The sequence below is a fragment of the Penicillium vulpinum genome (assembly GCF_028829585.1).
Source record: "Penicillium vulpinum strain IBT 29486 chromosome Unknown utg000004l_segment0_segment0, whole genome shotgun sequence".
In the NCBI taxonomy this organism is placed as follows: Eukaryota; Fungi; Ascomycota; class Eurotiomycetes; order Eurotiales; family Aspergillaceae; genus Penicillium; species Penicillium vulpinum.
The window spans coordinates 524,618-993,194 of NW_026643244.1; the positions used below are offsets into that span (position 1 = coordinate 524,618).

General features: G+C 47.8%; 181 protein-coding genes across 181 annotated transcripts; 97 read left to right on the forward strand and 84 right to left on the reverse strand.

Annotated features, from left to right (window-relative positions):
• Positions 1–414: 414 nt before the first annotated feature.
• On the reverse strand, positions 415–2,087 carry N7479_008751 (flavin monoamine oxidase family protein; the record flags this gene model as incomplete). The annotated part of the gene is made up of 2 exons (XM_057256444.1): positions 415–1,694; positions 1,775–2,087. 2 exons carry the CDS (start codon positions 2,085–2,087, stop codon positions 415–417), a joined length of 1,593 nt encoding a protein of 530 aa, XP_057103902.1.
• A 3,017-nt stretch (positions 2,088–5,104) lies between these two features.
• Positions 5,105–6,709, forward strand: N7479_008752 (Major facilitator superfamily domain general substrate transporter; the record flags this gene model as incomplete). Its single annotated transcript, XM_057256445.1, has 1 exon — positions 5,105–6,709. One exon carries the CDS (start codon positions 5,105–5,107, stop codon positions 6,707–6,709), a length of 1,605 nt encoding a protein of 534 aa, XP_057103903.1.
• Positions 6,710–7,412: 703 nt separating this feature from the next.
• Positions 7,413–8,562, forward strand: N7479_008753 (glycoside hydrolase family 16 protein; the record flags this gene model as incomplete). The annotated part of the gene is made up of 3 exons (XM_057256446.1): positions 7,413–7,503; positions 7,559–7,833; positions 7,900–8,562. 3 exons carry the CDS (start codon positions 7,413–7,415, stop codon positions 8,560–8,562), a joined length of 1,029 nt encoding a protein of 342 aa, XP_057103904.1.
• Positions 8,563–9,534: 972 nt separating this feature from the next.
• Positions 9,535–10,598, forward strand: N7479_008754 (uncharacterized protein; the record flags this gene model as incomplete). Its single annotated transcript, XM_057256447.1, has 4 exons — positions 9,535–9,772; positions 9,834–10,138; positions 10,205–10,370; positions 10,426–10,598. The coding sequence occupies 4 exons, from the start codon at positions 9,535–9,537 to the stop codon at positions 10,596–10,598; spliced, it is 882 nt and encodes a 293-aa protein (XP_057103905.1).
• Positions 10,599–11,437: 839 nt separating this feature from the next.
• Positions 11,438–13,366, reverse strand: N7479_008755 (Lipopolysaccharide-modifying protein; the record flags this gene model as incomplete). Its single annotated transcript, XM_057256448.1, has 1 exon — positions 11,438–13,366. One exon carries the CDS (start codon positions 13,364–13,366, stop codon positions 11,438–11,440), a length of 1,929 nt encoding a protein of 642 aa, XP_057103906.1.
• Positions 13,367–14,258: 892 nt separating this feature from the next.
• N7479_008756 (uncharacterized protein) lies at positions 14,259–16,480 on the forward strand (the record flags this gene model as incomplete). The annotated part of the gene is made up of 2 exons (XM_057256449.1): positions 14,259–14,464; positions 14,521–16,480. 2 exons carry the CDS (start codon positions 14,259–14,261, stop codon positions 16,478–16,480), a joined length of 2,166 nt encoding a protein of 721 aa, XP_057103907.1.
• A 358-nt stretch (positions 16,481–16,838) lies between these two features.
• On the forward strand, positions 16,839–17,967 carry N7479_008757 (uncharacterized protein; the record flags this gene model as incomplete). Its single annotated transcript, XM_057256450.1, has 3 exons — positions 16,839–16,866; positions 17,090–17,763; positions 17,815–17,967. 3 exons carry the CDS (start codon positions 16,839–16,841, stop codon positions 17,965–17,967), a joined length of 855 nt encoding a protein of 284 aa, XP_057103908.1.
• Positions 17,968–18,671: 704 nt separating this feature from the next.
• Positions 18,672–22,536, forward strand: N7479_008758 (hybrid sensor histidine kinase/response regulator; the record flags this gene model as incomplete). The annotated part of the gene is made up of 3 exons (XM_057256451.1): positions 18,672–18,967; positions 19,020–19,161; positions 19,222–22,536. The coding sequence occupies 3 exons, from the start codon at positions 18,672–18,674 to the stop codon at positions 22,534–22,536; spliced, it is 3,753 nt and encodes a 1,250-aa protein (XP_057103909.1).
• Positions 22,537–23,648: 1,112 nt separating this feature from the next.
• On the forward strand, positions 23,649–24,713 carry N7479_008759 (ribosomal RNA processing 1 family protein; the record flags this gene model as incomplete). Its single annotated transcript, XM_057256452.1, has 3 exons — positions 23,649–23,694; positions 23,750–23,857; positions 23,917–24,713. The coding sequence occupies 3 exons, from the start codon at positions 23,649–23,651 to the stop codon at positions 24,711–24,713; spliced, it is 951 nt and encodes a 316-aa protein (XP_057103910.1).
• A 379-nt stretch (positions 24,714–25,092) lies between these two features.
• N7479_008760 (uncharacterized protein) lies at positions 25,093–26,738 on the reverse strand (the record flags this gene model as incomplete). Its single annotated transcript, XM_057256453.1, has 3 exons — positions 25,093–26,414; positions 26,518–26,571; positions 26,621–26,738. 3 exons carry the CDS (start codon positions 26,736–26,738, stop codon positions 25,093–25,095), a joined length of 1,494 nt encoding a protein of 497 aa, XP_057103911.1.
• A 463-nt stretch (positions 26,739–27,201) lies between these two features.
• Positions 27,202–30,302, reverse strand: N7479_008761 (coatomer subunit beta; the record flags this gene model as incomplete). Its single annotated transcript, XM_057256454.1, has 5 exons — positions 27,202–27,344; positions 27,412–29,020; positions 29,073–29,462; positions 29,515–29,935; positions 29,998–30,302. The coding sequence occupies 5 exons, from the start codon at positions 30,300–30,302 to the stop codon at positions 27,202–27,204; spliced, it is 2,868 nt and encodes a 955-aa protein (XP_057103912.1).
• Positions 30,303–30,681: 379 nt separating this feature from the next.
• On the forward strand, positions 30,682–31,476 carry N7479_008762 (mago nashi family protein; the record flags this gene model as incomplete). Its single annotated transcript, XM_057256455.1, has 7 exons — positions 30,682–30,713; positions 30,768–30,805; positions 30,865–30,960; positions 31,018–31,081; positions 31,134–31,221; positions 31,278–31,403; positions 31,462–31,476. 7 exons carry the CDS (start codon positions 30,682–30,684, stop codon positions 31,474–31,476), a joined length of 459 nt encoding a protein of 152 aa, XP_057103913.1.
• A 902-nt stretch (positions 31,477–32,378) lies between these two features.
• Positions 32,379–33,496, forward strand: N7479_008763 (GID4/VID24 family protein; the record flags this gene model as incomplete). Its single annotated transcript, XM_057256456.1, has 4 exons — positions 32,379–32,729; positions 32,789–32,936; positions 33,006–33,363; positions 33,430–33,496. The coding sequence occupies 4 exons, from the start codon at positions 32,379–32,381 to the stop codon at positions 33,494–33,496; spliced, it is 924 nt and encodes a 307-aa protein (XP_057103914.1).
• A 1,460-nt stretch (positions 33,497–34,956) lies between these two features.
• sskB (uncharacterized protein) lies at positions 34,957–39,038 on the reverse strand (the record flags this gene model as incomplete). Its single annotated transcript, XM_057256457.1, has 2 exons — positions 34,957–37,228; positions 37,282–39,038. 2 exons carry the CDS (start codon positions 39,036–39,038, stop codon positions 34,957–34,959), a joined length of 4,029 nt encoding a protein of 1,342 aa, XP_057103915.1.
• Positions 39,039–42,299: 3,261 nt separating this feature from the next.
• On the forward strand, positions 42,300–44,029 carry N7479_008765 (ammonium permease MEP2; the record flags this gene model as incomplete). Its single annotated transcript, XM_057256458.1, has 6 exons — positions 42,300–42,380; positions 42,443–42,507; positions 42,575–42,829; positions 42,894–43,568; positions 43,625–43,856; positions 43,919–44,029. 6 exons carry the CDS (start codon positions 42,300–42,302, stop codon positions 44,027–44,029), a joined length of 1,419 nt encoding a protein of 472 aa, XP_057103916.1.
• Positions 44,030–44,604: 575 nt separating this feature from the next.
• N7479_008766 (U2 snRNP complex subunit CUS2) lies at positions 44,605–46,264 on the forward strand (the record flags this gene model as incomplete). Its single annotated transcript, XM_057256459.1, has 6 exons — positions 44,605–44,745; positions 44,837–44,944; positions 45,031–45,434; positions 45,490–45,607; positions 45,679–45,834; positions 45,887–46,264. The coding sequence occupies 6 exons, from the start codon at positions 44,605–44,607 to the stop codon at positions 46,262–46,264; spliced, it is 1,305 nt and encodes a 434-aa protein (XP_057103917.1).
• Positions 46,265–47,463: 1,199 nt separating this feature from the next.
• N7479_008767 (beta-tubulin) lies at positions 47,464–49,314 on the forward strand (the record flags this gene model as incomplete). The annotated part of the gene is made up of 8 exons (XM_057256460.1): positions 47,464–47,512; positions 47,610–47,633; positions 47,704–47,729; positions 47,798–47,839; positions 47,894–47,948; positions 48,018–48,473; positions 48,524–49,218; positions 49,281–49,314. Exons 1-8 carry the CDS (start codon positions 47,501–47,503, stop codon positions 49,312–49,314), a joined length of 1,344 nt encoding a protein of 447 aa, XP_057103918.1. The 5' UTR covers positions 47,464–47,500.
• Positions 49,315–50,003: 689 nt separating this feature from the next.
• On the reverse strand, positions 50,004–51,239 carry N7479_008768 (uncharacterized protein; the record flags this gene model as incomplete). Its single annotated transcript, XM_057256461.1, has 3 exons — positions 50,004–50,229; positions 50,297–50,883; positions 50,982–51,239. 3 exons carry the CDS (start codon positions 51,237–51,239, stop codon positions 50,004–50,006), a joined length of 1,071 nt encoding a protein of 356 aa, XP_057103919.1.
• Positions 51,240–51,960: 721 nt separating this feature from the next.
• N7479_008769 (purine-cytosine permease family protein) lies at positions 51,961–53,704 on the reverse strand (the record flags this gene model as incomplete). The annotated part of the gene is made up of 4 exons (XM_057256462.1): positions 51,961–52,095; positions 52,155–52,917; positions 52,974–53,197; positions 53,270–53,704. The coding sequence occupies 4 exons, from the start codon at positions 53,702–53,704 to the stop codon at positions 51,961–51,963; spliced, it is 1,557 nt and encodes a 518-aa protein (XP_057103920.1).
• A 2,820-nt stretch (positions 53,705–56,524) lies between these two features.
• On the forward strand, positions 56,525–56,965 carry N7479_008770 (uncharacterized protein; the record flags this gene model as incomplete). Its single annotated transcript, XM_057256463.1, has 1 exon — positions 56,525–56,965. One exon carries the CDS (start codon positions 56,525–56,527, stop codon positions 56,963–56,965), a length of 441 nt encoding a protein of 146 aa, XP_057103921.1.
• A 568-nt stretch (positions 56,966–57,533) lies between these two features.
• N7479_008771 (uncharacterized protein) lies at positions 57,534–58,136 on the forward strand (the record flags this gene model as incomplete). Its single annotated transcript, XM_057256464.1, has 1 exon — positions 57,534–58,136. The coding sequence occupies one exon, from the start codon at positions 57,534–57,536 to the stop codon at positions 58,134–58,136; it is 603 nt and encodes a 200-aa protein (XP_057103922.1).
• A 232-nt stretch (positions 58,137–58,368) lies between these two features.
• Positions 58,369–59,767, forward strand: N7479_008772 (uncharacterized protein; the record flags this gene model as incomplete). The annotated part of the gene is made up of 2 exons (XM_057256465.1): positions 58,369–58,551; positions 58,610–59,767. 2 exons carry the CDS (start codon positions 58,369–58,371, stop codon positions 59,765–59,767), a joined length of 1,341 nt encoding a protein of 446 aa, XP_057103923.1.
• A 1,576-nt stretch (positions 59,768–61,343) lies between these two features.
• N7479_008773 (putative tannase) lies at positions 61,344–63,173 on the forward strand (the record flags this gene model as incomplete). The annotated part of the gene is made up of 3 exons (XM_057256466.1): positions 61,344–61,732; positions 61,795–61,901; positions 61,960–63,173. 3 exons carry the CDS (start codon positions 61,344–61,346, stop codon positions 63,171–63,173), a joined length of 1,710 nt encoding a protein of 569 aa, XP_057103924.1.
• A 295-nt stretch (positions 63,174–63,468) lies between these two features.
• On the forward strand, positions 63,469–65,064 carry N7479_008774 (uncharacterized protein; the record flags this gene model as incomplete). Its single annotated transcript, XM_057256467.1, has 4 exons — positions 63,469–63,970; positions 64,033–64,259; positions 64,295–64,569; positions 64,629–65,064. 4 exons carry the CDS (start codon positions 63,469–63,471, stop codon positions 65,062–65,064), a joined length of 1,440 nt encoding a protein of 479 aa, XP_057103925.1.
• A 1,544-nt stretch (positions 65,065–66,608) lies between these two features.
• pmcA (putative P-type calcium ATPase) lies at positions 66,609–70,889 on the reverse strand (the record flags this gene model as incomplete). The annotated part of the gene is made up of 1 exon (XM_057256468.1): positions 66,609–70,889. One exon carries the CDS (start codon positions 70,887–70,889, stop codon positions 66,609–66,611), a length of 4,281 nt encoding a protein of 1,426 aa, XP_057103926.1.
• Positions 70,890–72,198: 1,309 nt separating this feature from the next.
• N7479_008776 (putative urea hydro-lyase/cyanamide hydratase) lies at positions 72,199–73,261 on the forward strand (the record flags this gene model as incomplete). Its single annotated transcript, XM_057256469.1, has 2 exons — positions 72,199–72,802; positions 73,053–73,261. 2 exons carry the CDS (start codon positions 72,199–72,201, stop codon positions 73,259–73,261), a joined length of 813 nt encoding a protein of 270 aa, XP_057103927.1.
• A 338-nt stretch (positions 73,262–73,599) lies between these two features.
• On the reverse strand, positions 73,600–76,993 carry N7479_008777 (nucleoporin Nup84/Nup107 family protein; the record flags this gene model as incomplete). The annotated part of the gene is made up of 6 exons (XM_057256470.1): positions 73,600–73,982; positions 74,036–74,163; positions 74,215–74,524; positions 74,579–76,600; positions 76,652–76,892; positions 76,946–76,993. 6 exons carry the CDS (start codon positions 76,991–76,993, stop codon positions 73,600–73,602), a joined length of 3,132 nt encoding a protein of 1,043 aa, XP_057103928.1.
• A 397-nt stretch (positions 76,994–77,390) lies between these two features.
• Positions 77,391–78,017, reverse strand: N7479_008778 (uncharacterized protein; the record flags this gene model as incomplete). The annotated part of the gene is made up of 4 exons (XM_057256471.1): positions 77,391–77,561; positions 77,700–77,750; positions 77,804–77,860; positions 77,901–78,017. Coding segments are annotated over 4 exons (396 nt in total), but the record flags the coding sequence as incomplete, so codon positions are not given.
• A 222-nt stretch (positions 78,018–78,239) lies between these two features.
• N7479_008779 (SUMO family protein SMT3) lies at positions 78,240–78,579 on the forward strand (the record flags this gene model as incomplete). The annotated part of the gene is made up of 2 exons (XM_057256472.1): positions 78,240–78,449; positions 78,520–78,579. 2 exons carry the CDS (start codon positions 78,240–78,242, stop codon positions 78,577–78,579), a joined length of 270 nt encoding a protein of 89 aa, XP_057103930.1.
• A 726-nt stretch (positions 78,580–79,305) lies between these two features.
• On the reverse strand, positions 79,306–79,872 carry N7479_008780 (uncharacterized protein; the record flags this gene model as incomplete). The annotated part of the gene is made up of 1 exon (XM_057256473.1): positions 79,306–79,872. One exon carries the CDS (start codon positions 79,870–79,872, stop codon positions 79,306–79,308), a length of 567 nt encoding a protein of 188 aa, XP_057103931.1.
• Positions 79,873–81,339: 1,467 nt separating this feature from the next.
• On the forward strand, positions 81,340–82,123 carry N7479_008781 (RTA1 domain-containing protein; the record flags this gene model as incomplete). The annotated part of the gene is made up of 2 exons (XM_057256474.1): positions 81,340–81,559; positions 81,630–82,123. The coding sequence occupies 2 exons, from the start codon at positions 81,340–81,342 to the stop codon at positions 82,121–82,123; spliced, it is 714 nt and encodes a 237-aa protein (XP_057103932.1).
• Positions 82,124–82,994: 871 nt separating this feature from the next.
• On the reverse strand, positions 82,995–88,519 carry N7479_008782 (ATP-grasp fold subdomain 2; the record flags this gene model as incomplete). The annotated part of the gene is made up of 14 exons (XM_057256475.1): positions 82,995–83,081; positions 83,144–83,436; positions 83,497–83,528; positions 83,590–84,188; positions 84,240–84,450; positions 84,511–84,893; positions 84,963–85,106; positions 85,178–85,299; positions 85,374–85,569; positions 85,821–85,848; positions 85,894–85,981; positions 86,045–87,982; positions 88,031–88,060; positions 88,114–88,519. 14 exons carry the CDS (start codon positions 88,517–88,519, stop codon positions 82,995–82,997), a joined length of 4,557 nt encoding a protein of 1,518 aa, XP_057103933.1.
• A 1,621-nt stretch (positions 88,520–90,140) lies between these two features.
• Positions 90,141–91,153, reverse strand: N7479_008783 (CAP domain-containing protein; the record flags this gene model as incomplete). Its single annotated transcript, XM_057256476.1, has 2 exons — positions 90,141–90,483; positions 90,534–91,153. The coding sequence occupies 2 exons, from the start codon at positions 91,151–91,153 to the stop codon at positions 90,141–90,143; spliced, it is 963 nt and encodes a 320-aa protein (XP_057103934.1).
• Positions 91,154–92,774: 1,621 nt separating this feature from the next.
• N7479_008784 (thioredoxin domain-containing protein) lies at positions 92,775–95,304 on the reverse strand (the record flags this gene model as incomplete). Its single annotated transcript, XM_057256477.1, has 4 exons — positions 92,775–93,415; positions 93,477–94,988; positions 95,039–95,156; positions 95,209–95,304. The coding sequence occupies 4 exons, from the start codon at positions 95,302–95,304 to the stop codon at positions 92,775–92,777; spliced, it is 2,367 nt and encodes a 788-aa protein (XP_057103935.1).
• A 469-nt stretch (positions 95,305–95,773) lies between these two features.
• On the reverse strand, positions 95,774–97,059 carry N7479_008785 (WD40 repeat domain-containing protein; the record flags this gene model as incomplete). The annotated part of the gene is made up of 4 exons (XM_057256478.1): positions 95,774–96,028; positions 96,087–96,734; positions 96,793–96,958; positions 97,019–97,059. 4 exons carry the CDS (start codon positions 97,057–97,059, stop codon positions 95,774–95,776), a joined length of 1,110 nt encoding a protein of 369 aa, XP_057103936.1.
• A 272-nt stretch (positions 97,060–97,331) lies between these two features.
• N7479_008786 (uncharacterized protein) lies at positions 97,332–99,340 on the forward strand (the record flags this gene model as incomplete). Its single annotated transcript, XM_057256479.1, is given in 5 exon segments — positions 97,332–97,354; positions 97,407–97,442; positions 97,494–97,624; positions 97,642–97,739; positions 97,976–99,340. The coding sequence occupies 5 exon segments, from the start codon at positions 97,332–97,334 to the stop codon at positions 99,338–99,340; spliced, it is 1,653 nt and encodes a 550-aa protein (XP_057103937.1).
• Positions 99,341–100,200: 860 nt separating this feature from the next.
• N7479_008787 (uncharacterized protein) lies at positions 100,201–101,579 on the forward strand (the record flags this gene model as incomplete). Its single annotated transcript, XM_057256480.1, has 6 exons — positions 100,201–100,395; positions 100,457–100,539; positions 100,605–100,749; positions 100,802–100,837; positions 100,891–101,485; positions 101,539–101,579. The coding sequence occupies 6 exons, from the start codon at positions 100,201–100,203 to the stop codon at positions 101,577–101,579; spliced, it is 1,095 nt and encodes a 364-aa protein (XP_057103938.1).
• A 499-nt stretch (positions 101,580–102,078) lies between these two features.
• On the forward strand, positions 102,079–103,696 carry N7479_008788 (putative MFS transporter; the record flags this gene model as incomplete). Its single annotated transcript, XM_057256481.1, has 6 exons — positions 102,079–102,320; positions 102,376–102,947; positions 103,000–103,170; positions 103,276–103,352; positions 103,401–103,455; positions 103,524–103,696. 6 exons carry the CDS (start codon positions 102,079–102,081, stop codon positions 103,694–103,696), a joined length of 1,290 nt encoding a protein of 429 aa, XP_057103939.1.
• A 575-nt stretch (positions 103,697–104,271) lies between these two features.
• Positions 104,272–105,713, forward strand: N7479_008789 (uncharacterized protein; the record flags this gene model as incomplete). Its single annotated transcript, XM_057256482.1, has 3 exons — positions 104,272–104,466; positions 104,522–104,828; positions 104,881–105,713. 3 exons carry the CDS (start codon positions 104,272–104,274, stop codon positions 105,711–105,713), a joined length of 1,335 nt encoding a protein of 444 aa, XP_057103940.1.
• A 531-nt stretch (positions 105,714–106,244) lies between these two features.
• N7479_008790 (putative nuclear RNA binding protein) lies at positions 106,245–108,383 on the reverse strand (the record flags this gene model as incomplete). The annotated part of the gene is made up of 1 exon (XM_057256483.1): positions 106,245–108,383. One exon carries the CDS (start codon positions 108,381–108,383, stop codon positions 106,245–106,247), a length of 2,139 nt encoding a protein of 712 aa, XP_057103941.1.
• Positions 108,384–109,879: 1,496 nt separating this feature from the next.
• Positions 109,880–111,611, reverse strand: veA (sexual development activator VeA; the record flags this gene model as incomplete). The annotated part of the gene is made up of 2 exons (XM_057256484.1): positions 109,880–111,405; positions 111,464–111,611. The coding sequence occupies 2 exons, from the start codon at positions 111,609–111,611 to the stop codon at positions 109,880–109,882; spliced, it is 1,674 nt and encodes a 557-aa protein (XP_057103942.1).
• Positions 111,612–117,045: 5,434 nt separating this feature from the next.
• Positions 117,046–118,639, forward strand: N7479_008792 (putative DNA repair protein (Rad57); the record flags this gene model as incomplete). Its single annotated transcript, XM_057256485.1, has 2 exons — positions 117,046–117,440; positions 117,499–118,639. 2 exons carry the CDS (start codon positions 117,046–117,048, stop codon positions 118,637–118,639), a joined length of 1,536 nt encoding a protein of 511 aa, XP_057103943.1.
• A 1,062-nt stretch (positions 118,640–119,701) lies between these two features.
• N7479_008793 (oleate delta-12 desaturase odeA) lies at positions 119,702–121,174 on the reverse strand (the record flags this gene model as incomplete). The annotated part of the gene is made up of 2 exons (XM_057256486.1): positions 119,702–120,117; positions 120,184–121,174. 2 exons carry the CDS (start codon positions 121,172–121,174, stop codon positions 119,702–119,704), a joined length of 1,407 nt encoding a protein of 468 aa, XP_057103944.1.
• A 1,797-nt stretch (positions 121,175–122,971) lies between these two features.
• Positions 122,972–127,448, reverse strand: N7479_008794 (putative TMEM1 family protein; the record flags this gene model as incomplete). Its single annotated transcript, XM_057256487.1, has 4 exons — positions 122,972–123,622; positions 123,681–124,757; positions 124,808–127,359; positions 127,415–127,448. 4 exons carry the CDS (start codon positions 127,446–127,448, stop codon positions 122,972–122,974), a joined length of 4,314 nt encoding a protein of 1,437 aa, XP_057103945.1.
• A 553-nt stretch (positions 127,449–128,001) lies between these two features.
• pyr8 (acetyltransferase pyr8) lies at positions 128,002–129,327 on the reverse strand (the record flags this gene model as incomplete). The annotated part of the gene is made up of 2 exons (XM_057256488.1): positions 128,002–128,512; positions 128,576–129,327. 2 exons carry the CDS (start codon positions 129,325–129,327, stop codon positions 128,002–128,004), a joined length of 1,263 nt encoding a protein of 420 aa, XP_057103946.1.
• Positions 129,328–129,933: 606 nt separating this feature from the next.
• N7479_008796 (aspartate aminotransferase family protein) lies at positions 129,934–131,285 on the forward strand (the record flags this gene model as incomplete). The annotated part of the gene is made up of 2 exons (XM_057256489.1): positions 129,934–130,121; positions 130,175–131,285. The coding sequence occupies 2 exons, from the start codon at positions 129,934–129,936 to the stop codon at positions 131,283–131,285; spliced, it is 1,299 nt and encodes a 432-aa protein (XP_057103947.1).
• Positions 131,286–131,898: 613 nt separating this feature from the next.
• N7479_008797 (putative membrane-tethered transcription factor (SPT23)) lies at positions 131,899–136,187 on the reverse strand (the record flags this gene model as incomplete). The annotated part of the gene is made up of 3 exons (XM_057256490.1): positions 131,899–132,030; positions 132,100–135,504; positions 135,558–136,187. 3 exons carry the CDS (start codon positions 136,185–136,187, stop codon positions 131,899–131,901), a joined length of 4,167 nt encoding a protein of 1,388 aa, XP_057103948.1.
• A 5,923-nt stretch (positions 136,188–142,110) lies between these two features.
• N7479_008798 (AA9 family lytic polysaccharide monooxygenase) lies at positions 142,111–143,505 on the forward strand (the record flags this gene model as incomplete). Its single annotated transcript, XM_057256491.1, has 1 exon — positions 142,111–143,505. One exon carries the CDS (start codon positions 142,111–142,113, stop codon positions 143,503–143,505), a length of 1,395 nt encoding a protein of 464 aa, XP_057103949.1.
• Positions 143,506–144,556: 1,051 nt separating this feature from the next.
• Positions 144,557–145,128, reverse strand: N7479_008799 (Tetratricopeptide-like helical; the record flags this gene model as incomplete). Its single annotated transcript, XM_057256492.1, has 2 exons — positions 144,557–144,766; positions 144,817–145,128. The coding sequence occupies 2 exons, from the start codon at positions 145,126–145,128 to the stop codon at positions 144,557–144,559; spliced, it is 522 nt and encodes a 173-aa protein (XP_057103950.1).
• A 1,824-nt stretch (positions 145,129–146,952) lies between these two features.
• N7479_008800 (uncharacterized protein) lies at positions 146,953–147,474 on the forward strand (the record flags this gene model as incomplete). Its single annotated transcript, XM_057256493.1, has 1 exon — positions 146,953–147,474. One exon carries the CDS (start codon positions 146,953–146,955, stop codon positions 147,472–147,474), a length of 522 nt encoding a protein of 173 aa, XP_057103951.1.
• Positions 147,475–147,691: 217 nt separating this feature from the next.
• On the reverse strand, positions 147,692–149,788 carry N7479_008801 (putative RNA binding protein Ligatin/Tma64; the record flags this gene model as incomplete). The annotated part of the gene is made up of 3 exons (XM_057256494.1): positions 147,692–148,776; positions 148,833–149,670; positions 149,768–149,788. The coding sequence occupies 3 exons, from the start codon at positions 149,786–149,788 to the stop codon at positions 147,692–147,694; spliced, it is 1,944 nt and encodes a 647-aa protein (XP_057103952.1).
• Positions 149,789–151,935: 2,147 nt separating this feature from the next.
• On the forward strand, positions 151,936–154,678 carry N7479_008802 (uncharacterized protein; the record flags this gene model as incomplete). Its single annotated transcript, XM_057256495.1, has 7 exons — positions 151,936–152,151; positions 152,310–152,470; positions 152,524–152,585; positions 152,646–152,788; positions 152,850–153,234; positions 153,302–153,532; positions 154,542–154,678. The coding sequence occupies 7 exons, from the start codon at positions 151,936–151,938 to the stop codon at positions 154,676–154,678; spliced, it is 1,335 nt and encodes a 444-aa protein (XP_057103953.1).
• Positions 154,679–155,541: 863 nt separating this feature from the next.
• N7479_008803 (Alkaline phosphatase-like alpha/beta/alpha) lies at positions 155,542–158,315 on the reverse strand (the record flags this gene model as incomplete). Its single annotated transcript, XM_057256496.1, has 3 exons — positions 155,542–156,124; positions 156,220–157,902; positions 157,960–158,315. 3 exons carry the CDS (start codon positions 158,313–158,315, stop codon positions 155,542–155,544), a joined length of 2,622 nt encoding a protein of 873 aa, XP_057103954.1.
• Positions 158,316–159,357: 1,042 nt separating this feature from the next.
• N7479_008804 (serine/threonine protein kinase) lies at positions 159,358–160,266 on the forward strand (the record flags this gene model as incomplete). Its single annotated transcript, XM_057256497.1, has 1 exon — positions 159,358–160,266. One exon carries the CDS (start codon positions 159,358–159,360, stop codon positions 160,264–160,266), a length of 909 nt encoding a protein of 302 aa, XP_057103955.1.
• A 1,039-nt stretch (positions 160,267–161,305) lies between these two features.
• On the forward strand, positions 161,306–161,497 carry N7479_008805 (uncharacterized protein; the record flags this gene model as incomplete). Its single annotated transcript, XM_057256498.1, has 1 exon — positions 161,306–161,497. One exon carries the CDS (start codon positions 161,306–161,308, stop codon positions 161,495–161,497), a length of 192 nt encoding a protein of 63 aa, XP_057103956.1.
• Positions 161,498–162,539: 1,042 nt separating this feature from the next.
• N7479_008806 (Dabb family protein) lies at positions 162,540–163,020 on the forward strand (the record flags this gene model as incomplete). The annotated part of the gene is made up of 4 exons (XM_057256499.1): positions 162,540–162,558; positions 162,626–162,712; positions 162,769–162,904; positions 162,960–163,020. The coding sequence occupies 4 exons, from the start codon at positions 162,540–162,542 to the stop codon at positions 163,018–163,020; spliced, it is 303 nt and encodes a 100-aa protein (XP_057103957.1).
• Positions 163,021–163,363: 343 nt separating this feature from the next.
• On the reverse strand, positions 163,364–164,708 carry N7479_008807 (tRNA maturation protein LHP1; the record flags this gene model as incomplete). The annotated part of the gene is made up of 3 exons (XM_057256500.1): positions 163,364–163,460; positions 163,519–164,315; positions 164,370–164,708. The coding sequence occupies 3 exons, from the start codon at positions 164,706–164,708 to the stop codon at positions 163,364–163,366; spliced, it is 1,233 nt and encodes a 410-aa protein (XP_057103958.1).
• Positions 164,709–165,565: 857 nt separating this feature from the next.
• On the forward strand, positions 165,566–167,944 carry chsD (chitin synthase D; the record flags this gene model as incomplete). Its single annotated transcript, XM_057256501.1, has 3 exons — positions 165,566–165,619; positions 165,672–165,838; positions 165,919–167,944. The coding sequence occupies 3 exons, from the start codon at positions 165,566–165,568 to the stop codon at positions 167,942–167,944; spliced, it is 2,247 nt and encodes a 748-aa protein (XP_057103959.1).
• A 664-nt stretch (positions 167,945–168,608) lies between these two features.
• Positions 168,609–170,983, forward strand: hsp88 (Hsp70 chaperone Hsp88; the record flags this gene model as incomplete). The annotated part of the gene is made up of 4 exons (XM_057256502.1): positions 168,609–168,683; positions 168,789–168,820; positions 168,894–170,637; positions 170,699–170,983. 4 exons carry the CDS (start codon positions 168,609–168,611, stop codon positions 170,981–170,983), a joined length of 2,136 nt encoding a protein of 711 aa, XP_057103960.1.
• A 2,651-nt stretch (positions 170,984–173,634) lies between these two features.
• N7479_008810 (dual specificity protein phosphatase family protein) lies at positions 173,635–174,351 on the forward strand (the record flags this gene model as incomplete). Its single annotated transcript, XM_057256503.1, has 1 exon — positions 173,635–174,351. One exon carries the CDS (start codon positions 173,635–173,637, stop codon positions 174,349–174,351), a length of 717 nt encoding a protein of 238 aa, XP_057103961.1.
• A 426-nt stretch (positions 174,352–174,777) lies between these two features.
• Positions 174,778–176,082, forward strand: N7479_008811 (NAD(P)/FAD-dependent oxidoreductase; the record flags this gene model as incomplete). Its single annotated transcript, XM_057256504.1, has 1 exon — positions 174,778–176,082. The coding sequence occupies one exon, from the start codon at positions 174,778–174,780 to the stop codon at positions 176,080–176,082; it is 1,305 nt and encodes a 434-aa protein (XP_057103962.1).
• A 569-nt stretch (positions 176,083–176,651) lies between these two features.
• N7479_008812 (putative zinc metalloproteinase) lies at positions 176,652–177,689 on the forward strand (the record flags this gene model as incomplete). Its single annotated transcript, XM_057256505.1, has 1 exon — positions 176,652–177,689. One exon carries the CDS (start codon positions 176,652–176,654, stop codon positions 177,687–177,689), a length of 1,038 nt encoding a protein of 345 aa, XP_057103963.1.
• Positions 177,690–177,845: 156 nt separating this feature from the next.
• kat1 (putative 3-ketoacyl-CoA ketothiolase (Kat1)) lies at positions 177,846–179,221 on the reverse strand (the record flags this gene model as incomplete). The annotated part of the gene is made up of 3 exons (XM_057256506.1): positions 177,846–178,850; positions 178,916–179,096; positions 179,151–179,221. The coding sequence occupies 3 exons, from the start codon at positions 179,219–179,221 to the stop codon at positions 177,846–177,848; spliced, it is 1,257 nt and encodes a 418-aa protein (XP_057103964.1).
• Positions 179,222–179,797: 576 nt separating this feature from the next.
• Positions 179,798–181,498, reverse strand: N7479_008814 (uncharacterized protein; the record flags this gene model as incomplete). The annotated part of the gene is made up of 9 exons (XM_057256507.1): positions 179,798–179,918; positions 179,965–180,148; positions 180,221–180,299; positions 180,359–180,715; positions 180,773–180,878; positions 180,947–180,990; positions 181,043–181,172; positions 181,230–181,417; positions 181,496–181,498. 9 exons carry the CDS (start codon positions 181,496–181,498, stop codon positions 179,798–179,800), a joined length of 1,212 nt encoding a protein of 403 aa, XP_057103965.1.
• A 1,479-nt stretch (positions 181,499–182,977) lies between these two features.
• N7479_008815 (zinc-binding alcohol dehydrogenase family protein) lies at positions 182,978–184,057 on the reverse strand (the record flags this gene model as incomplete). The annotated part of the gene is made up of 1 exon (XM_057256508.1): positions 182,978–184,057. One exon carries the CDS (start codon positions 184,055–184,057, stop codon positions 182,978–182,980), a length of 1,080 nt encoding a protein of 359 aa, XP_057103966.1.
• Positions 184,058–184,367: 310 nt separating this feature from the next.
• Positions 184,368–185,306, forward strand: N7479_008816 (uncharacterized protein; the record flags this gene model as incomplete). Its single annotated transcript, XM_057256509.1, has 1 exon — positions 184,368–185,306. One exon carries the CDS (start codon positions 184,368–184,370, stop codon positions 185,304–185,306), a length of 939 nt encoding a protein of 312 aa, XP_057103967.1.
• Positions 185,307–186,011: 705 nt separating this feature from the next.
• On the reverse strand, positions 186,012–187,079 carry N7479_008817 (uncharacterized protein; the record flags this gene model as incomplete). The annotated part of the gene is made up of 2 exons (XM_057256510.1): positions 186,012–186,940; positions 187,004–187,079. 2 exons carry the CDS (start codon positions 187,077–187,079, stop codon positions 186,012–186,014), a joined length of 1,005 nt encoding a protein of 334 aa, XP_057103968.1.
• A 261-nt stretch (positions 187,080–187,340) lies between these two features.
• Positions 187,341–188,821, forward strand: N7479_008818 (DASH complex subunit ASK1; the record flags this gene model as incomplete). Its single annotated transcript, XM_057256511.1, has 4 exons — positions 187,341–187,431; positions 187,491–187,597; positions 187,650–188,628; positions 188,691–188,821. The coding sequence occupies 4 exons, from the start codon at positions 187,341–187,343 to the stop codon at positions 188,819–188,821; spliced, it is 1,308 nt and encodes a 435-aa protein (XP_057103969.1).
• A 776-nt stretch (positions 188,822–189,597) lies between these two features.
• Positions 189,598–190,102, reverse strand: N7479_008819 (uncharacterized protein; the record flags this gene model as incomplete). The annotated part of the gene is made up of 2 exons (XM_057256512.1): positions 189,598–189,783; positions 189,839–190,102. The coding sequence occupies 2 exons, from the start codon at positions 190,100–190,102 to the stop codon at positions 189,598–189,600; spliced, it is 450 nt and encodes a 149-aa protein (XP_057103970.1).
• A 3,635-nt stretch (positions 190,103–193,737) lies between these two features.
• N7479_008820 (HIG1 domain-containing protein) lies at positions 193,738–194,595 on the reverse strand (the record flags this gene model as incomplete). Its single annotated transcript, XM_057256513.1, has 1 exon — positions 193,738–194,595. The coding sequence occupies one exon, from the start codon at positions 194,593–194,595 to the stop codon at positions 193,738–193,740; it is 858 nt and encodes a 285-aa protein (XP_057103971.1).
• A 448-nt stretch (positions 194,596–195,043) lies between these two features.
• N7479_008821 (transcription factor SPN1) lies at positions 195,044–196,548 on the reverse strand (the record flags this gene model as incomplete). Its single annotated transcript, XM_057256514.1, has 4 exons — positions 195,044–195,293; positions 195,344–195,822; positions 195,876–195,958; positions 196,032–196,548. The coding sequence occupies 4 exons, from the start codon at positions 196,546–196,548 to the stop codon at positions 195,044–195,046; spliced, it is 1,329 nt and encodes a 442-aa protein (XP_057103972.1).
• Positions 196,549–196,970: 422 nt separating this feature from the next.
• Positions 196,971–197,350, forward strand: N7479_008822 (uncharacterized protein; the record flags this gene model as incomplete). Its single annotated transcript, XM_057256515.1, has 4 exons — positions 196,971–196,983; positions 197,048–197,079; positions 197,139–197,205; positions 197,313–197,350. The coding sequence occupies 4 exons, from the start codon at positions 196,971–196,973 to the stop codon at positions 197,348–197,350; spliced, it is 150 nt and encodes a 49-aa protein (XP_057103973.1).
• A 1,963-nt stretch (positions 197,351–199,313) lies between these two features.
• Positions 199,314–200,736, reverse strand: N7479_008823 (putative nucleoporin; the record flags this gene model as incomplete). The annotated part of the gene is made up of 3 exons (XM_057256516.1): positions 199,314–199,412; positions 199,477–200,129; positions 200,187–200,736. The coding sequence occupies 3 exons, from the start codon at positions 200,734–200,736 to the stop codon at positions 199,314–199,316; spliced, it is 1,302 nt and encodes a 433-aa protein (XP_057103974.1).
• A 495-nt stretch (positions 200,737–201,231) lies between these two features.
• On the forward strand, positions 201,232–202,030 carry N7479_008824 (coiled-coil-helix-coiled-coil-helix domain-containing protein; the record flags this gene model as incomplete). Its single annotated transcript, XM_057256517.1, has 4 exons — positions 201,232–201,330; positions 201,408–201,635; positions 201,693–201,825; positions 201,932–202,030. Exons 1-4 carry the CDS (start codon positions 201,311–201,313, stop codon positions 202,028–202,030), a joined length of 480 nt encoding a protein of 159 aa, XP_057103975.1. The 5' UTR covers positions 201,232–201,310.
• Positions 202,031–203,517: 1,487 nt separating this feature from the next.
• Positions 203,518–205,287, forward strand: N7479_008825 (glycoside hydrolase family 71 protein; the record flags this gene model as incomplete). Its single annotated transcript, XM_057256518.1, has 2 exons — positions 203,518–203,601; positions 203,653–205,287. The coding sequence occupies 2 exons, from the start codon at positions 203,518–203,520 to the stop codon at positions 205,285–205,287; spliced, it is 1,719 nt and encodes a 572-aa protein (XP_057103976.1).
• A 690-nt stretch (positions 205,288–205,977) lies between these two features.
• On the reverse strand, positions 205,978–207,438 carry N7479_008826 (acyl-CoA-binding domain-containing protein; the record flags this gene model as incomplete). The annotated part of the gene is made up of 4 exons (XM_057256519.1): positions 205,978–206,971; positions 207,115–207,187; positions 207,250–207,363; positions 207,423–207,438. 4 exons carry the CDS (start codon positions 207,436–207,438, stop codon positions 205,978–205,980), a joined length of 1,197 nt encoding a protein of 398 aa, XP_057103977.1.
• Positions 207,439–207,922: 484 nt separating this feature from the next.
• On the reverse strand, positions 207,923–209,500 carry N7479_008827 (putative GABA permease; the record flags this gene model as incomplete). The annotated part of the gene is made up of 1 exon (XM_057256520.1): positions 207,923–209,500. One exon carries the CDS (start codon positions 209,498–209,500, stop codon positions 207,923–207,925), a length of 1,578 nt encoding a protein of 525 aa, XP_057103978.1.
• Positions 209,501–210,474: 974 nt separating this feature from the next.
• On the reverse strand, positions 210,475–211,736 carry N7479_008828 (HNH endonuclease signature motif containing protein; the record flags this gene model as incomplete). The annotated part of the gene is made up of 3 exons (XM_057256521.1): positions 210,475–210,786; positions 210,840–211,285; positions 211,340–211,736. 3 exons carry the CDS (start codon positions 211,734–211,736, stop codon positions 210,475–210,477), a joined length of 1,155 nt encoding a protein of 384 aa, XP_057103979.1.
• A 2,494-nt stretch (positions 211,737–214,230) lies between these two features.
• On the reverse strand, positions 214,231–218,689 carry N7479_008829 (putative jumonji family transcription factor; the record flags this gene model as incomplete). The annotated part of the gene is made up of 4 exons (XM_057256522.1): positions 214,231–216,088; positions 216,161–218,125; positions 218,188–218,285; positions 218,411–218,689. 4 exons carry the CDS (start codon positions 218,687–218,689, stop codon positions 214,231–214,233), a joined length of 4,200 nt encoding a protein of 1,399 aa, XP_057103980.1.
• Positions 218,690–218,820: 131 nt separating this feature from the next.
• N7479_008830 (uncharacterized protein) lies at positions 218,821–219,579 on the reverse strand (the record flags this gene model as incomplete). The annotated part of the gene is made up of 1 exon (XM_057256523.1): positions 218,821–219,579. The coding sequence occupies one exon, from the start codon at positions 219,577–219,579 to the stop codon at positions 218,821–218,823; it is 759 nt and encodes a 252-aa protein (XP_057103981.1).
• A 786-nt stretch (positions 219,580–220,365) lies between these two features.
• On the reverse strand, positions 220,366–221,467 carry N7479_008831 (acyl-CoA thioesterase; the record flags this gene model as incomplete). The annotated part of the gene is made up of 2 exons (XM_057256524.1): positions 220,366–221,274; positions 221,357–221,467. 2 exons carry the CDS (start codon positions 221,465–221,467, stop codon positions 220,366–220,368), a joined length of 1,020 nt encoding a protein of 339 aa, XP_057103982.1.
• Positions 221,468–222,323: 856 nt separating this feature from the next.
• N7479_008832 (Acyl-CoA N-acyltransferase) lies at positions 222,324–222,882 on the reverse strand (the record flags this gene model as incomplete). The annotated part of the gene is made up of 2 exons (XM_057256525.1): positions 222,324–222,711; positions 222,755–222,882. The coding sequence occupies 2 exons, from the start codon at positions 222,880–222,882 to the stop codon at positions 222,324–222,326; spliced, it is 516 nt and encodes a 171-aa protein (XP_057103983.1).
• Positions 222,883–225,335: 2,453 nt separating this feature from the next.
• On the reverse strand, positions 225,336–226,837 carry N7479_008833 (Ergosterol biosynthesis ERG4/ERG24; the record flags this gene model as incomplete). Its single annotated transcript, XM_057256526.1, has 2 exons — positions 225,336–225,347; positions 225,401–226,837. 2 exons carry the CDS (start codon positions 226,835–226,837, stop codon positions 225,336–225,338), a joined length of 1,449 nt encoding a protein of 482 aa, XP_057103984.1.
• Positions 226,838–227,728: 891 nt separating this feature from the next.
• On the forward strand, positions 227,729–230,132 carry N7479_008834 (OPT family oligopeptide transporter; the record flags this gene model as incomplete). The annotated part of the gene is made up of 2 exons (XM_057256527.1): positions 227,729–228,535; positions 228,591–230,132. 2 exons carry the CDS (start codon positions 227,729–227,731, stop codon positions 230,130–230,132), a joined length of 2,349 nt encoding a protein of 782 aa, XP_057103985.1.
• Positions 230,133–230,855: 723 nt separating this feature from the next.
• Positions 230,856–232,386, forward strand: N7479_008835 (MFS transporter; the record flags this gene model as incomplete). Its single annotated transcript, XM_057256528.1, has 2 exons — positions 230,856–231,139; positions 231,192–232,386. 2 exons carry the CDS (start codon positions 230,856–230,858, stop codon positions 232,384–232,386), a joined length of 1,479 nt encoding a protein of 492 aa, XP_057103986.1.
• Positions 232,387–232,651: 265 nt separating this feature from the next.
• Positions 232,652–234,544, reverse strand: N7479_008836 (uncharacterized protein; the record flags this gene model as incomplete). Its single annotated transcript, XM_057256529.1, has 1 exon — positions 232,652–234,544. One exon carries the CDS (start codon positions 234,542–234,544, stop codon positions 232,652–232,654), a length of 1,893 nt encoding a protein of 630 aa, XP_057103987.1.
• A 704-nt stretch (positions 234,545–235,248) lies between these two features.
• Positions 235,249–235,896, reverse strand: N7479_008837 (uncharacterized protein; the record flags this gene model as incomplete). Its single annotated transcript, XM_057256530.1, has 2 exons — positions 235,249–235,613; positions 235,668–235,896. 2 exons carry the CDS (start codon positions 235,894–235,896, stop codon positions 235,249–235,251), a joined length of 594 nt encoding a protein of 197 aa, XP_057103988.1.
• Positions 235,897–238,652: 2,756 nt separating this feature from the next.
• On the forward strand, positions 238,653–240,587 carry N7479_008838 (uncharacterized protein; the record flags this gene model as incomplete). The annotated part of the gene is made up of 6 exons (XM_057256531.1): positions 238,653–238,735; positions 238,796–239,259; positions 239,324–239,685; positions 239,742–239,891; positions 239,955–240,259; positions 240,311–240,587. The coding sequence occupies 6 exons, from the start codon at positions 238,653–238,655 to the stop codon at positions 240,585–240,587; spliced, it is 1,641 nt and encodes a 546-aa protein (XP_057103989.1).
• A 1,467-nt stretch (positions 240,588–242,054) lies between these two features.
• Positions 242,055–244,724, reverse strand: N7479_008839 (SH3 domain protein; the record flags this gene model as incomplete). Its single annotated transcript, XM_057256532.1, has 1 exon — positions 242,055–244,724. The coding sequence occupies one exon, from the start codon at positions 244,722–244,724 to the stop codon at positions 242,055–242,057; it is 2,670 nt and encodes an 889-aa protein (XP_057103990.1).
• A 1,182-nt stretch (positions 244,725–245,906) lies between these two features.
• N7479_008840 (putative cell division protein kinase (Ctk1)) lies at positions 245,907–247,314 on the reverse strand (the record flags this gene model as incomplete). Its single annotated transcript, XM_057256533.1, has 5 exons — positions 245,907–245,939; positions 245,990–246,145; positions 246,197–247,027; positions 247,096–247,204; positions 247,259–247,314. The coding sequence occupies 5 exons, from the start codon at positions 247,312–247,314 to the stop codon at positions 245,907–245,909; spliced, it is 1,185 nt and encodes a 394-aa protein (XP_057103991.1).
• Positions 247,315–247,822: 508 nt separating this feature from the next.
• N7479_008841 (uncharacterized protein) lies at positions 247,823–250,975 on the forward strand (the record flags this gene model as incomplete). The annotated part of the gene is made up of 8 exons (XM_057256534.1): positions 247,823–247,858; positions 247,940–248,032; positions 248,122–248,207; positions 248,278–249,011; positions 249,072–249,445; positions 249,510–249,589; positions 249,644–249,749; positions 249,815–250,975. 8 exons carry the CDS (start codon positions 247,823–247,825, stop codon positions 250,973–250,975), a joined length of 2,670 nt encoding a protein of 889 aa, XP_057103992.1.
• A 1,364-nt stretch (positions 250,976–252,339) lies between these two features.
• Positions 252,340–252,738, forward strand: N7479_008842 (uncharacterized protein; the record flags this gene model as incomplete). The annotated part of the gene is made up of 1 exon (XM_057256535.1): positions 252,340–252,738. One exon carries the CDS (start codon positions 252,340–252,342, stop codon positions 252,736–252,738), a length of 399 nt encoding a protein of 132 aa, XP_057103993.1.
• Positions 252,739–253,096: 358 nt separating this feature from the next.
• On the reverse strand, positions 253,097–253,927 carry N7479_008843 (uncharacterized protein; the record flags this gene model as incomplete). Its single annotated transcript, XM_057256536.1, has 2 exons — positions 253,097–253,603; positions 253,667–253,927. The coding sequence occupies 2 exons, from the start codon at positions 253,925–253,927 to the stop codon at positions 253,097–253,099; spliced, it is 768 nt and encodes a 255-aa protein (XP_057103994.1).
• A 294-nt stretch (positions 253,928–254,221) lies between these two features.
• Positions 254,222–256,561, reverse strand: N7479_008844 (coiled-coil domain-containing protein MAD1; the record flags this gene model as incomplete). Its single annotated transcript, XM_057256537.1, has 3 exons — positions 254,222–256,144; positions 256,203–256,354; positions 256,417–256,561. The coding sequence occupies 3 exons, from the start codon at positions 256,559–256,561 to the stop codon at positions 254,222–254,224; spliced, it is 2,220 nt and encodes a 739-aa protein (XP_057103995.1).
• Positions 256,562–256,931: 370 nt separating this feature from the next.
• On the forward strand, positions 256,932–257,769 carry N7479_008845 (uncharacterized protein; the record flags this gene model as incomplete). Its single annotated transcript, XM_057256538.1, has 2 exons — positions 256,932–257,238; positions 257,402–257,769. The coding sequence occupies 2 exons, from the start codon at positions 256,932–256,934 to the stop codon at positions 257,767–257,769; spliced, it is 675 nt and encodes a 224-aa protein (XP_057103996.1).
• A 1,033-nt stretch (positions 257,770–258,802) lies between these two features.
• On the forward strand, positions 258,803–259,814 carry N7479_008846 (uncharacterized protein; the record flags this gene model as incomplete). The annotated part of the gene is made up of 2 exons (XM_057256539.1): positions 258,803–259,003; positions 259,062–259,814. The coding sequence occupies 2 exons, from the start codon at positions 258,803–258,805 to the stop codon at positions 259,812–259,814; spliced, it is 954 nt and encodes a 317-aa protein (XP_057103997.1).
• Positions 259,815–260,217: 403 nt separating this feature from the next.
• On the reverse strand, positions 260,218–260,877 carry N7479_008847 (uncharacterized protein; the record flags this gene model as incomplete). Its single annotated transcript, XM_057256540.1, has 1 exon — positions 260,218–260,877. The coding sequence occupies one exon, from the start codon at positions 260,875–260,877 to the stop codon at positions 260,218–260,220; it is 660 nt and encodes a 219-aa protein (XP_057103998.1).
• Positions 260,878–261,817: 940 nt separating this feature from the next.
• N7479_008848 (uncharacterized protein) lies at positions 261,818–262,206 on the reverse strand (the record flags this gene model as incomplete). The annotated part of the gene is made up of 2 exons (XM_057256541.1): positions 261,818–262,033; positions 262,093–262,206. The coding sequence occupies 2 exons, from the start codon at positions 262,204–262,206 to the stop codon at positions 261,818–261,820; spliced, it is 330 nt and encodes a 109-aa protein (XP_057103999.1).
• A 998-nt stretch (positions 262,207–263,204) lies between these two features.
• Positions 263,205–265,034, forward strand: N7479_008849 (Ygr210 GTPase family protein; the record flags this gene model as incomplete). Its single annotated transcript, XM_057256542.1, has 9 exons — positions 263,205–263,353; positions 263,424–263,782; positions 263,843–263,936; positions 263,992–264,023; positions 264,080–264,291; positions 264,342–264,547; positions 264,601–264,780; positions 264,831–264,951; positions 265,008–265,034. The coding sequence occupies 9 exons, from the start codon at positions 263,205–263,207 to the stop codon at positions 265,032–265,034; spliced, it is 1,380 nt and encodes a 459-aa protein (XP_057104000.1).
• A 219-nt stretch (positions 265,035–265,253) lies between these two features.
• Positions 265,254–265,637, reverse strand: N7479_008850 (uncharacterized protein; the record flags this gene model as incomplete). Its single annotated transcript, XM_057256543.1, has 1 exon — positions 265,254–265,637. One exon carries the CDS (start codon positions 265,635–265,637, stop codon positions 265,254–265,256), a length of 384 nt encoding a protein of 127 aa, XP_057104001.1.
• A 236-nt stretch (positions 265,638–265,873) lies between these two features.
• N7479_008851 (SET domain-containing protein) lies at positions 265,874–267,560 on the forward strand (the record flags this gene model as incomplete). Its single annotated transcript, XM_057256544.1, has 4 exons — positions 265,874–266,164; positions 266,234–266,760; positions 266,818–267,397; positions 267,474–267,560. The coding sequence occupies 4 exons, from the start codon at positions 265,874–265,876 to the stop codon at positions 267,558–267,560; spliced, it is 1,485 nt and encodes a 494-aa protein (XP_057104002.1).
• Positions 267,561–269,385: 1,825 nt separating this feature from the next.
• facB (C6 transcription factor FacB/Cat8) lies at positions 269,386–272,140 on the forward strand (the record flags this gene model as incomplete). Its single annotated transcript, XM_057256545.1, has 3 exons — positions 269,386–269,872; positions 269,932–270,881; positions 270,938–272,140. 3 exons carry the CDS (start codon positions 269,386–269,388, stop codon positions 272,138–272,140), a joined length of 2,640 nt encoding a protein of 879 aa, XP_057104003.1.
• A 2,321-nt stretch (positions 272,141–274,461) lies between these two features.
• N7479_008853 (SNG1 family protein) lies at positions 274,462–275,787 on the forward strand (the record flags this gene model as incomplete). Its single annotated transcript, XM_057256546.1, has 1 exon — positions 274,462–275,787. The coding sequence occupies one exon, from the start codon at positions 274,462–274,464 to the stop codon at positions 275,785–275,787; it is 1,326 nt and encodes a 441-aa protein (XP_057104004.1).
• Positions 275,788–277,231: 1,444 nt separating this feature from the next.
• N7479_008854 (sugar porter family MFS transporter) lies at positions 277,232–279,096 on the forward strand (the record flags this gene model as incomplete). Its single annotated transcript, XM_057256547.1, has 4 exons — positions 277,232–277,543; positions 277,600–277,856; positions 277,913–278,330; positions 278,389–279,096. The coding sequence occupies 4 exons, from the start codon at positions 277,232–277,234 to the stop codon at positions 279,094–279,096; spliced, it is 1,695 nt and encodes a 564-aa protein (XP_057104005.1).
• A 459-nt stretch (positions 279,097–279,555) lies between these two features.
• On the reverse strand, positions 279,556–281,762 carry N7479_008855 (putative phenol 2-monooxygenase; the record flags this gene model as incomplete). Its single annotated transcript, XM_057256548.1, has 5 exons — positions 279,556–280,772; positions 280,836–280,870; positions 280,933–281,405; positions 281,464–281,677; positions 281,725–281,762. The coding sequence occupies 5 exons, from the start codon at positions 281,760–281,762 to the stop codon at positions 279,556–279,558; spliced, it is 1,977 nt and encodes a 658-aa protein (XP_057104006.1).
• A 1,862-nt stretch (positions 281,763–283,624) lies between these two features.
• On the forward strand, positions 283,625–286,077 carry tktA (transketolase tktA; the record flags this gene model as incomplete). The annotated part of the gene is made up of 6 exons (XM_057256549.1): positions 283,625–283,678; positions 283,810–283,952; positions 284,065–284,149; positions 284,198–284,492; positions 284,550–285,913; positions 285,964–286,077. 6 exons carry the CDS (start codon positions 283,625–283,627, stop codon positions 286,075–286,077), a joined length of 2,055 nt encoding a protein of 684 aa, XP_057104007.1.
• Positions 286,078–286,303: 226 nt separating this feature from the next.
• N7479_008857 (uncharacterized protein) lies at positions 286,304–287,326 on the reverse strand (the record flags this gene model as incomplete). The annotated part of the gene is made up of 1 exon (XM_057256550.1): positions 286,304–287,326. One exon carries the CDS (start codon positions 287,324–287,326, stop codon positions 286,304–286,306), a length of 1,023 nt encoding a protein of 340 aa, XP_057104008.1.
• Positions 287,327–288,235: 909 nt separating this feature from the next.
• N7479_008858 (uncharacterized protein) lies at positions 288,236–289,397 on the forward strand (the record flags this gene model as incomplete). Its single annotated transcript, XM_057256551.1, has 2 exons — positions 288,236–288,810; positions 288,863–289,397. 2 exons carry the CDS (start codon positions 288,236–288,238, stop codon positions 289,395–289,397), a joined length of 1,110 nt encoding a protein of 369 aa, XP_057104009.1.
• Positions 289,398–289,929: 532 nt separating this feature from the next.
• On the forward strand, positions 289,930–292,989 carry N7479_008859 (uncharacterized protein; the record flags this gene model as incomplete). Its single annotated transcript, XM_057256552.1, has 6 exons — positions 289,930–290,351; positions 290,430–290,499; positions 290,547–291,140; positions 291,195–291,468; positions 291,520–292,657; positions 292,731–292,989. 6 exons carry the CDS (start codon positions 289,930–289,932, stop codon positions 292,987–292,989), a joined length of 2,757 nt encoding a protein of 918 aa, XP_057104010.1.
• Positions 292,990–293,358: 369 nt separating this feature from the next.
• On the reverse strand, positions 293,359–296,507 carry N7479_008860 (uncharacterized protein; the record flags this gene model as incomplete). Its single annotated transcript, XM_057256553.1, has 8 exons — positions 293,359–293,962; positions 294,007–294,033; positions 294,082–294,171; positions 294,216–294,286; positions 294,335–294,633; positions 294,685–295,754; positions 295,809–296,320; positions 296,376–296,507. 8 exons carry the CDS (start codon positions 296,505–296,507, stop codon positions 293,359–293,361), a joined length of 2,805 nt encoding a protein of 934 aa, XP_057104011.1.
• Positions 296,508–298,945: 2,438 nt separating this feature from the next.
• N7479_008861 (acetate uptake transporter family protein) lies at positions 298,946–299,927 on the forward strand (the record flags this gene model as incomplete). Its single annotated transcript, XM_057256554.1, has 3 exons — positions 298,946–299,310; positions 299,379–299,550; positions 299,607–299,927. 3 exons carry the CDS (start codon positions 298,946–298,948, stop codon positions 299,925–299,927), a joined length of 858 nt encoding a protein of 285 aa, XP_057104012.1.
• A 553-nt stretch (positions 299,928–300,480) lies between these two features.
• On the forward strand, positions 300,481–301,725 carry N7479_008862 (lactate 2-monooxygenase; the record flags this gene model as incomplete). The annotated part of the gene is made up of 1 exon (XM_057256555.1): positions 300,481–301,725. One exon carries the CDS (start codon positions 300,481–300,483, stop codon positions 301,723–301,725), a length of 1,245 nt encoding a protein of 414 aa, XP_057104013.1.
• Positions 301,726–304,022: 2,297 nt separating this feature from the next.
• Positions 304,023–305,348, forward strand: N7479_008863 (cytochrome P450 monooxygenase; the record flags this gene model as incomplete). The annotated part of the gene is made up of 3 exons (XM_057256556.1): positions 304,023–304,123; positions 304,191–305,061; positions 305,124–305,348. The coding sequence occupies 3 exons, from the start codon at positions 304,023–304,025 to the stop codon at positions 305,346–305,348; spliced, it is 1,197 nt and encodes a 398-aa protein (XP_057104014.1).
• A 1,089-nt stretch (positions 305,349–306,437) lies between these two features.
• On the forward strand, positions 306,438–307,181 carry N7479_008864 (uncharacterized protein; the record flags this gene model as incomplete). The annotated part of the gene is made up of 2 exons (XM_057256557.1): positions 306,438–306,874; positions 306,935–307,181. 2 exons carry the CDS (start codon positions 306,438–306,440, stop codon positions 307,179–307,181), a joined length of 684 nt encoding a protein of 227 aa, XP_057104015.1.
• Positions 307,182–308,046: 865 nt separating this feature from the next.
• Positions 308,047–309,033, reverse strand: N7479_008865 (uncharacterized protein; the record flags this gene model as incomplete). The annotated part of the gene is made up of 1 exon (XM_057256558.1): positions 308,047–309,033. The coding sequence occupies one exon, from the start codon at positions 309,031–309,033 to the stop codon at positions 308,047–308,049; it is 987 nt and encodes a 328-aa protein (XP_057104016.1).
• A 636-nt stretch (positions 309,034–309,669) lies between these two features.
• On the reverse strand, positions 309,670–310,827 carry N7479_008866 (spermidine synthase; the record flags this gene model as incomplete). Its single annotated transcript, XM_057256559.1, has 3 exons — positions 309,670–309,950; positions 310,145–310,711; positions 310,797–310,827. The coding sequence occupies 3 exons, from the start codon at positions 310,825–310,827 to the stop codon at positions 309,670–309,672; spliced, it is 879 nt and encodes a 292-aa protein (XP_057104017.1).
• Positions 310,828–311,369: 542 nt separating this feature from the next.
• On the reverse strand, positions 311,370–312,059 carry N7479_008867 (ubiquinol--cytochrome-c reductase subunit 8; the record flags this gene model as incomplete). Its single annotated transcript, XM_057256560.1, has 4 exons — positions 311,370–311,430; positions 311,484–311,661; positions 311,826–311,851; positions 312,028–312,059. 4 exons carry the CDS (start codon positions 312,057–312,059, stop codon positions 311,370–311,372), a joined length of 297 nt encoding a protein of 98 aa, XP_057104018.1.
• A 208-nt stretch (positions 312,060–312,267) lies between these two features.
• Positions 312,268–313,173, forward strand: phb1 (prohibitin subunit PHB1; the record flags this gene model as incomplete). Its single annotated transcript, XM_057256561.1, has 2 exons — positions 312,268–312,588; positions 312,652–313,173. 2 exons carry the CDS (start codon positions 312,268–312,270, stop codon positions 313,171–313,173), a joined length of 843 nt encoding a protein of 280 aa, XP_057104019.1.
• Positions 313,174–313,427: 254 nt separating this feature from the next.
• Positions 313,428–314,777, reverse strand: N7479_008869 (25S rRNA (uracil2843-N3)-methyltransferase; the record flags this gene model as incomplete). Its single annotated transcript, XM_057256562.1, has 1 exon — positions 313,428–314,777. One exon carries the CDS (start codon positions 314,775–314,777, stop codon positions 313,428–313,430), a length of 1,350 nt encoding a protein of 449 aa, XP_057104020.1.
• Positions 314,778–317,025: 2,248 nt separating this feature from the next.
• Positions 317,026–317,932, reverse strand: N7479_008870 (putative C2H2 transcription factor; the record flags this gene model as incomplete). Its single annotated transcript, XM_057256563.1, has 2 exons — positions 317,026–317,608; positions 317,664–317,932. The coding sequence occupies 2 exons, from the start codon at positions 317,930–317,932 to the stop codon at positions 317,026–317,028; spliced, it is 852 nt and encodes a 283-aa protein (XP_057104021.1).
• A 2,355-nt stretch (positions 317,933–320,287) lies between these two features.
• N7479_008871 (DUF4396 domain-containing protein) lies at positions 320,288–320,657 on the forward strand (the record flags this gene model as incomplete). Its single annotated transcript, XM_057256564.1, has 2 exons — positions 320,288–320,300; positions 320,365–320,657. 2 exons carry the CDS (start codon positions 320,288–320,290, stop codon positions 320,655–320,657), a joined length of 306 nt encoding a protein of 101 aa, XP_057104022.1.
• Positions 320,658–321,763: 1,106 nt separating this feature from the next.
• Positions 321,764–325,054, reverse strand: N7479_008872 (putative regulator of nonsense transcripts; the record flags this gene model as incomplete). The annotated part of the gene is made up of 2 exons (XM_057256565.1): positions 321,764–324,788; positions 324,840–325,054. The coding sequence occupies 2 exons, from the start codon at positions 325,052–325,054 to the stop codon at positions 321,764–321,766; spliced, it is 3,240 nt and encodes a 1,079-aa protein (XP_057104023.1).
• Positions 325,055–325,535: 481 nt separating this feature from the next.
• On the forward strand, positions 325,536–326,468 carry N7479_008873 (snoRNA-binding rRNA-processing protein IMP4; the record flags this gene model as incomplete). The annotated part of the gene is made up of 2 exons (XM_057256566.1): positions 325,536–325,541; positions 325,593–326,468. The coding sequence occupies 2 exons, from the start codon at positions 325,536–325,538 to the stop codon at positions 326,466–326,468; spliced, it is 882 nt and encodes a 293-aa protein (XP_057104024.1).
• Positions 326,469–328,771: 2,303 nt separating this feature from the next.
• N7479_008874 (folylpolyglutamate synthase) lies at positions 328,772–330,025 on the reverse strand (the record flags this gene model as incomplete). The annotated part of the gene is made up of 3 exons (XM_057256567.1): positions 328,772–328,995; positions 329,050–329,216; positions 329,262–330,025. The coding sequence occupies 3 exons, from the start codon at positions 330,023–330,025 to the stop codon at positions 328,772–328,774; spliced, it is 1,155 nt and encodes a 384-aa protein (XP_057104025.1).
• Positions 330,026–331,969: 1,944 nt separating this feature from the next.
• On the forward strand, positions 331,970–335,696 carry N7479_008875 (LipA and NB-ARC domain protein; the record flags this gene model as incomplete). Its single annotated transcript, XM_057256568.1, has 7 exons — positions 331,970–332,067; positions 332,117–332,369; positions 332,528–332,597; positions 332,647–332,876; positions 332,935–333,148; positions 333,406–334,334; positions 334,482–335,696. The coding sequence occupies 7 exons, from the start codon at positions 331,970–331,972 to the stop codon at positions 335,694–335,696; spliced, it is 3,009 nt and encodes a 1,002-aa protein (XP_057104026.1).
• Positions 335,697–335,981: 285 nt separating this feature from the next.
• Positions 335,982–337,659, forward strand: N7479_008876 (Mur ligase C-terminal; the record flags this gene model as incomplete). Its single annotated transcript, XM_057256569.1, has 5 exons — positions 335,982–336,011; positions 336,061–336,225; positions 336,281–337,158; positions 337,222–337,376; positions 337,436–337,659. 5 exons carry the CDS (start codon positions 335,982–335,984, stop codon positions 337,657–337,659), a joined length of 1,452 nt encoding a protein of 483 aa, XP_057104027.1.
• A 470-nt stretch (positions 337,660–338,129) lies between these two features.
• On the reverse strand, positions 338,130–338,435 carry N7479_008877 (uncharacterized protein; the record flags this gene model as incomplete). Its single annotated transcript, XM_057256570.1, has 1 exon — positions 338,130–338,435. One exon carries the CDS (start codon positions 338,433–338,435, stop codon positions 338,130–338,132), a length of 306 nt encoding a protein of 101 aa, XP_057104028.1.
• A 740-nt stretch (positions 338,436–339,175) lies between these two features.
• N7479_008878 (TspO/MBR family protein) lies at positions 339,176–339,783 on the forward strand (the record flags this gene model as incomplete). The annotated part of the gene is made up of 2 exons (XM_057256571.1): positions 339,176–339,278; positions 339,329–339,783. The coding sequence occupies 2 exons, from the start codon at positions 339,176–339,178 to the stop codon at positions 339,781–339,783; spliced, it is 558 nt and encodes a 185-aa protein (XP_057104029.1).
• Positions 339,784–340,443: 660 nt separating this feature from the next.
• On the forward strand, positions 340,444–341,157 carry N7479_008879 (uncharacterized protein; the record flags this gene model as incomplete). Its single annotated transcript, XM_057256572.1, has 2 exons — positions 340,444–340,479; positions 340,537–341,157. 2 exons carry the CDS (start codon positions 340,444–340,446, stop codon positions 341,155–341,157), a joined length of 657 nt encoding a protein of 218 aa, XP_057104030.1.
• A 1,252-nt stretch (positions 341,158–342,409) lies between these two features.
• Positions 342,410–343,585, reverse strand: N7479_008880 (BRCT domain protein; the record flags this gene model as incomplete). Its single annotated transcript, XM_057256573.1, has 5 exons — positions 342,410–342,814; positions 342,878–342,984; positions 343,042–343,077; positions 343,142–343,354; positions 343,408–343,585. The coding sequence occupies 5 exons, from the start codon at positions 343,583–343,585 to the stop codon at positions 342,410–342,412; spliced, it is 939 nt and encodes a 312-aa protein (XP_057104031.1).
• Positions 343,586–344,232: 647 nt separating this feature from the next.
• N7479_008881 (bifunctional anthranilate synthase/indole-3-glycerol-phosphate synthase) lies at positions 344,233–346,494 on the reverse strand (the record flags this gene model as incomplete). Its single annotated transcript, XM_057256574.1, has 1 exon — positions 344,233–346,494. One exon carries the CDS (start codon positions 346,492–346,494, stop codon positions 344,233–344,235), a length of 2,262 nt encoding a protein of 753 aa, XP_057104032.1.
• A 362-nt stretch (positions 346,495–346,856) lies between these two features.
• N7479_008882 (nucleoporin) lies at positions 346,857–352,470 on the forward strand (the record flags this gene model as incomplete). The annotated part of the gene is made up of 4 exons (XM_057256575.1): positions 346,857–346,924; positions 346,981–347,908; positions 347,976–351,059; positions 351,112–352,470. 4 exons carry the CDS (start codon positions 346,857–346,859, stop codon positions 352,468–352,470), a joined length of 5,439 nt encoding a protein of 1,812 aa, XP_057104033.1.
• Positions 352,471–353,018: 548 nt separating this feature from the next.
• N7479_008883 (acyl--CoA ligase) lies at positions 353,019–354,892 on the forward strand (the record flags this gene model as incomplete). Its single annotated transcript, XM_057256576.1, has 4 exons — positions 353,019–354,073; positions 354,149–354,437; positions 354,506–354,609; positions 354,658–354,892. 4 exons carry the CDS (start codon positions 353,019–353,021, stop codon positions 354,890–354,892), a joined length of 1,683 nt encoding a protein of 560 aa, XP_057104034.1.
• A 1,061-nt stretch (positions 354,893–355,953) lies between these two features.
• Positions 355,954–356,466, forward strand: N7479_008884 (uncharacterized protein; the record flags this gene model as incomplete). Its single annotated transcript, XM_057256577.1, has 1 exon — positions 355,954–356,466. The coding sequence occupies one exon, from the start codon at positions 355,954–355,956 to the stop codon at positions 356,464–356,466; it is 513 nt and encodes a 170-aa protein (XP_057104035.1).
• Positions 356,467–358,433: 1,967 nt separating this feature from the next.
• N7479_008885 (uncharacterized protein) lies at positions 358,434–361,536 on the forward strand (the record flags this gene model as incomplete). The annotated part of the gene is made up of 5 exons (XM_057256578.1): positions 358,434–358,645; positions 358,701–358,799; positions 360,827–360,864; positions 360,926–361,003; positions 361,058–361,536. 5 exons carry the CDS (start codon positions 358,434–358,436, stop codon positions 361,534–361,536), a joined length of 906 nt encoding a protein of 301 aa, XP_057104036.1.
• Positions 361,537–361,925: 389 nt separating this feature from the next.
• N7479_008886 (uncharacterized protein) lies at positions 361,926–363,023 on the forward strand (the record flags this gene model as incomplete). Its single annotated transcript, XM_057256579.1, has 2 exons — positions 361,926–362,081; positions 362,178–363,023. 2 exons carry the CDS (start codon positions 361,926–361,928, stop codon positions 363,021–363,023), a joined length of 1,002 nt encoding a protein of 333 aa, XP_057104037.1.
• Positions 363,024–363,758: 735 nt separating this feature from the next.
• Positions 363,759–364,986, reverse strand: gpaA (guanine nucleotide-binding protein subunit alpha gpaA; the record flags this gene model as incomplete). The annotated part of the gene is made up of 4 exons (XM_057256580.1): positions 363,759–363,802; positions 363,854–364,410; positions 364,468–364,810; positions 364,869–364,986. 4 exons carry the CDS (start codon positions 364,984–364,986, stop codon positions 363,759–363,761), a joined length of 1,062 nt encoding a protein of 353 aa, XP_057104038.1.
• A 2,225-nt stretch (positions 364,987–367,211) lies between these two features.
• Positions 367,212–369,041, forward strand: N7479_008888 (uncharacterized protein; the record flags this gene model as incomplete). Its single annotated transcript, XM_057256581.1, has 1 exon — positions 367,212–369,041. The coding sequence occupies one exon, from the start codon at positions 367,212–367,214 to the stop codon at positions 369,039–369,041; it is 1,830 nt and encodes a 609-aa protein (XP_057104039.1).
• A 471-nt stretch (positions 369,042–369,512) lies between these two features.
• On the reverse strand, positions 369,513–370,361 carry N7479_008889 (DUF3632 domain-containing protein; the record flags this gene model as incomplete). Its single annotated transcript, XM_057256582.1, has 1 exon — positions 369,513–370,361. The coding sequence occupies one exon, from the start codon at positions 370,359–370,361 to the stop codon at positions 369,513–369,515; it is 849 nt and encodes a 282-aa protein (XP_057104040.1).
• A 1,355-nt stretch (positions 370,362–371,716) lies between these two features.
• On the forward strand, positions 371,717–372,675 carry N7479_008890 (Smr domain-containing protein; the record flags this gene model as incomplete). Its single annotated transcript, XM_057256583.1, has 4 exons — positions 371,717–371,750; positions 371,802–371,902; positions 371,999–372,249; positions 372,336–372,675. 4 exons carry the CDS (start codon positions 371,717–371,719, stop codon positions 372,673–372,675), a joined length of 726 nt encoding a protein of 241 aa, XP_057104041.1.
• Positions 372,676–373,118: 443 nt separating this feature from the next.
• N7479_008891 (FPP/GGPP synthase family protein) lies at positions 373,119–374,295 on the reverse strand (the record flags this gene model as incomplete). Its single annotated transcript, XM_057256584.1, has 2 exons — positions 373,119–373,869; positions 373,937–374,295. 2 exons carry the CDS (start codon positions 374,293–374,295, stop codon positions 373,119–373,121), a joined length of 1,110 nt encoding a protein of 369 aa, XP_057104042.1.
• Positions 374,296–375,106: 811 nt separating this feature from the next.
• Positions 375,107–376,022, forward strand: N7479_008892 (cell division control protein 14; the record flags this gene model as incomplete). The annotated part of the gene is made up of 2 exons (XM_057256585.1): positions 375,107–375,350; positions 375,406–376,022. 2 exons carry the CDS (start codon positions 375,107–375,109, stop codon positions 376,020–376,022), a joined length of 861 nt encoding a protein of 286 aa, XP_057104043.1.
• Positions 376,023–376,689: 667 nt separating this feature from the next.
• On the forward strand, positions 376,690–377,654 carry N7479_008893 (class I SAM-dependent DNA methyltransferase; the record flags this gene model as incomplete). The annotated part of the gene is made up of 2 exons (XM_057256586.1): positions 376,690–376,800; positions 376,869–377,654. 2 exons carry the CDS (start codon positions 376,690–376,692, stop codon positions 377,652–377,654), a joined length of 897 nt encoding a protein of 298 aa, XP_057104044.1.
• An 85-nt stretch (positions 377,655–377,739) lies between these two features.
• Positions 377,740–378,764, reverse strand: N7479_008894 (putative mitochondrial outer membrane protein (Sam35); the record flags this gene model as incomplete). Its single annotated transcript, XM_057256587.1, has 3 exons — positions 377,740–378,135; positions 378,198–378,437; positions 378,528–378,764. 3 exons carry the CDS (start codon positions 378,762–378,764, stop codon positions 377,740–377,742), a joined length of 873 nt encoding a protein of 290 aa, XP_057104045.1.
• A 567-nt stretch (positions 378,765–379,331) lies between these two features.
• On the forward strand, positions 379,332–381,145 carry N7479_008895 (copper fist DNA-binding domain-containing protein; the record flags this gene model as incomplete). Its single annotated transcript, XM_057256588.1, has 3 exons — positions 379,332–379,366; positions 379,419–379,579; positions 379,638–381,145. 3 exons carry the CDS (start codon positions 379,332–379,334, stop codon positions 381,143–381,145), a joined length of 1,704 nt encoding a protein of 567 aa, XP_057104046.1.
• A 474-nt stretch (positions 381,146–381,619) lies between these two features.
• N7479_008896 (ribosome biogenesis protein URB2) lies at positions 381,620–386,141 on the reverse strand (the record flags this gene model as incomplete). The annotated part of the gene is made up of 2 exons (XM_057256589.1): positions 381,620–386,053; positions 386,124–386,141. 2 exons carry the CDS (start codon positions 386,139–386,141, stop codon positions 381,620–381,622), a joined length of 4,452 nt encoding a protein of 1,483 aa, XP_057104047.1.
• Positions 386,142–386,400: 259 nt separating this feature from the next.
• Positions 386,401–387,024, forward strand: N7479_008897 (MICOS complex subunit MIC10; the record flags this gene model as incomplete). The annotated part of the gene is made up of 3 exons (XM_057256590.1): positions 386,401–386,475; positions 386,600–386,750; positions 386,975–387,024. The coding sequence occupies 3 exons, from the start codon at positions 386,401–386,403 to the stop codon at positions 387,022–387,024; spliced, it is 276 nt and encodes a 91-aa protein (XP_057104048.1).
• A 590-nt stretch (positions 387,025–387,614) lies between these two features.
• Positions 387,615–389,455, reverse strand: N7479_008898 (nucleobase cation symporter-1 family protein; the record flags this gene model as incomplete). The annotated part of the gene is made up of 3 exons (XM_057256591.1): positions 387,615–389,126; positions 389,185–389,255; positions 389,356–389,455. 3 exons carry the CDS (start codon positions 389,453–389,455, stop codon positions 387,615–387,617), a joined length of 1,683 nt encoding a protein of 560 aa, XP_057104049.1.
• A 259-nt stretch (positions 389,456–389,714) lies between these two features.
• N7479_008899 (uncharacterized protein) lies at positions 389,715–389,909 on the reverse strand (the record flags this gene model as incomplete). Its single annotated transcript, XM_057256592.1, has 1 exon — positions 389,715–389,909. The coding sequence occupies one exon, from the start codon at positions 389,907–389,909 to the stop codon at positions 389,715–389,717; it is 195 nt and encodes a 64-aa protein (XP_057104050.1).
• Positions 389,910–392,183: 2,274 nt separating this feature from the next.
• On the reverse strand, positions 392,184–395,657 carry N7479_008900 (putative 1-phosphatidylinositol-4,5-bisphosphate phosphodiesterase Plc1; the record flags this gene model as incomplete). Its single annotated transcript, XM_057256593.1, has 1 exon — positions 392,184–395,657. The coding sequence occupies one exon, from the start codon at positions 395,655–395,657 to the stop codon at positions 392,184–392,186; it is 3,474 nt and encodes a 1,157-aa protein (XP_057104051.1).
• Positions 395,658–405,624: 9,967 nt separating this feature from the next.
• On the reverse strand, positions 405,625–405,961 carry N7479_008901 (uncharacterized protein; the record flags this gene model as incomplete). The annotated part of the gene is given in 3 exon segments (XM_057256594.1): positions 405,625–405,687; positions 405,702–405,806; positions 405,896–405,961. The coding sequence occupies 3 exon segments, from the start codon at positions 405,959–405,961 to the stop codon at positions 405,625–405,627; spliced, it is 234 nt and encodes a 77-aa protein (XP_057104052.1).
• A 2,606-nt stretch (positions 405,962–408,567) lies between these two features.
• Positions 408,568–409,506, reverse strand: N7479_008902 (NmrA/HSCARG family protein; the record flags this gene model as incomplete). The annotated part of the gene is made up of 1 exon (XM_057256595.1): positions 408,568–409,506. One exon carries the CDS (start codon positions 409,504–409,506, stop codon positions 408,568–408,570), a length of 939 nt encoding a protein of 312 aa, XP_057104053.1.
• A 1,282-nt stretch (positions 409,507–410,788) lies between these two features.
• On the forward strand, positions 410,789–411,077 carry N7479_008903 (uncharacterized protein; the record flags this gene model as incomplete). The annotated part of the gene is made up of 2 exons (XM_057256596.1): positions 410,789–410,828; positions 410,905–411,077. The coding sequence occupies 2 exons, from the start codon at positions 410,789–410,791 to the stop codon at positions 411,075–411,077; spliced, it is 213 nt and encodes a 70-aa protein (XP_057104054.1).
• A 284-nt stretch (positions 411,078–411,361) lies between these two features.
• N7479_008904 (putative adenosine deaminase) lies at positions 411,362–412,587 on the forward strand (the record flags this gene model as incomplete). The annotated part of the gene is made up of 4 exons (XM_057256597.1): positions 411,362–411,418; positions 411,473–411,615; positions 411,668–412,328; positions 412,393–412,587. The coding sequence occupies 4 exons, from the start codon at positions 411,362–411,364 to the stop codon at positions 412,585–412,587; spliced, it is 1,056 nt and encodes a 351-aa protein (XP_057104055.1).
• Positions 412,588–413,323: 736 nt separating this feature from the next.
• Positions 413,324–416,035, forward strand: N7479_008905 (uncharacterized protein; the record flags this gene model as incomplete). Its single annotated transcript, XM_057256598.1, has 1 exon — positions 413,324–416,035. The coding sequence occupies one exon, from the start codon at positions 413,324–413,326 to the stop codon at positions 416,033–416,035; it is 2,712 nt and encodes a 903-aa protein (XP_057104056.1).
• Positions 416,036–416,697: 662 nt separating this feature from the next.
• N7479_008906 (uncharacterized protein) lies at positions 416,698–417,303 on the reverse strand (the record flags this gene model as incomplete). Its single annotated transcript, XM_057256599.1, has 3 exons — positions 416,698–416,888; positions 416,946–417,011; positions 417,078–417,303. 3 exons carry the CDS (start codon positions 417,301–417,303, stop codon positions 416,698–416,700), a joined length of 483 nt encoding a protein of 160 aa, XP_057104057.1.
• Positions 417,304–418,016: 713 nt separating this feature from the next.
• On the reverse strand, positions 418,017–420,134 carry N7479_008907 (PAN domain-containing protein; the record flags this gene model as incomplete). Its single annotated transcript, XM_057256600.1, has 5 exons — positions 418,017–418,565; positions 418,622–418,817; positions 418,874–419,027; positions 419,082–419,541; positions 420,120–420,134. 5 exons carry the CDS (start codon positions 420,132–420,134, stop codon positions 418,017–418,019), a joined length of 1,374 nt encoding a protein of 457 aa, XP_057104058.1.
• A 386-nt stretch (positions 420,135–420,520) lies between these two features.
• Positions 420,521–420,856, forward strand: N7479_008908 (uncharacterized protein; the record flags this gene model as incomplete). The annotated part of the gene is made up of 1 exon (XM_057256601.1): positions 420,521–420,856. The coding sequence occupies one exon, from the start codon at positions 420,521–420,523 to the stop codon at positions 420,854–420,856; it is 336 nt and encodes a 111-aa protein (XP_057104059.1).
• Positions 420,857–421,700: 844 nt separating this feature from the next.
• N7479_008909 (Prolyl 4-hydroxylase alpha subunit) lies at positions 421,701–422,676 on the forward strand (the record flags this gene model as incomplete). The annotated part of the gene is made up of 2 exons (XM_057256602.1): positions 421,701–422,044; positions 422,109–422,676. 2 exons carry the CDS (start codon positions 421,701–421,703, stop codon positions 422,674–422,676), a joined length of 912 nt encoding a protein of 303 aa, XP_057104060.1.
• Positions 422,677–423,610: 934 nt separating this feature from the next.
• On the forward strand, positions 423,611–424,955 carry N7479_008910 (uncharacterized protein; the record flags this gene model as incomplete). Its single annotated transcript, XM_057256603.1, has 4 exons — positions 423,611–423,761; positions 423,813–423,966; positions 424,026–424,245; positions 424,305–424,955. 4 exons carry the CDS (start codon positions 423,611–423,613, stop codon positions 424,953–424,955), a joined length of 1,176 nt encoding a protein of 391 aa, XP_057104061.1.
• A 993-nt stretch (positions 424,956–425,948) lies between these two features.
• Positions 425,949–426,584, forward strand: N7479_008911 (uncharacterized protein; the record flags this gene model as incomplete). Its single annotated transcript, XM_057256604.1, has 1 exon — positions 425,949–426,584. One exon carries the CDS (start codon positions 425,949–425,951, stop codon positions 426,582–426,584), a length of 636 nt encoding a protein of 211 aa, XP_057104062.1.
• Positions 426,585–427,113: 529 nt separating this feature from the next.
• Positions 427,114–428,272, forward strand: N7479_008912 (putative Coatomer subunit epsilon; the record flags this gene model as incomplete). The annotated part of the gene is made up of 5 exons (XM_057256605.1): positions 427,114–427,138; positions 427,196–427,574; positions 427,645–427,780; positions 427,854–428,092; positions 428,164–428,272. 5 exons carry the CDS (start codon positions 427,114–427,116, stop codon positions 428,270–428,272), a joined length of 888 nt encoding a protein of 295 aa, XP_057104063.1.
• A 215-nt stretch (positions 428,273–428,487) lies between these two features.
• Positions 428,488–429,765, reverse strand: N7479_008913 (putative 6-hexanolactone hydrolase; the record flags this gene model as incomplete). Its single annotated transcript, XM_057256606.1, has 3 exons — positions 428,488–429,200; positions 429,320–429,465; positions 429,560–429,765. 3 exons carry the CDS (start codon positions 429,763–429,765, stop codon positions 428,488–428,490), a joined length of 1,065 nt encoding a protein of 354 aa, XP_057104064.1.
• A 3,014-nt stretch (positions 429,766–432,779) lies between these two features.
• Positions 432,780–433,952, forward strand: N7479_008914 (uncharacterized protein; the record flags this gene model as incomplete). The annotated part of the gene is made up of 1 exon (XM_057256607.1): positions 432,780–433,952. One exon carries the CDS (start codon positions 432,780–432,782, stop codon positions 433,950–433,952), a length of 1,173 nt encoding a protein of 390 aa, XP_057104065.1.
• An 885-nt stretch (positions 433,953–434,837) lies between these two features.
• Positions 434,838–436,267, reverse strand: N7479_008915 (uncharacterized protein; the record flags this gene model as incomplete). The annotated part of the gene is made up of 4 exons (XM_057256608.1): positions 434,838–434,994; positions 435,061–435,279; positions 435,342–435,869; positions 435,921–436,267. The coding sequence occupies 4 exons, from the start codon at positions 436,265–436,267 to the stop codon at positions 434,838–434,840; spliced, it is 1,251 nt and encodes a 416-aa protein (XP_057104066.1).
• Positions 436,268–437,383: 1,116 nt separating this feature from the next.
• On the reverse strand, positions 437,384–438,983 carry pmi1 (mannose-6-phosphate isomerase pmi1; the record flags this gene model as incomplete). The annotated part of the gene is made up of 5 exons (XM_057256609.1): positions 437,384–438,375; positions 438,442–438,679; positions 438,732–438,823; positions 438,878–438,898; positions 438,953–438,983. 5 exons carry the CDS (start codon positions 438,981–438,983, stop codon positions 437,384–437,386), a joined length of 1,374 nt encoding a protein of 457 aa, XP_057104067.1.
• Positions 438,984–439,574: 591 nt separating this feature from the next.
• N7479_008917 (Zn(II)2Cys6 transcription factor domain-containing protein) lies at positions 439,575–441,299 on the reverse strand (the record flags this gene model as incomplete). The annotated part of the gene is made up of 2 exons (XM_057256610.1): positions 439,575–441,171; positions 441,223–441,299. The coding sequence occupies 2 exons, from the start codon at positions 441,297–441,299 to the stop codon at positions 439,575–439,577; spliced, it is 1,674 nt and encodes a 557-aa protein (XP_057104068.1).
• A 675-nt stretch (positions 441,300–441,974) lies between these two features.
• N7479_008918 (SAGA-associated factor 29 family protein) lies at positions 441,975–443,162 on the forward strand (the record flags this gene model as incomplete). The annotated part of the gene is made up of 3 exons (XM_057256611.1): positions 441,975–442,149; positions 442,286–442,808; positions 442,880–443,162. The coding sequence occupies 3 exons, from the start codon at positions 441,975–441,977 to the stop codon at positions 443,160–443,162; spliced, it is 981 nt and encodes a 326-aa protein (XP_057104069.1).
• Positions 443,163–443,455: 293 nt separating this feature from the next.
• On the forward strand, positions 443,456–443,852 carry N7479_008919 (uncharacterized protein; the record flags this gene model as incomplete). The annotated part of the gene is made up of 2 exons (XM_057256612.1): positions 443,456–443,546; positions 443,629–443,852. 2 exons carry the CDS (start codon positions 443,456–443,458, stop codon positions 443,850–443,852), a joined length of 315 nt encoding a protein of 104 aa, XP_057104070.1.
• Positions 443,853–444,298: 446 nt separating this feature from the next.
• N7479_008920 (GTP cyclohydrolase II) lies at positions 444,299–445,484 on the forward strand (the record flags this gene model as incomplete). Its single annotated transcript, XM_057256613.1, has 2 exons — positions 444,299–445,396; positions 445,455–445,484. 2 exons carry the CDS (start codon positions 444,299–444,301, stop codon positions 445,482–445,484), a joined length of 1,128 nt encoding a protein of 375 aa, XP_057104071.1.
• A 491-nt stretch (positions 445,485–445,975) lies between these two features.
• On the forward strand, positions 445,976–447,641 carry N7479_008921 (bZIP transcription factor; the record flags this gene model as incomplete). Its single annotated transcript, XM_057256614.1, has 2 exons — positions 445,976–446,438; positions 446,488–447,641. The coding sequence occupies 2 exons, from the start codon at positions 445,976–445,978 to the stop codon at positions 447,639–447,641; spliced, it is 1,617 nt and encodes a 538-aa protein (XP_057104072.1).
• Positions 447,642–447,972: 331 nt separating this feature from the next.
• Positions 447,973–449,087, reverse strand: N7479_008922 (NAD(P)-dependent oxidoreductase; the record flags this gene model as incomplete). Its single annotated transcript, XM_057256615.1, has 4 exons — positions 447,973–448,231; positions 448,291–448,760; positions 448,817–449,005; positions 449,070–449,087. The coding sequence occupies 4 exons, from the start codon at positions 449,085–449,087 to the stop codon at positions 447,973–447,975; spliced, it is 936 nt and encodes a 311-aa protein (XP_057104073.1).
• Positions 449,088–449,610: 523 nt separating this feature from the next.
• Positions 449,611–451,479, forward strand: N7479_008923 (actin-related protein 2; the record flags this gene model as incomplete). The annotated part of the gene is made up of 8 exons (XM_057256616.1): positions 449,611–449,664; positions 449,743–449,848; positions 449,910–449,956; positions 450,018–450,161; positions 450,262–450,487; positions 450,545–451,114; positions 451,169–451,245; positions 451,302–451,479. 8 exons carry the CDS (start codon positions 449,611–449,613, stop codon positions 451,386–451,388), a joined length of 1,311 nt encoding a protein of 436 aa, XP_057104074.1. The 3' UTR covers positions 451,389–451,479.
• A 501-nt stretch (positions 451,480–451,980) lies between these two features.
• Positions 451,981–452,931, reverse strand: N7479_008924 (uncharacterized protein; the record flags this gene model as incomplete). Its single annotated transcript, XM_057256617.1, has 1 exon — positions 451,981–452,931. One exon carries the CDS (start codon positions 452,929–452,931, stop codon positions 451,981–451,983), a length of 951 nt encoding a protein of 316 aa, XP_057104075.1.
• Positions 452,932–453,538: 607 nt separating this feature from the next.
• N7479_008925 (serine/threonine-protein phosphatase 2A activator) lies at positions 453,539–454,798 on the forward strand (the record flags this gene model as incomplete). The annotated part of the gene is made up of 1 exon (XM_057256618.1): positions 453,539–454,798. The coding sequence occupies one exon, from the start codon at positions 453,539–453,541 to the stop codon at positions 454,796–454,798; it is 1,260 nt and encodes a 419-aa protein (XP_057104076.1).
• Positions 454,799–455,279: 481 nt separating this feature from the next.
• On the reverse strand, positions 455,280–456,519 carry N7479_008926 (Glycoside hydrolase family 13; the record flags this gene model as incomplete). The annotated part of the gene is made up of 2 exons (XM_057256619.1): positions 455,280–456,365; positions 456,418–456,519. The coding sequence occupies 2 exons, from the start codon at positions 456,517–456,519 to the stop codon at positions 455,280–455,282; spliced, it is 1,188 nt and encodes a 395-aa protein (XP_057104077.1).
• Positions 456,520–458,364: 1,845 nt separating this feature from the next.
• On the reverse strand, positions 458,365–459,226 carry N7479_008927 (uncharacterized protein; the record flags this gene model as incomplete). The annotated part of the gene is made up of 3 exons (XM_057256620.1): positions 458,365–458,862; positions 458,886–458,957; positions 459,008–459,226. 3 exons carry the CDS (start codon positions 459,224–459,226, stop codon positions 458,365–458,367), a joined length of 789 nt encoding a protein of 262 aa, XP_057104078.1.
• Positions 459,227–459,254: 28 nt separating this feature from the next.
• Positions 459,255–459,862, reverse strand: N7479_008928 (uncharacterized protein; the record flags this gene model as incomplete). Its single annotated transcript, XM_057256621.1, is given in 4 exon segments — positions 459,255–459,362; positions 459,419–459,644; positions 459,659–459,722; positions 459,802–459,862. 4 exon segments carry the CDS (start codon positions 459,860–459,862, stop codon positions 459,255–459,257), a joined length of 459 nt encoding a protein of 152 aa, XP_057104079.1.
• Positions 459,863–461,350: 1,488 nt separating this feature from the next.
• On the forward strand, positions 461,351–462,529 carry N7479_008929 (uncharacterized protein; the record flags this gene model as incomplete). The annotated part of the gene is made up of 4 exons (XM_057256622.1): positions 461,351–461,620; positions 461,671–461,780; positions 461,833–462,122; positions 462,180–462,529. The coding sequence occupies 4 exons, from the start codon at positions 461,351–461,353 to the stop codon at positions 462,527–462,529; spliced, it is 1,020 nt and encodes a 339-aa protein (XP_057104080.1).
• A 780-nt stretch (positions 462,530–463,309) lies between these two features.
• Positions 463,310–464,036, forward strand: N7479_008930 (Glyoxalase/Bleomycin resistance protein/Dihydroxybiphenyl dioxygenase; the record flags this gene model as incomplete). Its single annotated transcript, XM_057256623.1, has 2 exons — positions 463,310–463,558; positions 463,686–464,036. 2 exons carry the CDS (start codon positions 463,310–463,312, stop codon positions 464,034–464,036), a joined length of 600 nt encoding a protein of 199 aa, XP_057104081.1.
• An 895-nt stretch (positions 464,037–464,931) lies between these two features.
• On the forward strand, positions 464,932–467,002 carry N7479_008931 (uncharacterized protein; the record flags this gene model as incomplete). The annotated part of the gene is made up of 8 exons (XM_057256624.1): positions 464,932–464,941; positions 464,994–465,127; positions 465,179–465,210; positions 465,270–465,332; positions 465,392–465,438; positions 465,536–466,115; positions 466,190–466,820; positions 466,922–467,002. The coding sequence occupies 8 exons, from the start codon at positions 464,932–464,934 to the stop codon at positions 467,000–467,002; spliced, it is 1,578 nt and encodes a 525-aa protein (XP_057104082.1).
• Between the last annotated feature and the right edge of the window lie 1,575 nt (positions 467,003–468,577).

The following is a 468,577-nucleotide window of genomic DNA, read 5'->3' on the forward strand; positions in this document are numbered from 1 at the left end:
ACTTCCAATCTCGTCTCACAATAGCTCAGCGTGATTAATCGTAGATGCACACAATATATGGTCATATAAACTATGAGGAGAGAAGAGAAGAAGGTCAGTTTTCTCTGCAAACAAACACCAGTGGAAGCCTGCCGGAAAAGGCATCCACCCATCTTCTCTCAGCCCTGAACAGAAACTACGATTGGGAACTCTGGGTTACGGGGGGCAAATCTAAGAACCAAAATTCTTTCAACAGGAAATATGCAGGGATATATATTACCAAAACTTGGCTGTATATATTTATTTGACATCAATCAAGATAATACACAAGATTTCCAAGTGCACCCACCGAGGGACACTGTGTGTCTAATAAATAACCGAAATGCGACCAAGTGATCCTTCAGCCCAAGTCTCCTCGGACCCGAATCAAGCATTTCATTTCAGATTGAGGTCATTACCATCGTACGGGATGCCAAAGCCCTCGAGCAGATTGGTTGCAGCGGTTTCACCCGACTTGAAAGCGCCATGCACGCAACCATTACCAACAAGGGTACAATGCTCGCCGGCGAACTGCAGGCGACTGAGTTTATGGTTTTCCAACGCATCAACCAGCAGCTGCGGGTCATCTCCAACCTTGTCGGCAGAGTAGGATCCATACCCAGCCAGCGGGTCCTGCGTCCAATGTGTAGTTTCAACATTGATCAGGCGTGGCAAAGCCTTGTAAGGTTCTGCACGAAATATTTTGAAAAGTGGTTCAAAAAATAGATATATCTCCTTTGGATCTTGCATGTTCTCGATGCGCTGCGTCAAAGGCTCGGCAATCTGTACGCACAGCTCTTTGCTGCCCGTCATAATCCATAGGTTGATCGTCACGGTGGGGTAGTTGAGGATATTATCTTTCTCCCCGATGGAGTTTATACTGGGGTTGGACTGCATTGATGATCCGGAGGAAATATCCGATTCCTCTGGTGGAGATGGGTAGAAGACGAACTGGTCGTTGTCCTTTGACCAGAAGACTTCGGCAAATTCGAAAAACACTTTACCCAAGGCTCCATAGCTGCACTTGGCCATGCCTTCTTGGAGGTCACCCGACAAGGGCGGATTGAATGAGATGAGGTTGTGGTGGTAGACCCCCAGTGGAATAGTCATGATCACTGCATCACCCCCGACGAAGCCGATTTCTCCAGCAGCATCCTTGTATCGGATTCGAGTTGGCGCGGTTCCGTCTTCGCTCCACTCCACATTCTCGACGACGTGGTTGAGTCTGATGATGCTTTCATCGCTTTGGAGAGTCTCTGCAGTCCAGTTCACGATGCGATCATAGCCACCCTTCATATATAGATTGCGCTCGGTGATAAAGTAAGAGAGGTGCTTGGACGATGCTTGATCGGTACTAGTGCCGATCCACAACTCGACCTCGCGGACAGCCTGCGGAGCCCAATCACGCTCATCTTCGGTGATGAGCTGATGTTGGAGGACAAACTCTTTCGCAAATTCGTGGACAGGACGGTCCTCGGCCTCCGGATTAGTTTCGTAGAACCACTCGCAGTAGTCAGCGAACTCGTCTGCGACTTTCTTAGCTTTGAACTGGGATCCAGCTCGGCCTTCTCTAGTGAAGTACAGAGGAACGCCATCATCATAATAATATGGGATAGATAGCTGAGGAATGAGATTCACCAGGCTGTTCTGGGAAGTTTCATGCATCCAAGCGGCGCCTGTTTGTTGACTATTAGCACATCGCCTTTTCTCTCCCCGCTATTCTGATATATGTTTCAGACTCGTATCGTTATCTTACCAATATCTCGGACATGGTCACCCTTTCGGCTGGTCAGGATTCTTCCACCAATGCGATCGCGTGCTTCTAATACCACCACTTCACAGCCATGGCGGTGCAAGACAGCCGCAGCATGCAGACCAGAAACTCCAGCACCCACCACAATCACCTTCTTGCGCTCCGACCTCGCTGCGTGTCCCTCGATCAACTCCCCCGGAGTCACATCGAGCGCAACCAGGTCGGAGCAACAATTACTAGGTTCTATGGGACTAATGCCCGTGATAGGAGAAGAGAGATGGAAAGATTGAGCCATTCTGAGTTGACAAGTTGACATTCGTGTTTGAAGTTTTGGAGTAAATAATGATTGAACAAGGACAATGTTGAACAGAAGTTGAGGGGGGTAAGTCTGTGTTATCGCGGTGCATAGTGACCACTTGGGACTTTGGTCCTATTGGCTTTTATTGCCAGCACAAAATTGGCTATCTACATGGTTTTCTACCTTACTATAGCGTAATAATTAATTTAATACGTACTTCTAGTCACATATCATAATGGAAAAGTAGTTATGAGGGAATTATGGATTGGTTTGTGGGTCTAAACAGGCATTTATAGACATCTCAAAGCATGCTGAGACGACATTAATAATACAACGGGGCGGAATCAGAATTATAATGTTGTTAAATCAACTTGATGCTCACATCATCCAAGTCCTATATCGTTCAGTATAGAGGTCGCATAAACGGCCGGCCATTTTGGAAGCTTCTATACACATGACTCCCTCATTATAAATCTATAGCAACTTCTCGTCTACTTAATATAACAATATAGATTACTCTAAAGAAAGCGGGAGCTAGAGCGGTAAATTCCCAAAGCCAATAAGACCAAAGTCCATATTGGTCATTATACACTACGGTAGGCTGTGAGGGGAAATTGCGGGTGTATTGGTTTACTATCACCGGCTTTTTTGAAACACATTTTTATCCACTTTACTTATTCCTGCCTCCCAGCCTTAGAAATACTCTGATTAAACTCACATTCTTCTCCGCCCGCATCGACCTGCAACGAACCATGCATCGGGAGTGAGATTTGGTGCGCTTAGCCTTGACTGAATCCGCGAATAGCCGTAATCGGGCCAAGTAGATAACGTCCTGTGCAGGTCATGAAAATAAAGTCCACCTGACCGATGACGGATAGGGTTACCAATGACGACTTTCCAAAATGGATCCCGGATTAGCATTGCAGCCTTTTGGTCACACAGAACGAGAAGCAGGGGAGAGTTCTGAAATCAAATCTATTGTTCATTCAATAGTCTACGCGATCAGAATAAGCATCATCAGGAAGTACATCAAATGAAAGAGAATAAGGAGAAAGGCAGAAATTCCAATACGAAGTGGCGGGAGACTCCTGCACGAATCCATTTACGTTACTTATTATACCAGAGGCTGACGGGAAGATTAGACTTCCGTACCACCTTGAAAAGCCGAAGATCATCAATGCGTCGGTTAGTTACTTCTATCCCAATAGGTAGCTCACGTGGAACGTTTGATAGCCCTTACCTTAGGGCTGTTCATTGTCCTAGATTTCATCTAACGAATTGTGGACTAGTGTTGACGGATCGACTTCTAGAAGTTTGATCAACTCCACCTCTTCCAAGGAACTAATGCTAATCGAATGCCGTACTATATTTTCCAATCCTGCCTCGGTTTTACTTAAGAAAGCCTACGAGATGGGAAATGCATGATCTATAGATGGGAGCTCTAGATCTCTCCAATTTCCGTCTTTTCGTGCTGTCAATGTCGCCGAACTGATAGAAGAGGACGAATTCACCGATTTGGTGTTCCGCGTTTTATACAAAGGCGACAGAAGACTATACATATATTCTTAAGCTTCCTTTTACCAAATATACGATTCGGATATTATACAACAAGAACTAGAGAATCTAGAACAATTTAAACGCGTAGTCGGGATTTTTTAGCCAGCTGGTATTGCAGTATTCAATAACCCTTATACGACCTCCTAAAATAGTACCGAACAGATGGTTATCAGCGGTATTCTACAAGAGTACTATAGCGGTGGCTCTTTACAACGTGTTACAGATGAGCAGCGTATTAGGGTATTCACCGTGCAGGGAAAACTCATATAGGTATTAAGCCTTCTAATATTGTTCTCGATGATGATGGCAATGCGGTGCTTATTGATATCAGCGGGATCGGCGGAGTAATGTATGAATACCATGCTCCAGAGATACGGGATGAAATATCACCTATTGACCTTCCATTCCAAATACGTTGGTTGAATGACATTTGGGCCCGTGGAAAGCTTTTGGCGGAGATTGCGTTAAACGCTGGGAACAGCCCCTTTGCGGGAACTCTTAAGCGGGTTGCGGGTCATTTTACCGAAGATGTTCACAACAGGTGGACTCTATCTGAGGGGATCTCTCAGTTGAAATATTTGTTAGTATATTGATTAATATTTTCTTTATTCAGAATGTTTCCAAGCTAATGAAACGCAGGGGTCCGCGTTGAGAAGCTTGCCTCTAATCCCACATTCAAGCATAATCCTGTTCCACATCAAGCTTTGCCGGTAGTTGAAGAGTAATATTTATAGTTAATAATTCGTACGTTTCTTGTGTTACTTATAACAAGTGGCTTTACTTTTGCGCAGACTACATTCATACAGGCTCTAATGCCCCGCAAAAGTGGTAGATTTCCCTCTTTCAACCCTCTTCCCCCTCTTTATACAGACAAATCACATCGAAAGTCAGTGGCCAGTCATAAAAGAAACGATGAGGAGGCTAAGCGGAGGGTTAACCCAACGACGTATAGGTCTGTGCAACTTTCCTTATAGTAAGAAGGGTCCTTGCCACTATTAGCTTCCGGAGACTACCGCCGAAAAGAAAGTATTAAAGCGATAATTGAAGAGTGGAATTCTACACTTAGGCTAGCGCTTTATAAGGAGTGAGAGCTACAATCTGGTTTACGAAGACTACGTTTACGGCAAAATCCTAGTAAAAAATCGCAGTGGAATTAGAACACGAATAGAAAACTCGCTCTAGGTCGAGAGGTAGGATCGACTATATTATCGATTTATATACATACTATGTACAAAGCATTCAATTAAATTGATACAGTTTTCTCTGTCAACAAGGTTAAATGTAAGGTTCGTGTGGTAAATGCTTAACCTGCCCCACATGGAAATCGAAAATTCTTTTGTTCTCCAATTCTCCAATTTTTTTTTCCCTTTTCTTTCTTTTTCCCCTTCCTCATAGAGGCTAACACTTGGATAAAATGTCTCCAGCATGATTGGCTTGTCAGGTCGGGCTTTAATCAGATTCCGGTTTTGAATTTAGAAATGGAAGAAGACCTACTGCTCAATGGCACCGAGCGCATTTGCGTTGACGGAGAGGTCACATTAATTCCCTCACCCACCAATTCTCCAAATGATCCACTGAATTGGAGCAAACCGAGACGTTACTGGCATGCATTTCTAGTCCTTGTGTTTGTTGCCCTGACCGCGGCAACTGCCAACGATGCCGGCAACGCTGGAAACGGCATGAACGCTGATCTGGGTATCACCTGGGAGCAGATCAATACTGCCGCAGGCGTCTTGTTTCTCGGCATTGGATATACCACATTGCTCCTCGGCCCAGCACCTTTCTTGTATGGAAGACGTATCTCGTATCTGATTTGTCTGGTGTTTTCCGTCATCGGCGCCATCGGGCTCGCCCGCACCCAAAATGTCGGGGACAACATCTGGAGCCAACTTTTCGTGGGCGCCTCCGAATCCTGCGCAGAGGCACTTGCTCAGCTGTCTCTTTCCGATTTGTTCTTCCAGCATCAAAGAGGTATGGTACTGGGATTATACGTTCTTGCCACGAGTATTGGTACATTCATGGGACCCATGATATCCGGCTTTGTCACTGACTCTCCACTGGGGTGGAGATGGGTGGGCTGGCTTGCTGCTATCATATCTGGGGGCTTGATTTTTGTCTTTTACTTCACATTGGAGGAAACATTCTTCGATCGGAACAACCCCATTCGCGGACATGATGCGCCTCCTGGCAAGACTGAGCGCACGTCGAATGACCTCCCGTTGGACAAAAAGGATGAGCCTATTGCGAGCGTGCAGCCGACACTCTCCGACAGTGGTCTTGATGAAGAATGCGGCCAGGAAAAAGGAAACACATATTTCCAGCGCATCGCTCTGATCACCCCATCGCCAACACTCGTCGGGACGGGCTTCAAGCAGTATTTCCGTCGCTTGTTGCACACACTGCGCGTCTTCACCTTCCCGGCAGTCCTCTACTCGGGCCTCCAATGGGGTGCTCAAGATGCCTGGCTGACCTTCTACCTCACCGTCGAGGCGGACAATTGGTACGGGCCGCCCTGGAACTACAGCGACACCGAAGTAGGCATCATGAACGTTCCGACCTTGATTGGTGCGGTCCTCGGCTGCATTTACGGCGGATGGTTCTCCGACTTCTTTGTTATGTGGATGGCCAAGCGAAACAAGGGCATATTCGAGGCTGAGTACCGTCTCTGGCTTCTGCTGCCTGTTGCGTTTATCGGCCCTGCTGGCCTCATGCTATTCGGGATCGGCTCGGATAAAGGCTGGGACTGGCATCGACCATATGTTGGACTGGGATTGATTGGTTTTGGCTGGGGTTGCGCAGGTGATCTTAGCATGGCGTATCTCATGGATGCGTACCCGGATATGGTGTTGGAGGGCATGGTCGGTGTCTCTGTCATCAACAACACTATTGGTTGTATTTTCACATTCACTGCCCAGAATTGGCTGGATGCGCAGAGTCTTGCGCAGGTCTTCATTGCGATCGGTGTCTTGAGCTTCGCTTCTATTATGACTACAGTACCGATGATGTACTGGGGCAAGACGTGTCGAAAGATGACTCGGAAGCAGTACGAGGCTTTCTTGCTGCTTCGTGATGGACCCTCTTAGTTGAGCGTTCGCCATTGTCATTGCACATTCCTTGGTTCATTCTGTCAAAATATATGTATAATATTTGCAAAAGTCTCGTGTGTTTTGGGGCCCTAGTAAAATAATAAAATGAGAAGGTCCCGTCTGCTCTGCTTTAGATTTACCATTTCTGCTTGTATTCTAAGCATATATCTTATTCGGCACGATAAATATTAGAGTACAGAAAGAATATTGACTAAAATTTCCAAGATTTTAGAGTCGAGGGAAATATTCACAGGCGTACGTAGTCCCCCCGCTAGCTCTCAGCCATCTGGGGCCAACTACGCAAGCTGCACCGTCATCCTCGATCCAAGCTTTTTTTTCAGGTGGATCTCCAATTAATCTCAAGCCTACAACTGACACCAATATTATACATGTCTACATGTCTCGCAAGCCTGGTCCACTGTGGTTTCTATCCACGGAGCCAATCGTGATCCCCCGATGTCGTGGCTAGATATATTTGCGTCGTGGTCGATGTGATGTTCCAAGGTTAGACATATCAGCGCACATCTAAGAATAAAACTAACGAGCCCATCTTCATACATCTAGTGCTCCGGTATATTTTCCGAGGCTAAATCCCACTTCCTATAATTCCTGGGGATTGGCCCGTTTTTCTCAATTTCTGTTGATCGTTCTGTGTATCTGTTATATCCTTCGTTCACTCTACTACTCTACCAGCTTCAATATGGTTCTCAGGTCTTACTCCCAGTGGGCTACTCTCGCCCTGGCTGTGACTGCTGTTGCACAGACTACCACTAGCTGCAACCCTATGGATAGTATGCGTTATTTTATGTGATTCGCCGCGAAGCAGCACTAACAGTTCTTTCGTAGAGACTTGCCCAGCAGATGCTGGTCTGAACAAATATCGTCTGAACACCGACTTCACCTCAGGATCTCTAGGTCGCTGGAACACAACCTCCGGAACCGTAACCAGTACCGACCTCGGCGCCAAGCTCACTGTCTCCGAGCAAGGCGACGCCCCCACAATCGAAAGTGACTTCTACATCTTCTTTGGCCATGTCGACGTCACGATGAGAGCCGCGAACGGCACCGGCATTGTCAGCACCTGGATCCTAGAGTCCGATGACCTGGACGAGATCGACTGGGTAAGGCCACCGGCAGCTGAAGCCACCAACCATCCCCCAAAAAGTAACCGCTAATACCAAAAACAGGAACAAGTCAGCACCTGGGACACAGAGATCCAAACCAACTACTTCGGCAAAGGCAACACAACCTCTTACGACCGCGCCACAACCGTCACCGTCTCAACCCCAGAAGAAACATTCCACACCTACTCAATCGACTGGACCTCAGAGCGCATCGAGTGGCTGCTCGACAGCGAAGTCGTGCGCACACTCGAGTACGCCGACGCCGTCGATGGCACAAACTACCCCCAAACACCCATGCGCATCCGCATCGGTATCTGGGCCGGCGGCGACCCTGATAACTCCGAGGGCACGATCGAGTGGGCTGGCGGCGAGACTGATTACACTGCAGGCCCTTTCTCTATGTATGTTGAGTCGGTCAATATCGTCAACTACAACCCGGCTTCCGCGTACAAGTACACCGATAAGACTGGGGATTATACGAGCATCAAGGCTACGAATGCTACTACCTCTACTAACTTGGGCACATCGAACTCGAGCTCAATTGTTGCTTCCGGTAGGACTTCTACTTCGGCTAAGGCTAGCTCGTCTTCTGTTGCTTCTTCGTCAACGTCAGCGCCAGTGGCTACTTCTTCTAGTATTTTGGTCTCTGCTGCTCCGGTTTCTTACTATACTTCTATGTTCGCCATTTCTGTAATCTCCTGTATTGCTGTCTTGGTTCACCTTTGAACGGTTTTGTTGGTCATGTAATAGGCCTAGTTATTTTGTCAGCGAGACCTGTTTTATACATAGTTAGATCTATATAGGTGTCCCTTTTGGCCATTTATCACGTCCACGTTACATTTAGGAATTCAAATGCAGCAAAAATACACAACATTCCTAAACGAGTATATAGTATATTGTGGGAACAAACCAAAACAAGAAGTTCCAGCCATCCTAAGAGTGCTCGTTTAGAAACCTTTCTGGTGTCTATTTTCGTTATTTTTTCTATCTAAGTTTCTAAGAAATTTTTATTCTAGGTACTTAGTTGGCTTATGGATATGAGGGGTAAAAACAAGAAGTACAGGGGGCGGGTTCATAGACATGAGACGGGATGATACAAGGGTAAGAGCCGCACCGCCAACAACACGCCGATCGCGTGCCACCCTCAACACACTTCGCAGCCCTGGAGCTTTGTACCAACCTATCAAATGCGAGCTTTAGTAAGAGGATATTTGAATGCTCGCCTACATGCGAGTATAGTCAGAAAACAGCCAGGGATAGCCCCCACATATCGCATTTCCAGGGGAGCCTCGCCAACGACAGCAATCTTTCAATTGAGACAATTATCAACATTGGACCCTGTCTCCACCAGAGAACAGCCTCGCTCCTTTCCAACAGAGGGATTCCCAATCATCGAAGCTGACCAGCCAGCCGAAGAAGAACAATTATTCGACTACAGCCCCTATCGATACTATCCAGCATATATCGGTGAGATCTTCGAGGACCGCTATCAAGTATGTTCAAAGCTAGGCTGGGGCAGTTGTTCAACTACATGGTTGGCCAGGGACCTCAGGTTTGTCGAGATCAGGCGATTTCATCTTGCATAAATAACTGATAATTTATTATTGCAGCGACAAGAAATATGTCGCACTGAAAGTCTATATCCATAACTCGGTATATCACCGTGAGCTCCCATTTTATCGGCATATTGCTCCCTACATGTCAAGTGATCATCCAGGGAGGGAGAATATTCGGCGGTTTTTCGATTCTTTTACGGTCACTGGCCCGGACGGTCGACATATCGTGCTGGTTCAAGAACCCGCATGTATCAGCCTGTTCGATCTCAAACAATCAATGCCAGAGGAAAGATTTCCAGAAGAGATGGTCAAATCTATCCTAACGGAGTTACTCCAGGCCCTAGATTTCCTACATACTGAATGCAAGGCTGTACACACCGGTCAGTTATTATCCTATGTCCAAGTATTTAGCGCACTGGTTTATTTACTCACCCTCAATAGATGTTCATATCGGTAATTTGTTAGCATGTGGGAGTGACAGCGAGAATTCCAAATTCAAAGATATTGAGGAATCCGAAATGGACAACCCGTCGGCACGCAAGCAGGTATCGCATGACCGAACCATTTATGCCTCGCGGGCAATCCTTCCGAAGCAAGGACCGCTGCGGCTTTCCGATTTCGGCGAAGCTAGGATCGGGCCTGGGCCGTATGATTATCCCGCCATGCCTATGCCACTTCGCGCGCCTGAGATAGTGCTCGAGGTACCGTGGAGCTATCCGATTGATATTTGGTGTGTTGGGCTTACAGTGCGTTCTGGCTATATTCCACTTCGAAAGGTTTCTTCTTAACATCATGCTAATTTTGAAACATAGGCATGTGAACTTCTTGGGCTGAATAGGCTTTTCAATTCCGACCACACAGCCGGCGATATGTATGAGGCAGCCCACTTTACAGAGCTGATTGCTGTGTTGGGTCCGCCGCCTGCTGCGTTTCTGGCGCTCAATCCTGAGAAGGCGGCTGAGTTCTGGGATGAAGAGGGTATGTTTGATACATTCGGTACGTGGCAGGATTTATTGCTAATTTGTTTATCCAGGGAGATGGAAGGAAATTGTCCCCATTCCTGAGATGGGCATGCTTGATTCGCTAGAAGGTCAAATGGGTCTACCTCTTGCCTTTGTGGAGTTCATGCGCAGGACTTTGGTCTGGATGCCAAATGAGAGAGCGACTGCTAAAGATCTTCTAGAGGATCCTTGGTTGAAAGAATGATGTTCTACTTTGTATGTATGATATTGGGACTACTTAATAGAACAATCTCTGCTCAAAACATTTCTACTGGTTCGTTTAATATATTATTTCATCATTGAATTCAGATTCCAAAATCGATGATCTCGAGAACAAACTATCGACAATACTCTCGATTTCAATTGAGATATGGGGATTAATAGATATGACCACACATACCCATGGTTTTTGTTCATGTGACCATTCTTCTCCATCAAACTACACCCAAAAAAACCACTGAACAAGAGAATTTGATTCAACACCACAATAACAAAAAAAAATTAAAAAAAATTGTTGTGCATCATCCGTGAATCGAACACGGGCCTCGTCGATGGCAACGACGAATTCTACCACTAGACCAATGATGCTAGTTGATGTGTGGAGATTCAGTTGTTGGCTATATGACCGGATTGCGGGCCTTTGGTGGATCCATGTCACTAAATTCTTCGGCATCTATTGGCATATAAAGTTGTGATGGAATACTTCAACATTGCATTGAATGCTGGAATGGATTTATATCCTTCATATCGAATAGATTGTTTCTAGAATTCGGGTTTTTTCATTGTTTCATTTAGGAGGGACTACTGCACCCGAAAATATATATATCGGCAATAGATTTCAATTACTCTTCATTTCCTCTCATAAATTACACAGAACGACATTAGTCACTGCAAGTCAATAAACAGATGTGCGGAATGACACCGACGAGATAAAAATGTAGTTAGTCATTCAGACATGAATAGATACTCCGAAATGCAAAAGCAGCCAGCCCGAAAGGCAAAAATATTAACAGAAATAGAACGGAAATGGTATATGTAGAGAAATTATTGTTCGTCAGTGTTCGCGGGAGGAGGTTTGACGATATTTTTTATCGCCGGAGAAAAAGGATATTGATCGTCAAAGTGGTCCAGCTCACTTCCATCACCACTGTACCCAATGGTATCGCGATTGTCGTCAATGATGCGTCCGTACTCGAGAAGAAGGAGATAGAGATAGATGTCAAGATCTTCGTTCCGCAGCGCGTGGTGCGCCCATTCCCGGCTTTGAGATGCGATCACCTCGGCCTCAAAGTCATGCTTCTGAAGGTATGGCTCGCTAATTGGGGATCCTGGTGAGTCAAGACCGAGGAAGTATGTCATTAGTCCGTACAGGTCATCGTAGCGATTGTCCATAGGGACGAAATGACGCCAGGGAAATAGCCGGGAGTCATGCCATTCTCGGAAAATAGTGGCCTTGATCCCTAGGGATTTGCTGAGCTGAAAGGCGCGCCACCGACCGGAGAAGCTGTGGCCATCAATGTCGACGAGGTATTTTGCCTTGAACTGCTCGCTGAAATCCTTGGGCTCTTTGTAGGTCCAAATATCGTCGTAGAAGGAGCAATCCGGGATGCAGCCCCAAGCCTCAGTGAAACCGACATCAAAGTAGTCCAATGAAAAGTTGCTTGGGGAGAAACTAGGGTAGGTATGATACTGCCCCAGGCTGCTCTCGGAGAGGATGGAAACCGTCTCTGATTTCATATCAGTGGAATTGGTAATATGCACAAAGCGTTGGCGGTGCATATGCTGCCAGTTATCTGCAAGTTGAACACCGCCGGAGGTGACACCACGCCAGATAAGAGTGTCCGATTTGTCTTTCCACCCGTAGTCGTGTCGCGAATTGTACACGTACCGCTTGTCGTCCATAAAATACATATTTGCAGGGAAAAGGATGTCGTTGTTCACGCTAACCTTGCATTCGCTGAAGACTGGGATCAGTTTCTTTGTGATAAGGTTGCTGGAGGCCGAGAATAAAAACCCGTGATTCCCCCCGAGAACGGGACCGACGGTGCAAAGATCAGAGGAAGCAGTGAAGTTAGTGACAAACCCACCCGAAGGTGATTTGTATAGCTTATCGGCATCCTCTACAGTAATATTGTCATTCCGAGCGGGAGAATGAGGGCTACAGGAATCTTTCGCGAAGTCCATGTATCGCTTTCCAGCGATCGAGAACCAGGATGGGTCAACGCCCTCTTCGATGCTGGGATCTTTATTATACAGATAGTTCATGCCTGGCGTGAATTTATCCTGCGCATCGCTGTGTAAGCCTCTGCTGAGGGCTTCGATGCGAAGGTATTCCTGGGTATCCTCGAATGAAACCATGACTCGTGGCTGATCCATAATATTAAGTGCAATATCCATGTCCGGAAGATATCGAACAATGCGATTAATTGACTTCCTCAGTGTTTCAATTCTCCATCCTTCAACGGGGGAGTAAACGACCTTCTTATTACGGATTTGCAAACCTGCAATCCCGTCACTGGATTGTAGCTTGGCTGCCATCTGTCGTATTTCCGTTGGTGCAACCGCCCAGAAAGGTCGCAGATCCCCCGTAATCTGCTGAAAGTCGTCCATGTTATGCGCCTTCTTTTTGCGTGCGAACATGTACCATTCCTTAAAACCGGGAGGTGGGTGTCGTCCATTTGTCTCACGGTATTTGGTGACTGTTTGGCGGAAACTCGTCGAGCGATTATTATCATATTCCAGCCATTGTCGATTCGCTTCCCCCATCAGGTCGACGATGGGGTGTCCATCTTGCGCGTATTGTCCGATTACGGGGCTCGTTGTTGCGGTGAAGAAACTCAGATTAGGGAGGCGGATCACGGAGTTGTCGATACCATGGTTGAGGAATAGGAGGTTGATAAAGCATATGGAGGTTGCTGCGCAGGCCAGTACCAGGTAGATTGACCTGCGACTCCGAGGGAATTGGACCAACATTGAGAATGGTTCCCAAAATCCGGGAGCTAAGTTCCAGCCGTACACTAAATTTCGACGATTTTGAACAGGATTGAAAAGGCCAAAGCACGAAGGCTATGAAAAGGACGCGCAAAAGGACATGATTGTAATGAACATTTAGGAGTTGAGGAGGGGGAAGAAGGAAAGAGAAAACCAAAGAGCCGCCATCAGGCCCTTAGTCTCCCAAGTGTCTAAAGCCTTTTCCAAAACGCCAAGGGTTTTTACGAAACAAACACCATACTAATAGAGTTCTTGGCTGGTCTTTTAATCAAAAATACATGTAATATTTTAGGAGAACTATAGGCGACCTATCAGAGCAATATATACTCCGTACAGAGTAGCTTGTCGGCAATTTTGTATAGAATTTGTAGATCATGTTAAAAAGGGGTTGATCAAAAGGATCAAAGGAACGTGGCCCAGTTGCCCAATCAGGAACTCTCGGCGTAGATGGCCGAGTCCAATTTGATTCGGACACGGCCGGCGCTTTGATCTGCCAAGGATTACGAGAGATTAATAACCTTAGAAATTACATGTTTGGAAATATTCTAACATTTATTTTTACTTATTTTATGCATTAGAGAATAATGAACATTCCAAGACTTGATCTATAACATACTAGTATTATACTAAGCATTATTAGAATAAATTAGGGTTATTTTCTTCGGGCCGGGCGGTGAGATGTTACTGAGTCAGCCCTTATGTAAGCTAGAGCATTTTCTTTGGGGCCTCAGGCACAAACCCGCAGCCAAGAGCTGGTAAGAGCTGTGCGACTCTCACAAGATCTTCATTACAACTTCTTTCAACACGCACAATTTCTCCCATGCAAATGACGTGATCAATAACTCCTCATGGGTGACTGTCCCATCCGAAAATTATGGCCCTAAAACGTTCTCGCACCGCGCTGGAGGCCGATCTTCAAGCAGAGCAATCCCCATACGCCTTCTATGGAACCCCGTTACCACCACTCGACGAGGGGGTTCGTGATGATGGCTCCTTTGTGCCAATATGGAAGCAGGAGGTGAGGGATGAACATGGGAGCAAACGTCTTCATGGCGCCTTCACCGGTGGATTTAGCGCGGGGTGAGTAGCCCCAAGACTCAATGACCCTTGGAAGGATAACCACTGACGTCTTCTAGATACTTCAACTCCGTCGGCTCAAAAGAAGGATGGACCCCCTCAACCTTTGTCTCATCGCGCCAGAACCGTGCCCAGAAGGTCGAAGAGAAACGACCCGAGGATTTTATGGACGCGGATGACTTGAGAGAACAGGAGGAAGCCAGACAATTACAGACCGCCGATGAATTCGCCGGCTTCGGCTCGACCAAGCGAGATGCTACGCGCAGAGCAGGACTCATGGATATACTAAAAACTAGTGGAGAAACTATGGGAGTGAAGCTCTTGAAAAAGATGGGTTGGCGCGAAGGTCAAGGAATCGGGCCTAAGGTGCGACGCAAGGCCAATCTGGATGAAAGCTCTGCCCCAGGTGGCGATGCGGGGGAAACATACCTTTTTGCTCCTGAAAACCCACCTATGGTTGCCTTCGTTCGCAAGACCGACCGCAAGGGTCTTGGGTTTGAAGGCGAATCGCGCCTAGAGTCCCACAATGCCCTGCAGTCCATCCCAGATACCGAGGAATCAGATTCGTTTTTTGGGGGGCGATTAGCCATTCAAGGGAAAAATCAGCCCCCAAAGCCGAATGTTTCACGGCGGGGAGGACTCGGGGTTGGCCCTCTGAATGATACTGGGTCGGACGATGAGGATCCTTATTCCCTGGGACCACAGATATCATATAACAAGACCATCGGAGGGGACAAGAAGAAAAAGAAAAAGGTTAAACCAGAACCAACAATCGCGTCATCTAACCCACTCTTGAATTTAAAACCCGTGTTCATATCGAAGAAGGTGGCGGCATCACGCGGAATTGGAGGCTTCAGAAAGTGCCGCGACGGGCGCCTACCGCTTGATGGATTCATTCTTGCCGATGGCATCACGGGTTTGTCGATTTCAGACAAAAAATACGAGCCTCCTGTGATACCCGAGGGCTGGAAATCAGCCAAAGAAATCTCGTCAAAAAAAAGGGACCAATCGAATTATGTCTCTACAGCTGACGCCGCAAAAGCCTCGTCGCTTAATCCTACGTCTAGAGCAGCACTTCTGGGCGAGGCTCAACTGCCTGGGAAGTCTGTCTTTGATTACATGACCCCTGAGGCCCGAGAGAAGATTGCCAAGCTTACCGGCAATGCCAATTTACCTCCTGCTTTAGGAGAAAAGGCACCCAAAGGATATGAAGTCCCTGAGTCGCAAAGGCGCAAAGATCTTTGGGGCCTTGTGCCAAAACTCGACAAACAGATTGCCGCCCAAGCTCTAGCTCGGGCCGTTAGTGGGTGGATGCCTTACCAAGAAGACGAGAAAAAGCGTGAACGCTACCAAATATTCCTTGAAGTCAGTGCCGGGACTCGCTCTACCCTCCCAGAACGGGTGGAAGGATCCAGCACCGATGAATGGGTTATAGAGATGCAGGAATTTTGCCGAGCTGCAGAGGTCTTCAAACCCATGTCCGGAGTTATGGCATCCCGATTTACATCATCGTCCACCGCGCCCAAGATTGTCTCGGATGCTCCTGACTCTGCAGAATCTGGACTCAGCAGACCCGCTGCAAAGCCAGACGATCCTGCAGTAGCGGCTGCCAAAGTTGGCATGTTCGGCCCAATGACACGAAGCACAGTCCCATTTTACCCATCTCGTCTTCTATGCAAGCGGTTCAACGTCAAACCACCGGAGAATGTGCAACTTGAGCCCGGCGAGCGACCTGGAGCCTCGAGTTCTGGGCCTGGCACTCGTTTCCAGTCCGCTGGATTCCAAGCTGATACTGGCCCAAGGCAATTAGTGTCGCAGGATATCATGAATCAGCTTCTCATAGACTCGTTAGGTTATCTACCAACAGCAGAGGGCCTTGATCCATCTGCAAGTGGTCAGCCTGCTAATGCGGCACCACCGCTAGTTGTTGAACCTGAGCGCAATGATGCCCTGGAGGCAGAGCGGCCCGGCGATGCCGTTTTCAAAGCTATCTTTGGGAGTGACGACGAAGATGACTAGAATTGGGCCCATTTGTACAATCCAATGAATTCATGTATTTTTTTTTAGTTCTAGCCCTGTACTCTGTACGAATTGAGCAATTGTGCTCTGTAGATCACTGTGTGACTGCTGGAGTCATCCCAGTGGTATTAGATTGCGAGAATGGGAGAAATCGTGGAATGTACACTTGTTTCTTTTTGTTTTTGTTACTTTTCCATTTTTGTTTCTATTCCTTTTCCTTTGAAAACTACCTTCTTTCGCCTCCTTGCTCAGTAGGTCTGTGCTTAGCCTTGAGGATCTCCAAAGCTAGTTAAGTCGCTTTAGAGCGTTGACCAACTGCTCCACGCAGCCCCCCTCTTCAAACTACTCTCCCCCTCATATGGAGCTCTTTGGTTGCAAGCAAGATGGTAAGAATCCAACCCCTGATCCCGAACCCCAGAATCCATACATATATCATTAAGACTAGTCACATTGCTTGGCATCGACTATCGAATGTCACACGACTTAAAGCCCCGGCCCCATAATCATAACTGACAATTCCTTCAATACAGGGCTGTTGCGCGTCTGTGCTGTCGCGTAATGTCGACGATCAATCTCCCCACACCCAAGAACACGCCTCACATCCAACAGCCACAAGGGATACCAGCAATCGCTCTACACAGCCAGGGCAACGAACACGGCGCGCCCCCAATCTCCCTCTAAACGAGCATTACAACCAGCCAGTGCGCAACCATGTATGGCGTAGCAAGCGACGGACATGGACACGCGCGCAGCTCGACCGCGAGCGTGCCGAGTTCTTCGAGACACGCGTCACCGGCAGGCCGGAAATATGGGCTGCTCTTTCGACGGCGATATCGCTGATTCGCAGCGGTGACTTAGTTACTGCGCAAAGTATTATCGATGCTGCGGGGATTACTATTCCCACTGGGGATCTTTGTGAAGGTTGCTATGATGAGCAGGGGGCGCTTTACAGGATTCCGCAATGTGTTGTTAGTGACCCGGAGAATATAGTTCCCTCGTCTTCGCGGACGGCTAGTGAAGATGGCGGTCCTGCTGGATATGAGGAGGAGCTGGATACTGGGGCGATCTCGGATGGTAAACTTGCTACGGATGATGCTTCTGGGGACGAGTTGATTTCACAAGATATTGAACGCCGCCGTGATGAGAAGGGGAAGACGAGTGAGCGGGACTTAATCCGCGTGCTTGCTCGTTTGAGTGACCGTGGAGGTCCAGATATACTGCTTTCTATTAACAAGGGTCAGACTGTTGGCTTCTTGGCGAGGAAAGTGCATCAAGAAGCTCAGGTTTGTTTTTTGTTATTGATGATTGTGGATTATTGCTGATTTGCTGTTTAGCTCGAAGATAATAGGCGCGTTCGAATCGCTTACCTGGGTCACTTGCTGAATGAGCGTGAACCGCTCGTTGATCAGGGGTGGAAGACTGGCCATGTTGTCAATGCTTTAGTCGTTTCCCCCGTTGATGGTCTAGGCCCCGGACACAGATCCTAGGAGTTGCTACAGAACCTTTTGAAGCATCGCCCATGGCCTACCAACATCACTCTTTTGTTCTCCACTTCTCTATTTGGACTCCAGCGTTCTGGCGTTTCTGTCATCTGATCTCTTTTGCATAATACCCCGAGTCTCTTTTTACAACCCGGCAGATACTCTCTTCTTCAGCCCGTCTTTTTTTTTGTCTTTGGCATGATCGCTCACATGAGAATTTTCACACGCGACGAAAGCAAGCTGGCTCTCACGACATCATCCCTTCTGCCTGTCAAATGTTGTGCATCTAATTAGTTCATCTACTTGTGACCATGCAATATCGCCATTCTTCCAAGGTTACTGTATCATATTATCCATGGATGTAATCCCCTGGCTACATATGTAGTTAGTCCTGGACCCCTGAAGTCTGGTCTAAAATAAAAACGGGTTTCCCAAATTGTCAGGTCATACGCATCAATAATGTGTATCTCGAACTAACACTGCCGCGTTTGACCTATCATCTCAAGTTCTCCGAGTTACTTTAGCGAGCTCTCTCTACCAATAACCCACCACCGATCGTCACAAACGGGAAGTCACGTGCAGTGACGTACGTGGAGGACATCTCCAGGGCTTTAGCTAGGTATCATAACCCCAAACTCCTTTAGCCTGCGTCTGGTAGACCTCTCACCCCCATATTAATTATTCCATATTATATTGTGGCTTTGGGGGCCATGGAAAATTCATCTAGCCAGAGTGCGGACTACGAGGCGGACCGTCAGACACGCGAGGTATATCGATATTTCCACCCGAGAAACCCAGCGGCGCTTAATGCAACACCTCTTGAATTTGATGAGCATGTGGCCTCGATAGCAGATTTTTCAAGAGTGACGACCCCTTTTGTACCGGATCCCTCTGACTCAGAGACAAGTTTTGTTGAAAGCAGCTCTCCGTCAAGCCCAAATACAACTTTGACTTCTTTTGCACAACTGGCAGCTCTACGCCTGAATGCACAGCGTGCTTTTATTACGTACATTTACCTTCCTGCTCTAGTATAGACCCTGATCTGACTTTTTCCAAAGTGTGTTGAACACCGACTCTCAGTTCATATTGGCTGAAGCCACTAGAAACACCAATCTTCGAAGTTCGAAGTCGTCTGTTGGAGAAGGAGATAAACTCTTCGCTGGAACGTCGACATTATCAGAGTCTTGGAATATATGTCAGGTAAGCCAATCTTTGAACTATTGCGACTTGTTACATATTGACACATATTTCTTCAAACAGGAAACAGTGGCACAAGACTCAAATAACGAACATGGATTGTATTCATTTTTAGTTGTCAACGATCTTCAAAAGGAAGAACGATTCAGAGGATTGCCTTTTGTGTCAAAAGAGCCACACTCTCGTTTTTATGCCGGGACGCCCCTCACCAGTGATAGCGGTATCAATTTGGGATGTCTGTTTGTATTAGATTCTGAACCCCGCCAGGGGCTATCTGATATTGAAAAGGATACATTAGGAAAATTGGCAGAGTTGGTAATGGACTATTTATTGGTTAGCCGTCAAGCTACAGAAGGGCGACGCGCCTCACGGCTATCGCGTGGTCTCCATCTTTTCGTTGACGGCAACTCTAGTTTTCCCAGCAACGCTCACATGTCGTCTCGGTCAAACAGCACGGCACAGGGTCCGGCTCAGTGGGAATCACCTCACCTGAAAGGTAACCGATCTACAAGCTCTCAAAGTAATAGACCGGAATATCACTCGGAACTGTCTGGGACAGGAAATGCGTCTCAAACTGGCGACGCACGAGCTTCGAGCCCAGATTCCAACCGGAATGACATATTTGATCCTGCTAGTCTAACGGCATCGTTGCAAAGTTTGCCACATGATGATAGTGATTCGGGGGACTCCTCGAGTAGCAACCACTGGCTTTTCCCACGTGCTGCAAACCTCTTACGACAAAGTCTAGACTTAGACGGTGCTGGTGGCGTCATGTTCTTGGAGGCTAGTGACAACTCTTCCGAAGATGTTGCAGCTGGTCATACCTCTTCTGAATCCACAAATCCTGCTCCTATTCTTGCGCTGTCCACCAGAAATGATCCATTCTCATACCATTCAAGCTCTACATTATCAGATCCAGCTGTCAATCTTGACAATAGCTTCCTGAAACAGTTGACGCATCGCTATCCTAAAGGGAAACTTTGGTCATTCCACCGCGATGGGACATTTTCAACTTCGGAGGATCAGTTAACCGACGAGTCTCGGGAACAAAGGAAAAAGTCCAAAGTTTCAGAGACCAGAAGACTGAACGAATTCTTCCCCGAGGCATCTCAAGTCATGTTTGTCCCACTGTGGAATGCCACCGATTCCCAGTGGTTTGCTGGGTGTTTTTGTTGGACTCCCCGGTCAACGCGAGTTTTCAGTCCTACCATTGATCTGAGCTCTGTATTTGCCTTCGGATCATCTATTATGACCGAGTACAGCCGTGTTCAATCAGTGATCGCAGACCGCCAAAAGGGGGATTTTATAAGCAGCATCTCACACGAACTCCGCAGCCCGTTGCATGGTGTCTTGGCTGCAGCCGAGTTTTTGGGAAGTACTACATTGGACCAGTTCCAGGAGACCCTGCTTGATACGATTAATGCATGTGGCCGAACTCTCTTGGATACAATGAACCAAGTTTTAGATTTCAGCAAAATCATGTCGTTAGAAAGACACAAGAAAGCCTTCAAGCGTGGAAAAGATCCGTGGAAACCCAAACTCTCCGAGGAAACTGTGCCCAGCCTGGATACACTGGTCTTGACAGATGTGGCCCTCTTGACAGAGGATGTTATAGACAGCGTGTGCTTGGGCCATTCGCATATACAGAGGTCAGCAACGTCCACCAATCACCCCACGGATGTGTCGTCAAAATCGCTTTCCGAGTTAGCAAAAGATGACAGCCAAGTTGGTCCCGTTTCAGAAGTGGACGTTGTTGTTGACATTCCTGATAATGACTGGATGTACAGAGTCCAGCCGGGGTCGCTGAGGCGCTTAATTATGAATATTCTTGGTAATGCACTGAAGTATACCAAAAAGGGACGAATCTCTGTCTGCATGGAGGCGACTGAGCGCTCCAAAGGGCGCTCTCGGCGCCAGGGTCTCGAAGATATAGTGACATTGACCATCTCAGATACGGGAAAGGGCATCTCGAAGGAATATCTTCGGAAGCACCTGTTCACTCCGTTCTCACAAGAAGATCCGCTGTCAGTAGGCACTGGTCTCGGTCTATCAATTGTTCGCGGCATTGTGAAAACTCTCCACGGGAAAATTAACATTCGAAGTCGACAGGGTGAAGGCACTACTGTCAAGGTGTTACTTCCTCTCGAACGTCTTGTGGGAGAGGAAAGCCCAAAATCAACGTCTCATAAGGAAAATTCGGAGCAAAATATACTTGCAGCATCTTCTCAACTCCGACGTGTTGACTGTAGTGGGAAGCGTGCTGCTATCTGGGGAATCGATCCATCCCAGGTTAGCAAGCACCATTTCTGGGCTTCCATAGCTCGATATATCACGGATTGGTATGGTCTACAGCTCGTTCCTCTGTCAGCCAATGAACCTATTGATATTCTGTTTGCGGATGAAAGGGATTTGTCTGCAAAAGAAATGCAGCATTTCCCAACGGAAATACCAAGTCTGCTCGTATTTTGCAGCGAGATAGGCAACTACGGTGATCCTAGGGAACAATGGTCGCATCTGGCTGACTCTGTGGCAATTCTCCATGGACCTTGCGGTCCACGAAAACTTTCCCGCGGTATTTTGAACTGTCTTGATACGACACCGAAAACCTCTCCGTCGAATCCGCAAAATTCTCAGAAAAAAGTAGTACTTCCAGAACGACCTGCTCTTGCGGTCTCGACTTTACCGATTGACGATTCCAACCACTCGTCAGGAAATCTACGATCACCAGATTCTAAACCATCAATTCCCATGCCAGAGTCCAGTAATTACGCCACTGATCCCCTGGAGCATAGCGCTTCTTTGTTGGCATCGTGTACTGACAGCGCTGGTCGTACACTGTCCGGGAGAACTGATTCCGCCAATACTCCATCTTCTTCATCCACTCGACCTTCCACTAGCAACTCAGATCATGTTATCGCTTCGCCCGGGAGCAAAAGGAGACCCCGGGTCTTAGTAGTAGATGACAACAGCATCAACCTTCACCTCATGATGACTTTCATGACAAAACGAAAAGTTGTGGTCCTGGATAAAGCCGAGAATGGCAAAGTAGCCGTCGATGCGTTTGAAAGAATGTTGCAGGGATACGATCTTATTTTCATGGACATGTCTATGCCAGTTATGGACGGGTTTGAGGCGACGCGCGCCATTCGCGCAATTGAGAACGAGCGGGATGGCTGTATTCCAGCAACAATCATCGCTTTGACAGGACTCAGCAGTTCACGCGATGAGTGCAGGGCCTTGGACTCGGGGGTGGATCTTTTCCTTATGAAGCCTGTTTCTTTCAAGGAAGTATCGAGGCTTGTTGATGAATGGGAAGCTAAACTGCCGAAACTGCAGCCTTGCCACTCAGACGTGCAAAACCACGTGAAACTATCATGATTTCTCACATTGGCGTTTTTTATTTCTGTTCCCATACCCCCTGCTGCTCTCTTGGCTGCATATATCATGGATGGCGATTGATGATGGTGGATGATGGCGAGACTCGATTCATTATTTAAAGCTTTTCTATTGCAGCCTTACAGCTGCAAGGGCGATTATTTCTACACAAAACGCTCAGTGGCGGTAAATTGGACGCCGAAAACGGCTACTATTGATGCCATTTTCAGCAGCCTTTTTACTAGAACAGTTGATCATCAAGATACTGTGCTCCAGACTAACTTTTACCAGGCGCTTTTTGGGCGATTAGCATTAACCGGCAATTTTGGAGACTATAAGCATACCTAACTCTCCTATATTGGTAAGTAACCACCTATATTTTTCAACCCTGGAATTATAAAGGGCCACATAAGGCTATATAGACCACTGACCCCTAATTGACGGCTTGATATGCTCAAGCTTCTCTAAAGGACTTCCCCAAGTGAGCTTTAACGACGGACTACCTGGCTACTCATTAAATATGTAACGCATATCAAGGAAGAATAACACCATGGTATTTTCATGACTTCTATCTTTCAGCGGATCGGTATAGGTGACCGTTCTATCCAACTATTGTTGTGATTGTGGTGGGTTGATGAAGTCTATTCCATGTTTGTAAGCGTTGACGATGTAGTTATAAAAAGCAGAACAAAGTTATGATATAATAAGTAGACTCTCCATACCAACTCACTCCAAGGCCAGTTCCTATTTTAAAAGCAACAGCAGGCACACTTTGACCACCAGCGCTTGATAACTACAAATGTAGCTGGTAGAGATGATATGCTGCCTTATATCTCGGGCTAAAAGATAATCTTAAGTAAGCAACTATCTGGAGCTTCTAGACAAACAATGCAAACAACTCTATCGCAAAGGAAAAAAATAATTTATCGCAATCTTCGATCTGGATTTTGAATCAAGACAGTTCGATAGTCTCGAACTTTTGATTGAACTCAACTCAATTGCATACTTATTAAAGGTAGTCTTGGTATACCTTTAACAAAACCAACAACCACCTCCACCTTGATATCCAAGCTTCTCAATCGCTACTTGTTAATCCTTGAGATACAACCGTACCAATGGACGGCCAAAAAACTCCTTTCGTGAGGGAGCTCGGCTCGAGTGGTAGGAATATTCTTTTCCCTGATTGGAGAAATATAATGCTAATCGATCCCTTTAGACCGGAAAGTCCGCGACAAGGCTCTTGATTCTTTAACCAAATTCGTTTGCTCCCGCAACGATTTGACCCTCGTGGATCTCCTCAAACTGTGGAAGGGCCTGTTCTACTGTATGCACTGCCGCTATATTCTCCGAAGATAGGCCGCAACAGAACTAACTTTCACCCAGGCTTCTACCACTCCGACCGACCCCTCACACAACAAGCCCTCGCCCGCGCACTCTCCTACTCTCTCGTCCCCTCTCTCCCCCAAGCAACTCTCCACCGCTTCCTGCGCGCCTTCTGGATCACCATCGGCCGGGACTACCACTCACTAGACCGCATCCGTCTTGACAAGTACCTGATGCTGATCCGTTTCTATGTCGGCGTCGCATTCGAAATTCTCGTGAAGAACAAGAGCTCAACAAAGAACGACGAGGGGAAAAAGCGCAAGCGCGAAGATGCAGCCAAGAAGGGCCGCGGCAAGAAGCAGAAGAAGCAGGCCGAGGCTGAGATCGCCGCTGAAGACGAGGAGGCGAAGGAAGGTGCTGAAGATGACGAGGCCAAATTCCCCGATCTCGCGGCTTATATCTCCATTATCGAGGAGGGTCCTTTGTGTCCGCTGAACTATGATGAGGATCAGGCCCCAGATGAGGGAGACCCAAATTACGTGCCTATGCCACATGGCCCCGATGGGCTGCGCTACCATCTTATTGACATCTGGATTGATGAGTTAGAGAAGGTTCTTGAGTTTGAGGAGGTGGCTGGTGAGGACGAGGAGACCCCGAAGCGTAAGATCAAGGGCGATGTGCCCATGGAGCTTATTCTGAGGCCGCTTGAGAAGCTGCGCGCCGAAAGTGCCTACAAGCCTGTCCGGACGAGGGCAGCTGAGGCCTTGGAAGATGAGCGCTTGTTCGAGTGGGGCGTTCGGACAAGAAAGACGGAGGATGAAGACGACAGCGAGGAAGAATGGGGCGGCTTCGAATAAATATTCTAGTTATAGTATGTGAAAGGGATTTGTATAAACAGATTGAATTCATTGCACAGCGTGCTAGCGATTATATCCATCAGTCCATCTCGGGTCCTATAAGCAAGAAGGTGGTTATAGGCTTATAGGCGTAAAAGACTACAAAATGTATTCACATGTCTCCTGTTTCATTTAGTGATTTTACTGTACAGGCTGATCACAATGTACCAAATGTTTAATGCGACATATTGACAAAGCACCAATTCTTTGCGTTAGGGTATCATGAGTGGATGCAAAGACTCAGCAAGCAGTGGATATATAGAAAGCGGACTCCCAACAATGGCGGGGCGGACAGTAGCCGATGGTGACTTTCGTCCCAGAGGCTGATTAGAGGCACAATTTAGCGAGGGCCTTCCGCTTCATAGAAACGACCCGATTTGGTGAGTATGGTGCCCAGTGCCTGGTGGACCTCGGCTTGGAACGCTTCGAAAGGTATACGTTCACCGTCGATACTGATGTAGCCCTCCTTCTGATGGGGAACTAGACGAAACGCAGACGCTTTGCGGAGGTTGAGGTCTGGCATGTCGAAAAAGCGACCACTAGGTATTTCGTTCATCATTGAAAGCGCTGTACCACGACTCACTTTTCCGTCGATTGTGACCACGTCCATCAAGCCGTCGTCTGGCAACGTCGCAGGGAACATGTTCGTGTCTTTCGACATGATAGCCATATTTCCCGCGTAGAAATTGCCCATAGTTTCTCCCGAAACTACCTCCCACCCCTGGGGAAGCTCGTCCGTCACGGTGCCATACTTGAGCTCTGGTAGGCCTGGGGACTTTGCAGCAATTTCGAAGCGTTTGGTGTCAGCATCCAAGTCCTGTGGGCGTGTAGTCCATGCAGCGTAGTGTTCCTTAATTCTCTCCTTGTCGCCAATTTCCACTTTGATGGCTATATCGCAAGGCCATATCGTCTGCCGTATCAAACGGACTAGGAAACCGTATGTGAACCGCTGAGCGCCCATCCAACGGATATTCTCGGTACCCAAATCACACTCCGCGACGATTCCAAAAGATTGCGAGAGGAAAGAGAGCGTGCGCGAATCTTTCTGGGAGATCGAGACTAGGTCTAGCGGAGTTCTCAGCCCTTTGACGATTGCCAACGCCGCAATCGAGACGCTACCAGTCCCGAAAGCATTCCATGTCAACCCGTTTCCAGAACCACATGGGAGCAGCGCAACGGCGGTTTGCGCTAGCGCTTTTCGAGCATCTGGCCGCTTGCCCAACCCATTGAACACCTCGTAGGGCAAGCCGTCGCCAGAACAGCAAACGACCGCATCGTAGGCGTCAATGTCAAGATTTTCCGCGATTTCAATTGCATGACCCCTGTATTCGGTGCTTTGTACATCCACCTGACACTTCGCCGCGGCGAAGACCGGCGCTGCATATCGTTGGTACAAGCTCGCAGCTGCCCCCTTTCCGCCAAAGGGATTGATCAATATCTTCAGCCGTTTACCGCGCAGTGCCTTGCCATACGCCATATCAAGTAGTTGCTGTACCCATGTCTCGGCAGCCTTTTTTTCTTTTTCAGAGATTGGGTATTGGACGGTTGTTACGGAAACATCGTCCTTGGCAGCATATTGTGCATATGCAATGACGAGATTGGAAGCAGTGACTTCGGCGCCGAGAATGTTGTACAAGGAAATAGCATGGTTGAGTTCTGGTTCTAAAATGCGCGTACAGCTCGGTCAGACCATTTCCATTAATTGATTAACAGCCGCGCGCCCGCGATAACCCAGCGATCGCCAAAGGGGTCAGAACCAACTTACTAGGCTGGAGCAATCCACAGCAGCTACGATCTATTTTGCGATCCCGGCGGTCATCTGTATGGGTGAGCATACGCCCATGCGCCGGATGTGGAGCAGTCCATACCAAGTATAAGGAGCGAGTCAGCGCTGATGGTCAAAGATACAGATTGGTCAACAATCAGAGTGCCGTGCTGCTCCTGCTCCTGCTCCTGCTCCTGCGATAAATCATCTTGGGAGGACATTTTGGATAATGATGGAGATTCAAAACATTATAGATAAAGAGGTAGAAGAATCTAGGGGAGGGAAAGTACAAAGCAGAGAGAGCAAAAAGAGCCTATATGCAGCCGTAGTGTTCCGGTGGGCCCGGGTGGTCCCTGCATTTAAAATGACCACATTAGAACATATGTTGTATGAAGAGTTCTATAATGCAAGTTGATAGAGTATGGATGTTTCATAGAAATACTAAAACATTTATGTGTATAAATAGATAGCTGGTAGCTGTTCAGAGATTACTATAATGCCATGCAAATATCGAAGACATTGTTCTCTATCCACTACTCCTGATGAGACATACATCTCATCTACACCATAAAGAAACATATAAGTAAACAAATTCGTCTCGAATTAACAGAAACAGACAGATAATAAGAGGGGGAAAGGATAAAAAGCATAATATAGACCGCAAACCGCTGGAAAAACATTGACTTATGCAGTCGCAGCCTTGAGACCCTTCAGAGAGCCCAGGCTCAGTGCCAGACCCTGGGAGCGACTTCTTATGCGCACAAATCCTGTGATTGGCCCGTCGTCTCCCTCCTTTTCGATGCTCAGGTTTGCTAGTGCATCCTCCCCTAGTTAAATAGTCAGTTATCATATCAAGTAGGAAGGGATTCGATTATCAGAGGATCGAAAACATACCGAACACACTGCGCGCATACAGGTTCGCGCTCAGGAAGCGGCAATCTCCCTTGAGTGAAGCATCGGGTGTCAGGCAGGCCATGTTAGTGCTGTCCATCAGCTGCTTAAGGAAGTCGCGTAGAGTTTTAGCCTTAGAATTGATGTTGACCTTGTTCTCCCACTCGAACTCAGTCCACATAGTACGGAACTGAGTCTCGGTGCAGTGAGCAGGCTGGATGTAGTCCATGATGTCGGCATGGATGTCGTTAAGAATGACCACATGGGTCTCGGTAGAGCTGGCGCCGTCGTAGACAATGTTACCGAAGATGACACCGGTATCGGTTGATGAAACCTTGACCGTAGCCTGGACATTCAAGAAGTCGCGTGGGCCTAGGTTGTTGGTGGATGGCCGCTCAACGACCTTGAGGTCACCGAGAGTTGCAAACTCCACGCACAGGTTTTGCAGAGTTTCCGTTGTTTGGTTAACCAATAGGACATCAAGAACAATGTCGAACTGGTGGACTGTGACATAGGCTTCAGCATAGACGGAGTCGGAGAAACCAGTTAATTGCACGACCCGGCTCAGCTTCGAAGAGACGTCCTCCACGGTCGAATCGCCACCGGTTGCCTTGACAAGATCCATTTCGATCTCTTCCCCGCCCTCAACGGTGTTCTTCTTCGTGAATTGGCGAATGGGAATAGCATCGTCAATCTGGACAGCAGTCTTGGCCTTCTCCACTGCCTCCTTGGCAGCCCTCTTCTTATCCTCGACCTGGACCATGGCGCGGAACGCTGTTCGGGTATCTTGCAAGAAAGTGGCTTCGAGCTCCTTCTTCTCGGAGAACTCGGCCAGGGATCGCACACAGGTCAAGATACGATCCACGGAATCCTCATCAATAGGAGCCTTAACGAAGTGAGATTGACCAACGCGCATGATGGAAATCATGATAAGCATGGCCTCGGCACGGAGAGCGTTTGTGCGAGCAGTATCCTGCGACACCTCGGAATGGCGCATCACCAGCTTGGTTAAAGTCGAAGAGAGTACCGTTGCCAGGTAGTAGTCGCCGTCCAAAATAAGCTGGCGCAGAGGAGGCTTCTGTGCGGCCTTGACAGCCTCCAGACGAGCAGCTGCCGCCGACTGGCTGGTAAGAGCACTTTCGGTGGCGTAGGTGCCATCTGCAAGCACTTTTCGGGATCCAGTAGGTGCGGCCTTGGATTGACCGTTAGCCTGCTCCATCAGCAGGGCGTTGTCATCCGGAACCTCATCCAGGAGTCGTTGCTCGGATGCCAAAATAGGGATTTCACCAAGGCTGGCTCTGATAGTCTTCCAAGCATCCCGAATATCCTTCTCCTCCAGGGAGTATTCGCCAACAACCCAGAGAACTCCGCGGTAGACCTTTCCGGCTCGAACCTCACTCAAAGTTGAAACCAAGCGGGCAACGATAGACCCACGCAAGTCAGGGAATTTCTCCACAACCTCTTTGACGAACGAAATCACATCAACGGCGGAGTTATTATTGAAGTCGGCAATGAAGTCCATCAGGAGATCAACCACACTGGCAGCAATTTCGGAGAACTTGATGGCGCAGGAGTGTATTGACTGTACCAAAATTTGGCGATACTCGCTATTCTGTGAGAGTCGTTAGTACTGCTGGTTTGTGCAGAGTGACTGTACAACCTACCTGTTCATATTGTTCGTCAACGGTCTTGGCGAGTTCTTTCTTGAGCAGCATGATGATTTCTTCCACATTCTTGCTCGAGACCATTTCCATGGCAAGATTGAGGGCCTTTCTCCGGACATCAATGTCAGGGCTGCTGAGAACCCGCAGAGCCTCCATAGTCAGGTCGTCCAAGACACCCTCATTGCGAATTCTAAGCTGGTTCACACGCTCCAAACAAATGAGCTTAACGTTGTTGTCAGCCTCCCGGATAGCGAGCTCGATCAGCTTGCTCGCAGCGGCTTTAACGGCAACAGGGTTACTTGTGAGGGCGGTAAGAGATGTAGCGGCTTCGTAAACAACGGTGCTAGTTGAGGCGTCGAGGAGCTCGAGCATGAGTTTCAGGTATCGCGACTATCGTTCGTTAGTAACCCCGAAGCTTTTACGTCGAACCCTATAAACCCACCTTATTCTGAGGGTTCTGTACTGCATCCTTCCGGAGGAACTCCAACTCAGCTAGCTGGAGCAATTCATCTGTGTTTGGAATTGTGTCAAACGTGGTGCGTAGATACTCGAGCGCCTTCTGGTGGCTGATGGACATGAGTGCTGCAAAGGCATTGCGCTTGCAAGTGCTATCGGTCTCTGATTCGAGGAACAACTGAAGCAACTCTGGCGCGTCGGGAATGAGGGACTCGGAGTGCTGGAAAATAGAGGATACAGCCCACACTGCATTCTTGCGGACATATGCGTGACGATGTTGCAGACACGAACGTGCGGAGGAGAGGAGGGGCTCAATGAGCTCTGGTTCGCGAAGTTTGGAGAGGAATCGGAGAGTATTGCCTCGAATATATTCGTTGGGATGTTGAAGATCATTGCGAATACCGTTACTATGAAAGGAAAACTTGTCAGACAGGAATGAACATATAGCAATGGCCAGGGGCATTCTTACCAGACCAGGATCATCTCTTGCTTGAGCTTGCCAGTAGAATCGTGTTTGGGGCAGATTTCATAGAAGAAATAAAGCAACTTCTTCAATGACTTGCTTTTCGACGGCATCACAAAACGAATAATGTGCATGAGGATTTGCGGCATAGGATCTCCATTCAGCATGATGGTGACAATTGTCCGCATTGTTTCCAACTTGGTCTCATCATTGCCCTTCTCCAGCTGCAGTTTCAGCTCTTGCACAGTCGGCTGGTCGGCAGTATTGTCCACATGGAGCAAACTGTAGGTATTTTCAAGAAAGGACGCCATGGTGGTGGATTGGGGGGGGGAGGAATCGGGACGAAAGAGAGCTGCAAGTTGTCAGTTCCGGGGTTGTTTTGGGGACACATCAGCATGTAGGAATCAACACATACAGTAGGGGTGGTTCTCCCGTGAATAGGAGTTTGCGCCAGATATCAAGAACAAGCAATTAGTGTAAAGCAACACCCCTCGCCAGCCTTGAAATCATTAGATGTTATATGATGCGCAATGGGGAGGGACCATCAACTTGTCCCTTAATCTGGCCCCCCGGCGCGGTCTGTGTGGGTGACTAAGCCACAACCCGCCGCTTTTCAACTGCCACTTTGACGTCGATTGCTAGCTATCTTTCTCCATACACTTACGATCTCTAAGATTGGGATTCGCCAGGATGTCGAATGAGAATTTCTACCTCCGATACTAGTAAGGACAATATGAGTAAACCCAGGTTTCCTCAGCTGCTGACGGTCCTCACAGCTCAGGTCACTCTGGGCGGTTTGGACATGAGTTCCTAGGTAAGTCTACGTGCTGGTCGTGGTTATTTTCTTCTTCTCAGTCACTAACTTGCACACAGAGTTTGATCTCCGTACTATTTCCGAAGGTAACAGTGCCGCCGTACGATATGCGAACAATTCGAACTACCGCAATGATTCCCTCATCCGCAAAGAAAGTGAGCAGGAGCATATTTACCAACAAGGGAAATGAGCACAAACTGATAGAGTAACAGTGTGCGTGAGTGATGCGATGGTCGAAGAAGTGAAGCGCATCATCAAGGATAGCGAGATCCTCAAGTATGAACCCACATTATTCCACAAGAAGAATACCTGGGCTGACCCCATCTAGGGAGGACGACTCCAAGTGGCCCCAGAAGAACAAGGACGGACGCCAAGAGCTGGAGATTCGAATTGGAAATGAGCACATCTCCTTCGAGGTATTTGACCGAAGTGGTTTATGGAAGCAGACATCATCTAATACTGAATTGTATAGACCGCCAAGATTGGCTCGCTAGTCGACGTAACCGAATCCGACGATCCTGAAGGACTTCGAGTCTTTTACTATCTTGTGCAGGATTTGAAAGCCCTTGTATTTTCGCTGATCTCCCTTCACTTTAAGGTATTATCACTCTTGTCCCCATCCTCCGAATATCGTTTGACCATACCCTGCTTTACAGATCAAGCCCATATAAGTGTTGAGCGCTTAAAAGAAAATTGAAGAATAATCGGGGGTTTTGATTTGATGATAATCACCAGGCGTTCATTGAGGATTTCTTGGGATGCGAACTCAACTATAGCGCAAAAACAATGAGATTGATACCCCTCAGGCCATGTATACTCCACATAATTGGTCTACCTTAGATGCTTTCTGGGTAATTTATGACTTGTATGTCTGTAGCTGCTTGAGCTTGTATAAATATGACAAAGCAAGCATGTTCCAAAACAGGGGATAGCTTAAGAATGTTGTTTTGAGCCTTAGGTCCTAGTACATCGGATCCATTTCTACCTCATGTGACCTTTCTTTCCTTTAGATCCGATTCCCTGCAATGACAAATCTGCACTAATTCCTCAAGCTTAGACCAAGTTCCTATCTTTCCCAGATCACCTGAGAGATTTTTGATGGCGGGAAATACATCTTGGGACTAGGGCTTTACCTGGGCATCCAAGTTGGGCTTTTAGAAGAGAAGATTAAAGTTGGTTAGGCGTGTTTATAACAAAGATTACGCTCTGCGCTAAATCGCCCTGCCCAAGATTGTCCGAGATTGCCCAACCCGTCATTTAGAGAAAAGATAGGTGTCATTCATCTTTATAACGTATAACATTTGTATAGATGAAGGGGCGTTTGATTGGCTTGTTGCCTAAGGCATGCCAATTACATAACTGATATTGAAAGTGGCGCCGCGCCAGGCGCAGAAACAGCTGACCCACCCACGCTGGACTATCCCCGCATTGCTCGTTCCTCAAGGCTTTAAAAGACTTAGTTCGCTGATCTCGAATGCTCAATCCCCCTTGCTCTCTCTTTTTTTCTTTTTGATTTTGCTTTGGAGTCTCTTGCTTCGATTCGATGTCCCCTTTCCTCTTTCCTTGATCTGCAATGCCGACTCCGAGTAACAACTCGATCGCCTCGGCGATCGCCGCCCGCACGACATGTCCCCCGGAGCCTGAGAGGATCTCCGCCTGGCGAGACTCTCCCGAGACTGTATCAAACAGCGAACCACTCGACGCTCTCTCGCCTGATATCCCAATTGCGCCCTCTATTTTGGGTCGATCTGATGATCGCAGCACTCCTGAACCGATGAAGGCGGAGGGAAAGTTGACGGGCGTCGAGGACGATGATCCAGTCCGGGCTACCTCCCCTGCCGAGTCGACCTGCCTTCGCAGCCAGTCACCTGTAGCGGCTCCCCAGAAATCTTCACTTCTCAACTGGGAATTCTCCAATGTTCGCGTAAGTCATCGATCTCAACTCTATCGGAGTGTCACACCATCTTCTGACCATCATCACAGCTTCTGCCGAACCACACCTCGTTTCTTCGTTCGGGTAGCAAATTCGCCGGAACTCAGCAATCAGATCGCCATGTTTATAATGTCGATGTTGAGATTAAGCATGTGGATATGGCCGAGTCCTATCTCTGTGGCTATCTTAGAATCCAAGGTAGGTGGTTCGTGCGCATTAGGGATGTGTATTGGGCCTAGCTCAACTAATGTTTGTCGTTATCCACAGGCCTCACAGAAGATCACCCTACCCTGACCACCTTTTTTGAAGGAGAAATTATTGGCACCAAACACACTTTCCAGACTCGTAATGAGGAATGGGGCGCCTCAGAAAAGACAGACCTGCACCATTGGTCTCGGTTTCCTGCCTGGCGCCCGCTGGCTAAACAGGCCAAACGAGCCGATTTCACATACCGCAACTTCGCCCAGCGTGAACACATATTCATGAGATGGAAGGAATCTTTCCTTGTTCCCGACCACCGAGTACGGACGATTTCAGGTGCTAGCTTCGAAGGGTTCTATTACATCTGCTTCAATCAGATCGAGGGGACCGTGAGCGGCGTATATTTCCACGCGAAGAGTGAACGGTAAGTGGATGTTTTTGTCTTTGTTTCTAGAAATTCTCGATTTTTCCGATGCTAATTCCATCACAGATTTCAACAACTTGAACTCAAGCATGTCGAGGATCGTGGATGTGCACCAGCAGTCGAATTCCGCTAATATATCGCCGAATTTGCTTGCTGGTGCCTAAAACGATCTCACGTCAGACTTCATATGTGACTAATTAGTACTCGTGTGTCTCTTATGCGTCCCCCCTCTTGTTACTGTGTTTGGTACTACACGGCTAAGCAGTGCTTCCTGGTCACCATTCCGAATGAGAAGCTTGGTTCTCTCAAAACACCATTGGGCTCACTATCCCGTTTGCTTTTCATCGAATACCCTCTATACCATCCTTTACTCCTCTCGCCTCCTCACCCTCCTCTCTTATTTATGTGTTTGATCATCCTTTCGACTACACATGTCATTTGAGGATTTCCAAGTCCATATCCCTAAATCCACACACCCATCCTCAAATTGACCCTTATGTCTCACGATATTGCAATCTACGAAACGGCGTTTCCGTCCCCACTTCCGGCGAATTGGTTCTGGTTATCCTACTTCTATTTGGAGTCCTAATCTCTCCTTTTTTTCCCCTTCTTGTTGTCTTATTCCTCACCCATATTGTGTTAACTTAGTGTTATTGTCTCCCATGTGAGCTGACCAGCCTGGTTATTGAAATTTTTCACTCCATGTCCTTGGTAATCGTATATATGCTCAAAGGTTCCAGATGTATATTGATATTTTGCTACATAGCTTCTTCGCTGGCTTGTTCACACAATAGAGCATAGCGCAGACAGCAGCAATCATTCCTAAGGGCTGAAGTCTACTCACGGCTACTGACTAAAGACTAACTAGGACCTCTGCAGGAATGCAGAAGCCACCGTAAGCCAGCTATACAATGTAACCATGCAGATAGAAGTGGCTCTTCACAGGCGAGAAATCCCCTAGCCAATCGTCCAACTGTTTAGACAACATATATACTCCGTGTGTTACAGATCGTGAATAACGATGCGTTCATAGGTAGTAGGTACACGGATAGGTACATCAACACATATACTCAGCTGGGATGCCAAAGGAGCTGACCCGTGATCTAGCAATATAACTAAGCGAAATGTGTGGATCCAGAACAATGCGTAAATTCAATTACCGCATATATACACTTGTACTAGAAACGAATTATGCGACGAAAACTTGGCCCCAATTCGTGTACATCCGAGGGCCATAGTGAGAAATGCCGAAAGATCCTCGCGCCGAACATAGAAACCCACGCGCGAAACGAAACGAAACAATCAATAATCAAGGAGCCCAAGATATGTGCTGATGGGAGTTCCAGGAGATAAGTTAAGAGAGAGATGACCGCAGTAACATGAGATGTCGTTATGATATGGCTTTGGCGAACAAAAGACGTTAAAGCAAGAAAAAGAGGCGAGAAGGGGTATCACATGCGATGCCAGTCGAGAATGGCGAGATCGAGCGAGTGTGGGTGGAAAAGAGACTTTTAAGTTCCATAATAATCAAAGTTCAGATGTCGTCCATGAAATAGATATCAGGAAGGAAGGAATGGCGCGAGAAAGAGAAAATCAACCATATGTTGAGTTTTGACGAGAGCTTGAGTTGGAGCCACTGCTGTAATCGGTGCTCGGAGTAGAGGGCTCTAAGACAATTTGCTGACGGATGGAAACGATCCATTCGTGCTGTAGGAGTTCGGCGGCAGTGGCGCGGCGAGCGGGATCGCATTCGAAACAACGGCGCACGAAGTCGATGCCCACGTCGCTGAGTTGATCGCGAGACGGAAGCGCGGGTGTTTTCCCTTGGGCGATGTTGTACATAATTGCCCATTCATTGTCCAGTGTCGACCATGGCCGGCGCCCAGTTGCCATTTCTAGAACCACGCAGCCCAAAGACCAGATATCCACAGCGCCTTGGCGATTGTCTAGATATGTTGTGTCACCACGAATCACTTCAGGTGACATGTACATCGGAGTTCCTGTGGTGGTCTTCTGGTTTTTGCGCTGGTTCGGATCTTTGGCGGCCTCCTTGAAACCGGCTCCATGGGGGTTGTCCATTGGGGCAACTGTGCGGCCCGAGCCAGCGATGATCTTGGCTGCACCGAAATCAACGTATTTAATGACACCGTTGTGATCGAGTAGGATATTCTCTGGTTTGATATCACGGTGCACGATATGGGCCTCGTGGAGATAGGCTAGACCCTCCAGAAGTTGAAGAGCGTAAACCATGATGACCGTTTCGTCCTCGATACGCCCATGCTCTAGCAAGCTGGCTAGCGAGCCACCTGAGCAGTACTCCATGAAGATGTAAACCTTGTCACGGTGCACCTCGATGCCGTGATAGGAGACAATGTTTGGATGGTCGAGAACTTCAAGCACGCCCATTTCGTCTCGGATCTGCTGGGCGATCTTGGGAATGAGCTGGGGGTCTTGCAGGCGAATTTCCTTGACAGCCATCAAGTAGTTGCTGTCCAGGTTGATAGCCACATAGACAGACCCAAAGGTACCACCGCCGATGAACTGGCCTTGCTGCCACCGCAGAGTAACGTTGGTAGCCGATGACGATAGCACGGTGAGTGATCGGTCAGCCTCATCAGATCCCTCTAGCACCTTTCCTAGAGCCTGACGCTTCGCATCTTCCTCAATTCTTCTATCTTCGATCTCCTTAACACGCGCGTACCATGTTTCGCGAACGAGTTTTGCTGCTTCCTCATCGCTAGTGATCCGGCCAGCACCAATCTGTCGGGCTCCATTGCGTTCTTCCATGCGTTTCTCGTTCTTCGCCGCAAGGGAAGACCGCGCACCCATGATATCGAAATGAGAAATGAGGAGGGACATGCACCCCGCCACTTTCAATCTGAAATCACTGAACTGGTCTTGGTCCATAGACAGGAGATGTCGGCTGGATGTGATCGCCATCGCAAACTCAAGGGCTGCCACAGCCCATTTGAAGGTTTTTCGGTCCGCAGCGTCACACTCATCACAGATGAACGCGACCCAGTCGAGAGCCAACTCCACCAGCCGGGCACTGTTCATAGCACGTCTGTTCGCGTCGACATAATTGGAGGACCGTTTGCCAAACTCTGTTGCGAATGCATAACAGGCCTGAATCAGGTCATTGTTCTCCCAGTTTCTCTCATGTAGCTGATCTTTTATGATAGCCACACTATCCATAATGGTCATAGACAGTTTGAAAGAGATCTTCTTGATTTTGTTCAACTCGACGTTTACACGTCCAAGGTTTGCACGCTGTTCAATGACCATATCAAGCTGGATTCCCGTGAGTCGTGCGAGCTCCACACGCGCATTCTGCAGTCGTTCTTGCATGCCTCCGACAACAATACGTAGCTTGCCCAGCCGCACATCCGTCGGATGTTCCAAGAACTGCACTTGCATTTCTTTTCCTGCCCAGGCAAGGGGCCTTTCGGGTCGAATGGCCAGGACATAAGGAACATGGATATCCTGGGTTGTATCATCTTCTTTAAAGGAGGTAGATAGGATGCCCTGGATATCGGCGGGACGGTTCCATAGGGCATGATGCGCAATAAGATAAACTCCTTTCTGCCCAACGGATGTGGTAGACGTGACAAGGAAATGGTCGGAAATCAAAAGTGCCTCGAAGAAATCATAGGCAACATCGGTCGTGATGTTATATTCGGTAGCATTTTCAAACAACTGGCACAGAAACTTGGAGAATCGATAGAGCTTGCGCTGACGAATACGCGTTGAATCTAAAATGCTCTTGTATCGTTTATCCATATCTTGGACAGTTTCCGTAGGTCTCGGGACAAGCTCACGTTCGAAATGAATCATGAGACGCTGCAGTGATCTGGCTGTGAGGGCACTGTTGTTCTTGTTAGCTTTGATTGATAGAAGCGCAAAGCACGGTAATCTTACCTAAATTGTTCGGCCACCTCGATATCACCGCCATCAAGCCGGCAACCGATATCATATGAGAATCCCCATTCTTGTTCCAGAATTTCAGCCTCCTTGAAAGTGTTCTTGTTGGCATTCAGCTTCCAGTTGAGGAGCCGGAAATAATATTTCATAGCATCCAAGACCGAATTGTCAAAGTTCTCATCGACACATGGCGGCAAATCCCAGCCAGGTTCTGGCCTTGAAACATCAAGGTAGCGGAACTTAATATCGACCGCCACTTTCATCAAGATTTGGAATTGGGAAATCATCTGGTCAATCAAAATGGGGGCTTGCTGGGCTGGGTCTTTCATATTCTTGGCATAGGACAGACGGACTCGAATGATTTCCTGGATCAACCGAGAGGGGAAGTTAATCAATGTGAGTAGTTCTTCGATATATGGTGGCAGGTGCCGCGCGGCAAACGCTTCCGAGTTCTCGATTAGAGTACTCTTCGCTTTCTGGATGACGACGAGAATGCGAAGAAGCATGCCATCCTTATCCTGGAGTGTCTTCAGGCCATCTTCCTTCATAATGCGATCAAGGAATGATGACCCATCTGAAAGATCATCCTTGGCAGACTTCACCCTCGGCTGGCTGAAATCAAGCGCCTCGTTCCCTACCCAGCTCTGCAGCACAGCCAGCTCGGTGTTGATGAGAGCCGTAATGTTATGCCACGCGAAAATGGCTGCGCGACTAGATATGAATTCATCCGAGGCAACACGGGGGTTTGCAAGTTCCATTTCCTTGTGCGAAGAGTAGAGACTCTCGCATCGCTCGACTTTCTCCACGATATCCTCTACTTGCTGCCTTGGCGGTTTCCCGATCTCAGTCTCGCCTTTAATCTGAAATCCGATGATATCCTCGATTATGGGACCCAGACGTGACCGTGCATTCTCAATTAACTTTCGCTGCAGCGGAATACTTCGGCCGCAGGTCCTTGCCCGAACTCCGATCCATAGTGCAAGGCTCTGGGCCGCCGACCGCTTTGATTCCGCAGATCCAATAAGTCGCTGTTTTTCTTGTTTTACTACATCTCCCTTTAAGACCGAGGCCAGCATAGAATGCCACTCAAGCCGCTCCTGGTTCTTGGGGTGCTTGAGTTCTTCTGTACTTGGTAAATTGTCGTCCGGGAGGAAAAGCTGGGTATCTGGGTCGTAAGAATCGTCTTCAAACGGCACTTCAGAGGAAGGAGAGGGGTCCTCCAAGTCGCCATCCCCTTCTGTCATGTTGTTGGCTTGTGCGTCTTTGGAATGGTGATACCAGGCTTGTGGGTTTGCTCGAATCCGTTGGACGTAGGCCTTTTCTTGTGCACGGTATTGCGCGTTCGGATCGCGCCTCGTCCCTCGTTTGGTTGATGATGATCGCTGGCGGTCTTCCTGGAGACTGATGTATTGTGGTGGGCGCCGCTGTGGGGCATACGTATTCGACGGCGTTCGTGCTGGGGCGGATGGGCGCTGAGGTCGCAAGTCGCTAGCCATAGCAAGTGCATCAGACTTGTCAAGGAGAGTGGTGGCACTGAGGCTAACTCCACGCGGCCGTGCCGTCGGCGTATTAGACCATGAGGTAAGGTTAGGTGAAATAGATGGAGGGGAAGATGTAATAGTGCTCGTAGGTGTTTGGATTTGATCGTCGAGAGTCTCTCCAAATGATGAGTTAGTCCTCACGGGGAACTGGGGGAATTCATCTGAAGACCCCGAGCCATCCGAATCAGGACTAGGAATTTCCGGGTGTTGCATAGTGGTTATACCGTGTGGTGGTCCGGGAGAGTACGTCTTGGTCTTCGACCAAGGTGATAGGAGGCGGATGCTGTGGCGGTGCGCTGTGGCTAATTGGATAGCCCATATCCCCACCCATTTTACTGTTTGGATCTGCTGAGAATGTTTCCTGTTTGATATTTAACCATTACGTGGCATCACTCTTGATCCTGTATTTATATTAAATCCAAGCCCTTGTACAGTGCACACGCGTTCAATAATGAAAGTCAGCTGCTTCATTGCACCCAATATCGGTGCCGTCCACTCCGTAGCAACATGCTCCATCCTTGCAAGAATTTGCTCTGAGGCTTGCTTTTTTTTTTCTTGGCTCTTTTCTTGTATTCAAGTTTGTAAAAAATCATATGCAATGTTCAAATCATAGCTTTTAAGTAATTTCGATCAGTTTTATCATCATCTTATTCTGCATTGTTGGCTTTATGCTTCAAACTTGGTGAATATATATTTGAGTAACATCCATAAATATTCCAAAACCATGAGTTGTCTTTTTTTTTTAAACATCTGCTAGTATAGTATTTCCTGCCCCCTGTCTTCTAATTAAGAATATACATACATTATATGGGAATTCCTCAAACTAGATTGTCTCTTCTGACATTTGAAGGGGCCTCAAAGAGACGAAATAGATGAGGTGGGTAGAAATTAGTATATCCATAGTCATTGGTGCCAACCTGCAACAAGGGGTAAGAAATTGAAGTAGAAGTTATATGAGAAAGTTGTGCATGTATATTATTTTCTTTGAAATCGTTTCGTAAACAGCTAGGTACTCCAGCGGGATATTGAAATTATGGGGCAATCCAAGTGAGATAGGAATTCCCCAGCAAACCATCTGCCCAACAATCAGATCAACGAGGGCAACAAAATGAAGTAACTACCTCTTCAAACAACTATAAGCCAATGCTCTTCTGAGCATGGCCTATTATTGTTTTTTCTATTGCTATTGCTAAGCAGCCGTTGTGGCACCACAGGCAGATTTAACATGCGAGCACATTTGGTCATATGTAGCAGAGTATATACACCTAGACAATGTTAAGACTCTAGTAGAAGAGAGAGAGCATGTGATGAGCTAGCCATGAAGGTAGAGGTGGTTCTCAGGGTCCAACCATCTACCTATACTATCAGACTCGACCTATAAAACCAGAGAAATAAGCATGTGATATGACCGGGTACGTGAGTTCCAAGGATCAAAGATATAGTACATCTATTTTCAGACTACGGATAAGGAGTTCTTACCCCTGACTAGATCAAAATTGCGTTTAGGTGCGGATTACATACATCGATGTAGGTATGTATGTAGATATGTACATCATAGATCTAACATCGTCGATCAGTGGATCGGTGGATTCGAAAATCATGGAGGATCATTGACACTTTGCTGGGGCTCTAAGGAAATCTGGACTAGTATAACATAATTCACGAAGAACTGAAGACGCTACATATCCACGTTTCTGGTGCCAGAGACAAGTCGACGCAAAGCATGCAACACTGACTTACGGAGTATAACGCCCAGACTTACAAGGTTCTCTAAAAAATCAATCCTCTGATATTGCTATTGAACAGAACTAAAGCAAGAAAACCAATAGCGCAAGAGCTTTGCATATATATATTCATAGATCTACTGAACTCTGATGTCAAGCCCATACACTATGGAGGAGAGCCCTGGAGTTCGTGGGGGCTGAACCTTGGAAAGTGCCAAGGTCCAATTCGGGATGCCGAATTAACCCCCTGATAATTCCCGCCAATGGAAGGCTGAGTGCTTATCTTGACTTGACGTCCACGGGAAGAACGCTGAACCGCGTGGTAAAGAGTTTAGTATTCCCGCTCCATGCGTTCTGCATAATCGTGTGGAACCGGGTGTGACATAGTGAGATGGGGAGAAGCCACTGCGGAGAGAATATGCCGGCCTAGAAGTATATGTTTTATGTCTTCGACAGGCTTACGGAGCACGGAGTAGACATATTTATATAAGAAGAACTGTACACTAATATACAGCAGTCTGTTTAGTGATATTAGTCCCTAACATCACCCGACATTGCATCCGAGGCACCAGCGTCAAGGGGGGCATTGGATAAAAAGGATATTACCTAGGCAACAAAAGTTCAAACACATAATCCCTCGCATGGTCAAATCTCTTAAGTACATAAGTAAAAAATTGCGTGTTGGAATATAAGATAAGGGAAATTAGATGGTAATCGGTTGGGACAACACGAGATTGACCTCGGGAAGGATGATAAGGCATCTACTTTGTGACGGTCGTTTTGGTTTAACAACTTCACATTTGTACCAATATAATATCTTATAGGAAAGGTAGCTGTATCCATTCGGGATAACCTCGGTCAACAAATATCATTAGAATGCATGAACTGGACGTATTAAACAACGAATTAAGCGACAAAAAAAGGACTTGGCGAAGATGATAAGCAAATGTTGGTGATTGGCTACTTCGAACTTCATATCTACAGCCATTGAGCACACCTATCCAATTTTGATATTATTTTCGTATTATTCTCTTCTGTCACTGAAATGACCCCAATCTGTCTATCATTTTACGGAGTACTATGTACGGAGTAAGTTGGCCTTGCATTTTCCCCCTGCTTATCGCGGGTCAATGCATACCTCGTACTCCGTAGGAATGTATTTAGATTGTTTAGGGGAAACATACAGAAATATATAGAAATATACAGAAATAGAGAAAACAAACATTTAGTTACACCGCAGTTTTAGACATTCTATAAGTAGATACCTATACACAATATCCCCAATTAGGGCTACATATATGCAAAACGCAAGGACCCGTAATTCCCCGGTTGGGTCGATGGAGTATGCACCACATCCGCCACGAACCTGACATGAGTGGAATGGGGGCAATGGGGGCGGGCTTGGCTAGCTGCTATCGGCCAGATCAGATGAATCATATCAAAAATCAGAATGACCAGCTCCCACTATCGGAACTAAGATCGATGGTCTGGTAGCCTTCTAGCGTCTGATGGTGGAGCACTGCTGGTTGTCTGGCACTTGCGCCAGTTATTTAATTATCAGGGCTTGTCCCCTGCAGCATACTCCGTAGACATATCACTTTTCTCTCCTTTCACAGCCCGGTGATTGAAAGCATCTTGCCTCCTTCTCTTCACCTCCTGCATATCACATAGCTTTGGGATCTCTCATTCCGTTGTAGCAGCCTCTAACTGCTTATCACTCTTGCACCATTGGCCTGCCATACGTCTCACCATGGACACGGCATCATATTATCCGCCTGTGTACAATAGCACCACCATGGTGGATGTTACGGATTGGAACATCTTCTACACTGTATGTTCCATACTCTCATGAGAGTCAGTTAGGATGGACTTCCTAGCTAACAGTATTCATAGTCTGGTGATATATCATGGGTTATCACATCGACAGCCCTAGTTTTGCTTATGATTCCTGGAGTTGGGTATGACTTGACCAATACCCTTTCTCCAACCACCAAGGACTCTTTCACTCATTACTTGATATTATAGATTCTTCTACTCCGGTCTAGCTCGTCGAAAGTCGGCACTCTCATTGATATGGCTCTCGATTATGTCGGTCGGTGTGGTATCATTCCAGTGGTTCTTCTGGGGTTATTCGCTCGCTTTCTCCCACACAGCCGGCAGCTACATTGGCAACCTCGATAACTTCGGATTTAAGGGTGTTCTCGGTGCGCCATCTGTGGGAAGTACCAAGGTTCCCGATCTGCTGTTCGCTATCTTCCAGGGCATGTTCGCCGCTATTACGTGAGTCATTATCATTCTGCATCTCCCCCCTAAAAACACTAATTAACATTTTCTCCGCAATTAGTGTTGCCCTCGCTGTCGGTGCAGTTGCTGAGCGTGGCCGCATGCTTCCATGCATCGTCTTCATGTTCATCTGGACCACTATCATCTACGATCCCATCGCCTGTTGGACATGGAACTCGTCCGGCTGGGTTTTCAAACTCGGAGGTCTCGACTTTGCCGGTGGTACCCCAGTCCACATTGCCTCTGGATCTGCTGCTCTCGCTTACTCCCTGATGCTGGGTAAGCGTCGCGGCCACGGCACCCACGAGCTTAACTACCGCCCTCACAATGTAACCCACGTTGTCATTGGCACCGTCTTCCTATGGGTTGGCTGGTTCGGATTCAACGCTGGCTCTGCCCTGGCAGCCAATCTCCGTGCCGTTATGGCCGCCGTTGTCACCAACATTGCTGCCTCCGTTGGAGGTGTGACCTGGTGTTTGATGGATTACAGACTTGAGCGCAAGTGGTCAACCGTTGGCTTCTGCTCAGGTGTTATTGCCGGCCTTGTTGCCATTACCCCCGGCTCTGGATTTGTCGCTCCCTGGGCCGCTTTCATCTTTGGGCTCGTAGGTGCTATTGCATGCAACTATGCTACTAAGCTCAAGTTCCTTATTGGTGTTGATGATGCGCTCGACATCTTTGCTGTCCACGGTATCGGTGGTATTGTTGGAAATCTCCTGACTGGTCTCTTCGCTTCGTGAGTGAACCTAACTCCTGGCAGTAATATCTGATCATAAACTGACTTGTTAATAGTAAATCCATTGTGGCACTTGACGGTGCCTCTAGTATCGATGGTGGCTGGATCCACCAGAACTATATCCAGCTGGGATACCAGCTTGCCGACTCCGTCACTGGAATGGCTTACGCCTTCGTCGGAACATGCATCATCCTCTTCATTATGAACCTCATTCCCGGTCTCAGCTTGCGCGCACCCGAGGAAGATGAGATCATGGGTATTGACGACGCCGAAATTGGCGAGTTTGCCGTAAGTATTACTGATCCTCAATCAACTCAAAAGACATTTTTTTTTAACATTTTATTTTTTAGTATGATTACGTTGAGGTCACTCGTGACATTGTCAACGGCGTGGAAAGCTCAGAGACTGCCTCTAAGCGCACTGCCACTCCCGTCGGCGATGTTATTGAGACCAAGGCTTAGAGATCAAATTTGATCTGACGGCTGCTCTTTCTTTAATACTTAATATTAGGCAAATGCCTTTCTTGTCACGTTATTTTCTTTTGTTGTTGAGGACGGAGTGTCCTGAATACCTATAGCAATGAACTATAGGTATTCGGAATACTCTCGGAGAGTCCAATTTACACTTTGATAGCATGCTTTCAGATACCCAAATATAAATTTTCATGAATCCCTTGAGAGAAAAGTAAATTGATGAGTACTTACTCCATATAGTGCAACATCAGCAACACGAGGTCCGAGGCGAATAAAGAGGTACTGAGGAGTAACTGTAGTATGCAGGCCATTAATATTCAAAATCAAGAATATAAGAATTTTGGAGTTCTCCACGACTACTCCGTAGAATACGGCGGGATCCACCCAAGAGCACTTTCCGGAGCGCCGCGCCGAGAGATCGCAACCACATGCTGGTGCTTCCAAATCATCGCAAATTTCTCCCACGCTGTTCACGTTATTCGCAACACTCCAGAAAGATAGTCTCTTTTAATTCTTTGTCTGATCTGTCTTTCTACCAATTTGCGTGACGATTGTCCATCAATATGGCTTTTCCGACCGACGTGGCGGAGTTTGATAAGGATCCGCGTATCTCGTTCTCCAAGCTGGACAACAGCTACCTGTTGGAGACAAGCGATGGTCGTGAGTTTCTGTTCAACAATATTTTGAAGAGATGGGTTGAAACGGTATGTGATACGCACTGACACGCCGGCTGCGATGAGCTGTCTCACAATGTAGGCTGACAATCTCCGATGCTAACCTGGCTCCCAACTCTAGATCGATGATGAACTTATCCGCAAGCAGCAAGGATACGGATCCGACGACGGCGAGACTGAGATTGTTCATCCACGTGATCGAAAGAAGCGAAAGGGTTCGCTTGACTCGGTAAGTATTCCGGTGGGCATGGTGGTCATGGCCATAGTAGCAACTTGATGACATTGATAACTGACTCATCTTCTTTTGCCCCATAGAACAACGAATCCAAGGCCAAGAAGCCACGTGTGAACACAGGTGTGTGGGTTACCAACATTCCCACCGACGCTTCGCTTTCGGAAATCCAACAGGTGTTTGAGAAATATGGAATCCTTGCAGAGGAACTGGACACTGGAAAGCCGCGCATTAAAATGTACAACGACGAGAATGGCAACTTCAAAGGCGAGGCTTTGGTCGTGTACTTCCGGCCAGAGTCAGTCAACCTTGCGATTCAGGTACTCGACGAGACAGACTTCCGATTGGGCCACCACGACCCCTCTGGACCGATGCATGTTCAGGAAGCCGACTTCTCGTACAAGCGTCAAAATAATGTGCAGGGCAAGGTTACTGTGACCATGAAAGAGAAGAAGAAGCTCAAGGAGCGGGCTGATCGGTTGAACAAGTGTGTTTCCTTGATCATGGCGGCAGAGTGTTTCGTGCTGACTCAAATGTGATAGAAAACTTTCCGACTGGGGTGACGATGAGGCCGATGAAGTCTTAAAGTCAATCAAGGCTATTTCGGAGGCAAATCGACATGTTGTCCTGAAGCATATGTTTACCCTGAAGGAGCTGGATGTATGAGACACCTTACCTCTTCCAAGGTTGCCTTAAGCGAATATGGACACACTGCTGACTTGTAATTATAGGAGGACCCTCTCGTCAGTATTGAGATCCATGAGGATGTCCGTAACGAGTGCAGGAAGATTGGCGATGTGACTAAGGTGGTGGTCTGGGACGGGGAGAGTGATGGTGTTGTCACTGTCCGATTCGCCGCATCAGCCGATGCTCGCCGCTGTGTTCATGTAGGCCTGTCGGTGTGAATCACTGTGAATGTAGCTACTGACGATCTTCTAGACCATGAACGGACGCTTCTTCGGAGGTAAAGCTGTTGTTGCTTACATCTGGGATGGTGAAGAGAAATTCAAGAAGTACCACCCCCGCCGAGACGCAGGTGGCGGAATGGAGGACCCTCTTGACTCAGACGACGACGAGAACAAGCGCCTTGAACGGTTCGGAGATTGGCTGGAAAGCGGCGCCAACCCGGATAACTACTTTAACAAGACAGGCACGGGCAAGAGCGAGGAAGTCAAGGACAAGGAAAACAAGGACGAGAAAAACAAGGACGAGAAAAACAAGGACGAGAAAAACAAGGACGACAAGGATGAACCCATCAAGACCCAGGAAACTGACAAGGACGAGACCGACAAGAGCCTGGAAATTGGCAAGAACTAGTCCAATTGAACAGAAAACGCCCAGATCCCAAGTGAAAGGATCGAAAACGGCGAGAACAACCCACCAAAGAGTTCAAATCTGTGAGAACTATGTACGAATACCAAACGACGAGGGCCACTGAAGAGCAAGCGTGTACTTCCAACTGAATAGGAAGCGGCCCCTCAATGAATGATCCCAAAAGGCGAGAGCAACTGAAGGGCAAGCGAGTACTTCCAAGTGGATAGGAACGCAACACCCAATTGAACGAAATACCCAATATGTATGATTAGTTTCCCCCAATATGTATGATTGAAACAATATTTCAGTATAAGTATTATGTAGTTGTAGTTGTAACGGATTATGTACATGGTACATTATAGTCATTCATACATACATATGTGGCAATATCGCGCGCCGCATAGATAAGAGAGGCTCTCTCTCGCATCTCCCTCCATTCTACCTCATTTCATTCTTACATAAATACTACATTATTATGCTTTCTTGTTGAACCTGCTTCAAACCACTGTGGGTATCATGCCACGCTAAGAACAAATCCTACTACGACTCTACGGCATTTGGAATAACCGCCTTAAAGGGCGTAACCGATGGGAAGCTATCTTTAAATCAGCTTACATCCATTTCACACGTCGGAGAAGGACGGGCCGCTAACCGGTAAAGATGCCGAATCATTTGATGAGTTGCGTTCTATGGGCGCACAATTTGTATATAATTCCATTGTATCACTTCCCCATACCCCATCGGAAGTCATAGAAGCACAGGCTTCGTCTATGTCTCGCCGGCCGTTAAATAGTACAACAACATGTATGTACGAATCCCAAACGGCGAGAGCAACTGAAGGGCAAGCGAATACTTCCAAGTGGATAGGAATGCGGGTCCCCAATTGAATGAATACCCAACATGTATAGTTGTTTTTCGCAATTGATATGATGAAGACATAACTGTATTATATTATATTGTTGTAGTGGTTCATGTACATGTTGTTATAGTATGTAGTACATTATGTAGTTCATAGCAATATCACGCGCCCCAAAGAAACGTAAAATGTGGTTCGTACCTCCCCCGAGTCCCGTGATGCGGCTATACCCAATTGGGCCTCCCCCCTGAAGTTCAACTGTTGACTTGTTGATCCCACACACACCGCTCAACTGGCCATCTCGCCTTTCTCTTCTTCCCCATCCTCCCTGAACTTGTCACCGGTTCTCCTTTTTTCTCCATCTCTTTTCTAATACCTTCAAAATGCGTGAGATTGTATGTCATCCCCTCCAGACGCGTCTTTTGTTTTCATACGGCCCCCTGAACCATGACCCCACTCTAAACAGAGATCTTTTGCTAACTTGCTATACAGGTTCACCTCCAAACCGGCCAATGTGTAAGTTCGACATGGAACATTCTCGGAAACATTCTTGGATCCGTGGGACTAAATTGGAATTGCGTTATAGGGTAACCAAATTGGTGCCGCTTTCTGGTAAGTGCTGAGCTTTTTTTCTCCTTTCGCGTTGGGTACCAATTGACAACTTACTAACTTGATTACAGGCAGACCATTTCTGGCGAGCACGGTCTCGATGGTGATGGACAGTAAGTTAATAGTGATGGATTATCCAGTGGACTACAAGTCTGATGTCTTGCTAGGTACAATGGTACCTCCGACCTCCAGCTCGAGCGTATGAACGTCTACTTCAACGAAGTGAGTACAATGACTGGGACCCGGATAATCGTGCATCAACTGATCAGATCCTTTTCTTTGATAATCTAGGCCAACGGTGACAAGTATGTTCCCCGTGCCGTTCTCGTCGATTTGGAGCCCGGTACCATGGACGCTGTCCGCTCCGGTCCCTTCGGCAAGCTTTTCCGCCCCGACAACTTCGTCTTCGGTCAGTCCGGTGCCGGTAACAACTGGGCTAAGGGTCACTACACCGAGGGTGCCGAACTTGTTGACCAGGTTCTCGATGTCGTCCGCCGTGAGGCTGAGGGATGTGACTGCCTCCAGGGTTTCCAGATCACCCACTCCCTGGGTGGTGGTACCGGTGCCGGTATGGGTACACTCTTGATCTCCAAGATCCGTGAGGAGTTCCCCGACCGTATGATGGCCACCTTCTCCGTCGTCCCCTCCCCCAAGGTCTCCGACACCGTTGTTGAGCCTTACAACGCTACCCTCTCCGTTCACCAGCTTGTTGAGCACTCTGATGAGACCTTCTGTATCGATAACGAGGTATGAAACGCGTGTGGAAATACTGAATTGAAGAATACTGACAATCCTAGGCTCTCTACGATATCTGCATGCGTACCCTCAAGCTCTCCCAGCCCTCTTACGGTGACCTGAACCACCTCGTCTCCGCCGTCATGTCCGGTGTGACCACCTCCCTCCGTTTCCCCGGCCAGCTCAACTCCGATCTCCGCAAGCTCGCCGTCAACATGGTTCCCTTCCCTCGTCTGCACTTCTTCATGGTCGGCTTCGCTCCCCTGACCAGCCGTGGCGGCTCCTCTTACCGCCAGATCAGCGTTCCCGAGTTGACCCAGCAGATGTTCGACCCCAAGAACATGATGGCTGCTTCTGACTTCCGTAACGGCCGTTACCTCACTTGCTCCGCTCTGTTCCGCGGTAAGATCTCCATGAAGGAGGTTGAGGACCAGATGCGCAACATCCAGAACAAGAACCAGAGCTACTTCGTTGAGTGGATCCCCAACAACGTCCAGACCGCTCTGTGCTCCGTTCCCCCCCGTGGCCTCAAGATGTCTTCTACCTTTGTTGGTAACTCCACCTCTATCCAGGAGCTCTTCAAGCGCGTCGGTGACCAGTTCACTGCCATGTTCCGTCGCAAGGCTTTCTTGCATTGGTACACTGGTGAGGGTATGGACGAGATGGAGTTCACTGAGGCTGAGAGCAACATGAACGATCTTGTCTCCGAGTACCAGCAGTACCAGGAGGCCTCCGTCTCCGAGGGCGAGGAGGAGTAGTAAGGATTCCCCACACCATCCGGCTTTCGAATACGACTAACGATTTCTCTCTTATTTTTAGCGGTGCCGAGGAAGTCGTTGAGGAGGATATCTAAATAAATCCTCTTTGAGATTTGTTCAAAGTAATACCCTTGTCAAGCCCACATTCTCTACCATTCGGACTGGCTTTGCGAGCGCAGGCCCCCGAACCCAATTTGTTTGAGCGCTCCTAATTTACACCCTTTTTTGTCTATTTTCCTACTCGGCTTGGGGTGATTTGTTCGACCCTTCCAGAATAGCACATAGTGGAAAAAAAGTGACGAAATGATTTTTTCGGCCTTCTGAGTTATGTTAATTGTAGTATTGAGTGTTAAGATTGATGTTGTAATTGGTTTATACGGGCCATTGTCCTTGACTTTATGGATCCAAATGCCTTAAGGTCGTGACAATGCCACGTAGGATAAAACAGTAGTCTTACAGAATAGTTGGAAATTATTGTGTACTTTTTTTTTCAAGAGATCGTAGAGAAAGGTTCTTCAAAAAGTAGCCCATAATAAGTCTTCCCATTGGATCAAATAATGCTATGTCGATATCTCAATCTCGTCACAATCAACCCCTCGCCTTTCTACAGCTCAATGGAAAGGACATTTGCCAGTCCGGGACGCCTTCAGCTCCAACAGAGTCTCATCCAACTGCTTCTTGCCTTTCCCCTCAAAATACTTCGGTCCAACATCCGGGATATTATATCCAGCAGGATAATACTTATCTCCCTCATCACCAGGCAAAGGCCGTCCTAGAGCCCAGGTCACCATGCTGTTGGGCTCCATCGGTTCCAGAACGTGGGTTTGACATAGTACGGCGCAGCATCCCATTTTTTGAGGAAGAAGCGCCCGTTTTGATCTGGCTCCTCGGTGAACGAGGCGAAGCGCATGAAGTACGGTCGTGGTGGAGCTAGGTAGCGGAGGAAGAGCTTGCGGACTGTGAGAACAGCCGAGAAGATTGGTGCAAAGAATGCGGAGGGGGCGTCAAAGCTGTTTGGTGAGGTGTTAGTTGGTGCATCGATGAGTGGGTTTAGTGGCATATAGCGTTGCAACTTACTACATCGCCTTCCTGAGTCTCTCATCCATCATAAACGAAACAAACTGCAATCCAACCGGATGCAATATCTGAGGCAACATATAGACCAGCACAGCTGTAGTCTGATCCGCCGTCTCACGGTTCTTAACATGAGGCACCATACACTTCGCCTCGTACTGCTCACTCCAAGCTTCGACCTCCTCGAGCCAGTGAATCCCATCCCGGAATCCAGTCTTACCAGATGGCAGCTGCTCATAGCTAATATCAAGTCCGTCACCTGCACTCTTCCAGAAAGTCCCGATAGCACAGCGCTCCAGGTCACTCAGCTTGCGCCACTCATAGCGATCGATGAATCGAATCGGTTGGAGAGCGAACAGCGCCAGCGTAAAGAGCATATCATCATCGAGGATCTTACCGGAGGCCCTGTACCCGCTGTGTAGGTAGCGCGTTCGGGCAAGACCGAGATATGCACGGGTGGAAGTCGGGTCGTTGCCGACCATTTCTTGTACGAGCACGCTGGTATCTGTATACCGCTTTAGGGAGGTTTCCGGGCCGGAGAATTGGGTCGTTTTCGCGAGGAGGGTAGAGATTGTGGGGATGCCATATGTCTTTTTTGGTTTGAATTATTACAAGTTAGAAAACAGTTGTGTATAGATGAATAGGGTATGAACTTGAATGTGTTGGTGTTTATTTGTTTTTTTCATACCCGGAATAAAGCAAATTGTAAACTCTTGATGAACATAAATGGGAATTCTAGCTGTGCGACTTGTTTTTGGATTTGGAAGGCTTCTTCGTCGGTCATTTTGGACATCGACTCCCGTGTTGAATAGTCATATTGTTTCTGGAGCTTGCGTAGCCGCTGGTACCGTAGGGTTGTTGTTACTACCGGCCAGGCGAGGAGGAGGCCTATGACGTAGGGGAGTATTTGGACTGTCATTTCCTCTACAGGTAGAGGTGAAGCCATAGTGTGTGTATAATTCATGATAGTATTTGGGGGGGGGGGATAGTAGCAGGGGGCGGTCCACAAAGGTTTAAATAAGAATGTGATACTCCTTGACCCACGGCCCACGGGGAACAGGTCTATTCCAAGAGTTGTACGACCCACCTTATGGGGTCTCTCTTGTGCAACGTACATAACAACCCCGCAAATTTCTGATTTAACATACTCTACTTCATAATTCTTCTATATTGAGGTCATCCAACTTAAAGAATACATCTAATTGGACATTTCAAACGCGGGGTAACCTGTGTACCGAGCCTCGGGAGTTGGAAATGAACATGAATATTCACCTTCTAGGTCTAATCCAACTCTTATATATGAATTACATAAGTTGTACATGTATCGTACCCTGTGTACCCTGTGTACCCTGTTACCCAGTAGAGATCTGGGGATACATTTCCCGGTTGTGGACATGCACATGCATGCGATCACGCCTCGTAAGCCCTAAACTTTGGATGTGGTTATTCTCAAGCCGACGAATCATAGATCTAAGATCGCCCCAGGTTTATAACTTAGTATTATTTAACAGACTCATTCGAAATTCATTTTTTCTTATAGGCCCAGCCTGACACGATCACATCGGGTCTTTACATTTCCCATGCTATCGCTATATACTCTCTGTTTTATGTTGAGGGGAGATAAAATGTTCTGCTTCCACAATTCCTGGCATACAATTATGCCAACGCTACCGACCAATGAATCTGAGCTCCAATGCACGTAAAGGTGGGAAAAACATCGCAGTGAAGCCCGCACCCAACCAGAGACCCAGCTCAGCCCCGCCAGCCATTTGCGCGAGGGGGCCGATATAATACGCTTGAGACTAAATCCAACTATTAGCAAGGCGTGATAAACTAGATTTGTGAGGATAAAATGTCTTACCATGCCGACAATTGCACCAGACCAGCCAATAAGGAAAGCAACGGCCGCTGCGATCCCCAAAGGCAGTTTCTCGCGACAGTTCCACTGAGACCAGTCGTAGCCTCTATTCCGGCGGAAGATCATATGTTCTTCGAAGATAATCACAACGAACATCATAACCCAGTATCCGATCAGAGGAAGGAAAGACTTGAAGACCTCGTATAGTCGGTCCCGGCCTCCCATTGCGCATGCGGCGTAGATAACAGTAGCCATAGTCGTGAAGACTGGCCGTGGAACCTTCCCAAACACCCCGCCAATCATCTGGAAGTTCATTCCCATTGAATACGCCCCAGGAGTATTATTGGCAACCAAGGCAAGGACATTGATAACAGCACAGAATTTCCCGAACCCTCCGAGGCCATTGTATGCTATCATCAGCACCTCTCCGGGACTGTTGCCGTGCTTGACAGCGTAGTGTGCCGAGCTGGCGATGACGGTTCCAAGTCCAACGCCCATAAGAAGAACAATGGACATGCCACTAGTGGCAGCGAAGACTGTGACTAAAAATGTCCGGGAGCTCTTCATGTCTGGCGGGAGATAGACATAATAATCGGCGGCGAGTGGGGCCCAGGCGAGGGCAATAGACAACGCCAGAGAGAAGAACGTGAGTCTTTTGGCAACTAAGCTCTCTGGCGACATTGCCGTCTGGATATTGAAATCGAAATGAGGTCCTGCTGAACCCACCATCACGCAGATCACCATCAGCTGAGGCAACCAGGCAACTCTGATGTTAATTAGAATTTGTATTCAAGGTGTTCCTTCGGGGCTATCAATGCGTACCGCTCATATAATTGGAAGATTTTCATGCCAAACAGGGCCATAGCCCAGCTGGAAACGGCGATAATGATAATGCCCACTATCACAGAAAGATGGCCCCCAGAGACCACAGACAAAATTTGGCCACCGACAACGCTGTTTACCATGCTATACCCGATATTGGTGAAGAGGTTCAGGATAATGCACACTTTGCTGGGATAATAACCCATGAAATACCGGGCCACGATCTATCGAATTCATGAGCATTTGTTCGTTTTCGGAATATTATCTCGTGCAAAAAGTTTCAATATAAAACATACCAAAGTTCGATTTCCGCTTCTCGGTCCCCATGTACTTATAAAGCCAACAGTGAAATTGCCAGCTAAGCATCCAAATACAGCACAGAGGGCCGCATCCCTAAAGCTGAGGCCTAGGACGAGTGTACCCATTGATCCAACAATAATGTTATTTGTAGCCAATGTCATACTAAACCACATTAAGAGCATATGGAGTATGGTTGAAGGTGTTATTGGCTCTCGATCTTCGATAGCAATGGGCTCGATGCCGCGACTCTCCACATTTATCAGGCGTGCAATCCATCGTTGACATCTTGATTGCGGTTGCGGCACGGGGTCGAGCTTTGCGAGGTCTGTGTCGTTGGAGGAGCTATTGGAGGCACTTTTGTCGAGGTGAAATTGTCCCGGACTCTCACGAGTAGGCGAGCTGTTGGCTTTTTCGACATCTTCGGGCTTCATTCTCTGGTACCTTAATGTGTGAGAGCGTTATGCGGGATTAAGCTGTTCATGAACAGGAGCTTTCAATCCGAATACACCAATAGACAAATAAATGCCGGGGAGTCTGGCGTATAGATTGGAGGTCGTAGATCCAAAGCTATACGGCAATCACAAAAAGAGCGGTAAATAAGCTGTTCGTAGAAAACACAACGGCCAGGGGGAGCTACGGTATGACAAATATAAGGGGAAAAGCTCTCAAGGCTAATGCACCATTGTTAGGCCAAAGGGCCCTGCCATCACCCTGTCTACCCAGTGAGACGGTGTAACGGCTCCAGGGAAAATTGGATACGGACGCATTCCTCAGCAATCAAGGCACCATCTGAGCAGCTCGCCGACGGCATCCAATGATGAGCGCAGGAATTGTACCACTGTAATACAGACGTGAAGGGACACGCTCTGCAGGTTGTATATCCTCAATCGTCACGCGGAGAGAAAAGAGAGCTATCAATTTATCCCAGTATACAAGTGGGGGGAGAGAGGAAATCCATCCTGCAATGTTCCTGCAATATTGGTCCGTCCACCAAGATGCCCACACACACATATTCGGTGGGTCTGCAACCCCCCCTCATGATGCCACTAGGGGAAGGGATGGGTTCATGACAGCCACACCATGAAATATCAAAGTCCGCCGATCCCTGTGATCCGCGATACATTTCCGTATGGGGTAAGTGGCATACTGGAAAGCTCCGAATATGCATGCTTTGGAATGCTACAGATGTAAGGAGTACGCATTAGCTTATGATTGTATACTATGCTCAGATTTCATGAAGGAGGGGCCCGAAGCTCCGTTGTGCAAATTCCGCGGGAAATGTATTCTCGTCTCCCATGGTTGATGTGGGACGAATACTTCCCCGAGTGCTTTGTGTGATGATTCGCTCTTGCTCTCTGGGGAAAAGAAGATCTAATGAAAGGGGCTCTTGGGATAAATAATGTTTACGTTTATTAAGTCGCTCATAACTTCGCTTGATTGCTATATATAGAGAGCTCCTCAAGCACCGCTCGGTTGTCCTCGGCATCGCTGTATAGCCTACATGAGCACGAGTTGATTGGCACATTGTAAAGGGGGTAATATGAAGACTTGAATGGTGTGCTACATGCTCTTTGCCTGAGCAAAACCCCCTTCATCCTGACTTCTCTTATGGTCTTTTCTGCTCAACCTGGAAAACTGACTGAGAATCCCGAATAATGTGATATTACGTAGCTCGAGTCTCTACCTCGGATTATTTCCTACAACTCCAGCTAAGCTTTTCTCCCATATTTTCTGATCCAGAAGCTGGGGTCTGTGATGCGGATCTGTATAGGCCCATGTACTCTCCTAGTTGCTTAGGCGAAACGCATTACAAAAATGCTGATTCGTGAAAAATTGGTTAATTCCCAACGAGACGAAGCTTTTTGATAACATGGTGCTTTGTATCCAGTAAAAATGCACTATAATATGTATATTCTGTAGTTGTCTGCCAGGGGATTTCTGATTTGAGGGTACTCAGACTTGGAATTTCTAAACAATAGACAGCTAAGAGTTATATGCGTATGGCTCTTCTGGCTTTTGGCTGCTATGTTCTAGATTTTGATCGCACCGAAGTCATGGTTTTGCACAGAATAAGCAGCAATACTTGATCAATGTTTGATTTGGCTTTTTTGCTTCGGATGCTCTTGGTCTGAGACATTATGTAAATAAAATTTGCAGCTTTGAAATATAGGAGTTTGCTAGGATTCCTAGAATTGTGACAGGTATTTTTATAGAGATAAATACCACTCAAGTAAATATCCCCTAAATATCAAACAACACCGTTTATCCATCACTCAACTTTCTCAACAACACCTATAGAATCTTGCAGCGTTTCTGGCCAGATCAAGATACCTAGGTATATCTTACCATGCCCCCGAAACAAGAATTGATAAAGAAAGGTTATTCTTGCACCATCCTCAGCAGCACCTCAAACAAAGTTGCCAGTGACAACACAACAGAGTCAAAGTACACTTGTGTACAGCACCAATTCTTACCTAAGAGATCGACTTATCAGTATCCATCACTACAGTATGGCCAGTGGATTATTCTGGTCGCTCATACACTAGGAATTGCGGGATACCGGCTCCTGAGAAGGATCCAAAGATCATTTATAATCTAATTTTGGAGGATCTGCGCTCCCATTTTGGCTACAGCTGTGAAATTTATGCGCTTGTGTGGGACCCTCAAAGCTACATTAAGTCATTAGACTGCAAATATGTGATTCGAACCCGAAATGGTTGGTCGGCTGCTTTGGTAGCCATGCAAAATCTGGAATCGGTGGCGGGAGATGGACTGGCTGATCGCTTCTTTACTGTAGTCAAGAGCGAGTTTGGCATGAGGTAAACTCTTGAGATAAGACAGAATCTGGTCGTGAGACCTATATAATTGTACGAGAAACTCCCCTTATTTACAAATCGACGAGGCAAAACAGGGACCCCAAGATGAGGATGTGAAGTTGTGTTCGGTCGAAGACAATCAAAGGAAGCGCAAGAAGGGGAATAAAAAGTGATGGATACATAGATATATGTATGTAGATTGCCGTTAGTCGGGTGTTTTGTCTGGACGCAAAACTGTCAGTAAAGAAAGATCAGGATATTGAGAGCTGTTCCTACCAAACCTTGACTTCTGTCGCGCTCTTTTGCTCTTCACTCTGTCGCTCTTCGCTCTTCTACTCTTTTTCTTAGCCATCTTGACTCGTAATAGACTCATTTTCTCATCCTCCTCTCATTATCAAATCTTTTCTTAAACTCTCCATTCGACTATCACTCAAGATGGGTAGTACTAAGGACCCCGTCCCGCCGCCCTACCGTCCACGAGAGCTCAAAATGCACGACTGTCTCATTGAAGTCACTCGTCTCGAAGGCAGCCAGTCAGCTGTATTCTGGCTTGGAGGCTACCTCAACGCTGAAACCCACATCAATCAAGATGGCACTTTCGATCCATCCATGCTGAGCTTCGACGACTTCGAACAAGATCTGTTCGATCACCTCAGTTATGATGCCCGCGAAAATGATATCCGATGGGATCATAAAACCCATGCTCAGGCTCGTACAAAATCCAATGAGATTCCCGCTTTTATGGTCAGGAGCTACAATACCTGGGTGGCTGCTCTTATAGCCATGCAACATGCTTCCTCAGATCAGGCCAACTTGGGCTCGCAAGCTACCAGTGCTAGCTCTCCCATCATGACTGCCCACTTCACCATTGTATAGAATAAGTATATGACTCTCGGGTTTGATTAAAAAAGAGCGCGAGCTAACCACTGACTTAATACAAAGAGGCAGATTCAGAAAGCCCCGATGAGTGAGCTCGAATGGGTGGGAAAAAGATCATTGCACGACGGGGATTTCTTTTCAAGGATGCCAGCAAGCAATGCAATTGGGTTCTTTGTGGTTACATGCGATGGGGGAAGTGTGGCATAGCGGACCTTGCACCGGTGCCAGGGAAAGAGAATTCGGGGGCTCTGAATGAATGCCTAGGACGAAGAGAAAATTTGAGGGAAGAGATTTAGCCATTTCAAATCGATCAAATCCATATCAGGGATTCATTAATGCTATTTCTCCTTTGTAAATTTTAATTTGCTCTGTCGAAGTTACTAAACCTATCGTTAAAATGCACAGTCTGATAGTTACGACTCATAACTTAACGCTCATAGTTCCCATCCTGGTTTGTTTTGACTGTTCCTCCATCCGAGCTTTACCTACCTGCACACCTCATTTGATGTTTCTCCAGTTAAAATTCCTCTGACCTCGCAACATACCCATCGATACTAAAACTACAATGGCCTCCACTGCCTCACTTCACGGTTCCCCGCCGTCCATCTTTCGGCCCAGAGTCCGCGATGGAATGATCGTCGTGCGCCGACCTGCGAACAGAAACGAGACGGCCATCTTCTGGGCTGGCACCTACTTCTTCCCCACTAGAACCAATGAGTCCATCGGCATGGATTATTCTGCGTTCCTTGCTGATCTGGAAGCCCACCTTCAGTACGACCCGGAGCTTGATGAGATCCAATTCCACGTGCCCTCTGCATATCGACGCGTTCATTTCGACCCTGCCTTGTCTGGCACGAACAGTATCCAAGACCTCCAGCCAGAAATAGCTGTTGTGCGTACCTACAGCCAGTGGCTCGCATCCTTGGCGGCAATGCAAACCTCTCGCCTGATGCGGGAATCTAACATTGAATGCGTGCTCCGGAATGGATTGATTACTGGCTCTGTTCGTCATAGAGTTCAGCCTGTAGCTGCGGCACAGTTTTTAATTGTGCGAACTGCAGGTATCATGTGTCCAATCCACCCAACTGACACCAGAGCATTTGTCTCTGACAACTATGTTTTAGACGCGGAAGCCTCGAACCAGGAGGGAGATGACAACAGTAGTTGAATTTACCCAGGTCATACCAGCTAGACTTGGGGAAATGCAGGTGTCAAAACAGACAGAGGATGCATACGGGCATATTTATCTAAGGGAGGATGGAGATATCACAGGCCAGACGTCGGTGAACGGCGAAGTTCGGACTTGACATCCTCCGCCCCACATTTCCTATTGAGATGCAGAAGAATACAAATATCCGAATCCCATTTCACACTTCTCAATAACTTGCACATATTCCAGAATGGCCTCTATAACCCCATCTCAGGAAGACCTGCAAAAGTTCTACATCGGCAAAGACATCAGCGATGTACCCAAACCGGCCGTCGTCCTCGACGTAGCAATCATCCGACGACACTGCGAGACGATGCTACACACAATCAACACGCTCGATGTCGGGTTCAGAGTTCATGTTAAGTCCCACAAGGTCAGAAGCCTCGAATAACATATTCTACCTGTAATTTCACTCAACTTATGAAAACCAGACACCCGAAATCGCCAAGCTCCAAATCGGCGACACCAGCGAGGCCAATTTCATAGCCTCTACAGTCCTAGAGATCGAGATGATGATCCCTCTACTCCAGGAGCTGAAAAGAAATGGCCGAAAAATTAACATTCTCTACGGCATTCCCCTCGTTCCATCACAGGTTCCACTACTAGCCAAGGCAGCCCGCGAGCTAGGCGAGAACAGCATCACTGTGATGATCGACCACCCAGACCAACTCCCCTACCTGGAGAAACTTTCTTCTCTGGCAGGACATCCAACCTGTGTCTTTGTCAAGGTCGACACGGGCTACCACCGCGCTGGCTTGCCGCCCGTATCCCTCAACAAGAACGGGTTACTCGAGAAACTTGCCTCTGCGGAGGAAACAGGTGGGGCAAAGCTCATCGGGCTGTATTCACACAGTAGTTTGAGCTATAGCGGGACAACCCCAGAGCAAGCGATGGGTCATTTGATCAGTGAGATCCGCGGGTGCAAAGATGCCTTGGAGAGAAATTTGTATTTACTACCCAAAAGGGAACTGATCATTAGTGTCGGTGCTACCCCGCAGGTCGTCTCATCCCAGAACTTGCTGCGTGATGACTCTCCCTATGCGGAAGCGCGGGAGCTCAAGGCTTTGCTTCGCGAGAGAAATGTCGAGTTGCATGCTGGCGTCTATCCCATTTTGGATATGCAGCAATTCTCCACGCACGCTAGTGCTGATTCCGGGTTTCTGGAAGATGAAATTGCCATCTCGGTACTTGCGGAAGTGTGCAGCGTCTATAACGATGGCGAGCGCGAAAAGCCCGAAGCACTCCTCGCTGCAGGAACGCTTGCACTAGGCCGAGAGCCGTGTCCGAGCTATCCGGGCTGGGGGGTTGTTTCTTCTTGGCGACTAGATGGAGCGGATAAAGCTTCATCAGAGAGATTGGTTGTTGAGAGGATCAGTCAAGAGCATGCAATTGTGACTTGGGAGAGCGAGTCCCAGATGAAGATTCCCCTGCATATTGGACAAGTGGTTAAAGTGCACCCGAATCACGCTTGTGTAACTGGTGCCTTTTACGGGTGGTATTTTGTTGTTGATTCGGATCAAGATAGCGATGCTGCTCGGGTTGTGGATGTTTGGGTTCGGGCCAGGGGATGTGGTATGAGAGCCTGGTAGAGTGGCCTTCAATTTCGGGCCTCGGGCCTGTCTTCCGTTTATGAACTAGTGTTATCACAGTGCATAGCGATTGATCCTATAAGCCAATAGAGCCAGAGTGCCTAGTGATCGATCTGCACTGCAATACCTAGTTTTTAGTTAGAATGAGCAAATGTCACCTTGGCAAAAGGGATGCCGACTACCCGCCGTTTTATAGTCTGGATTTCTCGGTGAGTTCCCGGTGAGCTCTTTATATCCATAATGCCGTGGATACGTGATTGGGTGTTTTATTCTATTCTAGTCCTGATCCACTATATCTAAGCCCTTTCATCATGCCAGCCAAATGTCAATGACACCGAACTTTGGACAAATGAAAGAGGCTAGGCACTCGAAGTAGTTAATTGGTCAAATATCCCTCTTGCCAAGCTTTCTCTTTGAATTAAGAATATTTGGTCTTATAGTACTAGTATAGTACTTCCGGAAATCGGTTTCACAAAACAAGTATCAAAATCTTGAGAACTTTCATTAACAAGGTATACAAATTGGATCAAACCCGAGATATTCGCTTCATATACCAAAATACATAATGTTCCATTTTTTCCGCCATTATTGAATGACGTAGGTGCATATTGATCCAAGTTGATATCAAGTGTCCCTATAACAAACATATATCTGACACCGTTAGGCATGAGCTGATCCAGTGTCTGAGATACACGTCGATCAACACTTCGAGCTGCTTGATTGGATAAACTTTTACTGTATCCTTCCTATCTTTTTGGGGGTATTGTTGTCCTTATCCTCTAGCTAGCTGGGATTGTAAGCGCTGAGGAATATGAACCTTAGATGTGGTTGTAACATCAGGGATCTCTGAGACAGGTATGACTGAAACCTCAAAATTTCCAGGATATTTAGTTGGTGATCTCCTAGATTTCTCGTCAGTCAACTTTAGGAGATCTGTTTTACATGATGCGATTTGTTGAGGTATATTGATCATTAGATCGCTCTGAAGCCTAGCTTATGCCCCTAACAAAAGAGACCCACCAGCCGTCGGACCTCCCGAGAAAGGATATCTAGAGGAATAATACTAGATAACTGCATATGTCTACTGCAATTATCTACATCTGTAGCCATAGCCCGTTTTAATGCCTAAAATGCCGACTTATTATATATAATTGCTTAGCTCTTCTAGTGAGATTGTTACAATAATGAGACCTTACAAATTGAGTAGAAAAATCAGCGAGTATACTTCCTACGTATGACATACTGACTGGCACACCACCTCGGGAGTCATTTCAGCCGATAGCCCCGGAGTGGAGATTTGTGGAGCAGCAATCTATAGAGCAAGTTTCCCTGAAGAACCCTTGAAGAATCCTTGAAGAATCTAAGAATAATGATTTGTATTCGTGGATTGATAGTAACCTTCCCCACAGGTCTGTGGAGAGTGGCGGCATAACATTTACCCCCAATGTACACTCCAAATTATGCTGGTTTCAGGACCGCTGATCACTTCTATGTAGAACATATAAAAAGATTCTATTTCCTTTGTCAGTTTCTCATTATATCTTCCGCGACATAGTTGAGAGAGCGAAGAAACATCATGCGGTATTCTCTATGGACCTATACGATTGGGCTGGCCTCGGCTGCCGCCACAACAACTGAACTGGGTGACATCTGTACCACCGCATATGCGAAGGATGCATTGCCAGTAGATGCCATTCAGGGCCTTATCGTTGACCCCTCTTCGGTTTCCACGAAGCTCGTCACCAATTTCACTGCCAGTAACATGTTCTACCCTACTACGACCTTCGATTACTGCAATGTGACTTTCGCCTACTCCCATGATGGCATTGATGGGGACATTGTTCATGTGCAATACTGGCTTCCAGCTCCAGGCCAGTTTAGGAACAGATATGTGTCCACGGGTGGAGGTGGCATGGCTATCAACTCGGGATCCTCAGCGATCCCTGTTGGTGTTATCGTTGGCGGGTAAGCATTTCCTCATCTACTTGTCCATGCCGTAGATATGTTAACTGATATAATGTATAAAGTGTTGGAGGTTTGACCGATGGAGGATTTGGAAGCTTCAATACCCAATTTAATGAGGTTGCTCTCTTGGCAAATGGAACCCTCAATTGGCAAGCGACGTACATGTTTGGTGGGTCCATCATACTTCTAAAACCTACAGCCCATGGGCTCGCTAACATCAGAAACAGGCTACCAGGCTCAGCATGAGCTTGCTGTATTGGGAAAACAGCTGACAAGAAATATTTACAACGTCTCTGAAAGCGAAAAGCTTTACTCCTACTACCAGGGCTGTTCCGAGGGAGGCCGTGAGGGATGGAGCCAGGTTCAACGGTACCCTGATCAGTTTGATGGTGTAGTTGCTGGCGCTCCGGCCTTCCGGTGGGCGCAACAGCAAACCAACCATTTGACCGGCAACGTCATCCAGAAAACCCTTGACTACTACTCCCCCAGCTGTGAGCTCGAAAAGATCATGAACATGACCATCGCAAGCTGTGATCCCCTGGATGGCAAGACCGACGGCATTGTCTCTCGCTCGGACTTGTGTTTGAAGAATCTAAACTGGGATTCCATCCTGGACGCTTCTTACTCGTGTCCTGCGGTCCCTGGCTCCCCCTTCTCAGGCCCTACACCCGAGCAGACAGGTAAGGTATCTGCCAAAGCCATTGAGGTCGTCAAGGCCTTTTGGAATGGTCTTTTTGACTCCGATGGCAAGCGTGTTTACTTCAGCTACCAGCCTGGTTCGACTTTCGACGATCTTCGAACCGCATATGATGTTTCTACTGACAGCTGGAAGCTCGACATTAGCGGTATCGGTGGCGGATGGGTTGGCATGTTCATCGATCTTCTGCAGGAGAACAACCTTCCCGACCTAGATGGTGTCACCTACGATACCATCAAGGAATGGATAATATTTTCCGAAAAGAAGTACGGGGACATTTTCCAGACAACATATCCAGACTTGACGGACTTCCAAGCCGCCGGTGGAAAAGTTATCCACGTCCACGGAGAGCAGGACTACTCAATCCCCACCGCCTCTTCAATCCGTTACTGGAACTCAGTCAGGGAAATTATGTTCCCCAACAAGTCATACGATGAAGGCGCAGCCGCTCTTGATGACTTCTATCGGCTGTTCCTAATTCCTGGCGTGGGACACTGTGGCACCAATATGAACCAACCCAATGCACCTTGGCCACAGACAACTCTGCAGACTCTCATTGAGTGGGTTGAGAATGGCAATGCGCCGGCGACACTCGCTGGGTCTGGTGCGATTGAAACGATGTGCCGTTGGCCTCTTCGTCCTCTTTGGACTTCGGGCGGCAAGAAATTCCAGTGCGTTTACAGCCAGGAATCGATTGATAGCTTTGAGTACGATTTGGATGCGTACAAGCTTCCTGTGTATTAAGTGAATAGCTTGTCAAGTGAGGGTCAAGTGAGGGCTGTTTCTATCAAATATGCACATAATTTTCCAATTGAAGTTACTCTAGTTGCAATCTGTAGAATTTGGGAAATTTTTCAATCGCCAGCATCCTAAATACATTTACACGTGACTTCTCAAGTGCGGAGCCAATTACCCCACCCTTCCCCACAGCTTTCTCCACACCTGTTCCTCCTCCCTTCCCCATTCTCCTTCACCCCACACGCTTCTACGCCCCTACTCTTCTGTCTTGAACATATGCGCCTCAAACATCAACACAAACATGGAACCCGCCGTGGTGCAGCTTGCCCGTCCATTGACAAGCTTGGCTAGAAATGGTGGCACTCAACATGCATCAATTCACAACGATCGCGTCGCTTTAACATATATGCAACACTGGAGCTCGTTTCTGCAAGAAACTCGGACATTCTTCCTGTCGGTCCACATAACCCATCAAGTCCCCATAAAAGATGAATCTGAGATCTATGTCGTGGGGAGTGAACTTGGTCTTTCCGGAAGATTCGTCCGAAACCTCTGCGATCCTGTAATGCAAGCATTGATGCCGCTAGACCAAATGTCCTCCGTCCGCTTTGCCGATATTCAAGCCCTTACGCCGTCCGGTAGAACTGTCCCAGATGTCACTTTCGGTCTCGTCAACCCAAGTTTCCCTCGTTCTACTACAGGCCTTTACATGGTTGGCGAGTTTGAAACACCATGGACAGTGGATGTCGATGAAATGAGAATCAATTGTCCAAATCCGGCACCTCGCTTAGAAACTCTGATTGGTATACCTTATCGCCAACTCCTATCATTCCGAAAGCTCTACTGACTTTTTCTTAAACTCTAGGGCAAGTTGTAGGCCAAATGCGAATGGCACGCGTCCGATACGCCTTTTTAACAACATATGACTTCACTGTGTTCGTTAAAAGAGCGAACGACTTCTCTTTTCTTCTCTCAGAGCCTTTTGGGTATGATTCACAAAGTCCCCCGCTCCGAGAAATGTTTGTTGGATTTTGTCTAATGGCTATGGCGGATCCAAAATACTCTGAAAGTCACCCCGATATTGAGACAAGGGTAAGTACCTACCTAGGCGAGCTTAAGATATACAGACAGTTGACCTAAAGCAAAAGTTGAGAGGTGCTCCCGCCCCGCGCGTATCGCATAGGGTAAACAACCATCATCCCCGAGAACTACCTCCCTTATCCACCCCTCGGCCTATTACATCAACCAGTGTGGTTGTCGAATGTGGTGCCGATATGCCCGTGGTTGCCGATTGTGTCCAGCAAGTTTCACTTTCCGATAGTCCGGACAAAGCTGTGTGGTTGGCAGATATCAGGGGTACTCGAAGAGTACTAAAATGCTGGTCATTTGAGGTAGATTCACTGTGAGTTACGTTGCCCTCTGCCTATATATTATTAGGTTTGACTAGTGAGCTCTATATAGGTTTGAGACTGAAGCTGCCGTCTATGATCGCCTTGAGACAACCCGCCCGGCTGGGCACCACCTTTTCCCCAAATGTATTGCAAGAGGGCAAATCATATGCTCAAGTCTGTTTCCAGAAGGTTACGCAATCATTTTAGAATACCGAGACGGCGAACGACTTTGCGATATCTGGCACACCCTAAATGCAAATGAACAAACCCATGTCCAGAATGAATGTTCAAGGGCCCTACATGCACTCCGAGCAATATCCATTCGTCTTGACGACCCCGGAATGCATAATATCTTATATGCAAGAGAAAGTAGGGCTGTTACTCTTCTCGATTTTGAGGTTGCTGTGCATCTTGAGCCTAACACGTTTATTTCCACGACTTACGAGATGAAGAAAATCTTCAGGTCAAGCTCAATACTCACTGAAGAAACAGAAGAAGGAGGTTAGTTTCGACTTGATTATACTGCTATGTTTTAATTCTTCTTTTTTTAGCTCCGACCTTTCTTTTCGTTTGTATGAATACAAGAATAATCAGACGCTTATGCAGACCTAGTAGTCTTTCTGAATATCTCTAGCTGTTTTCTCTCTTATTGGTCTTGTGGCTAAGAAGATATGAAGAGCTAGTCACAAACAATACATAACTATCTTGCGATATACTGAAAACGGCGTAAAATGTGCATGAGAACATGCAAATATCAGCATCGTTAAAAGCTTCTGATACATAGTGAATTGCGGAAACATATTGTAATTTCATTTCTCTACTAGCTTCTCTTTGCTTAGGACACGTCATCCTTAGTGCACGCCCGATGACGATTCTCTGTAAATGTTTTTTAATTTTAACCCATATACCCCAAAGGGTAAAAGGTCATTCCCTGAAGCTCATTATACTTCAAATTCGGATGGTGGCTGAAGATACTCCACTGCGGCTGGTAATTATCTACAGACCCGCTTTTTCGCGGGACCTGCGGCTCGAACACACGACGTAATTGGGCAGTCTGACACGTGACTTCCAAAAATCGTTAAATACATATGTATGTACATAGTAAATAATATCCACACCGTATATCCTCAATACAGGACATCGAAAGGAAAAAAAAATAATCGCTTCTCTTTGATTATGCGTGTCATCCTTAGTGCAGGGGCCATGCTAATCTTCTCTGTATATTTTCATTTGACCATATGCCCCGAAGGGCGAAATACTTGTTCGTTCTGTGCTATATAACCTCACTTTCCGGCAGAATTATACCGCCTATTTCTATACCCCGAAGCATATTTCATCCTCTCAACCACGCTATGCCACTGAAACAGAGGTTGGGTAGCTAGTGCGCGGTATGAATGCAAAAACTCTGGAGCTCTGATGATCGGAGGAAGGGCTTAGGTATTACGACGAGGTCGCTTTTGAAGTTGCTGTGATGTACAATTGTTCAGCTTGTTATTGGTATACTAGTTTGAGTGTTTGCCAAATAGTAGTAAGGAAGAAGTGATCTAGGTTGGAGCATTAACAAATAAGAAGTAGTGAATACATACACTGTTAAGCAGGCCTGACAAGATGGGAATTTGAATGCCAGTCTAGAAAGAGAAGTTTGAGCAGTTTACGAAGGAAAGAACAGAGAAAAAAGTGGTATCTTCAGCATGTTGTGGGAATTTTACACTGTAGAAGCGAAAGGAAGAAGCGACGGAAAATGCTAAATGGCGCCGTGGCGTTGTATGCGCCGAGAGATATCCAAAAAGAAAAAAGACCAACCTGCTCAGGTGGCCACCAAACCCAAATGCAAATGATTGTATGGACCCAAAAGTACAAAGGAGTCTATGCTTAATTTTCAACAGCGTTGCGCCGAATCACCCATTTCCAGACACCGAAAATAGAGCAGTAGAATTGAGTCGAGGGGGAATAGGGGCATAATGTATTAAAGAGGATGTCCCCGGCGGTTGGGGAGATGAAGAAAGGAGCATCAAAAAAAGACGAGACAAGGCTCAGACATGTGACTGACTTAGACTCGATCTCGATCTTGATCGCTGAGAGAGGGAGAGCGACGACCACGGCTAGAGGGCGCGCGGTCAACCGGCGGAGCATGTTCGAAGAACGGAATCAAATCCGGGTTCTGACTCGGGGGTGACCCGGAAGTAGCAGAGTACTCGTTCAGGATACGGTCATCAGCAGCGGTATCCGGGTGCACTTCAATGCCTGGTTCGCGATCAAGGCCGCTGTGAGGGCCACCGTTTGTTGGGAAGCTGACGGAGTCGGGCTCGTGGGCTCGCTCGATGGGAGACCATCCGGCAATACTGCCGGCAACGATGCCTGCCATAGCAGCGGCGGGTCCGAACGCCGAGTTCGATCGCGACCGTGTGTTGCGTCTGGAACGAGACTCTGGGGTGGTCGGCTGTGGGGTTGGGCTGCCTTGATCGTTGTCGTTGTCGCCATTAGGCGTGGGTGAGGAGGAGGAATCACGCGAGCGGGAGCCACTGCGGGAGCGAGGGAGGAGTTCCTGAGGGTGTTGCAGCTTGTGGCGGATGTGGCGTAGACGGCCACCGCGGACACGCTTGATGAAGGCGAGCTGATCGCGGATTTCTTCCAGAGCGGGGTTCCACTCGTAATGGCGGTCTTCGTCTGAGATAACTAATTCGGGACCCTTCTCGCGATGCCAGAAGTGAGGAACGAGCCTTGCAATGAATTCATCCGGAATAAGACGGATAATGACGGCGATTGGTATGGAGATTACTCCGAGTACAATGCTCACAGCCCACTGCGAGCCCTCATTAAGACGCTTGACGGAGAAAGCAGCGCCACCAACAAAGATGATCAAGATTTGACCGCCAATAATGATGAGCTGAATACCAATGAACCAGCGGTTCTTCCAAATACCTTCCAAAATGTTGAACTTGTTGTCAATACGACGGGAATTGTACTGGTTGAAAATTTGCATGAAGACGAAAGTGTTGAAAACCACAGTCTGCAAATGGTCATGATCCCAAGAAAAAATCTTATCTCCAGCGAAGTTCAGAACAAAAGTTACAACCAACTGATAGATGGACTGTCCAATTATCATCTTCCACATCGTCAAAGTGATGAGCGGATCGGCTTTGGATTCGGGTCTGCGGTCGAGCACTGTTGGTGTAGGAGGGTCCGTCGCCAAAGCAAGAGCAGCAAACGTGTCCATGATCAAATTGACCCACAGCAATTGTACTGCGCTGAGCACTGAATCCTCACTATCACTAGCAACTGCAGAGACGAAGGTGAGAACGACGGCCGTGATGTTGACGGTGATTTGGAACTGAAGGAACTTCTTAACGGCGTCACAGACAGTGCGACCCCATGCCATAGCCTTGACGATAGAGGCGAAGTTATCATCCATGAGAATAATGTCGGATGCCTCTTTGGCAACTTCCGTGCCAGTGATACCCATTGCAAAACCAACATCGGCATTCTTAAGAGCCTGGGCGTCGTTGGTACCATCTCCAGTGACAGCAACAGTCTCTCCAAGCTTCTTGAGTTGATTGACCAGAATCTTCTTATCGTCAGGGCTAGAGCGGGCGATGACCTGGAGTCTTGGGATGATTTGGTTCATTTGGCGTGTGCTCAGTTTGCGGAATTTGGGTCCCTCAATGGCAATACCGCCAGGTGTGTAGATACCACACTCCTGGGCAATAGCCTTAGCAGTTACGATGTTATCACCAGTCACCATTCTGACAAACACTCCAGCACGTTGACATGTGTACACTGCCTCAGCAACACCTTCTCGAACAGGATCTTGGATACCGAAGATTCCCAGCATGGTCATGTCCTTGAAGATAGGTTCGAAGACTGCCTGGTTGCGATCGGTTTCCGCAGTGGGGGCACCACGAGGTGGCCATTGATCGAAGTCACGGTAAACCAGGGCAATGCACCTGAGAGAGCGGGTGGCATAGTTGTTCATAATGTTGTCCAATGAAATCCTGTTCTTGTCGGTAACAGGGGCCTCCGACAGAGAGTCGGTGGGATCTTGGACGATGCGGGTCGACTTGGTGGCTAGAATCTCCGCGGCACCCTTAACTAGCATTCGGTATTTTCCATTATCCAGTTCGATCACGACTGCCATACATTTGCGGCCAGAATCGAATGGGAACATCTGAGCGAGCTTGCCATTTGCTCTCGCTTCGCGAAGGACCCCCATTCCGAGGTAATCTCTAGCGAAAGTCAAGAGGGCGGTCTCTGTCTTGGATCCAATATACGTCTTAACTCCATCTGTCTCGCCTTCAAATGCGGTTGAGTTGTAGACAATCGACTGCAGCAGGACATCCTTCACCGACGACGAAAGGGTAGAGACAAAATCCGAGGCGGTGATCTCACTCTGATCATCAGGCGAGACACCAGAATACTTTCCATACCGAGACGTAGTACCCAACGTCGCAGCCACTGCAGTCATTTTATTCTCCGTCAAGGTTCCGGTTTTGTCGGAGCAAATCGTGGTGGCATTACCCATAGTCTCGCAGGCTTTGAGATAGCGAACCAAGTTGTTGTCTTTGAGCATTCGTGTTGTAGCAAAGGCCAGAGCAAGCGTGACAGCCAGTGGTAAACCTTCAGGCACTGCGACGACGACAATTGTAACAGCAACGATGAAAATCTGCAGGAATGCTTGACCCTTGGCGTCCGCACCACCCTCGATGTCCTTGAGACGAACCAAAAATTTGATGAAAAGAACCACAAACAGCAACAAACCAGAGGCAAGACCGAGCTTGGCAATATACTCGGCCAATTTGTTGAGCTTAGTTTGCAAAGGTGTTGTCTCGCCCTCCTCTTGGAGGGACATCATCGTCCGGCCAAAGGTAGCGTGCATACCGGTAGCAGTGACCAAGAAGGTGCCGACGCCCTCAGAGACCTTGGCACCGGAAATGATGAAAGGATCCATTTTCTTCAGATCTCCATGTCGCTCGATTGTCTGGTACACTTCATCGCCCGGGGTTTTGCGGAGAACGTCAGACTCGCCAGTAGCCGAAGATTCGTCGCACTTGAGGTCGTGGCCTTCGATCAAGATTCCATCAACTGGGACCATGTCACCAGGTTCCAGAAGCATCAAATCGCCAACCAATACGTCGTGGACAGAAATTTCTTCCGTTCGGCCTGATCGCGTTACCTTGACCTGCCGATTCTCTTTCTTTTTGTTGAGTATTGCAAATTGTCGTTCCTTTTGCCAGTCATTTGCTGCACCGACCGTAACCACGATAATAATGGCAACAAGAATGGCCAAACCTTCAACCCATTCAACGCCAGGTTCATCGGGATTTGCTGGGTGAATCGATTGTGGAATTCCTACAGCAAGTGAAACTACAGCCGCAACTGTCAATAAGATCAACACCTTATCGTTGTAGGCAATCCATGCAAGCTCCCAGATAGTCTTCAACCTCCTCTCTGGAAGCCTATTATCTCCGTAGATACGTCTGCGGTCGGCGAACTCTTTTCCGGCCTGAGTTGTGATCGAGCCCTCGCCGGCAGGTGGTGCCGATGTATTCGGAGAGGCAGACTTGGGTATATTATTTGGTGAGGTAGGTGATTTAGGTGAGACAACCTCCTCGAAGCTGACGGTTCCATCAAGGGTTGTCTCATCAACACTCAATCCACTTTTTACATCAGTTCGGAGGCCCTTTTCTAGCCCTCGCAAGCCTCCCAACGCATGGAAGGCGCCAAAGCTCTTTGGGTTGAGAAGCTTGTTTAGCTGGCCAGGGGAGAAAGCGAATTTGTTGTCCTCGACCTCAAACTCGGATTCGCGGCCGGGGTCTGGGCTCAGGGCATCTTCATCGTGTATGTCGTTTATGGCGGCATTCTTGACCAAATCTGATCTTGATTCGTGAGATGTTGAGGGCACATATGTCTCGCCGCCGTAGGTGCTCGATGTTTGGCTGGTCCCATCCGATTCCAAGGAGTTGCCTCGGGAACGTGCTCCGGGAACGGAAAGGAAGTTGGAATGCGCCTCGGGCGCCTTGGACTTGGGTGATGAGATGTTGTGGGGCGACGTTGGGCGACTCTCTAGATCACGAGGTTCGGAGGAGGCATTGGAGCGGATTGAGGCTGTGGAGCGCATATCCGTGGGAGAGACACCGCCATTGTTCAGTAGTGCGCTTGTGTCAGCATGTGCGTTATCGGAGTAGTTATGTGATCCTGATCCCGAGAGGATTTGGATAGGATGGTATTCGGTATCGGGGGAGTTCATGGCTGAAGTGTCGATGGTAATTGTCGGGGCGCGCTCTCTGCGCAGGGTCGATTGGCCCGGCTCATCTTTCGGACCCAGATCGGACATTGTAGGAATATGTATTCAATGCGCGATTCACGCGTCACACCCAGATGTGTAGATGGTTCATAGGATAATAAGAAAGAATCGCAAGAACTCCCTAGACTCCTAAACTCCAGATGTCGCCAAGGTAAGGGTGGAAAATTGGGTGTAAAACAAGATAGGAGAGGCGAGCGGCAAGGTTAATTGCCCCCAGCTAGAACCGGAGACGTCAAGTAGTCTCTCTCCACTATGGCCGAGAACTTCCCATAGTAATATTCGCTTTCGTTACGGAGTGTAGTATTACTTTTTCTTTTTTTTATTCCTTTACCCGTGAATCTCCACTTTTTTAGTGTCTTGCACAGCCCCTACTATATATTTCTGCACATATACAAGATTGTATATATGATGTACTCTATATAAGCGACTCCGTACTTCGTAGGATATTCTACATTCTTTTCAACAAAAATCACAGGGAAATTGTTCATATTAGCGTGGATAAATGATTAACGAATAAGAAGCACATTTGGCAAATACCACCAATACCAAGCTATTAGTAGTGGTCTGCACTGCCTCATTGCCAAGACATCGACATGGCCGAGGTCCTGATTCGGCAGAATAGGGGGTCAGAAAAATAAAAAAAACACAAATTGGAATAGAACTTGAATGTGAAGTTAGATATCATTTGAAGGACGAATTACATTGAAGTCCAAGACGTTATGTACTATATCTAATCTACAATACACGGAGTAGCGTCGGTCTTAATTTCAGAGTGGTGACGTCCCCTATTCCTTTGATCGACGTGGATACTACGACGTAGCATAACCAAGACTTGCTTTTGGAGCTTTAAGCAAACTCTGATTTATCCCGGAACTAGACGGGCCAAGTGAATAACCTGATTCTCATGCCAAGCTCGGATTCTAGTTTACACATAAACTCAGCCACTCTCATACCACACACAACCTGATCCTTGCAACATATCGTACGGCATACAACATACATGTACGGAGTAGCTATGAGTGGACTGGCTCGGAATACTGAAAGCTTAGAGCAGTCACACGGAGCACCTAGGCATCTGGGTACATTATATGTATGTAGAGCTCGGTCCTCTGCATTTCCGAATCGGGCATATATAGCTAGGTCGTACAAATATATAACAGACAAATTATTGACTGTCAGCATTTACAGTAACACATAGAATATATAGCAACAACACCGAATCTGAACCTTCTTATTCTCAAACCGAAAACCAAATATATCACCCCAATCCTAATAACTACCTCACAGACCTTACAAACCCCAGAGCCCAACCGAACCCTAAAGCCTTAAAATAAAGAACATGTCCAACCCAACCAACAAATACGGTCTCACCGCCGTCCCAGCCTCTGCGCAGGACCTCCTCAGAAACACACCCTGCTATCCAGCACCAACCTCTCCCCCAATCCCAATTCCCGTCTCCGCAACCCAAATCCCGGAAACCCCACTATCACAGCGCATCAACGCTTATGCATGCACGCACCTCCCCGAAGAAACATACAACCACTCACGACGGGTGTATCACTTCGGGCTCGCAATCAAACGCTATAGGTTCCCGTTTGCGGACTGGGACTTTGACGACGAGACTTACTTTCTGGCTTGTTTATTGCATGATATTGGGACCACGGAAGCCAATATCACCGCCACCAAGCTGAGTTTTGAGTTCTTCGGTGGCGTGCTGGCATTGCGCGTCTTACAGCATGATACTCACGGGTATGAAAACCAAGACGAGGCTGTAGGTACTGCCCGTGCTCGTGATCGGGGACCACAGCCGGGCTCCGGCGAGGCGACAGCCCCGCGTGAACAGGCTGAGAGCGTCGCGGAAGCTATCATTAGACATCAGGATTTGTCTCTCGTTGGCAGCATCACTGCTCTTGGACAGTTGCTGCAGCTGGCTACGATCTTTGGTACGTATATCCCTATATGTTCAATCGGTTGACGTCTCTGTCCGCGCGGCAGTCAAGGTATTCTGCCTGTATATATCTGTGCGGCCTGTGTCACCACATCTTTTTGACACCCAGATGTTCTATTAGCGTATATGCTTATTTCTATTGTGGTGCTTTGACGTTTTGACCTCACTTTATCTTAAACTTTGATTTATGCTCATGTTGTACAATATGTCTCAACATCGATCTTCAAATGCTAAGTTCCTTGCAGATAACATCGGTGTCTACTCCGACCTTGTCCATGCAGATACTATCAAGGATGTCTCTATACATTTCCCCCGCAAGCGCTGGAGTCACTGCTTTGCAGCGACGATCCGGCGCGAGAATAGCCTTAAGCCTTGGGCACATACCACCGCTCTGGGCGAAGAGGAGTTCCCCGCTAATGTGTTGGGGAATACGTTGATGGCGCCGTATGAGTGATTGTGCTTGCTTTACGTTATATTTCAATACGACCAATCCATATGCGCAGTGTTCTTTCATGAAGTTAAGCTTCGGGTTGATACTAATGATTTACTAGTGGACAAGGCCATGTGATCAGAAACGAGACACGTAAAGAAATCTGCTTTCAAATTGATATTGTTGACATACGATGTTGATGCATTCGTAGATGTCCTATTGACATGTAGTAGCTGCAGTAGAATGAAGTAACCTGTCCTCCCATGTTTGATCCAGTTTCGTTTCATATCAGAGTCCCGCCGTTAAAAACTTGAAACCACTCAAATCCCATGCTAATGTACACAGAACAAATTTTCGCTGACCTACTGCTCCCGATCTGGGTCCGATACAATCCCAAGCCTCTTCTTTTCCTCTTCGGAGATTGTGACATCCCAGATCTTCAGTTCCTGGCCCTTGACGAAGTTGGTGTGCTCCATTGGAGACTTGCGTTGGCTAGAGTCCCGAATAACCAAGGCCTTGCTCGACAAAGCGAGCACATCGACAAGCTCGGCCATGCGTCGTGACTTTACGAAGGCACGAGTGACGTGTTCGTAGTTTGCAACCCAGATAGACACGATCATGCAGGAGGTCAACAGGTCATGACGCTCGAGAGTGTGACTGGCATAATATAAGGCGTTGTGCCAATCGAGAATTAGCTCTGGAACGTAGGTCGTCCGAATGTATTCGAAGTCTTGTTCTTCCTCGGCTGTAGGAACAGATTAGTTTTGAGCTTTCAATGTCACAACATCAAGCACATACCGTCAGTGGATGTAGGTAGCCAGTCTTCAGCAACCACTGCTCCAACCGATTCTTCCAGAATAGCCACGCATTCGTTCATGTCTTGGCCCATGCCCTTTAAGGTGCCCGAGTCGCGTCGACGTTTGGTCCTGTATTGATTAGCTTTGGCGCTGAAATGAGCCAGGGAAAGGATGACTCACTTGGACATCTGATCATGCACCAATGCAAATTGCTCCACGCCATCAAACCCGAGGGCCAAACTCTCCAGATCTAGGACCCTGTGAGCCTGGTAGTATGCTGAAACCAGTGCAACATTGTTCGAACCGGACAGGCTTCGTCGGTGGAGGCTGTTTCTCTTTGATTTGCTGGGGCTAGTTGGCGTAGTTGCCTCGGTATATCCCCCTTCTTGCGGAGGCATCGAAATGATATCTGATCCGAATTTTTCAATTGAGATATCAGCCAACCGAAGTCGGAAACTCAACTCGCGAGCAGCGGCAAGCTTATCAGCGACTAGTAAATGTCAGTTTGGCAGGATTCCCAACAACAGTAGGAACAAAAACATACGGAAGAACTTGCGATACAGCCAGGATCCAAGATCGCAAATCTTATCCCACTGCCCATCAATGTAGCGAAGCCACTCTAGACTACGGATCATCTTGTCGTCTTCTGGAGAAACAGAGTTCCCAATCAAGTCGGTCTTGGGTGACACCAATGCCCGGGAACCATCAGGTCGTCGCAGCACTCTTGAATAGCCAGTAACCCCTCTAGAATGATCGATCACAGAGACATTCTCCTTTACCCACGCCCATTGAACACCAAGAACGGTTTCCATGTCAATATGATGCTTCCGCGCGAGCTTCACTTGCCGAACCTTTTCTTGTGGGTCAACAATTTCGATCAGAATCTTGGCTAGAACTTCGTGTCCCATTTTCGTGGGGAGAAGAGACACATAAAGTGGAACAAGATGGAATAGACCCCTGTCTTCCAGGTTGGCAATATGTCCAGCGAGAATCACCGAAGCCGTTTCAACGAAATGAGAATCTGCGCGGGCGTAGCCCCTTACACTGGCCACAACGTAAACATGAGACGCAATTCTGAGAGCTTCTTCATCATCGGCAGCTATGAGGAAAGATTCATCTACTGGCTTGCGCACGATCTCTGGGATAACAGAGTTCTTCCCATATTTATCAGCGCTGACTTGAGATACAGCCTGAGCCAGAGAAGTGAAGAATGTATCGTAGCCTTTGCTGAGAATCGTGGCCTGGATGTTGCGGAACGGATTACGCGCTTCCCCGCTGACTCGGTCGTTGCCCTTGAGGTAGACAAGGAACTTTTGAAGTTCTGCGTGCCCAGCTGGTTCCGGGTTGAATGCCACAGGGGTATTGGGGGAGTGGCTGAGTTTCCGCTGGAATTGCTTGCAAAATCCCTGGTAGCGCGAAAGCACGACACGGTTGAAGTAGACGTAAAGGAAGTCGTCCCAGCTGCGGCAGACACTGGCTGCAGCATCGGTTTCGCCAGCAAGCAGGGCGTAGACCGCTCGCTGGAATTCATCGGTATTGGGTTCGCGCGCGAGCGCAGAGCAAGCGGTGCGCCATGAATCATGGGATCGACTGTTCATCAAACGTGTGTGGCCATCGTCAGATGGGTATCGAGAACTTGCCGACTTGGGATCCACACTAGAGCCACATAGGCTGACGGCCCTCCACCCGTCCAGGCGAGCCTCTGCCCATTCACGGATCTTGGTCCAGCTCTCGCCTTGTCTGAGCATTTTCCAGCAAGTTATCCAAGTGGCACGCTCGAAGAATTCGTCCTGCCTTTGTAACCCGTGCTTTTGACGAGTAAGAGCATCGGGATCGAGTTGGGTGATTAGCGGTTTCTGTTCGTCGTTGCTCAGAAGTGAGCGCGAGATTCCTGGGTCATTGGGCTCGAGAGGCTGTGGCCAGGCGCGCAAACGTTTGTGGCCCTTGATCGCTTCTTTGGTAAACAGCCAACTGGTTGTCCACAATCCTTGGCCCCTTTCCGCTTGTCCCTCCATTTCAGTGATGAGGGTATCAAACTCTTGACTCGCTGTCTTGGAGGTCTCCTCCAACCATCGCATGGCAACCACACATTCAAGGCCATATTGGTCGGCATTCAGGAACTCTTCCCAGATCTCGCGATCAGTTGAGTAGCGGTGAAGGTTCTGGAAAGCTGTCTGTCGTCCTGCCTTGTAACTGGCCCGGCTGGAAGGGTCATCAATGCTGATCAGGTTGAGCAGGAGGCGCCAAGTGTCGGCCTCAAGTTGCAATCGCCGTATCTCCTCGTAGCTTTTGGCGTCTTGCGACCCGCTCGATCGGATGCCCGTCTTTGTCCGGTCAACGGTCTGTTGGGTCTCGATTTCCTTGATCGCATTGTTCGCAATGTCGCGGTAGCTCTGCACGAGCTTGTAAGCTGCCTGGGCACTGTTGAAATCGTCGGTTGAATTGTCGCGCTTGAACTGATCCAACTTATCGGCGAAAGCTTCGATTTGGCGAGTGACGCGGTCAGCCGTCCGGCGAAGAGGGTGCAGTGCTTCCTGGGCACCTGCGGCGGTGAACAACGGGGTGTCTGGAATCGAATTTAGTAGATGCGACCTAGAAAGTAGATCTTGAGACAAACCTTGAGATTTGCCCGAAATCTCAAAGGTAGACTGCATAGAGGATTCGGGATCAGAAACATCGGACCCTGTCTCCGATGTGGTATCGCCATCTATATCTTGGTCCATCTCATCTTGGTCTTCAGATTGGTCTTCCGATTGATCCTCGGAAATTTGGTCCTCGTCCAATTCTTCATCCTCATCGTAAGATTGTTGCGAATCATCATCGATACTGATGACCTCGGTTTGCCTAGCCTGGGGCGCCTATACAAAGAATTAGCATAACAAAAAGCAAAGAGCAAATAAGATGGTCGCACCGGTGTGAATAAAGAGGCCCCAGCAGCTGATCTAGTTAAAGGCGCCATGATGGAGAGACTTGGTTGGAAGGGAGAGAGAGAGCCCTGGAGAGGAAGCTCTGTGGAATAAGTTGTGTTTGTCTCTTTTGGTTTTCGCGTTGACAGACTAAGCCCAAAATAGACTAGCGGCAACGCCAGAAGCTATTTCAACGAATTTTCGCCCGCGCCCTTCTCTCTTTCTTTTTCTTTTCTTCTCTAATGTCTATAGGCTTTCATTAGAGTCTCGGTACGAAAATTCAATTTTCGTACAGGTCCATCGAGGCCTCTTAGCGTGCTCACGATTGTCTTATAATAAATGCAGTTCTTCAATTAGCCTGGTTTCCTCCATATGGAAACTCAGACCGCAAGGGAATTGTGACATCCTCCATTTTCAACATGGGTCACTTGGATTTAAATTGTAATAGCTCTATTGCTTCCCTGCTGCCTGAGCTCGCTGTTTCATCTTCAATCGCAGCAAATTTGCTTTGGGGCAGCTGACGGTAGATGCCTGGTCACCTCGCTCTTGGTAAAATGCATTGCAGCATTCATATAAAGCATCAATTTGAGCCTGGCATTTGGCCTCATCAAATGAGTTTTTCTGCAAGCAATCTAGCTTCGGTTAGACTCATTGTGTGTGAACATGCAATAAGTTGAAAAATACCTTGGATGGCGCACTATTGCACTGTCAGTAAGAGTTAAGACTCTAAAAGGGACGCTTTAGGCTAGGGACACATACAGCACGCGGATGACAGGGTTCATCGTGCGACAAATCTTGCTTTAAATTACCCTACAAGGGGCTTAGTATCTAGCCAATGTTTTCACGGTGACAGTTTTTCATACCATAATGCAATTATCAAAGACTGTATTCCGTACTCTGTACAAAGTGTTGTAGACACACTGTTCCTTGCAAGTGACGAAAGTGATAGAAGAGCCAAACGCAAAATAGATTCTCCGCCTTCAGACCGTGGGGGGAGGCAATATTCTGCCGTCGCCGCTGATCTCTCTTCTTCCTCTCTCTTCTAACTTCACGGTTTACACATCCTTCGTTCTCTCGCTTTTAAGCATTCGTCTTCTAGGTGAGCACTCAAACTTCAGTTGTACCCAACCATAGAGGTGAAATCGTGATCTAATCATTTTTGAACTATTTAGATATTCAAAGCCCCGCTCGAAGAGGTTCCTAAACTCGCTTCTACTTTTGTAAGCATTCTGCCTCGTCGCCATTCCGTATTCTCGGAGTAGTCGTTTAACGAAATCCAGACGTCAAAAAGCATTCATCATGTCCGACAAAGAAGGCGCCGCTCCTCCCACCGAGCACCTGAACATCAAGGTGACCGATAACAACAATGAAGTTTTCTTCAAGATTAAGCGCACAACGCAACTGAAGAAGCTCATGGATGCCTTCTGCGAGCGCCAAGGAAAGCAAATTTCCACTGTTCGTTTCCTGTTCGACGGCACCCGAGTTCGCCCCGAAGATTCACCCGAGACTGTACGGCCATTTCCCTCTTTTTTTTCGCCATCCATTGGTATCTGGGAACTTCGAAACTAACTGCAAATAGCTTGATATGGCAGATGGCGATACCTTGGAGGTTCACCAGGAGCAGATCGGAGGTTGCTAGACGACAAGCTGCTAGAGTCGCACCTGCCGACGGAACCGGGACCACTGAGGCGACATACGTGGGGGAATACGCTAGGGTTGATGGCCAGCAGTTGATAGAGGAGTGTCATCGACGGCCCATGGGCGAAGGGGCGGCGTTCATATGCTTTTTCCTTTTTTATGAATGATGATTATCAAAAGTCACCCAGTCTTCTCTGCAGACTTTGACGGTGCTTTCGCTATATTAAATTTCCCTCTCGAGGTCAAAATGATCACACCCCGTAGACATAGGGTTGTAGGTTTTGTATTTGCCTGGAATTCGAGAAGCTAGGGTTTGTACTAAACTAATGACGTCCGTTTCTAGGAGAGTGCAAATGTCGCAACCGCTTGTCACTTTTATTTGAATTGCCTGCAAGGTCTCGATACAAGTTTGCGCGTCGAAATAAACTAATACGTTGTACACTAGGACCCAGAGGTCCTCCTATTATCCATGGTCGCCTCTAGCAACGAGCGATTTCAAAGCCAAAGAACCCCGCAGTTGTCTCTCGAAGGCGATTGACCACGTCTGCTCTTTGTGGACTAGTAAATTCCAAGGTATATGGAACAACAAAGAGTCACTCGTTCCTTTGCCCACAATAATCCACTTAGAAAGTATATATATATACATAGGTCTAATTCAACGAATATGTACACATATATGACCCAAAATCGCCTAATACAACCCAAAAATGCCCCCCCGTAAAGCCACCTAGCTACTCCAAATAGAAGCCTTCATCTTTTCCTCCTCCTCCTTAGCCTTAGCCTTCTCCTCGCGCTCGCGATTCCTCCTCCGAATCTCCTGCTCCTTAATCGAGCGGTCGTAAGCGCGCTGTTGCTCTGTCCGCTTCGGGGCTCGGATCCCCAACGCACCGGCAATCATCCGCTCCGCAACAGCCGTCTGCTTCTCCGGGCGACGGGCAGGACCAGCCTGCGCCGAAGCAGGAGAAACAGCTCTTGGCATCCACGGGGCTGATATCTGCGGGGAAAGAGGTGTCGGTGGAGGATCTAGTGGTCCCTCAGCGCTGATGGTTGGAGAGAGCACTGGGGTAGTGTCTTTGTGGGGCTGGGCATCTTCGCCTTCCGAGGCGGAGAGGTCTGCTTCATCTTCCCAGGAATCTGCGACGGGTTTGCTGGTTTTTTTGGGGATGGATTTTGCTGGAGTCACGGCTGTTTGGGTTTTTTTCACATCTGGCCGGGAAATTTCTGGCACTGGACCCTTTTCACCTATGGACAGGTTGCGGAGAACGGATTCGAGCTCGGCACTTGGATCAGACATGACACTGGCACGTGGTCGGTTGTAACGGGCAATAAATATATAAAAGTAGTGGATAATGGTCGATAAGACTATAAGTATACAACGAATATCGAGGAAGATTGTGTCGGCTCGAAATAGAATTAATGGCGTCAGTGCTAGTGGACATCCCTGGTCGATCGTGGAGAACAAAGAAGGGCTAGACCTTGGGTTCGGCTTAATGCCTCAGGATTTTCAGGCATCAATATACTCTCTCTTTCTAGTTAGGAGCAAACTAACTATTGGCATGCATCAAAGCAATATGGAGTTTCACAGTGTGCAGTGTAATAAAACAAAGAAAATCATGATTTTTAATTTCTTGATCCTGTGTCGATAAATGCTCTTTGAATCCCTTACCCCTCCATCCCCTCCATTCCCGACTATCACCGTTCTTGTCTATCAAATTACAGAGCCTCTATATGCAAAGTACAACATGAAGTATGCCATTGCTACCATCATCGCTCTGGTTAGTTTGTTTAGCCAAATCGTCGCCCAGTCGATCTTTCCTAATGGAATATCATGATCATGTACTCACGCTCTTGGGAAGAAGTTTGAGACAATTGGTGATTCCTTGAGATTGTAGTGCTAATTGGATTGGATTTGATTTCCTGCAGAGTCTTGCTTGATTCGAGAGCAGCAAGTCCTGAACTAGAGGCGTGGCTTCTATATATACGCGAAATATTTATTACCTGGAGTCTCTTTAGCCCAGGCCGTAAAATAAAGATTTCATTAAACATCGAGGTCAGCACAAAGGAATTGGACTGATCTCTGACCCCAGACGCAAGCCCCCTGGGCGTATGACCGTAAGAGTAAGACGAGGCTTAACACAGCTAACACTATTTATGTTAGACTACGAAAGAAAAATTTATGATGAGCATAGATCAATGATCAGGTCTTACCACTGATCTCTGTTTAGGCTTGGTATTTAACATCATGGGCATATCTCCGCCATTACCTCTGGTGAGCACACTTAACTATTAAACCCGCCCATTCGAGGCTTCAGTGTAACCAGGAGAGGCTGTAGCAAAAGGAAAAGGCGTACACGCTGGCATATTAGATGCTCCGCGGATCTTGCCATATACCTGCAAGGCTTTATAATTATACAAAGAGGCACCTAAATCGCAAGGTCATAGAGTGAAGACTGAAGGGCGAAGAGAAATTTTAACTAGGTAGTCTAGATTGAATAACGTACTATGCATTGAGAGCCTTGAGATCTGACTAATGCTATCAGATCAAGCCCTGGAGGCTACGTACCCTGCAACCCTAGCTTTCATATGAAACGGATCTATTGTGGCGAAGAAATCTGGGCATCGTCAGAATCTCTCAAAGAAAAATATTTATAAAATTTTCTTTAATCCATGAAAAAATGAAGCGAGCATAGAAGCGAGCTTTCCTTCGTGACTTCTATACGGATTACACCCGATAATATTCACTTTCCTCTATGTTAGAATCATGGTTGAAATCCGTGCTGCAGCTGTTAAATGCACGGAGGTGACTCCTCAATGTCTAGTTGAGGGCACTATCTACGGCTACGCACCTGATCTTGTATTCAGTGTTGAGTTCTGTATATTATTTGGTGTTTGTTCTTTGATACAGCTCGTTCAGATGCTCAGATGGCGCCTATGGTCTTTTAGTATCGCTGTGATCATCGGGTCTTCGACTGAGGTGATTGGTAAGTTCAAACTAAAACTTTATGAGAATAAATGGGTGACTGTCTTGGAGAGTATTGACAAAACAAATAGGTTATTTTGGTCGTATAATGCTCCACAAAAACGCATATTCATCCGCCGGCTTTAAGACGCAGCTTTGCACTCTGACAATAGCGCCCGCTTTCTGGTCGGCAGCCATATATCTGACGCTGAAGCATGGAGTGAATGTTTTTGGCCAACAATACTCGACATTAAAGGCGAAATGGTATCCTTACATCTTTGTCACCTGCGATATTATTTCGCTGATTCTTCAAGGCATTGGTGGTGGCCTTGCAGCAGCAGCTAAGACACCACACGAGAATGATGTGGGCAGCAATGTGATGATGGCTGGAATTGTATGGCAAGTTGCCACCTTGACGGTATTTGGGGGGATGACAGGCCACTTTCTTCTTCGAATAAAGGGCGCCCCGAAAGAGGAATTGACTGCTGAGGCTCGGAAAGTTTGGAACAATCGCAGTTTCTGGGTATTTTTCTGGGGTATCTTTGTGGCATTTGTGTCAACTTATATCCGTTGCGTCTATCGGTAAGTTGTTTTTTTCAAAGTATTTTGATATCAAGTACTGATGTTAGGGATTTTAGTATTGCAGAGATGGCGGGTGGATGGAAAAACCCTATAATGCAGGACGAAATTGACTTCACTATCCTTGAATCGATGTAAGCCGAACTTTGGTAAAACAAGTTGTTATACATTCCAAAGAGCTAACATGTGATGGATTCTAGAATGTGTGCTATCTCTGTGATAGCTTTATGTATCACCCCTCCTGGATACTTCTTCCCACAAATGCGTAAGGATTATGCCGGAACAGTGAAAGAAGTGCAGGAAGTGAAGGACTCCATTTTACTGGACCCAGAAGGCCGACGCAAATACCAGGAGCTTGTCTGATTCTGGTGAATCACAGTGTCTTTTTCTCTCGCTCAGATGGTCTCCAGAAATTTGATATCTTTCTGAGTGCCTTGGGCTAAAGTTATATTTAATTGGTCTAATGACTGTTCAAAATTTTTGTCTGCTTTCAATCCTTTTCATCGAATATAATATAACCTTTTCTTTTTTCATCCCGAGGTATATTCTAGCGTATCACCCCCAAAGTTAGAAGGGTGCACTTGCATCACTCGCTCTTGGGTTGGCACGTTAACGGATGCTCCTATATGATCTTCATTCCGCCATGTATGTTTAGGATGTCGAAAAGACCTATTCTCAGTGATCATCATTAGTCTTAGGAGTGGCAATTAATGTCGATATTTTTTTTAATTGTTCGCCTGAGCATTCTTTTCTCTATAATATCCTTGAGATATACTAGGGCTGTGTGTGTGCTATTGATAACATCATAGCGTGGTCATATTATGTTTTATCTAGTATGACCGCATCTGTTGCATACCCTTTAAAACACTGTAACGCACCTATTGACCCTTGGCCAACGCAATTACCTTCTTTGCAGCTTCCTCGAATCCATCAAATGCATGCAATGGAAGGCCACTCTCCGCAATCTACAACATTCAAGTTAGCAACTATATAGACGATAGCAGCGGATATTCAGATCAATGCTTACCATATTCTGCCCCAATTCCTCATTTGTACCTCGCAGTCGTACAACAACTGGAAGTTTCATATTCAAATCTCGGAAAGCCAAAATAATGCCCTCAGCAATCATGTCGCAGCGAGTCAGTCCACCAAAAATATTAACAAAGACGGCTTTGACACGCGTGTCAGAGCAAATCACGCGGAATGACGCCTTGACAGTTTCCGAAGTAGCCTTGCCACCGGTGTCAAGGAAGTTCGCGCAGTGGCCGCCGTGGATAGTGAGAGCGTCGACCGTGTTCATGGCAAGACCGGCTCCATTGACTGCGCGATATTGTGAGCAAACACCCTTTTGTTGAACAAGACGTAGAAGAAAGTACATACCAAGTGTGCCAATACTGCCTTCGCCTTCCAATCTACTGTATGTCAGCAGAGATACAGACAAACCTCGGCACTCATGAATGCGTTTCTACATACTTGACGTAAACGATTCCGTCCTTTTCAGCTTCAACCTCCTCCGGGATCTCTTCAGATTTATTCCGAAGCTCGTGGATATCTTCCTGTCGACCCGAGCTGCGGAATGCAGCATCGTCGAAGCCAAAACGCGCACCGTGGACTTCCAAAGAGCCATCAGCGGAAATTCCAATCTGTGTCTCTAGCGTAAAGGCCTCCTTTTCCTTGTAAATTTCCCAAAGGGCTTGTACAATGCCTGCAAGGTGCCTGTGAGAAGATGCTGGGAGGCTCAAATGCGAGGTAACAGCCTCGATTATAGAGCTTTCGAACTTGGTCTGAGTGTATGGGAATGGGAATTTCTTCGACTGGTTAAGGTTAGAGCTCGGCGAGGTAATGATGCATGGCGACAGAGCTGTTCGGTCAACTGCAATAGAAATTGAAATAGAACTAGCAGAGCTAGCAGCTGACTGATTGACAGGGACAGACTTCTGCTTGAGAATATCGAATGCCTGGAACTGCTTGATGTAAAGATTACGCTTATGCTCAGTTTTTGGTCTCGAGATTGGCGTAACTCGTCTCATAGTATGAAAGTCACGTTTTTGTGAGCTAGTCCCGGACATTGGCTGTGGGTATGTCAGTACACCTCAGATAGAATTTAAAAAAGAAACACTCACACTTGTACCCGGCCGACTAGACTGGTTCGCGAACAAAGTCTTCATTCCTTCGCCAAACTTCTCGGGATGGTTAACCATAACCGCGCCAGCACGTTCAAGCGCTTGATACTTAGTTTCTGCATCTGGTTCCCCAGGCGCAGCCCAAGCACCAGCATGACCCATAATCCTTCCAGGGGGTGCTTCCAACCCGCCAACAAGGGCCATAATGGGCCTATCCAATCTCAGCATTGCATCCAGAAAGCCCAAAGCCCAAAAAGGACACAAAACTTACTTAGGATCAACAGTCCTCCGTCGATAATCCTTAATCCACTCAGCAGCATCCATCTCCGCCGTACCCCCAATCTCACCAACGAGGATAATACCCCTTGTATCAGGATCATTCTCGAAGAGATTCAGTGCATCGACAAAGTTCGTACCAGCCAACACATCGCCACCCATACTAATACAAAGACTCTGACCAAGTCCAGCGCGAGTCGTCGAGGCAACAGTCTCATAGCTCAGTGTCCCAGATTTAGCCACGATGCCAACATTACCCGGCGCAAAACAAGGTAATGGCTGGAAGCCGATTCGGCATTTGCCAATGGCGGATATAATACCTGGGCAGTTTGCGCCTACTAGACGGGACTTGGATTGTGTTTGGAGCATGGATTGGATCTGTAATAATGTTAACAAAGACTCTTCAACTTTCTCTACCACGATTAAACGTGATTCAGAAAGTCATACCCGAAGGATGTCGTGGATCGGCACATGCTCAGCTACGGCTACAACGAGCGGAATTTCCGCTTCGATAGCCTCTTCAATGGCTTTGGCGGTCTGGTTTCCAGGAACATAGATTGCAGATGCATCAGGCTTTGCCCGTTCTTGGGCCTGTCGTGTGCATCAGTCAACTGGTCAAATTATATCCCCAACGAGAGAATAATCAGTTCAATACTTCATACCACTTTGACAGATGGAAAGACTGGCAGGCCTAGATGTTCGCCTTCAACGCCAGGCTTGACGCCTCCAACGATATTAGTACCCCATGCAAGAGACTCCTTGACATTGGCAGTCGCTTGTCTTCCTATGGCGGAGATTAGCATTCCATGGTATTCCATTGCAGGACCCAACTCAATTAAAACAAACAGGAATAATTACCCGTAAATCCCTGGAATAATACTCTTGTGTGAGCGCCGATCTTGAGATTTGGTAGAGTGTCCGCATAACTGGCGGTGCGGGGGGTGGTTGTGAAGCGCCTTGTTAAGGGAGCCCGTAACCGGGGCGCCCGTTTTGGGAGGGTGTGCAGAGTCATGACGCTTAGGGTGAAGTACACATGCAAATTGACACGGTGCTTCTATAGATCAAATGAATTATATACAATGTGTCGATTCCAAAATCAGATATGTCAAGAAGGCTATTGAGCCAAGTCGGCTATCCGGTGCCGGAGCGTTCCCCACATTTGCCGAGGATGTCCTTTTAATACTGAGGATCTTCAGTGATAAAATGGTTTGAAGAAGGGTCCCTGAGGTAATTTGATAGGAATGATATCGATAATTGAACATAAATTCGTACTTCGCTTTCTGATTCAACTAACTAGATACTCACTACATGATACGACTCTTCCGCTCCAACGCTGCACGCTCAATAATCATTAAGATGAAGCTTCTTTCCCACAAACTTCCGCCTAGCAGGTTTCTCACGTTGTTCCCGTTCTGCATTGAGGCCCTTGAGCGCATGAAGAAGCATACCAGCATCAAAGAAACCATCTAGTAAAGGCCAAGTTAGCAACGCCGCAACACAAGAACCAGCAAAAGAAGTGAAAGACTTACATCCTCCCATCCCATCATCCTCCAGATAGCTACTATCAGCCGCCGAAGTAGGCGTATCAACACCCTGCGCACCACTACCTCTCACAATCCGACCACGGCGATGCGACTCCAACTGCGCGCTCTCGGCAAGCGCCTCAGTCTCTCTCGCACGACTAGTGCGTGGGCTCGGCTTCCGGTTCGTCGCGCGCAACAACTTCCGAATCTCAAACAGATACGACTCGAGCGTGTGCATAAGCCGACCAGTCTGTCTGTGCTTGGAGCTCGCGCAGATGGAGATTGAGTCGTCCTTGATAATGTAGCCGATACCGAAGCCATCAGCGGATGTAGGGCCGAAGCCGAAGTGTCGCAGACACGGGTTTCCGCAGTTCGAAGTCGATAGCACGGAGTTGTTGATCTTGTCCCAGCCGGGGTCGGCGAAGATCGCGGGCGTCGGCGCTGTTGTGCGGTAGGCGCGTGCGCTACTTCCGGGAGAGGAGAGGCCGTCTTCAGAGGGGGAGGAGTAGGAGAGTTTCGATGATTCGGGGCCTTGGCTTGGGGTTGGGGATTGCGGTTCGCCTGGACTGGAGTACCCGCCTGTTGAGCTGGTGTCTGGGAACAGGCCTTCGTCAAAGGAGCGCTGCCAGAGGCAGTAGAGGGCGTAGAGGTGGCGGTCTGGGCCTTGGCCCTTTGAGCATTCTTTTGTGGCGGCGGTGTGTTTTGCACATGCGGTGCGGAGAGCCTCGACCTTTTGTTCGGCGGCATTTTCGCCCCAGAACGCTGTGACAAAGTCGATGCATTCGGGCGTTACGGTGCGGATGGCTTCTGTGCGTCCGTGCAGGAATGTCTTTGTCATGGCTGGTTCGTAGGTGTTCTCAACTCGGCCGTAGAGGCCGTAGTAGGCAGCCTGGAAAGCCATCTGGATGAATGCATCTGGAGAGAAGCCCATTGAGGTTATGAAGTTCTTGCCAAAGCCTTCGAAGTCTAGGACTTGGAATTCGTGCTGGTGGAGCAGGTCGGAAAGGTGAGATTCGGCGAAGCGGAGCGCGATGTTAAGTTCGGGTGTCATGTCCCATTCCAGTTTGCGCGGTGTGGTGCTGACATTTCCGAAACTGTGCGGGTCGCGCTTTGCTGGGTCGGGGCTGCTGGTTGCCCATAGGCTTGGGGATTGCCCGTTGATGGTCCTTGCGAAGCGAAGGATGGTATCAGTGTACACATCGCTGGCAAAGCGTAGCACTGTATGGCCATCCACGCCGGTGTGCTCGAAGTTGATACCGGCACTACCGTTCTTGCAGACGATGATTTGCAATTTGTCGTACCACCGGTTGGTGCATGTCCCAACCTGGACACCCTTGATGACTTCGCTTGTACCACAAAGCATATTAGCACAAAGATCAGCCGTGGTGGATGGCTCTGTGTCGTCCAAACATAGGACAAACAGCGCAGTATCGACAATGTTCAAACACTCCGCATTGTTAGATCTGGAATCTTTCGTTATGATATCGCGAAGCCCCGACCAAACTTTCCGATTCTCGGTACTGAGTACACCCAAAGCACCCTTAGCAGCCTCGTGAAGCGGAGTTTGAGCTGCATCCTCAATAATAACCTGCAGGTTAAGCGAGATATCCTTCTCACTCATGATCAAATCGCTGTTGTCATCCAAGACGTCAAACCAGTAGAACTGCCCGCGACACATAACAACCATGTGCTTAGCCGAGGGATCCTGGCTAATGACACAGCCATTATCGGTAGGCAGACGTGCGGTTCCAAAAAGGCGCGAGTACTGATACATGCAAAGAGGCGTTCCTCGCACGGTGTCAGGAGGCAGCTCCTCTCGACGCACGGCACGAACAAATGCCAATGATGAGACCACCAGTGACGCAGCCCGTGTGACCTGGTGATTTCTGGCGGGAGTTGGGTCGTCCTCCAAAAGGAAAAATGGATTGAGGTTCAAAACAACGGCTATGACTGTTAGATAAGCCCAGAAAAGACGAAGGAAACCAAACTTACGATTATCGAAATTCAAGTAAGAATCATACCCTAATAATAATCAGCTGACCTCCTATCCCATCCTTGATGCTGAAGAAACTTACAAAATTGCTCAATATAGCTCGTCTTTGAACCAGCATAATTCTTAAGCCGTTCTTGAAGAAGAGGACCGTCATTCTTTAGAAAGTCACGAACAGCAGCCTTGGTATCTGCATGGTCACGCTGGGTTTGCAAGCCCTGCAGAGTATCTAAGTACCTGCGGCAAGTATCTTCCAGATCAGGAATAGGAAGCTTGGGCAGCGAATCCTGGTTGGCAAAAGTCAAGCCCTTGCTCTTAGGCTTGACGGGCTCAGCAATCTCAGAAGAGGGCTGTTTAGCAGGGATATTTGGTCTCATGACCGTGTGGCCTTGGGGATCGGACCCAGAATTTTTGGTTGTGTTGGTGTCCATGGAATCACCAAGTGGTTTGGGGGCTGTGAAGTATCGAACTGCCAGTGTGGAGTAGGACATGATGTTAGATGTGTTGAGTTTCTCTCGACAAGATACAATCAGGCGTAGCAACTAGCGAGGACGGTGGGAATTGAGAGGAGGCGTAGGGCTGTGCGATAGAAATAGTGGCAGTCGTGGAGACAGTATGATGGCATTGAGACTATGTCATGTGCAGATGCAGACAAATGGGCAGGGGATGAAAGAATATATATGGAAACAGATGGAAGTCACAAAATGAAGATCACACAGAGATAAGAGGGAAAATAGGGTAGTATGAGACAGAAAGAAAGCATGATAATGTTATATGGACGCGTGTGTGGGCTATAGAGCGATCTCGACATCTGTGGAACCGGCTCGGGCCTAAGGGGAAAAGGAAAAAGACCATGGATTGATCAATAGACTTACAGAGAACTGTGCAATAGCACAAATGATATGTGACCCCGAGTTCCGGGTTGGTGTGACCGGCTGAAAGTGTGGAAGAACGGAATGATAGCGCCGGAGAAACGGATGAGCTTCGCTGTGCCGTCGGTCAGATGTCAACTGCCAAGAAAAGAACCCTGCGGATAAGTAGTCCATGGTTTCTACAGGGTCACTCTAGGTACCATGGGAAATTCGGCGAGTTTGTAATATGTAGACATCACACATTAAGCCATTTCCATAGAGGGTGAGAATGAAGCGGCTTTGTCTTCGGAGGATGCCGCTCACCACCGTGGGGGCGACTAGAGGGGAAATGATAGGGCAGAATGTGGGATAGACGAGCCTAAGAACTTACTTATTCTTAATCGCCGATGAACCGTGCACGTTGCTACAGGTATCTTGGCTCGGGATAAAGATATACAAAGTCGCCGTTGGAAGAGAGATTAAGGTCGAATAGATGTTTAATGAAGACAAAAGGGGGAGTTTCAGGTCCGAGGAAGTGGGGTACCGTGTACCTGCAACACAGAAAACCAACTGGTGAGCAGATGTTCTTCTTGGAATGTGAAGTATATCAATGTGGGCTCTCACATCATGTCCCAATGACGTTTCGGGCGAAGGGACCGGCCATGCGGGGGAAGCTTTAGCCGTCACGTGGACATCCGTAGCGTCATATGTACCTAGGTTAAGCTAAAGCCACCTGTTACGGAATACAACTACTACAACTACAATAGAAAATCCTACTTCCAGGACATTGAGAGATATTCATGATTACATACGCTGAGGTTGTACACAGTACAACACGCTCGCAAAAGAAAAATGAAATGACGCCAGAAATTTTGTTATCCACAGGATGAACCGCAACACAGAAGTGGCGGAAGACAAGGTGTCAAAAGAATATTCACAATGGAAGAATAATATCTGCATTGCCATGAGTCCTTCAAAGTAGATGGACAAAGCACACTTGCATACATACAGTATGGGTCACAAGCGGAGACCCACCCGGCCTCCGCCTCTCCCTCGAGAAGAGCTCCCGAGGAGGATCACCGATCATGGCAGGACATGCAAATGATGAAGGTAAAAGACAAGAAAATGAATCCATATGGCGCAGACCGAATGGGGGAAATATGTTATGTTGATTGGAGGAACAGGATCGATGGGGTCACACCACTCCAACGAATATGAGATGCGACATTCTCAATCAACACCTCCGTATACCCCGAGACATTTACGAGCTCTTGGTCAAGACGTTTTCGGCGTAGGCGCCTCCGAAGTTACCTGGGGGACCGTAGTTGCAGACGGTGTAGGGGGCGGCGCTACCAACATTCTTCAACTCGGGGCAGCTAACAGTGGCGCAACCGACGGTAGTGGTGCCCTTCCAGACGATCTGAGTGAAGTGGCCCCAGGAAGCGAAGTTGGTCATATCAGGGTTGGCCTGGCCGTAGAGGCCGTCAAAGTAGGGTGCCTCCCGGGTGTACATCATCTCGCTGATGATCTTCTCGCCGACATCTGCCGAGTCGTAACCGTATGCGATGTTCTGACCATAGGATCCGCTGGAGGCCTCAATGGAACTAGTACCGTTAGTATGACTGTTTCCCAAGCCAAACGAAGGAATACTTACGTGTCGTGTCCGTACTCGCAACGCGAGGCGAGAGTGTTGGCAGCTTGCTCGAGGTCCGCGGCCCAGGTCAAATCGGGGGAAGAGTGATCCCGGCGATGAATGTTGTGGTAGTGCAGGATGGACTCCTGGTAGGAGGTGCCAGCGCTAGGGGCGGCAGTAGCAGCGGCGGTGGTGGAGGCAGCCTCGGTGGTAGCGACGGAGGTAGTCGAGGGAGCAGCAGAGGTGGTCACTGGCTCCACTTCAGCCTCGGTGGTGGAAGCCCGGGTGGTGACAGCCTGGATAGTGGCAGCCTCAGTAGTCGAAGACGAAGTGGTGCTAGTGGGTTTCACATCCTCAACCTCGGCGGCAGCAGTAGTAGAAGCGGCAGCGGCAGCGGCCTCGGTCTCGACCGCAACGGGGGCCTTGTTGGAAAGGTCAACAGTGGGGTGGGCAGCCTGCTTGGTGTGGTGGTTGACGTGGTCCTGCTTGACCACTACAGCAGTGTTGGCGGCGGCGGTGGGCCACTGGGTGACAGTCTCAGTGACAGTAGTGGTAGTCCACTCAGTCACATAAACCTCCTTCTGAATAACCTTGGCACAAGTGCCGACCGCCAAAGCGGCAAAGATGACCGCAGAACGCATTTCGAACTGTAGACAAAGAAACTTCTCCAGGAAGTTTGTTAAAAGAGGGTCGGGATTGGTTCAAGCAGATCGACTGCTTTGACAAAGGAATGTGTAGTTGGAGAAATGAATGGCAGGCCTAGAAACACCTTCTTTCTTCAAAGAGTGAAAGAAAGACAAGATGCAGGCTGAAAGGATTGAAGGGCTTGGAGAAGAGAAGGGAGAAGGGAGGAGAGGAGGGTGGCTTAATGAGTAAATAATGTAGAAAGGGGAGACCGGGAAGAGGTGGGGCCGTGCGAAGAGGGAGGATATTAATTTTAAATGAAGTCCAAATGATTTTGAGAGATAAAAGATGGAGTATAGGAGTAAATTATTTTATAAATTATTCTATAGAAGTTTTGAAAAACTTCAAGGTCTTCCTCCTATACTTATTCTTTTGGGGGAATTTCCAACCTCTTCAGATTTGAACATACCTGAATGTGGCACATTCCATCGTACATTCTAAGTCCTAGATACCGTTCACAGATATGAGGCTGGAGATTTGGACCTGAGTATTTATTCTCCGAGGATTTCAGCAATTTCATTTTTAAGGATTAAGGATATAGTATGTGATGTGTCCATTGGATGTACATATGTACATATGTACCTATTTGTACGGAGTATGGCGTACTATGTTCAAATTATATCCCCTGGATCATCCCGTCCACATATGGAGTAGGTAGTACGTATGCTAATTAAAAGAGACAAAAGAAGATATAAAGTAATTAATAGTGCCATGGATTCTCGATCCAATGGAGAATCTTTGGAAAATCTCTGTGCAAAATCAAATAGATCGTGTACTCCGTCTGATCGAAGCCAAAGCCAAGCCCCTTGTCCAGGAACAGTTTCATAGTGTCCACCAGTGTCCACCCACATAGCTTCCACAACCAATAACTCCAGCTCATTGATATCAAATCTCTCCACTATGAACACCCACTAAGAAACTTTAGTCTCTTCGGCTTCTGAGATAGATTAAATCAATCAACCTCGTTTCAGCCACTTTACGGCAAGAATATCTTGAATACGTGTTCTACACTGGTAATCAAAGAACTTCCCTGTTTCTGAATTTGATATTTTAAATCCAAATGTCCGCTTTCAATATTATTATATAGCTATGGAGTACATACTACCCAGGTATAGGTAGAGAGTGGAAGATCAAACGTTCCAAGGTTAGATTACCTTGTCACGGGACAACCAATCACAGCAAAACGGAAAGAGCCCGGAAACGTTGGCATACCTATCACCCACGGGTCATGGTGGGACACAGGGCGCTTACCTACTCCTATGTATACAGTGTAGCAAGGGGAAAATCCAAAACATTCATATTCTTCCTATATCACATTTGTCATTGTACAGAGTTTCAAATTGTAGATTCTAGTCTCCAACAGCCCTCCACCTTTTCGGCATTGGAGCCCGCCACGAGATCTCGCCGCAGGGTCCGAAGTCCACTGAGGCGGCAGAAGATCCGCTCTGAACGTAAAACATGCAATATCATCCAACCGAACCAAATGTCCAAGAGCGCCACACAAAACACCCCCCTAATGTTAATATCGAGAAAAAAAAATGTACTCCATAGCGAAAAAAAACCCCCCATAGCGCTCGCCTAGAGATCAATAGTTCGGCAATGCCCAGTCTCACAGACCATCAAGTAGTTTTTGGCTGGCTCGGCAGCCTTTAAATCTCGAAAGAGTGTATTCCGAGATTTAAGCCAGAAGGATTGATTCCCCACAAAGTCTTTCAGATGTGACGGGCGAATGTCGACAAGCGACGTGACCACGATACACGAGGACACCGCAACGTCGGCCTCTTTTCGGACCAGTTGCCGGATTAGATCAAGTGCCGACATGGGCTCATCGTTTCGACTTAGCAGAGTCTCGCCACGTGGATGAGGCATTGAGGAGATATCGGCGGTGGAGTACACACCCGTTACTGTACGAGTGCCAATCTGGAGTCCTACGATCACGTCCAGCATTCCGACGAACAGGAATGGATGCTGGATGATCTCCACAGCGAAGGTGTTGCACGTCTGCCGAGCTAAGGTTCGATATCTCTCATCTTCTAGCAGGGCCGACAGGCGCAGCAGATTACGCGCAATGACCCCGTTTACCGAAGGTGTTGCTGACTCGGTACCAGTCTTCAGACGGAGGAGTGGGTTTGGCATGCCAGGGGTCGTGACTGAAGGTGTACTGTAGTATCCAGTGGTTGTGGAGCCGCTCTGAGCCAGGAAGTATTTATTGAGATAGTCTAGAATCACCGAATTAGTCATTGGACCCCATTGAGGTCGAGATATAGGGGTTATTATCACCTTGCAGTCGCTCAGCAAATTGCAGATAGCTGTCGTCATAAGTAGCCTCATACATGTCGAGCAGCCCACTAGCCAAATATGCGTAGTCGTCGGCGAAACCCGGGGTGTCTCCACGACTTCCATCTCGGTAAATACGCCATAGCTGTCCCGTGGCTTTGTCGAAGAGTTTGTCCTTAATAAAGCTGATTGCCCGTGCTGCTGCTTCGCGACAATGCACAGCCTTAGAGCTCTCAATCTCTTCAAACAGAACACTACACTTGGCAAGCGCGCCGATTGCCAATCCATTCCAGGCCACAATAATTTTGTCATCCAGGTCTGGCCGCCCGCGTTTTCGTTCGCGGTAATCTTGCAACTTCTTCTTTGACGACTTGATGATCTTAACCACCTCTTCCTCGCTAAGACCAAAGTCTCTTGCAAGTTTGCTCGGTGTGGCGCGGATGGACAACACGTTTTGGTTCATGAACTCGTCATGCGGGTCGTGCTCAGGTGGAACGTTGCCGTCGGGGAGAACACCCCAGTGTTTGGCGCAAACTGGAGCATCCCGAGGGCCGAGAACTGAAGTGAGTTCCTTCAGCGACCACACATAAAATGCACCCTCCCGCTTTTCGGTATCATTGGGATTAGGATAACTGTCGGCATCTTCCGAGGAGAAGAACCCTCCGGTGGGCGATTGTATCGGGGGGCTTGTCAAGTAGGCAGCCAGATCATAGACAGCCCCTAAAAGTTCGGGGTCATGAGTGAGCCGGAAAGCGTCCACGTAGACATCCAATAGCTGTGCCTGGTCATAAAGCATCTTCTCGAAATGGGGGAGACCCCAGTCCGTCGTCACGCTATACCGTGCGAATCCGTGGCCGATGTGGTCCCGAATGCCACCACGAGCCATGTTCACTAGTGTCGTGACGGCCATCGCGGTGGCTTGTTCACACTCATCATGTCCCACAACATCCGTTACCTCCGTCGGGTAGGCACCGAGCCGGAGTAGGAAACTGAGGTTAGTCGGTGTGGGAAATTTAGGTGCGCGGCCAAACCCGCCATTGACCGAGTCGTATCGAGATGCGAAATGCTGGTACGCTTCTTCTAGAAGCTCAATATCCAATTCCTCCTCCTTATCATTATCGCGATCATCCTGCTGCGAGTGCGTCCCTTCCTCGGCAAACTCTCTCAATTGTTTGGTGATTTCTTTAGCACTTTCGAGACAGCGTTGCTGTTGTGTCTGCCAGACATCTCTCAATTTTTCTAAAATCTCCACAAACCCGATTGCCTCGGGGCCCGTAAATGTAGTTGAATTTGGGCCTTGCCAGTAAGTGCCACCAAACACGGGCTCAAGGTCAGGAGTCAAAAACACATTCAAAGGCCAGCCACCAGAACCCGTTGTGGCCTGGACATAATTCATGTAAATGTCGTCGATATCTGGTCGCTCTTCGCGGTCAACCTTGATTGGGACAAAGGACTCATTCAGAATCGTAGCCACCTCTGACGACATGAATGATTCTTTTTCCATAACATGGCACCCTAGACAAGATTAGAATACTAGTACACCTAGTGGGGTAGTTGTAACCTACAATGGCATGCAGAGTAACCGATGCTGAGAAAGATTAAACGGTTGTGCTTCTTGGCAAGCTCCAAAGCTTCGGCATCCCATACTTGCCATGCTACTGGGTTGTTCATATGTCCTCGGACCTGTTGTTCTGTCAGCAGGTTGCAATTTCTCCCAACGGAGCACATCTCTCACATAAGGGGATTTGCTTTGCTCTAGGCGATTAACCATTTTTGGGCCCGTGTCAGGTACATCATGACGCGGATGTGCGTGGTTGATCGAGGCAGCCATAGTGCGACTGACTTTCCAATACTTTTGCTGGTCGGAGACTAGACGTCCGTTAGCCCGGGGCCCCGAGGCCCAAGAGGGGTTACTAACGGGTTCCGGCAGTACAGTACTCAAGTTTAGAAGCTACCCCACGTGCGATCGAGCTCTAATGGAATATAGATTGACCTGTGGCGCAAATAATAGCCCTTAACTGGGAGAGACAAACGGGCGGGGATGGAGCGTGTCTTGAAGAATAAAGTCGTGTGCGGGCCAGTGCCCTTTAGGCGGGGGAGTCGAGGCGAGGGTCGAGGACGCGGGAGATCGGCCCTGTGCGTCATGGCTGCATCAGGAATGTCACGTGATCAATACTACACGGTTGCAGGTCGACTGTACATTGTATAGAGTTCTGTGTAGTCTACATTGTATGGTATTTGGTGCACTGTACATGTCTCTCCTAGGTATATAACTGGGTATCACATCATCTAATCGTCTTCTAATCGTCTCCCATCAGTTCTGCCAACTCTGCCTCCTCCTCCGCCGTTAGCATTGACTCCGCTGGCTTTTCTGCATCCTTCTCCTCTTCTGCAGGCTTCTTTGCAAGTTCCACTGCCTTCTGAAGCTCATCGGGCCGAAGGGACCATTGGCGGATGGTCGCATCAATTCCTACACTGACAATGGTTGACCCCACAAGCACAAGCCCAGTGACCTCTTCGAAGTGGCCAGAGAAAGTATGATGCAGTGCTCCGGTCTATTTTAATCAGTACATACCCATAGCAACACTAAAAGAAAAGAAAAGAAACCCTTACCGATCGGTTCCACACTCGAACTTCCTCGTCCCGACAGGCAGTCACAACCCAACCTCCCGTTTCATAGACGACAATATCACGGACAAAGTCAGGGTGTTCTAGGGTCAGATTGGCCTTCCATCCATTCTCTCGAACCAAGCATTTGGCAGTCTTGTCAGCCGAAGCAGTCCAGAGATCACCGTCATTATCGAAAAAGAGCTTGTATACACTAGTTTCATGTGGAAGGAGAGGGTCAGTAGTACTACCCCCGCCAAATATACTGAATTGGCGAATCTCCCGATCACTTCCCGCACTAAATACGATCGGTTGGGTGCTCTCTGATTCTGGGTCAAGGACAAGATCCTGGATGCCGCGAGAGTGGCCCTTGAAGGTCTCCAACCGCTCACCACTCGTGATATTGAACACCAGGACCTGTGCATCTGCACCACCGGAGATGAGCAGGTCATCTCCAAGTAGTCTTGCACTAGTAACTGTTCGAACAAAGTCGGCATGCCCTTCGTACTTTTGGCGTAGCTGGCCTGTGGCAGTGTCCCAGCTCCAGATAGCCTTGTCCCAACACCCGGCAAACAGGAGCTTGCCATCAGGACTCAGACAAAGACTAGTCACGGGAGCCATAGGACCTGTAAACGCCCTAGCTGTTTCTCCTGTCTGTAGAAGTGTGAGAACTCGGGTATGTGAGACTGTTTGAGATCACGGGTGCACTTACGGCAAGGATGATCCTTCTCACTGTGCCATTGCTTTGCGCAACATAAATAGACCCGGTATTCCAGGGGTCTGGATGAGCTGCTAGGATCTTGCCCTGCAGTCGAATAGGGTTTCCATTGTTGTTCTGGGCCTTGGCATCTTTCCGCTCCTGGTCATCCAGAGATGCGCTGTGGGGGATGTCAATTAGCACTTTTCAATTCAAAGACCCAAGTAATGTTTTGACTCACGATGTCTGGAAGAAGTGATCCCGGTTGGAAGATGTCGTCATCGTGTCTCAAGTCTCTAAAAATCAAGTCAAACGCAAAAGTAGCTCTCATTTTTCCCCATCAACTTCTCCCCCGCCAACTCCAAAATTGCTATCCGAGCTTACATCGTCCACCGTAGCCCGCATCCTCCACAAAACCACAGAATTTGCCTTTCCTCTCCCTTCCCTTCTCTTCCCAACCTCCTCTCTCGTCCCTTCAAGTCTCTTCCTTTTCTTACTCTTTCCCTCCGTATCATCCCCTTTGCTTACCCCGCGCGAGATCGCGCACAGCTACCATGGAGATGAACCACCTCATAGGGTCAGTCTGAACCTGTTCGGAGTCAAGGTGGCCTAGAGTTAACATCTAGCAGTCAGCGTTTCAACCTGATCTCGAAAAGTGACATTCGGTAAGTTTATCAGATTCTCTCCACTGCCTTGTCCACAATTAATTGTCCCAGTTATGTCGGTACTCTTCACGAAATCAACCCCGAAGCTTCTACGATAGCTCTTGAGAATGTCATGTCATTTGGCTCGGAAGGGCGCCGTGGCAACCCCGCCGATGAAGTTCCCCCTCCACCAGCGTCTACGAGTACATCGTCTTTCGAGGAAGTGATGTGAAGGACATTAGCATTGCCGCGGAGGACCAGAAGGATCCCGCACCGCAAGAACCACCTCGGGTTCCGGATGACCCTGCTATTCTTGGGGTAAGTCACCACAGCTCTTTCTTCAATCTACCGCGTCATTCCGCACAAGAAACCACCGCCTATTTTCTCGGTGAATTGATTAAATGACGAAAAATTCTCGGATGTAAACTCACATACCTTCTGAATGCGCAAAACCATGTTGATATTTCCGTTGCCTTCCTTCTGATGATCAATTCCCCATATTGGATTTGTTTTCTGTATCATTTTGTATACAGTTTGCTGACCAGTACGATTAGGGCGCGCAACGACCTGTTCCTGCCCAAGGGCCTGACTTAGGACCTGCTCCATCGAATCTTCCTTCCCAGGGCCCTCCACAGGGTCCGCCCCAGCTTCCCCAGGGAGCTGGCCCAACTCCTCCCGGTTACCCCCAGCAGCCCCAATTCCAGCCAGGCTTCTACCCACCATATGGACAGCAGCGATTTGGACCACCTCCTCCATTCCCTCCGGGTCCTGGTTTCCAGCCATATGGCGCTCCTCCCGGATGGTACCCACCTCCAGGCCATGGATTCCCCCCTGGCCCCGGTCAGTTCCAACCTCCGATGCCCATTGGCCCTGGTCAGCAGTCTGGACCTCAGCAGTCTGGGCCCCAGCAGCCTGCACCTCAGCGCCCGGGACCTCCCGGTGCTGCTCCCGCGCCTAAGCCTACCTCTGATATTCCGGTCGGGGACAAGGTTCCCAACAAGTCTACGAACCGTAACGCAACTCCTGCAGCTCAGAACGCCCCCACTCCTCCGATCGAGTCCAAGCCTACTGTGGCTGAAGCTTTGCAAGGTCCTGTCAGCACTGCTCCTCTGAATGTTCCTCAGAAGAATGGCCGAGTCATGCCGGCTATCCCAATCGCTGCCGCAAAGCCCACTCCGACCGCCCACATTCCTACCGCTCCTCGGGGAAATACTCAGTCTATCACTGATGCCACTGCGGCCGCCACTGCTGCCGTTGCTGCCGCCATGGCTAAGTTGCCGCAGCCTGGTGCTCAAAAGCAGCCCGGACAGCCCGAAAGTGCTGTGGACGCGCTTACGCAGCAGATGAATCACATGCGCCCTTACGACAATACCCGTCCTCCCCGAGGCGGTCACCACCACCCTCGTGGTGGACGCGGCGCTGCTCGTCCTCCGCAACAGCCCAAGAAAATCGAAGTGCCCCAATCGGATTACGATTTCCAAACCGCAAACGCCAAGTTTAACAAGCAGGATTTGGTCAAAGAGGCCATTGCCACTGGAATTCCTGTTGCTGAGGCTGAGGCCCATGCAGCTGAGGAGGCGGTATCTATGGAATCCATGTCAAACGGCGGCAGCACTTCGGCCCATGGATACAACCGCGGTTCTTCCTTCTTTGACAACATCTCTAGTGAGGCTCGTGATCGTGAGGAAAACACCGCCCGTGTTGGTGGTCGTGAATGGCGCGGCGAGGAGGAGAAACGCAATATGGAAACCTTCGGACAGGGCAGCGTTGATGGCTACCGCCCCAACTACCGCGGTCGTGGCCGTGGCCGCGGCGGCTATGGTCGTGGTCGAGGTGGAGGTGGTTACAGTCGTGGCTACGGCCGTGGCCGTGGCGGCCGAGTCCCTTCGGAGTCTACAGGTGTCCCATCCCAGGGTTAGTCGAGATTTCTTTTGATCACATGTCCTTCTAGCGATGATTGCTATCTTGTTTTCATATTTGGGGTGGCAAGACTATGACTGAAACGAATAATCACGCTTGAATCTTTTCTCGTCTCTTCGGCGCAATGGCAAACTGGGGCTGGGGGCATACTGGGTTGCCCATACGATACTTGATACTTTCTACAACAGCAATTATGGGTGTTTCTTTGTGTTTATTGTTATCTTTTTTTCCTTTTCATCTGCCACGCATACCCTTTCTGCAGCGTCTTCTGAAATTCCTGGATCCGGTGGAAATTTCCTTCTCATGTTTTCACTGCGCAGAAAGTGGTCAATGCACAACGATCTCTGGTGCTTCGCATAGAGGAGATCGTGATTATGTGTAAACCATATTGGGAATTTCCCTCATTGACCTAAATGAAAAAGTCAAAAAAACGAGGCCGAATGGCCTACGAATCTGTTTCTTCCCTTGTAGTTCCATGTAAATACTACATACTCCGTGACTGTGATTCGCAGCCTTTAGCTCTTATCAAGCCCTATGAGCCTGTACATAATATGTACCTAGTAGTATTGATCAACTGCGGGGAAGTTGCTCTCTCCGCATATCTTGTGGATTGACCAACTCTATAGATTATATCTTTACCTCGGACTATACACTTCTTAATCCCCGAGGCATCTCGATCCGCGGGTATGCCATTTAAATAAGAATAGTTCAAAAATTTTCAATATCCTCAAATGCCCTTGTTACCACTATAAATTAGGACATATGTATAAGGTATCTTTTTAGTGCAGTCACTGTGTTACGCAAGAGAGTTTGAGGGTTAAATACCTGATTCCTTGATTTTTATATCCAGTACTTTTCCATGTCATCCCACAGTTTTCTTAGACTTTCTGCCGTATCGACTCAGCTTGAAGATAATCCTATGTCGTCCACTACTCAGGTTGCCAATCAGTTACCCTGGAACCCTAACAACACCAAGTTCCCTTCGCAGAAGGAACTTCCAAATATTCCAGGCGCGCCCGACGGTGCTGCTTGGGTCTGGGGCAAAAATGATGAGGTATGGTGTTGCTATGTCCTATATATTCTGTTCTTATAGGGTTAATCTGTCTGGTGTACAGGTTGGCAGATTAAACCTCTTGACGCCGCAGCGGGTCAAGGCATCTACTGCTGAGATCGAGACTGGCGAGATGGTGCGACTGGAGTAAGTTGAAAAGACTATAAGATTGCGCTGCATCCAAATAGCTGCTTACAAGCATCAATATGAAGTCTTCCTCTCAACGTCCCTGAGAAGCCGGCTTTTGGCCGCGAGGTTTTCCAGCATAGCATCAAAACACTTCTTGAGGGCGTTGTTTATGACGATACTTACTCTATGAACACGCAGAGTGGTACACAGTGGGATGGATTCAGGCATGTAAGTGATTCTTCACTCTAAAAGCTACCATCCTGGTCTAATACATCGGTAGTTCGCCCACATTGATAGTAAGTGTTTCTATAATGGGGTATGTATCAACTTCCCTTCTCTATTTCCAAAAACTAATTCATCAACGCCTAGGCCAAAGGCAGCGACTTCGTAGGCGAGACCGCGAACAACCGCTGCAGCATCCACCATTTGGCAATTCACGGAATCGCCGGTCGAGGAATCCTCCTTGACTACCGCCACTATGCCAAAACACACAACATAGCCTACGACCCCTACACAACACACAGCATCACCATGTCGGAGCTACAAGCATGTGCGGCCTCGCAGGGCCTAGATCTCCGCCCGGAGTCCGAAAGCGGCGACGTCCGCATCGGAGACATCCTCCTCATACGCTCCGGCTTCGTGGAGCGATACTACGAGATGAGTCCTGAGCAGCGGTATGCAGCTGGGGCAGCGCCCCACGAAGATCTGTGCTTTGCGGGACTCTCGCGCGAGCCGGCTCTCCGGGACTGGTTGCATGATTGCTATTTTGCGGCTGTGGCGGGTGACTCGCCGACGTTCGAGGCGTGGCCGGTTCCTGAACACGAGACCTTTTTGCATGAGAGCTTGCTGCCGCTGTGGGGTGTTCCTATTGGCGAGATGTGGGATTTGGAAAAGCTCGCTCAGAAGTGTCGGGCGAGGGCAAAGTGGACTTTCTTTATGACTAGTTCTCCGGCCAATATGCCTGGTATGTATCTTCATTGTGGGCTGGATCTATGGGCTATGCTAATGAGTTGATAGGTGGAGTTGGTACCCATGCGAATGCCACTGCTATTCTTTAGATGGTATTATTTTAAGTGCTTCAAGTGGGGCTTCCGATGCAACCCTGCTTCGGGCCAGTCCTACTATCCAGCTGTTGAAGGTAGATTAGCTCTATCTTTCATGAAGGATGTGAAATATAACCATCTATATCAAGTGCATTGTTCAAGTATATATTTAATACTGTGCCCCTTTCATTATCTAACGAAAGGACTAATAGAGATATATGTATCAGAGTTTATAGCCTCTTCATGACTCTCTCAAGTCCCCTTTGAGCTGAGCAGTGTAATACTATATGACCTATCTCCCGCCATGGGGCTCGGTTAAACCTCGGGCCAAGACTGGGTGACTCCGCATTTCTCCACGTTTGGGCCGCTCCCATTTCGATATTGAACTTCTTCTACTTGAACTACGCAATCCCGGGCCGAATTGCCGTTTCCTGTTGGCTTTAAGAGAAAATTGTACTTCCGTCTTCCAGTCTTACTCTTATCCAAAGACTGGAGTCCCATATTCCATTTCACCATGAGCACCCTGACGCAAACAGAGACAATCGTGCTACAAACAAGAGCTTCCACCGAAGCCATTCCAGCCGAAAATGAAACATCACAAGACTCAGGGCCCCCACAACCAAAATGGATGTATGCCAAAATCCTTAGCGCAGGCTTATCATTTTTCGTCGCGGGGGTCAACGACGGAAGTCTAGGATCACTAATTCCCTACGTGCTACGCACCTACAACATCGACACAGACATGGTAGCCGTCCTGTAGGTCCGGACCAGACCAAAAATAATTATCTACAAACAATACTAACGCCACCAGATACGGCACAACCTTCTTCGGCTGGCTAGTCGCTGCCCTGACCAATGGCAAAATAATCCAAAACCTAGACCTGGGCCCAATCCTCAGCCTAGGCGCCGCCATCCAAGTCCTAGCCCAAGTGCTGCGCGTCTGGGAACCCCCATTCGCACTGTACGCGGTAACATTCTTCTTCGCCAGCTTGGGTCAAGCCTATAACGACACCCACGCCAATACCTTCGTCTCGGCGCTGAACGGCGCGCATAGATGGCTCGGCTTTATACATGCTATGTACATGGCCGGGTGTCTTGTTGGCCCGTTTGTAGCAACGGGTGTGGCGTCGGCGAATGCCGATTCGAAGTGGTACCTGTTTTATCTTTTCCCGCTTGGAGTTGGCGTGATGAATCTTGCGTTTGTGGGTGTTTCTTTCCGGGATCGTATGGCACTTCCGGCACGTTTGAGGAGGGAGAGTGGGGGTAGGGATGGTTCGAAGTCTGCGCTCAAGGAAATTAAGGATACGCTTTCTACTCCTGGGGTTTGGCTGCTCAGCTTGTTTTTCTTTTTTTTCTTGGTGCTAGTATTACGGCTGGAGGTTTGTATTCGCTATTTTCTCTACGTGGCTTATGAAACTGATGATAATACTGGCAGGCTGGATGGTCGAGTACCTTGTCAACGTCCGTAACGGCGACGTCAAAGACATGGGTTATGTCCCAGCCGGCTTCTACGGTGGCGCCTTTCTGGGACGTCTTATCCTCGCCGAGCCTACGCATAGACTTGGCGAGCGCCGAATGATCTTCATTTATGCTTTGTTGTGTGTTGGTTTGCAATTGGTATTCTGGCTGTGAGTTTGACACCTCCAAGATACCATCTATAAGCCCGGGTATCTTACATTATCTTTACTAATTTGTACTCGTGGTTTACTAGTGTCCCAAATATCATCACCGAGGCAGTGGCAGTCAGTCTATTGGGATTCTTCTCAGGTCCTTTCTTCGCAACAGCAAGTACACCCCGTTCTATTTTCCTGGTCCCAACTCTAACCTCTAACTTAGGGTATATCGGTCGGCTCAAAGATCTTCTCACCGGAGATCCGCTCTTCCGCAATCGGTAAGCTAACCCCACAGCCTGAGAATCCGCGGAGCCGCAAATTTATATCCTAACTCTAATCCGTCTAGCGTTCGTCTTCGTACTGGGTCAAATCGGCGGCTCGGTCTTTCCCGCTTTGACGGGCATCATTGCAGGAAAAGTTGGTGTTCAGGTCCTGCAGCCCATGCTTGTTGGTTTGCTTGGCGCGGCTGGTGCGAGCTGGTTAATCCTACCCAAGGCTACTGCCTTGCATCAGGATTGAGGGATTTATAAAACTGAGACTTATGGTACACAACGGGGGCTCGGCTCTATTGTTCCTGGGAGAGAGTCTGGAGGCATAAAATCCTGTATAAAGATCAAGATGCTCTCTGAGGGCTTCGAGAGGATGAAGGAGGCTGTATCTAGAAGACAATACATGAGAGTTGCTAGTTTGAACGGATATCTTGGCCGTTCTGTACAACAAAGAAAAACTACACACTACTCAACGGTAATGATTACTATTATTATATTGACTGAGTTCCTTTTAATCCACCTTGCCGTGTACTCAAGAATCATGCTATTCCTGGGATCCTAGGAACTAGTGCTTTCATCACGGGGACGAAGGGCATCATGTAATTGGCCTTGATTAATGCCAAGGCAATGTCTTGGCTCCCTGCAAGGCTGAGAACCGGCCAGCCAAGTAACGCCCCGAAATTGCAATTGATACGAGCTGGCTTAGCCCTAATTTCCGCCCCGGTTGCCTTTACCTTATATAACTTCTGTTCCCTAAACATACATAACGATACAATATCTTACAGAAATACTAATATTATTAAAATATTCAGTCAGTACTCTACAATGCGCCAGTCACTCATTGCTCTATGGGTATGGTCGTGGGCATGTGCCGGTGTCGGTGCCAGTGACCACACATTTCCCCTTGTGAAGCGTGACGTACCTGCCGTTGTTGGCATGGATCTATATCCCCATCAAACAATATCTCGTCTACTGAAAGCAAGAGACACTACCACTATACAAACCACGATAGGAAACACTGTATGTTCATCAGGGCTTACCGTCCGATAAGTATTGAATTCTAATATATATACAGTTGGAATGGTTTGCCAATGTCTCGACTGGAACACCGCCGCAACCCTTGGCCATATTGGTCGACATCGAGCACAACGAGTTTACCGTCGTTCTGGGAACTCCCTTGGAAGGCGACAACTGCCAGGAAGACTCATATTGCCGCCTGTATGGGGCATACAATCTGAGCCAATCGTCCAGCGCCAACTCTACAATAGACGAAAGTAAACGGAAATGGTCATATACCTTCGATGTGACCACTGACATTGTCACTATGGGAGAGACACAAGTGAAGGATGTCAAATTAAACACTGAATTTATCGTAGGAAACGGTATGTATACTCGTGTATCTGGAGTTCTGATCGAACTAATACAATTCAACAGCTAACATAATGGGTCTATCTCCGAACAATGAGTCATTTCCCTATCAGCTAGTCGATCGAGGCTTGATTCGCTCCCCCTCGTTCAGCGTATGGGGAAATGCATCCTCAGATGGAGGAGCGGGTTTACTTTTTGGTGGAGTCAATAAGGCGAAGTATCATGGGCCATTACAGGCATTTCCCTTTAACAAGACATCCGAGGTCGTGACCCTCCCTCTGTCGGGATTTCAAATACAGTCAGACTCGAAGGAACCAACAACTTATACGTTCCCGAGTTCCAAGCCATTCATACTGAGCACTCGATACATCACCACGACCCTTCCCGACAGTGTAATCCAACAGATATATAAGGACTATAACATCACCATGGAGAAAAACGGCCCTGTAGTGGATTGCACCCGGCTTACCGAAAACCACACTATTTCTCTCAGTTCCGGAAACGCTACATTCTCTGTGCCCTGGAGTGAGCTCATCGGTTATCGGGACCCTACTCGGAACCTCTGTCGATTCTACATAGAGTCGTCAGACGAAGACGCACCCTACGCAGGTACCATCGGTATCCCTTTTTCACATCGCATGTACATTGCCCTCAACTACAACAGTGGTTTTGTCGGAGTGGCTCCCTTGAATGAGAATCCTGGCCCAGACGAAATTCTGGAGATTGGAGACGGCCCAGATATCCCGGATGCAGAGGGAGATTTCCCGACGTCTATTTTACCGTACCCGCTGCTACCAACAGTAGCGGCGTCAACATCGACGGGACTAGCAGCTATGCCGACTTATATGCCAGGCGGTATGTTAGCCGTTGCAGGAGCTGCGTTAATGGCGGCGCTTTAAGGTCTTTAATTGGACGGGAAATTGGCATAGCATGGATGTTGAAGATATGAACTTCGTGTATTTTATTTTGCATCTGTGTATGGATTGTTGGACTAAGAGATCATGTATTATCGTTGTGTTGGATGAATGTTATAGGCCACTATATACAGAGTGTTTGAGGGGACTCGGACTGTGTTCCTGATGGCTATTATTAGCTTCCTAGGAGCATGTGATGACGCTTTCAGAGTATATGCTGCTTGTTCGGGGAGTTACAGTGTCTCCGAGAACTGACAGAGATGTTTAATTAGCCAAAGTCTCTCTATTGTATTCGCCATATCAACATCATGAAACGCGCGTTCAGCTTGAGGTTAAGCAAGGGTATAAAAACATTTGAATTCATTACTTCGTTACATCCCATCGACCAACAACAACCAATCAAAAAGAAACCCAATGAAATACACACCTCGCACAGCTATGCTAAAACCTGACTACTAACATAAAAAAACCTCATAAACATCATTCCTCATAAGAAAACAAACGTAACCAAAACCATCAGAAAATATCCTCAGGCCACTGATAATCCTCAAGGCCGGAAATCACCGACTCAACACCGGAAGCCGAGGACGGCGAAAGCACTGGCGCAGAACTAGGTCTCTTTTTAGGCGACCTATTCACAACATTGACCTTGGCTGCACTAGAGCGAAGTTCCTCAGGGAGGGGCGGCACGGGCGGAATCTCGTCGTCAAAGAGATACCCCGAGCGTCTCCGAGTAGGACCCGTCTTCGATCGTGTCGGGGTACGAGGGCTACGATCAGGATTGAGCTGGCGCTGTGGGTGGTGGTAGAAGGATTCGCGGTGTGATTCACTTCGTGGCGCAGGCAGAGGCGTAGCCCAGATACTGGAGCGGGAATCGCTGTCTGAGGCAGCGGCGGGTGACGTCGCCGGGCGTAGGTTTGTTCGGCCCTTTTTCATGCGGAGAGGGGTTGTGGGCTTGGAAGTTGGTGAGCGGGTTGTTCCGGAGACTTTTCGGGGTTGAACGTAGGGGGACCTTTTGATGTTGTGCGTGGCACTTGTATTTCCTCCTGCATCCTTTTCTTCGTGCTCGGGGGAGGGAGCTGTGTGGTCGATTGCTTGTTTGCGCTTGGCTGAGCCGGGGCTCTCGCCGGCTTCGGATTTATGCCATTTCGCTTTTCCGGGTGGGCTAAGTAGACCGGAGTCAATCAGATCCTCGCGTCGGTCATCATGGATGCCTTCCGTCGGATTGGGCTGAGGAGGGCCCCCACTATCGAAAGATTCAGGATTGGAAGACTTCCTTTTACGGGAAGAGCGGTCCTTACCCATTGACGATGACTGTGGCCCTTTTGAGCGCCATTTTGGACTCTGGAGCTTAGTCGGGGTTTGAGGCAGCCGTGATTCTTCGAAGGAGAAAGTCCCACGGTCTTCCATTGATGGTAAGGCCGTCAGGTTGTCCGCTTCGCATTCAGACGGGTCGTCTTTTGCAGTCTGTTGATCCAGGAGTCTTTCCGACGGCAGAGTGGGAAGGGCACCAGGGACGAACTTCCTTGGGAACGATGCGGGATCTATTTCGGTATTTGTCTTTGGCTGAGTTGTAGGTGCTGGGGTCCGTTCCTCGTTGCCTGTGAGGTCACGAAGCTCCCGCCGGGCACGTTGCAGCTTGTCCTCGAGGTTGCTTACTTTCTTGATCAATTTGGTTTGGCGCGAGATCTCTCTGCGGGAGGGTTGCTTGCGCAGTCCAGCCGGCTCGTATTCATCAGAAGTTACATCGCAATACACTGCTAGGGGAGCAGATGGCGATCCATGTGATTTATGGAAGAATGACTTTGGCAGGCAAAGATCTTGAAGTGAAGAGCGTTTAGAAGCTGAGGACTCAGAGCGTGAGGGTGGAAGATGGTTTCCTTGATCAATTGACTGGCGATGTAGATCTTTGACTGGAGAAGTATGTTCCATCTTGTGCCGAGTAGACTGCCAGGTCTGGTCGGTGTGGGTAGTGTTGACACGAAGATGGTCAGTGTAATGACCTTTGTTCGTACCCTGATAGCCAGCCTTCTTCAATTCCGCATAGGCCTCCTCCGCTCGGTTGATGACATCCTTCTGCGGCGATTTATTGGGCGACCCCTCCAAGCTCCTCCCCCACCCACCGAAGGGATTGAACGCCGAGGCTATAGCCTTCCCAAAACGGAAGATACCAGATGCACGGTGGTGAAGGCTAGGGTGTTTGCTTTCCTGCTCCTGGAAGTAGATACTGGGCGGTTGCTCGCTGACACTGTCACTCATAGTCGCTTCGACGAATCGCGATGTCCGACCTCTAGAAGCAGATGCCGCGGCATGGCGAGCGCGCAGCGAAGCAAGCGAACCTCGAGGTGAAGCGCGCGGCGAAGCCCTGTATCCTGGCCCATTTCCGCCCACGCCGAGACTCCCATTTTCACCGCGCTGGGTGCGGCGATCGTGGGCTCCATAATCAGCAGCTTCTTCGGGCAATGGCCAGTCATTCGAGCGACGTCGCTTGGTCGCCTTTACTGCGGACGATCGGTGCTCATCGTGCGCTTCTTCGGCGTCGTCGAATTGTCCAGAGACGTCTGAGCTCCAATCGTAGCTCTCGTCGTCGCTAGAGCGTAGGTGCTTGCGCGAGGAGCGCTGGTGTGCGGGGCTCGGGTCGATGTCCATTTCCATTTTGGAGTCGCGGGCGCTGAAATAACGCAGGGAAGTTAGATTTGATCTCTCTTATGCAGGCTTTGAGATCCCTTCCATGGGGATTATGGCAAGGGACCTTACCTTTGCAGCTTGGGTTATCCTTTCTCCCCACGCCCTTGAAAGGATATCGCAAAAGTCAGTCGGAATTTGGCATAGAATTGTAGTGTTTGGAGCGCTAAAAGGGAGGAAATGAAACAAAGAAGTGAAAAATCGAAACTAAAATCTCGGGAGACTCGAGCAAAACTGTTGCGCAGGTTTGTTTACATACTCCGCACTTGCCAAGGGAGGAAGTTTGTTATGGTACCAGGTACCCACGTCTACCGCAAACTTACCATGGTTTACAAAGTACCCATTACATCATCAGAATGTGCCATATCCCCAAACAAACATTGAACATTATGGATACAAATATGTTTAATCTATAAAATCTGAACTCGATGGAGAATTCCATGTGCTGGTATTCGATAAGGAATGTACATATGTAGCTGTATGTACCGGATTTTAGGCCGCGGATGCGAATTTCCCGATCGGGGTGCCGCCGCTTTATGAGGGGGCTCAGGGTCCTGTTCACTGAGTATTCCACAGCACAGGGTGATTACTCAGTGTACTCAAGGGTAGTTATGCGACAGCGCTTAATGCAGGGATCAACACCCATGATGCTCAGTGAGCGATTCTGATAATTATATAATACTCAGGGGCGTCCACGGGTGCTCAGTTTTACTCAGTGAGCAAAAGCGGCTAGGGTAAGCACTAAAACGGAAAGGAAAGTCATCTCGCTCGGCCTAAAATCCGGTGTATATGTAGATATGACATGTCCAATCTATGAGGAGATATGTATAGGATAATCCTTGGCTACAAAAATACGGATACATGCATTCTGATGGTAAATTTGTGCAACTTTTAGATTGCGGGTATCAAGGAGAAGCCACAACGCCAGTATATAGAGTAGATTAAGCAGGGTTCAGGGATGAGAAGCAAGGAACCCAGTATCACAACGTCTCCAATGCAATGTCATAATGAGACCAGCTCTTGTGTGTTTGGGAAGTGTATGTATGCTCTAAGAGCATCCATAATATCCATGGATATCAATACAAAGGAAATTCTGAAAAAGATCCCAGCTGGATTCGAGATAGGGATGACATTCCCTATTCAGGTACCATGGGATGAAGGGAACGACCCGCCTTGCTCTTGATGGAGCATGAGGCAGTTTGAGAATGATGCAAGTACCAGAAATGGATGTGACAACAATAAATGATCCTTGAGGCTGGAAGAAACAATAGAAAGTCGCCAAACTCCTATATAGCTCCGAGCCTCGACAAAAGAGATTCCTAATAGTGGAAACATGAAAGAAGTAACCAGTTCCCGAAGGAATGAGTCCAAATGCATCAAGAAATCTAGCGCTCAATGAGGAATCAAATGTAAAAACAAAACCCAATCAAGTACCATCACAGGAATCCAGTCCATTTCAGATCTTATTAAGTGGTCGGGGGAGCTTTCATGACCATTTTGCCATTGGCACGCTTATATGCCATCTGAATACCCATTTCAGCCATGAGTGAAGCGCGACTTTCCCCTGAGAAGTCGCGATAAGCGCTCGGGTAAGGCTCTGTATCAGGCCGCATGCCGTTCTGCATTGGCCGGTCATCTATGCCGAAAGTATCTTCATGATTCCTTTTTCCGTATGCTGGTCCAGTTTGGTACACCATACGCTTCCCTCGAACATTGTCGTATCCGCCGCCACCTCCTGGTGAAGTGGCTTCCACAGAAGGAATAATCTGGTTGCCATATTCACTTGGCAGGGGCATAAGAGGCGGATTGGACTGGGCCTTCGGTGTTTGAGGACGTGGCACCGGAGCATGGGGCATAGGTTGGTATGCACCTGGTTCAGCCATGCGAGGATCCATGTATGAGTTTAGTTTCGGTGGCTCCATGCGATATGAATTCACAGCAGACTTGGGATAACCACCTCGTTCGGCAGGTGGTTGAGGGGCCATGGGATACGCAATGGGCGTTCCTTCATATTCGGACGAGTTGGATGGGTGTCGTATTTGGGCATATGCGTGTTGTGGGGAGTAGACACCTTGCGGTGCAACCGGTGGGGGTGTAGGGGGCATGTGAGGAGCCGGATAATGTGAAGGCGTGGAACCAAATGAAAGATGTGATTGGTATGAGGGTGTTTGGGAGTGTGACAGGGGTGCAGGTGGCATGGGTCTTTGGTAGGGTTGTGGGCACTGGAAGCCATAGTCCGGTGCAGATGGTCGTCGATCTGGGGGAACAAACCCATAGGGAGATTCTATATTGCTGCCATTGCTGTTTGACCTAGGACGATCCATTGAAGCTGCGTATCTGTCGGGTGTCGCGAAACGATCTGACGATCTTGCATATGCAGCCGCACGTTCCTCGTCGAACTCATAGTCCTCATCTCGCTTCTCGCCGCGGCGTCTCATGCGGACATCACGACGAATTCGAACACGGCAACCCTGCTCGGCAATGATACGACTCAGGGAGGTGCTCGTCGCCAGGCCAGGGAACTTCTTGGCGCTATAAACTGTGAACGGTACCGACTTGACCTCGAGACGGAAATGAAGAAATGCTTGCGGGGTGCCAGGATTCGGTGTAGTGATCTGGTTGGGAAGAGGCAGAGTTGAATCCTTGTCGGCATCCTTGGCGTCCTTGATCTCTTCGTACAGGTGGAAGTTCAAGCGGTACCGGCCCTCATGACGCACTGACAGATCTGGGAAGATGAAATAGCCCGCTTGCGAAGGACGGTCAAGATATGCAACACCGGCGACTGGCACGCCAGTTAATACGGGGCACGATTGTGGTCCACCCACCCGCCCGTGGGCGATAGGGCGCGCAGTATCAAGGGTTGCATAGAGGAAGAAATTGGCATTGTAGGCGAAGGTGATATCGGTCTTTTGGGCATCGTTGGCCGGGTCGGATTCGAAGATGCGGAGCTCAACCACAGGCGGTGGGTCAACAGGACGACGGTCGGCAGATGCTATTTGCGACAGTCAGTCAATGCGCAGCCCTGATTAAGCCCAACAGCAAATGCTCACACTTTGCACCTGCACCACATGCTCTTGCCCGCTCTGGTTGTTGCATCACACTCAATTTGTATGTGAGTTGTTTGCCTTCACGGGTGATCCGGCTGACTGAGTGCTCAGTCTCATTATGAGGCGGCATGATGGGTGCTCTGCTCGCCATTTCTGTGGATTGATGCTCGTATTCCCAGGTATTCTGCCGGTCGCAATATCAGCAAAGGTGGATCGCGCGGTCGGAGGGTTCGTCATATATCCACGGAATCCAACGCACAATTTGGAATCAATGGGGCGCCGGGGGAGTTGCGCTGATTTATTTTGATAGGATATGACCTTCTTCTCCCCTAGTACCCCCACATAGGCCGCTAGCAAGACTTTCGAGGTAGTTAAATCAATAAAACCCCACACATAAAGATATTGAGAAATAATCGATTAATTCAGGAAAATGAACTTCCTCGAGAGAGAGAGGAGAGTAGAGAAAAGAGAGGGGACTGAGAGAGAGTTGGTGACACTAGTAGACCAGACCCCGAGAGTTGGGTACTCCGTACGCCTATGGTAATTGCGGTATGATTGAAAGTACCCCGTCCAGACCCTGTACTATGTGGTATGGCTGCCTTGTTTTTTAATGTCTCTAATGTCTATAATGTCTATAATGTCTCTAGAATCCCTTTTTTTCTTTTTAAAAAAAGAGATAATTATTGTATAACATAGCCACAGAGTATATATCCTAGATATGGGCATAGAAGTATATTAATCTACCAAGTATCAAGGGTCAAATTGACGATTCTTGTACGCTTTGAATAATACCTCAATGTAATGACATAACAGTAAGAATATACACGTAAATTTAGATCTAAAATATGGAATATTATGTATCGACTATGCGTTAAGAGACACACGCATATGTAGATCTATTTGCTTTTTCTAGTAAGCCATTGGTATTTATTTTCCACCTCCACGTTACCCGGCGTCTATAATTTCTGGGTTCCAGGGTTCCGGCACCCAGTCCAACGGATCGGTGTCTCTTTATTTTTCCTGGTCTCCATAATCTTCTATGCTTATATTATCGACTCTTATAGATCTTATAGACGGTACTGTTTTATAGTCCAAATATATAATGAGTATAATATGTACCTTAATATAATAAATTCCAATAAGCTTTAATACAGTGTATCCTCGTTACAAGACTAGAACCCCCGGAACATTGAACATGAAAAAAAAAAAAGGAACCCGGAACTTCGAATCTCCCGATCAAGAACGGTGTCCAGGTAAAGATCCGGAGTTCTGATTATTAACCGTAAAAAGGACAGTGATTCGCTTCCACAATCAAGCCAGACTCCATCGATCCACCGATCCCCTCTCATAGCCTGTCCAGATGGCTTGGCTGACTCCACCAGGCCAATAAGCGATGTCTCTAGTAAGCATCTACCGTAACTCTCCCGTAACTAGACGGGCTTCGGCAGGAGTCACCCCGGCTGCCAGTTGTTAATTCAATATGTGTCCGGAGTACGGAGTACACAGTGTGATGATGAATTTTGATTGCAAATCCTCCCTGTTGCCGAATGCCTCTGTTGTGAGAACCCTGATATTCTAGTTTGCTTCTGCTAGGTAGATAAGTTATACTACATGCATGCAGATTACTCTGTGCTTTTTTTTTTCTTCTTTCGGTTTGTTGAAACGCCTCATATGAAGTACCGAATATGGAGAATGTGTTAAGAATGTTAAGAGTACAGGGTACGATATACGAAATACAGCGTCCCACTTAGGCAAATATTGGAAGTCATGGCAGTTGTTCCTTGGTATTATCCATCTGACTCCCCTGTGGATATGAATCTCATGTCGTGTATCAACCCCGATTTAGATCTTCATACCATTATAAGGATATTCTTTTTGCTCTACCTAGGTACCCGACTGGCATCCATGTTACACCCCCCACACGGTCCGCACCGAACAAGCTACCGCCCCATTAATTATTGTAGGCTCATTTACCGACTCCTAGTGTTTTATTCTAAGACCGCGTTGAACAGACCGAATAAAACCAATTTTGAGAAAAGCTACAGGGTACTCCGTACCCCATTTCAGGGGCTGCAAATTTAATTGCATACACAGTACAGGATCTAGGAATTCCCAACCAGGCTGGGTCTAACGGCTCTTTTAATGTGTACTGGTAGACTGGAATATCATTTTCTCTCAATGTGTACAGAGTGTGTATGGAAGATGATACATATTATATTCCGAAATTCTTCAGACTCCAGGTGGAGTAATTTATATTCAATTACTGATCTTCCTTGTTCTTTAGTACCGGGGAAGTCGGGCCATGCACAACTACTGCATTAGCTCTGAATAGCCGATCGGTCTGACTCAGAATATTATTGGCCCACTTGCGCGTGACTAGACCAACAAACCTACGGAGTATATTGTACATGATATTCCAAGTGATAATGCAAGTTGTGTTAGACTCGGCATATTTGTGCAGACGGACGATCTTTGGCGCCACAAGGAGTTCCGCGGTACGGAGTACCGAGCCGAAGTGATGTGCTCCTGGATTTATTTTTCATTTATTATGTTTCACTGTTTCTTGGTCCGTACTTTGTACGTGTGTCGTACTCGGTCCAAGCTTCGTCAAAGCTTCAACCCCCCACTAAGCCATGTGTTGCAGGGGTCGGGATCACGACTCAATGCGAACACAGCCACTGGGCAATAATCTACATGATTAATACAATGGCGATGATAGTTTCGAAGTATGGAGAAATCTGAGAAGGAAAGGTGACTACGGAGGACAAAAGTACTCTTCGTTACGGAGTATAGAGTATATACAATGGATAGAGTATATACAATGGCATTATCCAAATCCCGATCCTTGAAGGATTCCAGCCCCCGAAGGTTATAAGTATTGTCCTGATTCAACGCTTTGATATTCTAGAAGGATTCATTATATTGCAGAAATTTCGTTAGCGCTTATCGGGCTCTTGGCTGTTACTCCATTGTATTCCACGTTCCCTTCGTAGAGGGATATTACAAATGGCCCCAGAAGTAGGTATCCTCCCTAAGACAAATGAAATATGTGCACAAGTTCAATAATTTTAGAAAGTGTCTCTTGCACCCACATGGACATACGCAGGTGTGTACTTCATACAAACATACTCCGTAGAACAACAGACATCCACACAATTGATCCCCTTCTTTGAACTAGATCATGTGAATTTATGCTCTGTACCCCCTACTAAATTGTCAAGAACTTGTAATATTCAGCTCAGCTCCGAGCGACACCTGTCGAAGTGGTCTATAATTACTAGTCTGGTCCTGTCTTCACATTTAGATTGTTGCCTCGATCGGCATTGACAACAGAAGCGTCTTATCATGTAAGTGGCTGCTAAGTGGATCGAAGGATGCCAAAAAAACATAATATATACTTTCTCCTTTCTGCAGGTGCTGTCATGGTCTTGTATCTTGTACTCCGTAGACACCCCGATACCCTTTGCTTTTATTTATGTGTGACACGATAGTACCAGGATGAACCGAGGCTTTTCCACTCTGCAATCATAACCCCGACTTATAAATTAAGGGCTATTCTGTTATATTTTACGACTTTCAGTAGGAGAGCTATAGAGATGCTTCTTATAAACTATGGCTGTAATTGTTTCATAAAACAACAGGTTGTCTCCCGTGATGCTTTTGAGGGAAAAAGAAAAAAAAGAAACCAGCCACACCTAATCTTGGCTGTGATCTGCACAGCAAAAGACACGCAGATCGTCACATACAATACATACAAAATATGCCCGATATGCAGCGTCCGGGTAGACACGAGGATCCACCGCCAAATCCCGATCGATGGTAGGTTGTCCAGGTCCCTGGGACGGCTCGGAATCTATGTTCAATGCCCTTGGGCTACGATAATATGATATATCACTTTATCTTTTCCCTTGAGATTGCACTTCAAAATAGACCGCCAATTCGATATTTCTTCCATTTCCACGTGGAAGAGATATATATATATCAGGTCGATCCTTAGCCACGAACTAGACCAAGCCCCCCAATATTGATGAAACAATTTAATTTTCCCACGCGACGAACAACATAGTAAGGGTCATGATGACGATAGATAGTACTTCGTGGACCTAAAATACATCCATAGATATACATTGTAGATCGCAGATAGACGTATGATCTGTCAACTTTAGTCCACAATAGCGTGCTCCGTGCCTCATACTCCATACAATAACATATCTGCCCAAAAAACCGCGAACAACCCATTGAACAAAATAATTAATCAAAACTTGCAATAATTATTTTGAGTTGTTAAACCCTTATTTGGCACGGATGCACCGGCCCTGGAGGATTCGAAACCATCCAAGTCACATTTAATCCACCTACCCGATGCAGAACGATGCAGCATGTCAAAGGTACCGGCTTTGTACTCCGTACACACTAATTATGGTACAATCAGGTTCCATAACATGTATTACATTTTATCCTTGTAGCAAGAGTACTCCGTAAATGTATAATACACGGGATATCAGTTCACTGTTATGGAAGGCATGTGAATAATATGGATTTTGTGTATATTAATTAACCAACTCCAGGGGATATGTATCCATATAGCACGGTTTTATCTGTAAGGCCCCTCTGCGCTTCTACTCCGTAATATGTGCTTGGGGGCCATTGAGCTTCTATGACCTTCCTAACTAGGAAACCCGATATAGGTACCCATACTTGATCAAGAGATTAGGACGGAAATCATCCGGGGCTGTTATTTTTGTTAGATGATATACGGAAGTATGCACGCACAAATTATACACCTATCATAGAGACATTGGCTGTTCAGACGATACGATTCAACTTCTGCTGAACGTCACATCAATCAACACAGCCCTGGAGGTCCAAGGTAGCTTAGTTATTCAGAACAGTTTGATAGACTCCAACCTCAAAGGAATTTTTGCGATCAAGGAGGCATCTTTTTACATGTCCAAAAATTACCTCACTGAATACAACATAATGTACCCTTCCTTGCTGCTTCCTTGCTGTTAAGCCTATGCAGTCTCTGTTTGCCTTCTCCTACAATTTTTGCCTTAACAGATCTGGAACGTAGAGTGAACTGTGGGCTAGATAATAACCCCGGAAACCTGTTAACAGTAACCCGAGCAGGGCCCTATCTGGTTGCATCAACAGCACCGCTATGGTTTCAGACCCTACCTAACTAGTTGACCAGTCTATTATATACAGATAAGCGGTGTGATTCTGCCAAAAAGTGAGGTTATAATGAACTCTACAACTAAGCATTTCGCCCTTCGGGGCGTATGAAATGAAAATATACAGAGAAGATTAGCATGGCCCCTACACTAAGGATGACACGCTTAATCAAAGAGAAGCAACAATTTTTTTGGCCCTTCGATGTTCTAAATTGAGGCTATACGGTGTGGATATTATTGACTCTGTTTTTATTGGCCTATGATATTAAGAGGTCACGTGCCAATATCCACTCGTGAACGTCGCAGGTTCGAAATCGACCAATCGCGGCTTATTATTTTCCCCGATTTAATGCCTAGATGCCTGAACAATCTAGGTATCGCAACATCAACTCCCGTATTGACTGCGCTTCTATGGATCTTCTATCCGTCCTACCTGGCTTTGTAACAAAACCCTTCGCACACATCCTCCCTCCGCTCGAACGAGCTAAAGTCACCACCGTCGACGTGATCACCCTCGACTCCCTCGAGATCGCCAAACGTGCCCGCGTGCCTCCCGCAGACGTTCGCCGGCTCTCCTCCCGCATTGTCGAGGCATTGCACACTGATATTGGCTTTGAGAAGCTAGAAACAAATTCAGAGGCTGGTGATGGGCCTAGCTCTAGTATAAACCCCGATGTGGTGAGGACAATTGGCTCGACGAAGCGCGCGTCACAATGGAACACTATAAGTACTCTTGACCCCGCAATGGATGTACTCCTAGGAGGTGGGATTCCTACTGGCTATGTGACAGAAGTTACAGGTGAGAGGTATGTCGCAAATGTTTATTCGGTCTTATCAAGGCAAGTCAATCTGACATGTGAATAGTGGAAGCGGGAAGACCCAATTCCTTCTAAGCCTCTGTCTAGCTGTCCAGCTACCCAAACCACAGGGGTTACGACGGCGCGCTATGTATATATCAACCGAACACCCATTATCTACGCCACGACTCTTAGAACTCATAGAATGTCATCCTGTCCTCTCAGCACTCCCCGCCGAGCAGGCGCCCTCGCTGGAGAATATCCTGTCCATCAACGCCATGGACCTGGAGGCACAAGATCATATATTGAACTACCATCTTCCTGTCGCCATCGAACGCTATGACATCGGCCTAGTCATCATCGATTCAGTAACATCCAATTACCGCGCTGAATTCACATCAAACAGCATCCAATCGAGCACCAAACGGTCATCCCAGCTCGCAAAACTGGGCCATCTACTGCGCAATCTCGCCGTGAAGGAAGATCTCGCTATCGTGCTTGCAAACCAAGTCTCCGACCGTTTCGAGGCTATAAAAAGGAGCGAGCCGCCAACCCCGCGGACAGTGTTTCCATCCATACCGAGTCAAACAGCTTCACCCCTCCCGAAATCCAGAACTAAACAGTCAGCTGGAAGCCAGCAGGCCCCACCCTCTTCTGCTATCTCTTCGTCGCCATATCATGCCCCGCACGATAAAAACTTCGACGGCTCGTACCTGATTGCTCCTCGGGCACGCAGTAGCAAGTTGAACGTGGCTCACCAGGAGCGCTTCTACTCCGGCTGGGGGGATGGCGCGTCTCCGAAGAATCCGGCGCTGGGCTTTTCCTGGTCAACGCAGATCGCCTGTCGAATTGCATTGAAGAAGGAAGAACCACATGCTGTATGTGTTCCAGTGGAGGAATGTGCATATTCGTCTACGCAGGAATCATCTCAGTTCCAAAATGAAGGAAATGCAAATGCAAACGCCTATCGAGACCCAGACTCGATAGCAATGCCTGCTCCTTATCTCAAGAATAGAGTTTTTAACCCACAGAACCAACCTACTCCGGGCTCTGAATCTACTACACGGAGGACTATGAAACTTGTGTTCTCGCCGTGGACGGCGGGCCCGAAGGATACGCCACGAAAGGGCCAGCCAAGTAGAAGAAGCGGCGAGATAGCGTTTGAGATCTGGAAAGGTGGGCTGCGAAGCACGAATCGTGGTGAATGATTCGTCTGATGCCAACTACTCCGTACAACCCACCTCATTCTTGCCTATCAAAAGAATGTCCGGTTTGGAAAGTCTCGACTGCGATCTACTCTAGAGAATTGATACACCATCTTGGCATGTGGTCGTCTCAAACTAGAACAGCAATAGAGCTATGATATATGATATATGACATACCCAGCATGAGTTTTTTTCTACAATGATTATTGTATAATATGAACAGCTGAAATGATATGAACAATCTAAACGAAAGCGAGAGCGAAAAGGCTAAATAATAGACGTCATGTATGTATGAAATGCAGATCGTGAGGATATTGAAAGATAGGAGCTGAGGTGTATGATCTACGGGCCCTTGCATATAATTATACTGTTCTTGTGCTCAGAGGGTGAAACAAAGCGAGCGATGAATTCATGTGACTCGAAAAAAACTGCCGTGGAACAGATCAACATATTTGGCGCTATAGACTGCAATTGGTGGGTGTGGAAGCCGGCCTTGGCTAGCGCTCCTATATATTCTAGGGTATCTCGAACAAAGCCGGGATCTTCGAAAATCACACTATGTACATACGTACTCCGTACACACCGATCAATTGCTTCGGAATTTTTATATGAGTGCGAGTATCTATGTCATAGCTAAGGAATAGAGGTAAGGAAAAGGAAAGAAGACGCTTCAAATTAACCACAATCATATATATGGACAACGATGAGAGAACACATTTCTTAATTAACAATCATCTCTTTTCTCCCCATTTTCATCAAGTTCCTTTCTTTCTTTCCCCGAAATCCTTCTGACGAGCTCAATCCCTCACCAAAGAAACAAGATAATGAATCTAAGGATCTAAGGTAAAAAGACATAACAGGAAGACAGTCATAAGAGGCTGAAATTTCATCTATGACTGCCGCCGAATCTTTCAAGAACAAAACACGTTGATCTTGTGTATATCCAGACAAAATATACAACATAAGACATCAAAGCTCAGATCAAATCAGAACAATGCGAGGGAAAAAAAAACAAAACATAAATCAGAACCGAGAGCCGAACAGAACATTCATAGGCCTCAATATCTATTGGGCCTTGCCAGCCACCTTGGCAGGAGGGATACCGACACCGTTGGTGTTACGGTAGAAGAGAACACCCTCGCTCTCGCCGGTGGCACCCTCGTTGGGCTCAACCCACTGGCAGACACGGGCGGCAGTCCACATGGCCTTGAAGAAACCAGTCCAGCCGGTGTGAGCCTCAGTGCGGTAGTGGTTGCCCATGACGGCCTTGATGGCATCACTGGCCTCGTCGGCGTTGTAGAAGGGGATGTTGCTGACGTAGTGGTGCAGCACGTGGGTCTCGATGATACCGTGGAAGATGTGGCGGCCAACGAAACCGAAGTCACGGTCGATGGTAGCAGCAGCGCCGCGGGCGAAGCTCCAAACCTCGGGCTGGTAGTGAGGGAGGGTGGGGTCGGTGTGCTGGAGGTAAGTGATAGCGACTGGGAGGGATGTTAGTAAGAAAAAAAAAAGGTATTGCGAGAAAAACTGAGCGTTGGGAAACTTACCGAGCCAGTGGTTCACCCACAGGTAGGGGAGACCGTACCAGACGAGCAGGTTGAGCCAGCCGAAGTTGGTGCCGATGTAGTACAGGGCGGAGGCGGTGATGATGAGACCGAGGTCACTCAGAACAATGAGCTTAGCGTCCTTGGCCTCGTACAGAGGGCTGGAGGGGTAGAAGTGGTTGACACCGCCGCCCCAGCCGTTTTCCTTGCCGACACCGCGGCCCTCGTGCTGCTTGGAGTGGTTGTTGTGGCCGGTGACGTTGTTGAGCAGGTACAGAGGCCAGCCGAAGAGCTGCTGGGCGAGGAGGTTTCCGGCAGTCAGGATGGGGGTCTCCTCGCACAGCTCGCTGAGCTCGTGCAGGGTCTTTCCGACGCGGGAGGCGAACTGTTCACGGGTCTTGGGGACGAAGACCATGTCGCGGGCGATGTTTCCAGTGGCCTTGTGGTGCTTGCCGTGGGAGATCTTCCAGGAGAAGTAAGGGACGAGCAGCATGGAGTGGCAGATCCAGCCGACGGTGTCGTTCAGGACCTTGGAGGGGGAGAAGGCCTGGTGACCGCACTCGTGAGCCAGAACCCACACGCCGGTGCCGACGAGACCCTGCACGATGGTGTACAGAGTCCAGAGGACCACGCGAGCGGGCAGGAAGGGGATCGTCTGGGGGGTGACATAGTTGTGGAAGACGTAGAAGATGGCGCCGAGGATGGTTAGGTCCCGGAAGACATAGTACAAGCTGGTGACGGCGGAGCGGTGGAAGCAGTGAGCGGGAATGGCATCGCGGATCTGCTTGATGGTGTAATCGGGAATCTTGAACTCGTTGCCGTAGGTATCGACCAACTTGACCTCCTGCTCGGAGCCCATGGACGACAGGGAGGTGGAGGAGGGGGACTGGCGAGGGCTGTCAAATGGCGAGGCCGAGACAGAGCTGACCGTGGAGGACTCTGTAGCGGGGTTGCGATTGAGCGCAACGCGCTTGGGGATTGCGGTGGACGACATGTTGGACGTGTGTTGAGGTTGACGGTGGTTAATTCCGAAGGGAGGATAGGAATACTCCCAAGAAATGCTTTTTATATTGAAATGAAACGAAGGTCACACGTTTCAATCACACGTTTCAATCACACGTTTTAACCACGTTTTAACCTAGCAAGAACCAATCTGATCAGTGATGAGTTGAGATCCGAGCTGTTTAGAGTCAGGGTCTACTCACGATATTGTTGCACGAGGAAAGGTTGAAGTAGATCGAAGCAAATGGCCCCGTTCTAAATAATAGCCAACGAGAAAGCAGGCAATAAGCAATTGAAAAAAAAAAAAAGGAAATGAAAAAGAGAACAGAAGGTTAACAGTCTATCAAAAAAAAAAAAAGGAAACAAAAGAAACTGAAAAATTGAAGGGGAAAATTAACAACAAAAAAAAAAACACCTGGCGATTCAACCGTGGGACCTTGAGATGGTAATTTTCATACCGCCACAATCAGTTCCGTAGGCCAATTCAACCTAATCCAACCCAATCCAACCGTATGGTATTTTGCAAATTTCAAATTTACAGACCCACCTCGCCTTCGACAATTGGATTCTCGGTTGCATGAACGCCTATCTATTGTATGTTGTACTTCTACGGAGTATACGAGTTCTTCACAGCCACATGTCCTTGGATAAATTGCAAATTGGTGGGAATGGTCTGACCGTCATGAAAGTAATATAATACAGGATCTAGACTCTATCTGGTGCGCCGTGATTGCAAAGTGTGATTGCGTTGTCACTTTCACATGTCGAGAATACGGTGAAGGGCATCCCCAGCCGATGTGGATAGATCCCTAGATCAACTTACCTCGGCGGATCGCGGGTCATTTTCGTGCTTGTACGGAGGGCCGTGGATTGGTCTGGAAATCTCCTATGGACCTCTAACATGCAAGCTCGTGTGGCAAATTGATTTGGCTTTTGGCCGTTTGCGCAATTGGTTATTCGCATCTACCTTTCTGTAAGTCAGCCCTGGAGTAGTGGCATGCACAAGGGACATGTGATTCCACTTGTTTTTCAGCTCTTCAACGGATATAATTCGGTGTTGGCTGTTGCAATGGTTGCAATGGCCTCAACATTATTTGTTTACTTTGGAGTAAGTAGTACGGAGTACTCCGATATCCGTACTATATTCTATACTCAAGCACCGAGGTCGACTTAAGAAAAAGTACAAATGTACCTATAAATACGACGTTCATCAAATTTACATGTAAATTAAAATTTAATTCAAAATGCCTCTACCCGCTTGTTGGGACCCATGGGGTTTTGTTGGGGCCCCACTCCCCCTTTTTGAAAAAAAAACAAACGTTAAAATTTTTACTTTCAAATCTTTAAATTCTTTATTCTCCCCTTGCCACCTTAGATAAGATCTGATCGGGCAGACCTCAGAATCTCGGATTTTGCTTAGATTTTAAGCTTATATTACTCCGTACATTAAATATTATTGCATTATTTGGAAATATTCAAGTATTAAATCAACTTGACAAAAAGACAAAATAACATACATACATCCCTTAGAACCGACTTAAAATAAACATTGAGATGGGGCTAATCCATATCAGTCCAAACTAGTCTATCTCGGGCCAAGGGCCAACGGAAGCCCCAGCCGAAGCCACCTCGAATTTACCCGAGGTCTATATACCAAGTAACACAAAGGCTTCACAAAAGAATAAAGGATTCATGAATCGTAGATCTACATGCAAACAAGTACCCTCAGTGAGGCCTATAGACGACTCATTATACATAATCACCCACCCGACCATCAAATCAAATCAAATCAACGAGCCTCCTCCGTCCGCCGCTCCGAATCAACAAGCCAAGATCCTCCACCAGGGGCATGGCTGCCGCCAGCGGCACTAAGACTAACAGTCGTCTTCTTCAAATCCGGGAGAACAAGAACCGTTTCGCCATGGTTACGGTAGTCAACCTCACAAGGGATCGAGCGACGAGCCGGTGCCATGGAACCGGTCTGATCAGCCGCAGGTGGCGAGGTCGGGAGCTGAGGTGCCGATGGGAAGAAAGTACGGATCTCAAGACTTGGGAGTAGGAGATGGCCGGGTTTCTGGGGGAGTAGGAGGACGGTAAAGCGGGTAGATTCGCCGTCGCGCGCGAGGAAGTTGCCCCGGCGGCGACCGCCTATTTGCCAATGGTCTGGGTTGGCGTGGATCTCGTAGGAACATTCGAGAGGCTGGTCGGCGTTTTCTCGGGCCGCTGGGGAACACCAGCGGCGCGTGTGGTGGAGACATAGCTCGGCGACGATCATCTGGCCGACGGCGGCGTGGGTGGAGGGTCCCAGACCGGTGGTGGGTTTGGGCTGGACCTTGAGGTCGGCGGTGTGTACGACTTGGATTTCGGGGACGTCGACGGGGATGATGATGCGGCGGGCTGGGATGGTGGGCTGTGTGGGGAGTTGGATGGTGGAGTTGTTCTGTTTCATGTGTGAGTAAACTAACTAGCTGGGAACAACTCTGAATTGGGGTTCTTACCTTGTGCCACTCCTTGAGCCACTGTCGCACATCCTCGCCTGGTGTTTTCAAAGCTCCGAGCAAATCTTCCCATCGGACAGTCTCATAGGGCAGCATGTTTACCTCTCGAATGAGTCCAATGGCTTCCATGTCATCTGTGGATAGCTGTGCGCGAAAACTGCTGACAATGTGCGATGTGAGTAGCGCTGCGTACTGGCGGAATGGACTGGAGTCAATGGAGGCGGCGAATTCCTTTTCGATTGCATCGAGACACTCATCATCGACACATGTGAAGTCAATGCTCAGTTGCAAGCTACGCGGCGTTGATGCGGCTATGCTGCCTTCATTATGGCGGATTTTGTAAAGAAGAGATGCGGGCTGCTTAGGGAAGACATCAAGGGCGACGGGGCCGGTAATGCTGGATTGCACATCGTAAATATCTGAGCTGGGTAGACTGCAGTTCAGGATACGAAGCGGGATCAGCATGGCCGGGCTGATGGTGAATCGCGAGAATAGCAGTTCATCCTTGAAAATGTCCTGCACGTTGACCGATATAGGTAATGTTGAAACAACACTGAATGATGCCGAGGAAGCGAATCGGCCTTGCTCGGTCTCATACCCGATCTCTGCTCGCGCTGAGAGGGTCGAAAACGCCTCCTCCACAGTGTAGGGGATACGCAGTCTGACGGATGACCGTGGCGGCAATTGCCCGAATTCAATAATGCCCGACTCGTGGTTGGCATCCACCTCGAGCTTGCCATCCACAACCTCGGTTTCTGTAATGCGAAGCCGTAGGCCGGCAGTAGCTGGCCGGACACGGATCGTGCCACTCTTGATATCATTTCGTCCACTGTCAAGTTCCAGCTCCACCGTCCGCATGGCCTGAAGATTGATAAGATGCGGTGACACGATCTTCGCCTGTAGGGATTCGGCCGGAGGGTAGCAATAGATGTAAGGCTGGTCGTCGATTTCCTCCGAGTCTTCCGTTTCCCGGAAGCCAACTGGAAGCTTGGAGTCTCGCCCACCATTAAAGTTAAAGACAAGGTTGCCAGCTCTCATTTCGAGACGGTCAATAAAGTACTTGCCTTGAAGCGTGGTCTGCATATAAGTTAGTTACCGGTAGCGGAAGCTATTTTATGACTACTTACCGAGGAGTCGATCAAAATTTGTGTTGTTGATGATTTCACCACAAACTTGGCTGAGCTCTCGATCCAGTGCTCAGAATTCTGGGAACTGTTAGCGCTGACTAGCCGAGCCTTGAGACTGTCAATTTCGATCTGCTGGCCCAAGAGGAATCGCAAAGACATTTGGATCTGGAATCCGTCCTTGTTGTCGTACAGTCGAATGGCCGGGTCAACACGGAGGTCGGCAAAGAAGTCTGTCAGAGAAGCAGGAATATCCCTTTGAAGAGCACTAGCAGCTTCAAACAAATCGCGGACATGTCCTTCTAAGATTTCCTGTTCAATAGAAGGAATCGAGCCAGCAACGGCCTTTTGCCGGACTGATAATTGCGCCTGCGCATATGTAGCAAATTTGGAAAGTAATCGTATCATCATGCGAACATAGTCCTCGTTCCGTTTGAGCTCCTTCAAGCACCGCGCGTGGAGTTCCAACATGCTTCCTTCCAAAACAATCCAGTACTTAGAGCCATAGAAAGGAGCCATCCGATGGAAATAGGAAGCAGCAGACTCATAGTCTTTCCGGCGGTATCGCAAAATAGCGATTTCAGCTAGGGCCTGTTCGACGGAGTTGACACGGTTGGCTGCCATATGATGGCGGATCAAACGGTCTGTGAGTTCTTCATAGAGAAACAGGAAGGCGTCTTTGGACTTTAATGCAGCCCTGAGGCCAGGAAGCTCGATGCCTACAAGCGAAGAGTGCTTATTCTTAGAAGCTTTCAGTGACTCTTCGGTGTCATCGCCGTCCAACGAGATCTCTGCCATGTCACTTGCTACAGAACGACTGCGATCATCAAAGAGAAGACCGAGATTGCTCCAACTCTCAGCCCAGCCCCGTCTGCGAGCAATCTCCTCGAGTGACCGCCGAGCCATAAGAAGCAATTCCGCCCTCCCAGATGCTAGCTGCTCAGAACCAGTCTTCTGTGTGGGAATATGCACGGGCTTAGGGTGATCTATAGTCAACCGCCGCTGCATCAAACCCACACTATCAGACATATCCTGCGTCACTGGCCGGCCAGGTCGGGCACCAGCTGAGCCCATGAGAGAACTAGTGCGACGAGGCACTTCGGCACGGGAATCCGCCATCGTGATAGCTGCAGCTTCGCTCGATTGTGCAACGGCATGAAGAGAGGATTCGGGGAGCATGAGGTTCGGAGTAAAAGTTTGACTTAGGATCTGGAAAGCTGCCGAAAATGCCCACGCGGAGACAAGATTGTTAATAATATCTGTCTTGCCATCGTGGACTACCTCCGCTAGACCGCATTCGAGATCATAGCGGAGGGTGCGTGCAGCTAAACTGATAAGTTCCGTTGCTCTTGCACAAATCTCAGCTAGCAGAATGAGGTCTTCGGGCTTCTTGCCTGATTTCCACACGCTGGCGTCTGTCGCAGATTCACTGCCGGCTATTGATGGAGCTCTCGCAGCTCGGAGTAGTAGAGTCAGTTGACGAGAGAAGATGTATGTGCGGAAATCGAAGATAGAGATATCGCTTGCCAGGATCATTTCCCGGTAGGACATCTTGTTGGCATTAAATGGGAAATCATCCGGCTGAAGCTCCGAAAAGAGAGCCGCGTCATCGTCATTGCTGTCGCTGTCAGCCCCAATCTCCAATGCCTTTTTGGCCATCTCAGTCCAGTTTTTACTGGTGACTGAGAGTGCACCACCGTGTTGGTCGCCACTTCCATCGAGCTGGTCTCGGATAGCCGCATCCAAGCCAACAGCTAGCTCATCGTATCCAGCCAGCGCATCTTCAAAGAGGCCCACATTCTCGAAACCCCTAGCAAGTCCTTCTTTAAGGATGAAGAACGTGCAGAAATTCCAGCCAGGCAAACTGCGCTGAGAGTCCTTCTCCTTTATATCCTCCTCGTATTGAGCCACACGCAGATCAAATGAAGCTAGAATCCCGTTCTTCATTTTATCGATCAAGTCCTCCAACTGCTCGCCCAATTCAGGGGACTTGGTCGCATGCTTGGGAAGACGCAACTGGGCCACGCGGTCTACGGCAGACTTGGACGACCCATTGAAGTCCGCCTTCGCCTTTTCCAGCACCGTAGTTGAACCACGGCCCCATTTAGAGGTAGGTGTGGCTGCTTTGTCCGCGGCGTCACAGTCCGGTACAACGTGCAGGATAAGCCACTCAAATGCATCGTGCTTTTCCTGGCTAGTAGTTGTGGGCTGCAAGCTTTGCGAAGACGCGTTGGCCTTGATCCATTCACGGATGTTCCGTCGGGCCGTCGCCTTGTAGCTTTCATTGTCGTCACATCGAAGGAGGTAGATTTTGAGGTATGGTGTCTGTCGTAGACCGGGGATCTGGTGTCTGCGATGGGTCACTGTGCCATGAACCGTATCGCTCGATGGTTTGCGTTCGTCTGACTCTTGCGCAGGTGTGAAGCCGATGCGGAGCGACTCGATTGACCGCACGGGGCGGGTTGGAGATTTCCAGTGGAGGTTTTTCAGGGGAAGCTTTGATTCAATCACGGGCTGGATAAGCGGAAACAAGCCCGAAGGATCTGTGTATTCGACTGTGTTGTATGGTCAGCGCAAGCTTCATTCGTCTCGATCACCTCTTTGTCGTACCCGTTACATTGCTCGAAGCCTGCGAAGGGTCCATGATTTCCCGTGCGCAATACGGGAAGTGGCCAATTGACTTCAGGACATCTCAAAATTCAAGGTGCATAGGAGCTTTCATGCGCCTGGGGTTAAGGGGAAAAGTCGCGGGGTGAGGGAGACCATGCTGTCAACAGCCGCCACGCACGGCCTCCTTCTTTTCCATTTTAGTGTGTACCCCTCGCTGCTTTTAGATTTTGGATCTACAACTGGGCCTTTCAGGTTATTTGTTTTCATCTCAGATGTAATTAGCAAACAGATACAAATATATAAAAATATATATCTATTGCATACAAGCGTAGTCCACCGCTTATGCGGCCTTATGATGTCTTTTTGGCTGTCTTTTTAGCTGTCTTTCTAGATTTCCGTTTCTTTAGATATTTTTCTTCCATTTCGCTTTTTTATAGGTAGGCAGCCAAAAAAAGCTAATTAAAGACTTAATTTGCGAAAATGACTTTTCCATATATAACCTTTGATATTTGAGTATATCTAACATCTATCTCGACATATATCTATACCAGCATGGCAACATGACCCCGGAGGTATACTTGATGACCTCAAACCTCAACCTCAAATAACTTTGCTAACACAGCACCACTAACCAGAACAATCCCTGCCTGTATAGGCAGTCCAATCTGCCCTGCCACAGACAAAGGAACAAGAGCCTGATTTTGTGGCCTCACCACTTGTGGGTAGAAGAACCCAGTTGAGGTGATACCCAGCCATGCCATAGACCACGTTAGGCCAAGAGCCCTTTGCCACAGCGGTTTGGGATTTTTTTGGCTTTGTCCATTGGACTTCGAAAAAGACCCCCAAATCGCTTTGACGCCATCTTCAATCATGAGGCCTAGCGGGGCCGTGAGGAAGAATAACATGGCGCCGGATTCTTGTGCTGGGATTCCCTGCACAATATCGAGAACGAAATGCAGCCCCCCCGAACAAAAGAAAACAACAAAAACATTCATATACCGCTGCAAAAATGACCTTGGCCTTAGACCTAATAGGTCTTGAGTGATGAAGGCACTGACAGAGGTCAGAGGATTTTGTAACAATTGGTGCCAAAATTTCCTATAATATCGATGTTAGCATAGTATCCCGTCTCCCCAAATAATCTGCTATGGATCAACTTACGCCCAGAAGCCCCGTATTGTATCGGCATCTAGTGCTCTTCCGTACAACGGAGGGCAATTTTCAGGCGAGTCCAGTCCAAGTCCCACGATAATTATGGAAAAGGCACGATGGTGGAAGTCGATAAGGATTCGGCTCACCACAAATCCAGCCATGACGTTTGAAATAATACGTTCAATCCATTGTTCGGTTGATATATCCCATTGAGGCACCGGCGGCAACATCCCACTTTTCTCTTGCTCCAATGCCTGTTGCAACCCAAGAGTAGCAAATACATCCAAAACTAGATATTGCCAAACAACAATGGCTATTTGGCGAACCAAAAAGCGATCTCGAGGAGGCGTGCTCATACCACGTCGTTTATAATATGCTGGCTGTGGTGGAGCATTTTTTATTTGCCAGGGAGTGTTGATTCCACGAGGGTCAGTAAAGAGCCGGGTGGCGGCATAAATTCGAGCTACAGAGATCTGACTACCCCTAGAAGGCAAATCATTGCTATCCTTGGGGTTGATGAGCAGCAAGTTTATGCATTGGAAGATGATGGTTATGAATAGACGAACGCATTCACACCATACGAATCCTGGACCCAGCGCTGTGGCTACCGGTATAGCTCGATATACAATAAAGATAGAGCATGGAATTGACAGATACCGAACAACAGATTGCTTTGTTGTTGTTATTAGGAGAGTCGCAGGTATAAGGCAGTGGGCAGCATAGAGAAAGACAATTCGCAGGAGGTTGGAAGAGGTTGACATGCCTGCCTATCCCCAATCAAATAGAGACCTTTTAACGGATATCAATGTTGCGATAGATGCAATTTTCTTCAAAAATTTCTTCAAAGGGGGCGATCGTTTCTTATTTTTCATGAGATTTGCATATACTGCATGGGCCCCTTACGGCGAGCGATAAATGCGAAGACGACAAAATAGGTCTTATACTTGCTTTTTTCGCATATTACCCACATCCTCTCGATATGAAATTGATGCTTTCTCAATCAATATGTATGTCCAAAGGTTTCTTGTAAATCCTCCAATCCTTTTGATGATACTAACCTGGTGCATATATATTCCGATCTAGATCTGCCTAGGTGATATTAGTGGGTGATAAGAGGATTCACTAGTAATGTACCCCTCTCTTGACTATGCCCAATGAAGATCATAATATCTAGACTAGCTGCCAGTGACTCACATGTACTCTATAGTTAACCTCTGTTTGGAAACTATCTGTCATGATATAGCAGTGGACTGAAGAAGATATCTATCAAGGTTTCTATATATCGAAAGACTGGATCACAGTTATATAAACTGTTTATAATATCCAAAGGACTTTTTAATAACTACCCTAAATCTCTATTTCTAAAAATGGAGTCAGCTCTCCACGATGCTACGACTCGATTCATCGAGCGCCACCCTGAATCGCAACGTCTGCATAAGCTATCACTTGAGAGCTTACCGGGAGGTAACACCCGCACTCTGCTGCACACGGCCCCCTTTCCAGTGTTCATGCGCAAGGGCGAAGGTTCTGAACTGTGGGACGAGGATGGAAACAAGTAAATACACCCACCTGGGCCTAGTGAAAGCAGGTACTAACACTACTTTCTAGATATTATGATCTGGTCGGCGAATTATCCGCCGGGCTATTTGGCCACTCTCACCCGACCCTGCAAAAAGTCTTAACAGACACCATTCAGAAGGTCGGGCTGAGTCTTGGAGCAACGAATGTCTACGAACAGCGATATGCATCGTTGCTGTGTGAGCGGTTCGGACTTGAACGGGTTCGATTTACAAACTCTGGAACAGAAGCAAACATACACTGTCTTGCCGCGGCTAGAAAATTCACTGGTCTTCGTAAGATCATCGTCTTCCGCGGAGCCTATCATGGTAGCGTGCTATCCTTTGTAGATAGCATCCCGGAGAACAACGTCGACCAGGCTGATTGGGTACTACTGCAATACAACGATTCCGAGGGTGTTCGGGAAGCGTTTTCCCAGAATAACGATATTGCCGCTGTCATTCTGGAGGGTATCCAGGGAGCTGGTGGGTTCATTTCCGCAACCCCCGAGTTCCTACAAACAATCCGCGAGGAGAGTGAGAAAGCGGGGGCATTAATGATTTTGGATGAGGTGATGACGTCTCGATTGGCACCGGGGGGAGTGAAAGATCTGCTCGGGATTAGACCAGATCTTATCACTCTGGGCAAATATCTGGGCGGAGGCTTGCCATTTGGGGCTTTCGGTGGCCGAGGAGATATTATGGATGTTTTCAACCCGCTCACGCCTGGGGCTTTGGCACACTCTGGCACATTCCAGAATAACACTTTGATGTTGCACTCTGGGTATGCAGGACTCTCTGAAGTCTATACCGCTGAAGTTGCTCAGTCGTTCAATGCTCAAGGCGATGACTTGCGTCAGCGATTGGGCCGAGTCTTTGCGGGATCTAAGTTCTGCATCACGGGCCAGGGTTCTCTTATGTGCGTTCATGTCACTAAGACAGGACTTCGCGCGGAGCAAATCACTTGTCGAGATGATGTTGCGGCAGTAGAGGCCACGGATCTCAAGGAGCTTTTCTGGTTGGAACTGGTGAATGCAGGGTATTGGGTACAGAGTCGAGGAACAATCACCTTGAACATCGCCATGTCTACCACAGCCCTCGATGCGTTTGTGAAAGCTGTAGAGGAGTTTTGCAAGAGATATAGATCTTTGGTTGTACTTTAGTACATGCGTGATATCATTACAGTGGGCCTATAGAGAGACATAAAAAACACATGTGTACAGAATTCTATTTATACGTGAACAGGAACAGTCGGCCGTCGTACGGCCTGTATCCTTGATGATGTGGGTATCTATGTGTGTAGTTTGTTCGGCCCAAGATGATATTTGGGGTGATATATGTACGAACACTCCGATGTGTTTTTGAATGTTCTTTTTAAACATCTTTTACATATAGTTATACGAAGGTGGTAAAAAGCCCAAACTGTACGACAACTTTTATATATCTATATATAACCTTTGATATAGCATGAAGATATAACACAATGCACATTAGGCATGTAGGTACAAAACTACACCTGAGTGGCGGTTCTTTGACACAGTCGGCCCTATGCAACAAGACAATCGTCATAGGATTAAAGTTGGAAAGTAAGGACAGTAAGACTCAATCATGCGGATTCTACATAAATAGTCGTGCCGCGTCATTATGAACACAAATAAGAAAAAGACAGGAAACCCGACAGATAGTCCATCGTATGATAGGGTAGGTTGACTCGCTCAGGAACAACGCCTAAAAATATGTGATCAGAGAAAAAAAAAACAAAAGAAAAAAGATGCCCTAAATGCCCATTTCCACAGCCGGCTGTGTATAGCGAGCTTTTACAAATTCAAAGGTTTCCGTGACGCCTTTACAAATCCCGGGAACGTAGTTTCGACCCCAGGCGCATATAACGAGAATAAGAAGAGGAATCTGTGGAAATAGTGTTAGTTGTATGCTAGACGAAAGGAAAGAAGTTGGTGGACATGTTTGTTTACTTACCCAGATGAAGTACAGGTTTCGGTCGCTGCCTAGACCCTTCATTCTTCGAGCCTGTTGGTCTCGGAGTTGCTTTTGCTGCTCACGCGAGATGACATTGCGCCCGATTGTGATGCCTTTGATATCGTCATTCTCAACTTGAGCGAGGGAAGCCGAAGCCGAAGCGGCGGCGGCAGCAGCAACGGCACTGCTCTGGGCCTCGAAGTGTTCGTCAATAGCTGCCTCTGTTGCGGCACGAAGTAGGCTGGACTTCTTCATGTCGGACTCATCGGTGGCATCGGGGTGCGGGAACAGCTCATCGTATGAAGGTGGTTGGTTAGGATTGGGCGCAGAGGTGCCCTTCAGGTAGTCCCACCAGCCATCCCGAGCCGCAGGTCGATTAGGGACGAGGTTAGTTATGCGGCGCATCATTCCTTGTCCTTGGTAGTCCTGGAGAGTAGGCATGGCGGGTATCGCAGGTATAGCGGGCATTGCGGGCATCGGGGGCATCGGAGGGAGAGCCGGGAGATTAGGGAATGCATTAGCCACGCTCTGCTGGAATTGATTGATCTGGAGAGCCAGTTGGTCACGCCACGCGACAAGCGGTGCTGGTGGGGCGAACCCTTGAGCATCTCCGGCTGCGATGGTTTGTTCGCTATTGTCCATAATTTGTGGCCTGTCTTGGTGCATGCTAGACCGACGAGAAGAACTGAATTGAAGAGGCTCCGAGTCGGAATCGTCAGTAGTTTCCTCCTCCTCGTCGTCGAGATCATCTGAGTCATCGACACCATGGCCAAGAGACCCAGAGGCGGAAGACACCTCCCACATAGAATTGAGCGAGGCCGAGCTGCTTTGTCGGCGGCGCGATGTGAGGGATCCGACACTGCGGGATCGGTAGTGGCGAGACGGAAGCAATGCGGCTTGGTGCGCGGGGAGCGTTGTCGCTAGGTCCGCGGCGGTGAAACCTCGTACGCTACGAGTGTTGGGATTGGCGCCCGCCAGACGTAACCGGTGGACAATGTGAGCATGGCCATTGAGTGCGGCTAGATGCATTGGCGAATTGCCCGTGTTGTCTTGCACATCGGGGTTTGCACCTCGAGCCAAAAGACCCGCAACAAATCTCGTCAGTCCCAATGACGCCGCAAAGTGAAGGAGACTTTGGCCAGTCGTGCTACGAGAGTTATACCGCGGTGGCCGGGGACTGTTATCCAAGTCGACGAATTCCAAGTATGTCAGCATCTTAGAGTCGAGATCGCCAAGCTTGCCTTGGTTTTCAAGACCCGGTACTTGGCGCTGCTGACCCCCAGAGGAGTTACCGTTGCCTTGCATCTCTGCCTGCATGTTAAAGAACGCGTTTGGATCACTTCCCATGATCTGTTGCGCTGTGTGGAATGCATCCGCTTGGCTGCCCAATTTCTGACCAAGAATGTTCAGAGCTAAGCGATACATTTGAAGCTCACGATCATCCACATAGCGAAAGAACAGCTGCTGTTTGGGCATGAGGGGCTGAGTCTGCTGGACTTGGCCAAATGTCGGGTGCTCATGTTTGAACACCACGGACACCAATCCCGGTTGAAGAGCCGGAGGGGTCAGGCAATTGAGGCACTTGTCACCCCAGAATGTGGTTGTAGTAGCCAAGGTGTCACCAAAAACAACCTCCATGCCAGGATAAAATCCGCTGCCTAACAACGTAACCTCAGTACCTCCTGTGATGGAGCCCTCGGCAGGCACCAACTTGTGGATCACTGATGGCAATCGATTAGGAGTATTGTTAAGAGGAGGCCAAACCTGGCTTGAGGTATTTGCACCAAGTCCTATGGGAATATTTGGATCATGGAAGCCGTTGCGAATTGAGCCGCCTGGTGTCCCTGGGCGACTGGGATGGGTAGAGTTGGGCGTCGTCGCCACTGCTCCCCCGGCCAGTGTATCCAAGCTTTGTCGCTGGGCGGGAGTCGGGTTGAAAAATGGATTATTATCGTTGCTCTGATTGGGAGTGGGTGGGCCATTTCCATATTGAGACATGGAGGATGGGTTTACGAATGGCCGTTCAGTTGGTGAAGCGAATCCACGAGCAGCCGCAAGTTGCGCAGCATTATTCATGGCCGCTGCGGATGACTGAGGTGCCTCGAGTCGTGTCATCGTCAGTTCTGACGGAAGCCTTCCGGAGCTGCTGTGTTTGCGTCGTTTGCTCTGTGGCCCTTGGTAATCAGATGGGGATGCGCCTCGAGACAGGCTCCTGGACGCCTGAGGCACATGCGCTCCATTCGTTGAGCTCGGGGTTGCAAATGAACTGGGCGTAAGTTGATACTGTGAGTTGAATCTTTGTTGGAGACCCTGCAGATCAGTCGGCGACTGATCTGCACCAAAGGAATTTTGTCCATTCTCGCCCGAGGCAAACACTCCAACTCCCGGTACTTGTGTCCCGTCTGCGAGAGATGGCGAAGGGCCAGTCGGTGCAGGCGCGGATGGGGCTTGTGTTTTGTGGTCATCGGTTATCATAATCGAATTTGTGATTGCCTGCGCGACCACGTTGTCTAAGTGATCCTTCACGGTGAAGATAACTTGGAATCCGAGCTTCTCGTTTTGGTGTCGGCAGTAGCATGCAATCCGCATCGGCAGTTCCACTTGCATTGAGCCTGGTGGAACCGATAATCTATCGCCGTAGCTGCTGCTGGAGTTCTTTGCTGGTTCGGTCCATTCCTTGATCTCGCTGGTGTTGAAGACGATGACACGCTTCTCTTCATCCTTCTGAAACAATTCATCTTCCTCGGGCTTCCTTTGCTTCTTCCGTGACGCACGTTTCCGTTCTCGCTGTATACACCCGCTGCAGATTTTCACATCACCTCCATCCAAAGGACGTTCGTCATCCGAAGTTGGTTGATAGTGATCACCCCTTGTCCGTGCAAATGCCCGCTTCATCTTTTCTCTGTCTTGCATAGCGCTTGTGCATACTAGACTTGTATACAACTGAAGGGTATCGCGAGTAGGTTCAGTGGCAGGAGGAGCAAGAAATTTGAGTTTTGAGATGGTGTGAGAGGGAAGACGAAGTTTCTTGATGCCGGTGGGTAACGGGGAGAGGGTCAATCGGATCGGAATTTGAGTCTCAACGCGGGATTTGAGGGAGGTTGGGTGCACAGTGAGAACAGGTTGTAGAGAGTGGGCGTTCATTTGAGGTTGGGCCGGGGAGGAAGCGAAGTTGACAGGGAATTGGTATGGCGCCGGCGAGCCGAAATTCATGGCGGGTGATAACGAGGTGTGAAGAGGTGATTGGCGATTCATGTTGATGCCTCCAAAGCTTTCTTCTAGAAGTGACGAAGGAGACTGCCCGCCCCATTGCGGAGCCGCTCTATCTATATCTGGCATTGTTGTTGAGTATGGCGATTGGCCATTGAGTCCAAAAGCGAAGAACGGAGACCCGGGAGCATGGACCTGTGATTTGTTAGCATTGCGTGGAAAACTAGGCTATTCATCGAATGACTCACCGAAGGGATAGCATCGTTTGACGGCAGCCCAGCGTGATTGCTCGAAGGACTCCAGAGCTGGGATTTTGAGCGCTTCTGGGGTCTCGGGAGTGACCCATTTTCCGTCTTCAGTGGACTAGGACTGCTCGCTGCACTTTCAAAATCAAAGGCCGCATCCATCGCTTTGTTGCTGACCTCCAGATCCGGATCCATAGAGAAACCATCCATAGGGAAAGAAGGGTCGATATTGAACGGTGATTCCTCCTTGACTGACGATAACTCCGGGCGCATCCAGTCCTCCGACGGGTAACTAGTAGAAGCTAAGGGATTCTCACTATGCGCTGCGGAGTTCGTCGAAGCGATTGATGTTTGTCGCAGGTGATTCCGTGGAGATTCGGAGGACGAACTGCGACCCGAATCTTCTGGCGATTCGGCTGGAGAGTCCGCGGCAAGAGTCGACATTTGTCTCAGGGGGTTTTCGTCTTGGTATGGCTTCGAAGGGCCCGAGGCGCAATTCGGACGGGAAGTTGTGCCTCGAGCGAATAGGTCGTCAAAGTCTCCCCCGGCATTTTCAGTTGACATCTCGAGTTTTGTGGGGTCTAAAAAGTCCATGTCGGCGTCACGAAAGGTGGACTCCATGTCGTCGTCCATGATGAGAGGATCTAGGGCGGAAAACGAGGGCGAAAAGGGTGCCTGTGCTGATCCCATGCTTCGTTTGTTACCGTCTTGATTCTTGTAAATCGCAATCGACTTCAACCGTCAGCCGCCACCTTCACAACAATTCGAATATGTCGATTCAATCGCGTGTTGAAATAAAATTTCCGAGGTGATAGAGGTACAGAGAGTATGACAATCAAGTCTTGTCACGGTTTAAACCAGGGCCAGTCTCCGATCCCATGGCCCTGAGAAAGGTGAGATTGAAGGTGTTGGGGAAAGTCACTGCCTTGGGGTTATCTGGAGGAAAGGGGAGCGGGAAAACTGTGAGCGCCGATCTAGGCCGGCAGAACCTCAACAAACGTAATCACCGACTTTAATTGAGTTTATATTGAGGCGTCGAGATACTAGATTATTGTATTTACTGGAGTTGTTTGATTTGGAAATGATTATATTTATTTCATACACTTTGTACGGAGTACTTATGTTCCAAATCAACCAAAGCTTTTCGGTGTTTAAAATAGACACCTCAGGCATCACAAGGCGGTGACCAATATCGTACACACCATACGTCCACCCTTCCCGCACCTTCCATCGTTTTGATTTGCTGTTGATCCTAATTGTCCCGTCTGACAAGTCTGACTATCGCTTTTGATGTCTGTTCGGTGTACGGAATAGTCCTTGGCACTTTGAGAGACTCCGTATGACCAATGCAACTTCCTCTTCATTCGGGACCGCCGATTTGCTTCCTACACAAAAGGAATCACTCGGATTGATCACCGGGGGAGACTACTTGGAACGATGAAGTACTCCATACATCCATCCATGGATGTATGACCAGGATAACGTATGTATGCCTGTGCCAAGCGCATGATCAGGACAATATATGTATGCTTGTGCCAAGCGCATGACCCGGATAATGTATGTATACCTGTGCCAAGCGCACATACACTTAGGATCATCATGCCTCACAAAGACAGAGATTCCGATTAGCGGTCGTGTCCTACCCTCGCTAGGTTGGAGTAACACACCCCTTGATGGCGTGTATGCCCAGCTGTCAGTTCCTTACTGCGATATCGTATCAACACATCAATGCAAGTGGCATTATGATGCATTTGAAGATTGTGATCGTCGGATTCGTCATGGTAATGGACCCTGAGCAATGCTGTGCTGCGAACTTCTCACATGCCATGTGATATGTAACTATCGGAGCTCCCATAGACAGTGGATGATAATTAGATATTTTTCATATACTACTACTTACATCCCAGATCAACCAGAGTTTTTCGGTGTTTAAATAGACACCTCAGGCCGTGACAAATATAGTACACACCATACGTCCACTCTTCCCGTATCTTACATCGTTTTAATTTACGGAAAAATTGCTTCCTGAGATCAAAGAGCCCTTAGACAGGATTATAGAGATAATGAACAAAAGAGAAGACAAGGCAGAAGAATAGGTGACCGGACAGATAGCGAGGGAAAACACCCTGAGAAATGGCGTAAAGAAGTTAAGAGCTAGCCAGTCGATAAGCTCGTTAGGGTTGTGCTTTAGGGCAAGTAGATTTATAACTTTATTTCCCAGTGCCTTGCGGCCTAGGCAGCTGGAGCATGTACTTATTAGCACTACTATCTAGTTGTTAGGACCTTAGAGCTGAGGAGCCTTGGTAGATTGCGATATTGGGGCCCCCATGGGAGAAACTCAGAATATAACAACGTTGGAAGTCGCCCATATGTAGTTACTTTGTACATACATCATGTACCCCTTTGCTACCGCCTTGGTAAATAATAATGCTGATAATAATTTTAGATTTTGATTGGTAGGATTAGACCGCGTAGAATATATATAGGGATCATTATTGTATAATATCCCGTGTATGAAGGCGGTAAAAACCTTGGAAGGGTTCTATGTCCACGGATTATCCTATACTTCTGTCCACATGTTTAACACCTTTTTAATCATTCTGTTACTCTTCTAGAAGACACTTGAGATTCTTCCTAGTTTTATCTCGTCTTATCGCCCACATCAAACCGCAGCCTTCACCCCGAGACCATATTGCCATAGTTTTCTAGGTATAAATGTTCCACGAATTTGTTCCACCTGGTTGACCTCTGTGCAGTTCAAGGGATCTCGAGTATGTTAGGCACTATGGCTAAGAACCCACCGCCCTCGATCCTGCATGCTAGACGCCGACCAGTACAAGCTCTCTGTACCCTTGTTAAGTCGCTCTTCTTGTCCATTCAAAGGAAACCAACCACCAAGTTCGTGCTTCCGAAACTGCACACATTGAATGGTCTTCCTGTGGAACTCGCATTATCAATATCAGACTTCCTGTTCCCCGACGATATCCTTTGTCTCTCTATGTGCGACCATCGACTATTCGGGGCCCTTAGTCGCAAAAGAAACTTTCTTCCACTTATAGCAAGTGACAAGCTACCATTCCTACAACGAATTGAACGTGATCTGCCAAATTATTTCGTGTGCCACTGCTGCTTTCTTCTTCATCAGTTTGATGGGCCGGAAGGGCTGGCAGAAACAGGTTTACAGTTGGAGTGGCGTTCTCGCCTTCCATGTATCTCGGACTAGAAATGGCAAAGAGAAGGACTCGAAATGCGAATCCATAATCTTATGCGTCATACCGCGTACCGACTTTCCTTCCTTCATGTGCAGCTTGTGATGAGACAGTTCTACTATGGGGCCCAGTTTGGTCTTAGCGCCGAGTCGCTATATCACACTGAAGTCAGAGAAAGGGCCGAGTCAACCACTTTGTTTTCGATCGAAGCACATATCTGCTTGGAGCAAATAGGCCTTTACCTACGGATACAAGACATCATGGTAGTTAAAGATCGAAGGTTGGATCTGTTCTCGGCTAAAACAGAAACAACGCCTTCACTATTCCTTTGGATCTGTGGACATTTCTATCGTTCAGGATTTTCGATTCTTATCGACTCTGTGCTTTCGGCATACATTCCAGGCAAATCGACGGTTCCATTAAGAGGCAGCCGTGACAAATGCAACACATATTTCGATATTGAACTAAGAGAGGACGGTGATAATTTAGCCCTCGTTCTTACGAGGTGGATCAACTTGGGCCCTGGCTTGAATCCAAATGATCCGCAATGGAAGACACATGCTCGTATAGGAGCTCGTAGGCAAACTTGTGCCGTGGAATTTGACATTGCTGTAAGTCCCCGGGCCTCGTTCGAAACTGCTTGTGATACTCCAAAAGAGGTCCTGCGTTCACGCAATCTATCTTATCTCAAAAATGAAAGATACAAAGAGGTAATGATGCGAATTCCATGCACATCCAAAGCCTGGGCCTTGCCTACTCATTGAGCGGAGATGTCGAGTGGAGGTCCAGAGAAAGATGACTTTAATGTTTCCCGCCTTGCGATACGTTCACCCTCCTATTATCTGCAGGCTACCTTCTGCCTTTGCTGTCTTTCTTCAATCTCAATTCTCGTATCCACTTCGAAATGACCATTCCTATCGCTTTTGACCGGTCATATGTCGCTTTTTCTTTTATCATCCTTTATTTCCTCTTCTTTTTCAAGATCGCCCTCCGGTCCACTGCTGTCACACCACCTTGACAACCTTGTTTTTCAATCCTTTTCATCGACCCAGGGCTTCATCTGGCCACACACAAGCAACACCGTTCCGCTCATGATTTTTCGGGAAACAAAAGAGTTTAGAGACAGTGAGTTCAAATAAACAACTAGAATTCTAACATAGATCTTGTTTAATCGATTTACTACTAAGAACGATTCCCAATTTGTGATATAGAAGCGTAAAAAGTATTTTGCAACACACCACATAAATGCACTATGTAAAAGCAAAACCATTCTTTAACTTTGAGAACACTTGATAATTCTCAGTGAGGCTGATACCAAGTAATTGAAACTTCATCTATACCATATATATCTTCTTATATCCTTGCTACCTAGTTTGAGAGTCAAGAAAATGGAGGTTGTAACCAGGTTGTATTTATGTACCTTTTGTATTGAGTTGCCATACAAAGATACCTAATCCATATGAGTACATAGGCCTCTGCAAAGCCTATAAATGGGCCGGGACCCCCGGCCCAAAGCCCATTTTGCTGCATAAATATTATCTTGGCATACATAAAGTAGCTGATTAATGACTGTATTTTACGTATGTTCCAACCTGTATACTCAGGGGACAGGTAGAATTATCGCTTTCCCTTCAGAAAATAAAACATACTTCTGTTAAATATATAAGCCCCTAGTTAAAAGAAGTACTTCTTGTAAAAAAGTAGAGTTTTATGAAAATAGATTATGATTTTTGTTGATATCGCTGAGTGTGAGACTCCAGGGCTGTTACTTAGAAGAAGATAAAGAAGAGGAAGAATATACGGAGTAATGATTAACGTATAGCTTTATATATACTAGCTTAGATAGTAATCTCAATACACAAAAAAAACTAGTAAAAAAATGTATTAATTATACAGTTGCGATAGATTGGTATATTTGTATTGTTTGATAAATAATGGGGGCTCAAGGCATAAGCCCATAACCCATCGATGGGCCCCAATAATAGGCCCAGAGCCCAACCCATTAGTGGGTTGGGCTTTGTGGGCTTTGCAGAGGCCTACATATGAGTTGCTATCCAGTAAAGCCCACCAACACTACCCGGTGTTGGTGGGCTTGTCACGGTTAGTCTGAGAAATATTTTAATGGGGTGAATTGGTCAAAAGTCCGTTTAATAATCTATTTGACGAAATGATTATGCGAGATGCGAGGATCCTGTGAGAAGCGTTAAAAGCATGGGATAACGTGATTTTCCTGTGACTTGACCAATGTGATGATTTGATTTTAGTTTTAGCGCCTTTGCAATTTAGGCAATTTAGAGTGCAATTTAGACCTGACAGAATCGCTGAATATAGACCGCTCGAGACCTTTTCAGCTCTGGACTCCTATCTTTGAGGGATAGAACTGGCATGCAGCCTCGGATACGATGCTGGTGGGGTGTGTTTCAGAATAATTCTCTAAGCGCAGAGGTTATATGAAGTCTGCGGGCGTTTGAAGGGCAAACAGTTATCTCTAAGCAAAATATTGTTTAAACGAACCGGGCTGGATTGAAAAGTAATAAATGTTGAAGTTGGCTATGTAGGAATTGGTTTTCCATATCTGGTTTCAGTTCACTCGTACAAAGTACAACATATTCTACACGATCGACCTGCCAGAGCGGTATTGTGGGGTTACCAAACATGAACTTGAATTCTCCGAACTGCCCCTGAGGCCTCGAGTTTTAACGAGGTTTCTCCGAGAGAGCAAAACACTTGGAAGCTTGGAAAAGTGGAGTTGTCACTTTTAAGGGGTGAAACTCCAACTGTCACAGACAACCGCCCAGGATCGACAGCCACCAACTAGAGATATGACACAGTGTGAAACGCCCCTCCTTGATGCTCCTTAGTGACCTAGATAGAGCATAGCTTAATTACGTTTGTTCACTAGTGGGCCGCTAGTGCAGCCCTGGGAACATCCGGCGCTTTAAAGACCACATGCTTCATCTATCTGTCACCTTGTAGAGGGGGTGTCTCGGTCGCTAACAATTCTCCGCCTATGGGCGCACTCACAGACTGGTGGAATCCTTGTCCCATTTCAGAAACCCGTTGAACTCCGTTGGATCCTCTGTGATGAGAATTTCTTGGCAATTGTTGGAAAGGAGCTATGGTGCCGGCGAGGACCTGCATATATAAGGCTCTGGCATCAGCGCCTCAACATGATTTTACTCATCCATCCTTTGCATTCCATTCTTTTCAAGGTCTAGTACCATCCATTCTCTTTTTTGGGTTTGACTTCATTGACTGAAGTCCCCTTTTCATTCTTTTATTCCTCATCTTTGATACTCTGATCCTTCGATCCAACGCTGCGCGTTTTTATCCTCCACCCTTACAAGATGTCTGTATCAAAGATTGCTGGCCTCCTGCTTAGCTCGGCCGCCATGGTCGCTGGTCACGGTTACGTGTCGGGTGCTGTTGTTGATGGCACCTACCAGAAGGGCTTCATTGTCGACACCTACAACTATATGGCCGAGGTGCCCGAGAACTTCGGATGGGCCGAGACTGCCACCGATCTCGGCTTCGTTGACAGCACCGGCTACTCCGGCCCCGACATTATTTGCCACAAGGATGCCACTCCCGGTGCGATCTCCGCCGAGATCAAGGCCGGTGGCTCTATCGAGCTGCAATGGACCGAGTGGCCCGAGAGCCACCACGGCCCCGTCATCACCTACATGGCCAACTGCAATGGTGACTGCTCCAAGGTCGACAAGGCCACCCTTGAGTTCTTCAAGATCGATGAGGCCGGTCTGATCGACGACAGCAGCGTTCCCGGTAAATGGGCATCTGACGATCTCATTGCCTCCAACAACAGCTACACTGTGACCATCCCCAGCGCTATCGCCTCCGGCAACTATGTTCTCCGTCATGAGATCATTGCCCTGCACTCCGCTGGCGAGACCAACGGTGCCCAGAACTACCCCCAGTGTCTCAACCTGAAGGTCACCGGTGGCGGCAGCGACTCTCCTAAGGGCGTGCTCGGCACAGCCCTCTACAAGGCCGCCGATCCCGGCATTCTGGTCAACATCTACACCTCCATGGACTCCTACGAGATCCCCGGTCCCGCTCTGTACACCGGCGCTTCCTCGGGCTCCGAGACCACTGCTCCCTCCGCTACCGAGACCACCGCCGCAGCCACCACTGCCGCGCCTACTGCCCCTGCCTCAACCGTGAGTGCTCCTGCCCAGAGCTCCTCTTCGTTCGCGCACCCGCACTTCACCCGCCGTCCCACCCGCAGCCCCAGCGGCACCCCTACTCCCTCGTCTACTCCCTTGCCTACTCTCTCAACTTCCATCTCTACTGGAATTGATTCCGAGTTTACCGGGGTTCCTGTCGTGACCGAGACTGCCACTGCCATTGCCACTGCCACTTTCACTTCCACTGCTACTCAGGTTACTGACGAGGCTGCCACACAGACTGCCAGCGGTCCCGCCGATAGCGTCACTATCACCACCACCTCCCCCGGCCAGTCCGCCCAGAGCTCTGTTCCCGCTGCTGGTGGTGACGCCTCCGAGCCTAGCGCCACTACCACTGCCACTGCTGCCCCTACCGCCGCACCCACCGCAGGCTCCGGCTCCGGTTCTAGCTCCGGCTCCGGCTCTCAGCTGGACCCTAAGGACTTCTCCAAGTACCTCAGCTCCCTGAGCGCTGAGAAGCTCCTCGAGGTCATCCGCACAACCGTGAAGTGGCTTGTCTCTGACAAGAAGGTCCACGCCCGTGCGCTTTCTTACTAAAATGCTCGCTTTGCGCGCTTGATTTATAGCCTTGGATGACTTTACATCTATTTCTATATATCTTCATGTGAATCTTGATATTGAACGTCTTTGAGATCTGGATCGGGTATCCTGTCTTTTTGTTGATTGTTCAATTTGGACTGATTGTAACAACACCGTGTTACGGATTTCTTTTCTTTTTCCTCCTAGCCTTTTGCACAGGAGACGATAGATCTGCTTCGGTCTTTTTTTCTACTTTACCTTTATGAATGGAATTGCTAGGTTGCTCAATCTTGTTACATTGTAGATGAACACGCACTATAAGATCCTACAAACACCGCATAGGCTTTTGGTGATAAAATATCCCCGAGAAGCCAATGATATGCTTCTATATCTCTCTGCATATATATGCTATAGTTTTTGTGGGTTCTTTGCTCGAATCGTTCAATACTGTTTGAATAGAAGCCTATATTTCTGGACTTCGTTTCCTCCCCTGTATGTAACCCTTCAGTTGAATGGAAGAAAGTGGAATCATGGCAACACCGGAGTCCGTCGGTTGCAGGTGACGAATCCGACTGAAGTTGTAATGCATTCCTGCGATGCAACATGATGCACATAACATGCAGAGAAAAATGTAACCGCTGTCGAAATGCACGACAGAGCTGATCTTACTTCCACCGGGTGTGAAAGTCGTGGCAAGTCGGCGACTTAGGGTTATCGTTGAAATCACCGATTCCATGCCAAGTCACCGAGAACAAGAATAGTCGACCGTTCATGTGGCTGCAGTCCTCGACGAGGTACGTAGTTTGACTAAAGATAAGATTTGAAACGTTGTATGTAAGAGCACTCTATTGGGCTTTGGGATGTTCTTTTAAGATGTATCTGAATGCGACAAAAATTATAAACCGCATAGGGAGCTTTCTATGTACCAGGGACTAATTAGGATTCTCAAAAAAATATAACTCGAGTCGTTTATCTTGTTCAAAGCTTTCATAGGAGGAGTAAAACCATGTTTTGCCTCTCGCTGACTTTAAATATATCATTCTTAAGTATACTATAGCTCTGAAATGTTTCAAAGATCTCTATGGGTAAATTCATTCTCATGCATCATAAGAAGACCCTCGAGAATCTGATGAGCACTCTCCCTTGCTTCTGTTATGGGCAGCGGTGGTCGGTCACGCAAATAGTGCCATAGATCGTCTAGTTCAAGATGCTCCATTACAATGAACAGAGCATCGGGAATCTCGTACCATCCAAATGACTTGACGAAACATCGGTCGTACTAGAAGCGGTTCAGAAACAATTTCTAATAACATTTTTCGGGGAACTAACCCTTGAATGTGAGAACTTAGCTACGGCTTCCTCCTGAAGATAACCAATGCTGGCAAATTGCCTAGTAGTCTCAATCTTCTGAACGGCTCGAAGATCTGTTTCCCGTCTGCCTTTAATGCATTGTTCCAGACACACAGACCCGCAACCCCCTCTTCCAGTTTTCTTTTGTCGCTTCCAATGTTCCATCCTAGAAACAAGTCGCCGTCTAGCAGTGGGGTCCGATTCTTCGTATGTGCGGACAGTCTCGTTCGAGTCGGGGACAAATATAGTCCTCAGTTTGGAATCGAGGACTAGGCCAGGGATCCGGGCCATTTAAGGTCTCAATCGTATCTCTAGCATGAAAATTGCCATGATTGCAAGAAAACATGCTTATTTAAGGGCTGAGAGTTGCGATTTCCCTGTGGAGGCACTAAACTTTACGACTATACCCGTGCTATCACGTGGTAGGTCATTTGCGCCATATGTATGTAGTTGATAATTTCAATTAAAAAAGACATCATTTGTAAGACATGTGAATGGAAACGATAGATAAAGATGCGAAATGACTGAATGGAGTAGAAAAACAGCTTTGAATGATGAAAAAGACCGACATATACAGTATGGTGTTAAGGGAATAGGATGAACAACTAAAGACTCAAGAAAAAAAAGAATCCTGAGACCCGGAATCGAACCAATCTGCGAGCTTCGAGAAGCATAGGTATGTGTCCCAGACACAAGCCTACCCGTCAGGGCGCTGTGCTGCCATTACACCATCCCAGGGAAATTTGAAAGTAATAAACCGGGAGTAAGTCAAGACAAGAGAAAGGGAACGAAAGACCTGGGGATGAGAAAGAGAAATAGTCCTGAGATTCGGAATCCAACCAGGATCTGCGTGCTTCGAAAGGTACAGGTATGTGCTGAAGACAATAAGAATGGGAGTGAGTGAAGACAAGAGAAATGTGTTGCCTGTGTCGGAGAGGGAATAAGCTTTGTTATGTCGGAGGATGTTCACGGGTAGGCAGGGCAAGTGCAAGGGAAAGCCATGGTCAACGGCCGACTCGTAGAAGCAACATTCACCTGACATACAGTATATTGTCTAGCGTCAGATATAACATGCGTATGACTTTATTCGTTTCCAAGAGTATGTTCCTATTAAGTTTCCTGGATCATAGGAGCTTTTTACTTGGTCTCCCATTCTATATGTCGTACATATCATCCAAAAACCGAAACAGCTCTATCAGTATCACAGGGATAACTCGCTGCTCTATTTTCTATCTTCATGTAGACGAAGAAAATGAAAACCAATATGTCAAGACCAGCAAGGAAGATATAGTAGGTGGAGAGGAACATAATCCGAAAGGTTCATTGTCGTCGGACATTCTAGCCCTAACCAATGGATGTAGGAAACTCTATATGCAAGAACACTCCGATGTCTTTCTTGGATGTCGTTCTTTAAAGATGCACTTTTCAGCAGGGGGGAATATCTGAAGGCAATACAAATCATAAAACGACTGTTTATGTGTAACTAGAGATAAAAGACTTTAGGTACTAGATGACTTGACAGGAGAGCATCGGACTTTGGGAGCCCTGAACGGCGGGCGTCTGAATATCCAAGTGATAAGACATTTTAGGACCATATAAACATATAAATTGGTTATTACTACCTACATGTATCCATGATAAGGATAAGCCAATTTTTATTTCTGTTCTCGCAGCCTTCTCTGCTATGAGGAATATCTCATGGATTAAATACCCGGGGGACTGTCAACAAACATCAACTTCGATACTGTTAACACCCTGTTCCAGATTGCAGTACACCCAACAGATTTTCAATGATAACAAGGAGCTCTCATCATATTACTAGGTATATTTGACGTAAAATCTTCCAAGTCGCAGAGAGTCGTAGTCATAAAATCCACTCAGGATAAGAGTGTCAGGTAGCACAGACTTTATATACGAATGAAGCCCTGGAGTACAAGGCAGCGTGAGGGCATGTGGAAAGCGTGAAATCATGTGCTGTATAAACTCTCGGGTCATTCTTCTCCGTCGACTCTGACATGCAATCAACTTCATTTAAAATCGCAAAAAGCCACATCATTTCCAAGCCATTCAATACCTTTATATAAGAATTCCATCAAAAACTAAAAGAGAACCACAATGCCAACACCAGAGGATACCGATACCAACAGAGCCGAGAGCAGCAATACCTCCAACCCAGCTGCCAACCCGGGACCAAGCACCGAACCCAGCATTTCCGGCATACACGAGTCCACACAGCAACGACCAGATAATGCGCGACGCACAGAGATCTACACCGATAACCCGGGCCATGCAAGTCATCTTACTGACGAGGAACGACAGAGACTAGAGGCTCTCGCTGCAGATTCGAGCGCCGGTGCAATTTTCGTTACGTATGATTTGGTCCACAGGATAGATACGCTCATAGCGGATGGGACCCGTCGTACGGATGAGGCTTTGATGCAGTATTTGTTCCAGGATGATATTTGGGAGGCTGTTGATATCGGTGGTATCGATTATACGGAGACACCGGAGAATAGTAGGGATAGGAACGGGAACGGGGACAGCAATGGAGGACAAGGTGGTGAGAGCGAATTGAAATTGACGAATGGAACGGGGGAGGGCCATGAAGAGGAATTAAAGCAACAGAGTGATATTTAATTAAATGTTGGCCCGGAAATGGGCTTTCTGTGATTCAGGTGCCTAAGTGGGTTTCTATGGCGATAAATTAGAGAAAGGGTATCTGGGAAAGTAGTTTTATCCATCCCATCATGCGCATTTTCTTCATTTTTAGAGCTATGCTGCAGGTTATTTTATTGTTTGTACAGGAAACACGCCTTATATCTAGCGGTGATATATAGAAATAATCTTTTGGCGATCATTTCTTCTTCTTGGTCTTATCCACAACCTCGATCATCTGTGGCTTCAATCCACGGCGAATAAGAGCTGTCTCAATGGCCTTTCGCTGGTCGCCCTGAACCAAAACCTCCATGATTCCCTTGGGGGCACCAGTAGCCTGTGTGACACTAGTGCTGCCGGCACACTTCTTCTGTAGCTCCTGTGCTAACAAACTAGGAATGATACCGAAGACTTCCAAAGTCATGACTTTGGTAACAGTCTTAGAACCCGTTCGTTTCTCGAGAGTGACAGTGACCTTGGGTGCGGTACCGGCTTTTGGCTTGACGTCTGCAATAGTTTGACCGGTCTTCAAAATGACATGGTATGGCGAGAGTAGTGTTTTATCATCCATGAGCCGTTTCAAAAGACCATCGCGAGTGACCTTACCGCGTGCGAGTGTCCCTTTATCTTCGGTTGATGATGAAGTGAAGACGGAGTTCGCGAGGAATGGGTTGAGGGTTATGATGCGGCGGTTCTCTTTTGAGATGATTGGTGGATTTTGGGATTCAAGATATTGATCCAAATGACTGGATACATCGGAGTATTTGTAGAAGTTATTTGTGTCGCTGGCGGGGAGGGCAGGGAAAATATTTGGCACCAGCTTTCCTGATGGCCGATACAAGCTTTGCACAGTGATCGTCTGGCCCACTGAAGGGTCGGAGCCATCCGTCGCAGCCGACTTTTTGCCCTCAGGTGCAGCCGTTTTACTGTTCTCCAGGGCACGCGGCGAAGGCAGTCTGTATGGCACAAATCGCTGGATCCGATAATCCTCAAAGTCTACATCCAAAATGACCGTCTCTTGGCCATTACGTTCCTTAGTTTTGACAAGCTTGGATTTGTCGAGATGTTTCATGAACTTTTTGACGTTCTTCCAACTGGTTTTTTTGATGTTGTAATGCTGGGCCTGTTGGGGGGTGTACACAGGAAGATAAGGAGTAGTGAAGTTAGCTATCAATGCCGAAGCTGTGATTGGCAGTGGAACACCATGGTCGGTCGCTGATGGGTTATCCTGTTTGAGCTTGTAGAGGGCGTAGACAAAAGCATTGACAAACGCCTCATCAATTTCTGTTATTTGTCAGTATCTGGCTGATAAAGAGGAAGGGAGGGGATGGATGGCTCACCTTCTGTTGTGGGTGCCTCTTCTTCTGCAGCAGGTTCCTCGTCCGCAGTTGGGTCATTGCTGGGTGTTTCAGTGTCCCCTGAGGCGGTTGTAGCCTCATCATCCTCAATTTTCAACTCCTCGATTTGTTCCTCGAATCCCTTGGTCTCATCCTCGTCCCAGCCCTTCAAGTACTCTGGAGCTGGTCGACCCGGCAGTGACGCAGAGCTCCACGCCCAAAGCTCATCGCCCTCCCAATGCAATCCACGGACTGCATGGCCCTTCGTGCCTTGAACTTCTCCCAATGCCGAAACATCGATCTCACAGATGCCTACAAAACGTGGCACTGTATGGCTGTCTATACTCGCGACTGCGACAACGGCGCCCTTGACCGCCCTTGCGGGGAAAGGAGGTTCATTCGCAAGGCCCGGTGTCATCAAGTCAGCTCCACCATGGAGCTTCCCCATCACAAATTCCGGGGTGTAGAGTAAGGGAACTAAATTCGGGTTGTGCCATAGTGTATAGATAGTTGGGTATAGTTGTTTGTCGGCCCCCGGGCCGTGTTCCAGCTTAAACCATAACACCCGCTCATCACCATCGGGATGTGTGCCAACATACACGATCCCTTGAAGCTCACGAAGGTCTGGACCAGCGGTGGTTGTAAAACGAGCAGTTTGAGTGTTATCGGGCAGGAGGGCATTCCGGATCGATGTAAGACTCAAGGCGGGGGCAGATTCTGTGCTGGGCGCGGACGAGTCTGCTTTGGTGGGGGTTGAGGTAACGGAGATCTGGTAATCCTTGATAATTTGGTCAGCAATCTTCCTACGATCAGAAGACCGTAGTGGAGAAAGGTTTTTGATCTATTCTATATTAGCATAGGTTCTTTTGTAGTAAGAGCGTTGCACGCGTTGCACCTGGCAAAGCTTGGAGGGGTAGTGCGGGGGAAGGGCTATTTACCGTAGGCTTCTTTTTGAACATAATTGTAAGCTCAAATGTATAGACTAAAAGCGCAGGATATGGTTGAATTTGGACAGGCCAGTTGAAGAACTGGAGAGGAAGAATATGTTGAGAGTCAAGAGATGACGTGCGAACAAAGAATCTCCGGGTCTCCACATGGCCTGAAGAGGAAAAGACCTCAACTCAGCTATTCAGCGTTTGCACATCTGCAATCAGATGATTCTTAAGTGAGCGGGCACCTACCAAGAACCCCAATTTTTTGATAACTATTTAAACAACTACGCGTGATAAATTCCATTATAGAGGGCATTTGTTAAAGAATGCATTTTTATTAAAACTAGAATATGAGGACCTGTGGGATTGGCGCCGAAAATGACCGCTTTTGAGGCCAGAAACGGCTGCCTTTCCATTGCCCCTTGACTGCCCACTGCCCTGTAACACCACTATTCTGCATCCACCCAGCACTTTTAACAAATGCAACACAGATTTTGAGCTTCAACTATAAAAGGATGGTAATAATCTAGCCTTAATTACTACAAGGTGGATCATCTTGAGCCCTGGCTTAGAAGAAAGCTATCTAGGTTGGGGAAATCCTGCCTGTAAGTCAATTTCGAGGAGCCTGATTTCCATGTATTCGACAGTTGTGAGTCTTCAGGATTCGTTTGAGACTATTTGTGATACTCCAGTAGGTAGAAGCCCTGCGTGTACGTAAGACACCCTGACTTCACAGAAAAACGTGAAAAGAGTTGATGACGGAGAAGGGGTCCTTCAGGCATGGAGTCTGGACCTTGCCCTCGCGAGTCAGCGGATAAGTCGAGTTGAAGCTATTTCTACAGTATGCCAAAAGTTGACCCTTTTCTTGTTTCTAGCATCATCTAGCTATTCCCATAGTATCTTCCCGCTCAAACGATACATCAAAAGTTGAATTGACAATCTTTCGATAAGAGACGTCCATGCTCTCAGATGTCTTTCCAGATGTCTCTTCTTCATTCCTTTTTCCCCCTTGGCGTTAAGTCTAAAGTATAATGACTGGCCACATACTGTAAAATGTGACACATTCCATAAACGTTACTCTTTCCCTTCGAACGGGCTATAGATCGCTCTTTCTTTACGTCAAAGCCTCTGTTTGTCCATTTTCAACTTCACTATCATTTTCCCATATGTATCTTTTCATCAATCTCAGTCTTCATTTAGCCACAAGTAACGCTATTTCGGTTATGACTTGTCCAGCCAAGAAGAGTCCAAACAAGGCGAGCTATGTCCCAATTCTATTTCGGTTGTCCTTCACTAATTTCTCCTGTCTTCTAAAGAAACACCGGTCTGAGCTGAGCCAAAGCTTTCGTACTTCCTCCAAATGGCCACTGGCAAGACAACCTTTTCCTTACATTCCTCTTCACGTGCCTTATGAATATATCCCATCTAAGAGATGCTGCAACTGAAAATCCAACACGGTCCACTCGGCACGCTTTGGCATACACGCGACGATTTTGAGACCATAATATCAAATTATAGGACTAACTGAGGTTTCAATATGCTGTTCTCACCTGCTCGATGATTTATGGCAGGAGAGCAACGCCGAAAAGCTGCTCAAGGAGATCCAAGTGTCTGTGGCAAGATTAACAGACAACATAGACAGGGGTCGCAGCGGGGAGGAGGTGGCCAGGAAGGTGGTGGATATGGAAGTGCCGAGGCGAAATAGCCTCGAGCAAGAGATCAAGGAATCGCGCAAGAAAGTAGATGAGCTTGTGTGCGCTGTTCTCCATGAACAGTAGATGTATAGCTTCGTTTCCCAACGCCTCGGGGCCTGGACGATATCTGGAGATCAAACCAGAATAATAAGCTTACTGAAAGACAATCAATTCAAGCAATAAAGTTGTAATCAATGCCCTTGTTTTGTAGATTTTGGGTCAAAGACCACTACTGACAGGTTACATATTCCGCCGATCTTTTCCCGATGCCAGGAGACCGTTATTCCAAAGTGGAGTAATGAATGACAGTCGACCAATAACATGATGAGAACCAAGTACAGTAATACAATTGGCTTGTTATTCCTTCTTGCTCCACCCTCATGCAATAAAGTCCTTGATTAATATAGAAAAATCTGAAGCGCACACTAGCCTTTAGGAACCACCGTAGACAAACAAAACCTCCCAGCGATAACTATCACTATGGCCCCAAAGAAAGCAGTTGAAGCCCCGACGAACAATGTCGTTGCCTTCGGGCGCGTCAAGTCCAACCTCAAGATGGGTTGTGTTGGCCTGCCAAACGTCGGCAAGAGTTCGCTGTTCAACCTCATGACAGAGCAGAGCGCAGCAGCAGAAAATTACCCATTCTGCACCATTGAGCCAAATGAAGCGCGCTGCAGTGTCCCTGATCCAAGATATGTACGTTTGTTCCACTGCGATTTCTGTGCGGGTATTTCCACGTGATGGATATTACCCCTCCAGAGCTAGCAGGAGGCTCTTAATAAAAAAATAGTGTAGTATGACACTTATACTTTTATTACACTTATATGAACACCATAGCTAATAGTGTGAGATAGGACTTCTTGTGCAAGGTCTGGAACCCACCGAGTAAATACCCTGCGTATTTGCAGGTTACCGACATCGCGGGTCTAATCAAGGGAGCCAGTGAGGGAGCTGGATTGGGAAATGCTTTCTTGAGTCATATCCAGGCTGTCGATGGCATGTACCACGTTGTTCGGTACGTTTGTCGCGGAAACTTGACGAGTGAAGTAGCTACTTATTGTTACATAGGGCGTTTGATAACGATGAGGTTCTTCATGTGGATGACTCCGTTGATCCTGTCCGTGACTTGGGTAGGCATTCCCCCGTTACAGGACGCATGAGAAATATACGCTAATAGTGCCGTGGCGCAGATACGATCCAGAGCGAGCTGTGTAAGAAGGATCTGGATATTCTCCAGAAAGCCAAGATTGCCGAAGAGGCAATTGTGCGCAAGGCTGGAGGCAAGTTTAAGATGCTGCCGCTGTTCGACGAGACAACTGCGAAGATCAAGGCGGTATGTCACGGTCTCCTTTCGAAGATATCCACATGTATACAAGTTTACTAACTCCTTCCAGCTCTTGGAACAGGATAAGCCCGTCAGAGATGGAGAGTGGACAACTCCTGAAATTGAGTTGATCAACGAGAAGGTTTGTCCAGGATTCCACGATGCTCCCGATGTCAGAGACAATACTAACAATACCAAGTTGCGCCTCATCACTACCAAGCCCGTAATCTACCTCATCAACCTTACGATGAAGGATTACCTCCGCCAAAAATGCAAATACCTGCCCAAGATTGCAGAGTGGGTTAAGGCCCACGGCGGCCAAGGCACAGATATCATCCCCTTCTCCGTCGAGTTTGAGGAGAAGTTGTGGTCCATGAGGGAGGACAAGGCAGCGCTAGATGCCTTCATGGCCGATATTAAGGTCCAGAGCCGCTTGGGAAAGATCACTACCGAAGGTATGTTATGGCTCCGCTATTATATATTTGCCTCACATACCGTGTTTTATACTAACAATCATGGCAGGTTTCACTAAGCTCGGACTGCAGTATTACTTCACTGCCGGCGAGAAAGAGATCCGCTGCTGGCCGATCAAGCAGGGAACCCTGGCTCCCCAAGCAGCTGGTGTTATCCACGGCGACTTTGAGCGCGGTTTCATCAAGGCTGAAGTTGTCGCCTACCAGGATTTCCATGATCTCTGCAACGGTGAGAAGTCGATGGCACCCATCAAGTCTGCTGGAAAGTACAGACAGGAGGGTAAGACTTATCTTGTCCAGGATGGTGATATTATCCACTTCCAGTTCAATGTTGCGCCCCCGAAGAAGAAGTAGAGAATTAAAGGGGATCGTCGGGGGACAGAATATCTATTAAAAAAAAGACATATAAAAGGAATGTTTGAGAAGACTACCCAAAAAAAAACATCCCAAGGACGCATGCGTGGCCGATTATTCTTGTTCTCTATAAGTTGATTTTTTATACCGATGATTGACTAACTTACTTCGAGTGTATAGATACAAACTACTCATAAGTAGGCTAATAAGAGAATTAACTTATTCACAATCTAGTGGGAATTCCCATGGGCGCCATGGTGGACGTTGCACGGGATATGTCAAGGCCTAGTTATGACCGCCTGATCCCAACCTGGGCCGTAACAAGAAGACGCCGGTCCTATAGCTCCGATATCTCAACTATACTACTCAAGCCTGAATTGTACAATTTCTCTCCGACGATGGCTTTAGGCGGCTTCGTTGGATGAGAAGAAATGTAAGGTGGATATTTCATTCTTTCTCTTTCCCGAAATGACAGGCGCTCTTTCGGTAACTGGAGCACTGACTTGGGAGGGCCCATCCGCTTTGATATCGTTCAACGAGACATATTGTGCTATACATTATTGTCAGGACTAGGGTTAATGGCTGCAAGTTCTGTCTGTCTTTGAACAAACATACGACATTGCTTCATGGCTAATATTTTCTGATTCTGCCATATGGTGATGAGGTCGGTGATGAGGCTCGTAAGGTTGAAGATCAGGTCAACTATAAAGTCGATTGATACAGCCATGGTTTGAGTGCAGGCAGACTTTGGGTGACTGTTATATTTGGGTACTATGGAAGCTGGAATTGATGGGTATCACGCAAACTATATAGGATTGACACAGCCACGATGGAAACGCGAACTAACAACACTGCTGCTCTCACATCTGCCAAGAATTACCCAAATAGGTAATTTACTCAGACTCACAGGCTCATGCCAAGAATCGCCTGTTTAGGTAGCGGTCAGTCCATGACCGTCCTCGTTCAAGCGGCAATACAACTTCAGTACACGACTCATGTATCTATCGATCACTATTGGTTGTCACCACGCAGCCACATTACATTTAGTCTTGCTCAACGCTCGTACAATTAGCGGGCTGTCTCACCCCGCGACCCTTCCGGGGAAAACTCTCGCATCTGCTTCGCTGGCCGTCCGGGTACTTCACTTTATGGGGGGTTTCCCTCCCGCTGACTCGCGGGTCCCTCCCGGTTCCCAAATTTCACCTAATCTGGGAAATACGTTGAGACTCAGGCTCAACTTTTTAGGGCAATGTTATATATACCGGTGGGTCAAAGGATGGAGCAGAGGAATGTGTGATTCAAGTATGACTTGCAGGACTGTGAGGGGTGGAAGCACACTGCCACACAGCTGTGATGATGATGACAATTTGTTGGGTCACTTCTTTGGTGCTTTTGTTATAAAAGCGCCCCTGTTGAGATAGAGAAAATACCAGATTCCTATTTACTACACTACAGTATTGCCCGTCTACGATGGGCGGTGGGTTATTAGGATTTTCGAGTTCGAGCCCCAGTCTATAATGCCTATCGCGTGTAGGTAATCAAAGCTAAAAGAATCAAAATCCAAAGTGGTCATCACTTCTGACAGATGAATAATAGCTTTCATAAATCGAACAAGGTATCGTAAAATTGCAGGTGAAGAAATGAAAGAAATCGTCCGATTGTCTCGGTGTCATCAGCTGGACGGTTTTCTTGATAGATTTATTCCTTGGGGAATCTACAAGTCAAACCCTCCCTATGTGCATTATCGAATGCACGGACAAATGGCGCTGGATGCGGACCATAGCACAGTATTATGTATGTACAAGCAGTGCAATTTCCCGGAAACGCGTCCGGCTGGATTCGCATCCCATTTGGCAGGTGCCTTACCGGAGTCTAGCACCAGGTTTTCCGCGTTCTCTTCTTGTTGCTGGATCTATGGCATTGTCAAAGGGAACTTCAGCTCGTCGGATCATCAGGACTGAACTTCCAGCGTCGGTGGTTCTCCGCAATCCACCACTGAGAGATATGGGCGGCCTCACTAAGCCATGTCGCGGCCTCGGGCCCGTGCCGTGTCTGCACAACATCATACAGGGAGACGATGTTCATGTCTTCCTCGGGTTTGAACTCAAATGGGTCGGCGACAACATCGCTGAATCGCCATGGAGCATCTGGGATAAGAGGCACAACTAGACGGTATGGCTTGGCGGCTGCTCGCATGGAGATCCACGTTCCTCCCGGGTTCATTGTGGAGAAATGCCACTCTTGCTTTTTGTCCTGCTCAGGGACAAGTGGACGTAGTAGCGACTGGCCTTCGTATAAGGGGAGCAAGTCCTTCAATATATGTGCCGACTGCTCGTTGATAGAAGAGGTTTCGATTAGAATATCGAGAATGCTGGGGAGCATTTGAGTCGCAATGACGGCGCTGCTGATTTCGACCGGGGGTAGCTTGGGATGGGCTATCAGTAGGGGCACGTGGAAACTGCCTACATGGGGGTCATGGTTGGCCGTTACACCACCATCGTTTGGAAGAGACAAACCACTGCAACCGGGTTAATAACTTTATATGCCACATTGTGCTTATGCTTTGGTAGAACACTAGAATCTCATAGTCTGTAAGGAGTGGATATAACTTACTGGTCACCTGCCATGACAAGCAGGGTCTCATCGATGACTCTAGCCTCTTCAAGGATCTCGAGGATCGTGGCTAGCCAGTCATCCTGATACTTGAGGGTATTAAGGTACCGGTTCAACTTGTCGTTCCATCCAAGGCCATTGCCGAAGTACTCTTCGTACTCCCCAGGCTTGAACCAAGGAGTATGAGTATTGTGAGTTAGATGGCCGATGAAGAGACGAGTGTTGTTCTTCTTCGCCTCGGCGAATGCATCCCGCATGTAGTTTTTGAGTGTGTGATCGGGATGACCATATTGCTGCTCCTCCTCTGGCTCCTCTGGAATGTATTTAGCGCCATTTTCATTAATTGATTCTTTTGTCGTGATATCTTTGAATCCCATGGCAGGCGTAAGCCCATCCTGATGGTCCCAGGTACCATAGTGGGACTGCATCCACATAGAATGCCATGGCCAGGAGGTCCAATCGTCAGTCTGATTGGTAATGTTTGATTGTTGGTTCAACGCGTCGAATATGTGTGGCAGGCAAGGCTGGTAAATATCGTGCAGATACTCAAGGTTACCTTGGACAGCAATGGGGCTTACACCGCACATAGTGGCTGTAATACTCTTCATGGTGTATGTACCGGATGTGTATGCCTTTTTCGCGCTAAGACCACCATATGGTGTTGGACGATCCTTGTCCTCGTTGAATCCAGTCTCAAATCCGGTGAACCTTTCGGCAGTGGGAGTGAGATTGGCGAGTCTACCCATAACCTCCTCGGGAATGTTTCCATTGTAAGAATTTTTGATGTGCTCCATGATGTAGGAGTCGGAGCGGAAGGGAAACACGTCCTGGCGATTGCTCTCTAATTTGATGACCATAACATGCTTGATCTTCATGTCTCCGCTGTGGAGCACGTCACGGATGGACTCTAGAATGTCATTCTGGAGATTGGGAGTATGTAAAGGATCTTTCATCGGGTTGTAGTGTTCATACAAATAGTCTTTGGGTGCGGTGTTGTTGAGATGGTTAATGCGGAAAGGAGACCAATCCGGGAAGGCAGTTGCCGCATCGCCCGTATGTAACCAGTCGAATGTCGGGAAGTTGTCTAGAGCAGTTTGTCCTTCTAGCCAGCTGAAATCGCCCGGCAACGATGCGACACTTCGCCGAGAAGACCCAAACTTGAGACCACCAAACGGGGCGAGAGGGAGAGATCCGGAAAGAAAACTATACACCACGTCGCTGGGACGAATGACACAGAGGAAAAGGAGGATTGCGCTGCAGGATACCACGATAGCGGGCTTCAGTAATGCCCGACTCTTCTGTGGAGGCGGGTCTTGAGGCATATCCAGCAGCGACACGGAGTCGTTGTCATCACCCACGTCAAATTCATCGATTGCAATTTGCTCGTAGGTATCTGGGTGCGGCAGAGCTTGCTTATCCCGACGGAAGTAGCGGTATGTCGCGGACAATACCGCACCCCAGACCCTCAGGAAGGCTCCCGTAGCCCGGGATAGATACGGTGTGGCATAGAATGCGCCAACCAAAATTGACGCCTCGAGAAAGATAGCGACAAACAGGGCTGACAAAACAAGTAAGGCAGTGGGATTGCCCTTGTGGAAGGTGTGCGATAAGCGCCAGTGGATCTCCGAGCCCTTGTGGATGTAATGGGAGATGTTGGCGGAAATCATGGACGAGGTATATAGACTGGAAGATAATTAGCAATTCGCTCATTATTTGTCCGTGAATCCGAGGACCACCGACCTGAATAACGCAGTGAACACAGCCGCTATATCCCGAGTCGTTCGCCATTGGTATGATCGGGCCAGGCCACGCGCGCCCAGAATGATCAAAATATCCAGGAAAAAGAATGTGGGGCCCCATGCGAGAAGGGATAATACCGTCAGCGCATTGAGATGGGCGTAGATGTGGAAGGCTTTGGAGAGCAGGACGGAGATAAAAATGACTGAAAAGAAATATGCGCGAGAAGCTGTCCAGCCATGGTCAATATGTGATTGAGGGGATTTGGCGACTTTGATGGCGAAGGTGGCTGCAGATTCAAGCTTCCCACGCAGCCGTTGGGTGAGCCCGCCCCCTTGCAGCTGCCAGGCGGGTTTCATGATATGTACGGAAACACTGGAATGCGTCAAATCATTGAAGAGTGTTGTACTTGAACTAGCCAAAGAACAAAAATTCCCTAGTCATTAAGGTAACCGAAGAGGCGCAAGAGGGAAGAACCAAGGCTCAGAGAACAAAAACAAGGAGAGAGCTTCGAAAAAGAATAATCATGGAAGATGCAAAAAGGGTCCACATAGGGGGGCAAGAGCACTCCGAAACTCCACCTTCTACACGTGCATAGGCATTTTGTGTGGAAATAATCTATTGATGGAAATGATCATCGTATGTCTATCATCATAGGGCAGAATACTTCTAATCTGATATTCCCGCCCCCGCCAAGACTAAAATAGTAGGTGAGCACGCGAGGGAAATAATTCTTCCGGGTTCTATTAAACAGGGAAAACTACCTAACCTTGGAATGCTTAGTTATTTGGGGCCAGGCTTACATTATACATACAGCGTCCATAGGTACAATTACTTTTGTACATATACTCCCACATAACTTACGGCCTCTTGAGGCGTTTGTGGAGATCGCCTTGGCAAAGCCCAAAAAAACACGCGTACCACCCGATTTCAACCTGTCATAATCCTCCCTGAGCTCCACTTCCTAGGTTCTTACTCCGTCATCCCCTATGGACGATTGGATTCTGATAGACTATACAGAATATTTGACGGAGATATATGAGAGAGATTATTATCTTCAAAGACTATGGCCACCATTTTTTTTTGCTAAGAGAATATTTAAGAAAACTTCCAAAAAAAAGAGAAACGTTGCCAAAAAGAACCACAGACGCTATTCTTGTATAGCATCAATATATAACACAAAAAGTAGTATCCATCTACCTATGGATGTACTTAGATGGTGTTAATGTCAAAGGTCATGTGATAGGCGTTCGGTATTAAATTACACAGGGTGGTTGGGCCAGCAGAAACCCTGCAGGTGCCTAGATGCCCTCCAACTGAGGTCCAAAGGCCGTTCTTTGTCACTCCACCAACCTTTTATGCCCCACCTTGTCAATATAAAAAATATTCATGTCATCAACAATGGAAAGGATATCCAAACCATATCCCAACAATATCACATACATATGTGTTCCCGGGTCGGAAGAAGGAGCTGATTCCTCACCTCGTTCCTGTCCCAAAAAGACCTCAGAAACACGACACGGTGAAGTTATATATGTTACCAAAGGCAAGGTTTTGGCCTGGGGTGGGACGGCCGTTCTCGAACGATTACCTTCTGGTGCCGTTGTGAAGACACCCATCCCAAATCCATATTGCCCTCCTGAAGAAGAGGATCATCGTCGAAATATGCGTCTTGAGGCCAGGATATACGCCATGATAGGAGAGAATCCATGTGTCCCCAGGATCATTCACTGGGACCAAGAAACCTGCTGCCTCACCATGGAGTATCTGGAGAACGGGAATCTTAAAGAATATGTTCCGCAGAGCATGCAAAACATCACACCTCAACTTCAACTCAAATGGAGTAGACAGGCTGCTAAAGCGCTTGGTGTTCTCCATGCTCTTCAGATTATACACTGCGATTTGTCCCCAAGGAACTTCCTTCTTGACCTGAACCTTGATGTTAAAATCGCTGATTTCGGCGGCGCTTCGCTGTGCGGCTCAGATCCCTCAGCCACTCCAGCAACAAGGTTCCGACACCCTGGCTATGATTGGAATGCTCCTCCAGTATTTGAGGATGATATTTTCAGTCTTGGGTCTCTCGTTTACTTTATAATGACAGGCTCTTATCCCTACAAGGACATTCTTAGTGACGAAGTTGAGAAGCTTTACCAAGTTCAGCAATTCCCTGATGTTTCTTCAATTATTTGTGGCACTGTTATCATGCAGTGTTGGCATCGACGAATACACTCGGCCCATACTGTATATGACGCCCTTTCAGCTGTTAAAAGACAGTATGATTCAAAAAGGTTGGAAACAAAATCGAATTAGAGTTCACCAAAGGTCTCTGTGAAAGTTAATCATCCAAAAACCCTCTCTACATGCACTAGCTCCTGAATACACCTCACTTCAGCAGCAGTATCAAGATTCAAAAAGATAACCAACTTCGTGAAAAGCTGCAAACTTCATGGCGAAAAGTAACGGAAGTACAAAAAAAGAACTACAATAAGCATCACCAAGAAATATCCCCGAAGAAAAACGATCCTGTGGCTCTGTCAACAAAGAACCTCAGATTGAAACCAGGCACAATCAAAAAGCTGTCCCCACGCTGGATAGGATCCTTCCGAATCTTTGAATGTGTAGGAAAATGGGCGTATCGCTTCCTGCTCGCCGTCTCATGCGTACGTAGTAACCTATAATATGTTCTCTGTCTCCCTATTTTAACCATAGTAGCACAGAATGGGAAGTGGAAGAAATCAAGCATTAAGTGTTTGAGAAAGAGCCCCGCTACTTAGTAAAATGGCATAGATAGCCATCGGAATACAACTAATAGGTTCAAATGTTCCTAAGAGTGCAGTAACGAATACCCTAAGAATCATTACGAAATATAAGAAAGCACAGAAGTCAAAGTAATCGATTAACATAGTGCATCAGTAGTACCACGCACTGGCACCTAGGAAAAACAACTAAATGAGGGACCTATACCGTCTCACCACGATAGGGCACTCCAAACTAGAGAAGAATAAGAGAGAAAAGGAAGAACAACTGAGCCACCACTCTTACAGTTGCTAGTTAAAAGGGAATATGCCCATTTGGCTAATAAGCACCATGCTCTTCAACCCACTATCCTTGAGAAAATCCTCAACAGCCAAAACATAGCTGGTACGAAAGTCATAGCGGCACCGCGCCACACAGTAGTCGATTCCTGAGCAGTATACGGGTAGAGGCTTCCATCGCTAACATATCCCAAGCATGGTCGGTATCGCGAGGGTCTCGAGGGATATCTATATGGACCAGCTGGGGCAGATGAATTTATGCACCCTGGTTCAGAAGCATGACATTCGAATCTAACGGGGCCGTTATTGTCACTATGGCTGTTATAGCTGCGTCGATAACGCCTGTGGACCGTGTTCTGATTGCTAACTGCACCGTTATTTCTGATATCATCCTTGATCAAGTAGACTGTGTTGTTGCCGCTAGGACGCTTGTGTCCTCACCACGATCGTACAATCCGTCCTTCTTACAAGTTCTCCTCCCCAATAGCCCTCATCAAGAATTATAGTCGCCAAAAAATCTCAAAAAGTTAACCAAATATGCCAGGACCGTAAAATCAATTATTCTTGTGGGAGTGTTCTCCCGTTTAGGTTGTGAGCGGTTCTCATCCTTGCGCAGTTGTTTCTTGCCATCCTTTGTGAAAGAGTTCGTGAAGTTGCCTCAAGGGTGTTCAAAGGTGCGAGGGCGGGTGCCGAGATATAAGCCTGACATTGTAATGCTGGTAGAATTAATTTATATAAGGGTCAAGGAATATATAGCTGAGTTGCGCTTCTGTTATCAAGTCTTTCAACCACAAAGAGGGTAGGAAGGCGGTTGATGAAGGAGATTAGTGGATATTTGTATAAATCTTGATGATAATTGAGCGAGTATAGTGTAGAAACATGGCACGGTTTAAGGGAGAAGTTGACAAATGATAGGTAGCAGCCAGCACGCTGGGGTTGTTTTTATGCTCAGCAGGAGAGAAAAGTCTACTTAGTAGGCAGACAAAATATATGTATGTAGTAGAGGCATAATGCCTGTGTAGAGTGTGGATTTCCAGAGACAAAAATAGGAAGACGCTCGGTGCACATAGGAGGATTTCTCCAGCCCCTTCTAGCAAAAACTCAGCTGGTTCCTTCACTTATTATTTTCTTAGAATATTTGCCTTGTACACATCTGTCCCCTCTCTTCTTCACAACAAACATACCTCCGATTCTTCCGGTCATTCAGCATGGGTGGGTATCCAATCCTGATCCTGCCCGAAGGAACTGAACGGTCTATCGCGTTAGGAGCAGCAAGTGCTTGCTATCTTTGAGGATAACTTGGACAAGTCATCAAACCCTATCTCAAACATGATGTTGGAGCCTATAGCGATGAGGTGATTGAGCATACACACCGTATAGAATATCACCGGCGCAGAAGACATTCGTCCAGGCCATCGGACATCCGCCGAAACCCCCACTAGCACCCCACCGTCACCCCGCTGATCATAACGACGCAATAACCGGGGCAATATTATTAAATAAATTGAGGAACGTACATCTATCATCATCCGCGAGGAGTCAGTCAAAATGCCAGTTTATCACATTGGTGAGTCAGAGTCAGCCGAGTGTTGAAAAGACATGAAACAAACCCCAATCACTAACCGAGCTACAAGTCCTCTTCCGCCTTAAGCCCGGCGTCACACCCGAGCAGATCGCCACCTGGAAGGAGAAATCCCATGGAATGGTGGGGAAAATTCCTGGTAGGTGAGACCCTGAAGTTCAGATTGAGACGATTTCTCATGGAAACTTGCAATAGGACTGTTGTCGTTGAAGAGCGGTACCCCGTTGCCGATATCGATTCCCCGTGCCCAGGGATTCGATATGGGACTCGTTGCTGTTTTGGAGACGGCTGAGCATGTCGCTAGCTATGCGGTGCATCCTGCTCATTTGGAGTAAGTTCTTCTCGGGTCAGTGAGGACTATGGGTTGATTTGCTGATACTTCGAAGGGTTCATAAAATGCGAGAGGAGCTATGCGATGATACTTTGGCCTATGATCTGGAGTTCTAGGCGTTTTGGTATATCAAGTGATATAGCCAAGTCTAGTTCTAAGGTACTACCAGGTTTATTCGTGATGGGAAGAGTTTTGAGAACAGTCCGTTCAAACGGCTCATTTGTACATATCAAACCCCAGGCCTCGGTCAATCGTAGGCACCGAAGCCTGCCTAGCCAACCCGTAGATGCTCGTAACGAAATGACATAACGCCGAGAAAAGGTTCACCTCTATGAAATAATTGGAAAACAGAGGCAGGATCTCCAATCCGCAATACTTTTTGAATCAATCCTGCCGATCGAGCGAATCAGAGAACAAGAATTAAGGACAAGACATTTCAATTCGCTGAAATTAGATGGCTTATTCTTTGGCGTCCACCTTCTTGGCGGGGTGATCGCCGTTAGCACCCTCATCCTCACGGGAACGCTTCTGGGTGCTCTGCACAACTGGGACACCACTATAATCAAAGTCAGCACTTATACTCTCACTACGGATATCAGATCAGTTTGACTTACCGAGAGTCCTTCTGGGCCTCGCGGGGAGCCTGGAAGCCATTCTGCTGGTCCTCAGTGCGGCGTTCGCGCCAGTCACGACCATTGTCACGGTCATTGCGGTCACGACCATCACGGCCGCCACGGCCACGGCCACCGCCACCACGACCACGGCCACCGCGTCCGCCACGACCGCCACGTCCACCACGGCCACCACGGCCGCCGCTGTTGCGAGCGCTGGAGGGGTAGACGTTGCCATTCTTGATCTCCTCGACCTTCTCGTCGCAGTACTCCTTCTTGCTCTTGAAGATAAGATCACGGTCCTTCCACTGGGGCTTCTTCTCGAGAGCGAGGAAAGCCTTCTGCTTCTCCTCAGACTCAAACTCAACAAAGATGCTGCCCTTGAAGGTCTTGTCGTTGTGAGTGCGGCGGAGGCGGATGGCGTTTGTAGGACCGTAGGGGGCGAAAAGAGCCTCGATATCGAGCTGTGTGGTGGGCTCTTCCTCGCCGAAACCGAAGCCCTTGGCGTAGATGGAGCGGGCCATGGAGGCGTCCTCGAAGACCTTGATGGCCTTGGCATCGTGCTCGTTCACGGACTCGGGCAGAGGGACCTTGCGCTTGACGGCGGTGTCGTTGTCAGTCAGCTCGACGTTCTCGGCGGTCTTGAGGGCCTCGACGATAGCGCTGAAGGGTTGGAAGCGGCGCATGCGCTTGAAAGAGTGAAGGAGTTCAAGGGGCACAGCGTTGTTGGCGCTGCCGCCAACCTTGGAGAGAAGGAACTTGTCCATGGGGAGGTTAGAATCGGAGAAGTAGAATTCGACCTAGGGTATAAGCGTTAGTTCGGATCTAGCGAAGGGGCGTTTTGATGATCTTACCTGCTTGCGGATCTGAACAGGGTCGTCGGTTACCTCCTGGGTGGAGGGATCGAACTTGGCGTTGTTCTGGCGAGGGCCACGGCCACCACGGCCATCGCGCTGGAAGCTGCGGGTCTCGCGCTTCTCAGTCTGCTCTGTGGTCTTCTCTTCGGCCTTCTCAGACTTCTCTCCGAGCTTAGCAGCTTCAGCGACAATGCGGGCCTCCTCGGCATCCTGAGCGGGCTGCTCAGTGGCAGTTTCCTCCTTGGTGGCAGTTTCCTCCTTTAGTTCAGCGAGGACATTCTGAACATCCTTCTCAGCCTCGGCGTTGGCAACAGGGGTCTTTTGTTCTTCGGCCATAGTTGCGAATTGTATGTGGAGACTATTTCAGATGTGAAAAAAATGATAAGCAGAATGTTTCGACGCGCCGGAGATGAGTCAGAGAAAACAGAAAGTCCAGAACAAGAGATCGGGGGAGATTTATAGATAGCCTGGGGGGAAATGGTAACAATACCTTTATAGATTGATCAATGCGCTATTCAGAATACTATTGCGCTTGTGACAATATCTCGCGGCGGGGAGAATCTGGGATTTTTTTTTGAGCTCCATTAGCGCCTCAGGCAGACACTAGCCTGCTATTGGTTAGGGTGGATTAGAACTATTCCATTTTGGGCAATTCGACCATTCTATACATTGTTCTATTGTCTGCATTGTATTCAAAGGGTGCAATGACAATAGATGAATAGTATCATTGATAGAATGTTCCAAAAGAAGTGTGTCAGATCCGTAATACTCATATTTTCGCTGAAAACTGTCAAACTGCGACCAGAACGAGGACATGAGGCGCATCGCACCTTCCCAAATACCGTGGTTAGGTATATGCCAACTCCATTTCTCTTCCACCTGAGACCTCTCGTACTCATCCTGTCACATAGCATTCACGCTTATCAAATATTACATATAGCTTATGTTGAATATTCCTTCCAGGACGATTTTAATCTGGATATCCCATTCACCACAAGATCGTACATAACCTTATCAGGCCCCGAGTTGTGAGTAACGCTCTGTTGGCTTTGAGATCCTGAATTCTGCTAACCAGACATGGAGTCAAGGCCTCCATCGTCTACACGCAATACCTACCTTCGAACCATTTAACCTTCCCCTTCGGTGCTGTCTTCAACATTTAACAGACTACAAAGCAGGTTTGCCAAATCAAAATGGCGCTCTCACAAAGGGATTCGTCGGTTAATGGGACCTGGCCAACCAAAGACGCATGTTCTCCCCCATCTGGCCTTCGAATGTCATCCTAACTACCCTCGACAGATAATCTACCTCTCAATCGTCGGCCCATTGATGCTCGCAGCCCTGTTTGAATGGGTTCTCTGGCTCAGCGCCTTCATCTACTGCTTAATAAAGGTTTGGATAAAAGCAGACCATTGGAGTATAAGAGTTCTCGCCGTGGTGATGGTGTTCTTGTTCACAGTGATGCGGTAGGTTTCCTGGACATCGGGGGCTCATTACATAGCAGCTTTATTCAGGAACATCGACTGACGAACACATATAATAATAGACTTGCATTCCTTCTAGTCATGCTCGTGACACTACCGTTGCCGCCACAGATCACGGTTAAATTACCCCACGAAATGGTACATGGCTTTCAAGTATTCGCGTTCTGGTCCTTTTCTGTTCTTCTGATCGGTCCATGGCTATTCTGTGTTTACGGACTCACCACCAATTCACTGGGGAGAAAAAAGAGGATCAAGCGAGTACTTGATGATCGGACGGCTCCGAAGACTGTGGTTGTGATGCCAGTATACAAGGAGGAGCCAAGTATCTTGATTAAAGCCATCGACTCCGTGGTTGACTGCGACTACCCTGCGAATTGCATCCATGTGTTTCTGTCATACGATGGCGGCAAGGTGGATGAGCCTTATCTCCGTGTCCTTGACCATCTTGGTATTCCGGTCTCACTGGAAAGCTATCCTCAAAGCATTGACTGCATTTACAAGGGTGCACGAATCACGGTATCTCGCTTCAAACATGGCGGTAAAAGGCACTGCCAAAAGCATACTTTCAAGCTCATCGACAAGGTCTATGCTGAGTACCTGAGGAGACATGACAATCTGTTCGTGCTTTTCATTGATTCTGACTGCATTCTCGATCGAGTTTGCTTGCAGAACTTCATGTACGATATGGAACTTAAGCCAGGCAGCAAACACAATATGCTCGCAATGACGGGCATCATTACATCGACGACAGAAAAAAACAGCTTGTTGACGATTCTTCAAGACATGGAATACGTCCATGGTCAGCTTTTTGAACGATCTGTTGAGTCTGGCTGTGGTGCGGTAACTTGTCTCCCTGGAGCTTTGACTATTCTACGCTTCTCGGCTTTCCGCAAGATGGCCAAGTATTACTTTTCGGACAAGGCTGAGCAATGCGACGATCTCTTCGACTATGGAAAATGTCATCTTGGGGAAGACAGATGGCTCACTCACTTGTTCATGATTGGTGCTACGGAACGGTATCAAATCCAGCTATGTATGAGCGCCTTCTGCAAGACTGAGGCTGTTCAGACCTTTGCAACTCTCTTGAAGCAACGCCGGCGATGGTTCCTAGGTTTCATCACCAACGAGGTTTGCATGATCACTGATATCCGACTCTGGAAGCGCTATCCCCTTCTGTGTCTGGTTCGATTCATGCAAAATACAATCCGGACGACTGCACTGCTCTTTTTCATCATGATAATCGCACTACTTACAACCTCTAAGAAGGTGGACGATCTTCCTGTGGGATTCATGGGGGTGTCCTTGGGGTTGAATTATTTACTCATGCTATACTTTGGCCTGCGTCTCGGACGCTATAAAGCCTGGCTTTACCCCATCATGTTCGTTGTAAACCCGTTCTTCAACTGGATTTACATGGTCTATGGTATTTTCACGGCCGGTCAGCGAACTTGGGGTGGACCACGAGCCGATGCTGCCACTGCTGATGATCATACCACGCCAGGAGAAGCAGTTGAACGGGCCAAAGAGCAGGGCGATGAGTTCAATGTGAACGTCGATACATTCCGCACCAAGCTTGTGCGCCGGAGATCCGTCCCTGTCCGCCCATCGCCCAATGTGGAAGGTCGATTTGCACCTGCCAAGCAGTTACTTGATGGGTTTTATGTCAACACAGCCGGCCCTGGGCCCGCATTGGCACGGATGGTCAATGCGATGGAAAATCCCGAAGGCTTCCAGTACCGACTACCTCCTCTCTTTTCCCATTCGACTGACTCTGTGCTCAGCGCATCTGATTGCGGCTCTAGCTCGATCGCCACGCCACAGAACGTTGAAACCCTCCTGATGAGTGAAGAAGACCAAAAGAAACTTTATTATGCACGCCAAGGTCAGGCATTAAATTGCTCGGTGAGCCTTGGTGGTCAGAATTCGGAGAACCGCTTTGATGGGCCTATGGTTTCTGCGTTTGGGCACGATGACTCCGTGGAACTCTCCCATCCATCGGAAGCATACCAGATGGGGCGTTCTGAGAATGTTCCTCCAGCCTACCCCAAGCCAAAAGGCATGGCGCCGAGCTACATTCAAACCCCGTGACACCCCGTGACTCCACCTTTATGATATTATTGTCTAACAAGAACATATGTACCAGGCCCATGACGTCAGCTCTCTTTTTTTGCCCTTTTTTCCTCTTTTTTTTTCTTCTTTTTTTTAGTCCGGCCGATTCGTCTCATTCTGCATAGCTTTGTTGGCCATTCTATTCTTATGTCTTTCAGCCTGACGGTTTTGCTTCTCGCTTCTGTAGCTTTTAGAATTCAAATCACATTCAAGTCCAAAGCATATGATGTAGCCAATGATCCACTGTAGATTCCTCATCGGGCGGTGATCAATTTTTATTCTGCTGGACAGGAAGTTAGGCGGTGAAAGTGGGTGGTCCAGCAGTCACCAGAAGGTTCGATGAGGTACCAGCACAGTCCAGATGGTAAGAAACGTATATAGGCCAGTGGGAGTGAAGGAAATGAAAGAAAGAAAAGCACAATCTGACAAATTTTACGTTATCAATTATACCCCAAATTTGAAATCCCTTAGTTCAGCGCCTAAAGATCCCGCCAGACCGCTTGACACTTGGTCATCGCCCCTCCAATAATAGTGGAGTGGCGTGCAAATTCTCCCCTCCGACTTCTCTCACTTTTCTTCTTTTGAATCTTCCATCTCTCTCTACCTCCCCCTACCTCCCCATACCCCCCTACTTTCTTCCATAATGAGTGTCGTCGGCATAGATTTGGGTGCGCAGAGCACCAAGATTGGTGTTGCCCGCAACAAGGGCATTGACATTGTGCGTGTTACCCCACGGTCTCGATGCGGTCTTCGCTCGGGATGAATCATGAACTCTCGAATCTGAGCAATTGCGCTAACTGCTTTTTTTAAATTGACATTATAGATTGCCAATGAGGTTTCCAACCGTCAAACTCCGTACGTCCCAATAACCCAATGACCCCTCCCCGCTGTCCATCAGATAACAGAATACTGATTTGAATTCTTTTAGCTCCGTTGTTGGATTCACGCCTCGCAGCCGAAACCTCGGTGAGGCTGCCAAGGGTGCAGAGATCTCTAACCTGAAGAACACCGTCGGCTCCCTCAAGCGCCTGATCGGTCGTTCTTTCAACGACCCCGATGTCGCCATCGAGCAAGAATACAACACATGCACCCTGGTCGACGTCGATGGCCAGGCCGGTGTCGAGGTCAGCTACCTCGGCAAGAAGGAGAAGTTCACAGCCACCCAGTTGGTCGCTTCCTACCTTTCCAAGATCAAGGATATTACCTCTAAGGAATTGCGCGCTCCCGTCTCCGATGTCACTATCAGCGTTCCTGCCTGGTTCACTGATGTGCAGCGCCGCGCTATGATTGACGCTGGTAACATTGCTGGCCTCAACATCCTCCGTCTCATCAACGACACCACCGCCACCGCTCTCGGCTACGGTATCACCAAGTTGGATCTCCCCGGCCCCGAGGAGAAGCCCCGCCGTGTGATGTTCATCGATATCGGTTACTCCGACTACACTGCCTCCATTGTTGAGTTCCGCAAGGGTGAACTCAACGTTAAGGCTACCGCCTACGACCGTCACTTCGGTGGCCGTAACTTCGATAAGGCTGTGACCGAGCACCTCGCCGTCGAGTTTAAGGAGAAGTTCAAGGTCGACATCAACACTAACGGAAAGGCCTGGACCCGTACCTTGGTTGCTGCCGAGAAGCTCAAGAAGGTCCTTTCGGCTAACGCCCAGGCACCTCTCAGCGTCGAGTCCCTTATGGATGACACTGACGTTCGCGCTATGATGAAGCGTGAGGAGCTTGAGCTCATGGTCAAGCCTCTCCTTGACCGACTCACCGCTCCCCTGGAGCAGGCCCTTTCCGAGGCCAAGCTTCAGGTCGAGGACATTGACTACATCGAGATGGTCGGTGGCTGCACCCGTGTCCCCGCTATCAAGGACACCATCAGCAAGTTCTTCGGCAAGGGTCTGTCCTTCACCCTGAACCAGGATGAGGCCATTGCCCGCGGTTGTGCTTTCAGCTGTGCTATTCTCTCCCCCGTTTTCCGTGTCCGTGACTTCGCTGTTCACGACATTGTTAACTACCCCATCGACTTCACCTGGGAGCAGTCCCCCGAGATCCCCGATGAGGATACCAGCCTCACTGTCTTCAGCCGCGGCAACGTCATGCCCTCCACCAAGATTCTCACTTTCTACCGCAAGCAGCCCTTCGATCTCGAGGCCCGCTACTCTAACGTCGAGTCCATGCCCGGCAAGGTCAACCCCTGGATTGGCCGCTTCTCCGTCAAGGGCGTCCAGGCTGATGCCAACAACGACTTCATGATCTGCAAGCTCAAGGCCCGTCTTAACCTGCACGGTATTCTCAACGTCGAGTCTGGATACTACGTCGAGGATATGGAGGTCGAGGAGCCCGTCGAGGAGGAGAAGAAGGAGGGTGATATGGACACCGAATCCAAGGAGGAGCAGCCCAAGAAGACCCGCAAGGTTAAGAAGCAGGTCCGCAAGGGCGATCTCCCCATTACCTCCGCCACCGGCGGCTTCGACCAAGCCACTAAGGAGGCCTGGACCGAGCGTGAGAACGCTATGTACATGGAGGATAAGCTCGTCGCTGAGACCGACGAGAAGAAGAACGAGCTCGAGGCCTCCATCTACGAGCTCCGTGACAAGATCGATGGTGTTTACTCCGAGTTCGCCAGCGAGGAGGAGAAGGAGAAGTTGAAGTCCAAGCTCATGGACACTGAGGTGAGTTTCGAATCCGCATTTCTGAATAACTATTTTAAGACATACTAACGCATCATCTCAGGACTGGCTCTACGAGGATGGCGAGGACGCTACCAAGTCCGTCTACGTCGCCAAGATGGATGACATCCGCTTCATTGCCGGCCCCATCATCCAGCGCTACAAGGAGAAGGTCGAGGCTGAGCGTGACGCTGTCCGCAAGGCTGACGAGGAGGCCGCCGCCAAGCGTCGTGCCGAGATCGATGCCAAGAAGGCCGAAGAGGATGCCAAGAAGGGCACCGAGGGTGACGCCGAGATGAAGGACGCCCCCGCCGAAGGCGAGGCCCAGGGCGAGACCGAGGAGCAGTAGATCATTCATGACACTGGAACGATTTGCTGATGTTTTTCTTTTTCTTTTTTTGTTTTCTTGGTTGGGATTCGGAAAAACCATTCCCAACTGCGCTTTACTCTGATCTAATATGATTCATTACTAACATTTGGATCGGGTAAATCGCTGCGTTTTATGACGAAAAGGACTTTTTTTAAGAGATGTTTCACGGAGCTAGAGATTTCGATCGAATTTGGTCGTTGGCCACTTTGTTTTTTTGTTCTAATGGCAAACGGTTGTGATGTAGATCGTTCCTGTTCCTTTCGATATGTTTATGAATAGATGAAAATATCAACGCCTTTGTCTTCAACTTCGTTTTCTTGGGACTTCGAACTTTTGAGATCTAGAATAAGTAGCATGTCTCGTTGGCGAAGCGACTCATCCTGATCGTTCAGGGTCAAAAATCAGGTCTTCGCATCACTACCGAATGTCTAACTTAATACGTAGTACGAGATTTTGCCAACTAAGGCATGAGCAAAAGGTTGCTACTCTCGGTAAGACTCGGAAGTTATTGTTTAATAGATGTGTTTACATAGAGCCTTGAGGGATGTTCATGGGCTAACAGAAGAACTAGGTAGAGTCAAGATCTGAGAACTGAGTCCCATGCAGCCATCAAAACATCTGCTAGCATTTCCCGGTGATCAATGTCTCCCTGCAATGACGAGTGTTGATATTTCCAAACCAACGATTCCGTGATATGGAGCTAAATGAACTCGTTAATGCACCAACCTAGCTTTGGTGGACAGCAGGCTGGCTAGTTCTGCAAGACAGGCAGCCCTATTCAAAGTCCGAAGGGTATTCAGGGATGAGCAGGTCTCGAAATTTTCTGAGTTCCCGCAAGTGCGCCTCAGTATGTTCTGACTCCCGCCAAACAGTCAAGCCGGTCCTAGACAACAGATATTCCGGCCACTCCCTAGGGAACCAGCCATCGAGTTTCATTCTCTTCAACCACCGGAATCTCCCAAGCTCACGCAAAAACTCGATATCCACAGCTGCACACCAATTGGCAGCACTGAACCGAATGGAAATCTGTACGTCAAGTTCCTCGAGACCGACAGCTTCTGTGGAAAGTTTATTCAAGAATGCAGGCCATCCTGGGCGGTAAACCGGCTTAACTTGGACAATAACGATGCGTAGCTTTTTTATCAGTGATGGATCGAGGGTTTCAAGCCATTGCAAACCAATCGCAAGGTCCTTGACTTCGAAGGCAGTCGTTGAATAAAAAGGGGTATGGTCATATCGTGGGTACTTTGAGGATTTGTAATGAGATACGAGGGGAACGACTCAGTGGACATGATGATGAAGTATGTAAGTTTTTTCTAGATAATGGAAGCACAGAAGTGTGATGTAGGATCTGAGAAAGGGAGATTGAGAAACAGGATAAACCAGGATTTGAAACAAAGTATGAGATCAGATCATTGTGCAAACAAGCATAGGTCCCTATTTGGGACTTTTTTTCTTACGGCACTTCTACCACTTTACTCGAAGACAGACTGGAGGCGGTAGATGAGAAGGTCCTGGTCAACGTCAATATTCCAGCCTACGAGAATTTTACCGGATAGCCGAAAACCTTCAGCAACACGAAGACAACTGGGGCGAGCATCATAGGAACTGGCAGTGGGCTTTTGGTGGAATCGAGAAAGTCTGGACTTTGAGGTTTGCTCCCTTATGTTCTTGGGATTTCTCGAGAAAATCATGTAGCTAATCATGTTTTACTTGAAGAGGCCATCTTCTCGTAGTTTGGGTGTATTGGTTTCGAACCCCAAGAAAACGACCATAGCACATTGGCATCTACAGTTAGTATCCAGTAGTACTTAACAGCTTCCGTTTTGTTTTATTTTAGTTGAAACAGAAATGAACCAGTATGGCATTCTAGGGCTTAGTTGACCCTCGTCGTACCATTCGGCTATTCCTATAAATGGGTTTGGCCTATTCATTTTGCAATCCTCTTCCTTGTTCATAGATTGTATACTGGAATCCAGAGCCTTCTCAACCCGAATTTCTTACCAAGATGAGACTTTATGCCTTTATATTGTCTTGTTTTTGTTGATGAGTGATATTTATTATGTATAGTATCACCATAGTAAAAAGGCACAGCCTTTAAACCACCCTAACTATATCGTGCTTCGATGATCTGCTTCATGATCTACTCTAGGAAGGCTGTCATCACTCAGACCTCCTTATACAAGTCAGTTTAACGTTACGTTCTAAACACGCCTCACAATATCACATGCATGTTGCCTCTGGTGGTGATGTGACAGACATTGCAGAAAAAGAGGGTCAATGCTTCTGCAAGATAAAAAGATTGCACGGCCTTGAACATAGGAGAACGTAGAGGGCGCAAAGCTTACAGGGGTCTCCCTTCAGCTTTCAAGCGCCTGGCTGCAAGGAGAGAAATTGGCGCTTAGTCTAGTCTTATGATTGGGGAATTATGCTATGTCACCACGGCGTGCGGAATTGGCTAGGCATGGCTCCCCTACTCATCTATGATCAACAATGTTGGCTCTAAACACTGCCCAATAACAATATTTTTAAAGCACACGCATCCTGTACCTAACCCCGGAAACAATCTTAACTATAGCCATCTGTCTTCCTCAGTCTTGAAGGCAAAGGAAGAACGCGAGCAAGCTATAATGGATGAAAGCAGAACAGGAAAGGATATCGAAAATGAGAGGAACAAGAAGTGGAAGATGGCATTCACGGCCCGGATGAGGCAGATTGTCCCTGGTCTCTTTCTTGGAAATATTGAGGCATCGCACAAACGGGATATACTTCAAGAAAATCATATCAACGCAATTGTCTCTCTTACCAATGCTCGATGGGTATGGTGGAACTCTGCTACAAGAGAGGCAGGTATCCCAGAGCATCGTCACAGATGGGTTCAGTGTGCAGACTCGTCAACGCAAGACCTCCTTGCTTATATGAGCGATATTTGCGACTTTATCGACCAAATGGTATCTCCTGCTCTTTCCTCATTGTCCTCTTTGCCTGTCGACCACAAATATACTACAAATGATGAGCCACGCGGTACACCTTCGGAGGCGATATTAATACACTGTGATCTTGGTATATCACGCTCGCCGACAATCATTATCGCATATCTTATGCGCAAACTCCGCATCCAGAGAGTGGACATATTGAATTTTGTCCAATCCAAACAAAAAGTCAAACCAAGCCCGAATCTTACTCGTCAACTTGAAGTTTGGGAGGAGACTGGATATCAAGTATGGGAGAACGAAGATAGGACCATCCCCAAAGCTCCATACAAAGTGTTTCTGGAAGATCGTGCTGCGCTTTTGAAAAAGAAGGGGCTAACCGGGAATGAGCCACTCGCACCCCAGAATCTTTAATATCTACATAGAAGGGGATATCTGGCATGATCTGCCCCAAAACTGCAATCCAAACACAATCAGAAGCACCTAAGCATCATCGTCTGTTGACAGACTATCTCTGCATACCCATACTCAAAATTAAGAAGCGATATGCGAAGGCGGTAAATATATGTGTTTTACATTCTTATTACAATTATGTACAGTCAACCCTCGTTAAAATGGAAAGATTATAAGACTTCCAAACTAACGGGGTTTATAAAATAGCGGGGCCGGTTGTAACCGGATACTATATTTGCTCTCTAATCTTTCTATTTGAACGGGGTTTGAATGTACGAGTCACTGTGGACCCAAACTCCTAAATGTGGGATTTGATCCCCGAATGGTTTTGGAGGGGTACTAGATATATATAGCTTAGTCCTTTTAAAATCTGAGCATACCTTCAAGATGCCGTCCACCCTGAATATTGCGCAATTGAATAGCGATCCCTCTTCTCGCCGGATCATTATTGTTGGAGGAGGCATCGTCGGCGCAGCTCTTGCCTTCCACCTTTCCAAGGCCCAAAATGAAAATCATATCATACTCATCGACAAAAGCCTCGATACCCTATTGGGTTCCACCGGTCACGCTCCAGGATTCGTTGGCCAACTCAATGAGTCGCCTGTGTTGACTCAGTTGGCCAAAGATACCGTCCAGGACTACCTCACAATCCCAGGTGGCTTTGAAACAGTCGGCAACTTGGAACTTTCCTCTACACCTTCTGGGTTGGAGACCTTAGAGCGCCGGCAGAAAACGGCACAGGGGGCTGGTCTACCTGCGGAACTTCTCACTCCAGAGGCGGCGGCTGCTCTTGCCCCGGACTTTATCGATGCCAACTCGATTAAGCACTGTCTGCATTTCCCATCAGACGGAACCGCAAATGCAGGCGTCATTACTTCCTACTATGTCGACCAAGCGCGCGCCAGAGGGGTGGATTTCCTGGAAGCTGCTGTAACAGGCTTTGCCACCAAGAAGGACAACGAGACATCGGAAATAGCCACCATTAAGACCGCTAGTGGAGATATCAATGCGGAAGGCAGTACTGTGATTCTCGCCACTGGCATTTGGACATCTCTCTTGATTGGCAGCGACAACACCCCTGTTACGCAACTTCCAATTCCAATTGTCCCCGTCGCACACCCTTACACCTTTACTCCTCCTCGGGCTAGACGTGTCGGTACCCCGTACCCATTCGTTCGCTGGCTGGACCATCACGTCTATGCAAGGGACCATGGAGCTCGGGATGGTCTAGGCAGTTATGATCATCCCCCAATGCAGCTTGATCCGATTGAAAGCGCGATTGGAGCTTGGCCACCAAGCTTCGATCAAGTGCTGTCAGACGCTTCTTCGAACTTGAAGAACGGGAGTGAGTTCCAGGTCCAGGGACAGAACGCAGACCCAGAAGCGCCTTGGGTGGCGGACAAGCCATTCAATGGTATCTTTTCTGTCACGCCTGACAACTTACCCTTCGCTGGCCGGGTTCCTGATGTTGCAAATCTATGGCTTGCTGCAGCTATTTGGGTTACAACTGCTGCTGGTACTGCTAAGCTGTTGGCAAGAGAGATTCTTGGCGATGGTGAGCATTCGACTACTTCAGAAGACAAGGCTCTCATGGATGCCCTGAATCCTTCACGTTTCCAAGGCATTGAAGCCGATTTGCTTCTGCGACGATCGTTGTCGAAATATAACGATATCTATAACCGAGAGACCTAGGCTGGTTTGAATGACTCAAATTCTCTTGAGGGTTGAGCTATCTTCAATAAGCATTATGCTTCTTTAAATTGACGGCGCTGATAAAAAGCAAGGCGTGCAAGATGACTTCAACCCAATGGCCTTGGGATTAGCCAGCAGTTGAGAGATTACTCTGATGATCCAATGTATATTCCAGTGCAGTTGTAGTTATGTCAATTACACTCGTATCTTGAAATGTATGGGTCCAATCAATGGTGTTAAAATCTCTGTATTGCAGTATCCGTTTTCCTAGCAATTTATATGGATAGCGGATTACTAATTCAAAATTACTGCACAACCTGGATTAATTAAATCCCCGGTATGCCGGTCTGTATGCTCCGACAAGTTATTACTGCCTGAGGCATAATTTCACATGAATTCCATATCACGTGCTATCTGCTTATCTCCGTGCTGACAAACCTAACCCCGTGGAACCGGGTCGAATTCGCCAGCGCCTGCCTATTTGGGCCATATAATCGGATTCTTCTTTATCGCGACTTCCTCTCTCACGAGCTCTTCCTCTACAATCACCCATCTAATAGTACGCTATAATGGACTCCCCCAAGGAGCTAACCGTCCACCACCATGGAACCGCGCATATCATCCAAGTCTCTGCCTCGGCAACATTACAAGATCTCTCGTCGGAGATAGAGCGCGTCCTAAACATCCCTATCGACAACCAAAAGCTCCTCATAGCCCCAAAGCCAGGAATGCAGAAAGCACCCTTCCCACCAACTCTCCTCGACGCAATTCTCCAAACCTCCTCCCCAAAGTTCAAGATCACCCTCCTCGGCACCCCCGCCAAAGCAATCGCCGATCTGCACGAACAATCTGCTAGCGAACAACGACGGCAAGAAGCACGAGCTTCCGCCCTAAGCGCCGCAAGACGCAACAAACAAACACCATCCTCCAGCCGTAGCGGCGGCGTCCATACAATCTCCTCCTCAAACAACAACTACACCTTCCACCGTCTCCTCCCTCTATCCTATCTCCCGAACCCAGACCGCTCCCTCGACTTCCTCAAACGCCTCCGTGATGACCCAGGCATCCGCGCCGCAATGACAAAGCACAAGTTCTCCGTCCCGCTCTTGACGGAAATGAATCCTGCAGAACACACGACGAGCGAGTCGCGGACGCTAGGTCTGAACCGGAATAAAGGCGAGGTTATTGAGTTGCGTTTGCGAACGGATGCTTATGACGGATATCGTGATTACCGGACTATTCGGAAGACGCTGTGTCATGAGCTTGCGCATTGCGTGTTCGGGCCTCATGACCGTGACTTCTGGGATTTGACGTCGCAGATCGAGAAGGAAGTTGATCGAGCTGATTGGAAGTCTGGTGGAAATCAGTTGTCTAATCAGGAGTTCTACAATCCTGGTGATTGGGATAGTGCGCAGGGTGGAGAGGAGTTTGTTGATGAGTGTGGGTGGACTGGTGGAGAGTTTGTCCTTGGTGGATTGCAGGGCGACTCGGCTGGAGGCCAAGGTGCTTCTGGCGGGACGTTGTCTCGTAGGGAAATCATGGCACGGGCTGCGGAGGAGAGGATGAAGAGGGAGAGTCAGGCCGGGAAGCAAGATGATGCTAAGTGATATCATGGATGCTTGTTTGGCACGTTATCTTTTTTCATGATTTATGAGTTCTCGCTTTAACCTACATAGCCTTTGATACCATTCAGTTGTAATTAACTCATTTCTGTACATTGAAATCATATATTTTGTCGCATAATTAGACTAATTCCGGGATATCTACAACTGTTCGTTGACAAAGAGACCAGCCATACCCTGTCCAGTTCCAATACACATGGAAGTGACCAAAATCTTGCTCTTTGTCCGGCGAGCCTCGCTCAAAATGGTTGCGATCTGGCGCGCACCTGTTGCGCCGAGCGGGTGACCAATGGCAATAGCACCACCACGAGGGTTGACCTTGGCGTGGTCAAGGCCAAGGTTGTTAACACAGTAGACGGCCATAGAGGCGAAAGCCTCGTTGATCTCGAAGATATCGATATCATTCTTGTCAAGCTGGAACTTGCTCAGCAGCTTGGGGATAGCGGCAGTTGGGCCGATACCCATAACGCGAGGGGGTACACCAGCAACGGTAGCACCACAGAACTTGGCAAGGATAGGCTGATTGAGCTCAATAGCCTTGGAGCGGCGCATGAGAAGAACAGATGCGGCACCATCGGTAACCTGACTGGAGTTTCCACCAGTGGACTTGTCACCGAACTCGGGGAACGCAGGGCGAATCTTAGAAAGCGACTCGAAAGTAGTACCGGGACGAATGCCATCATCACGGGTCAGAGTCACCTCCTTAACCTCGCCAGTCTTGGGGTCCTTGACCTTGACAGTAATGGGAGCAATCTCATCATCGAACCAGCCGTTGTTCTGAGCAGCCTCAGCACGACGGAACGACTCAGCGGCATATCGGTCCTGCTTCTCGCGGGGGATATCGAAGTCCTTTCCGACGTTCTCGGACGTCTGGCCCATGGGCTGCATGCAATCGGCAGCCTCCTGGTTGCGCAGGACTTCCTCGTTGAATGGCCTCTCCAGGCGGTCGTTAGCGGCGGACATCAGCTCGGCACCAAGAGCGATACCGATGTCGATGGCGCCCAGCTGGATCTGGTTCGCAATGTCCTGCACAGCCTTCAGGCCAGACGCGCAGAAGCGGTTCACTGATGAGGCGCCGGCTGTGTGGGGGATGCCGGCAGCAAGAGCGGCGGCGCGGACCATGTAAGCGGCTTTGCCTTCGCCGACCTATCTTAAATGTTAGAACATGTCATCTATAGATTTGTGGAGTGGAGAAAAGAGATTAAACGTACGTTTCCGAGACAGACATCCTCGATCAGAGCAGGGTCAATCTGTGACTTGGCCAGAGTCTGCTTCAACAGGGCGTAAACGATGTAGTCCAATTCTGAGTCCTTGAATCCGCCCTTGCGCGCCTTGGTCAGCGGTGTGCGGATTGCTAGGGTGATGACCACATCGTCGGGGTTCTTCTGTGTACTGCGTTTGCTTGTTAGACTCGCAAAACACAACTGAGTTCGTCTGAGGGCTTACATAGCGGCAAGGCCGTTGGTGGCGCCGGGCTTGAGGTGGCTCAGGAGCGAGCTTAAACGATCTGCGGCCATGATGTATGTAGGTGAGGAGACTGGATAAGTTAAAGTCAGCTGCTATTCTTTTCCGTAGCTTGTATTTATTCAAGAAGTAAGCTGTTGGCATATATGGAAGTCTTTCGGTGAAGGTTAATGCGGGGAAGCTTCCAGGTGCGGAGACTTGGGCGAGTGAAAGAAAAAAGACAAACAACTCGAGCTCTAAGGAGTGGACTTACAAAATGTAGAGGAAGGTGGATAGGAAGAAACAAAGTAAGCGAAAAGGAGGAAGAGAAGTTGAAAGAAGTATATGAAGAGAAATAGGTTTCCACTTCGGGCTACTGGCCGAGACGTGCCGAGGCACATTTCGCCTATCAGGTAATCCGACCAATAAGTACCCGGTACTTCTAGGTTGCCCCAACGCTCCTTATTGCATGAAGTACCTAGTACCTCAACAGATCTCGTCAGTTCTGTGACTTTGCCTGTCGAGATGCCTAGGTAACTGTCGGTCAAATTATTAATCACATTCTTAAAATGATAGTTAAATGACTATGCTCAGATGATAAATTCGTGCGCTGCTATCAGAAGAATAAGGACTAGGTTCTCCAAGTACCGCTAATATGTGTCCACCATCATCTCCTTTTGCAGCCAATGCTCAAAATTTCCCTCGTGGGCTTTGGGATCATTATCTTCCCAGTTGTAAGAGCCATGGTGATAATTCAGAATCTCGGAATACCTTCAAAATATAAGCATTGATACGCCACATGTTGGGAAATACATACATTTTGCTCTTCCATTCATCTGCGGTCATTTCTGAATCTAATAGAGACCAATCAATTTCTTTCTGGCACTCGGGTTCGTCGGTAGAATCGTGATAGGCCGAAACGTATGGATGGGTTAGGGCATCTGTCGCTGTGATTCTCTTTTGTGGGTCTAGATTAAGCATTTTCTTTAAGAGATCAATAGCTAGCAAAGTCAGTATTATTGGTGGATAAAGCGGGAGGCACTTCATATCAATTAAGATTTCAACGGGCATACCTGCAGGGTCAACATCTCCCAGAACAGCTGCAAGTGGCCGGGGTTTTGTTTTAGGTAGAGAGTTCACAAACTTCATCGTCTATAACTTGTAGTCAGCATCTTTTGTTCAATATCCAAATCAGTCTTTAGAATTCATACAGTTTCGCTGTAAACCGTCTCCATAATCTCTTTGGGTGGCTTCCCAAACATCTCAGTGATCAGTCTGAACTGATGCATGTTGTCTTTGCCCGGCAAAAGAACTTTCCCTAGGAGCATCTCTGCCACGATGCAACCAGTACTCCAAATATCCACCGCGTAACTGTATCTCTGCCAAGTCAACATGATCTCTGGAGCACGATAGTATCGTGTGGAGACATAACCAGTCATTTGATGATCTTGTTCTCGGGCTAGACCAAAGTCGCAAATCTTCAAGTCGCAGTTTTCGTTGACTAAAATGTTGCTAGGTTTGAGATCACGATGGATCACACCAGCAGAGTGGATGTATTTCAACCCTCGCTGAGATAGTCAGCTACATCTGCATTTAAATCTTTGACATGACTTAGGTAAACATACCAATAATTGATAGGCGAAGAACTGGATGAACTTGGTCTCCAATGGCTTCGACGCTGTTCGGATCAAATGATGAAGATCTGTCATACAGCAGTCCATCACAAGATAACTAAATTTTAACATGTTTAGTATAGTGGTATAGTGGTATTTTGGGAAATAGAGAAGTGATTCACATACAGATCTTCCGCCGGTGAAATGAAGATATCTGTCAAGTTGATCAACTGTTGACGGTTAGTCTTCGCATTCATACTTGGTCTCCCTTTCCGCACATACATTATCATGCTTTAAATTTGTCATTAAATGAATCTCACGATACGTGCGCTTGATCAAAGCAGGATGCTCAAAGGGATTCTTTATCTTTTTTATGGCAACGATTTGGTTGGCCATTGAATCACGCGCCGAGCTAATACTGGTCGTTAGTGGTCTTACAATACGAATAGAATATACGAGGGGGATATACCATATCACTCCAGAGGAACCAATACCTCGCGCTTGCAAGTCTTTATACCTGTCGGTAGTTTGAAGGGCAGTGCCCATGATTTGATGTGTAACGAATGTAGCCATGGTAGCAAAGTTGCAGATGTGAAAAAGATGATTGCTAGAAAGGAAAAGGAATGCTATACTCTTGTTACTCTTATTACTCTTGTTCTACTATAATTAGTTGTGTACTTCCCGAGCCTCCGGGGACGTGTGGCGGCTACGTCATTGATAATGTGGATTGTCTACCATGTGTTTTGCCAATTGGTTGTTCAACGAGTGTTTTATATGGAATTTCCAGATTGATTCCTTGGAAGGTTCTCCACATTCTCCACGTACAAAGTGAAGTTTACGAATTGTCCCGGATATTTTAACCGTCCAATGTCAGTAAAGTCTCCACATAGTATCCTACAAGTGGCCCCCACCTGGCATTACTTTATGTGTTTTGGAATGCAGACACTCATTTCCGATTGGTTCTATTTCGCAATTGCGTCAATTATGTCCCAGGGAGTTGGATGTTTACTTTGATTTGTCCGACGTTAACATTAATGGCATTTCTAATTCCCTAAACCAGCCTCAGGGGGTATCAAAACCGGATATTAGCATACCCTATTCGTTCACAGCCACACATGGGAGTTGATGTCAGAAAAATGAAGATCGGGCTTTGTCTTTGAACTTGCTTCATATGCTGGTCAATGCGAATGGACAATGTCACATCACATGTAAAGCGTGAGTTCTCGAAGGGCTAAATCGCAGCAGTATTTCTAGGGAATTGTTAATCGCACCCCCCCCTGCCTGATTTTACTGTACCGCCTTCTCAATTAGGCGCGACCAATAATTCTGCCATAGTTTCTGCCGCTCTATTTTTGTACTACTATATATTCTGTCACCACCATAGTAATTCTGGTTTATATCGTAAAGAATACGCTATTTGAATCAGAACAAATCGTATATTATTATTGATTTATCTATTGATCTACTCTACGAATTGATTATGCTAGTTCACAGATACCTCCCTGCGGACGTTTTGCTCCTCTATATCACTGTCCTCCGGTCTCGGTATTGTTGCTCTCCTCAGCGTCCTGAGTAACAAAAGTGACCTAATTTTGTATAGGGTTTATATACAAATTGTAGGTAACTGCTGTCTACTGCCATTGTATAGGGAGTTTACTAGGAAGGCGGTGTATAAGAATTAGAAGGTGGTGTAGAGAACGGTAGGCAGATTCAGGCGGCGAGGCAAAAGCGGTACCCAATTGGGAAGGCGGTACTGAAAAATTAGGCAGGTGGGGGGGGGCGGGGGGGTGGGTGCAGTAGGAGAGGGGGTTTGCGATTAACAATTCCCTATTTCTAGGAGCATTGCAAGTTCAATAGAACTTTTTGTACTTCGATTACGAGAGAGCATAGATAGACCCTCTATACCTTATATCGCATTAACATAAATTGTAATCAAGCTCAAATCTAGAGCCAAACAACACTGTGCATTGAATACCCGTATTTTTCGGCAAAGCCATCAGACTTCAGGATTCTAGGAATGGATAATCGAGATCCACTGAGGAACTCTTGTCGTCGCTTCTACAGTCTAGTCCTACCGTAGCTCTCTAGTTAGTCCCACCCGGTGAGTCAACAACATCTAGCATGGTTAATAGTCAACAGTGTATGATGGCAGTCAAATACATTCAAATGTTATTAGTCGAAGATTCTGCAATACAACTAATGGCCATAAAAGTCTATTCATGAAATATCTATCACAAGTTTTGTTCCCCGAACTTCGCCTTTGCGAAGTTTGTCAAGGCCGTTCAATATCCCGTCAAACCCTCCTTTTATGGTTGTAATAGGTGGTGGTCTCACGACATCATGACAGAGTTGGCCCAAATCAGCGTAAAATTGACGAAGAAGATTGTGATCGTTGGGCACAATAGGAAACGCCGGGCCTAAGGGTGCGAGAAGAGAAAATTCGAGGCCAAAGGCAGTAAAAACCATGAGGAATTCGTACTCAATGTCCGATTTTTTGGGTTTTCCTTGGTCAAGCAATGTTATAACTCGCCCTTTTTTCAATACCTGGGCACAGAAATGAGACGAGTTCCCTTCTGAAAAGCAGTCCACGGCTTTTGTGATGTCCGGATAGGCTTTGGATATCTCGCTGATTACAGCCGGGGCTTGATAGTCGAATACAGAGTCTGCACCGTAGCGTTTGACGAGATCAAAGGACCGTGGTGATGCTGTCACTACCACATGAAGGCCCGCTCTTTTGGCAAGTTGGATGGTAAATAGCCCTACATTAGAAGCACCAGAGTAAATCAATATTTGCAGGTTTTCAGCCGATTTCGTTTTTGAGCCCGTGATGACATCATCCCAGGGGATTCCAAGACGAGCCAGTGCAAGCATTGCAGTGACTGCTGGAATCCCGTATGTTGTAGCCTCGGAATTTGTCACTCCATGGGGTATCTTCCAGGCTAGTTCCGCATCGACCTTCAAGTATTCTGCAAACGAGCCGACGTCAGGATATTGACCGCCGTGCACAAAGCCGGCTACCCTGTCCCCAATCTTCCAAGAGTTCGCCTTGTTTTTGCCAACCTCGACCACCTCGCCAGCATAATCGCAGCCAATAACACTCTTGTTTGGAGACAAGAAGTCGATGTTTTTAAAGTCGATAGGGTTAAGTGCGATAGAACGCACTTGGACTAGTATTTCCCCATCGGTAATTGTGGGAAATGCTATGTCTGCGACTCGGGCACATTGACCGAATGAAGAGCCGGACGCCAAATTGAGCATCTGCCACGGCATTGATCGGTTTGTCACGAGAGCTTTCATCGTGGTTGACCGTAACAGAAAATGGGCAAGTAGAGAATAGGAAGACGGATGAGTTTTCGCCACAAGGATTCGCTATGATAGTCAAAACAATAGAATAATTAGTTGGAGAATAATTTGCAAATCTACTTTAATAGCTGATCGGCCTAACTCCAACGTCCGACGGGGTAGATCCCGAGGCTCCATGGTACGGGATGTTGAATAATCAAATTCAGAAGTTAGTCATCCAATTTTCTATATAAGGTATGGTAACTTTGGGTATAAGAAAGAGTACATCTTGCTCACTTGTTTTTACTTTCTTTACGACGCCTCGATGTCCTTCCTCTTTGGTACTGGTCATTCTTTTGACCCTGAAAAAGACATTCCTGACCTATCTGGGAAAATTATTCTGGTGACTGGGGGAAACAGCGGTCTCGGAAAAGAATGTATCAAACAGTTGGCGAAGCACAACCCCAAAAAAATATACATGGGCGCCCGCAGCATCAACAAAGCCCGTGAAGCGATCCTTGATATCAAAAAAGAAGTTCCTTCCGCAGAAATTGTCCTTCTTGAAATGGACCTCGCCTCCTTCTCCTCCATCAGCGTTGCAGCGGACGCATTTCTGTCTGAAAATGACCATCTCGATATCCTAATCAACAATGCCGGAGTGTTTGCTTCCCCGCCAGGTTTGACCAAGGATGGTTACGAGATTCAATTTGGCACGAACTACATGGGCTCAGCACTGCTCACCAGACTGCTTCTACCGTTACTTGAAAAAACTGCTCGTATCCCTAAGAAAGACGTTCGCATCGTGAATATTAGCTCTGAGATATATCGATCGGCCCCGAAAGGGGGACTTCTTCTCAGTCAAGTGAAGACTCCCCTTACCAAAATCAGTACTATGGCCCGCTACGGTCAATCGAAACTTGCCAACATATACTTCACACAATCTTACGCCAAACGATATCCCAACATCAAATCAATTGCACTACACCCAGGACTTGTTCGGACAAGCATCGGTGATGGAATGACAGCAAACCCGATCTTTTCTTTCATCTTCAATCAATTCAACAGAGTGGCCGCGGTTGATATTCCCACAGGCACGCTGAACCAGCTGTGGGCAAGCACTGCCGACCCTACTAAAGTCAAGAGCGGTGCATACTATACCCCATTCTTCAAGGAAGCAAACGGGACGGCAATCATGCGCGACAGTGGCAAAGCGGAGGAGCTATGGCAATGGACAGACCGTGAGTTTCGAGAGCATGGCTTTTAAATTTCATATCAACAGCCAGAGCAAGCACGCTCTGCTGCGAGTTTGGTGAAAATCGCAGTGGAACAGGACCGGGCAAAAGCTAAATTCAATACATCAACTAACCAATTCTCTACATAATGATATTGATTCTATGCAAATCGGAGCAAACCCGAGGTATGTATATGTAGTTGTCGGTACATACCTATTACGTAGTGATATATAAAGTATACTTGATGGGGTCTGGAAATCCTGAGCATTCCAACTAATAGTGGTACAAGCTGTATATAGGCTAAAAGGTTGTCCGATGCTAAAATATCAAAGGCTTTTTTACTTCCCTGAACCAGGTATCTAAACTGGGTGTTGTTAGCATACCCTATTCGGGTTTAAAGCCACACACGGGAGTTGATCTCAGAAAAGTAAAGATCGGGCTTTGCCCTTGAACTTCTTTTTATACTGGTCATTGCAAATAGACAATGCCACATCGCATGTGAAGTATCCGTTCTCGAAGGATCAGATTACGGCGGTATTTCTAGGAGCATTTTAATTTCAATGGAACCCTTGGTACTTCAATTAGAAGAGCGCATAACCCCCTGTACCTAAATTTGTATCGCATCGACAAAAATTGCAGCCAAGCAAAACCAAATCCAAACACCGAACACCATACTAGAGAGATCCCTGAGCGAGTAAAGCACATCCATTCATCTTATCCATGAACTCTTGAGTGCATTAGAGCAACCGATGATGTCCAGCATCCTCGTTGCTAATTACGCTATCCACATCAGACCATGCCGGAGTAGCCACACCACCGACAGATCGCCCGCCAAGATCACTAAGGCTATCATCTGACGTTTCATCCTCGAATCCTCCCACATGGCTGAAACTTCCACCGGTAGAAGGAGCGGCCGAAATATCATCATGAGAATGAACACTCCCGTGACCGAAACCACCTAGCTCAACAAGACGGTCATGTTCATAGGTTCTGCTGCTTGGTGTATCGGGGTGCGCATAAAATACCGGCTGGTGGTCTTCTGTGTGACTAGAGCCAGAGATAGATAAGGGAGAGTTGGGAGAGAACGGATCAAAGAGACCTCCCTCGGGTACTTCAGACCTGGGCGTAAACTGAATAATAGATTCGGAAGGATGGTTCGAGATAGGGGACGAGGGAATATCGAGATGTAGCTGATTCCGACCCAGCGTAGTCGAAGACACGGCCTCGATTTGTTTCCCACCTCGGCGGAGGGGCTCTGAATTGCCCAGGTCAACCCCCGTTGAGTTAGCAGTAAATCCTGTGTTGGGCTGAGCATCATATTCGTCATCTTTTTGTTTACGCAGGTTGCCCTCGTCGTCGACGAGAGCATCAAAGCTATTAGAAGGCCGGCCTGGCCGGTTGGACTTCCGTCGTGATTCAAGGAGCGCTCCTCGCCGCATAATCTCTGCACGAGCAATCCGTCTGCGTTCTTCGGCAGTGTCGCCAGTCTCCTCAGTCATAGAAATATCTTGCCTCAATGGTATCTCTTGAGGCTGGACCTCATCGCCGAGTTTGTGCAGAGCTAAGGCGATCTTGCGCCGCGAGGTGGTCACCCATTGCTGAAACTGTGGCGACTCGTAAACTGCAATTCCGGCTGCTACAAGCACGGAAACAGTGATAATGATTCCTGCATGAGATGTCAGCCTCACCATCTACATACATAGTGGGGAACTGATAAGGACGAGTACACCGCCCGGATGATCCGGGACGCCGTCGTCGAAGTTCAGGAAGTGAAAGGCCATACCTTTTGCGAGTGGTGCTGGCATGATGAACCCGAATATTGTGTCTTCCCTTGTGGATGTTTTTGAGACTCACCTTGGTCATGCCATGGAGTGAGTGGAAAGAGTTGATTGGTGATGCCTGCGCCTCGTCCTTACATTATTGCACGTGATCCGATAACCCCTTATCGCCGGCCCTAAATGCACACCGCTTTGGACAAAGTTCCCCGCGCGTCTCAAAGTGATAGACGCGATTGCAAGCTCCCATCTCTTGACTCAATTGTACAATTGAAATTGAATGATACAATCATGTCTCGCCAACCTTCGCAAGCCCAACGGCCATTGTCCCTCACCGAGGAGCTTGAGAAATTGGAACAGTCCATCACCCTTACACTCCAAGGTAGGGCAAAAAAGTAAACAAAACAGTCCAGCAGACCGCTCATCACCATGTCTATACAGAGATCGACCACAATTTCAGTCAAGCTCATAGGATCGTCACTACGAGTATATTGCCTCTGGTAGAGCAATATACCGAGCATTCCCGAGATGTCTGGGAAGGTTCTAAGGTCAGCGCCACCAGCACATGCAGCTATAGACAGCTCTGCTAACTTTCTACAGTTTTGGAAGCAATTCTTCGAAGCTAGCGCGAACGTATCTCTATCCGGCTATGAAGAAAGAAACACCGATGAAGAAACGATGGAGGACACCACAGCCACAGAAGAAGAGTTGTCCGCCGACATAACCCAAAGCACCAGCCTCGACGAGACCATGTCCCACGAGACGCCCTCTTCCCAACACCATGAAACACCCCGCCGTGATCAGGCAGATGACCTTGATCTAACAGATCTCGCAATATCTTCCCACAGCACTCCACGTGCTCCAGGCCACCACTACGAGCCCGACGAAGACATGACAGCCTCCTCAATGGAGTACTCGTCCTCTTACGAAAACCTAAGAAGACAAGTCAACGAATCCGAACCACCCTTCGACCTCCCCGAATCCTCGACCCTCCCATCTACACCAGGCCGACAGCTCTTCTTCCCACGCGGCGTCTCCGCCACAACCCCGATGTCATCACCATTCCTCCCGCCCGCGTTACAGCAAACCCAAGACCGTCGATACCAGAAGACCTCGGACCCGGTACTACACCAAATGCTCGACAAGACATACCGGGTGCAAGCCACGCCCCTCGGCAAGGGATTCCGGAATGTGGGTGGGGGTACGAACACTCGATCCAAGTTCAACGTCACCACACCGAAGCCAGCCGAGGCTGCATCCAAGTATGGATATGACGACTCACCAATTTCCAGCCCGGAGCCTGAGGTACCACAACTCCACTCGGAGATTTTCTCATCGCCCATCAAAGGCATCAATGATACTCCGGGCACGAACCGCAAGCGACGGACTAGCAGCAATCGCATGGGCGGTATTCCCAGACCTGGCATCAGTGTTCTGACGCCTGCTAAGAAGTCTGCGGGCAAGTCTGCTATGTGGGATAGCGACGACGATTTTGATGACGACGATGAGGACCTCGGGCCAAGTCCTCCTAAGACAATGCAGTTCCACATTCCGCAGAGCCGGCTGATGAGAACGCCTGGTAAGATGTGTTCCCTTTGCTATTTGATACCACATTCGTACTAACTTCCTTCGCCCTGGTAGCAAGAGAGGCTTCTAAACGCATCGTGACCGATTTACTGGCTACGGCTGGAGCTGGTGATATTACAGATGATGAAGACCAAAGTCCAAGTGTGATCCGCCGCATGGAGCGCCTGGAGGATGAGACTTTCTAAGTCGTTAATCAAAGAAATACAGCTGAGAATAGGTCTGTTGTCATCGATCTGGCATTTCTTTTTCCATGCCCATTATGTTCTGCTACACTGCCCATATTACACCATAGCCCTCAAATACCTATGTATATTACTACAGAAAATAGTTGGCCACTCTGCCATCGAGAACATAAGTATATTGGCCCAAAATGACATTTGGGAGGCTACATGTAAGAACCCTCCGATGTTCTTTTTGGATGTCTGCACACGAAGGGGGCGGAAAGCATAAACTATTTAGACGACGTTTGTTTACTGGAATAGCGGACACGGCCAGGTATAAACCTTTATACTATAATTTATACTAAATTTAGGTTTCCTAGCGGCTTACCTAGGTTAATTTTTATGTCGATCTAGATTATAGGTCGTGCGGAAGCCTCATCTAGATCTTGAAGTTGGACGTTGCCATTCGAGATTGCAACGGCAATGGTGTCCTAGATGTTGCAAAAAAGGAGGGGAAACGAGATATCACAGCTATACTTACTACGGTGATTAGAGCAGCAATCGAGGTATTGAGGGAATTACTGGTTTGGAGTGTTCATTCGTCTTGCTTGTATGAAGAAATACTGAAATTTTTCAGTTCTTGTGATTGACCTTATATAACAGATAGAAATAGACAACATGAGACACTTTGTCACCGAGACTCTTTAGTGCTAAAATATGCAATTGAAGTTGCCGACAGCCCATTTGGTTGCAAATGATTCACGGCATTGTCATTACTGCAGCCGTTGAAGATTGATTCCTCAGTAGATAGCTCGCAACAATGCCTTCAAAAAGCCATCTGCTTTGGCAGCTGATTTGGGAAAAATTTTCTCCGTTGCTCTGGTATAGGTTCTTAGAGCAGTGGCACTGGAGAAATGCTTGACTTTTTTGCCCGTTCTGCGCGCGTCAACCAAATCAACCAAGTTTACGTGAACTTTGGCCAATGCCTTTTTTTTTAATTAGCATTGAGGAAGCTGGAGACGAATCGGATAATCCATTCACCTTGCGGCATTTTGTAATGCTTTCGATGGGTTCAGAAATGTCCAGCTCGATACATAGCGCCTGCCAGTTTTCCAACTTCGTAGGATCGGCTCCATAATGTACATTGAATTCGGCAACGAGAAACTTTGCCCTTTCCTGTTTATATACTTTGGAATCTTTCTTCCAATTCATTTGATTTGCAAGGCGGGCAAATTCGACATTTGCGGATACAGAAGGGGCTCTTTTGAAAGTCGGAAAACGTAGAAAGTAATCGGAGTTCTCCATGATGGAGACAAAATCATAAGCAATTTTGAATCCTATGAAGTCTTCCATGCCACTGATTAAATAATATTACACCTCGTCCAGTATGCCTTGCCATGAGGCTTTTCCGAGACGGCTCAGTACCCATGCACGGATGCCTAACACAGATTAAGCGCCTGCTGTGGCAGAAGCCTAGGACTTCCAAGGTTGTTCGGAGAAACTACTAAAACTAAATATTCACCAGTCGATATGAGACACGTCATTGCAGCGTGCAGATGGCGTAGGAAGACAGGTCAATAAGCGGGGGATATGATAGCCAACACCTTGGAGGCTGAGCTCTTAGTTATGACAAATGTCTATGGATAGCCTCACTGATCATATGGCGATATTGTCACAATACACCTTTAGACGCCTGAGCCTCAAAACACTAGAGTCGCTTATATGGCTGGTGGAAAGCATAAATAAAGTTATTGGGATTGGCGTGTGTCTCAAAGGTGTTAGCAAGTTGCTGCGTCTACGGAGTACATACGTACCTTTTAACCGACTCGGCCAAAACTTCTCAGCAACTGTAGTAGAGCAATCTAATTAAAATTTACCAACGTGGCAGCTCTTTGAGACCACACGGATTCATATATTGAAAACCAAAGAGCGAATCAACTGAAGGCAGGAAATGTCATTGCAAATATTGGAAATAATGCTGAGCCTTGCACTAATGCAACCTCATGTGCTGAGCTCCGCCCCATTATCTATCTGCCTCCCTGTCTGCCTTCCTGTCTAGATCGTTATCTGTCTTGCTGTCTAGCTCGCTGTCTATCTTGCAGTCTGCCTCGCTGTCTGCATGCATTACAGTATATGAAGTAGTTTTAGTAACTAGTAATATGAGTATTCGATTGGATTGAATGTACGATAACCACATTACGGAACATATTCTACCTGCGTCTCCGGAACCAGCCGTTCTCTCCGCATGAGAGATTATTCCTAGTAGTGAGTACGTTCTCCAGCGGCGCAGGCGACGCCATCCTAACGGCATCCAATTGCCTCCACCAGGAGTTGATGAGAGAGAGAATGGCGATATTGGTCATGTATTTGGACGACAATTTGTGGAGTATTTCACCTCCAGACGTGCGAGTGAGGGCGCACGTTGGTGTGTTTTTATTTGTTGGGAATCATTCGATAAAAGATTCGTCGAAACCTTCGATGCTCCATTGAGCTCGGATGAGCTCAAAAACGAAAAGCTAATGTTTAAGCTCTTGGTACTTATATTTTACCGCCAGGGACGCTTTTATAGACAATGGGTTTATGCAACAGTTCCCGAGCAAGCCAAGGTAAGTTGAGCCGCTCTTTGCGCTATAGATGTAGGATATGTCTGACTAGAAGACTATAGATACATCCGCTTGGTGCTCCTAATCCCGCCGGTCACAGGCCAACCAGAGGCTTGAGTTTATCATGGCCCCAGGCGGCTTAGCCTCGAATGTGGGTAAATCACGAATACAGCATTGCACGGAGTACAACAGCACCCGCACTTCTGAACAAACTACAAATTACATGAACATGTTGTAGTCCTGTGGATTCTTATGTCTTGCCCAAAGCTAATACAATGCCATTTTTGGAAAACCCGAGATTGGGCCCTCTTTATAGCAATACTTCACAGACACAAACGGACTGACTGGGTTCAAGTTTCCTTTGCCCTCAATCTATCGCCAGGATTGACTGACTGAAAACAATTTTGTTTCCCATGGTCTTTTTATTGCCTGCATCTGCCCCACAATTCCTAGTCAACAATTTCCTGCTTAATTTCACCGCATTGAAAGATGGCTTGTCTAAGCGCTACTGCCGCTCACAGCGCGCCGTTTTTCCTCGCCCCAAGGATAGAAGTCATCGGAAAAATGTCGAAGCTTGCGCAAGAAATTATCATGTTCTTGCTTTCTTTTGAAAGGAATAATCCGTCCATAAATGCGGTAGTCAGCATGCGGAATATGTAACGTCCGCGCGTGAGGATCCAGCTTACATTTCATTCTCGACTCTCGAGACCCGGTAAATCTCATGAGGAAACTGCTCGTCCAAGGGACCCGAATGTTCCATCCTATTAATGTCGATTATGATGTGAAATCTCGGGTTTGCTTGAGGCGTCACAGGACTCGGAGGTTGGAGATGCCAGAAATGCCAGCCTTGTTCAGTCTCCTCAGGAAGGCGTCCACTGTATGCAAGGAAACATTTCACACATTCGACGATATCCGAGTAGGACATGCGTGGAAAATTGCTTTCTTGCAGGCGTAGGATTACTCGCTTGGGAACCATCGGAAGAAGAGGATCAAGAAAGGAAATGAAGATGTCGGACAGGTTTGAAGGAGATCTAGAAATGCTGGGACCCACTATTGTTTATATGTATCACATACCAGGTGTTAGTGGGCCCCAGCGGATAACAAATTCGCACCTGGTCATAAACAGCAAGCTTTAGGTGTATTTTGTATAGCAAGTCTATACAAAAAATACTTATAGCCAAAATTGTAACCTCTCAACCTTTAAGCCAGTTCAAGTAAAAAAAAAACAAATATTGTATATAAAAGTTTAATCATTCTCTTACTGGAGATACTAAAAGACATCGTGCAAGTGAACGATTCACTGTCCCTGCATTAATATTTTTTACATAAGGTTATATAACGCTTTATTATATTAGTACCGCTCTGCTTCAAGGTTAGATATAGCCCTTAGTGCAATACTATAAGTCTGATATATAACAATAGGCTCGCATTAGGATCGTCTTCCATTCTCAGAATATATATGTACCACAAAGTGGACGAACACCGCCGCAGCCTGAAAGTCACGGATATCTATTTATAAGGATAGCACGCCGAGAAGCAGAACCACTCGTGCTTGGACTCATTGTGTAGTCCAGACTATAGGAGAATTTAGAAAGAAAGAAGGAAAGGAAGGAATCGCCGATTGAATCGCCGATTAGCAGACTCCGCTTGAGTGAGAAATCGTTCCACGTATCGTTTCAGCTGGATTTGCGTCCGATAATTATTCGTCGGCCATAGTCGGCGGGAGCAATAGGCCTTGGTTTGTCAGGGGGAGAAATAATGAACATAAACCGGAGGATGGGGACAATTACTTCTAAAAGCGGCAGTAGCCTAAAGAGGGACTCAAGATAGAACGGGTTCTCTATCTATAACTCATACAACTTTAGCCTCACTCTTGATAATCTTACTGGTTGGATATACCGCTTAATTTACTACTCAAATCCATTACTTAAATTTATCGTATGTACTTGAATTTGCTACCTAATGTACCTAGTACTTGTAACATTTGATGACGTCATTGAGTATCGGGGCAATTTTCTGATTCATTTCCATTAAAGTAGAGAAATAGAGAGGGCACAGCCTGTATAGTATTATCATACACCTTGAAATTGTAAAACAAATGTCACTTTTAGGGGAAAACCCTCGAGACATGGACAAGAAGACAAACGCTTAAGAGATCGTAGGATATGTACGGGCAACGAAGGCCAAGCAATGTCAGCCGCTCCTCTCATTTATTATTCTTGTCCAATAGAGATTTCCGGCTCTTGAGGAAATAGAAAGAAAGTGGGCGGCGATGTCTGCAGTAGACGTTGGTCAAAGGCGGTGGTGGGGAGGGAGCAAGAAGGAAGAGAGTGATATCTAGGAGCTCTTGGTCTTGTTTTTGGTCTTGGAGTCCTTTTCATCATCACTCTCCTCGGACTTTGACTCCTGCTGCTTGTGTCCATGTTCATGTTCATAGAGAGACTGGTGCTTGGAGCTGAGGCGCTCCTCCTCGGCAGCAACCATATCCTTCCACAGATCGCCTTCCTTACTATTACCACCATGGTGAACAGGCTGCTCTTCAACTTCCTCGACCTTATTCTTGGCCGCATCAGCCTTCTTCTTTGAGTCCAGCAGACCCTTGCCACGACGCTGATCCGAGATCTCGAATGCAGCCGAAGCACAAAGCACACCGAGCGTCAGACCCTGTGCGTAGACACGAGCCTGGACAAGCTTCTGCTGGCCAGTGAGACCGGGGATGCGACCAACGAGCGCGAACGAGCCAACCATGGATGCGATCCAGGTGGCGGTAATGATTTTGTATTTCTCGCGACGGGCGAAGGCAGAGGCGCGGTCGACGAAGCTGAGACCGCGGACCTCTTCGGCGCGGAGACGCTCTTCGCGATTCTCATACCATTGGTATGCGGCGTTTTGCTCATTCTCGTACTCGCGCGAGGCGTGGTCGGCGGCGATGATACCAGTGAAGGTACCGGAAGACGTCACCAGGAAGGCTTTCATTGGGACGGTGAGGTTGCGGATTGTGTGGTAGCGACGTGAGGCGAGTAGGACACCTGCGAAGCCGCCGGCGAGACCTAGGAGGCCACCGACTGTGCCGCCTCTGACGACGGAGCTATTTGGGGGGTTCTTATCAGTATGGGCTGATGATAGGGAATTGGAGGGTGTAGGGATTGTGTACCTGTAGTGAGCTTCTTCTTGTTCTTTAGTAAGGAGTTTCATTGTGTGAGGTTGTGTATATTCTTTGAATTGAAATGGAGGAAGAAGGTGAAAGTGTTCGATATAAAACCAAAAAAGCAAAGGCCGGATCGCATGACGTGGGTTAGCGGGATCTGCTCTTTTTCCGGGTTGGCCCCCCGGCGATGACTCGGTCCTGCACGGAAGAGACTTGCCGGATCGAACCTTTGGGGGGTTATTCTATATATCTAACACATATTGAGAATTTAATTGGATGTACTTTGGTTGTTTCCATATGACGTTAATTTAGTAACCTTGGAAAGACTCTGCTGCTTATTCTGCTGCTTATTTCATCGGAATGTGAAGGTGTCACACTCCCAAATCCCTATTCAATCCCCGATTGATCCCGAAACGCCCCCAAACACCGCAAAATTATTTCACATAACGAAAGTGGCCAAAGCCAGGTTGGAAAAATAATAATTTACAGCCGAATTTATCGACGAGACGCCTTGCGTGCCGCAGCCTGGCGGGCTTGCATCTTGCGGAAACGATCCTCGCCACTGGAACCCAAGGGGCGCGCAAACTGAGTCTCGCGCACAGCTGTCTGGCGCGGAACAACAGTATAGCTGACGTTGGTACGATCGACACGAGCACGGTTGAGGAGGCGGGGAGGGAGCATCGCGAGGGCGCGGGCTTCGGCTTCGATCTCCTCGGCGGTGGGAGGAGCGCGTCTGACAACTTTCCTATAGGGGCATTAGTGAGTGATAACGGGAGTGTATAGCAGTGAACATACGTAGGATCATAATCGGCCTCCTGGTAGACTCGCTTCGAATAATCGTCGCTGCGCTGGAGAATTGGTCGTGTCCACTCCGCCAGCAACTTCTCTGCCATCTCCTTGATGCGACGCTCGGTGCGCTTGCTCTTGGTGTAGAAGACAACCACTTTTCCAATGCCACTGGCGATCAAAGCATCCTTGTTGATAGGAAGCTTGGTAAGGGCGGTCAATAGGTCGCGCTGGATGTTGTAGGCGGGCATCGCGCCATCGTCCAGGGGCTCGAGGAAGAATCGAACGGCTTCCAATAGGTTGATCTCTGGGTCGACCAAGGCGCTGGTGTACTGGTTGCGGTTGAGGAGCATGATGACTTCGGGGAGGAGCTTGAGCTTGTGCATAGCTGGTTTTCCTTCTTGGCGATTGATTGCATCCATTTGCGCTGCGTGGGTCATGCGCTTGCGCATATCCTCGATTTCAGCATCTGCCATAGATTCCAAATCCTAAGACAGTTAGTAAACGTAGGTGAGTACGTGTCACTCGGCGCAAAACATACAATGCCATCCTGCTTGCGGAAACGTCTCTTCGCTGGCTTCTTCATCGCTTCATCCATAGCGCGATCAAGGGCTCGGCGACGTCCTGATGATTGAAACCCAGTTAGTACAAACTGTATGGAGCGGAAAACCAGTTGCCAGTAAAGAGCAGAACATACGGGTCTCCGGGTCAAGAGTCTCCTCATCTGTTTCGGGCTTATCCTCGCGCTGCTTGCGCTCACGTCGGCGAGATGGGCCTCCTTCATCGCCTCCCTCCTCAGCTCGGCGACTCTTCTTCTCGCGACGACCTTCCTTCCGGCGCGGACGAGTTTCGCCATCCTCAGTGCGCTTGCGCTTGTGACGACCAATGAGCTTCAGGTTATCTTCATCAATAGCAAGTTGTGGGCGGTCCTCGACGTCAACATTCTCTGGGTCGAAGTTGTCGAATTGTGCCTCGTCAACCTCGGACAAAATAGACTCGTCGTCTGAAAGCTTGTCGTCATCAACTTCGTCGTCATCTTCATCACGTGGCTCATCCTCATCGTTCTCTACCACTTCCTTGCTCCCAGAAGTAGGTTCGGTGGAGTTCTGGCGCTCATTATCGTCACTAGCAACCGGGGTTGCGACTTGCTCGTGGACTTCGGGCTCGGGGGAGGCAGCGGGCGAGGCAGCCTTGCGGTCTGGCGAAGCAGACATGGCGGTTCAGATGGTGGCAAATGTAAAGAGATGGGTTAAGAACAAAGGTGAGAAGATGTAGAGATCAGTCAGCGGAAGTATCGCAAAGAAGTCACGGTACGTTATCTGCGTAGGTGATCCCGACGCCTCTCCGCAAAATCAATCAATGCTCTGCAGATCCAAGCAATTCAGATAGGATGTGGAGGTAGGGGTTAGAAAGAGAAGCGGAGCAAAAGCTTCTCACAAAATTAAGTCGACAGAATTCAGGTGGGATGAGGAGAGGGTAGTGAAGGCAAAACCTCAAGAAGTCAAGGAGAGCGGTGGTCTGTGCTCGCGTGATTTATTTCTCCAGTCCGACCTAAGCACATCTTCGCAACATTCAACTCTCACAACATCTATTATCTGAACTCATTTTCCACTTTTTATTCTTTATCACATTCAAAATGTTTGCCCCAGGTATGTCCCAATCCCATGCCTCTTTGCTCCGCCAAGCCCGAGTTGACGATATAATTCTGTTAAGGCCAAGAACAGATCTCTAAGGAAGAGATCAAGGTCAGCCTCACGCCATGACCTTTGCCCCAAGTGGCATCCGATACTAACATATTTTACAGGCTGGTGAGATTGAGGCCAGCCAGACCATCCAGATGGCTATTGCCGGTGGTTTCCTCCTCTACTTGTGTAAGTCGAGTATCTGGTCCGCAAAGCCTCGAAAGAGCAGACAAACCTGAGATGAGTCAGAAAAGAGTTCAGTGGATTGAAAACTAACATGGTTATCCAATACATAGCTCCCTTCGCCGTCGAATTCGTCCGCAAGTTCCTTTAAGCCGGTTGACCCGTCTTCCGCTCTCTTTCTTGCCCTTCCCGGACTGTAATCGACGAATTGCTGGTTATGATTTCGCGATGACATGCAGAAGAATTGGATGATTTTTTTTTCACCATTGGCATACTTTTTTTCCAGCCACAATTGGACAAGATCGAGCATGGGCACCTAATCTATGGAAAGCTCTTGAAGCTCATCTACTATAACTTTTTGGTCTGCTGGATAGTGTCGGTTGGGTGATGTATTACTATTGTGCATTTGGTTGTTATCGTTTGTGTTTTGTGAGATATAGAGCAAATCAAAATAAGAAATTGCAATATATCAGTTTTGCAATCTACGTCTTGCCAGGTTGACGGGTGAGTAATGAGCCCACAGGCAGAGTGAAGGAGTATTCTATGGTATATTTGACATGTGGTATCATTTATACCAAGACCTGATGTTTCACAGCTAGCATTTCAGGCCTGATTTGATATGTGACTCTCGAGGATGACGATATCGATTTATGTCTCGTGTCAGCGTAACGCACGCTTCTTCATATTTTATGCATAACTTCCTATGTTTGAATATACAACAAAACTCTAGCTGGTTTCAAAGTAGTACTCGGTGGTACTAGAGATCTAAGATGTTGTGTAACTCGCAACAAGATGTGATTAGTGTATGTTGTACGGTGTATCCTCGGATTATACAGTGTTATTGATCTCCTTCTTCGACTCATAGCTATAGTCCGTTAACCAAGAATATCTTTCTTTGCGTTGTTTGTACTGCATGGTAGAAACAGAAACCGTAAATATCCAACGTTTAGAGATGTCATAAGTTGCTACAAGATCAGAGCCATGCATGATAAGAGGGTTTTTAGGGACCATCATGACAACCAGTGTTTGCCAGGCAGAAAATAGTAAGTAGCCTGGCGGTTTCAATATAACCCTACTAATCCTAGATAGCGTGTAAAGGCTATAAATAAGGTCCGTATCACTTGCCATTTCTTATACATAGAAAAAGGTGGAGAATACTACCAAATGACTACCAAAATGACCACTCAATGTAAATTACAATGCAGTATAAGCGGCCAACTATTCATAAGAATCAGTGTGTGTTAACCCTTCTAGCATCCGTGGACAGAGATCATAGGCCGGTTGTTGTGAAGGTCCCTAAACCAGTAACCTAACTCAAAACAGCCAAACTACAATTTGATTTTCTAGGCAGGGAATAGAATATGATCACAACAATTCAGATTATTCGTCTTGTATGGAACAGTGAAAACATACATGATATAAGAACGCGAATCCTCCAGCGAAGACGTCCATTATTCGAGATCACACCTACATTGTTCTACGGCATAAGCAGGGAATTTGGTGAAGCCTTTTGAGGGACAGTTCGAGTAAGTGCTGCTATCTTGGAATCATTGATGTTGTGAAGAGAAGCATGATAGAGAGACGTCTAGATCAGATGTTTGTGCTCTGGTAACAGAGATGGAGTAGGCAAGTCAAAAAAAAACCAACGATCTAGGCCGAGAACGATCGACAGACCAAGCCTTCGTCAAGAGATCAAAAAGGAGAGAATGCCCTCGGGCGTTAGTCCATTCCAGGTAACTAACGCCGAAGGGCATGAAATATATGGACTTGATATTGATTTTAGGCGAATCAAACGTCCAGAAAATAGTGGTAAACATACTACAACAGAGAGTTCATGCCTATCAATTTGAGGTAGACTCAATAGAAACGTCCTTGAAAACAGAACGAGAGACTCATCCAGGATAGTACTGTTATTCCACAACCTGGTGAGCAAATCTACTCAGAAAAAGACCAAGCGGAATGTAGTGTTCAGTAAAGACGTTTGTATTCAGATATGCATTACAATGGCCTGATCCCCAAGAACGCCTGTACCCCTATGACCGTGGACATTAAGTCCAAACATATGAATAAATTGAGATTCGAAATAGCAGGTAGGAAGTTATGGAGCAATACACTCAATTCCCAATCGCTTTCTCCACCTCGCTGAAGTCTTTCTTGATGGACTCCATCTCCTTCTGGAGATGCTGAATCTGGGAGTGGTAATCATCCAGAATCTAAAAGATATGATTAGCGAGCTTTTCAAGCAATGAGAGTTTACTAGTTCAGGAGGTGACCAACCTTCTTTGCTGTCTTCAATGTCTGCTCGTCCATTTCATCCTCTGGTTCTGTCACATTTACTCCGGCGCGATCCATTTCCACTTGCAGTCTCTTAGAGTGTTCGTGGATGGCCAACATGCGGGCCCAGATTTCTTCCGCGCGGCCGCTGAGAGACGGGTCGAAAACGGCACGTTCCAACTCAACAAGCTTCTTCCTCAGCTGCTCCTCCGCTTCATCCATGGCATACCCTCTATTGCGAAGGATCTGCGTCTTGGCAGCAAGAGAGAGACATCGTTTGCTCAGAATAATGTGTTTACGTCGGCAGTCGGCGATCTTGACGGAAAGGTTGAGGTCGTGCTTCGAGAGGAGCCCGGTCAAGCAATTGTTAATCTCATGCAGGCGCGACTGCATCATAGTGAGGAAGTCGCGTTGGCGCTGCGCGCGCTTACCGAGGTCCCAGAAGCCCTTTACAAGCACGGGGACATATCCTGGACCTGGTCGCTTGCGCAAAGCCTCCTCCCATTTTGACTCGTCATCTTCGGGACCCGGTTGGTAGAAAGGTGCGGCCTCCTCGCCGACATTGTTGTACAGATAGGCTCGGAATGGCGAGCTTTGGCTGGGTGGATCCCACTTATCCTTGATGATGGCCACTTGCATAGGAACAGTTCGGTGCACTAGAAAGAAGTTCTGTCAGTAATGCACAGTGGTGAAAGATTACACAATAAGCTCACCCCCAGTAATAGCACGGCCGGGGGACCAAAGGCTGGACGACAGAGAAGGCTGTTGCTGCTGGGGCTGTGGTGTTGTCATCGTGTTCTGGCCGAATTGCGATTGTTGCTGGCCGAAGGCATTTGTTTGTTGTTGAGTGTTGGAACCGAGACCCCCGAGACCTCCTAATCCACCCCCAGTTTGCTGTGTTTGCTGCTGGCCTCCGGAGAAGAGACTACCCTGCGGCTGCTGTAGCGAGGAGCCGAATGCGTTTCCTTGCTGTTGCTGCGGCTGCTGCCCAAAGGCACTTGAGCCGAAGGAGTTCTGGGCCTTCTGTGGATTTCCAAACATCGATCCTGCTTGCTGTTGGGGTGCGGCATTTGCGCCGAATGCACTTGCGCCAAATGCACCGGTTGTTGTCGATGCTGGCTGTTGGGTCTGCCCTCCGCCAAACAGTGAGTTAGTGTTGGACTGGGTTGTGGTTGCCGGGGCGCCAAAGGGAGACGGCTTTGGTGCAGTGTTGCCGAACATGGAGGTGTTGGCCTGGGGCTGGTTTCCGCCAAAGAGAGACATGACGGGCAATCAGAAAGGCACAAAAAAAAAGTACGATAAAAAGAGGGATCGCGTCAATGGATCAATGAACACTGGCGCAGCCAGATTAGGAGCGCTGAAGGGAAATAGAAACAAGTCCAAGGCACATAGTCCAGAGATTGGAGGTTGTCAGTCGAAGGTGAGAAAGCTGAGGGGTTCCTCGATGGAGCTCGAAGGCCGAGAAAGATGAGAGCCGGAGCTCGATTTGTTTAGATCACGTGATGAACCATTGTTCGCAAACAGCTTAAGCGTATATTGAAAGGAAGACCTGAATAAGTAGTGAACTAATATTGCTCTGTTGTTCTGTGCTATTGTCTTAATGGCTTTTTTTTCTCATTGATATATCTCAGTAAACAAAGATAACAGTCATACTACACGATCATCCCAGCACCGCACCTGGGTGGGCAGCATGTTACGCTGACCTAAGCAGGATCTAATTAGCCAATCACCGACGAGCCAAATTTCATTCCACCGCAACCCGCAGCTCTCGATCTCCAAGTCTCGTCTCAATTGCACCTCTTTCCCCTCACAGTCGTCCTGACAAGCCACCGTCGCCATGGCCCAAAGAGATGCTCGGTATGCACATTGATTTCAATCGCTCCCTCTATGTTGACTTCAATGTAAGACGCTAACCTTTCTCCCTCCGCGCACAGCTTCAGCCAGACTGTCCTGGTGGACACCACGCCCATGCCCGATCACATCCCCAAGGTTGAGGAGATCGGTGCCACATCTGCACCCCTGATGAGTGCAGCTTATTTTATTGGAGACCGCTGCAAGGCCTTCAATGACGACTTCATGAAGTGCAAGGACGAGGCCAATGGCCGCGGGGAGATCGACTGCTTGAAGGAGGGCCGGAAGGTGACGCGCTGTGCCGCTAGTGTGTATGTTGCTTTTGTAGTTCACCTTTGAGTTGAGAAGGAGATATTGACCCGTCACAGCATCAAGGACATCAACACCCACTGCTTCGACCAGTTCAAGGCCCACTGGGAGTGTCTCGAGAACAACAACCACCAGCTCTGGGAATGCCGCAGGGCTGAGATGAGTCTCAACACCTGTGTCTTCGATAAATTGGTATGATATACTCCATCTTGCTCTCAATCATCCCAATTCCATCGCATCCATCGCATCCGCCATCACCCCGGACTAAAGCTAACATATACTCTCCTTTTTCTTGCAGGGCTTGAAGAAGACCCTTCCTGGAGCTCCCGAGAACCAGGTTCCTGTTCACTTGCGCCCCAAGCAAAAATACGCACAGTACCCCGGTCCCCAGTGGTAAACACTTTCCTGGTTTGCTTTGTCCTCTCTAGACTCGCCCTGATTGCACCCCCATCCTTCCATCTCATAATCTGGGCACCGTCTTTTTTCTATATCACTGTTTTATTTGGATGCTCGACCGTAAATCAGGTCTATGTTTGTGTAAATATCTATTGGCATCATGAATGGTTACATGATTTTCTGTTCAATCTCCAAATCTCCTTGCTCGCATGGCATGCATGGGGCAATATATTTTCCAACACACTGCAATTCGCAATGGCATGGTCTCGAGTTGGTAGTAGTACGGACTCAAATGCTGACCGCTAGCTCGAATACATCCTCGGCTTGTTGCATATGTAGGTAACCATTGCAGTCAACAAGCTAGGCACATTACATCTTGGGGTATCACTGACATTTCTCGGCGGGGAAGCCATACACTGGCTATCTCTCAGTCTCACCTATGCACCGCAGAGTCTCACCGTGTATATAATATGTCCCAGCTACGTTTCCCTTCCGATCTTTGGCTCTGTCCAACTAATAACTACCGGGTATGGTCGGTTCTTGTTCTGGGGGCCTGTGTGAATCTACCCATCCTCCACAACTGGAAGCCAATATTAAATTCTACTTTAGGGGGTTGGTGATAGTCTAAATGTAGGTACTGCTGTGTGAAACATAAAGGATAGGTGGGGTATGCATACTGGCGAGTCTACTGTCTGCAAGTTCTTCAATCACTACTAAACATATCCATGGATAATATCATCTTGTGTGTCTCAAGCCCTACTATCTTAGCAAAAATATTTGAGCAGACTTGATCGAATGATAATTTCTCTGTCAGAATACCGATCTAGACTGGACACTTTTCCGGGCTGATACAAAGGCTTAGCTTCAACCGTGCTGCAGAGCCTGAACTAAAATGAGAGATTGTTACATTCTATATGGAGTAATCCGAAGGAATCCATAATTCTCATTATCCTTCACCTGACTCAATTGCAAGGTTTGGGCTGCTGGTCGATGTGTGTAATTGAGCCCTAATTCCGGCCTTCCGACTTACTATCTAGTGTAACCTAGTATGTCTTTGAGATAATCCGAAACATACATATATGTATCTAGGTAACTATTTATCGAGGTTCGATAGTAGACTTGTCACGGCATATATCAGCAGCATTGGTTACATATAGTCATTGAAGTGTATTCGAGTTATCTCGGAAGATAGAAAGCAAGTATGAAACCCGAGTATCATGATCCAAGGTATGGGAAAGTACAAAGAGAGAGAGACAGGCCAAGAGTACGCTTAGATCCCGATGTACGAATAGCGGATCTCCGGCATCTATCTATAGACATCTCGAGAGGGATAGATGCAGGTATCAAACTCTCCATCGAATTCCGTGCATGTGCAACAGGAAACAAATACATACATAATTTGTACAAAAGCCGCCATTATTTCTCTAATGAACCTCCATATTTATGTCCTACTTGCCTCTATAGTCTGAACCACACACGCAGGTTGACATGAAGTGGACAATACTCTTGATTCTATCATTATGGCGAGGCGTCTACCACGTCCAAGCAGCGGCCGTGTTCGCCCACTTCATGGTAAAGCCCTTGAACTACGATCTATATCTCTGCTGACCTCTACCAATTCAGGTATACAACTCAGAGAACTTCACAGTATACGACTGGGAAATCAACATTGCCGAAGCGCAAAAGGCACACATCGACGCCTTTGCCCTAAACATCGCATACAACTTCCCAACAAACAACCGCTCGCTAGCAAACGCATTCACCGCCGCAAACACCCTAGACTTCCAACTCCTTTTCTCATTTGACTACGTAGGCAACGGCGCCTGGCCAGAAGGCGAGGTGATCGGTCTACTCCGAAAATACGGAAACAACAAAGCCTACTACCAACACAAGGGCAAACCCTTCGTCTCAACCTTCGAAGGGTCCTCCAATGCCACAGACTGGGGCACCATCAAAAAGTACACAGACTGCTTCTTCGTCCCTGGGTGGTCCGCCCTAGGCGCGAAGGAAGCCCTCGCCGTAGCCCCAGGCGTCCCAGATGGACTATTCTCCTGGGCTGCCTGGCCAGAAGGCCCAGACCCGATAAACACATATGTAGACTCAACATACATGCAATGGCTCAAGGATACAGGCGACCTGCCGTATATGATGCCCGTCTCGCCGTGGTTCTACACGAACCTCCCGGGATACGGAAAGAACTGGGTCTGGAATGGAGATAACCTATGGTACGACAGGTGGCAGCAGGTTTTATCTCTGAAGCCAGAGTTTGTGGAGATCATCTCGTGGAACGACTACGGTGAATCGCACTATATCGGCCCGCTACATGAGGGTGCATATGCGACCTTCGACATCGGTGATGCGAGCTACAACTATGCTGCCGGTCACCCCCACGACGGCTGGCGTGATTTCTTGCCTTTCATTATAGATGTCTACAAGGGTGCCAGGGCGAATGTTACTACCGAGGGCGTCACTGCTTGGTTCCGTCAGGCGCCTGGGAATGCTTGTAAGGATGGTGGAACTACGGGCAACACAAAAACGCATGGTCAGAAGGAGTTCCCGCCTACGGATGTCTTGCAAGACGAGGTGTTCTACTCTGCGCTTTTGAGGACTTCCCAGGATGTGGAAGTGTCGGTTGATATTGGGGGGACTGTGCAGGAAGGGAAGTGGAAGAATAAACCACACGGGCCTATCGGTCTTTATCATGGCAGCGTGCCGTTCGATGGTAATACTGGGCAGGTTGTGGTGACCGTGTCTCGTCGGGGAGAGACAATTGCTGAGATGAGGGGTGCTTCTATCTCTGACTCCTGTCTGGATGATGTCCAGAACTGGAATGCCTGGGTTGGTACCGACTTTGCCAATAATACGGTTTCACGCCATCCGCCGCCTTCTCCGACTCCACCTGCAGATTCTCCGGATGCAGTTTCTGTTTCTGCAGCTTCGGCTCTTTTGGTGTTGGGGAGGATTCCGTTTGTGATTGTGTTTGTGGCTTTGGTTGCTACTATAGTGGCTGCGACAGCGATGCCGGTTCAGCATGAGAGTTTGGCTTTGACTGTGCCGAGCTCGGAAGTTTCTCCATCGGTATCTAGTGCTTGTTGCGACGGTCCTAGAAGCCTATATAGCTATGGCACTAGCTATGGTTTATACCCAATCAACGACTACAGTTGCACAGTGACAACAGATGGTCCAGCTACGCCTTTCATTTCAACTGGTGCCACAGCTTTCGCATACGACACATCTTGGAATTTGGACTGGTCTTGAAAACAGCAGTAGTATTGGGCTTATGGTAGGAGGCATTGCTAAGGGGTTTTTTTTAATTATCTTAATTATCACTACATGATATATGTCGAGGAGTTACTGGCGATAGATATCGAAGCTGATCATTAGGTTGTTATTTCTTACGGCTTTGGATTGTTATCAAATCTACATAATCCCTAAATGAAAGAAAAGACCAATATCACAAATGATGGGCTAAATTCCCATGATTTCTAATAGGGCAAATAGGCATGCTAAATTAAATCAGAACAGAATGGGAATGAGAAATGGTATACATGATCATCTAAGCCTGATCTAAGTCCTTCCACCAAACGATAGCAAATATATCATCTAGGCTGATGTCTGTCTGCATCTATCAATGACTCGATATAATTAACCTGCCACCATAAGGCAGAACATGCATCACACACCACAAGAAAAGAAAGCCGAAGAAAAAAAAAATAGGAGAGGAAGGACTCCAGAAACCTGAAATTGAAACCCATATATACTGGACAAAAGAAAAGGAAAAATAGACACAAGAAAGTAAAAGAGAACACCAAGGCCGATGAACAGGGTGGAGGAATAGCCAAGAAAAAATGCCAATGAGGGAAAAAGAAAATGCAGTAAGGAGGTAAAGGCCTGGGAAAAAAGAAGAGAAAAGAAATAGCCCATGACGACAGCCATATACTAGAGCCCCTATGGCAGGATAGGCATATCCACGATCTTCAAACGCTTCAACTTCCCAAGTCTCGCCTTAACAGCCGCCCAACCCATCTTAAGCCGCTGCTCGACACGACGATCCCCCCTCAACCGCATCCAGATAAGCAGCATGCCCAGCATAGCAATATCAACCACGATCTGCCTTACCGCAACCCAAACCACCCACTTCAGCCACGCCCATACACCAGACCGACGACGCTGCGCAACAGAGCGAGCTTCCATCTGCTCGCGCATAGCAGCAATCTCAGCCGTCATTTTCGTCAAGGCCTGCTCGACACGGCGGCGCCAGCGACTGTCTTTCGGTGGCTCGGACTGGGAATGGGAATGGGAGTCTCGGCGATGCGGGAGTCCGTTCCCACTGCTGTCTATACTAATACCTGAGGCTGGGTTGCGTCGGTGTTTGGGGCGATGATGTGAAGATGCCTCGGTATTTGTATTTGTATGTGTGTGTGTGTTGGAGTTGGAGCTAGTGTGGTCGGGGTCGTCGTGGTCGTCTTGATCTCGTTCTTCGTATAAGCTATCGCGAGCTTCCTCGAACTCCTCGTCCTCCTCGTCTTCATCCTCATTATGCCGTTCCCCGTTCTCGCTGTTTTCTATATCCCTCCTCCGTCGGTAATATTCTTCCTCCTCGGGTTGACTCACAGGGCTAAGCACCCGTAGCCTTGAATCACGGTCCCGTTTGGTATGGTCTCGTCGATCAGGACGGTCGTATTCCTCCGATTTCGCCAATCGACTCCCAATACTCCCGTACGCACTGCGCGATAAGGGCGGGACGCCGACGGTATTCAGCGGACTGGAATCGGAGGCGGCGTTGAACTTGATCTGGTCCCAGACGAACTCGAGTTCAGCCACTAGCTCGCGTGCTTCGGGGGTTTGCGAGGCGTAGGAGTGCATTGTGTCAATTAACGTTGAGATGTATCGGCGTTTGGCTTCGGTGCGCGACATGTCGCGTTGCGCGTACCATGCATCCCTAGAGAAGACATTGTTAGTGTTGGATGTAAAGAGAGGGAGAATGAGGAAGAGAGAGAGGAAGAGCGATGTTCGTAGACCGAGCAAGACCGCAAGATCCACATCTAATAGCTTCTTTTCCCCCGGGCCAAGGCAAGGACATACCATTTCTCGCACTCCGCGTGCACCTCCGGCGTATTCCCAATTGGTCGATCCATCACACCCTCCACATCCCCCTCTGATCGATATTAGCTCCAAAGGTTCCCCATTGTGTTTCCAGGTGGTGCGTGGGCAACTCACCCATACTCTGCTTATACAAGCCATATAGTGCCAACCGCTCGGCAGCGGGAGGTCGCGCAGTACCGGTGCGGGGAATCCTCTTAACGGTATTGAGCGCATGAACAAAGACTCGATCTGGGAGGTATCAGTGAAATCGAAATCTGAATGCGGACGCAAGCTGCACGTCAACCCACCTACAGAGTCCGACATGACGCGATAAGCGGTCCGGTTTGCCCTGTCTTCATGGGAGCGGGGTTGGGCATCGGCTTGTGCGGGTCCTCATGGGGAGCGTAGAAGATTGGAAATTGGGAATTTGAGGATATAGGGAGGTTTTTGGAGAGATGTTGGAAGGGGGGGAGTTTGGAATTGAGATTGGGGATTGGATTGTTGTTCCGATAGGAGATATTCCCCTGTGCCTCGGGCTGTTAATTTCCCCCGGAATGTTGTCTTTTCCCCAGATTGAAAAGATTCACTTCCAATCAAATGTGGGACAGACGAAAACCCTCTAAGATCATTTGAAGATGGCGTGTCGTTGGACCGCGGCTCTCGGCGACCGTCCAAGCACTTGTGATTGTCGCCGAAATTACATTTGAAGATAATCATTACTAGTAGGATAGGTATAATTTGAATTGGTATTATTTCTTAAAAACTTCTGTGGATAGCAATAGAATACAAACATTTGAACAACGCCCCCCTATTCGCTCGGCAACTTCTTCATCGTCTCCAACGGTTTCTCCGCATCTACCGGCGTACCCGTCATAAGGTCTGTGGCTGCACGCGCCTCATCACTGCTAACAGGAGGACCAGTAAAGTGCTTACGCGCATAGACGAAGTACCAAAAGATACTAATAAAGGCAAATCCAGCGAAAACAACACTGGCATAGTTCATGGACTCCGGTGTAACAGGCAATGTAACAGGCATGCAGAAGAGAGCAACAGCCAAAACGATCCACACAATAGTAACACAGTTGATGGCATATCCAAAGCGACCGAGGGAGAAAGAAGAGCCCTTCACATCGCGACGGCCTCTAACCACAGAAATCAAAATCGGGAGACCGTACGAGGTCGACAGACAGATAGTAGCCACACCAGTGAAGGAGTTGAACGCAGCCGTGGAACCGAAATAGATCAGTCCCAGTAAGCCATCCACGACCGCTGAGAGGACTATAGCCCACACAGGCACATCTAGTTTGGTGTTCACGCGACGCCAGAGCTTGAAGCCCGGGATGGCGCCGTCGCGGGCGAATGCATACGTGCAGCGACTGGCAGCTGTAAGAGATCCAATGCCAGCGAACAGCATGATTCCCAGAATCAGGAAGAGCAAGCCAAAGCCACCACCAGCAGAACCAGTCACAGTCTTAAAGAGTAGAGCGATTGGCTGGCCGCTGGCTACTTCGCGCAGCATCTGCACATTGGGCATCACGAAAAGAATCGGGATTAGGTAGAATAGACCAGTAATGCCAGCAGCTACCACGGACAACACAATTGCCTTGGGTACCTCGCGGTGTGGGTTCTGTACCTCTTCGCACATGGCTGCGACCATTCCATATCCCGTCAGGGTGTATGCTGCCTGCAGCAAACCCACGAAGAAAGCCCATCCATCTGGCCAGCCGCTCTCAGATGCATCATAGTGAGCGAAGACATATTCGGCGTTTCTACGGTCGTCGGCCATTGTCAAAAGCGTGACGAGGATGATGATAACGCTTGCTGCTGTCCAAAAGATGCATACTTTATTGATGAGATCGAGATAGCGCGAGAAGAAGATGTTAACTAGGGCGCAGAAGAGCATGACTGCCCAGAACATCAATACAGTCTGCCAAGCGTTGGCAACAAAGGATTCATCGAAGATCGAGATGGCGCTTAGGATCAACTGGCCGCCGGAGAAGATAATACTCAGTGTGACGGTCCAATTGCCGACAAGGGTTAGCCAGCCATCAATAAAGGACATCAATGGTGCCCAGCGACGCGTTGAGAGCATCGCGCTCCAGTAGTATACGCCTCCTGCTGTGGGGTAGACGGCGCAGATCTCGGCGAGGGAGGCGGCGATAGCAATTGAGATTAGAGAGACGAAGACCCATCCCCAGAGTATAGTGACGGATTGACCGTCAGCGAGGGTGATGTAGAGTGTTGTGCTCAGTCCGAAAGGGGCTGCCATAATGGCAAAGGACAAGCCGAGAATGCTCAGCATGCTTAGGTTTCGTGGTAATTCACTCTTGTAGCCCATACGGGCCAATGCCTCGTCGGCAGAGGCATCTGCAGATGAACTTCGCATGGTGGGCAATGTGTTTAGAAAGATTGGAGTAAGTGATATGTTATAAGAGCATAAGGAAACCCCGCATGAAATACAAGGCGCGGTCCGGGACCGCGCACTAACAAGGTTTGGAGATTGAGGCACAAATGATATCTTTGAACGAATCGGGGTTTATTAGGCTTATCATACTCCGTACATGTATGTATCTATACGCCTTATCATATGTTTCCCTGGGTGGGGCTTTCCTATTTGAGCTGCCGCCGCTTTTATGAGGGTACTTAGGCTTAGGCTGAGTAGATGTCAGCATGGGCTCAGATCAGTAATCATGCTCCAGTTCAGTCACGTGTAGAATGACTGATCATCAGTGAGTGCTCAGTGAGTGATCATTGGATGCTCTTTGATACTCGGTGTCCAATCAATAAGTAACACTAATGCACTCAGTCCGCCGCAGACTAAATCCAGAAAGGATTAGCCCCTATAGGGCCGTTTATACTATGATAGTTGGCTCGTTGATAGCATTGCTACTACCCTTATTTTTTAAAGCACTATATCTTACTAAGAAAATACGCTATAGCTAAGGGGCGTAGGAAAGGGCAGAGAATTCCGTCCGTTTTAGGATATTATATCATTTTATCTTCTAATTGAGAGCTGCCCGAGGATAAAGTCTTAGATATAAAAGTAGACTATATACTCTTAGGGAGGAACCTATGGATATAGAAAGCAATACAATGTATTATGCTATCTGATTGGCTGACTCTGGGAGGAAAAGAGGAGAGAGAAAACTAGAGAGGGAGCAAACTATCTACTGCTATAGTCCTGTGACCCAACAAGATTCAATATCGAAAGTGGGCTCGAGATGTGTCTCACCTTTTCTTGAATCGATCACCGGTATTCTCACGTGAAGGTTTGTGAACATAGTAATTGAAGGCGACTTCATAAAATTAGGATTGACCCAGACCTAACCAAATACTAATACAGAAGTGAAAAGCGTGTATTCATGTGGAAACTTTGCCCCATAGCGCGATATCCAGCAGACCACCGAGATCGGTCGTGCCGTCCTCTCTAATAACAGCGTACCCAGAGCCTTTCAACTCTTCCCATTCCCGAATACGTCGTTCAATGGTCTGTCCCATAGCAGATGCATTGAAAATTTCGCACATTCTCCAATGCGCATCGAGAATTGCGGGGTTTGGAATCTCATGCTCTATGTTTGGAAAAATTCGGACGCGCCGATCGGAGGGAATAGCGGGGATATCAGCCTGGGGATAGAGCTTGTAAATCTTTACCTCGTACTCATTTTCGATGTCCTAATAAGAAGAGTGAGTGTAAATGGTTTTATAGTAGATCATTGCCTGCTTACGGTAGGCTTTAAGGCGATTGTGAATTTACCAAACTGGGTATGCACCGCGTCTCGAAGAGTGATCATATTGCGAAGAGTGTTGATCTCCTCTACTGAAAGTATTTCACGTAGCGTAGGGAAACACTTATATAGTAAAGTCCAGGTACGCGATATATCTCCTGGCGCCCTGGATACCTCTGGCCAAGAGGCAAACGCAAAAGGTATTATATGAGCTCCCTCAGTCGGGGCATGGAAAACGTTTGCTGGTCCCCCTTCCTTCTCCCATTGATCGGTGTTCAGTTGACCTGTTATCACACAGCGATAGTTGTCCCGTAGTTGGAGCTGTACCGCGAACGAAGGGTCACGCCTTTCCGGTTCATCGAGGGTGGAGACAACTGTATCGACGTGGTCCTGGCGCTTTGAATGAGGACTTTCCACAGCAGAGGGTGTTTTTGATCGGGATTTCACTATTTAGCAATGCTAAGAAAAGTCAACGGATACTTTTGAACGGAACTACTTACTTGGTGCAGCAAGTCCGGCGAAAAGGTTCATAAAAACATCGTACAGCTCTCGGGCAGAGCTTGTCTCAATAACATCCCTCGCAAGTGAGGTTCTACCAGCCTCTGGTAGCCACGTGAGAAATGCATTCAAGCCGCTTTTCAACAGCGTCTCATCGCGAAGAGACTGGTTTTCATAAGCCTCGATCCTAGCCCGGGCGTCTTTCTCTAAGCTGGTCAGTAAGTCCGCAGTGTCTGTGGAGAGTGTTGACAGTCCGCGGGGTGCTGTAGGCGGGGGTACTGTGGGCGGGGAGGCTGCGGGCGGGGATGCTGCGGGTGGGGATGCTCTTGCTAATCGACGTATAGCTCGTTGGGCACGCGGCGTGTCGGAAGGTGAAGCTGATCGATTTCTCTCTGCCATTTTGAAAAGGGGCGTATTTTATAGAATTGATAGACGTCAAATGAAGGAATACCTCCAGAATGTGTGTCTTGATGGGAGCAGGTGGTCCGGCGTCGAACTCTTGGCCCCACTTTTGTTGTTTACACAGCTCTTGCTTGAACTATCAAGGTGACTTCAAAGCTGGGAATTCCGTATTGATCCTAGGAAGAAGGTCAATATCATACTCAGAGGGCCTTCTCTTTATATCCAACTTGCCATGTGATTTGCTTACGGGTTTGAGAGTCATACATGTAAGAATTTCGGAGTATTTGACTATGGGATATCACCGCGCCCATAGCTACTAGTTCACCGGGTTTCAATTCCTAGGAACAGTTATGAACATAGCTTCCGCGCACCAAGTCAATCTTGCTTTGGGGTCTAGATGCCAGTGACCGCGCTCTCCTCTCCAAACTTAACGTGACTCTACTCCCCTACTTCTACTTAATCCGGTTCTTGCTCGGTCCGTTCTCAAGATCTACAGTAAACCTAGGAGGAGCCAGCATTATTCATAAATGACAGAAATCTAGTTGTAAAGCAAGGTATGGTATGGTCGATGAATATGCATAACTTTAACTAGTAAAATATGATAGAATCCGACTTTTTGCATTCTACCTATTGATGTAGCTTACTCAGTGAGCAAATCAGAGTACGCAGATGATGATCAGTGAGCAAATCATGCTGATTACGTACTGACACGTGATCACGTCAGAATACTCGGGGACATGCTCAGTTTTACTCAGTGATCAAAAAGCGGCCAGAGGTGAGTACTAAAACAGAAAGGGAAAAGTTTCGAGTACCACGTATTATCAAGTATATATGTTTTTTCTCGTACTTAACTAAAGCCATGTCTTATGACCTAATACTATATGCGATAAGAACAGGGCAATTCGACCCACTTAGATTCCCCCTATTTTCACTTTCAACGTTGAGGATCATGATATCAAAGACGTCAAGGGAAGATAGGGTCTATATCACGTGGGAATACCCCTGTCTTCCCTTTTCACGATTAGCCTGCAGGATCAGATTCCTTACATTGTATCTTGTACTTTGTAGTTAAACAAGCACTGCGGAGTACTCCGTGCTATATTTGACAGTATTTATACGAAGACATAAGTACCTCCCTGATCACACGCACTTAGCTGGAATTAAGTTAATCTCATTGGTACCCGGGCCATCAGCTATGGACCTTACAGCCAAGATACACCATACAGCATATGTAAAACCTAAGGTCGATATCTCTAGTCGCAACACGTTTGACATCATAAGGAGATCTACAGCGGGGTTCCGTGCCAAGCTATACATATTATACACTGTAGTAATGAACGCGGCGAGATCAAAAACCCCAAAGAAAGAGGATATATCTAATGAATAGCCAGTGATTCTACCTAGTTGCACAATTGCGTCCACGGGTGGCTGTACTATACAACTTACTCATGTACTCCGTAGCAACCTTGGAAGGTACGGTGTCCATAATGCGGGGGCTGGGAGGAGGATATCGGGTTCTGGTGTGGGGTAGGTTGGGTCTTCAGGGAAAGGTGGACACTTGAAATTGTTCATATTCGCCCGACGGAAGGGGTGGATGCTAGGCCAAGAAGAATATGAATATTTAAACGAGGGGAAATAGTGAAAAAAGTGAAATACGGAACTACGGAGTAATCTGTACTAGTCTACTCAAATACACTCTACTCTCAGAAATTGGATATTTTGAATAATTCATTGCACACATACATCAAGGTCACGCAAGGTGACGGCTGCCACATCAGGAACATTGCTGCAAAGTCTCCACGGAAAATTCAGGGAGGCCGAGCAATCGATGAGCGCCAGGATGGATATATCAACACAAGGGGGAAATTAGATCAAAGGAAGTTATCCAGATCCACACCCTTCCTTCGGAATTCGTCGGGGTAAAGGGGGGTATCAAAGGGGGGTAAAGCACAAATGTCGTCCAGTGATCTCGCTGGGGAGGTGAAGAGGTGAAGAAAAGAAATTTTTTTCTTGTTTGATGAGATATCTAATAGAACAAAGAGGGAGATCAGTGGATGAGGGGGAAGAGTGTATGGGCGAAAGTAGGCCCTGGGTTGTTGAAAGGGGCGAGAAAGATGACAAGGGAAAAGGCAGGATTTTTCGGCCGCAAAGGAACCGTGCAAGTTGAAACTCCGTCTATATGACCACAGTAGTCAAGTAGGTCAGTCGACCGCCTTTTCCGAGAAGTCGCACCTCGGGAGATAAATAAAAGGGGGGGGAAACGAAAATGCGCTGAGTCGTGACCAGCCAGCTAGTGCCAACTCCAAATCGTAAAAGAAACAGGACCCGTGAAACGATCGTCAATCGAGGTCGGATGGGGGGGGAAAAAACAAGAAAACGCCCATGCATGCAGATTCGTCAGTCCGGTGAAGTCGTTACATGAGATGCAAATACAGTCGAGGCAAACGCGAGTTTAAAAAGCAAAGGTGAGGGCAATGACGAGGCCAACATCTCATGGACTTAGTCCGAGGTCATCATTCAAGTCGAGGCCAAACCCTGCCATATCGACAGAGTGCAAGGATCCAGGTCCTTTGCCCAGGGAGATGTCGGAGGATGCATAGTCATGTTTGAGTCGTTCATGCGGTCCGAAGATGTGTGGTCCGAAGAACGGCCGGTTCTCGTCATTGGGAGTGTTGCCATCCCCGCCAACCCACGGCCCATTCTGCCAGAATCGGGTATTTGCTTGCTGATCTCCGAACAAATCGTGGTGGTCTGGGTGAGGGTCTGGACCATGGATGGGGAACTCATTTGGCGACTGGTATCGTAGATGCGACCGACCGAAACTGGAGCATGGAGAATCTGCGTGGAGCGGCATATCTAGACCCGAGAGAAGGGGAGGGTCATCCACCGGGGTGATGTCAATTGTCGGATTGTCCGTTTGCTGGGCCAAAGCCGCCGATAATCGGAGATTTGAGGATGAACTTGCCCGGCTGTGACTAGCCGACCGCTCGATTGCACGCTGCACGAAGCTACCACAGGTCTTCAATATTTTCTCTTGATGTTCCTGTGGCAAATTGTTGAAGTAATCGTTCGACAACGATGGCTTGGGTGGGTCGTCTGCCGCAGGAACTAATCCGTAGGTAGACTTGGCATATTCAGAGAGACCCGACGGCATATTGTAGGGAGACTGATAGACATTGGGAGCCAGCGACCGCTGTTGATCGAGGTAGGCATACTTTCCAGGCATCTTAGCAGCGGCTACACTACCTCGATCAACGGTCTCCTGCTTGATACCCTCCGACTCCTTTTTCTGAATTACATCGAGCCGCTCACGGTGGCTGACCAGCGAGAATCGGAGCATCTGAAGAAGCCGAGTGACCTCCTCCGACCGCATGTTTAGAGTCTGAGGCGGCAGCAGAGTCCCATCTGCAGCCCGTGGTTGAACCCGTTGCTGGGCCATCGCTAGCTCCAGCTTCTCGAGACCATTGGCCGGCGGTACTGAACCCATAGGACCTAACAGAGTCTCTACGACCAATTCGGGGCTAACGATCGTATATCCGGCAAAAACATTAGCGTGGTCGGTAATTTGTGCTAGGCGGCGACGAGCAATAAGTTCTCGGACATTGGCAAAAGTATTGGTGGATGGGAGGTGATGCTGCTGCTGAGCGTGCGACTTGACCGAAGGATACGGGGCATGACGGGCAGACTGGTGTAGTGTTCGGAAGGCCGACGGCATCGCAGTTCCAGCAGCAGCACCGGTAGCAGGGATAAAAGGAGGGGGAGGGGCGAGGTGCTGCAAGGCAGATGAGGGCGGTCGGGATTGTAGGTGAGGGGTGTTGACATTCGATTGAGGGTAAATATTTTGGCTCTGTTGCAGGTTTTGCTGGTTTTGCTGGTTTTGCTGGTTTCTCTGGTAGGGAGGGGCAGGGGCGGTGGGAGCATAATGAAAGTGGTGGGGTGAGATCTTCGATGCACGAGCGCTGACACCCATGCCAAGCGACTTGACGCTGTCCAGGAAATTGGCCCGAGGGTTGTGGACGGACACGCTAGGGTTGTGTGTATACTGTGCCCTACTTTCAGTGGACTGCGTGCCCAAATAATACCAAATCTGTTCGCCCTGAAGGTTGACCGTACGGAGTGGGGCGAATTGGTTTCTAGTTCCATCCACCGTCTCGAATTCGGCCCACTGATAGGGAGATCGTGAATCGCCAAATGCACTGCCTGCCGCCGGTACCGCAGATTCTAACTCTTTTCGCTGTTCGGGTTTTCGCGCTAGGTGGGCTGGGAGGGGTTGAATTCCTAGTGCGAGGGGGGTGAAATTGCTCTTTCGAACAACCAGCATCCAGCGATAGGGCATTTCAATCACATCCCTGTAGATTTTTTTTTATTAGTGGAAGGGATAAGAAAGAGAGAGAGAGAGAAAAAAAAAACAGATAACATACCCTCTTGGAAGTACCTTGAGCAAAAGAGTTCGCTCCGAGGGACGATTTTCAAGCACGATGGCGCCATTAATCTCTTTGTCGGCTTGAAATTGGATCAAATTTCCTTGCACCAAACGACGAGCCGATTCTATTACCCGACGATCCACATCGGAAGATTCACCTAAGACTCCATTCGGTCGCTTTTGACGGTGGAATTTGCATTTCAAATCAACACTCGGAATTGAGTATTGAGTGCCATCATCTGCAATCACAGCAATCGCTCCATGTTCAACTTGAACACCTGCCAGAAGGGCACAGGTTGCATGATAAGCGCGCGTGCATTTGCCAAAGTTACACTGGAAGCAGGCACCCCGGACTTCGCGGCAAAAGAGACATTTGAGGCCCAGGCGAGCCTTGGGGATTTTGTCAATGTCACACACAACTTCCGTTCCTGATGCGTCACGGAGAATTGTGGTCTCTTCGATGAATGCCGCACACCGTCTGTGTGCATGCCCTTTACCATCTTCGGTCGGAAGAAGATCCTCATAGTCCAGATTGTTAGGGCACAACAAACACGGGAGCTTCCGAGGTCCTTCGGGGTGGAGTTTGGGTCGTTTGGTGTTCGGCCCGTCACCCGGATTCTTCCGCTTTCGGCCACGAGTGGATGTCTTCTCGGGCACACTACGTGGCGGTGTAAGAAGATCTGAAGCACCTTCAAATCCATCGAATTCGCTTTCGAATTCGCCATAGTACTCAGGTGTGCTCTCACCGCGTAGCTTGCGCTCAATCTCGTCCACATCGATCCAGACACTGTCTGCTTCGCAGTGGCACTTCTTTGCGATGCGAGCATAGTCTAACCATTGCTCGGTCGCAAAGTTGACTGACTCGGCGCAATTGTATCCGAGGTTGTATCCAGAGTGGTACCCATAAGGGAATGTGATGACAAACTCCCCTTCGTAATGAACCAACCGGTTGACGGTGATCCCATATTGCGATTTGAGAAGGCTAGGCGAGACAAGATAAGTTTTGTGGCGAAGGAATTGATCGCAGTTCTTCGCGTCACTGGACCAGATACTGCGCATGGCCTGTTCAAAGCGAGGTGCATCTTCTTGGGAGATACTGTACCATTGCTTGGGGGCACCGAAGTGGATGTAGTTGATGCTGTACAGATCTACATCCTCAAGATGCCAAGCAAAGGTAGCCTTCCACATGCCCATGTAGAGATAAGCAGTGTTGACTCCAGGAACTTTCTGTCCGAGAACGTCGAGCAGATTCGGCAATTTGGCGACATTCCAGGTTTCTGTAGAATCCTCGAAGAGCGAACCGGGCATATCAGCACCGTACATCGGGTTGTTGTACATGAGTGACTTCCAATAATTAGTCTCAAGCTCCTCGCATCTTTCTGCGGTGTATTCTTCGTGGTCGTGGATCCGGTAATCAAAGCCCGTGTACGCCTCCTCATCAACTTGATCCATAGCATCGCCGCGGTTGTTCTTTCGGCGTGAGGTGACAGACTTGGGCTGTCGTCCCTTTGGTTTTGTGATAGGTAGGGACTCGCCTTCACTTAAATCCTCGGTCTTTGGCTGCACCGGGTTGGTCTCGGGTGATACAGGCGTCGGAGGACCCTCCAATCTGGATTTGTCGGCGTCATCCGCAGGGGGCTCCTCTTTGACTTTGACCTGATTTGCTCGCTTAGGGGGACGGCCAGGCCGGCGCTTCTGACCTTCCGGGCGGGCGGATGGGGGCCGTGGTGTCGGGGCCGCACGGTTCACGCGTTCTTGATTCCGGCGTCTCTCTCCTCGACGAGCGGGGGGTTGATGACTGCTTTCCTCGCATAGACCCTTCCACTGAGGAAGGTTGTACGAGCGTTGGCGTTCGATGTTGGCCTGGGTGTATGTACCGTGGGATCCGTGGAACTCTTGCATGATGGGATTCTTCACCCGAATTTTCTTGACGGCTTCGTCCAGCGATGGAAGAGACTCGGACCTTCAAAAAGAACAACGCCATGAGTATAACCATCCACACTGGCCGAGAATTGATCGACTCACCATTCTTTTGGAGGTATAACTTTCACGATGCCTGCCTGCATTCCATATTTATTGATTTTGTTAATGAACCCTTGAAAGTCTCGGAATTGGTCCATTGTCTACAACGATACCACAGTCAGCCTGGCTCTCGAGGGTGTAGGCTTTGCTTTGGCTAGTCTGATGCAACGGGCGAAGCCTCCATCGCTAGATCATCGAGCAACCACGGCATTCGCACTGTACTTACCGGCTTGAAAACAGGAACCTTGCCGCCGCCATAGTAATGATCGGGTTCAATTTCTTCGATTTCCTCCACTTTCTCCTCCATATCCTCCTGCTTTATCTTGGTTGTATCAGGTGCCGGTGCAGACTGATGGTCAAGCTCGAGGTCAGACAACTCGGAGGGCACACCTTCGGGCGCTTCCTTCTTGCCGTTGGCACTGTGTGGTGGAGTGATGGAGACGGATTCGATGACGGGTTCGCCTCCAAGCGAGTCGCGCTGCGACTGATCGAGCGATGTCGCCATCCTCGAGGGCGACTGAGGAAGGTTGGGGAAACGGGTTCAGTAGATGTAGTTGCCGTCGTCGGATAGTGCGACCGCTGATCGACGGCGATAAGGAAATATTTCCCAGCGGTCGGGGAAATTAGAAGTAAGGGCTACGACCGAGCGAAAGGAAGTACGATATTGTGGAGGTCAGAAGGGACCGGTACAGGTGTGTGATGGTTGTCGGTACACTTAAGGAGTGTACAATGGAGGTAGTTGAAACGATTGCGATAAGCTCGGATGATTGTTTTTGCCTGAACTGAACGGAAAAAGCGAAATGTCTTAGTCAAGTCGCCAAGAGAAACAAGAATTTGTGAGGCAAAATATAGGAACAGGAAGTTGTAGGTGAAGTCAGAGGAGACCCTTAAAGCAAGAGGTGATTTCCATAAAACTGCAAAAGCAGCGCTAGGTTCTCCATGGAAAAGGTAGAGTGCAGCAGTACCAGGAATAGACCAATCATGCAGGTGCTGGGGACGCTCGAAGGTGGAGTGCACGATGGGCTGATACTGAAAGGAAAGGCAGGGGCAGGTGGGAACAGGGTGAGGAATGATGGGCTTGAAATTGGACAAATCAGAGGGCAAAGATGGGAAGGGTGGGAATCGTCCGATCAAGAGAGTAAAGTGGGCGACTTTGGCCTGGGCGCCTAAGGACCGCGAAATGATTTGTACCGTATCCGGTCTCGGACGGGTAAAAGGGTTGCCAAATCTCAGGGGGGTGTACAAATTGAAAACAAGTTCAAACTCACCAAATCGCTGGAAGGGCAGATTAACTACAACTCCCAAGGAAATGAAAAGAAGCAAAGGTGCCCAGGTGGTATCACGATGGTCGAGATAGAGCTTGGTCAAAGCACCTTGAAGCTTTCGCTGTCGCATCACATGACATACATGTAATTTAAGATTATGTGATCTTCATGTTAATTACATGTTATTTTACCGTTATCTATTCATATCCCCATAGTAAAAGCATGTCCTGTATTGTCACAAATTGTACAATGCTCAGCCAATCTCGGATAACATCGGACCCGTCAACTGTTTCTCCCTTGATGAGATCAGTGATCAACGTTCAAATTACTTACAATTACTTACAACATAAGTGTAGTATTATCTCTAACTACTATTGTATCTTCTACCTATAAAGTACTAGGTCCAAATTATAAGTCCTGAATTGTATTATAACTACGATACATACTATCCATGGTTCCTCTTATATTAACCCGGGAAAATGAAGGTGCGGATGGAATGAGGCTCTGCGACTGGTATGGTTGGGCAGTTCATTCATATTCCCTGCAGGTTGGGATATGTACATCGTACCTATGTACGCAGGTAGATATGTACACATGTATGGTTACATTATTAGCTGTATCTGTACCTACAGCTAGCTGCCTAGCTAGCTGACATCATATATATATTCATACAACTTCAACATACATATTCCGTAGTTTGTACATCGTATCACATGTATAAAAAAAATACATAAGAGTGGACCAGGTCGGTCTCTTTCGGAAATTAAATTGCAGATCTGTGGATGTATGAAGGGCCCGTTGTTTTGGATCTCCAAGATCTAATATTAGTTAGAACATTGAGGTCACCAAGGCGCTTGGATCACCCTCTATCTAGTCACCGACTATCTATGTTATATATTGTAGCTCTTCAAAACTATTACATCCATTCGTCGAACAGCTTGGCATCCATATTGGTATATCCATCGACAACCTCCAGTCCCCGCACGCGTTCCTGTTCAATGCGCTCCCAGGTCCACTCTTCAACATTCCACGAGTCAGTATTCTTCTTCTGCTGCTTATCGAGTGTCTCCTGGCCGGGGATCTCGTCATCGTTCATCTTCAATACCTCCTGGACCAAAGATCCATCCACGCCTCCCGTAGCCGTGATGCCTTCACTGCCAGCAGGAGTGTCAACACCGGAAGCCTCAACCGAGAAGTCGATGTCCGCTAGTGCAGTCTTGGCTTCGCTCTCCGGGGGCGGCGTGGGGAGGAATCCGCTAGCGCGTAGAATCCGCTCCGGGGGAACAGTCAGACGGCCCTTTTTGACCACGTACTTGCTAACACCCACAGCAAGGACAACCTTTTCACCGCCACTGCGTGCAGGTCGCATGAAGCAGGTCAAGACGTACAGCCACTTTGCATCCCAAGAGAGGACCTTGGAGTGCATCTCATATAGTTCGAATGGCTTAATTTCACGCTTGAATGTGCAGTAAACAGATCCAAGCACAATCAAAATGGGTTTGCGCCTCGGCGCCGGCTTTCCCTCTTTCTTGCTTACGGCTAGGAACTCCTGGTCTAGCTCCTTGCTCACATTGCCCACTCCAGGACTGTAAATTCTGGTCACGAGCGCTGTACGTGAAACGTCCAGATCCGTGAAATAAGTGCTGTTGGATTTGTGCAGATTGTAATCAGTCTCTAGCAACGGTGTGCGAGATGTGACCATGCATGGTACAAAAATTGGGTGCGTTGGTTTGCCTAGGGAGTCCACGATAACTCTCCCCTTGGGGAGAAGTGGCGCACTGGGTTTCAAACGCAGGTTGTTTATAAAGTGATACAACAGGCGGAACTATGGATGCGGTCAGTAGTGTAACATATCGTAGAGAGGAAGTCAATTCTGATAGATGAATAAGGGGTCAAGGAACACTTACATGCCAGGCAAATGGGAGATTTTTCAAGTTAATCACTGCCAGAAGCAAGGCCAAGTTCTTCCATGAGACGAACGACATTACCCCTGCTAGTATCTCGCGTGTATTCTCCATGATAAAACTCCCAGAAATTGAGCCGCAGAGAAACCAAAATAGAAAAGAGTGTCCGATGGTTTCGTACAAGTACACGGATAAGGCTTGACTAGGATATACTCCAGTTCATCTATAGGTGTCTCGGACGATGAGATAGATCAGTTGGAATCAGGCAGACTTGGCCAAAACACACTCAAGGAGAAACGGAAAGTATGATAAGGAATGGAATGGCAAATTTAAGTTCACCTGGATTAAGAAGTCTCAAATCCGAGCCTACCGATCACAGATGATGACTATGTATCACGAATTTCCCTTTTGTTGGGAGCCGAGGCCAACACCTGGACACGTGATATCGTGATTACTCATGCTCATTTGGGCAGCCCCTGGCCCCCAAGTTCAGGGCTAATATATGGGTTTCAATGCCAATCAAGGACCGGTTCTGGTCTAAAAATCTTTTTTTCGGTTTTCACGGAGTAGTTGGTGTTTGAATGAAGATAACGTATGAGCCAGTGGCTTGAACCATCCTAGCTGCTTATTGGCCGAGTGATTGTCCGTTTATCTATATATCTCTTGGCGTTCATTACCTAGGTATGTTGTACACCATACTCATAGTCAAGGGATTCGAAATTCGGTAGGATTTTGTTGAGCCCGTTGAATCCCCTATATTTTATACTTCTCCTCTTAAAATCAAGCCACCAATCAAGATGAATACTAGGAATTTACTCTATTGCGCCTGATTGGTGACACTGAGGTTTCCCATACTCAGTTACCGAAGCGTTGAACAGTAGCATCTCCCAAAAGAATTTCATACTACCGAGGCAAAGGAGAAGACACCGATGATACTAGTCTGGATTTCCCCGCTATAATAACATTCCATCTATATTACTGACAACTCTCGCACCATAGCCCACATAGTAAACTCCTCCAACAAATTCCAGACTCCCTTAGGACACTTCTGGCTACCAACAACAGTGAATCCCTGTTTCAGCCAATAGGCACCACTATTTTCTTTAACATTCCAAATCATAATCTGTACTGGAGACGACCCATCTTTCCCATTAACCCGATGCTGACGCAAAATTTCTTCGTCACATGCCCCTGCAAGATGTCTGACAATAGCTCTGCCGCGGTATTGTGCATCTGGCAGGAGAGCAACAGCAGCTGGGTCATAGTCTCCGGGACAGGCATGTCGGTGCAAGATTTGCTCGACACATGCATTATTAGCTACGTTCTCCTCAAGAGTGCGGAGTCGGTTTGTAGTCGGGCTTTGGATATGGCGAACTTGATTTTAGCGTAGCTGGCGTTCACCACGTGTGCGAGATCTGAGATACAGGGTTGTTTGAGCAGATCTGATGACTTTGATTTGAAAGGCTATTTGGGGATCCAATGACACAACCATCTACCGAAAACCCGCGGCAGGAGATTAGCGCAGTCATAGGGGATGATAGCCTCTGCCCTGCGTGCAATTATCCATCCCCAGCTAGTACCATGTCCCCTTAGGTGAGTGATACTGCAGATTCTTCCCTATTGCTTCCCCGAACACGAGCTTACAATGTGAGTGTCTCAGTTGCGATTATTGGTCCCCTCAGATCTGTACCGAACGCTGTTACCGCTAAAAATTCAATTGAAGGTTGATAAGGAACCGACGGTGCGCAACACCGGCACTATCAGAACTTTGGGAAGCTCAATTAAACAAGCTTTCACGAGGAGGCAAGGTATATCGGTTATATTCCTTTTTCTACTAATTTTCAGTGGGAGCATTATATACGACCGGATATATACTGGCTTTGCAGTCGCACAGGGGGGTTATCGCCGCTCCACGCTCGTTCAATAAACGTCTTTTTATATATTTAGTCTAATACTGTAAATATAGTGTAGTGCAATTCTCAATTGCCAAACAAGGATATTGAAAATGTCGCGAATTGATATATCATGCGGTCGTATAGCAGGGTAAGAATTCTTCTAAGCTCAATGCATAAATTGCTGGCTGCCTTGAGCAACAGACAATATAACTAAGCTCCACCGCTTACTTTGGTCCGTGCACAACGCCCTTGGTTATAAATACCCTTGAGACCTGGAAACACCTGGTTTCCGAGACTCTTGTCAACTATTTATTCTATCACGTGAGCTATCTGAAAGTGAAAGGCCATCTCTACGCTTTATAGAGAAAGTAAATCAGACTGTGTCCGATACCCTTGAAACGCATCGTTCAATCCGAATCCTAGGTGACCTGCCTACCGAAAAACTGAATCGTGAAGACTATCTGGCCTCAACTCGTGAATTCATCGAAAGCCTCGTCGATTTTTGGAAAGAAAAGGCAGATTTGCGGCTTTTAGCGGTGGAGGTTTGGCCGCGACACACCTACTTTGTACTCGATTTCAACAACTACGAGTACAACTATAAAAACGCCCACACTCAAGTGGTAGTCATACCTGTCTACCTACTTCGGCTGTCCAGGAAAAGCCATACCTGGACAATCTTTCGGTATAAGCCCCAAGACTCATCGCTCGCCAAAAGAATTGCGGACCTACATGAAGGCAATGGGCAGGATCCTATCCCCTTCCTTGAAGACCACATCAAAGGCGTAATACATTATACCCCTCGGAATAGCAAAAACCCTGCTGTTACATCTGAGAACCCTACGTGAAAAAAAGGCCCACCTCGCACAATGATTTAGTATTTGAGATCCTCGTTATCACTCGTAACGAGATAATCAAAAGGATTGAATACTATGGAGGGTTGAGAGAAAAGGTTCAACTATTGTCACATATACGTGGATGTGTTTGCTTTGGCCTCGTGGATGGTTAATTAAGAGACCCACCAAGGAACTTGGAGGATTCATATATCCAACGAAGAGCTGGGTTGCAGCAGCTATAGCTGATACTTAGCTTACAAAGCCATTGTTATTGGAATTGCGGTTTGAGCTTTCAACGAAGCATCCGAAATTCGATGGGTGTCCGTGACTTGCCTCATCCTCTAGCATCGAAAGAGCCTGATCAATGAGAGTAGATAGTCCATAGCATATCCACATTACGTACAAGGTCGCGGGTATTTGTATTGGCAACAGAGACAAGCGACAGAGACGAGACAACTTCTCGAAATCGCCTCAAAGCTGGATAGCGCCGATGGAATATTTGTGACGCACATATAGCAAATAAATCAATGCTATAGTCCATGGATAATACCAAAGTCCCGTAAGTAACCATGGTCCGCATCATTGGCTACCATCGTCTGATTTTAGGGCCTGCTACACCACTGCTCGTGGTGTAGGCCCAGGCTGATCTCATAGTTTGCTTTTGCGAAAAGAATTTCGCAGACTGAAAACTAGATGCACGTAGGAAGTCTACTAGACCAGGCGAAATGGTGGTCAGGTGGTCAGGTGGTCAGGTGAGTTTCGATTACTAGTAGCTCCTAGTAGACTTTTACTAGTAACTCTTAGTAGGGTGTCAGGACATTACTAGTTACTCCTAGTAGAAAATATATAGCTCCAAACACTGCAAACACCAGCTTTCAGGTTGTCAGGTTGTCAGGTTGTCAGGTTGTCAAGGGCCGTTTACTAGCAAGAGCCCTAAGCTTACTAGTAGACTAGTAGCTCCTAGTAAAAAGCTCCTCACAAGGCCTACACGGTGAAGGTGTGTTGGGCGCTTGGCCCGATTGTGTGTAGAAATAACCAATGACATATTGTGAAAATCTTCTCTTCTAGCTGACGTGACGGTGCGATCTACAAGTCTGTTTGAACTTGGAAACTCTGAAACTAAAGATAGTTTTTCTAAGATATTTGATCTGAGGTAGTGGTGCAGAGTTCGCTGTTGGGAACAAGGCAGACAAGTGGACCAATGGACCAGAAACGGTCTAACCACAATAATGGGGGCCCGAAAGTCAGAGTAATTTAGATAACATACTGTCAGGAGTAAGTATAGTCTCAAAAAAAAAAAAGGTGCAGTAGGGACTCACTGGAATGAAAAGGTTTGGAACCAGCTTCTCGTACTCATCCCACGTCTTCCCATACTTATGTTTGCATTTGTGGATATCCCGCAGGGCACGGTGGCAGATCATAACCGCGAAGAAGACAGGGTAGAACCATGGAAGGGGACTATCAAACCCGGTGACTAGTGCCCACGACAAAGCGAAAAACATATCGCAGCTGTAATGAATTTTGCGAGCCAATTGGTACCACCCATCAACAAAGATAGTATCGCCGTTCTCCGTTGCAAGTGTCCTTGGGTTTTGAACATGTCGCCAAGGCAGCTGGGGGAATGTGTTGCGCTCCACAATTTTGCCTCGCTCCATCATACGGAAGGCGTTCTTCTGGCTGTTTGCAGTGTCCCACACCCAGTAGACGAAAATATATGACACAAACATTAGCGCCAATACAGTTTCACTCCATGCATATGTTGACGGGTGGCGACTATCCAAGTACAGAATACAGTGGCAGTATGACATCGGGACACCAGCCATGTTCCAGAAGATCAGCAAGAATCCTAGCTTCTCCTGGTACATGTCCCATGTTGTGGTGATGAAGTGTTCTGCCTTGGCGCAGGCGTTGGCGTAAAGAAAATGCGCCATGACAAGGAATAGGACTTCACCAGAGACGTATCCGTATTGTTCGTATTGGCGAGTAGCGGCTGCACAGCTCAAACCCAAGAGCATAAACCATGGAATACGGACTTCGTAGAACATCTTAAAGTCGAGGATCCCGAACAACCGTGGGTTCAGTTCAGCTCCCATGAAGAAGTCGTAGATTGGGTAACCACTGATGCGGTGCTGAGTACCACGAGCAAATGCAGAGAAATAAGCGAAGAAGCTGGTGAGAAACCCGGAAAGAATCGCCACAGACATCAAAGGACCGAACTCGTCCAGAATAGTGTAGATTGGGAACAGTCCCGTGCAGTGCAGAACGACCATCACGAAGATTGTGAAGTACATGCTACTGTAGGCTGAACAATAATACTTCAGCTGCGCGCCTCCCAGATGCTGGAGAGGCTTTCCATAGCATGTGAATCCAGGCATCAACATGTAGCATGCTGCCTCGAAGATGTAGTATGTCCAATAAATGCGCCACGCCTTGAAATGCGGGAATGCACCGGTGTAAACAAGATGACACAGATGCTTCCCAAAGTCCATCCAGGACTCTCCGTTTTCTGGCAGAGGTAGCTTCCCATCATAGTAGGCAGCGCCGATCCACATGTACCACATCAACAACGGGAAGCCAATCATAAGTGCCAACGTTCCCAGGGAGCCGCCAAACTCGAACTCATCCGAGTAGTCCACCTTGATATCCATGCCGGGTATCCATCCACCGGAAAGTTGCGCTTTCTTGAAGTCCGCACGCGAATTTTTGACAACCCGATGGTCGTCTTGCTTTTGGCGAGACTTGACTTGGTCGTCCATCTTGAGAACTTGAAATATGATGTTAATTGGATTGACGTAAAACCAAGGGATGGACTCCGACAAAAGTACACTTACGATCAAGGAATGGTGACAACCGATGAAGGAAAGAAGAAGGATGGAAAGGAAAGAGAAAGAGAAAGAGGAAGATGAGGGGAAAGGGGGAGGGGGGAAAAAGCGAGAAGCAAAGAGAAAATAGGAAGGAGCAGAGACGCTATGTTGTACGGGACCCTAGAGTGCCCAGGTGCCTGCCTACTTTATAACCTTGGGAACTTAGGAAGGAGCCAGGCTGACTTAATGATATACTTCCCTTTTGGGTTTAGACCCCGCTGCTTTATCCTAATTAGGTTTAGATCCCGCAACTAGCGTTGCCTTCAAATAACCCGTGGACTTCAAAGTGATTGGATTTATATATTTGCATTTGCTCCTATTTATTTCAGAGTTCGGATAGTAAGACAACGGAAAATACCCTGGAATTAGCCTATAGTACAGAAACCAGCTATTACCAGGGCTAGATAATTTCTTACTTGGTTGTTGCGTACATATATCGTAGAGTTGCTCGCGTGCCAGCTTTGGTTTTGTAGATTAGCTCTACATACTAAGATAGCAAACCCTTCAGATATCCAATAAAGTGTCCGCTCTCGAGGTCTTGAAATTCTATTCCCTTAGCATAACCACACAAAACTGTCAGGGCTATTTCAATAGAACGACACAAACACCCCGGGGCCAAAAACAAACCTTATTACGGATAAAGGATGTGACGTCAGGTGACCTTATCAGAGGAATCGCATTAATCAGCGAGACCCTTCCAATTCCCCAAAGTCGGACCTCCTCCCCAAGCATTCACCACGCTATGATTGATCGGTCGGTCTAATGAATTACCAGGCCATCAGCATGGATGGCAATGCCTCCGAACCGCGCCAGCACATTGTGGAAAGGCCATCCTTGGACCCGCCGCCTACATATACCATCGATGATCCCACAACAAACCACCAAGCTCCCGCCACATCCCCACAGAGCTTCACCCCGCGTTCACTTCTCGTCGGTCTTATTATCGGTGCCCTTATCACATTCTCAAATACCTACTTTGGTTTGCAGACAGGATGGATCAGCACAATGGCCATGCCCTCGGCCTTGATTGGCTTTTCGGTCTTCAAGGTTCTAACCAAGTACCTTTCTTTCCCCTTCACGCCAGTTGAGAATGTCTTGATACAGACGGTCGCTGGTGCAGTGGGAACGATGCCACTTGGATGCGGATTTGTTGGCGTCATCCCTGCTCTGGAGTTCCTGTTGAAGCCTGGCGAAGATGGACCCAAAGGCGATGGCGGAGAAGGCGAAGGAGGTCCTCTGAAACTCGGCTTCTGGAAGTTGGTTATCTGGAGTCTGGGAGTCTGTCTCTTCGGTGTGGTATTTGCGGTCCCACTACGAAAAGAGGTTATCGTTCGAGAGAAGTTGCCGTTTCCGAGCGGTACCGCCTCGGCATTGATGCTCAAGGTCTTGCATGGTTCTGGGAGCAACGAAAAGGTTATAGCAACAGAGACTCCCCCTGTGGGAATTTTGAGTACAGAGACTGGAGCAGCTCGTCGATCGCAAGAAAACACAGGCCTCTTGAAGGTTGGCGATGCTGAAGATCAAGCTTCCAAGGAGCAAGATTGGCGCTCGAAGATGCGCATCTTAGTTGGATCGTTTACACTATCGGGTGTATATGTGAATATCCCCAAATTGGGCTCTGTAAACTCTATGCTAACAGAATTAGACTCTTTTCTCCTACTTCGTCCCTCTAGTCCATGCCATCCCCCTATTTGGCGCGGACATGGCGAAAAACTGGCTGTGGACTCTTAACCCATCGCCCGCGTATATTGGTCAGGGTATCATTATGGGTCCATCAACATGCATGCACATGCTTTTCGGGGCAGCCTTGGGGTGGGGCGTCCTGTCACCGCTGGCTAAGTCCCACGGCTGGGCCCCCGGCCCGGTGAATAACTGGGAAACCGGTAGCAAAGCATGGATTGTCTGGGTATCACTAGCTATCATGCTTGCTGATTCAATTGTTAGTCTTGGGTGGCTGGTGCTCAAGCCCATCATAAAACACTCTCCAACATGGATGGCCCGGTTCCGATCCACTCGCGTTGGTCAGTGGATTGCGTTTCGACTGCAGTCTTCTCAGCACTCATATATCAACTACTCCGCTTTGGAGTCAGAGTCTCATCTTTTGCCTCATGAAAATGGTGACGCCCCCCATACACAAATGACTACAAGTGAAGAAGAAGATGAAGATGCACCGCCATCTCAACTCATTTCAACTCGCACAGTAGTGATTCTGCTTCCCCTCACTCTGCTTTTAAATGTCGTGTGCATGCACTTTGCCTTCGGTGACATCATTTCCCCCGTTCTATCAACATTAGCGACTCTGCTGGCAGTGCTTCTCTCCATTATGGGTGTCAGGGCTCTTGGCGAGACCGACCTCAACCCAGTTTCAGGTATCAGCAAGTTGACACAACTTCTCTTTTCACTCGCCACGCCATCATCCCATTTCTCCAGACGCACCGCGCTAGTGACAAACCTACTCGCTGGTGCAGTCTCCGAGTCAGGAGCACTGCAAGCCGGTGATATGATGCAAGACTTGAAGACCGGTCATCTTCTTGGTGCAAGCCCCAAGGCCCAGTTTTATGGCCAGATAATCGGTAGTCTTGTAGGTGCAGTTCTATCAACTGCCGTATACAAATTGTACGTGAACGTCTACGAAGTCCCGGGCGAAATGTTCCAGACACCTACCGCGTATGTCTGGATCTTCACTGCTCGCCTTGTGACTGGTCAAGGGCTACCCAAAATGGCTGGACAAGTCTCTTTAATTGCTGGTATCGTGTGGGCATTCCTTACCGCACTGAGGATTGCAGCTGCGTCCCCTTCCTTTGCACGCAACGGGAAACCCCCCGCCTGGAGAGCTTGGATCCCTGGCGGTATTGCTGTTGCCGTTGGTATTTTTAACGAGCCTTCATTTACCCTGGCGAGAGCTATTGGTGGTATTATTGCATGGTGGTGGGCGCGCAGGCACTCACAGTCGACGGCCAACGAACAAGTGGCCGATGGAGACGCCAATAACAATGGCTCTTCTACAGACACTGGGTTGCAGGCTGGGCAATCATCAACACCAACCCAGCAGGCATCTGAAAAAGCAGATGCTGCCTCCTCAACTGTCGTTGTCCTTGCCTCCGGCCTCATTTTGGGCGAAGGTATCATGAGCATTGTGAATCTTCTTCTTGCAAGTGCAAACGTTCCACATCTGAAGAGCGCATGATAAAACGATTTTTTGCCGTCTATATTCTGCATTTCTTGTGACTTAGAAGCGCGTGCTGGATTTATACATGATGTTTTTGGACGATCTTAATTGGATTTCGGGTCATTTTTTCGGGGATTTTCATGATTTTCAATTTACACCACTTCCTTAGTATGGCCTGCATCCTATTCCTGCTGGCTCGTATTGATCCCATGTGCCATATAGGAGATTCTCAAAAGGCTGTATCTTACAAGTATAGAAGAGAAAATAACACAAGCTATGTCATTCACTTAACGATATAGTAGCTTGTTAAGGAGCCCACTATCTTTTACCCTTATGCTTGAATGAATCTGATCGTTTCTCGATTCAAGCATCAATTAAAACACCCCTGTTGAGTGCCCCGGCACCCCGGCGGCCGCACCCACGGTCGGCTCCGCCCGATAGATAACCTAAGCCCGAAAATCCGAGCAAAAGCTGGGGAGCTTCACTTCCCCTACCGCTGTACCAACTCGGGATTACCAAGCAGAATCACTATTTCCGAGATGTTGAAGAAACACGATAACTTTTCAAATAATGGACTCTTTCCACCATCGACAAAATTGTCAATCGTATTTCGAAGCGATCCGAGGCCTGCTCCGACATCGGGATCGACATCAAGATCGATTCGCCCAAGGATCATCCTGCTACATATGAATTGTTGTCCATGGAAGTAGCGATCAGCACTCCACGGTATTGCTCCCAATAATGATACACATCTGGCCGAAGGGCAGTCTTATAAATGTACAAACCCAAGCCGAGAAAGACCCTGCACCTCTTGATCCAGCATATCTCGTCAAGTGGGATGAGGAGGATGTATTGAATCCCCAAAATTGGAATCCCAGGTACAAATGGTGGGTGACATTCCAACTGGGCATGCTTGCGTTGGCGGGTAGTCTGGGATCAAGTATCACCACGCCGGCCGATGACACCATCGCGAAATATACTGGCGTGAGCAGCGAGGTTGCCGTGTTGGATGTATCTCTCTATATGTGAGTAAGGTTTTAACCAAAACGTCAATAATAATGCTAATAGTAATAATAGTCTTGGTTTTGTCTTCGGACCTATCATCTGGGCTCCTCTTTCAGAAATCTGGGGCCGGAGAGTCAGCATACTCCCCGCCGTCTTCTGTCTAGCACTATTCTCCATCGGCACTGGGGTAAGCACGAATACAGCGTCAGTGTTCATCACGCGCTTTTTCGCGGGCTTTTTCGGCTCTGCTCCGATTAGCAATGTCACCGCTGCATTAGGTGACATATGGAGTAAAGAGACACGCGGGACGGCAGTCAGCCTCTATGCAGTGGCAGTGAATGGCGGACCGGCGCTAGGGCCAGTGATCGGGGCAGCGTTGTTGTTGAATCCTAATATGGGCTGGCGCTGGACGGCGTACATCCACGCCATCTGGGTCTTTGTTATTTTCACTTTGACCTTCTTCTGCTTGCCAGAGGTATATCCACTAGTTCTCCTCAAGCGTAAAGCACAGCGGCTTCGGAAGGAGACTAATGACCCGCGGTTCTATCACCCTCATGAACATTTGAAACTCGATGTCAAATCCGTTCTCACCAAGCAGCTTGCCCGCCCATTGATAATGCTGTGCACTGAGCCGATTGTCACCTGTATTGCCTTTTATGCTGCCTTTGCCTACGGGGTCATGTACCTGACTCTTGAGGTATTTCCAATTGCGTTCCAACAATCTCGAGGTTGGAATCGCCTTGTCGGCTCTTTGCCGTTCCTGGCATTGCTGATTGGTGTCATATCATCCGTGGGTCTTAACATCTGGAACCAACACCGCTATAACCGGATATCCAGGGAAGCAAATGGGAAAGCAGTGCCCGAGGCGCGACTGATGCCTATGGCATTTGGGGCGGTATTCTTTGTTGTAGGGCTATTCTGGTTTGCTTGGACCGCCGAACCACCTCATCACTGGATCCTACCATGTCTGGCAGCTGGCTTTCTAGGCTTTGGATTCAACTGCATTTTCCAACAGTGTTTGAATTTTTTGATTGATGTATATAAGATCTATGCTGCTAGCTCAACGGCGGCTGTTACGTTCCTTCGAAGTTTGCTGGCTGCCGGGCTTCCCTTGGCGGCTAAACCGATGATCAAGGCTTTGGGGATTGGCCCTGCTGTTTCCATTGTTGGAGCTGTGGCTGCAGTTTTATTGCCGGTACCCTTCTTGTTTATGAGATATGGCCCAAAACTGAGGGGATTATCAAAGCTTGCGCCTGAGGATTCCTAGGATGGTTAATTGTTCTGTTCCGAAACTATATCTATCAAGAAGTTAACCCGCTCATCCAGACCCAGAAAGAGTCTTGATGTACCCTTATTATCTGAACTGAGAATATATGGTATCCTATTGCACACTATAGCCAGTCTTGTTTTCGTTTGTACCGTCTTCAAGATGATATTCAAAAGAAGAATCAATTTATTGCATACTATGTATATTTCTAGTGGTTTGTTCTCTCTCCAACATGGTAAAAGTGCCTGAATATTCCTCAATCCAATCAGAACCATAGAGGATCTTCTGGCCTTGAAGTCTCAGACTCTATTTCACTCTCTACATCCTCCTCCTGCTGCTCCTCTCTACTTTTATTTGGATCTAATTCCTCTGCCTCCGCTTCTTCCAATTCGTTTAGTGCCCTTGTAGCTGCCCCCTCTGCCTCGTCATATGCGTTACCAGGGATGGGCTCAACCTCAAATCTTAGCATAATGCTCCAGGTAGTTGTCCAAATAACAGCTCGAGCGATACGTCTCGTACCTCTGGGAAGAGATGATATAAGAAGGATTGTAGCTGCTTTGCCCAATTTTGTGCCCAGGAGTTCCTCATACTCACGAGTGCCGCGCTCGACTTTTATGCATGGCGGTTCCCGCGACGAATAGAAGGCATGACCAAGTCTGGGGTAGAGGATGGACCGGATATATGGTGCAGTCTCCTCATTGACTACTTGAGTAAACATAATATACCTCAAAGTGGATATGGGCCAGTCAAGCTCATACACAGCCCTGCCAACGATATTCCACTGAACACTATCGAACCTGAAAACGGCATGACCAACAAGGAGACCCCGTCCGCTTAGGTGTCTGTACCTATTACGGACATCAGTCGCTCCGAATCCCGCTAGGACCTCTGGGTCCGTGACCCAGCTTTCGATTGTGGTCTCGCGGTACCTATCACCAACGGGAAGTGACCCCACAGTTTCGGGTTCGCCTCCATCCATAAGGTAACCTAGATTAGTCCACAGGTTCTCCATACTTTGGAAATTGTATGGTGGCCCCAACAAGTCTTGCATGGTTAGAGTTGCTGGGGAAATATTGCAGTCTGGTGCATTTGGATCTTCTAACCAACCTACTAATAGAGCTCCTTTTACTCGGTATTCAGCGACTGTTTCCTCCGTAGGAATGTCATCCCACGCCTCAGCGGATTCTTGCTGAAGCGAACCTTCTGGAGAAGGGAACAGTCTTGGAGAAGGTAATCTTGGCCCCACAGGTATCTTTCCTCCCCATTTTGCTCGTGTTCCTCTTAGCAAACTTCGTCTTATTCCTTCCGGCCCAAAGGGTAGTGATCCCCAAGGGGGGTTCGGCCAGCTCTTACCCAACGCCCGAATCTCTTCCATAGTCATATTTCGCATATAATCCGTATCCCAGATAGCCGGATGAGGATCATGAGAATCTTCTGAAGAAGCTCCCAAATCCGAAGAAGAAGCTCCCCACTCTGTTGAAGTTCCCCGCTTTCTGCCGGCAATGAGTCTTTCGAGAGGATGGGTTTGCTTAGGACCGGACCATGGGGAATCGTCATCGGATGAGGACTCATCGGGTTTAGGGCCTTCTGAGGTTTGACGGAAGGTTAACAATTCATCTAGAGGGGCGTTCAATATGTCATCACCGAGATCGACTGTTCGGCTAGGACTGTCCAGACCGACATCACTCATTGCAGGTGAGATGCCTGTATGTTTCAACGGTGGGAGTGGAGCTTCCTCATCGCTGCTGCTACTTTCACTGGCGCCAGCGGGCTTCTTCTTCTTCTGAGCCTTAGTAGTTTTCTTGGGGGAAGATTGCTTCTGGACTTTACCTGGTTTCACTGCCTTCAGGACATCTTTTGGCTTTCCTTTGGTTGCCTTTGCCTTTGCGACCTTCCTTGTAATTATCTCTGGGAGTGGAGCTTCCTCACTGCTGCTACTTTCACTAGCTCCAGCATCTTTCTTCTTCTTAGGGCTAGCCACCTTAGGAGACGGTTTGTCCGCGGCCTTGGGAGACGGTTTGTCCGCGACCTTGGGAGACGGTTGGTCCACGGACTCGGGTCCTAAAGTTTGTAGGGAAATTGAGGATTCGACAGACTCCTCCTCGTCATCGCTACAGTCGCAGCTGAAACAATTGAGTCTGCGACAGAAACGCCTCATTGTCCTCATTGTTATAGATAAGGTAGGATGTAGCTTAGGAAATGCGATAGATGAGAGTTGTAGGAATAAAATATAGTCTTAGTAGGATCTGGTGTATTGTGCTTTGAATGATGATGATGATGGAATGGAGAGTAAGGGACGGGCACAGGCGCAGCTATATACATTTTGGCAAATGTATCTGTTCCTGTTTGACATGCGCCTGACCCCTAGTCTTTGTAAGGATGAAACAGCACGAACATAGGGCCATCCTAAAATAAGTCTTAGTGGAACAAAGGAAGTGACGATTGAATAATGGAAACAAGTGCATAGTGAAAAGTTTCAAAGGCATGAATGATAAAGAGACCGGATCTTGAACTGAGAACAACGGCGACTAGTTTGGAAAAATCAAGAGTGGAACAAAGAAAATTTTAACAATGTTCGTTCAATTATACTTGCGAATCTGAAGTAAATAGGACTTTGTGAAAGAAAGGGCTAGAAAGCCAATCAAGTTCACTTAGTTTCTTTTAAGACCGGCAAGTAACAAAGTAGCCTGCTATGCTTGAGTATCTAATGGATAAAGACAGTGCATTGTTGAAGAACAAACAAAAGCAGACGCTAAAATTAAATCGCTTCCCAAAGGGCAAATAAACAACGCAAATTAGCTAGAAATTCGATATACTGTCAAAGGACACTCTATCTGTAGATCTTCAAGATATCCATGGATATTATTGTTTGACCAAGTCCCTGAAGTCCGACTTCCCTGATGTGTCAGGAGACAACGCTTGAACAATCCAATCCAGTGCTTTCTTTGACTCATTCCACTGCTCAGCTGTGAAGGAACCTTCGCGATTCCAAGAAATGCCCTGAGAAATTGCCCTCATGCGAATTTCATCATATTCAGCCACATGATCCCGGAGACTTGAGACCAAGGTTTGAATATACCGTCTTTTGCGATCCAGCCTTTTCTCCAGCTTCATGTTATACTCCTTTTTCCAGGTTGCACACGGCTGGAACAAAGAATGAAAGATTTGACGGAGCATTTTGTCCAAACTATCATATTCCTCATAACACAACTTGGCAGGGTGGAATCCTTGAACAAAATGTATATAATGTTTCTCGAAATGGAAGCAGGACACTTTTTTACTTTCGGCACATTTGATCGATGAGCGTAGATTTTGAACCACATCATCGCCACTGAATGAACCCCAGCGCTCATCTCGGAAAGATGGAAAGCATTGGCAAGAAAGGATGATAGATAGCTTGAACTCTCGAATACAGTCAAGGGTCAGCACAAACATCTCGCGAATAACTTGCTCGCGCTCATCAGGGTGTTCATCCAACCATTCGTCAGTCAACATAGGAAATAAACCCATGATTATTACATCGTCAAGCCGAAGACCGATATCTTCTAGGATATCTTTCAGCCACGTTAGAGTTGGAGTTCCTTCGACCATTTGATCGAATGGAAGGTGGTCATTCTTTGGATTGAAAAGCAAGATACATGGGAAATTGCGAGTCCCGCATAGCAGTCTTCGAAAATTTTTGAATCGTTCCATCAGCCATTCATGTTTTTTACAGAGTTTTTTTGGCTTTCTGGAAAACAGGATGTGGTGCGATAATTGCCTCGAGGCGTTGTTGGGCGTGAAGAGCAGGCTGGAGTCAGATGTTTATGAGTTCGTCCAGCGTGTCTGCATGTTTTATGATAGGTCCCTCATCCGAAGAGTTTGAGTTTTCGCTGATTTTGAGACCACCGAGATAACCGGTGAGAAGCTCTGTATCCAGGGTCATTTTTATTGTTCTTTCGGATTTTGTCACCTAATACCACGGAAAGGGATATCAAGAATGAAGTCCTAACATACAGTTAGAATTGTGTTGAAAGAAGGGAAATAGGAAAATTTATGCTCGTAAATCAGAGTTCAATGTAGATGTCATGGTGAAGATGTCATGATGGTGTAGATGAAGAAGCCCCTGAGATCGGCCCTAGCAAATGGATGTCACGAACCAAAGTTTGAGGCAGCATACTGGTATAAGGAACAGATTATTGTGAGAAGGCCTACTCAGAATAACGCTGAAGGATAAATGAAGAAGGGCTATGTGTTAGAAAAGATTTACGAGGACGTCCAGGTGCATAGTAAATGTGAGATTGAAAATTTTGAGAAAGCCACGTGCTAGAGAGCTCGGAATTCCCCCACGAACATGAAAATATGGGGCTGTAGTTCCCCCACAAATCGTTCTGTAAACAAAAGTTGTATCGTATGATAGGGTTCCCGGTCTTGGATCCGGCATTGATCTTGGCGGAGACCGGGATAGCCGATTGAGCGATGGCGGGGTTGCGGGGAGGATTCTTCAGGAGTAGGCGTGGCTTTGCGTGGCGGCGTTTATCGGCTTGTTAAAAGTCATACTACAAATGATGTTATAGAAAGGAGAATAGTGAGATATCGGCTTTCCCGAGGTCGGAAATGACAAAAGTCGGAGAAAGTGCTAATAAGCACCGACTCGGAGCTCTAACTGTCGGAAGGGCAAAACCTGTTAAGCTACTAATGCTAATAGCTATAAGGAGGGAAAAAGTACGAGGCGGAAGTTAAAACGTGTTTGACTGCACACCTTGGCAAATTCGGCGTAGGCAGTGCGCCACTTAATAATGAGTTTATAGAGTGACGCCGTCGTTATACTTAAGGCCCCACTTGTAGTATTCCGAAGTCGAAGCCAGTGTTGTAGTTGTGAGCCATGTGGGTTGCGCGTGACAAGTGTTAAAACTCTGTGAGTGCGCGTGATGTTGAGTGAGAGACATAGCGGGTTGATGATGGCGTCGACTAAAGAGGGCGCTGGAGAATGGCGGTGGAGAGGAAAGTTAGAGCCTCCAGGATCATATTAAGGAGATAGATCTACTTTGACAAGTGCATACTGAATGTGAGATGAGATGCATAACTAGTCTAAGGTGCTTGAGACTATAAAAAGATTGAAACTATGATGTTGTGGCTATATAATGCAAGCTGAGGTTCCGGAGGCAAGGATCGGCGTGAATGAAAGTCAGGTCAGGTCAGCTCGAATTAGGAAGTTTGGCCCTGGAAATAAAACGGGTGAAACTCGGATAGGAGAATTCGAGTATCCCGAGATGTATGTCTATCTAGGCAAGCCGCATATGTAGTATGTCGGGTGCCGCTGACGTCTTTTGATAGATTAAAGACCCTAGCCGATATCCGAGAGCGTGCACTTCCAAGTTGGGATATGGAGTATGGAGTATATGTAGATTATGTATTTGTTTACTTATTTCTCCAACTATTCTAGATCATTCTGGGGTAGGAAAATAATAGGGTCTTATGTGCCCGGAATATTTATTCTTATCTGAGCCTCAAAACTGAGCGAACTCTACATGCAAAGATTGCATTTGCGTACTTTTAGAACAATTTTTTTTCCATTTACCCGGGTTCCCTGCGTATTTGGCGTATTTGGCGCATGTCATCGACAAGGGTAACAAAGACCGGGGGTAGTATTAGTGAGTCACATTTCATTGGCTCTAGAACATTCAGCTTGAAGGCATCCCGTCTTATTTGCTAACGGGTGGTTGCCTCGGTCTTGGCTGGCTTGGCCGGGCCTTTTGGTATCCAACCGCAATTATTTTTCTAATTCTCCGTAAATATATAGACCGTGGTAGTCCCGAGGGTTGGAATGCTTCGGATAAAAACGGAGCGAAAAACGACGGACAACTCTGGGGAAATATATGTCATATCAGCACGTTCCTTTTCGGGGCTGACGCTATATCAAGCCATGGTGTCGCCAAGCGATGGGCCTACTATAGCGCCGAGGTATTTATTTTTTTCTCCAAACAAAGCGGTAAATTACATATTCTTACTACATAGATGGAGTTAGCGCTATTTCCCTTGGACCAGTCACAATGTAGGAAAACAGCCCCCAAATCCTACGCCCATGGGAGGTTACCTATCCCCGCGTCGCCCGACGCCTTCCCCGTATCTTGGCCAGCCCCAGACACTGGAGAGTACCCCGGTCATCTCGGATTACCGCTTTTGTCAATCCGGGGGAATTGTGAGTGGGCTATATAACCCGCTGATCGGCATTCTCATCATGTCCCCCGTATTTTGCTTCGATCCTCTTTGCATGTTTGGGCATCATGTTCGGCATTCCGAAGTTCTTTGGCTGGAGAGGCCGGTCTCTCAACTTGGCTATCAGTTCCCTTGGCAGTCTCGATTTCTTGTATGCTGCTATTGATGTGCTGATATATTCTGAAACTTGAAAAACTAACCTCATACAAAGGCTTTTTGGTTATGATCAAGGTGTCACGGGTGGTCTTCTTGACTTGCCCTCCTTCATCAAATACTTCCCCGATATCAATCCCTTGGACCCTGCTATCAAGGATAACCAGCCTGCCCGATCGCAGCGCAGTTTGAACCAAGGCATTGCAGTTGCGTCGTACAATCTCGGATGTTTCTTCGGCTCCCTCTTGGTTATCTTCATCGGTAACCCACTTGGTCGACGAAGGACTATCTTCTGTGGCTGTATAATCATGGCTACTGGAGCCCTACTCCAATGCACTGCTTATTCTCTACCTCACTTCATTGTTGGCCGAATTGTTACAGGTGTTGGCAACGGCATGAATACAAGTACAGTACCGACATGGCAGTCTGAATCAGCGAAGTCACACGATCGTGGTAAGATGGTGATGATCGAGGGTATGCTCATCACAGGAGGTATCACTCTTAGTTACTGGATGAACTACGGTGAGTCTAACTTCATATTTGAAAATTCGCTCAATTTACAATTACTGATCTAATTTTGAATTAGGCATGTCGTTCATCGGTGATAAAGAGGTTGCCTGGCGGTTTCCTCTGGCCTTCCAGATTCTCTTCGCTATTATTATTTTCTGCTCTATTCTCAACCTGCCCGAGTCTCCCAGATGGCTCGTTATGCAAGGCCGGAACGACGAGGCTTTGGAGATTCTCGAGTGTCTAAATGAGAAATCTCGGGATGACCCTTACATCCAGAATGAGCTCATCGCCATCCAGGAAACTGTCAAGGAAATGAACAAGGGCTCCTTTAGAAGTCTGTTCAAGATGAGCGAGTATCGTGAATTCCATCGTGTGGCACTTGCCTACGTCAACCAGATGTTCCAGCAGATTTCTGGAATTAATCTTATCACGTATTACGTGAGTTCCTTTCCCCCCAAACCGAGATACTAGCTCTATACTAATCAAGTCCACAGGCACCTCAACTATACGCTGAGATTGGTCTTGGAAGCGGCAGCCTACCAAAGTTGCTAGCCGCTTGCAACGGCACGGAATATCTCATGGCTGCATTTATCCCTATTTTCATCATTGAGAAAGCCGGACGTCGCCCATTGATGCTGATCGGCGTATGTCACCCCCCGACACCTATTTTCAATATTCCCATCAGCTAACCAAAAATCCTAAATAAGGCCGCCGGCATGTCAATTTCCATGGCCATCCTAGCCGGTACCAACTACCGCTTGACTGCACTTGGAGACAGCCAAGCCGGTATTGGTCAAGCCGTGTTCCTCTTCGTCTTCAACACCTTCTTCGCTATCGGTTGGCTCGGAATGACCTGGCTGTACCCCGCTGAGATCGTGCCTCTGCGTATCCGTGCTCCAACCAACGCACTGGCCACTAGTGCTAACTGGATCTTCAACTTCATGGTTGTCATGATCACCCCTGTTGCATTCGAGAATATCGGATACCAGACCTATATTATTTTCGCTGTTATGTAAGTTCTCGAAAACTGCATATCAACCGAATTCGAAGCTAACAACCGCAGTAACGCATTCATGTTCCCATGTGTATACTTCTTCTTCCCTGAGACTCGCTACCGTTCCCTGGAAGAGATGGACGCTATCTTTAAGAAGTCCACCAACGTCTTCGACTGTGTTACACTCTCCATCAAGGAGCCATACCGCTACGACAAGCATGGTGAACTCAAGCCCGAGTACATTGAGGAAGCTGTTCGCCGTACGAGCGTCGCCCCAGGCACTGATGTGCACATCGCTCCTGGGAAGTTTGATAGCGATGAGAGTGGTACTGAGGTCAAGATTTGAGTGGTTGATAGACAAGGTTGATTGTTGATGTGGTGGATTTCATTTATACCCGTAGTGCCTGTGTGATTTGATTTTAATATCTTTTCACTAGGACTGTTTTGATATTATGGTTATTAGATATGTTAAGGAATGTTAATATAAGGCTTTCTATATCGGATTTTGATTGAAGGGTCATATAGCTTGGGATATATATGGTATCTAGGTGATTGTAGATGAATTTTCCTTTTGTTGGTCTTTTGGGCGATGATCTCTCATGAAGAGAGTTTTTAGTGCCCACTCCTATTGAATAACCCTGCCAAACGCTCTACATACTCTCTGTGTTGGTGAGGCTCAGTAGATCTCCAATTTTCACTAGATAACCAATCTACAAATTATGTACCTTTTATATGAGCGAGCCATACTCCGTACAAAAGATAGGTAAACAACTTATAGGCACCACACAAAATTTCTTGACCCACCTACTAGTTAGGGAAGATAGAAGACATATACAACAGAGAATTTCCATTTTATTTATTACAACTTTAGTAAGAATTATTAAGTGTACTGAAGCAAAGAAAGCACCTAGTCTATTTCAAAGTTATAACTTCGAATGTTAGTGCCTTTGTTTAATTATGATCCTTCTTCCACATCAGATATTACTAGAATGAGTACTAGCATTAGATTAATGAAGTGGTGCTCACATTACCAAGGATACGCTTTCTTCGAGTTTAGCTAGTTCAAGGGTTGAGAAAAATTCATATCAAGCCCTAGTATCCTTTATATGAGGAGGTGATACAAAAGATTGGGTATCTGGTAAAGATTGGGGATCTGCTGGGGGGCACTAATACAGGTGTTGGGCGCTTGGCAGGGCTATGGTGCACCCTAGCAATACATTGACAGGACATAAAAATGGTAAAAATCTTCAGTAAATTCTACATAGGTATGAATGTAAACTATCTGTGTTGGAACAAGTTGAAGGATCCGGGTATCCAGCTCATTTCAGCGTGACACGCATATTATTCGAGATCGATGTCGACCAAGAAAGAAACTCGAGGAAGATGCTTGCAACTTCGAGTCGAAGAGAAAGCAAAAAGAAAAAAAAGTTTGTGAAACAACACAAATAAAAAATGAGGCATAAGAAAGAAAAGGTAGGTATAAAAAGATGGCCGGCCTTTTACTAACATTACATAGATGCCAGTGGAAATACAGAGAAGACGGCATCGAGGACACGAACAGAAGATTGGGAAGATGAGAACAAAAAGACAGAGAAATGATTCAGATGCGGAAATATGCATCCAGCGCAAAGCATAGGTTCAAGGAGGGTTCGTTCGTCACGGGCGCAAAGGGTAGGGGGATATCAAGATCGAGGGGAACAATGAGGTCATATTAGGCAAGCTCATTTCCGTCCAGCGGGGACACTGACACGTCAGTGGGAATGCCTATGTTCTGCATAAGGAAGACTGTATGCAGAGGTGAGGTTCATTCAGATTAAGCGTTCTGCGTGGCACCGGGGAGTGGCTTCCGCGAGATCGAGCCGGACAGAGAAGTCGGAAGCGCCGGAAGCCCGGTGGTGGGAGCAGGAGAAGGAGCAGCTAAGGGACTTGGCATTGGTACGACGGCAGGAGTAGGCTGAGAAGCGGCTGGTGGACTTGAAACCGAGAGTGCAGCGGGGATGGGAGCAGGAGCGGGCTCAGGAGCCGCTGGTGGGCTTGAAACTGGGATTCCAGCGGGGATGGGAGCAGGAGTAGGCTCAGGAACCGCTGGTGGACTTGAAACCGCAAGTGCAACAGGAATAGGTGCGGGAACAGGAGCAGGCTGAGGAGCAGGCTCAGGAGCTGCCGGTGGACTTGAAACTGCAATTCCAGCGGGGATGGGAGCAGGAGCAGGCTCAGGAGCTGCCGGTGGACTTGAAACTTGTGGCGCAGCGGGGGTGGGAGCAGGGGCAGGCTCGGCAGCGGCTAGTGGACTTGAAACTTGTGGCGCAGCAGGAGCAGGGGCAGGAGCTAGTGGACTTGAAACTGAAGGCGCAACGGGTGCAGCCATGGGAGGAGCGGTGTTGCTGGCACTATTGCTGCGTTGGCGTTGGTTTACAGGCATCACAGGCCGCTGCATTCCGGGAGCTCCGTATGGACCAGGGCTCATGGAGCGAGGACCAGGCATACCTCCGGGCCCGGGAGACATTGAGCGCGGGCCGGGCGCACCTCTAGGTCCAGGCGACATGGAGCGAGGGCCGGGCATCCCGCGAGGACCGGGAGACATTGAGCGCGGGCCTGGCGCACCCCTAGGTCCAGGGGACATGGAGCGAGGGCCGGGCATCCCGCGAGGACCGGGAGACATTGAGCGCGGGCCTGGCGCACCCCTAGGTCCAGGGGACATGGAGCGAGGGCCAGGCGCACCCCCAGGTCCGGGTGACATTGAGCGGGGAACTGGAGGGAACTGGACAGCAGATCCAGGGCCTGGGTAAGGGCGAGAAGGCGGAGGTCCAGAGACGCCAGGGCCACCGGGGGATCTCGGACGGGCATCCTGAGGGTAGAATCTTGGACCAGGAGGGCCACCAGGCATCATTGGGCGACCGTCGGGGCCCATGATTGGGGGACCGCGAGAGCCGGGAGGACCGGGGGGTGGGCGATTGCGAGGCATCACAGGGCGAGCCGAGAGGCAAGAACGTGGGGCAACTCCTTGCTGAGGGCCATTGAGACGCATACAGAGAGCCCATCCGTCATCGTACTCGTGAACCAAGCGCACAAGTGAGCCTGCGCGAAGGCCGAGCTCATCTTCCATAGAGGGGTTGAAATCCAGTTGCACACGGTAAACGTTGTTGGGAGGTGGTGGTCCAGCAGCCATGGCGCCTGCAGCTCCTACGACACCGGCGCCGGCAGCAACAGCGGCAGCATCTGCAGGGATGGTCGTTGCGGACTGGGTCGAGCCACTGGGGGAATGGCCGCGGGATTCGGCGGAATGGTAGCGCTCAGAATCATTGGACTCTCGAGATGCAGCAGCACCTGCTGCAACACCCACGGCTGTGGCACCGACCGCTGCAGCTGCAACAGTCGATCCAGAAGGTCCAGTGGCCGATTCGACAACCGAAGGCACGCTCTCGGTAACAGGGGTGGTGTCTGAAGCTGCGCTGAAAGGATTCACAGGGTCCTTGAACGGGTCAGGGTTGCTTCCAGTAGACCCAGCAGACTTTGGCGGAGTAGGAGGCGGCGAGTCGCCAGTGAGATTACGAGAGGCAACAGCGGGCGAGGCAGCTGCGGCGCCTGCAACAACGGCGGTGGCCGGGCTCAAGCCACCCGAAGTACCAGCGGTGGCCGGGTTCAAGGCACCGCTGCTCAGGTCAGGTGCGAATTGAGTGACGGGACGAACATTGAGCTGTGGAGCTGTCGAAAGAGTCTGCGGCTTGGAAGGAGGAGGGGGTGGGAAAGCAGCGGCGGCACCCTCTGGCAGGCCTTCGCTACCAAAGGTCTTCTCATTCTCCTGCTGATATCCTTGCTGGTTTCTCTTCTTCTTGCGGATAAAGAAGAAAATGAGGGCAGCGATCAGACCGACACCGAAGATGACACCGATGGCCACACCAGCCTTCGCGCCACCAGTCATACCCTGAGAAGTAGTTCCAATAGCAGTGGTCGAGGCGGATACGGCAGAGTCACTGGCTGATCCTGTGGAGGTTGCCGCGAGGATATTGTTGACATCCTGGGAGGATTCCGAGGTGGATGATGCTGAAGTCACAAAGGAGGTTGTTGTGATAGGTGCCTTCGACTCATCCGTAGTGGTTGCTTTCCTGTGGGTTGTTTCAGCCTCGCTGGTCTCGGTGGTCTCTGCTTTAGTTTCACGAGTGGTGTGGGCCACGGTCTCTTTGGTGGTAGTCGGTTCCTCCTTCTTCTTAGTTGTGGTCTCCTCCTCCTCCTCATCGATAGATGTAGTTTTGACCTCGGTTGTGTGTTTAGGCGCAGCCGCAGTGATAGGATCACCAAGACCAGCGTGCGGTCTCGTAGCAGTGGTGTGTTGGTCGCCAGTTACATAACCTCCCACTTCGCCTTCAAAGTCCGGTTCCATGGTCTTGTAAACAATCACAACATCGCCTCGTTCCTCAAGATCTCCTCGCTCCGCTAGTTCCTCCACATTACGCGCATGGTTGTGGTGTGCATGCCCGTGCATGTTGTCGATTCCAGTATCCCTGGATATCGTGAAGTGGTGGTGAGTGTTAGGGATTGGGATTCAGAAGGGGTATTTCTCCTAAAGAGAGGGATAATCCAAGATTCTAATGCGAATATTTTCCGAGAATCCGCGTCTCTGGGACGATGACAGTTGGAATGTGGATAGAAAGAATGGACGACTGAAATCGAGCACAGCCGATTGTCAAGTCTAGAATAAAAGAAAGGACGTCGACTTCCAGGTCGTACAAATTGAAAAAAAAAAAAAGAATGGGGGGGAAAGGATAAAAGAAGCAAAGAGTCAAGGGAAGAGAAAAGCCCATATGAGCCCCGGGGTATCACGAAGAGCCGAAATGAGATCTTGGGACCCTGTATAGACAACACGCTAACCCAAAATAGGCAACGATGTCCAATGATTTTTTCGTTCTGATTGGCTGTAAAAACGGTACCTGGCCCGAAAGAGATACCAGCCCCACGGTCGAGAACACCTTGACCCTCTTTACTTTAAGTCTTCTCTTTGGTGTTTTTATGAACTATAGATCAGATGAAATTGCTTTTTCATTCTATATACTACTTCGTACGTGCACTGTACTATGTATAGTGTAGTTCAGCTAAAAATATTCCTGATACACAATCTAATTTGCGAAAAACTTGGCAAAAAACACGGGAAGTCGACAAATCTCATCACCCGTATCCTGGGAACCCCATTTGCCCGCCCCCAAACGGCTCATTCGCTAAAGCGTGGCCCTGCACGCGGGCCCCGGGGGCACAGACTAATATATAGTTGTTTCACGCTAACCACAACCGCCACATTTAATTGATCGCTCACTGAATGTAATTTCCGGCGTTGCCGAAAATTCAGTTTTGGTCAATCCCAATTTTTGGTAAATAATAATGCGTGGCACGTTATTGTTGTGCTCATGCAGGTCCCCAGGGGTTACGCTACAAACACATTCGTATTAATATTTAGTGACCTACATGTGAGATACAATGGTAGGCAGTACATGTAGATCCCTATTAGGTACGGAGTACTCTGTATAGTGCTAAAACTTGACTGCTTTGTATGTTGTAATGTTAATAATTCAGTTGCAGGTCCACTTCCACACTTGTGATTCTCCGATCTACTGGTGCGAGGCGCAAGTGTGGCGTAGCTACTCCCTTCATGTGCCCATGTCATACCATTGCTTCAAGCCTGAGAAAAGTATGGATGGGCAAGGGCCTAAGCTAATTGTCAGAGGTTAATGTGAGACATCAGGTCAGGTCACATACCTCTAATGCAGAGAATCTTTCGCTGCTCTCGTAGCACAATAGATGGCTGACTAAATCACGGCCATTTGAAGATGCACCTGGGAGAATGTCCTCCCAGGGCTGTGTGGGGAACGAGTGGAATTCCACTTTCCCCCAATCTGGCAATACCTTAACTTCCTATTCAATGGTTATTAATAATTTTTGCATTTGTCACAGGCGTGAGCTTACCGGCCAACGTTGTTCATCCGGGGTGCCCAGTAGTTTGAAGATGGAGAAAATTAGCGACAGATCGCTGCCCACTGGCCCAGAGTCAAAGAGCTGGTGGTGGCCGACGGCAATGGCTTCTGCCACCACACAACCGGCAGCCCAGATGTCAAGGGATGTTCCATACTCTTTGAACCCAAAGAGAATTTCTGGAGGTCGATAGCAGGTCGTGCCCACATCGGTGATTTTCTGCGTGGGCGGCTCAGATCCCGCATCGCCGTCTTTCCATGAAACGCCAAAGTCTGCCAAATAGGCGGGTCCATTTGGAGAGTCCATTAGGATATTGGAAGGCTTGATGTCCCGGTGAAGTATACCCAGGCTGTGGAGATGGGCAAGGGCACGGAACAGGTCCCGCAGAATCGATCGTGTCTGAGTAGCACTTACCATGTCTCGTCGGAGCAACTGCTCGAAGTCATACCGCAAGAAAGGAAAGACCAAGACAAATCTGCCCCCATCAAGCTTAAAAGTCTCGATCAATGGAATTATATGTGTGTGAGCAGCTTCTCGCAGCAACCTTGCTTCACGATGGGCATCATGGGGCGCTGTCATCATATGAGGAATGGTGACTTTCACTGCTCGAATAGTCCCATCTTCCAACTTTGATTTGTAGATGGAGGAGTGCAGACCACCGTAATGATGGGAACAAGACTGATATTGACCGATGACTTCCCCAGTTGAGGTCTCTAGTTCTTCATGGTCATCCTCACCATGCTGTGGGATGCTAGTGACCAGCTCTGTGGATCTTGCCAATTCAGCTTCATCAATCGCCTGTTGGCAAATGGACTCATATTCGTCCTAGATGGAACAGGTTCAGCTGAAGCGCTTTTTTTTTCATTTCCATTTTTAGACGGCGCACGACTCACTTTTGAGGTCGACTTGTCATATGCCTCGGTTTCAAGCCGCCTCGCTTGGGCCATAGCTTCTGCAAATGCTGACGTAGGCGAGGAAGAAGCTTGCTGGTAAGCCGTTGTGCTACACGCACATCAATCCAGTGCTCATGTTGACATATACGGGAAAGTCACTCACAGAGACTGTATGGCTCGCAGCCGATCTGCGAACCCAAAATTGTCCTTCCAGGACATGATGGACAAGAACCACTGCTAAGCGAGCTATTATGACTTCTACCTTATACTTTCTTGCAGTTGCTATACCAGTGCATAGCCTATAATCAAAGCAAAGTAAACATAGGGGGAGATCTATTCCACCATGGAGAGTTCCTATCAGATTTCAACCTGAGGCAGTAAGGCGCCAACGTCAACCGCCTGGATGATGTCATGTGACCAATCAACGGGCGATTACAATTCAGTAACGTAAGTAACCGTGTTCAGGCAATATGGTTGATTTGATACCGCCAAGTACTGTATTACCATAACTCCCTCCGTCATTCATCCCCATTGCCGTCCTCGGCCAACATCGAATGACACGCTACAACTGACACTTGACACTAGTATTCAGTCCGATCCCGCATTCATTTCACATACTTTAAAGATTGGACTATTCTTGGTGCGAAGACTAGAGGAATTCCTTGGCTCTCTGTTTCATGTTATGCGCTTCGTGCGCTACCTTCCTCATTACCCCGGAATCTGAATCATGGAACTCTCACGACAAGAGTACCCAACGCTGCTGGTAAGATTGAGCATGGCGAGCTTTGTGGTTGGCCAACACAGCATCTAGATACTGACCATTGGCGATATTTCTTTTATCTAGGCCACCCTGCATCCCGGCCAAGCTACAACTGTCCTGAACGATCGCATTCGAGTCATAAATAAGATCAATGCGGATATCGCTGATTACCTGCAGGTATGACAATCTGTAATCCGATGCGATCAGATTTCTGTAATGAGATCTGCAAGCGGGGACCGACATTGGTGTTGACACATTGGCGATAGGAACGACGTCGCGTTGAAGAAGCATACGCCCAAGGGTTGCGGAAGCTGGCGCATCGGCCACAGTTAGACAATGCAGCTGCTCTTGGGTAAATTGGCCCTTTCCTGGAAGATTGAAGTTTTTCCGCGCCCGTTGATCATTCTGACATGTGAAACTAGCATTTTCCAAATCCCCTGGCAACGTATAATCAGTGCCACCGAAACGCTCGCCGTGTCGCACGAAATCCTTGCGAACAAGATAGAGGAGGATGTTGAGCGACCTCTAAGAGATTTTAGCAGCAAGAGTCCAGAGATGAAGTCGATGCCCGGTATCCAGAGTAGTCTGGCGGGGCTGGCGAAGAATGTGGAGACTGCACAGAAGAAGGTGGACAAGGCCAGGGCGAGGGGTGCCAAGGGTGCAGACAAACTTGCTAGCGAGATCGCCAATGCTGAAGAAGTCCATCAGCAATGGGATTCGCGGGCTCCGTTTGTTTTCGAGCAACTTCAGGCCGCCGATGAGACCCGGCTCAACCACCTTCGGGATGTGCTAACACAATTGGAGACTCATGAGGTGGATCAAGTCGAGCGTGGTCGCCAGGCCGCTGAAAGCTGCTTGAATCTTCTTCTCAATGTGGAAACGGCAGATGAGATCAAAACCTTTGCTGCTAGAATGGCTGGCCCCCGTGTCCCTGTGACACAGGCCATCACCAGAAGCCAGACTGAACGAGCGGAGACGCCTTCCACATTTGAACCGAGATATGAGCGGACACCGACTGCGCCAACCGAGCGTCAGTTTTCCACACCAGCAACAGAGGCACCGCTTCCGCCCCCTCCACGCATCCAGGATGATGCGGCAAGCCAACTATCCGAGGCCTCTGAGAGACACGCCATTTCTCAGGCACCGCCAGCGCCAGGTGAGTTTTATAGTTATGTTACGATCCCACTCTAGATGCAAGTTCTCACGATTTATTCAGTTCCGGAAGCGCAGCCACGACATACTCCATTGGGGGGATTGAGACGTCTTGGCACTGTCATGAACAGGAGAAAAAGCGTTGCCTTACCCTCGGCTGGATCTTTTGACCGAAAGGCAGAGAAGAAGCGTAGTCCATTTGCTGCATTCAAGCGAGCCGACTCTCGCGATTTGCAAATACCTGAATCTCCCCCCACGACCGCTCCTGATCGGCCGGGTACATCCTTTACTGATAACTCATCCTTGCGGAATCCCAGTGTGTCGCATGATCGTGCTGGATTAGACACTGCTGCAGCTATGCCTGAAGTGCATCCAGAGGCCGCCAGAAATGGAACTGCCCCAGAAGGTCTTGGGTTGACCAATGACCATGTCAATCAGGTGAACTACCAACCAGCGATTTGCGAATTAAAATGAAATAACCACTGACTAATATCATCTTTAGCCACATGTTGATTCCGAAGGATTCACCCAGCGTCCCGCCACAATTGACGAAATCACGCGTGCACAGAATGAGGCATCGGGGTAGGTGACCTTGTCAAAATGGTAATGGACAACTGCTGACAAGTATCACTACAGCCTGGATGAGTCTGGTCTGAATTTGACGATTCGAGACCAGCCCATCTTCGAGGATGAGAGCCAGGCGACGCGGGCCATGAATGATATGGCAAATACCCTCCGAATGGTTAGTGACAGCCTGTGTCTCCCCACTCCTCAGGCATTGCGTACAATACTTACTTTGTTATACAGCGGGCTCCACAGCCAGGAATGAGACGCAATGCAGGCACCATTCGTGGACGCCGTGATGTTCGCAATACAGTCTTTATTGCTTCTCCTGGCAATGAGCTTCCACCATCCTCGGCAGGATCAGAGTCTCAGCAACCAACCTCGCCAATCAGACACATGACCTCCCCCAGTATTGCCCCCAGTGTTGCTACAGATGATCACGCTATGTCAGATACTACGTCCATTCGCTCTGGACACACTACTGGTCTGGGAGCTTCAGTTCATCCTGATCTATATGAAACAGGCCTGAATGCTTCAGTCATTGAGACCATCAATGCATGGTTCTCAGAGGGTAATGTCACCAAGTCCTTCGTCGTTGGTGAGCTTGCTCTGGCAAACAACTCCACACCTGGTACTGCGGTAGACCATGCGCGCATCCGACTCGATAACTTCCAAGTGCTGGAAAAGGTAGCGGCCAATCCCCACTTTGTCAAGGACGCTTCCAGAGACGCCGGCGATGACAAGAGAGGCGAATACGATATCCAGCTGGGCAGCATCTCCCGCCCCATACCGACAGTCGCATTCAAGTATCAACTCCATATCGACCCTACCAACCCCTCCGCCTACTGTCCGGTGATATTCAAGCCAGTCTGGAACCTAGAAGAATTGCAGGCCAGCGCCATCATCTACTACACGCTCAACCCATCCTTCGTCTCCCACACAGGGGAGCCAATTACCCTCAAGAACTTGGTCTTGACCATCAATTTGGACACCGCCACCGAGGACCCAGTCACCAAGCAGCCACGCGAGTCAGTTTCCCACGCCGTCAGCGCCGCCATGTACCCCAATACCGGTGCCGTCTTCCGTCGCAAAACCTCCACCGTCACATGGAGAATCCCTGAGCTGGAAGTCAAGGCCCCCACTACACCAGGTGCAGAGGGCAAGTTCCTTGTCCGTTTCGTGACGTCCACTCCCGGGCCTCGCAAGGGTACCGTTGAAGCAAAGTTCGAGCTCCGCAACGCCGAATCCGCTTCTCAGCTAGGTATCAGCCGTGCTACCTCGGAGTCAGAGCAGATGGAAGCCGATCCCTTTGCAGACGAGGGTCGTGAGACCCAGTCCGCAGCTTCATGGCTGGGCGTCCCAACGACACGCAAGCTGATCAGTGGAAAGTATGTCTCTTCCTAGATATTTCTTACGCAAGACGTGGTCGAACTGCCCGCGCCTGGTCGTATATATTTCCTTCCATGCGATCCTTCTTCTGTTATTTGTCCACTGTCTGGATTATTTGTGACAGCATATGCATCCTACCTACAGATAGGGCCCATAACGGGAGCATCAAAAGCTTAGGATTATGCAATTACTTTTTTTTTCCTTTTGTGATCTTTCTGTCTTCCCCTGATCGTCTCTCGTGTTCCGAGTCTTTTCTATTGCAAATAGCGTTTCTCTTGTTTATGAATTTTGTTCTTTGTCTGTTCGTTCTGGATATCGTTTCTGTGTAGTTAGACATTCATTTCGCGAACATAGAGTTCTATGTACTATTTCAAAGCACAAGGTGATTACTGGGCAGTCCCATAGACACCTGCACTTAATTATGTTTACCAACCCGTGGAGATGACAGGTCTATCCATCTATATCTGCAGTAGCTATGTAGACAACGACTGCCCCTTGCTCTCCTCGATTTAAACTTCGAAGTCTTTCAGCCCAGGGAAGAGTTGAATCCATTTCCACGGAGTTATTTCCAGATGAAGTTGAGTGAGGGCTGTACAGTCAGTTGGTCAGTCGCTTACATTGTCTTCTCCCACAGCGTCTATGGGTCGTCTGTAAGTGATAGTTGTCTGTAACAGGCAAGAAAAGCATAACTAGTATCTTGGACTATTCTCACAGTGCAGGACAATCATGTTATTCTGCATTGTTAGGGTGACCTTCACCAGGGCTGAGACACTGGAGGCGGCCTTGTTGTGGCCACTTACCACCTCCAACCCTTCTCGTCATGATACAAATCAGTGCTCTTTACGGGAAAGTACTTATCCATCAGCGTGGATTCCAGAGCGAGTGTATACATCACGTAAATTTGATCATCCCACTTTCTACTTGTGTCAATACGGTCCGGGTGGGGAAATCTGCAGATATGCCTAAACACTACCAGCTCATCACATTGTAAATAATAGGATAGGGCATAATACATCTCTCCGCTAGCCCAATCGTAGATGATCTTAGAGGATTTTGGAAGTTGTGGCTGGTATCCGAATGGGATAAGCTTTCTAATCCCTATTAGTTAGCTTCAGGTACGCTATAGTAATCGAGGTGCTGGAAAAGTATACTCGAAAACCTGGCGGAACTTAGCTCGAATCTCCTGCCGCTGAGAGAATGTGCAACTCCAGAACGTTTGCCTTTCAAGGGGCTGTCCAGGGACCTTCTGCCGGGTAAAGGGAATCCGAGGGATAATTCAACGAACAATCGAGATGTAGAAAAACCTCCAGCAGATTATATATTCGATACTGATCGCCTTCACCCTATCAAAGTGACTATCCTCTGGGCCCAGTTTGCCAATGAAGATGGCACGGACCCACTTCAACGTCAAATGGAACGAGCATCGCGAGAGAACATCAGCGTTCCGAGCAAAATACAAATATTGCCATGGGATCCCAGAGCGTGTTCTAGCGATGCTCAATTACGCGATTTGGAGACTGTTTAACTGCAAAGAGTTGGGACTAAATCTTGGGACTATGCGCCTCGAATACTATGATGGCCAGGTGCATGAGAACATCGACCTGAACACATGGGAGGAGCTTTGGGAGGATTTGCGAGACATCATGTCCAACCCAGAGAATTCCAATTTTAAATTCACTGGGACAATGGAGTCATTCGATCGAATCGGGTTCTATGACGGCTTCTATATCCAGGATTTAGCCGCTCGCGAGGCCGAACGGCATGGCAGGAGAGACTGATTTGAGTCATTATTAAGCGCTCACAGTCCAAGGAAAACACAACTGACTTGCTGGAAGGTGTCGGTGCGTCGGAGGACGAGAGAAATGTCATTAATAATACCTATGTAGAATTGAGAAATAGTCCACGTCTTTGCCGATCCTGGTATGAAGCTCCCATGTTGGTGGTACCAAAGCTAGCACAGCGTGATATATTGAAGAACATTCTTTGCTACATTTTGATGTCCCAGTACGTTGGCAGTTAGCAGTACGTAGTCACATAAATTGGTGAATATTAGCTTACTTCACTCAATGCTAGTCTGTAATTGCGATGTTGTGAGAAGGCATTTTGATACGTGCATTAATCATTCAAACTGGTTCCTCATCTTTGATCATCGTGTTTGGCCACATTACATACCGCTTTATCTCTTTCATTCACACGAGCACAGAGTTCAGTAAACATCCGCTCTACCTCATTCAACTGCTCTTTCTCTTGCGCCTTCCACTCGGCTGATTGGATTCGACCTGGTGTGGAACAAAAATCCGTCTCCACCCACCCACCCAAATATAGTAGCCAGCCGCCAGCCGATTTTCTGAGAGGAAACAGATTGTTCGGTTTGACTTTATATTCAACACCTTTGAGGTACAATAATTGGATATAGTCGAGCAATTCACGTTTCATCTGAAGTAATGAATCGAGATCAAGGGCTGGCTCGTTGACACGCCGCCAAAGTGGCGTCCAGTAGACCTTCGGGCAGGCTAGCACAAGAACACCAGATTCGAAATCGGCACTTATGATGCGAGGGTGGCCGATCGGGGAGGGGATCTGAGAAATAATAGATAAGACAGAATATTCACGACGTAGTGCGGCAAAGCTGTCAGGATGGAACTAGAGCAAGATCATTAGGAATTAATTAGGATAGGTGATCGAATAAGCCGAGAGATGGCTAACCTCGCAAACCATCCCCCTTTCATATTTTGTGCCTAGACTTGCAGATTTCTTAACACTTCGTCCGCCGATAGAGGTCTGGAGTACCGTCCATTTTCTCGCGTTAAGGAGATGCCGAGTTGTGGATTCATGGGGCGGGTGATCCGGTCGCTTGCGCTCTGGCCGTGATGATTTCTGCTGTGGTGCAGCCATGCTCAATGGCTGCTGATCCTTTGTCGGTGTCATTTGCATCGCAACAGTGGCAATGAAGAAGTGTATGGCCATAGACGAGGGATGGTGGTGAACGAAGGGGGTTTGTTTGGGACTGGGATTGGATTATTGCGGGACGCGGCTTCCCTCCTATATCTAAAATTGAACCATTTTATTCTGAACGTATTGGATACAAAAAGAAGGGAAATATATATGCAGTTTGGTTTAATTACTGCATAAACAAATTGCCTATAATAAACGACAAGAGCATACATAGCACAAATCAGCATGTGCCGGGGAATCACAGAAATACAGAGATGAAAGATAAGGGAAGAAAAGACATGGCGGATGTGATACTGATGTGACATATCACATCCTAGCAGCGCGGGTGGTCTTGTCATAGAAGTCCAAGGTCATGGCTGCCAGGAAACATGGAATATCCTTTCTTTCCTCAACCCAGAATTTGATGAGAGGTTTGAGTTCCATGGCAAACATACTGTTCGGTCCGCCTGATATCTTCATAGTGCCGTTCTCGCCATCGAAGACGATGGAGTTTTCTTCACCATTGCCCATACTGCCGGGGCCAGAGTCAGAAGGCGCATCACTGTCGCCATGCCGGTATGCGGAGGAGAGGTGGAACATGGAAGTGACACGCACTCTACCATTCGGCAAGAAATCAAGCTTGAAACCAAGGAGAGAGGCGACAGCTTCCCGGAACTCAGAGGACTTAGCTGTCCAGATCTCCTTTAGTCGGCGCATGCGCTTTTCTTTATCAGCGACAGTGCGCTCCATGTCTTGCATTTCGAGCTTGAGGCTCTCCAGGGTGCTGACTGGGACGACTTTGACATCACTGTGGCCACCACGTAGCTGTGCCATGAGGTCTCTGTTCGCCGACTGGAGAGTTGCAAGAGTAGTCATCTTAATTTGCTCAGTTTGGGCGGTCGGATTATCACGCAGTTCAAGAACGCGTGTACGTGACTTGGCCTTCAAAGACTTAATCTGTGACTTAGCCGCATCCAGTTCTCGGCGAGCGAGAGTCGTGGCCTGGTCTGATTTGGTGAGATGTTCCTGGAGCTTACGGTTCTTGCGGCTGAGCACAGCCATACGTTCGCTTTCAGCTTCGCTGTTGGTCGGAGAAAGAGGTCGCTTAACTCCCCTAGGTTCGGCTTGGTCTTCTTTCGGTGCTTCCTGCTTGGAGAGCTCTTCATGAACTTTATGGAGCTCACCGCGGTATTCATCAACAAGTTGTTGCAGCTGGGTTATTTGCTCGGATTTTTGTTCATCAAACTGTGATGGATCTTCATGCATTGTCGCCTCTTCTGCATCGAATGTCTTGAGTTGGGCGCGCAAGTATTCAACTTCTTTCACTGCAAGACCACGCTGGCGCTCCAGTCGAGCTCGAAGCCGGGCTTCCGCGGCACCCGGGCCTCCTGCAGAAGCAGCAGTCGCAACGCGGAGTTTCTCCAACTCCTGTTGCATATTGTTTTTATCATTCTCGAGGCTCTTGATAGCCTCGTCTTTCTCAAGGAATTGGGCATCAACAGTTCCGAGACGATCAAGGAGCGTAGCAATCTCAATTCGTCCTTGAACTACCGCCCTCACAATAGCATCTGGCGAGTCAAACTCTGCAGGCTGGTCATTTTCCTGCAAAAGACTGACCCAAGATTGTCGCTCATCTTCCAAAATCTGTTTTTGAATCTTAACTGTGTTAAGTTCGGCTTCAAAGCCCTTCATCAACTGGAGCTGGTTCTCCACTGATCTCTTTTGTTCTTCGACGACTTCAACGTTCTTCGAGACTTTCCGAAGGTGACGAAGCTCCAATGTTTGATCACGGTTTGCTGACTCCAATTCCCGAATATGATTGACCTGCTCGGAAAGTTCTCTCTTTAATACAGTCAGAGCCTCGGCATCGTTTCCTTCAGCCTTGAGTCGAATATTCTCCGCTTCGAGTTCGGCGACCTCGGATTCGCGCTGGGATAATTTCTCCTGCGTTGATTCCTGTGATGTCCTAGCATTTTGGATATCGTTCTGGAATTCTTCGATAGTCTTTTGTAGAGAAGCGCGGACTGTCTCTAACTCGTTGATCTGGTATTTGAATTGTCGTTCCTGGTCGGAAAGTCGAGCCTGAATGTCATCAAACTCTTCCTGCAAATTTTGATTCTCATCTTGGAGGCCTCTAATCTTGCGCTCAAACGCAAGTTTGTCATTCAAAGCCTGATCTTGAATTTCTTTCAATTCTTTTGTGAGTTCGTCGCTCTTATGGGTGGCCCGATTACTCGAAGATTCGGCAGCCTGCAGCGAAGATTGTCAGTTTATTTTGTTGGAAAATGAGAATTTTCAAGCAAATCACCTGGGCCTTTCGAAAGTCTGCATCCGCTTTCAGTTGCAAGTCGCGGGTCTCTTTTTCATGGCGAAGAGCCTCTAACTCTCGTTCCTGCTTGATATTCTCGAGCTCATATTTGAGAGCACTCAATTGCACGCGCAGCTCATCTTTTTCCGCATCTAGACGAACCAGTCAGCTTTCCGTTCCAGGCCTCGCGAGTCTGAGCAGGGTATCGCGTTACCATGAATGGGTTGAAGGGACTGGGCTTGAGATTGTGCGAAACGGCCAGATTGTCGCATAGTACTCCGTGCACCAGAGGGTGTCGACGGTGAGCCAAATCCAGCAATGAGCTGGGAAGCCTGTCGGTTGTTCTGGCTATGGTCCATCTATTAAGAGCAGGAGAGGTCAGTTGTTGCGCTAAAATAACGTGGAGATCCGTTAAAGCTCACAGTAAGAATCAGGCTATTATAAGCCCCACGGAAATTCCTGTCTAATGGGGCATGAGGCAAGAAGCACTGCGCAACTTGTCCTGGAGCTGTATCAAAGGGAAGATGGTTAAAGGCGGGCGCCGCCTTGTTTAGGATTATGTCAGCAGTAAACTGTACCCGAAAGGGGGTTAGCGCCATTTTAAAAATTATTTCGATTTCGGCATCGAATTCTCAGTTCACCACCCTCACCCGTGACTCGTCTTCCTCACCTCGGTCTCCCGTTCGATTTTACTCAATTTTTCCCGTTTAATCCCCCACAACCGTCACTATGGGCAAGGACAAGGTCGAGAAGAAGGACCGCGCTGAGAAGAAGGAGAAGCGTGCGGATAAGGACGGTGTGCACAAGGTCAAGAAGGAGAAGAAAGAGAAGAAGGATAAGACTGCTCTTGTCGATGCAGTAGAGAAGGAGATTGACCCTGAGGCCATGGAGGGTCTCGAGCAGACCAGCGCTGTCGCTGCCAAGGACGAGACTGAGGTCGACGCCGTCGAGCGTCCCATTGGCGCTCTCGTGCCGTTCGCCAACCCATTGGTTGAGGACAAGCAGGCCAAGAAGGTCCTGAAGAGTGTCAAGAAGGGTATGTGCAATATCTTTTTCAAAACCTTGCTTCCCTCTTCTACCATCAGTGTGCATGGTCGACTTCATCGTATCCTCGGATCGTCCATGCCTACTAATCGCATGGTTACGCACCTTTTTTTTTCTTATCTCCAGATCATTTATGCTAACATTTACCTTTCTAGCTGCCGTCAACAAGTCTCTCAAGCGTGGTGTCAAGGAGGTTGTCAAGGCTCTCCGCAAGTCTCCCATCCCCGCCGCCAACGCTCCCATCGGTGTCCCCAGCGGTGTTGTCGTTCTCGCTGCCGATATCTCCCCCATGGACGTTATCTCCCACATTCCCGTCCTGTGCGAGGACCACGGCATTCCCTACGTCTTTGTCACCTCCCGCGCTGAGCTTGGTGCTTCCGCTGCCACCAAGCGCCCTACCAGTGTGGTCATGGTTACCCCCAAGGCCGCCAAGGGCAAGAAGGAGGATGATGAGGAGTTCACCAAGGTGTTCGAGGAGCTCGCTGGTTTGACCCAGAAGGAGCTCAAGAAGCTGACAGTCTAAAAATGTTCTCGACTTGTCTGTTTTACCTTTTGTTATTTGCTCTTCCCACACTGTTCACTGCGAGTGGGTTCTCTGGTTGTACAGGTTTCTGATACCGTCTATTCAGACGGTGCATGTCTTATGGGGTCCGGCCTATGGGTATCTTTCTATTTGCTCTTTTGTTCCAACTCGGCGTTATTTCAATGGTGTACGAAAAAGGCAAGAATTCCAATGAGATACCAACCTCATAGACTGTCGGTTCTAAGTAAGGTCTCGGTTAATTTTAATGGACATCCCATGCAAATCCCAGTCATTGCCCCACAGCAAGTGTGACACTTGCATAGACCACGTTGTGCCTGATTGCTGTAGGAGTTGATCTTCTGGAGAAATCTGACGGTATAATCCCGTTGTGCGGTCGAACAACGGGCCGCACATGAAATGGCTCTCAAGCCCCTCCAGTATTCGATAGTATCAATTCCCTCATTCCAGGCAACCGTAAATTTTTGCGGATGTAATCAATCACACGGCGTACTCCGTAGCGACCTCGGGCATTATAGATAGCACGTAAGATCCGCATAGCGATGAATTTATCGTGTGAAAGGCCTAGCCTGGGCAATTGGCCTTGCATGGTATGATAAATTATTACAGTGGCGTTCTGGGTTGAGGCCGATCAATATGATCAATCCCTAGAACCCTCCTCGCCTTTGACATTGAACAAGGGATGGAGTGCATACCCCGAGCGCGCAGATATCAATCTCTCAGCCAATCACTATGCATAAAGCCCTGGTAAATCCGATTCCAAGCTTGCAGATCTTCTAACGCTAGTCTAGATCCAGGGACAGATTTAGTATTAGGCACCGATCTGAGAGGGGGTTCCCTCTGTCCTACACAGCTTCTTCCTTGTGTTCAAGGCACAGCCCTTGCGGTTAATATCTCCCCTGTCCTTGAAAAATGCTATAAGGAACTTAATGCCCTCGTTCTGCGGCGACCACTTCATTACTTCTGCATGTACTAGGCTATCATATTAGTCAATTCCCTTTTTATATCTCCGACAATGCAAATCAACCGCTCCTCCACTATAACACTCGCACTTATTTTGGCTGTTACTCAATCAACGACATCCCATCCTATTCAAAGCAGCAAATGGGTCAAGGCAGAACAATTCCAAGATCTCAATGTCCGTGGAATATGGAAAGTCTTTGAGAAAGGTCCCTACAATCTATTACCTAGCCCACCACCCGTCAAATACAACTGGGTAAGTCGCAAATCCTATATTGGTGACTCGGTGACTTACCTAGTATATCCACCTATAGAACCCAGCATGGCCAACCAAGCAAAACAATGAACCAACAGAGCAAGACACACCAAATAATCGCTATACAACAGGAACTTCCGAGACGGGGAAACCAACCATCTCGATCATGATCCCAGCGTCCCCAGAAATACCCGGGCAAATACACAATGACTACAACCAGCATACGAGAGAAAACCAGGGACATCACTCCTCGGAAGACCAGGAGAGCTCAGTCAAACCACTTGCCACTCAGAAACAAAGTCACTACAGCAAGATTATACACTATATGCACACAAAAAACGCTCTAAAGAATGAGCACAAACATACCACGCCTGCATCTTCCTCCCACCCCTCATCAAACCATTCAATCTCTTTCTTTGCGTACCGTTTCTCTTTTAAACCTTTCAGATCGAAGGTCATGACGTTCCCGCAGGATCCTCTTCCAGGAGTTTTTACGACAGTGATTATTCTCCTGGTGATGGTTTGGGTTGCTATTTTCACCATTGGGTTGCTTGAATTGGGGAACTATCTTTGGAAGCGGAGAGCAGAGGCTTTCGCTAGGGAAAGTGATCAGGTTCCAGATAGTGAGGAGCGGGATGTGGGTTTGGATGAGACGATGAAGGTCCCCTTGAGAATAATTATTGCTCCTTCGGAAAGAAGCCGGCCGCGCTTCGTGGGAGAATACGGCTATGAGTTCCTAGAGTCTATTTATAGTGGCGATGAATCGGACTCGGGTTCAGAATCGGATGAGGATGATTATCGTCTCTTCTGATATATCTCATCTGTACAATCGTTGATCGACTAATTTTCTTTTGTGGTATTGAAATTGACAATTATATCTTGAGAAATATATGATGTATTTTGATGAACGCAATGAATAATACACTCCTAGGCTAGTAAAGGAATAGTTACACCTATCCAACAAGAAAGGGTCGAATAATGCACATAATGTAGAATAGCGAAGAAAGTGAGGCTAAGATATTGATGTGGAGTGAAAAAATCCAAAAGATGTAACGGTCATATTTTTAGGTGCTATAGATTGTACATAAGTGTATAGAATCATATACTAATAGTTCATCATATCCTCAGTCTCAGGCAGAGTCCAATCAAAGCACGCTCGCTTGCATTTTTCAAAAAGATGAAACACATTGGGCCAAATCTCAAATAATGGATACTTAAGCGCGCTGGTCACTCTCTAATTGCTCATATAGATTCTGAGCATCAACGCCCTTCTGCTGGACGCGGCCAGTATCATTAACAGAGTGGGCGTTGTTGCGCTGGAACTGGTTGATAGCCCCACGGCCAGGGTCCTCGCTTGAGCCAATTTCCGAGGCGAAGCTAGCATTCTTAGCATCGTCGGGGGGTAAGTCACCCTCTTGGATGCCACCGGCGTTGTGCTGAGTGCCTCGACTACTGCCGCTGGCGGTAGAGTATTCGCCAGCCTTGATGCCCATTTCTCTCTTGGCCGCAGTTGAGCCACCGGCATACCCAGAGTTGTCCATGTGTGTGCCAGGGAAGTTACCCTGACCAACCACGCATTCGGGGTACTTCTGTTCCTCATGGCGATCCTGGCGTTGAGCGCTAGATGATGCGGATGGAAGCTTGGTGGAGGCGGATGTATCGGTATTCTTTACTGTGGATTGGTTTCCTGAGACGCCCATGGGCTCGGCGCCACGGTTCCCAGAGAAGCCGCCGCCTTGGCGGATAGACTGGGCGGCAAGCGAGTCATTGGTGATAGGGCCAGATGGTTCTTCTATGGGCTGCTGTGAACGAGGGTCGTTGGTGACCTTGGTGCCGCGGCTGCTGTGAGAAATAGGGGTGCCTTGGAGATCCATAATGATATGGTGGGAAAAGTAAGAGAGGTAGATTTGAATTATTGAAGATATGTGTGGTAGAAGAGAGGGATTTAATTGAATGATAGAGATGCTACACGGTGGTGGTGGCAGATCTATATATGAAAGCAGTGAGCTATGACCGAACCACATGTTGAAAGTATCTGGTGCTCTCATCGAAACCGATCGTACCAAAAAGCATTGATGTCACACTTACGCTACTAGTAGGGTTTATACAAGATGTATGCAGGCTTGACCTTGGAATTTTGTCAGCTAGTCGCCGTTGGATTAATTCGTTATGCTTGAGTTGACATTCTGGTTGGTGGCTGGAGAAACCGATACAAGGGGGCAGTGGGGCACCAGGCCCCCTCTGATGTATTCATACTTCTAGAAAGCATCAAAATGGGAAACCCGTTCTCCACATGCTTATCCAGCACCCTGTCTGAAATGCATCTCCAGACCGAAAGTTGGCATTGCAAGGAAGAGGCAATTGACGTCAGGTCTAGACTCTGATAATTAATTATAAACAATGCAAACATATTTATTTGCTGCGCGATGTATACAACCCTCATTATCCCAGCATTTATTCTTGTATTTAGGGTAAATTTGAAACTAAGTCAGATGGCATATATGTATTGTTATGGCAGCAAGAATACCTTTGTGCATTTATTGTACATGAAGTTTGGCTCGACAAATCTATATATCATGGCCACTTTCGGATCTGCACTGTTCAATAGTTCATGAAACATACTCTAAAATGGTAGAATTTTACGATTTCATTCTAGAATAGTATAAAAATTAATAAGGAAGGAATTTTGAATTCATTTATTCACTCGTAATGACTTGACAAAATGACTATCATACACATAATACATCCTTGTAATCATATATTGGACAAAGGGGTTGTAGCATCAGAGGGAGGGTGCTATAGTGCCTCAACACCCTAGAGTCCAAGTTCTTTAGCACTACTGCCTGAAGCCGGAGCCCCACGCAGGCCACTGTTATCGGGAGGGAACTCGACACGCCCAGAGCCAGTGCCAGTAATGCGCTGGTCAAGGGAATTCCAGTCGCTAGCAACTGGAGGTTGATCAGGTAGAGGCAGGTTAGCCTTGACCTGCTCGATTTTTGCGGGCTTGTTGCTGTTTTGGTCGATGATAGACTATGGAGGATATGTTAGTGATCTGTTTTCTACCTGGTATTGCGTTGCGGATTACCCACCTTCATTCTAGAAACATTCGAGTTCGCTGGCGGGTTGCCACCGTGCAATTGGGAAAGCTTGGACTCGGCTCTGCGGAGGTCCTGGATGGTGGTGTGGAAAGTAGCGTCGGTCATTTTGGAGTTTAATTGTGAATGGGTGGTGTACACGAAGATGAAGTGTCAGAAGTGCCTGAGTATACTATCTTGAAGCAAGATAGCTGAGGGTTTATATATCTAGTTTGTAGGTACATATGTACCGCCTTCTTTGCCGATGGCAAGACGCTGTGACGTTTGCTACAATGACGAAATAGCATCTACGGTCATGGATATTCTCCCCGCAGAACTAGCCGGGTCTGCTTCATCTCGGGGATTTAGTCTCTATTGGAGGTTCTAGGCTGTTAGATCAACAGCGCAGAATAACTAATTGGGCAATTGGGCAAAACTCGAGGATTGGCCACCTGACGTGGCAAACCTGTTCATTTGCTTTGATGACAAGATGCTATATATATTCCCTGATGCTGTCAATAAGCCAATAGATATCTTGAATCTAGACAGCTGAGATGTCATAGACCGATTGGATATGCAATGCCCTTCAGTTCATCGTTTTGTTCACGCGGCTCTTGGTTGTTAGGTACATTTCAATCGCGATCGGGGACGTTCGATGGATATTAGGGGCAATCTCCCAAGCTCGATCTAAGCCTAGTGCATCGCCTTGCTCATATGTGGCAGCAAAATAGGAGCCTATCCTCATGAGGCTTTTCGAAGGACTAGAATTCAAGCACCAGAACCGCCCCTGGGGCTCGGAGCCGATATACAACGGTTGGCCATAGTGTTTCGCTGTGAATTATGACCAACAGACTAGAAATCCAGTTGTCATCCTCAGCTCATCCTAAAATTGTCTTCAGGCACGACAATCGACACATTTCATAGTAACTAAAGATTTCGACGAGTTCAAGAGTAGTCGGCGTCCTAAAGCGGCATAAAAACATAGAGGCCATTAATACTACCGCTTTCCCTTTTGGTACGGCAGAAAATGTTCTTATCGAAAGACAGTCTCCGAAGCCTGCGGAGACTTGGTGAATCTGGTCATTGTGTTATTCTGACTATATTTTGCTCTTCGTTCATCCTGCAATATGCCTAGAGATCCGTTGATTGGACTGGTGGGCAAGGTATGCCGTTCCCCTTCATTGTTCCATCACCCCACTAACCGCGAGGGGCATACAGCCGTCCAGCGGAAAATCCACCACATTGAACAGTTTGACCGATGCGACTTCGAAAGTTGGTAAGTGAACCGAAACGGCTTTATAACTTATAACAAATTTCGGAAGGCTAATCAACTATGCCCTGAACAGGAAACTTCCCGTATGTGAGCCCCGATTGTTCTGCACGAGCATCTCCACCTTATCGCAATTGATCGCGCAGGCCGTGTTGACATCCGACAGCTTCACAACCATTGACCCCCAGCGAGCCATCGGATACCTTCAGATTGATTGCCCGTGCCTGCGACACAATGTTTCAGATCGGTGTCAGCCCAATTACGGAGGCTGCCACGAAGGGCGACGGTCCGTGCCGATTGAGTTGCTAGATGTCGCAGGTCTTGTGCCAGGCGCGCATCAGGGTCGCGGACTAGGTAACAAGTTCCTGGACGATCTGCGTCACGCCGATGCTCTGATTCACGTTGTGGATGTGAGCGGGACCACGGATGCTGAAGGTTAGTTGGGTGTGCTGGATTGAATAAATGGCGCGAATCAGTGTTGATAAGTATATACAGGAAAGGCTACTCGAGGATATGATCCATCAGTAGACATTGAGTGGTTGCGATCAGAGATCGTGCGATGGGTGCTAGGAAACCTCATGGAGAGGTGGTACGTTTGCAAATTCCAACAACGAGATGAGGGACAAATGCTGATCTATTCTTAGGGGTTCTATTAAGAGGAGACACCAGGCCTTGAGTCAGTGAACTTTTCTAACTCCCTCTAAGACAACACAGAACTGACCCTTAGCACAGAGGCAAACCCCGTCGACACATTGCAGAAACAGTTTGCCGGTTATGGAAGTACCCACGCCACTGTTGCGCGATTTATGGATAAACTTGCCTTAAAAGAGCCGTTGGAAGATTGGTCAGATGAGACGGTAGAGATTGTTGTTAATGCTTTCATCGACGAGAAATTCCCCACAGTGTTCGCGTTGAACAAGATCGACCATCCAGATGCAGACAAGGTACGAGAATCCGGCTGGTGGCCTATATATCGTTCTGACAAGGATTGCAGAATATCAGCAAAATTGCGAAAATGCAAGACCCCCAAAGCATTGTGCTTTGCTCCGCTATATCTGAGGTTTTCCTCCGAAGGCTGGCAAAGCAACAGTACATCAAATACGTTGAGGGCAGTGAGTTTGTCGATACGCGAGAAGATTTGATCGAAATGGGCGACCCAGATGGAGGAGGCCTCAAGGAGATGGACGAAAAATTGAAAACGTATGTTCAGTGCCCAAAGGAAGTTTGTAGCCTTGCTAACGACTTCGCTCTAGTCGGGTTGAGAACATGAAAGACATGGTGTTGTATCGATTTGGATCTACCGGAGTCGTTCAATGTCTTTCCCGAGCTGCAGAGCTTCTGGGCCTCGTACCAGTGTTCCCTGTCCGGAACGTGGCGACATTCAACTCTGGCACTGGAACTGCCGTATTCCGCGACTGTGTTTTGGTTAATAAGTGAGTACTCCCTATCCCAAGGCTGATATAGCTTGTCTGACATTCCACAGAAACAGTACTGTCGGCGATGTTGCCCGGAAGGTGATGGGCGACGTACCTATCAACTATGTCGAAGGAGTGGGTGGAACTCGAGTCTCTGAGGATGATATTGTGGCAGTAGGGAAAAATGATGTGAGTGTCCCCCGCTAAACTATAGAATACGGTTGATTGACTGATTACCTTTGCAGATCCTATCGTTCAAGGTTGGTCGGTAGACCAGTCCGTTTATGTACAGTCTCTCCCATGATATGACATTAGTAATGGAAATGTCTTATGACCTCGTTTTCTACTCCAATTCACTAGTATCACAAAATCTGGGGCGTCGACAGTGAAATGTCGAGCTCGAAGAACACAATAGAACACTGCAATATACTTGACTTCAAGATCCCTTCTGCAATATTCCAAGGCAGTCAGCAACATGAACTACTCCCCAATCATTCATATGAACTGACCTTTGGCCGCTCGTCATTCATGCCAATGACCGGCTCAGGCGCTTTGGGATGCTCCTCTTTAGCCTTCTTCCCATACTTGGTCCCGCCCCTCTCCGTAATTCCATGTGACTTGGTTTCATCCGCAATACCCTGGTTTGCTTTCCTCTCCTTCAATGCAGAGGCCGCTGCCTCTGAATGTATATCCTCTGTATCGCCATGCTTAGCCCGCTTGCGCGTGTGCTCCTCCGCCGAACTCCCCTTCCAATCCTCGAAAACGGAGTAATCTCGGGCCCCAAGTGGTGCACGGAGAACTGGTGGATGTATGGCGGACTGTAACAGTAGGCTGACCCGCCAAGCTTGTCGTGAAACAGACATGTTGTGCAGCATTGGCATAGCAGAAGAGATACAGTGATTGCGTAGCGAATTGCGAGTAATGGTAGATCCTCGAATAGTTAAGGCGTTGGGTTTTATCTACTATGTACTATGACGTTTTTATGCTGCAATGCGATTTCGTCCCAAAAGGGTAAGAGCCACCGGTTCGTGCTCGGGGCCGGGCTTATCGATAAGACAGCAATCGTCACCGGCACGACATTTTAACCGGACAACCTGCAACTCAATTCACGATGAAACGCGAATACCTCCCGATCGAATCCCTGCCAGCTTGGCAGCGGCTCAACGGGGTTGTCGTTCAAGGCATCGCGGTTCATAAGGTTGGATCTGATCAACATGGCGCAGACAAAGGCAGTGCCCTCATCGCAACGGAAGCCCAGATGAGCAGCGAGGACGATGCGAAACCCAAGATTCTCCTACAAATTCCTTCGGAATTAGTTTTGTCCCTAGAGACCATCCATAACCATGCCAAAATCGACAAGTATTTGCGCGAGGTGCTGGATTCACTCGGTGACTTTGGCAGGGTATGGGCTGCTCCTCCCCCACCCCACATCTATCTACATCACAATAGGGAAACCAACTAAGATACACAGACTGCCAGAGGAGCAATCCTGATATTCCTGCTCATTCAACTATCTCATAGCAGCCCCGATCTGCTCCCAGCACACGAGACCGTCGGTATCTCCAACCCATGGACCGAATACGTGAAGTTCCTGCCTCCATCGTTCCCTCTGCCTACCTTCTACACCCCCGAGGAACAAGAGCTCCTCCGGGGCACCTCGCTTGCGGAAGCCCTGGATGCGAAGTTTTCATCTCTTGAGCGGGAGTTTGAACAGCTCCGCCACGCTACGGAGGGTATTGCGTGGTGCCAGCAGAGCTGGTGGGATGAGAAGACTGGTGTGCTGACAGTTGATGACTGGAAATACGTTGACGCTGCTTACCGCTCGCGCATGCTGGATCTACCCGGCAGTGGTCTGGTGATGGTGCCTTGCATCGATATGGCCAATCACGTCTCTGGTGATGGAGTCAAGGCGCTGTATGATGCAGACTCGGATGGAAATGCCGTACTTCAGTTGCGGTGGGGCAAGGGTATCCAGCCAGGAGAAGAGGTTACGATTTCGTGAGATTCCTCTACGGTGGACATTATTGAGGACCTGGCTGACACATGACATGACAGATACGGAGATGAAAAGCCCGCATCTGAGATGATATTTTCCTACGGATTTCTGGAAAGCGGCACGACGGAAGCACGGGAAATATTTCTCAATCTAGATATCCCAGAGGACGACCCTCTCGGCGTTGCAAAGAGCATGTTCTGCCGGAGCAATTCGGGACTTCGAATCTCGGCCGTTGAGGGGTCCGAGGAAGTAACGTGGGAAAGTGGGCTTGCGTGGATAGCATGCGTGAACGAAGAAGACGGGCTTCACTTTGGTATCGCACAGACAACCGACGGCGACCGGGAGTTGGAAACGACCTGGAAAGGCGAAAAGATCCAATCAGCCAGTCATCTCCGTGAGCTTCTCGCTGCTGATCCCTTATGGGAGATTTTCCAGCTTCGCGCCGCGGTGCTACTTCTCGACCGGCTCGAGACCCAGCTCGCTCTTCTCCAGGAGACTGAGGAGATTATCTCGAATATGCAAGAAGACCAAGCGGCTTTGGATTCCATGTTCCGACCTGGGATTTTCACTTCGATTGCGCACTTCCGGGTCTTGGAGGGGGAGCTGCTGGAAAGGGCTGTTGAGGAATTAATAAAACAGGTAAGTGATCTTACGTAGCGACTGTCTCAAAGGACCGCTTCTTTTCTAATTTACCGGAACTGACTATGGCACATAGAGAACGGAACTGCTGGCTTCTAAGACGGTGGCTGAATATTTCAAGGCACAGACAGGAGAGCCGGACGAAGCCGATGACTTTTCATGATTGCAAAACCACGCAGATCTTGTTGATGGGTCTGATGAAGACACCATGTTGTACAGAGTAGGACACACAATAATATTCCAACCATGAAGCATCCGCAGCATCCCTAAATACAGATCCAAAGCCCACTTTTTTGTTTGGTTAACAGGGCTGCAGCAAGCCCCAGTCCCCGCCAGATCATCCCAAAAAAAAACGAGCGAACCCCACAGGCCCCGTAGCGCATCGGACTAGACGCCACTAGCGCTCAATTATGACGAAAAGCACCGGAATGCCATGGCTATGACGTTCCTTGAGAACCCTAGATGTATAAAAGGGGTGAATATCATGATCTACACGGGATTTGTATGCGGGGAAGCCAGGTTCCGATATTCGCTGGACCGGGGTTAACCCTGAACATGAGTGATTTTCCCTGGATATCCTAGAGATCATATACTATACATATACGGAGTACATACATATGTAGAAATGATTGGAATGTGGTGTAGTGGAGTACACACGTGTGTAGATCTCCCAACAGACCGGTGCCAAGTGGGGATGTTTGGCGACCAGGGTTCGCTGATCTCTCGGACAAAACTCGCTCGAATTTCCTGACCATACCATACAATATCTATGTTGTATGTAACATTTGAAGTAATAATATATTACATATTAATGCATATACTACCTAACATGGCATGTAGTATTAAATATTATATTAAAACGCGTGCATATATTATATTGATTATGAAACTATATCCCGTGTCTGTTCATCTTTCAAGGGTTGGTTGGACTCGGATAATAGTAATCTACTTGATAGGTGCCTAGAAGAACTAGAAATCCTTTGAAACTCTGATGTTTGACCCCTTTGTTGATCCGGTGAACCGTTCGCCACTTAGTGAAGTCCACATTACTTCAGGAATCTAAACTCTAAGATGATTCTGGCATTGGCTGGGGTTTTCTCGGGGTTTATGATTGTTAGACTTGAATTTGAATGTTACATATTTTGGTCAAGATAACCATAGTGAAGGCTCCTAATGGCCAGATAGTATCTCATGTAGTCATGTACAAAGTACGATGCGCTGCCCTGAAGGATCACGGAGTTATCTATATTTGTTTTTTCAGTGATAAGCAAGACATATTAACCAGGCCGATCATCGGATCGGATTTTAATAGTGGACGCTCTATTATCACTTGGTATTATAATGGATTACATGCCAATGCTTACAACATACTTTTCTAGATACGCTGCAGAACTGGCAGGGAGAAAGTCGGAAGCGGTAATACCGCAATCGGTTTAGATCCGAGCTTTGCTAGTTACAAAGTACTTAAAACAATCTCACTACTCCGTAAATCTCACTTACATACCCGTTTACATTTACTCCATAAGGACTAGCCAATCTAAGCCAAATCCAGTTTCAAATCTTACTCCGTAGACACTTTCAGTCTGGAATGTGGAGTGCGGGGGGTAAAGGATCAAAACATTAGAAAATATGGTCTGAGGATGGAAGAATCCGGGGCGGGTGTGAACGGTTTTTATACGGGGTAAACTGTGCATCTCTTCAATGATTTGGGCCAATGAAATAGCAAGAGATTTTTATGTAAACCGATTTTATGTAGGTACGCACATTCAATAAATTACCACCGAAAACAAGAACCAGTTCATTGGTGCCCGAGGTAGGTCCCGAGGTCAGCAGGATCCACAAACTGACTCAGCAGTCTCCATTCCCCCCTCCCCCATGCTTTTACACTTCTGCATCTTCTTCTTATCCAAAAATTTTATATTGTGTTCACTTCTGGCAATTCTAATACGAACTCAACCCCGGTGGCCCATGTGCCCCTTCTGCACAACATGCCTGGTATCTTGCCTATGAAAGTGATCAAGGTCGGTGGAACTGGCACAACGAGCCGTATCGCCCAAGCCTGTGACCGATGCCGAAGTAAGAAAATACGCTGCGACGGTGTTCGGCCTTGCTGCTCCCAATGCGCCAATGTGGGCTTCGAGTGCCGTACCAGCGACAAACTGAGCCGTCGCGCCTTCCCACGTGGATATACCGAGTCGCTTGAAGAACGAGTTAGGAGTCTCGAAACCGAAGTCAAGGATTTGAAGGAACTGTTAGATGAGAAGGACGAGAAAATCGATGTCTTGTCCCGGATACATTCGTTTACACCACCAACGCGAGCCGGTTCCTCGCGGTCTCCCTCTGCTCCTGCGACAGCGAAATCGAGCACCTCGGATTCATCGGATGGCGTGTTTCATGTGAAACGGTCGACGACCCGACCATCCCAACACTCACATAATCCTTATGTCGGATTTTCTAGCACCCAGGGTTTTGCTAGTATGTTATGCGTTTCCTGTTTTGAGAATGGAAACAATAAAGTTGACTAACATGCGCAGATGTCTTTACCGACAAGCTTGTCAGTGAGGGAAAATCAGCGACAAAAGTCCCCACAGGGGCACTCACTGCCTTGGCTACCTCGGTATTGCAGGGTGTCCCTAACCAGACTGTGAAAACGCCACCGCGTTTGGTGTCGGATCAGCTGATCAACATCTTCTTCCAAGAATGGGCACCGCTGTACCCTGTGGTACATCGTCCGACCATCTTGAAAGCCTATGAACAGTATCTCAACAATACTGAGAGTCTTCAGCGCGATGCCCATGTGATGGCGCAATTGAATTTGATTTTTGGCATTGCTGCTCTGTCATCAATGTCGCGAACCAACCAAGACCCGACTTTCTTCGAAGAGAACTGGTCGGCCACCCTTGATTCATTCTCAAGTGAAACGTCACTTTCTAGCCTGCAGTGCTTTGTTCTTGGTCAGGTATACTGCATGACCAAAGGCGATTACCGCACTTTGCTTCGCTACCGTGCCCTTGGTGTAGATATTTGCCATCAACTGGGCCTGCACGAAAACCAAGAAAGCTCGAACAACCCGCTACAAGACGAGACTCGCAAGAAGGTTTTCTGGTCGCAATATGTGCTTGACCGATTCTGCTCCGCACTTACTGGTCTGCCTGTGCTTTTGCGCGAAGAGGATATCGAGACCGAGTATCCGGTTGATGTGGATGATGAGAATGTCACAGAAACCGGATTTTTGCCGACACTTCCGGGCGAATCCACTCGCATTTCCAGTGCCATCGCTCTCTTCGGCGCTTCAAGGATCTTGAACAAGGCTTTGGAGGACCTGTACCCTTCGAAATCTGGTTATGATGTATATGTTTCGAAGATGCGCTCAGTGACAGGGCAATTGGACGAATGGCTTCACACACTACCGCCACATCTTCGTCTTGAGTTCAGTCAGGATAAGCCTAGCACCAACGTCACCAGTAGTCGGTCGCCGCTTCTGGTAAGTCCCAGCGTGGATTCATTAATGCTTGACAAAAAAATACTAACTTGCTATAGTCACTTGTCTACTATTTCATTCGATCTTTGATACATCGCCCGGCTGTCTGCTACGCTGAAGGGAACATTCGCTCTCCATCCGCTCTCGCGCTTTCCGACTCAGCAAAGCACATCATTCAGATTCTGGAACTGCTCGATGAGAGGCGTTTGTGTCTGTCGGTTTCTATCAACAGGAAGGAACTTATCTTTTTTTCTGGACTTGGACTTCTGTGGCAAATGCTTGATGTGAAAAGCGATAGCAAACTGGCCAAGGATAGCCAGAAACTGCTTGGAACCGCCATGCAGTACCTCCAGTCAGAGTCCATCGCGGCGGCTGCTGAATTCGCCATGTTGTCTAGCACTCTGATTTCTCTGGACGACAGAAGACGCTCATCAGTGGGCAGGCAACACCACCAGGAGATGGTGGCACCAACCCAGAAGCCGGCCAAATCCCCCAAGAAGCACTTGCAGGCCCTAAAGTCGCGCCTTATTGCCTGCTCCACCCGTGATAAGCAGTCTCCAGTCCAATCCTCCCCACAGGCCTCTCGCCGGAACACCATCTCAGGAACCACACCCCCACTGATGCCCCAGTCGCTCCGCTCCCCTAGCTGGAGCAGCCTGCCCCCTTCTCAAGCCGACCACCTCCCCGCCCAACACTACCTCAACGATAAAGGCCACTCCCCCTTGGATCTAGCCTCAGATCCTCGCTTAGCCACATCCTTGGGCGGCTACGACCACCCACGCGCCATGTCCTGCTCCACGCCCTCCGAACCTACAGGTGGCGTCATCACAATGGCCGATTGGGAATACGTACTGAGCGACATGGACCGCGGATACTCGAACATCTTCACCGGCATCTACGGCGGCAAAGAATGCGGCGAAGACCCCGGTCCATTCGCCTCCATCGCAGCAGAATACAGCCGCAAACCCAACGACTCCCTGGTCAATCACTCACAGAACGAGATGCACGACCTCTCGCCCGAAGCGTGGTCCGCCAGTAGCGGCGACTACGTCCATAAGCAAGAACACACCACGCAAAGCGTTCTGAGCTATTCGGGCGAGAGTATGGGCAGCACTGAAGAGTCTCTAGCGCCGTATACCGACGTCCGAGTCTGTGATGATATCAATACCATCGACCCTTTCCATAATTTCGCCATGCATGGCGAAGACGAGGTCGACGAGTTTTCTCTGGTCAGTGGCTGGGACCGACGGCTGGCCGTCTGATTGATTATTAGCGCTTGGTGCTTTATTTCGGAAGGAATTTGCGGTTTGAAATGGCTTTTCGACTATTCTGTTCTATTCATGATACCTGTGGATTGGGGGCGTTTATTTTTTTGACTTTCTGTCATTTTCTTGTATCTATGTCTTTGCGCTTCTCTTGTGATGGCTGCTATGCCGAGTATATATTGTTCCTTTGGATGGTATTGGTTAGGATATCGCGTACATATGAATTTGATGATGATTACGGCTGTTTTACATCATAGCATCGGGTTTCCAATAGTGTCCTAACTGCATCCACAGTAGATATACATGGGGCTCTTTAATTGGTGCCCCGGTTCACTCCGTCGATCTATATGCCCGGGAAAAGATGCACTAGTTTGTAAGAACCTTGGCTTGCCTTCATGCATGACCCACTCAGTCTGGATCGAGATCTACGGATCTACCCGCTGCCTGGGGCTAACCTTGAAATAGTATCTACGAGTCACAATCCCTCGCGACGAATTGGATCCACTGGCATACCCACAGGTCTGACAATTATGTACATGTAGTATGTGTTGAGGCAGGTGTTTACCTGTCTAACCTTTATATCTCACCTGAAACACCTCTCACGACTGACTCCTCGCCGAGTAGTGCAGAGATGAGAGAAAACACACTAAGAAACACATCACTACCATCAGACCTACCTTATACCGAGGCCAATTCCAAGTCTATTATATCCCCTTACTTGCAGCTGCTCTCACTTATAGTTCTCCAAACCCCTCACTGATTCCCTACTAATCTCCACGAATCATAGATGACGACCAGTCCGCCCAACTACTCTACATCGATAACGCGGCAGCGGCCACATCTGTGCCATAACATTGCCCATTTCCACCGAGAATGACCAATCCGTTGCAATTAATGTCCGAAAGCGAAGCCATGCAATCCAGATTTTCGATTATATCAAGCCCGCAACCGCTCTATGACTCCATGGACTTTTACCACTGCCTGTGATTCAAGATGCGAGGGGAATAACAAGTATAGGAAATAACATAAGATAAAAGATGAAATTATAAAATGCGAAAGATGGCAGATCTCACCAGCCTTCCTTATATTTAGATATGACAGTCGTGGTTATTGGGTGCTCTTTGAGATTGGATTCACCACTCCTTTCTCCTATCCTGTTTACCAATCATACGGCTTGCCTTGGCGTGTAAAACACAACCGGCCAGACACGATGATCTTCCCGCCTCAGGTCATTTTATAATCCCGAGCTGCGCTACAGGGCACGTTTTACACCAGGGATATTGTCCAGAAGTATACAATCTTCACGAACTACATGGACGTCTTCTACGCGCTCGTTAAGAGCTGATAGAAAATATCGAGACTAGTATAACTAATGATTTCCGCTCTTTGTTACGTAAATACCTGACTAGCACCGAAGATAAACTGCTTGAAACTTCCCTCGGATGACTACCAGGCCGGGATATAAACCCTGATGTGCGTCATACATGTAACTAAATTATCCTCTTATGTGGTGATAATTCGGATGAAATCGATATTCCTGACAAGAACAAGTCAAATTTGGGTATGTTGATACTTTAATATCTAAGCTATGATGCTTGGATTGAGACTGATCAACCACGCATGCAAGAAGCTTTATTCATGCACCTTAGTCATGTGCAGAAAAAGCAAAAAAAAGACAAAAATAGGGGAGAATTTCGGATCTATTACTCCGTAGAGTTGAGGGGGGTTTTTTTAGCGGCAGATCACCAGCCTCTTTTTCACTTCACAGGCTGGTCTTGATCCCATCATTAGCCTGACAGCGAGTTAATTTGAAGGGATATCTTCTCCGTCTCTAATGATTCCAGCCGCACTATGTAAAAGTAGTTCCTTTTATGAAATCAATACAGGTTTATTGGCTTCCGTAATTCCCCCCGAGATATTGCCCCTTTTAGAAGTGCGACCACTTTACTCCGAGAGCTTTTTTTGGACTTTGGGCACCTGTACCTCCAGAGCCAGGTAACTGCATACGTTATGCCGCTGACTCAGCGGCAAATTGAGCTGTACGGCCCAATATGATTGGTATATTTTCTAAATCATCTGACGTTATCCATGGATCTACAATTAGTACACTGAGGTACTGGGTATTGTTATACTTCGAATAGTGCAACCATGTGTGATGACCAACAGTAAATATGCTCACTCACTAAGTCATACAGGAATCGGGTTCCGAGACTCCCTATAAATGTCACTTTTCAGAAGAATCCCAGTAACTGTCTACACCTCATCTCCTTAACACTACATCTTGCAACATGAGGCTAGAACCAAACTCATATCCCAAAATGGGCGCATGGAAGGAGCTCCGGCCTCGATTTTTGCCGGCTGTGGTCGCCATGTTCTTCTTCCTTCAGATCCTTTTCTTGGTCAACATGTCCTATCTTTATGCAACGCAGTTCCGAAGTACAACCCGTTATCATAATTTCAATTTGCTTTACGTTGACTATGATGGTGGTATCATCGGAAAGTCACTGTCAGATGCCTACCGGCAGCTACAAGGAGATGGGTTCCCAACCGTGCTGTCGGGACCTTCGAATGAATATCCCCAAGTAGAGGATATTCGAGAAGCCGTCTGCCGCGGTGACTACTGGGGCGCTATTTATACCACCGAGGGTGGATCAGCTGCCCTGGCATCGGCACTGGAAAATGGTTCCAGCCCGCCGACCTCGCTCACGTATATCTGGAACGGAGTGAGATACCCAGTGTTCTCACAAGGCGCAGTCTACTCCAACTTCTTAAAATTGATTGAAGTCACACGGTCGACATACTACGCCAATAATGGATCTTCCGTGGCTGCCTCCGCCAACCTCTCTAATCCAGCCACTCTCAAAACATTCCTCGACCCGATACACGTGGAAGAAATCAACATCAAGGGCACGGAACAAGGCGCAAAAGTCTTCTACAACACAGTATCCATGGTGATGCCAATCATCCAACAGTTCTTTTTCGTGTTAACCCTAAACGGGATATCAACCAGTTTCGGCGCATTCACCAAACTATCCTGGAAAGCCAACGGCCTGATTCGCGGGGTAGCCTCTACGCTCTACACCTTCACCGGATCCCTGGTAATGACCGGGTACATCTGGGCGTTCAGAGAGACGTGGGGACAGCGCGGAAGCCGGTTTGTGCTGACATGGTTTATTCTATGGCTTCTGATGCACATAAACTTCCTATTATTCGACATCGCAACTGCTTTCATCCCAATTCAGTTCATGCCCTTCCTTGTTCTGACATGGGTTATTCTCAATGTCGCCAGCACTCTCAGCCCATTTGAGCTAAGCCCGGGTTTCTTCCGCTGGGGCTACGCACTCCCCTCCCATGAGGCATACGAAGTCCTGATTCAGATCTGGTCGGGTGGGTGCAATAACCGGCTCTACCGTGCACTTCCTATTATGTTCTCGTGGTGGGTTGTTGGTATCACCATTGCAGTGTATGCGATGCAGCATCGTTGTAAAACTGCTGTCGCTGCTCAGGAAGCTTTGGATCGGGCTCAGTCTGATGCTAAACATGTCATGACGAGCAAGACAGTTACACCTGTCGGTGACTCACAGCGCGAAATTGGGCAAGATGGGGACTCGGCTGAGGATATTCCTCTTCGTCGGGTTGCCTAGGTAGGGAGCTATTGCGGTGGAAGTGGGTAATAATGGTGGATATAATTTGGGCAAACTAGAAATTGATTGGAAAGAGGGAGGATGAGAGATGGTTTGCTTAGCGATGGGTTGACCGTGGACCTTTGAAGGCTATTAGAGATTCATGATCCATAGATAGATTTAAGCACACGAGTTGGAAATTCTCCCATCCCAAATTTTCTCGAGGCATGGAAATTTTAGAGGCTCATATTTCTTTTCTTTTATCTTGTAGATTCCCTGAGGGAGTGTAATGTAATTGAGTAGATTATCTCTCTATGAACAATGAAAACAGTGTAGTCACAAACAACTTTTTTCTTATGACTTTCTACACTCACTGGTCTGTTTTCTATCAAGACTACTTGCTTACTTCAAAGTTGTTTGTGGTTTCATTCCAAAAAAATCACATTTGTTCTTTTAATTCGGTCGAGAATTACACCAAATAAAGATATATAACTATAGTTAATATAGTATTTTATGCTATTTAAATGAATTGATTCGATTATAGCAAATGGAAAAAAAAAAGATGGGCCTGAGCCCGGGATTGACGGGGACCTCGCGCAATAATGCTTTGGGTGAACCCTAAGCGCGAATCATACTGTGTTTTTGTTAATGAATGAACTTGATTGATTGTGGAGCTGAAGAGCTTCTTACCCACTAGACCACCCAGGCGATTGATGTCTAATGACCACATTTTAAACATGAAGTTCTTGGACTTCCGAGTTTGGCTCTCATAAACATCACCATAACCGGGGCAGTCGTTGCCAAGCTTTGTGGCTACCATCGTCATACTTCCCCAAACCACGATGACATAGCCGGTCTAATTTCCCCATATAATTGGTCTCCAGAAATAAATGATCACGAGGCTTAGAAGGCCCAGACTCCATTGTCACCACTCGAGAGCGTGGAGTTCGGAGTTGATGTGCTGGCCAACAGCAACGATGAACCATCCGGACAAGCCGTGGCTGAACCAAAAGCTGCGAAACCCGTGGCAAATTCCCCGGATTTTTCCCGTTTGCGTGCAGAAATAAGCAACAACCGTGAAGAGCGTCTTGCTCGCGTCTTGGATCAAGGGTGTCGATATGCTGATCAATAGCAGCGATGAATCACCCGGACAAGCCGTGGCTGAACCAGCGAACCTATCAAATCTAAAGCAAATTCCCCGGATTTTTCTCATTTTGTGGACATAAGTGACGGCTGTGATTGAGCTTGCTCGGATTTTGGATCAACGAGTCATCGGTATGATGCGGCCTGTCTGGATCGTACGAATGGTGCCAAGAAACCCCAGGACTCGGCTTTCGTCAGGGTTTCTTGGCCATGGTTTCTTGGCCAGGGACTGTATAAGAAGGTTGATCCCGGAACAGCTTGGATTTCCAATGATCAATTGCTAAGTATCAAATATCATTGTCAAATAGTACTTGCTGGCGCTATGTTCAATAAGATCTTCAAGAAACGTCCACAGGACCTCTATGCAGATCCTCAGGACCCTAGGAGTTCAATGTCCATAAATGAACACGAGAAGGGCCCCAATGATCTCGTCGATACGGCTGTGCCGTTCCTCACATGGCGCTCGTTCATTATGTGCATCCTCGTCTCTATGGGCGGTTTCCTTTTCGGTTATGACACTGGTCAGATCTCCGGCTTCCTGGAGATGAAAGACTTCCTTCATCGCTATGGTGAACTTCAATCAGATGGAACCTATCACTTTAGTAATGTTCGCTCCGGTCTCATTGTTGCCTTGGTAAGTGGTGCGTTCTTCGCTATTCATTGCTTATATGCTAACATATCCACCTACAGCTATCAGTTGGTACTCTGATCGGAGCTCTAATCGCCGCACCCATCGCCGACCGCTTGGGCCGAAAATGGTCTATCACTTGGTGGGCTCTGATGGTGTGTATTGGAATCACCATTCAGATTTCCTCGCCTACTGGCAAGTGGTACCAGGTTGCCATGGGTCGTTGGGTTGCTGGACTGGGAGTTGGTGCAGTTTCCCTCCTGGTACCTATGTATCAGGCCGAATCAGGACCGAGACACATTCGAGGATCGTTGATTAGGTATGTTGAACAAACACCATCCCAGACTGTAGTCATCACCTTCTAACTCTTCCCAGTACATATCAGCTATTTATCACACTTGGAATCTTCGTTGCCAATTGTATCAATTTTGGAACCGAAGATCGCCCCGACACCAGTTCATGGCGTATCCCTATGGGTATCACCTATGTTTGGGCCTTCATCCTTGGTTTCGGTATGATGTTCTTCCCTGAAAGCCCACGCTATGACTACCGCCACGGTAAGGTGGATAAAGCTAAGCACACACTTACCAAAATCTACGGTGTCCCTCATAACCACCGCGCTCTCCACGTCGAGTTCGATGAAATCAGACAGAAACACGAGGAGGAGCAGCGCAACGGCCATATTAGCTGGTTCCAGATGTTCCGTGAGCCGACCATGGCGTATCGGATTCTTGTTGGTGTCGCCCTACAAGCTCTGCAGCAGCTGACAGGTGCCAATTACTTTTTCTATTATGTAAGTTTTGAGATCTTGTTATAGCACCTAGAAAAAGAAACCAACTAACACCTACTAGGGCACAACAATCTTCAATGGCGCTGGAATCAAAAACAGCTATGTCACCCAGATGATCCTAGGCGGCGTTAACTTCGGAACAACATTCCTCGGTCTTTACCTAATTGAACACTGGGGCCGACGCCGTTCTCTCATCACCGGCGCTCTATGGATGTTCGTCTGCTTCATGGTCTTCGCCTCTGTGGGCCATTTCTCCCTAGATCGCGAGGAACCAGAACGAACAAAATCCGCCGGCGTAGTCATGGTCGTCTTCGCCTGTCTTTTCATTCTAGGCTTTGCCAGTACATGGGGTCCCATGGTATGGACGATCATCGCCGAGTTGTATCCCTCGCAATACCGTGCACGCGCCATGTCTCTGGCAACTGCATCGAACTGGCTCTGGAACTTCCTCCTTGCCTTCTTCACTCCATTTATTACCGGCGATATTGACTTCCGCTTCGGATATGTATTTGCCGGATGTCTGTTCCTTGCAGCGACTCTGGTTTACTTCGCCGTTATCGAAGGAAAGGGCCGTACACTGGAGGAGATTGATACTATGTACCGCATGGGAGTGAAGCCGTGGCAAAGCTCGAAGTTCAAGTTCCCTGCTAATCCAGATGTCACCCGGAAATCTTTGAATAAGGAGGATGCTCCTGGTTCGTCTCATGTTGCTGATACTACTACAGGGCTGCAGGAGGATGGGTCGTGGATGCCCGAGACACGTGCGTAAACTTGAAGATGGCTATATATTTGCGTAAGATGTTGTTAGACAGTGCAGCTACGTACAATAGTCTTGCTTATTTTTCTTTCTTTATTGTTTATTCGGCCAGTCAGTTACTTTGAAGCGTATAGCTTGATCTAATATATATTTTCAATTTTTCCTTTCGTGCTGCTAAAGGTTGTCCTATGTGATACAGTCACGGGAGTAATTGCACCTGCCCACCGATTAGACTATATAATATTCTGCCGGATTAAAAAGCTCCATACAACATATCAATAGTATTTATCTCTACAAGAATAGTCAGCTGCTTATACGGAGCACTCTTAGTGGTCTAAGAGTGAACAATACAGCCTTTTAGTCGCAAAAAAAGCAGCTTCGTGTACTATTTCTAGCACGCGTTTTAAGAAGGCGGCATGGCGGTGAAGGGCCAAGGGGTGCAATTACTATGTCCAGTCACTGTATTATTCTCTAGAGGACCAAGTCAACCTTGTCTGTCGACCTTTTCACAAGAATTCCATCCAAGTACTGCGTCAACTCCTCCAAATCTTCAAGTTCACCCACCCATCCAATATATTGATCCGGGCGAACAACTACCAGAGCCCCACGAGCCCGGTCAACCCCCCATTTTTCATATGCTGTTCCATCACAATATCGATCAAATATGCAAGCCTCATCACACCAAATCTTGTCATATGCCCATCCTTTCACCGGATCGAATGGACGCAGAACCTCTGGGAAATCAAAGAATTCCACGTCTTTCCACGGCGAAGAATGGACGGTAAGTACGTCAATAGGACACTGGAATCGACCAGCAATCTCCAAGTAGCGACCGAAGGGTGAAATGCTCGATCCAGACTGTCCATCTAAAGCCTGACCCAACGCCTCAATGCGTTGCTTCTGCATTGAGTCTCGCATATCCCCAGCTAAAACAAGAATGCGGAAGCGCCCATCACTTTCCAGCGCTCTTGTTGTCCATACTGTACCGCCATCAGCCTGATTGCGAAGCTTTGCTGGTCGGACCCTCTCCCCAGGAATCATATGCCGTGCAAAAGCAAATTCAGCATCGTCTTCAGCCCTGCGAACAAGACTGCTTGCGGGGTAAAAGACCTTCCACCCATCAGCGAAGTCCTCAAACTTCCCCGCAATAAGGGCCATATCCGAAGCTTTCGTATCCGCCATTTCGGGTTTGGGATCATTGAACATAGGCGACCAATGACGATCGAGCTCAAGCAACATTTCCGCAAGCGGGTGTCTCTCCGAAGCATAAGTCTCGAGAACCTCAGGTTTGAGAGTACCCGCCACAGTAAGGGCAACCTTCCACCCAACGTTGAACCCATCTTGCATACTCATATTCATTCCAAGACCCATCTTAGGCGAGTGCGTATGCACCGCATCACCGGCAAGGAAGATACGGTTACCTTTCGTGGATTGCGAGGCAATCCGCTGCCCGACTTGGTAGACGGTCCACCAGTTAGATTCTTTGAAGTCGAAGGTAAAGGGGGCGAAGATGGCTTGCATGCGCTCCCGGATTAGCTCCGGCGTGATTGTTGAGCGGTCGAATCGGTCGGTTGTGCCTGCTTCGCAGGTTTGCACGGGGACGTAGAAGCGGACTAAGCCGCGTTCGCGTGGGATTACTAGGATTGTGCCTGCGGCGCTGTTCACGATGCTTAAGCGACGGACGTCCGCTGTTGGGAGTTTGAGTTAGTGGATGTGTTGGGAGAATAGCGTGCACAATGGGTAGTGCTTACGGAAATCGCTGAGGGGTATCACGTCTATCACGCCCCTGTATACATAGTTATATTATATTAGCTGTTGTAGCGTGCTTGGATGGTGAATACTGCTGACCATATATGGTCCGTGTTGGAACCTTCCACGGGGATGTTTAGCTGTTTCCTCGTCCAACTGTGGGCACCGTCGCACCCGATCAGATATTTGGCCTTGATAGTTTCAATCTGCGTCTTTTGTGGTTTTCTGCGTGGGGCCAGATCGGCCCAGTCATCAGGAAGCAAGTCCTCGCGGTTCACCTCATTCCCAGTAGTTTCACACCCATCTTTGACTTTCGAATCATCTTCACCAAGAACTCGGACCTTGACGGTGATAGGATATGAGTTGGGATCATTACTCAATTCCTCGTCATATTCTAACGACTCGGCGATCACGCCCCGTTCCACGTCAAGATCAGAGTGTTCCCGAATACTATCGAGGATGAACCGCTCGATACGTCCCTGGTTCAAGCATGTGTTGAGGAAGGGCGACTCGTCGACCCTGGCAACGTTAATGAAAGCCTGTCTGATAAGCTTTCCCTGTGGACCTGGAACCTATTTGCTGGCATCGTCAGCCAGGCCCTAATTTCGGTGGAAACAAGCGAGTACACACCCAGATGTTTGCTTCGGTGCTGGTGGATCCTTCCTGCAGAACACGGTGTTGGAACCCCATGCTATCAAACAGCTCCAGCGTGCGTGCACGAAGCCCGTCTGCATGCCCTAGGAAGACTTTCGTATTACGCTTGTCGATAATACGTGCGTTGATTCCATAGCGAGCCATCCAGTAGGCTGCCATCAGGCCGGATGGACCGGCGCCGATGATGAGGCTGCGAGAATATTAGACCATGCCAGGAAAGAGGAGTATAGTACCTACACATCGGCTTGGGAATGAGTAGACTCTTCTTTGTCCATGGCGCACGGCAGGATATCTCGATATATTGGAGTATATGCTGAATGCTGACCCGTGAATGTAAATAAGGACGACCATCCGTCCGATACAGACGCCCTTTTATATAAACGGATATGGCATACTGCGCTGTCACAGAATCCTAACGCAAAGCCAGCCTCGTATAAGCTGACTCAAAGCGCAGGCAATCACGAGGTCCGGGAGCTACAAGAATCTCAAACTCATCCCTAATCCTAGGGTCTTCCGTGTTGATTTGTAAAATGATTTCTGTCGTAAACACGAAATAGGTGCTTATCGCAAGGCCTGGCGGATATACTTTGATATCCAGGTCATATCAGTCAGGTGTCATAGTTTCCTTTCTGTTGTGTCATGGAGGTCCAGAAGCTGAGAGGAACTGGTCAATTTTAATGTGCACACGTGGCGTAAGCTGACCTGTTGCTCAACCTGGCTTGGTTTGTTTGAATTTGAGGTGGCTGATCTTGCCTGGAATTCCCCCGAGAACAAGTCGTTGGAGGTAAAGCTCTGCGGCCTTGAAAGGCCGTAGACCCTTCGAATATTTGAATGCTTATTTTAATAATATGAGCCAAGAAAGCAGCATAAATGGTCCGATGCGAGAAACGCCTTCAAAATTTCATTTTGGACTGGGATGGTCTCATCTTTCTAGGTGATCCTGGCTGATGATAGTCACTTTCCGGGGAAGCACAACAAGGGTCTGGGGTATATATGTATTCGAATGAGAGATTGTATGACGGCATAATAGTAGCCAAGGTGTGGCTCAACGTCCATACCATACAGCCATTCCACATTTTAACAGAAACAACGATGCCTATACATGTATCACATAGATGTATAGTTCAAATATACTTCACACGTGACTTGATATTTTCTCCGGCGCTACTCTTCTTCCGGCACACCGAGATGAAGGTTGACGTTGAATTCCCCCAACGCGTTCCGGGGACTACGTTCTGTGGGGGTCACGTTGTAATTTCATTGGAACTGCCATTCCACTTATATTCGCAGATTTATAATTGTCATTGTGTCCACGGGGTTCAGTCTTCCCTCGGATTGGCTTGATTAGGGAATCCGAGGTGCGGTCATCTGCACGTTTGTAAGCGCTGAGTTGTTCAAGAAGGCCTCCCGAGGTCCAGGGCACCAATTCTATCAAAACTGCTTATTTTTTTCTGTTGTCCAGCTGATCATCGGCACGGTTATTGAGGAGCCATAGATGGAAATTCGGCTAATTTCTCTCCGTGAAAAGGCTGGTTGCGAGTCGGAGCAGCGTCCTCCGGGCGGCTCCCGGTGTATACTAATAGAACATGTGGATGTCGAACCGGAAGAGTGTCGGAAAATGCGGGCCATTGAGCTCACCAACGGGAGAAACGGCTATTGATGCAGGTCGGGAAATAGGAATTCAAAGACATGAAAGATACATGTATAGAAGTAGTTGACTTGACAAGTAAAAAGTCCGTCAGTATATAATGTTTTTCATACATAGTAGATAGATATAGCTGAGCGCCCCTCGTTGCTGACTCAGCCAATGATGCAATGACTAGATAAGACAATATATACAAGTTGAAGACAATTGCATTGATTTAGCCTGTAAAATGGTACATAGAGACTCTGGTAAATAGAATACCCCAATAAATTCTCTGTTAAATGTGACCTCTGTAAGTTGCTGTTCAGTTGAGCTGCAAGCCACCAGTCCGCCCCCCACCCGACATCATACCCCCACCAACAAATACGTTCCCCTCCCTCTTCTCTTCCTCTCTCTTTCATCATCCTCCAAATCATTCCCTTTACTCAAAAATGTACGTGTCTACCTGACTTCCAGTGGTTTTCATCTCTAACAGTATTAGAATCCGCCATCATGGGTTACACTGATCTGGACCAGTTGGCTGTCAACACCATTCGCATTCTTGCGGTATGTTGATCTTCTCCGGGCAATTGCCCCTCTGTTGAATGCGTTCAATTGGAGCAATATTGGGGTCTTTGGCCTCATATGAAGCTTCAATCCGTACAATCGAAGAATTCTGACTGACATTTCACCATCAGATTGATGCCACCTCCAAGGCCAACTCCGGTCACCCCGGTGCCCCTATGGGCATGGCCCCTGTGGCCCACGTTCTGTTCAACAAGTTCATGAACTTCAACCCCAAGAACCCTGATTGGGCTAACCGTGATCGTTTCGTTCTCTCGTATGTGCTTTCCCCGTCTGAATTGAGGCTGGTTATGGGTTGGCAACGACCTTTCCATCTGAAACGCCAATGACCATGCTTTTGGAATACCAGCTGATCTCAAATTGAATAGGAACGGCCACGGCTGCATGCTGCAGTATGCTCTGCTCCACTTGTTCGGATATGAGCTCACTTTGGATGACCTGAAGAACTTCCGTGTAAGTTTCTCTGAGCCATATACCGCACTCTTTTACTCATTCCATTAGCAACTCGGCAGCCCCACCCCCGGTCACCCCGAGGCTCACGACACCGCCGGTGTTGAGGTCACCACTGGTCCTCTTGGCCAGGGTTTCGCCAACGCTGTCGGTCTTGCGATGGCTCAGGCCCACACCGGTGGTGTCTTCAACAAGCCCGGCTTCGACCTTTTCAACAACTACACCTACATGTTCTTCGGTGATGGTTGCGCTATGGAGGGTATTGCCAGCGAGGCCGCCTCTATGGCTGGTCACCTCAAGCTTGGCAACCTGATTGCCATCTACGATGACAACCACATCTCCATTGGTAGGACTCGAATACCTCGAAAGCTAGATATGAAAGACTAACATCTTATCTCCATAGATGGTGACACCAAGTGTGCCTTCACTGAGGATGTCATGAAGCGCTTCGAGTCCTACGGTTGGCACACCGAGTGGGTTAAGGATGGTGACAACGACCTCGCGGGTATCGAGGCTGCCATCCGCAAGTGTCAGCAGGTTACTGACAAGCCCTCCGTCATTAAGTTGACCACCACCATTGGCTACGGCTCCAAGCTTGCCGGTACCGGTGGTGTCCACGGCAACCCTCTTAAGGCTGACGACGCCCAGGGCGTTAAGAAGCTGTTCGGCTTCAACCCCGAGGAGAGCTTCGCTGTTCCCCAGGCCGTTTACGACATGTATCACAAGCACGCCGCTGAGGGTGCTGCCAAGGAGCAGGAGTGGAACCAGCTCTTCGAGAAGTACCAGGCCGAGCACAAGACCGAGGGTGCTGACCTCGTTCGCCGTCTTTCCGGCAAGCTCCCCGAGGGCTGGGAGAAGAAGCTCCCCGTCTACAAGCCTACTGACGCTGCCGTCGCTTCCCGCAAGCTGTCCGAGGCCTGTCTTGAGGCTATCCACGATGTCATTCCCGAGCTGGTCTCTGGTTCTGCTGATCTGACTGGCTCCAACAACACCCGCTGGAAGAACGCTGTTGACTTCCAGCCCCCTGACCTTGGCATCGGCGAGTGGGCCGGTCGCTACGTTCGCTACGGTGTGCGTGAGCACGCCATGGCTGCCGTCATGAACGGTCTCGCTGCCTACGGCACCATCATCCCCGCCGGTGGTACTTTCCTGAACTTCGTCTCATACGCCGCCGGTGCCCTCCGCCTGTCGGCTCTGTCCCGCGTTCGTGTCATCCACATCGCTACCCACGACTCCATCGGTCTGGGTGAGGACGGCCCCACTCACCAGCCTATTGAGACTCTGGCTCACTTCCGTGCTCTGCCCAACTGCATGGTTTGGCGTCCCGCTGACGGCAACGAGACCAGCGCTGCCTACTACTCCGCCATCACCTCCAAGCACACTCCTACCGTCATGGCTCTGACCCGCCAGAACCTGCCCCAGCTTGAGCTCTCCACTCTTGAGAACGGTATTAAGGGAGGTTACGTCGCTGTTGACACCCCCAACGCTGCCGTCACCATTGTCTCCTCTGGCTCTGAGGTCAGCATCGCCATTGAGGCTGCCACATACCTCCAGGAGAAGCACGGTGTTGCTGCCCGTGTTGTGTCCATGCCTTGCTTCGAGGTCTTCGATGCCCAGAGCAAGGAGTACCGCCTCCAGGTTCTGCCCGATGGCATCCCCGTGCTGTCCGTCGAGGCTCTTTGCACCATGGGTTGGGAGCGCTACTCTCACGAGCAGTTCGGTCTCAACCGCTTCGGTGCCTCCGGCCCCTACAAGGAGGTGTACGCCGTAAGTTACCTTCACTTATTATCCTATGACTTTTTACTAACAATCCGTAGAAATTCGAGTTCACCCCTGAGGGCATCAGCAAGCGTGCTCTTGCTACCATCGAATTCTACAAGGGCCACACCGTGCGCTCCCCCATTAACCGTGCTTTCCAGCAGATCCTGTAAGGAACGGAACGAATATGACGTAACAAAATGTTTTGGTTTTTTAATAGGGGCGCTATGGCCCTCTAGATATACAAGAATGCGAATAGAGCACTCTATTGTTCACTTTTCAAATCAGTAACCCTAAAGTAATCCGTCAGAAAAGATAGCGTCCAATAGTAACCTTGTTTCTTTCCCTATCTTCTATGGTCTTACCCTTAAACTTCATAATCATATCATTATCTATCAATCACAATTCCCCCCATTTCTTCTTCTGCATTTCTACAACATCCCGCAACATCTCCTCTTTATTCTTCCTCTTTTCAGGGGTATAAAGTCCATAAGCATCTTCAGTCTGCTTCACAACCAAGTCCTTCCACGCCTGCTCACCCTCAATATCAACCTGCCCCAACTCGCCCCACACATTCTGAATTGTCGGTGCAAGCTTCTGCAAAAACGCCCCAATCCCACCCTCCCCACCACCAGCATGATAACTCTCAAATACACCAGTAGAAGCCCACCGCGGCCCCAAACTAGCCGTAACAAGAGAATCCAAGTCCTTCGCAGAGACAACCCCCTCCCCAACAAGATAACACGCCTCCCTCAGAAGCGCAAAAGCAAGCCTATTCCCCACAAATCCAGGAATCTCCTTGTTCAGCGTGATAGGCCGGTAGTGCTGCGCAGCCGGCTGATCCCCACCAGCACCAGCACCAGCCGAAACCTTAGGACCAGGTACATCGGCAAAATACCTCTTCACAAACTCGACTTCCTCGGCACTAGTCTCAGGCCCAGGCACAATCTCCATAAGCGGCATCAAATGCGGCGGATTGAACGGGTGCGCGACGAGCAAGCGCTCGGCAACACGGTCCGCAGCCTCGCACGCAGCTCCTTGCTCCGACGCGGGGATTCCAGACGAACTGCTCCACAAATGCGTATCGGGCCCAGCAAGACCAGCGATTTCCTTCCAGAGCGCCTGTTTCGAGGCCGTGACTTCCGGGCTCTGTTCCTGCACGATTGTCGCGTTTTGGATAGCTTCTGGCAGGATGGTTGCTAGTTTTAGGCGATTTGTGCGGATCAGATCGTCGATTATGGTGGTTGAGTCTGGGGAGTCCAGAAGGGCGGGGAGTGTGCTCCGGATCTGGGACTCGTAGTCGGGGCGCGGGTCGTAGACTGCTATGCTGGTGTCTGCGCGCCGCAGGTGCATGGCTAGCATTGAGAGGCCGATTGTGCCTAGCCCTAGTAGGGCGATTCGGTGGGGGTATTCTGCTGCCATGGCTTTTGTGGGAGGTTCCTAGAGGGTTTGAGCTGTAAAATGGTGTTTGGAAGGGAGTTGGGGGGTTATAGATGGTCCGGGATGTTCGCCGATTAGTGGGGACTGGAGGGGCTATGCGGGGGACCCGCGGACCGAGGAGGTTGTATTGCCCGATCAGAATATAGCGTCGCAGGGAAACAGGTGTCTTCACTTACGTATATTTGTATACTATAGAGGCATAAAAGGGAAAGACTCGATGCATAACATTCACTCTCAAGGCATAATGCGCTAACCATATATGGTTAGAGTTGATCTGTGTTCATGGTGGGGTAGGTTTTTTAGACCGTGATGGCTTTGGTCCTAAATTTACGAGGCATTCTGTTTGATCTATATTGAAGAATCCCAATATATGGAGTCCTGTTGGTTAGGTCTAAAAAAACATCCAAACAGACTACCAGAAAGATCGCCAAAAAGACATCACAAGGCCACATAAGCGGCCCGACTATTCTTGTATCGATCAAAGGAAACATATTGCTCAACTTGAGCAAAGCTTCAACCTATTTACCTCTAATTTTTCAGATTCCCTCAGCATTGTATCATCTGATAAGGCCAAAGCTCTGTTGCTAATGCGCCTTTAATCTTCCAAGCACAAACCTTTCCTCCCATCTTCACTTCACCTAGCCTACATATTTTCACCACCTCTCCCAATTTCTCAGATGGCTCAACAAAAGACATCTCCGCTAAAGACCTATTTTGACGAGATAGAAGAGACCAACGGTGATGACGAATGCAAAGCTTGGTTAAGTAGAGCTTTTGATTCAAGGGACGAATTAGCAATTTTTGTTGCTGGGCGCCTTGGAGGAGGAACTGGAAAATATGTTGAATTTCTTAAGGGTTCCTTCAACTTCAGCTTCCGATTCGGCTTCAGCGATGGACGGAATGCCATTATTCGGTTCCCAAAACCAGGACACGGCTACAGCTTACAGGGACGAAAAGGTCCTGAATGAGATCCAGATCATGGAATACCTCCGCCAAAATACTGATATTCCTATACCTCGTGTTCACAGCTGGGGCTTCACTGCCGAGAGTCCACAAGACCTTGGTCCATTCATCATCATGGATTATGTTAAAGGAACGCTTTTATCGACTGTCTTAAAGAAACCGGATCAAGAAGATATGGTTCTAAACCCGGATATCGACAAGACAATATTAGACAAGATATATTATCAAATTGCCCATTATATATTCCAGCTTTCTCAACTTGCTTTTACTTGGATCGGAGCTATCTCAAAGGATCCCACTTCAAGTGCATGGCATGTTACCGGACGACCCCTGACATACAACATGAACGAGTTAGCTACTGTGTCCGGCTACCCCGAAGATAAATTTCCAACAGCACCGTTCGACCGCGCAAGCGAGTATCTAAGATCCGTCGCGAACGAGCACCTAACGCACCTTTGGACCCAGCGCAATCTAGCCGATAACCCAGAAATCGCCCAGAAACGGTTCATTGCCCGACATAGATTCGCACAGCTAATTCCAAAGTACTATTCCGAGGATAGCAGACTATTTATACCTTTCTGTGACGACATGCGACCATCGAATATGGCTTATAGACCCGCAAACCCTCGAGATGACCGCCGTACTCGATTTCGAGTTCACAAATGCCATGCCGGCCGAGTTCACGTATGACCCGCCCTGGTGGCTGTTACTCGCCGGGCCGGAAGTGTGGCTTGAGCGCTGCTCGATGGAAGGATTCGTGACCCTCTATGAGCCGAGAATGGAGCAGTTCTTGCGGGCGTTGGAACGAGTGGAAAATGAAACGGCGGTAGAGTGCGAGCAACCCGGTGGACTGGCTCTTTCTGCCCGGATGCGCGATTCGTGGAACATTGGGCGGTTCTGGTTCGATTATGCGGCAAGGAAGAGCTTTGATGTGGACTCTATCTATTGGGCTGCGCTGCACGACGAGGGTGCGGGTGTTGAGTTGCTTGATGAGAAGGTGCGTGCGGAGATGGAGTCGTTTACGCGGATTAAGATGGAGCAGCTGAAGGCGTATAAGGAGGAGTGTACGGCTCGGTTTTCAAAGACGTAGTGGATATGTAGAGATGCTATCAGGATCTGTTATCGATGGTTTTTGTTTTGTTTTTACAAGCAGAAATTGTGTATGGTGATGGGCATGGAAGATTGGCAAGGCGGCCGTGTATTTTCGGGTTAATGTTATGTCAAATGCTAAGATGGATTGTTTCATGTAGCGTGAGACATATGTACATAAAAAGGTCGTCTGCAGAGTTCATGCTTTTTATCGTCTTCGTATAATAATACAACATAGAGCATTCAAGAACACATTGGATGGTTATCTCTTCAGAACGTCATGTTTTCAGTCCTAAATTTTACATATGGTTTTTGTCTGATCTATATGTAAAGTGCGTTTAGCAGGAATTGATGGAATGACTCGGATCAAAAAGATTTCTTCTGGCTGAGCCTCACTATGGATATCTGATTGGCGCCACGACACGCGGTACCAGCTATGCACTGCCTAAGCCTTTGAAAAAGCAACATCCCCCCAACCCTCCCATCCCCCAAATGTCACTCTTACCACATTCCAATTTTCACTTTGTCCCATCATGTCTGATCCTTTCTCTGCCGCCGGTAGCGCTGTTGGTATTATCTCACTCGGTCTGCAAGTCTGTGGGGAGATTGTTTCATATTGCCAGAGATGGCGGGGTTTCGACGATGATATCCAAAATCTCAGTCAGAAAGCCAATGGACTTTGTGTATCACTGAGATATTTGGAAAAACTGATCGAAGACATCCGCACTGCTGACCCTGTCATTGCGAGCGACCTTGAAGAGAAGATGAAGAGCATCGAACATGCGATGAAACGGCTCAAGAGAGCGGTAGATCGATATTCATCTCCCGCATCCAACACAGACCCATTCCGGTCCCAGATCAAAAAGGCGGCATATCCATTCCGAAAGGATGGGTTACGTGACATGGCAAGTGATCTAGAGAGTGTGCAGGGAATGCTCAATACGGCGTTACATATGTGAGTTTGTTGCTTTTTGACTGCTTGGAGTTGAAGCAAGCTCGTGAGAATAATATAACGGTGCTAACTAAATACCAGCTATTCGGCACAAAGCAGTCGAACTGCACTGATGGCGATGGGGAACTTGACTCGAGAGATACAGAAAATGGTATTCCCTCCTATACCCATACTCAGGGTCATACTAACTGATGTCAGCAATTGGCCATCCAAGATCAGCCAAGGCAATATATGCAACCGCCAAGCTCACTACAGTCATGGGATGCCCAAAACGAACAGTTGAGCTCATCTTTGCAAATCGGCATGCAAGTTGGCCAAATGATAAACACCACTTCTGTCGAAACCAACCATGGTGGAACCTGCTCGTATTCATGCAGAACAAAAACAGCCTGTGGAGCATCAACTACTTGCCAGAATTGCAATCTGGCGAAGACTCGATCTAAATCTCATTCACGCCAACTCTACAAGCAAACAGAAGTCATCAAGCTATCTTACTCCTATTGTAGTACTATGATAGGCCTTGCTATCCGAGCCTCGTTCTCGCTCACAAGGGGAGCTGGGGGGTATTCGATTGCCCCTTTGCTATATTTACAGCCTTTAGTGCACAAAGATGATAGTCAAGGATACCGTATTTTATCTGAGTTGGACAGGATTAAATATGTAACAACAGATGAGTTTGGATTAGCCATCGATCGCACGATACAACAATTGCAAGAAGCATTCGATCTACAGAAGGCAACTCCATTTGAAGTGACTTGGACTTCCTCCAAGACCGAGATTTCAACTTTCGATGTAGGTGCTATATATCCTCTAATCCCAGAAAATCCTCTATCTCACATAATATAGTGTGCTTTCCTTTATTTTCCGATCGGAGTGTCAGATCCGATGGATCGGATGGGGCACTATTCCAGACTTCTCATCTTCTTATTGGACTGTGGTTCCAGGCCAGGCCATGGGTCAGAATTTGTGTTATCCCATCTTGGGAATGACCTCGCTCTTTTCGGGCAATACGCTTTGCGATCGCGGCTATCCGAACTGGACTTTTTCCTCACCATCTACCCTCCTCGTTCTCCAGTCGAGAAACAGGATATGCGGGACCTGATTTCCCGAGGAGATGACTGTATGTTCTCTTTTCCTATTCGATGAATCTTAAACTAATTTGCTTCAAAAGCAATAAAAATACCAAATATTGTGTGGGCAATTCTCACAGAGTCGGAAGATGTATTAAGAGATGCCCTCAACTCAGGAGCTTCCCCAAATGACGTAATACACGGTTACCCTTTGATTGATTATGCATTTGGGTGGCCAAAAGGGATTCAGATCTTAATAGAAGCAGGCGCAACTCCAAATGCCCCTCATTATAGCTTCCCTTATGTTGAAGACAACGACAACGAGGATACTTATCATTCCATCAAGCTTCTCCTCGACGCTGGATGGCCATTGAGTTGGTGGAGTATTTCAGAATGCCAAAGTGTCGAAGGCAGCAGCAAAATAAAATCACTTCTCATCAATGAATTAGCTGCACGCTATCAGAGACTTTGGCATTTGGCCAAGGCTTATTTCCCCACTAGTCAACTTCCGAAATTGATCTCAGAAGACGAGAAGACGGGCGAAACTTCAATACTCGATATACACGCCAAGGAGATATATGACCGACTGGTAGACCGAGGGATATCCATTGATCTAACCCTACAGTTTGATAAAGAATCTGTTTATCATTTCCCACTCTTCTCTGCTGAGACGCTAGAGGAACTATACCAAAGCGGCTTCAAGGGCGTTACCCAACTAGACTCCCGAGGGGTTATGCCTCTCATGATCGGAGCTGACGATATGGGAGAGGGTATAAAGCGAATGGCTTGGCTGGTTTCAAAAGGTGTGGATCCATATCAGGAAGTATCAGGAACCAGTGCAAGTGAAGCACATTCTCTCGGGTTGCTGATTATTAATTATTTCTTGCACAATGTCATCTATTCCAGTCGACTCAAGTTAGAACCCCACAAAGAATATCGAGCTTGGAAACAGAATGTCTTGGAATCCGGGAAGGAGGGTTTTCTCCTTCCTTCTGTCCAGGATGGATGTGTCTGCGCGTGCTCTCCCGGCGGGTGTACTACGATGTCGGTATTGTTACGACATATCGTCCGTTTGTTTTCCACCCACAAGATTGAAGAACCCAGCTTTTGGTTCCGAGAGTTAATCCAATTCTTCCTTTGGTGGACCAGAGAAGATACGGAAATTGGCTGGGAGGTGATCCGATTTCTGACCTTTGATGCATTGGGTCTGAACCATTCGTGTTGCATCGAAACAGAAGGGTATTGGTCGGACTGCTACAAGCTCGAAAGTAGAGCAGGTGAAGAGGTTGCAGAGATTCGTGACGAGGAGAAGTTTAAAAATAATGGAACTCGAAAAACTTCTCGATGAACTCAAGATCAAGTTCGATGATCTTGGTCTCTCTGTGATGGAATTTTTGGAAGGATACTGGTATACTCGTATGATCGATGTTCTCTCCCAACGCGATCCCTACGATGAGGAATATTCCATTGAATTAAGACGAATTGGCGTTGATCTGGAACTGGATGAGGGTGATGTCCATGACAGGGCATCTCTGCTTATTGGCTTAAGGGTGCGTGAAGTCAGTGCATAGAGTCAGACATTGCTATCTACATTATACATTTCTGGAGTCAGTATTAGTGTAACACGTAACACAATGTAATTGTGTCAGACCGGTCCCCTAGCATGTCTGGATTTTTCACCGAATGATATATAGTACTTGGTTTCTACCACGATATTTGGAGTTGAGTGCACATTGCATAATCTCAGGGCGTGAAAAATTCAACGCGCATACCACGAGACAAAGAACAATAGAACACACAGCAAAATAAGGAGTGGAAGAGAAGGAAAACTACGTTTCATATGGAGTGGGGAGAAAAAAAAGAAGAAAGGCGTACTGTTAAAATGCAAAGCCCGAGAAACGAGACCCAGCAGGATATTTAGTTGTCTCCCTTTATGCTCGTCACGTATCACCATTTTCCAAGTCCGCAAACGCAAGTCCCGTAACGTGATCGAGTTCCATAAGCTCATCCGCGACGGGTAAAGATTGCCCAAAGATATTATCCCATTCAACCCAGTCAAAGTTGAAACTCGGATCGATCATGAAGGGGGCAGAGCGCTCAGAAGCGGGCAATACATTCGGATCAGCGGTGTCCATGAAGTGAACCGTAGGAGAGTTGAGGGTGGTCGGGAGAGTACGTGCGGAGGAACGAGCAAAGGCCAAGTCGGCAGCAAACGCCGCGCTAGTAGGTGCAGTCGCGGTTGTGGATGACATGGATTGGAAATGAGGCGCATTTGCAAAATCAGACTCGCTTGGCCAGTCTTGTCCCATCCGGGGCAGTTGCGGGTTCAGACCGGCTTTCTGCCAGGCCTTTTGGCGTAGACGACGGATCATGTCCCAGGCTTCACGGCCGCCGTTCCTTAACGGACGCTGTATGAAAATGTCATCTCCGCCACTTACGACGCCCCCGTCTGGTCCGGAAAGCGATAGGATTTGATCGACAAAGCCGCGTGATACGGAGGCTTCGGGGCTATATGGTCGTTCGTACAGGTCGATGAGAATAATCCTAGATCTAGTTAGCATGGCTATTAACTCGAGATTTTGACATACATCATTGCATGCATGGGCTGGTGGTTCCTTGGCGATAGTCAGTTGAATTCTTATTTAGAAAATTGGAATTCTCACCCTGGCCAGCCCCATTGGAACGGCTGAAAGTCGGGATCTGTTGCCAGTCGGATAAACTTCTCCATGAATGCGTAGCAATGCCGTAGCGCACTATTTCAATTAGATTCAATAGCTCAATGGGTCGTGATGCTTACCTTTGACGTGCTACAGGCCAGATTCGACTTCGAGGATTTCTGAGGAATGGTTGGTATGCAACACAAAATGCCTACATCCGTGTTAGTGCCGAACGGGAGTTCTGCATAAAAAAGAGGACCTTATCAATGAATAACGACAAAATAATCCTGGCCCATTTATGAAACGCGACGAGGACTACTGAGTGATATTGCTCCGGGCAGCCAGATGGACCTTCAATGGGCAGTTCCTCCGCAGGGGAACGAGGAGCTCGTCTTGAAGACGCTGCCGACTTTTCAGTTGCAGTTGTCTCTGGAATTCTGCTTATGATGGAGTTGAGCTTGACTTGAAGATCGTGAAGGACGGAGCGGAGCTCCACCATATCCCCTCTTGTTAAGGGTTTCGTGCCCAGCTGGATTTTTAGTATTCTACGAACAGACTCTGCGAAAAGGTTAGTCCATGCCCCTAAGGTCTAGGCCTAAGATCACTCACGGGCCATTATGCATTTGCCCTTTGCGGATAAATAATACACGTTCACCATCGACGGCCCACCACAGACAGTCGGGTCGTCTGGATTATCGGGTGGTCGCTGGCCACAGGCAACCGCTTGTTCATACTGTTTGGCTTCGGCAGTACCCACTAAGGTGTCCTTGACCTCGCTCGTCTCACGAACATCCCAGTAAGTCTCATCGGTCAGCAATGGCGGAAGCCCACTTGACATCGCGATAACGCCATCCATATGCATGATGTGCCACCACAATCGGCGTCGAAACTCTGCCTCATATGGGTCGATATTAAAATGGGAGGGATCGCGATGTAACCCCAAGGTCTGCGCCACTCTCACTGCTAAACTGACAAACAAACTACTCGCCAGGGGTTCTTCCTCTCTTGACAAAATTGTCTGCGCAATGAGATAGGCTGCCAGACCGTGAAGCGTGACACTGTGGGGAAACGAGATCTTCGCCAACCAACAAGTAACCTCTTCGCTATACTTTGTCGAGAGGATAGCTCGCGAAGAAGTATTGAACTCTGTCTCCATTGTTCTCATGGAAATCGAAACTGAGCCTCCAAACCATATTGCGTATAAGAGCGGAATGAAAGAAGGAGTGGGGCACGGCTCCCCCGTATAACTTTTGCAGTCGTACCAGTCCCAAAAGGCGTTGTAAAGTTTTAAGATCATCGGAGGGTGAATAGTAGGACTCAATGAGTGGACGCCTGACATGAATCCCCTGTAGAGGATATCGCTTTGCCATTTTGTCGGAACATGCTTAAGAGTATCTGGCTCCACCGCTTTATCATTCACCGAGAAATGGCGCGATGGGATGCAAACGGCTTTCTGGATGGGTTCTGAGAAGCCGAATGGAAAGGGAGAGCGCGTGGCCTGGCTGGTGTTTTGGCTGCTTATCGATTCCTTCCGCTGTCTTTGCTCGCTAGAAACCGAATCAGTTGCGATATGATCACTACGTGCTGTTAAGTCATGCGACCGATTCTGGTTCCCGAGCAATTGATTGAGCTCCTCCATTTCACGGGAAATGTAAGCCCAATACGTTGTTCCAACATATCTACGCCAAAGTTAGACATCCAAACGCACTCTAGCTTAGTGTGTCGATACTGACCTTGAGCTCCCGCCATCGCCCAAGGACATGTGGCCTAGGTTTGAAGTTTCCAGTGGATCTACGAGATCTGTAGTCTGGCCGTTTGGGATGGGAAACTCATCGCTGCTACACTCAGCAGCAGCGCTGAGCGGACTACCCGGTTGCGCGATCGATTTGCTGCGAAGATTGCCTTCTTCCAGGGGTACCGTTTCCGCGCTAGGCTTTGATACAGGCGCTTGAACCTCCGCTGATTCTTGAGCCTTGTTATCCCTCTTTAGCCGCTCAACAAGCGATACAAGTTGAGCCAGATGAGCTTCGACTGCGCTCAAATCTGTTTTCTGCACATTTGATAATGGCGCAGGCCTCGAATGGTCATGGGTCGGCTCGTCTGTATTTTCCTGTTCAATCTGTCTCCGCCGTTTGTTTTTATTCACCCGGCGGGTACGACTGGATCGAGCGTCATCTTGCCGTGGTTCCGCGTCGTACATGCATTCGGTATTGTTTTTCGTGCAGTTTCCGCATACTGGAAGTATCTGAAAAGGAATGTTAAATTCGCAATTTATCATGGGCTAAGGAAACCAAGATCACCTTGTCGCATTTGACTTTGCGCCGACGACATGTTTGACAGCTATAGCTCACACGTTTCCGGGTAATCTGCGGCGGCGACCCTCGCGGTTGGGTGGTGCTAGACGGGTTGGAAGATTTCGCCTCAGGCGGCATATTCGACGCGCGTGGGTTGGCAATTTATCTGCGTCTTGCCATTTGTGCAATCCAGTGACCAAGTGAAAGTGATATGCGCGGATAATCGAAGAATTATCCGGCGCGTGGAACAATCCAGCCAGTCTGGGGAAATTATTACTCAGCAATACGAATCCCCCACCTAAACCTTTTTAAACCTTTCACCACAACCAACAACACACACTATTATTCAACTACCTACTCCATCATATGCCGGCAGTTTGCCCTACAAAGCCAAGAAACTCTATTGGAGCAAGATGATAGGCTCTTGGTAGCCATTGAAGCTCTCCAGACGCAGGAACTACTCTGAATTCGTAAAGCAACACTGGTTTAATATACCATAACCACACCCCGATTGGAAGTGTAGCTACACCAATCAATTAATACGCCAATTGTCATCAATTAGCAATTTCTTGGGAATTGTATCTGAAATGAAGTCCAATGATGGATTGACGTAGAGCAGCGTCTAGACGAGTAACAGTGAGAGAAATGGCCAATTTTCTACTCACGTTCAATCGGCTGGGCCTAATCTAATGGTCTCTCATTCAATTTGAAGATTGAAACTTCGAATTCACCAATTTCAAAGGCACATTCCCACATTTTGTAATCGCGGCGTGTATGTTGTCATTTGTATCCCCAGCTCCGGAAGAGCCCAACATATCCAAGCGCCGTCAGCGGAAAGACATTGCTCTGCCAGCTTCCAAGGTTCCAATTCGAGAAGATCAAGTCCAACGGGCGGTCATGTGCCCTCTACTCTCACGATATATATTTCAGATTCGCAGCTAGGGAATGCGACGGGTTGGGCAGCCTTGACGGTTAATCGAGTATGGCGTGGCGTTCGGAATGTTGGTACTTGTAGGAGTAGAGATTATGATAACCCCGTCTCTCAAATTCTTGCGTTATGATGTGAACGAAGTAGTTTTAAGAGAAAGGAAAGCTTTGCGGTTCTTATGAGATGTTTCTACCGTGACAACAGCCGTGCCTTGGCAAGGAATAATGATACATGTCCGATACCTATTCGAACATATTCTCGGCCGAGTAGATTTCTATTTTTATACAGCGCGGGTCATACATAGTTTTTGCCCGGTTTTGGGGCCTAAAAACCCCGGTAACCCATGTTGATTTCTTCGTCAAATTACTATGACTTAGCAATTTAGCACGTGTAGACAAGCCTCCGGAGCTATTGAAGCCTTTCGTAACCGACCTGCAATGCTGAGCCCGGCCTGAGTAGGCAACGAGCGACCACGCGTCGTAAGCTAGACCAAAAACTGAAATCTTATGCCGGCATTTGTTGGGGGAAAAATTTACCCCAAAAGTTTACCCCAAATTCCTTCCATATTCCATATGTTATTATTGAGTGCATCTAAGAGAAGAAAATCATGGAGAGCGTAAAAAAATCCTGTCTGAGCGGTCTCTGATTTTCGGCATTCTTTCCAATCTGCCCTAGCCAGCCCAAATTTTCTACTATAACCCGTAGCTCTGAGGGGATCGACAGCATCAACCACTTACAGGGCCAGCCCCTGATGTACAAGTACGAGGGTATTAGTATATGTAGTTTGTGAGTGGTTGATGCTGCTGATCCCCTCAGAGGCATGCCAAATCCGCTATAGCTTCATCGCATATCTTCCAACTAATCAGAGCCTGGATGACAGATGAGTTTTAGATACATTATTTTAGCGAGATCACCCTAGAGCTAACTTGGAATCTACAAGCTAACCAGTGGCTCATTCCAAGGTTTTCTCCTCGGGTGCCCCACCCTTGGCAATTACCTAATGTTATGGTTAAATCAGCCTCCAAAGCTTATCTGTGTTCAAAGATTTCTCGATCTTTGAGCCCCTCTACAAATATACATATTATTTTGTAGTTTTTTTTCAGCTCCCTTTGCCTGCTGATGTTTGAAGAAGAGTGTCGCTCTCATGCGTACATAGATTGGGGTTTATACCCACACCCGCATGCCACATCCACTTTGTCGGTGAACTAGAGCGCAGTTCTCGGCCGATGCTTGTTAAACAGAATTGTGTCGTTCTCGGCCGAGACTAGTGTCAATCAGCAAGGTGGGGAGCAGCTTTCTTCGCCAGTCACCACGAAAGCGCACAATGAATTTGGTCCCCGCATTTTAACAAATGCACCCCTACCCCACAACCCCCTATACCGAAAGAGCTCACCTGCTCTGCCGCAGTGTCTTTGTTTTGCGGTGTTCACCTGGGGTAATGGTTCACCCCGCATTGGTGCCTAGATCGTTTCTCCAGGGGTGCGCACAACGTAGAATCCTGTAGTTAGTATTTATATGTGATCTTACCTCTCATCAAAGATCCTATGCTCCTTTTATAACTTCAATCTCACAATTTATAAGATCTGTCATACCCACTCATCTTGGAAGCAAAAATATTCTCAATTACGCTTAGCAAGAAGCAGCAATTATGACTGTTCTTTCCAATCCCAACAACCCCGGTCAAGGGAAGAAATCCAACAATGAGACTGCCACCAATATCGAACCGGACGAGCTTCAACCATCCCATCTTGAACACTATGGTCCACTAGCACACGTGAATACTGTGGAGTCCCGACTGCCTGCCTTTGCAGGCGAATTGCAGCCAGGTCTCTATCGGACGCCCAAGCTTCGAAAGTTTGCAAATCCAGCACCCCTAGGTCTCTCTGGCTTTGCCCTGACCACATTTGTACTGGGGTGTATCAACATGGGCACACGGAATATTACAGAGCCTAATATGGTTGTTGGTGTTGCATATGCTTATGGCGGGCTTGTTCAGCTTCTCGCTGGCATGTGGTAAGTAATTTCATATTGCATGTGCGTTATGAAGTGACCTAAATCTGACTGACCTGTCTTTTTAATAGGGAAATGGCTGCTGGAAACACATTTGGCGCTACCGCTCTATCTTCATACGGAGGCTTTTGGATCTCTCTAGGCATCACTTTTACCCCTGGATTCCAAATCATGTCAGAGCTTAAGAAGGCTGATAACGGGTCAACCGACATGTTCTATGACTCGTATGGGTTGTATCTTATGGTAAGTAACTTTTCTCATGTAAATCACGCTTTATTATCATGCCTAACAACTCCTAGGGCTGGTTTGTGTTCACATTTCTGCTCCTCACGTGCACTGTCAAATCCACTGCGGTGTTCTTTTCCCTTTTCCTTTCTGTAGATATAGCGTTCTTGCTACTTGGGATTGGACACCTCCATCGCGATTCTCAGGGAATGCCTAATCCGCAAATCCTCACAGCTGGCGGTTTATTTGCTCTCATTGCTGCCTTTTTGGCGTGGTATTCTGCCTTGGCAGGTATCGCGGACGACAGCAACAGCTTTTTCATCATTCCTGTCTTTCACTTCCCGTGGTCTGAGAAAAGAAGGGCTTCCAGACAGGAAGCTTCTGCTGTTGTTTAGTGTATGATTGGATTTTGGGAAACTGCTCTGGGAAACCCCCGGAGCCTGGGGGGGGGGGTTGGCCATACTATAAACACTAAAGACTTGTATAATTATCCCGATAAAATTTACAGAGCCCAATTAGAAAGCTCCTTAGCCACTCACATGTGCATGTGAGTAGAGCTAGCATACTCAATTTTATCCCAAAAGATCTAGGATTAACAAATTCACTATAATAATCCATACTGTGGCAACAAAGAAGCCGGAATATCTCTATTGCTCCCCGGACCATGGTGGATGATGGCTTCTCAATGTTCAACAGTGATGAAAAGGCCACTCAATGACGTATCTCGGCCGAATATGCGTTAACGTTAAGCACCGAGCTTGCCGATGGTACTGGTTTCTACCTATGAACCCACCAATTAAAATAGATTTCGATGAGCCCCATTATTTCAAGCATCATAGCCCTGCAAATTATAAAAGCAGCTTATCTTCCCTAGTTTCTTTCATATTTACTCACAGTCTGTGCCAATTACTTCCATTTGTCTTCAGTTTTCTGTGTGCTTCACCAACCATGACGTCTCCACAGGACAACCAATCGGATAACAAGCCGACCGCCAAGCTCACTCCATTTACATATGAAAACGATGTGTATCAGGCCGGTCGCAAGGGCCAGAAACCCTCGATCACCTTCAACTGCTTCGAGTGGGAAACCCTAGCCAAAGGTCGCCTCTCGGCAGATTCATACGGATATGTTTGGGGGTCCGCCGGAACCCGTGAAACGGACGACAACAACAAGAAAGCCTTCAAAAAATGGGGGATCGTGCCGTCACGTATGGTCAAGAGCGACTTCCCGGACCTAAAAACCAAGCTTTTTGGCGAGACGTACGATTATCCGATTGCAATGGCACCGGTGGGCGTGCAGCGGATTTTCCACCCGGATGGGGAGACGGCGAGTGCAAAGGCTGCTGAGAAAGAAGATGTCACCTACATCCTCAGCACCGCATCCGCCACGAACATCGAAGATGTTGCAAAGGCCAATGGGGATGGGTCTCGTTGGTACCAGCTCTACTGGCCTACGAATGAGAACAATGACATCACGGTGAGCCTGTTGTCAAGAGCGAAGGCAGCGGGTTACAAGGTGTTGGTCGTCACCTTGGATACGTACATTCTTGGATGGCGTCCTAGCGATCTCAACAACGCCTACAATCCTTTCATTCGTCCAGACGACATCGGTGTCGCAATAGGATTCTCTGACCCTGTATACCGCCGCAAGTTTGAAAAAGAGCATGGGAAACCCATCGAGGAGGATCTCGAAACTGCAGCCACAGAGTGGGCGCATACCGTATTCCCCGGTGTTAGTCACGGCTGGGAAGATCTTAAATTCCTTCAGGAGCATTGGGATGGTCCAATTGTTCTGAAAGGAATCCAGACGGTAGCGGACGCGAAGAAAGCTGTGGAATGTGGTGTCCAAGGAATTGTCGTCTCCAACCATGGCGGTCGACAACAAGATGGAGGTATTGCGTCTTTGGATGTTTTGCCGGAGATTGTGGACGCCGTGGGAGATGATTTGGAAATTATCTTTGACTCGGGTGTGCGCTGCGGTGCTGATATCCTAAGGGCGTTAGCGCTTGGTGCAAAGATGGTCCTGATTGGTCGTCCATACATCTATGGGTTGGCCATTCAAGGTGAGGCGGGAGTACGCCATGTGCTGAAGAGTCTCCTAGGAGATCTTAACCTGACCCTCCACCTGTCAGGAATCAAGTCGGTATCTCCTGAGCATCTTAATCGATCAGTACTGCGTCGGACTGATAACTAGAGATCTGACAACTGGGCAATTATGATGTATGATAGAAATTCCATTTTTAATAGTTCGAATATATTGAATTCCGTTTTCGAGTCTGTTAGATTCACTTTTCGTATACTCTATAGCCGAGTACTATATATAGATATATTAAAATCCAAGGGTAAACCCGGAGGAATTTGTGTTATGAAGGTGCGTTTCAAGTGAGGAAGGTTCTAACCTTCCAAGTCTTGGAAGTGCTCAGGTGAGAGTGTTTATGCATAAGGTTTGGGGACTGCCTTCTGTCCGTTGAGACTCATAGTTTAATGTGGTCAACCGATCCTCTTCCTCTTCATCTTCTAATTCCATATTGGTCGGCATCTGATGGGATATATACTCCCAAGATCGACATGTCGTAGCACAAACTGGTGGGACAGATATTTCATTGCGTAAGTTTCCTTGAAAAAAAAAAAAAAACAGCTGCTTATTTCAGGATACTACAGGCACCAGATCATATCCTTAATCGTAAATGGTAATCTTAGAAACTTGCTTGAGATTCTGAGGTTTTTTTTTCGCCAGCGCATCGGTTAGTATCTGGAATGCTCCTCGGACTTACATAGTAGGGTGTGACAGCATAGTTGAAAATCTTGACTGCAGCTCTGTGTTCAGACTCTCCTCTCAAGTCTGAGGTGGTCTAATGGGGAAGGGTCCAAAAGGATGCAACAGTGTTCCACGAGATAACACGGACCTCCACGAGATTGAATAGTAGGTAAGATGATGCCTGGGTCCCCAGGAAATTATGTACGTGGGGGTGTCAAAGGTGTATTGACACCCCCTATATTCGCCATAAAAACGCTAACGAATAATATATTTGTTCAGCCTCTCGTTTCTCATCGAATTTTGATAATGAAGAGCTGAAGATCGCGATTTTGTTATAGCTATGGAAGCTTGTCAATAGATTTCTCTGCATGTTCACAGGTACTTTCAGGCAGTAATAAAGATTGCCAAGGGGGAACACCTATCCACCACCCTCCAATTCTCCGGCAGATCACGCTCCTCAGGATCTCCTGCCACAACCCTTAGTTGGGGCATTTGATGGTCATAAAGGTATAAGTAATTATAATACCACCTTCAAGTTCCGTTTTATTGAATTCGTATAATTGTTATTTATCGAGGTTGCATTTGTGTTAAATAAACGGAGTAGTAACTACATATAGATAGATCTATCATGGGAGTATAAAATTATAACAAAATGATAGAATGACCAATCAAAGGAGGGCCAGTTAAACCAATTAAAAAACAGTTAGAAAAGAAAGCTTTGATCTAATACATAGAAAATGATAATTGCAAGATTTCTGCAATTCAGCTAGTGACTCCTTACAGACGTGGTCATCCTGTAGTAAAACTGAGGATTGCTTGAAGGTTTATAGATAGGCCAAAAGCGGCTTTTGGTGGCGAAACTTCAAGTACTCAGCTTCAATAATGGGGAACTTAGTGCCGTGAAATCGGGTTTGTACCTTTCAAATTGGCTACATTAGTATATAAAAGACACTAGAGCTGTTAGAATTTGCAATGGATCTGTAATGAATTTGCAGAGGCTAACCGCGGTAAAATATTATTTCTTTTCCTTGGTTAATTCACAGTTTATCACGAGATTAGGCATTGGCGCTCTCATATAAGCTTGACCAAAAACTTTTATCTGATTATTCTTGTCCTCAACGAGCTCAGGGTCGGTTGACGACTAACCACAACAATGGGGTTTGGGGAAGACATTTTGTCCATGTCTACAGTTCCAAAGATCATTCTAGGCTTCTTAACCCTTTTTATGCTCAAATTTGCCTATCAAATTGTGTATTATCATTTCTTTCATCCTCTCTCCGTCTTCCCAGGACCTTTTTGGGGAGGTGTGACCAGGCTTTGGCTTGCATGGCATAGCTTGATGCGAACAGAAGTACCGACAATATATGCCTTAGCTCGAAAATATGGTTAGTGATATATTCGTTTCGTTTTGGCTGACAATAAATCCTCGCATTCATTGATTTCATTGCTCAACTGGAACAAAAATCAGGACCTGTTGTACGAATCACCCCTACACTTTTGTTGGTCAGTGACCCCGAAAAACTTCCAGATATCTACCACCGTAATGCAGACAAAACGGAATTTTATATTACTGGAAGTCTTGGAGAAACCGAGAGTTTGTTCAATATTCGATCACACAAAGCTCATGCAGCCTTGAAAAAGAAACTTGCGGGGCCTGTGAGTTTAAATCCTCTATTACACAAGGGCCTATCAATTTATAACTCTGTTAGTACAGTTTCAGCAACGTCAAGAAGATGGAGCCATTGATTGATGATAGAATCACTAACTGGCTGAACACGCTGGATGTGAACTTCGTTCAAACTGGTATTACATTCGACTTTACATACTGGGCCTAGTAAGCACCTCAAAATCTAATTAGGCACATGTCTAGTTTTTTTGGGCTAATAAAAATAAAATGGCAGTTACATCGCATATGATATCATGAGTGACATTGGGTTTGGTGCTCCGTTTGGCTTTGTCGAGCAAGGCAAGGATGTTGGCGGTGTTATCCAAGGTGTCCGCAATGGTTTTCCGCACTTTGGAGTTCTTAGCCGCCTACATCCCTTCACAAGATGGGTGAAGACAACACCCTTGAAGAGATTCCTCGTTGCCTCACCTAGTCATCCATCGGGTATCGGTGTTCTTATGCGCTTCCGCGATAAACTCATCGACAAGCGCCTACAAGATCTCCAAACAAGCAAAGATCTTGGTCGGATCGATCTCCTTCAGACCTTCCTTAATGCCAGGACTGAGGATGATATGCCTCTAGATATAGAGAACGTCCGTGCAGAGGTGCTGATTGTGTTAATCGCCGGGGCTGATACCACCGGAACAACTTTCCAATCACTAATTCAATTACTGCTTGCTAACCCAGACGTGCACAAGCGTATAATGGAAGAGATCGACTCGGCAGCTCGGAACGGTCTTATATCCGATATGCCCCAGTACAGTGAAGTTGTCGAGAATCTTCCATATTACACTGCTTGCATTCGCGAAACCTTGCGCCTTCTCCCACCTGCGCCTTCTATCATTCCGCGTTGTGTGTCAGCACCGGGTATGAGTCTTTACGGAAAGTTTGTACCGGCAGGAACAGAGATCACATCTCATCCATGGATCGTCCATCGAGATCGCGAACTGTATGGTGAAGATGCAGATGAGTTCCGTCCGGAGCGCTGGCTGGATCAGGAGCGAGAAACGTTGTATAAAAAGTACGACTTGTCGTTTGGGTATGGAGCCCGAGTTTGTCTCGGGAAAAATATTGCAATGATGGAATTGCTCAAGGGCCCGTTGCAGGTATGTGCTGTTTTCCTGCCTGACCTGTTCCAACAAGTTTGAGCCTAATTAATGTCGAGCAGTTTTTACGTCAGTTCCAATTTGAAGTCGTGCCCAGTAAACCAACTGCAAAGTTTACGGTCGGCGGTGGAGTAGGACACTGGACTGATATGTGGGTTACAATCTCCAAGCGGTCTTCGACGAGTCAAGGAGTTTATATTCCATCGCCACGGACGACAGAAACTACATCCGTGAAGAGGAACATCAATCGTGACCACAGCAGCAGTAGTATTTTAGCCGCTGAATAGTTGTTCCAAGAGACGGGATGGTACCAGTTTCAAGTCTCATCGCGGAATAAATTTGTCAGTGTGTAGGGGGTGCGAGGCGGCCCTAGGAGTTGATATTATGGGTTGCCAGCATGTCTATGCCAACTGTGGCTGTTGGGAGATTGAAATTCTCGGTTTTATTATTTTAGAGAGTTGCATACTACTGACAACCATAAATTGTCAAACTATAAGGTCTCTGTCAGAACATTCTAAGTAGACAATTTGCTTATTTTGACCACAAAGGTTACGTCTCGAACACCGCACGAAAGTGCAATTTAGCTTAAGTATATTCCATGAAGCAGATGGTCAAATGACAAACCATCTTAGGTTGAAGCTTTACCGAAATAACATATCTCTTGAAATTCTCCAGCGAAGTAGTTACAGCACCAGCAGGGACGTTCTGGTGAGTTTTCGCTTTTCAACACTTTCCCGGTGTATGTAAACTATAACCAACAATCGAAGAGCAAGTGTCATCTAGGCTCTGCATAAAAACGTCAGAATGGCAGATTCAACCGTGAGCCATATAAATTGAAGGGGAATAGCCAGAGGAAAAGAGCAGTAAGCTACGCTAGCCTCCAGGTGCTGCATAATGCTTCTATGGTGATTTTCACGTTCTAGGAGGTCAATATTCCCACTCACGAGTATAAGTATAGCCAAATAAAATATATTTCATATTCAATAGAAAGGGCCAGTGCGGGGTCAACCAAAGGAGGTAATTCTCGTCTAGATCCCCGCCCTGTCTAATCAAGGTGAGTGCCTAGCCGGGCCAGCTCAAAGGAGAATCAGAGAGATCACAAGTCGCGCGATCCTTGTGCGGGTTACTTCAGCTGATTGGCTTGTAGCACTCATCTTCCCTGGCAGAAATTCCCACTTCTAAAAGTGGTTGTATAGCTGTCTCATGCATAAGACCCGGGTTGGCAAACTAGCCCCCAGCTCCTATTTTTCAGCACACCGCTCTTCCTCTAGTCATTCTTTTACTTTGTTAAGTTGGTTTTCTTCTCTTGATGGCTCATTCACTGAATCAGCTCCATTTTCAAACATTCCAAACGCAAAACCACGACCACCAGCGATATGAATTACGAGGTTGAAGAAGAAATTACCGCATTCTTCGAGAAGACTACAACGACTCGCTCGGCCTGTGACAACTATGCGAGTAAGCATCTTCGTGGCAATGTCACTCCAGTCGACGTGCAAGGTGTGTGTAGCTATACCGTCTATGCTGGTCCAAACGCCGAATTTGTCGTGCAGTATCGTCTGAAGTCGCTAGCGCTGAACATGGACATTATGAACCTCGTCAAAGCCATTTACGGTACCTTGACACTCCATATCTCTTTCAAGGGAGAGATTGGGGAACCCCATGAGAGTAAAGAGCCGCTTTACATATACGTGATGAACCGAATGCCAGGCATCTCGCACCTGGCTTTCATCCTAGCCCATAACGGTGATGTACCTGAAAACTCACTCGAATTTTCTCGCTGGCGCCAAAATATTGTGGCTGACAACGCAAAGTATGTGATTCATCTCCATGTGCTATATACAAAATTGCTGTTTATATGTCTTCTACATAGATTTTTTGCTCTATCTTGGAAAGGTCCTCAGGATGTTGATCAAACGTATCGCGAGAGCCTAACCCATCAGTACGAAAGAGACCTGAATTTGTTACTTGCTTCTCTCCCAATTCGATTCCACTCATTGATCAAGAAGTCTCTTGACTCGTTGCCAGCCATCTTTTCAGTTCCCATGGTGCTACTACACAATGATTTGGCGCCTTCAACATGCTGGTGGACGAAAATTCTTGCAATCTGCTCGGTGTGATTGATTGGGCTGAAGCTGAGATTGCTCCATTCGGCATAAATCTCTATGCTCATGATCGTTTGATAAGCAAGATCCACTTGAAACATGGCTGGTCAAGGTATGACGATTATTGCCTTTTGGATGAGATCTTCTGGAGCACGTTCAGCCAAGAAAATGGAGTGAACAATGAAACTATCAAAACTATCAAAGCCGCAAGGATCGCTAGAGTACTGTTGTGGCTTGGCTTCACCAGTCGTCTTCCGAATGAGCCGAAGCCAGTACTGATTTCTGATGATGATGAAAATGGAGCATATGGCATGCGTGATTTAGACGGGCTTTTGATCAACCCAGCTACGAGATTCACGGACTTGGTATGATCAGATGAACTAGAGAGAAAAGAGGACTTAAATGACTAGGCAACTGGATACAAAACATAGCACTAAATGATACCGGCCACAGCAAGACCGGCTTTCACATCGGATACAGCTTGACAGACACAAGATGGAATACTCAAAGGATGCCCCATTGTATGGGGTAAGTGCCCCGGCGGATTACGACCGGGTGCTGTAGAGCGCGTGCAGAAACAAGCACCGAATCAAGTATATCAACTCCCAGGCCCCTACAATACAACTTGTACAAAATCACACCGCAGCTATGCTCGAAGCAATAATTTGACGATTGGGAAGCAATTGCTGTGAAGCATTTAGGGGATTAAAGCTACACAACCTGGTTGACGAGAAGGTGTCGCGTCCTCGCCGTGCTGATCGAGATGCAGGACGGTGGGTTGACCTCGTGAGCTGGCAGAGTAAAAGTAATTGAGGATAGATAGTGTAGATAGTAATATCAAGGATATACTTCCTTCAGCAAAACGCCTCATCATCCGGTTTCAATCACTGCAAAACAGATTCTCAGCAGCCCTATGACCCGTAGTGATACAAGCCCAAGAGTAACCATTGGTATCAGTAACAACTCCAGCGCCAACATCATATTGAGCACATGTCGTTGTGCCAACATACTGCTGCAGCCAATCAACAATATCACGGCCTAAGTTGATGTCTTCACCCCTGTTAGGCGACACCCGACAAGACATAGCAGCATTCGGTCTAGCAAGGGCAGACAAGTCGACCGACGATGTAGTCTTGAAATTATCCCGATGCAGTTGATCAAGAATACCACGCACCGTACTACCAGGATGATCACAGACATGGATATGAATCTGCTCCTCAGAGCGGGTCGAGACACTGTTTATCGCCAGTGTTCCCGTATCCCTAATCTGTCTGTTTCTGAGTGTATCCTGACCAAGCCGGAAGCCGCCGTCCACGTCAGCAGCTGAACTTAATTGCAGAATGCCCGGTATCAAATCTGTAGTTGTAATCAAGTCCCCACCACCGAGCACTACCCATGAAGGGGACTGGTGGGGCTGAGGCGGGCCAGCGCTAATTGAAGGGCTGGCGATACAATTTGTTTGTGTTCCCGCTTGGAAGTCGCGAATGCACCGACACAGACTAGAGAACCAGATGTAGCAGCCGTTGCATTCGGAGTTGGCATCGACACAGCCCGAGTAACATTGAGAGAGTTCTGATCGTGGCATCACGGGTGATGCGGGTGGCGGAGGGTTACAGGTGATAGGACATTGTCCTGCCGGTGTAACGCAGACCAGGTCAGTGGGTGATGGTGGGAAAGTTGATGGACATGCACAGCCGCTCACGTCCATCTTGGCAATGTCATCTGAAGTACACAGGTTTGGTCCCTGTACGATGCCAACGAGGCCGTTGCTCGTGCCATTTGTAAAATTGAGAGTTTCCTGCCCGGAGATCGGGGATGCTAGGAAGACCAAGACGGTGAATGGAATGCAAGTATCATAGATCTTCATTGTAATGAATTGGGGGTCAATTGAGAGCAAGTGAAATACCCAGCAATCTACATTGCCGTACAGTGTGAATATTTATAGGAAAAATGAATAAAAGCCATGATGTAAATCTGCCGTATAGATGGGTGCCCTATCAACATCGCCTTTAATGGGGCCGGCTCTCGTTTCCGCAGAGCTTCCAAGGCTATAAATCTCGACGTCCAATGAAGATTTATTTCTCAATAGGCACATTGGATCATCGCCGCATAAAATTGCCGTCGTACTGTTTGTTGAACACTGAGACCCGGGGGAGCCGAACATTGAGGATTTGGATCCAATAACCGCTGTCTTGTGCCTTGTTGTAAAAAGAGGCGGAAAAGTGTCGCGAGAGATTTTTTGAAGAAATCCTTGGTCAGAATGAGAGATCTGAATAGCAAACCCACAATCCTAGGGTCCGAATTTCGGCCACCTCAAAATGAGCTCTCACCTGCAAAATGACGGTTATAGTAAACATCTAGGCAGCGCAAGGCAGGATTACACATGAAAGAAGGGACAAGAAGAACAAATCTACAAAATCAAATGTACGGAAATCCATGATTTCATTTCAATATCGTCACGAGGATATAAAGACCATAAAAGCTTTTTAAAAGTTCACAACACTTAGTTGCCGAGCTTCTGGCGGGCGAAGTTGGGCAGGACAAAGCTGGCGCGGTGGATATCCTGGTTGTAGTAGCGGCAGAGCTTCTGCTCCTCCTCGGGGGTCCAGGTGCGGAGGGGCTCGCGGACGTTGCGGTTGGGGTCCTTGGAGCAGACCATGAAGCCAATCTGGCCGGAGGGGTAGGTGGGGATAGTGGTGTAGGCGTACTCGGCGACGGGGAAGACCTCCTTGCAAGACTTCTTAAGCTCGGAGATCATATCAAGGTGGAGCCATTGGTTCTCGGCTGGTATATGTAAAGCACAGCTCCGCAAAACCGAGCCCGTAAAGCGGGTTGGCTGCGGCGTTGGTGCGAAAGATAATTAGCGTTTGATCTATTTTTTGGGAGGGATGATAGAATGGGGAAGGGAATAAGCAATCAAAAAGTGATTGTTCTACGAAAGGGAATGGGCGAGAGAGAAAAAGAAAGTGACGAACAACCTTGGGTAGTGATAACACCTCCCTCGCGAAGAGCAGACTTCAGAAGCTCGAAGTAGGGCTTCTGGAAGAGGCTCTCGGCGGGACCCTCTGGGTCGGAGCTGTCAGTGATGATAACATCGAACTCGTTCTGGCGGTTCTTGAGGAACTCGAAGCCGTCACCAACGTGGGTGTGGGCATTGGGGTGCTGGAAGCCAATGGCCATGCCGGGCAGGTACTTCTTGGAAACACGGATGACAGCCTCATCGATGTCGCAAAGAGTGGCCTCCTTGACAGAGGCGTGCTTGACGACCTCACGGAGGACACCGCCGTCACCGCCACCAATGACGAGGACCTTCTCGGGGTTGGGGTGGGAGTTCATGGCGAGGTGGGTGATCATCTCCTGGTAGGAGAACTCATCACGCTCAGTGCACTGGATAACGTTGTCCAGGACGAGAACGGTACCGTAGTCGCTGCTCTCGAAGACGAGGACATCCTGGTACTTGGACTTCTCGTGGTGGATGATCTGGTTGACCTTGAGGCTCATGGCCTGACCGGGCCACATGCCGGACTTCTCAGAGAACCAGCCATCTGTAAATGAATATCAGCATCATATGTTGTTTTGTGTAGCAAATTGACCGGAAGGCGGGGTAATGGAGGGGGAGTGAAGGCATACCCTGGATGGTGGGGTGGGTGAGTTCGCTCATTTTTATGGTGAAAGAAGAGAAACGACGAGGAAAAAAAGATGTTGAGTAGAAAGAAGAAGAGAGTCTGGAGAGACGACGCATTCGAAGAAAAAGGGCACGGCGGAAGTTTGGCTGTTTTGGGCGAATTTTTTGTTTCTTTTCGGCTCAAGTGGGGAACCACTGAGCTGCCACCAACCATCCCCTAAACATCATTAGAAACAGGGCTGGACCTTCTAGTATAGGTAATATATGTTGGTTGACTTTACTAGTCCTTAATTGATTGCAATTCGGCCCAGTAGACATCCCCTATGCCCACAATTGAGTATGGACACCTCAGGGACCAATAGCGAGCCCTAGAAAGACGCTTACTCAAGCTTGACTTCGACTATAAGAAGAAAATGACCCCTCAAGCGCAAAAGGATGGCAGATAAGAGGAAAATCAAACGGTCGATTGCTTTCTAGTTACTGTACAAGCATACAGCTCCCCCAAACTGCAGAGTCTTGGGTGTATCATGCTCTGTTATACCAATCCAACCTCACTCCAAGACACAAATTCAAATAATTTACTCTTCCTCGCCACCACCCTCGAGAAGACGGCCAGGCTTGGAGTTGAGGTACTCGTTGCTAGACCATCAAATTAGCGCACCGATCGAAGCGGCTCCTACGGGCGTTCTTACCGCTCAATGGCCCAGTTCATGGCGGCGTATGCGGCAACGAAGGGGGGAACAACGTAGAGAACCTGGTGACGGAAACGACGGAAGACGTTGAAGATGGCAGCGTGGGCAGCACCGGCGAAGGGACGCTGACGGTTAGCGGACAGCGAGTAGGTGGCGATGCGCTGGGGGGTCGGGCAACCTAGAAGATGGATATTAGCGATCCGTTCGAATTGCCTTCCCCTGCATTGTTCGTCGGGATCTGGCTCCATTTTTTATCGCGATCTTCCATATCGCATGGGGGGTCGGTGTCTTGCGCATGCGTCGGGTCCGTATGAAAGGTTCAAGGGTCATTGTCAAACGTACCGAACTCGCCCCAGTTGCCGATGAAGCTATAGCAAGTAAAAAATGTCAGTTGACTGAATGAAAGACGCAGAAGCCATTTACTCCATCAAAACCCGACTCAATTGGTATCTTTTGGGGATTGCATTGTGTAGCCGGGCGGGTAACGCATCCGGGAGGCCGGTACTCAACCCACTACACCAGGAGCAAACGCGAAACGACTTACTGTCCAGTCTTAGGATCCACAGAGCCACCCATTGTGAATGATTTCGGGTAAAAAGAGAGGAGTGGGTGGAATAGGTATGGAGGTTAGCGAAATGAGTGAGGAAAAGACGAAGGTCGGGCGAAGTTGGAGGTTTGGGAAGATGGGCACTAAACCCAATCGGGAACACTCAGAGCGAGCAACGGGAAAAGCAGACATCATCTCCATCATCCGTCTTCATCAACTCGCCCTCCACCTCCAACCATGGCTCAAATGCTCCAAAATGTCTATCGCCTGGCCTTCCCCGTGGCTATTGGTGGTATGCTGATTCAAAATTCCCTTTACGATGTCAAGGGCGGCACACGAGCTGTCATCTTCGATCGAGTGTCTGGTGTGCAAGAGAAGGTTGTCAACGAAGGAACACATTTCTTGATCCCCTGGTTGCAACGCGCAATTGTCTACGATGTCCGCACAAAGCCTCGTAACATCTCAACCACGACAGGAAGTAAGGATTTGCAGATGGTCAGCTTGACGCTGCGTGTGTTGCACCGCCCGGAGGTGCCGAAGCTGCCGCAGATCTACCAGGTGTGTATCTCTTATGATCCCCAGAGATCTACCCAACCAAAAGACTAACCCAAAGCTATCCAGTCATACGGTACCGATTATGATGAGCGTGTCCTCCCCTCTATCGGAAACGAAGTCCTCAAGGCCATCGTGGCCCAGTTCGACGCCGCCGAGCTGATCACACAACGTGAGGCTGTCTCCAACCGTATCCGTACCGACTTGATGAAGCGTGCCGGACAGTTCAACATCGCGCTCGAGGATGTTTCCATTACACACATGACCTTCGGAAAGGAGTTCACGCGGGCCGTCGAGCAGAAGCAGATCGCCCAACAGGATGCCGAGCGAGCCCGATTCATCGTCGAGCGTGCCGAGCAGGAGCGCCAGGCCAACGTTATCCGCGCTGAGGGTGAAGCCCTGAGTGCCGAAATTATCAGCAAGGCCGTCGCCAAGGCTGGCAGCGGACTGATTGAGATTCGTCGTATCGAGGCCAGCAGGGAGATCGCCCAGACTCTGTCCTCGAACCCCAACGTCACTTACCTGCCCGGTGGAGGAGATGGAAAGGATGGAAACAAGGGCACTAGCATGTTGCTGGGTCTGCGGAGTTAGGGGGGCTATATGGCTGTTTCGGGGATTGATGGGCCCCGTTTTTCACAACTCATTGAATGTACCAATTAATCGCAATTTTTGCCGCGACTTGGGGCGAGCCTGGCCTCGTGGCGTGAATTTGGAGTGGTCTGAACTAAACCACCTTATCTGTAGCAATACCATACCTCACTCCACACCTTCTCTTTCTTTTGGAATATTCAATCGTATTGTTCATTAATGGGTATTTATATATCGTGATATAGAACACATCAGATCTACAAACGCCGGTACACATGCATCTGGAAGCGCATATCTTCCAAGCCTGCTCCTTCGCCAACATCATACCGCAGACGCACCGCGTCCCGTCTCCACCACCTCGAGTCCTGAGTGTATACGCATTCCCACTTACCCTTCGCCACAGACAGCAGCGTGTGGTCAAGCAAGAACTTCATCGGATAGTTTCGCTCTTGTGGTTCACCATCTGGTCCTTTTGTTCCTAACTTCAAAGTCGAATAGCTGCCAGGACTATCAACAACCAGAAGCACCGCACCAGCAGGAAGAATTTCCGTCATTTTGAGCATGAAACCGGTAGTCTTTGGCATGGAGGTAGAGAAGAGTTCATTCAAAGTGAACATGATAGGAATGAGGATAGAAGTGAAAGGAGGGGATGAGGAGGGGCCGAGGAGAATTTCTTTCAGGCCCTCTTCGGGAAGAGTCAGGACATCTGCGCGACGGAAAGCCACTGAGAATGTTTCACTGGCCACTTTCTCCGACAGCAACGGGGGACGATACTTTGTTGTCTGCGAAAATGGCACATCAGACGAAGTGATGGTTCGTGAAAGTCTCTCAACAACGTCCGACCAGTTTCCGATATCGACAGCCATGACAGACAGACTGGGTGCGCTGACATCTTCATCTTCAACCTCAGTCTTCTTCTCATCTTGAGATTCTGTCTCTTCAAGAGACACCTTGGCAACACGTTCCTCGAGCGACTGGGCTTGGGAGCCCATGTCTCTCCATGCAGCTGCAAGAGCAGTGATCTCTGCACCGGCTCCGCCACCAATTGACACAACACGTGTGCAGGGATTCTTGCTTCTAGCACGGCCTCGTGTATTTTCCTCTTCCTCTTTCATCCAGGTCAAAACTCCCTTTAATAGGCCCGCATATCCCAGTGATCGGGACGCACTCCAGCGCAAAGCATAGGCGCGCAGCAGATCCTCGCCTGCCTCGGTGAAGGCAGAGTCGAAATCGCGCTGGTAGAGAAGGCCCTTGATTGTCTGGATAAGAGATTTAATGTCTAGTTGTTCATCTTTATTTTCGGCTTGTGATTCAGCGGGGTTGGTGTCCTGGGTTGGAGATTCCGATTCTGCGACTGGGTTGCCGAGGAGGGCTGTTTTGAATACGTCCAAGAGCAGTTGCTGGAGAGTGAGAGGAATTGTGCTGACAAGGTTAAGACCTCCAGACTCTTCTTCCTCAATTTGTTCGGCGTCGGCTTTGGCTTTTTCGAGTTCGGCTTTGCGATTGGCGTGCTGTTTGTTTGCTGGCGGCGCTTGCTTTGGTTTTTGCGCTTTCGCTTTCGGACCTGGGGACCTCCTGCGGTTTCCCTGACGTGGGGCGTGAGGCATTATATATATCCGAGAATAAACTCGTTTCGTCTGGTCTTCTGTAAGGAATGTGACTATCTTTAATCCAACGTGGGGTGGAATTTTGCACTTTTTTCCTTATCGTTATCGGCGCCTCCACTATCAAGCCCTGGACCTATAAACCCTCAAGGGCCCAGCGTTCAAGTTGACTGTTGGACTTTTCTAAGGATTGTATGCGTAAAATTAAGAGAAAACAATATTCAAGAGTATATACAGCCTCGTTGCATCCTAATAGTTCATATCCATCAAGACATGTCGAGTGAGATCTATATAATGATCACTATGGAGATCCTTCTTGTCCCGGAATCAGAGTCATGAGCGCATAAAAGTCCTAAATATAAACATCGCGACACAATATTTGGGTGATAACCTTCAATGCCCTAAATCTTTTACAGTGACAGTGATTCTATGGCATCTCTATCTTACACAACATCGGCCTTGTATCTATTGACGCTGCCTCTGAGGTTGATCAAGACACTGTAGTTTCTCCAGGCAAAAACAACATATTGATAATATATAGCACTAAAGATACAATCGGAATCTTCATTTGTGAAATATCTGTTTCATAGGATGGTTAAGAAAAGGAACTATCGCCTTGGCAACATCCTAGCTTGAGCTTAGAGCAGCATGGCAATACGTAATTGAAACACCAAATCTGAAGGGTTTAGGTCTAGAAGGTATCTCCCCTCTCTTGACTCTCAGCAAGCCTCGCAAATCTAAGAAGTTATCAATGCTAGGTGTCCTTCACTGATAGAAGTATAGAACACTTTGGTCACCAGTATGGAAGAAACACTTATCCCTTCCATGGTCATATGTGATATACATATGTGAGGGTCAGTCTGGTTATTAATACAGCATCATAGAATAGTTATATAGTATGCACACCAAAACGTACGGGTTTCATGATCAGGGACGTCAAAAAGAAAAGTGAAAGATATGTATCGACCAAGATACATGTGATGCACTAGAGGGTATTCTGTTGAGAGCATTATTGCTAATACATCTCGATTATGCTAGGAGAGCCAATGCAGTAGGCAACAGACGGAATAAACTCCTAGAAGGGTAGATGGCGTGCTGTGATGTACGTGTTGTCGTTGCGATTATCGTACTATCCCCAACAACCACGCTTCCGCCTAGAGCGTTGCCTACACCTTACTTTCTCATCCAAAGCCACGTGAGGTTATATAGGAAGAATGACTTGAAGAACACGAAAACAATGCATCTAGGCCATCAGGTGATATCGCGTTGAGCCGCTCGCGTCGAGTTCGAGCCAAGAACCGAACACACGATCCGTGTGATAATGAGTCACAGTCTAGTGTCCTCAGCCAAGGGGTCACATTGGTTGTCTGAGGGTATTATGACCAAGCTTAGCGCCTCATAGGCCACCGTCGGGAGCCTCGACCTCCGTACGGAGCCCGTTAACGGCGGTCTTGTCCCTTAACTCCGACGTTCTAGATTAGGACGCCGCCAGCGGGCCAGATAGTTTCCGAGACGGCCGTGCTCGAGTTTCGCAAGAGCCTCGCCGGAATCTACTAGGCAGGGGACCCGAGGTGGAAGTAGTGTGGCTGAAATGTTTGCCTGAGAACAATCGCTATCGCGTGGAAGCCTGGGTGCCTCAGGAATAAACACTTGTCTAGTCGTGGATACATCCATGAATATCATTGGCTGCCTTATACTTCAGCTCTAAACGTGCGTTCCGTATTCAATGCCACGAAGAACGATCGTATTTGGGTGCTTGCCTCTTGAGGCTGCTGGACTACAGAGTAAGGCTAGGATGATTAAAAAATAAAGATGATATTATTCGTACAATCTGCTAGTAATCAGGAACAAATCAAACTGAAAGTCGAGTTGAGTGGCAAAACGAATTATCCGAAAGGACACATCGAATGAAACACTCGGGTATATGAGGCGAGACAACGTGTAAACCGCCTCTGGAGACAACACCGCCTGGCCCATATGAAATTATCAAGCTAAAACGCCACAAAGACTGGGAAGCTCAATCCTTGAATCCTTGCACAACGCACAGAATCCAACTTCTTCTCATTGAAGAACCATGGAGACCGAACCCAAATGCTACTCAAAACAAGAAAGAAAGCAAAGTCGCAAAGATTTACACAAACAAGAGAGAAAGCAAAGTAAGAAATTTTTGAAGCCCATCGGTTGCTTCGATAAACGCCCACATGATGCATAGGTCAAATCCATAGACGTCTCGATCTGAAAGGAGCAACCTTTAAACAGGAGCCGCAGCCGGCTGAGTAGGCTGCGAAAGGTCCTGGAGGTCGGGTACGGCAGCAGACTGCTGGGGGATAGCTTGCTGAATGTTGGCGACGATTCGCTCCAGCTCTTCGAGGCGGCGATCCTTTTCTTGGACTTCACGGCGGAGTCTCTTAATTTCTTGGTGCAAATCAGTTCCATGCTCATCGGTCTCAGGCATGTCTCGGAGATCTCCGACAGCAGGAGAGTCGTGGCGACGTTTCATTCCAGCAATAGGGAGTGAAGGGGCACGGACGCCGTCGACACCATCAAGTTCATTGCTGCGCTCCCAAGACATATCGACCATAGGAGGAGCTTCGTCATTGTGCATGTGGCGGCGGCGAAGATGCTCTCGCAGATTTTCCTGGCGCGTGAAACCATTGCCAGTGCTGCGGTTGCAATCAGTGTAAGGGCACATCAAAGCCTTCTTAGTATCGGTGTTTTTCTTGTGAACTTCGCGCTGGTGACGGAGGAGACCACCAGAATAAGTGAAACCTTGGATCTTGTCACAGTTTGGTTCATAACACTTGTAGGGACGATCATGTTTATCCATGTGTTTGCTATAATCATGTTAGTGCTGGGCGCGTTAAAGAGACAATATGGCATTGTACTTACTTCCATTCGCATGGACGGCGGAAAGTAGGTGGTGCAGATTGACACTCAGGGTGATCACAAAAGATTTGACCTTCAGAGTTCTTGGGAGGATCGCGGGCGCGTCGGACAGAAAGGCGCGGGCGCGCACCGTCAATGTAGCTCATCGGCTGAGGGTCGTTCATTTTGGCAATTGGTAGCGAGGATTCAGATGCAGAGGCAAGGATTGAGGCAGCGAGAGCACCGTTAGGACCTTCACTTCGTGGGCTAGGATAGTCAGACCCGTCGCCCATATCGAGAAGTTGATACCCCACACTACTGAGGGGATCTTGATAGAATGTAGTAGATACCGGAAAGACGCGTCGTCAATTCACAACAACGGTAAATTTGGGAGCAACAGATAGTTGAAGAGAGGTAAACAACAAGAATAGAGTTGTTTAGGAAAAAAATCGAATAAATTGGCGGTGAACGCCTAGTAGATGTCGATGGGTATGTATTCGAGGTGAGGATGAGGAGTTGCCAAAATTTTCAGGTAGCAAGGCATCCGCGAACTATTTATACCGGTTGCGTCAGGTGTGGGTGCGCCACTCTTGTGGCGCAGTCGATCCTTGTTCTTTTTTCAGCGTCCCTGCAGGATCTTCGTTCTTTCGTGTTCTAGTGGAATTTTCAAACAGCTGGATTGTCATCTGAAATCATAACTGGCTAGAGCTTATATATATTACAGGTTAAAATGTGGACGATGTTGTTTATTAATGCCTTGGAATATTGAGATGAGGGGTCAAGGAAACACAAGTGACTCATACCCTAAAAGGTATGACTGTATACTAATCTATGTCTACGGTACGGAGTACGGAGTCCAATCTTGTTGTCCCATATCGGCGGACCCGTTTAGGTATCAAAGCAATATGTCTGCCCAGGTGTCCAGGGTGTGTTCAGGCAGCCGCCCACTCCGGAATATTGGAGTTGCCACAAATGGTTTTGACAAATTGGGTGGCGGTGAGTACACGTGATGATGATCAATCCTTGTCTCCAATCACGTGCATGACAAATATGCTTATTTAAGCATCAAGATCGGGCACCTGGGCAGTGCCTTGCTGTGCAATGTATGTTCGCAATGCCCGATGTTAGGCTGCAACAAACTCATTATGGTTGACAAGCTTAAAAATCAATGATCTTCATGTCCACGCAATCATCTCTTCTATTAAAAGGACCACCAGCATAAGGATCGATCTTGTGCGGAGTAGGAAGCTTTCTCAACCTAAACTAGGCTATGCAAGCTTGCTTAAAATTAGAATATTGAACGTTGTACGGGGGGTTCTAAGGGAAGTAGCACATAAATAACGTGGCTAGCATGCTAGCATGGATATACCTGTATATCAATCTATTGAGAATATTGTAGCCTATGAATACTCTAGGAATATATACAATACTATAAAACTTTGCCACACGACGAATTGCGTTTTATATCTTTTTTTTTTTTGCAGAACTATAAATGATAACATTACGACTATCCCGTGAGGTCATGCTGTAGAGTAGAGCATCATTGGAGCCACTAAATAGTAGGTACCATGTAGTATGTCTTTTGTATTCCATACGGACGCGGAGACCTCACACAGAGATTAATTATAAAGCCTAATTAACACCGCCTCTATCATAATAGAACAGCCTTTTATGCTAGATAAGCCATAATGCACGCTCATCTGTTTCAAGTAATTTGCTGCCCGGTTGAAATTTATGTTATTAGGGCAAGCAAGCGAGGCATTATACCAGACCCTAGATTTATACACCCAAAACGACGCCTAAATTGGCAACGCAAAGCCACCATTTGACGTGGACCAACAGGGATATAAGAATTGCATGATAACCACATCCATATCATCCACATCAAATTTTGGGAATGAGTTCATCGTGTTGTCAATGTGAGATGCTCCTAGTGCTCCCGCAGCCCCACCGGATATAGTCTGAGGGTGAGTACTTAACATGTTAAAAACTATTTTTCCCTTTTATATTGTGTATCTCTCGCTTCGCTAGTTATTTCCTCTTGTGTTTTGTGATACTTTGGAATTACCAAAGCAATATCATTAATTGGCATATTCTTCAATGTGTGGTTTGGCACGTAAATCGTATATCCGGCACTATCTCATTGCGGCATTTGTGCTACAGGCCCGGGAAATATGCTCCACCATCTCTACCAACCTGACAACCTGACACCCCTTGACCTTGTCTCATTCGATATTTTATATTCAAACTTCCGTATGTTACCATTCAAGTGAACTCGTCATAAGATCCCAATCAGCTGGGATATGAATCAAATGCGCCACCTATTTTTACTTCAGCGCAGCCGAGGTATTTGCTTGGCCTCAAGACGCGCCTTCAGTGGCACCATTCGTGTACAAGCCTGCCATACAGAGAAGAAACCGTGCCCAAAAAGCATCGAGCGCGAAAACCAATTATCTCAAACCCTGAAATGTGCAAAGCCGCCATCCCAGCCCCTTTCGACGCTTAGTCTTCCATTCTGGTCCTGCAGGTCCACCTGGAGACGAGCAGGAATCAACACTTTCCGCTGTTTGGTAGGATGTACAGTCGGTGATTTCTCCGCGTTATGGATCCTGCAGACCTACTACGCTGAGATGGGTATGAGTAGCATCATGGCCTTGTCAAGTGGGTTGCCTCCTTGAGCGAATCAAATCTCGCTAGGCCGCGTGTACTAACAGCGACCATCTAGTGGTATCTGGTATTACAACTTCGGTTATCCTCGAGACAGTCCTGCTCCGTCGGGGTGCTGATCAGCTGTCGTGGCCTATGGCTGCTCGTACCGCTATGGGCATGAGTATGGTTTCGATGGTGGCAATGGAACTAGCTGAGAATGTAGTTGACTATCATCTGACTGGTGGGATAGTTGCTTTTGAAGATCCGAAGTTCTGGCTGGCGGCAGTGGTATCGATCGGTGCTGGATATTTGGCACCGTTGCCGTATAACTATCTGCGGCTCCGGAAGTATGGAAAATCGTGTCACTGATTTCCATTGTTGTACCTAGTATGCTCACTTGTATGTAATATGGACATCGCTTTTGTCACTTGGTTAATTCCACTGTAGACTCTTTGTCACAAAAAAATGTATGAGATAAGTACTAACAAGTACTAAACCGTAGAAATGATAGTTTCTAGACAGATTATACATAGAAGAATTGGGGTTAAGTGCCTGGGGTGCCTCCATGGCCGATCAGCATACATTTATGCATAAGTGCTAATTCCACGCAAAACAACAAAGAATGCAACATCACCGAACCCTGGCATTACGACTATGAGGTGGCCCATGAGGTACGCGTGTCGTGGGCATGGCGTAAGAGAAGCGGTGGGTGCCGATTGAGATCATTGGGTCTTCTATTTTAGTTGAGTACTACCTTCCTATATTGAGAGAATGCACTTGAGTTAGTACAACAGTAAGGCTGATATTGGGAAGCGGCTGATGAGGCTGATGGGTAGAAGCTGAAACGGAACGGCTTCAGCCCTAACTCGGAACATAAGCCGGCGAAGATTCCAATCTTGGAAGATCGGCTTAGTCTTTGATTTCTTTGTCATATTGCCCACCTACAGATATTAAGAAAAGTGTGGGATCATAATTGGCATTGTTTTTTAAGCTAGTACCTGACTACCTAAATGATAAAGATAGCGAGTATGAGACATGGCCAAGGGGTAGGGAAAATTTGCAGAGTTGCCCAGTAATTGCTACTGGGGCTATCAGAACTGGGCATCAGCAATCGACGGGTGAGTTTTCAGTAATTCCTTCAACCGGAAGATACTGGAGGGTCATTGTCTGTCACCTCATCCCCAATAGTCACGCCTTGCAAGAATGTCACGGTGACAATGGCGAGGGATCAGACCCAGGGAACAATCCTTCGACAGACAGAACGGCGCTCTGGTAGCAGGTCAAAAGGACCCGGGGATAAGCATCCAAAAAGTCTTGGGTTTGCCGATCCCAATTCCTGGTCGGCATAAAAGAAACGGGCGGGCAGACTCTGCTGGAAAGAACCCTGATAGTATGCACGGACATTAATTCGCCGAGTGGTAAGATGGGCGAATCTGTTGGAGGTTGCCCTGGGAAATCTTGGGCATAAAAGTCACTCAGTCATAGTTGCCACCGACCTGGCTAGCAAACGCAGTGGAGACGCTACGGGCATCGTCGTCATCGTGAGTGTTCTGGCCAGGCACGCCGCGAGTCACGCGAATGCTAGCGGAGCTGCCTCCAAAGATGCTGCCGTTGTCCGGGACCCCAGCCCTGTAAGGCTCGCGTCCACCAGACTCGACGTAGCGCTTCAATCGGTCGGATTGGCTGAGACTGGGCTGTTTGCTCATATCGTTAATGCTCAGACCAGCGAGACTGACACCGCCCTGATCAACGCTCCGTCCGTCGGTGACACTACAGGTGACATCAGACTCAGTAGCAGCGACTGACTCGCCAGCCACACTAGGGGCTCCCTTGGGTCGGCCACCGTTTGCCCGACGGCCGCCAGAGATTGCAGGCCACGACTCGCCGAAATTCTGGAACATAGGGGGGTAGCCAGATGGAAGGCCAACACCACCAAGGGCCGAGCCGTGAACAGAAGACACATCGTCAGGGATATAGCCCACCACAGACCCAGAGTCATGATACTCATTGCGGTGACCGCCGTTACGACCATTCACTGCATTGTTTGGAGCATTATTTGTCTGACTGAAAGACATCTGGAAGCGCTGCGGACCTCTATAAGCTTGCTTAGGCCGGCTGAACTGAATCAAGGACTCCTGAAGGTTGGACAGAGGCCCCTCCACAAGACAGTGGCGTTCCTTGAAATGCTGCAAAAGGCAGTTCCACAATGGGTGCTTGGACAAGACCTTGGGATTTCCAAGGACGACTAGACCATATCGAGCACGAGTAAGGGCCACGTTGAGACGGCGAGGATCACTCAAGAATCCAATACCTTGGTGATCATTGGAACGAACACAAGAAAGGATAATGTAGTCCTTCTCTCTGCCTTGGAATGCATCAACTGAGGCAACCTCAATCTCCTTGTAGTGTTCCTTCTTGAAGGTGCCGTTTGCCTGCATAGAGCTGACAATATAGCTCCGCTGTCCCTCATATGGAGTAATGATACCAATATCTCTAGGTTGAACACCTGCCTTGAAGAAGCGTGTGACAGTCTTCTCGACGTTGGTAGCCTCGGTACGGTTAAGATAAGAGGTACCCGACGCGGAGATTTCTTCATTGCCCAGGTTTGACCAAAACATCATGGGGTCATCAATGATGGGCCAAGGGAAGTCAACGTCACGGCGGACACGATCGGCAATAGTGATACCGTTCTGCAGCGAGCCTTCGTAGAACATATTGGAGGGGAATTCTGAAAGGCACGGGTGCATACGATACTGAACATTCAAGCGAATAGGAGAGCAGCCCAAGATGACGAGACGCTCGAACAAAGACTGGTTCAGACCAGCCTTGGCGGCCTTCTTGTTCATGATCACAGGACCAAGCTGCTGGTGGTCACCAACCAGCACAACTTGTTTACAGCCTAGAACCAGGGGGATCATACACTCGGGCTCAGCGGACTGGGTCGATTCGTCAATGAGGACAGTGCGGAACTTGCCTTTTGAAAGACGAGGATCACCTGCACCAACACAAGTACAGCAGATCACATCCGCGTTAGTCAAAATTTCACGCTCGGCAGAGCGAGTAAGTTGCTTGAGACGCTTTTCGTCTTGGCTAGACAATTCTCCAAGTTCAGCCTTGAGCTGGTTGAGCTTCACTAACTCAATGTTGCTATCGTTCATACGAACCTGCTCATGCAGCGAAAGGAAACCAACGGCAGATTCCACATCCTCACGAGATTTAGCAGTAACTCGCACGGTCTTGAGACCAGTCCGATGGATACGTTCGCAGAGCTGGTCAACGGCAACATTAGACGGGGCGCAAACAAGAACCTGGCCTCCATTGATCTTGGCGAGATGGTAGATGATAGTGGCGGAGGTAACGGTCTTACCAGTTCCCGGGGGACCTTGGATCAAACTGAGAGGTCGCTGGAGGACACTTTTAACCGCGTTGATTTGACTGCCATTCAGATCTGGCAGACCTGGAACACTGAACTTCTTCGGAATCTGGGTCTTCATAGGCGCTGCAGCAACTTCGTGGCCAAGGAGGCGGTGGAAGATGTAACCAGAGACACTTTGCTCATCCACAGCAAATGTCTTCATTGCACATTGCATGCGGTCGAAGGAAGTCGATTTCCAAACATAGTCGGCCATAAAATTGTGCGTGCATTCGGTGGGAACTGACTTGTGGTCGCCCTTGGCGCGCAGTTCGATTGTGACCTCATCAGATTGATTGTTCGGGATCTTGATGACATATCCCACACCCTCCCACTTGGGACGCAATTCACCATTGTACTTGATGCGCATCTCATCACCCACGGCCAATTTGACATCTCCCAGCTCAAGCTTGGGCAGCACAAAGCTTGCGAGGTGCTTGTTGTTGAGACCAAGATCCCAGCGCACGATAAGCCCATCTTGAGACTGAGATTCCTTCAGCTTGCGGTCGTAATCAGCCTCAATTTTAACAAGCGGTCCGAAAATATTCTGATATTGGAAAGCGTCATCATAGCGAAGTAGGACTGGCGCAGGCTCATCATCCACTGCTGTGGCCTTCTCTAGGTCTTCCAGGGTTGCCTGAGAGTTATCTTTCCACATTTCCTCTAGTTTCGCAATCAATTGAGGACTGAGGTGGCGGGCTCGGAGTTGTTCTTGGTCAGTGGGTGCCCCCACGAGCCAGGGGAGGAAAGAACGATCTTCAATAAGAGGCTGCCAGCGTGAAGTGTCCCAGTTCATGTCCTTGGAAGATGGCATAGACGCGCATGGCTGGCGACAAAGCAAAACAACAACGGTATCAGATTTAGCGGGGATGAAGCCAAGCAAAAAGACATTCTTGGTGCCACAGTTGTAGCATTCCAGAATAGTATCACCTAAAGAAGAGCCTGGGTGGAGCTGGACTTCCTTATGACGGGCTCGGACAAGATGATTGACGATATGGGAAGAAGAGGTATTGCCACGTGCACTGCAGAACCACTTATTGCACGAAAGGCATTTGACGACGCTGCTCGGGTTGTGAATGCCACAGTACCTATAATATAATCAGTAAATGGCTATCTATAAAGGAGATATAAAAACTAACGCGCATGCATGAGCAGGGAGCTCTATTTCCTCCTCTCCATTTCCTTGGGACTTTTGTTTCCCATTTGTGGGTGCACCGACAATGCTTTCCATGTCGTCATCTTCAAAGGTATCAGAGCCCTCATCTTCGTCATCATGTCGGCGTGGACGCGCGCGGCCAAGTGCAATCTCGTTAATTTCAACTCCCGCTGAGGAGTCTTCCGGTTGGTAGCTCATTATGGGTACCGATTTGGAATACTGATAGGGATGCCTGAAGCTGACCAAGACTTAAAGCAAAAAGCAGAGCAACAGGTAGTTGAAACCAAATGAAATTCACAGTTGTAGATGGAAAAAGAGCGTAGAGGACAATCCGGTGGTCCTATGGGAGTGTTCAAGGTTTGAAATCTCCAGGGCGTGCCTGAGGGGCAAACGAACGGAGATCTGTATCGAGATGTGGTATTAGTGGTAAGTGCTTGATGAGAACAGATGAGCACATACAACCAGTCCAGCTCTCTGTCTAAGAGGACTGACAAAAGAAAGTCGATGAGTTTGTCTCAAAGGTGAGCAAAAAGCGTCTCCGCAACTGCCCAGATTCTTTATCGGTGCGATCCCACTACAGGTACGCATATGAACCATAAACGCAGCCCCGGAGTTAAGTAAGAAAAAAAAAAGTTGCCCGCTCTTCTTTGCCAAAGACACTTTCACACCAATCTTCAAAATGCTGGTAAGTGAAGGATTAATTCGACACATTGGAAATTTTACTTACAATCAGTAGCGCCGACAAACCCGCGAGCGTCGCGATTATCTCTATCGGAGAGCTTTGCTACTCCGTGATGCCTCCATTGCCGAAAAAAGATCGCAACTCAAGGCTTCATTGGCTTCTGGAAAGCCTCTAGATCCTACAATCGCAAATGATAAAACGCTTCGGGAAGACTTCAAATATGACGAATCAAAGACTCAGGAAGACGCTGAGATGGACATCGACGATGAATACGTTTTAACCTCCGGCATTATCGATCCCCGTCCTCTGGTCACCACCTCTCGCTCACCCTCCGCTCGCCTCGGCGCATTTGCGAAAGAAATCCGCCTTCTCCTTCCCACCTCCATTCGCCTCAACCGTGGAACTCTCGTTCTTGGAGATCTCGTCTCCAGCGCAACCTCCGCCGCTCTGACTGACATGATTCTCCTCCACGAGCACCGTGGTACCCCGACCGCACTCACAATTTCACACCTTCCCCATGGCCCTACTGCCAGCTTCTCTCTTCACAATGTCGTCCTTCGTCAGGATATTCCAAATGCCGCTCGTGGTACTGTGTCGGAAAGCTACCCGCACTTGATTTTTGAGGGATTCAAGACGAAACTGGGTGCCCGCGTTGTTCAGATTCTGAAGCACCTTTTCCCTCCTCGCGAGACGGGAAAGGTCGGAAACCGTGTTGTGAGCTTTGTGAACAAGGACGACAACATCGAAGTGCGGCACCATGTTTTCGTCAAGACTGGGTACCGGGATGTGGAGCTGGCCGAAGTTGGACCTCGCATGACAATGCGACTTTTCGAAATCCGCGGAGGTACATTGGAGAAGGGCTCGAGCGGCGACATCGAATGGGCCCTTACCCAATACACAAGAACCAGCAAAAAGAAGGAATATTTGTGATTCTTCAAAAACTCGCATCACTACATTGGCTGTGGCGTGGATGGTTAATGCAGAACATCATCTCGCCACATTGGTCGACTGGCGTATCTGGCGTTAGAGGGCAATTAGAATGGGTTCTTTTGTCATGTTCAAGTTACATAGTTTATGATTTAAATGGCAGTGGAGAATGTCTAGTCAAAAATATTAAAGACATGTACAGCAGCTTTTTTTGGGATCATGACCGGATTTTCTGACAGAATTGGTTACCGCTCTATAATTCATGATGTTATATTTATTGTATGAAAACACGCAATCCGATCCTCAAGATTTTGGAATTATCTTATTAGAAACTCTCGCGATATTGCTGAATAGATGAGACAAATGATATATTTACAGATACAACAAACAAGAACATCGGTAGTACATATTTGTAACCGTGCTCTATGCTCTTAGTACATAGCTTCCTCTCGGCGGCTATTTAATATCATTTCTCCTATTCCAGTTGGAAAAGCGAATATAGCAGACGTCGAGCAATAACCGTCTCAGCTGGAAGATTACAATTTAGATAGGCCTTTCCATCGACGAAGAGCTAAGGCAGGGAAAAAAGCCGGTAGCCTATAAAACCACCCGTATACCGTATTTCCATTATCTCTGGATGTAGTCATGCCCAGACAAGTCAGACCTTATTGTATGAAACGTGGAGGTGAAATGTGTTAAAACAAGTGAAATTATAAGGCCACCCAGAATGTTCTATACCTAGTATATGTTGAGGCCTACTGCACTGGTTAAATTATGGTATATATTCTCAAGATATCGTTGGTACAGCTCAAGTGAGTATGATATATGACCGGTATATTGTTCAAAACAACTCTTGTATATCTCCAGCTGGATGCCTTCCAAACGTTTTCCATAGGAAGCGGTATCGCGGAGGCCCTCCAGGGCTAATTCGCGACTCTCATCGCGCTTGGTAAGGCCCTCCATATCGCCATGTTAGATTTGATCAGTTTCGATCTGCTGGCAATCTAAATATGTAGATACTAATGGATTTACATCATAGGGTGGGGAGGATGCGGGTCACGCTGCATGTGATTAGCCCTAAAAAGCCACGATCATCCCGGCCCCACTATGTAGGTATATAGCAGTTATTTATTATTTTGTCTTATCCTAATAAACTGGCGAACCCTCTAATATTATTTTGTTTTTAGTCGAGTGAGACCGGCCTATGGAGCTGGCCCGAGCTTCTTGTACTCCGTCTATATTCCAAGGTTTGCAAATCGGTGTTTTGCTTCCATTTTTGCATCCGCTGATTGGTTGGACATGCCCAGGACCAATATATCCATGTAGTAGCGCACATAGTTTATCCGTGACAATAAAATTGTATCCATCTCGCTATAGAGGGACTCTAATACCTATACTATCTTTCTTCTATCCAAACTTCTAAGGCCGTGCTTACAAGGTAATGTACTAGCTAAGAAGTCTCTATAAGGTATTACTAGACTTCGGAACAACTCACTCTAGCCCGAACCCAACTCAACCCAAAATGGGTATTGGGTCCATTTATTGCTTCGACCCAACGATGGGTAACCCATTGGGGCCCCAATATAGTGCAAACTAGTCAAACAGACTTTTACCTATTCTGCCAAGTCATTTTGGGTCGGAGACTGCGACCCAAAATGGGTTCTGCTGAAGTCTAGGTATTACCTTCCAATCTCCTAAAGTGGAACATGGTTCCAGTGTGAATACTTCCATGTTTCCTCCCTGATAGTCCCTAGACTTTCCGGAGCTCTTCATTATAAAGGCTCCGTTTCTCACTATAGACCGACTTTTGTTTGAGTTGGATTTTGTGTTTTTCTTCCAGTGTGGCATCCAAGAGCAGCAAACTCAAATTTGCCATGATTTGGTCGAGAGCATAAACATGTTCTCGGCCAAGAAATTCACACTTCGTAGGAAGGAGCTGCGATAAAAAGGAACTGCGGTAAAAACCCATAGGTTTCTAACTCAACATCCTCGCTGTCCTCTCCAACTCGGCGGGTAATTACGGCAGTAGTCATTAAAAATATAGAGATGACGCTGTGGTGTTAGGAGAACAGAAATCCTGCCTTGCTGCCGAGCTTGGGATATACCATGCCTCAAACAACCTACTCTAGGCTATACCTACCTATGTTTCAAAAGGCTTATTCCTGCCAGTATGTGAGTCAATTGAGAAGAGACCAGTACATGTGGTTTGGGAAGCTCAAACTCAAAGGCAATGGGCTAGGGCTTATGTTTCAAAGTAGAGATTATGGCAACACATCTTTAACGGAGCATCAGAACCCGCTATGAATTTAAGGCCGTAAAAGTTTAAGGGCTCCCCCAACCATGTGCAAGCTTCCCGTAACCAACGTTTGCATACCGCCTTGATCGACACTCAGCTGTTTCGCTGCCTTTATAGCCCCTTCGATAGTTGGCTCGATTGAGATTGTAGCGTAAGGATGGAGATCTTTCCAGAGTATTGAGTATTGAGTGCAGAGATCTGGGAAGGGTGTCTCCGGCGATTTGAGTGTTTTGTCTGGTAAGAATACAATTAGCTGTGCTACCTATGACATGTGCCTTCGGTATTTACCAATTCTGGTAGTTCCGTCTTCTCTTTCCTGATATGTAGTGAAGATAACATGATCAAATCTCAAATTACAATCTGAGAAAGCACGTGCTAGGTATCGCACAAGAGCCACCCCATCGCGCTCCTCTGAAAAATGGCTGAAGATCAGAACACGATATCCAGATCGTCCACTATAATATTAGTTAACAAGGCCAAGTTACAAGAACTCAACTTACTTTTCCGTATTCGCAGTATCAACATTCCTTGAAAACCATTCAGCTACTTGTTTTAGACTCAATATATTGTGCGCCCCGTCTAAGAACCACTGTGCGTCCTCCTTTTCTATTATCTCAAATCTTCCATTCCACGAAAAATTGTCGATACCTTTCTGTATATCCTCAGCATTGATATCATAGGAACTCTTGAGGCGGAGGAAAGTTGTAGCTAGCTGAAACGCTAAAGAGCAGTTTATCCGCTGCACTGGAACACTTAACACTCTGCTATTAGTAGGAAGATCATCGCAAGACATAACAAATGATAGGTCGGTCTTCTTTTCAGTGGCACGGTCGCGTAGAACTTCGGAAGCGCCGGGTTCTTGTTGTACGGAGAAAGCAGGTACTTCGGGTTTGAAGATACCCGCTTTATGCCATGCAATATCCTCGATCATTGGGCCTAGCTGTGCAATATGGTCCATTCCAAGAGAGGTGATCCCTGTTACGACAGGCTTCCTGATCACATTTGTAGCGTCGTATTCTCCGCCATGGTGTGTCTCAAATATTGCAGCGTCGACACCTTCCCTGATAAAAGTGTGAAAAGCTAGCAAGGCCAGTAATTGCAGGTAGCGTGGTTGTCTGATAGGCTCTGTAGATTGTTCCAGATCTCGAGACATAATAGTCTCCCAAACCTCAAAAAAGTATCGCGTGAAGAGATTTTCCGTTATTGGTTGATTATCGAGTTGTATTCTCTCCCGAATACACTGCAAATCAGGAGAGGTGTACATTCCAATGCGCTTTGGAAACCCTGTCCTCAAGCTATGCGCAAGAAGAAAGGAACTGGTAAAGGCACAGGTGCTACCTTTTCCTTTTGTTCCAGCGACGTGAATTACATTCATATTTTCAATATCGTTATCCTAGTCCTAGTAAGATAAAACACGCTACAGCAAGGTGATATATCATTAAATATCCATACCGAATGTCCCAGTGCCTGTAGCCATTCCTTCATTCCAACCAGACTAGGCACGCCCTTCACAGCCGAATTGCCGCGGATAGAGGCGGAGCCTTGGTCAGTGAGGGGTATTGCTGAATATTTTGGTCGGCCTTTCCGTCTTCGCGTCTCAATAAGCCTGAGGGCGCACTGTAAATTTTGTCAGATCGAACGCCTTGTTTATTCAAAACATTACCTCGTAAGTACGCTTCATTTCAGCAGTAAGCGATTATTATAAGGGAGACTCAAGAAGACAATGACCAGAGAGGTTTCAAGATATCAAGACATCAGATGTCACCTGCCACGCGAGATGGATTACACAGGGGTTAGTTTTCGAGTGAGTCGACGAGTCGAGATAACCAACTAGTTAACTGCTCACCTGCACATGGGGGCAGCTGATTAAAGATTACTAATCCCGATCGCTGGGCATCGGCTCCAGGCCTCGACTAGGAGCAGATTACGCTTGACTCATAAAAAATTGACTAGTGAGGTGGGGATTAATACAATGTGCAGTAGTGTACTCCGTACGGAGTATAGTGATTCGGAATGCATATGTACCTATGTAACAAGTGTCAGATTGTGGATAAAAAGGAAATTTATAAACCTTAAGATCATGAAGACGGATTTCCTGGTTATTCCTTCCCAAGACCCTGCCGTGCTGATGGAAAGACACTGGGAATTGGGCCAGCCCAACCGCAGTGTCCAAGTAGAGTGTTATAATTGACCCTGGCCCGAAGGAAAATTAATAAATGCAACTCCAGCTTATGAGGGCCATATCCAAATTACCTTAGGTAAATACCACGATATTGTAGCTCTCCAATTTCCTTGAAATTGATATATAGTGTTTAGAAGCCTTATCAACAACTATCGAGCGACAATGAAGTCAAACAACAATGGGTTGTTGAGATATAAAATCGCATTTACTGCCATCTTTCTTTCGGGCTCTAACAGCTCTACTTCGCTTTCATGATGGATCGATCTATCTGTCTGGGTTGTTGTACAGTACAAACGCTCTGCGATCTCCCCTCTAATTTGCCAATCTTAATAGTTTACACCACGAATACTGCGATGCTTGGTTGGAACCTACCTCGGTTATAAAACTTACGTACATCGAGATATTTAATTCCGCGATTAAAAATTTCCCAATTCCCATTCCAAGGTAATGTAAGCGTACTGATACACCAATAAGAAACCCCTTGTAAGCGCTGGCTGGATCATAGCTTACCTAGTAGCATGCGTAGCACTATCAGAGCCTTGTCTACTCTGTACACTGCCATACCAGCCCGGCCCGAGAAGAGACGCTAATGCATATGTATGTACGAACTTGCTTTTTTTTGCTAGTAATACCAATACTAGTGATTATTACTAATCGATTGTTAGTATGCAGATTGTATTTAATTCGATGTATGCATTTGAAAGAATACAATATTTATTACTCGTGGCGTGCATGCAGTAGCGTCCTTTCTCATCCGGGCTGGCATGGCAGGGTAATTCTGTAGGGTGAATAGTATGATGCACACCTCCGCTTTTCCTGCATTGCCCCGAAATTTGTGTCGTGGGCTGCACTAGTGTGACTTCATCACCCTATCACTATCTACCCTCACCCTCCGAAAGCGAATCCTTTAGGGTTGACACGTGTCTCCCCCTTTTGTGTGCATCACGGATCTATTCTTATTGCTGGAGATTTCCATGGACTCCCTAAATCGGAGTCCACTCAAGGGTTAACCTACACAAGCTCAAAATGACCGAAGATAGACGAGGGATCACAGTTCTTCACCCTCCCACACTCAAAGGGTATATGGGGGGGAAGAGCTCTTCTCAAGATGGCTTTCTGTTTGAGTAAGTTTGTATTCTATCGATGCCACTAATTAACCAATCCTGCATTAAGAGAACGAACCACAGTTGACTGTCGCAGTTTGGTTGCCATCCATGGCTTGAACGGGGACGCCATCGATACCTGGACACACAAAAAAACAAGGATCATGTGGCTCAAAGACCTACTACCTGAAGCTCTGCCTAACATCCGCATAATGACATACGGATATGACGCTCGCTTCAAGAGTTTTACCGCCCAACAAGACATGCGCACTATATGCTCCAAATTACTTACTGAGCTTGTTGACTTCAGGTCTACGCAAGAGGTGAGAGCCCTTTTTATTGGTAGTTGATACTGATACTGATCTGTCCACAAGGAGAGATCCCGTCCCATAGTCTTTCTTTGTCACAGTCTAGGTGGGATTGTGGCTAAAAAGGTGACTCGTTTCCCAGAAATCGAGGTGAAAGTCTGCTTATATTACAGGCATTGTTGATAGGTTGCTCTGAGGAGGAAGAACAAGTGCAGAAATCTGTTTATGCGATGCTATTCCTTGGTAAGTTTGATGGAGCCAAATTCCACATTTCCCATTAACTTGATACAAGGAACTCCGCATAATGGCAGTAGTCTTGCAGGAATGGGAAAGCTTGTGGCAAACATCCTTTCCGCGTGTTCGCCGTTGAGACCCCCACGTACCTTGATAGGGACACTGCAGAAAGACTCCGAGGTCCTACTGGAAATTACCCAGGATTTCATTAAGAGGAGGAAGCAAGTGCATATTGTTTCCTTTTATGAACTGGAATTCACATCCATTGGTCCATTCTTGAAAAAGCTGGTAACAACGCTCTTAATCTGAGTACGCGTTGCATCCATCATATTGACCATCCTTAAAGATTGTCGAACAACAGTCTGCTGTTTTGAATATCCCTGATGAAATCACTATTCCGCAATTTGCCGACCACCGCAATATTGTCAGGTTCCGATCCCACCAAGATCGCTCTTTTCGCCCTGTGATGTCCAGATTAAAACAACTGGCTGATAAATTGCAGCTTGGCTTCACCGAGCAGGGGCAGACGCAGACGCAGACGCAATCAGACCCCGAGTCGGGTATGATAAATATGAGAAAATCACCTTGATGCGTAGCGATTTAAATTCGCTAACATTTAACAGTTTTTTCCATTCCATTCGATGTTTCAATACTGCCATGTTTGTATTTTCGGGGTAGAGATGGTATCTTGAACATGATGAAGGACTATTTCCATAAGAATCAGAACGAAGGTTCAACAAGACGCATTTTTGGCTTATGTGGCCTGCGTGAGTTATTCTTGGAACGAGTACTTGGCCATTTATTAAGTTTAGTTCAGGCGGCTCGGGAACGACCCAGACAGCTTTGCACTACATTTTGCAAAATATGTCGACGTACAGCACAGGCGTGGTTTTCCTGAACGCAACATCGAGCGTCTCACTTGGAGCCGATTTTGATCGCCTACATGACATTCTCAATCTCGGAGAATCAAAGAATAAGATTAATTCAGTTAAAAGCTGGCTGTCTAAGCCTGAAAACCGCCGGTGGATCCTTGTTTTCGACAATGCTGACGATTTGAATTCAGTGCAAATTCACAAGTATTTGCCCTCTGTCAACTGGGGACATGTCTTGATCACCAGTTGCGATCAAGCGGTGATTGGCAGCATAGCCGAGGAGGGGCACGTGTTGAGCTCGTTGGCAAGCGAAGATGCAACCATTTTACTTCTCGAGAGTTCTGGGATCGAACACCCTACCTATCGTGATAAGGAAGAGGCAAAAAAGATTGTGGACCTTCTTGGATCTCTTCCACTTGCTTTGGTGCAAGCAGGGGCGTTCGTGCGCTCAAGGCGTAGAAGCCTGAGAGAATATCAAGATTTATATCTTACTCGTCGGAATGACTTATTGCGCTTTTCACCACGACTTGGATTCGCTGATAGAGCAGTTCTGACAGCGTGGGAAATCAATTTCAAGCAGGTAGAACAAGAGTCACCCGCCGCATCTTCTCTTCTCCTTCTTTTCTCGTTTCTTGATCCGTCATCAATTCCTGAGATGGTTCTCCATAGAGGCTCATCTCCGCAAAAGAGATGGGGGGAAAACGGCGAAGTAACAGAAGTTCGTGCGCAGGATGAAGGCGTCGACGAATATTTGACAAAAATCATACAAGGTGATCTTGAATTTGATACAGCTGTGGAGAAATTGCTTTCTTTTTCACTTATATCCTGTAACAAGGAAATGAATGGTTTGAGAGAATTCTCTATCCACCCTTTGGTACAATATTGTGCGACGCAGCGCCTGTCCCCATCAGAAATTAACAGATGGCGATGGCAAGCAATTTTACTCATTTGTCATGCCTTTCCAAGGAATGCATACATTGACCCACTGTGAGTTTTGAAAATTGACCCCAACGGAGTTCAGAGTCTGATGATGATCCGCAGGAGTGTAAAATTTGGGAGAATCCTTCTACCTCACTTACATCGCGTTCTTTCTGAATATGACGCTTTATGTGTCGATCGTGGAAGCGAGTTTCCCTCCTTTCAACATGAGCTTGCCTCAACCCTTCTCGCCGCATCGCGGTTCTCGCACGCGGAGTGGAAGCTTGAAGCACTCAGTCGTACCAGGAAGTTACTGGAAGATAACGATGACCCTTTTCTAAATGCCTGGCTCGTATACCGGGAAAGTTCATTAACAAGAATGTCCGGAATGTCGAAGGAGTCCGAGCATATTTTGGAGAGATTTTTGCGCCAAGGCGCAACGTATGGCCGGGAAGATTCAGATTTGACTGCAAGATTCAATGCACAGAGAGGAGATCTCATCATTTCTTTCGCCGAGAATTTGATTCGTGAAGGGAAGCTTACTGGAGCGAAAGACGAATTGGTCGAGTGGAAGTCGTTGGGTACGGAGTACTCTACCCTTGAGAGGATTGTCTCAAGAGCGCGTGATATCACTTTGGGAAAGGTGCTCCGCTACCAGGGTTTGTTTAAAGAGGCACTTAGACTACTCGAGGGCGTTCTCCGAGACAGTCTGTTTGATGAATACTTTGAGGGCACAGACTGGTATCGAGTTCTCCTCTCCGGGGTGGCAGACCTTTATTGCGAAATCGGTCAGCCTGTTGTTTCCGAAAATCTTCTGTTGCAAGAATTGACCGCAATGAGAGAGAATGGAATACAAGACATTGCCACGGGGAGAAGACTACAGATGTCACTTGCAGAGACCTACCTTCAGCGCAAAATGTACAGCGAAGCAGAGCCACTTCTACTTGACATCCACCGTGTAGTCTTGTCCTCCGGCATGCCGGACTACAAAGCTCAAGTTAACATTTTCCGAATCTGGGTCTCTCTGGCAAGGATTTCACATGAGCAATCTCAATGGGAGAAGGCTATATCACGGTGGAGAGACGCATTAGCAGTACTGGGTCGTCTCAAGCTTAATAGAGGGTTCAATGCGAGTATTGTGCGCTGCTCAATAGCACATGCTCTGTTGATGACCGGTCATACAATGGAATGTACAGATATACTTCAAGAGGCGAGGACAGATATGTCATCAGAACCTCGGGTATTCTGGATCCCGCTGTTCAATTCAAAATGGCATGACTTCATAATTGACAGTTTGAAACATGTCAATGTGAGTTAGGGAGCAGATAGCGACATGTTTGCACAATTCTCTTTTATGAACACTTAGATTTGCGTGAATGTATTGATCAATCCTTGCAACAGTGTAGTTACAAATGGAATATCAAAGATATTAGTTACAAAACAACATGTTTTGACCAAAACCACGCGAGAGATTGAGCAAGAGAAGTTATTGGGTATAATCATATCACATGATTGGCACTAAGAGTACGCCAAATCTGACAACTGGCCTGGAAAATCCCCTCTCTTGCGAAACGTCTTTTATCTCATACCGGCGTGTCTTTACATGGCTTACGACATGCAGCATAACTATCAGGTAGTCTTTCGAACCCATTTACAATCACAAATCTGATCTAACAACTTAGAATGCCCTCAAACTACTTGAGGCGCAACGCCGAAAAGCTCGACCAAACGCTCCGGCACAGATCCCAGCGTCACAGGGTGCAGCAACCCCTAGCGGGAAACAAACAACGAGAGGTGTTCCCAGTTTGGTCGGTATGGATGAGTGGTTGTGCGCTTTAGGACACTCAGTATGGATCACCTGTGCCCTCAGCTGCTATGGCCTGTTTTTCTTACCAGATCTAGGACGTTGATATCGACGGGCTGAACATAATTCATATCGCTGGGACAAAAGGCAAAGGTAGTACCTGCGCTTTCACTAGCTATTTTCTTCGTTCGCACGGTTTGCGAACGGGATTCCCGAAGCAGATCGGGCTATATACCTCCCCCGATTTACAATGTATCAGGGAGAGAATACAGATCAATAACCAACCAATAACGGAAGATATTTTCACGCAATACTTCTTCGAAGTTTGGGAACGCCTTTCCCACGCAGAGCTTAAAAGACAGCCCCGTTATCTCCAGCTTCTGACTTTATTGGCTTTTCATACTTTCATTAGGGAAGGTGTCGACGCAGCAATTTTCGAGACACACCATGGCGGAGAATATGATGCTACGAATGTGATGCGGAAGCCTATTGTGACGGGGATCACATCTCTCGGGATAGACCACATTGAGCAGCTTGGGCCCACAATTGAAGATATTGCGTGGCATAAAGCTGGAATTTTCAAACCTACGGTACCTACATTCTCTGTACCACAGTCATTTGGTACTGTTAAGATCCTATACGACCGTGCCGCAGAAAAAGAGACGAATTTAACGTTTATTCCGATCAATGGCTCCCTCCCTATCAACAACAGGGTCCTAAGTGTCCCAGTTCAGCGATTAAACTGCTCACTAGCCCTTGAGCTTGCTAGGTCCTTTTTACGCATTCAGGTACCTAATCAGATCATGACTTCCGATGATATCTCGAGTGGTATCGAAAATTTCTCATGGAGTGGAAGATTTGAAGTTATTGTAGATGGAACATCACAGTGGTTCTTGGATGGGGCTCACAACACATTGAGCCTCACACAAGCGGCGGAGTGGTTTGCCAAGAACTCAAACTCCTCAGATACATCAAAGTATGTTATATTGTCTTGAATACAGAACCAGCCAGCTAACGTTACATTCATCATATTACGCAGATATCGTGTTCTTATCTTTAGCCACTTTTCAGAGGAGCGCGACGGAGTGGCCCTGGTGCAATGTCTAGCCCATTCCCTTTCAGAACATAATGCAAAACCAGACCATGTCATCTTTACTACATATCAAGAAAGAGAGGATGGGACTACACGAATAGGTGAGTAATAAAAATGGTTATTCTAAAGGATATGCTTTCCCTAATTGTTTCTCTTCCAGACAAAACCCTGAAAGTGCCTCAAACGCCATTTCCTGACTTCTGCGCTATCTATTCTTCACTTTGGCAAGAGTTTGATCCCATAGCTGCAGTTTCAACCAAACCAACTATTGAAGCGGCTATTAGGTCTGCAAAGCGACTAGGTGCCCAGCGAGGTGGAATGGAAGTCTTCGTGACGGGAAGCTTGCATTTGGTCGGAGGGGCACTTCACTTTTTGCGGCCGTAGATTACTGTGGAAGAAGAAAGTACAACCGCGCCCATAGTACATACTACATCCCTTGTCAAATAAACTTCCTTTTCAAAGAACTTTTTGAATCCCCTGTCTCATAACTAAAATGTCTTGCCCTTTTTGATTAGTTTCACTAGATATGACAGAGCAACTTGTGAACCGCCGTAGCGATGATGCCGATGTTATTTCGATCACTAGGGATATTATGGCCCTTTCCGTGTACCGCAAATGTGGAATGACGTGCCGCGCAGATTCGATGCAAGGCCAAAGAACAGTCAAAGAGTGGATCTTCTGCTCCAGAAATATACATACTAGGGATGGAGATGTACCTTCCGACCCCTCTTCTACAATAGGGAGCCCACCAGGGCCCATACGGAAAGGTAAGAGAGAATTGGTAAAGATAGCATATCTGAACAGGGCCGGTTCATTCGGGTGAATCTTAGTATAGTGGATCATGAACCCAGCGGCTAAGTCCCACTATGGGAGAAGCCTAGAACGCTATCGAACGGACCTTCTAAGGCAATAGTTTCATTGAGATGTTCATGCGCCTCTAGCATGTCTGAATCGTCACTGTCCTCGAGCGGAAAGGTGCGTGAAAATCGGTAGTAGCTGTAGTATGGTCCTTCATAGTAACCGGCGATACTAGGGCCGGGATCTGAATCGATGTCGCCTTCGAGGAAATAGAAGGTTGCGGTATTATCCCGTTGAAGTTCATATATCAGTCCATCTGCTTTTATTAGAGTTTTTGTTGCGCCAAGGTAGAAGATTTCCATACTCAGTTGCGACTGTAATGTATAAAAGGAAATGAGTGCTTTGATTCCCCAATCAGCAGTGCTAGTGGCTTGCCTTTTGATTCGTTCCCCAGCCATGGAGACACAACAATCGCAGGGGAACTGTGGTGGATAACGATGAGCAAATAATGAAGCCCACAGAAAATGTGTCAACATTAAACTGATCAACTGCGATTGCTGTATGTCCACCGACATTTTATATGGTAGGGTACTGTTGGTTTATATGTTGGTTTGACCAAATGCCAATATGCAAAAAATGAAGTCCTTCATTTCCTCTTCCATGCAATAATGATCAGGGCCTTGATACTCGCCGTGCAGGGATGAGCATTATATCGGCTTGAACTCGGCGAAACTGTCCTGTTGCACAGACACGTCGATCTTCAACTGTCATCCAACTTTTGAAACCCTGGGATTATCTTCTTCTCATACATCACATCGGTTCCACCTTACCTCGATTTCGCCATTGAGCTCTTTCCCATTGAATATATAAAAAAGCAAAAAGAAATGAAGCAGCTGACGAATGGCGACTATTATTGAATCCCGGGGGAGGTCTGCCCGGTGGCTTATGGCTGTGCCAAGGCAGGGAAATGACGTAGGGGCAAAAACTTCCATATCTCTCGATTGCCGATTGCTTCGCATTTCATTCTTCAGAGATTTCTAGAGTCGAGGAATATATTATTTGATATTATTTGATATCATTTTATTTCATCCCATTCGCCAAAATGCCTTGGTCTTTCGCTCTGCCTCATGTTCTCCTCGCCAACCCCTATCTGGCGGTTGCGACCCCAATCACCGCAGGAACCGCAGTGGCCCTCTTGACCAATCGTAAGTCGACCGGTGACGATTACTACAGACAATCACTGACAACTCTACAGGAAAGCAAAATCGTGAAACCTACAAGCAATTGAAGCAACCGCCCTACAGCCCTCCAGGATGGCTCTTCGCACCGGCCTGGACTCTCCTTTATGGATTGATGGGTTACGCCTCTCACCACGCCGCCACCACCGCGTCGCGATCTTTTTCTCTGGCTGTCCGTGATGCCAATTCCACTGGCCAGACCCTCTACACCACGCAACTGGCCTTGAATTTCCTCTGGATGCCCCTCTTCTTCGGACTGGGCCGACCGGCCGCGGCCCTGGGAGATCTGGCCCTATTAGTGGGCAACGTGGGTGCCCTGATGGTCAACTGGTGGACGGCCGATCGGACCGCTTTCTGGTGTCTTACTCCCTACGCCGTGTGGCTCGGATATGCGGCGTATCTCAACGCCGGCTGTGGTATCCTGAATGGATGGACAGTGCCCACTGGTACTAGAAAGGAGCGGTCAGAGTAGAGAACAACAATGTGCAATCTACAATGGTACATTGTTCAATATACATACACTTCCTACGATATTATATACCAGAAATTACAACTTGAAAATCAAGAATGCAACAATCAACTTGGAAGTGGAACATCACCGGATGGCGTGGGCTGTACCGAGTAAGCTCTCAGTGATTCGTAATATTCTGTGGGAAATCCATATTAGGTCGCACTTCTATCTATAAATCTGGCGTTGGTCTGTTCGCCCTCTGATACCGCATTACCCACTGATATATGCCTTCCTGTACAGCTGTACAGGCAGAACTGCGATCACATCACGCATATTTGTATTGTACTTTGTACGTAGACAGTGTAAATTTGTATTTTATTACGCCTATAAACAAGAACCATACCAACCGTTGGAAGGTATTTTCTTTGCGAACTGTTTCTCAATATCTTTCACAAGTGCCTACAACTACCTGAAAATCTCATTAGAAAACTTCTCTAATCAAGGGCATACCTACCTTACCAGGTAACTAAGCGATGTCATTAACTACTTAACTAATTAATGTTTTTTTACCTCCCCTTGCATCTGTTTGTTGATCACATCACGTGGAGGGTTGATAAATATCGCGTTATTTCCCAATGTTCTCCGTGAACATCTCTCAATACTCCTATGCAAGTCCACACCATGCCTTCCCTTGTCCGAAACCAGAATTTATCCCAGGTAGGTAAAGTGAGTGCTATAATTTAAGAGAAGAGTTGATCAAGCTCATCTCCTCAGATAATCTACTTGGATAATCATCCAATTTATTCAACCAATGTGGAGCTTTTAGATGAACGCCGTACAGTTTATCGCTTCGCACTTGACCCGGGCTCATATCGGCACTCGATTCCCCGCACTGTTACATCAATCATTGTCAAACAGCAAAAGAATAATTGGGAGCAAGAATTTCGCAATGAGAAAGCAGTTTACGACAAATTGAAAGCGCTCCAAGGAAAAGTGATTCCCTTCTTTTTCGGGGAAGGCTATTATGATGGACTCCCAGCACTTGTATTGTCCGAGATTGATGGTGTTACTCTCTATGAACTGGCCCGTAGTAAAAGCGACTTTTCTAGGGAAACTTTGAAGACTTATCTCGAGGATGTCTTTCGTCAGTTTTCAGAATATGGTGCTTTGTACCGAGATCAGAGATTGGACAATTTTCTACTCTGCGATCAGGGTAGCCAAGGATACAGAGTGATGGTTGTTGATCTTAAACAAGTTGATTTTCCTGATCGCCTTCACCCCTGGGAAAGACTGATTAACTCCGACGGTGCAATGTCTATAATGCTAGATTTCGAAGATATGCAGTATCCACATCGTGAACCATCTCCTGTACGAATCTGGCGGGTTAGCGGGTGAGTAGCATGATTGGTAGCTGAAATCATTATTCACTTTTTTTAATTCATGAATTATTTTCAGCCCATTCACGTATTTGTTGCCCAGGTCCCTACAATTGCTTCTCTCCGGCGAAAACGAAAAGTATAATAGCTCCATTGACGCTACTCTGCTAGCCAACCCTTTTCATGCTTAGATTACTAGAGATAGCTATCAGCTTGCTAAGGAACCCTCATAGATAGGCCCTAAGTTCTTTGATATGAAAACCGCTTCCTAGCTAGATTGATTTTTTCTTTTCGTTCAAGACGTTTCCCACTAGCTAGGGAAACAAACCCAAGAAGAGCAGAGCGCAAGGAAGAAATAGCCATTTAAGATGGATCGGCATTTATAATAGTTTCCTAGTGCTTTTTTTATCATCGCCACTGCGTAGCGGGGCTTCAAATCAGCCTTAGGAGAGGCAACCCCTATAAGGACTGTGGTTTCTAACTTCTTTGACCAACTATATATTTTCTCGGTTGTGGTGCACGAGAGTCCACATAGTCTTTTCGCACGATGGCCCCTCTAAAAAGATGTCACAACCTCGTACACCTATATATAAGCATCTATTCCCTTCGACTATACTGGTCCCTTGTGCATCTATCCACTTTTGGAATTCCTATACTGTCTCACGTTGGGCCATATCTGGTACGTATCTTGCTCATGATAAAGCGAGGTTGAAGTGAGTGATGAAAAATAGAGGGGGAAAGAAGGTTTGCTTGTACCTTTCTTACCCATGATGAAAAATGTACCTTTTGTTGTACAGGCTGAATACGTGGGTGAAGAATATTCAGGCGGGTGAATATCCGCCCTGGGTACCCTGAATAGCGGCGAGTCGCCCATGCCTGAACCATGGGCGCTAGGTGACCACGGTCATACACATGCTGTTGTATGTATTTTGCTTTTTTTTTCTGTACATCAAAAACATGCCTCTTAGTTAAAGTATACTGGAATGCTTGTTTCATTTATTTCCTCGCTCTCTCATACAATGCCGCTATAGCTTTCCTACATTGGGAACCGTTTCTAATAGCATAAAAAAAGCGCATACATGTCTACTGTATGTGTTATCCTGAAATCATCGACTTACATTCGGCATTAAATCTGCGTTGGAGGTGACCCATCCACATCCACCGGGGAATCCACTCACGGGTGCAGGTGTTAGCCACCTGGAGGGATTCCCGTAATCCATAGGTACCTACTTATCCATTTCGTCATCCTCATCCTCATCATCAGCTTCAGATCAGCCTTCACCCCCATCTTCAACTTGATGATCTGCCATTTTATCTTCAATACCGTCCTCTTTGATTTTATCGCTTGCAGCCCGGTCAGTCGATCCTTGAAAACCTGTGCTCTGGGGTTCCCTGAGAAATGCACCAAGGATAGTCGTCTTTTCCTCGAGATAAAACCATCCCTCGTGAACAGGCAAGATGTTTCCGTCGGAGTCTGTCTTGGTGGGTGGCATCTTTCCGCTTGCCCTTTCATCCCATTCCTTTCCAGTGTGTTGTTTAAAGAACTGCTTGAATTTGTCCACTGCAAGCTCGAGCTTAACCTTTGGTCCAGTCAGAAGTTCGACATTGGATGTGCCAACGCGGCTGAATTTGGCATAGGTCGAGTAGGTATGTGGCTCGGCGATGGATTCGAAGAGCTAGGTAATATCAATATCTTCTTTTTCTTGAAAAACTTCCCAAAATCTCACAACACCACTTACAGTCAATTGGTATTTTTCTCTGCTGGTAGCTGGTGGTTTTGATGGACGGAACAAGGTGATGCTGTAAACCACGTTTGTCTTTCTGTCCTGGTACACTTGGCGCACGGCTGTGATCGGTCAATGTTAGACCTGGATATGCCATCTGATATGAGGATCATGCTTACGCTTTTTTTTACCCTTTAGACCGACGAAAGGATCAACTATAGAGAAAATGTCAGTATCGTGTACTTTGTAGCAATGCAATGGAGCTTCGGAAAATGATACCTATCCGACGTTTTGGAGTTTTTGCCTTGGTCTCCTTGACCACCTTTGAGGACTTTGTGACCTTCTTCTGGACTTCCTTCTTCTCAGGCTTCATCAGATTCTTCAGCAGATATGGCCCCTCGAGCTTTGGTCGGCGGGTTGGTGATAGCAGCGAGTCTTCAAGCCAATCGTATGAGACGATCTTGATGGTGCCGATCTTCTTGGCATTTTGCACTGTGTGTTGTTGATTATTATCAAGGTCTTTGAAAAATTCAAGGGTAATATACCTGGAACTGCATTGTTTTTAAACGCATCCTTTGTGGCAATGAGATGGGTCACTCGCTGATCCACATCTCTCGAGAACTGTCCTCCATTCGCCCGAATCCACTGTGGGATCTTTTCGCCGTAACCGTCTTCAAACTTGCCTACTATAGAGGCATGAACTCTTTGGAACGGCTTGCCCATTTTGGGTTCACAATGCTGTCTGCTGTCTGAGAGTTGGTTAGATAGGTCTGGTGTTGCGTTGTGTTTTCACTGGCAGCGGAAATGCCTCCAAGAATAGCTTCAGAGATGAAATTTTCAGAAATGAAGCGAGTAAATTGCTGGAAGGCAAAACTTTGGGATACTGAATGAGAGGAATACGTAGTTCGATGATGCCGAGGCTTGTTTGACCTCTGCTCTCGACTGAGATCTTCTTCAGAAAGCGAGGAACCTCAGAAATGAATATGTTTATGGCCAGGGGACAACACTTCGAGGAAATACTGTGATATACTGCACATAGATGTCAGTTTAGTCCGCTTTTGTGACGTTGATATGGAATGCACCGATAATGATGATTTATGGAGGATGGAAGTGACGAGAAAGCAGAATGCGATTTCGAAGCCAAGACAAGGTTGAGATTTACTTCAAGAAAGGATCACAAATGACTCCTGCTGGTATATAGATCATTTACCAAACAAGTCAGGGCAAGGTGAATGTAGAAGTAAACCTCGAAATAGTTATGATTGCTATGAATATTGTTCATGATTATCATGATTATCGAATAAATGACCCCGAAATGGAATGAGAAACGAAGTCATCCTGGGTAGTGTAAATGCATATGCTTAGCCTGTTCATTGCCGAATGCTTTTGGCAGCCTTGACAAAGGCTCGAATTTTCTCCAGATCTTGAGCACCGTTTGTCTCTACACCTGAACTGACATCCAATGCGACCACTTTCTGGCCCGACTGGCCCAGTTTTTTCACCGTGTCAACCACGTTGTCCGGGTTTAATCCTCCAGCGAGGATTACTCTTAACCCTTCGTCACTATCGAGGACCTTTTTAACACCGCTCTCTTCCAGAAGCTCGCCAGAGCCTCCGGCACCAGAGTCAAGCAATGGAAGAGTGTGGTATGCTCTGCGACCAATGCCGATTTCACCAGGGGCAAACTTGCGAATGACAGGGACTGGAATCAAACTAGACCACTCCAATGGCTCAGATCCATGCAGTTGCACAACATCGAGACCCAACTTTTGTTGTTGAGAAAGGACATATGATAACGGTTGGTTCATGAACACGCCCACGAGCAAAGCACGGGAAGGGTGACGCAAGATATTAGTAGAATGGTCGAACCATTCCAAGGTTGTAGTGCTTGGCGACTGCTGTGATGTACTGGCTGGACGAGGGGTCGACTTAATCACCTGGGAAATGCGGAGGGCCACATCATCTGGGACAAGTCTTGAGCGACCCTGAACCAAGATGATGCCAATCAAATCTGCGCCAGCTTGAATAGCAGCTAGAGCTCCCTCTTCGGTCCGAGTTCCACAGATCTTCACCAATGGAGAACTTGATGACGCATCAGCAAGGGCTCGATTAGAACCGCCGAGAAGCTCCGCCACGAAGGCAGAGGTATCAGGTGCCCTCATAAGAGCCTCTCCAACAAGAATGGCCTTAACACCGTCTTTCTTATAAGATTCCACATCCTGGGGCCCCGAGATTCCACTTAGGGCACACACGATTGTGCTCTCAGGCACTTGATCCATTAGGCGACTGGTAGTTCCGAGATCGACCTCGAAGCTCGTTAGGTCTCGGTTGTTGACACCGATGACTTTAGAACCCATATCAACTGCAACCTTCATCTCTTCAGGGGTATTGACTTCGACCAGAGGCTCCATGCCAAGACTACGCGAGTAATGGTACAGTCTAGTCAACAGCTCAAGGTCCAGCATCTTCACAATCAGCAGCACTGTATCAGCTCCAGCCAAACGTGCCTCCAGGATCTGATATTCGTCAAAGATGAACTCCTTTCGGAGCACAGCTGGTCGGTTGGTGAGCCCCTCCAGGCTCTGGCGAACAGCCCGCAGGTCATCTATGGTGCCCTTGAACCACTCCGGCTCTGTGAGGACAGAAATGACGCTAGCACCAGCCTTGGCGTACTCCCGTGCCTGAGCAGGGGCACACACATCAGCCGAGATGATGCCTTTGGAGGGCGATGCACGCTTAATCTCTGCCATGAGTGAGAGAGGATAGTCCGACTGTCTCAGGCGCTCGGGGAGTGACAGTTGAGGAGGCGCAATGTTCAGATCATATGCGGCTTGAAGAGCCTCTGGCCGCAGAGCCGGAATTTTCTTCTGCTCCTCAACAGCATTTTTGCGATGAGCGTAGATCTTGTCCAAAATGGATAGCTTCTTTTCTACTGGTGCGGCGGCGGCGGCTGCTCCCTGCTTGTTATCCCAGGTCCCAGCCGTGAGTTCCAAGAAGTTTCTGAACATCTTGCGGCCGTATTGTGTCAGAATACTCTCAGGGTGGAACTGGACACCCTCGACTGCGAACTCCTTGTGTCTCACACCCATAATGACATTCTTGCCACTACCGTCCCCCAGCTCGACCCGCGAAGTCACTTCCAAGCAATCTGGAATAGTTGAGTGTGTTCCGGCGAGCGAATGGTACCGAGTCACCTCAAGTGAGGCTGGCAATCCCTGGTAAACACCCTTGGAGTCATGCTTCAACTCCGATGTCTTTCCGTGTAGAATTTCGCCGGTCACGTCCACCTTACCACCAAATGAGGTGATCATACATTGCTGGCCCATGCACACACCAAAAATCGGAATCTTTCCGCTGAAATACTGGATTGCGGCGTTACTGATTCCTGCATCGGTCTCGGGGTGGCCTGGGCCAGGACTGATAACTAGTTGAGTAGGCTTCTTTGCGACCAAGTCCTCAACAGTAACTTCGTCATTGCGGTAGACCGTGACGCTAGCTCCTTCAAGGACGAGGTACTGGTAGACATTCCAGGTAAATGAGTCGTAGTTGTCGATCAAAATGACATTGGATGCGCTGGCCAATTTGGCCGACTTGGTGGCATGGTGGGGGGAGTGGTCGACAAGGTCCGCCATAGCGACGGATTGTCGTTGGAGATCGGGTGGATTGATAGAATGCGATATACGTTATGCTGCAAGCTTCGGAATCTCGCACACCTTAAACCGAATTAGATGCTTGCGAATAAGCCTTGTGGAAGGATGTGAGTCAAAAAGAATGTCGGGTTTCCCATATTGCCACTCACCGCCTGGCAATAAGATCAGATAGGCACCTGATTGTTGACCCAGTCGCGGTGAATAATATTCTTTTGAAGCTCCTTCTCAATTCAAGAGCTCCCCACGCTCGCCACCTACCTCTTTTTTTTGCCGTGCCGTCACTTTTCATGGTGTCGCCTCGTTCCGCTCTTCCTTTCTATCCTATGATGATCTAATTGCCCAAAATGGCTCCCGTCCCGGAGGCCTATTTCCCGTCCCTGGACAAGTGCTTCTCCGGGGACGTTCAACTCTTGTATGTCCATTCTAATCACTTGTCGTCGTTGAAGCCGATATACTGATATTTTGCAGGTCCTGGAAACAAGCTTTTCTTTACGCCATTGATCCCGAAAGTCATGCCAACGATGGAGGCAATATCGATGTCTTCTTTGCGCATCCCGAATCCATTCGCCTACTCTCCGAAAGCCTAAAACCGTTCTCCTCCCCTTCAGCAAAATCCAAAACCGAATTCGAATCTAAAACCGCCGCAATCCATGTCGAAACCAATGGCCAAAGCTCTTTTGACCTGAAGGAGATCAAGGCGGATGCGCTATGGCTAAGCAAGCAAGCCGGAATCGACGAGATTGCTGCTCTTCGCATCGCTGTGCTGGAATGGCAGTACCGCCCGGCAACGCGCCTCACAACCGGTTTTTCCAGCGAGGAAGCGACTAGTCTACAGAGCGCGGCTGGAACAGAGAATCTTCGAGGCTCTCTAGCTGGTCCCAACTTCGCCAACCTATTGAATCAAACTGCGCGAAGTGACGGCGATCAGTCATTTGAAAAAGAGGAGAAGAGGCGTCTACGACTCCGCGAAGTCTATCTCTCAGAGACAAGCCATGTAGTGAAGACACTTCGCAAGCTGCTTGCTCTGTCTCTTCACGATGGTATTTCAGCCGACTCGACCACTCCCGCCCGCAAAATTGCTTTGCAGAAAATAGGAACCACAATTTTCCAAAACAAGTCGACTGGCGATGGATTGAACCAATTTCTTCAAGAATGCATCAGCTCAATACGCAGTCGGCTAACGAGTTTGGAAGGAGACGGTGGCTGGCTGAGTGCCACAGAGAGCAGTGAGGAACTCGAGAACATGTGGAGAACAAGTCTCGTGGAGGAGATTGTTCATATCGTGCAACTGATATTCCACCTGCTACAAGCCTCGGTGGAATTTCCAACTGCAGACCTCTTATTGTCCTGGCTCCAGCTCATGGCTGATTATAGCTTCTTGGAGCCAATTCAGGTGGTAAGTGGCCACTCGCCTATTTCACTCGCCTATTTCAAGCTTTTTGGATGCTAACGTTTTCTTATAGCCTTGTCAACAACCTGTGGAAGTGTTGTTGCCCCTTCAAGCCTTCGCGTCACTTACCACATTGGCGTTTTTAAAACCCTCTCTTGCTATTTCTGCAATCCAGGATCACAAACATATCGAACACGCCCCACAGTCTTACTTCTGGTGCAAGGAGAAAATCTCTCAAATCAATGAGCTCTTTCTTACTGCATGCGGTGATCTGAACACCGCGAATCCGGCAGCCTTCTCATGGGGCCTGATCTTGTATACCATCCAGGAACTGGCAGAAGATATGAGAACCAAGCGAGATCATGATCTGAGCCGTCATTCGGCCATTTCCTACAACGAGAACACACAGAATGAAGGGCTAGCCCGAGCATCCGAACAGTCACACTATGAAGAATTGCTCGACTGCGCCAGAACCCCGCAAAGTACGGCCGAAGATGCTATTCTCATTCTTACATCTGATGCCATCAAAGAATCGGCATTCAATACCGTTATCGCCCTGGCTAGCAAGACCGGGTCAATGTCAGCCGTTGATGATGGCCTGACAACCAGATGGGTTCGATTGTCACTTCTCGACCTTATCCGAGTTGCTACTAAGTTCTTGGATTACTCACCAGAAATCGTGGGGTCAGTCCTCGCTATCCTAAGTGATGATGACAACGAACTTTCAAGAGACTCGAATTCCCTAGGACCTGCCAGCGATCCCAAGTCTCTTTTCGCCAAGGATCAGGATTTGATGAATGGCATCTTCCGCGTCGCACGGTCCCGTTTCCCTTATGAAACGGCACCATTCCTACAGCTCTGTCGAGCTCTCGTCAGCGGGCACTCTTTGAATGAAGAAGGCTTGCCCTCAATCCTTGAGGAGATAGAAAACATGGAATCATTTACACAGATTGTCTCTCCCACTTTCCAGGGCTATGTCACCATTCGAGAGGATGAGAACGCCGATTTTGTATCCCTGCTCCAACCCCTCCCAATGTTTGAAACGTCATCCCAGAATCGCCTTTTCGAAAGGGAATCAAGCAATGCTATAATCGTCAGCGGTTCTTCCGAAATCCCACGGCAGGCCATTGGTCAAGTCATTTCCGATTCAAAACCCGCAGTCATCATGTGGGAGCATCGATACTCCTGTTTAAGCTTTCTAGGAAGCTGGCTTGAAGAATGGAGTGAGACCGGTGGGCACTCGCCTGGGTGGACTGACGACACTGCTACGGAAGTCATTGCTCTCTTGACGGACTTGATAGCCAACTCTAAGACACAAAGTTCTGGCGATGCAAGTGGCAAGAGGATCCTAGAGATGGCTAGTGATGGGTTGTCTAAACAGGGTGACATCATTTCTGTGATCTTCGATATCTTTGAACGCAATCTGCAGACTATCGGCACCAGGGGAGACTTAGGCAAGTCTTTGGATGCAACCATGGCATGCCTGGGCTTTATCAAGGTACTTCTCAAGATCCTACCCAGTCGGGTATGGCCTTTCCTTGGTCGCAGCAGTCTCATTGGGTCCGACGGCAAGGGTGGTGTCATGACAGCGATTGTGTCAGCAATGGAAATCCCTTCTGGCGAGTATCCGTTCCTTCTGAGCTGTGTCGACCTTGTGGACGCTGTCATCGATGATGCGGCATCTCGAGCAGTGTTGCGAAAGAGCCCGGGCAGTGTGACAACAAGCAAATCAACCATTGCGTCTGATTGGAGTGCGGGTATTCCGTCTCACGTCATGAGAACTATTATGTTGAACTTCACTCGTGCAATGGTGGAGATTTTCAACAGCTGTGGAAATTGGAGGTTCAACCTACCAGAACAGCGGTTCAAGATCAACTCGATGCTTGCTACTTCGTTCGAGCGTGTTCTATACTATGCCTTCGGAATAAATGACAACCCGAAACTCGAAACTAAAATTACGGGTATCTTCTCTACATCCGCAGCGTACATTCTGGATATGCTGCGCCCTCGGTCAACCACTGACTTGCCCTTCAATCCAATTCTTCGGTTGATCGCTGAGGGTCTCCAGACTCCCCCAACCCTCCATCTCAGATATCTCACTCTCTTCGAGAACCAGGTGAAGTCTACACTGCGGCTCTGCATCAAACTTGTGCAGGCTGCCCAACTGGCAGAGCAACCTGGCTCGCTTCTGGAAGAACAATTGTTCAAGGCCAGCCCAGTTCTAGTCAAACTCTACGCGTTGCATGATGCATACAGGTTGCCGGTTCTGTCGCTTCTCGAGATTTTGATCTCTAGCGCTGCGTCAAATCCAGATAATGAACCCCCTTCTCTTGTTGGCCACCTTGGGGCAGAGTCATCCTGTCTGTTCCTTGATGTACTGTCACAACTCGACAAGCCGGTCTGTGATAGGCCTCTACTTCTTGCAGTATGGCAGCTGCTATCTACATTTGTTAGCAAACGCCAACAGTGGCTTGCAGTTTTCATTCTCACAGGATCATCCCCTCGCCAGACTTTGAAGAAGGAATCGAGTTCGGGTGGTCTCAGTATGAGGAGTGTGCCTTTCCTGAAAATGGCACTTGAGAAACTGTCTCACATTGACCAACAAGAGCCCCAAGTAGCCTTGGCGTTGCTCGAGTTTGTCTCTCGTGCCCAAGAAAACTGGCCATGGGCCACTTCCCATCTGAACAAGCATCCTTCGTTCTTCGCCAGCATAATTAACCACGTCTCAAAGCTCAAGATTTCTTCTCTGCCAGTGATGGACCAAATCTATGCCACGCGGATTGCAGCCGTTGTCGCGGACCTATGCGCGGTATACCTGCACTCTGCAAAGGAGGTGGGTGATCGAAGCTTCATAAAGACCCTGATTCCATTGGTATCGTGGTATGCCAAGGATGCAGTTGAAGTTTCGGCTTACAATTCCTCATTGCATGCCAACTTGAAGAAGAACTTTGAGATGCGGTACTCGGGCTGCAAGATCGTTGACTTCAAAAGGACACCGCTCGAGGTTCGTAGCCTAGGACGGGATTACTACTACGACTTGAGCATGGGAGACAAGCTGCTGTCCTACGACTTTGCCTGGGCTGGTTCCAAGAACCGTGGCTTTGCCGAGGAGTTTGAGCGCGCCAACATCAATCTGTCTCTGGTTGAGGCGCAGGTGGTAGGTTTTCTTCAGTTCATTTGTAACGGGTTTATTTTCTAACTTGAAATAGAGCCTCCTCCATAGCTGGAAGTTCTTCGCTATCGAGCACTGTGCCGATTTCATGCCCGACACCGAAGTCCGGAAGTCGATGGCACTGGTCGCGCAAAATTGTTTGAACGCCAATATAAACACTGGTCCTCCTGAAGCCATCTTTGAACGAATCCAACAAACGCGCGTTGATTTCGCACAAGCACTTCTCCAGCGCCTTGTCGAGGTACATGCCAGAGGCGCCGAAGTCTTCCAGCTCCTCGAGATTACGTGGAAGGCACTGCGAGCCCGGCACCTGACATACGAAGACGCTTTGATCCATGATGATACTGATTACTTCCGGTCACTCCTGAACGTACTGTTCCTTTCCCTTCAGTTCCACCTGGATAGCCCCTCTCGGAGTGCCCCCGAAGCTATCAACAAGAAGGCCGAGGTTTCTTCAGATCTAACTGTTATCGTGGAAGTCGTAAAAACAGTGGTGGCTCAGGGCTTCAAATCCCTCACCACTTATCTCCACGACGAGCCGGAGAAATGCACACCGAAAGATTTCGCCATTATCATTGCTATTCTGCAGACAGCCTTGCAAGTGAAGAACGCCGATCGCCTCTATGAGCATATCGTTTACCACATTGAGGAAAACGACACTGCTCGTCATGCGACAACGCTCTTCTCCTGGGCCGACCAATTAGCTGTGGCAGGCGACCCTGTGTACGCCGACCTCAGTATCTCGATCTTGGTCAAAATGTCAACCCTGCCCCTGCTCGCAGAGCACCTTGCTGTTGAGGCTGTCTTGATGAAATTATCTACCTGCCGTCTTACAAACATCCTCACCCAAAAGAAATCATTCGGACCATTTGACCCTGTTCCCCGACTGTACGCCATCTGGACTGGAGGATTCCTTCCTCTGTGTCTCAACATGCTCCACAGTGTGATGCGGACCGCGCCCGAAGTGGCAGCCTTCCTCAACCAATTCGAGTCGCGTCTGACCCGCGCGACAGAGGCATTCTCTACCCATACTGCCGTTTCCTCCGTTCCGACATCCAAGTGGATCAGCCTCAGCATGATTTCCGAGGCCTACTCGCTTTCGCTGATCTCGTTCATTCTGGACCGGTTCCGTGAGGCGGGTGCCAGTGCCGGAGTTGACGCACAGGCCATCCAAGATCTCAAATGGGATCGGATGCAGGTCAAGGAAGATATCGAGGAGCTGCTCAGTCGCCGAGCTTCTCTACGCGCACGCATTGTCGCGACTAATGAGAAAGAGGTGGAATGGTCCCGACAGAAGCCTGTTGACTCAACTTCTGGGGCTGAGAACCGACTAGAGGAGAGGGTTGTTAGCGAGATGAAGGCAGCAATTACGTGTCTGGGTGGGGAGGGTTCATGAATTTGTTCTGTATAACCTTTTTTTTCTCTTGCTGTTTCTCTTTTTTTTCTTCGTGTATTCTGGGTAGGTCGGGGTGTAGTAGATGAATTAATTCATGCATGGAGCTCAAGTCAAGACAATTGCATTATCTCCAGTCCTTTGTTCTTTTGGGTTCTTATTTTTAGAATATGATCTATCAACTGCAACTCGGTGATCTCGGGGGCTGTGATGATATCACATACCCATCTACGGAGTACCTGGAGTCCAAAACATCAGCCATTCCGTTAATACCTAGGTACCTAGGTAGCCCCTACCTATGCTGTATCCGATCTTAAGGCCCCAATTCCACCCTATTACCCCATACGGTGTAAACACCGAGGCTCCGGCTAAGTTCCCCGCAAACTATATAACCGATAATGCGGGGAGTAGAACCACGAATTATGAAGGAATAACCGATATTATGCAGAGTTGGGCGATCTACGAACTTATATGAGGGCCTTGTCCCCTCAAGTCATCATTCCTCCCTATATACCAATAATATTGAGGCATCTCTTGTTATATTGCCCAAGATGCCGTATAAATCCCGCTGGACAATCGACATCCCAGACACGCATTTAGCCTCTCTCCTCCTCAAATCCCCAACAGCACCTCTGTCCAAAACACAGAAGTGCTTCCTCGAAGCCACCCGGCCAGAAACCCATTACCATACCATCCATGATCTCCGCCTCTGGAGCCAGCGGCTCGCGGCTGGCCTACGCAAATCAGGACTGCAGACCGGAGACCGCGTCCTCCTCTTCTCGGGCAACGACCTCTTCTTCCCGGTAGTCTTCTTCGGCGTCATAATGGCCGGGGGAGTCTTCACGGGCGCAAACCCAGGCTACGTAGCCCGCGAATTAGCCTACCAACTCCAAGACAGCGGCGCTACATACCTTCTCTGTGCGAGCAACAGTCTCGACATAGGCCTGGAAGCAGCCAAACAAGCCAACCTACCTCAAGAGCGCGTCTTCGTCTACGACGCCTCCATCTATGACGGCGTAACAAACCCCCAAAAGGGCTGCGCCTACTGGAGCGACCTCCTCGCCTCAGAAGAAGAAGGCCGTGCCTTCGTCTGGGATGACCTCAACACACCAGCCCTCTCGTCCCGAACACTCGCGCTCAACTACTCAAGCGGCACAACCGGTCGTCCCAAGGGCGTCGAGATCTCGCACAAGAACTATGTCGCCAATATGCTCCAGTACTGCTACACGTCAAGTCTGCATCCGGACTACAAGAACCGTCTTGCACGCTCGCGCTGGCTGTGTTTCCTGCCGATGTACCACGCATTGGCGCAGAATATCTACATCGCGGCGGCGTTGTACCGTGGCACGCCGGTGTATATGATGCCCAAGTTTGACTTCATCAAGATGTTGGAGTACACGCAGAAATTCCGGATTTCGGATTTTATTATCGTGCCGCCTGTTGTTGTTTTGCTGGCGAAGCATCCTTCTGTGAAGCAGTATGATTTGAGTAGTGTGGAGTTTATTGGGTGTGGTGCTGCGCCATTGGGGAGGGAGGTTTGTGAGGAGGTTGAGAAGTTGTGGCCTCCAGGGCAGATTAATATCAAGCAGGGATGGGGGATGACAGAGTGAGTTTGCTTTTTTTTTTCTTGATGTTTTGCTTGGGGGATTTTTGATGAATACTAATCTCATCTGCTCTATAGGGCGACTTGCTCGATTACGGGATGGGTCCCTAGCGACATTAGTACTTCTGCGGCTGTCGGGGAGCTTAATGCTAATTGCGAGGCGAAGATTATGGCGCCCGATGGAACAGAAGTGACAGAGCGGAATGCCCGTGGCGAGCTGTGGGTTCGCGGTCCTAATGTCATGAAAGGGTACTGGCGCAACGAGAAGGCCACTAAAGAGACCAAAACTAAGGATGGCTGGCTGCTCACGGGGGATATTGCGTTTGTGGATGACGATGGTAAAATCCATGTTGTGGATCGAATGAAGGTATGATTTGATCAAAAAAGAAGAAAAGAAGGGGGAAAAATAAAGGATGAAACTAATAAAAAGTACAGGAATTGATTAAAGTCAAGGGTAATCAGGTGGCGCCCGCTGAATTGGAGGCTCTTCTACTTGAACATCCCGCAATATCAGATGTTGCGGTGATCGGAGTTGCCATGTAAGTTTTATCTGTTTCTTTTTTTATTTTTGTTCTAACCCAGATTAGCAATAACGATGAGCGACCTCGCGCATATGTGGTGCTTACATCTGGCCAATCCGCCACCGCTAAGGAGATCGCGCATTTCATCGAAGACAAAGTCGCCGCGTTCAAGCGGATTACCGGTGGGGTTGTATTCCTCGATGCGATACCCAAGAATCCTTCGGGCAAGATTCTTCGCACGAAATTGCGAGAGTTGGCAAAGGAGGAGCTGAAGGGTGTCAGTGTCACCGCTAAACTCTAGTGTTATATTACATTGTTAGACATTTTAGGGCTTTTTGTTTTGATAAATCCAGTGAATACAAAGATCAAAATTGCTTCTTGATTATTTTTTTTTCGTGTCTCTGATTTGCAGGCTTCAATGCCCGAGTCAGGGCGATCGATCCACTTGAGATAGATCTGAACAAAACAAAAAAAAAGCAAGTATCTTTTAACTGTTCGCATGAGTTCGCCCAACTAGAATACCCGAGTAGGATATCTTACAGTATGATTCGATATGTGAAAGTGCTTAGCGCGGGCACTCATGCAGGCGCCAGCTGAAAGCCAAAGGCGATCTCGATCGATATCTCCCATACCTGCGTAAATTTGTCACGACTGCACATGGACATTTTCTCCGCATATTAAGTATCAAATGCTCGGGATTTGAACTGATTTCAAGTCTAACAGGATACAAATACACCCTGTTTATTTACATAGTTATTAATTTAATTATATTTTTGTACTTAAACAAAGAAAATTCACAAGTGGCGTATAAGTGGCAAGCTGAGTGACAGACCGGGCTGGCTGGCCTTATTTACCCTATTTACCCACATTTTCTCTGAATTGAATACTATCAAGACATAATCAAGTGTTTTTTTGACTTTAAGATCTATCAAGTAATTGTAATTTGCCTAGAATTCCTGGTTGTCGGGCTCGAATCTTTTTGGTTCTTTTTTTTTTCTTTTTTTCTCTGCGATGTACGATGTACGGCAGAAGCCCTATGTTGTACTCCGTAGATACATCCTTCATCTTTCCTAGTCTATTTCGGACCTAATATTCTGATAACTCTAGCTTTTATATATGAACTAAAAGGCCCACCCCTGTACTCCATCCCACTAGTTCCTTCTACGCCTCCTCCCCGCCAAGTCCGCCTATAGTCTTGATTAATACCCGTATCTTTGGGTAAAAATCCTTCAAGTCCTGGCCTAGATTTACTTCCCCACACGCGGTCTTAAGTTGAGCTGATCCCCCCATTCCACAGGGGGAGACAGTTTCAACAAATTCCTCGTGAGTGGTGGACGCTATCCAACCACCCAAAACCTCGTCATGAACACTGTGCAACAAGGATACAACCATCCGTCGTGCGAAATCCTACAGTCAGTCACAGAATTATTTTTGCCAGTGACCAGCCTAGTCAGCTTTTCTCTTCTCGGCCTCATCTTCCTACACCGGTATATCGAATATCGTCGTCGGAGACAAGCACACATCCTCTTCTCTGAATTCAAAGAACAGAACGAGCAAGACTACTGGCTCCAGTCTATCATCATGGAAAAGGGAGACATCATCTCATCGGACTTGCTCCCTCGATCTGCATGTGACATCTTGCAACCTTTATCGCATACAAGCCTCCTCCCGAGCAGTGGAGCTCTCGCTGCACAAGCCAGAGAACAGCAAAGTGAGAGATCGGCCATGGACGTGAATAGTCCTACATCTTCAAAGGCTTCTTCGCCTGTTTCAGGCGATGAGGTGCAAAAACGAAATGAATCGACCCAGCAAATGCGCGATGATGATGCCGAAGGAGGGCGGACTTGGAAGCGCGTTGTTGTTGAGTATAGCTAGTTGGCCACTTGTTTCTCGGGCTTCGTCGGGAAGAAGTCCATTTATCGGGCTTGAATGGTCTTCTTCATTGGATCTCAGCCCGGGATTCCGTGTTTCTGTTTACTTTCCTTTTTCTTCTCTTTTGTTATGTCTTTCTTGTTCCCTCTCCTATCTGTGTCTTTACTATTTCACGAATAATGTCTTTCTTTGGAAAAGCGTGGGCTTGGATTATCTTCGGGCAAGCATCGCTTTGGGCGGCAAATATGTTCAGCAATATATATGATTATGACAAGTATTGTGGTTACGATATACGAGAATAATCGGTCGCTTATGCAGTCTTTGTATTTGACAAAGTAGGTATTTTTGGGCCGAGATGATACCTAATTTGGGACGCTATACGCAAGCACACTCCAATTTGTTTTTGGATGTCCTTTTTAGACGTCTTGGTAGATTTGTACGAAGGCGGTAAAAAGCATCAAATGTGTAGACGACTTTTTTATGTATAACCTTTGATTTGATATTGGAAGAAGGTTGATACCATGGCAATGATCATTTGAGAAACATCGCGCATTTAGGCAGCAAGGTATCGAGGCATTTCCCGCAACCTTCCAAGGCTGCCTAGATGCCTGGTAGCACCGAGTCAGACCTCTCTCCTGGGGGGGGGGCTTGGTGTTTTGTCCCCATGGGCTACATAGAGAGCTCCATGGCTATAGGTAGGTCATCATCTATGTCCATTATTTGATCCTCTTCTTTGCTTCGTAGCATGCCTCTGTCATCAGAAAATCTTCAGAATTATTGACTCTTGGTATTATAATCAAATTGCACATAATCAACTGGCCGTAAATTACAAGTAAATACCATGACTCCATGCAACGAGAGAATATTTTGTCCAAAAGGGTCATCCTGGAAGTTCGACAACCTTCTACAGAAAACCCTAGCTATGTAGGTAAGTAGATAGGTAGGCCGTAAGGCTGGATTAAGCTCTTATCCCATTGGAGAAACTTGCATGGCCCTCCTAACTTATTCTAGTACATAGTGCATTAGTCCCCAAGATGGGCTATAAGTATGACTTAAAGATAAGATTCTCTATTTTATAATCAATGGTCTCAAAGATACGGATCCACCTAATGTCCCAGAGCTGTTACTTTGCAGTGAGTAGTGACTATAAACGGGTCCATATGTGATATCCTTACATAGTATCTATCCAATGCCAAAATTATATTATAGTCAAAGGAATCTGAAGTGTCACGTTGGCCATTAAAACCTGCTATGGAATCCACCCGGGGGATGGGAGTTCGGTGCTACATTCCTCAAGCCCATGGTCTGACATATGCCGAGGTTGAAGCAACGTCGACATCAGCGCATCAGGCGGCAAGTCCGTTATCGGAAGACACACGATAGCGCCGTGGGGTAACGACGTAGGAGCAGAAAGGGCCACAGAGGGAGAAATGAACTTGGTAATCTGGCCATGGCAGCCGGAGTGGCAATTCTACGTAATCGATTCGATACAGACAGAGCTGGGTGGTGATAGTGACGAATGGTTTTGCTAGTGTATAAAAGGGCCCTGTCAGCGAAAGAGGCCCTGGGCAGTTAAGCCTTTAGGCGATGAGCTAAGTTGAGAGCTCCAGCCGGGCAGGAGATCGGCCGAGATAAACTTATATACGTTTCTGGTAAGCTTTAGAGATATTTCGGTCTATCATCGTTCTGTGGTCAAACTCAACTGATGGGCATAGAGGAAGACGTAGAACATATCAGATACAAGGCAACCAAACCCGATAGAGGTTCAATTTTAGGTGTACATACATATACATACGGCATTCAAGATCTAGATCACAGCGAACACAGCCACACAGCCACAAACAAGGGGCGAATTCTCCGCAGATTCCTCTAATCCTCCAGGCTTCTCTCCATGATCTTTAATGCTCCGTTTGTATATCCACTTATCCACTCACACATATAAACACTCGTCGTTATATGAATCTACTCCAATGTATCTCATCCGTCCAGCTTCATCTACCATAAACAATCCTTTGATTCGAACCATATCGTCACTTGTTCCTGGGAATATTCTACAAGGCGCCCAGTGGAACTACCGTATTCTCAACCTCGTCAAGGGAGATAGCACGCACATCTCTACTGTCTTCAAAGCTGAGGTGATTCCACGTGATGACTCTCGTAACGTCCCCGAAGGGCCCCAATGGTTGGTTATATTATATGAATAATATCTAGACTCTAAAGCTAACTTTTCCCGGTAGGGCTTTTATCAAAGGAGCTTCACCTGACGATAAAATTGCTATGAAGAACATGGACCGTGAAATTCGGACCTACAGCCTTCCTGGTGTTGCTTCCAGCCAGTGCTTCCGAAAATTATACGACGTGATTGACGACAGCACTATCGCCTTAGAATGGCTAGATAACGTATTCCACTACCGAGTGGGCCACCACTACCGAGTGGGCCACCTATCCAAAACGCGTCAATTAATTTAACCCGTTCTTCTTCAACCACCCACTATACCACCAATTCGCTCTCAACGCTCTAGAAATTTAATAGAGCAAGAGGGTAGGATCTTACTAGCTATCCAGGCTTTTAAGAATCAAGAAATCTCTTCAATTCGTGAAGTGGCGCGCCGTTTCGAAGTCCCCCGCTCTACCTTATAACGCCGCCTCGCTGGTGATACCTTTCGTCCTGAAACACGCGCCAATGGTCATATATTAACAGAACTCGAGGAGGAATCTCTTCAAAAATGGATACTCTCTATGGATTCTCGTGGAGGGGCCCCCCGGCACTCTATAGTACGAGAAATGGCGGATCTTCTTCTTCAAAAGCGTGGAACTACCCCGGTTCCTTCGGTCGGCGAAAACTGGGTTACGAAATTCGTACAACGGTATCCTCTCCTCTCCTCCCGATTCTCAAAACGGTATAACTACGAGCGTGCGAAATACGAAGACCCAAAAATCATTTAAGGGTGGTTTAATCTGGTTCAAAAGACAATCCTTCAATTTGGAATCGATCCCGACGATATCTATAACTTCGATAAGACTGGTTTCGCTATAGGAGTGATTTCAACTATAAAGGTTATTACGAGAAGTGATTTACCTAGTCGAAGAGGAGTTTTACAACCTGGAAATCGTGAATGGGTGACTACAATTGAGTGTACGAATGCTTCGGGTTAGGCCCTCCCTCTGTGTGTGATTTTTAAAGGCAAAGTCTTTCTTAAATCATGGTTCGAAGGCCTTCCGGAGAACTAGCGTTTCGAAGTAAGCCCTAACGGCTGGACCTCTGATAAAATTGGACTCCGTTAGCTAGAAAAGCTCTTTATTCCTAGTACTTCTTCGCGTACGAAGGGGGGGTATCGGCTTCTAGTACTTAACGGCCACGGAAGTCATTTAACGCCTAAATTTGACGAAATTTGTGAGCAAAATAAGGTAATACCAATCTGTATACCAGCACATTCATCTTATCTTTTACAACCTCTGGATATTGGCTGTTTTGCGGTATTAAAACGATCGTACGGTCGGATAGTTGAAACCAAAATACGGAACGGGATCAACCATATTGACAAGCTTGACTTCCTCGAAGTATACCCCCTCGCACGAATTGAAGCCTTCAAATCGGAGACTATTAAAAATAGCTTCGGAGCAGCCGGTTTAGTCCCCTTTTTACCGGAGAGAGTGATTTCAAAGCTCAATATTCGGCTTCGAACTCCAACCCCCCAGCTAGCCGGGGTAGTGAATCAAGCCGGAATTTTACACCAAAAACCCCTTTTACAGAGAAAGATCTACGTCGTTAGGCTTCATCAATCAAAGCTTTACTTCGTACAAGATCTCGAAGCCCGCCTAGCCCGTTAGATCGTGCATTAAACCAGCTTGTGAAAGGCTTCCGTCTTACAATACAAGGTACTATCTTACTCGCCAAAGAAAACAAGGAATTACGCGCCGCCAACGAGAAGCAGAAGCAAAAGCGTACTCGATCTCGAAGGCAGATACCCACCGAAGAAGGCCTTTCAGTTCAAGAAGCCTCTGCATTAATTATGCAGCAACAGGAAGCAACTGAAGCACCTCTCCCCGGCCCCGGTATACCTAGAGAATCGGCTATTCAGCCACGTACGCGGCCCCCCCGGGGGTGTGGAATATATAGATTGCCAGGGTATAGAAGAGAAACATGTCCAGATAGACCACTTAGTTAGTTCAATTAATTTAATGGCGTTATGGTTGAGATAAATGTATTTAAAATTGGTAGGTTAGATGGGGTGGCCCACTCGGTAGTGGTGGCCCACTCGGTAGTGGAATACGTTACCACTCTTGCAGAGTTAAGATACTGGCCTAATGATCTGGGCACCCATTTACTTATTGTTTCTGTTCTAAGAGCAGCGCTAACTAGTTGTGTCATTCTGGAGGACTCTAAATATGTGAATACAGGTAAAGTACCGACTCCTGAACTTGGAAACTTGAAAGAGTTTGCATCTACTAACTACCGTAGACTATAAATCCGCTAATATTCTACTTTCTGGCACCGGTTCTGACTCCATTACCGCTAAAGTGGGAGACTTAGGACTGGGTAAGCAAAGTTTAATAGCCGAGATATACTTTCGCTAATATAATATGCTCATAGTTGTTCCGGCTGGTGAGCTGCTTAACGCCCAGCCATATGCCATGCGAGCTCCCGAAGTCTTCCTTGGTGAAGCATGTGCAGGGCCATCGCAGGTCTGGGCAGTTGCCGCGATGTTACTTTGCTGGATAAAAACCGGCGTGTTAGGAATGTGGGATAGCCCTCATCCTCTTCTTAACATGCCTTGGTCTATGGCAAAGATCAAACGGCTCTTCCCCAACTGGAAAATTCCGACTCCTGATGAGGTCAATGGCCATTTCCTTAAAGCCTCACTAAATATTGCCGTGAATCTCGGTAAATGTGTGCCAGAACTACAAGCTATCTTACCTTTTGACAAGGAGACAAAAACGATGGAGATGCCGAATCAGCTGAGGGATCTTCTTCGTTTCATGTTGGTACACGATCCGGGAAAGAGGCCATCTGCTTCATCTGTGCTAGCATCGAGGGAGCTACGAGCTTTTGAGAATCTTATGGGAGCATAATTTGATCATGTTAGAGGCCGGCTTATTTGGATGGAGTTACTCTGTGCGAAGTAGATGTATGTAGTTAAACTCTAGTCGGCCACTCATGCGGCCACTGTGTTGACGACATAAGAGTTTGAGAACCCAATATCATAGATGTCAAATAAAAGAGTATTCTGGTGTGTTTCTGAATGTTTTTTTTAGGTGTGTTTTTTTAGTATATGAGGGTGGTAAAAAGCATACACTATGTAGACGACTTTTCTATGCCGAACCTTTGATAGAATCTGATCCACTCTCCCCGGGCCCACCTGAATGCTGAGTCATCCCCAAAACGACCTGCAGGTGGGACCCAATGTTCTACGTATCTTCAACGTATAGCTACCGCACTCTTCTAATTCCAAGTCGCAGCCATGACCGTAACCGCATTCCCCTCTGAGGGATCTCCCGATCTCGCTCTTCTCAATGTTGCCCGCATGTTCACCAGACTCGAGCATAATCTCCTCTCCCCGGGGACAGATCGGCGCTCAATCCAACAATCAGAATACCAGCGTATGCGCGTGAACAAGGTAGGCATTTACTCAATCTCTCTATGGCTTTACCTCTAAGGGAGATACTTCCAAAGGCAAAATTACTCAGAACCTTGAACCTGACCAATGCTACAGAACGTTGAATACGCCCGCTCACTCCTCACCCAACTCGAGCGCTCCCTCCCACAAATGAAAACCTTCGACCGCAAGCACGAAGCACAAGCCGAGATTGCGCGCGATAAGCAGCTCCTGAAGCGTATACAGATCATTCTCGACGAAGAAGACGCCAAAGCCGAGGCAAATCAAGATGAAGACGACGAGACCGAAGACGTCGATGACGAATGGAAGGAGCTATTCTCCAAGCCCATCGCCGAGAAGGCTATCCCGCCTGTATCCCAACCGAAAGACCAGCAGACATCGTCTCAACCATCAGATTCGCCACGAGAAGTAAAGGCAAAGAGCGAAGCCCAAACCCCCACGAATACATCCTCAACAGCGACTACACCAACCCCAACACCAACATCAACCCCCTCATCAACCCCCTCATCAACAAGCCCGCCAGCACCCCCAACCCTCCGCAACCGCCACACAACGCACCCCGCACTGCCCTCCACTGACAAAGCAACGGCGACGGGAAGCAATGCAAACAAGATCTCTGAAACAGAAACCGAACTGAGCACCCACAGAATGGAACAGGAAGATCTAACCAGCTCTCTCCTGACGCTCGCTTCGCAATTGAAATCCTCCTCGCAGTCCTTCCAGGCGACCCTGGAAGGTGAGAAGTCTGCTTTGGACCGTGCGGTGTCGGGTATTGATCGCACGAGCTCCACTATGGAGGCGGCGGGCAAGAGGATGGGGATGTTGCGCAAGATGACGGAAGGGAAGGGGCTATGGGGGCGGATGATGTTGTATGCGTGGATTTTCGGATTATGGGTTGTTGCTATTCTAATTGTTTATGTTGGGCCGAAGTTGAGGTTTTGAGAGTTTGGCCGCTGTCTTCATGCTTGTGCACGACAGTTTGATTCCATTTTTATGCGTCGATACCCTTATCTCGCTCTGCATAAATTCACTGTCTATACTTCTCAACAAAATTACAATGCTACTGTCGATATCTACAACTTGGGAGTATACAAATATAATACGTATCAAGAGTTGTATAGAAACAGTGTGGAATTAAGAGTCAGAACCTAAGAGTCAGTCCTTGAACTCTGAAATAACCCAACGACCGGCCTGGCATGACACATGAAAAGGAATCAAATCCGCGGATCCTGCCATTTCCCTGTGCCCAATGCCCGAATGGACGCTCTTGGCTTCCAACGGACGCAAGACCAAGGAAAATGATGGGGGGAGACGGTATGGTTACATACATAAACAAGAAAATGGGGGAGAGAGATGATAGGATATCCAGCATTCAAATCAGATGGGTCAAAAAAAAAAGGATGAAAGGAAATAGGAAAGAGAAAAAAAGAAGGAAGAGAAACACTCCTTGTTTTCTGTCGAGGATATCAGGGGCGACAAGAGAAAACACAAAAACTGGCTAGAGATCGTGTCAAGGGCGGGGGAAATTAGAACGTGGAGAGTAAGGAAAAGGAAACGCAAAAGGAGATCAACGCCGGGATCTTGAAACGAGGCTTTTTGACCGGATCAGATCAGCCCCGGTTAATAAAAAACATGCGATCTAGGTTGGACACACTTCGTCACCAAACGATAGATTCATTAGATCAAACCGCAGAGACGAAGGTTCTCTTGGATTATGATATCTGTGAAACGTTAGTCAACTGTTGCAGGCTGAGTAAGATGACTGAGCTTACCGTTCACTGCTGCCATGACGAATCGAATCTGGGTAGTGTCAGTAGCGCAGGTGAAGTGCGTGTAGATCTGCTTTTGCTCGGCCTGGTTCAGGGAAACGAAACGGTTGAGGATGTAGTCGCAAGCCGCGGCGTAGTCGGCACCGCCCTCGTAATCGGGGAAGTAGTTCTTCATCGGGCTAACGGGGAGCTTCTCCTTGAAACGATCGATCTTGTTGAGGAAGAGAATGATGGAGGTCTTGACGAACCACCGGGAGTTGCAGATCGAGTCGAAGAGGGTCAGGGCTTCTTGCATACGGTTGACGGTCTCGTCTTCGAAGAGAAGCTGATCGTACTCGGAAATGGCAACGAGGAACAGAATGGTGGTGACGTTCTCGAAGCAGTGAATCCACTTCTTGCGCTCGGATCGCTGACCACCAACGTCGAACATGCGGTATGTGAGGTCACCAATGATGAATGTGGTCTCGGTGATACCAGTGGTCTTGACACGGGAGCGGAGGACATCCTGGTCGGTGGGGAGGTAATCGGGCTGAGCGATGCGCTCAATGGAATCGAAGTAGCTAGAGGGAAACGAGTTAGTCAAGTCGGAATGCGACAGACGAGCGACCACTACTCACTATTTGGCAGAGTCGTTCAGCTGGTATTCGCGTGAGCGCTTGAAGCACTCCTGGACACCAGTGTCGCGCCACAGTTGGCCGATAGCGTTTCCAACCTCAGGGGGAATGCTATCACCCTCGATCTGAGCGGGCTGCATGAAGATGGTTTGCACATGGTACTCGTGGCGCGCATCCTCGAGGGGTAGCTCGAGTGACTCCATGGCCTCGAGAATGACCCGCATCGACTGAACGGTGTTGCTGTAGATGATTTCCTTGAATGATTCACGCTCGTCACGGGAGTATCCACCCTCGTGAATAAGCTTCATCTGCTTCAGAATAGTGGACTTGCCCGACTCTCCGGCTCCTGTATTCTCGAAGTCAGCCATCTGCCCGTATTCCCATCAGGGGTCAATCGACCATACCGAGGAGCAACATCTTGATCTCGTTCCTTTGCATCATTTTATCGCGCTTGAGCTGGTTCTCAATCTCCTCATTCCGCGCCTTCCCCTCCTTATCCTCGGTGCTCATTCCGCAACCCATTTTGGCGGTATTAAGTCGCAATCAACGGTGTGAAAATAGATGAGAAAAAGGTTTCTTCGTAGAGGGATATTCGGTACTCTGTTTACAGGGACTGTGTAAGTCGGATCAACTGTCAGCAAACTGGAATAATTTCATCCGAGGAAATATCGCATTGATGGGCTCGAAGGGAACGTTGCGTAGGTTGTACAAGCATCGCCGAGTCGAAGCAGGCAACGTTTCAGAATTGGTGTAAGCATCCCGACGCAAGGAGTCGGAACCGAGTTTACCCAAGCAAATAGCCAATTGACAATATCCAAGAGGAAAAAAAAGGGTACCCACCTGGACGTGCTTTTTGCGAGTTGCCAAAACGAAGGACAAACCGGCAAAAGGGTATAAATGAAAGAAACGAAAAGAAAGGAAGAATCAGAAGAATTCGAATCGAATCCAATCTGGAAGAGAAAAAGAGAGAGAGAAGGGAAATACAAAGGGTTCAAAGGTAAGGGGCACGGAGGGGAAATTGGGAAAGTTTCAGCAGAGAAAGGGGATACACCCGTAATACCACGGCGATTCAGCAAGACAATGGGCGGGTGATTAGGGGGACAGGCGGGAAACTGACTGAGGACTGTCTACGGACTGTCTGGGTATTTGGTACTCCGTTTTCAATACAAATAATACAACCCCCGGCAATTGGAGTCAGCTGATTGGGCAGTGTGGGGAATCTGACTAGGGGCCCATTCAGCCCCTTTTGCTTTTTGCTATTGTATTGACCGGTTTATGGTATTCTATTGGCCTGGGAATCGGTACAACTTTCTCTAGGGCTATTTTCAGATGATTATGTAGTAATATGCAGATGCATCTATGAAACATTCTGGTTCTAATACTCGAGAATTCCATCTGCTATATCACAGAACAGAACAATATCTCCGTATCCTCTGTGCATATAAAAAAAAGTACGGTGGACTGGAGGCGTGCAGATCTTGTGGAGAGCAAAACTAGCATATCAAAACTACAACGCGAATCACATTTGAAGATAAAATGCTAGAAACAACAGCAACGTCAGAGATAATTCCGGCTATTCGGTAGAGTCTGGGGGAGGGAACCCCTGACACATGAGTACAATTTGCAAGTTTATCGTACCCGTGCTTCCACACGATCGTTCCATAACAGTCTGACATCTGACCTCACCTCAGCAAGATCTTGCCTCAGATAATTCCACTCTGAGGGAAACAAAGAAACTTGGAAGCTAAAAGGCCAATACTACTACCCATTCAGACTAGTATGCGCCTCATCCATACATCCATGTCCAGTTCTTTGAGACTTCCTAGCAATTTCTTTGAGGTACTCTGTAAAACAGTACGGAAACCCCCGACAAGGTATCCGACACACTCTGCACATCCGTGGATCCTCCGTTTTATCTTCAGTGGAGCCCGTACTCTGCTTAGTCCACTTAAGCGACTATACGAGAATGGCGAGACACTAACTGTCGCACCTTCAACGATGGTGCCCAGTCCCTCTATTGGTGTATCCAACAAGACTATTTCTATGTCTAGATGGTTGGAAAGGAGGTCAGTCAGCATAATTTGTAGGGCAATGCCACTTACAGAACTAATATAAAAAAAGGGGGAAGTTAACGAACTTCCTCTTTCGAACTGCCTTCCACGGTTATCTCCTTAGATTCTACACTAAATGACCCACTAGCTAGTGCTTCTAGCCGTTTTCTACCGCCATTTTGCCGCCTTGAGGAAATGAGATTGGACTCCACCTCTTCCCTCGTGGCAATGAAGAAACTATTGAAGTCCGCGGCTCTAGCTTGGTGTCTAAACTCGAATCCCAAACTCGAGTCCTAAACACCGAGCCCTGGAGGTCATATGCGCTTACTAATAATACACTGTAATACATTACTTTGTACAACCCCGTTCTCCAATAATAAATTACTACATGCAGCTCTCTGGACCATTCGCTGGGCTTATAAATGTGTGTTGATCATTTCCAATGGCCTCTTCCAAGGTTTTTTGTTCGCCTCAATCTTCAGCCGTAAGCCACAGCAATAAAATAAAACCATCCGCGCCACAGGAATAGCATCTCGACCGGGCCACTCAGAACCCCAATTACTTCAACATCTCTATGTCCTTCCAAGACGTCCAACAAGAATACAAAATAGTGGAAATCCTTCTGCGCTCACTCCTAGTTTTCGACTAGTCACACTTTCCAAACGCTAACGCAGCATCCAACTTACTAGTGCGGCGATGGGCGATGCCCTGCGGCCAAGTGATGATGAATTCAGCGAGGTCCTCCAGGAGAGTCTCAAAATATGGAATTCCTATCTAAGCGCCGGTAATGAGCAACACCAAATCCCCCAGAAAGCCATAAGTATGAGACCTCTCGTCAGTCAGACCCCGCCTTTTCTCGGGGATGGCCTTGCTTCCTTTGACAAGCCAATCTCGTTCGCCTGCGAGGAAAAGGAATCCCCAAGCAGGGGTCTTCTCATCAATGGCAGATCAACTTGGAGGACTTCAAAAGGGACCTGCGACCTACCGCCGAAAGTTTTGCCCAGGCAACTTCTATTAGCAATTGACAGTCGATTAAGTGTGGAATTGTCAGAGGACTCTCCTCTCTCGGACTGGCCTGGAGTCCAAGGTCTCTCGGGCTATGACGAGGGAAACTACCTATCGGTTCTTTACTTTGCGTGGGCCTATATCCTGTCCGCTCGATGGGTTGAATTGCTTAATTGCTCTGCTGACCACGAATGTCATATGCACTACACTACGGATCGGGGAGAGGGTCGATTTCCGCAGTCAAACTATCAACCTACGATTCAAATTGACATCGGTGACGATGCTTGTGAGGAAGAAGTCGTCTGGTGGTGGGCCATTTTGAGTTCTGACGATTGCTGGGATGCGACCGTGAAGTATAACGGCCATATGTATTTGTCGCCATGGTCGATCTCGGCAAAGAAGGTGGGATTTACCTTAGCCACCAAGGATAATTTGAGCGCGAAGTCAGAATCACTCGCTAAATCGGAACCACCATTATCGGAAACTGCTCTCGACTACCTCTCTGGTTTCTGTGTGCGCCACCGCCTCTACGCCCAATGCTCCGTCGCTCTTGCTGGGGTACTCTTCATTCCATTCCTAAAGGGGAGAACATTATCACTTCCGCTTCCAAGACAAGCTTCTTGGCCGTCACTAACACGCTGTGTCAATGACTCGCCTGTTTCTATTTCAGATCTTCTTGCTAAGCATAAGGAATTGCTTCCCAAGTATATGACATTGAGCTCCAATATTTGGGGGTTGCGTTCTCTTCTACATAGTACCTTTTTCAATCCAGATATTGAGTGTAATCTTGTCAGTGCCTGGCTGAATTCAGCCTTTGCGATTATCAATTCCATCTCGCCCAATGAATTGCCCGCGTTTTTGGCAACTCGAAAGCCTATACTTGGCATTCTCTGGCTTGGTGCAATTCTCGCAGGCTCAGCAAATAATGTTTTACGCGATATACGAATAGGATTAGTGGCTTTGGATCTTCCAGCCTCGGCCTGGGCCAGAACAGCGCAGACATTCTTGACCTCTGAAATGGAGACTAATAACAGTGAAGCAATACGCCGCGATGACGAATGCCGATTGTCATTCATTACTGCCTGCGAAGGCCATGACCGACCTCCAATCTGGCCTTGGAAGCCTTTTGGGAAGACACAACTTTGTGACACAGACCTGACGGTTCGACAGCATGCTCAATGTGGTCATTGTCTAGAATACGAGTCTTGGGAATGGATGTTGACAAATGATGATTCAATTCGGGATTTCGGAATAGATAACAGCGATTCCCCTGACCAAACACCACATTCTGTCCCCAACGTGGCACCGGTGGCTCTTGGCGATTATAAAGATGATTTCTTCTCGCAAATGCTCTCGGAAGGAGCAACCCGTGGGATCTTTGAATGGTTGAGGTCAACGGGTTACCCTCTCAGTGAAAAACCAATATACCAGCATTCATGGATCGATCTTGAAGACACTGATGGGGAAGATGAGCCTGAGGCAGAATCGGACGTTGAAAGCTGGCTTGGCGCAATCGAATAGCGCTTATGGATCGAGTGACAGGGCGTTTCGCTTGAACAAAATGATGTTGATGGTTGGCAGAGATGTTCTACAATTCCTAATCATATTGATAAATCTGCCCAGGCCAACTAAGCGCAGCTAAGTGAGAAAAAAATCGAAGGGAAAACGGCGAAGAGAAGAAGAGTTGCTAACTTTTACTGCTGAGCCCCATGTACCAAGTTGATTCTTTGAGAATCCACCGCTTCCACAATGCAGCAGAGGAGTGCCAATGCTATCTCTTAGCGAAAGAGCTTGACGCTTAAGGTATGGAGAAAGGAATGCTGTGAAATAGAGTAGAGACTGCTGAACAACCAATGATGTTCAATATACTTCGTCAGTGATTGTTTCACGGGATAAGTCTAGCATATGTGCAGTCTGCCACCAAGGCCGTCTGGAAGCAATCTTACAACCCAGACTACTACTACTCTAACGCCAAGTCTATAGACTAAGCCATCAAATACTCCTTACCCTAGGCTCGAGACTCGCCGTTGTTGAGATGGCCTCGCCAATCTTCTCAAACTCCTCGAGTCTTTTCAACCAGAAGTTCCACCGATCCATGCTCATCGGTCCCGCCATCCAAAGCCTCCCCTCTCTCTCTAACGCCCAGGACTTCTCACCTTTCTTCGCACCCTCTCTGAGTCTGTCCCCTGCTACTTTAATCCACACCACGGCAGCAGGTATCTCAAAGTCCCACACTGTATCCTGGCATTCGAGCGCCTCGGAGATGCACTGATAGCCCCAGCTCAGTGGCAAGAGACCATCTTCAGCATTTGGTCCCAGAGCAGCCATTGCACAAGATGCCTCTACAAAAGCCTGGTGCACATGTGCCTCGCGCCTCGTCGCTCTTGTGGCTGGATCTCGCATCGCCAACGCTTCGCGCCAGTGGCTCTGCTTCCACATATCTGACCACGAGTGGCCGAAACTCCCGAGACCTTTCCAGATTAGGTCGCCATCCTCCTCATCTGGTAGCTGGCTCAGTTCTTTTAGCAGGTCGACGAGGGCCGGCGTGTGGCTTTCAGGCAACTCAAAAAGCGCGTCTTCGATTATGCCCAGTACACGGTCTCGCAAATCGGTCTTCTTCTCGGAGTTATGAGGCTTGGTCATGATGGCAGCTGTCTCAGATGGCTTTGAGTCTCCTTTGAGGTACGCTTTGAGAGCCGCAGCTTGATGGGGATGCGCCCCGGTCTCTTCCTCGCCGTCCATGGGTGCAGTGTGCTGGTCGAACCAAGCGTCGTCGGCGGCGGAGACGAAGCCGTCGAGCTCAATCGATTTGCACGTTATTACGTGAATGCTGGTACTCATTATGACAGAGCGGGAAGGCTCTGGAATGATTTCTGGGTCTTTGAGTATTTGGGAATGAACACTCACTATGCTGCGCTGCTGGGACGGGTGATGTGATGGTTGTGTTATGTTCGAGGAAAGAAAGTGCAGAATGGTCTCAATGTCGAAAACCTCAAAGAGTAGCAACTAGGCAGCGGAACTCCGAGCTATAGTCACACAACTATCGAAGAGGCGCAGTATATTTCTTCGTCCTGTTGCAACAATAGCCATTTTCCGAGAGTGACATCATTAGACAGCCAATGATGACTGATATGCCGATCATCCAGGAATACGGAGAAGAGGGGTTAAAGAAAGTGTGCTTAGACAAAGTAGATTTGAGCTAGGGGAAAAAAGATACACAGATATGAAGGACAGGGTATGTATACCCTAAGTGCCCTGACAAGCTATCAAAGAACTGCTCAGTCTGCCAGCAAATGATCCATATATGGGGGATTGGATCATTCAACAAGATTGAAATTGAAGAAAGTGCAGGGCAGCTTAGAAAGGAAAGAATTATACATATTCCCATATATCTTTCCATGTAGTTATAGCCTTTTCTTTGGAGAAAATAGATCAGTCTCTCCTTCCTCCCTCTCTTTATATCACCGTCTACACACGGTGTACTATAATAGTAGTCCTTGAGCTACATAGTAGGAGAGAATGCTTGCAAATTGAATGTCCAAGCAAGGACTCTTATCTGATCAAGCTGACAGTTCTGTGGCATTCGCTGGGCCAATTTTTTATCTCTCGCCCGCTTGGCGCAGTGAGTCGCGTATCACTTGTAATGATGAGGTCTCTGATAGGCCTTTTGTTCTCTTTTTTTTTTTTACCACACGGGACCGTCGCATATTTGTACACTAACTTAATCATGGCCAAGCTTAGTTTGGATCTTTTCTGTTATTTAGTAAACTTATACTTTATAGGATACATAAGGCATAGGATAAGCACCACGTGGGTCATAATGGTGCACGCAGCTTGAAGAAAAATACAATCCGAAATACCTTGCACCACTGACTACTGCGTAGATCATGCCCAAGGTTTTCAAAGAGTCTATCCACGCCCATCTAGGCCAATATAATCATAGATTTATAACTGCCCAGGTGGTATAATAATAGACTATATTAGTATCTTCAACAGGATCTATACGATGTCGGTTCTAATAACCATAATATGAATCCCAATGGGGCGGAAATCTTGGTTCCATCGATCGTGGGAACCCTGGAACTAACATTGGAAGACCCACGGAAATTGATCGATCTGATTTTTCGGGGTGTCCCCACCCTTAAAAGGTACACTTCCCTTTCCCCTGGGCGGTGGCCCTTCTTATCATCACAAACATGTCGTACGAAATGTCCCATATGGGCCCTCGGGGTACGCAATGCGTCAATAGTTAAATACAATTACAAGCGCTAACAGTACCAGCCTTCAACCACGACAACAGCAGCGATGCCGAGGCAGAGTACGATCGACTCCGCGACCTCGCGCGCCAGGAAGCCTCCAAGCGCGGGCAATGTTTCGGTCGGGTATGCGACCACCCAATTCCAATTAAAATCGCTCGATTACAATAGAAATCGCAATTGTAGTGACAATCGTTTCATCCGCGCTGACACTCCCGCCAGTCGAAGGAAGCCTACGCGAGCGGCGATGGCGCCGGCGCCAAGCAACTCTCCGAGGAAGGAAAGGCCCACGGCCGAAAGATGGAGGAGTATAACAGACAAGCGTCTGAGTTTATTTTCCGCGAGAACAACGCCGACGGGCGCGTCGAGGCCGATACCATTGATCTGCACGGACAGTTCGTCGAGGAAGCCGAGGAGATCCTGGAAGAGCGGATCAAGTACGCCAAGTCGCATGGGCAGGACCACCTCCATGTGTAAGTGGCCAGCAGAACAAAACTCCAGGGAGAACCAGAATCCTGTGCACTAGACCAAACCCGACTAATACCGCTTCGCGATGTAGTATCGTCGGAAAAGGAAACCACTCCGCGAACCATGTTCAGAAACTCAAGCCGCGCGTCGAGCAGGTGTGTCGTGAGTTGGGACTGCAGTATGCCACCGAGGATAACGCCGGTCGCATCTACGTGAACCTGACTGGTGGTGAGGCTGTCATGCCTTCATACAACGGTCACCAGGGCTCGTCTGGGTACTCTGGTCACCAACAGGGGTACCAGCAGGGACACCAGCAAGGGCACCAGCAGCAACAAGGACAGCAACAACCCGACGAGCTCGAGGAGCTTGCCAAGAAGGTTCTGCCCAAGATTCTGCGCAAGCTCGAGAAGGCTTGCTGTGTGGTTATGTGAACTTGGATTTTTCGTGTTTTGGACATATACATAGATGCATAGCTGCGTTTGTGGACAGATGTTGGCTGTTTGATGTTGGTGCATGTGATATTTTGTGCTTTTGGCTTCTCGTTTTCGTTTCAAGATCATCTACTATCTACATAAAGACGAGCCTAGGCTCAGCCTCGACACGACTTATGATGGCAGGGATGTGATTATACCCTTACATGAACATAAACATTGTTCCTAATTCAACTACGTTTACTTTCAAACTGTTGTGTATAACCCTGTTAACATTTAGTACTCCAGGAACCATATAAATATAAACCATATCATCGTGAACGTTCATAGCTACATAGCCAATTTCATGAAAACAAGATAACTGGAACTGGGTATATCCAACAAAGACACGACCTTCACAAAATCATATCGAAACATTTCGGTAAAAAAGGACAAAGAACCAACTAGTGAGTATTGGGATCCGACAACGTCGACTCCACAATCTTTTCCACAATAGCACGCACCATCTGCCCATCACCAGCCCCATTGATATTCGGCGTGGCATCAATCGTCTCAATCAACCCCAACGCCTGATCTCGCAGATCCCCAACAACTCGACTTGTATGCGCAAAGCTCCCCGTACTCTTCATATACTGCACCGCATATCGTTTAACCTCCACATCCTTGGTATTTTGCTTAAGGATATTGATGAGCACCAGGTTGGACGGGTCTGAGCGAATGCTATGAATAATCGGGAAGGAGAATTTCCCTTCGGTGAGATCCTCGCAGAATCCCTTGTTCTCCGTGTACACCGTATTCGCGAGGTTGAGGTAATCGTCGCAGATCTGGAAAATCAGGCCCATGACATTGACCAAGGCAACACAGTCCTTGCCCGTTGTACTCTCCGCCTGCATGAGTTTTACTGCGAGACGGAACAGCCCACCTGTTTTATTACCGACCATTTCTAGGTACTCGTCTTCCGTCGGGCAGGTCAGCGAGTCGCGCCAGAAGAGATCCATCCCCTGGCCCCGGTGCAGGTTCAGCATCTCTTGTACGTATATGTTAATCGCGGTCGGGTTGTTGAGCTGTTGTACTTCTTGCAGCGCGAGGAAGTACACATAGTTTGCGGAGTTGATTGTCTGCGCTGTTCCGAATATGTTGTGTGCGACGGGGTTGCCGCGGCGGAGGACGGAGTTATCTTCGACGTCATCGATTCTAGAGCCCACGTGGTTAGTATCTGAATGTGACCAGATTGGAATGCGGGGTAGGGCCTCAAACTCACAACAGCGATGATGTATGCAGCATCGTTACGACCTTGGTGATGATTGCTAGGCTCGTCGGCGGAACCTGCAGCCAGGAGTTGAAGGCGTGGATCAGTTGTCGCCGTATGTCTTTCCCTGGCTGCTCGTGTACGTAGTCATATGGACCCATGAGGATCTTGTCGTTCTTGGGTGACCATGTTCCATCCTTGTACTTGGTGCCGTCCACGCTAGACTTGTTACGACGATGTCCAGTTGTCGTCCGCTCTTCATCCGTCGCCGACAGGTGTCGGTGGGAGGGGCTTCCACTACCATTTGTTGCATTTGCCGGGCTTGTCCGAGGAGGAGCGAGATTGGGTGGTTGGAAAGTTGTTGAGTTCATGGTTGTAGATGGGGAGATGGAGGGGTTTGGGGTAAGGCGGCAGAAATATGTGAGGACCTCCGGGGCAAGGTTACTTATAAGTCCGAGAGTTATGCGGTGTGTATAGATGGTATCAACAGCACGTTTACAATATATCTTCGTATGTTTCAATGATGTTGTAATATATTGTAAAATCTTTGTGCAAGATGTATATATGCATGCGGACATAGCTCTACCTACTAGCTCTGAAGGTACATATGATGCCCCCGGGGCTAGACGGGCGGATGCCGAGGTCCATGACTAATCTGGCAGCTGTCAGGTGCCTAGGTGCAGGGCTAAAGAGCGTTAGCAAATGAGATATGTCAACTTCATTAACAAATGGGATAGCATGATAATTTGATAGGTCATAAGCAGCAGTCATGCACTCTGTACTCCGTAGGGATAAATGCATTCGTTATAATTCTAATATAATAATGTTCACTATAGCAACGAAGTAAGGTATAAAGTCAACACACAATGTTCATAAGTATATATATTCTATCAGAAAGCCGGGTTACTCCATATACTATAATTAACATTAAAGTCGAAACTGATTGACGCCAGGGGTCGATCTAAAGAACTAAGCGCCGTGGAAGTTTCCGCAATGTGATGAGTTCCCTGGTTATTGACCAGTTGTCCGGGGCAACGGCCCTTTATTTACTGCCAAACCTTGGAAGAGCGACTGACCTCATCCACCCTAAGACCTCTTCTCCACTTTCTCTTTTGATCTTTTGTTTAAGAATGTCCATTTTCTTTTTTGGATGAACAGCTCACTTTTCAATCTGATTCATCAATGGAGGCTCTATTAGCCCATTCGTTCGATTACCTCTCCTCATATGAGCCCAGCAAGATCCGTAAAGGATTACGCCAGGTCGAAGGACTACTAGCACAGATATGTTTATCAAAACCTAAGCCCGTCTCGGATCGGAGATCGCGCTCCCCCGATATCCAGCCCGTGTCAAAGACCTTGTCAGACTTGCGAGATGATCCGGCATTTCGAGAATTTTCCAAGCTGCAGGAAAGCTTTCAATGGAACAGTATGTCTTGGAAATTTCAACATCAGAGAGTCTAGGCGCTAACAATATGCTTCAGTCGCCATGCGCTTAGTATCATGTCTCGAACACCTTCTCGGCCGGGGAAGCAACGGCACAAACGACATGCTGATTGTCTGCACACTGGATCTAATCCAAGGCTCCCTCCTTCTCCACCGCGGCTCACGCACCCTCTTCGCTCGCGAGATCTATATGAACCTCCTCCTCGACCTTCTCGACCCGATCAACTGTCCTGCCGTGCAATCAGCAACCCTCCTCACACTCGTCACAGCCCTACTAGACTGTCCATCAAACACACGCACATTCGAGGACCTAGATGGCCTCCTCACCGTCACATCACTCTTCAAGCAGCGCGCAACCTCCCGCGAAGTCAAGCTGAAGCTCGTCGAATTCCTCTACTTCTATCTGATGCCCGAGACCGTGACCCCGGCACCAATGTCTTCCCCGCCAGGTCTGCCGCGCAGCCCCAGCAAACTATCCAATGTTCCATTCTCGCGCAGTGCGCACTCCGCCGCGGCAAATGCTGCGAGTAAAACGAACCGCGATACGCGCACGACGGACGAGAAGCAGGCTCTTCTGGGAAGATATCTCAATAATGTAGAGGACCTCGTGGAGGACCTGAAGGAGACAGCTCCGTTCGGAGCGACGGTTTACTAAATGACTTGACTGGCAATGATTGACTCACTCACTACTTGATGACCAAATATGCGCGATGTCCGCTGCGATGATTTGGTGTTTTTTACTTTCTTATTCTCTCTCGAACCTTTTTCCATCTTCCCTTCTCCTTACCTCTTTTCCTCGTTCACGAGCGTTTGACTTATGTTCCGTCCGGCACGGCAATTATGTGATTTCCTGGACTGATGGCTTGCCCTCCTTTGGCCTGTCTTTTATGCTCTCTTTATTTTTTAACTCCAATCCTGAACCTTTGTCGACCTCTCTCGTGTGCTCTCTCCCCGGGCTTCGTTTCCTTATCGTTTTGCTTGTGTCTCTTTAATGGCGACATGAATGTGTACGATTCTTCTCTGTGACTAGACTAAACTGTCATACACTCCTGATGATCAACATTTCTTCTTCACGCTAGTACTTAGCGTAGGCGTAGGCTTCTTAGCCTCGGTTTTGGGGCTTCTCGGTTACTCGCTGTAATTTTTCATATCTCCCTTTATCTAAATTTCTATTTGTATAAATGAGTCACTGTTCATTTATGACTCGGTGTATAAAGCACGGGCTCTACTGTGTACCCCATGTTCGAGTGGAGAAACGTCAAGCATTAGCGTGAAAAAAGATATATATATCCGCACCAATATCCCCGAAAAATACAATCACCATGACATCCAAAATGGGCACAATCCAAGAATTGCTGGCCACAAAGCCTCCCGAAAATTCACAGAAAACACAGTATGTGGACACGGTAGAAGCATACGATAAATGGGCCGAGGTGTGTACATATAGCGTTCACATAACCATTCAAACTATACGCCCTTAACCACAACTAACATAAAACAGGTCTACGACACAGACGGAAATTTCCTCCAACGCCTCGACACAATCGAGATGCGCTCTCTACTACCCCGATTCATTGACCGGGTAAGCAAACGCTTCCAACCAGAGTCAGAGTCAGAGTCAGAGATCAAGACCAAGACAACCCGCCCCACCCTAGTAGATCTAGGCTGCGGTACCGGCCGCAACACAATCCAGCTCCTCTCCGCACTAAGCACAGCCAACAAAGCCAGTTCCTTCTCTGTAATTGGACTGGATGCGTCGCGCGGGATGTTAGATGTAGCGCGAACGGCGACACGCGAGTATGCGGCGAAAAGCGCAACGCAGATCCCGGAAATTGAGCTAGGTATCCTTGATCTCCTTCAACCTGAGGTATCAAAGACGCAGCTTCCGTCTGGATTATACGAGACGGGTGCTGTGGGTGTGATATCTACGTTGGTGCTGGAACATATTCCGCTTGAGCAGTTTTTCGCCGCTGCCGCGGAGATTATGAGGTCTGGTGCATATTTGCTTGTGACGAATATGCATGCTGAGATGGGCATGCGGAGTCAGGCTGGGTTTACGGATGAGAGGGGGGTGAAGGTTCGGCCTACGAGTTATTGTCATGATATTCCTGATGTTTTGGCTGCAGCTAGAGGGGCTGGATTTGAGGTTGAAGACGTTGTTGGCGCGGGTGCGGATGGGGTCATTGTTAGGGGGGTTGATGGGGAGTTGGGGGATGTTTTGGGGGCGAGGGCGAAGAAGTGGGTTGGGGTTAGGGTTTGGTTTGGGGTTTGTTTTGTTAAGGGTTGAGATGGAGAGGCCAATCAGGAGAGATATTATTCTATCGAAATGATGAGTCCAAATCCAACGCCATAGTTTGTTTGCTGTTATACATTTAGAAGAATTTCAGTAGTCTTTCGCGGTGTTGTACAAGATTGGGATGCTCTCTGAGCAGTTGTCCCAGCCGGTTCCGTTTCCAGCCCAGGGTATCGTCCAGGATGAGTTGCGTGTATGCGAAGACGCTGGCATCAAATAGACCTGGGTTTGGCCGGCCAAAGAAGTGCTCGTCCTCGCCAAGCAAGGTTGACAGCGCTTCGAATGCGCCACCCGCATCGCCTTCCAAATCAGCTGCGTCGATGTAGCGCGAGGTCTTGAGGAGCTCATCGCGGGCGGCCTGCTGGAGTTGGTGGCATAGAGTGGCGCGCACGATCGAGTTCGAGGTTGTGGGGTTCACATAGAGTCGGCGTGCGACAGCGTCGAAGTTCTCACTGTCTAGGTAAAGCATGTATAACTGGACACGTCGGTTAGCTCCTTCGAGTCTAGGGTTTGTTTCGGATGAAATCAGTGGCCTACCCAAGCGCTGCGTATCCGGTTGTCTAAAAGTGAAGCATAAACCTCGAACCGCAGGTTCAATTGTTGTTCTTCCTCGCAGTGAACTTGTTCAATAGCCCACTTTTGGATTTTGTGTGAAGGGATCGGATTCGAGCTGTCTGCAGGCAGTGAGGGTAGGAGGAAAGGAAGGGAACCAGTTGGCGATGCATGGTTACTGGACGAGGTGATCTCGAAGTCAATCCCAACGAATTTTAAGTATGCCTAGAGCGAGGCCGATCAGTACATATGGTTCCGACAGGGACGGCTACACGCGTCCTTGCATGCGACTTTGCGAGTATAGATGGCACGAACCTGCCATTTGAGACATTGAGGATTGAAGGAGGGTCGGCCATGTCGTGCACCAGATGCGTCGGCGAACACATACAGCTGGTTGACATTGTCGTGCGGTCGGATGCGTTGAGGGATCTCGTTGGCGGGATAGGTAGTCAACGGGAACTTGTCGAAGAGCCGCTTCATAGGAGCAGGGATTGTAAAGAAAGGACTGGCATTGGACTCTTCTGGAGGACTATCGGGGCCTTTGGGAGGCATTATGGTGGGTTGAAGTCCAAATGTCGCCAAATGTCGCCAAAGTCCAAAAGTGTCCAAAAAGTGCCGTCATCGAAACAATTCCGACGCGCCAAGCCCGAACAGGAAGGTATTTCCTTACCTAATAATGGCCAGGTACCGTACCTCCCCGCACCCTTTTTTCCCGTCTTTGACTTGAGGGAATAACCTGAACTTGCTGTGATCGAGGGGCTATTCGGATTACATGCATTCGGTATCTTAAGTGCTTATTTCATATATCGTGGTGTGTTGCGATCACATCAGCCCGGTCTCTCCCGCTTCAACATTGAAGAAACCGAAACCTCCACTTCGCTCCGTCTCGACTCCACCTTTCGATCTGATCTGCTCACTCGAACGACATTTTGAGAATATGGGCATACATATGGCTTAGTTCGTTACAAATTACGAGGCATCTGACGGTCCTAGCGGAAACGGGCGCATGCGCGGGGTATCTAACGGTTGGGGTTCTGCGACACACATTTGCGACATTACGAATCAATCTTGCATCTCACCTTAACTCCGGCGCAAACATACATATCTCTCTTGATCAACATGCCTCTCGATGAAGAAGGTGCCAAGTGGTCCTGGTAGGAGTATATCGTGTATTGTCAATGAAACCGGGCTAAAGAGTAACACCAGTGAACCATGCATTCGAGGTCATCGATCTTCAAAATGCCAACACTTCGATAGACTTATGATGAAGGTTCCTAAAGCCGGACGTCCTCTTGCAAAATGTCCCCATCCGAAAGGAACTTGCAGCTGCCAGAAGACGTATGCCGTGATGGTCCGCATTCCAAAAGGTACAGATGTCTTTGTCACCAAACTACCATTTGTTTATGTTATACTGACTTGCTGTAGGCTCATCATGCTTATGTCGTCCGCTCTATAAAGTTCCCATGGATGCCAATGAGTCAACCCAGTCTCCCCCATCTTCCATGGTTTCCTCATCGTCACCAGCTCCGGGCAAGGTCCAGAAGTCCGGAAGAAGACAGAGCACTATGCAAGCAGCACCTGAAAACATAGCACGCGCATTAGAAAATATGCCAGACAAGGTGAAGCTTGAAGATGGAACGCCGAACTTGGTTTCAGACTTCTCTTCGCAGCTCGGGTTAGATAGCTCACACATATCTCCCACTACGTCTACACAAAACCAGAAGACGCCATCGCCCACAGAACCTACCAGGCAAGACTCGAAGTCTCCCCAAGTATCAAGCTGCTGCTCTCAAAACAAAAAACCGAAAACACCCACCCCGACTCCAGCTCCTATTGCGGCTGCTGCTCCGGCTCAGAATGGTGGATCTTGCTGCGGGGTATCTCGTCCTTCCACGACAAATCAAGTTGTGTACTCAGAGGCCGACCAGCAGCAATTCCAACAACCTATTGCATGGGATGATCAGACTTACATGCACTTTCCCATGCCCCAACTGCCCCCATGGCAGGATTCCTCAATTCCCACGCATAGAAACTACATGCATTCCGCCATACACCAATCACACCCACATCACTCAAGCCTTCAGAATGGATACATGGGAATGATGCTGCCACATTCTCAGCCTCAAATGTCCCAAATGGGGATGTCACTCGGTGTGACTTCGCCGCCGTCTATGGCGTACTCTAACCCGATGAACGGTCTTGGAATCACGGACCCCTCTATGGCTCCATACATACTCAACAACCTCGAGCCTTCTTACAATGCCCCACTAGGCGGTGACTCTTGTCACGACTGTAGCTGTGGAGAAGACTGCCAGTGTCTTGGCTGTGCTGCTCATCCATTCAATACCACAACACGGAAACATGTCCAGGAGATGGGTGCTATGATCACCTTCAACGGCGATGACAAGAACCAGGAAATCATCAACCCCTATCAAGCCTCACCTTACCAGGGAGGAACAACTCCGACCCCGTTCCCTTACTTCATGCCAAATCCTCCTTCAATGGACCATGGCTTCCAGCCGATTCCATTTGATAGCTACTCCGACCCAAATTCCACCCTACCCAGCGGTTACTCCTCCCCTCTGTCAGCAAACCATCAGCTGAACCAGCAATTGATGCATCCTTCGGAGTACTACACACTGGAATACCCAGTCGGGCTACCAAGTGCCTGTTCCGACATGACAGGCAGCTGCCAATGCGGCAGCGACTGCAGCTGTGTCGGCTGTCTTACACACAGCGGTCACAACGGTTTCTCTCTGGATGTGCCTATCCCTGAGCACCCAGTTGCTAACACAGCAGATAATCATCCTCAATCTTCACGCCATGTTCCCCACACACATTTCACTACATCTCAGACTTCCCGCATCCCGGTACTAGACAATGTGTCTGTGTCCTGCCTCAGTCCACGCACTTTGGAGACTTCCATGATCTAGATGATCCACCCCATGATGATTTATTCTTTTCCTTTTTTTCCCCTTTCATGTTTCCCCGCGCTTTGATCTTGCATGATTTATGATCTCCTATGATACCCTATCTAGAATCTCTGCTCTAGACGGCCACAGTAATAGATAGATTGCCTGTTTGAATGTAATTGATTGAGTGAAGTTGTTCCCACTATTCTATTTTCTTTCTTATTGCCTTTCCTAGTGTTTTATGCACATTGCTTTACTCGTAATCAATACCAGGAACTAGACAGGGCAATCATTGGCGTAGATGACACCTGGGTCCCCCGGGGCCGCTTTTGCTTACCCTAGAAACCCTAACAAACGTGGACACGAGAATATTCGTATTTTCCAACAATCTTACTTGAAATAAATATGATGATCATCAATGCATTGGGGGATATCATGATTCTTAAGCAAAAAAGATAGTATACAAAGAAAGGACAGTTACCCACAAAACCTCAATCAACCCTTATTCCACTTTCCAAACTTCACATAGTCATCATAGAGCGACTTGAACACCGCACGACCAGAGACATCCAGCGCAGCATTGAGCGCACGCATGGACTCACGCGACGTGACATCCAAAGCCGCATACAAGCCGGGCAAAATAGCAGCCTTGACCTCGGGGGACAACGATCCACGCAGCGAGCACTGCGCATACTCCATAATAACATACTGCAAGTACTGGCCTGCAATACGCTTCGCCTTCTTCGTCTGATCAGTCAGGGCCTCACGGGATGCACCAGGCTGGGGACGGAGGACCGCCGAGACAGTAGGGTCACACAGCGAGGTGAGCAGACGGGTGTAGTATGTAGCGTGTGATGCGTCGAGCGGGGCGAGCCAGAATGGCTGCGAGAGGGTAGGGTGGAAGCGGGAGCGGCCGCGTTTTCGGGAGCGCGCGAAGAGACAGCCTAGTAGACGCTGCATGGCGTTTACCACTAGATGGAAGCGGCCGCCGATCTTCAGACGTTGCAGGCTGAGGACGACGCCCATCAGTCGGCACAGACGGGTGTAGATGGTTGGTGCGTAGGCTGGGGAGATCTGGGGGCCGATTTTGGAGGAGGCACTGGCGATCGCGCTGAGGATGCCGTCGATGTTGCATTGCGTGAGGCTGCGGGTGTGGTTGCGGAGGAGGAGATCCAGGCATTCGGACGCGAAGCAGAATTGGTCGATGCTGGTGCTTTGGATGATGGCTTCGGAGAGGGAGGTGCAGAGGAGGGAGATCTCGCGTGCTGTCGCGCTCTCTTTGTCTTCGATGGGAGGGAGTGTGGAAACGGCGAGGTAGAGCACAAGGAGTCTGTAGCCAGCATTTTCGCCAGTCAGGCCAAGTCCGCGGACTTCGCAAATCGTTTGGGTGATCTTTTCCACGGTCATGGAGTGGAAGCGTTCGGTGGTGGTCCGGATGAAGAGCTGCTGGTCCTCGGCATAGAGAGACTGGAGGGCAAGAGTCTCGGCGCATTGAAGGACTGGCTGAGCGATGTTCTCCTCGGGTCCCTTGGTGGCAAGGAGACGGCGTCGGATTAATCGGGATGGTTCCGAGTCAACGGTCATATCCATGTAATTGTCAATATTGGATAGGAACTTCTCCACTTCGACGTTGTCGGTGGCTAGATCTTCGAAATCCTCTAGAGCATCGATGGTCTTGATAAGGGTGATTGTCTCCTCCAACTTCTGCTTCCTGCACTGGTCTTTGACATGTTTCATGTCAGCCAACACGAAGTCGAACACTTTCTCGCGACAATCAGCAAGTTCCTTCTCCGAGAAGGCTGTCTGTAGCTGCTTGCGGTGAACCCAGAGCTCTGACAAGGTCAACCTCAAAAGGAAACAGGCCATGGAATCCCGATCCACCTGCTTCATTTTGGCGGTTTGCTTCGAAGCCCGGGCAAAGAGTTTCTTGAACATCTTGTTCCGGTCATCATCAGACAAAACCAGGAGCTTGGCCGATACTGCGCGGTGAAGGCTTCGGAAGGCTTTCATGATCTGGAGGTCGAGGTCGGTACCTTTCAATGGTACAGCTCGAGCAGCAGTCCAGATAGGCTCCCAGTCGCTGGTCAGTGTAGCATCACATTTGGGCATGGCAGCCAATTTCGCCATCATCGTGATCATTCCAATCGTGACTTCGGGAGAACTATCCTGTTGAAGTAGAACATTTTGCAACTTGTTCAGAATGGTGGTCCTCAGCCCCCGAGTGATCAACGGAGCCGGAACCCTCTGCAAGCTCTCGATAAGCAGTTTGCGATTGGAGGAGTCTTGCTCGATGCTCTCGTTGAGGAGGAGGGAAAGATCAGAGACAATGAAGGGAGCGTTGAGCATATATTCGTGGCAGACCACGCTCGCCCACGCCTGGAGGAACTTTGCTTCTTCTGCAACAGCCTCCAAGGGCAACGACGACGATTGGTATTGAGCGGCTGCTAGGGACAGGATGTGACGGAACAGACGGGATCGATCCTCAGAGGAGATGAGAGCCCAGACTTCGGGAACTCTGACAAGGGCCAGGAAGTAAGCTAGGCCAAGGGTTGTTTTGGAATCCACGGTATCTGTGCGGCCATTCCAGGGTGCCTTAATCGACTTTTTGGCGTCCTTCGTTGAGATAGTGGTAATGAGCTCTATGGCGTCCTTGGTGGCCTTAACGAATGAGCCAAGCTGATCATCACTAGCGTGTGCCTTGGTTGCAACAATTGCAAATCGGTAAGCCTCCCACGATTCGAGAGGAGCGAGTTGAGCCTTGGTAAGGTCCTTGTGGTTACGGTGAACAGTCTTGGCGGCGACTTCTACCAATGGCATGATTGCACTCGCCATGGCATTATCGGCTGACTGTAGGCTATTCTCTAGGAAATTTCGAACCAACCGCCACAGACGCCATCGCCAGTGCAGAGCCTGCTTTGACGACAGAGTAGAGGTGATGGTTTCCAGAAGAGAAGTCAAGATCGTTTCCGATTCTGGGAACATCGAGACCCGGCCACGGAAGCTTGCCTCAACGATAACAAATTTGGCATAAGACAGAGGAGTTTCAGCAAACTTGCCGTTTTCAGCTCGCGTCTCGCTAGCAGCGGTACGCATCTGGGCAGCAATATGCGCCTCGGTGAGGGCGGTTCGCATCAGCTCCGAGTAAGCATCGGCCAACTCATCGTCTTCCCAAACAGAGAATAGACTCAAATTGCTGTTATCCTGGCGAGCCTCCTCCACAATAACGAGTTGGTTGTGCCAGATCTCCATGAAGGTGGGCAGGTCTCTTGCGGCAGTGAAACCTCGCAACAACGGCAGCACAACCTTATTCTTGATTATATCGTAGTCCTTCCGCTTCCGAGAACCAGTTTCGCGCCACTGTAATAGAATCTTGTCGAGCAATGCATCAAGCAGCTTACGCGAATCACGCAAACCGGAGTTCGGCAGGAAAATATCAACCCCAAGACTGATAAACAGAGCCGTCACATTCCACTGGACCTTCTCGAGGCCTTGTTCGAAAAGACCAGTGTAATTGGCATGTGCTAGAATGGTGTGAAGAGAAAGACCGACCTTTCGGTCGAGAGCTACCTGAAGCAGTTGCTCCAATACCGAGATAAATTTGGAAGAAAAGGTGGCGAAATCTTCCTCCTTTGCAGTAGAGAACGCTAGCTCTGCAACAGCGACGAACAAAGTCTCCAACCACGGAGCTTCGTGTGTCTGCCTCCGGAACACATCCCTAGGAACAGCACGCACGGCGTTGTCAAAAAGCTCAGGGAGAAGCTCCACTGATCGCCAAGGATGCATGCAAGCTTCATTGCTTGCTTTGTTTTCCTTGGCTACAGCAAACTCGCGAATGATCGGCCTGAAAGTATCAGTCACTGGTTTGACCGAGCTCCAATCGGGCTCATCCTGGGAATAATCGATGCCAGAGCTTCCACGCTCGAAGAATGCTGCACGAGCGGGGAGCAAGACATGAAGGGCAATAATGCGCTCAATCGCATGCAGGAGAGTGGCTCGCTCGTCGGTGTCGAGTTTGGCAGACCGCAGGCAGATCTGGAGCCTAAGCGCATGAGCGAAGCAATGTCTAGCGAAAAATTCATTGCTGGACTTGTTGTCCATATCATCTTCACGGTAAGACCTCGATTCCCACAGTTCCACGATTGAGGGGAACACGTACAGCAAGTGCTGAAGATCGGTTGTTTTCCCCTCATGCGAGAACTGCTTGGCCGCTACTGCAGCTACCCGGAATGCTCGGCCCAGGAGCATAGAGATAGCCTCGGGCTCGCCCCTCAGCGCAAGCTTCAAATGAGAGTTTGCTACGCCATCAGTGCCTGTTGTGCGGTGTGTAAGTGTCACAAATCCGTGTAGACAATCCAAGGCGCGGATGAAGGTGAGGAAGCATGCTGCGGGGTTCTGACGCTGCTCGTCCGTGTCCACGTCCATGGCGTCTGCGTCATTTTCAGTTGTCATTCTTTTGCGTTTTTTCCCTTGGGTTCCTCGGCGATCATCAGGTGTCGGGGATCCAGACAGTGTGTGACTAGACTCAGAGTCAGAGCTGAGGGCTGCAAGCGCGTTCCCCAGACCAGAAAAGATATCGGCCTCCAAATCTTCGAACGTGTCACATAGAATAGATAGGAATTTCTGATCTTTCAGAATAGCAGCGAGGTTCTTAGGCGAAATCAGGTCGATGAGCTGGCGTAATAAAAGGAACGAAGCCGCGTCCACTCTATAGTTCTTCCCACTTCTCAGTCTTTTCAACAGCCATCGCAAAACCCATTCCTCCTTCGGGGTAGCGTTTGTTTGGATCTGAAAATCTCGGTGAACTTCCGGGTGACTTTCACATAGTGTCAAATCCACACCGATAATCTGTGCCGCTTCGTGAATCTGGGTTGTCGGACTGGCGGTGCCCTTCTCGAGGCGGAGTAGCGCCTCTTGCGATGAGCGCGGACGCTGTGGATGCGGTAACACATTAGATTTCCGGAAAAAGACACACAGGATTTCAATATAGCATTCGACTTACCTCCGCAATCGACGGCATCTCGAAAAAAGCAAATTATTCGAGAGAGTGGGTGGTTACTTGTCGAGGAAGAAAAAAAAAGAGAGACCAAGAAAAACCGCGGATTGCTCCGACCGCCTTTGGCTGAATCGACTCGGTCCGCTGAACCTCCCAAACTCCTTGCACTCCACACGCCTCTATTTTACCTCTATAATTCCACATCATTGCAACTGGTTCGTGTTTTGCCCTTGGATCTAGCTCCAGCTCAATTGGTACTTACTTCTGCGACAGATTTATCGCAATGGCTGAATCCAGTGAATCCGGGCCGATCGCGCGCGCCACCAAGCCCGTCAGCGAGGCTTTGCTTAACGAGAAGGTATGAGCTAGCTGAGTTCTTCGAATGAGAGGTGTCGCAATATACAATAATACTATTGATATATATGGCGATTGCCTCAGTTTAGAAGCAAACATGGGAGAACCCGTGGCTAACCTTCAACTAGTGGGATCGCGCCATCTCCTCCGTGATCATCAAGTCCTCCCTCGGTCTGTCTTTCGGTGTTGTCTTCTCCGTTCTCCTCTTCAAGCGGAGAGCTTGGCCCGCGTGGGTTGGTCTCGGCTTCGGTGCCGGACGTGCTTGGGAAGAGGCTGATGGTATGTTCATATCTATATTTCATTTGGTTCGGCTTTTAGAGAGACTTTTGGGTGTTGGAGCTCCCGGTCACTGTGGGATAAGCTTCCTTGAGCTTGGGCAGATGCTTTTTGCTGTAATCTTCTCAGCATCGAGCTCTGCAGGCCCCTCAGCAGTGAACCGAATATCCGCTTTTCCCCGAGCCTATCTCCAAGATCCAAGTATGACTGAGCTAACCTGTACTTAGCCTCCTTCCGCCGTGGTGACTCCCCCATCAGAGACGCACTGCGCCGTTAAAGAGCTTCCAAGTGTGTACGATACATTGTACAGAAGGCAAGAGGCCGTCAATGAATGGTTGTCTTCGGCCCAAGAATTGGTATACAGGTATTCACCAAACAAACCATCAACACCAAACGAGATGTTTCCTTGAGTTTTCCCCGTCTTTTGAATTAGGAAACATGATTTAAAAACATGTCCTGGCACTCACTTCCAACACCTATCTTCAGTAGTTTTAGACTTGGTTCCATAAGAGAACAAAGACATAATTCAAAAACAGTCGAATTGTAAAAGAGTACATTGATATCTCCCATAGCTACTTGAATGATGCAAACATGAGAGAATTAATTGCCTCACAGGTATAGAGGCTGCTAGAATTTATTATTAGTAAAATCGTAGACTCTGAAAGTGGAAGCGTCATAAAAAAGTAAATCTTCCAGGTGGCCCATTTCTGGAAGCCTATAAACCCAGGAAGCGGTCTATTGTCATCTCATCATAAAAATATCACAGGTAGGCAGTTAATTACATATTCAATCCCGCTCAATAGTAAAAGCACCAGCAAAAATCAACGCCCCAAAAAACGCCACCCATGAAAAAAAGACCCAAGCTGCTCAAATCTTCCTGTCCGAAGAGCTCATACCCTTCCTGTAGTCCAAGCCAAGTGCACCATCAACCGACCTCGGATCAGCATACCCATGAGCCTCCAAATCAGTGGGATCCTTTCCGTATGCAACGGAGATATCCTCAGCATCGACATCAACCTCGTTCCAGGTAGCACTTGTCTCTGGAATGGGATAGAACCACGTCAGACAGAAGTACACGATAGAGGAAACACCGAAACCGGTGAAATAGTTAATGTTGTAGACATATTGAGCACCGATAGGGACATCGCATCCAACAGCACCGGCGAAGCCAACGATGTTGACCAGGATACCGCAGAGGTAAGCGGCATATGCGCGCCAGGAGAAACCGCCAGTGAAGTAGTAGGGGTCTGTCTTGCTGGCACTGTAGAGAGCCTTCATGTTCAGGAAGCCCTTACGGACGATGTAGTAGTCACAGACCATGACACCGGCGATGGCGGAGAGGAAGAGAGAGTAGGCGGAGAGGTAAGTTGTAAAGTTGTTTGAGCCTGAGACAAGGTGCCATGGGCACATAGCTAGACCGATGATGGCGCAGAGGTAACTGCCGCGTCGGACGGTCATGTATCGGGGAAGCAGGGCAGCCAAGTCAGTTCCTGCTGAGATAGAGTTGGCGGCAATGTTTGTTCCAAGCTGAGCTAGGGCAAATCCGGTGGCGATGACGAAGATACCGAAGCGCTGACCGGAACTGGCTCCATCGAGGAATTTTCCGAGGAGGTCGAGGGGGTTCCATGTGTAGCCGTCGTTGAAGATCACTGCTGAGGAGGAAGACACGATGATTCCAATGAATGAGGTGACACCAAATCCGAAGGGAATGGTAAGTAGCTGGGACCAGAAGGCGTCTTTAGGTGTTCTGGCAAATCGTGAGAAATCGGGGTTGTTCATGATAAGTGCGGCGAAGTTTCCAATGCACGACATGATTCCTTTCACCATTGCCCATGAAAAGTCGCTTCCGTGGACGGTGTTGGACTGGTGAATAATCGGACCGAGACCGTTGGCACGGGAGATGGCCCAGCCGAAGAAAGCGAAGGCAGCAATAGGAGAATACACTGCCTTGACGGTGAACAAGTGACGGATCTTGTGGACCGGGAACCACAAGGCTGGAAGCGAGAGCAACCAGAACAAGAAGAAGCTGACGAAATCCTTGGTATCGATGCCAGCACTGGCGGGGAGGCCATTGGGAAGGTTCCGGTAGCTCGGCCAAATGGCCTCGATCATCAAAGTCACACACTGGCCTCCGATGTAGCCCTGCACACCATACCAAATGATAGCCATCACCACACGGTTGAGGACGGGCCATAAAGAGCCCCAGATTCCGAATGACGCACGAGCTGTGACGGGGAAGGAAATATGATAGACAGCACCAATTCGTCCAACTAGACAGACGAAAGCTGCAGCCACGAAATATCCAACCCAGACACAGATCCAGGATTGCCACCAGGAGAGACCGTCGACAATCATTGACGAGGAGATCATCCATGTGTTCTATGTTTTGTGTTAGATGCCACACTAGCCTTTCATAATCATCCGGAGAGATACTGACAATGTTCAACGAATCTGCAATCCAGAAAGCAATGAAGTTAATCCATTTCCATTGGCGTTGTTCCGGTTCGACTGTGGTGCGATTTGCATCAGTCTTTGTGTTCTTTGTTGACCACGAGGGTGATAAATAAGGCGAGGACCTGAGATCCTATAAGCCTGGATAGTCTCTCACCTGGACGTAAATCATTGTTGGTCAACATCATCTCGCCATTGCTGAGTCCTGTGTCCTCCTCTACGGCTGCCTTCTTGAGGATCCATTTGAGTTTAGACATGTTGGCTAGTGGGTGTGAAGGCTTGTGTAGTTTTTTTTTTCAATATGGTCCAATGGTTTAAGGGTCAAAACAAAGTATTTAAAGGGTATTGTGGGGAAGCTGAAGATAAAGAATAGGAGATACAGAGACGGGGGATATCGGTGTGATATAAGCTCGCCCACGTGGGAAATAGTTCTCGGACAGGCCAAATAGGCAAATCAGGCAAATCATCCAGTGTCATCCTTGTTTCCCCGAAGATAAGCAAGTAGTTGGCTGTGGGTCACTGGCCAAGCATTCGCGGTGGAAGCACTTGCATGGCCTGAGTCGGCTCTTGAACTGGGTATAGGCCTATCACGGCCAATGACCGAATGGCTTCAAGTAAGAATTCAAGAAACCCGACGTTATCGGCACAAAGTCCAAAGGTCGCCAGCCTTGATATCCACTTCGCCTCCACATAGTAAATATTAGCGGGCATTGTGATTGGTTAAGCGTAATCTATGCTTTGATATGGAGAAAAGCTGGAGATAGAAGAGACAAATCTTGGCGCTGACTCGATGTGATCGAGTAATAAAATAGATCACGTGTTTCAAGACTCACTACCACGACACTCTACTACCGTCCCACTGTCATTCCCTGTATATAATGTGTGGGACTCTTGGCTACTTTATAGATCATGGCAATGAAATTGACAATACTCTGGGCATTGGAATTACAGCTAATGTGTTACGCTGCATGGTCATCTAGATCTATGCTACTGATCCGTGGACATGATGTTGTGCCATCCCCTGGGCTTCCATGGACAGCTAGGCGGGTATGCATTATCTGACTGGGTCCTTATATATAAAAAATTGGGGGGGAAGGGGGGGGGGGGCTGGATTAACAGCAAGTATACATTATTGAATGGGTGCCTACGGAGTATATACTTGACCCCCCGGGGATTATATGAGGTTCACATGGATATACCTTATTTTGCCAAAGTCCCTGTATCCAAACCCACGGGGTCCTACATGAGCGGCATAGGTGTATGCACCGTTGTATGAGTTCATGTGTTTAAACACTCGGCTTGTCATCCTTTTATCACTTCAAATTGATGCACAGAGGATCGACTGTTGGTCATAGATCCAACCCTAATGTCTTCATAGGACTTCTTTCCACTGGTATTTTCCTTCCCTTGTTGTACCACCCGAGTGAATGGAATACCCACCTTGCATCTTTCCTAGGCTTCCATATACTATGTCTCTTCTTGGCAGGAAGTGTTGGGTTGGGCTGTGCTTGGACTATCTACCTACTCAGCACCACCCATAGGGAGCTTCCAAGTTTGATGTACCAATATCAATGAGGCCAAAAGCTATATGGCCGTCACATCTTGGGTATGCAAAGCAGTACGTATGATATCATACTTGTTTACTATGTGTTCTTTCATATATTGGACAAATTCCTAGATTTTGTATTGCCCGCCCGAAAAACGAAGCCAATATATTTTTTATTACTGCAACCAGCAGCGCGTCAAGTCCTGCCCCACAGAACATCCTCAAAGATCCGGCAGCCATCGGCTACATAATAATATATAATAATATATGGCAATAGATCACGGACTGCGAAAGCCCTTTGTATACGCCATTCCATCCACAGATACATCTCATGCTTGCTCACCAGGATCAAATAAGAGCATATACCTCGAAAGACTTAGGTTTATGCTTTCAGGATCAATAGGTAAAACCAGACACCTTTGGATATTAAACCAATGGGGAAACGGAGAAAAGGAAAAACCAATACAACATACTCCCGAGATCGGCCCTATGCGTTGCCCACCAACCCCACTGGGTATCGGACCGCACGGGTCTTATTAAAACTCGGTCCAATGCAAGTCGTTGATTCTATGTACCTTTTCTATGGGATATACCTATGTTGTACATAAAAGTTATTTCAAATTAACATTCATAATTAATATTTCCTCGAAGGACGCGTGAAAACAAAGCAAAAGCAAAAAGGTCGATAGTACATTCCGCGCGAATATTATGTTGAGATAAAACAAAAGTGGTATGTGAGTGCAAGAGTGTATGATTGAATTGACAGATCAACTGTAAGAGCCTCCTGAAAATGAAAAAAAACCCCAAGACCCTATGCTATGACGATGAAGGATATGATGAATGAGAAGAGTCGCTCCAGTGAACCAGCCACGTATATATTCCCCGATGTGATTGACTCCCTCAAATGCGATGATGACGATGATGATGAATGACAGAACCGAGTTCCCGAAAGATCCTATGCGGACACATAGCGCGACAAAAGAGATAAGATGAAAAGAAAAGACCTAAATTGGACCAAATAAACAGAAGAAAAACAGGGATGAAAAAGATGGGATGAAACAAGAACACACACATCTCCCAGTCAAATACATAACCGGATGATCAGTTTCCGGATTTGTCGCAGACAAATAACAGAACAAGGATGATAAACAAGATGATTACCCATGGTAAATGACAAAAAGAAAACTTGAAGCAACTTGGGGGGTATCGCTGTGACGGGTATGGATGGCAATGGTGCAATAAATAAAACGTCCGACAATGTAGGTAGACACAGATGAGAGCAAAGAGCGGGATATGATGCAGTAGAAAGACAAACGCCGGAACATTGGTTGATGCTGACATTGATGGGAACAAGATTCCAGATCGGGAGAGAGATGGGAGGAGAGACCAGCGCAAAGCTATTGTGGTAGAGATGGGTGAGATAAGATGTGATGACATTCTCATTGCATGAATGATAATGATGAGTTTGACGTTGTTGACAGAGTGGGTGTCAGGTTGGGAGAGCCTGCTTCCTTATCCTCGGGGCTTGGGGGGTCACTGCGATCCTGTGCCTGATCCCTTTCGCGCTCGGCTGATGAAGAGCGCTTGAAGACGGTCTGGCCGATTTGGCGCAGAATACCCATGCGTTCGGCGCGGAGCTCTTCGAGGTCCAGACGCTGAACAGAGATGGGATCTTCCTTTGAGATCTTACAGAAAAGCGTGGAGAACAAGTACTGGTCGCCGCTGGCATCGTATAGAGGTAAGTAGCGGTAACCTTGTGAGAGACTCGTAAGCTTGGCGGTGAAAGTGGCCAGCTGCACGCTGTTGTTATTGCCTGCACTCCGACCGTCCATTGAGCTCCAGACAGTCCATCGCACGAACACGAGATCGGGGTATTTAGTTTCCAGCGAAAGCTTGAACTTGTCATTGAAAACAGGGCTGTAGCCATTGCTTTGCTCGATCTTGGTGCGGCGCCGGTGCGGATATCCGATACCGGACATACCGTTGCGTGCAGAGGCATCCATACCGCCTTCGCCGAGGACGAAGCTTTGACCACGATCATCAGCACTGAACATCTCGATCTCGACATAAGGGTTGATGCTGTCGTCCTGTCCGATAGTGCGAGGACGGGGGAGTTGTTGTGCGGAGATGACGTCAACGGAGAATCGAACCAGCTTGCGCTCCATCTTGCGCTTCTGATTTCCATCAACAGCTGGGAAGCGAAGGCTCTCGGGCTTGAGGATGTAGCCAGTACGATCAGTCCCAGCGGCGAACATAGCCTGGTTCATTTGCATGCCGATATCGTAAGTTTGCCAGTTGAGCGCTGCCATCTGCACGCCACGGCGCCAGAACTTGTTCGGATCAAAGTTGGATGAACGGAGTCGGAATCCGGAAGGATACACCCGGGTGAGGTATTTGCGGTTGTGTGCTTCAAGTGCAACCTTGTTGTCGTGACTCTGACAGATGCTCTCGAAAGACCGTTCGGCAAACGAGTAAATATGGTTATACCGTCTGCTTTCTGGGGACGAGAAGCTGTGCCACTTGTAGCCACGAGTGTAGACACCCAAGTCAGAGAGAGGCTTGGTAATCTTGCTTTTCTGACGTCGCTTCTTCTTCTTATCAGTGTGCACAGAAACTAGGGCTCCGTCACTGTCTTCGGTTGCACTGCTCATGCTCGTAGCAGTAAGCGAACGCCTATCCGAGATCAAAGGGCTGATGCTGTCGACGGGACCTATTGTAGGGGGACTCGAGAGTGAGGGAAGAGGCAGGGCGTTCGTATCAGGGAGCGTCGGTCGCACAAATGGTGTACTAGCACTGCGTTTGCGGCCGTGGGTGCCGACGGAACCGGTAGCATCCTGGCGGGGATCAAATTGGGTCTCGTCACAAGTCTTAACTTTAACCAGAATACGACCCTTGAGCTCTTCGGGCGACGGAAGGATATGGCAGTTGGTCATCAAGGGCTCAAGGATAAGGCGTTCTTTGAATGTCTCCTTCATAATCTTGACCATTGCCAGTTGCTGTTCCGGATTGCAGTGCACCTCAAGAGAAAGAATGAGAGGGAAGTCACACGTGATGAAGGCGTATCGGTTGATGACGGTGATGCAATCGGCAAAGAGGACACTGGTGGTTAGAGTGCGCCCGTGAGACACGATGGGGCGCCCATCTGCGCCATCCCAGCAGTCAATCTCGACACAGCGACATCCCTGCTGAAGCGCGCTGACGTAAGCCTCAGTGCTTGACGCACCGGCCACTTGGCGGCCTAGGAGATAAGTGTTGTGAGAGCTTGAGATGAAGTATTCGTTCAGCGGCCGGTCGAATCTTGATTGGGGAGGACGTGAAGCGTAGACACCGCTGCTGGAGGAAGACAAGAAGGCGGCGAATGCATCTAGGGTCATCCGTGACATAGGTGGAGGGAGCTCGGATCCTTCTGCAGAAGGAGTGCGAGATTTAGAAGCCCGCCGAACGTACTTGTCAAACAGTGCAGCCCAGTAGACCCGATCGGATTCGATATCTTCTTTTTGCACATCACGAAGGAAAGCAAGAAACTCTTCTCGAGTCATACCTTCTTCTGGTTTGGCGGTGTGAAGCTTGAAGATATCTTTTATATCCTTTCGTTCCTTCAAACGCAAAAGGAAGTCCTTGAATTCGGAAAAATCTAACTTGCCGTTACGGGCAGCGTCGGCCTTAGTGAATTGTGCCCGAAGCATGTTTTTGGAACAGTTGATATGCAAGCTGCGGCAGACCTTCTCAACAGCGGCGAGGTCAAGACTTTGCTCCTCTACAGGAGGAGGACCCTGCGGGAAGAGTCTTGACATCTCACGCTGCCAGTGGGCCTGCAGGACCGCTTCGCTTTGACTCGAACCTGCCAGACCAGACATGAGATCGATTCTGTACCTAGAGATATGCTCAAGGGTAGTAATCCACAGGTCAAGAATACGGTCACTAGGAGCGATGAGGTGCAAGGTTTTGACCGCTCGGCCCTTAGAGCGGTCAGAATCCGCAATGACAATAGTAAACCACCGGGGCTCCAAATCTTCCGGAATCTGGTGTTCTTCTCGGTAGTTGCGAGCGTCAGCACCGACCCGGATTTCTTTGATATCGTCGATATAGAAGCGTTTGGCTGGGTTAGAGACATCCCAGAAAACCTTGGCGGCATCTAGGTCTAGGAAGAAGCGAACTTGCTTCCTGCGTTTCTTGGTTACCTTGGTTAGCACAGTGCCTCGCTGGACAGCAGAGTCTATCTTGGGGGCAATGGCAACGGCAGGAATGGGACCAGCTTCGCGAGTCATATTCATGCGACTCTCGCTGCGAAGACTGGATGCCTCAGAGCCAACCCAAGGGCCCAGGTTGTCCAAGGCTTCGCCGGCTTCGTCCTCGTTACTTGATTCAAGAGCGTTGTCTCGAACAGGTTGAGGACCAGTTTTGCTATCACTGCGCCGGCGCATAATGATGGGGCCGGTGCTGCGGTCCCGTTTGTCATTTTGGGACGTAGACTGTCTCCTACGAGTGAGTTTGTTGGCGGCGCCTCTTGAGATTCGTCGCATCAGGCCCGGTGTCTTGGTGGACACAGCAGGGTCATTGAACCCAGAGGTATTTGCATTTCCGGGAACGGCCATCATGGACTCGCCAAGTTCAAAGGGGCCTGGCGTAGGCAGGGAAGGACCATTCACTCTGCCACAGTATCCCTCGTTGCCAGGCTGTAGGGGAGTGCCAGCAGGGGTAAAAGTATAGGGTGTGCCGGGAGCAGGGAAGGATGAGGTGGGAGTAGAGATTGGAGAAGAGGTGAAAGAGGGCGCGGCAGAAGGGGGATGGCCAGATGGCAAAGAAGTGACAACATGTTGTAAAGAAGTCGATTGAGGGAGAGATGTCGCAAGTTTTAAGTTGGATTGGGTGTCGGCATCCAGTGTCGGTGAGGTAGTCGTAGCATACGCCATAACGACTATCTATCAAAACGACAGCTCAGCTGTCGATAGGAGGAAATCTAAACCTGTGGTAAACCGTGCCAACGTCCGAGTCACCTGGACTCAGAAATGGACGAATGGTTAACAGCGTATGGGACCGGCCTGCTGTCAAGGTTCGCAAGGCTGCCGCCTGTCAGGATTTTTATGCGATCCGAGCCAAAAGAGAAAGTAGAATATTCTGACACAGTAAGAAAATTATCGTTCAGCCACGTCCTCAGCAGAAGTTCACCGTTCTTGAACTCTGCTGCATCTTGGCCTGGATTGGGTGCAATGCGGAGAGCCCTGCCAGAGAGCAGCTCAAGGGGGAAAAAAATTTCGCAACAGAGTTGAGCGATTAAAAAAAAACAGTAGCTGATAACAATTGCAAAGGGCACTGGCCCTGTGCAACGGCCAATCTCCCACGAGGGATATTCTTGGCCGATGCTAACCACTTGGGATGGATGTCACAAATGAAATCGACGGGGGAATGATCTCCAGCCTCAAGAAAGCGGAGTGCGGGTTCTCGTCTTGCTGCTTTCAGAGAGACCGGGCTGATTCTCTGTATATCCTTCCAATTATACCAATGCTACCCCTCTCTTATGCGTGTCGATCTGCCGGTGCGTGGGGGAAGCTGCTGCTCTGCACCAGAAGCGGGGGGTGTTGTGATATGGACGTGGAATAACCGAGTGAACCGGGGAAGGGGGCGCGCTGAACCGGATCGAAATTGAAGGGCGTGCGCCAAAGCGAGCCAAAGGCCGAATGCAATGCGTACGTACGTATCTTTGCCAGAGTTCAAGAAAGAGCCCCAAGAACCAGCCTTTGGGTACTTGTGGAGGTGGACGGCGAGAGCAATAAAAAAAAATACCAAAGAGTCAAGGATTGTCCTAGTCAGACAAGGGCGGCGCGCGATTGGGTGCGATTGAAGGCTAGCAATGCGGCAGGCGAAGGGAGTACCCGTGCTAGATTGCAGGGAGTTTTTTTCCCCGGCGCAACGAAGCTAGGATAGGAGAACGCGAGGAAATCGGGAATTGCGAAAGTTGCCAGCGCAGTAGATGCAGGCGGTCGAAAGAGGAAAAGCGAGCAATCGGCGACTGGGCCAAGTTGGGGAGCTCGCTGATGTTAGATTGTTTAGTGCCGTTTGGAGGATCACCGCGAGCTGATCCAGTTGCTGCACGGTTACGTGGTGGCCACTTAAATCCGTATGCGAGTTGAGAGTGGGTTAAATTGCGGAAGTTCTGGATTATCATGCGGCGAAAAGGAGAAGACCTGCGTTGTCCTTATCGTATGAGTATAGACTTTTGTTATATCTCTCTGATTTCAATGAGAGAGGGGAGATAATTGAAGAAAAGTCGGGGTTGAAGAGGGAAAAAGGAAAAATAATTAAATCAATGAATCCCAATTCCGCGAATTGAAGCTGCAGTGGGTACTGGGTACTTACGATAGACGTAGGAGGTCGTATGGGAAAAGTTGTACTTTATACCTGTATTGTTCGGTAATGTTGGTAAGATATCGTTGTCATGTAACAATTCCAAGTATGTCGTAATTTTGGTATCTTTCTTTTGTTTTTTGTTTTTGGCTTCTTTGCTTTTTCTGTTCAAGAGTTAATAGATATTCAACGACACGTCCAATTCAAGCTGCGACCGCAGATATCCTAGTCATGACATGGATGTGAGAGAGAATGGAGGTACATATATGTAGGGGTCTGGATAGGGCAAAATATTTAAGACTGACCAGTGTATATATGAGCCACAATTAGTGGGAATGAGGCTGAGATCTCAAGCGAAAGAAAGGAAAAGCAACAAAGAGTTCTCTAGCGTGGAAGAGGGGGGGAGGGAAAAAAAGGAGGGTCGTTGAAATGATTAAATACTATGACACCCAATGTGCAATTGCTCATTTCCCTTCAGGCATGTCCCTACAGTTAGGTACTACTTCAATACCCAAGTGCCTATCAAAATACAGAGGTGCCTACCACGAGATGACGATGTGGAATGATTGCCAGACGGATGTCCGTTGCTCGGTATCATTGGACGATCCTTGAAATTCCTGGGGAATGTTATCGGCCAAACGGGGTCGATCTGTGTTTCAAGTGCGTTAGACGGGAGCCCTAAAAGGACGGGAATTACAATTCCCCTACTACAATCTACCTATAACAGACTCTCCTGAATCTTTCACGGTGTAAAATAAAGGGGAAATCCCTTTCTCTTTATTCAGAACTCATATTCAATAATAATAAATATCCCGAGAGATTATGGATTATGGTGGATACAAGAATAGCAGTCTATTCCATTCAGACTTCTATAGTCCGAGACACCGCCGGGCTCCAGTTCCCCCACATCGCACCCTACTTAGCCGACTATCCTGGTACAAAATAGTATAATCACTTTGAAATTAGTTACATTTTGGACCTGTTATACTGTAACAATCGTTTTTCCCCTTGTATCACTTCAGCGGGAATTCCCGCTTGGCACCGTGAGAGAGGTCCCCGGGGAAGATATGCGGAGCCTTCGGATTCCTGCGTTTTGATCGCGAGCTTCGATTAGACTTTCCTGTTCTCCTTGTGATACACAGTCTTATCTAGTGTTGTCTTTTCTTGTGTTTTCTTGTGCTCATTGTTGACTGGTCAGGCGCCTATCTGTGCCCAAGCCTTACGACAAAAAAAAAAGAGTGAGTCGATCACGATGCATATCATCATTTCCTCCTATTCGACAGCTTGGTGGGGAGAATGGTGTGATGTACGGTGTGCACCTCTAATTTTACTATAGCGTCTGTGTATAGTACACCGTCATCTACGCCGAAATGTCTTGAATATCATCCCTGTACCGGTGAGGCTTGATGTGGCAGTGAAACATGTTGGGCGGTGGCAGATGGAGTGCACTATCAAAAAAAAAAAGTAGATCGGAGAGTTTCAGCACTCTATTTTGTCACGAGCTCTCCGGAAAAATACAATATTCTTAGGAGTAATTTGTCTATTTTGTCCGTTTCGCCCTACAAGGCCTGCACTTTCGATGACGTTACATATCGGGTTCATTCCATATTCTCAACCGTTTTTTGCTTTTTAACATGGTCTCAGCTCTTCTCAGCTTGGCTTGTACCTGTCCTCAAGGCACATAGTGATACTGTACGATGCGGAGTGTGACCAGCCGCAGTGCACAGGAACATCTGCGGGGTTAGGTCAACCCCGCAGCCGTTGAAACTTGATGAGCTGGCGGCGATGCCGTGCTTCATAATTTCCTTGATTCTTTCAATTCACAACTCTCTGCCGCTACAGCCGGAAAAAAGAGAATTGAAGCCCCTCACCCCTCACTAAGGGCTCTCCTGATCCTGCGCTCCTGCACGTCACCCAGGTGGGCTGTTGAATGAAATTAGCGTTGTCCAAGGGTGATAGTTAGCTTCTTCCGGTCCTGACAGCCGCATCAACCTAGCAGCCCTCGACAAGGATCTTGTTCAGACCTCAGGTATTCCTCTCCTATGACGATTACATAGATACTTGGATGCTTGAGAGCCTCACGTACCTTTGTGACTTCTTTTGGAACGGCCCTGTCCTTGTATATTTTTATGCGCCACAGTATCGGGAAATGCAATGGACAGGTAGGATTATCCCAAAAGGGCAATAGTCGACACATTTTGCCGTTTTAATTTACCGGATTTCCTTTGTTTTTTTTGTTGTTTTTCCGATGTCGGCTAGAAATAAACGTGCTAGAATGAAATGACTCATGTGTCCTAGCAGATACGCAAGTAAAACTACATTTTTAAGCCGGGTCCAACGCTGACCGTTTCTCCTATCCATGATCCGTGCGCTATCAACGTGATATCGTGCAGGGCGGTTGTGGCGGGACAAGAGTACCCTCGGTTCCCTAGGGCGACGTCAAAGAACAACAAAATAGATTACTTGCAGGGAAAGAAAAACAGGTTCTACAAGTTTCTATTATTATTCGATGCAAACCAAAGCGCCACGTTATCAAAGACATCATTGAAAAGTTCTGATTTATCCATTCAACATATATCATGTATAATGATAAAGATGCAGTTCTCCTGGCCCCAATATACCCCACCTAGTAACGAGGTAAAGACAAAGAGCGGTGGCTGAAGCAAGGATCTGCGGGTTCGTGACAGCCACTCTCCTCCGTTGACAGCGACACGATAATCTCTTGTCGGCCAAACCATCCTGACCGCTAATCACTGTACCTCGGGTGATCCGTAATTGAAGTCACTAGCCAGTTAGCGATCTCCACCGGGATCAGACCAGGGAGGTGCAGACGGGATGAAGAGGGGGAGGAATTTTTTTTTTTTCCTATCGAACCCCAATTTACCTCAACATAAATTATACACTCTGTACTGTACTGCATATACATATGTACCTTGTGAAGCACCCATGCTATCATGCCACGCTTTCACAGATATGGTTTTTCAGCTCTGACGTGCGACATGCGACTTCTAATCTAGGAAGATAGGCGGTAATTGAGTGGGTTACATACAATATCTGCGCGTGGTTAGTTCTTAGAAGTCATTGGGCGCCTGCTTGGCCATCACAATAATCCTGGCGGGGACAGGGATGTCTCATTTGAAGTTTTCACCCAATCATCCTGCTCTGGTTCGGACCTCACGGCTAGGGCAAAAACTAGGGCAAAGACTAAGGTCAAAAGGATGAAGATGGGTACTTCGGTATATGGGGAAAATTGAATGTCTTACTATTTTTTTTCCCGAAATTCTTGGGTTCTTCCATTGATATTGGCTTTGGTGGGGGTTGAGGTTGGTCCACTTGACAGGGTCGTTCTCCCTGTACGTCAAATGTAGTACTAGTAGTTAGTACAAGCTAGTGGTATTATATATGACATCGTTCAGGGGGTTCTTTCAAGGTTCTCAATACTTCCTTTCCTTCTGGAAGGTCAAAATTACGGGCTCTAAAATTGTAGATGTAACGTAGAACCCACGTCATTAATATTGGATTTCTTGATACAGGTCAACTCCATACTTTCTTATATATCAGAGAGAACAGGCTGCAATATTTCAATGGTGCCATATGTTGTATTGCCTAGAGAGGTAAATCAGCCGCAGAAAACTAACTCTGCACCCCATTGTGATGCGCATGTAAACAATACCAGTCAATCTCGCATCCGCTCCTTGCTAAGATCAACAGCCCTAAATGACGACCCCCCGCTTTTACGGCGGACTTCCCCTATGGGATGAAACTTTCGGCGAAAAAACTCTCCTCGATGCTCTTTGTTCTCTTTGTACTCCGTATCTCTGCGGGGAGTGTGCTATGATTGATTGCGCTTGAGTACTCCCCGGGGTCATTTCCTTAAGATCGATTGGATTAATATTAAAAGTACAAAAACTTATTTCATGCTAACGTTAGACTTACCCTAGTATATTAGAAAATATATCCCAGTATTGAAGTGGATGACTATACCTTCATATATCCTGTATATCCCGTATATCTCGTATACTGCCTTGCTATTTCCAAGTTGCCCCAGGTATCTTCCTTGGAAAGAATAAATTGTGGTGACATCATGAAGACGCACGCGAACAAAATTCCTCCCAAGATGTCGAGTGCGTTATGGTATTACCAGTCTCGATACCAATACCGTATGTATTACTCTGTCACATACATCGAACGTTCCGAAGAACGTTGGAAACTTGAAAACTCCTATAAGCGCTTGTTATAGCGCGAGCTAGTCGGGATTTTAGAAGGTCACCTGGACAGCCATTGAGGGTCTTAGTCAGGGGTACACTCATTCTTAATTAACTAAGGCGAAAAAAAAAACAAAAAGGAGTTTGTGTGTCCTAAAATTGAGCTATGGGTCTGATCTTCAGGAGACAACGGAAGGGGCTTATTATCTCCATTCCAGGGCAATTTAATATTCTCCCTTTCCCTGATTCTTATTATATTACTCCGTACGATATTATAACAATTGTTTCGACATAGCATTTCAAATGTTTAGGTTAAGTAATGTAATCTCTTTGGTATATTGTACTCCATAGCACTTATTTGAAACGCCCTAGTGCACGAGGTACAGAGACCTATTAATATTCCAATATTTCAAGATCAATCTTACATGCTGATTAGTACTTTGTATAACAGACCCAGGGGAATGGAACCGTTGCGCCTCACTGGATCACTGGGGCCAGGGTTGTTGCTCTATCACATCAAGTTTGGTATTCTTTGAGATAAACTTTCTTCCCTGGTCATATCACATACTTTGGGGTGACATTGTGATTGCGATTTGCTGGAAATGGCTATGATTTCTCAAAGTTCCGGCTGGATATACAAACAACCTCGCCCATTCTGATAGTGTACTCGGCCGAGCGCACATATGTACATCGTAAAGACGATGAGCTATCCTTGATTGAACTAGGCAAAAAGAGGCACCCCGCTTTCACGCATGCACATCGGCAGGCCTCTACCCTAGAAGGATGACAGTGCATGTCAAATGATACTATCCACTACCACCGAAAAAAGAAGCCATAACAGCGATTGACACGTCTCAGACATCCCCCGCTCTCCTCCCAGCCCGCAGCCACTTTCAGCTCAGCCTCGTCCCGCTTCTTCGATGCGTCTTCGATGCTTCCAGGGTTCATGTGCAAATCAAACCAGGTAGCGTGGTAGGAACACGCCCACACTAACATGGAAATAGGAAAAAAATAAACATCCAAACAAGGTCATCCCACCATCCTCGGGCCTCTCCTTTAGATGCGACACCCCCGGACGCTACCCCCGTTTGCTCAAGTACTAACGCCGCCAATCACCGTTGTGGCTAAATGCTGGATTTTTGTCTATACCACATTTCGATTTCGACTGCAGGAAGGCAGATGGGTGTTTCTTTTCTTTTTTTTTGCCTTTTTCTCTTTCGCTTAGAGGTGCATGTGACTCAGCGAGAATGAATCCTCCCATCATCTCCGAGGATATTCGTGCAACAGTATCATAGGGCGCCTATAGCTCGTCACTGACCGTGTAACCAATATCATGGATTGCGACTTGTCCCGGTCCTGTTCGGAACTCTTGTTTCAAAGGAAGCTATCCCGGAACCGGCATCGCGCCATCATTTGTCTCACGGTTAATATATCCAACTCCCCTACCTTGTACTCCGTACCTTAAACTCGGTCACCTTTTTGTTCGCCGACGCCGATTGCGGAATTAACCCCATACCATCTCTGGATGGGGCATGGCGTACAGCATTGTATGCACGGTCTACAGGCGTTTTGAATGCTCGTTTCATAGGCGATGCGCAGTCATACGATTAGGGAGATCTGATACGTGGCCCATGATTCAGATGCCAAGAGAGTTACACCTGTTTATCAGAGCTTGCAATACTTCCACACTATGGCATCTCCCAAGGCAAAGCGGGGGAGCGGGCGAGCGGGAAAGTGGAAACTTCGAGAGATTGCAACAAACCCACAAGTATCCGAGCATGTCGCATGATATGATTTATCAGCCTTTGATTACCCATCGTGCTGGATATCGTGGCTGAACGTCTCCGGGACAAATGTTGCGGGCTCCATATCTTATCCGGAATAACACCCGGTTCCAGGCGGCTCCGGTCAAAAGAAATCCCCACCACGCAAATCTGATCTCGGCATTACGATTGGTGCGAATCGCTTATGGCTTGGATAGCGAGCTGACGTCGACATCCTAGGCAAGTGGACTTTCAACAAGTTCAGCCCAGTGGGGCAAGTAACAACACCAGGAAGGCGTCCCCGGAAAAGCCGTCGCAAGCCAACGTATATACCCTGTTTCCAAAGCTAGCTTAGCTCTAAGAAACTACTGTAGGCTACTCAAATACGCGCTACTACACTACACGAGATCCAACATCCCGCGTCAAAAACTCTACGCTCCAACATAGATCAAACCAATTTATCTGACGCGCTCATTTCGTTTACCGGAGTTGGTACTCCGTACGGAGTAGTCTACCACACATCCACATGGCACCATATACCAAACCTCCGGGACGAAACGCACATGAAGGGTGCCTAGCGGGTTCCATATGTCGCAGATCTGGGACTAAAAATAACGCCTTTTCCATATCTTGGAAGTTGAAATCTTGGATTGACCCCACATTCAGCTCCCGCGGGACAAGGGACAACGTGGCTTCCAGAATTTTCATCGAAGGCTGTTCAGCCACCTCACAAGTCTAGTAAAAGATGAGGTCCAAGTTCCCTTTTCATCTTGGGGTCCAACTAACACGAAGTCGAACACGAGGTCTTTCTTTTGCCTTTCATGTGTTCCAAGTCTATTTGGAGAATACCACGGGTCGCTCGGGAGCCTTTGCCAGCGAATCTTGGTACGCGCGTCTTGGCGGTTTGACTTTGAACCCCCAAGGATTGTCCAAGACGACGGTGGCTGGTGGATAGGCGTACCGAAACCTGTTGCAGCTGTGGATCCCTCTATGGGTTATGTTGCTGCCGCAACGAGTGGTATTACTGTATTGTGGGATTCATACAGGATTCCTCTGTATACCAGGACTATTAGTACGGCGTACAGTTGGTATTTACCGGTTTGCCGCGGATTTCGAACGGTACTCGTCTATTCTTAGGAGCGGCTCGGAGCACCCCTGTCAAAGAATGCATTGCTTGCATTCAGCCTCGTTTTAATATTGAGCCATAAGCTGTCGAAAAGTACGTAAATAATTACAACATAGTACTTTGCCAAGTTACTGAAATTGCGGAGGGAAAAAAGTACACAATGAAGAATACAAGCCATTGGTTGCCCTGAGGTCCTAAAAAAGCCAAAAAGAGAGACAACGGAGTATCAATATCAAGAAAAATAGGCATTGGAACGCCTTGAAGACCCCCGAAGACAACTTCCTAAGCGAACAAATATACTCAGGGCTGCGATCACCAGTGAGCAACAGAGAAGACCAGACAGACCACTCAATCCAACTTCTCTTAACACTTTCTGCGATAGACGCTAGGAGTTTCAACATTGGAGTCGTTTAACAACACAGCGAAGAAATAATACGTTGGCGAGTTGGCTGCGACCATACAAGGTCGGTTTCATAAGTACCATTGGCATGCGCTATAAGACGAGGAATGCGTGGAGGCATAGCGTGGTCCTTGGACACGAGCGTTGTTGGCTGTGTACCGCCAACAGTTCCTGTCCCGACATTCGGAGCATTGCGGGGTTTCTGACGTTGTATTTCTTGGAACAATGCGGCTGTGGTCACACTTTATTGTTCTTTGAAGTGCTGATCAGCACGGAACAGACGCATAGTGAATGTTACTTTTTGGACACGGGGTTTTGTTACCTCGTCATGACCGCAGGCTGCTATTACTTGAATCTTTCTTGTGTTTTGTGCATCTATTGCCACGCTAGAGCAGCAACATTCCATTGCGCTAATCACATTGATCTGTCCGAGTGTCTCTTTCTCAAAAACACAAGTCGTGGGTATGAACGAGTTAGGCATAAGGTGCGTGGACTGCTTATTGCTATCATTCACAATAGCTTTGTTGTTGACTACATCAATCAACTGAAACCGACGGACTAATTGGTTGTAAAATCCACTGCCGAGGTGTCAAACAACTTCCTAACACCCATTGAAGACTTCAGGTTCGTTCAGGTCTTTGTCCTCGAACCGAACGAGAACTGGCTTGGGGAAGACAACAGGTGTCACACTAGAACTAGTGCTTGCTTTGCCATTTTTTTGCTTGTTGACAGCCCCGTTGCCATGATTGTAATGGTTGATATTAGCCGCCATCATGGCCAGATACCAGGCAAGGTAATCTTTCTGCCAGTCCTGGAGAGCTTGCGATATTTCATAACTTTGCTATTCATCAATGGATACGTATAAGGGAAGATATGAATTCTTATTCTGTCTGATAACAGGGAATCTGTCTCACTGCGCTTGACAGGCGGCCGCAGGAAATCCCTCTGTGGGCCATGAAAGATCTAAGGGAGTCTGCAATAGGCTAGGTAAATTTTCCCAGCAGAGAAATGATGATAGAACCTATCTGAATCCCTAGGAAGCTAAGTAAGGATGAAAATCATCTTGATAACATCGGCAGTAGACGGCATCATTGCTCGCTCTCGCTACATTTATATACCGGTAGTACTACACTGCTCCATGAGAAAACAACTATCTCCTCCCTATCATCAGTCTTAAGGACCGTAGGGGTCGCTGTATCAACGACAATTGAGGCTGCGCCGGTCTAAGGATCACCAGTGGTATCAAGACTATCAGCTGCGTAAAAGGAGAGGTATTACCCGTACGAATAGGATCGAAGAAAACCTCACTTACTAGTCTCCACTTATCCTTAGACAGAGGCCGGTACAGGCGCCGCATGACGACATTCATAGAACACATTATGCATGGTGCCAAGCGCCCAACCCTCCTTGGAGAACTGGTCTCCTCGTGCACCGGCTGATAGGATCTTCGCGAGACCTCCACAGATGTCGTTAATGTCGATGCCTAAGGCTACATAAGGCAACTTCGGGAAGTGACGTCCGTTACATTGCTGACAGTTCGCGCTCAGTACAGCAGGGTTCATCTACGCTATTGATGTATCTCGCCACAATAGGAGACACATTTTTAGATCCGCGAACTACGCGACAAAAATCGTCTGTTTTCCCACCAAAATGGATCGATATTTGGAACAGAATAGGTTTCCACAACCCAGCGGCAGATTGCTTCCAGATCTGCAGGCTAGCATGACTTTCACGTAGGGCCATGCGTCCTTAGGCATCTCTAATTTCGAACTGGGTCTCGCCCATATTACCTCTTGGCTCAATTTTTGTATAGATCAGGCGGGCGAGATCGATCTGGGCGTGTACGCCTGGCACCTGAAAGCATACACTCCTTAACACGGCCATCTGTACACTTTCAGGCTCCGAAATCATCACAAAGAAAGTCATAAATGCCGCAATCGGCTCCATTATAAACGATTTCCAAGCACACAACGGAAGAAAGGAAGCCGGAAGAATGGGGCAGTCAAAGATAGATTCTTCACTAGGCCTTGCCAGGGTCTTCATCCCCAAATTCCCGCGCACGATATTATGGGCTCAATTTGGTTTTCGTCCTTGGCGAGATGAGTTTCCTGGGATGGTTGTGGGGTGCGATGCGAGAAAGGAAAAGGTTGCTGGAGCGAACCGAGATCTTGGGGTTGAATCAAAGAGAAGGAAGATAAGAGACGCAAGTTGAAGATGGTAGCTTGAGATAGTAAATCAGCAAGGGGCGGTGTAACTTGACTGTAGAGTATGTAATATAAAGGGGACAAAATGTGTTGAAAGTGATAGGTATATAAATATATATCGAGTGCAGTGGAGATGTTTTCCGGGAACAAAGGGCCGAGGTGGAAAACTAGAGAAGTTAGGAGAGAAAGAAAACGACATACATACTTCTATAAAGGGAGAGAGGGGGAAAAGAGGAAATAAGGAACATCAATATAGGGAAGGAGCAGTGGTCCTACCCGTCTAAGGCAGGAAGGTTGCCTCAACAACTGGATTATACCTTAAGCAGAAAGAATATCCAATAGCACACCAAGAAAACATCTGAAAGGACACAAAGAAAAGGCATCCGAAAATGCATTCAATAAATCGTTCAAAAAAACATTGTCTTAATATAATGTCTCTAATATCATAGGCGAACCCCAGTGGAGTATACTGCATAGAATGGTAGCAATAAAAAGGATAAAACCACCCGGGCAGTCCATGGATTACTGTTCCTGAGTGTCGATCATCTATTTAACCTTCACTTCACTCATCCCACCACGGTGGTACCTTCCAAGGTTTCACCATGAAACCTCCAGCAAGCCTCTTGAAGGTATGAAAATTTCACAGTCAGTATTAAGAATAACCTATATACGAATCACGAAATTGTTGAGTTACCGGGAGTTAGTAAAACAGAGTTTGGGCACCTCGAATTCCATCCAAAAAGGCTCCTGACTCCATTAAACTCTCATACGACTCTGTGGCCGAGCACCTGGTGGTAGAAATGCCCAAGGATGACACCGAGAGCCTCGCCGGCATCTCCGAAGCAATAATTGACGAATGAGTGATGGAAACGTGGTTGAGAAAACATAATCTCATGGTCCATTACCTTCTCGTTCCTCTACAGGGCTGGTTAAGAGGGCCAGATGCCTTTTAGGGCCTATAAGCCAATCGGGACTGACAGTTGTGCTGGAATGTTGGGAAGATCTGTAATACATTGGCGGTGGATTTTATAGCCTTACCTCCTTTAATTCGCCAACTTATTCTTTCTTCGCCATGCTTTGGAGATGCTCAGCCTTGAAGACCCTCAATACATTACAAAATGTCTTAGTGGTCGTGTTAAAACAGTGGCGCCTTTAGTGGTCACCTCTGATTCTGCAACAGGCAAGGCGACTGTGCATCGCTACTATAAGAATATTTGTTCACCCAGGAGATTCTCGAGCAGCACCTTTTTCATCCTCAGTTTCAGTGGATCGCAGATCATCCCTTGATTTTACATCTTGTTGTTCCGTTTTGTTATCCCAATTATCCCATCTGAAATGGAGGCGAAGGCCGGTATGGATCACTAACACTAAGGCACACCGGAGTGCCTGGCCGAGCTCACAGTGAATTTAAGCTTCGATTTAGAAAGGTTGAGGAGAATTAGAAGAGTGCTTGGCCAAGATACTGAGGTCGTGGGTGGCATGGAGTCTGTGTTAACTCTCGGCACGGCCCGCGATGCTCCACCCTGGAAGTCTCCAGGCTCCAGGGCTCCTTGGAAGGCTTCAGTTAGCTTTTCACTAAGTTCAGATGTTAAGGGACTTAGCTGCACCTAAATGCGAAGCAATATTAACAGCAAGGGATAGTGGAAATGGGATATACTGGTGGGAACTTTCGGTAGTGAGTACGGAGTAGTTAATTTCAATTATGCATTCGAATTTTAGATTCTATGTGAAATTCGCATCCTGCGGGGCGCACCAACACTTGGCACGGTTGTCTATCTATCTATGCAAGCTGGAATGGGTGTCTCTCCAAAAACTCCTCGAAAGTGGACAGCTTACCCCGGGCGGCGGCAGCAGCTTCTGCAACCAACTCCTCCGAGCCAGGGCCGAAATATCCATAATCATCCATAAAGCTGAATCCCTCCGCAAACACATCCTGGAAGAAAGGCAAGCGTGCCTTAAACTCTTCGGTGGTGATATGCTCGAAGACGATGGTCTTGCCGGAACTCTTGGATAGGAGGGCGGCGATCTCCTCAACAGTGTACAATTTCGTGGCGCAGTGGAGTCGCTTTCCCTGGAATTTCTCAGGCTCGGCAAGGATAGCGCCCACAAACTTGCCAGTATCACCGACAGCGTCGATCAAGGGGAACTGGGCCTTGGGGGAGGTGTGACGGGCTAGTACATAAGTACCATCGGGAGCTTGCGTGGGGGCCAAAAAGGTCTGCGACTGGAAGTTTTCCATGAACGAGCCGAGCGAGACAAATGCACTCTTGATTGGAAGGGTGCGAATGTAATCCTCAGCGGCGGCCTTGGCATCGAATGGGACAACTGAACTGTATTTGCCGTTGGAGAGACCGCGAATTGAAGGCAGAGTGCTCCAGATAAAATAATCAACACCTTGCTCAAGGGCAACATCAGCAATCCGCTTAGCGTGACCGACCTCAACATTGAAGGCGTCGGCGCTAATGTCTGGTGTGGTCATGGCGAAGACGGTGTGCACGCCGGTTAAAGCTTTTGCTAGCGAGGCGGAGTCGGTCACGTCACCATCAACAACCTCGACGTCCCCTTTTTCTTTTAATTGCTGTGCTTTTTCAGAGCTGGCATCGCGGGTGATGGCCCGAATTTTGAACTGTTGGGAGAGCTCTGGGTCGTTCAGCACATGGTTCAGGACAGAGCTGCCTTGTTGGCCGGTGGCACCGAAAATAGCAAGAATCTTGGACATTCTGGAGTTTTGAAGCAATCCCAAGGGTTTGAATAAGGCGTGGAGCTGATAGACTGGTTATGTCGAAGGATTTAAGATACAATGTGAGTATTACGAAGGGAATTACTCCGTACTTAAAGCAACAAGGCAAGAGGGGATAGGATGGTTTGAAATCAGTTGAATTTCTAAGCTACAAGAGAGAGATTGGGGGCTGTGCCTAGAAGATTCGAAATTTAGTTCGAATCCTTTCTAATTTATTCAAGGGCAGTAGTAGCCTCATGTAAGGCCCCCTCCTCAGGAGTAGCATCGCCAGGACAAAAGAAGTTAGATCCCTGCCTATCAAGAGCTGCTATCATTAATTCTCCGGGATATTCTAAGCGACCCAATTAGTCAGTTTATCTACGATTTACCACGTCAGCACTCTAGACACCTGGACAGGGTTTCCAAAGAAAGCTTCGTATGTTTTCGATTTCTATATTCAGTCATTCTTGCTAGTTTTGTAAAGCCTCGGCGTCAATTTATTTACTTCTCGGATAGTGACACGGTCGCAGTTGAAGGCCGATGGTCAAAGTAAATTTAAAACATTTAATGGCACATTAGCAAAACTATAGTTCTGTTTCCCTTTTTCCCCTTGGACTGTGAATTGAATCTATCTTGATTGTCCATTAGTGTCAGGCTCATGGCTTCAAGACGTAAAAGCGCCTCAAGTCCAGCGTTCTCGCTCATATTCGAAAGTCGACATATCTTTCGGACAATTGATGCGTCTTGGGTGGGCGTTTGATCCACCCAGGGTCGGGAAGAGCAAAGATGCTCTCAAGGTCGGTTTAAATTTCTGTTTCATAGAATGCACGTTCCGTTCCTTCACGTTAGATAATTCCTCCATGCTTTCACTTTCAAGTGAGAAGAACGCCACGGATACACGCCACAAAGTACAGCTGCCTGAGAATAATCTATCTCTTCTTTAAGAGCCACCAACGTGGGTAACAAGTAGTGAAAAGAGTTAAGATACTTCAGGGTGACGGTAAGGTCTCCCATCAAAACATCAATGTTCAAACTCGAGGACTCAAGAGTCAAGGAGATGAGGCAGTATTGTTTCAAAAATTCCCAAGTGTTCCCAGAGGCCCACTTGAAGTAGGTCAGGTTGGTAGTTTTCAACCAGCAATAACACGATCTCGGATGTTTCCTCACTAATACGCGTAAAGCCCTTCCACTAAGATCAATGGGAGAAGAAAAGAAAAAAGAGAAGGAAGATCGGGGCCGGTGCCAGGTGTTTTATAATTTCCCGCAGCAGGGTGTAACAAAGATGGGTAACGCGGGCATGATAAGGATAGAGAACGTTGAAAGTGGGTAACTCATGTACGTACATGTGACTGTGTATGTCTTACAGTCCTGAAATTTCAGGTGCACATTTCTAATCAGGCCACAGCTCTCTAATGAGACCTACAGGGCCGTTTGAGACTCACAGTGTCATGTCGCACTATATATATCGGAGCCCGGAATATCTGAGCATAATGCTCAGGTATAGTGGTCTTTTTGGCCTAGTGTGTAACTCGCCAGTCCAGGGGCAGTTTGTAACACAGCGGCCAGCCTAGTTTCCTTCATCATCCACCTCCTCGTTAAAAGTGCTTAGTTGACATACACTACATTATATCAGCCCAATACTTAGTTGGTTATCACAAGAATAAAAAGGCTAACTATCTTACAGACCCACAGTTCGACGTTAACCACGCGAATGCGGCTATAATTTATCCAGTGAGACCACCATGTGAAGTTGTGACGCAGAAAGTCACCTGCCCTGGCAGTTTCTGTCCGCTTCTACCAAAGTGTACATTTCTCGATTCTTATCGACTTGATCACATCGCCAAAGTTGGACGCCATGGATGATTCACGGCCAGTTGATCAGAGATTCACCAAAGCACTGCCAAAGATTGAGGTATGATTGATGCTTCGTCCTAACGTTGGGATTTACTGACTGGACTACACCCAGCTGCATGCTCATCTCAGCGGCAGCATCAGTCGCCAATGCCTGCATGAAATCTGGAAACGCAAAAAAGAGCGGAATCCATATTTCGACGTAGAGGATCCACTGGTGCTCATGCCTCCGGGCAAAGTTGATTATACACTGGAAACGTAGGTGTCCGTGTATGTATCTCAATATCTTACAAGCTAATGAAAGGCCCAGGTTCTTCTCAACATTTTCCAAATTGACATACCAGCTCTGCAACGATCTAGAAAGCTTGGTGTATGCCACAAATTCAGTCCTCGAGGACTTCCTCGGTGATGGAGTAGTGTATCTGGAGCTACGGACCATACCAAGAGCATCTCCTGGAATCACTCGAGAACAATACATCAACACAGTTCTGGATACAGTCGAGAAATTCCGAGAAAAAACTAAACGCATGTCTGTGTTTTTAATTTTAGCGATCGATCGCGGCAGCATGATAGCAGCGGAGGCGGAAGAGATCGTCAATCTCGCGATCGAAAACAAATCGCGCGGGGTAGTGGGGGTGGATATCTGCGGCAACCCAACCAAAGGCGATGTCAGCATTTACAAGGAACCATTTTCAAGAGCCAAAGCCAATGGGCTAGGCATCACCCTTCACTTTGCCGAGACGACAGCCTCAGCTTCCCCGAGCGAGCTAGCGACCCTTCTTTCTTTCCAGCCTGATCGACTGGGCCATGTCATCCATGTACCCGACGAGATCAAGAAGGAGATTGCCCGCCGCAAGCTTGGGCTGGAACTGTGCATTTCTTGCAACGTCCATGCAAAAATGATTAATGGAGGCTTCTTGGATCACCATTTCGGTTATTGGCGACACGAGGAGTGTCCAATTGCGCTGTGTGTAAGTTGTTCCAACTAAGATGGTTAATCTTTTTTTTCTTTTTTGCTGACTTGTAATTCCTCAGACTGACGACGTGGGATTTTTCTGTAGCCCCGTCTCGAACGAGTACTTGTTGGCCGCACAACATTTTAGCTTGACTCGTACTGATCTCTTGGATATGTGCCTCAAGTCTGTAGATGCTATTTTTGCGGGCGAGTACTACAAGGGGAGAATCCAAGCTATGCTTGAAGTATTTGCTACTCGGTTTAACTCTGCATGAGCATGTCGGATTTTTGAACATCGCTTCATGTTATTAGAAGAAGATGTCTATCAATATTGAATTCAATACCCAGGTTGTTTTATTTTGTACAATGCTCGGTAGAGAATGCAAGTAAACCTCTTGAACTATTGATTAACACTTCCCATATCACTAAAAAAATCGCGATTTTGGCATTTTAATTTTATTTGAATATATTCAAAAACTAAGGAATCAATACCAAATATGTTTGTCTCTATGGAATTCTTTATCGTCAAAATTCGGGAAACCCGTTTTTGCCCGATTGTTGAGAAACTAGCGATTGAACGTCGGCATTTTTTGTTAGCATTTGTACTTGGACAGGGGGGAGAGATATCGGGCTTTTGACGCCCCCATGTAACTACGGAGTACTACCTAGCTTCTCATTGACGCTATATCTAAATAGGTACCCGACCTCTCTCAACTTCACAGTATGCTGTACAACTTCCATTTCAATACCTCAATCGGTTCCCCGACATTGTTTTCTCCCTGGCATCATAGAAATTTCTTCAATTTTCAGGCTGCAGTTCCAAAATGAGTCAATATTGGAAGCGCCAGTTGAATTCGCTGTCGCTATTTAGATTTCCCCCTTTCCCGACCCACAGGTCAACTCCACATTACAAACATTTCAGCTCTCAACCTCATTTGAAACATTCAAGGTACCTCAACATCCCATGTCCTAAGGATCTTCTCTAACATCGCTTAAAGGTCAGGCATAATTATGGCAAACGGAGCTCTACCCCAGACTCTCAAGTCTATCACTGCCACAAAAATCAATGAACTCTCCAAGCAACGCGTCCTGTTTGACCAGCGCAAAGCAGAAATCCTTGCAGATGCTAATGCAGCCCCAGATCTGCGTACCCGTGCTCAGGCTTTGCTGCATGGAATCTCACGCCTGAAAGGATATCCCAAGGATTCACTTGACAAAGATGACCGAGATCTAGATGCGGAGACATTGGATGAGGAATTGGAAGACAATCTTCCTTCCCGAATACTTGGTCGTTTGCAACCGGAAGATCATAGGAATATGAGTCGCTTCCTTCTGCAAAGTCGCCACGACTCTTCCATCTCCCAGACAGCTCTACAAGATCGTATCGCTCAACTTGAAAAGGAGTTGCGGTATCTTGAGATAAAGCATGAACATGGCGATTTCTACAGCAAGTTGGTTGCGGAGTGGTTGTCGGAGCTAGATGGAAGCATTACTTCACCTGCAGGTGAAACCAACTCTACCACAGGCCCTGACCCAACCCTCGAAAAGGTTGGACGGGCAGAAATGCATGACCAGCGCGCGACTTGGGAGTCCTTGGTCTTCACTCCTGCAACACATGTCAACGAGGAAGCAATCAAGTCGTACCTCAATAATCTTTTCACTCAGACCAAGCTTTCTCAACAGGCACTCAAAGATCTCCGTCAAAGTCTCCAATCCTTTGGAACAGAACTAGCCTCAAGGGGTAAGTGGCTGGATGTGAGTGAACTCAAATGGGTCTCTCGTGCACTGCTCAAAGCCGACCTCCTCAGCGATGAAAAAACAGCCATTCTGAAAGAGTTCATGCGGAATAACGAGGTTGCCCAGGAGGTAGCAGATGTGCTCAACATGCGCCTTGCCTCGCTCGAGAGCTGGACCTGGGCCGGAGACGCAGAAGGCATCCCTGTTCAAATGCGGCGTCATCTGAACGGTAAATACCGGGTTTTCATGGACGAGGACCTTCTGGATGCCCTTATGCTACAATACCTTGGGACAATATGGGCTGTAAAGCTACGGGAGGTGTTTGAGACATTCCTACAATCGAACGCCTGGAAGACCTTGCACGAGGATATCTCAGAAGAAGACAAGGAAATGCGCAAATACTTCCTTGGCCGAAACGCCAACTCAGACTCTGGCAGCCTCAACAAGATTCGAAAAAAGACATACAGCGAGGAATATTTCATGAGCCAATTGCCTGCTTCAACCGATGAAGGTGCACGGCTGTATGATGAGGATGGGTCCGACCTAAAGAACGCCCTGGATACAAAGCACTCTCTTCTACATCTCCTAATCACGGAATCTATCATCCATAAGCATCAGCGTGGAGAGTTTACTGCTGTGCGGTCGGACTTTGAGTGGTTTGGCCCCTCGATGCCGCATGCTACTTTGCTCACTGTGATGAAGTTCTTTGGGGTTCCCGAGCTATGGATGAAGTTTTTCGTACTGTTTTTAGAGGCTCCCCTCAAATTTTCCCAAGACGGAGCCGATGCCTCTATACAAGTCCGTAAGCGTGGCCTTCCAATGAGTCATACACTCGGTGATTGTTTGGGTGAATCCGTTCTTTTCTGTATGGACTATGCAGTCAATCAAGCTACCGAAGGCGCTTTCCTGTACCGGCTCCATGATGACTTCTGGTTCTGGGGAACAGAGAAAAGTTGTGTCAAGGCATGGCAGGCAATGGAGCAGTTTACTGAGGTGATGGGTCTGAAGTTCAATGAGGAGAAGACTGGAAGTGTGCAGATGGGCCCCAATACCACCCTGAAAGAGTCCACTCTGCTTCCCACCGGCGAAATCCGCTGGGGCTTCTTGGTTCTGGATGCGAAGAAAGAAAGATTCATCATCGACCAGGCCCAGGTTGACCAGCACATCGAAGAGCTTTCACGGCAGCTTTCGTCCTGCGAAAGTGTTTTCGCTTGGGTACAGGCATGGAACAGCTACTTCGGCCGCTTCTTTACCAACAACTTTGCCAAACCAGCCATTTGCTTCGGTCGGGACCATATTGACATGGCAATTTCTACACTGGGCCGTATCGAGCAAGGACTTTTTAGGACCTTAGATGGCGAAAGTCCGTCTGGCCAAACCAGTGGCGTCACTGACCATCTACGCACAGTGATCGCAAATCGGTTTGATATTCACGACCTTCCAGATGGGTTCTTCTATTATCCAGTTGAACTCGGCGGCCTGGAGCTCCTCAATCCTTTCATCAGACTTCTTGCCATGCGCGAAAACATTAAGACAACCCCCCGGAAGCTACTGCACAAGGCCTCTCTGAAGGAGGAGAAAAAATACGAGGCAGCGAAGGAAAGGTTTAAACTGAACGGCCCTGATATTTGGAGCGCTAAACAGACCAAGCCATTTATGTCCCTGGAAGAATACACCCGGTATCCAGAAACATTCAGTTTGTCTCTTGTGGATGTGTACAAGCAACTGACTGAGGTGCCGAGCGAGACGAGTGTGGCTCTGACTTGGGGCTTTGAAAGAGAGCAAAACTCCCTCAGGCAATTGTTCCCTGAAGGCTCCATCCAGTATCACTGGGGGTCAATGGAACCTTACTGGAAGTGGGTGGCGGAGTTGTATTCGGAAGAGATGGTCCGTACTTACGGAGGCTTGGCTGCTGTGAATCGCGAGTTCATGCCCCTGGGTGTTGTGAAGACCCTGCGGGAGGGTAAATTCAGATGGCAGATTTGATCGAAGATTGTGGATTCAAGCTGTGTCATAATGCTATGGCTTGAGGGCTTATGGCTTTTGGATGAAGCAGAGCCAATGTATTTTTAGATTTGTATAGGATAAATAATCAAATGTACTCACTACTCTTAACACTGACACAGTTCGTATCACTCCTTCATCCAAATCTTCTTCAATCTTCAAGTAACAAGGATTGTCCATATAACTATTCGGCTTGGAAGCGAGCTGCGCATGTAAGCCAGCTCCCCAGCCCAAAACACATAGCAAATGTGATAAATTACAACTCGATATCTCAACAACAGTAGTCTATATAGATTTAGTATAGATTTTTTCCCCCCAATAGCTAAATGCTTTTTAGGTGATACCTAGCTTCCCTGTGGAGTTTGGAAATTATTTCTGAGATTGTGATTGGGATATATATTACTAACTTTAGGCAACGCAATTCTTTATAGATACTACGATAATGTAGGGTTTCGATTGTCTCGAAACTGATATGTAGTGTTGAAATTCCTTATCAATGGCTATTTTGTGACAATGAAATGGAATGACAACGTTGTTGCTGAGACATATGACTATAAATTATGGGCTGTGCAGCTCGCTTGCCGAATACGCTATTGTACCCCCCTTCCCCCCCCCCCAACCTAGAAGCATACCGATATAAACCCTCAAAGGAAGATGATGCTAATATCCTGATTACTAGGCATGGCTTTGGGAGGCGGATCAACGCCTTGCGTTTTCAGCCAGCAGTGGTTGTTCATGAAATCAAGAGCATGGCACTGAGTTTCCTGAACACAGCTGTCAAAGCATTCTTGATAAGAAGACACATCAAACTCCCGCAGAGTGGGAGTAGCGACATCTAAATAGCATAGTTAATATAAAGGGTAGCGATTGATTTGGGTATTTCAACACATACGAATGCCACAGAACTGCTTGTACTTCCGGCCATTACATTGGAAGATCTTCGCATGGGCAGAGGGACCTAAAGAATACTGTTAGAAAACCCGATTTGGGAGATAGTAAAGAATATATTGTAGGACCGCCTTACACTGTGGTTTACACTCAACATCAGTTTCAGGCTCCGGCTCTGGCTCCGGCTCCGGCTCCGGACAACAACAGCCGCGACCGAGACCGCTTCTAGATCCCGAGCCTTGACCAAAGCGGGCACCAGCAACTCCAGATCCCTGTCCTATCAAGCCCTGAGCCTGTGTGGAGGGGATCTGAGCCAGGAGCTGAGCACTGCACAGAAGAAGTAGATTGGAGAGTTTGACCATTGTGGGTAAGATGATACGGACAGAGAAAGAGCGGGACTTGTTGTGATCTTCCTCCCTTAAGTACAAGCCTCAGCTGGAATAATTAGAAAGATTGCGGGGGAGAGTTCAGCCCCGAGGCATTGCGGACATCGCCATGTCCGCGAGCGATCATAACTATTGACATGATGCATATGCATATGCCGTGTGACCAGACCCTGCAGGACGCATGTATGACAGCCTCGAGTAAATGTATTCGATTGCTAGATACATGGTACCAACATCCCTGTTCTGCAGTCCCCTAGATTGACTGCATGTCAATGTTACCAGGCAGTAATGAAGGGAGGCATTGTTATCCGAGTAAGAATGAAAGTCAAATCAGTCTGGCGTGCGGAGTTCATGGTATGTAGGAGTTGTTCTAGACCATGTTTTGTATTATTTCTCAATCAGTGGGACTTCCCTGTGAGCAAATTATCCCAGATTTCTAGTTGATGTTGGGATTTGGGCTTGATTTGTGGAAAGGCTCATTTATGGTGAAGGCAAAGATGGATGGCTGGTATTCTGAGAGGAGATTTTAATTATTCTGCTGCGCGAGAAAGTACAGTGTGTGGATAAATATATTGGAATGACATAGGTGATATGGCAACCGAAAGGGTCAGACTGAACATCCCACACAACTCGCTCCAAGAATCAGTAGTAAGTGTCAGCTTTACCAAGACCAATATGCCAACTATAAATTACTTCCACAGGGGGACAAAGGCTGCAGTGCAGTCGACATGACCCGAGAGTGTAGATCCAGCAGGCTTCAAAGTACACCCGCCATTCTTCAGCCAATGCGCTCCAATATAGTTATTAGCTTCCAACAGATAAAGCTGCATGCATTCCTCGTGTGTCTTCGCTTCAGGTTTGGCGACTGATTGAGCTGTGAGGCCTGTGTAACATTGGTTACATTTCACCCGGAATGGGTGGTTGCCAACATTAACAATCTGATTGTCGACACATTGAGTCGGGTCGGGCTTGGGCTGATGGGTGCCACACTGTTTCTTACCACAGCCCTCGCACGCTCCAGAGCAACCGACTGAGTGGGCCGCGGCAAATCGAGGAGCTGCGATAGTTGGCGGGCTGTCATTGTTGCTCAAATAGCACACTTGCTTGTTTTGATCGAAGTCAACGCTGCTGCAGGAAGGAGAGCCCGCGCAGTGATCCATGCAATCTTCAAGGGTCGAAACAGACTCGACGTTGAGATAAGGGGTGCCGTGACGCATTCCACAGCTCATGTAGAAGGTCTAAATCCATCGTCAGCTGGGAGAATATCCAAATGCCTTAACCAGTATTGTCTTACCTCACCGAACGGGCTCACGTAGATCTGGCCATTAGCCTCAGGACAGGTTGTAGCGCAACGACGGGTTGTCATGCTGGGCTGTTTTGTGGCCGGAGGAGAAGTCGGGAAGGCATGGAGCTGGCTTCCGTGGGAGGTTTGAGAAAACGAACCGAAGTCGAGGAGGTTGCAATAGAGGGTGGAAGGCTCGAATGAGACACTACATAACATGAGTAACGGTATACATGTTAACGGGCGCACCGCGGGTTGACTTACGTTTCGCAGTTGGCTACATTCGCACATTTTTCAAGACATTCCTCCATACTAGAGACCTGCGGTGTACCGACAGACAGTGCGTTGAGGGCGCCTTGCGTACAGCATTGCAGGTAGTACCAGCTACCATCAACTGTCTCGTATATACTTCCATCGCCTGTCTTGCATTAGAAACTAAGAGTCATGCCGGGGATAATCAAGAGCAACTTACTTGCAGGACAGGAGATCCGTGTGGTGACTGGTGGGGACTGATTGTATGCCTTGCGAGGGTTGGGGCAGGTCCAGGATCCAGGGCTGATACCGCCGCCACCGGGACTACCACCGGCTCCAGTCCCAGGCTGGGCGGTACCACCACTACCAGGCTGAACGCCGCCGCTCCCAGGCTGAATACCACCGCTGCCAGGCTGAATACCACCACTGCCAGGCTGAATACCACCACTGCCAGGCTGAATACCACCACTGCCAGGCTGAATACCACCGCTGCCAGGCTGGATACCACCACTGCCAGGCTGGATACCACCACTGCCAGGCTGGATACCACCACTGCCGGGTTGGATACCACCGCTGCCAGGCTGGATACCACCACTTCCGGGTTGGATACCACCACTGCCAGGCTGAATGCCACCACCACCGGGTTGGATGCCACCACCGCCAGGTCGAATACCACCAGGCTGGATGCCACCGGTAGCAGGTGCGGGAGCAGGAGCAGGAGCAGGAGCAGGAGCAGGAGCAGGAGCAGGAGCAGGAGCAGGAGCAGGAGCAGGAGCAGGAGCAGGAGCCGGGGCAGGAGCCGGGGCAGGAGCAGGAGCAGGAGCAGCAGGCCTAGGGCCGGGCTTTATCTGAGCATTCGCAAGCCCAAGAAGGGCGAGCCCAATAAAATATAAAGTCGTGTCAGGCTTCATTGTCTCCGAATTGATGGAAAACGAGTAAATTCCGAAGATGATTGAGATTGGGCTAAGCAGGAGGTAAGAAGTAGGGAAATATTTATATAATGGGTAGGTTGTGTAGGGAACATACTACTTCAACGTGGCCTCCTGAGTAGAAAGATATTCTGTATTGCCGGGTACAACAAAACTACCCGATCAATTCAATAGCTGCTGGTTGAAGTACCCCGCGCTCAGCTCTATGCAAGATATGAATAGCCTCCCTGTCTTCTCCGCAGGCTCGCAGATTTCATGCACGATCAGCAATGGTATCACATGCTCAGCTTAGCCACCATATTTTTATGGAGACCAGGTCTAAGACATACCTCGATGGAAAGCATCTCATGTGAAGAATTGCAGATATCGAGGCAATTTACCGCTGTATGCATGAACTTTGTTGGCTTCCACCAAAGCACAGGTCTAACCGAGAGAGCTTTTGCATGACCCACTATTCAGCTGGATGTTGTAAATTACATGGCGAGAGTGAAAACCGAAGGAGAAAATAACGTATAAGGGGGGACTTAGTTAGTTCTCAATACCTAGGCTCAGATCTGAAAGTATAAAGAGACCATTCGGCCTTGTCAACCATCCACTCTCCACCCAAGCCCTATACTCCATATTTTGTTCGACGTAACTCCAAATATCGAAGGTATCCTGCTCTCTCATTGTGACAGTGTCCCTTCATATACTAATGAAGCTAGGAATTCTCATCTGCCAAACCTTCAAAATGCAAATCACCAATCTGAAGCTTGTTCTCCTGGCGTCTCTCCTCGGGACCTCCGATGCCTTGCTCTTCAAGTGGACTAGAATTGCCAGTGATAAATGCGCTATGTTGCCTTTTACCTTTGGATTCCCTGATCCCGGATGTCCTGGTGGTGCGGCGCTACCGGCACCCGCTGCCCCAGCACCAGACCCCAAGGCGGTGGCTGCGGCGTACTGCAACAACGTTGCAGCTGGTGCGATTGCTGTATTCCGAGCCGATGGTAGTCACTACGGCTGCTTCAATAATCCATGCCAGGAAACCTTCCCTGGCAGCAACGAAATCAATGGTGTATGTAGATGATCAACTAGAGTGCTGCCAGAAAGAGCCGGTCGAAGGGAGGAGCTAGCATAGGCAGAGAGGACATTACGGGGAATGGTGGAGCAGGTGTTATGTTGTGATAACTGGATATATGTTGTCCATTTGTTTTTACACTCTTTTTTGAATCAATATATAAGATTTGGCGTTCTAAGACTCATTTCCTTTTTGGTACAAACACTACTAGTAGAGTTCACCTTTCTCAAAGTCCAAATATTACTATAGCATTTATGGAGTACCCTATAGTTCTTCCAGATTTGCTACTTGGTTTGCCATGTCTCCAGGGCTGATGTTATGATAGGATTTTCCTGAAGATTTTGGACGTATCATTTTAGTGATGTGCTGGCAGTTGCATGCATCATACGCAGTTCGTGCACTTGGATCTTAGCTGCATTCAACCCCACGATTTACAATAACCCTCAGCTCGCCCCGTGTTAGTGGGGTATTTATTCCCTGCATGCTATGATCTGTCAAAAGTCTTTGAATAATTTGACAATGGTCTATAATTGCCCAGGGTATACTCCGTACTCCGTTCTCCGTAGACCTAGAATTTTGCTAAATCTACATGTAACAGTGGCTGTACGCCCAGATTGCCAGGTAGACCCATGTAAATTTGAAATGCTTTATTTGCTTTTCTCATGCGTACTAAGATGGATAAGTCACATTGAGTAGAAATATTTCATATTAGACTATATGTGACAAGCTGAAAGATGTCTGTGATGAAAAGGTCTTCAATTTTGGGTCTCGTTCAGTGCCCCCACAAAATTACTTCTCCTTCTCTCAATACCCATGACCCTTTCTGCAATTCTATCTTCATTTTCGAATAACTATGGCTCTCAACACAATTGAAAGGTTTCATGTCACGATCCCAGTCTCAATACAGTTTGAGTCCAATGCACAGGGTGTCCATGTCGTTGGTGTATCCATGCCAGATGAACGCGTGTCTATCACGGGTATCGACGATGAGCCTTCAATTGCACAGACAAAATTCGAGCCTGATGACAAAGTATGGCCCGAAGGATTGCAAGACCTAGGTCTCATCGCCGCGAATGAGTCTCTCGCCTGTCCGGATTTCTCTCACATCGAGTATTTTACGCTACATGAAGAACCTCTTATTATCTATATCCCCAACTTTGTTTCTCCGGATGAGATTGCGCACTTGTTGGAGACTACGTACGAACCCTCTTCTCCACGAAACTCAAGAATCGGAATTTTTAATGATTTTCTTGTCTCACAGGAAAGAAACCTTCACTCCATCTGTGGTCTACAGGCAGGGAGTAAGTAGCAACGACGAAAACTTCCGAAAATCAGAGAATGCGTGGCCTCCACGGGACGAAGTTCTGCAATGTATCGAACAAAGGGCAGTCCGCTATCAGAACTTAGAGTCAAAACTTCTCATGGAACAGTTGTCTCTTCAACTTTACCGTGAGAATGGCTTCTTTTCGTATCACCATGACCAGTTCGACTCGCCGCCCAATCGCCTCAACCGCTATTCGACGTACAATGTCTTCCTGCAAGGCGACTGTACTGGGGGTGGTACCCACTTCCCTTTGATTCCCCGACCAGCAGAAACTGCTTGGTGTAACTACATCGACTGCGACGCGACCGAGCCCGGAGTGATCTTCAAGCCAATTGCTGGCAGCGCCGTCTACTGGGTCAATATCCGAGAGGATGGACTCGGATATAGGGAAACACTTCATGCGGGTATGCCCGTAACATCGGGCACGAAAGTCGGTATGAACATTTGGAGCTGGAAGGATACGAGAGAGGATGTAATCCAAGAGGGAACCTTGCATGTACAATAATTTAGAGCTACCAAGCCCTGCTAGGGGAAGTGATATTGAAGATTTTAGTTTCGAGTGCCAATGTTTAAATCTTTAATTGGGCCCCATTTGATCATACTGTAGATCCCAAATTTGCGTCGGAACATTCAAAAATGACACTGCTCGCTCTCATGTGTGTGTGAAACAGTCTAATATACAAATTTTAGCTGGGGGCATTCTGCATTTGTCTTCTCTTGTATACATCCAAAGATATATAAGATTCTCATCAGGTAACATATAAGAATTTGGTGGGCCTTTGGATAAGAACAATTTCAGCCCAGCGCATGATCCTTTCCTCGGTTAGCATTCGTTTTTGCTGTCGAGTGAGTCCGAGACCAAAAGGAGTATGCATAATACCTATTGGGGAGGGTATGCATGCATTGGGTCCATTGAAATACGAGTAACAGAACCATGATCGACACGGTCATCAGTTCTAAAAAGATTATTCTATTTTATGATCGAAATTTTGGCCACGCAGCGTAAATGCATGTCTAGGGGCTGGCCGCTGCAGTGTGATTTTCATTGCTTGGCATTTCGATCGAGTATCCTGGGATCTGCCAATTTGACTGACGTGTCGATCTCAGTGAACATGCAAAATCCAATAGAGTGATATCAGTGAACATGCACGATCCAATATAGTGGCTTATCTGGAGTAAACTTACCATTTTATTACGTGTCATTAATCTGTCGATAGCTAGGCTTTTTGAAATACCACCAATGCAGCTACCTGTACAATATTCTTGCAGCTATGTGGCAAACAAGGCGGAGCTGAAAGTCGTGGGCTATTGAGAATCGAATTGAGCGACCAAGAGCTGAACCTGATTTGGATAGCCGAGGAGTCTAGGTGGCCAGATTTCTGGTTATAAATACATCCTTTAGGCAAACATTCATAGGGATTGAGTACCTTTGACGCAATATGGGGTTTCTAAAGTTATCTACAAGTGCCGTTCTCCTCCTCAATCTGTACCTTGCCCAGTCGGCTAGTGCTAGAAGCTGTGACGGCACGCAGGGAATAACCCTGAAGAGCAACCAGGCGGTCATCAAGGGTGTCCCCCAATGTCCTGAAAGTGAATGCTGTTTCTGAGAATTTCAATGACTAGTTAAACTGACATTTTTAGATGACGGCGACATAATCGAGACCAGTGATGGTGGCTACTACACCTTCCAGTGTTGTATGCACGAGTCTAAGGGATCGACCTTGCTCAAAAATGTGCCCACGACTGGGTATGATGACTGTATCAACCAATGCACCTTGACGGACAACTGTCAAGCGTAAGTATATCACACCTGGAAAGGATGTATATAATTATCTGACAATTGCGCCTGAGCAGGTTCCGCTATGTCTTCGGCGCCAACGGTGACGAAAAGACTGGAGATTGTAAACTTTATGCAAGTGGTACTTTCTCAAATGCAAAATGTGGCAATACACTACACGACTGGGCCTATCTAACCGATCCTCCGGTGGTTGATGTCGCGGAGAATTTGCGAGCAGCATGCTCAACCGAGTGCCCAGATGCAGATGGCCAAATCTATACTGCCAAAAACAAACAGGTGAAGCCTTTTCGGATATTCTATGGCACAAAGTTGAATAACTACTAACAATATTGTAGGTGTTCCACTTGGATTGCCAGAAGCGCCATGGGACAGCTTGGTTCCACAAGCTCGATTCTAACTCCTTGAAGGAATGTACCGAGTCTTGTGCCTCGTTCATCGGATGCCAGAGTGTCGATTACCACAAGCGAACCAAGAAGTGCTACCTCGGCAAGCGTACCTCAAAGCCCACCCTTGACGCCCTCGGGTGGGCATCTGCTTATTCTCTCGGTTGCTCGGGAGCTTGCACTGAGGACTCTTGTGGTAATACGTGTGGCTCAATTGCCCCTCCAGTCAACGTAACTCCTCTACCGGAACAACAAGACCCTATTGTCCCAGCCAACCCTCCAACGGAACAAGACCCCATCCCAGCCAACCCCTCCACGCCTCCTGTGCCCAAAGAGGTTAAGTGCGACGACGACAACAACTCAGTGGTTGACTTAGACGGCACAAAGTACAAGATTCTTTGCGGCAAACAATACTATGACGACAGCCGATACGTAGCGTCTGGTATCTCCTACACTGAATGCCTGAAATTGTGCAGCGCAGACCAGACTTGCAACTCGGCAGATTACTGGGATCCTAGTGGTGGACAGTCCTGCTATCTTTTCAGTGGCACTGGAGAACCAACTTATTCGACTGACATGAACTGGGCTGCCGTCAAGGTTTGATAGGTCCACAAACTGTCTAAAGTCATGGATCCTAATATCTCTACATGTTATGGACTGGAGGGGAGACGGCAGGAGGTTTTGCCTGTGTCAAAGACAAGCAAGAACAACACATGGTTATCCATAGACACATGCAATGAAATGCACTTCTTGTTTGGGTATTGTTTGAATATTTTTCTCCTATATCGAGGTTTTTTTGGTGACAATTAGAAGTCGTACAAACGTGATTCATTAGGCTGGATCCTATACCTTGACTAACAACTCACTAGATATCGTAATATTAAAGTCGTAGGACTATCTAACACAACTCATTCACTTTATACCCATATATATTAAGATACACTGCTTACAACTAGCTTTAAACCTTCATTTCCCTTGCATTTCTACGCTGAACCCCTAGCGCTGATATCTCGTCTTCTTGGAACACCCACGGTCTTCTGCCATCACTATGATGTATACTAGCTTTTCTATATTGAGGAAAGTGCGACTTTGACTGATTTGTTCTCGTGATTATAAGCTTTTGTACTTTCTGGGTGGTGTCCGGTTTCCAGATGTACTTGACTCATTCCGATGCCCGTAACGCTCTTTCCTCATATCCGAAACACCTTTCATCCTGGCAACCATGGATGCAGAGTCCAAATTTACCTCTATTAGGGAAAGTACGTCTCAACTGTAACCTCCTTCTGCCGATTTCGACGTCGGCTCTCAAGAAGGCTTAGTAGCTTTCGAATAATGGTCTATATATACAGCTCTCGAATGCATATATCTTCTTCTTTTTTCTTACTTCTTCAACTATTTTCTCTGACTATTACATCATCCTGCCATCAAGTATACGCCTAATTCACTTCAAGTATACCTCGACTGGCCCTTACTACAGAGTATATCGAATACTCAATCAACCCCAGGAGATTGGTACACCACAACCTCCATCTCCACCTCTAATCCCTTCGAAGCCTTTTCACATAAATCACTAAAGGCTATATAAAAAATAGCACGATGACCTCCGTGCAAGTCTACTACGAACAGGCGGAGGTCTTCAACTGGCTCGATGCTATCTCTGGCGACAACGGAAGCATCGACCCAAAGCAAGCATATACATCCATGTGTTTTCAGATATATATTAACCTTATTCACAGGACACTCGAACTCCATCAGGTTGTCACCATCGACGACAACCAACACCAACCTCAACCACCTCGTTCAGGACAACATCCATCTCCCCAGCCGTCCCGACACTCCACCCTCAATCTCCGAACGCTGGCTCCCCTAAAGCTGGAGCATGAAAACCCAGTCTCAGCTCCGCGAGTAATCACCAAGTCACCTCGTTGGGTGTATGAGGTAATCAGCCAACACGAGCCAAGGCGGATGTTTACCGAGTTCCACTACGAAGAACCCGACTCAGTCTCGCTGGCCACGACTGCGACTGACTCGGAGTACGAAAGATGTTTGCTCCCATTTTGTGGAGCCTTACCACAACCAACCAAGGAATCCTCTGCCGCCGGTGCCACTTCCTCACCGTCGCCCTCTTCATCTAGCAACCACCAGCCCCAGTGGTTGCCTCTTGTGGTTGTGCAAGTTGTATCGAGCAAGGTCCGCAAAGCAGTTCGGGCCTTGAAAAGAAGACTTTCTTAGTGAATATGAGAAAGGGAATTTGGTACATGATCTGTCTTGGATTATGTACCACATGAATTATATATTGTTTGTTGTTGCTGGCACCAAAATACATTGTGTCAGCGAGCGAATATGGGGTACTCTTTTCAGATGGGGGATTTGCCCCAAAGGGGCTTTAACCCAGTTGGTTTTAATGAGGCCTCAACTCATGTATATCACGAATTTGTTTGTTTTGCTTCATGGAAATGTTGATGGCTGTCCCATATTGATACCCTATACGCTTTAGTTTTTGTCAAGTAAATGAATGCTTCAATTTATCAATCTCAATTATGAAAATGTAGAAAGAACCATAAATTTGTAAATCGAGCGTCGATGAAGTGTGAAGTGCGCATGATCAAATGTATAGATCGAGGGCGGTCGGCCCACCTGCCCTGTATGATTTCGGCAGAGTTGCCTCTCCACGATAAAGCCACTGTGAACAACCGCGGCCAACAGGGCATCATCAACAACAACCCATTTCCCTCGAACCAATTCTTCCACAACAGCCAAGATGGATCCCTTTTCTGCAGAGGGCGGTAAGGCTTTCACCCCTCCCTACAGCTCCGACTACCGCTAATCCAGCTTCCCCGCAGAGCTCCTCAACATCCACAGCGCCTTCCACTCAGGCCAATACCAGAATGTGATCGACTTCGACACCGCCGCGCTCTCCCCCGAAAACCAAATCCCTGCTCAAGTCCTAAGACTCCGCGCCCAGATTGCCCTCGGCAAATTTGACAAAAGCCTCGCCGAGCCCTCTATCGAGGAGGACAGCCCCGACCTGTCGGCCGTCAGGGCCCTGGCCCTACAGTCCTCCGGCAAAACAGACGCTGCCCTGCAGCTCGCACAAGAGCTCGCAGAAAACTATCCCGAAAATAACACAGTGCAGGTCCTTGCTGCTACCGTGCTCCAGGCCCAGGGCTACAGCGAGGAGGCGCTGGCGCTGCTGTCCAAGCACCAGGGTAACCTCGAGGCGTGAGTACCCCTGTCTCAAGGAGACTACGGTATAGCGGTGCATATTAATCTGATAATCTGTCTATGTTAGCGTCTCCCTCATCGTCCAGATCCAGCTCCAACAAAACCGGACCGATCTCGCGATTAAGGAGGTTCAGGCTGCCAAGCGCTGGGCTCAGGATTCGCTGCTGGTCAACGTTGCCGAGTCGTGGGTTGGCTTGAGAGTTGTATGTTGATGAGGAACCCACAGTCTCCCAGTCAATTGTTTATAAGCGCTGACTTTTTGTTTCTATTGTATAGGGCGGCGAGAAGTACCAGTCTGCTTTCTACGTCTACGAGGAGCTTGCCTCCGCACCCGGTACCTCCGCACCGTTATCCATCGTCGGTCAGGCCGTCGCTGAGATCCACCTGGGTCGTCTCCCCGAAGCTGAGGCCGCGCTCACTGCCGCCCTTGAGAAATACCCTACCGATGTGGAATTGATTGCTAATAGCATTGTTTTGAATGTGTTGGCTGGCAAGCAGACCGAGGACCTGGAGTCGTATGTTATCCCGTCACAGCTCTGTTCAAACGAGATAGTGAACTCAATGCTAACTTTTATCCTTCGTCTAGCCGGTTACAGCAGCTCCAGCCCACGCACTCCCTTCTCACTGATATCCAGGAGAAGAGCGAGTTCTTCGATACTGCGGCCGCTAAGTTCTCTGCCAAGGTCTCATCATAGATCAATCTCAACGCTGTTCCCTATGTTTGTTGTTTTGTTTAATCCAAGTCAGGGGCGCCTATCCTGCTTGTTATGAAAAGACATGACCTCTCAATCTTGCAACTGGTACCATATTTGGATTCCCTATCTGTAATTTGGTATGAGACATAGTAACAATAAGACCCGTTTCTATCCAACCCGTCCCACTGTCCCAATAACATGGAGCAATAAATAAATCACAGCCGAGCAGCCAACCACTGTCGCAACTCCGACCGAGTCTGAGCCTCCTCGTTAACCATAGTATAGAACGGCGCGTCATGCGACTCATCCTGCCCAACCACACAAGTAATCCCCTCAAAAGTAGACTTGATCTTCTTCGCAAACTCCTGGACAGGCGAAAGCAAGATCTCATCGCTACCAACAAGAAACAAAATCTTCTCCGTCTTAGCACCACTCCACCACTCAGCCGGCGCATTAAACGGCTCATTCCAATTATCCGCCGGCTTACCCGAACGGTACACAACAGACCACCTGGTCAAAGCCGACGCTGTGATAACATCCTTCCACCGATTATCCTTCATCGACGGCCACTCCGAACTAAAGTTAACCCAGGGCGCATACGCAAAGACACCCGCCAATGGCGCTGACAGCACCAACGGCTCAATCTCAGCATGGGGGTGAGAAAGGTGCAGCAGCGTTGCTGTGGCTAGGTTGCCGCCTGCGGAGTCCCCGCCGATAACAACGTTTGCTGGTGAACGGCCCGTCTCATTGATGATGTAGCGCAGGGCCTCTACGGCTTGGCGGAGTTGGGTTGGGTACGTCGCGTGTGGGGTTAGAGTGTACCGTGGGAAGAAAACGGCTAGGTCATGGCCAGTTTCATTCAGGACCTTCAACATGTCCAGCCAGAATTCGAAATAGGATGCCGTAGCGGGGATGGCGAAACCACCACCTGATTTTTATTAGTATTTTATGCTTTTTATAATCGGATATATTGTGAGTATGTTTTTTTTTCTTTCGCTGTTGGTGCGAATTACTCCGCGTGTTACACGATGCGGATTGGGGACGCACCGTGGTAGTATATAATCACGTTCTTAGCGTTCTTATTCCCGAGCCAGTGGCCCTCTGCGCCATGTGGGAGTGCCACAGTCTCGGGTTGAAGACCGCGCTTCTTCATGACGGTTGCGTAGGCGACTGAAGTTGGGGAGCTGATGTACCTGTGCGACAATAAAATATCAATGCCTTGTCCATTTCAATTTTTGCTTTATTGGGAATTATGTGCAGAAGAATCAGAGCGAGAGAACGACATACTGTATCTGCCGATCCGTAGTACGATCAACCATTCCCCGAATCACGGATGCCATGATATAATGATCGTAGCGCCTGGGGCTGGCTTTACCCCGGAAAACACCTGTAATAGCAGCATACAACAAGTTGGCGAACACCGATAGGCGCATGAGTGGTATATCTGCTTTTTCCCAGAAGCCGAGCTTGGGGATATCATGGTTGGAGGACATGGTCGTGATTTGAGTGATTAAAGCTCTTGGGAGAGGAGGAAGTGAGCTGTGCTGAGTCGTCGGCTTTATAGCATTGCTCCCCGCTCCTTGGATACCCTCGGCTGTGGGGCATGCAGGACGTGAAGCCGTCGGGTGCTGATTGGCTTTGCGCCGATCTGTATTGTGAAATCTTCAGGGTTCCGGGTTTAGCGCCAAGTTCAAGTTGTTGACTGCATTCTGAGGAATTTTGTCTGGGAGCTTAATATATAATGGAGTCCAGATTGAACTTACTTGCGTACATATTAAACGAAGCCAAGGGAGGAGATATTCAGTATTTTAGCAACTCACAAGCTCGGACCTCGGGAATCATACCTATCACAAAGCAGAGGCACGTTGGACGGTTGCCGAAGATATCTATTAAGATAACACTCTCCAAATTGAAAAAAAACTGGGTACGTATCTACGCCAATGATTGCAGTATATGTGAGTAAAACGATGGTTGTCCGGCTCTGCGGCATGTGCATTGGTGGGTGTCACAGTAGGTGCAAGTGTGCTGAAAGTCTGATCTAGAATCAGTAAGGCACTATCCAGTTTAGTGTGATTGGAACCTGACAAACATAAGGTGCATAGAAAATGGGACTTGCTTGAGTGAGACATGACATACTATAATCAATTCAGCTCCGGTTGCCTTGAGTTTGACCGGAACGTCATATAATGAAGGGATAATTGATCAAGAAAAGTTGCAATGCTGCTTTTTTTGAACTTGTCATATCAAATGATTTCTGTAAATATTTCAAAATCACAGATTCTATCAAGCTGCTGTTGGAACGTAAATGACGAATAATGTCACACTACAAATAAAGGATAGATAAAAAGAATAGCGTAGTATAAGTGGATGAAACAGGCAAAAGCTAGGCTCGGATGTTTAGTCTGATCAGAAACAATATGTGATGGGAAGGTTGCTTAGGCGATGAGGGAGGGAAAAGGAGATTTGGAATATTTTAGTTGCGGTTTATAGAAGTGAAAGACAGAATGAGTAGACAGGGAATGGCAGTTTCTGTATGTGTTTGTGACAGGAGAGAGATCCTAGAGGTAAGCACGGCGTACCTCCAAAACTCCTATTAACATCACGAATCTGCCTCACCAGCTCGGCTGGTACAGCCAGTCCCCCTCTTTCGAACCGGAAAGGATCGAGCTAGTGGGTTAATTAGACAAGAATTTAGTAGTCAACACAACAGGAGAGATATGAAAGATATCACAGACAAAAGCACGTAGTAATCAAGGAAGCACCTATCGCCACAGAAATGTAAGGTATGATGCACGAGGGTAATTTTTGATGTGGCTAGGAGTAAGTATGGCGCTATGCAAGGAGTTATCAAGCAGATCAGATTTGAATCGAAGAAAAAGACCTGATGGCTTGAAGGGCCCAGCTCCACTTTATCCAGGGCTATATAAGCGCAACACGGCCCCAAAAAACCTGGATATCACATTAGATATGTTTGTCAGAAGGAAGCCTTACAGGATTGAAATTACATCACTTAAGAGGGCTCGCGATGCTGGATATGGCCTTTTTGGTGACGCAAAACGGTGTGAACCTCTCGGGGCGTGTGCTGATAGGTGCTTAAGCGTCAGCGATACCACGCGGCCAAATGCTAGTTAACATGGCACTATAACCAACGAATTCCATACTTAACGAGCCTTATATCGAGGGGTGGATGGACGCTCCAGCTTTTCCTTCCACCCTCCGTTGCTCTGTTTGATTAAATACAGGGCACAGCACCTCATCAGCAACGTATCGTCCAGGCTGTGCTGTAAGGAATTCAGGGGTAATATTACGTTCATTAAATTTGCATCAATCCACTTTGCTTGGTTGTGGTAGTGAGTTTAGTCTTCGGGTTTCGAATCTCCTTCCTGATAGACAATGCCTGGATAGTAACCATGCTACATAATTCCGCCATGGTGTGACTGAGACTGGGGCCGGCGGCTGCCTATCAAAATATCGAATTTCTCGCCGAAAGTTGATGTGTATTTGGAACATGGTGCGTCTCGGAAGCCATCACCCTGGTAAATAATAGGGCTCATAAGGACCCTCTACCAAGCATCAGCAGCCGCCGTACTCATATTTTCGATAGCTATTATTAGAAAGAATATCCAGATATATTTATTTGTAATTGGATGTGTCAAAATTTGACGCATCTTGTCCAACAATATTTCGGTTGGCTCGAAGTCTGACGCGTGTCAATAAAGTTCTATGAATCGTAATTTCTAATGTAGTAAGACTGAGCCTCATTTTTTCTACTGCTGGCTGAAAGTAAGTCGTTACGATGAGAAATCATGCATAAGAAATCAAGTTTCCCGTCTCTTCTGGTATTGAACATCATCCTTTCTCAATAAATGACTGCTGACAGGAGTTCGAACGATCCATATTTTGAAAACTACATCTACCACTGTACCCAACTCGACAACATGAAACCCTCCGTGTAATCTGTGCAAGCACTTTGGGCAAATCGGCTGTTTGATTTCATGCTCATTGGTACTTCAACTTGTCACGCCACTCTAGTTCCATCAGTCTCGAGATCTATGCCTTTAGTAACACTGTGAAGGGGCTCTATTGGATATTAAGAGCCCAACATCTCTTCTACTTTTAGTGCTTATAAGTGCCGCCAGTGGGTTGAGGATATTTCAACTAAAGCTACTCGCTAAGCTCGGAAATTCATTCGTAGCCATGGAGTTGGTTGCATATCCCAACCTCAGAACGTCCGAGCGATGAAATCCAACAATGCTTCCATTGGGTCACAATGTGAGGCGTGTCGAGTAAGCTTCCCCTATCAGGTTATTTACCCTAGAGAGAGTCAGTCTGCTCCAAAGCTAACTAAAGGAGTGGGAATTTGCATATAAGAAGTCAGGATTCCTGTCTCTTCTGGTTATCATCACCTTCCTTTCTGACAGACTATCACTTCCTTAACCAAGAAGCTCAAAGAATCCACCTTTCTTTTAACACCATCTGTATCTTCCACTCCAATCAATACAACGAAATGGCCGCCGAAAGTCTCTCCCCTGAGGAAAAAGCCTTAGAGGATGTTTTGAAAAAGCTCCGAAAAGACTCGGCTGACAATTTCATGCTCTTGGGATTCTACTCTCTTTTTGGAACCTCTTGCCTCAATGAAATGCTTCTCCGTGCCGCTACTGACCGCAAAGCGAAGTTGTCAAGGCATGACGAAATCCAATTTCCATGGGGAAATGCGTGGCTTTTGCCGGACAGTAAATTCGATGGTTCAAGTTGCAATGAAGCATTCGCAAATTTGCAACAACTCGAGCTTGTGTACAGTTCGGTCACGTTCGAAGTATCCGGTGTGAAAATAAACACGTTTTCAATCAAGAAAGGAGCTTGCAAATTGATTCTAGGCTTACTCGGAACAAGATGTGCAGAGGAGCTAATCCTGATTGCTGTAGATGGGCTCCAGTATCTCATATCTCATCTTTCAGACTACTTTCCCACGTCGCCCCCCCCTCCGGCGATATTTCAGTCTCACATTCAAGCCCTGTGGTCTCACGTGGAACACCCATGGAAGAATGTGACAGAGGTGCCTCCCAGTCCTGTTAATTTTCGCAAGTTGTCAATCAAATCTCTCCAGATGTTTGTTTCATATTTCCGCCTCTCCTCTGAGAATGAAGCCCGTGCTACTGAGGCCTACAAATGCATGTCCGAACTTTTGAAGGATCTTCCAGAGAGCGGCGCCAATCAGAAATTTGGAGTAAACAGACCACTTCCTTCTATGGGGCAGATTGAACAAGATCTGCCTATGGTACCATTCATAGCGTTGAAAGAGGCAAAGTCATTCTTGAAATATGAATTGAAAACCGAGGGTGGTAGCGACATGCAAGTAATCAATGACAACATGCGATTGCTCTGGTTAGAGTGCGTGGGATATCTCTACGGAAAGGTGGGGGAGGATACCAAAGCAAAGTGGTTTCTTGAATGTGTGCAGAAGGTGCGGAAGCGTTCTTCGGGTGATGGCTTGGGAGCTATTTGGACTCGTGAGGATAAGAACGCAATACAGCAGAGATTGAAGGTGCGTCTTCAGCGGGAGCTGGAGCTGGAGCGTGATCGGCGTTGGTCCTACCTTGATGACCACATGCCAACATGGGGCGAGGAAGATAAAGAAGTTCTGTCTCCTCGAGGCATTTGCTCTTTCCAGTATGTCTAAGATTGACTAGGACATTGATCATTACACCCATCTTCGAGCACTTTGTTTGATGCCACTTGGCACCCTCTTATGTTCTTTTGCTTTTTGTCGAAATTTGGATATTGGTACCGACCGTTTACAGTCCTTTTTAAATCATAGCCTACAATTCATCATATTTTATGCAATTATTTGCATTTTCAATGTTCCAGTGGTATGCCGTGGTTTTCTAGGTCAAACAGTTGATCTGTAAATAATTAGTCTACCAGGAAATTATAATTTTATTGAACATGTTTTATTTTAACGAATGTAGCAATGCAAATGTTTAGTGATTGATTTAAACTGTGGATAGCCGTGGTTATTTGGATTGTGCAGAAGTGTAATGGACTGCCATCGTGTGTACATCGTGGCAGACCTTGGTCACATTATAAGCGCTCACCTGTTCTCTATGAACCAGGCATCCATACAGCTGACCGCCCATATATGTTAGTTTAAAGCTGAACCACTGAAAATTGGCACCAGAGAGCAGAATTATCCAGGTTGATAATACTATATAGGCCGTTATAATAATAGAATGTTTTGACTGAATGTCTCCGGTTTTCGGTTGTGGCTACTTCCAAGGTTGATTCCGCACATTACATGAAGTAACTGTGCCGTTCTCTACGCTAGGAAATTAAACATATACATACATGTTGGCCAGGTGCAATTGATATCTGTCTAGCTCATCAATTAATTTGTTTCGGGGAAATTGCAATCTCACAATGTCAACAAAAAGCCCGAACGTCAAAATCCATACTGCTTCCCTATCGACACCACACACCAACAAGTTCATCATATGGAATATTCGAAATTCCTGTCAGATATAAGCTACGAACACCAATGATGCTCCCTACCAAATCAAAAATTTGATCAAAGGGCTGTCCCACTTCTTTCAACCGTTTTTGTTTCGTCCCACAGTTGCAAGCGACTGCTTGTAAGGTCGTACAAAATGCGGGCACAGTCGGCCTGCTGATACGCATTTTTATGCCCTGAGCAGAATGCCTCCTCTGCTGTTTCGAAACAATGCCTAAATTGATAGTTCAGAGTTAGCAGTTTGTCATCTAGAGCTGTAGCGAGGCCCGTATAGACATACAGGGCAGCATTGAGATCGGCTATACCAGAAGGATTATTTCTGGCGTGGTTGTAATAATGCAAACCCACTTTGTAGCTTGCCATTCCAAATATGGGGTCTTTTTCACCCAGGGACGCCCTTAAGCACTTAAAAGCCTGCTTGTGGAAATTGAACGCCGTTTCGCCGTCGTCACCATCGCCAAGGTATGCATTGCCTAGCCAGTAAAGGGTAAGGCCAGTGCTGACAACACTCGTCAGCTGGAGGATCAAAATTTACGAGCAAAGGTTATTTGCATTCCTTACCGATAGTCTTTTGTATGATCAAAAGGTGCTCCTTCCAGTTCCAGGAGAAATTTTGCAAGGTGTGCTTTCGCCTCCTTTGTCTTTCCTTGCAAAAGCATGCAATTTCCCAGGTCCACTTCGTACTTGTTGTACACAATGTAGGGTGGCCTGAGTCTAAGCGCGTCGCGATAGTATCCTTCGGCTTCCTGGTGGCAACCCTTGCCATCCAGCGCTTGCGCCATGCAACCACGGAAGAGCCATTCCCGCCCCTTGTACCGTACCTCAGAGCGGAACTCAACCCTTTGATCCAGGTATTGCTGTATCGCTCTCTTTATTTCCTCATGTGCCAAGTCAAATTTGTGCAGTCCAATCAAAAGACATGCACGCAGATACCCTGTGTTAGCGCGTTCCTCATCTTTGGAAACACATTCCTCATCTTTGTTTGTGTCCTCTACGGTAACATCAGACCAAGAGTTAGAGAATATGTCATAGCTAGTATCTAGCATATCGAGTGCGCATTGGAAATCGCCCTTCCAGTATGCTACTTCCCTTCGTATTGTCAGCATTGGAGATCGTTCCGACGGTCAGGAAGATACTCACCTTGCTGCTACATCCAGCATTGTCAGGAATTCAAGCGGGATCTTGAATCTACCCTCTTTCTCTGTATTTCTTGCGTTGTCGATATAGAATTCACGTACCCGTTCAACATCGCCCAAAAAGGAGTCGTCTTCGATCTCTTGAATGGTTAACCCAATGGAAGACAGGCCTTCCTGGAGATCAAACTCCTTTAGGACGTCACGAGATACATTGAAACGAAGATCGAGCTTCTTCAGAACATGCTTGGATGCATTAAAAAGAAGACTATGCTTTTCTTCCGGTGTGAAAACTCTTTTTTGCAAATTTTCAAGGGGTGGGACAGGACTTTCCTCATGCTTTTCCTCGGTCATTTTGTCGCAGACCAAGAGTATACAACTGAAGAATGATCAGTTCTGTAAAGAAATGGCAAGGCAAGACCCAAAGATAAGAGTGATAGGAGAACATCAAGGTATTATTTGAAAGAGGCCATGATCAAGATATATAAACTTCAGGCGCAAAAGGCTCATAAAGGGCGCCTGCCAATATGATATTCTCTTTGGCTCGCACTCATTCTCTCTTACGACTCATACCTACTCACTATAATGCAGAGCGCGATGCTCAACCAACCCAAATTACTCAATAAGCTGGTCTCGAAACACTTCACATGTCCGCTATAAGTTCTGATGGCTACCATAGGTCGGCCTGAAAAAGAAAAGCCCTACTGCTAAGGTGTGTAGGATATACTTTAATCGAGTGCTGCTCTGCTGGTATCCAACAATAACTCCGATATCACTCATACTGTCAAATGTGATCACTGCCCAAACATTATTACATATGTGATATCCCATTCAACTAAGAGATCTTATGGACCAAACACCTCATGTTGGGGTTAAGTTAGAGCTATGAAAACGACACCGGGAGGATTGTGCACTAAGCGCCTATTTTCGCTACCTGTACTAAACAGCCGCCACATATCCTGTTGAAATCCTCAAAGCTAAATATATCTTAGAAATATTAGCCATGAATTTGATGATGGAGAGAATCTTCAAATTCATATAGAAGATGATATTACCAACACCAGTTAGCGCCTAAGATGCCTGAGCGCAGCCCCTTTCCGTCACCTGTGCCATACTATAACACTGCGCATATATAATGGGGGAAAGAAAACCACAAATTGGATGAAGGGTGATCTGACGTGGAGGCCAACAAACGTGTAATCCAATAACCCCATTGGTGCAAAGGCCAGGCTCTTTGGAGACCCATTGGCACACCAAGTCCAAGCTCTTGCGTTATGGCAATTATAGCCCGAAGTTTCCAATCTTGCCTTCTGTTATTGCATTGTCTTCGTGATTTTGTTTTGTTATTATTTCACACCAGAATATCATCACTATCTTCCATGCACATTTTACAGGTTTGCGCCAATGCTAGAACGGGGTGTTTCATCTTGACGCCAAAGATTAGAATATGACAACTTAACTACCATTGACCTAATTTGCCTCACCAGTCGCTGTCAATTCACAGAATGCCTTGTAGGTTGTAAAGACATCATCACCCTCACCGCTGCCAGTGTTCTCAATCACACACTGAGCAGTAGCGCCGACGAAGAAAACATAGCCCTCCTGGACCTCCTCGGTCTTGTTGCCGACAGTAATCTTGCCCTTGCCACGTGTGCAAATTATGATACTGGGGCCATCGATCGGGTCAAAAGTGGCCTTGGCGCCAGTGCGGTTCAAGTCGGTCTTGATAACGCTGAACTCATCGATAGGAGGGTCGTAGAGCATCGCGGACGAGGCGCTAGAGTAAGCAGTGGCGTTCAGAATGACATATGGGTAATCTGTCGCCTGGAGTTTCTGCTCCTCGATTGGTGCGTAAGAGTAGGTCAGCATCTGGGTGAGTGTGTCGACGTCCTTGAATTTCGGGGTGAAACCCGCGCGCACCACGTTGTCAGAGGACGCCATGCACTCAATGATATCACCGGAGATGTACGCGTGGATATCATCTGCCTTCAAGAACATAGCCTCACCAGGCTCCATCTTCACAAAGTTGAGGAAGAAGAAGATGAACAGGCCGATGTCGTTTGGGAACTGTCCATCCAGACGCTTGGCAAGCGCAGCCAACTCGGCGGGGTTGGTAGGGTTCGTCTCCACCTCACCTGGCAGGGTCGCGAAGCTGTTGGGGCTGTTTTTTGCGGCCGAGATAAGGTCCTTGCAGGCTGTCTCTACTTTGCCGGGTGAAGACTCCATCAAGGCCGTGAAGAGGGAGCGCAGCGCTTCTTTGTTGTTTCGAATGACGGTGGGTTCGTCTGAGTTCTCGTTACCCTTGATTGCCTGCTCGAACTCACTCGCCGCCTCGTTGCCAACCAGTGTGCGCAGAGGCTCCACGGCCTGGAGGAAGTGTGTGATCTCTGCGAGTGGACGGAAGCCACACAAGCCCTCGAATGGAGTGATGGCAATGGTCATCTCGGGCTTGTGATTGTCATCTTACAGTTGGTTAGCCATCTTTCCGGGTACTCGTGTATTGAGTGTTGATCCCAAGTACCACTCACCGGGATAGTTCTTTGGGTCCCGGGCGTGGAGCTGCTCCGCAAGCTTCTTGTTGGGATGGGCCTGGATGCTAAGCGCTTTACGGATGGAAAGCACCTTGAACAGGAACGGAAGTCTGCCTCCAAATCGTTCACTGATAACCGTCGATAACAGGGCCTGGTTGTCCTGAACCATGTCGAGGAGGGTACGCTGGGTCTCGACATCTTTAGAGGGAAGAGAGGGATGTGTGCCCATCCAGAGCTATGAGGTATGAGCCCATTATGTCCAATATTATTCTTGAGGTCTCACTTACTTCGGCGTAGGGCTTGTCGGCCTCGATCACAAAGTCCGGGGCGGCTGTTGTGGCCGCATACTTTGCCGCTGCCGACTCTTGGCCAACCTTGCCTATGACGGGTTATCAGTGCGGGGACCATAATCTCATCAGTGGTACTAGCTTACCCCAGTCATAGCTGTTGACGCCTAAAGGAAAGCTTATTAGTCCTGTTTATTATGTTATAGCATCTCAAAACCTACCGCACTGCAGGCGAAGTAGTGGTACCTGCATATTGGAAATGGATGTTTGGAGAAAAAGCGGAGGGGCAAGCTTGGAACCACCTGGGCAGTTTGTATTAGAAATTCCCCGCCAAGCCTTCGGTGAGAGTCGTCAAACAGGGTCTATGGTCTCTATGACACACATTCAGAGCTTTAAAGTGAAGCGCTGGAGATTGATCTGGCACCTTAGTCAGAGACATTCCCGGCTTTTTGTTTCTGGGATTTACGGAGTATCCCGATCTGTCACGGACTCCGAACGAGGTACTTCCGCAACCATTTTACGAGTTATGGCCAAAATATACAGCCGCATTGAGATATAGTTTTAATAGATTCGATTAAGTCGGAGGCTCTTGGAATTGATCACAAATAGGACAGAGAAGACATAACTACATTCACACTGGATAATGTCTGGCAAATCTTTGCTTTCACTTTCCGTTTTAGTGCTCGTCCCTCGCCGCTTTTTGCTCAGCTTAAATAAACAACCCGATCGAATTCGCAGCGTTGCCTGAATACCCTGATCCAACTCCCGCAAAAAACGGCCAAAGTTTCAGATACCACATTCTGCTAATTTTGTGGCTTTTTTTTCTTCAATTTGTTGGTGCTATTAAGCTGATAGCACCACGTTCGTCCATTTCCCATGGTCATCAGCACAATTGGCAACCTCCTCGGGGGTACAAGGTCGATGATACCAAACACTGAACTTGCTCTGATTCAAAGGGCTGAGATGCATCATGTCAATACGCGCTGCGCGTGGAATCACATCATTGGGCGTCAACCCAGCAGACTCCACTTTGATAACATGTTCTATCGTAGCGACAAAATGATCCGACGTCCAGAAACCTTCTCGCCGCGGGGAGTTACGCACGAGGCGTAATGTCTCTTGGCGCGTATGCCAGTCACGGCATTTAGTGGCACTGAAGTGGAGGACTTGTAGAAGCATAGGTTTAGTGGAGAACACCGAAGCTTGCTCATCCAAGCTCAAGTAAAGCGCCGCCAGCTCCTTCATCCGCTGGAATATAGGCAAAGAGGAGTCATAAGACATCTGATCTAGAGGCCTCTTAAGGGAAGCCAGTATGATCTCACTGCCCAAAGTCCACAGCTCGATTAGTATTATCGGGCCGCGGTCTTGCGGCGATAACGTATCCTTATGTGCCGAAAAGAAAGCATGAAACTCGTTCTTCCAGTTCGTTACTCTCTCTATAACTGTCTTTTCCTCGCTATTCTGATAAAGTAGATCGGCAAGGGCGGTGTTCAATCTCCGTAGACTAGATCCTACGCGGAGTTCGAATCCCTGTGGATAATTTGTCATGATAGCCGCTCCAAGGACAATCGCAAAATCACTTTCAGAAGCTTCCGAATACCCGTACACAGGCCGGCATACGGTAACCGCCTTCCAAATCGGTAAATCTTCGGCCTCCGTCTCTATATCATGCTGTGGTTGAGAGAATGTAATCCGGTGTAGCTGTAGATCTGAAAATGTGCGCATTAGGATCAGCCCCGAGGGATTCCCGTCGAAATTGACCTTCTGCCATTCCATAAGCACACTATAACCGGACCGTAGGTGCGCGGTCACAGCCTTAGCATCGCCCTGGAAGAGAGACAATGACACTAACATAATGCATGAAACAAGAACTGCCTCTCGATGCGCGCTGCTTGTCGTATATGTATCTCCCTTCGTTAGTCTCTGCCGTAAAGAAACAAGGGCCTTGGCGCACTGTGCTAGAGTGAAAGGTAGGATTTTGTTCATCCTAGGCTTAGCCATAGGCATGGACTTCGATTTGAATGAGTCGGTCTCTTGCATAAATTTCCAGTGCATAGAACTCAAAGCAATAGCTGCATGCCGTACAGCAGGTTCCTCCTCGGCGACCTGGTGAACGAGTCGCTGCCAGAAGTCATCGACCATATACCCGGTACATTTTCTGGAAGTATGCGTCTTGAATAAATCGAGGTACCGCCGTTCAGCAAGTGAAAGGCCCACTTGGCTCGGATCTAGTAACCGTCGTGCAACAGAGTTGGGGGGCAGATTGGGCCCTGGGTTAGGGGCGGGGTTGCGGGCGGGGTTGCGGGCCGTGGTGATGGCTAGGTTGTCTCGTACGGCGCGTTTGCGCCGGTCTGGAGTCTCCACGTATTCGCATACTCGACCCGTATTGGTGCACGCTAGACAACAAGGGTGTGTTTCATCACACTTTTTGCGGCGAACTCTGGAGAGTGATATTAGTTGCCGCGGATCCTGTTAGCCGCGTATAGCTTACTTGCATGTTTGGCAGCCCGAGCGAACCTTCTGATGGGTTGCCCTCCTCTTTCTCTCAGTCGTTGTTTCTAGGGCCATTTTATGTCCCCTGAAGGCTCAATTGCCTTACAGGAATGCCTATTTGGTTTTGTTAGGCTTCGAAAGGGGTTGACCTCACCGCCTTGCCTTTACAATATATTTCACGAGCGAGTGACTCGTCTGAGAATTAGGAATCTTGTTGGCTTGCCAGGTAAGCTATGTATGTGCTCCACAAATTTACCCTACTATCTTCGAAGGCTGCCTAGGTAGGTATTTTGTTTACTCAATCTATGTCGATAGCGGGCAGATAGTTAACTAAGTAGTCGCGGATAGGTAGCCCTGGAGGTAATCGAACAACGTAGGACGAGAAATGACGATAAACACTGTTCATTTTTCGCATTATCACCTATTCAGCGAGCCGGAGCACGGCAGCCCCCATAGTAGTGGTGGCTGACCCGATAGTAGTAGATCCGCTGGAAAACATTAGCCTGTCCATATACATAGTGTTATATAACTGTCAACACCGATGCATCTACAATGTCATGTCCCAAAGTAGTTTAGCTTATCAACTCCGACCGCCCGACGGAGCCCTTATCACCGCATCTCCAACACCTTGAAATACACAACTTGTACTTCAAATCTGCAGATCTTATTACCCAGGGGCTCTGGTCAGCAGTAAGCTGTTCATACTCTTCACACATTCTTTACAGTACATTGTCGGTAAACGGTCCGAGGATGTCTCGCAACCGCCCCCGACCCAGAGACAACGGCTTCGGCAATAATGAGGAATTGGAGCTCTGGACCAAGATTTGCCAGGATATTCGAAAATCTAAGGAGAAGTTTGATCAACAGACCTCATTGTCCCTGCAGATCAAAGCTTTGATGGACAAGATCGCCCACGACGGCAACCGTGAGTGCCCCCGCACTAGATCCCTCGGTTCTATACCGGATATCAAAAACCTCTAACATGCGCCTCGCTTCTCATTAATCCGAACACCTCTAAGCTCATTATTAATCGCATATACTAATATTTCATTCCCAAGCAGAACCTACCATAGCCGAACATGACCAACTCGATAGCTGGCTCCGCCTAAGCCAGAAGCTCAGCGAAGACGAGCGCTCAATCATGCAGGACGAGCCATGCGACGTAATCAAAAATTTAGAACTGCTCACTGCATTGCGCAAGGCATCTGAAGCTGAGGCGCCTCCAAACCGGTCCGCGTCGTTAAACAAGTCTCGCAAGAAAAGAAATGAAGTCGAAGGTTCGGTGACCGACTCCCCCAGTGCCTCGGGGGCTGACAAGTCCGCTCGCTCAAAGGGGACCGTCCCACGCAGCGGAAGCGTTTCATCAAGCACGCAAGCCCGCGAAGGGGGCCGCCAGGATAACATCATGGTCAAGATCGAGGAAGGGCCGTCGGAAGGGACTAAAGGCACCGTCGCAGAGCGGAATGGATTGCTGGTAGTTGGCGCTCAGGTTGTCTTTAAACACAACAAGAATAAACAAGGTGTCGAAGGTGAGGGGATCCAATGCATAATCAAGGCTGTTAATGGCGACGGGCCGAAGAAGCGGTAAGTGAAGTTGTTTGGTCGTTTGCGTGTCGTCTCGCTTTACATTGACTGACGCGTCATGTCTGATCCAGATATGATGTGCAGGACCCCGAGCCTAATGAGAACGGTGAGCAGGGCGCGGTTTACAAGACTACCGCTGCCTCTCTCATTCCCATTCCTCAGCTCAGCACTCACTTGGCTGCGTACCCGGCTGGCAAGCAGGTCCTTGCGCGATACCCGGACACCACCACCTTCTATCGTGCGGAGGTGATGGGCGCAAGGAAGGACGTCTATCGCCTCAAGTTTGAAGGCGAAGAGGACGATAAAGAGATGGAGGTCGACCGGCGATTCGTGCTGGATATTCTGGGCAAGTAACCTCAAGCTGTTTCTATGATCTGATGTGATGATGATACCATTTAAGCGCGGCGCTATCTGGAGTTCGAAGGCCTACCATGGATATGGGTTGCTTTCATCTTGACTAGATACTTTAGTTAGAAAGAACAATTTTTTTTGGAACTAGGTTAATTTACTGTTCACATTTGACCCAAGTGCACAATGTCAGGGATTTTTGCTCCCTAGGCATCGAAACTGCAAGCCAAGCTCTATTCCTGGCCTAGTGGCCGGGGGATCTACGCAGAGAAAGCTGGGGCTGATCAGTGCAGTTCTAGATGTCTACAATATACGAAGGTTTTGTAGAGCACCCCGCGAAATTTTATGCTCAAGAACACAATGCACTAGCCCGCTCTCTTCGCGAGAACGGTACGATCGATGCTAATGGCTTCGACGATGTACGAATCTAGTATGTCGAGTACGAGGTGGACAACAATTCAATATGCCGTAGAAGGCCGAATCGGCACACTATCTCCCCAAATGGCGATGCAATCCAGCTTCTCGGCTGGGCTCATTGAAGCGTCGAGCCTGGCGAGAGGTGATCGCACGAACAAGTATGATTTAGGAAATGCTTTCCACACCCTGAGAATTGTGGCAGCATTGATGGTGGGCATGATGAGTACGTCGCTGGTATTTATGCCACCTAGATACTGGTGGCGTGATCAACTGCCGTGATTACTATCTATCTTTTCCTTCCCCGATGTCGGCTTCGCGGAGTCGAGTTGTTAGATTGACATAGGCAAAGTGAGAACAATATTTGATGAATCGACTCTTTTAAGAGGCATGCATTCCATGGACAGTGTAGTTCTAGATCAAACAAAGCTCAACATGAAAGTTATAAATTCTTGACTAAACAGTTCTCCAGGGCTGGACCATGGGCCGAGAGAATGTGCTAGAGTAAGCCGTGACATAGAGATGACTCAGCTTTCTTCTCCTCATGCCGAGGGAGCATAACCGGAGCATAGTCTACTTCGCAATTAAAACTTTCCATTTAACAGAATTTGGGTTGTATTTCTTATTGATGAATCTGCGCCATTAAATTCCTACCCCTGCACACTAGAGCTTCTGCAGTGAGCCTCACGCGTCACACCACCCGACTACCCCGCCTCTCCGCCGTCGCAATGACCGACCTACCGGCCCATGCCTCACCAAAGCTCGCCCCGCGCTCCCTCCCGAGCGAAGATGGACAATTGGATGATTCGAACCAGGGGAGCAACACAGCAGACGACCAAAGGCCAGCTGTACCGAACTCATTGCTGTCGCCCGCATTCACCCCACCTGCTACCCCAGGTGGCACATTGAACTTGGATTTACATCCCACTTCCGTCCTTCACAAAACCCAAACAGCAGATATCCACAATAAGAGCGAGGATGCCAAAGGCCCCAAATTACTCCCGAAGCTACCAGCAGTGGAATGTATTGTGCGAGCGCGAATCCCGACAACCAACGGAGCGGAAATGTTCCTGCACCTCTACCACAATGATTTAGATGGAAAAGAGCATTTGGCCATTGTATTTGGAAACAATATTCGCAGTCGGAGCTTAGACAGCGTCCGGCCAGGGGAGACCGAGATGGACCGAATGATCCGCGGCGCTTACGTTGGGAAATTGCACCCAGGTCGAGTCAGTAGCCGGTATGATGAGAATCTATCCGGGTCAGCCTCGACGCCAAAGCAAATTGAGCCGCCGCTGGTGCGAATCCACTCGGAATGTTATACGGGCGAAACAGCGTGGTCGGCACGGTGCGATTGCGGCGAGCAGCTAGATGAGGCGGCGCGCTTGATGTCTTTCCCCGTTGAGGGTCTTGCCTCTGATGCGCCACCGGAGGTTCAGTCCCTCTCATCCCATTCGACAGGTGGTGTGATTGTTTACCTGCGACAGGAGGGTCGTGGAATCGGTCTTGGCGAGAAATTGAAGGCATACAATCTTCAAGATCTCGGGTCGGATACCGTTGAGGCAAACCTTTTGCTTCGCCATCCGGCTGATGCACGAAGCTATGGGCTGGCTACAGCCATATTGGAAGATCTTGGTTGTGGCGTGGATGCCATCCCAGAAGGAATTCGTCTACTTACCAATAATCCTGATAAAGTCCGCGCTATCGAGGGCCCCAACCGGGAAGTTCTTGTAAAAGAGCGGGTGCCGATGATCCCATTGGCATGGCGGACTGGCGGCCAGAGAGGAATTAAGAGCTCTGAGATTGAAGGATATCTTCAAACTAAGGTACGCTTACAAATAATTATTTAGTCTGGGGTTGATACTAATACGCTGACTTGGATAGATCTCGAAAATGGGCCATATGATCCAATAATCCTCAGGCTTGTTGTTTTGAATTTTTGTCCCTATCATCATTCCCCTTTTCATCTGGCTTATGCTTTCTTTGTTGCATTGGAACTTACAAAAGCCTTTGTATATGATCGACACGACCGAATCTTTTTCTTTGTGCATAATCTTCATCCTTTTGGCTTGTTCCCAGGTTATATATGGCGCTATACTTTGTATATTCTTTTTTGGGTGGCTTTGCTACCCAATGCTTCATGTTCATTTGCCTCTCAGACTCCTAGAAATGGGAGATTTTGTTCCTAGATATTTAGTATTCCGTAACAAATATAGTCAATTTGTTCACAAGTGTGAATCTGATAGCCATGCAATACCAAGACCGCATGAAAGTTTAAACGTGTTGGACTTTAAACATTCTTGACCCACATAGCACCATACTCACACGTCTTACCCCAGAGCGCCTCCTCAACTTCCATTCCACATTTCTACCCGAATGGCTAATCCTAACTAGCGTGCAAGGCCATGGCCACCCGCGCCTCGAACGCCAATGAGCATGTGGCGCCTTCGCCCGACTTGCCTGAACGTTCGCAACCTCCCCCAAGCAGACCCGCAGAACCGCCAATTCCGCCTCGTGCGACCTCCCTAGATGTGGAGAGACTCTCGGACAATGGCACAACATCGGGACGTAAGCGCAAGCTTCATAGCATGTCATCAAGAGGTGTCGCCAATCTCACTCCCGATCAGTTGGCAAAAAAGCGGGCCAACGACCGCCAAGCGCAGCGTGCAATTCGAGAAAGGACCAAGGGCCACATAGAAGCTTTGGAGCAACAGGTCCGAGACCTGTCATCACAAAAACCTTACCTCGACCTTCAAGCAGCTCTACGCGAGAATGAGACTATTCGGTCGGAGAATGCAGAGCTCCGTCAAGGGCTTAAGGCGGCAATGGACATTCTTAAACCATTGATGGCTAAGCCAGAATTATCAGGTCGGTTGCGCATCGCAATAAAATTCATGTCTCAAGCTGATAAAGATAGATACATCTCCATTAGCTATACCCAAGCCCGCCCCGCCCCCTTCGCATACCTCCCCATTGCCCGACCCCGATCACCTCACCTCCAGCAGTCAGGTACTGCTTCCAGGCGAGAAATCATATGCCGAGTCTTCTGCCAGCTTAGATACGCCTTCTCCGACTCATTCTGCACCCCTCCTCGGGAGTCGCCGCAATAGCACCAATGGAGGCCCTCTATCGGCCTCTCTCCGTGTCGCATGGGACTCGCAACGACATGATATCACACATGGCCTAGACCTCGGCTCCGAGGAACGTCTAGGGTTTAACTTCCTCCTTGATGCTTTGCATAGTGTCCCAAAAGTCGAGCGGCTTCACCGCAGCCACTCAGAAAACCTCCGCTGTTCACAGCTGAATTCTCCCTCATCGATATACCCACATCCTTTGACTACTACCTCTGAACATGGGCCACCTGCATTCGCGGCTCCAATCCAAAACCTACCTGCGACATGTCCTTTGGACAACATTCTTTTGGATTTTCTTCACAGCCGGCAACGCGAGGCGGCTCAAGGCATCCCTAGACAGAATTTAGCCGGGCCACCGTACCCGAGTGTCTCTTCATTGCTGAACCCGGAGAGGAGCGTCTACTCCCACCCAGTATCAAAGGTTTTTACAGATATCCTGCGCGCCTTTCCGGACATCTCGTCTTTGCCGGAGCAGGTTGCGGTGCTGTACACCATGTTCCTTCTCATGCGCTGGCAGATTTACCCTACGCAAGAGAACTATGAGCGACTCCCAGAGTGGTTTACTCCGCGCCCAACACAAATTCTGCATCCACACCCTGCTTGGATGGATTACGTTCCCTGGCCGGGGATGCGTGATAGGATCATTACAAATTATCAGAACTACCCCTTTGAGAACTGGTTCATACCATTTACACGTGGGATGTGCCTCAATTGGCCTTACGAGGATACGGACTGTTTGTTGTCAGCCGGCGAATCGGATGAGCTGGTCATCAACCCCGTCTTCGAACGGCATATGAGGAATTTGTCTAATTGGTCTTTGGGGCCCTGCTTTGCGGAGGCTTATCCCTCCTTGGCAGACACTACACTAATCAAGCCGAAAGCCCAGCGCAACGCCTCATGCGCAGCAGACTCACCAAGGGGGTATACAAGCACTTAAGAGAGATTCATTTCAATTACTGTCTCACCTTTGCCAAGTTGATCTTGGTTCTGCTTTTTCCATTTCGCGACTTATCTTGGCGAAAAGGAAATTGTGACTTTCGGCAAGTCAAATTATTTCATATATTCTTTGGTTTGTGATTTTTTTTAGAGCAGAGTCCCACTACAAGGCAGATGCATGCCATGAGAAGAGTCACAGGTGACCTGGTCATATATTGTTATCAATAGCCCTGGAGGTGATGTTTGGAGGAATCATTTCGGTCTAGACATTTGAATAAATATAAAACTTCATGCCAATAATTACTGTTTCTTGTACACACATGATTTTTACTCTACTCTCTCCTGCTCTTCTCATTCCAAAACTCCAGACCAGCCTTCTGGCGCAGCGTCCCGTACATCGAACTGCTATCCAGGCACTCTCCGCCATATTCTCTCGCAGCCTCCATGTTAGCCCGAGCAATCTCAAGACCAGGAAGCTCAACACCTTGCTCCCGGGCCATCGACATGGCATGTCTAGCATCCTTAATTGCGAGAGAAACCCCAAAGCCAGGACGGGAGTTCAGGGGTGGCGCATAAGCCCCCGTGGTCAATCTTGAAACAAAGATAAGTATGAAGAGCCACACTGCCAGGGAAACAATATTGGAACACACCTCTTAGAATACCCCCCAGCAACAGGACCAAAGGCCTCTCCAATGAGCTCTTCCATAGCAGCAGTTCCAAGCCCAGTCTTTTCAGCGAAGACCTGAGCCTCACCAACAGCCTCCATCATATTAACAGTAACAATGTTACCCGCGATTTTCAGAAGCGAGGACCTTGTAGCATCCTCACCAGTTTCAATAATGCGCCGCCCCATCACATCCTGGATCAGAGGCTTGACGGCTTCAGTCGCACTCTTAGGGCCACCAATGGCAAAGACAAGCTTGCCATCCACGGCAATTGGGTTCCCGCCAAAGACCGGTGCTGCTACATAAGATGCATCCTTGCTTTTCAGCTGCGATATAGCCGACCTCACGGTCTCCGGGTGCACTGTTGAGCAGTCGACGAAGATCTTGTCCTTCAGCGACTGACTTGAACTCATGGCGGTGGATAACAGGCTTTGGAGCACTGCGTCATTTGAGACCTAGGAGGTGCATTAGAATTACATTGCTATGGATCTCCGAGCTGGAATCGGCTTACCATGGTGAAAATGATTCCACATTGAGACACCAGCTTCTCGAAATTTGGTTCTGGAGTTCCACCCAGTGCTTGCAGGGGTGAACCGCGCGACATCGTGCGGTTCGAATACATCAGGCTCACAGCCTTCTTCGTGGCTAGGTGGCGCTGCAGATTGGAGGCCATTGCTAGGCCCATGGACCCGAGTCCATACTATGTGCATTGTTAGTTCTTTGTTCTTTTGTTCCAAACTATAAATGATCGAGGCGTTCCTTACCCAGCCGATTTGTGGCATTGTTGCTCGCTGTTTTCTCGGGTGCGGATTTAAATGGGCAATGGCTGTCTATAGACAATAAGCCCAATATCAGTTCAAAACACTGAAGTGAAATATAGCAATGCCGAGTCTATCTGAGCAGGGCAATGCAGTCCTGGTATGAGTCTAGGGACGAGAGGAATGGTGGAGCGTGTGTTTCCCGAGGACCGGAGTCGGCCGACAGGAAGCTCTCCAACGCTATCAACGGGCTCTACGGGGTACTTGTCTTCAGATTAGACTCAACCTGTTGGATTTTATTACTGTGGATATATCAATCGTCTCTTTACTCAAATTATATGCTTTCACGGTTGGTGTGCGCTTGTAGTTAAGTCCACGTGTATGCCCCTTAATGTGAGGCATCCACATGTACAATATTCTGGGCAAATATTGATTCTAGAATTATCCCACTATGTTTACCAAGGGCCTAGAAGCTTTATTTACGCCCTAATCCATGATCTCCGAGCTTGTCTGGTTCAAGAATGCGTTGATGCGGTCACATACCGTCATGGCTGCGGCTCGCCGCCAGTTGTGGGGTGGATATCAGGTACGGTACGGTCACGTAAGTTATGATGCTCCGTCCGTCGTGGGCTTGACTTCAGACCTCCCAACACCTCCGCTCTCCCCTGAACACTCCTAGTGCCGCTCATATTGGGAGTTTCCAAATAGAATCTCAGTCTTCGACGGTATCTCAACTCCCAACCGTCGAATCCCCAATTCCTCCAACATGGCGGAAATGCCCATTGGTACACACTGATTCCCCAAGGCTACCGTGTCCCAGCTCCAAGCTAACAAGCTACTCCGCAGTCCTCGATGGAGGAACCGGTTTCCTCAAGGTCGGCTATGCCGCCCAGGTATGTCGCACAGCAACTACAGTTCCTCTATACTCTTTTCTAATTTATATTCCCTGGCCAGAACTTCCCAGAGCACCAGTTTCCCTCGATAGTGGGGCGGCCCATCTTGCGAACGGAGGAGCAGGGTGATGACATCGTGGTCAAGGATATCATGTGCGGTGATGAAGCCGCTGCTGCAAGATCAATGCTCCAGATCAGCTATCCTGTACGTTTATGTCTGTTCTTGTCCTCTGCTGGCCGTTCTACCCCGCCCTCTCCGCAGACCAAGCGAGTGTCTTGTCAATGCCTAACCCGCGCTACTTTAGATGGAGAATGGAATTGTTAAGAAATGGGACGACATGCAACATCTATGGAACTACACCTTCTACGAAAAGATGAAGATCGACCCCACGGATCGCAAGATTCTCCTCACGGAGCCGCCGATGAACCCGCTTAAGAACCGCGAGCAGATGGCCGAGGTGATGCTAGAAGGATACGGGTTTGGTGGTGTCTATGTGGCGATCCAGGCGGTGCTGGCACTGTATGCCCAGGGTATGTGATATACGGCAAGAGCGTGAGTTGGGGATGAGTACTGATGTCATGTTATAGGTCTGAGCAGCGGCGTGGTTGTGGATTCCGGTGACGGTGTGACACACATTATCCCCGTGTACGAATCGACCGTACTCAACCACCACATTCGCCGTCTGGACGTCGCCGGCCGCGATGTCACTCGCAACCTGATTGCTCTCCTTCTACGCCGCGGCTATGCGCTGAACCGAACCGCCGACTTCGAGACCGTGCGTCAGATCAAGGAGAAGCTTGCTTACGTCTCCTACGACCTCGAGTTGGACAAAAAGCTCTCTGAAGACACCACCGTTCTTGTCGAATCGTACACCCTTCCCGACGGCCGTGTCATCCGCGTCGGCAGCGAGCGCTTTGAAGCTCCCGAGTGCCTCTTCCAGCCTCACTTGGTCGACGTTGACCAGCCCGGTATGGCTGAAATGCTTTTCAACTGTATCCAGGGTGCCGATGTCGATGTTCGATCCAGTTTATACAAGGCCATCGTGCTCAGCGGTGGTAGCAGCATGTATCCCGGTTTGCCCTCTCGTTTGGAGAAGGAGTTGAAGCAGCTCTGGCTTACTCGCGTATTGGGCGGCGATCCAGAGCGCCTTAACGTACGTTGCAGAAACCCTAACAAAAAATTTCGATACAACTTGGCTAATGATTTTCCAGAAATTCAAGGTCCGCATCGAAGATCCCCCCGCCGGAGACACATGGTGTTCCTAGGTGGTGCCGTGCTCGCCAACTTGGTTAGTATCTTTTTCTCTGATTTGACTACAGCTCTTGCTAATACAGTTTTCCTTAGATCGCCGACAAGGACGACATGTGGGTGAGCAAGCAGGAGTGGCAGGAACAGGGTGCACGCGCCCTGGACAAGCTCGGCCCGCGATGAACGAATTGTATTTAGGCGGTTCTTGGTCTGCTCCTTTTTCTCTGATTTCCTGCTTCGCATTGTTTGCGAGCCATGTTGCCTGGGCCTTTTTTTCCCCTGTCCTTTTTCCTTTCCCATCAGTGTCGATATACTCCCGTCCATCTTGTAGTTTCCCCTGTCTCCTCGCCTACTTCCTACATTGTGCCTAGACCGGTCTGGCGTGGGTGGATTCGGGGCGTTCATGACAGAAAAGAACGAAATATTTCTATCGGCTTTTCGTTGTATGCCAGCTTTGTAGGTTATCTACATGTGAACTACTTGATGTATGATTGAACTCGTGATCATGATTGTATACATCTATCGTCAACATCAGAATACCGAAACACAAAGGCATACCGAAAATATGTACTGCCTCTGCTCTCCATCATCGAAAAAATGCCACTCCCATGCCTGGGCAGAAACGTATATATGAACTCGAGAAATCCGAAACTGTAAAATATTGCACGCAAAACGCAACAATGCAACAATGTTAACAAATAAGCATTACCACCACAAGGAGCAATGTAAACGGTTCAAAAAGGAGAAGGAGACCAGCTGGTGACCAATGCCAAAACTAACGCTCAACAGCCCCAGGCGAAACCGCCAGGATAACTGCAAGAGTAGTAATAATCAGCGCACCAGCCACAAGCCCCGTAAGAGCCACACTGCCCCGACTAGCCGGGAACTTCCCCCGGATAATCCAGTACTGGCTCTGGAAGTAGCGGTGGAAGCCAATAGCAAGGATAAGGATCGAGACGCCAATGAAGGTCGAGCCGAGGGGTTTACCCACACTACGAAGACGGGCGGATGCAGAGCTGGACTCGAATACGGCTGAACCGTAGCCAGATGCGAGGTTTGGTGGGAGGATACCCGGGTTTGAGCCGGATGCTGGATCATAGTAATTGGCGTGTGTGTTTGCGGAGGTGCTGTTTAGACGGAAGAGTTGTGTTACTGCGATGCCGATTGATGCAAAGGCTAGGGATGTGCGCATCCAGGCTAAGAATGTTCGTTCTGTTGGAAAGGGGTGGATGTTAGAGAGTTCTATGTTGGTGGGTTCAAGGTAGGCTGCACATATCATACCTAATGCGAGGTGATCACGGGCAACACTGCCTTTGTTGTCTAGCTCGAGACTGCCATATCGATCTGCGAATCGACTATACCAGGACTGCTTGGGCTCGGGGGTTGGGTCTTGGTTGGCTGGTTGACTGCCATTGCCAGAGTTCGCATTATCTACGCCGAGGTCTTTGAGTTGAGAGGCGGCTGCTTGCTCTGTGGACTGATAGTTGCGGCCGGCGGGACCGGCTGCGTTGATTGGGGTAGACTCGGTAGATTGATATGAGGCTTGGACTGGGTTCTGGTTACGTGCATGGTTTCTGGAGGAGGAGCTTGAGTGGGACCGGGTGCTGCCGAAGGACGAGGACAGGGCTGAATCTGTGGGCGAGCGTGACGATGACTGGTTGTTTTTTGCACCTCCGGAGGTGCTGGGACCTGTCGGAGGCGGCGCCGATGAGTCGAATGTATTCATTATGGCGTGCTCGTCTGCGTATCTGTCAGAGGAGAATATTGTCCAATCCGAGGTCGCCAAAAAGCCGATTTTATGCAGGTCTGAAGCGTCGGGTTCTTCTATGTCAATAGAGGATGAAAAATAGCTGTTTGAGGCAAGATTTTCCCCACAATAGGAAAACTATTCGATAGCTGGATCTGATCTGTTGATGTCTTGTTATTTGCCTTTCTTTGACTGCTCCTCTCAGGGTGCTATGGCCATCATGTGGCACATAATGTGACCTCGTGCAAAAGCGAGAAACAATATGATGATCCCGGTCACCTGACCAATCCGGGGAAGTGATCACATGCTCCACTCTAACCCACTCGGGCCAAGTCTTCATCGGAAGTGTCACTGCGACTTATAAAGCTTGACATATTGATATGACGATCGAATGTAGATCGTACTTCAGTCAATTAAATGCTTTGACCATCAAATACAACTTTACAAACTAAAACCTCTATATCTTCCCCTGGCATATTGCGTCATTTTCTATTTAAGGCAGGCGGTCAGTCCTATTTCATGCTTATTCTCGACTTATCCGACTTATCGATTTCCTTTCCCCTCACATGTGCACTTGGCCAACATAATGGCATCACAGGAATCCGTACCATCTCCTACAGGGAAGGTGGATCTTTCCCAAAAACTTTCTCAGTTGCGGTCAAATACCCGCAGGTCAAACCCCAATTCCCGAGACCTCACTCCAACAACCCCTCCTCTTCCTTCGCCGCCAGACCTCTCCGCCCACCAGTACCGCCAACCAATTCGCCGCATCCTATCCCCTAAAGACCATGAACTGTTCCTCTCATCTTCAACCTACAAACTTGTCCTCGCCTTCGTCTTCGGGCTAACTGATTCTGTGCGAGGATATTCTTTCACCGATCTCCAGAAAAAGCCTCAATCAGAATCCATCTCGAAGGTCCTCTCGGTGATCACTCAAATACGCTCTCTCCTAGCTAAAAATCCGCCAATCGACCAAGGTGGATCCCGATTCGGCAATCCCGCCTTCAGAGCATTGTGCGACGACGTAAGCGCCCAGAGCGCATCATGGCACACCAACATTCTTGGGCTGAAAGACGCTGGCCCAACTGAGGAAGCCTCGACATATCTAATCAACTCTCTGGGCTCACGAGAGCGTATTGACTACGGCTCCGGTCATGAACTCAATTTCATGATGTGGCTGCTATGTTTGTATCAGCTCGGACTTCTCTCCGCCAGCGACTTCCCCGCCGTCGTGGTCAAGGTCTATGTCGAGTACATGCATCTCATGCGGGAGATCCAGTCAGCCTACTACCTTGAGCCAGCTGGATCGCACGGTGTCTGGGGTTTAGATGACTACCATTTCCTCCCGTTTTTGTTCGGAGCTAGCCAGCTTGTTGGGCACCCGTATATCACTCCGTTGGGTATTCACAACACAGCTACTTTGGATGAGGAGGGTGATAACTATCTATATCTGGATCAGGTCCGGTGGGTTGACAGTGTCAAGACTGTGAAGGGACTGCGTTGGCACAGCCCTATGCTGGATGATATCTCTGGTTCTAAGAATTGGACTAAGGTTGAGAGCGGCATGAAGAAGATGTTTGTTAAGGAAGTGTTGGGAAAACTTCCTATTATGCAACATTTCTTGTTCGGAAGTCTCCTTCCTGCTGCTGAAGGCATGACCGACCCTTCCGAGGAAGGTGCTGAGCATGACGGTCATGACCATGCCCATGGCCACGACCATCCTCATGAGAGCGCAGACTGGTTCGGTGATTGTTGCGGTATCAAGGTACCCAGTACCGTAGCTGCGGGCGCTGAGATGCGTAAGCGTATGGGCGGATCCAATCTGCGCCCAATTCCTTTCGATTAAGGTCGCAGGTAGGAATATGGGCATGCTAATAAAATAATAAAATCAACATGACTAGCATATTAGGAAATGCCAATAAAGATAATTCTCCTATTCTTATTCTTAGATGTCTCTACTCTTGCTAATTATCCCAGGTATATACCTATCTATGTAGGTATTCCTTAGTATACCCCATATACGATAGCTCTTTGCCGATCATGAAATTAATGTCATTTTCGCATGCACCGCGGAATTGTTCTACAGCCCTGCCTAGGTGGACCTAGTGAGAACAGGTTACGATGCAAGTATTCCGTAAAATGTGTTGCCTCCAATTCTATAGATGATTTTGGAACGAATGATTGCTCACATATTGACGTTTGTCCTTGAATTCTGCTTGATCAAATTCTGTCAATACAATCTGTAATAAAACTATGTACATATTCGATACAACCGCCCACCACGTTACCTAGTCTCTCTATCCACGGTATGTCTTTCCCGGCATTCTCTACCGCCAGCTTCCACCTGCAGTAGCTGCAGTCCCAGAGCAGCCTGATGGTACAGTGTAGCTCCGGTTAGGATCGCTTTCCCATGTAATGCTACCATCGGTGTTCTTCCTGAAGAACTTGTACTCAAACGTGGTGCCAGCGGGAAGGGTAAGACTGGTAGTCCACAATGGGTTGGACGATGTGTATGAGCTTGCAGATAGAGCAATTGCCGATGTGGTAGACCAAGAGCTTAACTGACTAATCGACCCAGTGAGGAAGATATTCTGGCCATATGCCGTGGTCACTAGCTCGTTGAAAGCTACCGGGACGGCAGTAGTAGCGCATGCGGGGGTGGTGGTGGTGGTTGTGGATGTAGATGTGGTTGTTTTGCTCGTCGTAGCGGTCAAAGTCGTAGCAGTGGTTTTGGTCGAAGTTGATCCTGGACCCGAACCACCCCCAATAGCAATATCAGCACAGTGAAGATAGGCTTGGGCCGTCTGGAATGAGTTCCACCGGAAACGCAGCAAGGTGTGTGCCGAGTTGTAGTCGGGAATTTTGATCTTCTTCGTAACGGTGTAGCCACCAGCGATAGTTGTCTTGCAGGAGTTCAATGGGGCGCCATCCACGCCCTGGCAGCCGCGGTTGGTGTCGGCGCTGAACTTGTTGCAGGTAAACCAATCATTACGCCAGCAGGGTTGATCGGAAGTGCAGTCAGGACTGTAGCCACAGGTCTGTCCAGTAACATCTGTACATTTCAATTCGCCGTCCAGGAAACAATCTTCGGCAGCTTGTTTCTCATCATTGGTTGGGAGGTAGTTTGGATCCAGGAACAAGTCGACTAGTGTCTGATTCTGACAGATACCGTAGGTAAACATGCCACCATGGTCTCCATTGTTGTCGACACACCATTGCACTTCGACAATGTCGTTGGCGGTATATGTGGCGACTACGGAGTTGCCCCAGTGAGCACTGGGCTGGTTATAATCAACACTAACTCGGGCATTGTAACCACATGGTCCACTTCGGCCAACTTGGGCTGCTTCAAGGTCGGGCCAAGCAGCGACTGGTTCAAGGATGGAGCATTCAGGGCAGGTATCAATGCCAGCCTACTAAGGTGAGTTTGATATCTTGCATCCATGAACTCGTCTGAGATCTTACCTCGAATCCAAGTCGAGTGCGACTTGAGGGAATGGTCAGGTATCCATGAGCATTGACTGTGGCCAACAGACCGGCCAGGGTCAGAATAGAGGATGTCTTCATCTTGGATGTTCTTTCTCAGTCGTTTGAAGTCTGGATAGAAGCTGCTGGCTCATGAATCGAGCGAAGCGTCGCCCCCTTATATATGTATTCCCATGATTGCTATTCGAACGTGTCAACCATTCATATCGTGATCCTACACTTCCGTCGGCTTGAAAGTCTGAATGCGTACGCTTTTTCCTGTCTTCGCAGTCGTATTTCCTTTTGTTGCGCGTAGTCCGATAATTGTCCGACAGCCGCTAGGGCAAAGGGATGTACGGTGTAAGCCGATAATTCATAGCCTCAGTAAGAAAAAAAGCCGATAAATCCCCGCTTCCCCATATATACTAACTGGGTAATCGGCACAGTTAAGCGACAGCAGCGTTCGGCATTTATATTTCTTCGGGATATTTGCCTCTTCTACCCTGATATATTGGAATCACAATCGAAAATTGTACTAGAACAAGTGAGTGACCTGGAACCAACTCCTAATTACCCAAATCCGTGTGCTTATTTATTCTAAGGCCGCAGTATTTTTAGGGTTGCATTCCCCACGTCTGACTTTTCCCCACGTATTACTACGCCGCCACAATATATTACGCTTCTTCACCATTGCGCTGGCCTACTCCTAAGGGGCGCCCAATTGCGCCACGGGCGTCAGACTATATCACTTGCTGTAACGCGTGTCGAATGTCAGCTGAAGATACCTCGGTGACTTAGTGGCTACGCCACTCTCAATGTCCGGCACAGCTCGGTATAGACGCATTCCAATGCAGCTACATGCTGCGAGGTGAAAAGCAGCACTGCATGTCAAAATGCATCGTCATCCACTTCCTACTGTGAGGTAACCGAGACCTAAAAACTAATACAAGACATCGAGCACCTTCTGAAAAGCAGAATGGAATATAGGCCAAGAATTTAGAGGGTAAATCCACTACATAAGTACCGCTATGGAGTACATTTCCTATACTAGGAGAGACTTTCCTATCTCAGCTACTGGCGCATATATGAGGACGCCCAAGTCGAGTTAGGCTCACCGAGAATTAGATTATATCTCTATGTTTGTGGGGTTCTTTCGATATTTTAGGCTAATTACGTATGTACTAATGATTTCCTTATTTCCATGTCAAAATTGAGACTCTTCAAGGTACTTTTCCTGAGCTGAAGAATGGAGAATCTACTACTACCATGACTTCTCGACTCATAGAAAGTATATATCTTTAATGTGAACTTAGAATTAATAATTAGCTTCATAGTATATGTACGCAAGCCACAAGAGAGCGCCTTAGTGTACATACCCCGATGGTCTCGGAAATGCAGGGTGGGGATCCTAATTTAATACAATTACTATAGGTACATATGTAGTGTCCTGGGCATTGGTACGAGGGTTGTACACTTGAAGTAGGCAGGCCTGTTTTTTAGATAGTATGTACTTTTAACGATGAGATTTGAATTTACGGTAGAGTAGCGGTATATGTAGAGATATGTTTCCGCTACATATACCCAAAACCAAGCAAATCCAAATAGTTTGACGAATTCGTAATCACAACTTGCATACATTCTTTGCGTAGGTTGATGGCCAAATCCCATTCTTCCCCTATTGGGGTCAAGTGTAGTTTTGATGGCCTCATTGAATCTCATAAGGATGTTGCTGTTCCAGTTGTACGTTTCCGCAATCTGGTCCATTAGTGCCAGATAAGTGCGATATTCGCCCCAGCCGTGGGCTGAGCAATCATCAATCAATCTCTTGACGAGCCAGTGGGTTCCTTTCTTTGAATCAGGGTCTCTGCGATCACAGACGATACATACCATGTGTTTTGCATGTTCCGATTAGCAATATAGACTCTTTTGACGTTTTGAAAAACCACTTTACTTACTTATCTCTCGTATACCAACCGTAAAAGTTCCTATGAAGTCCAGCCCTGCTTCCCGGACTCGCTTCTTTGTAACAAAATACTGAAGTATTGCATCATCACCGGAAAACTTGCTGATAGGCGAGAAGAATAAATAAGCACCATTAGGAACCCAGTCAGCCCACTTCAGCTCCTCGAAGGTTGGGATTCTTTGGAATATTTTGTCTCTGGTATATAACACACAGTTCTCCTTTATATCATTCGGAAAGTAGCATTTTGCTCCCTTGGTGACCGAAAAAGCACCTTTGATGATACCTCGAAGAGCATTCCGAGTTGGTTCAGGACCATACAAAGCCCCATAGAAGTCCCATCGGCCGAGATTCAGGCGCTTGCCAATCACGTCAAGCTCATCATTGTCAAGGGGCCCTTTTGTCGATGTGTAGTCCGCGTTTATTCCCAGGACAGCAGCATCTAAAATAATATGGGGAATTAAAAGGGGAGCATATTTACGAGTCTGATAGGCCGGATAATGTCGACAGCTTGATGAAGATCCTCATCTCTGGGGAATGTGATGAGATAGAATTGATATCCTCCAGGGTTTGGCATGAGCTATGATTGTTAGAATTAAAATTAATAATGATTGTTCGCGTGCTACCCACCCATAATCCCATTTTTGTTACTATGCCCAAACTAATCTGAGAGAATAGCCCATCGTTAGATGGCCTAAAGCCGCAGGGAAATAGTTGCCAGCATTTATTGGGACGATCCTCATGTAATGGAACAGCTGGTTCATCGGGTTTCTTTGGTTGTGACATTGCGCCCATACCAGTCCGCATCAGTTCTCCGCGAGGAAGCACGACCTCCATTCCGCAGTGCATCATTCAGTGGTCTGAAAAGGTCAGAACTTCAACATTTGCATATAATATGGCTTAAGACCTGCCTCTGTAAGGTGTACATCCTACTCCCCTCTCCACAGTATTTCCCAAGAACCGACCTACCACCCAGGTCGATAACCTAACAAGACAATACCTATCAGCTCGTGAAATTCAAAATATCTATTGATAAATTACATCAATCCAGAGCGTATCTCTTAGGCTGTTATCGACTAGGTACTGGTGAAGGTCAGCGAAAGTAATACCGGGCTCCACAATAGCATAGGCCTCGTCGACATTAACCTCGAGGACTCGATTCATATGTCTTCCAAGGTCAATAACGATACTTCCGCGCAGCCTAGGAGCAGCGGCCCCATAACCGGAGTTGCGACCAATGGATGTAGACCATAGAGAGAATTTGGGACTCGTTGGCAATACGGACGATGGCCTGAAGATTTGGTACAGAGCGCGGGCAGATCACAGCCGAAGCCAAGAAGTACTCCTGATCAATGATATGATGAGAATCATGAGTACGAGGCTGTTCGAGATATGATCCATCGTCTAGCTCTTGGACACTTCACCAAGGAAACGCGCAAAACTTTCCTGGCTGGTATTGGGAGGCAAGGCAAGAGGAGTAGCCATGTTTGAAGACGATGAGTGGAAAGAAGCATAGATTTTTGTGGAGACATATCTTCAACATTAGACTAATGTAAATAAACGGTTCATACTAGTTCAGCCATCGTAATCCGCAACTGTACACCGGTATTGCACTTGTGGGGGTGGGCAATTCCCGCCTGGAAGTCATCGGCGGGAAATTATCCACTTCCTGGGGCTTGCGGGGTGACGTTCTCTCTGGTTCATACGCCAGTCCGCATAATTCCCTCTTTTCGAAACAATCATCCTCAACAGATGATATGGACATCGAAAAATTCACTGGCGCAGCTGAATTCGATACCCTCGAGCAGCTACATCGTCACTTAGGATCTCGTACTGCACCCATCCTTCTCTTCGCGGCTCCGCTTTTTGAACTAAGCTGTAGTCCTTTTCAGATGGAGATAGACATCCAGTGATATGTCAGTTCTGTCAGCGACTGTTCACTCGCAGGTATCGATCCCACTCCATCCAGGCCATGTCTCAAGCTAAATCGGGTAAAGCGATGCGCTTACTCGCCACATGAAGACATGTAGGACCCGGTTAGAAACTGGTGCCCCAATTCCGTCCACCCCCCATCGCACTCGGGGGAAGAAGAGAAAGGCCTGTGACCGGTGTATGAAGCTGAAGAGGGCGTGCAGCGCTGGACTTCCCTGCAATACATGCATCTCCAAGCAGCAGGAATGTGTGTATACAGTCTCCAAAGAAACCAGAACAACGCCTAGAAATTTCGAAGAGTACAATGAATCATCGGATCGATACGAAATTGATTTGAACGGCTTACCCTGCTTAGGTTTGGGGTTCACTCCTCCCTCGACTCGACTTGATGGGTTACATCATTCTCGCCTGTCACCACCAGGCTACGAAATATTGCAGGATTGGCCTGGACTGACACTGTCACCCACTTCAATAAGCCGGTCTTGTGACCCAATGTCGATTCCTTCACAATCTAGCATCAAGTTTGAATTTCTGGCTCGGCACACTGGCTCGACTGGGCTTACGAACTGTTTCGACTGCCGAGGTGTCAGTCAAACGGTGCCTCCCAGCTTCTCAGAGGCGGAAAGTCTACAACCCCCCTCAAATGCATCTTCCTCTAGTTTCGGTTTAGATCACTTCGATGGCATTGAGCCGACCAGCCTCGCATCGTATTTGCAAATGGTCTATCAGAAAACCAGTCACTTGAATGCCCCCTCAGATGGTAGACCGGATCCTTTTCTTGAATGGGCTGTTCATCCTCTGGCATTCAAAACACATGAGATAGTGATGGGACTCAAGGAGACGATACGCTACAAGTCACGGAGGAGCCCAGTGAGATTGGAATGGTCGCCCATTGTCGAGAAAATGTGCTATCACTTCTTCTCCCCGCCAAATCTTTGCAGATATCTTGAAGCCTTCTGGGCTTCCTGGTATCCCAACTGTCCAATCTTACATAAACCCTCTTTCAACCCCACCAAAGCTTCTCCCATATTGCTAACATCAATGGCTATCATTGGATCTTGTGTTCTACCAAACAAAAGGAATGATCAAAATGCAGAAATATGGTTTGATGCTGTGGAGGAGATGGTCTTCGATGAAGAGTCTCTCCAAGAAGAATATCTCGAGGCCCGTGTGAATGAAAATGCAAACAGCAAGTCCCAAAGGCTGGAGGCTCTACAGGCGGCGTATCTTGTTTGCCTTTTTCAGAACTGGGAGGGATCGGAGATAGCGCAGCGAAGGATTCGACGTCGACGATATAGTACACTTGTGGCTGTAAGTTAAAGCTCCAGAATTATTCAGGAAGTATTCTCACTCGCATAAAGGTTGCAAGAGATCTGGTCCTTAGGTCCGCCATCCACCAAACCTTTTGGCTCATAAACGATGCGTCGAACTTTGACTGGCAAGCCTACATCCAGAAGGAGGAAACAATTCGGTAAAACATATCTGGCCCCCAACACCGGCCTAGTCCACTAACAATATGCCAGTACACTGAGTTATGTCTTTTTTTTGTTTGACTCAGCCTTCGTAATATTCCATAACACACCGGCGCAGATCTTCGGACATGAATTGGAGATGCATATCAATTGCCCTGAGGCAGCATTTCAAGCTGGATCGGCCAACCAGTGCTTTCAGCATTTGAAGAAATGGGCGGATGAAGTGCTTGATCATCCCTCTGTATCCACTGCTATCGAAACGATCTGCCAAGGTGACACTGAGGTTTGCCTTGAGACATACTCTCGTTTTGGAATACTGAACATGTTTGTGATAATTTCTGGTAAGGGAAAAAGCCAAAGCCTTGCACTTATTCCGTGATTCATCTAACCCAGCCCAGCTTTATGTGTGTCTATATATCAGCTCCAAAATGCCCTTGCACCTCCCACAGCCTTTGAGAACATCGAGCGCGGGATGAAGAACTGGAAAAATGCATGGGATCAAATGCATCTTCTATCTAACCTAGACGATGACAATATCGTCAATTTTTCGGATGAACCGTGGAGGCGCGATGGATTTATGAGAAGTGCTTCAGAGTATTGGCTGCTATGTAATGTGTTATTGGAGAGCATACGGTCGAATACCGGCGAACATAACGTCTCTAAACGCATGCTTGGTAAATATGACCAAACGGATATGGAGCAAGTGAGGCAACTGATCACTCAATTTAATGCCATGAAAATGGGATGATGGAAAAAAGAGTGCATCAAGCTTCTCAAGATTTTAATAATGAAGTTCCTATATGTGAAAACCAATAACTGCAGGGTTCTTAAGGTTGCCTCGGATTGGCAGTAGGCGGGATTAATATTTGATCGCTTTCTACAAAAGAGCCTAGATTCAACTATCTCTTCAACATTCAGAACGACCGACTAATTATACTATTCTAATATCGGTAGTGAAGGCTACGCTCGGTGAAGGAGAATACTGACTATAACCCCAAGGTAGTGAATATATATTCCGCTACGCCGTGTGGATAGTATCCACCACTGGCGACGATCAATCCCTGTCAAGGTCCCAACGGGTTTATAAGTCTCCATAATTAGCTTGATAATTCGACCATCCTAGCATAACTGCTCCATAAGTACGCGATTTTCCCGATGAGTCAGCGGAAAACATGCTTGCCAAGGTGGTGGTGGTGTTATCCCGTAGGGATATGAGTGGGCCGCATTATGATCAAGCGTTTAACTCCACTTTGTAACTGCCTTTTATATTTTTTTTTAGCAATATTATAGGCTACCGCATAGTCTAGGACACCGGTTAGAGTCGGTATCGTGGCGGGGTGTGGGTTAAACCAGTCGAAGCTATTGGATTCAGCTCTATAACTCTGCTGATCATTCTGTTATATTTTTCCGTGTTTAGAAGACGGATTTCATTATAAAAGCACACATTTAGAACCGAATTGTTAGGTTATGTTATTCATCACAGACCTTGCATCGTTATTTCTTCTCTCTGTTCATTTATCAGATCAAAATGGTGTTAAACTTGACTCACCTGCCTGCGAAGACCGTGTCACCAGTAAGGCTGGCCCATGTTGTCCTCCGGACGACACCTGAGAATTTTTTGACTATGACCGAATTCTACAAAAAGTTTTTGGGGGGCCAGGCGTCGTGGGAAAATGATGTCCTGTCCTTCATTACGTACGATGATGAGCATCATCGGATCGCAATCGCTGCATTGCCCAACGTTGGACCGAGAAACCCAAAGACTTGTGGACTAGAGGTAAACTACTCCATCTGTTGAGACTAAACTGCACTACTACCTTACTGCTTCTTGCCCTATCATTCATACAAAACTTCCTTGTGCCCATGTAGTGCCAGAAGGGCTAACAAACGCGCATGAAATATAGCACATCTCCTTTACTTTCAACTCCCTCGAGGAGTTGCTTGTTGCCTATCGACAGCGTGCAGCTCAGGGAGTTTCTCCCATCTGGACCGTCAACCATGGAGTCACTGTCAGCATGTACTACCGCGATCCAGATGGAAATCAACTTGAAACGCAAGTGGACTGTTTTCAAGATATCGAAGAGATCAATGCATATATGACGGGCCCCGAAATGGCAGAAAACCCACTCGGTGTCGAGTTTGATCCCGAGGAGATGATCCGTAAACTTCAAGAAGGTATACCTGAAGCAGAACTGCTGAAGAGACCGTCTATTGGACCGAGAGGGCTCGATGATCTGCCGTTGATTGATATGTGACATGGCGCTGGAAATTTAGTGCATTGACATGTGCATTTTTGCCGGCTACCAATTCAACATGGAAGCACATTTTCGGCCTACTTGTCTCTCCCTTCTCTCTGAAAGTCTAACTGCAAATCACTTTTCGTCTCTGACATTCACTTCCATTGCCTTCTTTTGGTTTCCATTTTAAGATCCTTGCCTCGACATAGGGAAGGCAATTTAAGATTAAGATAAGTAAGCTTGGCTTTTAGAATAATATCAAGTTATTGACATCTCCTACTGTCGTCTGTCTCCAAACCTGTTCCAGTCTATTTTAGATTCAATTTCACCTTGACAGTCTCGTTGATATGGTGTTCTACGTATCGGTGTCTTAGTAAATGACTATCATATTCTTATCATCTGGGTACAGCTCATCTTTTCGTTGGAAGAAAGAATTCCAGAGGTTGATATTGGGAATTTCAATAAATAGGAAGGTGGAAGACGAGGGCATATTGAGCAGCGACTTGCTTGGTCCATAGAAAGTGTAATAGAGGATTCAATAGTCAGTCCAAGCAAGGGACCCTTTGCTGATGGAGAGATACATATAAAAAAATAAATCAGTTCGGTGTCTACCTCGGTTAGAACCTATTTGCGATAAAACTCTCTGTAACTTGCTCTCGACAAAGAATATATGGTCATTGAGTTTTGTTTAACCCAATCTGCAAGTTCTTGTGTCAATCGTGCCTTTCTAAACGTTTCCCAGGCTCTGTGATGCCAAAGGACTGCGGTCGACAAGCAACTTCCCCGCAGTGGAATTCAAAGAACAGCTCGTCTCGGTGATTTTCGGACTCCAGCCAATATCTATGATACATGAATACCCAGTCTCGAATTCCTGCTTCCGCAGAGTCCGGAATATTCACCCAGCCTGCAACGAATGTTAGGGTGTAAGTCCAGCGCAGCTTCCAACTTTCATTTAATCTAACTCGAAGATAACAGGGTATTTTCCTGCAGACACACTCAACATGATTGAACCTCACCTCACTCAACTTGGCGAGGCGGCTGTTTCGCCCCAAATCTTTGCATGGAATGCCGACGCAGAAACCAACCTGCCATATATCAAGAATTACAATGTCTGGGGCCAGTGATATAGGTATGACAAACTGATTACAACTGAGGGGTAGAAGCAGTTAGGAAAGTGGGGGGCTAAGCATGGGTCAGTCTTTGATCCATCTATTTCTTGATATTCATTTGGCACTCATACGGATGTTTTAGAGTTGTCTCGCTAGGATACGACCACACGTACGGCGTTCATAGGCGCACTGTTCAATATGCTGCGTACGTTACAGTTTCTTCTGTTATCTCATGGGCGTGGATACTAACTACCGGACCTCAAGAGTGTACTTATACGTCCCCTCATCGTCAATGTACAGATGTCCGATGAGTATGTCCGATAGAGCGGCATTTGTATTGTCACAACGCCTCAAAGATCCTCCGAGTGACCATATTTTACACACTCTGTTTCGGAAACTTACCTCTAGAGGTGATGACTACTGGACATCTGGTATGGATGACGGAAAGAGCAGGCGGGAGCGACGTTCAAAACACAGAAACATGGGCTACATATGCACCCTTGCCCCAAGGATCAAAAACATCAGACGTCCTCGCCGAGGGTGACTACCTGATCAGCGGATTCAAGTTCTTTTCCTCCGCGACAGATGCCAACGTCGCTTTTCTCTTAGCCAAAACGGATTCTGGGAAACTGAGCACATTTATCGCCCCATTACGGAAAACTTCCATTGGAGCGGATGGAAAGCCAGAACAATTATCCAATGGCGTGCGCATCCACCGCCTAAAGAACAAACTTAGTACCAAGGAACTACCCACAGCTGAACTGGAACTCAGGGGCATGCGCGCTCACCTAGTTGGTGAGCTTGATCAAGGCATTCAGACTATTGCTCCACTGTTAAAAACCACTTGCATTCAGACGCTTCTTGGAACACTATCAACCTGGCGTCGTGCTATTAGCACCACGAAAAATTTCGCTAAGTCACGGACCACTGTCGGGGAGCCATTATGGTTGATTCCGATGCATCTGCGTCTCCTGGCAGATATGGAGAGGTAAAGCATCGCGGCGCTATAAATCTTGCCTTTTTTACGATTTCGGTAATGAGTTTGATCGAAAATCCGTCTAGCACCGCGGAACATGCGCATATGCCTCAGAATCTTACCGAAGCAAAGGTTGTCTTCCGAGTCCTAACCGCCACGTGCAAGGGGGTTGTTAGTAAGATGTCGATGGTGGGCGTTCAAGAATGCCAGGAAGCGATGGGTGGAGTTGGATACATTGATGAACCAGACGAGCCTGAATTCAACATTTCACCCCTTCTCCGTGCTGCAGCCGTGTATCCGATCTGGGAGGGTACAACGAATGTGCTGGCTAGTGAAATAGTCCGTTTCCTCATAAAAGGTGATAATTTATCTATTTTTTCCGGGTGGCTCATTCGTGTTTTGTCTTTGATCCGTACGCCGTATCTCGCCGGGGCATTGAGGCAGGCTTTGTATTCTTTCCTTTGTCGCATGACACCTACTCGTCCACAAACTGCACTACTGGCTGATGCCCGGAGGATCATGTTCACCTTTGCCTGGATCCTTGCAGGGGCTCTCCTAGCTTTGGATACAGAACGTGATGGGGATGAGGTCGCGATAGAGATTGCTCGCAGCTGGGTTCTGTTAGGTGAGGGTGGGGTTGGCGAGTTTGTCTACCGGGATATTGTCAAGCCTTCGATACAACGGGGAGCAATGAGCAGAATCATACAAAGTTGGATTGTAAGATTGCTTGGGGTATCGAATTGCCGTCTAAGGTGATGTTTGGGCATCGCTTTTTGAGCGAGTCTTCGAAACTCTAGATCAAGCTAGCTGTATGCTAGGATTCAACATCAAAGCTAATCAAATTGTTTGTCAAACTGCAAGCACTCTTCGAAACTTTCATTGGTCTCGTGAAAATCTAGCGCTCTCACAAAACACTGCCTCATCCGCTTCCACATACCAATGACATGTTCTCTCTCAGTAATCAAATGTCGTTCTCGAGGATATGTCACCAAGTCGACAGGCAGATTATTGTGGACACACGCTCGGTAACAGGAAATAGCCTGTGTCAAGGGCACACGCGCGTCATTCTCACCACGGAGAATCAAGATGGCTGTCTTCACATTACGCATATTCTATAATGGGCTTCCCCGTTAACCATTCATGTTTTTAACCATTTCTTCGTTTTCAATTCCACGTAATCTTGCTTTTCGTCAGGTACTGCATTCACATCCACATCCCATGGCGCGACACCGGATAAACAACCCTGAAACCAGTATGCATCCCTTGTCATCGTCATAACGTCCCAGCCCACTACATCTGCGCCATATACGGCTCCTTGAAATTGGAAATGATTGCGGGTGACTGCGAGATACGACAAGAACCCGCCATGCGACCAGCCACCTATTGCCACACGCGAAGGGTCTACGGAACCCTTGTTGATGCACTTTCGAAGTATATCGATGCAATCCGTGTAGTGTACTGTTCCCACATTTCCATAAGTATATAGACATGTTCTTCATCCCTTCCTCTCCCGCCACGGTACTTTGGACAAAGAACAGCGTATCCGGTTGAAACCGGAAGCGGAACCTCCAGACAATAACAGACGGAAAGGCTTTTAGTTACAAACCAGTGGCCCTCCGCGTGGGAGCATAACGCTAGGGAGCTGCCTCTCTTCTATTTTGTATTTGGAAGGAACGTGTCCAGGAATATCATACGCTGAGGATGTAAAGATCTAACGCCATCTCCGAGATAGACCAAGACTTGGATATTTTGACGGCGGCAATGGAAGAATTGTGATCATCTCCCTGTATATCCACATGCGGACAAAGAGAGATGTGACTACCTAAGAACAAACAAGCAATCTCTTGCTGCCTTGTTGCCTGGGCATCTCAAAAGGATGGATGTGAATGAAGCAACCTTGGAAGAGATGTGCTAAGCACTAGCGCCTATTCTAGGGTTATAACTAACGCGGGGAAATCTTATTAGACGCACACGAGCTTTCGCTCTTCGCTCAAGGAACAGAAGGTATCACCATCATAATATGCTCTTATATATAATATTATATACTGAACCCCCTTTCTATAACCGCTGGGATAGCATGCCTAGCCAGCCTCACTATCCAGGTTGCGCCCACACTCCCCCATTAATTATATCCCTGGTATCAAGAGAGCTGAGAGAGATATAGGCTGGTACAGATGAAGTTGACGCATTGATTGAGGTATGCATGAGTTCGGATGATTGTCTGAAAGTTGATGCAGGGTCCGGACACAGGGTCCCCTGTCCCCAAACCCCCTGTCAGCATGACAGACTTGGTTCTAGACCGCGGGCACAGGGTCTGCTTACGATGTATCTTTCCACCAATTGGGCATTGGAAGCTCTATAGACCCCGGCTTATTCAAGCTCCACAAAATCACCCAAGGCATCGATGCAATTTCTATCACCACTGACACGTATCGCGGCATAGCCGACACTACTTTGTCCCTGCTAGAGGGCAT